Below are 576716 nucleotides of genomic sequence, written 5' to 3'. Positions count from 1 at the left end.
CTCTCTGTTGCTCCAGGTACAGATTAATACTTGGATGCTAAAGAAGCTAAACAAACCCTCTTTCTTCCTTTTACAATAATTAAGTTTGGTTTTCATGGAATTTCCAATGTTTGATTCTGTGTTTAGTTGCCTTAGACCATCAGCATCAAATTAGCCAAAGATACCAAGTATTTGTGGGAGGAGAATTGGTGATGAGGTAAACAAGGGCCTCCTGGTCAATGGGTCCTTCACTGTGTGGGTCCCTCTCTTTAAGGTTAGTGCCCCCTGATGCTAGTGATAAATTTTAAAAGTTTAATGCTCTTCATCTTTGCTTCCAATCTCTTCATCTGGTTCAAAGCAAAAATAATTGGCTTTTTCATTATTTCAGAGTGTGAATCTTGCTTGTTCCTTATGAACTATGTGAACTTGAGTAAGTTAAAGAATTTTACAAATTCAGTCTCTTCTCCCATAAGCTGGGGAAACTAATACCAGAGTTACTGAAAATATTAAATGAATTAAGTTAGTTCATTTATTTACTTAACAAATATTTCTGAAACTCCTTTTAAGTGCCAAGCATTGTGCTTGGTGAGGCAAAGACAAATAATCCAAAAATCCTTGATAACAGTTTAACAGGGGAGGGAAGCACAGGAATGCTTATTAGTGTAGAGAATGGAAGTGCTGGGATAGAGGGATGCATTGTGGAAGGACAGATGGTGAGCAACTCACCCCGCCGTGGGGGTTGGGAGCATGTCAGGGATTGCTCTCGACAGGGTAGTACCTGAGACTTGAGAGGCAGATCTTAAGAGAAAAGTAAGAGTTACCCAGTTAAACAGGAAGTAAAAGAATATTCCGTGTTATGGAGACAGCGTAAGCAAGGATTACAGATGAGAATCAACATTATATGGAAAAGGGAAGATGATTCAGTGTTGAATTGCTTCACAAAGACTCTGACCCTCCAGAAATGTTAGTCACCTCCCTCTTTTCAACCCCTAAATGTGGTCTTATTAAAAATTAAAAGGGGGGCTTCCCTGGTGGCGCAGTGGTTGAGAGTCCGCCTGCCAATGCAGGGGACACGGGTTCGTGCCCCGGTCCGGGAAGATCCCACATGCTGCGGAGCGGCTAGTCCCGTGAGCCATGGCCGCTGAGCCTGTGCATCTGGAGCCTGTGCTCCGCAACGGGAGAGGCCACAACAGTGAGAGGCCCGTGTACTGCAAAAAAAAAAAAAAAAAAAAAAAATTAAAAGGGTTCTCAAATCTTGGAGTCAAGACATAGAGATACCTGCCATATGAGTCAGGTATAGCCACTGCAGGATGTGTACACACTTGTACATCGGTGTGTGTTTGTGGTGTGTGTGTTGGTGAGCTTGTGCTTTGTCATCTATGGCTGATTTTATATAGGTTTCATTAGGAAGCCAATTTCTTCCTCTTAGCAGTTCAGTTTGACCTCCGCCACTAGTATATTAGATTAGAGTATAATTTAATATGCATGTATACATTATGTACACAAAATATACACTAATGTGGTCTGTTAGGTTGCCCTCTGCTGTACTGCTCTATGAACTCTCTGTATAGCTCTCTAAGAAAACAGCTGTCATGTCCTATGAAAATCCTTGTGCTCAGACTTGTACCACCAAGGGTACTTTTCTTAACAGTGAGCTAGATTTGCCTATTCCTGAATTCCCTAAAAAGGTATTCCTGCCAAGGGCTGCAATGGAATTGAGACTGACTCCCTCATTTGAGACACATTCAGAATTCTAGCTCAATATTAAAACTCTCCTGTTGAGGTTAACATAGGTTTTTCTAATTAGATTGTTCGCAAAAGGGGATGGATAAATCACCTATAATTTCTCAATCTTCTTTCTTAGAATCAGAGACGAGATGACATGGACAGCATATAAGTTGCTCTATTAGTGCTTCTGGCTTTGCTTATATTTTCCCTGGGGAGCATAGCATGACTTGGTCATTGCTGAGCTTAGTTTATTTCAGGATAGTGATAAACATTTTCTCCCATGAAGTGTAGCTGTAAAATGATGATAAAAATAATAGAGATAAATATGGCCTCTATCATGGTTAGTGTCTTGGGAAAGTGGATTCTGGTGCCAGCGCTGCCTTCAGATCGAAGCATGGTCTATTGGATACTCTCAATTAATTTCATCCTTTTAAGGATGAATTCCACTGTGTAAACCTCGCAACCATGTCATGTAAATAAATCATGAAATATCATGTTAATTTATACATGAGGTGACACTGTAAAGTAGTAAGAATCATTTTCTTGGATGCCTCGCAAAAATGGTTCTGAAGGTAGTTTTAAAAGAGTTTCAGAAAAACTTTTAGCATTAATTGACTCCCTTTTTAGTTTTATTCATTTGCTCATTTTTTTCATCAGATATCTGTCAAGGGCCTATTATTATTATTCTGGTTGTCTATTACATACTGGAAATAAAAACCATCAGTGAGACTTAGCCTATTCTTTGATGAGTACTCAGTCTACTTTGGGTGGTGGGCATGGGGTAAGCATGGAAGAAATACACAAAATACAGTGTGATAAATGCTATAGTATTAGATATATTCTTATGTCTTATATATATTATACATTAATCAATACTGACCAATTTCTGGATTGTTAGGGAAGGCCACACAGAGAGAATAAGGGTCTCTCCCAGAGCTGACGTCCCTGGAGAATAGGACAGTGTTGGGAAGATCTAAGCTCTGCCTTCTCTTAAAAGACAGTGTCATCGTGGTGTAGATGTGTTAATAGTGACAATTGTACTGGTTACTTGAATTTCAAGTGGTGAATCTATGGAGGGAAAGATTTCTGGATGAATTAGAAAAGAAAGTCATCTCCATTTCTTTTAGAAGTAGTAAACTCTGTGGTTTTTTTTCTAAGACAAGAGTGAACATGAAAATCTTTTCAGATTATTTAAGTAAGAGTTGCAATTGTCATTATTTCTACCCTTTATCCATTAATGCTTTAAATCAGCTCTCAGACACAAGGTTATGAAAATGACTGACAGTGGTCCTTTTTTTCTTGTAGCAAAGAATTTACCAGTTGAGACTAAAGGAAAGAAGCAGCAATAGAAATGACCAAAAAGCATATTTCACTGCATGTTTTAGGGAAATGCTATTTTATTACTTTGGGGTAAAACAGAGAAGCAACAACCCATTTGCCAAGTGAAGAGTTAAAAACAATTCTAAATTCTGTATTTGCTCTCATTAATCTTGTTTTCAACATTTCATTTCTTTCTACTCAACTTTCTGTGCAGGGATAAATGTCTCACCTAAGATAAATGTAACAAAATTCATAATTTATTCATTGATCATAACCTTTGGAGGTGAAATATTGCCTTCTAGCCAACACCAGAATTAGTTGCAGCTAGTACTAGGTCCTGGAGGCATTAAAAAAGACACACAAAGTCTAGGTCCTTCCTTAAAGAAAGGGAAATCTAGCTAGAGTTGCAATAATTGACTGATACTGCCAGATTCATGTTAAAAAGCTTGTGGGACCTGTGACTCTCTCATGTATAAACTCTTAGATATTGAAACCCTGAGAAACCTTTCAAGGTTGACTTATGTTAGTGGGACATATTCATTTATTAACTACTAGTGCAGACCTAACATTTGCCAGTTACTGAGTTTAGTGTCGAATATGTTTCCACAAAGACATGGTTCTTGCCCTCATGGAGTGGATGTACTAGTAGATTCAGGGGATGCTTGTATTAGGCATGGTTTATGCTTCTTGTTGATGAGGCAACATGCATTAAAATTCAGTTTTAGAAAAGGGTGATTTCTGGGGCAGGTGGTGCAGAAGAAAGTAAGTGTAATGACCCTGAACTTCTAAAGTTAGACCAAGTTCATCATGCTGATTGGTTTGAATCTAGAAATCTCCCAGGATGGGATAGCTAAGTTTACATGTCAGAAAAGTGTGTGACCACAGCTCTGAAGTTGCCTCCTGAGATGCTATTGAATTTCGGGGCCTGGAATCTGGCCTGAGAAGTGAGTGTTTATAATTACATGTTTTCACATATGTTTTCCTGACTGCTTTATGTTTTGGACATTATTTATACACATGCTGTATAGGAAAAAACATATGCTTGACAAGGAAAATAACTAAAAGATTTTAATATTAAAAAGGACAGACAGAGCTGGGGCCTGAAATCTAGTAAGGGAGGTAGATAGTGAAGGGTTAACCAGGCTGGTCTTCAATATTAAGGAAAAAAAAATCTCCTCAGATGTGTTTCTAGCTCTATAAGCTAGTCCTTCCTCAAACCCACCACACATAAAACCTAGCATTCTTTGCAAGTCTCAAACAATAGACACTCTAAGAAGATTACATCACAGTGCATGTTTTTGGTCAGGAGACGGCATATTTGTGAATAGGTTGGCCTGCAGCAGTTTTCTGCCAGTGTAGTCCTGTGATTGACAAGTACAAATAGTTCCTCTAGTGGCAGCATAATTAGGTATCACGGCTGCTGTGTGTGGTGCACGTGGCTGCCAGCCTGAATGAGGTATTCTAGAGTCGAGGGATTGGTGAGGCTGATTTTTCAAGGTGTTCCTTCTTTTGTTCCTGTTAAACCTCTTCCTTACAAAATGTGTCAGAAAGTCAAGCTTTATATTGAGAAAGATTGTGCTGAATCCCGCTCAGTAAGCAATGAGATAGTAATGTAATACTCTTGCGACATGCTTTGGACTCAGCCTGATGATTTTTCACTGAAAGATGCTTGGTAAATCTCAAGAGGCCGAAAGAAGTCCAGAATACTCTCAAAGTCAGCCTGTAACTAAACTCTTCTTGTAACAAATCTAGACGAAAGACCCTGAGTTGTTAAATTGTTTTTCTCTTGCCAAACACTCCTCAGAAGTTAAAGGTAGAAAAGTGGAAACAGGAGCATGGGCCATAATGCCCAGGAGAGCTGGAGGTTTAATAGCTGGCATTAGAGGGATGCCAGGGCAATGATAAAAAGAATTTTGTTGCAGTTCCCCACTGTTGTTTTAATTTTCTTTAGACGGCAGATCCAAAATTTGAATCCCTTCTTAACCACCTAAGTCACCTACCTTGCCTGCTCCAGAATCTCCTCTCATGGTCAAAGATTAATCTCAAGGTGAAAGGGGTAATCATGAGGTGGCTTTACCTTAGAGTTCGTCTTTATTTTCTGCATGTTTGGCCTCTGACATAATTACCTTTTCTAATTTAATCCACATATGGAATTACTTTTCCTAAACATGACTGAGGGGTCAGCATTTATGTTTCTTTTAATAAGATTACAAAACTCCTTAAAAGTTGAGAGAGTGTTTTCCTCATGTGATAAAAAATTCCTAAGAGATTCTTGATTTATTACTATTTTTTGAATGTAAAGACTTGAGCACAGTGTTTTAATTCTCATTAAATGCCTATGTGTAATTTTAACTATTCTTCATTTGCTAGTTTACATACATAGGAGACATTACATAGTGTGCTGGTCCCAGTTCCCCATTTTAAGTGTGGCGAACTTTATTTATAAATATTCTGGTAGTTGATTTTAGATTTTATTTTACCCCAAACATCCAAATATAAATTTTAGAATAGATGTAAAAATGCAATATGAAAGTATCTCCTCAAATTCATTTTATTAGAATAGGACATGATTCTCAAATATATGTATACAAATCTAAACTTGCAATAGCAGCTGATCTGGAGGTGTTTTTTTTTTTGTTTTGTTTTTTTTTTTGCAGTAGACTAGAATTCTTTGCTTTATAAAATAACTTTCCACAGATTGATTTAAGTAGCATTCCTACCCAGTTCGTTTAACAGAGGATTATGAATAAGAAAAATCCTAAGCACTTTGATGTACATTTAGCTTCTTCAGAACATTTCTACTGAGTGAAGGAAGGCATTTATATATTTGTCTTTCATTTAACAGATTTTTTTAGGTACTTTCTATGTGCTGAATGCTGGACTAAATGTAGGCATTAATAAGAGTCCTTAAAAGAGGGAGAGATAGAAGGTGGGAAACTGAGGAGAAGGTGCGAAACTGAGGTTGGAGTGGTGTGCTTTGGAGAAGGAGAAAGAGGTCATGAACCAAGGGCTGCGAGCAGCCTCTAGAAGTTAGAAAAGGCAAGGGAACAGATTCTCCCCTAGAACCTCCAGAAGGAATGTAGCCCTGCTGACACCTTGATTTTAGCCCAGGGAAACTGATTTTGTATTTCTGATCTCCAGAACTGTAAGATAATACATTGAATTGTTTTAAACCACCTAGTTTCTGGTAATTTGTTACAGCAGCAATAGGAAACTTATACCTGGAGTTCTGCCCTAGTTCTTGAAGTTAATAGAAAATCGATAAAGATTGAGTTTATCCTAAAACCAAGGATTAAAGGCCCTATCATTTGCAACCACAGATACATATCTTCATTCAGTCAGTTTCTCCTTGTGGACATGTGTCTAGTCTCTTATATGTGCTAGGGATGCAAAGATGGATAAGAGATGTTCCCTGCCCTCTCAAGGGCCAGGATAGTTTTAGATGCTTTTGTCTTGCATAATAGGTGGAGGTATCGGCACTTAATGATGAGTTCATTATAGGAACTGGGTATTTTTAAATTTGTGGATTTAGAAGGTTCTATATAAATTTATACCAGCTCAGTTTCTGAAGATAGTTTGTCTTTTTTCCCTGTGTGATTTCCAGCCCCCTTCAGAGGTTGGTCCACACTGAATTTAGAGCTGAGTGAGCAGACCGTGGTTCCTCACACAGCCTCTCCCTTCTGGATTCTCTGACGACCTCTCTGATCACTGCCCACAGCCCAGGAGGCTGAGGAGAGCTGATAATGCCACTTACTGACATTCAACACAATTTCATTAGACCCAATACCTTTTCAGTTGCTTACACTAGCTATGAAAGGTTTGGACAGACAAAATAGCCCACCAGCAGAGTACTTATTTGGGAGAAATTCAAAGCTGGGAATTGGAAGGGAAAAATGTTAGAGGAGGAAACCTATGAATACATTCAACACAACTGGCTTCAGATGTAATGTTTCAAAGGAATTGAGAATGGTTGTGACAAGGTCTCTTGATTCAATGTCTAATGTTAAAAAAGAAAAAAGGAATGTAAGTCTATATTTTCAGTATGAGAGAGGTTTAAAAAAGAGAGAAATAAAACAGAGTTTGAGGAGGTGGCTATGACAAGACTGTGACACATAATTCACCAGATCTTCAAAGAAAGTGACAGAGAGGGCAAACTACGATGATTAACAGCAAAACTGAGGGAAAGCAGGAGTTGAGAAGTGGACCAACCATGTGAGGAAGGAGGAAATTGACAGCACAAAGCTTAGTGGAATGGAGAGGTGTAGGAGGAAAGGGTAAGGTTGTGATGGATAGGACTGTAGAATGCTGAAAAATAGGGTGAGGTTTAAATATCCAGCAGACAAGGAAAGCCACTGAAAGATTTTGCAGTTTTTATCCATTACCTGGCATTGGCTTAATGTAGCTATAACTTTATCCCATGTGCTGGCTCTTCAGAGTCGTAAGGGAAGTTCTTCTGACATTCCTCCATCTCCAGATTTAAATGTGTAAGGACACATGAGTCATCTTCCGCATGGCCTATGGAGGAGGCATGCTTCATATTGCATTCTCACCAATATATACCTCCCCCTCAAACATAAACTATTATAGTTTCTTCAGAAAGTGGAAATAAAAGAGTAGCTCATCTCCTCCATGGGCAGAGCCTGGCTCAGTAAGATGGTTTGTAGAGCTCACAACAGTGTTAGTAAGACTTTGGAAGGGTTATCAGGGTTCAGTGGGAGCTTGGCGAGGAGTGGGTGGTGTGAAGGGGTTCAGCTCCCCATCTTCTGGTTGCACATCTACTCTTGACACTGTCTTCCATGGAGCAAGAGAAGGGTTTATCTGTACTGCAGTGGACTAGTGTGTTATAAAATATCTTATAAATAATAAGAGCTGTCTTTTCTTCCCCCAAGGTGAAGGCTAGATAACATAGCCCCAGAACAAGGCACATATAGAACCAGGTAGGTGAGAGGTGAAGGGAATCTTTTTTTCCTTAAATGCTTGGAGCTCTAATGAAAATGCCATAGAACAAGAAAGTAAGTTTTGTTTTCTTTCACGTCCTAAAGAATGTTGTCAAACTAAGACTAACTTGGACTCAGCCAGAGCACATCGTCCTGGGATCCCGGAACACCTCTCTGAACTTCTTTGCACTGAGTGCTTGAATTTGAATGCAAAGGTAGCTCAAGAAGACATTTGAAGACAGCATTTTGGAAGGCAGTTAGCTTGGGGCTGCCAAAAGTTTGGCCACATGCTGAGCTAGTTCAGAGATAGGAACCCAAATGAAGTCAACTTTTCCCCTTTTGGCATCATTTATAGTTGATAAGGAGTTAACTCAAGTTTGCTTGTTGCCTCCAGCTTGTGAGAGAATTCAGTTTCACAAAAGCAAATTTAGAGGAAACAGAGTTGCATTAAAAAAACAACAGTCCCTTTAGACTTGGGTCATCTTGAAGATTCGATTTCAAGAGTGTTTTAGTGTAAACACATTTCTAAGGTTTTCGAATGCCGGTTGATATAGTCCTTTGGGGAGAAACCAAATGTGCCCAAATAAAATAGGGGTAAATGCCACAGTGAAATTCTCATGAAAGATAAACTGTTGCAAAAAGATATATATATTTACTATCAGTTTTGGCCAGCAAAGATAGCTCAAGATAAAGGAGGACAAAGACTAAATCCTAATACTTTTGATTAAAACACACTCCAAATTATTTAAAATAATTTTTCCATCTTCACAAGGGAGTCAGCTGTGGTTTGTGGTCTCTGATGGCACTTAGGTACATCCCAGCAAGGGACTGGTGTAAATAGCCACCACCAATCCAAGGGTGAGCAGCATTCTCAGTGCAGTTCCAGATCCTTTCTGCTTGTTTCCTCTGTGCTGTCTTCAGAAAAAGTGAGGAATGGCCATCCCTCTCTATTCAGTAGGGACAGTCAGGTGTTCAGAGACTCTTGAGTTAAGATGGTCCATGTTTGTCCAATTTTAATTCAGCAGACACTTACTGAACTCCCTTCATTTAGCAAATGTTTACCATACTCTTCTTTGTACTGTGGCCATAGGAATTAATCATGGTCTCTTTCCCCAAGGATTTCACAGTCACTTGAAGGAGACACGTCAGTAACCCAGCAGTAACCATGCTGAAGTAACACAGGATGCTGGGGGAGGCCAGGGGAAGGCAGATAATTCATCTTGGTAGTGAGGCCCAGAGGAAGGTTTCCAGGAAAAGTATCCAGAGAAGACCATACTGAAGCTGACTCTGATACTCTGAAATGTAAATGAATTACATAGTATAAGCCTCAAACCTTACTTCCTAGTGAGAAACATTTGTCTGTCTTACTAAGTGATGGATTGTGACTCAGACATAATAATGGGTCTGAATATTATTTTACTGGTTTCCCATCCCAATCCTGCTTCTTCCTTTTAGTTCAGGGTGTTAGATACACACTAAAACAAGTTAGGAATCTCAAGTGTTGAGTGCCATTTTAGAGCTCATGACTATACTGGTTGAGAGTCTATTTGCTCAGAGGAAATAATTTGCAAGGAAATTATGGAAACAATACCATCTGCATTTGTATAATGGCTCTTAGAAAGTACATTAATGGGCATGATGTTATTTGGCTAATACTCAACTCATACTTTCAGTGACTAGTGTCAATATTTCCCAGGCAAAATTCAGAGCAGATGTAATTAAGATGAGGTCGTCCTAGAGTAGGATGGGTTCCTGATCCAATGTGACTGCTAGCCTTATAAAAAGGTGAAATTTGGACACAAACACTCATAGAGGGATGGTGATATGAACAGACATAGGGAGGAGATGGCCATCTACAAACCAAGGAGAGAGGTCTTGAGCACATCCTTCCCTCACAGCCATTGGAAGAAATCAACCTTACCACAATCCTGATTTTGGACTTTTAGCTTCCAGAACTGTGAGACAACACATTTCTGTTGGTTAAGCCACCCAGTCTGTGGTAGTCTGTTATGGCAGCTCTAGTCAACCAAGATGCCCACCAAACTCTGACATCATGGCTTCAAGTAGAGGGAATATGGGTCTATTGACCCATATTGCCTCAGCCTATCAGAGCTGCTCACTTTCCTCTGGGCTGCCAGGAGGGAACTTGAGTAATTTTCTCAGAGATGCCAAGCGTGGGTTGTAAATTAAGTATGGCCCAGCATGAGGACCTTTTGTATTTTAAAAATGGTATTGAAAGAGGGTAAGAACTCACAGATTAGCTTTCTTTTATTTTGTGGAATGTTGGACAGGGAAGAAAAAGAGAAAGAAATGGCCCTCAGGGCAATTTAATAATACTTATTTTAACCAGTGGTGAAAGAATTCACAAGTTATTGATGGAATATTTTTAAGGAGAGAAGGTATTTTTGTGGATTTCCTTTTCAAATGACAAAAACAAAACAAAAACAAAAACAACCACCTTAAACTCTTCACTTTATTTTCTTAAAGATTGGTAGCACTCTATAATCTTCGTTGCAACTTCCTGACTTATTTTTAAGTTTTCCTCTAAATTTCAACCCTTAGTGATCAGTGTTCTTTAATCCCATGCCTAACTGTTACTAGTTGTCCAAGAGGCACATAATTTACTTTCCCTGATTTGCAAAAGACGTGTATTTGTCTAAGGGACAGATTATAATATGATCACACTTTTAATTTTACAATGTGATATGCTGCTAGTATTAATAAAGTCTATGCATACAATAATTTGAATTTTGAACATGACTGAGTAGGAAACAAGTAGGAAAGAAATATGGTGTCTAGAAAGAGTATAGGACTTGGAATAAGAAAATCTATGTTTAAATTCAAGCTCTGACTTCCTACCTCTGAAACTGTGAACTGAACATATAACCTCAATGAACATTGTTCAAGACTATAAGATACTGATCTCCTGCATATGTTTATTCTGCAAATTAAAATTAGATAATGTACATCAAATCATCAGGCATGATGCCTACACATAGGTACACCCTAAAAAATAGTTATTTGGAATTTGTTGAATTGAAAGCTGTATTAGAATAATAAATGGATGTTATTTACATTCCAGTTCTGTTTTTTAAATAGCATGTTTTTTCTCAAATATGAAAGCTTCTTAAAATTAAGTACAAAGGACCTAACCTATAATCTATTTTTCAAGGCACCTAGTTTTAGGATGTCATTTAATATTTACTGAGGGTTTCCTGTGTACCAGAAAGTGTTTATTATCTCATCTGATCCTTATAAAAACCCGAGGAGGGAGACACTATCATTACTCTGATGAGAAAACCGAGGCTTAGAGAGTAAGTGCAAAGTCTCAGCTAAGAAGGGAGAGAGCTTGGCTAGGAAGAAGCATAGAGCTGGGACCAAGCCTTTAACCTCTGCCACTAGGCTGCCTCCCTATAGTAGATAAATTATCCCAAGCACTACCCTCTCATCATCCAGAGGTTGGCTTACAGAGAAAACATTTTTATATTGAGAAAGATAACTAGCAAAAGGGATTAGATTTATCATTACCACAGCATAAAAATGAAGACCAACACAGCAGAAGAACTACAATCCTGCAGGCTGTGGAAGGAAATCCACATTCACAGAAAGATAGACAAAATGAAAAGGCAGAGGACTATGTACCAGATGAAGGAACAAGATAAAACCCTAGAAAAACAACTAAATGAAGCAGAGATAGGCAACTTTCCAGAAAAAGAATTCAGAATAAAGATAGTGAAGATGATCCAGTACCTCGGAAAAAGAATGGAGGCAAAGATCGAGAAGATGCAAGAAATGTTTAACAAAGACCTAGAAGAATTAAAAAACAAACAAACAGAGATGAACAAAACAATAACTGAAATGAAAAATACACCAGAAGGACTCAGTAGCAGAATAAGTGAGGCAGGAGAACGAATAAGTGACCTGGATGACAAAATGGTGGAAATCACTGCTGTGGAACAGAATAAAGAAAAAAGAATGAAAAGAAATGAAGACAGCCTAAGAGACCTCTGGGACAACATTAAATGCACCAACATTTGCATTATAGGTGTCCCAGAAGGAGAAGAGAGAGTGAAAGGACCTGGGAAAATATTTGAAGAGATTATAGTCGAAAATTTCCCTAACACGGGAAAGGAAATAGCCACCCAAGTCCAGGAAGCACAGAGAGTCCCAGGCAGGATAAACCCAAGGAGAAACTCGCCAAGACACATAGCAATCAAATTGACAAAAATTAAAGACAAAGAAAAATTATTAAAAGCAACAAGGGAAAAATGACAAATAACATACAAGGGAACTCCCATAAGGTTAACAGCTGATTTCTCAGCAGAAACTCTGCAAGCCAGAAGGGAATGGCCTGATATGTTTAAAGTGATTAAAGGGAAGAACCTACAACCAAGAATACTCTACCCAGAAAGGATCTCATTCAGATTTGATGGAGAAATCAAAAGCTTTACAGACAAGCAAAAGTTAAGAGAATTCAGCACCACCAAACCAGCTCTACAACAAATGCTAAAGGAATTTCTCTAAGTGGGAAACACAAGAGAAGGACCTACAAAAACAAACCCAAAACAATTAAGAAAATGGTAATAATAGCATACATATCAATAATCACCTTAAATGTGAATGGATTAAATGCTCCAACCAAAAGACACAGACTGGATGAATGGATATAGAAACAAGACCCATCTACATGCTGTCTACAAGAGACCCACTTCTGACCTAGGGACACATACAGACTGAAAATGAGGGGATGGAAAAAGATATTCCATGCAAATGGAAATCAAAAGAAAGGTGGAGTAGCAATACTCAATCAGATACGATAGACTTTAAAATAAAGAATGGTACAAGAGACAGGGAAGGACACTACATAATGATGAAGAGATCAATCCAAGAAGAAGATATAACAATTTTAAATATATATGCACCCAACATAGGAGCAACTCAATACATAAGGCAAATGCTAACAGCTATAAAAGAGAAAATCAACAGTAACACAAAGAAAGTGGGAGACTTTAACACCTCACTTACATGAATGGACAGATCATCCAGACAGAAAATTAATAAGGAATCACAAGCTTTAAATGACACAATAGACCAGATAGATTTAATTGATATTTATAGGACATTCCATCCGAAAACAGAAGATTACACTTTCGTCTCAAGTGCTCATGGAACATTCTCCAGGATAGATCACATCTTGGGTCAGAAATCAAGCCTTAGTAAAGTTAAGAAAATTGAAATCATATCAAGCATCTTTTCTGACCACAACGTTATAAGATTAGAAATCAATTACAGGGAAAAAAACGTAAAAAACACAAACACAGAGAGACTAAACAATGCATTACTAAATAACCAAGAGATCATTGAAGAAATCAAAGAGGAAATTAAAAAATACCTAGAGATAAATGACAACAAAATCACGACAATCCAGAACTTATGGGATGCAGCAAAAGCAGTTCTAGGAGGGAAGTTTATAACAGAAGAATCCTACATCAAGAAACAAGAAAAATCACAAAAAATACAATCTAGGGCTTCCCTGGTGGCGCAGTGGTTGAGAGTCTGCCTGCCGATGCAGGGGACATGGGTTCGTGACCCGGTCCGGGAAGGTCCCACATGCCGCGGAGTGGCTGGGCCTGTGAGCCATGGCCGCTGAGCCTGCGCCTCCGGAGCCTGTGCTCCGCGGCGGGAGGGGCCACGGCAGTGGGAGGCCCGTGTACCACAAAACAAAACAAAACAAAAAAATACAATCTAACTTTACACCTAAAGGAACTAGAGAAAGAAGAACAAACAAAACCCAAAGTTAGTACAAGGAAAGGAATCATAAATATCAGAGCAGAAATAAATGAAATAGAAACAAAGAAAACAAGAGCAGAGATCAATAAAACTAAAAGCTTGTTCTTTGAGAAGATAAACAAAATTGATAAACCTTTAGCCAGACTCATCAAGGAAAAGAGGGAGAGGACTCAAAGCAATAAAATTAGAAATGAAAAAGGAGAAGTTACAACAGACACTGCAGAAATACAAAGCATCCTAAGAGACTACTACAAGCAACTCTATGCCAATAATATAGACAACCTGGAAGAAATGGACAAATTCTTGGAAAGGTCTAACCTTCCAAGGCTGAACCAGGAAGAAATAGAAAATATAAACAGACCAATCACAAGTAATGACATTGAAATTGTGATGAAAAATCTTCCAACAAACTAAAGTCCAGGACCAGGTGAATTCTATCAAACATTTAGAAAAGAGCTTAACACTGATCCTTCTGAAACTCTTCTAAAAAATTGCAGAGGAAGGAAAACTCCCAAACTCATTCTACGAGGCCACCATCACCCTGATACCAAAACTGGACAAAGATATTACAAAAAAAGAAAATTACAGACCAATATCACTGATGAATATAGATGTAAAAATTCTCAACAAAATACTAGCAAACAAACAAAAAAAAAATACTAGCAAACAGAAACTAACAACACATTAAAAGAATCATACACTATGATCAAGTGGGATTTATCCCAGCGATGCAATGATTCTTCAATATATGCAAATCAATCAATGTGGTACCCCATATTAACAAACTGAAGGATAAAAACCATATGATCATCTCAGTAGATGCAGAAAAAGCTTTTGACAAAATTCAACACCCATTTATGATAAAAGCTCTGCAGAAAGTGGGCAGAGAGGGAACCTACCTCAACATAATAAAGGCCATATATGACAAACCCACAGCAAATGGTGAAAAACTGAAAGCATTTCCTCTAAGATCAGGAATAAGACAAGGATGTCCACTCTCACCACTGTCCTTCAACGTAGCTCTGAAAGTCTTAGCCATGGCAATAAGAGAAAAAGAAGAAATAAAAGGAATACAAATTGGAAAAGAAGAAGTAAAACTGTCACTGTTGGCACATGACATGATACTATACATAGAGAATCCTAAAGATGCCACCAGAAAACTGCTAGAGCTAATCAATGAATTTGGAAAAGTTGCAGGATACAAAATTAACACACAGAAGACTCTTGCATTCCTATACACTAACAATGAAAGATCAGAAAGAGAAATTAAGGAAACAATCCCACTCACCATAGCAACAAAAAGAATAAAATACCTAGGAATAAGCCTACCTAAGGAGGTAAAAGACCTGTACTCAGAAAACTATGACAGTGATGAAAGCAATCAAAGATGACACAAACAGATGGAGAGATATACCATGTTCTTGGATTGGAAGAATCAATATTGTGAAAACGACTATACTACCAAAAGTAATCTACAGGTTCAATGAAATCCCTATCAAATTACCAATGGCATTTTTTACAGAACTAGAACAAAAAATCTTAAAATGTGTATGGAGAAACAAAAGACCCCAAATAGCCAAAGCAGTCTTGAGGGAAAAAAACAGAGCTGGAGGAATCAGACTACCTCACTTCAGACTATACTACAAAGCTACAGTAATCAAGACAATATAGTACTGGCACAAAAACAGAAATATAAATCAATGGAACAGGAGAGAAAGCACAGAGATAAACCCACGCACCTATGGTCAACTAATCTATGACAAAGGAGGCAAGGATATACAATGGAAAAAAGACAGCCTCTTCAATAAGTGGTGCTGGGAAAACTGGACAGCTACATGTAAAAGAATGAAATGAGAACACTCCCTAACACCACACACAAAAATAAACTGAAAATGGATTAAAGACCTAAATGTAAGACTGGACACTATAAAACTCTTAGAGGAAAACATAGGAAGAACACTCTTGGACATAAATCACAGCAAGATCTTTCTTGACCCACCTTCTAGAGTAATGGAAATAAAAACAAAAATAAACAAATGGGACCTAATGAAACTTCAAAGCTTTTGTACAACAAAGTAAACCATAGACAAGGTGAGAAGACAACCCTCAGAATGGGAGAAAATATTTGCAAACGAATCAACGGACAAAGGATTGATCTCCAAAATATACAAACAGCTCATGCAGCTCAATATTAAAAAAACAAACAACCCAATCAAAAAATGGGCAGAAGACCTAAATAGACATTTCTCCAATGAAGACATAGAGATGGCCTAGAGTCACATGAAAAGCCACTCAACATCACTAATTATTAGAGAAATGCAAATTAAAACTACAATGAGGTATCACCTTGCATTGGTTAGAATGGACATCATCAGAAAAATCTACAAACAACAAATGCTGGAGAAGGTGTGGAGAAAAGGGAACCATACTGCACTGTTGGTGGATATGTAAATTGATACAGACACTATGGAGGTTCCTTAAAAAACTAAAAATAGAATTACCATATGATCCAGCAATCCCATTACTGGGCATATACCCAGAGGAAACCATAATGCAAAAAGACACATGCACCCGTGTTCATTGCAGCACTATTTACAATAGCCAGGTCATGGAAGCAACCTAAATGCCGATCAACAGGCAAATGGATAAAGAAGTTGTGGTACATATATACAATGGAGTATTACTCAGCCATAAAAAGGAACGAAATTGGATCATTTGTAGAGATGTGGATGGACCTAGAGACTGTCATACAGAGTGCAGTAAGTCAGAAGGAGAAAAACAAATATTGTATATTAACACATATATGTGGACTCTAGAAAAATGGTACAGGTGAACTGGTTTTCAAGGCAGAAATAGAGACACAGATGTAGAGAACAAACATATGGACACCAAGGGGGGAAAGCGGGGTTGCGTGTTGGTGGTGGGATGAATTGGGAGATTGGGATTGACATGTATACACTAATGTGTATAAAATAGATAACTAATAAGAACATGCTCTATTAAAAATTTTTTTTTTAAAAAAAGGAATGAAGGCCTCTCATAGATCACTGCTGTCTTTAATCTCTTCTTGAAAGAAAAGTCTTGGGAAAGGATACATGAAAGTTCAGGATGCCCAGCATTGGGAGAGAAATGGTTTCCCACATCTGAGATGACTCACATCTTAACCTTTTTGCTCTAATTTCTCTCTTTGTACATATCCTGTGATTTACTCTCTGGATGATGGCTCTGCAGCCAATTCCCAGCCAAGGCACGCAGATGCTATCCATTTCAGAAGAGACACACACTCTGCTTGTAAGTGGTCACTTTCCCCCTAGCTTCCCATATTTCTCTTCCCCTGAGAATACATTGTTGACCATGAAGTAGGTTAGGAAGCAGAACTGTTTCACACAATAAAAGAGGTTGATTTTGTGGCGTTTTGCTACATTGGTTACAAGCGATTGATCCGGGGTATCAGAGACTCCTGTAACTTCCTCTTGGGACTGTGGTGGTGCATATGTGTTGCTGGTTTTGCAGTGTGGCCTACATAGGGTTGATCCTGCCCAATAATTAGGGGCTTACTGCTTTGATTTTGTCTCATCAATCCACTTCATTTTGCTTCAGACACATTTTTCTCCTGAAGATTATCTCCACAAACCTCAGTGCTGAGAAAAATGAATTCCAATAAAACCCAATAAATCTGACAGGAAAATGTGGAGCTAGGGATCCACACAGACCATGAGGACTGTCACATTAAAGGCTCCTGGGGATTTTTTTATGACTTTTTTTTCCTTCCTCTAATGCTTGGTCTCTTGCTTCCATAAATTGTATGGGCTGGCTTTTCATTAACTCAGAAAGCTGAAATAATTCTTTGTAAAGAATTCTTTAGTCACACATAATTCAGAAGTTCACCAAGATCAAAGCCAGTCAACTTTGTGGCAGGCACAACACCGTATATTTCATGTAAATGGTGTGGCTTCATGCCTTCTCAGCTGGAGTTGTTCCAATTTCACATCCTTTCAGCAGATAATGGGACCCTCTGATACTGTCCCCAGCACAAGGGGCTGCTCTGTGTCCAATCCCATCTCCCTCAGGAGCCAGTGCAGATGCTGTCTGCACGGGCCAGTGAAGTCATTCTGACAACCCCCCCCCTTCAACATTATGTGAAATTTCATGAGGCATGGGAGTCCCTAGGGGGTCTGGGGCAGAGGGGTGGGGGGGTGGGCAGTGGAGTAGAGAAATGCTTCGTTGTTCGAGTCTCCTCTGTTGCTCTTATTCTCCCTTTAGGGGGGTGGGATGTATTAAAGGGGCCCAAAGGTGAGATTAAAGTAAACCAAGAGCAGCAAGACCAGACAGTCTTCCTTCTTGGGGGTATTGCTCTCTTGTTCTTAGACTGTCTTATTGTCCTTACGTTTTTCATTTAAAGTATACAGGCACAGGAGGAAATGATGTGTGAGAGACATGGGAGAAAGAGCTTGATGGTTGGGCTGTAACAATAACAGCAATGGAATAAGAGAGAGCCTTTCCAGGGGCTGACCACTTCTATGCATCCCCACGTTGTGGGCAGAAGCTCAGAGCCATTCAGAGACTCACCACACACTCGGATGAAACAAGGATAGAGTAAATTCTTCATGATGCAGAAGAGGGAGAAGGATGTCTCAGCAGGTGAACTCCAGGCACCTATTTACCATGTGCCTGTTGGCTGCTATATTGTTGAAATGACAGCCATCCAAGTCCATTTCCAGATGAGTGCATGGAATCACGAGCATTCAGTCCCGTGCGTGGCTAGTAGTGGCTGTGATATCTGAGAGAGACTCCAGGGACTCAGAGGAGGCCCAGAGATGAGGGACAAAGATAGGAGATGAGAGAGAGGTAAGGGGTGTACCTGAGAAGGACATCCTGTGCCCTCAAGGAGAGGAAGACTCAAGGAAGAGAGGTGGAAAGTCAGCCAGTTGCAGGAGGTAAAATGACGCCTTCACCTGGCACATCACCGTGTGCTGAGTGGAACTGGCCATGCTGTTTCCATTTGGCAGTCTGGGTAATTTCTCAGGGACTTCATTAGTCTAGGTAACATGGCCTTTCCATTATACCACAAAATTCAAACCCTCAAAAAAGTCAGCCTCTGGTTCATCCCTTCCCTTGGCTAGCACAACTTGGGGCCAATTGCATTACACCCTTTTGCCTTAGTTTTTCACATCTCCATTACAGGATCAGAGTAACTAAGCCTTGGCTTATTTTGTCAGGATGTTAATGAATATAATAATACAGGTGGTCATTCAAACTTGTAGAAAATGCTGTGTTTGGCAACATAATGGAAATATCGACAGTGAAGTCAGAAGAACAAAAGCTGGCTTTCTATTACTCCCAACAATAGCTCATACATCACAGAAGTTGCAAGTCAGCCTCCCCTCCTTCCTCCATAAGGAGCAAAGTATATTTTCAAAAATGGAAGCATCTGGTTAAATATTAAATAGGAGAGTCATTCTTCTGAGGTCTCGCATTGCCAGCACTTAGGTAGCAGTTAAGTAAGATGGCCACTGGCTTTGACGGCTGTGCATTTATGATGCTGTATAAATAATAACTGACAGCAGTTCCACGACAATCTTTCCAACAGTCTTGCCTCCCTTTGCACTTTCCTTAGCGGCTTATGCTCATGCATAGTCACACACACACACACATACACACACACACTTTGCCCGGCTATCATAATAGCTATTGTCTTCTCCCCTCCCCCTTTCTTTCAACAGATGTGTCCATTTTTAGTTAATGCAAAGGAAATGGCAGCTTTCAAAGGTAGCCTTTTGTATGGGAAAGAGCTGCATTAACTGTAAAAAGCTTTTAGTTGCACAATTTTTATGTTCAGGCTCCCCTCCCCAGACATTGCTCCCCCAGCTCTGCATTTCTCTTCAGGCTTACTGGCTATTAGAAGGGATTGCTTAGGGGGCTGTGAAGGAGCAGCTCACAGCAGCAGCAATAGCAACAGCTGAGAAACTTTAGCTCTCAGTTCCTGGGCCAGCGAGTAGTGGCATTTAAAGCCTCTGACAAAGTAATATTTGTGTGTTCAAAAACATTTTACGGAAAAGATTTTTGTGCCAACCCGTGCTCAAGTTGCTAATGGTATTTGTCTAGGCCGTTGGCCAAATAAAAACAGATTCACACATATGAAATAGAAGGACCCTTGGAACAATAACTGACATTTTCAGATTGTCTCAAAATGTGATTAGCATGTGAGCTCAGGAGACTGTGAGATCCGCAGGGCCACTGTGGGGAGAAGCTTCAGCCATAAACTGACCTCAAGTGAATCCATACAGGAGAGAAACCTTGCATGTTTGTGGTGTGGGAAAATCTCAGGCAGGCAAGAGAGAATGCCAGCTCTGCCTGCCAACTCAGGTATAGGAGAGAGGGCCCAAGGGTGTAATTCATGTGGGAAAGATTCTATAAGGTGGTCACATGGAACCCATCTAGTACCTAAGGCTTCATACTTAAGCCAGCGAATGCATCCTACAGGCCTTACTCAACAGAGTATGTTACCAGAAAGACAAACCTCCCTCCCTTCCACCTTGCCCTGGTGCCCAAGTGTTAAGAATACACAAAATAATTTGAAGAATCTAAACTACTCTCTGGAAATTTACAAACTCAGAAAAACCAACCATCAACCCAAGCTGTAGAACTGTCAATTCCATCATGGCTCAAAACTTGTTACTCACTAGAAAGAAACTCTCTACAAGGATCACACCCCGGTTGGTATCCATACCTTGGACTTAAAGAAACGTCTTGTGACAGGCAGTTTTTCCACTCTACTCTCCTCTCCATTTCTGAGAAAAACTTTCTAACCTCCTATGTCTTTCTAAAGGCTGCTCCTGGCAAAGGTGAGCAGAGCATCTGTTCTCTTAATGAATGCATTTGACTATTATGTTAGGAAAATTTGCAATGTGTCCATACTCCTCTAGGTGGAACTGAGAATCACTGAAAAGATAGGATCATTCATAAACAGTTGAGCATCAACTGTGTACATTGCTAAGTTCTGGGGGATATGAAAGTTTTCAAGACAGATAATGTCTGCACCTTCCTCTGTTTAGCAGCCCACGTCAACAATGAAGATAAACTCCATCAGGACAACCTACCAACACCTGAATATGAGTTTTTGTTCTTGAGTATTTCCTGTGAGTTCTACCAACAGATGAAATCTTCCCCCAACTGGTCAAAGTTTCTTCTGTCCTCATGTCTAACCAGCCCACGGATCATAGTGGTTCCCAAACTTGGCTTTCATTGGAATCACCTGGGGAGGTTTAAAATACACTGACCCTTACCTTCCTGAGGTTTTGATGTAATTGGTCTGAGGTGCATCCCAAGCGATTCTATTGAGCAGCCAAAATTGAGCTCCACTGCTAGACTCACATCATCTCCCCATGGCTGTTTCCAAATAACAGGCCATAACCGATCCAGCTGCTGGGAGTGTCTTCTTCATTCTCACCTGCCCCATGCCCTCTCTTACGCCCAGTATATGGGTTTTCATATGTTTGCCAAATGAACTTGACCGAAACAAGGTCTTCAGATACCAAGGCTAATTCGGTTTCTCTAGAAGCCTGCAGTTTTCTGAAAAACATTGTGGGTTGTTGTAGTAGGTTTCTGTTGCTGCCACAATGAATTACCACCAATTTAGCCAGCTTAAAATTTATTTAATTCCAATCCAAATTTATTTCTATCAACCCTTTTATTATCTTGCATTTCTGTAGGTAGTAGTTCTGTGGAAGTCTGATACAGGTCTCACCAAGCTAAAATCAAGGTGTGGCAGGGCTGTGCTCCTTACTGGAAGCTCTAGGGGGAGAATCTGCTTCCAGGTTCATTGAGATTGTTGGCAGATACCACTTCCATTGGGTTGCAGGACTGAGGTCCTGGTTTCCTTTCTGGCTATTGGCCACGGTCATTTTCAGCTTCTAGAGGCCACCTGCATTCCTTGGCTCGTGCATGGCTCCCTTCTTCTGTCTTCAAAGCCAGTAATAGTGGTTTGAGTCCTTCTCATGCTTCAAATCTCTCTGAATTGTCCTTCCAGTTCCTCTGTCCTCTGCCTTCCTCTTCCTCCACATCTCTCTCTGACGCACTCTTCCACCTTCCTCTTCTGCTTTTCAGGGCCCCTGTAATTACATCAGGCTCACCTGGATAATCCAGGACACTCTCCCTATTTTAAAGTCAGCTGATTAGTAAACTTAATTTCTTCTGCAAAATCCTTTTGCAGGGGAACTTCCCCAGTGGTCCAGTGGTTAATAATCCACCTTCCAATGCAGGGGACATGGGTTCGATCCCTGGTCGGGGAACTAAGATCCCACATGCCACGGAGAAACTAAGCCTGTGCGCTCTGGTGTGCCACAACTAGAGAGAAGCTCGCGTGCCACGAGGAAAAGCTCCCACGTGCCGTGACTAAGACCCGATGCAGCCAAATAAATAAATAAATATTTTTAAAAAATCCTTTCACAGGAGTGCCTAGGTTAGTGTTGGATTAAATATCCAGGGGTGAGAATCTTGGAAGATGTCTTAGAATTCTGCCTAGCACAGTAGTGATTATTGGAGAGAACAGGAAACTCCTCTGTGGACAGGAAGTTGCTAGAGCTCAGGGCCAGGACCATGAACCTGTAGATGAATGTCTTAAATGGTTATTATTTTAGCAGTGACCATAGGTGTCTACAGATGACAGACTCTGAGGCTGTTAGGGCAGACTGGGGAGAAGAGACTCATGTTTATCCCAGGCTTTATAGTTTACAAAGACTTTTCTAGAACTGGCTTAGATGTTTGAATAGTGGGCTGTGTGGAGAGGGCAGGCAGGGTGTCTCAGAGGTGCCCTGGGGACCGCTGAGAGGTGGGGAGGATTTGACTACCAGAGGTTAAACAGGCAGGGCTTTGCCCTCCTGCTCTGCCCCCAAACTGGAGCAGCTCTGCTTTGATGTGCTTTGGGTATTGGATTAGAATATAGATGATTTCTTTCTTTTCTCTTTAAATTAATTTTTATTGGAGTATAGTTGCTTTACAATGTTGTGTTAGTTTCTGCTGTACAGCAAAGTGAATCAGCTATACGTATACATGTATCTCCTCTTTTTTGGATTTCCTTCCCATTTAGGTCACCACAGTGCACTGGGTAGAGTTCCCTGTGCTGTACAGTAGGTTCTCATTAGTTATCTATTTTATGCATAGTATATATGTCATTCCTACTCTCCCAATTCATCCCACCCCCCCTCCTCCCCCTTGATAGCCACACACTTGTTCTCTACATCCTTGTCTCTATTTCTGCTTTGCAAATAAGTTCATTTCAAATACAAATGATTTCTGAAGAAATACTTCTTCATGAAATGGTCTTCAGGGTGCCTTGTGAGGCAGATAGGACAGCTTTTAATTTCCTTGTCTCGCTGGTGAGGAAACAGGTTCCTTGAGGTTCCCTGACATTCCCAGAGTCTATTTAGCCCGTGATGCTTCACTCTGTGCAGAGCAAGGTGGCAGTTGCTGCCCTGGCGTGGCCTGCAGAGCTCCCTTATCAGCTTTGTGATGAAAATCAACTTTTTTTTTTTTTTTTTGCTTTGGTGCAATCTCATTTTAACCCTCAAATACTAGGGTCCAGCTTGATTTTTTTTTTTTTTAAGACATCAGACATGGCACTCAACATCTTGGACTTTTCCCACAAATCATGCTATGCAACCATGGAGGATATTCAAAATGATGTGCTAAGCGCTAAACTCAATTGCAAAAGAATTTCTCACGTAGATAGATAACTGACTCTGTGACTGTGTGTGTGTGTGTGTGTGTGTGTGTGTGTGTGTGTGTGTGTGTGTGTGTTGGGGAAGGCAGGGGATCATTGAAATAAGTCCAAGTCCCATATAGGAATCTACTTTGAAGACGATGAGACTTATTTGGATGCATATACTTTTCTCGTGTATTTTTTAGAAAAAAAAAAAGTCACCTAATTTTACCATATTTAGGTTTTGATAGATTTAATAAAGGTTTTTGAAATCACTGGAAAAGGGACAAAGAGGAAATGGAAAATACTCTGAGTCCATGGCATGTTATCAACCAAAATATTAAAGTTGTACGTTGCTAAGCTTTCAGACTTTTCTCTTGCTTTTGGAAAGGGATGGGTTTTCCTCCTGGCTACAGAATTTTTACAGTATTATTGAGGCTGTAAGTAAGAACGCTGCTGTCTATACGAAAAGCTTTACCAAGGCAATTGATTTGCGGGGGTATTTCCTACAGAGGAAACCACGCTCCTCCGTCTTTTCTTCCTTTGAAGTGGGCTTCGCGTGGTCTCAAAGTGGGGGATTTGAGAAGGGTAGCTGGGGGAGGGAGGGAAGTCAGGCCAGGGGAATGTATCTGAGAAGAGCAGCCTCGGCTGCCGTCCCCAATCCCAGTCCCTGCTGCGCGCACAGACACAAGCACATTCGCAGTCGGTTTAGCTGCAGTATTCACGGCACATTTGCCGGGGTTCAATTGATCGCTCCGGGCAAGAGATAGCGTCAGCGAGGATGCAGGGCGGCCTGGTGCTCGGGGACTTCCGCTCTCACTCATCATCAAACCCCATTTGGAAATGGTTTGAATTAATGACACATTCAGACAGACAGTAGGTAAATGGAAATGTTAGACAAGGCTTTTCACCTACTTTGCTTAACATTTCCCGTTACCTTGAGTGCTGGGAACTCCACAGTCTCGCTCATCCTGCGGGAGCTGCGGGAGCTGCGGGAGCTCTCGCCCCGCATGGCCAGAAGCATGACGTGCCTCTGCCCCTGTAGGGAGGCTTACAGGGAAGGAGGATGGCTGTCGGCCGATCGGAGAGCGTGCTGGGGGACATGGGTTCCTGTCCTCCAGTATCAGGGCTCCCGCTGACAGGGATGCCATTCATCACGTAGGTTTTTTTTAATGATCATGACCATTTTCTGGCAGTTGGCAGCGAAGTGTCTTGAGCAAGGTCACCTTTGACAAATTCACACAAAGTGGGCTTTGAGGCTGGTGGCAGGGCTGCCAAGTGACACCGTGGGGACAGAGCAAGGACTTTGGAGTCAGGGTCCAGCTCAAATCCTTGCTTTGCTATTTCCTGCCTGTGTGATGTCGAGCGCGCCACTTACACACCCTGAGCTTTAGTTTCATCATCCGTAATCAAGAATGTTATGCTAGACTCAAATGAGGTGAGCTGGGAAGATGGTGATCTTGCTCAGAACTGGAACTTTGCCCTGCTGTTCCACTCTCCGCTTCCTACCAGATAGCCTGGAACTATGGATCACGTGACCCTACAGGAACACGGAAGCACTAAAGCCTATTGACCCAACAGAACGTGCTCATTTGCAGGGCTTGAGTTTACAGTCTGCAAAGCCATCTGTTAGCAGGGCCCAGGAATTTGTTCCCAGGGAAGCAACCAGCTTCCTTCCCTGATGGAAAGTTCAAGTTATCCCATGGTACCCTCCTTATCACAGGTGAGAAGCAGGGGGAACCTGGTCTAGGCAGGCCAGGAGCTGGGTCAGGCAGTGAAAGACAAGTGGATGGAAGGTTCTTTTATTTTGGAACAAGGGTGACGGCCCTGTGATGGATGGGGTGTAGAGTGTCAAGGGGAGGTGAAGGCCTGAAGGGGAGTAGGTGAACCTCACTCTGTCTATTCCTAGGACTTGCTCTAGGAAACTGCTCCAGGTTTCTGTTTGGCCCCTCTCTTGACTTTCTTTTTTTAAAATAAATAATTAATTAATTATTGGCTGCACTGGGTCTTTGTTGCTGTGTGCAGGCTTTCTCTAGTTGCAACAAGGGGGGCTACTCTTCGTTGCGGTGCGCTGGGCTTCTCATTGCGGTGGCTTATTTTGTTGTGGAGCACGGGCTCTAGGCACGTGGGCTCAGTAGTTGTGGCTCACGGGTTCTAGAGCGCAGCCTCAGTAGTTGCGGCGCACAGGCTTAGTTGCTCTGCGGCATGTGGGATCTTCCTGGACCAGGGCTGGAACCCATGTCCCCTGCATTGGCAGGCAGATTCTTAACCACTGAGCCACCAGGGAAGTCCCTTGACTTTTTTATGTACATGGGGGAGCAGAGTAGAGCATGATCTGGAGTCAGACTGTCTGGATCCCAATGCAGGCCTCATGTACTTACTGGCTTTGTGACCTTGGGCAAGTTTCTTAACCACTCTGTGCTTCAGTTTCTACATTTGTTAAAATAGGGATAGTCATAAAATACCTACCTGACAAGGTGGTTGTGGCAATTACATGAAAAGGACTTAGTAAGTATTTAATACATGTTGACATCTTTGCTGTTTACAACTATGATATCATGTCACCTTCTTAGATTTCTAATTGATGTGATTTTAAAATACATTCAATGGATTTCACATGCAAATTGATGCAAATCAGTATCAACAGAATATTGATTTGGTTCCAGCACCCACTGTTGGGGTAGTGAACAAGCCATTCTGCTAGGCCTGGGTTCCCCAAGGCCTGTCAATTGAACCTTTGGCTGACTCTCCTGAGGCTAAGCTATAAAACTCCTTTTACGGACTGAAAGATTTTTATTCTGAAAATATTATTTTCACTTTCCTTTCCAAAAGGGGTTTACTCTTCTCTAAGGGAACAATCTGAATTCTCCTTCAGATTACATGTTTTTAGTGTAAATGTTCTATGGGGAAAAGTGTATGGTTAGATGAAAGACCTCAGTCTGGGTTCTGTGTGCATTAGCGGAGGTTTTCAAATGCAAATATTTGATAAAAATATGTGGTTTTGTTTATTTATGTGTATCCATATATTAGAAATGTTAACTTGAACTGAACCGTATAACGTGCTTAATCTGAGGCAGATGGAATGGTCAGTGAATTATTTTTGTAAACCACTTCTGTTGGCATTCAGAGCTTCCTTTCGTACTGATTCCATTCTGGCCAACCACTCGAGGTTTCACCAGCATAAGCTGGTGCCAGACTCCACTTCAATGACATATGCGTTTGTTCCCCCGAAATACAACACAATTGCAATTTTCTTCAGCCCATAGAACCACTTTTGTAACTAATTAGACCAGACAGGGCGCTGCACAGAAATCCCGGACACAGCATTGCATCCTGATGGATATTCGTACAGGCCAGCCCCTTCACAAAGTGAACAATTGCCCAAATAATTATTTCCTGCTGTGGACGCCTTTTTTTTTTTTTTTTTTAATGCTTTGTTTGTTAAATCCTATTTTCCTTCCTACTTTCCTGTTGACTGCAGCTAAATTGAATTTGGTCCAAACCCATCTCACACTGGGTCAGCAAAACGCTTCACTTTGTGGGGGAAAGGAGTTAACCCTTTGAATGCTGCCTTTCCTGTCAGCTCAGGACCCAACATCTGGTTCTCTCTTATTCCAATAGCAAGCAAGAGGGGAGGAAGGGCTGCACTGATTTGGGGGGAAATGAAGAATGAGATAGAAATGGAATATGTTGTATTAGGATCATGACCATTCGGGGTAAAGAAAGTTCATGTCACTTTTCATATTGCCCCTCAGAATATAGAATTATGAAAAGGCAGGGAAGAGAGTGTGTACAGCTTAGTAAGTCTAAGGAAGGAGGGCACTTTTGAACAAAGGCCTTCTCTAGAAACATGGCATACATGTGAAGCGAAGGGCAGGTTGCCAAAAGACATTTAGAAAAATTGGGATACTCACTTCTGCATAATAAGATTAATAGAAGGGTCTGAATTCGAAAAAGGGAAGGGTGACTTTAATTCATTCTCACATCTTAGAGCAATCTGTGGTGGGAATACCCATCTTATTAGTGGTTTCTCACTGTTTGAAGACTTAGGGGTGCTGTGCTGTGAGATCAGATAGCTGGGTGTGTTGAGAGGCGTGAGATCCCAAGGAAAGAGAACCAGCTGTGAGAAATACTCTGGCCAATGTCAGCAAGTGTGATTTTGTCAGGTATGTTGTAGCTTCTGTCCTCCATTGTGTGAAAACTGTTCCCATCCAGTGAGACTTTGTGGAACTTGCTGTAGGCAGAGATGGTGTCAGAGGCTGCATTTGGCTGTCAGTCCTGGAAATGTAGCTTACTGTTTCTGCAGGTGGAGTGTCTGGGTCAAAGCATTTTCCTGTTTGATGCAAGAGTCTCAAATTTCTCTCCTTAGATATTGTATAAAATTGTACTTCCACCTGCAATATATGAGACTACCTGCTTCCTCCAGCCCACACTACAAAGAGCATGTAATCAAACTTTTACATTTTGCCGATATATGTTTAAGCAATTATATTTTGGCTGTTTTAAAAAAAAAATTATTGGAGTATAGTTGATTTACAATGTTGTGTTAGTTTCAGGTGTACAGCAAAGTGAATCAGTTATGCATATACATATATCCCCTCTTTTTTTAGAGCCTTTTCCCATATAGGCCATTACAGAGTATTGAGTAGAGTTCCCTGTGCTGTACAGTAGGTTCTTATCAGTTATCTGTTTCACATATAGTAGTGTGTATTTGTCAATCCCAGTCTCCCAGTTTATCCCTCCCCTCCCCCCTTATCCCCTGGTAACCATAAGTTCGTTTTCCACATCTGTGACTCTACTTCTGTTTTGTAAATAAGTTCATTTGTACCTTTTTTTTAGATTCCACATATAAGTTGGCTGTGTTTTAATGTGAGTGAGGGAACATCTGGTCGTATGTTCAGGAGCCATACATAATGTTTATCTTGAACTGTATGATCATATCATTTGGTAACTTTTCATTGGCTTGTTGATCTTTTTCCTATGTACTTACAAAAGCTCTTTTAAAGTGTCTCATACATTTATGAGGATATTAACCTTTGCTTTATTATGTAAGTTGCAAATATTTTCCCAGTTTGTTTCACACTTTTGACTTTTCTTTCAGTACTTTTTGCTATGCAGAGGTTTCTAATTTTTTTATGTGGTAGAGTTTATCAATTATTTTTTATGGCTTCTGGACATTAAGTCATAGTTAGAAAAGTTTTCTTTTTCTACTCTGAAGTTAAATAGAAGACCCCCCCTATTTTTTGAAAAAATGTGAAATGGTAAAGGAAGATAAGAGAAATAGAGAAAATAAAAAGAATTTTTAAAAACTATTTTTGTTCAACTCTGTGCAAATAATTTTTACACTTGGATGAAATAGCCAATTTTTCAGGCAAATATAATTCTCCAAAACTGACCCCAAGAAAGGAAGAAAATCTAGACCAATCAGTTTCCACAGAAGAAACAGGGAAAGTTGTCAAAGAGTAATCCCCCACAAAAGCACAAGGCCCAGGGCAACTGTACCACAGCTTTAAATAAAAAATGATTCCATAGTATAGAAAAAAGGAGAACTGATTTTGTTCAACAAAATGCATTACATTGATACCAAAACACTAAAAAGATTGCAAAAAAGTTAAACAATAATCTTTCTCATGAATATTTATTCTAAAATCCTAAATTAAATATTATAAAACATGATTCAGCAGCACATTAAAACAATAATGTATCATAGCTAAGTAGGTATTATTCTAGGAATGCAAGGTTGGTTCAACATTAATAAATCTGCAGATCAATTCATCATATTAATCTAAGTAAAACTGTTATTTTTATGGATGCTAAAAAAAGTCATTTGACATAATCTCATGTCCATTCTTGATAAAACACTCCACAGGTTATAGCAATCAGATATTTCATTGCCATTATCTCAAGTCCAAAAGCCAGTACTATGTTTAATGCTAAAAGATTCCCACCAAAATCAGAAATATTATATAGATAGCACTACTATTTATCATTGTATTGGAGGCACAAAATGATAGAGTCAGATAAGAAGGAATATTACAGCTATATATAGTAGAAAGGAGGAAATGCAACTATAGCTGTTTGCAGAAGATATTGTAAATCTGTAGAACTCAAGAGCATCACCTGAAAGACTGCTGAAAATGAGAAAATTCAGTAATATATCAGGGCACAAAGTTAACATAGAGAAATAAATAGCTTTCATGTAAAACTATAATTAGTTAGAAAGTATAACAGAAAAATATTCCATGTTTAACAGTAACAGGAGATAAAATACTTAGAAATAAACTTCATAAGGATAACAAAAACTCTATGAAGAAAACTTCAAAATCACTTCTAAAAAGCATGTACCATACATGTGCACACACACATACACACACACACGCACTTGAACAAATGGGAGACTTATCAGTTTTTGGATAGGGAGATAATACCATAAAGATGTCAGTTTTCACTAATTACAAATTTAACATGATCACACCAAAAAATAACCTACGGGACTTTTTAAAAGTTTAGATAATTCTAAATCAAGAAAGAAGAGCAGAAAAATGCTGGAAAAAAGCAGAGCAAGGGAAGAGATTGTCCTATGAGATATTAAATTATATTATTATAACTACTCAGTAATAGCAACAATGTGGTACTGATCATGAATAAGCAGAAAGAGCAATGCAACAGACTAAGTAGTACAAAAATAAACCTCAGTATATGGAAATTTAATATGTGGGAAATCAGTGGAGGAAGCCTGTACTACTCCATAAATGGTATTGGAACAAATCATAAAATCGTAGCCAAGTGTAAAGAGATAAATATATATCTGTACCTCATGCTGATATCAGGATAAATTCCAAACGTATCAAAATTTAAATCTAAAAAGATTAGTCTATAACTGTTTTTTTTTTAAACTAATGGTAAGGGTATTAAGAACACTGTGCCATGTCAGTGAGTATACTTCTGCCATTTCATTTTTAATAGTGCTCCACTAAACAAACTATCATAATTTGTTTAACTAAACTTCTATTTATGGACATTCTAGGCTCTTTCCAACTTTTTACTTTCATAAGCAAAGCTGAAATGGCCATTTAACAGTGTAGTGGGGATTATTTACCAGAACAGCAAAGCAAATTTCTCAAAATTGAAGGTCAGTTATTGTGTTAGTTTCCTATTGCTGCTGTAACAAATTACCACAAATTTGGTGCCTCAAAACAACAGAAATTTATTCTTTCACAGTTCTGGAGGCCAGAGGTCCAAAATTGGTATCTCTGGACTGAAATCAAGGTATCAGAGGGAGGCTCTAGCTTTTTCCTTTCCTCTTCTACCGTCTTCTGGCATTCCTTAGCTTGTGGCCACATCATTCCAGTCTCTACCTCTGTAGCCATGTGGCCTTCTCTTCTATGGTCAGATCTTCCTCCATCCGCTTCTTATAAAGATACATGCAGTAGTATTTAGGGATCATCTAGATAATCCAGGATAATCTCCCAATCTGAAGATCCTTAATCACATCTGCAAATTCCCTTTTTTTCCCCATATAAGCTAACATTCACTGGTTCAGGGATTAAGACTTGCAGTTTTGGCGGTGGAGGGGGGGCAGTAGGCATTGTCCGGCTATCCATGTTCTTGGAAATTTGTAGATTGTTCCAACTCTGGAGACATTTTTAGCCGTGTTAATTTCTATGCAGATTCTAGGCGCTTGCCAAATTACCAGGCTCCTTCTTACTCCCTTCATCCTTCTCTCTCTTTCCAGCGTTATTGCCCCAAGACTCCTCAGTTCCTGCTTATCTAGGATGCTGGGCAGCTGAAGGCTCCCTTGGTCCTACTCCTAGGCCATCTTCTCATGCCCTGAGGGTGATTTTTCCAAGGGCTCATCCTAATATCTGGTTATCTCTTCCCTAAGGGGATTTCTTTTTGGCGTTAGCCAGACTTTTCCTCTCAGCTTTATTGTTATGTAGCTATTCATGTTATAATCACCACCTTGCTAAATGCTCTGTTCCAGTGGTCCTTCACATGTTTCTCTTGCAGTTTCTGGCTAAGCAACTGTATTATCTGCAATAGCAATAGCACCATCTTCCGCTTTCCCAACACTTACCTTTCAGGTCTTGGCAATTTTAACAAAAAGGAAAAATAAAACTTTTTGCGAATCATGTGTCCCTGAAAAATTCCCAAGTCCCTGACTTTGTTTTTTATGCCAGGAGGTCCTTATTTCCTTATTATTTGTTCTCTTTTATGGCCTCAGCAAAGGACCAACAACCAGGGAAACCCCGATCCTCTAGTCCTGAGCACTTTGCTGGAAATCCCGCTGATTATGTTGTGGGTGCTGGGATCTGCTGGTCAACTTCCTACCCACTCCATGTCCCATCTTGGTAGCCTTCAGATTTGTCAGCAGGGAAGTTTGTTTAGTAGGTTAATGACCCAGTGCCCAGCCCTGGGATGGCGTCTGAGAATAAGTAAGCAGGAAATTCCACGGCAAACCCATCCCCAGATGTGGTAAGAGTGTAGGACAGGCCCATGTCACCCTGCCTTTCTTTGCAAACCCTTCCAGCATCTGTGTAGAAACTTCATTTATTTATTCATTTCTGGATTCCATGTACTCCAATGTACAGAAGAAGGGACTTGCATCAAGCCAGCAGGGATTCACAGCCTGGGATTCCACTGGCAGAGATATGATATGTCCAAATTATGTAATCTGGTTCAGCTTCAGTTTCCCAGTCAGTGAACTGGGTCCTGTGAAATCATGTCAAAAGTTGCTGTGAGGACTCGGAGAGACAATGGATGTCATACACCATTCCTGACAGGCGGCCTCTCAGCATCTGCTCCCCTTTATATGCATGCTCAAACTTGAGCCTTGCTTTTTACTCTGTATCTTCCCCCATGAAGTTTAAGTTCTCCGCTTAGACTATGCTTATACTTAGTCAGCCACAATATGTGTTAATAAGTAAGATAATTGATATTTCTATTTATTAAGCCAGATACTATGCTAAGTGCCTTATGTGCATTTTCTCATTTAATCTACCTCTTTAAAAAAAATCATAGAAGCAATTGAAGCCTCATTTGTATTCCTTTCCAATCTCACCCCCCTCCCTTAAACACAAGTTTGAAGTTGACGAGGATCTTTTCTGGGCTTGTTCTGTGAGTTGCCTATTCTTTATTCCACATATTTTGCAAATATGTTGCCCATTTTTACAATACTCTTTTCGTTTTGTGGTGATTTTTACCCTGCAAAACTTTAAACTTTTTATATAGTCAACTGGTTACATCTACCAACATTTCAACTGAATCCTTTTAATCTTTTTAGTTATTGAGTTATGCTTAATTAAATTCTGCAATTATATCTGCTGTGTGAAAGACACCAAGGGTTACAAATACTAGTCAGTTATGGTTTCAGGGGGAACTTATAGTTTAGTTGTGAGACAAGATACTCAAAACTATAGGCACTAATACAAGCCGTCTATGGTGAGTGTCATTTACTTGGCACAAAAATTAGGTGATTTCACTTGGGCCGCTAGGAAGCTGAGCGCAAAGAGCACAAGTAAATGCTGAATCACAGTGACTAGATTAGCCTAGGTGACTCATGGAAGTGCAGAATATGAGGGCTGGAATAGTCCTAAAAGCCGTCTAATACAATCCTTCCCTTTAAAATAAAAATATATCTCTTTCAGCATTGACTGAATTCCCACCAAAATGTCCTGCCAGCAGACCCAGTAGCAGTGCCAGCCCCCATCAAGGGTTTTCCCAAAGTGACCTCCAAGTGCCCAAGGCCATTCTGTCTCCAGGCTCTTTCTGCTGTGGGCCCAGCTCTGAGAGCAGCTGCCACATGAGCCACCAAGCTCCATAGAGGCCACAGGCGCCGGCACCAGAGCCCGGACTACCAGCACCTCAGGTGCTCTAGCTGCCACCCCAGATCTGGGCTCTAGGAACCACAGAGGAGCAGTGCTGAAGCCATAGATCAAAGGGCGAAGGCTCTGTTCCAGTGCAGTGCTTCCCTTGCCCTCGCTCTCTTTTCTCTACTGCATGGGGCTGACAAATCTTGTGTTGATGGAGTGAGTTTTCCGTGCAGAATGCTCTCTTTGATTTGGAAACTCAGCATTCATTGTGGAGCCTGATTTCTCCCTTCTCATATGACATCCTTGTCACTGTCAGATTATTTACGCATCATACAATTATTTACCCACCTTCCAAAGCCCAGGGACCCCGGGATACTCTCTTTAAGGGTAATAGCAGAGCCTGATTTTTTTTTTAGTTTTTATTTATTTATTTTTTTTGGCCATGCCATGTGGCTTGTGGGATCTTAGTTCCTCAACCAGGGATTGAACCCGGGCCCTCGGCAGTGAAAGCGTGGAGTCCTAACCACTGGACCGCCAGGGAATTCCCAAGAGCCTGATTAAGTGGTGGGACAGCTTGGCAGTTCCAAGCACACTTTCTTCTTCTTTTTTTTTTCTCTTTTAACCTTTTTATTTTGAATTAATTATAGACTCAATAAACTGTAATAATAACACAGAATGGTCCCATGTACCCATCACCCAGGTTTCCCCAATGGTGCCTTCTTATATAACAATACATTATGAAGCAAGGAAATTGATTGGCTCAAAACCATCAGCTAGACTACAGATCTTATCATATTTCACCAGTTTTCACCTGCACTCATTTTCGGTATGTCTTTGTGTATAATTCTGTGATATCTTATCACATGTATAGATTTGTATAGCCATCACCACATGGAGTTCCAGAACTGTTTTGTCCCACAAAAGGAGCCACTTATATTCCCTTTTGTAACCACACCCTCCTTCTCTTTTCTATCTACAGGCAACCACTTCAACATGTTGTATCAATGGAATCACACAGTATGTATAACCTTTTGAGACTGGATTTTTTTCACTCTGCATAATGCCCTTGAGATCTAGCCAGGTTGTTTCATATATCAATAATCTGCTCCTTTTTATTGGTGAATAGTGTTCCATGGTATGGACACACCTGCTGAAGGACGTTGGATTGGTTCCAGGTTCTGGATAGTGTAAATCAAAGTGCTCAAGTGACGTAAACTAGTTGGATAAGCTAAACGCATAATAGTCTCATATGTATTTTACGAATGAGCTGTTTTACTCTTTGTTAATTGAAAAACACACGTTTCTAGGGGAGTTCTTTCCTACCTGCATTCTTGAGGGGTTTCTTAAAGGGGTGTCTAGGCAAATGACCATTCCTAGGCCATCATTCTTGTATCTACCAGTGATTTTCAGACTTTTGCTTGGGAAGACCAAGGTGGTCCTCTGCCATAAGAGGTTACCTTTCCAAAAATTCTGATTATCAAAACTGGTCGTTTGCTATTTGGATTCCCATCTTTTGGCCTTTGTACATTTTCACCTTCTTTCACTGCCTTCCAACCATTTATCTCTCTGACATTATGCTCTTTATTGATTTGTTCCCTTGTTTGTTGACGACCCCTTCCATGAGAGCTAGACCTTGCTTTGTTCTCTGCTATCTCCCAGTTTATATCTTGGGGGCCAAGTACAGAGAAGGTGTATAATAAATATTTTTGAATGAGTGTGTGAATGAATTGTGTCTGCAATACATAAAAGAGACTTTTAAAAAAATCTAAGACTGGATTTAAGAAAATGTAAGTAAAGCCCACCAAATATGTAAAGGTAAACCATTCCAGGGCTTGAATTTAGAAAGCCTGAGTCGGAATCTCATCTTTGCCCCTTTCTGGCTCTGAATCTGTCGACAAATGATATAACTTCTTTGCCAAAGTCTTGTCATTTGCAACATTATACATTGTTTTCACAGGATAATCGTGAAGTTCAAGTAAAACAATTTTGTGAATGCACTTTGTAAGACACTAAAGTGCCATATAAATCGAAGGGGTTCTCTGCATTGTTACAGTTATTATCTCCTCCTTCTCTCTCCTTTTCTCCTTCCACTCCCCCTTGTCCATCCTCATTCTCATCATCATCACCATCAGGACAGTCTGCATTCTTGTGTAGATGAAGACACCCAGGCAACTGCAAATATGAAATCATGACGTTCTTGTGACATTCCATCCAGTAGAGGGCAACAGTTCCCACAAGCTAAGTCCAATGTCTTTAAACATCAAGTTGAAGTACAATCATGGCAACTTATGATCATTAATACTTATTTATTGTTAAAAGAAACACACGTGTCTATCCTAGTAATCCTTCCATTCAGCAATTTTCAGATATTCCTGTTTGTTACATTCCTTTCTAACCCAAGCTTCTTCTGGAAATGTCTGGCTGCCTTGAAATTTATCTTTTTTTTAAAAATAGGATTTGCATTCTCTCCCTTCTTTCCTGGTTGGCTGGATAAAATGCAGAGCAGATTGTGGCTCAGGACAGATGACACAGCCATGCTGCTCTTTTGAATATTTATATCCTTGGCATTGCTCTTATAAGATAGGGTGATTGCTATAGGTTATCTGAGAATTCTCCCACTCCTCAGGTGGGAATTCTCCCACCTATACTCTCTGTTTGCTGGACTGCCACTATATGTATTTCATTCCAAGATTGGTGGAAAAAGTTCTCCGCCAAGAAACTGATCTCCTGAGTCTGTCTGATAGGGTCTAGGAACTCCTTCCTATGATGTTGGTTGGCAGTCAGGTCAGTGGTGCAGGGACAGGGAGGCTGGAAAGTTGCTGGGGGGCTTCACTGCAGATAATGAGTGCAGTGGGGCCTTTGATATTCTGCTTTAACCTGCTGCCAGGGGAGCTACACGAGAGCAAGCTGGTGCAACCACCTCCAGTTAAGCAGAGAGGCAGAGAGAGAGAGAGATACACAAGGCAGCCTTGTTCTTTCCAGTTAACCAGAGGGGATAGTCAAACATTAGCAGATGCTTACTTGTTCTCTCTGGAGAGGACCGTTTTTGTCCCATCATCAGGTGGAAGAGGTGGCTGGGCAATCCTGGGGTACCTCTTTTTTTTATGGACATCTATTAACTTTCGTATCATACCAGCCCCTTTTATTAAGGAAGGTACCAAGATATTTAAACAAGATGGTTTATACTTTTTGAGTATCATTCATTCATTCATTCATTCATTCACTGATCTAATGCCAGTGGAAGGCTTACTATATGCCAGAAATTAGAGATGCAAAATGAAATGAGATCAGGACCCTTCCCAGTCTCTGTGGGAGACCAGTGCAAACCATTAATGACCCACAGAGGAGTAAGTGTTGTAACTGAGCTAACGGTGCATGGCTGTGAGAGCACAGTGGAAATGGTGATTAGCTCTGCCTATGGGAGGCTTCTTGAAGAGGTGGAGCTGGAGCTGTGTCTATGGGATACGTTTCAGAATTTTTCATCTTGTTTTACTCCCTAAGCAAACCTTGGTCATGTCTACAGGAAGGCTGGATGAGAAAGATGCAGTCAATTTTTATTGTGATCACTCCCCCTCCAGGTCCCCCCAGCCCTGCCTGGTATAAGTTATGATTAGATTTGACAGTAGTGAGCTGACGACCACAGTGAGGTGGACTGGCACGTACTTCCTGAGAGTTAAGGATGGGAAGCCAGATCTTGAGCCTAGGGCGCCATTGGGAAAACGCCAGCTTCTTCCCTCTTTCCTGTGATTTGGCCACAAGGAGAGAAGTGAATGGAACTTGTGTGACTTCCTTTGATAGGGACCACAGTAACTTTTCCTCAAGACAGGGCGTGCCTCTCAGTATTCTGCTATGACTTTTTTGGGTCACTGAGAAAAAGTACTGAGTCAGGGAGAGGACGCTGCAGCCTTTAGATGGGAGAAGAGTCCCTGTCCCAGGCGAAAACTCCAACTTTCCCATGAAGCTTTATGCAACTGTACGTAATTTATTCTTCTTTCTTGGGAACCTTACCACTCTGTATATTAATTTGGTCGTTTTGCCAAGCGTTGCCCTCTTGAAGTTGGATCTCTGAGATACCTTTTTTTTTTTTTTTGCGGTACGCGGACCTCTCACTGTTGTGGCCTCTCCCGCTGTGGAGCACAGGCTCCGGACGCGCAGGCCCAGTGGCCATGGCTCACGGGCCCAGCCGCTCCGCGGCATGTGGGATCCTCCCGGACCAGGGTACGAACCCGCGTCCCCTGCATCGGCAGGCGGACTCCCAACCACTGCGCCACCAGGGAAGCCCTGAGATACCTTTATGATAAGTTTGAGGGCAGAATCCTGGCCTTCTAGCACCTCTGGAGCTCTGAGCCCTGGTCTTTGGAGTAGTGGGAGTTGAGCAGCTGCCCCCCGGCAGAGTGAGCGAAGAGCCCTGACATCCCAGCAGAGTGCTCAGAGCCACACACCCTCCAAGCTGTGGCCGAGACCGGGACAGAGCCCAGCCCTGGGGACAGCACAGCCCACACTCCCCGGGGAGGAGCATTTCAGACTCGCGCTGGCTTGGCTCTAGAGCTGGCTGTGGCCACATGGGACACTGAACCATTTGCTTGTTCTGTTGGCAGCCCGGAAGAGTTGGAGCCCTTCCCCTGTGGGTGAAGTCTAAATTTAGCCCCAAAGAAGCTGCCTTCCCTTTTTGCTGGAGAAAAGCTCTTTTCACTGGAATGGGCTTCAGCTTTGATTAAGTGGGAGGACCCACATCTGGGAATATATAAACTTTATTGTCCTTGGATAACAAAACGTTTTCCTCGCCTACTGGTTTTCCGCCTTTTTAGCCTGGACTGTGATTGTCTCTGCTTATGACTGTGTTGGCCAGGGCAAGCCATTTTGCTGTGGACTGGGCTCCCCTGGTCTGTGCCTAGGCTGGAGTTGACACCTGGGGACGTTGTCCTGTCCCCACTTAACCTCCTGAGGCCCAGCCCTGTGCACACAGAACAGAACAGAGAGCAGGGGGCTGGTCTCTCTCATGATCCCGGGGGAATGTGAGGGCCAGGTTTGACACTCTTGGATCTTTGGATCAGATCCCAGGATTTCAGGAGTCCTGAGACACCTCGGGGCTTCCCCGCAAGGCTCCAGGGTCCAAGGTTTCAGGGGCCATCCTGGCCTACGCTGAGTGAACACGAGACCCTCACTATAGAAAGACACCCGCCCTAAGGGGTCCTCTGGTCAAAGAAAGACTTTTAGGACTTTTCCGGATCCCCACCCTAGAACCCCTCTGCCATCTGAGTCTTGTGTCAGTAGTTTGGGGTGCTGACAAATGAACATTCCTTTAATAAGTTACACCCCTAGTTCCAGTCATGACATCCTTTTTGATAAGTGTTTCCTTTGGTGCCCGGTGATATAAACTCTGGCTAACTCTTCTGCGTAAGAACTTCTGAAATGTAGGGCAGAGAGCGCTGGACTTGGCTTCAGGAAAGCTGGGTTGCTGGGTGGTCTGGTTTTACTGCTTAATAGCTGCATGACATTGGTACCTTCTCCAAATGTCTGTTTCCTTGCCTAGAAAATGGCAATAATAAGACTGTACTCATAGTTCTGTTGTCAGCAACAAGTGGGAGGATTTTATATAGTTTTAAAAAGCTCTTTGTAAAAGTAGATTGCCTTCTTCATTAAGTGATGAGGGCTGGTAGCAAATGTTTGCTTGGATTTGATTGGTTCCCATACAACCCCCCTTTCTCCACCCCATGGAAATCTCTTTTCTCTCGTAAAGCCCCCTAAAGGACACTGGGAGCTTATTAGATCCAGGGAACTCCTGCTCTATTTAGGCCCTTCTGTGCCCACCACTGTTTGATCTCCTGAATCTCACTTTGTTTTCCTGCAGAATGATGGTAAGGAGGTCTGGGAGCAAGGCATCATACCTTTGATTGATTTGGCATCTGCTTTGCTGGATGCCCGTAAACAGATTATATCTAGTCTGTCTTTACCTCGGTTTCTTGATCGGCAGAACGGATACACAAGTACCATAAGCAGGCCTTGGGAAATGACTTAGTGAGAACTCAGGGAGGAAAATTGTAAAATTTCAGTACTCTGGTCATCATCCAACTCTGGCATATTTTCTGATCAGAACCTAGAGTTTGGTGATTGGAATTTTCCAGTCTATTCTGCACAGCATTCAACATTTAGTACTGGAACAAACCTTCCCATTTAACACTAACTGATAGAACAGAAAGAAATTAGACTAAGTCTAAAAGAAATCAGGCTCTGGGTAAAGAAGATTTGGAAAGATACCCTCTTGCTGTAATTTTATGGGATGCCCTGGACAGCGCCCAGAAGTTGTCAGTATGGAAAGAGCTCAGGGACATTTTACAGGCTGGTAAACATTGTTGGAGGGTTGAGAGAGTCTTTGGAATTTATCTGCGTGGCTGACATTACCTTCTCAGCCCAGGGAGCCAAACTGTCTCGATGTCTGGGTCTCCTTTCTGGAATTGCTTCCCAGTAGTTGATCCCTAGTGACCCTTCAGGCCACTCACCTGTCAGAAATTTTTGGTTTGCAGTGAGAAGTGGCCCTTTCTGGGTCCCTGCAGTTGGCAAGGAAGCTTTCCTTTCAATCTGAAATGGAAAGGAAATTAATGGCCCTCTCCCCTGCAGACCCATGTCTGGGCGACCCAAGCCTCACACTTTCGATCTTTGCCTCTTTGCCTCCACAAGTTGTAACAACTGTCACCCTCACCAGCTAGACACCATCCATAGGCACTTAGCATGATTTTCTGCCCCCAACTTGGAGGATTAAAATGTGGCTTCCAACAATAGACTGAGCAGAATCCCACACTCATGCTGAGTCCCTGGCTTTGTCGTGGTTGACAATGTCACATCATCTTTCCTAAGCTTTAGTTATTACAAAATGGTGTTCATTTTAATTTGGACATTGGGAGGATATGGCAATGGATCCAGGGATCCAAGGGGGCAAGGATGAAGGGAATAAATGAACATTTATTGAGCTCCTACTCTGCGCCAGGCACTGTGCTTAAATATTTTAATGCATATAATCACATTTAGCTCTCAAAGAACTCCCCATGCTAGGACATTATTATAAACCTCATGTTACAGGTCTGGAAACTAAGATTTGGAGAGTTAAAAATAAAATGAAGAGTTATATGGCTTTTTCTTGATTCTCTTGGAGGTTGGCTTGTCAATAGGGGTGATGTCATCCTATGTGGGAAGATCAGAGCAATGATCCCAACATCACAGAACCAGGACCCCGTGAGACCTCATTTAATAGATCCCATCTCCTCAAGAGGCCAACATGAAGCAACCCAACAGAAAAACCCACTAGGGTTTTCTAGGCAAACCATTCTCTCCTTCTCCAACAGGAGAGTTGGGGCAACCAAACCTGGCCATTCCTCACCGCTAGGATAGGGTGACCCTTCAGATCAGCTGCTCCCAAGAAGGCTCTACAGATCCCCAATGCTGGGTGCCAGCAGTTTTCCAAAATCTTTATGCTGCCCAGACCAGCCTCGGGAAATAGGCATTGCTGCCCAGCTGGCGAGATCATCTGGCTGCGGGAGCCTGAGCTTCAGCATGCCCTCCTGCCTGCCACTGCCTTTGCCGTGACCACAGCCACCTGAAGGCGTGGCAGAGGCTGGCTCCTGACCCTGGGTACCGCTGGCCGCGAAGCCCTGAGACGGAGCAGCCCGGAGGCAGTGAGCTTAGCCAGCGTGCCCCCTGCATTCCATGCCTGCCTTGTTGCCTGCAGCTCCATCCCCCGTGACTAAGGGTGTGGAAAAGAATCCCTGTCTCCAGAAGCCCCGAGACTGAGCTGAGACAGGAGGGGTCTGCAGATCCCCTTCAGTCAGAGACAGCAAAGATGTTTATCCCCCAGAGACAGGAGCCCCCTGGGTGTGAACAGGGCAGCGGTGGCGGCCGGCTGTCCTCAGGAAAGGTCTGCCACTTTCTGACCTGGTGCTGACCTTAACTCCAGTGGCCACCACTCCCCTGCCATTTGCCCCCGCAGTCAGAGAGCAGGACAGATGACTCCATGGCACTTCTGGGAGTGCTGAAGTGAAGTTTTGACAAATTCCAAGGAACATCAAAGTGCAAAACAACAGTCAACACATCATAGTCTGTCACCAGGTCCCCCACCCCTGATTATCACATTAAATCAGCAATGGGCACATTTCAGACCAAGCTCAACAGACGCCTACTGGACCTCAGAGCTTCTCCTTCCGGAATTAGACAGATATGGCAACGGTTTTATTTTAAAAATCTGTGCTCTCTATTCTACATTCAGCAGCTGAGGCCTTCATCTCACACACACACACACAGATATACACACACACACACACACACACACACACACACACTTACTGAGAAAGAGAAGCATATTGCTGAAGAACCCCAGATAATTGGGATTAAGTAGCCCAGGAGAATAGAATAAAGAGTTGGGTTCTAATCCTAGCTCTGCCACTTAATAGCCTGAGATCTTTAACCAATTAGTTAACACCTCTGGGCCTCAGTTTCCTCAGGGTGAAATAAGGACAGTAACACCTCTATTTCCCAAAGTCGTGAGCGTAGCTGCTAGAGCAGTTCAACAATCATTCTCGCCTGGGAATCATGGACACTGCTTGCTAGTCATGATGTTTCATATTTATTTTTTGATGTGTTTATTACGTGTAACTTTGGGGATGAAAGAAAGAACAGATGTTCTTTTCCACCAAAGATTGGCTGAGAAGCACTTGTTAGTGAAGGGGATGTAGGCCACTCAGGCCTTGAGTCTCAGGTTATGAAGGAAATACTTGCTGGGTTGGTATTTCCCTGGGTAAATTCTCACCAGGGGAGGGAGCGGAAGGTAACTTCAGAAAGAGCTTATGCTGATCGTTAGAACCGTTTTCCCCAAACTCTGGAGCATCCAAAGAAAGCAGTGTTATCTGCCAGAATGTCCCAGAAAGAACAACAGGCATGTGAATTCTGCGCCACGTGATCAGGCATAAGAAATGTCACATTTCTTTTATTACTTGAAATTAAATTTGATATGCTATTGTAGCCATCCTGCCAGGGTGGTAGGAAAATCAGGCTCAGACCTTCCTGGAACAGCCCCTTCCTCCCAGTTTCTGTGAATGTTCACCCAGAGCATTCAGGTGGAGCCCTCTGGTCCCCTGTCCACATGGTGACTGCTGATGTGTTCATTTGCCAGGTCCTCATCGTTCTTGGAGGCTGGTGGCCTTACCGTCTCTTGGCAAAGCTTTGCCATGGCTGTAATTTCTCCCTGAGGCCCTGCAGCTCCCCACCACACCGAGGGCTTTCAGGGAGGTAGAACCTCTGCACCTGGGAACACAGGTCTCTATCCCCTCTAGCCCCTGGAGGAGGCCAGAATTCTTTTTGGATTTCCTTCACTAATTAATAGGACTGTCTCCCTCTCCATCCTTTAGAGAAGATAGCCAGTAATGTCCCTGCAGAGAGCCTTTAGGAACACAATAATGGCCTCTGATTTAGGAGGTAGGGGAAAGATAGCTTCTCTAGGTTAACTAGAATTAACCAACTCTGTTACTGAGATAGGGAAGAAAGTAGGATTGGAGAATTGGGGGACTTAATGAGGAAAACGCAGGAGAGAGATTTAGAGAATCACAATTGAAACTGGATAAGATTATGGTTCTTCTAAAATACCTGTTGCATCCCTTCCTCCCATTTCTACTTGTGCCAAGTAACCAGAGTAGGGAGGAAGGTGTGGGAGAGCAGCAGCAGAAGAGAGCTGCTCTGTGGAGCTCCAGAACCAGCAGAAAGTACTGCTTGCTGATGACACGACATCAATCTCTTTGTAAATTTAAAAGATGCTTGCTGGGGGATGATCTGATTTGACTGTCACAGCCACTCTGCAAGGTACATGGGGCAGTCATTAGTCCCGCTTTCCAGATAAGGAAACTGAGGTTCAGATGATTTAAAAGACTTGTCCATATATATGGAATCTAAAAAAAAAAAAAAGGTCCTGAAGAACCTAGGGGCAGGACAGGAATAAAGACACAGACGTAGAGAATGGACTTGAGGACACGGAGAGGGGAAGGGTAAGCTGGGACAAAGTGAGAGAGTGGCATGGACATATATACGCTACCAAATGTAAAATCGATAGCTAGTGGGAAGCAGCCGCATAGCACAGGGAGATCAGCTCGGTGCTTTGTGACCACCTAGAGGGGTGGGATAGGGAGGGTGGGAGGGAGGGAGATGCAAGAGGGAGGAGAAATGGGGATATATGTATATGTATAGCTGATTCACTTTGTTGTACAGCAGAAACTAACACACCACTGTAAAGCAATTATACTCCAATAAAGATGTTAAAAAAAAAAAGACTTGTCCAAAGTTACAGAGCTGAGTGACTGAACAGGACAAGGCATCCAAGTCTCTTGATGTTTTCTTCAAGACTGCTCAGTTTCTTTAGCTCATGGTGTTTAAATTAGGCTTCAGCTGCTACATCCATCCATGACTTGGGATGTTGCCTTTTGCCAGTGGTCTGGCATTCTGGAAACTTGCCGATAGGTTTTGTCTAACTCTTGCTCGTGTGCTATTCTTTGCTACTTTCAGGAAGTCAGGCTAGGAGTAGAATACATTTCTTATGAGAGAGTACGCTCTGGACTTTGATTCATATCTGGTGGGTCCCGAAAGTCTATATTATGGCAAGTTTAAGAGCATGGTGCTAATTCTATGAGCATTCAATAGGACTGTCTTAGTGAGGGGAGAAATTTTGAAAAACCATTAATTCAAATCTCAAAGAAGAATTGCAGGAAATGTATTTCTGACTATTTAGAAGTGACTCACTATGGGACTATTTGAAAACTATATATTATTTTTATCAGTAAATAGAATTGCCTATAGTCAATGTTATCTCGTCACATCCAGGGATTCTAAGATCCGGTTACCCATTTCCCTCAAAACAACTGACAGCAAATCTGGGGAAGAGAGGGCCTACCAGTCTCTGTAAGGCTAAACCTCCCCTACACCCCACTGCAAACTGATAACGCCACACCCTCCCCTGCAAAATAACAGAGGGCAGATAAGATGGAAATTTTCATTCCAGTTCCCAATAGTTTCCACAGCCAGTGAGATATCTGGATCGGAAGAGGTTCCATAACCAGAAAATCTTGGCTGGAGTTTCACTGTTTGGAAGCAAAAAAGGCAATTAAGGAGGGCCTCAGATAGCTTTTCTTGAGGGGCTTCGTTGCAACAGGGGCTTTTGAATATTTAAATTGAAACAAAGATGGCTAAGAATTTGTACTCTTTAGTCATTTCCCAGTTTAACATCAGACTGTATAAAGTATATGTAAACATTTTTTTAAATTTTATTTATTTATTTTTGGCTGTGTTGGGTCTTCGTTGCTGCGCGCGGGCTTTCTCTAGTTGCGGTGAGCGGGGGCTACTCTTGGTTGCGGTGCTCGGACTTCTCATTGCGGTGGCTTCTCTTGTTGTGGAGCATGGGCTCTAGGCACGCGGGCTTCAGTAGTTGTGGCACGTGGGCTCAGTAGTTGCGGCTCACGGGCTCTAGAGCGCAGGCTCAGTAGTTGTGGCACACGGACTTAGTTGCTCCGTGGCATGTGGGAATCTCCCCGGACTGGGGCTCGAACTCCGTGGCCCCTGCATTGGCAGGCAGATTCTTATCCACTGTGCCACCAGGTAAGCCCCAGTATTTTTTATAGAAAGTACCTAATCTACTTTTCATTAGTTTCTTGAAGTATTTGACCTCAACAGTGTGAGGCAGGAAGTTTCGACTCTAGCTGTGTCAGCCAGGCTCTCTCAGACACAGGTATTCACTGTACAAGGCACTCCGGTCCCTAAGTAGTCAAGAATAGCTAAACTTTGCTGCTTCCAAGGTGACCATCCTGGAGCAGGCTTCCAGTTCGAAAGTGATGGACCAGTGCAGGCAGCTTTCTGGGCATGCTCCATCTGGGGAGAGGTGGTCCAGATCCTTCTCTCCCAAACAGTCCCTGGGTTTGACACTTGCTGAGAAAGCCTGGCTTGGTCCCTTGTGTGCCACAACTCTGGAATGCAGCTCTTCCTGTTAGGAAGACAATGGTCTTTATGGGAGGGCTAGCACTTGCCAGGAAGAAAGAGTTGAACAGCAAAGAGAAGGATGCAAGCATTGCTGGCAAGGGAAATGGTAGGCACATAACCCTAGTGGGTGGGCAGGGTGTCCCTGAGGGCTGGATGATGTCTGCCTGGAGCAGAGCAGGGGGGTGGGAAGGAGGGATGGAGAGGTCAGAAAGGTAGTCTGGGGGTTGGGGGCAGCCCAGAGTTTTCAACCCCAGCCTTAGGAATTTGGGACATAGGCTACTGGTCTTTATCACTCAAAGTGTGGTGCAAGGATCAGCAACACACTGTCGTCTGTGAGCTTGTTAGAAATGCAGAATCCCAGGGCCCACCTAGACCTACGATCATAATCTGCATTTGAACTTGAACCCCAAGAGATCTGTATCTTCATTCAAGTACTATTCTAGGCTAAGAGGAAGCAAGAAAGATTTTGCAGCTGGGAAGTAATGGGCTGGAAAAAGGTTTTGGGAATAAGCCTATGGAAATGGTTGAAGAACACCCACCAAGGAGCCCATGGCCATAAGCCAGGTGTGGCAGAGAGGAGAGAGAGTGAAGAGGAGAGTCAGAGATGGGTATTTTGATGAGAGCCAACAACCCCTGAGGCAGGCCTCTACCGCCTGGCCTCTCCCTCAGGTGGTGGGCAGCCCAGATATTGTACATTAGGCAGGAGGTGTGTGTTCCAGAAGTGGACATCTCTAGGATCTGTGCTTTTGAAGTCAGATTTCATCGCTGTGGCTGATTGTACACCCGACCCCGGGGAGCTGGGATAGCACGGGGGGGGGGGGGGGCAGCCGCTGCCCTGCGGCCACACAAACACGCGGCTGCTCCAGGTAGAGCCAGAGCTTCTGTGAAAGACATTTTGGAAGTTTCCTGCGGCTGCAACGAATTGTTGGGGTCTGCCCCACGGCACAGCTGTGACCACCTGCTTTCCTCAATCTTAGGGCAGCCAGCTCCTGAAACTGGAGATTCCCAGAACCCCTTGGCCTCCACTTCCCATGGGGTGAGGAGGACTACCCCTAACGCCCCCCTCTCTGTCCAAGCATGGTAGTCCAACTGGCTGGGCAGACTGGGTTTCCTGGGCCTCTTATCCCAGGGAGAAGGTGGTTATTCCTTCCACAGAGATGGTTTAGAATAAGTGAGGCAGTGATGTAGGTCTGGGACCCAATTAGGCCCGCATCTGTAGGCAGAAAGGGATGTGGGTGATGTGGAGAGAACTCAACTGGAAGATTCGAAGGCTCTCAATTTTGAAAGGAAAGGGCGTGAACTTACTTGTTGGTTAATTCCTTTTGTTCTTAGTCGTCAGTTAATTCCTTTATTCTAAGGATATACACTCAACCCAACATGAGCAAAAATCCACTCTGTAATCATATTTGTAGGCATCAACATGACTTTCTTCCCACATTTCTTAGGTCCATCCACTATGGAGATCCTTAACTCAGTTACATCTTTTCCTATACCTTGACGATACTCTGACTACCCAGATGCCTATACAGCATGAAATACTATTTTATCAATAGGCTCATTCATCTCAGTAACAGCAGCCTTTTAAAATTGCTGCTCTGTGACTTTGGCCAGTTAACAGACCTCTCTGAGTCTCAGCTTTTTCTCTAAAAGGAGATGATAATCATTTCTCGAAGGTAGTGAGACCCTGAGCATACTACCTGGCACGTGGATGGCCAACCAACGTTAATTTTCCTACCCTTCCCTTCTCTGGAGTTGCTACCTCTTTCCTGCTGTTTCTTGCAAATAAACTTCTGAATTAAATAATTCCCATCTGGTAATTTGGATCAACTAGAGAAAACACAAGTCTTGAATACATGACATTTTGACATTTTGAATTTGAAGGCTACAGTTTAGAATAAATGTGATCATTTACTGAAACCAAACCATATTCTAGAATGAAGTCCATAGGGTCTTGCTTCATGAACAGACCAGAGGGTCATTAGTGTGTTAGCTATTTGATAGCAAGTGGGTTCTCCTAGGACACAAATATAATTAAAAGCAGTTTGCTCTAGTGTCTGTGGTTTAAACGTTGCCCACAGCGTTCTTTTGTCTACTCTTGCCGAGTAAATCCATGCTTTATGAATTCAAAAGCTAACCTCTGATGAGTCCTACTTATTCTAAATATATTCTCAAATCGTGAGTTCCTGAAGGTATTTTCTGTTCTCTGCTCTCTGGAGACTGCGAGGTTATCAATGTGGAAAAACATCCCATAAAGTTTTTCTCTAATAGAGACCTTGGGAACACAGAAGCCTCCTTGAATGGCCAGACTTAACTTTTCCCAGGACCATAAAGATACATATTTTTGTTTCCTACCCCAAACACAGCATAACTCACTTCCCGTTTTTCCTGGGAGATTGTGGTAATATGGGGAGGACTGGGGGGTCTCCAGGATAAAGCAGCTTGTAAAACAACTGTGGGGGGGGATTCCAGATCTGACTTAATCAACATTTCTCAAGATCCGTAGACCAATAAAACTGTTTGCTTTCTTACCACAGTTCAGCCGGCTGATTTATTTCTCTCACCCTGCTGAAGCTGTCGCTGCCTAGAGCAGTTCATTTGTCAGGTCTAGAGAATTACAATTCACAGGACCCTCACTACTGCTATCTCAGTTTATAAATTTCACGAATTACAACTTATTGCCCTGCACCCTGCGGAGTCTCATATTAATAAATTGCGTCTCATCTGCAAAAGCACGTGTATATGGCTCCCTTGGACATAGGCTTATGGCCTTAGAGCCGCAGCACGTCTGCATGTGGCCAACACACAACCTGAGCTGTGCCGATTGAACTGAGCCCCAGTCAAGTTCCCGTTGCCTCTGTCTGATTCTCCCTTTCCTTGCAATCACAGTTTGCAGGCCCTGGTTTCCTGTTTTTATCTCTACAGGGATGCTATGTAAAGGAGACCAGACACCATCTGCGTATGTGCTGTAGAGGGGACAGTGGGGCTGTAAGAAGAATTTAATTCCTTCCAAAATGTAGGCTTCTACCATATAGATTTTATCAACCTGTGGGTACAAACAGAATCACATTAATAATGTAAACCTTTCCTTTGCCAACTTTTGCCCTTACCAACCAATAGACCCTCAACTCAAGCCTTCTGCAAGTCCTCGGTGAGTTTCTCAGATGCTCTCAAAAGCTAGTCCAGTTGTCCATCTGGTCAACTCCCACAAGCTGTCTTCCATTTTGTTCCTTTTTTCCTTGTTTTGGCCTCTTCTGCTGGACAGTTTTCCCATCCACACCTTATGATTTCTACCAAGTACCCCTGAGTCCACCTGGCACCTTTGTTTCTTACTGAACCCCTGCTGGTTACAACAGATTGCCATTGGGTATGCCGTGATTCTCACTACCTTTCAATCTGCTGTGCATACTTAAGTCATGGGCTGACCTGTGTTCCCCCCAAATTTGTATGTTGAAGTCCTAACCCCCAGTACCTCAGAATTTCAAGATAAGCTCTTTAAAGAGGTAATTAAGTTAAATGAGGTCATCAGGGTGGACTCTAATTCAATATAACTGGTGTCCTTAGAAGAAGAGATAATTTGGACACAGGAAAGTACAGAGGGAAGACCACATGAAGACACAGGGAGATGACAGCCACCTGCAAGCCAAGGAGAGAGGCCTCAGAAGAAACCAACCCTGCCAATATCTTGATCTTGAACTTCTAGCCTCCAGAACTGTGAGAAAATAAACTTCTGTTGTTTAAGCCACCCAGTCTGTGGTGCTTTGTTACGGCAGCCCTAACAAGCTAATATAATCCCCCACCAGGAAATGTCTGGAGCCTTCATGGTGACTTAGCCAGGTACCGGTGGATGTCAGAGACAAGAGCTTGTGACTCCTGTTGAGATTTTGCTTTATTGGATGAGGCCCAAAGCCTCCCAACCCAGCGGTCAGCCTACTGCTCCAGGCTCTTCTCCCCACCCTCCCCCAATGGCCTGTGCTCTAGTCGTATTGGAGTTATTTTTTCTAGAAACTACTGTGACTTTTAGTTAGAACAGGGACTGGGATCACCCAGGGGAACCTGGAATCACAGTGATCCTATTTGGTGGGAGTGGGAGCCATGGAGGAGACATAGCTGCTGCTGGGGGTGTCACTAGAGGCTGAGAAAGGAGGGAAGAAAGGCCCTGGCTGCTCCCTTCCTCCCACCCTTGGTCTCTGCCAAGTGCATCCTGTTGGCCGAGCCCAGCTGGAAACCACAGGGGTCTAGGAAACAGTCTGCAGGGGGCAGCCCCCTGCCATAGAGAGTGGAGCAGGAAAAAGGTGAGGAATGGACCTTGGGGCAACCAGGCTCAGGACTGGCATTCCTTTCACACCTTTGTATTCATTTCCTGTGGCTGCTGCAATGAATTACAGTCATCTCTCTGTATCTGCTACCCACAACCAACCCTGGATAGAAAATCTTCAGAAAAACAATAAATTCTGGAAAGTACCAAAAAGCAAAAGTTGAATTTGCTGTGCCTGGGTGACTATTCACATAGTACTTACATTGTATTTTTAACTATTTACATAGAATTTACAATGTATTCGGTATTATAAGTAACCTAGGGATGATTTAAAATACCTGGGAGGATGTGAGTAGGTTACATGGAATAGTAAAGCAGTTTATATAAGGGACTTGAGCGTTCGTAGATTTTGGTATCCATGGTGGGAGGGGGAGGTGTTCCCCAGAACCAGTTCCCATGGATACTGAGGGACTGTACCACAACTTGGTGGCCTAAAACAAGAGAAGTTTATTCTCTGACAGTTTGGGGGCCAGAAGTTCAAAATGAAGGTGTCAGCCGGCCTACACTCCCTTCAGAGGCTCTCAGAGAGAGTCCTTCCTTGCCTCTTCCAGGTTCTGGTGGCCCCAGGTGTTCCTTGGTTGTGGCTGCATAACTCCAGTCTCTGCTTCTGTCTTCACATGGCCTTCTCCTCTTCCCTCTGTGTGTCTCTCCTCTGTGTGACACTTGTCATGGGATTTAGGACCCACCCAGATTACCCAGGAGGATCTCATCTGGAGATCCTTAACTCAGTTACATCTTTTCCAAATCAGCCCACATTCACAGGTTCCGGGTGTATTGATACTTTGGGGGAGGCACTATTCCACACACTACAATCTCTTTTTGCTGAAGCTATTTCCCCAACCCTTCTCTATCTAGAAAAATCGTTCAAGTCCCCACTCCAGTATCACTTTCGTAGCCCACACCGGTATGAAACCTTGCCTGAACTGCACTATCAGACTCACTCACAGCCCTCCTGGGTCTATAGTTCTTTGTTCACATGCGCAGCGTTTATCACCTCGATAGTCTGGTCCATTAGACCGTGAGCTCCTCGAGGACAGAGCAGGGCCTGTGTCCTTTGCTGCAAAGGCCAACTTCACCTTTCAGCTTCTTTCTTCCATGAAGACCTTCCATCTGGGTCTTTTCAGTTCTCTTTTCCTATTTTTGGATCAAAACATTGTTCCTTACCCCTGTGTGGCTCTGCCCACCATCTGATGCACACCTTTGAGCACCTCATACATCTGGAACTTGCCCCTCAGTTTGCCTAAACCCCCCCTTCCCTGACTTACATCACACAGGCTTCCTAGCACAGTCCTTGCTCAAGAAGTGCTGCTGTTGAAAAAGTCATGTTAGAACCAAATAGGGCCAGAACTAGAGGTGGGAAAGAAACATTTCATCATCATAGGGTTTCTGGTAGAAGAATTTGATCTGGAATTTGGGATAAAGACTGGGTCTAGTCCCTAAAACTCATTTAAAACTAACAGGTAGGTGCAGGTGCTTTTTCATAGTGAGTGATTTTGCATTTTCTTCTAAGTGTTTTAAAAGCCTCTTAAAGTTCTGTAGAAAAAAACCTTGATTACCTGGAATAGCTGGGAAATGGGAAGCTTTGTTCTTTTAATTTGTCATAAGCCAAACACCGTTAAGTTGTAATTCTTGATACTATTTTGCCTAAACTACGTCTCTCTTTTGTGTTAGTAGGTGAAAGACAGCAAACGGGATGATCACTTTGTTCTCCTAGGATTGAGGACTAGAGATGTAGGTTTGGGAATCAAGCTGAGGAATCTGGAGCATAACCTTTATAAATCCCCATTTATCTACTTGTTTTCTGAGAATTTTATATTTTTCTCCAAAAGTAGAGGGCAGAAAATAATCAATTAAATGAAGGTTTCTTTTGTTGACTTCTGATTAGTTTTCACTTTCCTTCTGAAGTGCTAAGAATATTTTCTTAGCAGTAATCGAGAATATTATAAATGTTGCCATAGTGAGATGTTTTGGCCACATTTCCAGGTTTCCTCCTGCTTGAGTAGGTGTGGCTATGCATATGTGTGATATGTGTGTGTGTGTAACTGAGTGTGGGTGCAACTGAGTTAGCCTGAGGAGGATAAATCTCCAAGGGAGTGAATGAGAAAAGCAGTGGGTTAGACATCAGAAACCTCTGTACTTTATCCCTCTCTTGACTACTTACCAGAGCTAGGACCTTCATCAAATAACACTGCGATACTATATCTATTTTCTCATCTAAAACTGAGAATAATTCTCATCTCTACCTGCCTTATAGGATTGTTACGGGGATACAGTCAGATGTTTTGAAAACGCTTAATAAATAAAATACTGCCCAGACTTCCCATGGCATTTCCATGACACCAGGCTTTGTGAAGAAGCAGTGAGTGTTTTTGTAAAAGACCACTCTTGTTAATTGGCACTGTTGCTGTTGTATTTTCCAACACTGATTCTTCTTTTTATCACGTCTGAGTCTGTGCATGGGGGCTCATCACAGACCACATCAGGGCCACGTTTCCAGCCTCGATCATCCTCTTCTCTTGCCTTTTCTTTCTACAGCCGGTCATGCCTCACCAGCCTGCCCCATCCCGGTACACGGCCATTTGTTATGTTCCAGGGAGAAGCTAGACTCTGCTTTTTTACCCAACATAAAACCTTGATGCCTCCCTTGTGTCAAAAAAAAAAAAAAGATGAAGAAGAAGAAGATTAGACGCCAGAGAGACACTATATATAGTTTTTCTTTGACTGCTGGAAAAGATAAGTGGCTGAAAAGAGACGGGAATTGTTTGCCTATAAACTGAGTGCCAGCAGGTTTATCGCTGAACACTGTAGATTATGTTGAGTGGAGTAATCAGGAGGAAGAATGGGAGGCTACAATAACACTGTGATAGCGACTATTTGGAGTCCACAACCAGACCCTCCTTGACTTATGCACCCTGGGTGGAAAGTGCTTATGTTACAAAACAGCATGAGGTCCTGGCCCCAAGATCCTTATGTGTCTCGCGGGTAGTGAGGCGGCATTTGCCAGTTACATCGGTATACTCCTTGGCTGGGTCCGATGTCACTTGAGAGAACTGGACGGGATGGCGGGGATGGCAGGGGCTTCCTCCCACAGAGCGTGTCAATTCCAGAGCCGGAATCCAGAGGGCTGCTGAGAAGGGTAGTAAATGCCTGGTGCAGAATAATATTTGGGCAGGGTGTTCCTTGAACCATGGGAGGCTCAGAGTTGTCTAGGTCTCCCTCCGGCCCCTGCAACCCTGTAAGCTGCAGGTGATAAATAATTTCTTCAGTCCCAGTGGCGCCCATTGTCTCTATGGAGTGCCCAGGTTGGCCCCTAGATGAGGTCACCATGAGGGCTGGAAATCACATTATTGGAGCTGGGTTGGGGTGGAGGAGACCTCATGACAGCTTCCGTGGACCCCAAAGCCTTTCTGTTGGTTGGCGTTGTGCTTGTGGTGCTGTGGTCTGAAGAGTGAGGTTCTGCTTCCTAGTAGTCCTGTGTGATGGCGGGGAGGCAAGAAAATGGTCAGGGCGTGGTGATGGCTAGGGAGTGAGATGCAGCCACGTTCCTGTTCTGCTGGCGAGTGTAAATCAGGAGCCTTCTCCCTTATCTTGGCAGTGGGTTTACTTTCTTGATAAATCACACTCATGACCAAATGCATTTGGCCCAGATTCAGTGTCTCTTGATCCTGTAATTTACTCATAGTATTTCTCATGAAATACTATGTATTTGTGAGTCCAGTGGGCTCACGGAAGGGACAGACTCAGTCCCCAATAAAATGGATACCTTACATTCCCCATGCAAGCCAGCTGTATGATTAACCGCAGTACTGTAAGACAAGCCGAGTGGCCAGAAAGAGGACCCCACGGTAGGTGCCTCTTCCAAAAGTCTAATAGCTGAACGCAGTGTTTACAGACATCCCAGGTGCTCCCTATTGCCTTCAAAATTAAGCCTCAACCTCCCAGTGAGGCATCAAGGTCTCTCCTTTTTTCAGCTGCATCTCTTGCCACTCCCTGCCTGTGTACCCTTCTTTCTGGCAGCGCCAAAATACTTTAAATTTCCCAGGCAATTTATATTTCCCTGGCATTACTCACGCTAACTCCTTTTGGCTCAAATGCCTATCTTTCTGGTGAGCTTCTACTCATCCTTCAAAACCTAACTCTAGTGCCCTCATAACTCTGGGGACCATTCACCGTCCTTACTGTAACTCTGAAATAGACTGAAAGTTTCCTTCCTGTGCTCAGGGTACGTTGTTTATTCCTCTAGTGCAGGACTTATCATCTGGGCTTGATAGGTATTAGTTCAAGGTCTGACTTCCCCACTAAGTACTAGACTCCCCAAGGCTTGTTTTCATCTTTAGATACCCCCAAACCAGCACATGCCATATCCTCAGTTTCTTCTGAATTAAAACAATGTACCTGTAACATATGTGACAAAACCAAGAGCTGATTTCTTCTTATTCACTGAACAGTTATGAGGGGAAATGAGATCATTCGTAGGAAAGTATGATCATCTTCTATCAGCTTCCTTATGGCACATTATGAATACGAGCAAGGAATAAAAATAAGATGGACTGGAGATTTGTAAATTGCAAGCAGGGCAGAGAAGACTGAAGATCATTTTGTGGGAATAATTCTTTGCTTTTACTTTGATTATTCATTTTATTTTTCATTGACGTTTCTCAACTTTTATCTTCACCACCAAAAAGAAGTGACAGTGTAATTGCTTGACTGTGTGATTGCAGAGTGGAGTAGCATTGGACTGACAATCCAGATGTTCAGATCCAAACCCTAACTCTGCCGTAAATCATAGATCATCTTTGTTTCAGTTTTCCCACCTGTGAGGAGAATAACTCAGGCCAATCTTTCTCACTCATCCATTTTGCAGGTAAAATGGGATCGTCAACAGAAGTGTTAGGTACACTCCACCACGTGCCAGGTGTTCTGCTGGGATATTCACATAGTTACTTCTGAGGCTCACCCACTGATACACAAGGTAGGCTACATTATTACCGTCATTAGGCTCAGAGGGTTAGCCACAGTGCCGCCTAAGTCAGGCCCAGGTCTAAATCCAGAGTCCTGGCAGGTATACTCTGCCCATTGTCCACTACTTTATTTTGGATATAAGAAACACTCTGTTGTTCTTAGGCCTCACGGAAATAGTCCATGATCTCTGCTACTTTAGGATCTCAGGTACTTTAAAGTACCTGAAAGCCATATGGTTGCCAAATATTGTGCATCTAATCGTACAAACTGAATCTTCTTTTGGATGTTCTAGGAGGTCCGTGTCTAGTTTGTGCCCCTCACCACTGCTAGGGCAGTCTTTTTCAGATATAATCTGATCATGAGTATTTCCTCCTTAAAACCTTCAATGGCTCTCCATTGCCAATGAGAGAAAACCAAGATTCATAAGAAGAATTTCGAGACCAATTATGATCCAGCTTTTGCATATACCTCCTGCTTTGTTCATGCTTCTCTCCCCGGACCCTCTCCCCACCTCCATGCCACCGATAGATGGAAGCAAGTGGAAGTAGTCATGTTCCCTCCAACTCCCATCCCCACACTGTGTTCGGCCAATGAGCTGTACATGTATTCTCTCTACCTGAAAGGGGTACCCCATGTGCCTTCCTTCTCTGCCCGGTAAACGATTTATTTCTATACAACTTACTAAGGTATTACTTCCTCTGTAAAGAATTATCTGCCCTCCAAATTTGAAAGTTAATTATTCCCTCTTTGTGACAGGCACAGTTCGTTGCCTAATCCATATTTCCTCCATCTCTTCTTTCTTATTTTCCATATTAGTTACTCACTACCACATAACAAATTGCCCCTAAACTTATTTAAAACAACAATAATCACTTATGATGGCATTGTATTTTTTTTTCTGACATAAACATACCTTTAGTTTTTATTACTTGGTCAAGAGTCTTTTTTACTAGTATGTTTATATACGTCATCAATAAGCAGGTCTACAATTAAAATTTTGATTCATTACATAATCATATTTTCTAACCCTGTTTCATTCTGAAACAAGCATACTACATATTGGTATTGTGTGTCTGTTAAAAGACTCATTGCAATGTATTTTATTAAATTTTATTAAAGTTGAGGGTTTTTTTCTTCTTTTGAGGAAATAAAAACCATTCTTGGGGAGAAATTAAAAAGTGAAAATCACTAACTAGGAAACACTTCTTACTCCATCCTACATCCCTGTTAACACTCCATTCACTGGCCCTGATTGTGTGTAGTCATTACCGCGTGGTATTTTTATCTCCACCAGCCTTGGCCATAGACCTTTATTTTTACGCATTTGCCTTGATCGCATGCTATTTCTGAGGGTTAGGGATTCAGAAGTGGCTGAGTTGGGTGATCTGGCTGTGGGTCTCTCATGAGGATACAGTCAGGTTACAGCTGGGCTGCAGTTATCTGAAGGTTGGACTGAGGCTGGAGGATCTGCTTCTAAAATGTCTCACTTCTCATGGCTGACATATTAGTGCTGATTATTGGCAGGATGCTTCAGTTCCTCGACACATGGACCTCTTCACTGAGCTGATGAAGTGTCTCCGCAACAGACACAGTGGCTGGCTTGTCCCAGATCTTCCTTGCTTATTGACCTCAAATTTTGTTCAGTGCAGCAGTGTGCCCACCTTACAAACTTGAATTCCCAGGCTCACTCGAGCCTATGGTGGCCCTATGACACCATTCTAGCCAATAAGGTATAAGTGGGAAAGCTCTTATTTTCCTGGTTAAAAGGGAGAGTCTTACTTGGTACATTCTTTTACCCTTACCTGTTTTCCCTGCTTGAAACTCAGTTTGATGTCTGGATGTGCAAGCAGTCATTCTGCAAGCATGATGATGGAAGTCACATATGAGGAATGGCAGAGGGGAATGATAAAAGGAGTTTGGTCCCTGACAGCTTCATGGAGCTTCTATACCTGCCTAGACTGCCTAACTCTGCACTTCTTGCTATTGGAGAAAAATGACACCAGTTTCGTTACATCCCTGTTGTCCGTTTCTTGTTTCATGCACCTGGACACAATCCTAACCAATACGCTCCTTTGTCCTCTTCTGAACTCCTTAAACTTCTATTACGACACACATCACACTGAATTTTCATTACTTACTTACATGGGCATCTCCTCAACTCTTCAGTAAACTAACTGAGGGAAAACGTCAGGTTATACCTAGCCTTATATGGTACATTTTACTAAACTGCTGGGTTTATATTTAAAAGAAACCTTTAATGAATTTTTTGAGCTTTGACCTCAGAGAATAAGCTCAATCTTTCTATTGGTGATCAGCAAATCTGGTCTCATCCTGACTTTCTTTCCCGCCAGTGCCAAGATCTGGGTCAGAGAAGAGAGACATCAAAGGCAACTGGGGGTGGAGAGGGGAAGACATGTTTGATGTGAAAAAAGAGGGAGAGGTCTTTGCTAGGTTGACTACAAAGAAGCACTTTTGTGGAAATGGCTGCTGGCGCACCAGGTCATTATTTTTGCCATTCACCTTGCATGGGTCAGAGAACTTGAAGACAGATTCCTGTAGCCAGAGAGTCTAAGCTCATCGTGAACATGACTCCAACCTGTCACTGGGTGCCCTCCCCACTCCTTTTGATGCCTCTGCCTCAAAGGATAAGGAGGGAAGAGTCAAAGTTGATTCCAGGGTGACGAGGTGACTAGGAGGATGGCTTGTCATTAAGAGAAATGTGTGGTCAGGGGCTGGGGGGCACAGAGCACACAGCAGGCTTGCTTCTGACATCCAAGTGGAGGTGTGCAGCGGGCCAGCAGGGATTTAACTTGGAGAGTTGTCAGGATGGAAGTGGTCTCTGAAAATGTGAGAATGGAAATGACTCCCTAAGAAGGAAAATAGAGCAAGAAGAGAAACAGGTCAGGATTGGAACTTTGGGGAATGTCCCAACTTGGGTACAAAAAGAAGGAGAAAGAACAGGGGCTTTTTAGGGCAGTAAAACTATTCTGTCTGATTCTGTAATAGTGGATGCAAGTCATTAAACATTTTTCAAAACCAACAGAGCGTAGGAGACAAAGAGTGAACCCAATATAAACTATGGACTTTAGTTAATAATACTATATCAAAATCAGCTCATCAATGATGCCAAATATACCACACTAATGCAAAATGTTAATAATACAGTAAACTGGGAAGTGAGGGAAGGTATATGGGAATTGTCTGTACTTCCTGCTCAGTTTTTCTGTACACCTAGAACTGCTCAAAAAAATAAATAAATAAGGAAAGAAAAATGGGTAGGAGGAGAACAAAAAGAGTTTACTGTCTTGGATACCAAAGGTGAGGGAAAGAGAGAGGGGTGGGAAAAAGTGCTTTGGGTTAATGGGACTGACACTAAATCGGGAATCAGAATAGCTGGTATCAAGCCGTTTAATGTGTGACCTTGGAAAATTCACTGATTATCTCTATTGTGTCTGAGGTTCAGTGTCCTCATCTGTATAATGAGTATATAAGATATTAGAGTGTTTTCTCAACTCTTCGTGAACATATTACTGGTGGATTTGGAAATGCTGGAATGTGACCTTTGATGATATTGAGTCACCTAGTGAGAAAGGTATCTGCTTCCCAGTTCAATTTCAGTCCTAACCTGGTCAGGTAGAAAGTCTCAGTTTGGTGCTAGTAGGACTTTAACACATTTCTAATAAGTAATTGCTGATTTCATTTTTAGAAATTGTGGTAAAATATATATAACATAAAATTCACTATTTTAACCTTTTCCTTTTTTTTTTTGCTGTACGTGGGCCTCTCACTGTTGTGGCCTCTGATGTTACGGAGCACAGGCTCCGGACGCGCAGGCTCAGCGACCATGGCTCACGGGCCCAGTCGCTCCGTGGCATGTGGGATCCTCCCAGACCGGGCCACGAACCCGTGTCCCCTGCATCAGCAGGCGGACTCTCAACCACTGCGTCACCAGGGAAGCCCCATTTTAACCATTTTTAAGTGTAAAGTTCAAGTAGCATTAAGTACATTCACATTGTTGTGCAACCATGACCACCATCCATCTCCAGAACGTTTTCATCATCCTGTGCTGAAACTCTGCACCCATTAAATAATAACTACCCACTTGCCCCTCCCCCTAGCCCCTGGTAACTACTTTCTGTCTTTATGAATTTGTCTACTCTAGGTATCTCATGTAAGTGGAATCATACAATATTTCTCTTTTTGTGACGGGCTTATTTCACTATGCATAAAGTTGTAGCTACCACGTTGTATTGGAGTTTCATTCCTTATTAAGGCTAAATAATGTTCCGTTCATCTGCTGATGGACATTCGGGTTGTTACCACCTTTTGGTTATTGTGAATAATTTTGCTATGAATGTGATCTACAAATATCTCTTCAAGACCCTACTTTCAGTTCTTTTGTGTGTATACCCAGTAGTGAAATTCCTTGTTCAAATGGTAATTCTCTGTTTAATTTTTTGAGGAACCACCATACTATTGTCCACAGTGGATACACCCTATTCCCAATAGCAATGCACAAGAGTTTCAATTTCCCCACATCCACTCCAACACTTGTCCTTTTCTTTTCTTTTTGTTCCATTCCTTTCCTTTCCTTTTCTTCTCTATTCTTTTCTTTTTTATATCTTTCTTTCTTACTTTCTTTTTCTTTTCTTTGTTTGATAATAGCTATCCTAATGAATGTGATGGTTTCATTTTTAAACAAAGTGTGAATGGACTTTGGCCTCTGATCCTTGGTGGGCAGTAGATTCTAGATAGAATAATACTGTAGAGGGAATGCTGGAAACATGGCCACCTGAAGGAGGTCCCCACCCCTGTTCTTTGCTTCTTCTATGTGCTGTGGCAGAAACCTGTGGGCAATTGGCAGAGTGAGGCCCTGGGCCCTGCTGAGATTCTTATGGGAGAACTGCTATGGCACTTTCTCCCCATGGGCTGGCCGGTGGTTGGGGAGCAGTGTCTGGGCTTAGGTCCTGGGAAAGGCCTGGCACGTGGGGAGCAGAAGAGGTTGATAGACCCCTTGTGAATAAGCCAAGCCACTGTGAACCTGGAAAGTCCAAGAGGAAGCTCAGTAGGGCTGAGCCTTCCTAGTCTCTGGGTGGAGCAGTGGGGAAACCAGAGAGCTGATTTTCTCCAGAGGCTTGGATTCTACCCTCAACTATAGGCCCACAGGCCAGAGTCCCTTTCACTTTAAAATATAAAAACATTATTTTGTTTTCACTGAATTTCTTTGTACTGATTCCTCTTATTTATGACAAATGATGTAGATTCTCCACTTATGAGAATGATACACATTTTTTCTTTCAAAATGAACTTAAAATATGAGTCATTTTCAGAAATACAGTAAGTACATAAAAATGCAAGGGCAATTAGATACGGCAAAAATTGGGAAGGTAGTATGTTAATCTAGATTGCAGTTTGGGAATCTCTGAGGTATTACATGCTTTTCTCATAGGATCATGAAGTCCAAATGACAGAGTACGTGTGAAAGTATTTTATTGGCTGTAAAGTACCCTTTGGGTGTCATATATAATCATTTTCATGACAAATACTGCAGAGTTGATTCAGTAGAGTGGTGTAGGCAGAAGCCTGATGCTGGGGGGTTAAAGAGTAAGTGGGAGGTGGAGAAGAAGGACAGGTGCAGAGAGCAGGGTGGGAATCTCTTTGGGCAGCACGTGTGGTTGCAGTCCGTATGGTGGACTGTCTAGGACTTGGCAGTGGAGATGGGATTATGGGCAAGAGTGAGAAGGCTACAGCTCTGCTCTGAGGCGAGGCCCCACTGACCTGGTAGAGGTGGGGAGGAGAGGGCCGATGAAGAGTAGGAGGTGGACATGTGGGAGCAGATCCGCAGCTCCTTCTCGATGGGAGGGGAGACTGCTGGGAATGGAACCCCCAGAGCAGCGTTCTTCAGACTCTACGTGCAAAAGCGTTTCTTGGGCAGAGTTTTCAGAAAGCAGATTCCTGGGCTCTTCCCTCCGACTCTGATGAGGGGCCTGACAATTGCTGTTTTAAAAGTACCAGGGGATCATGCTGCTGGCAAACAATTAACCTCACCCAGAAGATACCGTGAGGAAACAAAAGGTGAACAGGAGAGACTGTTGGCAACTTGGGTAGAGTTAGAGATCATAAATGCATTACTGTGTGTATTTCATCTATTTGACAGTATCTATTGAGCTCCAGTATGTCTGGTGCTGCAGGAAACACAAGTAAAGAAGGTGTGCCTCCTGCATCTGTCTGCACAGCACCGGCAGCAGCTCCAGCTCGGTTTGCTGGGCTTATGCCTTGGTACTAGTACCGAGAGTTGGGAGGAATGTAATGCCTGGGCTTTTGCTTCTGGGAGAGGCAAGGGGCAGTTTCAGTCTGGACTTTTAGCTCTGCTGCCGTGACTAGGCTCGGGGTAGGTATAAAGTCTGGATGACAGGGCCAAGAGATCTGAGCTAGGAACAGAGAGACAAGGATTTGAGTACTTGGGAAGAAGCAGTCCAGGATCCTGGGTGCCAGATGACTTCTATCATGTCAGCTGGTGTTTATCACTCCATCAATGTGCCACAGATGTGAGGGTCTTAGTGAGCACCACTGACTTGCAGGCCTGTGGCCAGGCCCTATTCTGCTTCCTTTCTGGGGATGACGTTGGTTCCTTCTTGTTTGGAGCTCTCCTGGTGTTGGTGTTAGCAATCTTCCAAATGAGATTAAACCTAAAATGCATATTTAGTGGACTCTAAAGGTAATCTCACAAGCAATCCTATTTGCTGAGATCTGTGCTCTGCGAGCCTCCATGGGAATGGAATCTAAGGGTTTTCGGCAGAGGCAGATAATATAGTTTGGAGTTGGTGTTGAGGCTTGAAGACTGTAGCATTACAACATTCAGTTGGTTGTGATTCAGAGCAAGTTCAGACAGTATCCCCTTAGAAACTGATGTGAATCTGAGCTCTATTTGCCAAGAGGCTTGTAGGCAGTTTGCTGCTAATGTGCTCATATGGAATTTGGACAACAACCCATCTTGCCTCCTCTGGACTGTCATTAAGCATACACTCCAAATGTTTGCCTTGCTGGTTTCGTTTCCTCCATCCTATTGTCCTTCCTCACTCTTTTCCTTCATGCCACACATGGTATGCCCCTCACCGTCCTTCTCTTTAGTTGTACCGCAACAACTATTCAGCTGCAGTAGCTGTTGAGCAATCAGAGACTGTCTTTTCCTTCATCTTCCCAGAAAGAGGCCATCATTGTTCCAAGTAGCAGGAACTCAGGAGTGGAAGGGGCCTGTTATTTTGCCTGGGGGAGGTAGCACTGCCAAAACTCTGGAGTGATTGATGCGTCATGATGAGGCAGATGATGGAACAGTCAACCCTGGATTGGCTCCTCTTCTGGGGGTTGAGGAGTCCTCGGTTTGGGGAGGAACTCTAGACTATAGCAGAGTTCCAGGGGAATAGAATTTCTGCATCAAAATGTACTAAGAGGTACAAATCTCACATCTGAAAGGAACAAGTTCTTGTTTTGTTCTGATTTGATCTTCAGTCTTTGAGGCTGAGACAAATCTGTTCAACAGAGCCCCCTTGTGGAGAGTCACAATATACAGCTTTATATTAAAGGCTCTGAGAAGTTCCGCAGCAAGGAAGCCTGTTTCTTTCATACTGCTCTTCCTAATATCATTGTCATAGAACTCTGTTTATCATATTTTACTATGTACTTCCTGGAAACTAGTGTTCTACAAACTACTGCTGTAAGAATTTTATAACTTCAAAACCTCTCCTGCCTTAAAAAAAAATCTTGTAGAATTCCCTGGCGGTCCAGTGGTTAAGACTCATCAGTTTCACTGCTGTGGGCCCTGGTTCAATCCCTGGTTGGGGAACTAAGATCCCACAAGCCATGCGGTGTGACCAAAAAAATCAATATGTGTTCCCCTGGTGATTAATAATAATGTTTTGAAAAAGTTAGAAAGGCTTGTGTTTTTTCTTTCTTTCTTTAGAAATAACAAGAAAAAAATGGATGCATTAATTAGCATATACTAACTGCTAAAAAAACAACTCCTTAAATCTCAGTGATCTTAAACGATAAAGACTATTCCACAGTCTAAAGCAATTAGTGGGAGCTCAGCTCCATGCAGTCATTCAGGGATCCATACTCCTCCTGCTCTGTGGCTTTGCCATCTTCAGAATCGGACTTTGAGGTCCTCTGATGTGGTCCAGCTGTAGGAGAAGGAAGAGAGAAAGAAAGGAGAAGACACATGCTCTTAACTTCCTGGGTCTAGAAGTGACATAGCCAATTCTGCTCACATTCCATGGGTGAGATCAGTCCCGTACCCCCCCTAGATACACATGTGCTAGGAAAGGTGGCTTAGCCGTGTGCCTAGAAAAATGAAACATACATGGTGAACATCTAATTCATCTCTGTCTCTGTGAGAAAGAAAAAATACTGAGTTTAGCTATCTGAATCCTATTCTGATGCTAATCTTGGTGGAAGAGCAGAAGGAAGAGATCCAAGAGATGGAGAAGCTGGTGGATGCTACTGAGAAGAATTAGAGACAGGCAAGAGTCTGTGGAGCCTGCAGCAAAGAGAAAGGGATATCCGAGAGCTACCTATAGGATAAAGAGCCAAAGAATCCATGATATCCATGAATAGAGAATACCACCTTGAGACCCTGAGAAGGGATTGAATGCTGTTAAAGAAGCATGGGGAAAAAGAAGGAAGAAGGGCGTAGGCAAGCACAAATTCCAGGAAGGATGTCAGAGTAGTAGCTATCCATGCTACTTCTGTACTGGGGAATTGCTCTCATTTTATTTATAGCATATCTAAAGAAGAGACATCTCTTGGAAAGGAAATGAAAGTATTTCTTTTGAAGCAGGCATGAGCCTGGGAAGAGTTTTATTTTACTTTTCTTAGCTTTACTTTTGTAAGGTATTTTTTTTCTCCTCTAGCCCAGTGTCTCTCAACCTGTGTGCCACCAGTGGTGCCCTGAGATAATGGTCTTCTCATGCCTTGAGGAATGCGACAAGGTGGGGATAGAACCCTCAGTATCTCCTTGGCCTCTGAGCATCTCCATTCACTGTGGTGAATCATACCAACAACATCATTTTCAGTGTTCACCTTGATGTGGAAAATCATGGGAAGTAGCCCATTAGCTCAGTATCAGTGACTACTAAGGTACTGGTTGGCACCAAACAAGGGTGAGCCACAATCAACCCATAGGTAGTGATATCTTATTTATCTACACCCTGCATTGCATAAATGCCTGCCAAACAAGATGCAATCCAATGTGAAATAGTTGAACAAAATATGACAAAGGGAAAATCAGGGTTGGAAAGATAAGATGGAGCCAAGAGAGAAGTTGGTACACAAATACACATTGCTTGGAAGGAAACCGGCTCAGAACGTTCTAGCTGCCAATGCCAAAAAACAAAAACAAAAAACAACACAGTCAATTGCACGTTCCCCAGTATCAATAAGATAAAAATAAATTGGATATTCAAGAGGAAATATAGCTATTCCTAGTACTAAAATGTGTCCTAAAAAAAGACATTATTTTCATAATGACCCTTCACAACATTCTTTTTTTTTTTTTTTTTTTGCGGTACGCAGGCCTCTCACTGCTGTGGCCTCTCCCGTTGCAGAGCACAGGCTCCGGACGCGCAGGCCCAGCGGCCATGGCTCACGGGCCCAGCCGCTCCGCGGCATGTGGGATCTTCCCGGACCAGGGCACGAACCCCTGTCCCCTGCATCGGCAGGCGGACTCTCAACCACTGCGCCACCAGGGAAGCCCCTCACAACATTCTTAGTGTGAATACAAACACATGTGTGTGGGACTTTTCTTTATAGTGTCCTTCCATGTACGTTCAAGGCAATACTCCAAGTTTCAGGCTGGGAAAAGCAGTTTGGGTAGGAAGGGTTAGGGTTGGGCCAGGAATGCATCCATACAAGAAGATGTTCGACATCACTGGGAATCCAGAAAGTGCAAATGAAAACGCACAACCACTTTCCAGCTATCACATTGGCAAAGGTCATAAAGAATTCAAAAGAATAATAATGCCTCATACCTGTGAGAGTATGTAGAAACTGGCACTTTTTTTTTTTTTTTTTTTTTTTTTTTTTTTTTTTTTTTGCGGTATGCGGGCCTCTCACTGTTGTGGCCTCTCCCGTTGCGGGGCACAGGCTCCGGACGCGCAGGCTCCGGACGCGCAGGCCCAGCGGCCATGGCTCACGGGCCCAGCCGCTCCGCGGCATGTGGGATCTTCCCGGTCCGGGGCACGAACCCGCGTCCCCTGCATGGGCAGGCGGACTCTCAACCACTGCGCCACCAGGGAAGCCCTGGCACTTTTTATAGTACTAAATTGATGCCACCTTCTTGCACAGCAGTTAGGAAATATGAAAACACATCAGGGACTTCCCTGGTGGTCCAGTGGGTAAGACTCTGCACTTCCAATGCAGGAGGCCTGGGTTCGATCCCTGGTCGGGGAATTAGATCCCACATGCATGCCACAACTAAGAGTTCGCATGCCGCTACTAAGAAGCCTGCACGCCACAACAAAGGTCCTACATGCCGCAAATAAGACCCAGCGCAGCCAAAATAAATAAATAAATATTTAAAAAAAAAAAAAGAAAGAAAACACATCAAGACCTGTATAGCCTTGAGGAAGACTCTTTCTAGGAAATTCACTGAAGGAAGTAATCATGGGTGTGCCCAAAGATGTCGCTACAAAGATGTTCATTGCTGTATTGTTTCTAATGTCTAAAAATGACAAAATAGGAGATTAAATAAATTGGAGTTCCCTCATAAAATGGGATGGGCATTAAAAGTCATACTGAAGAAAACATTTTTCAAATAAATCATATTGGATGATTTTTCTTGACATGGAAACATGTTTGTAATTAAGTAGGTGAGATAAACATGTTACCTTATAGTATGTACAGTATAATCACATTTTCTTAAAAGAAAAGAAAACATGCATACATGTACATAAACACACACCCTAAAATATAAATAGTGGTTTTCTTCTTAGGGTGATATTTTGAGTGATACTTCTTTTTTTTTTCTTTTTGCGGTACACGGGCCTCTCACTGTGTGGCCTCTGCCGTTGCAGAGCACAGGCTCCGGACACGCAGGCTCAGTGGCCATGGCTCATGGGCCCAGCCGCTCCGCGGCATGTGGGATCTTCCCGGACCAGGGCACAAACCCATATCCCCTGCATCGGCATGCGGACTCTCAACCACTGCGCCACCAGGGAAGCCCGAGTGATACTTCTTTTGAGTATACATTTTTTCCCCCATTTCCTCTGTTTCTTTTTCCTTGTCTTTATTTTCTAAATTTCCTACACCAAGAAATAAAACTCCCTTTTAAAAATGGAGGTGGGAAATAATCATTTTTACACCATTCAGATTCTTGTATTTTTTAATTTTAATTTTTAAATTTTATTTATTTTTGGCTGTGTTGGGTCTTCGTTGCTACTCACAGGCTTTCTCTAGTTGTGGTGAGCAGGGGCTACTCTTCATTGTGGTGCGTGGGCTTCTCAGTGTGGTTGCTTCTCTTGTTGCGGAGCATAGGCTCTAGGTGCGCAGGCTTCAGTAGTTGTGGCCCGTGGGCTCAGTAGTTGTGGCCCATGGGCTTAGTTGCTCTGCGGCACGTGGGATCTTCCCGGACCAGGGCTCGAGTCCGTGTCCCCTGCATTGGCAGGTGGATTCATAACCACTGCGCCACCAGGGAAGTCCCTCAGATTCTTGTTTTGAATAATGGTAGAGAGCAGAGAGGCAAATTGTATATATTATGCTGTACCCTTTGGGTAAGAGACGTGGACATTCTCCCCCAAAGTGCCTCTCACATTATTATTTAATGCCACCACCTCTGTAGTAAATTGTGGTAGAATCTTCTACCTAGGTTAATATATCCGCTTACCAAACAAATGGCTAACAAGGCATTAGCCCATCCAACCTCCTCCTAGTCCCTTGACAATGTCATCTTTTTCTGCTGAATCCAGCTGCAGCTGCTTGCTCCCGTGGTCACATCTTAGTCATTGCCATCTCCAGGAACTTCCCCACAGAAATCAAATATCTTACTCTCTAGCTTAGCCTCTTGTCCTTTCCAGTTCTTCATTCAACATTCCCTGCTTTTCATCTCTTCTTAGAATTAATTGAGACCTCCAGTCCTTTGACCAGCCCACCCATACAAGTAATACCTTTATTTCCTTGTTGTTCAATCCAGATTTCATAAAACAACTCTCTTGCATATGAAACAAGTTCTTATGCAGTTCTTTCTTTCCAAAATGGAATTTGTGCAATTCCAACCTTGGATCAACCTAATATCCACCTTCTCCTGGCATCTGAAATTCACCAGAGGAAATTTACACAATTGGGTAACTTAATAACATCATGTATTTTGCAATAACTACACTAATTGGGATCTCAGTGGAGTTGTAGAACCTGCTTCATTTTTCTGGAGAGCACTCTCTCCGCTCCCCCATCATGGCAATTCCATTCCTTCTAAATTCTCTTTAAGCCTTTCTTCCATTGTAACTGGTCCTCAATTTCAGCCTCATAGTGTAGGCTCTGGGGCAGCTTCTCACCATGTGTCCTTCTCTATCAGTATTTGTTTTCCTGGACATTAAAAACACAAAACCAAAACAAGGTCAAAAAGAAAAAGAGGAAGGTAAAAGAGAGGAGGAGGAAGAAGAAAATGAGAAAGAAAGGGATGAAGAAACTCTTTTAAAATAAAAGGAAACTATAAAGTTACAAGGAGAATAAAACTAAAATATTTCCAGCAAGGTGAGGGGGAAAAAAATATAAAGGAAAAGGGATAGAGTATTAGTTTAAAATCAATTTAAATCTTCGTAAGATAACGTCCATGAGATAAAATAGGTAATATTTAAAGATAAAAGGCTTGAAGCTAATGAGATAAAAGGTTAAAAACATAAAAGAAGAAGATGTAAAATGCTAAGATAAAAGGCTCATGAGATGAAAAGCAAAAAATGTAAAAGTAGACGGGATTAGGAATTAAGTTCAAGAATTCGGGACTAAAAAGACTAGGCTGAAAATATGAAAACTCTAAGACTTCAGAAGTTCTTCAGAGTTGAGTGCTTAGGGGATAATAGGTTTCCTGGTGGCTCCCCCAGATTTTCTGGTGGCTACTGTGAGAGCTGGCACCTGGAACCTACCACTGCCCAGCAGCAATGACATCAGTGGGTGGTTTCTCCACCCCTAAGGATTCTGCACCTAATTCCAACGTGGTGGGGGGAGGGGGGGCAGTCCCAGATGTCTTCAACACCAGCTGTGTATCCTACAACAACTCGATTCTGACACTATCTACACCCAGAGATAGTGTCAGATTCCACAGATTTAGGGTTAAATCCAACACAACTGCTCCCCACCCTCCACCCTCCACCCCAATTCAGATGCCATTAGCAAGTCCAAGCAGCCTGTGCTTCTGACCAACAGGCTATAGATAGGGGCTTCCAATGACCAGCTCCTTGCGTTCAATTAATTGGCTACAGTGGCTCACAGAACTCAGAGAGACATTTCAGTCACTAGATTACCAGCATATTATAAAAGGATATGACTTAGGAACAGCCATATAGAAGAGATGCACAGGGCTAGGCATGTGGGAAGAGGTGTCAAGCTTCCATGCCCTCTCTTAGAGCACCACTATCCCTGCATCTCCACGTGTTCACCAGCCCTGAACTTGCCTGAACCCTCTCTGCTTAGGTTGTTTTGGAGGCTCCATTACATAGGCATGATTGATTAAATTGCTGGCCACTGGTGATTGTCCATTCAACCTCCAGTGCTTCTTCCCTCCCTGAAGGTAAGTGGGGGTGGGACTGAAAGTTCCAACCCTCGAATCACTTGGTTGGTTCTCCTGGCAACCAGACCCCATCCTTCTTTTTGTCCAAAAGTCACCCCATTAAAATTGCAAAAGACACCTTCAGTGCTCCCGTCACTTAGGAAATTCCAATGGTTTTAGGAGCTTTGTGCCAGAAATGAGGAGGAAGCCAAATATGTATATTTCTTATTATAAATCACAATATCACAGCCTCCATCATTGGCATTCAGTTTGGATTTAAGACCCTAAGGTATCCTTGCATGCTCTTCATAGCTCCCAGCTCTTAGGGCACAACTCAGGCTCCTCAGCTTAGCCTTCGAGACCCAGCAGGAGTACTGCATAGTCTATGTCTTCAGGCCTGGAAGTTGAACCACCTGATCAGGGCATGCTGTACCCTCATGCCTCTTTGCCTCTATGCTTTCCAATCCCTTTGCCTGGAATGCCATTCTTCCCTTCTGTTGCCTGGGTAGGTTTTACCTGTTTTATAAAACAGCTCGAGTTATTTCCCCTGAGAAGCTTTTTCTGAATCTCACCACAATGTGCCCTCCCATCCCCAGTTTGGTTTGGTCTTCAACCCCATTGTAGAATAATTGTGGATTTGCTTATCTGCCTTCCTCATGAGACCAAAAGTGGGGGACTGCTGACTATTTTGAAATAATAATGATAAGACACTACCCATCCATCTTCTCATCAGATTCTCCACAGCTCTGCAAGGTAGGCCCTGATAGCCACATTCTACAGATTAAGAAACAAAAACTTAGTCATTTATTTCTTTGACAAAACTTTATTGACTTCCTACTATGTGTCAGGCTTAGAGGGGTTAAATAACTTGCCCACTGTCACCCATTTAGAAAGTCGCAAACACCATTTATTGAACTCAGGCCTCTCAAATTCCAAGCCTATGCTCTCACTACTTTGTTTTTTTCTTCTCAACACAGAGCAGGTGCTCACTAAATGTTGAAAAAAACAAAAGAATGAATGGATGCAAGCTCTTAATGTAATATGCGAATGAGAGTAAAGGCCTTGGGAATCCATTTCTGCTTTCTCTTTTTTTTAATTTTATTTATTTATTTATGGCTGCGTTGGGTCTTTGTTGCTGCGTTGGGTCTTTGTTGCTGCGTGGACTTTTTCTAGTTGCGGCAAGCGGGGGCTACTCTTTGTTGCGGTGCGTGGGCTTCTCATGGCGGTGGCGTCTTTTGTTGCAGAGCACCGGCTCTAGGCGTGTGGACTTCAGTAGTTGTGGCTCATGGGCTTAGTTGCCCCGCGGCACGTGGGATCTTCCCGGACCAGGGCTCGAACCCGTGTCCCCTGCATTGGCAGGCGGATTCTTAACCACTGTGCCACCAGGGAAGCCCCATTTCTGCTTCCTTGATTCACCTCCTCTGACACTTGGCTGTGATATCACTACTTGGTGAGCATCTTCAAAATAAGGTGCTGCTGAATACGTGTGGAGCGTGTTAGAAAGATGCCAAAGGTGAACACACAAGTTGCAATAAAGCTTTCCTGAGAATCTTCCTTTGAGAAGGCAAACAGGACAGGGACTCTCGAGTTTTCAAGTCTGAGATTTCTAGGATTCATTTTTATGGTTTATTCATTTTTATGGTTTAAGCAAACACAATTAAATCCAAATTACCCATGGCCGAGCAGCTACTTGATGTCTTTCGGTGTGGGGAAAAGTTGGGCTTTTAAGGCTAGAATATATCTAAAGAAAAGGTATGCAATGGCTTTGTCCTTTTCCTTTTTGTAAATGTTCATTTAAAACATGCCAAATTCCTGAGGAGGTTGCCATTTTATTTATTTTTTTGATTCGTTAGTATCACAGAGCATGAAATCTTATTTAAAAATCACTGTTCTGGGGCTTCCCTGGTGGTGCAGTGGTTGAGAGTCCGCCTGCCGATGCAGGGGACGTGGGTTCGTGCCCCACTCCAGGAAGATTCCACATGCCGTGGAGTGGCTGGGCCCGTGAACCATGGCTGCTGAGCCTGCGCGTCTGGAGCCTGTGCTCCGCAACGGGAGAGGCCACAACAGTGGCCCGCGTACCGCAAAAAGAAAAAAAAAAAAATCACTGTTCTTTCTTAAGAAAGATGCCCAAGATTTGCATTCTCAGAGTCTAAGTCCAGAAACCATATACAGCTTTTGCCTCTTTGGGGCACCTCTGTGTTCCTTAAAATATGCTGGCGTTTTTCCTGCTAAAGATTCTTCAGAGACAGAGTGCAGGCAATTTGCTGTGACTCATAATGAGTTGATTTACATGGAGATTGTTTTAAATGCAGTGTATCCCTTGGTATGTAGTATACATGTTAGTGTGTCATCTCCATATGGTTGGTGCAGGCCATTTGAATAAAGTACCAGATGGAAATCATCGTTCAAATTATTCCTTTCCCATCACCTAAATGCAAACAGCAAAATGGGAAGCCATTTTCCATAGCTTCCATAATAATAATAATAGTAGTAGTAGTAATAATAACAATAATAGTGTTAAAGATCCTGACAGATACCTTCAGAGGGTATGGTATTATAATGACCGTAACTGCTATAATGGGACTCTTTTACAGATGGCAGCCGAGGCAGATCAAACCCTTCATTAGTCCTTCTAAAAACTGTCATATACTTTCTCTTCTTTATGGTTCAAAACACAAAAGGCCCTTTGTGCCTTTAGAAACTTAGCTGCAATTTCAGCTAAAAAGAGAGGCACATTAGCTGCTTTTATGCATGAGCCATATCATCAGCATAAAAATGAATTTGTAATATTTTGCCACATGTGATGTATTATTGCTGGGCTATGTAAACAATACTGGGCCTGAAATTGAGCCTTGGGGACTCCCTTTACAACTGACAAATTGAGAAACAAGGCCATCAACTCTCACACATTGCATCCGGTGAGTAAATAACTCAGCCGAGATCCATTTCCAGCCCAGTCTGAGATAATCTCTGTCCTGTAATAATAAATCATATTCAAGGGCGTCAGATGCCCCAGGCAGATCTATAAACCTGTAAACACTGCTATGCTACACAATTTTGATCTCTTTCAAAAGCTCAAGCCAAATCATTCATGGGTTTAATCTCAGCATTGGTCATAATTACATTCACAGCTCCTGTCTGCCCATCAAAAACAGCAGGGTTGCTCTTTGGAAATAGATCAAGGTAGCAGCCGTCTCTCTTTGTTGATTCTTTGGTTTTCCCTTCTCCTGGATTCAGCAAAAGCTAGTATCTGCACTGAGAAACAGGTCACGGAGACCCGGGGACAAGCTCTATTGCAGAGGAAGGAAGCAGAAAAAGATTGTATGGTAAAATGGAATTGCTGAGGCAAATGATTCTCTGCCACAGGACCTGAAACAGAAGTTTTGGCCAGAAATGGCCTGGAGGATGGCAAATCTGCTCAGTTCTGTCTCCAGATTGCTTTCCTTCACTTTGCTTTAGTAGCATATGTCCCTGGTGTCATAGGTTTAACTGTCTGTTTAGTGCCTACATTGTATACAACAGGACAGTTAACCCTCGACCGTATAGGGTCAAAGCTGATCCATGAAACAATGTTTAGGATTTCTCAGTCTGTATTTAGTTCTTTAACTTACCCTAAAATTCACAATGCGTGCCTCTTCTCATGAGCTTCACACTCATGAGCTCAAGAACCAACGCTGGGGAGACCAGCAGGGAATACTAAGGGATGATTTAGAGTTCTAGGTAAGATGCAGAATCCTTTTATGGTTCATACTGGCAGGAGAGGGAATTTGCATTTGTGAAACACATATAAAATTCCAGGTACTGTGCTGACAATTTGGAAATGTTCTCTCATTCACTCCTCACAGTAATCCTGTGGTGGATGATATAATCCTTGTTTAAGAGAGAGCAAAACCAAGACCCAGAGAGGCAAAGTAAGTTGCCCAAACACAGAGAGCTAGTTGAGGCACAGGGCTGGGATCTGAAATGCTCTTTCTCCTATGCCTTACTCCCTCCCAAGAGTGATAACTAAAATTTATGTGACCTCTTTGTTTTTTAAGGCTGGGTCGGCAAATAGGATTTATGCCTAATTCGGTCAATTAGTTGTAGTGCCTGGAATGCTGCGTTGAGAAAGATTCTTACTGGGAAAGAGTCTGTGATTGATTAATGATGTCTGGCATGTATGCTGCAGGGAGAGCAGCCACACACAGGCTGAGCATATATGCTGGCCTTCCCCTCGGGTTACTAGGAGGCATAGTTCATCTTTTGGTAAAATTGTGCCTGTGTGAACTTTGCTTTGAGTAGTAATGTATATCCTGTACATACATCCTGCATCAAGTATCCTGATGCTTATAAGTTGGTAGCAAGGTATTGTTCTTGTCCAGTTGGGAAGAAAGTTCCACAAAAAGAATGCCTCCCAATTGCTACCCTGGAAACTATCAAGTTGTGGTCAACCAGCGTTTCAGGGGCTCATATTCTTGGAAGTAGAACACACCTGAAGGCACCCAGGAAATACCTAGGGTATCACACCCTGAAAGCATCCTATTTAGAGAAGAATTATTTCCCATTTTATAGTTGAGTTGGAGAAAAAGTGGTAAGTGAACGCAACCTAAATAAATTATTACAACGAAAACTCCTCCAGACATTAGGTGGCGCTATAATCTATTACCCTTAATTTATAAAAGCTTTGTGGCTTGCTTTCTGGCTACTCTGTTTCCTTTTCACACTCACTTAGTTCTTTGCCCCACTTTGCCAACCATCCTCAAGACAAACCAACCACCCAGTGGTCCAATGAACAAACATCTCCACCAAGTACCCTTTTTTACGTTATTTTTTTCCTTGTAGACCCTATATTTCAAAGCTTTGGTCTAACAAACAGACTTCAATTAATACTAGGAATTCATTTTTGGATTTTCATTCATTAAAGACTGCCTATCAGAGCTTCTGCTCAGAATAAGACAACAAGTGTTTCCAGATGAGTTATGTTTCTCTAGCTAAAAATCAAAGAAATTCAGTGTTTTAGATAGTGTGCTTGTATAGTCTTATCAAGGGTACACATACAGATTCTACTGGGCTTTTTGAAGTGATGGAAATTGTTCACTAATTCTCATTACTGCCTTTGAAGACTTTTATCATCAGTTCCTGGGTGCTGGGTAGAAATTTTGTAAATACAGGATGGTGATGCTGGATCCCTAAAAACAATACCTGCTGATTCTCTTTGTTGGCCAAATTTGATCATAAATTCTAGCTCCTTGCTCAGGATAAAATTCTCTATTTCAGATGCTAAGTTGTATGTGAATAGCATCTTTAATTCTAGGGTCTTAGGACTCGCCTGGAAGACGAGGCCACATTTAGTTTAAATTAAATCACTAAAGTTCTTGTATGATTAGTTGCTAATATTAAAAGAGACTAGAACTCAGGACATTAGGGACCACTCACAATTTTAACAATTAGACCACACTTCCTTCCAGTACAATTTTTAAGTCCTTCAAATAAAAATAAACAGGTTTTCCGGCTGCAAGATTTCAGCTTTTGTTTCATTCCCAGTTAACCTGGAACCCAGCCGTCCAGATGTGTCAGAGAGAGGGAAAGATGGTAAGACCAAATGTTGCTCAAAACCTTGGAGACAAGTTTGTTCCAGCATGAACTGGAGTTTTACTAGATTAGGGATGAATACAAGCCGCTTCCCTCAATTCCTCTGCATTATTTCCTACTGCCTAGTAAGCACTATAACTCAAGGGCCAGTGTCACACATGCGTTAGAAATCAAAATTCACAAATTCAATTACAAAGCATGCTTATTATTTGGTTTCTTCCACTGACAGAGGGAAAGATCTTCCAACTGGACTAAGCTTAATAGAAGTGAGAGTTCTATGGCAAAAGCAATTCCCAGCCTGTCTTTGCTTTATAAGCTAATCAAGCTGATACTAACAGTCACCTAATCACATTTACCAACCCCACCCTCCATGCAACTCCATCCTTAACTAAACATCTTCCTAACAATGTGCCCCAAATGGTTTCAGATGGACTCACACCAGAGCAGATGGGAGAGGTGATTTAAATTCTTTTTCTGAAAAGAATGAAGCTGGGACTTAAGTGTAAACATCATCAAGAAAATTAGAGGAGACCTTTGAAATTATCACTTGCCATGATTTCATCAGGACAATGAGATCACCAACCTAATGAGAGTCTTTCACCAAGACTTTACTGAGAGGGTGCAGGAAGCCACTGAGGAGAGAGCCTGCAGTGGGATTTTTTCAGAGCCTGGTTCATCGTATTCTCAGTGTATACATTTTAAAGAATTCAGGAGGAGAGCAAAGTGCAACTATGTCTGAAGAACCACCCAGGAAGTCCAGAGGCTGTTGATGGCTCAGTCAATGCAGACCCAAAATAAATGTTCAGGTTTCAGAGGCATCAAATTTGTGATCAACTGGGATTCAGAAAATGAAGAGTGTGTGAATCAGTGAAAGTTGGTAATCTCAAAAAGGAAAGGAGGACCTCAACTCCCCAGAATGGTACCATATATGGCTGAGATGCAGACAGGTGTCTGCCAGCTGTCATTCAGGCATAATCCCAGCTGGGAGCCCCATCCTGGTGTAGAAATTAGGAACACTGAATTGCACCTCTGTGACTTTCCCTGGGGCTGTGTCTGGCCTGGATATAAAGATGTTTGGAGGAGACCATAAATCTAGCCCATGACCCTGGCTTCAGTCCAGTTCCTCTCACCTCCCTAAATCAGGTCTCAGAGCGACTTGAGCTTAAGGCAGGGGAAGATAATTCTTCTGACTGTGGAAAGTATTAGACAATGACAAACATTAGATGACAAAGACTGGTTGTAAAATCTCTCTAAGAATTAGGAAAAGAGTTATTTAGACCAGTTCTCTGTCTGCCGATTATGGTAGAGATATAATGAGCCCTATAATCCTCAGTTTCTTCATCTTTAAAATGGGGACTATGGTAGTAGCTACCTCAACTGGTGGTTGTGAGGATAAAATGACTTATGCAGGTAATGCACCAAGCCACATTGTTGTAAGTGATCCCTAAATGATAGATTATGGAGAGAGGTTTTTCCTTCCTATCCTAGAAGTGAGAGATTCCAACTGATTGTTATTGAGCTCAAGAAGACTCTCTTTCTCATGTTCTCTGTCACTCTGTCTACACACACACACCACACAGACACACACACACACACACATATACACACACACATGCCGACAGGTATTAAGGAAAGTGTTCTTTTAAAGCTGTGGTGCTTAATCTTTTAGGGCTTGGTGAAAGCTGCACTCCCTCTGCTTGGACAGCCACTAGGTTTAGAATGATCTTTAAAGGATTGAATGATGGAAAGTGAAATGCTGCACCAGTTTCAAATCGTTCTGAAATGTATCATTTTTGTGACCATGGTTAAGAGACAGTGTTCTCAGCTTTATCAGGCATGCTTGTCCTGAGCCTAGCCAATGTGATGACATTATAAAATTCATGGCTCCTGTGGTTCTGATACAATAATGTTATGATAACTTTCAAGCACTGTGCTAAGTGTTGCACACACATGAGCTCATATACTTTTTGGCTAAGACCCTAACAGGTGGCTACTCTTTGTCTCCTTGTTTTAAAGGTAAGGAAATTGAGGTTCAGAGAGGGTAAGTAACTTGGCCAAGCTTACAGAACCAATATGTGCAGACCTAGGATTTGAACTTGAGTCTGTGAGAATCCGACCCCAAGTTCTTCATCACTCCATTTTCTTCACTGCCTTTCATTCTGCCACGCTGATGGGAACGGCAAGCATGTGATGCTCCAATACTGAGCTGGGGCCGAGCTTCAGAATGGGGACTTGGGGAAATGGGCTGTCATATGACCGGTCAAATACTTGCCTGCTCTGTTCTTTTCTGGAAGAGGGGTGTCTTGTCATACCAAGCTCAGCAGGGTGAAGACCCGGCCCTTCTTTTTGACCTTAGCTTGCCTTCCTTTTATTTCATGACTTGGGCTGTTCTTACCTTGTAATTTAAGAGGGGTCGTCAAAAGTCCATCTCTGCCCCATAGTAGTCAAATCAAAAGCACAGGGAGATCAGATTTTCACAGTGAGCTGCAAATTTGTTGAGCATCTTGTATATGATAACTCTTCAATCTTACCTCCTCCCTGTGAAGTAGATATTCTAATTGCCATTCTGCAGGGGAGGAAACCAAAGCTCAGACAGGTTACTAAACTTATCTGAGGTCAGATAGCTAGGTGGTGGGCAAACTGGGGTATGGATCTTAGGTCTAACTGAATACGGTGCTCTTGCTTTTTACTTATGCTGCATCTCTAATACTCTAATGCCATTGTCCTCAACCAGTGGCAGTTTGGCCCTGCAGGGGACATTTGGCAATGCCTGGAGACATTTTTGTTTGTCACAACTGGGGACAGCTACAGGCAACTAGTGAGTAGAGACCGGGGATGCTGCTGAAGATTCTACAGTGCACAGGGCAGCCACCACAGCAAAGAGTTATCGAACTCAAATGTTAATAATCCCAAGGTTGAGAAGTCCTGCTCTGAAGGCACCAGGGGAAGCTGTGTGGTGTAGTGGAGAAAAGAACAAGCACAGAATGTATCACCTCATCCCCCAACTCTGCAGGGGAGGTCTAATTACCTTCATTTCATACACAGGGAAACTGAGGCTCAGAAAAGTTAAGCAACTTGCCCAAGATCACACAGTTAGCAATCACTGGAGTTGAAATTCAGATGAAAGCCTCCTGATCAAACCCAGAGGTTTTCCCCTTTATCATAACTGCACTTCCCTGGATTCTGGCTTTTCTCATTGAATTTAGACTTTTAGCCTACCTATATATATACATTGTTCAGCTGGGTCAGTGGTTCTCAAACTCTAACCTGCCCCAGTTTCACAAGAGGGTTGGTAAAAACACGGATAGCTGGGCCCCACCCCAGTATTTCTGATTCCCTGCGGCTGGGGCAGGACTTGAGCGTTTCTAACAATGATGCTGCTGGACGGGGGGCCACACTCTGAGAACCACCGTGTTAGGTCCTCAGTGTGTTTTCCTTTCTTCTCTTTGGGATCTTCTCCTGCCTCCCCCTTGTCTCTCCCTCCCCCAACTGTCTGGGGACACGGAAGTGCTGAATGTGCAGTCTGGCCCCCGTGGATAAGTTGAGGCTGACAGGCCCATGAAATATTTGTGGAACATGTGAAAGCCACAGCCTTATGAGTGCTCACTACAGAGCTCAGCCAGATTACATGTATTATTGGTGCAAGCGGTCCTTACAGTCTCCCGGGAGTGAATTAAAATCATTTGCTGGTGACATAGGCGGGTGAGCTAGTTCTGAGTCGGGTCTAATCCGGGTCAGAGAACACAGGCTGATCTGTCATCTGAAACACTGAAATCTCCCCCTGGCGTCTCCTGGGGGACCGCGGCTGCCCTCTGTGCACGAAGGCAAGAGGGTGGAGGTGCAGATGGAGGCCTCTGTCCCTGTCCCTGTGTCTGGCAGCTGTTCCCTTCACAGGGTGGCTGCTTCAGGCAGCAGTAGGTGGTCTGCTTAAGGGGCTGGGAAGTCAGGCTTCCCACAGCCCTGGGGGTTTCCTCCAATTTATTACCTCTCAATGCTTGGAACATCTGATGTGCCCGAGGTCCAGGAATTTGTGATGAATGTACAATCAAGACATATGCAGCGCTCAAACCAGCATTAAGTAGGCAAAGGAGGGGGAGATAGAAACTAGTATTTATTGAGCCTGATTATGTGCCAGGCATTGTGCTTGATGCTTTACAATCATCTCGTTTAATTCTCATAATAGTTTTGCAAGTTAGGTATTCTTACTAGCATGAGGAAACCAAGTGACTTACCCAAGCCCATGAACCTTGTAAGTGGGGTCATCAGGATTTGAACCCAGGGTAATGACTCCAACAGCTGTAATCTTTCCATTTAATGACAGAGAGAGAGAGAGAGAGAGACCTTGAAGGCCTGAGGTTCAAAGGAGGTGGGGACGCCATATGTCTAGTGATTTACTTGGTAGTTCTTAGGCCAGTTATGTGGTCCCCAATGCTTGGGTCTTAACTGTAGGAAGGGCACTTGAATTGGTAAGACTTTTTTAGCATCCACTCAACTGGAGCAAATTGTGATATCCATAGGATGGGAAGAACCAAACATTTAAACCACCTTTGTGGATAATTGGCCTTGAGCCTCCTAATCCCATAATATGCTTAGTGGTGTCTACAATAGGCTTGACTTGCAGCACTGGCCAGTTGAAATTAGACCCAATTCACAACATAAGTAATACCTTTCATTACTTAATGCCTTTTGCAGTCCTGTAAAGCATTTTCAGTCACATTATCTCATACAGTCCTCAGAACCACTCAGTGAAGGAGATATTTTCATCTTCAATTTATAGACAAAGACACCAAGCTTTGAAAAGGTCACAAGGTTTGTAAAGGGCAAACTCCCAACTCAAATTCAAACCTTTACGTCCTATCTGAGTGCTTGTTCACTATATTTCTATCTGCCTCTTTGTTTTGTATGTTTGACTTTGTTCTTTCAACTTCGTGATTAGGTTTTGTTTAAAAAAGCTGTTCCTTGATATAAAATAAACACATATTCTTATTGAAAATAGAAAAATCAGTGAAGGAACTCTATTGCCTTGATTATACAACCACTGTCAACATTTTGCTTTATTTTTTTCTATGCATATTTAGTCAGCACCTCTTCATTTTGATTGAGTTCAAATTGCATGTAGTTTTCTCTCCCCAGGTGGCCCTAGCACTGTTTCTAAAGCCTGAAAGTTGCTCTGAGGGAAGTGCTGAGTGGATGGAGGGATAGAAGTATGAACATGCATTCATAGGTGTGTGTAGGACAGAAAAGAATTGGAAGAAATTGTCCATATTCTTGAAATGGTTGCCATCTAAATATGACAAGCCTGAACTTTTATTCATGCAGCAAATTTTTGGAACAAAAACATAAGGAAGCACCCAAATCAGAAGTTAATAATGTGTTATTAGTGTCATGTGTAAGTGTTGAGAAGGGGATTGAGCAGCACAAATTGGGACTAGTCCAGGGAAGAGTCTCTGGGCAACACAGTCTTTAATTAAATCTTAAGAGAAATAATGTTTGTGGTTGGCAGAGAGGTGTACAGTTCTTTAGTCTTTCCCAACTTTGTCACTATTACCTGAAAATTGGAAGTTATTTATATTCTAACAATTTTCCTTTGGCATTTGGGTCCCTTGAGTGGGAGCACAGTACATCTAGTGGGCCAAGGAAACCTATTCTTTTAATCCATTTATTGAAAATATAAATGTGACCTGTGTTTCTGAAGAGTGCTATTTTCTAATCACTTAGGGAAATACAAAAGGAAATAAAAATGGCTGCTTTACTATTTAAGCTTTGGGAAAAAGAAATGGTGCAATCTATATAATTTACAGATTAGAAATCTGAATGTTAAGGAAGAGGTCAGCTTTTTTGCTTTTAGAAGAATGATTTATGGGTCTACTTAGCTTTTAAAGTCCTGCTGTGACATTTTGGGAACATGCTTTTTCATTGATAAGTAATACTGTAGTGTGATAGATGAGGAACAATAGCATAAGTTTGGCCAAATAGCTATTCTTAATGTTTGGTTAACAGATAAAGAAGTCAGGTGACATTTTCCATCAGTGGGTTGTGCAATGTTGCAAAACTAACAGCTCTGAGATTTAGCATAGAAAATGAGAAGTTCCCAGGGAAACTCTAGGCTGCTAGTTTGAAAAGGACATCCAACATCAGTTGCATTCCTTAAATACCTTCTCCTATGGTCTTCATGATTCAGTGGAATGTGAACAGACTTTGAAGTCAGATCTGTGTTCAAATCCCAGCTCTAACACTCCTTAGATGTGGGCCTTTGGAGATATTGCTTGACCTTTATAAGCCTGCTTCTTTACTGTCTAAATGGGGTTCATAATAGCTATGTCACAAGGTTGTTGAGAGGATGAAAATAGTTACATGTGTAGAGTGACTTACACAAAACCTGATGCCTAGTGGACACTCAATATATCCATTCATTCAACAAACATCTGGCACACTGCTATAGGCTGGGGAATACAAGAGTAATAAAGACAGTCTCTGCCTTCATAGAGCTAACATTTTAGTGGGGAAGACAGACCCAAAATAAAAGTAAACAGATAAATATATATAATCACTATAAATTTAGCCAAATGTTAAAAAAGATCCCAAATGCAGAGACTGAGGATATTTGTAGTAAGAGTGAAACTATGTCCCAGGTAGGAGAGGGAATGCTTTTTGAGCAGGTGACTCGGAGCAGAGAGCTAAAGCATGAGAAAGAGCCAGCCATGAAAAGAGTAAGGGGTCAGCATTCTAGACAGAAAAAGTAGCAAGAGCCCTGAGGCAGGGAATAGCCTGGAGTGTTCCAGGAACTGAACAAGACCAATGGGTTATGGCCTAGAGAGCAAAGAAGTGAACTGCTAGGGAGGAATGAGGCAGAAGTCGGCAAGGGTCATGCATGACCTTGGTAGAGAGTTTGGGTTTCATTCTAAGTACAATTTAATCATTAGTTTTATTCCCTTCCCATTGTAATGTCAACCATTATATAGCATCAAGAACCTGCCAGCTGTCATCCAATTTTGCATAATTCCAAGGAGTATGTGCTCCAGAGATTAGGGAATAAGTACCGGGGTGGTGAGAAAGTGTATCCTGTTGTGAAGTCAAGCCTCCGGAACCTGCAGTGAGAGGCTACTAGTCTAGCATTCGTTTCACTACCTTACAATGTGTCAGAGCTGCCATGGCCTTGGAGCTCCTCCCATCCTGCTCCTTCATTTTATAAATGGGAAAGGAGGCTGCAGAGGGCATGGGATTAAGATAACTGGGAGAGAGAGATTTAAGTGCTAATTTATTGACAGCTTTCTGTTTTCTAGAAAGGGTGCTGAGTACTTTCCTCTTTATCTTCTTTAACCTCCACAGGTCCCTGTATGGCAGTAATTTTAGTCAGTTTCTCCATATAAGAAAGATGGATAAACTGGTTAAGAAAGTGACCCACTGGTGCAACTATTTTGGAAAATAATTCGGTTTTATTCTGTTAAATTGAACTTTCACTTGCAACCCCAAATTTTCACTTCTTGTTATATTCCCAAAGGAAATTCCTACATGAGAGTGCCAGGAGACAGATATAAGAATGTTCAAAGAAGTATTGTTCTTAGCAGCAAAGAACTGCAAATAATCCCAATGCCCATCCCTAAGGAAATGGATGAATAACTTATGGTATAATGGAATATTACACAGCAGTGAAATGGAGTGACAACCACCCACAAAAATATGGACTTCATTCAATATAATGTTAAATGAAAACTAGTCCCAAATGACTTTTTAGAACACTATATACTCTTTTTATAAAGTTCAAAAACAAGTAAACTAAATATATTATTTAAGCTTACATAGGTATGTGATCAAACTTTCTAAAAGAAAGGAATGATAATCATAAAATTCTGGATACTGGTTACCTCTGTGTGAGGAGATAAGAGAGAGGATAATAGAGACAGAGACAAACATAGGTAAATATACTTCAAGTTCTCAAGTAGAGTAGTGGGTTCATGGGTTTCATGGCATTATAACAGAATGAATGATGGGGTAAATGACTGAATGAAATAAAAGTTCACCCTACTTAAACCAATGATGGTTGTTTGAACTAAGGTAACGAATAATCAACTCTAGAACTGAAGTTCATTAAAAGAAAAAAAAGGTGACTTTTATGGTCTTTCCGTTATGCTGAGATGCCTGAGGATTAAGAACAAATATTTGACAACTTACTAGTAGAGCTCTAAGCTACTCACTTTGTAGTTTCATTATACGTCTGTAGCCACCACTACCCGTATGCCCACAACAATTTGTTTTTTTTTTTTTTTATGCGTTACGCGGGCCTCTCACTGTTGTGGCCTCTCCCGTTGCGGAGGACAGGCTCCGGACGCGCAGGCTCAGCGGCCATGGCTCACGGGCCCAGCCGCTCCGCGGCATGTGGGATCTTCCCGGACCGGGGCACGAACCCGTGTCCCCTGCATCGGCAGGCGGACTCTCAACCACTGCGCCACCAGGGAAGCCCAACAATTTTGTTTTTTACTGTAGAGATTTGTGGTCTTCAAACTTCTTTGATCATGCACCTAATCAGTAAACAATTTTTGGGCATCCACTCCTAATATCTGTGAATTTACTGATAAACTGTGTACGTCTACTATTATTAATATGTCTATATATTTTTTCTTGTTTTAGAGTAAAATGAAATATAAGTGGAAGTTTGAATAATTAATTTCTCCCCACACGCCAGTGGATTATCCTGAGCATCCCAATCTGGGGAGCCCTGTAGATCACCAAACCATATTATAAAATACCTTACTTTTGTATTTCAAAGTCTCACCATAAATTTCCTTATTTGATGTTCCTTATTTGATGGTATCCCTAAGAGGCAGCATGGGCAGGCAGTGTTATTCCAGGGCACCAGTGGGGAAAGCGAAACCCAGAGAATTCTTGGTTCTCTCACAACATTACCAAGAAAATGGCAAAGTCTGGAGAAGGGGCAGGACGATCCAGCCTCACGCATAGGCTCTTCCCACTGTGTTTGGGAGCCTCTCGCCTCATACCAACAGTCTTATGTGACTCTTCAAGTCAGACCAGGTTAACTTCAAATTCCACCTTCAGTGCTTAGTTGGGTGCTTGAATGGCTCACCCAATCTCTCTGAATCTCAGTTTTCTCATCTATAAAATGGAGATAATTTTATCTGCCCCACATGGTAGTTGTAAGAAATAAAAATAAGGCCAAATAGATTAAGAGCTAAGAGAGAGGACAAGACAGTCAATAAATGTTAGTTTTCTTTTCCTTCTTAGTCCTGCTTCCTTCTCCCATTATATTGACATAGGTGATTTAGCAATTCTTGGAAACAGGGGAGGAAGCAGTAATTGTAAACAACATATAAAATACACTTTTATGTATTTAACTTTAAATGTAGAAATTCCCATTAACAGTATTAACCTTGTCTCTAAATCTGTCTCATGCTTAGATAGGATTTATAGCCCCTAGGTGGGCAGTGCCACCACAATGAAAGCAAAACAGGCCAAGGCTACTTAAAAGCAGTGTGGTCCACACAGACCTTGTGTCTCTTCCACTTATTTGGTATCAAATATGATGCCACATTGAAATATTTCATAAGTGTACCCACTTAAAGAGCTCTAGCTCTTTGAGTTGTGTGGAATATATTTTTCTTCCTTATCTCTCTCTGAAGGAGCAGCAAAATATATATATATATTTTTGTATCTAAACAAATCAGCATGGGAGGGACCTGTTAACCTGGGCACCAGAGAAATATACAATTCATATGTGGCCTTATCTGTGAATAAAAGTCCTATAAACATAAGATACAATAACACATCTTTACAGAGCTGACCTACTGAATGCCTGCATATGTTTCTAATTTGCGTGGAATTGTTCTCTCAGGAGATTTCCATTCTCCCTTAAAAAACACACATGTACAAACACAAAACTTGATTTAAATGAAACAGACACCTTAAGAATCTTAACAAGTAGAGTTGACCTTTGAACATAACTCTACAAGACTGTATTGTGCTCCCCAAGTGTTGCCAGGAGGCCTCGGACAGATCAATGTATGACAACCCCCCTCCTGAACTTCCTTAAGCACAGGTCCAGAGGGGGACAGATTCCACAAGGCCCGTGGGCAAGGGTGACTTGGCCAAATCAAGCGGCACTGTTTTTCCCCACTGTGCCCAGCTGTAGTCAAGGGCCTTTCTTTCTCCCTGGAAACTAGCATCACGTGCTTCCCTTCATTTGATAGTAGCGAGGCCTTTTAGTACAGAGGCCATGGGAGGTTGCCTTTCTGTGTTAACAGAACATATTTGTGCAGTAACATACATGCACATATGCAAGGACAAACTTAAACACACGTAGCTGTCCATGCGTGTATTTGACCTGTTGATCAAGAGTCCAGGTTCATGGCAGTGTCACAGAGTTTGGGAATCAAATAAAAGAGAAAAATATATTAAATCTATTCTGAGAGCAATTTACCATTTCGCTGAAGACATTTTGATATCTTAAAAAGGCTTGGGTCATCTTTTGACCTTCATTTCTCATGGTTTTGGCCAAGGGCAAAGTGCTGCTTATGGGGGGGGTGGGGCGCGGGCACTTATCCGGATCCACAGGGACAGAACAGATTAGCGGTTGCCAGGAGCTGCGGCAGGAGGGAATGTGGAGTGACTGCTTCAGGGGTTCAGGGTTTCTTTGGGGGGTAATAAAAAAGTTCTGGAATTAGAGGGTGGTGATGGTTATACAACACTGTGAATTTACTAAAAGCCCCTGAATTGTACACTTTAAAATGGTTAAGATGGTGGATTTTATGTTAAGTGAAATTTACCTCAATTGAAAAAAAAAGTAAAAGAGGGACCAGGAACTAAGAGTGTGAAGCCATGGAACAAATGTCAGGTCTCCCCAGTGCTAGGGAACAGAGGGCTGATTGTATCCTGGAGGGTGCTGAGAGGTGCTCCCAGGGCTGGGGACAGGGCCTGGGAAGAAGGTGGTTGGATTCCAGCATTGGACAGGGGCAGGTGAAGGATCTCGGGGTCAGGACTGTTGGGCCTCAGGGGTGTCCAGAACGTACCCATTCACCTTTCCCTGGCCACTGCTCCCTGCTCACCTGCCCCTGTTTGGCTGTTTTTTCTGACCCTGGATTATATTCTGGTGACTAAAAGCAGGGAGCGCTCCTTGAAGTGCATAGGTGTGATGTCCCAAAGCCCAGCCTCTGCTCTTCTTAGCCTGGGATGGAATCCAGCCTAGAGGGGTCCTAGTGCTGATGCCATGTGTATCGCATGAGCCTCCGTACAACAGCCCTGGGGTCGCCCTGGGGAGCCCGTGCCAGCAGGGAGGTGCAGGAGGCCAACCTTCCTAGTTTCCATGGCCAGAGCTTTACCCACACATGTTGACATAATGTGCATTTCTCCCTGACAGGTGAGCTTAGTGTCATTCCTGAGTTCAGTTCAAGAGGAAACCAGTTTATTTCTAAGGTAAGTCAAGTTGTGTTTTTCATTTGGGAAACAAGAATGTTGGGGCTGAGTAACTCATACAGATTTTTTTTTAAATCAGCTTTGTTACAAAACATTAATGTTAGGCCTGAATTTGGAAGTGTCATGTAAAAGGTTTTTCATTTTGCTCATACAGCAGGACTGAAATGGCGTCCTCTGGCATAAACTCTTTTGTCTTGAAAAATACCAGTGATGAATGCGATGAATTTCTGTATTGGAAAATCTGAATCACCCTGGGATCCACATGAGTTCCTTGATGAAAATGTGAAATTAATTTTGTACTAAATAAAACTTGAAAATGGTTTCAATTACAGGGGGAGAAAACGTGGAAAGAAGACAGTAACCCCACTGCATCATATTCTTGTTTCATTATTCTGAATTTTAAAAATGTCATCATTTCTAGATACTGTTCCATAAAGACTTTGAGATTGTGAATGTTGGAGGTTGTGGTGATACTTAATACAACTTGTCACCTTCTAAAGAGAGGCTAGGACTGCTTTGGCATAGGGGGAAATGGAGGGAACAAACAAATATTCATGGAGCATCCATCGTATGCCAAGATCTAGGCCAGGAAGAGCCACACTTCTCTCATGTAATACTCTCATTTAATACTCATGTAATGCTCTCATTTAATACTCATGTAATACTCTCATTCAGTACTCATGATTGTCTGAGATAAATACTGACATCTCTGTTTCAGATGGAAAATGAAAGCTCAAGGAGATCATACAAGAGATGACAAAATGATAGAGCTTGTAACTGGCAGAATGGGTGTTTCTCTCCCACTCTGAAGCCCACTTTTCCTTGCAACCCCATAATCTATTATTAAGGAAATCCACACAATGCCCTCACCCACCCCGTGGATAAGGCCTTCTCCAGACCGTCCCCCTCTTCAGCGTGGGCTGCTTCACCAACAGCCTCCACTTGGCCTGAGTTTCTAATCTTAGTCATCACCCTTGTCCCTACAGTGAGCCGAACCTTCCTGAGAGAGTCCCCATGACATGTCAGGAACTGTGGTCTGGATAGAAAAGCGAACAAAACACAGTTCTACTCTCTGAGAGCTTAGTTTGAAGTATTTGACCTCAGTGTCTTCACCTTAAAAATGGCAATAATGGTACTTGACCTTAAGGGCTATTGCATGAATTAAAGTAGTGTCAAGGTTCTAGAATCAAAACACATTAATTCTTTTCCCACTGCTACTTCCAGTTTGGGGCAAGAGGCAGATGAGAAATTTTTTAAGTAACACTGAAAGGCAAGATGGATTTGTAGGGAAGACAGCAGTTGGGGTTTTCTTCCACCAGATGCTACCAAAATCTTGGTGAATTCACATAAATGTATACACATGCGTGCGCACAGTCACACACACACACACACACACACACACACACACACACGCACACACCTTTTTAAGCTGAAATCTGAATGCAATATAGTTTCTAACCATCAGAGCAATTTAAAGACAGCTCTGTGGTGGAATTTCATGACAGCAGGATGAAAGCTGAGTAGAAATGGCTTCTTTGCCTCAGTCCGAATGTGATGCCCTTTGGGGTCATGGTCTCTACCACTCCGACGGAAAAGGGTCCAAAGCGGAGCAGGAAATGGGAGACATTTTCCTCATTCTAACATTTAACTCTGCTGTCGGTCCAAGGGCACCCTTTTAAAGAAGCCGTATTTTCCAGAATGAAATGGAAGGCTTCATGGTTAGAGCAGAACACAGATTCGTCATTGCAGGTATTGAAGCTCTCCTCTCACAGGTCTGAGAGGTGAGTCAAAGACACACAAACCAAAGAAAGAGCAAGCGAGCGCCGGTGTGGGTGAAGGTGAAGGAGCGTCAGCCTTCTGGGCTCAGAGGCTCCATCGTGACTCAACACAGAGCTTTACCAGCGGTCTTGAGCCTGCGAGTGCTAATCACTCACCAGCCCTGAGTTTTCTAAATTATTCAGGACACTCTCACCCATGTCCTCTCACCGTTGCCTTGGAAGGACAAAGGGAAAATGACATCCTAAACTGAATTTCTAGGATGTGTTGGGCACTATTCTAAGTGCTTCCATGTGACCTTATTTCACTTGGTAGGAGGAAATACACAGGTTTAATCTCGCCATTCTGCTGGCAAAGGAACTGAGTTCCTGTTGGATATGGGGCTTTTGTCTTTTTTATGTGTGTCTGCTTATGAATGTTTATAATATGCTTAGGAGAGTTAAACATAAAAGAGATCAGAGGAAATTGTCCATTTTGAGATCTAAGGCAGATATTGGAGAAAAGCAAAGCAAAACCTTAGAACATATAAAGGAAATATAATTTGGCATTGCAGGTGAGTGAATACCTACCTTTTATACCTAAGCACCACACCCCACAGAATGTGTTGCTTTATCCAGTCCCTAATTCTGAATCACTGCTTGTTGGTCATGTAATATGGTCACTTTCCAATATGGCAGGCTCATTGCTTTGCAACTTGGAAAATGGTGGGGAGCTGTAGTGATGATCCAAGCCTGTTTAGGTTTGGCAAATCAACAACCTTTCCAAGCCCGTTGAAAACAAACCCAAACAAAATGCAAGGGGCTTGAAAATGATCAATAGGATTTGGAGATTGAGGGAAGGTTTTAAACAGACTCTTTTCATTACAAGTCTATAATATCCTGGATCCCAGTTGTATTTAGCTTGCTTGTCTTAAAGACAATGATGGAACATCTTCCTGCCATTCTAGACTTACTTGCAAAGTGGTTTTCAAACTGTGTTCTTTGGAATCCCAGTGTTCTTTGGAGGATCTCCCATGGGATTCCCCTTGGGGAAAGGTTATGGTTAATATGGAGGAGCTCTCAGCTGTCTCCCCCTCACACACGTCTTCCATCCCCTCCCCTCCCCTCCCCTTCAATCAGAACAACTCTGCTTTTATGTATTGGCCTTCCCCATTTGGTTTAGTTTAGAAAAGTTACGTTGCAACTAACAACAATTTTAAAATCAAGTCTTTAGGAATAGTGGCTCTTGGAATCAAATACAAAAAGCCCTCTGCTGAGATTTACCTTAAGATTAATGACTTGGAGAGATTCACCTGAGGGAGTGTGGGCCAGAATTTAGGGAAGCATGTTTCACTTTTCAAAATCATGTCAGCTTTCAGGACTAAAAAAGAACAAAACCATTGTGAACGCAAAATATATCAGAAAAAGAACAAAGTGTGGCAACACCACCAGTGAGATCAGACTCCCTTTAGCCACAGACTTACTGATTGGAGTTTTCTGATGAGGCAGACAGACTCGTGGAAGGCTGCCAGGAAATTCTGGACATCAAATTGCTTTTGCTAAGCCAACCCAGGGGTGTAGTAAAGAGCTAAGGAGTCCCAGGAGAGGGGTGGGAAAGGATTGGTCTCTGTTTCTCTACCCCTGATGTGGGCCTTTTTCGATTAGGAAGTGGAGTGTGAAGGAAGTTATCGGGGGTGAAATCAACTCAGCAAGAAACCTTTTTAGACCAAAGACCAAGGAAAACTAATAAAACCAGTTGGGCTGCTTCATGCTTATCGTATGTTGTGCATGTAGGTCAGCTCACTTTACAGCAAAGACAGACACCCCCAAAACAAAACAGTTCTATGAAAGTACTTCCAAGCCTCTGAAGGATGGCCTGCTTCTTTCAAGGGGCATTTGCTACATGAAACTCTAGTATAAGCAAATTTCTGATACACGCTTTCTAAATTAATGATTGAAAGGAAATGTTGCCTATTGTGCGGATCGGGGACTATACTTGACTGGGAGAAGCAAAGCCCCCCATTCTTCTTAGGCAATAGGAAGTCTGGAGGCAGCTCAGGGATGCCAGGATCTAGGTCCTCAGTGATCTCTTGGCTTTCTTCGCTGCAGACCCATGGTTGCTCTCTTCTTCCCTGGCACCTTCTCCAAGTTCTAGGCAGGATGAAGCAGGCAGACAAAGGGTGAAAGGGTGGGATGCCACTGAGTCTGGGCTCTTCTTCTCCTTCTGCTCCCATGCCCACATTTTAAGGAGCTTTTCTGGAAACTGTATTCAACAACTTTAGCTTATATAATTTAACTAGAACTATGTCACACGCCATTCCATCTTCAAAGGAGGCTTGGAAATACAAGTCTTTTAGCTGGGCATGTTGTTGTCCCCAACAAAATTGGGGCTCATTTCTAAAGAAGGGAAGAAGGTATATCATTCTGACAACTAGCAGTGTCTACTAAACCGATCAGAAGATCCCCTCTTCCTAACTCCTCAGGGCACATCCATAGCACCTCAGGGCCTGCTCTACCCCACCTTTTCAAGTACAGTCATCCCTCAGTATTCATGTGGGATTGGTTCCACGATCCCGGTGGATACCAATAGCTGCAGATGCTCAAGTTCCCTATATAAAAATGCGTAGTATTTGCAAATACCACAAATGCGTAGTATTTGCATATAACAAATGTCCATTTGTTATATGTACTTTATTTTTTTTATTTTTTACATCTTTATTGGAGCATAATTGCTTTACAATAGTGTGTTAGTTTCTGCTTTGTAACAAAGTGAATCAGTTATACATATACATACGTTCCCATATCTCTTCCCTCTTGCATCTCCCACCCTCCCTATCCCACCCCTCTAGGTGGTCACAAAGCACCGAGCTGATCTCCCTGTGCTATGTGGCTGCTTCCCACTAGCTATCTACCTTACGTTTGGTAGTGTATATACTCCCATGTACTTTAACTCATCTCTAGATTACCTATAATACCTAATACAATGTAAGTGCTATGTAAATAGTTGCCAGCATGCAGCAAATTCAAGTTTTGCTTTTTGGAACTTTCTGGAATTTTTTTCCCCCGAATATTTTCTATCCACGATTGGTTGAAACTGCGAATGTGGAACTTGTGGATTCGACTGTATTTCGCTCTCACCGTAGTTCTTCTTTCTGTATTGGGTTCTGCTTTCCTTCACAGCCTCAGGTTCCTCATTAGAATATCGTAGCATACTTAGGTAGCAGACACATCTCTTCCCTGGATAATGATGATTGCAAGTGCATTTCAAGCTGAGTCACATTGCTGTGTGTGGAGAATGTTGAGTTCAAGCGTTTGCAGATGAAGCAGCTGGTAGCAAGCTTGGGAGAACTGATTGGTGACTGTGGGGCTTCCTTTCAGGTTTGCTGTCATGATGAGGTCTAAGGTTCGCCAATGCTGAGTTTACACAATTTGTTCAAGTGCAGCCATTGTTCCACTGACGCAGCTGAGAAATGACACATCCCTGGCCTAAACTGTGCTAGAATCCACTCTTATTTAATGTCTTGTGAGTTCTCTGGCTTAATCCCTACAGCAGATGTTTCAAGCTTAGTATATCTAGCCCCAAACTCTGACTACATTTCTGTCCCCTCCTCAGTAGAAGGTGACCTCAAATCCTACTTTTCTAAACAAAACAAAACAAAACAAAAAAACATGAGGTCGTTTGATGTGAGTTGTGTCCTTTGTTCCTCAGAGATCACTGTATTTTCATTCTTCCTCTGTACTTCATTTTGATTCTGAGGAATCTAGTCCTTTCTTGGTTCCAACACTGGACTCTTCCCTAAGGCTCTTACCCCCGTCCCTCTCACCCGCTCCAGTGCCTTGCTTTACCATCTAGCCCCCTCTTCTGTGCATTTTCAGTCCCTTCATCTCAACTAGCACCTTCTTATTTGTGTACAGACGATCACGGCTACTCTGGTCTAGATCAAGCTTCCTCTGTTCTGCCACTCCTGTAAGCTACTCCTTTTCTTTCCCTCCTTTTTGCAGCAGGTTGGCTGCATCCCTCCACTGGAGGTCGCACCTCCTGATCTCTCGTTGGGTGGCCCTCTCCACATACTGCTTGTGCTCACTCACTCTCCTTCACACTTAGGAGTGGTAGGTGCTCAGGAAAAAAGAAAAAAAAAAAGGAAATCTGAAGATTAAAAACTGTTTGCTCTAATTAGGAAATTATTGCGGACTTTTAAAAAAAGAATCTGTTTATTCTTCTATGTACTTTCTAATTTTTTACATTAAGCATAGTTTTAATCAGATAAGTAGCTTAAATTTGGACAAATGTCAATCTACTTAGAAAAGCAAGTAGACAAAAGTAAGAGAGAATAGAAGTCAAGAGAAATGGACTCAAACTTTATTCTTTCATTATTAACTAAATGTCACTAAATGGGTTTCCTCAACCATAAAATCCATAAAATGGCAACCATACTACTGCCTACCCTCCAGCCTTCCCAGGGCTTTTGTGAGGGGATCAAATAAACTAATATATGATAAAACAATGCCTAAATTATCTACAGTAGGGACCCGTTTGTTTCTGTCCTTTTTCTTCAAAAAAATATGTTAACTAAAGTCCATAGTTATTTAGATTTTCTTAGTTTTTACCGAATATCCTTCGTCTGTTCCAGCATACCCTCCAGGACACCACATTACATTTAATCATCGTGTCTCTTTAGCTCCTCTTGGTTATGACAGATTTTCAGACTTGCCTTGTGTTTGATGGCCTTGACAGTTTTGAGGAATATTGGTCAAATGCTTCATAAAATGTCCCAATATTGGAATTTATCTGATATTTTTCTCATACTAAGACTGGGGTTATGGGCTACTGGTCTTGGTGGAAGACCACAGAGGTAAAGTGCCATTCTCATCACACCATATCAAGGGTACAAACTATCAACATGATTTATGAAGGTTGATGTTGATCTTGATCACCTGGTTGGAGCATTTTTTTCTTTCTTATTTCCATTCCATTTTATATCTGGTTCTAGTGCACACAATCAGGACACAGTTCACACCACATCCAACTCACATGCAAGCACAACCGAACAAGGCCACTGGTCACATGCTTGGATGGTGCAGCCACTTCAAGTGCCAGAAAATGTCTAATGCTTGCTCTCAACTCACCTGCTTATCTCACCCCAGACCAGTAAAAGTTTGCAGACTGGCCTCAGTCCATGACCACACTTTTTCGTGCTCACACATACAACACAGGAGGTTTCAGTAAATGATTTTAAATCAAGCTGAGTATGATTCAGAAATAAAAAGTGAATTTGAGTTGGAATCTTGAAATCATCGCAGTGAGAATGGGAAGGGATCTTGGTGAGAATCCTCTCAATTCCCTTATCCTACAGATGTGGAATGTGAGTCTCAGGGGTTTGGCTCCACATGGGAATGTGGTGGCAAGCTGACGGGAAGTTTGGGTCTCTGGTCCCTAATCAGGGCTCTTCCCACCATCTGACTGGAATCATTTCAGGTCCCCCCCAAGAGGAAGAGCAGGGAAGAAAACAGAGGTGGAGCCGGGAAGGGGCTTAAATCGACAGCAAAGTTAAATTTCTCTCTGACTTCCGGACCTCCTGCTACCCTGTTAAAACTTCAATGAACTGCTGAGAAAACCAAAACGTTTAAGGAGAAGCAGAGGTACTTGCTTGGGTATAATTGGCATTCTGATCATTGGAGGCAATTCATGCTTTCAAGATAAATAAGGTAGTCTCCCCTTGGCACCATCCCATCTGTCCTGTCTCAGTGCAGGCCAGAGAGAAAGATTCAGGGCTGAGGATGGAAAACAAATTAGTACGTCGTGGAGGCCCCCCTCACCTGCCCTGTTCACTTCTACTTCCCTTGCAAAAAAAAAAAAAAAAAATGATGGAACGGAGATGTGGGTGAAGGGCTAGAGAAACAAGAAATCAGGGACGTTAGGAGAGGTTTACTCATTTGACTCCTTTTTCTGTGGAAATGTATTTAAGATTAAATTAGACATGACATTTAGTAGACTCCCAGTGGAAAAATATTTTCTTATACCTGAAGGGGCTCTGGGAAAATGGAACAGCCTGGCAACCAGGCTTGCCCAGCCAGGGTATGGTGGGAAGATTAGATTCTGCAGTATACAGTGTAAATACGCTGCACAGGATCTGCAGGGTAATGGGTGATGGGATTCTGGGGACATCTGCTTCTTAGCCATTCCTCAGTTGTTTTTTTTTAATTTTGAAGGTCTTAAGTTTAGAAGGGAAAGGTGGTATAAGAAATTGATGTTATCTGACTGGGCGTGGCCTCTGCTTCACAACTCTCCATCACCGCCTACGTGATGAAGCCCCACATCCTCACCGAAGCACACAGGGCACCCCACAACCTGGCCCCACCTGCCTCTGTGGCCTCACCTGCCTCTCCCGCCTCCACAGATCCTCCATGCCCTTTATACCTCCACCCTTCTGCACAAGCTCTTTCTTCATCCTGGAAAGCACACCCTTCCTCATCAGCTGTTGGAACACATTCATTCTTGAAGCTTCAGCTCAAGTGTTACCTCCTATGAGAAGCCTAAACCAACATCCCAGGCTCAATAAATGGTCCTAGCCCCACCCGCTACTGCCTATTGAATGTGTCCACAGTCTACACTTAAGACACTGTTTTCAGCATTCATGTATACACAAAGCATCTACAAAGTGCTAGCAGGCTCACTGTTAAGGACTTTGTATAATTTTCTTATTTCATCCCATCAGGATCTATCAAGTAGGAACCATGATTACCCTCCTTCTACAGATGAAAAGAAGAGCCTCTGAGAGACCATGTGACTTTCTCAGAGTAATACAGTCTGTAGAAGAGGGATTTAAACCCAGAACTTTCTACTCTTGAGCCAGCTCCCTTTCCTTGGCTAAACCGCCTGACTCACCACATTCAACTCTGTGTTGGTTATCCGCGGACCTAACTCCATCTCCAGCCCCCATACTCAGCTGCGACCTTCTTGGGAGCAGAATCGCCATCAGATTGCTCTCTGGCTTCCCCTGGGCCCTGGCTTACTGCAGGGGCTGGGACTTTTTGTTGGCTAATGTAAACTTACTGCTTGCTTGAGCTCTCTCCCCAAATCTTATTTCAGTAAAGCCTTTGACTCAAAAGGCTGTAGCTGATGCTACTTGTGTAAGAAATAGCCCAGCAGTCAGGAAAATCCACAGTTGAGTCTTAGTGGCTGGCATGTGATTTCCTTGATACTCAGGGCTTTTGTGGTTAAAACGGAAGGCTTTTGAGTGCCAGTGAAGCCTTTTTCTTAAAGACCAAAGTAACCAACATAAGAGCTGTCCGTCTCAGATCCTCCACAAGACTGGAGACTTTTCACGTCACTCTCTCACCCCTGTCCTGAGCAGCAGTCTGTTCTGAGTCTAAGTCACGACCAAGCAGCTGACAGCTTCTGCACCACTGGGGACTGGGGGTGTATTTGGAAGCCCTGGGCTGCCCTTTTCTGTTCTCTCTTGCCCAGGGACAAGTCCCAACTCCCAGACTTTTGAAGTAGCTCAAAGAATAGAAAGACACCTCTAAAAAAAGAAATTCAAACAAATTCACTCACACACACAAAAAGACTTTTCTGTGTATGTGTGTAAGTATGTGTTTGTCTCATCAGCTTTTATTGATTCTCTATATGGAGTTCCTTGGCCTGTTCTTGAGAGGAGACAGAAATACAGATCTTCGAGGCAAAGATTCATGGCATCCTCGGGGCCAGTAGAGCCTTCGCCACCAGGTTCTGAGTGTGCTTCCCTTACTTCAGAAAAGTATTCCTCATCTATTCCCATGCATCTCTCTTCCCTCATGATGTTACCAAGCTTCCCCCATCCAAAAACCCCAATGGGATTTTAAAGGCAATTGCATGACATTCATAATTAAATTTGGAGGACTGGCCTCTTGACAATGCTGATTCTTCCCACATAGGAACATCATGTCTCTGTCTGTTTATTCACGTCCCTTAATGAGATTTTAGGTTTCTCTCCACCCAGGAATCGTGCGTTTCTTTAACTGTTTTTCTCCAGGGTTTATACTGTTGTGGCCGTAGTTGGGATTTAACGTTAGATTTATGCGCACACTCTCCAGCTGTTCTGAAAAGGGAGGTCTTGAAATCAAGCAAGTGGGTTAGATTCCTGTTATAGCGATTCAGACTGTATCACCTCATGGGTGTGTGCCTGTGGGCTGCAGGGGCCTGGTACATTGCAGGAGTTCAGGTTCATGAGAGCGATGGGTAGGGAGAGGGGTCCTTAATCATCAAAGTGAAGGTAGGTCCGTATCAGTACTCCCCCAAATGCAGGAGCCTCAACCATCATTTGCTGTTGCTCACACATCTGCAGGATTGGCTGCAGTTCACCTCATCTCATTGGGGCTTGGCTGGGGCCGTTGCTTTGGGCTGTGACTGCTGGGGTTGCATTGAGTTCGCTCTGCTATCTCTTCACTTCTGCCCAAGATGGTACAAGCGGTCAGATGCAACTTAAGGTCTCAAATTCTGGACGTCGAACTGGTTCGCTGTCGCTTTTGGGCACATGCACTGGCCAAGGCAAGTTATATGGCTGAACTCAAAGTCAGGGGGCAGTGTGGTGGCTTAGCTAAGCTGGAGCTATGTTTCTGAGAATGCCCTTCCCTGCATGGTTCTAGAGGAGGGTTGACCACGAGAGAAATTTGCAGAAGACCTGGAAGGTGGCGTTGAAGCCACAGTGGTGTCTATGAGAGCTGCAGATCACTGTTGTGGACCCGCTGGCTCACCTTGTGAGTGTGGAGCAGCAGGCAGCCCACGCTCCTTTAGTTCCCTCCTCACCACCTTCAGCCTCTCTGAATCATGGGCCGGGTTTGTGGGCAGCTCCATGGAGGGAGAAATGCACCAGCTCTTCTGCAGTTCTGCATGAACACTGGTGTCTTGAAGGCAGTGACACACCCATGTGAACACTAGCTCATCCTTGTAGGCTCCGATTGGCCATTGGTCTTCCCTACTCTGCCCATAGCTTTCCTTCTCACGTGCTGGCCCTGCTGACCTCAGGCCTAGCACCTGTTGCAAGCACATCACCCTTATATGGACTGCTTCACCCAGTCCCAAGATCACGTAGAGTCTAATCCTAAAATAAATCCAGTATTTCCCTCATGATTCTGCTTCTCTGATTGAACCTTTCCTGATGCAGGTAAGGAAGTGCACTTTGCCCATAACCGTGGCCACGGCAAGAGAGGGTGAAGATTCGAGGCCATTCATTCTGTCACAGTCATGATATAGTCCTTGCAAAGATGAGTGTGCGTGCAAACCCTTTCTGAATATTTTTTGCAAGCGTTAAGGCAAATGGGGCTCCAGTTAACTTCCAGAACACAGCAACCTTAATAATCGGTATCTACCAGATTGCTTAACTACGGATTTAACTCTGCTGCACTATCCATTTTAAATGATCTAAGAGACATCCAGACAATGACCCTTCGAGAGCAGTTACCAATACTTCATTATAAAGGGATTTTTGAAAAGGAGTCTCTTTTCAATCAAAGCTGAAGGTCAAATCACACTGTAACAAATGCTCCTCCAACAAAAATGCATATTATAATTAAATTTCTAAGGTCTAAAACCTCATCCACTTACTTAGAGCAATATTTGATAGGGTAATATGGCAGAATAATTAAACAGTCCTGGTCTCTTTAGAGTATTTTTTTAAACAGCATTTGATCTTTAGTATAAATAATTTCTTTAATTTGTCTACCACCATCCTGGATTCCCTGTTTCTTACTAGTCCAAAACATGGGCTTAAGTAACACTTTAAATGTGAATTTCTTTAGAAGTCTTTTGTGCCTTTATTTTTTCTTAAAACAATTTTGTCTTGCCCGGCCTGGGACACTGGCTTTGGGGCTTTTGGGGAGATAAGACGCTTCAATGTTTTCCTGACAGCTGAACTAAAGAAAACCTCTTACACACACGTCATCTGATTTGCTTCATGCCATTTTGCTCGCTCCTTCTGACAGTTCTGATCTAATTTTTCTTTCAAAGAAGGGTATCAATTTCAAGGTTTAGAGTTCTTAGGATTTAGAATCTTTGATTAAAAAAGTGAAATTCAATCTTGAATCAAGGGTAGGGAAATGTGAGCAAGGTTAGCAGGCTTCCCTTCGATAGAAGACTCTTGTGACCAGTATTTATTATGGTAATGCTTTGTTATTATAAACCTCCTACGAATAATATTTTGGGGAACTTCCACACAACAAGGCATACATTATAGCACCCGGGTTAGGAGGCGGGGGGTGACCGCAACGAACTGAGAAGCACAATTATCTCATGGTTATGCATGCCTATGAAGTGTGTTATTACTTTTGTTTTTTACAACTTATAGAATATTTTCGTTGTAGGTGAAGCATCAGACACGTTTTTATTCAAAGGAAGAGAAACAAAACGAAGGTTGTGTCTGCACTGCGTTCTGAATGGTACCCTGGTGGCCCCAGTCCTCTAGTTGGGGGGCTAATTTATAACTAAGCGTCTCCCGGGCGCCAGAACATTCTGCTTTATTGTCTGTGTCATGGTCTTCTGATATCCATGGCACAAAAGGGGTCATTATTTGGAAATAGTGATTAGTCAGTTCAAACAGGAGCGTCTGCTGGTGTGCCTACAGGGGGTATTGCTTTAGGTTGAGTTAGTTAAAAATAAATTCAGTAAAGCTTGGTGTGTGCTGCTGTGGTGTTTCAGAAAGCAGGTAACCACGCAGCTGGCATTTATTTTGTTGCCAGAGATTTTAAGGCCATATAGACAGGGCTCTAGGGTAAAAAGAAGGCAACTCTGGGGAAAGAAAGTGAATTAACAACCGTTAAGTACTTTGCCAAGCGCTTTACTTAAGGTATCTCTTAATTCTCACAATAACCCACAAGGTTAATATTATTGTCTATCTTTGCAAAGGTAAGGAAACTCAGGTTCAGAGAATTCAAATGAGTTGCCCACGTTGCTAGAACATGGTGGAGCACATAGCCAACCCGGGGTCTGCTTGATTCTGTAGCTTAAACACGATTCCATTAAACTAGCCTTTCCTAAGGTGTATTTAGAATGAGGATACCACGGATAATGTGTGGAAAGAGACACGTCGAGGGATGGGCCATGAGCAAATGCGTTTTGGAAAGGTTAGATGAAAGACATTGATGGACTTCTTAAAACTGCAGGACTTCTCAGAGCTTTATCGTATACCACCGTGCAGGATGTGTGACTTACAAATGCCTTTTTGTTTTCCCAAAAAGGGATCATAATATTAAGAACCTCACAGTGCCATCTGCCCCTCAAGTGCTTTTTGAGGGAGCATTTGGTGGCGTTAATGTTCTGAGGAACACCCGTATCTCTGCTGCTGCTGGCCTGATGTTCTCCCACATCTGCCTGAAACTCCCTCAGCAGATGTGCTTGATTTGCATCCAGAAAGAGGATTTTTTTTTTTTTTTTTGGCCACCTAGGTATGGTTGTATGACCATACAACCATACACTGAGAAGAGAGCTAGCAGGCAAGCCTGAATCTGTATTCGTAGCAGGTGACTCTGTGAACCTGCTCCTTTGCCTGTCATTTTTCCATTTGCCTTGCTTTTCACCTTGAGTGTGTGTGCTCTATCTGGCCTCCAGGGTGTGGATAACAGGCCTCACTCTCAGCCTTCTGTACTCTGTGTGCTTCACTCTCATCTACCATCCCAAGCTGGCATAGGAGGCATGTACACACACGCATAATGATGCTATAATGTGATGTCGAGCGATGGCAGGGAGATGCCCAGAGTATAAGGGGAGCACAAAGGAACGAGGGACTGTATTGGAGAAGGGAAGGAGGGGCCAGGGAAGGAGTAGGATGGGATGCCTGGGTCTTAAAGATGGAGTAGGATTTAGTCATGTGTATACAAGGAAAAGGCAGTTCACGTGGAGGGAATGGTGCTAGCAAAGGTCTAGAGTGTGAGGCAGCATGGTCTGTGTAAGTGACAGAAGCAGTTCCAGCAGTAGCTGGAACATAAACTGGAGCACAGGTGATGGGCGGGTAACAGCTGAAGCTGCTGAGGTGGATCGTGGTCAGGCCATCCACGGAAGACCTTGTCTGCTGTTTAAGAAATGAGAGCCACCCTGGAGTCTATGGGGAGACATTGTGAGGTTTGAAAGGAGCAAGTGGTGGGATCAGATCTGGGTTTTAAGTTCCCTCTGTGGACAAGGCACAAAGCCAGCAATGAGGAGACTGGTCATGAAGTAGTGAGAAGGGGTATCCCCTGCCTTATATCAGTGTCAACAGTGATGGGGGCAAGAAAGAGATTTGCTCCATATTTAGGAGGGCAAATCATGATTGGGGGTTGATTGGAATTAAGGAACAGAGAAGAGAGAGAACAATACTTCAGCTAGAGCATGGACTGGGAATGAGAGGCATGCCCATTCATTTTGATCTTTTACATCAAAGGGTGTGAGATAATTCCAAATGCGGAAGCCCCATTGCTAATACTCTCATATTCTCCTGGTTCATTTGTTTCCTGCCGAGGCTTGGAGAAAATTGCTAGTGCAACCTGGGAGAAGGTCTTAACCTGGATTTGCATGCTAAATAGTCTACAGCTCAACTTGGAATGCAGAAAAGCCACAGGGTATGAGGTAGGCCTGGTCCCAGTTTCTATATGTGCCATGTCCTGGCTATGCTACCTGGGACTACCTCTGCGAATTTTAACGTCCTCATCTGCAGAATTGGAGACAGCCTCTGCTCTGGGGCGCAGGCGTGAAGGTGATCTACCTGCAGCGTTTCTCTCTCTATGTTGGCAGAGATCAACCCATTGATGCAACCCATCTGGCTAGTTATGCAGGCGGCCCCTGCCTTCCTCACCTGAAGCTCTGTGTTTGGTCAATGAGATTAGTCTCCTTCTCAAGTAGAGAGGGACTGTCCTTCTGACTTGGGAATGGGGGAGAGTGTGCTTCTCTACCAGTCCTTCCAATGGTCCCTCAAAATCCAAGAAGACATGTGGAGGGCGTTTGTGAGGGTTAGATGCCATCATAGATATAAAGCACTTTGTAAACCCTAAGGCTTTCTTCCATTTGGTTGTAATTATCCTGGAAATGGATTCTGTTCTGTTCCATCATAAAACTGATCTGGAGAGAATACCCTCGTTGTTTTTCCTTTTGGTTCCTTTGCCTTACACTGATGTCCACAGTCGTCGTGGCTGTGGTGGTTTGCTGTGTCACTTGATGATGGTGAATCCCAGCAGAACTCTTACTCATTCCATATCAAAGGAAGGAAGCACCTGGCCACTGAGGCAACCCCCAAGATGCCCCAGAGGCCCTAAGGATCAAGTCCTAGGGCCCATGAGTAACTTCAGTGACTCCCTAAACCATCTGGGCCCTCAGATGCCCTCTATTAGTTTTCTTTTACTGTGTAATAAAGTATCCCTCAAATCCAGCAGCTTAAAATAACACACACTTCTTACCTCACAGTTTCTGCAAGGCAGGTATAGCTTAGCTGGGTGTCGCTGCATCAAGATCTTTTACAAGTTTGCAGTCATGGTGTCAACTGGGACCGTGTTCTCATCCGAAGGCAGGTGAGGACCCACTCCCGAGCTCACGCATGTAATTATTGGCAGAATTCAGTTCCTCGAAGCCCATTGGACAGAGAGCCTCAGGTCTTGGCTTCCTGTCTGCTAAAGGCCTTTTTCAGTTCTTTGCCTTGTGGGCCTCTCTAGAGGGCAGCTCATGACATGGCATGAAGGGGATGCAGGACAGAAGCCACCTCCCTTTGTAATGACCAAGCCTCTTGCCTTGACCTAACTGTAGTCAGGCTCCTGTAAGCCCTTCAGGCCTCAAACTCGGTCTCTGTCCTTGGCCCACTTATTCCAGTTTTAGCAAGAGTCCTGCTGAGTCCCTTTAGTCAGAATCCCCTGCTCTTGGTATATGACCACTCTCGATATCTGACCAAATTCCTCATCCCCAACCCTCTGTATCTTATCACCCTGAGCTACCTTCAGCAAAAATTCTGTTGGGTCTGGTTAGCCAGATCTCCCTTAACCTCATGTTTCCTTAGTCATTTTTTATCCACTGACCCCCTCCCTGCTTCTTGGCCATACAGCCCCACTTGTCCTTCTCACATTCGAATCAAGCCCAGTTCTATAAATGAGGTCTCTCTTCCCTAATTGCAGTAGTTCCTGAATAAATTTTGCCTTCACTTCTCTAATTTCCATCCGGATATGATTTCTTTTTTGACAGTAACCTCATCTGGGAAATAGCATCCCATCACTTTTGCCATATTCTGTTTTTTAGAAGCTAGCCACTAGGTCCAGTCCACAATCATGGGGCTGGGATTGCACAAGCCTGTAATACCAGGAGGCAGGGATAGTGGAGGGCCCTCTTAGAGGCTTTGTAACACAGATCCTATCAATAGTGGCCACAGGACTCCTTCTGAGGGCCTGTCTCACAGTCTCCAAACCATTGCTCTGCCTCCGGTGGTTCCTTTCCACTGGGTCCCAGTTGGGTTGATGGTCTAGGCTTTGATTGTGGTGATATTCTCAGAGTTCTCCTGGGACCTTTGGCTTCCGCCACACAGTGCACCCTTGGCCCCAGGCTCCTGCCAGGCCACTGTCTGTGGACCAGAGCTCTCAGCTCCTTCTCCTCTGGGAGGGGGATCAAAGAGCCAAACTCAGTGAAGCAGCCCACAGAGTCATATTTGGGTTCTCTGAGCTTGGAAGACTATTGGTTCACAATCAATCTAGACTTTCTTGATAACTAAAGCCTCCTGGTTCCCAAAAGGAATCAGTAACAGGCTGTGGGAGATGTTATCTTTCACACGTGATGGTTCTATCATCTGGAATTTGCATCCACCATCTCCTAGAGGAGCTTGCAGACTAACCCACTGAGGCCTGTCATCTCGGTAAAATTCCTAAATGAATCTTTAATGCTTTGAGAACCCGGAGCGACCTGTTGTTTCCATAACATGTAAGCAATCCTCTCTCATGACGTTGGACATTTCCCTTTTGGGCCTGCTAAACTGTGGAAAAGAAATGTGAAAGAACTTTTAAGGTGCTTCCTAATCCTGGGGTGAGCACAATTGCACTTTTGTTTACCTTAATGTAATAGGATCATTATCTGGGTGCCCCATTTGGATGAAGCCTTGAAAGCATATTAACCTGTTGACTTTGTTAATAGTAATTTAGGAAAATCTCTCAGGCTCCAAACCCGACTTTTTAAAGCCAAGTGTAAAGTGGTCTTTCCTTGTTTTCTATGTTGACTTTCATTAAAGGTTTGCATAAACATAACTGAACTGAACGGTGACTCCGTTGCTCTTTGGTGCCAGCCAATTATGTGAACTGGCTTTTGCAGGCAGAGGGTGTTTTTGATCTTCAGAGTCTGTAGAAGGTGAAGGCTTCCGGTGTTGGTTGACCTTGACCTGAACAAGGGGAGGACTTACCTTTATACCTCATAGTCTAATAACAGAGACTGCAGTGCTAAATGCCTGGGAGCCGGTGGCTTCCACCCAAACTGTAACGGAGGGTCTCATGGGGAATGAGAACCATCGTAACTGCTCAAAGGAGGTTTGTGCCTCTCTTCTCCCTGACTCACTGCCTGCCTCCATTTACCCAATTAAAGCAGCTGAGGCCATGACCTGCCTGCTGCCTTCCTGGTTTCACTCAGCCGACCCACCCTCTTTGCCTTTGGAAGGCATGATGGATTGGTTTGAAACAAAACCATCTCATTCCCAAACTGAAAGGTTCCTTTTTACAACTGGGAAAAACTTGAAACCACTGGAGAAAATCATGTACCAATTATGTATAAACTCCTTTACCACAAGGTAGAAAGGAAGCCATAATTCGGGGGGCTTATATTTGATTGAATTCATCTGTTTCCCTTTTGTAAATAGAGAGGAGGGAGAATCCATAGTCGGGGACAGTTGACATAATGCAGCTTCTATTCCTGGGCAAAAGAAAGGGTGGCCCTGTCGTTTCACTCCCTCAGAGCCGGGCTTCCTAGGTGTAAAGAATCACAAGAAACTCCTACGCTAGAAGGGAGGTCAGCTTTGCTCCAGGCAGCACCAGGCTCTCCCAGAACCATAGACAAGGAAGAAAAGGGACCGTGTTTTGTCAATCACCCAGCCAAGAACAACAACCTTCAACTAGGGAAATACCCTCGGCCCCCATCCGGGATGAGATTTACACTGATGGGTCTGTATTTGCCAGCAGCTGACAAGTCAGACTTCACCCTTAACATCCCTAAGTGTGTTGGTACTAATTAGGCGAAAAATGAGATGCACTGTTAAAACTGGCTTTCCTTTCTTGCTTGGCAGCCTGACATTATGGGACACTGAAACCTTACATTGCCTTGCAGAAACATGCCCGAGGATAACTGCGTTGTGAGAGTAGGGAGCATCCGGTAAAGGAAGGAATAAAGATCTTTTCACCATCGCTGCCATCTGTCATTAATGAAAGACTGGCTTCTTAATGGGCCTAGTAGATTAATTGATATCTTTCTCCAAATGTGTGTGGCTGGTGACCCCTGATGCTTGGATGCACTGGTTTGGAAGTTGGACAAACTTCGGTGTAATTACAGATTTTCCACTTAACTGGTTGAGTGACTTTGGGCCCCTCCCTGAGCCTCAGTCTCCTGACCTGTCAAATGGGATATTTCTTTGGGCTCTTTTGATGAAACAATATTTGAGAATCATGTAACATCGTAAAAGTGAATCACTGGTTCTTTCCTTTCCACTCTGGGCCTCTCATTTCCTGAGAAGTCCGGCTCCTGTATCCTCTTTTTTTTAAAGTCCTCATGATGGGCCAAGATTCCTTGCCATATAGTGGAGAATGGCCACATTCAGAGGCTGCACATAAGCCTTTTCTAGATCTTTCTGTTTTCTCCCCAGGCCACTTTGGATCATCTGCCTCTATCTTGGCAGATATGATAACTGGCCCTCTGGATCACTTCCCACCTTAAATCATTTTCTCTTGTTAATTTTAAAAATATAAAATATTTTTCCCCAAATGAAAATGGGTTGCCCTAGGACTGTCTCTGCTGTTTTTATTAGGTCAGCTCTTGATCATCAGGGACTAGGTGTTTAATGCTTACTCTCCATGCGTTATACAGACCCTTGCTTCTCCCTTGCCTTCTCATCTCTAGTCTGTTCTTCATTCAATTCTGCAAATATTTCACGATAGCTAAGTGGCTTACATGGATGATCTAATTTAATCTTCACCTTATCTGAGATTATCCAACAAATAAGTGGTGGGGATGGGATTTGAACCCAGGCAGTCTGACCTCAGAACCTGAATGTCGTTAGGGACTGCGCCTTCACCCACAGGGTGTTCCTTCAGCCCATTAGGAGAGATTACACAAATGAGGGCCCACATCATGAAGTACAAATCAGATAAATCCCAAGACTCACCTGTGAACGGTGAGAGTGGAACAGGAAATGGGATGTGAGGTTCAGACACCACTGAGGAACTCACACCAACGTTTAGTCCTCCAGGCCAGTTCCCTCCTTATTCTCATACTCAGCTGAGGTCTGAAGTAAGTTCTACTCCCAGACAAAATCAACTCCCAATTTCTCTAAGATAAATTTTACTTTATTTTAAGTGGAAAAGAAAAAAAAAAAAGGAACACACCATAGCTTCCCAGGGCAAGTCACTCTTGACATCCTAAAATAAACTTGGTTACACTGCCTGCCTTTCGGCAGCCAAAATTGTATTCAGTAGTTACCAAGGTTTGTACTCGAGGGACTACTCCTTCTGCCCCTCTGGAGTCTTAGAATTGTGTTTTTGTTCATGATTTATACCGCGACCACACATCTGACATATTTTTCCTGTTATTTGTTTCAGGCACCGGAATCTCTCAGGCTGCCCCTAGGCCTGAGATATAATGGCTCTATTTTGCTTTTAGGATTCCCATAGTCTCCCACCCGCCCACCCTGTGCGCCCCACCCTTGGGCATTCAGACCTTCCTGGGTTTGCTTGGTGATTTGAATGCAATTTTTCTCATGAGGCAACAGCTTGGACTTTTCGGGCATCCCTTTTGCCTCCGCCCATTTTATGGGCAGAGGTAAGCCCTTGCTTGTGGGACAAACCTAGACTTTTTGGAGGATCAATCCTATCAACGTGTCCAGGGTAATTTGTCTTTGCGGGATGCGTAATGAAGGGGTCTCAGAGACCAAGCAGCAGAGTAATTTGTTCCGTCCCAGACAAGGATGGTCTTATCAGGGGTTGACTATCAGCGCTGCTGGGGCGACCACAGAGCTCTGACAGTATTTGCTTTTGAAAGGCTGGAAGTCTGCGAACCACAGCAGCACTCCGGCTCCCTTCAAGGCAACTGACCTAATCTTACCCTGATGTAAGCAATTTTAATTCATCGAGATTCTGCCTAATGATTCTGGCGATTTACATTGTTGTCATTCTTGAGTGTGATTATGTTTTCAAAGAAAGGGATCAGCCTGTGGAGACATTTTCCTCTAAAAGCTTCCTTTGAAGGACTCTGCTCACTGTGGAAGGGAGAGAAATGAAACAAAAGGGGGTCTTCTGTAAGACAGCCAGGGTCTCTCCTAAGAACTCTGGGAAGAATAGCATCTATTGTGCTCACATGGCTTTTAGATATCTGTCATCCCATATCACTTGGACTGAATCTTCAGAGCAATGCTTGGGTCTGTGAGAATTTTTAGGGTTTCTTGCGCTCAGGTTTGGCTTGAGCCAGTATCATTGTCAAAAACAGGGTCCCCTTGATTCCACAGGAGGGGGATTCCTACCACCCCAGAGATAGAGCAGGCACTCTGCAAAGCACTTAGGTCCAGGAAGGATACTATGAAAGGAAACTTGGTGAGCTTGGTGGTTATTTGAAGACTAGGAGGAAAATTAGAGCAAGGAATAAGGAGATAGGGACAATAACTGTTATCGGAGAGCAGTCTTCAGAACCCTGGCAGCTGCTGAGGAGAGAGAAGGTTAGCTTTGGCCAGGTGGTTAAAAACTATCATGAGTGGATGTTACAATGACTGTTTGTGTCCTGCCTTCAACGGTGGTCGTATGTCTCACATACACCAGGCACTGCTTGGAGCTTGGGTTAATAGGCTCCATCATCTTTCACCTGAATGTGGTAAGAGCCCCCCAAACTGGACTCCTTGCTTCCATCCGTCCGCCACCCTTAACAATCTGTCATCGACAGAACAGTCAGAGAGATCCCAGGAAAATGTATGTTCAGATCATGTTACCCACCAAAGGCTTTCCACATCTCTCAGAGTAAGTCTGTACAGTAGTCAACAAGGATGCACAAGATCTCTCCCCTAAGTCCCCATTCCCCACTCCAGCACCTCTAAATTCTCCTCTAGCCGCTGAGACCCCACTTACATGCCATCTTCTCCTGGAGAGGCCCTTGGGCCTCTGTGCACTCCTTTGCCCTTTGCTTGTGTCTCAGCGTTAGCATTTGCTATACTGACACCTAATTTTTCTTTTATCTTCTCCACCCCTGCATTGGTCTCTGAGGTTCTTGGAAGAAGAACTGGCTTTTACTTATCTCAGAATCATCCCAGGACTGAACGCTCAGGAGTTATTGTTCAATGAATGAACGAGCAAATGAATGTGTGAGTGACTAATGCCCCTTCTCCATGAGGTGTATATGACTCTGGTGCTACATGGAGGCCAGCAGACCGATTCCACAACTGGGCCCTGTTAATGGTTCATGCCACGCCTTCTGTGCTGTGATGCTCCATAGCTGCAGCCAGGAGAAAAAGCACTTCATTTTCCTGCCCCAAGAGACACCTGGGGTCTGATCACAGTTCCATTCCCGGCTTCTGGATAAATGAAGCATGGCCAGAAGATCCTTCCTTGCCCCCTCAGTTCTGGGCTGGTCCCAGGAGAGGGTGGGCAGGATGGGGAAACACCCGTGCAGCAGGGCCAGTGCCCAGCTCGCTCCCACTCGGAGACACCCTCCGCCCCCCGCCACCTCTCTTGTTGAACCTGGCTTGGTAGCCTGTCCCCCATGCTCTGCAGCTCCGTCAGTGTAAATATTGTTCTTTGAGGCACTCCACCATGGGGGGACAGGGAAGGAAAAGCCATCATGGGGGACACATATGTCTGCAGTGCCTTTTCCAGGAGACAAAAGTCTGGGCAGAGCCAGCTTTGCTGTCAGGCTGATGGACCCTGCTGCAGGGGAGAAAATCATCCTGCAGGAGGCTCCAAAGGGCCCCACCAGCCCACGCCTCACCCACGTGCACTGGTGGCACCTACCGTGGGCCAGGCCTTCCTCGGGGGCAGGCACACTGTGGGCTCCCAGCACCAGAAAGGTTTGGAAAAATTATAGGGGGGAGAGCTATTTGCTTGTGGCACACTGCCCAGGCAGTTAACCCAATCCCTCCAAGGAGAGAGCTCTTCCTGAAGAGCTTGTAATTAATCTGGAAAGCTCACAGCCTCAGGAGGTTATGTGGACAGATTACTCAGTAGGTTTCAAAAACTTGAGTTGTCATCCAGGTGGAAAGAGTAGCATCTTCCTTAGACAAGCTGGCAGTAAGTCTGCAAGGGCTGGCAGTGGGGCTGCTGTGGTGGAGGAAGTGCAAAGGCCTGGGGGAAGGATAGAGGTAGTGAGAATGTCAATTCTCACTAGTAGTTAACTTTCAGAGAGCAATTGTTATGTGACTGAGTTTGTGAGCTCAGCACTTGATTTGCATCTGCTGGTGTAATTCTCATAAGCAGTGGATACTGTTGTCACCCCCATCTGACAGATGAGGGGAAAGGAGTCCAGAGACATTAACTAACTTGTCCGTGGTCACACAGCGAGGCTGTGCTGAGCTAAAATCTAAACTAAGGCACAGGGTCTCTAGGTCAGCTTTTAATAAGTAGGTCTTAGTTCTTGTGCTACCATGGGTTGGAGTAGCCTTGGCGAGGCCAAGCATGTCTTCTCCCTGTGACTTAGTGCCGCATGTAGAGAGAGCTTCGAATTTGGAAAATAACATTTGGTCTTTAGCGGCATGACCCTATAGCAAGTCATTTAATCTTTGAGTAGTGTCCTCGTCTCATAAAGTAGACATAATAATACCTCTCTTACCCATTCTGGGTGGCTGAATGTAATGGTGTGTTGAAATACACGATAGACACAGAAGTGCTGTTGAACTGTCAGATTTTGTAGTGAAATTATCTACAGTTATGATAAGGTAAGAGCATTAGACCTGGGCTCTCCAATAGTCTTTCTGCAATAATGGAGATACTCTTCTTCTTTGCTGTTCAATATGGTAGCCACTGGCCTCATATGGCTATAAAAGCCCTTGAAATGTGACTAGTGAGATTGAGGAACTACATCTTAAATTTCATTTAATTAATTTAAATTTAAACAGCCAGTGTGGCTGGTTGCTGCTAAGATGGCAGCACAGGAATGGTTTCATCTGGGAAGGACTTTCAAGATCATTTAGTCCAACCCCTTTGTTTCACAGATGACAAGACTGAGGTTCTTAGTGGGGTGGGAACTTGCCCAAGGTCATTCAGTAAGTTAGCAGAGAGCAGGTCCAGAATCAGGTCTTCAAGCACCCTGATATTCTCCACTTTAAACATTCTGAACATCCCTGATTTAGACCAGGAGATTAGAAAAGAGGATTGATCATTATCAACCTAAAACCCATGTGAAATACCAGGAAGACTCTGGTTTTGGAGGGGGGGCGGGGCTGAAGCTAGAGCGAGAGCTAAGACGGGGTGCCCACACCCATATGTGTGAAGCAGCGTGTGACTGTCTCCACTGGGAGCCTAACTGGGTGTTGCCCTGACCAAGTAGGGATCTTCTTCCTTAGAGTCAACAGACAGGAAACACTTTTTCACTGAAACCCATCCTGACAGTGATGTAGACACCTCTGGCGAGGTCCCTCTCTCCGAGGAATGGCTTGCCGGTGATGGAGGGCTTGGGGCTCAGTGGACTGTAATGGTATATCTGTGGAAAGAAAGAAAAGGCCTGTGGTGAGACTGCAACCTTGGTGCCAAATCACAATCTATAATTGGGCCTGATTTTTTCCATATGTATCAACAAAAACAGCTTTGCTTTCATGGAGATGAAAGTGACTGCTTTCTTTGGTCATATTTCCCTTCTGTGTATAGTTCCCAGGTCTCCACTGGGTTCATCATTCTCTGTTTAGAACAAACCTAAAAGAGAACAAATCAGAAATTAGGGATATGGAAGGACTTAATGGAAAAAATATCTCTATTTTCCATGGCAGAGAGATATGCCGTTTTTCTGTTTTCTTCTTTTTCTTAACCAAAATAAAATTAAATTACTTTGTCAGAGTTTTGGCGAAATCATATTCTTGGGGTAGTGAAAGCAAATAAGTGCTTAAGACCAGATGAGATTCATGGATGCGTGTGAACAATCTTTTTTTTTTAATAGATATTTATTGAAGTATAATTGCTTCACAATACTGTGTTAGTTTCTGTTGTACAACAGAGTGAAATCAGCCATATGCATACACATGTCCCCATATCCCCTCCCTCTTGAGCCTCCCTCCCACCCTCCCTTCTTAAAGGACACTCATACTTCAGTTAGCACTCTTTTTGTATTAGTTTGCTCAGGCTGCCATAACAAAAAACCACAGACTGGAAGCCTTAAGCAACAAGAATGTACTTTCTTACAGTTCTGGAGGCTGGTAGTCCAAGATCAAGGTGTCAGCAACCTTGATTTCTCCTGAAGTCTCTCCCCTTGGCATGTAGACAGCTACCTTCTCACTGTGTCCTCACCGTGGCTTTTTCTCTGTGCATGACTCCCTGGTGTCTCTTCCTCTTCCTATTAAGGCCACCAGGCCTATTGGATTATGGCCCCACCCTTATGACCTCATTTAACCTTAATTACCTCTTCAAAGGCCTTATCTCCAAATACAGTCACACAGGAAACTAGGGCTGCAACATAGGGACTTTGAGGGGACACAGTTCAGTCCTTGACAACTTTATTGAGTACTTTCTATGTGCTGAGCACCAGGGATACAGAAAAAAAACAGTATAGCAACCTGGCCTCTGGGAAGCTGGGAGTCTGACAAACATAAAAGAATGCCACGTGATATGCAATTTATCTATACCAAGGTCACTGAAGGAGAGAATCCACTTTGTTTTGGGGAATGGAAGAGGAAAGATTCAGAGAAGCCTTCAAAGATAGGGAGCTGAATGAACTGAGTTTTGAAGGGAAGTCTGGCATAGGCAGATTGGCAGGAAAAAGAATAAAGAATATGGATGAAATAAACCGTCTCCCTCCCTGCCTTCTGAAAGGTTCTCGAATACTCTCCCCAATTTCAAAGGCCTAACTTCTATGATCAGAGATGATTTCTTTCATTAAGCCATTGTTTCCTAAAAATACAAAAACAAAGAACAACATTGACTTGGAATGCTCTTGGCTATAAACATTATAAAACCACAATACAAGCTGGCCTGAACAATAAGGGCAAGAGTATTTTCCATGAGCAGATCAGTACTGGGGTGGGTTCCGGGCACGGGTTTGATCACTAACTGAGTGATGGCATTGAGGACTCAGCCTTTTTCTGTCTCTCCATTTTGCCTATTTTACCACTGGCCTCAGCCAAAGGCTGGATGTTCTTCTCCTGGTTATAACGGCCATCAGTGGAAATCGGACCGACATGCTTACTTACACCCTGCAGGAGAGAAAGCAAAAACCTCTCTCTCCCCCAATCATTGGTGCACTGGAGTTGGCTTGTCCTGGCACCTGAGACTGATTGTCAAATTTTCAAGAATTTTGCAAGCTTGTTGTTAAACGTAGGTGTTATTAAAAATTAAATTATATAACTTAAAATAAACTACATTGGGGCTTCCCTGGTAGCGCAGTGGTTGAGAGTCCGCCTGCCGATGAAGGGGACACGGGTTCGTGCCCCAGTCCGGGAAGATCCCACATGCCGCGGAGCGGCTGGGCCTGTGAGCCATGGCCGCTGAGCCTGCGCTCCTCAACAGGAGAGGCCACAACAATGAGAGGCCTGCGTACCACAAAAATAAATAAACTACATTGAAAACAAAGATAATAAGTATTCAAAATTCATCACTCCCTATTATTTTACAAGTTTTACTATCATCCATGCCCCTGATATGATTTACCTCCATTGGATCTGTATGGTGGGGATACGCTATAAGGGGAGCTATGGCACTGCCCTCTCCAACTCCATACTGATGTCTTGAAATCAGCCATGATGGGAGTGTTTACAGCACAGAAATGGGCAAATGCGATAAATCAAGTCATGATTTATTGTTTTTTGACTGTCTAGACTTAAGAAAGTGATGGAGAAATGTAAATAATGCAGACTAAATTTTAAACAGTGTTATTCTAATACTGTTACATCGTGAATAGTGCAAAAACTTGAGGAGATATTTTTCCAGTTTTATCTGATTCAGCAAAGTCACTCACATCATTGACAGGTGAGTGAAGTTCTGATCATATGCCTTCATCGTTTTACTTTTTAACATAAGCAAAAGCAGTCAGCATTCATGCCAGTACTACACTCATCTGTCAACTGCAACCATCGGTTGGTTATAGATGCAAGAATGGCAAAAGCCAGTAAGAGTATTCTGTAAAAATCAATTTGTAGTGTGGAATTTACAATAAAGAACATTTCATGTTTTATTGTATTTGTATTTGGGGTTCTAAATATCCATTAGATCAGTAAAAATTTATAATAAATGCATTCCAATCTATACAGACAGATATGTATAGATATCTATATGTATGTAGACTGTATTTTTCCCTGGACAGCCCATTGTTAAGCATTTATTAGCACCAACCCCTCATTCCTTTAGTTTGATTGGGCCGATCTTGCTTACATGCTCACCCTTAAACCTGGAATGCCATACATTAATTGCTCTTTGTGGCTGGGAATGGGTAGTTTCCTGAACTAAAAAGAGGGTTTGTGAGGAAAAAGGAAACAGGGGATGAATTTTGGCTAGGCAAGCAGAACTACCAACTGTACAGTTCACCTACCCCCGAGGAAAAATGACACATTAATACAATGTCTTTTTATTTTAGTATGAATTAATATATGACACCTTTTCCAATAGAGCAGCTGGCTCAGACCACACTGGATAGAACTTTTGACAATTTGGGCTGGATAATTCTTTGTCGTGGGAGGGCTGTCCTGTACATTATAGGAAGTTTAGCAACATCCCTGACCTCTACCCACTAGAAGCCAGTAGCACCCCACCTCCAACTGTGACAACCAAAAACTTCTCCAGACATTGCCAGATGTCCCCTGGGGTCTGTTTTTCTCATCAACTGCTGGTTTCAACCCAGAACTTAGTGTTCCAAATCTGGAAGTTTTTAGTTTCTGTTCTCCTTCCTCGAAGGTACTGCTATTTGTAGTCAGATGTTAAACTGATGGCTCAAAGCAACACCAGAGAAGAGGCACATTCCTGAGGGCTGGAACGCTGGGCCCGGAAAAGTGAGTCTGGGGGCAAATCTTCTGGGCTCAGGAGAGATGCTTGTTCCAGCTGGGGAGGCCAAAGACTCCGGATACCAGCCTCTCCTCAACTTGGCAGATTCTACCATGGCTTTTTTCACCTCTGGAACTCAAAGCATATGAAGCTCTTGACCTGAGGATCTATATATGAAGATCTTAAAAAGGCTTTGTTTCCTTTTAGAAAACTTAAGAAGATTTTAGACTGAGTTAGGAGGGTTTCATTTAGCTCATGCTTGGGTTCCAGAAGTATCAACTTTTCAGACCATAGCAATGATGTAAGTTCCAAAGGAAGCAAACAAAGGCATCTGAGCAATATGTAAACTGTCCAAAGTCTGGGAAATGTCCTCATGCCAGAATCTATTGACATTTGTGTAAAATAAGCTGACCCAAAGCTCTCGTCTCCTCAAGAAAACCCTCCTTAGACCTGTTCTGCCTTCCAGCATCCAGCTGGTCTTCATCTTTCCTCAATAGCTAAGAATCTCAAAGGATTAGTCTTCATTTGCTGTCACAAATTGTTCTCCTTCTGTTCATTCCTTGGATTCTGTCCCCAAATACCAACAATACTGTTCTAATGTGTTTGGTCACCTCCCCTAAAACATCCTCATTCTGTCACCCTTAGGACAACTTTTGACTCTGTCAGCCACCCTCTCTCCCGTATGTTTTTGCCTCCTGTTAGTTCCATAATGCCTTGGTATTCCTCCTACCCTTCTGTTGAATTCTTTTTTTTTTTTTTTTTTTTTTTTTTTTTTTGAGGTACGCGGGCCTCACTGTTGTGGCCTCTCCCGTTGCGGAGCACAGGCTCCGGATGTGCAGGCTCAGCGGCCATGGCTCACGGGCCCAGCCGCTCCGCGGCATGTGGGATCTTCCTGGACCGGGGCACGAACCCATGTCCCCTATATCGGCAGGTGGACTCTCAACCACTGTGCCACCAGGGAAGCCCTCTGTTGAATTCTTTACTGGTTCTCTTTTCTCTGTCTGCTGCTTAAATAGAAATGTTCCCCGGGGATTTCAGCCTGTTCCTGTTCTTTTCTTTCCTTTCTCTTTGGGCCATCTTCTTATCACCTCTTGACTTTAGACATGTAGCTTCCCAGTTTACATCTTCAGCCACATATGGCCTCTCTCCTTGGCTCCAAAGATGCATACATTCATCTTCGCAGGGGTTGGGGGAGCCACCGGGACTTCAAACACAACACATCTAACTTGGAACTCCTTTTCTCTTTTCCTAGCCTACCTTCTTCTCATCCCCGTCTCGGTTAATGAACTTGCTTTCTTTCATGTCTCCCAGGGTAGAGACCCTAAAGACACCTTGAATTAAACTTCCCTTGTGAATCAGTCCCAGTGTGCCATGTATCTCTGAATCCTGTGAATTTCACCACCATCATTTCCCTGATGTGGATGCCACCCTTTCTGTTCTCACCACTCCAGTTTAGATCACAGGCTGGCAAACATTTTCTTGAAAGGACCAGATAGTAAATATTTTAGGCTTTCTGAGTCACACTAGCTTTGTTACAACTATTCAACTCTGCCCTTGTAGCATGAAAGCAGCCATTGACAATAGGTGAATGAATGAGAAGGTAGGCATGACTGTGTGCCAATAAAACTTTATTTACAAAAACAGACTTCTGATCTCATTTAGCCCGTGGGACATAGTTTGCCACCTTCTTGTTTAGAGGATTGTTACCTCCCACCTGGATTATCTCATCACTCCAGGATCGGATCTCCCTGCTCCAATATTATTTTCCTCTAACCAGTTATTTCTATCTTGCTGTCCAAAGTAAATATTTATTGACAGATGCATTTCTTAAAATACAGACCTGATTAGACACATCAGACTTTGAGACTCTAGGTAAGTTAGCTTTCTTCAAACATGCCACACACTCAAGCTCTGTAATTCTCCCTTCACTCTGTTTTCCAGCGTGGAATGCTCTTCCCTGCCCCCAAACCCTTTTAAGCACCAAAATCCATAAGACACAGCCTCCAAGGCATCTTTTCTATGAAGCCCTCCATACCTCCATTCCCAACTCAGAACTCTTTCGTCTCTAACACTCTCTTAAATATTACACCTGCCTCACAGCATCATCTCATAAAGAGTCTGCCTCATGGTGAAATTATATCTACCTATGTTGGTCTACCTCCCTCAGTCAAAAGCTCCCCAGAAGGCAGAAAGTGTCTTTCCTTTTTTATGCCCCAACATATTACTCCATTCAAATAGTAATCTCTACTTATGTACTCTGCAATTTCAGATACGAAATATACACATTTCCCAAGAATAGATGCAATAAAAGGTACAGTCCAGAGCTAAAGCAAGTTCACTCTGCTCACCACCACCAAATGGCATTTGGGATTGGTTATTCAGCCTCAACCACATCTTGTTCACCAGTCCATAGCATGCCTACTGAGTCTGTGATTAGTTTTTAGGTTTCTGGGGGTTCTTTTTGAAATTTATATATTTTATTTAATTTATTTTTGGCTTCATTGGGTCTTCATCACTGCGCGTGGGCTTTCTCTAGTTGCGGCGAGCGGGGGCTACTCTTTGTTGTGGTTCTATTTGGCTTCTCATTGCGGTGGCTTCTATTGTTGTGGAGCATGGGCTCTGGGTGCACGGGCTTCAGTAGTTGTGGTGCGTGGGCTCAGTAGTTGCGGCACACGGGCTCAGTTGCTCCACGGCATATGGGATCTTCCCAGACCAGGGCTCCAACCCGTGTCCCCTGCATTGGCAGGCAGACTCTTAACCACTGTTTTGTTTTTTTTTAAGCTTTCAAAAATGGATAGGATGTTGAAAATTCTAGGAAGATGAGGCTATGACAAAAATAAAAGAAAACTGCGTTTTAAAAATGGAAAATGGAGAGTGTTGTACGTGTGGATCAAATAATTTGTCCACTAACATGACTTTAAAGGACCAAGAATGAGCCAGACTGTGTGTAAAGAATATACTGTCAATGTGATGCAAAGCAATTAACCGTAAGCAATAAGAAGGGAAGGTATATAATGAAGAAATGGAAACATATTTTGAGAGTTTATCTAGAGTCACCACTATTTAATATGGTAATTACTAACTACATGTGGCTATTTATGTTTAAATAATTGAAATTAAATAAAATTTAAAATTCAGTTCCTCAGTTGCATTAGTCACATTTCAGTGCTCACTATCCATTTGTTGCAAGTAGCCACCATATTGTTCAGGAGAGGTACAGAACTTTTCCATTGACGTAAAAAGTTCCAGTGGGTAGTGTGCTGGTCTAGGATCAGCAAAGTCAAATGTCTCTTAACTGAAAGTTAAGTCAGAAAAAAGTGGTGCTTTGAGAAGGTAAAAGCCAAATGTGGTAAATATGCTGGTGATGAAATTTGGGTCAAAAGCTGTACTGTAGATGGTTCCACAGAGTTGAGGCCCACTGGAATCTGATCAACATTGCTCTGAAATGGGAGAGTCAGCCCTGAATAGATTACCTCACAGACTCAGTACTTCCATATACCTGCTGAGAGCAACATTCATTACCAATGCTATTTGCTTTTTTTCAAGGTAGATTTAAATGTATATTTTGGAAGGGATGTTCCACAGCAGTATTTCTCAAAATGTGGGTCAAAATCACTTAGTGGGTCATGAATCATTTAGGACACAAGCAGACATCTTTTAGAGAAATAAAACAGACTGGGAAAAATCAGGCTGCATCACACATTTAAGGGCAAATGTTGTTTTGTGGATCTTTTGTTTCAGTGATATTTGTGTGCATTTCTTAATGTGAGGCCCTAAGCACTTAAAAGCCACTGCTTTTCAGAACATAGATTAGCACAGAAGGGGAAAAATATGTTTAGTTTTTAAAACGCAAAAAGACAGACTCAACTACCTTTGTGTCGGGCTGCATGTGGAGGATGCACATGTGGAGAAGCTTGAACCTCTCTCAGTCACCTGGCCTTAGAAAAAAATCAAATTTAAAAACAGCCCTGCAGAATCTAACTCGTCTGTTCTTTACTCTCATTTTCTGGAAATGTGTGGCTTGTTACCGATTCCTGAGTGGTCCGCACCCCAGAAGAGATGTTTTTTCCTTGACATAGGATGTAGCTTGTCACCAGAAACCGCCTGAGCTTCCTGCCAGAAGTGAACTAACCCTGGGGGTCAAGGTTACCTACTTAGAACGTGGTGTGACCCTGCAGTGCATGTGACAGGCAAGACCATAAAGTCCTCAATGTGTCCCCAGCCACACAGCCCAACAGTCACCTTCCTACTTGGCAAAAACAAAAGCTCTATTAAATTTCGAAGGAAGAGAATAATGCTTGTCTTATTCACATATTAATATGATTTATTTAAAAACCCTGATCTCGTTGCCTCAGAACGACTTATAATGCTGTTTATCTCTTGGAACGTTGACAGTGAGAGTTCAGATTTCTCCCTCCAGCCTTCTAAATGATCTTTTTTGGAGCTGGTGGGAGCCCAGTGTACTCGCTACCTTATACATTACATAGTAACATGGAAACCTTGATTGCTGACTTTGGCCAATTTAATTAAAAATTAGAAGGAAAAAAACCCCAGTTTAATGAAAATTCCTATGGATGGCCACCCAAATTTGCAGAGACCCTGAAAACTTGATTAGTCACTTTGAAAAACAGCATTGATTACTTATAATTGTCATTAAAAGTTCAGTTTCAAAATTCTTTCCAGGTTAAACATCCAATCAGTTCTGACTGAAATATATACATCTCTTTGTTCTAAATTATCAACATTTCCACAGGCAAGAGCTTTGTGCTTCGATGGGGGTAGATATTAACTGAAATTTTTCTCCGGGCATTTGGATGGATGATATATTTCCAAATTCTTTTCCCCTGAGATTTCACTATACAGATATATGTGTGTATACACACACACACACACACACACACACACATATGTGTGTGTGTGTTTTAATGTGGTGGCTAACAAGGTTTACTTCAGAATGTTTCCATATATTTGCGCTTATCCCTTCAGTTTTCTCTATGAGGCGTTGTGAGTATTAACAGGGCTCAGTTGCTAGCTCTATGCATTAATCGTAAATTACATTGATCCCAAATTCATATCACCTAACAATTTCAGACTCTGGGACCCTATATTCCCAGGGACATCTCCACCTGAATCTCCACAGGCACCTCAAATTCAACGTGTCCAAATCTTCCTGCCTCGACTCTATCTTCCAGCTGTAATCCTGTCTTGGTGAATGGTGTAACATTTACCTCACATCTTAAACTGGCAGCCTTGAAGTGGTCTTGAAGGTTTCCCTTGTCCTTAGCCCCCATTAACTTAAAACGTTAATGTTTTTTAATGATAAAACATTAGGGTTTATCAGCTCTTCCTCAGAAATGCCTCAAATTTCAGACCCCACTGGCAGTGCCTGAGGCCAGGCTCACTGTCTCTCACTGGGATGACAGACACAGCTCCCTAACCGGCTTCCCTCTCCATTCCAGGTCCTTGTCCATGCTTCTTCCTCTGTGTTATCTTCCTAAAAACAAGCAAACATACTCCTGACACTCCACTGTCAGACTCCCCTCTATAGAACAATCCCCGTTATCTCCTGTTGCCTGCAGGGTGAAAGCAAACTCCCAAGATAGGCAAGTGTCCTTCACAGTTGGCCCCTCTTCTCTCTATGCCTCCCAGATCTGGTGCCTCAGCCACACTGAGTTTCCTTCCACTCCCTTCAAATGGAAGGTGTTTTCTCATTTCCTGCCTTTGCAATGCACTTTCTCCTAGAATGCTCATACTTTGCCCCCACAAAAACGCCTTTTTATCCTCCAAGACTAAACTCAAATGTCCCCTCCTATGGGCACCTTTTGTAATTACTCCAAGAAGTTTCTTAGCGATTGCTCCCTCTTTTTTTCCATTTCTCTATAATAGCACTTTTCATGTTGTATCACAATTACCTACCAATGTGTGTGCGGGATTCATTAGGGCTACCCTTCATGTGTTGCTGGATCTTCCCCAATCTAGTAGTAAGGTAGAATGGCCCTTTCTGGTTTCTTTGTGATTGGGTGGGATCAATGACTAGCTCCGGATAATGAATTGGGAGTGGAAGGGATGGGTGTCATTTCTAGATTGGAACATTTAATTGCCGGTGGAAGAATCTTCAGACATATCTTTTTTTCTTGTGTGGTGACTGGCAATGTTAGAGATGGTGACTGCTCCATCAACCCACACTCCTGACCCACAATGCACATGAAACATGAGCAAGAACTTTTGCTAATTTGGGGCAATGAGATGTTAGGGCTGTTTGTTACTGTAGCATCACCTAACTAATCCTTCCTGATACAACATGTGTCATCCCCATGGCGCAGTGAACTCCTCAAGAGGCTTCAGTCTATTATCTTGGCATCCCTGTTGTCTTGCAAGGGCACGGTAGGTGTTCAGTGAAATGTTTGTTGATTGAATGCATACATAAGTAAGACATTTAAATCCCAGGGATATCAACAGAAAAGTATTAATAAAAAAACAGTGTTTTTATGCCCCTTAAAAAATACTGGCCAGGGGCTTCCCTGGTGGCACAGTGGTTGAGAGCCCGCCTGCTGATGCAGGGTACACGGGTTCGTGCCCCCGTCTGGGAAGATCCCACATGCCGCGGAGCAGCTGGGCCCGTAGGCCATGGCTGCTGAGCCTGCGCATCCGGAGCCTGTGCTCCGCAATGGGAGAGGCCACAACAGTGATAGGCCTGTGTACCACAAAAAAAAAAAGTAATAATAATAATGGTCACTTGAGAAATGTACTTAAATCCAATTCAAAACTGTTCTCTTGGGCTTCCCTGGTGGCGCAGTGGTTAAGAATCTGCCTGCCAATGCAGGGGACACGGGTTTAATCCCTGGCCTGGGAAGATCCCACATGCCGTGGAGCAACTAAGCCCATGCGCTACAACTACTGAGCCTGTGCTCTAGAGCCCGTGAGCCACAACTGCTGAACCCGCATGCCACAACTACTGAAGCCCACGCGCCTAGAGCCCATGTTCCGCAACAAGAGAAGCCACTGCAATGAGAAGCCCGTGCACCGCAACGAAGAGTAGCCCCCACTGGCCACAACTAGAGAAAGCCCGCACACAGCAACAAAGACCCAACACAGCCAAAAATAAAAACAAATAAATAAATAAATTAATTTTTTTAAAAAACTGTTCTCTTTGATAACAGTTTTCATTAAGTGCAGTTTAGTATTCTGGCTCTGGATCTTGCATTGCAATGAGAGGAATGTTTGTTAAAGAAAAGGCACAGGAATATGTGTTTCATTTGTAAATCTCTGTGCGGTTGGATGATTTGTCCTAATGGACCATCAGAGCTTTTTAGAAAACAGCACTCAGCAATGTGCACATTGCCTTGATTAGGTGAGCTCCTAGATTGGCCCAGATGCGTGGAGACCCCATAACGGTCTTCAGATATCTGCCTAGTTATCCCCACAGAAGTTAAGGGACTAGCTGTTTGGAAGCAGTTACTGAGACGTACATTTTTTTTCCGTGATGGAAAGTGACGAGGAGCTACCCTTGAACCAGCTGTGTGTTTGCCTTTGTAAGTGAGCAAAACTCTGTGTCAAAGCCCCACACATAAGCTAATCACTTGCATTTGGAGCTGCTTCCTCTGTCTTCTGGGCAGAGGCTCAACATTAGGAAATTCTGACTAATGGTGAGGAGAAAGAACCCTGGGAGGCTTATCTAGCTGGGGAAGGCTTCAGGGGATCTTTACAGGAGCCAGAGAAAACTAAAATATGGCTCGATTAACCACGATAAGATAGGAACAAGCAAAGTGGACAGCGTTTGAAAGGGGACAAGCTCAGACACGAGGGACTTTGGGAAGGAGTCATGGTTATTATTTTATTGCATTGGCGCACGTCCAGCTTGTGCTTCTCCAAACCTGTAATCTGGGAAAATGTTCCCAACCCTTCGCAAGTCTGAAATTTCTCTCAATATGACCTCTCTCCATAGACTAAGAAGGGGCCAGAGAGAGGATAAATCCTGAATAAAAGAGGATTCTGCCCTGGAACCAGCCCTATCTGGCTGGAGGTCAGATCCCAGAGCTACCACCTACTAGCTGTGTGGTCTTCACCTCAGTGCACCTCAATTTCGTCATCTATAAAATGTTGTGCATATTACACCGGAGTGCTGTGAAATGAGATAATGCATGTAAAACTTGTACTGTTCTTATTAAGCACATACGAAACCCTCCAGTAAGTTTAGTGGTTATCCAGTTTGGAAATGTACATTGGGAAGTCCATTACTTACAAATGGTTTTCTGCTCCTGAGAATGATCAGAATGGAGAGGTTTAGGCGGTAGGGACAAGGGGCAGAGAGCTGGGGCAGGAGGTGAAAGAACATTTTTGTGACAGCTTGTGCTTTAGGTTCCCTACAAGGAAACTGTCTTATAAGATACACTTTTGGGTCCTGTTGTCTCTGCAGCAGGCGGCAACAGTTCAGAATTACAAGCCTCCTGCTGACGTTAATAGCCTGGGAATCGAACAAAGCCCACAGTCTTTGCTTCACAAAGCAGAGGCCCAGTAGTTGCTGTTTCTTCAAAGGCTGCGTTTGAGCTTTGTCAGCTGGCTGGGCTGAAGTTTATCCTGTGTCCACTTCCCTTATCAGCCGCCCATGGCAGGCACACGTTTCTCTGCTCAGTGAATGGCAGGACTTTAGGACTCCCTGTTGACAGAGCCAATCCATCTTTCTGCTGCTGCCATCTTGAAATAACTTTGGAGCAGCTTGTGGGGGAAAATGGAAGCAGCCACGACAACTGGGAAGTTTTCTTGGGGCATGAGGAGCACTTCTTTTTTTTTCCCCCCATGCCACGTGGCTTGCAGGATCTTAGTTCCTGGACCAGGGATTGAACCCATGCCCCCTGCAGTGGAAGCGCAGAGTGCTAACCACTGGACCACCCAGGAATTCCCATGGAGCACTTATTTCCTAATGGAAGAGCCTTTTTCCTAATGGAAACTCTGATGATGATATATTAGGGAAGAGAGCCAAAACATCTGGGCTCATTTATGGGGGGAGAGGGAGGCCCTCTTATAGGACATCCCAACGTACCCCACACATAAACTCTCTTAACACAGTGTCTTTAAAAGAGGTTTAATGAACACGAGAGCTCCTGACAAAGTCAAGACATCCTGAATTGCTCTCAGACTCTTGGAGCTACTATTGCCCAGATCACCCACCGTCACTGGGGCAGAGGCGGGGCTACTTCGCATCCTTAGGATGGGCCTCTGACACTGCCCCCACCTTAGAGCTGCTCCCATGGCTCCAGCATCCGCTAGGCATTCTGCAAGCATGCTACTATTGGGTCATTTCCATGTGATTGGTCCTAGGTTTTGAGAACAGTTTTCTTTTGGCAACAGAAAGCAAGGAGGTAGAGACACGCCTTGTCACATTTAGTTCTCCTTTCCTTAGAGACGGATTATCCTCTATATGAAAGAGCCCAGGTTCATAAGAAGCCAAGTCTTCCTAAAGGCTGATTAGAGTGCAAACCAGCATTCCTGCTTTTCTCTCCTTCACCACAAAGTCAGAAGTCAGGTTAAGGGACTCCTGTAGAAAACAGTCTGTCTAGTTTGGCCAGAGGGAAGGTTGTGAGGTGGAAGTTTAACCTGGTCAAAGTGGGTATGTAGGAGGTTCCACACTGATTCCAAAGTGCAATCTGGGCATGCTCATCTCATTATACAACACGGGGGTCGGGGTGGGGGGTGGAGGGCGGGCATCATTCATACTACCGACTGTGTGCCTGGCGCCCTCTGGAGTCCTGCAGTGTATAACCTGCTCAGCAGGAGGCAGCAACCTGAACTTGAGCCTCAGTTCCACATGATTCACGTTGTGAGTCATTCTCAGCCTCACGTTGTGTTCAGTGTACTTCTGCAGCAATACCCTAGCGGGTGCTTGCAAGTCACTCATATCTAATAATAAAGTACAAACATTTGCAAACATGTCCTTCTTTATTATGAGTTAAAGAAAGCCAAGATCATCATTGCTAGGTCACTTACTGAGAGTTAGATACGCTGACTTTGTTTTTCTTATTTCAATATTAGATATGAGAGAGAGAGAGAGAGACGGAGGGGAGGGAGGGAGACAGGAGGTGGTGGAGGTCCAGCTCCAGAATTTGAATAGGTATAACTGAGCATTGTGATCATTTATCTTAGTGTGTCAGTGATATGAAAGTCATTAGTCATGTGTGTTATGATGGAAACACAGTCATCAGACAAGAACAGAAAAGAACACGAGCTCCTAGGGCAAGGCCTAAATCTTAGCCATCATTCTTCTTAAAGTTGAGCACGCTGCCTGGCACGATTAAATGGTGCATCAACACTGATTTTTACCACTAATACTCCTGGCACCACCCTGCTTTGGGGGGTGCCTAGTGAGACTTTAGCTCTCACACTTCAAAGGAGGGAAGATGACAGATTGTGAGGTGCCCAACCCATTCTTTTATCCCTCGCTTGTATTGCATTTTCCTTAGTACATGGTGACCAGCATTTTTAAAAGAATATTTTCAAAGAGGAGTGATAACCTTGTTAAATCTGGCAAAATAGTTTTATTCCCTGCTTTTTCTCACAGCATTGTCATCAACTTTCATTTTTTGCTTAATTATAAATGTATCTCTCAGGAACATGGGATATATTTGGAGAGCAGCAAGTGGTGAGCTTGGTACAGATCTATTTTTTGAAATGGAAAATCAAGGCAGTTAATTCAGAGTTATGTCCAAGGTGGAGCTTATAAAGGCAGTTTTCTCCTCTAAGCTGTTTTGTGAAACCAGCCTCATCTTGGCTTAAAAAATCACACTAAAGCCTCTGGTAGTGCTAGAGTTCACAGGGTCCTCAGAGATCACCTAAGACAGCTTTCCCTTCACAGCAAATGTCCTCGGAGGGCAAGTGAATTTGATCCTTGAGGAAAACTCATTTTGCAAAAGTTCCTTGCCTTGGGCAATGTGGGGCAGGAGGAATGTGCCGGGACCCGGGGGTTGGACAGCTTGGCCTTCGAGTCTTGGCTCTTCTGCTTGTGTTTGACCTCAGGCAAGTTCCTGAGCTCCGTGCTCCATGTGTACGAAGTAGGGGTACAGTGTCTCCCTGCCTGGGGGTTGTGAGGAGAATTAGAGGACAGAGCCTCTTTCTCCGCACAAGCCACCCGGGAGAGTCAGGTTATCATTAAAATTCGCTCTCTACTAAGTATCTCCGTAGCTATTCCTTGCCCTTGATTAAGTCATTAACTCTAAATTCTCTGCAAAACCTGCCTTTCCTACACAGTCAATAATTGGCAAACCTCTTTTCCCACCACGGCTGCCTATGGACTTGTAGAAAACTTTCTGGGCTCGTTTAGGGACTGAGTGCATAGCCCTCTATAGGGTGCCTCAGTGGTTCTTCAGAACATGCCCTAGGGGATTTTAAGGTGATTCCTTAATGAGGGGATGACTCCCTTCTCCTGTGTGGCATCCAGGTTCCGTATGACCTCCTATACTGCTACTTGGGACTGTTGGAATCTTGCAGAGTGCTGTGGCATATTCTTACTCTTTTTCATACTCCTCTAAAAAGGCAGACACTCATAGATTCACATTTTAGTGTCATTCCATACCTTACCCAAGGCCACTCATCAAGTTTGCAGCAGAGCCAGAAACGTAGGACACAAAACACTAGACCACGTTGCCTCCCTTCCTACCACATAAACTAAGAAAAGCTCCTGGAGCAGATAGCTGATGATAAATGACTCTCATGCCATTTGAAGTCATAGCAAGCAAACCAGATGCTCGTGTGTGGTAGGCTGTCTTTCCCTAGCCTCTCTGGGGCTTTCTCTGTATTCTTTCTCCTACTATAACTGGAGTCTAGATTTGAGACTGGGATTTCAATCTTAAGGTTTATGGTACAGCCTTGATTTGGTCAATAAGTATATAGAAAGCTAAGATTTAGTACAGCTTTCAAATTCTACCCCTCCCCACCTCTCATGTTCTCTCTTGTATCGTAGCTCCTGGGAGGTGTGAGTGTCTGCTGTGTTGGAGCTGTGAGACCAGGAGTGATGTCTTATTCTTCTTTGCAGTGTTGTATCCCTGACTTAGTTCTGAAACCTGAGGAAAACTGGTACCTTCCCCTCCAGGGGGACTGCATCCCCCTGGAACTCTGATTTCCTCCCTCAAATTGCTTCTTCTGCAGTCTTTCCTGTCTCATGAAATGGCATCACTACCCAACTGCAGAAGCAAACATCTATGATCCATATCCTTCTTCTCTTTTCTGTCCACACCTCGCCATGTCCAATCCATCAGCAAATCCTCTTAAGCCCTTTCAGAGTTGCATTGGCTAATGTGGTTATACAGATTGATATATTGAAATCCTTCCAGACTAACTGGTAAATTGTCTCTTCTAAGAGTCCCCCACTGAGGGCCTCCTTCCCACCATCCCAGCACCCCAGTCCCTTCCACGCAACCCCACCTTTTATCCTCCCGCGTAGTCAAACAACCAAATGGTTAATGCCTAGCCCAGGAAGAATCTGACTTTTCTGAGTTTCACCTTCTTTATCCACTGTAGATGAGCACGGTAATGCCATTTTTAGCTTTATTGTGAGGATCAAATGAGAGAATGTAGTTAAGGTTGTGAATGCATAAGGCCTGTTATGCCCCATGTGGGCACTCCATAAATGAGCTCGCTTTCCCTTCTGCTTTGACTGGTGTGGTATAGCGTGGGAAGGACTTTAGAGAAAGCTAGATGTAAGTACAAATTCAGGCCTCACCTCTTTTCCTGCGTGACCTGGGAAATTAACCAACATCTCTGAACTTCTGTCTTCTTGTCTGTGACATAGGAATAAGGAATGTCTAGCACTGTTCCTGGCCATAGAGGGTATCCACTTTCACTAGATATCAACTTTCCTTGGTTAATTGAGTTCGTATAAGTGGTTGGCTTTGAAATGAAAAAATGTATTGCATACTAAAAAAAGTGTGAAAACAACAGTGAGATACCACTACGCACCTATTAGAATGACCAAAATCCAAAGCACTGACAATACCAAATGCTGGTGAGGATGTGGAGCAACAGGAACTCTCATTCATTGCTGGTGGGAATGCAAAACAGTACAGGCACTTTGGAAGACAGTTTGACATTTTTTACACAACTAAACATACTCTTAACCGTACAATCCAGCACTTGCATGCCTTGGCATTTACCCAAATGAACTGAAAATGTATGTCCACGCAAACACCTGCATATGGATGTTTATAACAGCTTTATTCATAATCACCGGAACTTGCAAGCAACCAAGATGTCTTTTAGTAGGTGCATGTATAAATAAATAGTGGTGCATTCACATAATAGAATATTATTCAGTGCTAAAAAGAAATGAGCTAAGGAGCCATGAAAAGAAATGGAGGAACCTTAAACACATATTATTAAGTGAAAAAAGCCAATCAGAAAAGGCTACATATTTGCTACATATTGTATGATTTCAACTATATGGCATTCTGGAAAAGGCAAAACTATGTAGACCGTAAAAAGATCGGTGGTTGCCATGGGCTAGTGGAGAGGAAGGAATGAATAGTTGGAGCACAGAGAATTTTTAGAGCAGTGAAATTATTCTGCCTGATACTGTAATGGTGAATGTGTGTCATTATACATTTGTCAAAACCCATAGAAGGTACACCAAGAGTGAACCCTAATGTAAGCTGTGGACTCTGGGTCATTATAATGTGTGAATATACATTCATCAACTGAACAAACGTACCACACTGGTGGGGATGTTGATAATAGAGCAGCTGTGCCTGTGTGGAGGTAAGGAGTATATGGGAACTCTCTGTATTTCTGCTCAGTTTTGCTGTGAACCTAAAACTGCTCTAAAAAATAAAGTCTAGGGCTTCCCTGGTGGCGCAGTGGTTGAGAGTCCGCCTGCCAATGCAGGGGACACGGGTTCGTGCCCCGGTCTGGGAGGATCCCACATGCCGTGGAGCGGCTGGGCCCGTGAGCCATGGCCGCTGAGCCTGCGCGTCCGGAGCCTGTGCTCCGCAACGGGAGAGGCCACAACAGTGAGAGGCCCGCATACCGCAAAAAAATAAAAAATAAAAAATAAAGTCTATTTTTCCAAAAGTCTAAAATTTAGACTTTTTTCTAATTTGAATTGACCTCTCTCCTAAGAATTGCCTTAGAGATTAGATTTCTGGTAGGAAATAGGTGGATGTCATGTGTCCCTTGGTAATAATTCCCTCCTCCCGTGACTTTAGTACCATAGCTCATTTCCTTTTGGTAAACTTTGAATGAATTGGCCTTGCAGGTAGTTTGCTGCCAGTGGTTAAGGCAGACATTACGGTGAATGAAAAGAAGTATCAGTCTGATACAGTTTGGACCACTGCAAAAATTCCCGGAATAGAATACTCTTAACTATCAGAGCATTTTCTACCTGGAGACTGGCACCTAGGTGGGGTCTGTTGACATGTTGGTGGCGATTGCTTCCTCGATTTTGTCCCATGTTTTCTGAATTCTCTTTTGAGTCAAGATGATAACCATTAGAAAGAGCTTTTTCTGAACCTTTGAGAATGAAGTCATTCCACCTCAAATCCTTTGTGGAATGAGGCAGGCTCTAAATAGATCCCTGTGTGAACAAGTGAGTAAGTAATACATGTTTCTGTTGGTAGCTCTTCTTGCTCATTTTATGAGGTTAATCTCATTGCTAGATAGAAAAGTTGAGCTGCCACAAGTTCCCTCAAGCCTGGGGGAGCTGTATGGGTGGTGTACCAGGAATTTTCATGTGAACGTATAAGGCTTGCTTATCTGTTCCTTACATCTAACACTTTCTACACCCAAGCGCTTTTCCTGATCACCGGGATGGTTGGGAAAGGGCAGGATTAGGTAGGAGAGGAGTGCCTTTGTCCCCTCCCATCCCCTATAACCAAGCCACTCAGTTCCAGGAACATTCCCTACCAAGTGATGGAACCATGAGCGATCAGGAAGGAAGGATGGTATCGACACCACCATGGTTCTTAGGAGTACTCCAAGTGTTCTGGTGGAGGATGTTTCATGGGTTTGTTGAGTAAATCCAGGAAAAGCATTCTTATACCTCCATCATTAATCAGTGGATATCCTTATGCTCTCAGAGCCTCTCCCCTAAGGTTTGGGTTCTCAGTCAGAGAAGTATCAGTGAGTCAGGTGTAAGGTCCATTTTTCTATCTTTGCATTCACTGAGTACCCCAATAAATGTGGGAACTTTATGAGTCCAAATACCTCCCTAACACTTGGAGCTTTAGAATCATTACAAGTACTCTCTCCCCCAAATGCCTGATGCCAATTGGCTTGGTGTCTCTGGGCTGTAAGGGGTCTAGGTTTTCCAGAGGGATGTATCCAGGCTTCATTTCGAATTCACTAAGAAAATAGGACCTATATGAAAATGAAAGCAGCCCTTTTTTTCCACAGGAAATCAGGTCTTCTGAAATCTGAGTGTCTTTATTTGTGTTGGTGTTGAGTTTTGGGTGAAGGTTCAGCTAGATTCTTGTTTTCCATAAAATGTTCCTGTCCATAGATATACTGGCTAATGAAGCTGAGTCATGTGACCCAAGTTGGCAGATGTTTTGCTTAAGTCACTAAGAGTTTGACATGAATAAAGATCGAACAAGGATTTAGGATTAACTTCCTTGGTCCCGTAAGGTGAACCAAGTTTTTGGGACCCTTCTTTAAGGGATTTGCCTCCAAACTGCCATCCGTCATCTGGGTATTTGACAAAACAGAATTTGGATTTTTTTTTTGTAGGTCTCCCTTTTGTCCACTTCTAAACCCACATAAAAGCAGTTTGGGACTGGTCGGAGCCCCACAGAAAGGAACAGGAGACTGAGATTTTTGGATAAAAGTTTTTCCTTTTTACAGAGATAATTTGCAATAATACTGACTTTCAGCATAGAGTCCATAGCCTTTATCGCGATCAGAAAACATTTTGGATGGCGTGGTGGGGTGTGGGTGAGCTCATTGCCTGCAGTGACTCCCGCACAGGGACCCTGAATAGACATTCATTGGCAGAAAGGCAGTGGTTACTGAAAATGGCTTGGGGAAGGGTGGAGGGGAGGGGCAGTTGAGTGGGCCTTGGGTTCCTTCCTCCTCAGGGGAGCTATTTTTTTTTTTTTTTTTTAGGGGAGCTATTTTTTGCTTTACATGCAAAGAATTGCTTTGTACAGCCAAGTTGGTTTCAATCTTGTTTACATAAAAGAAATCGAACATTTATTTTGTGCCGGGTTATTTTTTTCTTCCTTTGCCAGTCAGAGGATCCTAGGCAAATCAATAAACAAAGACCCTGGTCTGTTTCCATTTTGTGGATGGGGATTTGGACTGGGTAACCCTTCAATGACTGGATTAGCTACCTCTGTGGAGACTGAGACTTTCTGCCTCAGTTAGATGGGTTGTCAGATACATATTGGTCATGCTGGGAGCCTGGAACTCCAGAAGACAGTGAGAGGACCCCTGGATCCTTGGGTCTGCAGCAGACGGCAAAAGTAGGAGAGAAGAAAACTGCTTCTTTGGCTTCTGCAGAAACTAGTTGAAGCCCTGAAGTGTGTGATTTGGTTACTCTAATCTTCGCCCAGTCAACAGCCAGCATTGTTATGGGGCATTAAATCGACACAAATGTTTTTAAAAACTACAGCTCTGAAATTTTTTTTTTTTTTTATAAATTTATTTATTTAATTTTGGCTGTGTTGGGTCTTCGCTTCTGTGCGAGGGCTTTCTCCAGTTGCGGAGAGCAGGGGCCGCTCTTCATCGCAGTGCGTGGGCCTCTCACTGTCACGGCCTCTCCCATTGCAGAGCACAGGCTCCAGACGCGCAGGCTCAGTAGTTGTGGCTCACGGGCTTAGTTGCTCCGCGGCATGTGGGATCTTCCCAGACCAGGGCTCGAACCCGTGTCCCCTGCATTGGCAGGCGGATTCTCAACCACTGCGCCACCAGGGAAGCCAACAGCTCTGAAATTTGACTCTGCAAATATGGAAGTCCATAGAGGGGCTTCATGCTAGGGGGCAAAACATATTTTCTTTCTTTTTTTTTCTAAATTTACCTGCCATGAACTTGGACTGACCCTTTGTTCTCTTGTTTTTGGACAACATGAAAAATAAGGGGGAGAATGTCTTCATTATAAAAGCATTCCCTTAACCAATGTTCAACTGGCTGGCTTTTTCCCTTTTCAAGTTCACAACAGTGACTTTTATAGTGGTTCATCATCTATAAATCTCAGGTAGTTAATTTCTTCTTTAATTACTGTTAGCATCAGTTGGAGCAGCATGATTGAGATAGGGGAGAATAAGAGGTTTGGGGTTAGACCTAGACTTGAAATCTTATTTCATCTCATACTAGTAAGTTGGCCTTAGATAAGTTATATAACCTCCCTAAGCCCCAGTTTTCCCCTCTATAATACAGGAATGATGAGACATAAATCATTATTTTAGACATAATATCTGTAAAGAGGTTGGCATAGTACAATGTACCACAGGCTCCCCCAAAATGGTACTCATTATGGGTTTCATTCTTCAGACTTGGAAGTTGTGGTGACAGGGTCCCTTAGTGCAAGGGGGCCTGTGTCACTGATTGGTTGCAGAGGCTCTTCACTCTTCCAAGGGACACTAGAACTGTCTCTAGTGGTATGATCAATAACATGTCAACATGTCAGTCATACACAAGATAAGGATTTGTGTGTGTATAAATATATCTAATATGCCCTACAAAATGAAAGTAAAATAAATTAAATTGAATTAGGCAGTCCTTGTTCTTTGCCAAATAACACTGTTATCCAACTTGGACACAGCTCATTCCTTTGAGTATACCTGTTTGAGCAAGTGTAAAATAGTAGAAAAAAATATTGAATTAGTCAAGAGAACTATAAGTTCATCCACTTACTAACTGTATATGTTTATTAATTATCTAACCACTTAACCAGCTGGAAAAGGATGTGGAGTACTAACGAAAATTAACAGCTAATATTTATTTAATGAGGACCTATAAGAGACCAGAGAGTGTTCTAAACTTTTCACATATATCAAACTCATTTGACAATTACCTCAATACAATCTCATGGGACAGGTTATTGTTCACCCTATTTCACAGATGGGACCACTGAAGCTCAGAGAGATTAAGTATTGTGCCCAAGCTCACACAGATGGAAAGTGATGGAGCTAAAATGTGAACACAGAGAGTCTGACTCCAGAGTCCATTATTTTAGCCGCTATATTTATTCTCCGTCTAGTAGTGATGGAAAGGTCTGTGGGTAACAGACCTGAATGTGAGTCCCAGCAGTACCATTTCCATTTATGTGATCTGTGTGAGATTTCAACCCAGAAATCTCTCTGGGTTTAGCTTAGATAATGGGCTCATGGCAACTTGAGTATAAAAAAGTGACATGATAAAAACTATGTGAAAGGACCAAGTTAAAGTCATATCTCATGAAAAGATTAGAATCTGAAAGTCATTGCCTAGGGTGAAAATCACATGGATTCAAGACTACCCTTGAAAATTTCTTAAATTTCTCACCATGTTCTGTGTATATAACTGTGTGCATACAGCCTGTTACAATGATGTTAAACCACAAGGCAATGGATTCCCTACAAACTCCAGTGAGCACTTCACATATCTAGCCTTTTCCTCCCTGTGAGAACATGACTTTACTTTTTCTCTTGCTGACTGTATATGATTGAAGCCACATCCTTAAACACAAGTGCCATGGCCCAACTGGACTGGGCAAATTTTAGCTGAATTAGAGCTACTCCTTGCTGGTGGGAGCCTTCTGGCGTTTCCCAACATCAGAATTGTTACAAGGATCAAATAAGAAGATATTTTAAAATGTTTTAAGGGTCTCTAAACATACCACTGCATTATCTTGGGGGTGTGCACTTGTGTTCACCTTGAATCATCATTAAAGATCTGTGATGCTCAGCAATGTTTGCTCAAAATCACAACCATTCTGCCCATTTATTGGTTGGTAGGTTGGTTTGGTTCTTTTTTTTTTTTTTTTTTGTCTGCATTGGGTCTTCGTTGCTGTGTGTGGGCTTTCTCTAGTTGCGGTGAGCGGGGGCTACGCTTCTGTGCGTTGTGCGGGCTTCTCGTTGCGGTGGCTTCTCTTGTTGTGGAGCTCGGGCTCTAGGTGCATGGGCTTCAGTAGTTGTGGCACTTGGGCTCAGTAGTTGTGAATCGTGGGCTCTAAAGCGTAGGCTCAGTAGCTGTGGTGCATGGGCTTAGCTGCTCCGCGGCATGTGGGATCTTCCTGGACCACGGCTCGAACCTGTGTCCCCTGCATTGGCAGGCGGATTCTTAACCACTGTGCCACCAGGGATGTCCCAGTTGGTTTGTTCTTAACTGCTCACTTTTCTGACTATAGTTTTCTTTCTGTCCTGTAAATGCAGTATTCAACAAAGTTTAGGGACGCTTCTTGAATCTTTGCTCTTTCACAACGTGATTTTCAGCTCTCACGTCCTGTCGCACCTACCACTTAATCAGTGCTATGCCACATGTTTATCAGGCTACCCTGTGCACCAGGCTCTGTTTTCTGCAATCCTCATATTCTGGAAGCTCCAGATCTACAACCTCCTTCAGAACATTTCCACCTGAAAGTCGTGCCATCACTTCATCTCAGCCTGTTTAAACTGGAACTGAGCATCTCCCTTGCCTTTTGGAAGCTACTTCCTAACTTCCTGGATCCTTTTGCTGGCAGCAGCTTCTTCCTGTCCGATGAGGCTGGTACCTAAGCAGTATCATAAGAGGCTCTTCTCTCTTGTTTCTCACTCCTGAAGAGGTACCAGGTCCTGATTCTGTAATCTTTCTATTCCTTTCACCTTCAAACTATTGCAGGAGCCCCCAGTCAGCCTCTGGCATCCTGTCTCTCTCCAGTTTCATTGGAGCATATGTGTTTGTGAGATTAATTTTCCTTCAAAGTGCTTTGTACTGCTTCCAAGAGAAATCTAAGTGCACTCTGACCAAAACCAGTGCTTCTATCTTTCTGCTTCTACAGAAAGCTTCTACATGAATACTTTTCTTCAAGCACAGAGCTGTGTTTCTCTGTTTCTCCATTAGTCATCCTTTCTTTCCTGAATACCCTGTATTCAGGAGAAGACGGCAGTTCTTCCCAAAATTAATCTACACATTTAATAGAGCTGCAATTGAAATGCAAATGGATTTGTTTGTATAACTTCTAAAGTTTATCTGAAAGAAGAGAGACATATGAATAGCAAAAATAAAGTTAAAAGAAGAAATTGGAGGGGAACATTACACTGACAGATAATAAATTGTAACATAAAGTTGCATTCAAATAAACATGTAGAGCCTGTAACAAATAGATAGAGCAATGGAATAGAATAGACAGCCCCAAATGCAAGGATACATCTATTTTGAGTATGTGAAAGAAAAAAAAAAAACTCCAACACTTAAAAATAATGTGAAATGATGGGTTATCCAATAAATGATGCTAGAATAATTTGTATTTAAAAATGAAGTTAATCCTTTCCCTCTCACCATAGACTAAAACAAATGTCAGGAAGATAAAAAAAAAATCAAAAAGATAAAACATACCATACAAGCACCAGAAGAAATCTTAGTTAACTATTCATATAATCTGGGTATGTGGGAGGTCTTTTCAGGCATAATCCCAAGTCAGAAACCATAAAAAATTGAAATATGTAACTATGTAAATGTGAGATTATGCATAAAAGTTATCACAAACAAAATGAAAAGCAAATGGTAAAACTGAGAAAAATATTTTTAACATATAAGGCAAATGAGATTAATATCTTCAATATGTAAGGAATCGTTACAAGTCTATAAGAAAAAAATAGACATGAATAGAAACAAAGGGGCAAAGGCTATAAAGAGGTAATTCACAGTGAAGAAATAGAAATGCTCAATACATGTGAAAACATATTTAATCTTGCTTGTAATCAAAGAAATGAATATTTAAATGTTACCTCTGAGGACTAGGACATTTCCTTTTTTACTTTATAAACTTTTGTATGCCTTAACATTTTTTTTAAAAAAAAGCATTCAAATAAAATTTAAAAATAAAATATACTGCTGTGCAATTCTTGTAAACCTGTAAAGCACTTACCATCTTCTTAATCTTTGAGAATGATCTTCTAGGAGTATATTGATTGGAAAGTTATCCATCAATAAATACACTGAGACAAAAATAGCCAGTAGATTAGAATGTGTGATAAGGTCCTATTTTGGTGAAAATGTATGTAGAAATATAAAAATATGTAGAAGAAAATCTAGATGCATATAAAATAAAATGTTATATGGGTTGTTTCTAGGTATTAGAAATATGGATAATCTTTTTATTTTCTTATATTTGCTTATCTGTTTTCTAATTTTTCAACCATGAGCTTGTGTTGCTCTTTTTTTTTTTTAACATCTTTATTGGAGTATAATTGCTTTACAATGGTGTGTTAGTTTCTGCTTTATAACAAAGTGAATCAGTTATACATATACATATATCCGCATATCTCTTCCCTCTTGCGTCTCCCTCCCTCCCACCCTCCCTATCCCACCCCTCTAGGTGGTCACAAAGCATCGAGCTGATCTCCCTGTGCTATGCGGCTGCTTCCCACTAGCTATCTATTTTACGTTTGGTAGTGTATATATGTCCATATATACACTACCACTCTCTCACTTTGTCTTGTGTTCTTCTTAAAAAAACTTTTAAGTACAACGGACACACATAAAAGTATATGATTTGTAAGTATCAGCTTGATGTATTGTCAGTAAGTGAGCACACTTGTATTAGTTTTCTAATTTTAGCATCCTTTGCCATCTGGATGGGCCAAGAACCTCTCAAATCATCAAGTGCTGGTTCCTTTTTGCTCAGCAGTTCCTTCCTCAATTTATCTTTCCTCTCACATTTTATATAAGCACCAAGAAGAGACCAGGCTGTATCTTCCAGACTTGGCTTGAAAAATCCTTCAGCTAAATGTCCAAGTTCATGGCTTACAAGTTCTGCCTTCCGCCCAACAGTAGAACTCAATTCAGCCAAGATTTTTCACATTTTATAACATGGATTGCTTTTTCTCCAGTTTTAAAAAACGTGTTTCTTGGGCTTCCCTGGTGGCGCAGTGGTTGGGGGTCTGCCTGCCAGTGCAGGGGACATGGGTTCGAGCCCTGCTCTGGGAAGATCCCACATGCCACGGAGCGGCTGGGCCCGAGCGCCACAACTACTGAGCCTACACTCTAGATCCCGCGAGCCACAACTGCTGAACCTGCATGCCACAACTACTGAAGCCCACACGCCTAGAGCCCGTGGTCCGCAACAGGAGAAGCCACTGCAATGAGAAGCCCACGCAACGCACCGAAGGGTAGCCCCTGCTCGCCGCAACTAGAGAAAGCCTTGCGGGGACACACCTCTAGCTCCTCAGCCCTCCACTGCATCCCCTTTGCCCAGTACCTGACTTCACAGCAGGTGCTCATTAATACATAAAGAGTTTCAAGATGAAAAAGAAATTGTGTGACAGTGAAGACCAGTTTATACACTATAATTGTTCTAAAGGGGGTGTGGACTGCCTTGGGTGGGTTTCATTTCTCTGTTAGTGAACAGAGACTCATACATCTAGATGGAGTCACACATCAGACAAAGCTTGGCTCAGATGGCCTCTAAGAGTCAGCTCCAAGAATTTGTGCTTTGAATACTCCACATATTCAAGTCACTCCTGGAATAGAACTTATCAGGAGGTGCTCTGCCACTCTGTTCACTGGCACTATCCCTTTCCTCTTTGAACCTCCAGTCCACGGAGCATCTCAGAAGTGCTTGATGCCTCCAGCTGGAGATTTGGGAGCCTTGACCCTGTTGGTCTCTCTGTTTCTGGTGACGGGACTTTGTGATCCAAAGACTGGGGTAAATTTGTAATCAGTTCTGTTTATTCAGCACATTCGAGCACTTGAATTTGGAGAGAGCAGTGGGTGGGGAAGCTCACAGAACATCGAATTCAGGCAGGGTGGGATGCTGAGTGGAGACGGGGAGAAAGCTAGCAAGGGGCAGGAGGGACCGAACAAGACAATGTGTCCTTAGCTAACGAAGTTGGAGTGGGATCTGCGACTTCTCAAAGGCTGGCTCTCAGGGATCCCAAGGATGAACACTCACAGGGCTGCGCAGAGCACTTCTGCTTTACTGTGTTGGCTCCAGCCAGCTCAGCATGTGCAAAAAGCAAGAAGTTTGGCCTGTGTAGCAGTGTGTCTCTTTAAGAGCTTATTATTTTTGCAAAGTTCTAATGTTCCTTGCCTACGGTTTGCCCTGGTGAGTGCTTGTTAATTCAGTTTCATTGTTGCCTAGGGAAAAAGAACCCCAGTGACCCACTATAATAACCGCTTTAATGTGGGGCTTCTGCTTTGGGCCTGTGTAGTATCCTTTAACAAATGAGCAGAAGTGGCCAAAATTATATTAGGCAACACTGCCAGAGGTTTATGATAAAATCTCCAGTCACTGCCAGGGACAGTGCGATCCCTGTCAGTTTGAGGAGTGACTTTTCTATAGTAACAGCTCAGACCTTTTTTTCTGGGTGGGGAAGGTTCTCACTACATGCCAGACACTGTGCTGGTGGTGGGAGTGGGGATGGGGGAGATGCTTTTACACATGTGATTTCAGTTAGTCCTTATAATATCACTGTAATGTGGATATTATTAATCCTACTTTACCAATGATAAAATGGAGATGCAAATTGTTTAGATGACAAACCCAGGGTCACACTGGTGATAAATCTTGGGACTGAGATTCCACTCCAAACCCATTACCTGTTCTGCACCAGGCTGCCCCTAAGATGACTTGAGAACATAGAGCTAGATGGCCTAAAGCTGGTTATTTGTCATCCATTTTTGGTCAATAGGAATCAAGGCTTTTCCCACCTCACCTGAGATCATGCAAAGAAAGTGAATTAGGGATAGGAACAAAGAAATTTTCAGCTGGGCACTCTCTGTCTTCCTGGGTAGCCTATAGAGGGTGTTGACAAATGTTGGAATAAATTAGAAAATTTTGAACCAGTCGTTGCTATGTTTGTTCAGCTGCCTCATATCTTAAATTCCCATTCCAATGGTGAACCAAAGTTTTCCTTTGTCTGACAGATTCCAACATGAACTTTAAATCCCCCCAATAATATCCACTTTGCTGGGTTGTTGTAAGGAGAAACGAGAAACTGCAAATTATAATAAAATGTGCAAATGATCACATTTTCATTTATCACCTCATCGTATTACATAAAAAATTAAGATCTGGAAAATGCAGGAAGTTAAAATGTGAATATTCAGACTAAAGAGTCCTATACAGTTTTTAGTACTGAGCAAAAAATTTGGCTGTGAATTTCCTGCGGGTCAAAGTAAAAAGAAAAACAAGATCAGGTATATGATACTAATGCTCATAAAGAAAAAACTATGGAAAATACAGTTTCTCAAGCGGCACAGAGGTTTCCCTGGCACTTAGATTGAGATTGGAAATAAATTTCTCTAAAAGGTTGAGGATGACACTGGATCACCATTATCCTCATCACTCCCCTCCACCCATTACATTCAATAGAATTCTTTCGTTTTAATTTTATTTATTTTTGGCTGTGTTGGGTCTTCGTTCCTGTGCGAGGGCTTTCTCTAGTTGTGGTGAGCGGGGGCCACTCTTCATCACGGTGCGCGGGCCTCTCACTATCGCAGCCTCTCTTGTTCCGGAGCACAGGCTCCAGATGCGCAGGCTCAGTAGTTGTGGCTCACGGGCCTAGTTGCTCCGTGGCATGTGGGATCTTCCCAGACCAGGGCTCGAACCCATGTCCCCTGCATTGGCAGGCAGATTCTCAACCACTGCACCACCAGGGAAGCCCCTCATAGAATTCTTAAGGTATCTTCAATATTACAATGGAGACAAAATAACAAAGCACAGTCCACTGAAAGGAATTCTGCAAAGGGGCTAAAAGAAGGTGGTTCATGGGTACATATTTCTGGAGCCCCAACACATCCAGAATTAAAATCTAAAATTGAAAAAAAAAAAAGGATAAAATGCATATCTTTTCATGTATCTCCTATAACTGACATTTTTATCAATGGAGTTTCATTTAAAAATTGGGTAGAAGACAGTTTGAGGTTGTATGAGTACAATAGTGGCCTCAGAATGTTTTCATTGGGCAGGGGGTTAAGAGGGACAGTCTGGTTGGAAGTGGAGGTGCTAGGTAGAGTGACCAACTTTTCTAGCTTGCCCAGAATTTTCTCAGTTTCGGGGACTAAAAATCCCACATCCCTGGATGCTTCTCAGTCCTCAGCAAACGGAACAGTGGATCACCCTCGTGCCAGGCTGGGAGTTTCAAAGCCACAGTGACATAGCGAGCACACTGTTTCTACTTAGATTGCATGTTTATTTAGGTGGCTCTGGGGGATACTGATGGATTTCTCCCCAAAGCCAAAGCACGTGTTCTGCGTTGCCAAATGGGAATACTTTAGCAGTCCAGTGATTGGATGGTGGAATCAGACCTATCTGTGAAAACTGAGGAACCCAGATTCACTCTGGGGACTAAACATCCATCCCACCTTGCCTTAGGGTGACTATAAAATCACTAGGTGAAAACGCACATGGGGAAGTTTTCTTTTCTGAAATTCTTTACAAATTACAGAGAAGAGCCGAACAGAGTGAAAAGGTTTGGAGCTGCAGTGACCCGAGTTAGTGTCCTGGCTTTGCCACTGATCAGCTATGAGATTTTGAGCCGTTCACGCAATCCTCTGAGATGTAGTTTTCTCATCTGTAAAGTGACTTATCTGCAAAGATGTTATGAAACTTAACTGAGATACTTGAAAGCCCCTGGCAGAGTGCCTAGTTCAGTAAATATCTCTTTCCTCCCCCTTTCCCCTTCTCGGTCTAAGATGAGTGGAGTTCGGCCTGCAGGTGGGAGATTTGAACCAAAACCATAATTGTTCTTTAGATAAACCCCAGCAGTTAGAATATCCTCATTGCACCACAGTGATGAATGGAGAACTGGACCTCTCAGGGGCCATTCCCAAGTTTTGTCTGTCTGCTTGCAAAAGATGTGATTGGAAAGTGCTTTATGCATACTCAGTACTAATTCAGCCCCATCTAAACATGTTTGGACTCTAGACTCTCTTTTTCAGCCAGTAAAATGTGTATATTTCCTTCCTTCTTTTCCTTTCCTTCCTCCCTCCCTCCCTCCCTCCACATCTCCCTCCTCCCCACCTCCCTTATTCTTTTGCGCTTTCTGCTTTTGTCTTTTGCCTTTTGGCCAGATCCACATTTTTCTCCACACTAGACCAGTTTGCTTTTTCATGCTGATCACCCCTCTGGCCTCTTATGTAGTTCAGATTACTAGCTATGGGCTCTCAGGTAAGTTATTTCCCTTCAATAGACTCAATCGCCTGATCTATAAAACAAAAGGAGGAAACCAGATAGTTTATAAGGCCCCCTACAGCTCTACATTCTGTGATATGAGGAATATTTTATTTATTCAGCAGACATTTATTGAGCACATACTAAGTACGAAGTGCAATGTAGTCACTGGGGCTACAGCGATAAAACAAGCAAAGCCTCCATTTTCATGGAACTTACATACCAGTGAGAGAGACAGATAATAAATAAAACACAAATGAATATATAACATATCAGGGGTAGTAAGTGCTGGGAACGAAAACTAAGTGGGGTGAAATGTAAGGAGTGACAGTGATGGTGGGATGTGTGTGGGGCCTCATGGTGCTACTTGAGATGCAGTGGTCAGGAAAGGTCTCTCCAGTAAGCTGACATGTGAGCAGAGACCTCAATGAAGTGAAGAACCAGCCAGGCAGTTCATCTGCAGAAGAGTGTTCTGAGCAGAGAAAACAGTTAGTGCAAAGGTCCTGAGGTTGGAGCATGCACTCATTTTGAAGGAATATCAAAGTAGGTCAGTGTGGCTCTGGATTGTGTGGAGCCAGAAAAGACTAGTAAGAGATGAAGCATGGAATTACATAAGATAATAAGAATAACTTACCCTCGGTTCAGCATCTGTGCCCAGCACGGGTTTTCATGGGAACCCTAGCAGAGGAGCATAAACCATCTGGGACTCATCTAATTTCTGGGTGCTGGCCTCTCACAATCTCTCTTCACATGACATTGTGTCTTAACCTCATCAGGGGCTTAAGGAAGACAGTCTTCAGAGACCATCAGGCAAGCTAGAGAAGCAGAGGCACTGAAGTCTGAATGTCTGGCTTGTTATTCCTGGTACTCACAGGGACAAAGGCTTGCCCCGGGCCCTTCCTTTTACCACCTTCCTGCCTGGAAGTGTTCTCAGAGGTTTTAAACACATGCACTGTGTTTAGTAAGAAACTTATGTGATATTTTCCATCACATTGAAAATGGAACAGTGTGATGGAAAGCAAACTTTGGGGAAATGTAAGCTTCAGTTTTGTTAATGTGTTGATGAAATTTCCCCAATCTATCTGTCCCTTTCCTAAGCTGGATTTGCCCTGAGCCCATTCCTCCCAGCACCTGTTTTTCTGTTATGTAAGGGGAAAAACGGTCTAGAAAATCTGACTGGGCACTTTCTGTGATAGGCTGAGAACACCCGAAGTTCAACCTTTGTGTATTCAATTATCTGTGGAGGCCCAAAGAACTGTGGCTATGGCCTCCTGCGTCCTGCTAAAGCTACACCATGTCCTGGAGGAGGATGTGGAAAGTCAGGTCCCTGCTTGTCAGAGCCAGCTGTGAAGCTATTGGTAGAATATTTCTTTCCATGGGATTGTCCTCTGCCTTCTTATACTCCAAGGATCTGGTAGAGTCTGAGACCACCCGCTGTGGCCTCACTGAATTGGAAACTGTCCCTAAACATTTCATGTTCTGGAATATTTTGTGTTCAGGAAGAGGACGCTAATAACATATTCTTGAGTGGCCATATAGTTCTAGAAACAATGCCAGGTACTATTTTTTTTTTTTTTTTTTTGCTGTACGCAGGCTTCTCATGTTGTGGCCTCTCCCGCTGCAGAGCACAGGCTCCAGACGCGCAGGCTCAGCGGCCATGGCTCACGGACCCAGCCGCTCCGCGGCATGTGGGATCTTCCCGGACCGGGGCACGAACCCGTGTCCCCAGCATCGGCAGGCGGACTCCCAACCACTGCGCCACCAGGTACTTTTTACATAAATCATCTACTTCAGCCTCAGCGCTGGCCTGTGGTGCTGGGCGTGATGATCCCACTTTCCAGGTTAGGCAAGGGAGGCTCAGGTGAAACAGCTAAAGTCATAAAGCTGGTAAGTGAGAGGAGTTTTTCCTTTCATTGCCTCCCTGTTATTCTTCTAGATATTATCTGCCTTCGCTTTAATGAAGACTGGCTACTTGACCTAATCCGTTCTCTCTTCGAATGCCAGCTGGATTGGAATTGAGGTCTTTGGGAAGGCGTGGTGCAGCAGAACTGGTGTTTTAGACAATGGTCTTTAAATAAGATGAGCTAAATTTGGTGACATACCTAAGCTGAGCATCCCCCAGCCAATGCAGAAAATGAGTGGTGCAATTCTGCAGTTAGTTCAGGGCCACCCCACAGTGCTTCCTCACTTTGCAAGCCATCTCCGGGAGCTGCAGGACCCATATGAGGGGCATTCAATTATTTTTCTTCCTTTAGTGTCTCTACATCCCTGAGCGGTTGATCTTCCTACTGCTTTTCATGCAGAGCCGCAGGAGGGCCTATGCAAGGGATGTGATTGCTCTACTCAAAAAGCCATACAGGTGGTCTTTGATTTGGTGTTTCCAAGCACCCAGGTATTTTAAAAGCCAACACTTTCTTCTGTGGGATTTCAGCTGTACTGGCACTTTTTTGGTGAAGTGTGAGTTAAATGAGTCTCGCTGTTTTGGAGATCAGGTCGCCGAATTGTTCTTTCTTGCCTCTTCTGCCTGTTACTTTGTGTTGGAACAGAAATTCCACCGCATCTGCCTGCTGAGAGCTTAGCCGGTGTCATCACCGTCCTCCTGGATCCATCAGCACCTACTGACAAACAAGGAAACTGGATCCATGTTGGACACGAACTTTACTCAGTTATGTAGTTTGTCTCTCTGTAATCCCTCTGTTATTGACAAATAGAACTCAGGGACATGGGCGGCAGTGACAGCTCCTGCAGACAGCGTGTATTAGCGTCGGCATTAGCGTCCTTGGCCCTGACAGCCTGGGCACTAGAGAGAGGATTAAGCGATTAGTACTGCGTATGTTACAACCATCTTTTTATTCCTGGTGACTTTTCGGTTTTGCTCACTTCATAAAGATGTAAAAGTGGGCTCTGAGTAAAAACAGATGCATTTTTACATTTTTGGGGTCTGATGGGTAGCACATGTCTCAGGCATCCAGGCAATGTTGAGACATTATCAAGTTTCTCCATGCACTGAGCAAATTCTCTTGCCTTTGTGACAAATATTGGCTTAAAGGGAACTTGGAGGTATACTACATATATTTAGAAAATAAAGATCTCTTTGAATCTCTGACTTACTGTATTTGATGGGTTGGTGTATATATGTTAGATAATCATTTAAATGACTTTGTTCCCTGGAACTTTAGTAAAAGGTAGGTTAATCTCAGGCAATTTTGCCCCTGAGATGGGACTAATGTAAGAGTTAAACATAGGATTTTTTTGCATTTATTTATTTATTTATTTTGCGGTACGCGGGCCTCTCACTGTTGTGGCGTCTCCCTTTGCGGAGCACAGGCTCCGGACGCGCATGCTCCGGACGCGCAGGCTCAGGGGCCATGGCTTACGGGCACAGCTGCTCCGCGGCATGTGGGATCTTCCCAGACCGGGGCACAAACCCATATCCCCTGCGTCGGCAGGCGGACTGTCAACCACTGCGCCACCAGGGAAGCCCTGCATTTATTTTTGATTTGGCCAAATTCTCTGGAATATTCATCCACAAGAAGGAATGTCAATCATATCTCTCAACATCATTTTTACGACTGATAGCCTGTTATACATTTCCAGGGTAGAAAAGTCTATTGCAGTCATTGTAAATTAGGATCTTTGGTCTTTATCACAGTGTGTGATTTTTAGATTGTAAAATGTTGACCTCCTATAGTCTATATTTTCATTTCTCTTAATTTATTCATTCATACAAGAAGTTTTTTTTATTGAGCATCTCCCATGTGGAAATGACAGAAATCTAGAACAATCTAAAATATATTATTTGGGGACTTCCCTGGTGGCACAGTGGTTAAGAATCACCTGCCAATGCAGGGGACACGGGTTCGAACCCTGGTCTGGGAAGATCCCACATGCTGCAGAGCAACTAAGCCCGCGTGCCACAACTACTGAAGCCCAGGCACCGCAACAAAGAGAAGCCACCGCATTGAGAAGCCCACAAACCACAACGAAGAGTAGCCTCCGCTTGCTGCAACTAGAGAAAGCCTGAGCTCAGCAAGGAAGACCCAACGCAGCCAAAAATAAATTAATCAATTTTTTAAAAAATAATAAAATAAAATATATTATTTGCTCCCCAAAAGTCCATTGAGCTGTCACAAGACAGTTTATAACTAAGTGCCAAAGGAGCTCTGGCAACAATGAGTGGAGTGGATTCACTGCAGGGATGAGACGGTGAGGATGGAGAAGGCAGACAAGACTTTGAAGAGGAGGGGATAAGATGGCCCTTGGAGAAGGAAAGGTGTGCAGGAGAGAAGAGCGTGGTTCTTGTTGGGGTAAGGAGGTATTTAGTAATTCATATTTGGGGTTCAAGGTAAGACTGGAAAGGGAGATCAGAGCAAATTTGTCACATTTTGGGAGTTTGGATTTTAGCCCCTAGAAACAGGGAGCCTCTGATATGAATGGGCGCTAGTTTAGAAAAACATTGGATAGGTGTTCACAGGACAGACTGGCAGGTAGGATGAGATAGGTGACATGGAAACCAGACAGGAGACCAGACTGCAGGAATCCAGGGGTGCAGCCAGGAAGCCGTGATCTCCAGTTGCCACAGAAGGGGAGAAAAGAGGGAATTTGCAGAGGAGGAAGTAGCTATGCTGAATTGTTAGGGGCTGGAGTAACAGCCAATGTTTCTGGACGCTTCCCACATGCCCACCAAATTGCTAAGCACTTTGCGTGTATTTAATCCTTACAGAAATTCTGTGAAGTAGGAACTCTCATTAGTCCCATTTTTGGATGAGGAAACCAAGGCTTAGAGGGGTCAAGTAACTTGATCAATGTCATATTGTAGAGAGTGGAAGAACTGAGATTTGAACCTACCTTCCAAACTCCCATCCACTGTGTGTGCCTTACTGCCTGACTGTGGAGGGGATTGGCAGAGTGAAGGGAGAAGGGGAAGAAACTTTTAAAAAATAGTGGAAATGTAACATTTCAAAAGAATTTATTAATATTATCATTATTATTAGCCTGGAAAAAATAGCTGGCTTGAAATAGAAATGAATAAGTCACATTTTCATATAGAAAAAAAGATGCTCTATAAAGTGAAAGAGAAGTTCACCCAAAATGTCCTGTCTTAAAATAGACACAAAATTCAGAAATGCAATGCATGATGTTTATCTTAATCCTCTTTATTTACATGTTCTCATACACAGAGCACTGTATAATATGAGTCTGCCCATGTGTACATACGTGTAAATGTCACCCAGGGACTTGAACAAATTTAACCTTGATTCAAGCTTGAAGGGAAAAATGGCTGTAGTTTCGACTTTTAAAAAATTATCTGTTTATTTCCCTTTCTCTGACGATAACTCCTGGTTGTAATGCTGAAATCTTATAAATACGGCACAGTTAACTCACAAAATGAGCTTAGTGTTCTCGGGGCAGTGCAAGTTGAACAACACATAATTTGGCACAATTTGGTGGGCCTGAGTTTAAGACAAATACAAGACTGAGAGAGCATAGAGGCTTTATTATTTCTAAGGGAGTTCATGTAGTGTACACGGGTGGAACCGATCAGAAGCCCTCACGCGGCCCTCTGCCACATCCAAGGCGTTCAGTTCCCGTGCTTTCATAAGCGTCGTATTCACAGCACAACGTTTCTCCTTCCCAAATAGGAATGTTGTTGTTTCAAATGACCATCTGTGCTTTTGGCAGAATAGTGAATGCCATCTCCATGTGCTCTCTCACCCCCATCCCAGGCCCTGTTGGTGTCACAGCGAGGTTGGAAGGGCAGTGTGAACACGCAAGGCAGAGTGTGTAGAATCACATAGATGTGGTTTTCTGTAGTATTAGGAAAGAGGAAGTGCTCCATAGGGTAAATGGGGGCTTTACTAGTCAATCGGAGTACTTGACATCACATTTACAAATGGAAGAGAAGGATATTAAAGTAGACTTGCTTGAATTCTTGAGAAAAAGGAAGAGAAAGGAAACTAAAATTTGTCAGGTATCTATGTTGCGTAACTCAGGTAGCCATACACCCAGTCCCGGATTTTACCTATGGGTTTAGCGTAATTAACCATGAAACTCCTTCTCACTTTCAGAAGTTTCCTGATTTAGACAATAAATTACATGGTTGCCCTATGTATAATCTGAACAAGGGCTCTTTCTAGGGAAAAATCTCATTCTTTCCACTGTTCATGTCTGGAAACTGAGTCTCTGAGAGGTTAACTGGTTCAACACACGCAACTCAACACAACAAGGATTTGACAACAGAGATTATTTCTGCTTCATCGTGGTACCTCCCAAAGAGTGTTTTATCTATGCCCAAACAATGGTACTCATCCAACAATGGGGCAATTTAATTTATTTTCAAAGCTATTTGAAAGGGCAGCATGTTCTTTCCATTATTTTCCAGTGATGGGGAGTTGGATTTGTCCCATGCTCTCTCAATTTGTCCTCTTGTGACCAGGTGTAAAATTTGGGGGAATAAATGAGGAACTGATGATCACAGTTGAAGTTGTAATAGGGGCTCATGGACTACAAGAAAGTTAACAGATCTGTACAGAAATTAGACCCTGATTTTTCCTACCATGAAGTCAGTGGCTGAACCAACCATGGGCCAGAATCAAGGAAGCAAGTATTCATAGCATCACGTTTCTACACTATTTTGTGTCGATAAATAATAAAGTGCTTTTAGCCAGTGGCTGTTTGATAAATCTTAGCCAATCACAGCTAAGAGATGCTTTCAGGCCTTTGGGGTAAACTCCCACTTCAGGAAATAGTGAGGAAAATAAAGAGTTCTAGAAAGGGGATCTGGAAACCTCGATTCCTCCTCCACCTCTCAGTTAACTAGCCTTGTGATCTTGCACAAGTCAGATGAACTTTCTGGGATTCTGTTTGTTTTTTAGATAGAAAAGAAAATGAGGACAGTAGTTGATAAGGAGTCCCTGCCTCCTTCAGGCAGGTCCCGCTTACTGCTAGTTTTTGTAAATATAGCTTTCCTAGAACACAGCCAAACCAATTGTTTACATATGCTGGTTTTTCAGCTACAACAGCAGAGCTTAGTCGCAACAAAGACTGTATAACCTGCTAAGCATAAAATACTTACTGTCTGACCCTTTACAGAAAAAGCTTGTCTATCGCAGGATTAAATGATCTCTGAGGACAGTTTCACTTTTTGTTTCTAACCCCAAGAAAGACTAGAAGGAGAGTGAGAAAGGGAAGAAGATGAAGTCAGAGTTATAAATCCGAGTCCAAAAACCAGAAAGCAACTTACCAACAATCCACAAGCCAATTGTCCTAACAGTGATAGATTGCATCGCCCCCTGCTGTCCAGGAGGACCTTTTGCTGTAACGTAGGCTAGAGAAGTACAAGAAAGTAACAAATCTGTGCAGGAATCAGACCCTCAGACTCATTTTCAACACAGAGGTCTCTGCTGGTCAGTAGGGAAGTTTCTGTTTGCTCCTGATGCCTTTGAACTCATAAAGCACATGCTTTATGTAGGGAAACTAGGGGAATTTGGGTCATCAAGCTAGAGTGTAGAGCTCCTTTGGAGAGAAGTAAAACCAAGAGAGGACAGGGAAAGCTTGCTTGAAAAGAACTTAATCATGGTGAATGAAGCCAAAGCTAATAAACAATGCTGGATGGGCTCTCATGGCCTCAGACAGTAGGTGAGGATGGTTATTGTGACTGCATTAAATCACACTAATCCCAATGCCACAAGCCACTTTGAATGATGAAGTGAAATGGCCTGCAATGGCAACCAGGAGGCTGTCCATTCTGCCCCTGTTGGGCAGGGCTGCTGTCAGCCCTCTCAGGCGAATTCTGCATCCTGTCTTAGGGGCCCAACTCTGCCTTCAGAGGAGACTTGCAGACTGGCAGATTTCAGTTTGGTTTGGAGTTTTGTTGTGTGTTTCTTGGCAGGAAGGGACCATCCTCCATCCATGGAGAGCCCTGGATTAATAGCTAAAGTAACACCTACTGGCGAGACCAGCCCAGGCTAGGGCAGCCTCTCTGCTATTGACTCAGGACTCCTCTTGACTCACAGCCTCACTCGGTTTTGTGGGCTGTTTGAGGTTCCTGCTCTAAAGTCCGCCTGTTTCATGATGTGAAAAACATGCTACAGAGTACATGTTCCTTCCTTCCCAGAGTGGAGCACATGCTGCTTCGTGGGCAAACCTTGAGGGAATCAAGAGGAAGTTGTTTTGCGCTATAGTGAATCCCAAGCCAAAAATAAATTAGCTTTAACATACAAATTCTTAACTTGGTTGCTTTCTTTCTTAAGTTTCCTTCAACTTCTGCTCATAATCTTGGGGAATAGTTGAGATAAAGTCCTAAGAACACAAATCCAAATGCAGGCTTGGGTTTTTCCTTTTGGCTCCAGTGAATTGAGGTGAAAATTGTCACCATCTTGGTGTATTTTCTTCTCCTCCATGATAAATCCTTTTGGAAACAAGGTGGGATATGAAAATATATGGCTATATGTTTGTTTACTTACATTTTTTTTGCCCTTTCTATGATCCCAAATTGTGCCAAAATGTGCTATTTTTTTCTACTTGGTAGAAGGGCGGAGATTTTTATTTCCCTAATCTCTCTCTCGGGAATATAAGAAAATCAAACTATCTCCTGTAAAGTTTTAAAATGAGTTAATTTAACTTGGAGCATGGAGATTACCCTCTGCTACATATAAAACATTTACTTATATCATGGGTAGACATTGAGTAATGTGAATTTTCTTCATTTTTGAAGGATATAATACACAAACCAAAGGAATGGTGAAGCATCTGTTGAATTGCTTTAGTCCCCCTCATTATAACGATGCTAAAAAAAAAATAGAAGAAATAGGAATGAAAAATGAACTGAATTTCAGGAAAACTGTACAAGAAGTCTCTAAGCAAAAGGGCATGCAAAAACGAACTGCTGGGCACATTACTTTGTGTGTGTGTGTGTGTGTGTATATATGCATGTGTGTGTCTGTGCGTGTGTGTGTGTGCACGCACATGAGCTCTCATGCAGTGGGGGAAAAGTGGGGGAAATCTGACTGTGGAAACCAGTTCCTGGAGTGCAGGCATAAGGAGAGAGGATTCTGGGATTCAGGGTATCGGAGCAGGAGTGGATTCCATGTCTGCCAGTGCATGGGATAGCCTGTGTAAGACCAAAAACCATCACCTCTATGCAGGAAATCTGACTTGGTCCTTATCTTTCCTCCTTATGGGAGAGACCAAAATTTGGAGCATATAAGAAAAATAAAATGCACTTGCACGATGCATCTCTGAGAAGAGAAAGGCGATGAGATTCAGCCCGAAGGCCAACCCCTCCCCACTACCTCTTACCTCTTGGCCAAGAACAGTTGGTACAGAATATGACCTGGATCTCCAAATGAAGCCTTGCCTGATAGTCACTTGATTGCCCCAGTTGGCGGTAGGGGTGGTGGTGGGCCATTCTTATTTCTGCAACAACTTAATTCAACTGAAATTTTCCCTTTGTGGGTCACCTTAAAGCCAGGATCTCGAAGATGTCAAAACCACCTGCTAAAGTTAATTATTTTCCAAGTGACACAGACCTCAAAGAAAGAGATCGGTGTTCATCTCACCTTCTCACCCACCACGAGTGTCAGGTGTGTATGGACTATGGGAATTCCCTTGGAGTCACTGTCCTGGGAGGAGAATCTAGCTGGAGTGGTGACCTTGTCGTTGGAATTCATTTCAAAATTGACCCTCCAGGAGAAGTATCTCTATGTCCCACCTCCCAGGGACAGTGCACACTTCTAAAACTCGCAAAGACATCAATTTATAACAGTGTTTGACAAATGGTGGCATTGCACCAAAATGTGTAGCTGTGGATTTTACTTTTGTTGGTTGTATTTGTAATGCTGAGCTTCCCAGGCACATGGCAAAGTCTTACATCTTACGTGAGCCAAGAAACTTCATCAAGCTGATATTGACTGAAGGAACTGAGAATTGAGGACCTTGTTTACACAAGTAGATGGTCAATACTTATTTATTCAATAGAATATCTTTGCTTTTGAGTAAAAGTTGAAGAGTTTATGGGGAGGTATTGCTTTAAGAGAAACAAAGTGACTTGCAGATGTGTCCACTCTCTTTAGCTGGCTCTTTAATTTCGAGCAGTACATTATCAGGTTGACATATTTTAAAAAGATGGAACCCACTGTTAGTGAGAGATTGGGAAATGGACATACTCCTACATTACCAATAAGAATATAAATTGTTATGGGTTTTTAAATTTATTTATTTTATTTATTTATTTTTGGCTGTGTTGGGTCTTCATTGCTGCATGCGGTCTTTCTCTAGTTGTGGTGAGCGGGGGCTACTCTTCATTGCGGTGCATGGGCTTCTCATTGTGGTGGCTTCTCTCGTTGTGGAGCACGGGCTCTAGAGTGCAGGCTCAGTAGTTGTGGCGCACAGACTTAGTTGCTCCGTGGCATGTGGGATCTTCCTGGACCAGGGCTCGAACCCGTGTCCCCTGCATTGGCAGGCGGATTCTCAACCACTGCGCCACCAGGGAAGCCCTGTTACGGGGTTTTAGGTAAAATTATTAGTACACTGTAATTCAGTAATGCTTCTTTTAATAATTTATCCTAAGGACATAATCAGTAGCATACATAAATATATATATACAAGGATTTTCATCACATCATTTTAAGAATGAAAACTTTGGGAACAAAATTCCCAATATAAGAAAATGGTTAAATAAATTATGACATACATATTCTGCAGACATAAAAATCACTTTTGAAAACTTTTTAGAGACATAGAAAGGAATATTTTTTAGTACAATGTTAAGTAAAAAAGGCAGGGAATGAAATCAATTAAATAATTTTGGTAAATAATATATGTATAGGAAAAATATTAGAAGTATATAATCACTGTTACATTTTGGTTTATATCTGGCTGGTGAGATTATGGAAAATCTTTTTTTCTCTGCTTTTCTATATTCACCATCTTTTCAACAGCAAACGTGCATTACTTTTATAATTTAAAAAATTATAATTCTGATATTTTTTGAAGAACTGAGCAGTTTATTAAGGGGTATGACAAAAGTAACATTATTTAATTTAACCATGCCCATTTTTCCATAAAAGATTTGAGGCTAATTATGAGACATACATAGGATAAAATGATTAAACACAATTAAAAAATCAGGATTGAAGAAAACATAAAATTGAATACAACGTCAAGACTGAAAGATAAAAATAGAACCCAGGTCTACATGCCATAAAATCCTACTTAATTGCATTAGCAAGCCATAGATTGGATGATGCTTCCTAGGGGCTGAAGTAAAGAGGGAAAACTCCTTGGTGGTGCAGAGGCAGTTTTGGAGCCCCCAACTTGAAGGACATTAATGTGGGACTTTACCTGGTAGACATCAAAGGGTGAAGTGAACATATTTCTTGGCAATATTTCCGCTGCAGAAGCTGCCATAGGACTGTTTTTGTAGCATCACTCAATGGAGGAACCAAAAAATGTGATTTAGTGAGCAATTACATGGGGCCTGTCCTAGTTAGATTTTTCCTAAAACAGAACCCAACAAGGACTTGGATACAGGTAGTTTATTTGGAAGGTTATCCCAGGAAGCAGGAGTATGAGACAGGGAAAGCCCATAAAGAGATTTTGTTTGTTTTGTTTTGTTTTGTTTTGGTATTAGCTTTATTGAGATAAAATTGGAACGTATACAGGAAAGTTTATTTTTCTTATATTCTTAAGTGAATACCATACTATTCACCCACTTAAAGCATACAGTGAAATGGTTTTTAGCACATTAAAGAGCATCTTATTGATCTGGTTACTGGGAGACACAGGGGTTCCATCATGCTGGAATGTACTTCCTTTAGGAAATTTTTCTACTTGAAATACAATTAGCTCTGTTTGTGACTTTTATCACTGTTAATACGTATATTTAAGCTCTTCCTATATTGAATTATAATTTTCTGTTTATTTATCTGTCTCTCTACTATTTGATGGTGGACACTTCAGGGTCAAGAATACAGATTCATCTCTGTAACTTTGGCACCTCACCCAGTCCTGACACATAGGTTCTTTGGAAATATATATTGAATTGATGAATAATTAATTGCTTTGCAAGACAATGTAAGCCAATCAACAGTTCACTTCTGATGATGTTTATTGATGTCTGACACATGGCAGCCACTGGGCCAGGTGTCAGGAATTCAAACATGAACAAATCACTGTTACTTCTCCTAGAGTTGCCAGTGTCTAGAGGAGATTGGCACATGAAAAAGAATGACAACATAGAGCAGGAAGCAATATCAGAGAGGTGTTAAGTCGAACAGTATGAAATGACCATCTTTGTAGGGCAGAAACAGTTGAATATGGGCAATGTCATATGACTCAACCTATTAAAGATTATGCTGCCCCTGGGAATTCCCTGGCTGTCCAGTGATTAGGACTCTATGCTTCCACTACCGGGGGCACGGGTTCAATACCTGGTCGGGGAACTACTCGATAGCTGCCAAATTAAAAAGAAAAAAAAAACAAAGATTATGCTGCCAGAACATAAGGGAGAATAATTAGTGAATCTGACATCATCTTGATCTGCAAGGGCTTTAATGACAAAGACAGTTGAATCCTTAGCAGACAGTAGAGGGTCCTCTGAGCAAATAAACCCAAGAAGAGAGTACGTTGTAGACAAGCAGCATGGTTAGTATACTAACGGAGGTAGGGAGTAAATGAGGATAAGGTTTTTGACTGCTAACTTCAGAGGAACAACATCTTCTTTTTCAATATCTCACTTCCCTAAGCTAGTTGCTATCAAAATAAATTGTGAAAAAAAAATTATCCTGTGAAATTCCAGCTCAAGTAACTTGTAGTGCTACATAATGAACAAAGTACATGTGCCAGGTATATTAATTATCTCTTGTTGTGGAAAGAATTACCCATAATGATACTGTCTCACTATTTCTGTGAGTCAGGAATCCAGCCATCGCTTAGCTGGGTCCTCCAGCTCAGGATCTCTCGCAAAGTTGCAGTCAAGCTGGCGGCTGTGGCTCCAGTGCTCCCAAGATTTGACTGGAGCACGATCCACTTCCAGGCTCACTCATGTGGCTATTGAACTGAGGGCCTCAGTTTCTTGATGGCTTTTGGACAAAGGCCACTCCTAATCTTGGCCATGTGGGTGTCTCCCAAGGGCCATGCACATCATGGCCGCTGAATTCCATCAGAGCGACAGGTGAGAAAGCAAAAGAGAGCAAGCAGGATGGAGTCATGTCTTTCATGACTCAGTCTTGGAAGTAACTCCCAGTACCTCAGAATGTGACCGTCTTTGGAGATAGGATCCTTATAGAGGTAATGAACTGAAACTGAGGTTATTAGAATGGGCTCTAATCCAGTATAACTAGTTTTTTTATAAAAAGGGGAAATTTAGACACAGGGATACACACAGAGGGAAGACGATGTGAAGAGGAAGGGAGAACACCATGTGAACATAAAAATGGTCATCAACCAGCCACGGGGAGAGGCCTGGGGCAGATTCTTCCCTCATAGCCCTTAGAAGGAACCAAACTTGCCAACACCTTGATTTTGGACTTTCAGCCTCCAGAACTCTGAGATAATAAATTCCTGTTGTTTAAGCCAACCAGTTTGAGGTTCTTTGTTACAGAAGCCTTAGCAAACTAATATAAGTGGTGAACAAAATGAATAGTTTTCCTGCAGTCAGAGCTTACAGTCCAAGGACAGAGATAGATGTTAACCAAATGACCAGATAACAAATGTATGATTGAAAACTGAAAGATGTGCACCCTATGAACACATATAAGAAAATAACCCAACCTAGCCCTGCACTGAAGGGCGGATCTAAAGGACAAGCAGATATTAAGGAGGTAAAGAGTTGCATTCATCTAGCACAGATTCCTAGATGAATCTGGATAAAAATTGTCTCAGGAAAATTCCAGCAGGGAAGAGTTTAAACATTAGATCCATTGGGCTGCTAAGCATTTCAAAGGAAAGATAGAAATCCCATTTCTTGAGCCATTTCGGATGGCACAGCAGAAAGCACTCCAAAGTCTATTCTAGGGAGTCTTAACACTGGCCAGTTGATTTCATCTTTGTCTCTTTCATTTCTCTCTCTTGCGATTTTCTAGTTGCTTCTCAAGTTATGGCCTGACAGTCAAAGGGGCTATAATGCCTCCTTTATATAGTCATGACATTTTGTTCTTTATAAAAGGAATCATGCAGGGCTAATAAATTAGGATAACCCCCAAATAAAATAAGGTGACATTTACAACAAAATCATTTAGCAATGTTCACATTCTGAAGGAGGAATAACTGTGTTAAGAAGTTGAGTCTTGAGATGAATTGGCATTTGGCAACCTAAGAGGCTCTTTTCAAATGTAAGATTACTTGGCAGCCCAAAGGTTTTAAAACAGAAGCCATTCCATTAGACGTTTATAGAAACCATTTGGATTATCTAGTTGAAAGTCACAGAGTTGATAGTTGATTCAGCTGGCATATGAGTCATCTTATATCATCTTATATCCAGCCTTTTTTAACTCAGCACCCCAAATCTTGGATGCTCAAATTTCAGCTGAATTGACCTGAAAATCTGGGAAATGTGTCAGATGGTTTCAGCAAGACAAAAGACTCGCTTTTGTTTTCTTACACACCACCTCCCAATGGGTAAAGTTTAGAGGCACTGATTGTCTCTTTGCCATGTGGGTCTGTGTCACTGAGATCTGATTTGTTGGTGACATGATTGTCCAGACATAGGCGTCAGTCTAGATTGCTGCCAGGGTCGTGCTGGAGAAGGGCAGCCAACCAGGAACAAATACAACACTCCCTCATTCTGAAACCTGGAGATCTCAGCTTGAGCCGTTGAGGCAGGGAATAAAGCCCCAATTCCAAGTCTTTTACTTTTCTACACCCAGTGCTTCTCCGCTCTGCCATATTTGCCCGAATTTACTGCTTCTTCTTTGTCCACTGTCATAGCAGCCATCCTTTCCTCTCTATAACTGTCCATTTGTGGGCCATTATTGACCTTGAAGGCCTGGAACCTTGTCTATATTTGCACTTGTTTTTACACATTCTCACTCAGATTGTCTGAGTGATTCTCTCATGCCTGCTGCTGTAAGTCTGCCATCCTATGTCCAGGAAAAGGCATATCGACACTGGGAAACATTTCTGTTGTGATGGGCCAATGAGGTGCCCAGTCACTGATTCCAGGCAGCCCCATTCTGTGTCCCCAATATCTGATGATTAAGGATCATGAAAGAGTGGCCAGTCCGGCAAGGGAAGCTCAGGCTCTTTCTGGGATCTGGGCAATACAGGTGTGAGTATAGCTCAGTGGATGGCCAAGGAAGGCCATGGACTCTCTTACACTGTTGGTGTGCTTAGAGATGATGTTGTCCCACTGCTGGTGTCTAAATGAGGTCTGAGCCCTATCTCTGTATCTTGGAGAGTGACAAAGAACAGCGTGAAATCTGAGATGAAAAGCTTGCTTGGGGCAGAATGACAGCACATGCTAATGGTCCGTGTACATTTGCTGTAAAATTCTACTTGAATGGATGTGTCTGTTCTTGCTCTTTCTCTCTCCCTTACACACACACACACACACACACACAGCACAATGCACATAGTCAGGGTTAAGTGGAGATGAGGGAGACGTTGGGGTAATTGCTCTGGTTGGGGAAGCTTTTACCTACTGTCTGAGGCAGGTGCAGCCCAGCTCTGCCCAAAGTCTGGGGATAGCATGTCTCAGTTATGCTCCCTTGGTTCCTACCATTGCCCAAACCTTGTCCTTCAGCATCCCTTTGACCTAAAGCGTTCTCCTGATTTTCTTCCAAAAATCTCTTATTTCTGCTTAAGTTAGTAAGAGTTGGACTGATGACATTACTGTTTAGGTATTACATTGTTGATAAGGAAAAATCAGGTGGAGTGGTTGATCTTTTTTTCTTTGAGAACTCTCTTAAAACAACAGTTCATAAACCCTCCTGGATTGCATCAACTCAGTGATTTGGCTGAAGAAGGTGAAGAGATTGATCTAGTTTCAGGATGTGCATCAGTGGGAATGTTGGTTAAAAAGACCTCTGGAATCCAGAGCCTCCTATATTTTCTCTCTTTTCTGAAATTCTCCACCTCTAAAGAGATAAAGGTTTTAGGCAATTAGTGTGAAACTTTGCCTTGGCCTTACAGACCTTTTAATTATTTCATTTTCATTTTACTGACTAAGCTCTAAATACAGCTTATTTAAGTAAAGACTTAAGAATTAGTATAAAGTGCCAAGGTATTGAAGTTTACAATATGACCACTACTTGTGTGATACAAGCCAGTCCACAGGTGGAGGTTATTATAAACATGCAGTTATGTCACATGAATCAGTCCACTGCAGAAGAGAAGGCAGGAGGAAGTCTCAGCAAAGGGGGAAACATGGGTCAGCATTTGTACTTTTAACAGTACTTGGCTCCCTCTTATTCCAAGCCCTGTCACTCTTGGATTATGTTGTTTCTGAGAATAAAATATAGTAATGTATAATGGTGATGGGATGTCTCAATCACAATTCTTTTGAAGTCTCTTTGGCTGAACTAGGTCCAGGATCCGCAAGAAAAAATAGTAATAATCAAGGAGAATGAATGAATAATCATGCAGCATATATAAATTCAACAGGAAAGTATTGAGGCCCTTCTCTGGGCCAGACACCGTGCTAAGCCAGAGGATACAGAGATAAAAGATGACTAGTTCCTGTCCTCAAAGAGCTTAGACTCTCCAGGAATGTGGAAATGTGGATGAAGTAAACTTATTCTACATAAATCATTTCAGACCAGAGGCTTGCAGGGCTGGAGATGAGTTTACATGGAAGCAGGAATAGCTGTCCCACTCTAGACCTGACAGCCATCCAACTCTGACCACAATTATCTGTCCATCTCCCATTGTTTCTGTGGGGTTAGCCAACAAAATTTGGGGGCAAAATAGAGAAGACGACAGAAAGAAGATAAAGTGAGAAGATAACTGCAGAGTGGAATAGAGCCAACTCCGCTGTGGGAAAAAAGGAAGAACGGAGTAAAAGGCCAAAGATTTCAAAGTCTATTCCATGGATTGGTGCCATCTTGGTGATATTTTATAACCTATGGCAAAATGAGAAGAGAAAGCTCAGTGTAGTACTTTACCATATGCCAGTTTAAGGTTGCTAAGGGTCTTTTGTAGGAAAGACTGTCATTTATTTTAGGAAAATCTTCTCCCTGATTTAAAATGCCTTCTCTTTTATGACAGCATGTACTCAACTGATAACTCTCTGATAATCCCCCAGAATATATTATCCTGGTCTGCAAAATCTGGAAGTCGGGAACCACGGAGAAATCAGAGCACAGTTCCCACCACCTGAGGCACTTCTGCTCTTCAAAAGACTGAGGCATTTCTCAGGAATTAAACAACCCCAGGTTCTTTGTGCAGAAAATGGAGAGGGAATGGTAGATAGGATTCTGGAACCAAAGCTTCCCTCACAGTCTGTAGGTATGATTACATTCAGCCCCTCAGAAGTTTGAATTTCAGGAGACTGCCTTGAGGGCAAGGAGTCAGACCAGTGTTTACATGGCTGAATGAAAGAGGGAGAAATGAATGGGTGAGTCAAGATGCATCATTCTGGAGTTCGAGTGAATTCCTGTCCTCCTCAGCAGCATCGCTTACCAGCCAGCAACAGGAAAGACAAGGAAATCACTCCAAAGCAGGGGGTGGGGGTGAAGAGAAAAGTTGCCTTAACTTTCTAAAAAGAAGTTAATATCCTTTTTTTTTTTTTTGAGAGGGGTACACGGGCCTCTCACTGCTGTGGCCTCTCCCGTTGCGGAGCACAGGCTCCGGACGCGCAGGCTCAGCGGCACAGGCTCAGCGAGCCCAGCCGCTCCGCGGCATGTGGGATCCTCCCGGACCGGGGCACGACCCTGCGTCCCCTGCATCGGCAGGCGGACTTTCAACCACTGCGCCACCAGGGAAGCCCGTTAATATCCTTTTTATCTCTTCTTCATCTAAAATAAGGAAGACTCCTTATAATACAAGCCTCCAAGACAATGAGCTTTCACCTCAAGAATTCCTCTCGGAGTCTATAGAAATCAACTATGCTTTTCCTTGGGCATTGACAAAGGCCTTGAAGAAAATGCTGGTCTACTCGAGGGAATAGATCACTGTGCTTCTCTCATTACAATGGAAAGGACTCATCTTGCCCTCTTTTTTTCTATGTGCTCAATCAGCTGTAGGCTAAAAGCATCATATTGCTTTTCTCAACAGGAGTAAATTATCATTTTATAAGTATTATTAATCAGTGCTATGAACTGAATTGTGTCTCTCCCACACACTAAATTCAAATGTTGAAGCCCTAACTTCCAATGTCACTGTATTTGGAAATAAGTAATTTTGGTTAAATGAGGTCATGAAGGTGGGGCCCTGATCCGACAGGATTAGTATCATTATGAGGAGAGACATCAGAAAGTTCAGTCTTTCTCTCTTTCCCTGTCAGGTGAGGACACAGAAAGAAGGTGGCATCTACAAGCCAGGAGGAGGGCTCTCACCAGAAACTAAATCAGCTAGCACCTTCATCTTGGAGCCCCAGCCTCCAGAAGTGAGAGAAATTAATTTCTGTTGTTTAAGGCACACCAGTCTGTGGCATTTTGTGATGGCAGCCTGAGTAGACTAATATAATCAGTAATTATCCTATGAACTGACTTTGATTTCTTAAGAATAAAATGTTTACCCAGAGGAAGTGATAGAAGTCTCTTTGGGTACCACATTGTCACTTAGAAAGAGAAGGGTACTAACATAATTCGTGTTTTTACCTATTTGTTAGACAGGAGCTAATCATTGCAAATACACTAGATAGGAAGCTATGGGTTAGAAAGGTTGTGGAACTTGCTAGGTCACAGGGCTAGTAAGTTGAGGGCCACAGTGGGATATGCCAGGTTTGCTGGGCTCAGAAGCCAGGCTGTACCTGTTTGCTCTTCCTTCTGCATCATCCCAGCCTGCATCGGACTGAGTTCTCACCTTCCCTGTCTAACATCTCACTTTTGCTGTAGTGATTAAAACCACTTCATAAACTGGGCACGGTTCTTTTGAACATTCACCAAGATCCATTGTTTATATGATCTCAATTTTGCAAGGATAAAGAAAGAACAAAAGAAAATATGTACAGTGTATGTTGCATTTAAAAAGCCTGGGGAAAAAAGCCTGGAAGCATGACATCAAATGCTAATAGTGTTTTATTCTGGATAGTAGGATAATGAGTGATTTTATTTTGCTTTTATATTTTTTGGACACTTTTATTTTACACTCTCAACTTTCGTAGTCAGAAAAATAATTTTTAATAACAAAGAGCAGGGTCCACCGTCCTCTTCCTGTGGCATTTGTGTGCTCTGCCCCAGCATGGGGTATCCACAGCTCCTTGTCTGAAAGCCTGGCACCAAAGTTAGGGCTGGGCAGGGCCACAGAGAGAAGCAAATGTCAGGAGCTGACCCTGAGCAATCCCGTTACAGATCGGTGGGGGCAGGGAGGAGATGCTGACACTGGTTCAGTTCCAAACCTAACTGGGAAAACGTGAAATGGTTACCATCTGGAGCTGCCTGGTGACGGGAGGTGAGGCGGGGAGGCGGTCTGTGACCAGGGCTCCCGCACCAGCGTTGCCTCTCTGTGCCCCTGCCCTTCCTTCGAAGTGTGACATGGGAGGGAGAAAGAACTACACTTCTCCCTGGCCTTCAGGTGACCCAGCCACTCCGACAGGACGGCCGCTGTCAAAGTGACATTTCCAAATAATGAAGTGATCCGTAGATGCTGCACCATGTCTTTGCAGATCTGTCTTTACCAAATAGAAATGAGAAGCAAAGTTCCTGCTTGTGTTCTAGAGAGTGTGTGGCCTAGATGGGTGGTATTCTCCGTGGTTATCTTGGCAATAATTCATTCTTATTCCCTCTTATATCTTCTGAAGTGCCATTTTTGGCAAAAGAGCCCAGGAGAAATAGTGGGTGTTGAGGAAAAGGAAACAGTAGGGTTCCCACCCCCAACTCTCTCCCTCAGTTTCATAATGAAAAGTTGTGAACTGTAGAGAGCTAGGATTTCCTGAGAGAAAATGATGGTGAATGAAAGCTTCTTATAAATGCTAGAATATTCTGGAGGGGGTCCTGCTGATTAGAAAGTAAAAGGGCTATAGTGTTTTCTCCAGGGAAACTTTGGAGGCTGACAGTGACCTGAAACAGCAGAACTTCTAGGATTGGCAGCCTTACCAAAGCAAGGCTCCCTTTGCCTTTTTGTAATGCTGTCTACCTTTGGTTTTAGTTTCTGTAACTCTTAGAAGGTAGAGATCCTATTCTGTTTATACATTTGCTCCTTCAGCAACTATTATTGAGCATCCATTATGTGAACAGGTCTGTGCTACTCATGGAGGGGATATATGTATATGTGTACGTGTGTGTATATGTACATATATGAATATATTATACATACATTCATTATATATATTATTTCTGTATATGGTAGTGGGCTGAGTGGTGGTCACCCAAAAGATAAGTCCATGTCCTAACATCTGTTAGCTGTGTACTTTTGAGTAATTTATATCTCCAATGGAGATAACAGTTGTGCCTTAAAGGATTAGATGAGAACTTATGTGAAGCACTTACATCGTCTGTTGCAAAGCAAGTCCTCAGTACATGTCAGCTCCTCTTATTGTCCTTCTAGTCTCAGTTTAAATGACCCTTCCTAGGGGAAGCCTTGCCTGACCTGAGATTAAGTCTCTCTCATATGTTCTCATGTATTCCCTGTTCTTCACCTATCATAATTCTCACTAATGTTTATTTCAAATATGTGTTTAATGCCTGTTCTCCTTGATCAACAGTAATGTTCTATTGTTCCGTGAGACCAGGCATCTTTTTGTCTGCCTGTGCACTAATGCACACTTGTACATATAATATATACATATATGCATATATTATAAGTGTGCATTAATTTCCCAGGCACTCTGACTCAGGAGCTTTGACTTTTCACCATTATACCCTATTGCTCTTTAGTATGTGGAAGGACTAGTAATGGGACTGAGCCTGGCTTTTTAGGCAGAGGCAGCAGGCAAGGGGCTTAGCACACTGTGATATGTACAATAACTTCTTCTTACACGAATGATTCCACCCAAGTTCACATCTTAGTCTGAAAAAGGCGAACTTAGAGCAAAAGGATTGCTCTCTTTCATAAATGGTCTTAGCCTGGGCTTCTGCAGAAGGAGATGCTAAGATAAAGACTCCAGTGGAGGTGATCCCAGGAAACACAGGTAGGAGAGTGGGGAGGTGAGACAGGGATGAGAAGGCAGCCAAGATAAGTGTCCATTACCAAGTAAGTTCCCACTGTGGGTAGCCGAAGATTTGTCCTGCTGTGGATCGCTGGGAGCCAGCACGGGGCACACCCTGGGGTGGAAAGTACTCCCCCTGAGACGTAAGGGAGCTGGGCTATTTACACACCAACTCCCATTAGTATTCTGTTGAGGCCTCTTCATGGGCGACAGACATGAATTCCCTTGTACTTTTGGCCAAGCAAGCAGCAGCAAAGACCTTCCAACGGAGAAACATATGTGCATTTCCCTGGGAGGGAGTAAGTTGGGCCATGGGGAGAATACTGAGAACATCTGTCTCAGGTGATCGGAAGGTTCGTTTCCTAAGGTTCCTGGTTCTGAGGCTGCTTATGGAGAAAGCAGTGGGGCATTATTTCCCAGGAACGCCAAACCCCTAAGCTAGACATATTGTCCTCCCAGCTTAAATCCAAATTCAGTCAAAAACCCTATAGCAATGAGAGACTAAATCAGTTCCCTTCTTTTCTTTCTCTTCTTCCACATGATCAAATCGCGTTTATTATGATTTGAACAGTGCCTCTATTTCAGTTAGAATATTATAAAGAAATAGGAAACCATGCTGGGGGTATAGTTAGGAAAACATAGATAAAAGGAGAGGAAACCTATATGTGGAAGTCACCTCAGACACAGTTGGCACTGGAAAATTAGAAAGCAATCTTTCCTTCTTTTTTTGTTGGGGGAGGAGGGTGTAGGCTGCTAGGGGTGGGTGCAGTTTGAAACCCAGCATTTCCCTGCATATCTCAAGTCCAGTGGGAGAAGAACCTTTGGGCCCCGTGTACCTTTTGAAAACATTTACCTTGGCCTTCATAAAATTGAACATGATAAATTGTGTGGAAAATTATTACCAAATCCTCCTGAGGGAGGACATGCACGTGGCAGGACTGGGGAGGGAGGGAAGTGGATCTCTCTGCTCTCCCACACTGGGGGCAGCGCCCTCTGGCTCCAGGAAATAGAGCTCTACTAAAATGAGTTGTTTGGGGCAGGACGGAGGGTGGGGGGTGGGGGGTGGAAATATTTTCTTTACCAAGCCAAGAACCCTCAATATCTATAGAAAGGGGGTCATTTCCGAGGCCTCAGAGGAATTTCTGGAAGAAGAGGCTTAACAACATCTCTGTAATCCCCCCTAAGGATAAGATTAAATAAACTCCACATTTTTGGAAGTAGCAACAGGAGTGAGCGGCCTCAGAGGTTGGTCCTCGAATCAGGGAAAGGAATCCCTAGGAGGTGCTGAAGGCCGAAGTGCTCGTAACTTCGAAGTGCTGCCTAGTGATGGTGGCAGCTCTGAGACTGACTGTCATTTCAGGGGAGTGGGGATGGCAAACGGGGCATAGGTGCAGGTTGTGGGGACCGTGGAGGATTAGAGGACCCCTCTGGAAGAATCAGGGAGCAGAGAAACTGGAGCTATGCTCACCTGGTGGCAGAAGATGACCAAGACTGTCGAGTTTATGTAAATAAGTGTTGGAAAATTGGTATAAAGTGTACTCATAGAAAATTTGAGGTACAGTAAGGCCAACAGGTCAGGAGATGATTACCATTAAAAGATGGTGTGTTACTCACAGTTCCCAGGAGGAGGGGTGTGCACATCAAGGGGGCCCACGTAGAGAGGCACCGGGTTCAGTTAGAAGGCAGAGGGAGAGAGAGAAAACTGTGGACCAGAACCTTTATTATGCTTTGTGCAGGGAGGTACAGGCGGGGTAGGGTAAGCAGGCTTAAGATTGGCTAGTTTTAATGGTTTCGGTGGACTCAGGGCCACAGGAGCTGTCCCTGGCTGTCTGGACCCTAGCCCTGGGCTGATTAGGGCGGGTGGACAGTGGCCTGGAGTGTGAAAGCCTGATAAAGGAGGTGGCTGGGTTATGGGCTCTAGAGTGGTTGGTGTGTATTTGAAAAGTGTGTTCCCAGGCGAGTCATTCATCTCTGGGAATTAACAAACCCTGGGCCGGGCAGTCTCTCCACAGTCAGCAAGGCCCCAGATCTCAGAGCATCCGAATAGAGAGAATAAAAGACACAGTTAATACCACAAGCCAGCTGGGAGGCGGTGAGCACCACTTTTTCTTTTTCTTTTTAAACATTTCATAAAACGTTAAAACACTTTATATTTTAAGTCATGGCCCCTAGATAGCCACACAGACCAGCCCTAGTGTATCTGCTCGTGAAGGGAAGCGGTTATATTTGTCCGAGTCCTCACTTGGAAAGGACTTTGAAATCTTTCTCTGTAGAAGGCCTCGTATGCATAAGTACAAAACCTTATTCATTGATAATAAGCTTCAATGGAAACTTTTAATCATGTTTTTAAAGGCTGCTGTTTCAAAGCGATCTAGCAGAACCAAAGCCTTCATTATTTGAGAGATGTTTTTATGCAGAGTCTGTTGATACCACACTTTGAAAGCGAATTAATGATGAGCTTGGGTAAGCTGGGTATTCAAAAAGATGCTAGGGACAGTCCGCCTTTGGAAATGGCTTACACTGCACTATAAAGGAGGTTCCTGTCTCATCCCCACGTGAACTCTTTCTTTCTCTCTCTCTTGGGTTGCCCTGTCGAGAAGAAACCAGTTAGAAAATTACACATAACACTGTATTTCACTATATGGCATTATTGTTACTTCCATTTGCATATTAATTTTCTAGAATCAGATGGCAATGCAACTGCATACATGACACCAGGGACGGTATGAAAGAGTGGGTGATTTTCTACAGCACATGGATTCCTGGGTTTGACCAAAAATAAAAGGCAATAAATACACAATATTTTTTAAAAGAGAGAGATTTAAACTTCAATAGACTTTGGTTCTTGGGCTTGTGAGAACAGTTTGGTCTCTGAATCACTGAGTGAGCTCTCAGGGAGACCTGAGCTCTTGGAAGAAGGAGCACATGCGTTTCAAAGCCAGTGTTGGCTCTGGGAGCTCAGGGTGTCCTGGTGCAGTGCAGCATACAGAAAACGTAGCCAACCGTTCACTCATGTCCAAAAGTCTGATGCTCGCACTGGAAAAGTTCTCTCGGGTCATCCAGCACAAAGCAAACCCTCTTCAACTCTGGGCCTTGGACTCTGTGCTAATCCTACCCAATTTCAGCCTGTCGGAGGGCTGCTGATATGGAGACTCAGCTCTCAGTGGACTGTGCTTCATGGGGACAGTTGGAGTTTACTCTTCCGTGATGGCTATTTGCTACCACCCCTGGCCTTGCCATGGGCTTCCACTCCTGTCAGCAGTATTTCTATAAAGGCAAAGTCAGCTCTAGCATGATGTGGTAAGAGGTACAGCTCAGGCCATTTGCAGAAGAAAACATTCTCATCCTCACATGTCCAAAGGCAGACCTTGAAAGGCTGCTCTACTCTGCTCAGGCCTTCTCAGCCAGCCTGAGTGACCCAAGTGCCCGCAGGCCCAGAAATACAGGCCAGAATCCCCTCCAGGTGTTCATGGTATCATTCTTTCTGGGAACAAACCCCAACCCCCCCAAAACAGGCAGGTTGATAAAATTTTAATTTTGCCATATGAGAAAAAAAAATCTATCTACTCTCCCTATCATTTCACGATAAAAGTAACACCAAAAATATGAATATTGTCTGGAGAAAATGTTGGCACAGATTGCTAGGCTATGTAGAAATAATTGACTCATATTTACTGAGTGTTTTTCCAGGTATATCAGGCACCCTTTTAAGCCCTTATGTGTGTTATCTCTTTTTTTTTTTTTTTTCTTTTTAAAGATCTTTGATGGTTCCACATGGTCTTTTGCAGTGGTGACAATTTACCATTTTTGTCACATTGGGTCCATTGACAGGGCCTTGCCCAGGGCACTGTGTCGTTAGGGATCCTGAGATTAACCAAGGCTGAGTTGGAAGAGTGCCTGATTGATTAACAATGCCTGCCAGGGGAATGTCTGTGCAGCAGGGAGGAGGGATAGGATGGGCGGGTATTTGCCACCCCATAGTTCTCCAAAAAAAGTTTCAAAGTCCTCAGTGGGCACTTAAGGCACTTGACAGTTCTTGATGACTTTCTAGACTTGTCTCCTGCCCCTTTTCTTTAAATTCAGAGCTAGTTCTTCTGCAGCTATAATAGGCACATGAATCTCCAGGGTTCTTGTTAAAATGCAGATTCTTATTCAGTAGGTCTGAGATTCCCCATTTTTGTCAAGCTCCCAGATGTTGCTGGTGTGTGGACCACACTTTGACTAGCCAGGCCGCTTACCATTCGTTCTCAGAAACTTCAGTGTGCTTTTACTTGTCAGTTAATAATGATTGCCATTTATTTTTTACTAGGTGCCAGGCCCTGTGCTAAGCATTTTGCATAAATCATCTTATTTAATTCTAACACAAAACCTCTTAGATAGATAATTGTATTATCATCCCGTTTTATAAATGAATAAAACCAGACTCAGAAGTTAAGTAGCTTGCTCACGTTTATAGGGCAGCATGGGGCTTGAACCCAGGCCTGATGGACCACAGAGCATATATCCTAACTCCTTGTTACTCAGCCTGGGGGTTAGCAGTATCAGCATCTTTCTGGGAGCTTGTTAGAAAAGCAGTCCCAGGTCCCTGCCCTAGACCCCACTGAATCAGAATCTGTATTTTATCAAGATCCCAGGTAATTTTTATGCACATTAAAGTGTAAGAAGTGATACTGTAAACAATCATGACTTCTCAGATTTTCTAATGCTCTTTCTTTCGTAATAGAAAGTCTTGAATCACAATTTTTACCATATCTTTTCAATCAAGGATTTTTTTTTTAATACTCTGCAGTTTTGATCCCACAAATTTGACCCAAAGGACATTTTTACTAGGTTGCTGAGGAAATTTTTGGCTTGGCTGAAATAATCAACACAGAATAAAACTGACAATGGCTAAAGATGCAAGTGGTAAAACTTATTATAAATGAAAACCTGCCTAACGGGTCATATAATGTCAGTCATAATGGATGCTGCAGGAATTGGCTCAGGACAAAAATTAGACTTGGTCGAAATAATCAACATGAAATAAAACTGTCAACAGCTAAAATTACACATGGCAAGATACAGATTTTTTTAAAAAACTGATAGAAGAATCAAGTCTTCTTAAAAATTAAACCTGCAAAATCGGACCTAGAAACATGAACTTGGTAGAAATAGTGGCCTCAAAAAGAAAGCTCACAAGGCAGAAATTATTCCTCTCAATATCTGGACAACAAGAAATCCTGATTAATGATTGAATATTAAATTCCATGATTACAGGAAACAGTATCTAATCTTACTTACTGTATATTCCCAGCATCTAGAACAGAGCCCAGCATATAACAGTATCTCAGTTAAAAACGTGTTGCACAAAATCTTAAAATTTAGTTGGAATACAATCTGATTAAAAAAATTCAGTAGAACAAAAATGAAAATGGAAAAGATTTTAAAAGGTTTAAACGTGTGGTATATAGAATTTGACCAAAGAAGTAAAATGATTTAATGGCATTTGACCGAAAGAATGCTTTTTTTTCTTTAGCATCTTTATTGGAGTATAATTGCTTTACAATGGTGTGTTAGTTTCTGCTTTATAACAAAGTGAATCAGCTATACATATACATATATCCCCATATCTCCTCCCTCTTGCGTCTCCCTCCCACCTTCCCTATCCCACCCCTCTAGGTGGTCACAAAGCACCGATCTGATCTCCCTGTGCTATGCGGCTGCTTCCCACTAGCTATCTATTTTACGTTTGGTAGTGTATATATGTCCATGCCACTCTCTCACTTTGTCACAGCTTACCCTTCCCCCTCCCCATATCCTCAAGTCCATTCTCTAGTAGGTCTGTGTCTTTATTCCCGTCTTACCCCTAGGTTCTTCATGACCTTTTCTTTTTTTTTTTTTCTTAGATTCCATATATATCTGTTAGCATACTGTATTTCTTTTTCTCTTTCTGACTTACTTCACCCTGTATGACAGACTCTAGGTCCATCCACCTCACTACAAATAACTCAATTTCGTTTCTTTTTATGGCTGAGTAATATTCCATTGTATATATGTGCCACATTTCTTTATCCATTCATCCAATGATGGACACTTAGGTTGCTTCCATGTCCTGGCTATTGTAAATAGAGCTGCAATGAACATTTTGGTACATGACTCTTTTTGAATTATGGTTTTCTCAGGGTATATGCCCCATAGTGGGATTGCTGGGTCATATGGTAGTTCTATTTTTAGTTTTTTAAGGAACCTCCATACCGTTCTCCATAGTGGCTGTATCAATTTACATTCCCACCAACAGTGCAAGAGTGTTCCCTTTTCTCCACACCCTCTCCAGCATTTATTGTCTCTAGATTTTTTGATGATGGCCATTCTGACCAGTGTGAGGTGATACCTCCTTTTAGTTTTGATTTGCATTTCTCTCATGATTAATGATGTTGAGCATTCTTTCATGTGTTTGTCGGCAATCTGTATATCTTCCCAAAGAATGCTTTTCATCCAAGAAAGATTTCATGAGAAGATGATTCATCAGTGTTGGCAAAATTTGGATAAGAAATCCACAAACATGAGCTAAAATAAGCTAGAAGGTTGAGATCATACTATCCACCTGGTCAAATGGTGGAGTCAGAAATACAGAGCGAAGCAGCTGCATGAGAACAATCTGTATTCTTTCCTTCTGGCAGCGAATCTTAATTATCCTTCAATGCTTAACTGAAATTTAACATCTTGCATAAGGTCTTTTCTTATCCAAAGTAGGACGTATTGTCCCCACTGTTTTCACCCCTACCATTTTGACCCAAGAATGTGCTGACTATCCATAGAGCCTATTGAAATTCATCAAAGTTGAAAAGACTTGAGAACAGTGAGAGTATTTTCATAATACAGCAAACTTCCAATATCTGAGAAGAATTGCTTACAGTTTTCTCACAGTTTAGTTAAGAAATAAATACAAACTATCAGACTGTTATTCAGTTCATAATATGTTACTAAAGATAATATATGAAATACAAAGTGTTAAATGATTAACTGTCTGAAAAGTCACCTCTTGTTCATAATATTGAAAACTACAAAAATTCACCAAAAATAAAGAACGGGGTATAAATACTCAATTAAAATAGAACTGTTCATAGTGAACTACACATGGAAGTTGAACTATTAATGGAAGAATAAAAACGTCTTTCAAATTTGAAATCTGAATAATTGAACCCAGGAAATGGAACTAGATGAAAATAATCAAGAATAAAATTTACAGAGTGATTCAGTACTTATACTTTTAAGTAAGTTCCATAAAGATATAAACAAAATATGAAAGAGTTATATCCTAAAATGTTCATTCAGAAGTTATTTATAATAGAAAAAATTAGCAAATACTGCTAAAAATGGAGTATTTGGGAATATTAAGTAAACGATGTCACCTTCTCTTGAAGGTTAATGGCTGTTTCCCAGATCAGCAGCTCTGTGTTTATGTCTGATCATTTTTATTTGTGTGGTGATGAAAATGATATTTTCCCCATGCTCCTTAACAGTTTCGCAAGCTGGCATTTTTGTGGGTGGTTGTGTGATGTCTCTGAGTGACAGAGCCCTGGAAATGCAAAGGCTACTGCTACTGCTGGTTCATCTCCAGGATATCAAACACCAAAGCTGCATCAAGGGCTTGAATTGAGACAGTACCGAAGGATCAAAATGTAATCTTGGGGCCTGCCGAGCATGCTGGGACCTAGAGGTTGGAGGACGGAGGAATGGCAGATATAAAACACACTCCACAACCTCAAGTAAAAACTCAACATCCTGTCTTTTTTGATTCATTTTTTCATTCATTCAACAAATATTTCTTGAATTCCTACTGTGCACCAGGCATTATTCTAGACAATGTTCTAGCTTTAGAACACTAAATCCAGAGGTGGGATGGTGAACAAAAGAGACAAAAATTCCTGTCTTTGTGGAGCCTACATTCTGGTAGAGAAAGACAGTTATGAAATACAGATACAGTCTACCAAATAAATAAGTAGAGTATACAGTATGTGAGAAATTGAGAAGTGATAGGGAAAAAAAAAAAAACAGAGCAGGTCTACAGAGAGTGCTGAGGAATGGGGCCGACAGAGAAGGATCTGATGAGGAGATGACATCTGAATAGACGAGGGAGGTAGATGAGTTAGCCGTGCAGGTACCTGGGAGAATATGCACCAGGCATAGAGAGGGGCTTCCTTCTGATATTTTCTAGCTTTGGACTTCACCTCTAGTCAGTCTGTGATGGTAATAGCTTAAACCTTGAAAACAGTCTGTAGATTAATAAATTCTTAGAATTTTGGAGGAGGGACCTACCTTTTTTAAAATAGTTTCTGTTTTTTTTTTTTTTTTTTTAGCAGTTTGAGTTTTTATTTTATTTATTTATTTGGTTTTTTTGGCCGTGCCACATGGCATGTGGGATCTTAGTTCCCTGACCAGGGATCGAACCCTGGCTCTCAGCAGTGAGAGCAGGGAGGCCTAACCACTGGACCGCCAGGGAATTCCGGAGGAGGGAACTATCTTAACTTTAGTCAGAAATTATTTGAAATCTGCAGCTTTCCCACAGGAAAAGGAGCTAGCAGGTTTTGAGGCCCCCCAGACGCTCTCTCTGCCATCAGAGTTGATATTAGTCTTTCCAAAATGTGTTTTTCAGGAACTCAACCTGAGTGATAGCTGCTCAGGAGAAAAGAGTCTCGTTCTTAAAGAAATTTGGGAAATATAGTGTGCTCTTTTCCCAATTCTGAAGAGTACCTTTGAAAAGCCCTGCAATAAAGAAACCTGCTGATTTTGGTTTAACCCCAAACTTTCCTAACTTATTCTCATGTCATTAGCTGTTAATATCTTACAGAACAGATGCTCAGCCAAGCACCGCAGCCCATGTAGTAGTGTTCAGGCGGCTTGCATCCTGTCTGGTAATTGTCCTTTCCGTCCTCCATAATGTTGGTGTTGTGGAATTGTCAGGCAGGTCTAGGTGGTAAAATTCTCCTGCATGACCACTGGGTCCTGGACACAGAGGGCAAATACATAACATCTTTTAGGATGAAATTGACTCGTTGGCTAACTGTTACTTTGAAAGGAGTCATTGCTGGCTGGAAATGTGGTCTTACAAAAGAGGTCAGCCCGGGTCTTCTCAAACACAGACAGATGAACATTGGGGGAAGGTAAGGCCTTCTCTCCAGTGTAGACCAACCCAGAGACATAATTTTACTGCACACCTAAACGTTTGGGGCCAAGAGGCAAGGCCATGGAGATTCTAGGGAATAGATTAATTCTACACAGAAATCTCACAAATTATTATCTTTTACTGTCCACTCAGCTGACCTCAGATCTGACTGTCTTACTATCACCACACCATCTCCTATCCTATCTGTAGCTACTGAACAAGATCTGGGCCCCGGTTATTTTTTTCTCCTTTAACTTTTTTGCCATCCTTTAATTTTCTTTCCTCTTTATTTTCTTCTCTTATTTTGGCTGGCCTCTTTTATTGCTATCCTTATTTTTCCTTTTTACTTTCAGTTCTCCCTCTTTTCCCCTCACTCACAGTTTCACTCTACACCCATCTATACCATGTATGACCTACCCACTCTGCTGCTGGCATCATGGGGTCTGTCTTCTCTCCCTGCCTCCATCTGGTCCTTTTGTTTCAGGTCTTTGGCCCAGGACATCAGACTTTTACTTCTTCGATGCATCTTTTTTCACAGCTACCTAAGTCACACCCACGTTTGTAAAGCAATTCTCTTTGACTTTGTTTCCATTTTTAGTAATACATAAGTTACATATTTACATTATAACAAAATCTCCTGTCTGGGAATGTGAGATAGACTTCCATAGTCACCACATCCATCAGTCCTAGGGATTTATTCAATCACTCATTCATTCACTGAGCAATGTTTATGCATGAGGCACTGAGGGTAAGGAGATAGAAGACACAGTGCTGCTGTGAAGGAGCTGATGGGCCCGCTGAGAGATACAGGGAAGAAAACAATCTTGATAGATTTCAGCAGGTGCTCTACTAGGGATCAAGAAAGCATGTGGTTGAAGGACCGTCTGTAACTCAGCCCAGGAAGGTCAGGGAAAGCTTCCCAGTCTCAAGGGTAACCAGTTCTTATCATCATAACAAGAGGTGGAGAAGCAGTGTAAGTTTGAGCTCTCAATTGTAAACTGAATTTTGGAAAACTTTTATCTTCCACTCTCAGTTTGAGAGCTTCACAATACATAAAGACTTCCCTGATGAGATCAGTGGTATTATTAATACATGGAATTAAAAAAAATACTGTATACTCCCTGGTTTCAAACTATACTACAAAGCTTCAGTAATCAAAACAGGTTGATACTGGCACAAAAACAGACAACTAGATCAATGGAACAGAATAGCAAGCCCAGAAATAAACCCACTTTTATGGTCAGTTGATCTGACAAAGGAGGCAAGAATGTACAATAAAGAAAAGACAGTCTCTTCAATAAATGATGTTGGGAAAAACTTGACAGCTACATGCAAAAGAAAGAAACTGGAACACTTTCTCACACCATATACAAAAATAAAGTCAAAATGGATTAAAGACCTAAATGTAAGACCTGAAACCATAAAACTCCTAGAAGAAAACATAGGCAGTAAGCTCTGTGACATAGGTCTTAGCAATTTCTTTTTTTTTTTTTTTTTTTTTTTTGGATACTCTCCTCAGGTAAGGGCATTAAAAGCAAAAGTAAACAAATGGGGCTTTTGCAAACTAAAAAGCTTTTGCACAGCAAAGGAAACCATCAACAAAATGAAAAGGCCACCTACTGAATGGGAGAAGATATTTGCAAATGACATAGCTGATAAGGGGTGATGTCCAAATTATATAAAAAACTCATACAACTCAATATCAAAATACCAAATATCCTGATTAAAAAATAGGCAAAGGACCTGAATAAACATTTTTCCAAATAAGACATACAGATGGCCAACAGACTCATGAAAAGTTGCTCAACAGCATTAATCATCAAGGAAATGCATATGAGAGCCACAGTGAGATACCACCTCACACCTGTCAGAATGGCCTTTATCAAAAAGACAAGAAACAACAAGTGTTGGTGAGGATGTGGAAAAAAAGGATCCCGAATGCACTATTGGTAGGAATGTTAAGTTGGTGCAGCCACTGGGGAAAACAGTATGGAGGTGCCTCAAAAAGCTAAAGATAGAACTACCATATGATCCAGCAATTTCACTTCTGAGTATTTACCTGAAGAAAATGAAAACACTAATTCCAAAAGACATATGTGCTCCTACGTTCATTGCAGCACGACTTACAATAGCCAAGATATGGAAGTAATCTAAGTGCCCATCAATAGATGAATGGATAAAGAAGATATGGTATATACATACAATAGAATGTAGCTCAGCCATAAAAAAGAATGAAATCTTGCCATTGCAACAACATGGATGGACCTAGAGGGTATTATGCAAAGTAAAATAAGTCAAACAGAAAAAGACAATACTGTATAATTTCACTTATATGTGGAATCTAAAAAACAAAACAAACGAAGAAACAAAACAGAAACAGACTCAGATACAGAGAACAAATGGTGGTTGCCAGAGAGGAGGGGAGCAGGGGGATAAATGAAATAGGTGAAGGGAATTAAGAGGTACAAACTTCCAGGTATAAAATAAATAAGTTATGGGAATGTTATGTACAGTACAGGGAATATAGTCAATAATATGGTAATACTCTGTATGATGACAGATGATATCTAAACTTATCATGGTGATCCTTTTGTAATGTATAAAAATTTTGAATCACTATGTTGTACACCTGAAACTAATATAATATGTCAATTATAATTCAATTTAAAAATAAATTATGTAAATTCAAAAAATTAAATTAAAAATATTGTATAATGAAAAGTGTTAACATTTGGACAATCTGTATGTCAGTGTAATATTTTCCAATGGATTAAGTTACAGAATCATGCAGGATAAAAGATACTCTTAGAATGCAAGATAGGCAATGGATTTAATGTAACAGAGTATGACATGTTCAATTACACGATATCAAATTCTGCATTGCAACTAGCCTTTTAGAAAGTAATAGTTGTCAAGATTTCATGTACTATCAAATAAAAATACCTAAAATTATCTGGCAATATTATAAAATATTTCTTGCTTTTCCAACTACATAATTGCACAAGGCCGGATTATTTTTAGATATTTCAACCGAAACAATATATTGCAATGTACTGAATACAGAAGAAGAGAGAACCAGCTGTCTTTAGTAGCCAGACATTAAAGAGATACGCAGATATGTAAAACAACCCTACTATTCTCTCATTTTTTGGTTTTAGAAAAATATAGCTATTTTTAATAAAATATTTATGTTAGCATGTAATTTTTATTTAAAAATTAAGTAATTAATATTTAAATTAAATTTAAATATTTAATATTTAAATTTTTTCTTAGTTTCATTTTCTAATAGTATAAATATTCCTATATAAACTAAAGCTCTTTGGTGTCCTCAATAAATTTTAAGAATGTAAGGCAGTCCTGGGGCCAAATAATTTGGGAATCACTGGAGTAGATAATCCTTTTTTAAGCTCCCAAGAAGTCAAGCTACTGGTTTGAGACCTGTGGATTACAGTGCACTGAAGGCAGCTCAGAAGACCCTCAGTACTCTAGGTCTATCTCTAAACTTGGAGAACAGCGATTTTGATTTTTGCCAATAAAAGTCTTTTTAGTACGTCTCATTTATTACTTTCATGGACTTATATGAGGACTCTGCTTCTGCTGTCAAGTAGAGAATTTTTGAATTGTCATGTCACTGTCCAATCCCAATTGAATATAGTTTTCTCTCTTTGGCAAAGTCTCATGCATCCCTGTGACACTGTTCTTATCTTAAAGCTGTACAAATATGTATCGAGTGTCTCCTATGTGCAAAGCAGTTTTCTAGGGAGTAGGGAAACAGTATAATGAAGGAGATGTTATCCTGTTCTTGCGGAGCTGATAGTTCAGTCAGAAAATATAACGTGCAGTATATTGTGTCTTTGTCTCCTCTCCCTCCTCCCGTTTCATCCCTTGGTATCTGCAGGGGATTAGTTCCAGGAAACCCCGTGGATACCAAAATCCACTAATGCTCATATCCCTTATATAAAATGGTTTAGTATTTCCTTATAACTTAGCACATCCTCCTGAAGACTTTAAATCATCACTAGATTACATGTAATACCTAATACAGTGTAAATGCTATGTAAGTAGCTGCCAGGGTGTGGCAAATTCCAGTTTTGCTTTTTGGAACTTTCTGGAATTCTTTTTTCCTGGATATTTTCCACTTGTCATTGGTTGAATCCGTGGATGTGGCACCCGCAGATATGGAGGACTGACTGTATTTAGTTGAACACTTACTCTGTCTCAGGTTCTGTGCATTTTACAGGTGGTATTTCCATTTCATTATCACAATCCTTTGAGGTTAGTACTAGTATCTCCACTTTACATAGAAGGAAACATGCTCAGAGAAGTTAAGAAACTTGCCCATAGTCACTGTAGTGCATATGCTCGGTACTCCCACCAAGATTCTTTCTGGTCATCTTCACCGGTGCTCTGCATCCATCCCTAAGTTTGGTGTGTCTGGCTGCTGATTGCTTGTAGCTACAAAATTCTTCAGAGGATTGCCTATGGGCTACCATAGCTGCCCCACCTCCCCAAGTGCCCAGGAGTTTGCTCCTGAACCTCCATCCATGAGCTGATGACTAACTGACACTCAGGTACAGAAGCCCAGCTTCTTTTACCTCTGGATAAACTGTGGGGTGAAATTCATACTTCAGAGATTTCCAGGGATCAGGCTGAGGCTGGTCTTCAACTGAAACCAGACCCTTGCTTAACTTCTTCCCTAGTTGGCTTTTCAAACTTTTACCATTTTTTTCCTGGGAGTTCTTTGTTGATAAATCACCTGAACTTGAATCTTTGGCTCAGAGTCTGCTTCTGGGAGAAGCTGACTGAAGCCAGTTATCCACCTAAGTGGCAGAAATCAGGATTTGAACCCAAGGCTGACTGACTCAAGCACACGTAGTTTTAACCAGCATGTGTTCCCAGTTTATTGGTGTGGGCTTGTTGGCAAGTTGGTCTACCCAGATGTTAATTCTATATAACCACATTTCTTATTCTGTCACACACAGAAAAAGGGTGTTTCTTTTTACCCTGCGGATATGTGTTCTTTACTCTCTTGATAAAAATCCTGCACAGAGAAGAAAGTCACAGTCAGCAAGGAGCATGTATGCTCAAAGCAGCCTTAACATCAAAGACATTTCTGTGAAAAGGGCCCTTCTCCATTACTACAGAATTGTTTATATTTTTTAGTTAACGAGGGATAAGGTGCTCCACTGGGGAATTTTGGCTTGGGAGTTCCAGTATTTAAATATGTATGCTAGGACTCCCCTGGTGGCGCAGTGGTTAAGAATTGCCTGCCACTGCAGGGGGCACGGGTTCGATCCCTGGTCTGGGAAGGTCCCACATGCCGCGGAGCAATTAAGCCCGTGCGCCACAGCTACTGAGCCTGCGCTCTAGAGCCTGCAAAACACAGCTATTGAGCCCGTGAGCCACAACTGTTGAGCCTGAGTGCCACAACTACTGAAACCCGTGTGCCTAGAGCCTGTGCCCCACAGCAAGAGAAGCACCACAATGAGAAGCCGGTACACCACAAGGAAGAGTAGCCCCTGCTCACCACAACTAGAGAAAGCCTGCGCACAGCAACGAAGACCCAACACAGTGGAAAAAAAAAAAAAAATGTATGCTAAGTGGGAGTCTAAAAAGGCCTTAGATTAATCCCGTTGTTGTTACATCTGGGGCTGGGGTGGGGGTGAGCATGGCTGGTTTAAGTGCTGACTTGGGAAGGAGCCACTCTGTTGAAGTTTGGAGCCCTGGGCTCAGGTCACAGCTGCAGGCTTGGAATATTTCACCGCGCTACGCTCAGTTGAAAAGCTGACAGTCCATCCTTTGACATGGCTTCGTATCTACACTCATCCCTCGATTTTACCTTTTCTTCTCTCTTCCTCAACAAATAGCATCTTATATCTTACTTGAAACTTTGCATGCAGACTTTAAGACACAGCCTGTTTTTCAATTTCAGGAAGAATAAGCCCCAATGAGAGCCTTGTTGGGGGCCGGGTTAGGTGCAGGGAACCCCTTGGTGATCCATGCTCCTTTTAGGTCAAACTGAATGCAGTACTTTTCCTCCTTCTCTCTGCTAGCATAACAGGTGTACTGAGTTTCAAAGCAAGTGTACTTGTAAAAATGCAACAAATTTGGTACCTCTGCTCTGGGAAGTTTTCTATAGCAGATATTGGCACAAAAGCAGGGAGGGGTTCACCAGGAACGACTAAGATCACTAATGAAGGTAGAGTAAGAGGCCACACTCTGACAACTCCCCTTTTTGTTTCCTTCTTCACTCTATATCCACCCTTCTCCAGTCTGAAGATACAGGTTCTTGAAACTTCCCTGGGGTGGGGATGACCAATGACCAATCTGATCCTGGGAGAAACTAGACTTTGCCACGTCCTTCAGCAGAGAGCCCCAGTAAGATTTCTAAAATTTACCCTCCAATTTATGGAACTGAGAAATTTTTACATCATTTCTTTATTGATCGATCGGAATATATGAAGTCTTTCAGAAGAGAAGTTTCCTTTCATTGTGGCATCACTATGATCTGTAATAGATGGTGTTCAGTCTTGACTTTGTCTCCTCTCCCTCCTCCCATTTCATTTCCATCTACTTGAGGGAAAAGTCTCTTGAGCAAAATGTATGTTATGATCTTAACACCTTCTTAGGGCCCAGGACACCTCTCTCCTGGGCATGGTAGATGCATGTTTACATAATGAAACCTAAAGAAATAGAGAATGGGGAAGACTTCTGGCTTAAAATGCGGTTTAGGGCTCATCACCCATAAGATACTAACTGCCTCCATCTCAGCTCAGAGAACACACACACAGGTGAAGTCTGGGCAACACTGAGAGCTGGGAAAACTTGGTTTGCCTTCCACAGTCCTTCCACTTCCCAGTAAGTGTCCTGCTCACATCCCTCTCCTCACGTCCCTTCTTCCTGCTGCCTGCAAACCCATGGATTCTGCTGTTCGGCAGAGCTGGATTTGCAACTCAGTGTCATGAACTTAGTTCAACATGTTAATTTCCTTCTGCATTTGTCTTATCTTTAATTAGGGGAGGAAAGGTTCTGCCCTTTTAAAGGCATTGTGGGGAGCCTAGAGGGGTATTGAGGATTCAGAAAGGAAACTTCTCCAGGCACCAAGAGAAACACCATCTAACAATGCCTCAGCTAACAAAACTGAGTTTAGGACATCTGCTTTTGGCCTGTTCCCATTAACCACCATGTCCCTGGACACTGGTTTTCCTCTGAATATGGTGAAATATGCCAAAAGCAAGTAAATTCTCCTGGGGGATTTAAAGGATTTATCTGAATCACATGGAAAGTGACCAGATCTTCTGAATGATTTATGTGGTGGAGGCATGGTTCTCTTTTGGATGCACTTCTTGCTGTATCACAGGAAAAAGAAAGTAAAGTATTCAATATATACTCACCAAGTGGTTCCAAGGGCCTTGCCTTGAAAAAAAGACATAGTTTGTTCTAAAAGTTAGCTTAGAAATGTATAAAAAGAAGTCCCACTTTTATATTGAGTTATCACACTGCCATTTTTTTCCATCGGTACTATAAAGTCACTTTTCTTGTTAGTGCATCCTTTAATTGCTCACGAATTAAAAAAAGGTGTGTAAGTGTGGTCTTAATCTAAGTGTTAACACATTGGATGGAAATGTGAAGTCCCACAGATTTATATCAAACACTTAAAACACATGAGTAACATTTTAGAAGCTGAAAACCACATGGGGGATGGTGGGTCCCAGACACATCCCCTTGTTCCCTCAAAAATCTACAGCATCTCTTAAAAGTTGAAGCTCAGTTCCGCTTAAAAAGGGATCATTTCTATTCCCAACCCTATTTTAAAATGGAACAGCAGAAATGAATTCAGCTGGGTTCTGTTCACATCTCAGTGACCCTAGGAAAGTCTGCAGGAAGTATGCTTCTCAATCAAACATTTAGTTACCATGTACTTCAAAGACCCCAGATAGTGTGTGGTATTTTCAACAACTACAGCAAGAGATATTGCTAGAGAATCAGGAAAAAATATACAACTTGTCTTTTTCTTTCAAAGGTGTCTTCAACTGGAGAGGCAAGAATTATCAAAGAATCTTACATTATAATAAAAAAAGAATGATCTGTTTTTGAAAAGCATTGGGGGGTTCCAAATGGGATTCAAGTAATCGTGGTGTGCTCTGCAGCCAGTGTGTGCCTCAAATTTCAGATGCTTTCGGGAACGTCGTGGGGTTGCTCCAGATGTGTCTGCTCTCTATGCTCTAACAAGTTTCTGTTCAGCAGTGTCCTTCACACCATCTGAAAACCAGCAGCTGTCCTAGGACGGAATTTGGGTGCTTATTTAAAATAAGTGATGAATCTTCTTGGTCTAGAAATGCAGTTCGTAAAATACAGTTGACCTTTGGAACAAGGTAGGATTTAGGAGCAGAGCATTGACACTCTGCCTAGTCAAAAATTCGAGTATAATTTATAGCCAGCACTCAGTATATGTGTGTGGTTCCTCTATCCATATATGTGGTTCCACATCCATGGATTCAACCAACTGCAGGTCGGGTAGTGCTGTAGCATTTGCTATTGGAAAAAATCCTTGTGTAAGTGGACCCGTGCAGCTTGGACCTGTGCAACTCAATCCCGTGATGTTCAAGGGTCAACTGTATTAGGTTTAGAGATCATTTTGAAAAACGAATTCAAGACAAGAAAAAGGGAACATATGTATCATATACATATCACATTCCATCTCAGGGTTCCAAAAACTCCAGGTCTAGAACATCATTATGGGAGAATTTTCATTTAGAAAATGTCAGTGACAGATGGGAGGAAAGAAATAGGATTCTGACCTTGGGAACAGATATAATTCCTTTTACTACTGACCTATTAATCCAACCCATCAGAATAACCTTTGCCCTTGCTTTTACGTGGTTTATAAACAGGAACCACAGGAAATGGCACTGCTAGGAACTTTTCAGAACTGGAAACAGGACCAAGTTGGCTCCAAAAACAAACAAATTAGTATACACTAAAGTCAAGTTTTAAATACTATTCAAGCCAGAGAGACAAAGGAGGAAATGCTGATTGCTTGGGAGAGAAATGGTGGGAGAGAGGGTGGGGAGAGAAATGGGAAGGGAAGACCAGATGTTCAATTTTTAACATCAATGTTTCTGAAGCCAAGTATATATTGCTGACCCAGGCGTGATAAAACGTGCAGGGATTTCGAGCAATCCAGAGTCAGCTGACCTGTTTAAGGAGAAAAACAACAATTTAAAAATAACAAAGTTAGGCTGTAAATATAATTTTCTTATCTGGGATTCTGGTTATTTATACCTCAGAATCAATAGCTGCATAAGGATCTTACTGTTTCTCACTGGAACAAGCTTCAAGGCCAGGGAATTCCTTGACTTCATGAGGTTATCAGAAGAAAATGTCTTTTTATGTGGTAGACTGACATGGATTTTATTCAGTAGCCACTCTGACATTTATGAAGATGCTCTCAATTATATCAAAAACAAATAGAAATTTTCACCTTATTGCTGGATATGTGGTAGTAATGGTCTCCTTCCAAAGGTGATGGAAATGAATTCTTTTGCTTTTCATTTGAGCCATTTTACAAGTTCGTTGTTGCTGTTAGAATAAAATGATTTTACCGGTAACAATGAGTGAGCTGTCCTTTGCCTTCATAATCTGACATTCTGTAGGTTTGGCTCCCTAGTGATACCATTTAAAAGATTTCACTCTGTCCACTTTCAATTTCACCTTGCAATTGCCAAACTGAAGTAAAATGGCTTTTATAAGGACATGAATCCAATTGAAACTTCGCAAGATTGGAATCATTTAATTTTTGCAGGTTGTATTCTAGCCAAGAGCCTTCTGTTTTTTGTGTACCTCAAGAATGATTTTCTCTCCGAGGGGTATTTGAATAAAGCAATGGATAAAAGTACGTCCTGTGTTTCCAAGAAACCTAATCTAGTCCTGGGGTGGGAGTCTATGATCTTCTCTTCCATTATCCTTTACAATACAGGCTGGTAGGCAGTTTGTTTGAAAGCTTATCTACACGAAGAAAATTTCATTGCATTAACCATGTCTCACGACAGAAGTTGTCGATTTTATGTCAGGTTTAAAAAAATCACATCCCGAATAAGTATATTTTCTATTTGATCAAAATATACAGTTTATGTTCTTCAATTACAAAGAGAGTAGATTATTCTCAGCAGAAGTAATCCTGCAGTTCTTTTTTTCTTCCCTTGACTCAAGGTAGACAAAAATATTTTTGCTATTTTCTTAGAAAGAATGACCTCAATATCAACTGTCTTTTTCCAGATACAACTTTGGTAACCTCAATAAATACATGGTATCTTTGTGTTGCATTTTGTTGTTGGTCTAAACCTTTTATAATCCAAAAACATCCCAACTTTCTAAAGTTTAGGCCTATTTATTCCTGCACCTTAACCTGCCCTGCCTTTCCTCCAGACAAACATAAGTCCTATCTGATAAGTTAACAAAAAGATCGGTGATCACATTGACAAATTTCAACATGGACTTCAAGGTGATAAATACTTGTGTTAATTTCATCCTCTACCCTAAACTGGGCAAGTTACTGATTGAAGCTACCTAACTAGCGGTGTTCGGTAAACATTTGAAAAACCCTAACCAAGCGTCTGCAGGAAGTTAACACAAGGTGTGGTGGGCAGCCTCCCAGTGTTCTCTCCCTTGTGCAAACCCCTTTGAATGTGGGTGGGACCAAGTGACTGGCTTTAGCAAAAAAGATGAGCTGTCACTTCTGAGATTAGCTTATAAAAATGGTGACTTCCATTTTTGCTGGCGTTCTATATCTTGTCTTTTAGACTTGGTGGCTTTGATGAAGCTACTGCCATGTTGGAGAGGTGTATGTGACAAGTAATTGAGGGAGGTCTCTAGACAGTGAGAAACTGAGACCCTCAGTCCAAGACAGCAAAAAGAATGGAATCCTGCCCACACCACCTGAGTGAGGTGGGACACTGATCTTTCCCAAGTTGAGCTGTGAGATGACTATGGACCCAGCTGACACCTTGATTGCAGCTTGTGAAAGGGCATGAAGCAGAGCACCCCACTTAGCTGTGTCTGGATTCCTGGCCCACCAAAGCCAGGAGCTAATCAATGTTGTTTGAAGCCATTAAGTTTTGGGGTAATTTGTTATGCAACAATAGATGACTAATACACAAGAGTTGCAAGGATCATGTTTTATTCTATACTAGCTGATCTAACTATATACTTACAACAGGTGCATTACATGGTCTATAAGTTATACCTCAATAAAGTTATTTAAAATGTATACTAGAGCATTCATTAGATAGTATAAATAATATTAAACATATACGTATATTCATGAAAGTATATGGTGGTGTACAAAGTATATGAGTTGGCTAGAAATAATGTACAGTAGAGTATTTCTGCCTTTACATGTAAGAGGCATAAGAATATGGTAGGCCCAGAGCCCAGCGCTCTTCTAAATGGTACCCCAGGCCTAGGAGTCTCATTCAGCCCTGGATTGGGCCATCACATGGAGGAATTACTGTGGCTTGATTTGTCTCAGGTTAGCTAAGATCTACGGCTGGAACACTGTGGCCTTTGTCTCAAGTAAAACCTTCAAGCAAGCTACTTGTCAAGAGTCTGAAGGGTGGAGTTGGTATTTCCCTGAGCTTACAGGAGCAGATTACAAGACATTTTTATTCCTTTATGTTAAGAGTTGCTTGTTTATGAGGAAAAATTTGGTCAGAGACTTGCTTTCATTGTAACACACTGTGTGCTACTGAGGATGTGAGAAATCTGTAGCTCTCACCTTTTTCTAATGGAGGCTAAAGAAATCAACCACAAAGAGCAGAACAGTTGTGAATGATCAACTTGACTTGGGCCATTCTGCAAAAGTGCTGTTGTGCCAAAGAGGCTAATGCATCAGATGGCTTTCTTTGTTATGGCAAATAATTGGTTAAACTGGTCCCATCAGGTAATTAACCATCAGTTAAGCAGCCTTAGAGAAACAATAGTACCAGTCATTCTCTCTGGAAAACCTTCCATGGTATCCTACTTTCCAAGAACTAAGTCCAACTCCTTTGTCTGGACTATAAGCTCTGACAACTTTTGTTTTCTACCCTCTATCAAACACCAAATGGGACAACTTCTGAAAAGTGGGCAGTTCTTGTACTTTCCTGCTTCCCTGTCTTTGCTCATTTAATTCCATCCATATGGATGATCTTCCCACCCATTAGCTTTGGATAAATGGTGTTCATTTTATCTCAGGCCCTTGGGTACCAAGATAAGTGTGCCCATAAGAAGCTTCTTGTGTAGTGTGTGAGTTGTCATATCAATAAGCAATTTCAATAAGCAACACGATTTGGTGAGAGATATGATAGGTTTCTTTGGGTAGATTATATACAAACACCAATTCTTTGTGGCTCCTCCTATTAAAAAGCGGATTCTTTTTCCCCACCTCTTGAGCCCAGGCTGACCTTGTGCCTTGCTTTGACCTGTGGATTGCAATGGAAGTGACATCATGTCATTTCTGAGCCTTGGCCTCTAGAGACCTTGCAAGCATCTGCATTCTCTCTTGGAGCCCCGCTGCCATGGAAAGAAGCCCAGTGGAGTTTGCTGGGAAATGTGGAGGAGAGCTGATGGCAGCACTGTTTTAATCATGTTTTTTGTTTTCTGCATCTCATACATTTTGACATCTTGGGAGGCTTTGAGACCTGAGGAGTGACCTCCCCTCCCAAGGCTGGCTAATTCTTGGATGTGGTGGTCAGCTTGCCTGGAGCTTGCAGACTGCTCCATCCAGTGCCCAGGCCCCACCCACCTCCTTATCTACCTCATTCCCCTGCCCTAAATCTACCCAGACCAGCTACCAGGCAGCTAGGGACAGCCCCCATGCCCCAAAGTCTGCAGAAATTATTCAAATTAGCCAATCTTAAACTGTTTACCCCGCCCCACTTTGTCTTTCCCATGAACACGCTAAGAAAGTCCCTGGCCCCAGCTTTTCCCTGGCTCCTGCCTCCTGTCCAAAACCTGGTACTTTCCCATGTAGCCCTGCACGATGTGGTGTGTCTCCTTCTCTTGGGAAATGTAAGTAACTAAAATCTTCTCTCAATGACATTATCCTCTTTTTGCCATCATTCTAAATTAAAATCTTGGGGGTACAAATTTGACGTCCACATTGTCTCCAGCTCAAGAGAGGTGTCCTGAGCAGTGTAAACCAGAGACCATAGCCCTTCCTTGGCACCTACATTGTTTAAGAGAGGGCACAAGATTGACTTCACCTAGTCATACAAGCAGGAATGATTTGCATCCCGTGCTGGGGAAAAAGCATTATTTTCTTATTTCTTTCTGTCTTCTGCTGGGACCAGGAATTGTATGAACACTCACTGCAATAGGCAGCCATCTTGTAACCAAGAGGCAAAACAGCTGTGGGACAGAGCCTCTGCTGAGAATCAGAGGAGCAGAGGGCCAAAGCTGTAAGTTTAGAGCCTGACCCATAGTAAGTGTTCAGTGTGTGTGATCTGAGCAGTAGCCTGGGTTCTGTTGAGTTGGAGAGGAACCCTCATTGGAATCTGCACCAAAAGGACTCTGGAGCATTGGCCAGTGAGGATTGGAAGGGCTACTCTATTTCCTGTATATTGTGTAAGGAAAGTGTAGTTTTATCATGTGACCAGACTTAAATGATTGTTCCCCTTAAAACCAAAACTCAAGTACAATTGGGACATTGGCTTCTGTACTCATTGCCTATAGTCATAATTCATTTCTATCGAAAATACTGTCTTTTCTGCCAAACTGTTGAAATTAAAATCTTCAAGAGTCTGGCAAAGAAGTATTTTCCCAACAGAGATAGGATTTCTACTGTGAATTTTGCCCACGATACTATAAAATAACAACAGTCAAAATCTTGCTTCTGGGCTTCCCTGGTGGTGCAGTGGTTAAGAATCTGCCTGCCAGTGCAAGGGACACAGTTTCGAGCCCTGGCCAGGGAAGATTCCACATACCACAGAGCAACTAAATCCGTGCACCACAACTTCTGAGCCTGAGCTCTAGAGCCCGCAAGCCACAGCTGCTGAGCCCACATGCCACAACTACTGAAGCCTGCGCTCCTAGAGCCTGTGCTCCGCAACAAGAGAAGCCACGACAATGAGAAGCCCACGCACCACAACGAAGAGTAGCCCCTGCTCACCGCAACTAGAGAAAGCCCGCTTGCAGCAACAAAGACCCAACACAGCCAAAAATAAAATTTAAATTAAAAAAATTTTTAAAAAAATCTTGCTTCTGATAATAGAGTATCCTTTAAGTATCTTCTAGCACCACCACAAGGTGACACTTCCAATTCAAGCCCTCTTTGGGGGATGTGATAACAGAGTTGGAAATGTTTGCTGCTGGCTAACACTTAGCATATTAGATTTAAGCTTCCAGGCATTCCTCTGAATAGAGTTTTGCCAAAATGCAGGCATGCATGCACACGCACACATACATACACACACTTTTTTGTTTTTTGAGAAAACAAACCCCCAAAAACCACATGAAGGAGGAAGAAGCACACTCTGACAAAGCATGAAGTCTTGCTTTCTTCTAGCCTCTTAAAAGCAACATTCTCGTTGTAAGATATGGGATGAGAACAGGGAGTTCAGAGTGATGCCCATTTTTTTTTAAAAATAAATTTGTTTATTTATTTATTTATGGCTGTGTTGGGTCTTCGTTTCTGTGCGAGGGCTTTCTCTGGTTGCGGCTAGTGGGGGCCACTCTTCATTGCGGTGCGCGGGCCTCTCACTATCGCGGCCTCTCTTGTTGCGGAGCACAGGCTCCAGATGCACAGGCTCAGTAGTTGTGGCTCACGGGCTTAGTTGCTCTGCGGCATGTGGGGTCTCCCCGGACCAGGGCTTGAACCCGTGTCCCCTGCATTGGCAGGCGGATTCTTAACCACTGCACCACTAGGGAAGCCCCGATGCCCAGTTTTTTGGCTGGAGTTTTGAAATATGGAGACTAATATTTAAAGTTTGGAAAAATGGCAAAAATGGCTTTGAGTCACAGGACTGATTCTTGCATGATTTTGGTGATGATCAGTTTCATGTGACAAGATGTTTTTCAGCCCTTCTATTTGGGCAGCTTTTGGTGCTCCCCAGCGGGATCCAGGAAAATCTCCAGAGTCAAATGCCAGCTTGGGTTCTGTACTAGAATCTAGTCCCTCTGAGATCACTCAGTGCCTGAGAAGAAGTCCAAGTCCCAGTTAGGGTTAAATTAAGATCCAGTCTGTTGGTACAATTCATTAAAAGACAATTTGCCTATAATAGCTACTTAATGTGTCTGCATTATATTTTCACCATAGACAAAATCAATAGAGACAATCAATAAAAAGAATTATCACAATTTTCTGACGACTCCACGGTGGCAGCATCTGGGAAGCCACGGCAGAAGGGTGGTGGGCCGCTTTGTTGGACTGTACTTGGGGAGGGATTGTCTCCCAGCCACTGGCAGGAAGTCTAGACTGGTTATCTCCTAGTGCCAGCCTTGTGGCTCCCAAGAGAGCTGCCCAAAGTCTCCTCCCTACTTTATCCAGTAGACCATTACCTTGATCTCCTCCTACTTTCCATCCTGGCTCCCAGCCCTTCCCTGGGTGGAGACGGGATGGGGTGAGGCCCTGAATCTGGACTGTTTTGATTTTCATTCTTGTTAACTCCAACCAGGAAACTTTTAAGAACAAGGCTAGCCAGTTGCTAATTCAAGCGGAGGGAGGTTGCTCTGTGCAGTTATAGCAGAACAGACGTATTCTTTCATTCCTGAGTTCTCCCTACTGTTTGCTTGTCTTCACCTATTTTATCCAAAAACAAAAGAATTGAGCTATCCTACAGTGTAACATAAATGGAATAGGAAGTTAAGGTCCTGGACCAGGACATACAGGATGATTTAGTGGCTATAACTGAGTTGCACAAAAGGCATGAAGAAAAGAAAAATATCACCAAAACCCCAAAAGGACTTGCTACAGGTTCTTGACTAAGAGAAAAAACACACCTGTTCTCAGCCATGCCTGCCTTCTTCATCCCTGCTCACTGAGCCAAGTTTATTCAGGTAGTAAAGAAGTCCAGGTGTCGGGGGAAGTCACTCTTTTCTAAAGCCCCGCAGGAAGCCTGTCGTGGATTTCAGTTCCCATTTGCTTGGGCACCCTTACCTAGCCGCTTTGCAGAGAAGGTGGCAGTGTTCAGACCAATGACATGTAAGGGGATTCTCCCAAGATAACAGGACAGAAACTCCTCTAGGGATAACCTATTGCAGCTACTCTTTCCTTCTTCTTGTGACCTTAGTGTGAAAGCTTGGTGAACTGTGTTTTTGCCACCATCTTGTCACCTTGGAGCTTGGAGGAAAGGCCAGCAGAAGTGCAAAGTTGCAGAACCAGACCCCCTGGGACTCCGTCTCCAGATTTCTGGTTATGTGAGAGAATCAAATACTTTCATTATTTAAGACAATGTTGGGGGGACTTCCCTGGTGGCGCAGTGGTTAAGACTCTGCCTGCCAATGCAGGGGACGCAGGTTCGATCCCTGGTCCGGGAAGATCCCACATGCCGCGGAGCAACTAAGCCCGTGCACCACAACTACTGATCCTGCGCTCTAGAGCCTGAAAGCCACAACTACTGAAGCCTGTGTGCTTAGAGCCCGTGCTCCGCAACAAGAGAAGCCACCGCAGTGAGAAGCCCGCGCACTGCAACGAAGAGTAGCCCCCCGCTCGCTGCAACTAGAGAAAGCCCACGTGCAGCAACGAAGACCCAACACAGCCAAAAGAAAAAAAATATTGGGAATTCTGTTCACTGCAGCCGACCATATGCTACCGATACAGATAGGTCCTGTTATTATCTATCGTATAGGTGGGGACAGTTGAGGCTGCCCAGGCTGACACATTAGTGAGTAGCAATGCTTGGGCTGGAAACCTCCTCTTTCTGAGTCCAGAGGCAGAACGCTTACTCGCCCTCATAGTAATTCTCTAACTTCACCTGGGGTCCTTATCAAAAATGCAGATTGTTCTGCTTCACTCCAAAAGATTCCCTTCAGTAGCCCTGGGGTGGGGTCGCAGGAATCTCCACTCTAAGCAAGCAGCACGGGTGGTCCTGATGCAAGGGCTTCCTGAACCCCAGCTTAAGACACACTGCCCATTTCATGAAACCCCTCGATCAAGTTCATTTCTTTCCAAAGCCCATTCTTCCTCCCACCACTTCGGGCTGACCTCACTATAGCACCCATACCTCCCCTCCCACCCTTCACCCTCAGCACAAGAGTAAGTTCAGACACAGTTCTACCTTCACATAAAAACGTCAGGTCCCAATTCCTCGGGATCTGAGGCTGAAAAGTGAGAACAATTACAAAGGAGAAGGGAGACAGTCTCCTCTCTTCTACAGCAGTATTCTCTCATTTGTCAACTGGACATCCTAGTGGTCACAGATTGAAACAACCAGCTCCAAGCCTTACTTAGTCCACCAGCCAGCCGGCTCATTACTTGGATGTCAACTCCCTGAACAATAGAGAAGTGAAATCATCACAAGTCTTCTGGGGGAACATGTAGGAAAGGGGTGGGGAGAGTGATGCACACATTCAGTTTGTCTCAAAAGAAACCCACATGGTTCAGTGTTATTCAGCATTAGTCCCTGGCTTTGTCTGAGAAACCCAGTCCAAACTCAATATTGTAGGAAGCTGTGAAACCGAACTTTTGAATTTTTCTCAAAATTTTTATTTTTAATAATAAAAATAATTACCAAGCCCATGTGTCCCATAAAAATAAATGAACGTTTTCATTCTTGAACCAATAAAGCAGATGACAGTTGGGACCCACATAATACTCTCTTTGTAGCTCATCCAGGTCGTGCAAGGGCTTGGAGAAGCAACCGTTTATGTTTTGCAGATGGGGGAAACTGAGGCAGCACCAGGTCCAAGTCCGCAAGTGCGGCCATCAGAAAGTTGCCTGCCAACTGCTCTATTTTGGAAGAGCAGCTCTCCGGAGGGTTGGAGAAAAGCTCAGATTCTGTAGCATGGCAAGTCCCAGCCTAGCCAGCAAGTTCAGCTACATTTCTGGCTGAGTCCTTGCACCCAGCGACCCGCCGCAGAGGGCCCTGTTACATCATGCCTTTTGTGCATGCTGTGACTTCTCGCTGAAATACTCTCCTATTCCTTCCCTCACAGCAAACGTCCACTCACCCATCGCTCACTCATCACCAGAAGCTGCTGGTCCTCCTGTGTGGCTGCACTGCCAGGCTCTACCGCAGCGCTTGGATACCCGATGACATTTATGTGTTCTCATGTATCTGGCCCTCCCACCACCTCCCACCAAAACATACATGGAGCATCTCGAAGACTGAATCCTGTTTAATTCATCTTTATGTTTCCAGGATGGGTCACATAGCCAGGCACAGAATAGATGCTCATTAAATGCTTGTTGAAGGCCTAAGTCGATGAACCAGTGCAGACACAGGGTAATGGGAGAAAAAAGATGACACCTTCAACCCCATGGTACTCTAAAAAATGTTAGAGGAAGAAATGAGAAGGAGGCAGCTCATTCAGCTTTCTGGCTAGCCTTTTCCCAGGGGCTGTGTCTCCTCTCTTGGTCTAAGGAATGTAAACACTCAGATTCCTTTCACTGGTAAATGACTTCTCCTTCCGTTTAAAAAAAAAAAAAAAAAAGGAAAGACAGCTGACAGTTACTTGGGGGAACGGTTTCTGCTGGGTTGCCAGGGAACATGATTGTGACTGTGATGGGTATTTGGGCAAAGACACTACAGGGAGAACTGGGATCACTTAAGGCCTACCCCACTTTGGGGGAGAAGTTTTTAAGCTCTTCTTCGCTGTCACGCTACGCTCAGTTTAGTCCTGAATGAGAAAACCGTGGGCTTTAGCAATATTGCCCCTCTAGCTCCTTCAGTACAAAGGCTGGAAATCGAGTAACAGACATACAGTGAGAGGGATTTTCCCGCCAGCCCACCGGTGTCAGCCTCCCCACCAGGGGGCTGGAGTCAGGCGTGGCTAATGTATTTGCCCAGGCCTCCAGGCAAGGCGGCCCACTGTGATCTGGGGCTGCCCCCAGCCTACCCTGGGCTGTCCTGTGGGCTTTCTTCTCAAGGCTCTGGTAGATTATGCTATCTCTAGGCAACATCTTCTCACAAAAGATTCAGGTATTTGAATTTTCATGGTGGGAGACTGGGAAATTGGCAATGGGTATTGATGGGAAAGGCTCATGAGATGGAGATGGAAAGTTCTGAATCTTTAAGCAGAATGAACTTTTTTCCCTTCATGGAGGCACAGTGGTACCAAAGAAGAAAAGAGGGGGATATGTCTGTGTGTGTTTGGTGGGCGGATGCTAAATGGGACAGGGAGGGAATTAACCTTCCTAAGAGCCTGGCCTGGTGGTGCCGTTTTATATGTATTACTTTATTTAACACACCCAAGTACCCTTGAGACCTCTATTATCTATCTATCTCTTATCCACTGTACACACATGGCAAAACTGAGGCTAATGGGGATAAAGGGACTGCCCAAGGGCACACAGGTAGTAGATCTGGGGTCAGGATGGGAATATGGTCTCCCTGGTCCCAGCCATGAACCAAGTATAGGAGTAGGAAATTTATTAAAAAAATAAAAATGACTTATCACTGAACAGTTTAAAATCAGGTCAGCTTGCATTTATTGAGTGGCTTTTCTCTGCCAGGCATCATTCTTTTTAATCTTTATAAACTTCCATTTTGTAGATGAGGAAACTGAGACTGAGAGAGGTCATGCCACTTGTCCAAAGTCAGATGACTAAGGACTTGTGGAGTCAGAACTCAAACTCGCGTCATCTGGAATCTTAAGTATTGAATTGTTAACTCACTAAATTAAGTATAAATTTATTTATTTATTATAAATTTATTTATTTTATTTTTGGCCAGGTTGGGTCTTCATTGCTGTGTATGGGCTTTCTCTAGTTGCAGCGAGTGGGGGCTACTCTTCATTGTGGTGCGCGGGCTTCTCATTGCAGTGGTTTCTCTTGTTGTGGAGCATGGGCTCTAGGTGCACAGGCTTCAGTAGTTGCAGCACGCGGGCTCAGTAGTTGTGGATCGCAGGCTCTAGAGAGCAGGCTCAGTAGTTGTGGTGGACAGGCTTAGTTGCTCCGCGGTATGTGGGATCTTCCCGGACCAGGGCTCGAACCCGTGTCCCCTGCATTGGCAGGCGGATTCTTAACCACTGTGCCACCAGGGAAGCCCCAATTATAAATTTAATAAAGATGGCAGGGAGGAACCCACTTCTGCATCAAGGAGCAGGAGAAAATAAGAATGAGCTTGTAGACTCTGAAAAGGAGCAGAGAACAGACAAAAGCACTTCCTGTTGGAGGTTGACACCCTCTGCAGATCACAGCACCCTCCCACTCTCCTCCCAGATCCTGGGATAAGTGCAGGCTCCCCAAACATGGGGATATTTTAAGCTTCATTGTGGTCGTTTTAAACAAGCATGCAAATTCTTTGATACTCATCCCATGAGGGTATCTACATACCCTCCCTTTGAGCCTAGGTGGGCTTGTGATTTGCTAATAACTAATAAAATGCAGCAAAAGTGACGGCAAGATTTTTTTTTTTTATTTTTTTAATTGTGGTACGCGCGCCTCTCACTGTTCTGGCCTCTCCCGTTGCGGAGCACAGGCTCCGGACGCGCAGGCTCAGCGGCCATGGCTCACGGGTCCAGCCGCTCCGCGGCACGTGGGATCTTCCCGGACCGGGGCACAAACCCGTGTCCCCTACATAGGCAGGCGGACTCTCAACCACTGCGCCACCAGGGAAGCCCGTGACTGCAAGATTTTTGAGGCTGGGTCAGAAAAGGCGACACAGCTGCCAACTTTTTGTTGGGAAGCTCACCTTTGGAACCCCGAGCATGTGAGAAATCTGGTTCCCACAACGCTGCCATGCTATGAGGCCCAGGCCATGTGTTCTTGCCAACTTCACCGGGTGGAGTCCCAACTAACAGCCATCATCAACCACTAGATGTGCGAGTGGAGACTTTTCCAGATGATTCCAGTCCACAGCTTTCAAGTTACCACCCCATCTTTTTACCTTCCCAGTCCAGGCCCCAGATATCATGGAGCAAAGACAAGCTATGACTATGCTCCATCAGAATTCCCTACACATGGAATCCAAGAGCATAATAAAGTCGTTGTTTTATGCCACAAACTTGTGGGGTGAATTGTTGTGCAGCAGTAGTCGCCAGAACATCATCTTACTTCATTTATTTTTAGGGGAAGTCCACGTTCCTTTCCTTGTCCCCTAAGCCAAGCTCTTACTTTTCAGTGAACTCTGGATACAAGTGGCAGCCGTCCTCTGAAGACAGCGCAGGCTGGGCTGATCTCATCTTTTGATAAGGGCATTTAGAATGGCAAAGATGAGCCAGCTGCTTTGCTACTGCCTCTCCTGGCCAGGCTCCCAGGTCCTACTCCCAGCCCCTTTCCATCCTTCACTTGTAGCTGACAGCTCCTCCCTCCCTCCCCTGTGCAAACCCATTTGGATGGCGGATACCTTTCAGTCCATTGAGCCCCCAGGGCAAAAGCTTCCCATCAACTCTAAGCCATTTCTGTAGTTACTCCATTCACCACACCCCAGGAGCAGCTATGGGCTCTTTGTGAAAGTGGCTGGTATGAAGCCGCCTTAGCGGGTATCTATCTAGCTCAGGTTCTACCCCACTGGCACAGTTCCATGGTTGTTAAAATTTTTCAAAGAACTAGATGAGCTCATTTCTCTTAAATTAGTGCCTGGTAGGAGAGCTCTCATTTTCCCAGAACAAAGTTCATTATGGTACCCCACTGCTAACTCACTAGCTACTAGCTAACTCATTAGCTACCCTTTCAGCCAGGAAACAGAGAATAAAGTTCAGAGTCCAAATAAGAATTTTCTTGCTCTCTTTTATTTATTTTTATCTGAGTTGACTCTGGAATATAGCATGCATCCAGCATGGCGTGCTGGTAAAGCTTTAGATGTAAATAGATCAATGTCTCCTCTACTTACTGGTTAGTGACCTTATCAAATCATCTAAATCCTCTGAGTCCCAGTTTCCCTATCGGCAGGATGGAGGTAATAATTCTCACCCGGGGTTGCTGTGAAGCTGGATTGAGAAAATGTTGGTAGCCAAGTTGGCTAGAATCAGTCTAGTTGAAAAATAAGTTCTAAGATCTTGTTATTATTTTTCTTGTGGTTATTGTTATTGTTTGTGGTTTCTCTTCAGCAAATCCTTCCAGCTCTGTCTTCCAGATAAAGCCAAACTCTAGCCACGTCTCATTACCTCCACTGCTAATCACCTGGTCCAAGCTATGATCACCTCTATTTGCATGATTGCAACACACTCCTATCTGGTCTCCAGGTTTCATCCCTGATGCCTTTCGGCCCCTCCACACAGCAGCCAGAACAGTCCTATTCAACCTTGTCATGTCAATCCCAGGCTCCAAACCCTTCAATCACTTCCCTTCTTACTCAGAGTATAGTTTTTTTTACAGCGATCTACGAGTCTGTGCAAGAATGGACTCCTATTACCTCTATGCCTCTCACTCTCTCTCCCTTCTTGCTAGTCCTCAAACAGCACACACCTGCCCTAGAGCCTCTGAGCTTTCTGTTTCTTGGCCAGAGAACGCATGACTTGTGCCTTTATCTCCTTCAAAGCTTGACTCAAATGTCCTCTTCTCATTGAGTTCTTCCCTGACCATCCTATTTAAAACTTTCCCAGTGCCTCTTTTCTGATTTGTTTTTCTGTAGTTGGTCACCTTCTAACATAGAGTTGACTTATTTATTTATATTTATTGTCTATTTCTAACTAGGATCTAAACCAGCTGAAAGCAGAGATTGCTATCTCTTTGGCTGATTGATGTCTCCTGTGCCCAGAACAATGCCTGGCACATGGTAGACCCTTGAATATGAGGTTGAATTGACCATGGACCACAGAAACAACTTACTTGGCTGCTGGCTAATATTTTAGATGAACAAAGATGACTGTGTGCATTTACTGCAACATCAATAGTTTTGTTTAAAAACATTGTCATGGTGCTGCCCTTTTTTAGTTTGAGAATATGCTCATGATAAAAGCCTTAAGTAAAAATCTAGTTGAAGTCAAAGAATGCCGGAATAATAAATCCCAGGTCTTCTGATTGCTGATTCAAAAAACCCCCAAGAATCAAGTGTGGACTCTCATTTTTCAGGACCAGCTATGTAATTTTCAGGGCCTGGTGCAAAATGAAAATGCGGAGTGGCCCCTTATTCGAAATTATTAAGAATTTCAAGACGGAAATAGCAGAGCATTAAACCAAGAGCTCTGTGTCACTGCACAGGGTGCCTCTGCATGGGGCTGGCCCTACTCATTTCTTACAACTGTATATATTTTTTGCATCCAAGGAAAACAAACCTTAGGAGGTTTGTTTACTTAGTGAACTTTATCCACCCAATATCTCTTTAAATTATCACGAAGCTGGAATAGTTAAGGGTATCCATGCTGCCTGAGGTCCACTGATATTCAGCCTTCAAAATAATCCACTTTTGTTTTGTATTGGATTATATGAGAGCCTCAGTTTTAGAGCAGGAAGATTAAAAGATACTTCAAATACTCTTCCTACCCTTGAATAGGTTATGATCTTGTTCTGAAGACAGTGCTAAATGGTGAGGCTAGAAGCATCCCAGAGCAAGGTAAACAGGGATTGCTACTTCTGAAAGAGATAAGGTCATTTCTAGTCCATCATCATTGTTATCCATGGTCTGACTAGCAGCAGCAACCTCTGGTTTAATGGTTTGCAAATGTGGTCCAGCCTGAGAGGCAACCCTAAGAGAAAGTGAGAATGGGACTGAGACACAATCCAGGGTGGAGGCAGGGCCCCAGGTCTCCAGATGCCATCAGGTAATTTTAGCTAATGATGGTGATCAGTGCTAGAATCCACCAAGGCACTGCTGGCCAATCAGCTCCTTTCCTTGGGCTTTATTTTCTCCATCATTCAAAGGAAGACTGTACTGTTCAGAGGTTTTTTTTAATATTAACCAGACTTTAAATATTCTCTTGCATTTTGATTTTTTTTTTTGGAGTCAGGCATTTTGATTTCTTTTTTTTTTGTGAGTCAGGCATTATAAAAAATGCAAGCTAACTGGACCGCTTTATTCACATAAAAAAAGAAACCTTCTGCATATTTTCATTACAGGTCTATCTTGACATCTTAAATTTTTTTTTTTTTTTTTGCAGTACGCGGGCCTCTCACTGTTGTGGCCTCTCCCGTTGCGGAGCACAGGCTCCGGACACGCAGGCTCAGCAGCCATGGCTCACAGGCCCAGCTGCTCCGCAGCGTGTGGGATCCTCCCAGACCGGGGCACAAACCCATGTCCCCTGCATCAGCAGGCGGACTCTCAACCACTGCGCCACCAGGGAAGCCCAACATCTTAAATTTTAATAATGATTTAAGGCTGTCTCTAGATTTTTAGGACGTTCTAAAGATGAGATGATTTGGCCACAAAGGTTTAAAAAATATTAAATGAAATGAGCAGAAACATTAGTTCAACATTTCAAGGACAATTTATCACTAAACAAATGAATTTGAACCTATGGAGATCTTTCTTATAAGACTTCAAAGGCTTTCCTTAAAGATAGCTAAAATAAATATCATACACTATTTAAAAATTTCTGCGTACACTTAAATCGTAAAGTGAATTGTTTTTTGTGGGTCAGAAGTAAACCATTTGTACAGGAGGACACGTGACCACTCATATTTACAAGGGTAAACTTTTCTTCACTTCCATTTTTGTATTTGATAGGGCTGTTAGCATTTCAAAGTAGTTTGGCTTGTGTTGTGATTGTTTAAATGTTCCCATTAAACTGTGGGTATCAGTTTCACAGGAAGTGAAATGTCACAGGGTACTGGACTCTGGTATAGACTAAAGAATTCAGCCAAACACATTTGGAGTCATAGGTTTCTCCCCTTTTACGTAAATATTCTGGGAATTTAACTTTCTCTCTGGTTCTACACCAGTTCTTGGCACAGTAGGACTGACTTTCACTTGGACCATTCTGATTCAGATATTACCTAGAGAAGGAGGCAGCCTGCTCCAGAAATGGGAGACTGGGGCATGGATCACCTCCCTTCTGTGCAGACTTAACGAAACTGCTGTATATCCAGGAATGGCTAGCAGAGTGCAAGGAATTCCTTCCCCCGAAGAAAAATCCACACGGAAAGTTGCAAGGAAGCCGAGTTGTGCTATCTTCATGGCAGTTAGCCTGGTTCCTCTATCTCAGCCAGGCGAGATATCCCTGCAAGGCAGTCAGCCAGGACCGGCAGTGTCCCTGTATTCCTGACTCCTGCTGAGATTCTCCTTTTCTGAGCCCCACTCCTCCCCTTCTGATCTTCACATTCTTTCCTTAGATATGTTAATGCCCTCTCCAAGGAGCTACCTGGGGCTGCTTCTCAGCTTCTTTGAGGGGATTTTATATCTCTACTCAGATTATTTATGGCGCCCATAGAGTCCATAGAGTTGGCTCAGAGAGTAGCCTGCATTCCCTGTTTACAAATTCAGGTGAGGGTTGCAGGCAGAGGGTACCACTTCTGTGTCCCAGATGTCTGACAGGGGATTTATTTATTTATTTATTTTTATTTTTGCGGTGCGTGGGCCTCTCACTGTTGTGGCCTCTCCCGTTGCGGAGCACAGGTTGCGGACGCGCAGGCTCAGCGGCCATGGCTCACGCGCCCAGCCGCTCCGCGGCATGTGGGATCTTCCCGGACCGGGGCACGAACCCCTGTCCCCTGCATCGGCAGGCGGAGTCTCAACCACTGCGCCACCAGGGAAGCCCCTGACAGGGGCTTTAAAGCATTCATACTTGGATTGTGCTAAATTCAAGGCTGGACCCCTAAATAGCCAATGTTTCTAACTGATGAAAATAGATAAAATTGATAAAATAATTGATAATTATAAAGATTATTCAGTTGAATCATAGGAAACTGCCAATATTCAACCATTTTTGCTTATCAATATAGCAATTTCCTATGGTTTGATCTAATACTGCAAAATGGTTTCAGACATCAATGAAGAGATAATTGAAAGGTTTTTATTTTGTCTTTTCACTCTATTCCATACCCCCTAACTTCTTTTCCTGTACCTTGTATACCTGTGCTAAGACCACACACACACGCACACACACACTCACACTCAGAACATGACTTATTCTTTCTTTCCTGGGACGTTAGAGAGGTAAGAAAACCAGATGACAATGAGGTAACACATTTATATGAATGAAAGGCAGTTCTAGTCACAATACTCTTGTCCTTTGTTCAGGAATATCCACCCCCTCCTCATCCCCCTCCTCCAAGTCTGCCTGAAATCACTCAATTTAGCCTGAAAGCAATGAAGGCTTGAGGGCAGGCAGCTTGTGTATGGAACAAGCCCCAGTGTTGAGTCACAAACTCTGGATTCTGCATTTGGTTTGATTACTTTCTGGTATGTGATCTTGGACAAGTTACCTAACCATGGTGTGTTTCAGTTTTCTCATCTGTAGCATAGGGACAATCTTATCTACTTGATAGAGTTGAAGGGGGCCAAATAAGATAATATCTGTAATGTACCTAAAACTGGGAGCCAAACTCCTTAAGACCAGTAAGATTGAATTTCTTGTCCCCTGGAGCTTCCAGCCTCCATGCCCCCCCATCTACCACACATGGCTCAGAAACCAAAGAGCTGCTTTCCTTGAAGTGACATGTGGCCTGGGACATTGGGTGTCTCAGTAGTGACCAGGCGGCTGGGTGAGTCATGGCTGGTGGGGTCTCTGTTGCTTTGGGAAAGATAACTTGCAGCTGGGGAGGCACAGAAGTGGCTTTGTGGCGTCAGTGACATTTGGGCTGGTCCCTAAGGATGGTTAGGATTTAGACACACCCTCTAGGCCAGCTCCGTCTCATTAAACTTTCTGCAGTGATGGAAATGTGCTCTAATCTGTGCTGTCTAAAACGGGCGGCTACTAAGCACTTGGACTGTGGCTGTGGTGACTGAGGGGAGAATTTTAAATTTAATTTTAATTAACGTAAACAGGAACATATGGCTAGTGGCTACGGTACTAGACAGCCCAGGACTAGGCAGAGGAAACAGCAAAAGTGAGAGAAGCAGAAAATCATGGGGGCAGGTGTAGGGTGCAGCTCGCGTTTCAGCTCGGCTGAAGCCCAGGGTGTGAGAAGGACGCTAGTAGTACAGGCAGCCAGAGAGGGAAGTGCAGCAAATACATGGTCAGTGGAAAGAATTTAAATGTTCTTTCCTAAGCCATGGGAGCTAGTGAAGGTTGGTGAGCAAAAGAATGACAGCATGTTGCTCAATTCAGAGCGATGAATCTAGTAGGAGGTAGGGGAGTGGAGTCTCTGACTGGACCAGATAGAAACTGGAAATGGAAACATTTGGGAGCGTTACTGTGAAAACCCAGATGAAGCTCTTACTGAGTGCAGGGGCACTGTGCAAACAGCTCTGCCTGGAATATCTCGTGTAACTCTGAGGCAGGTGTTACCAAGAGATCCATCTTACGGACAAGGAAATGGGGTTTACCATCGATTAACCTGAAATCCTCAAGTACAGAAAGAAAATTCAAATCCAGGTCTGTTGGATTCCAAAGACCACAGAAGAAAATACTCAACTCCACTCCACCTCTGGTGTAGATCTCCCTGGGGAAAGCAGTGTCATGAGAAGTGACACAAAGCCAACCCTAAAGGTGAGGACTTGACATTAAACGAGCTGGGTGTGGCTTTTCTCAAGACCTGAGATAGGAAACTCTTCTTTTCTTTCAACATGCTTTTCTTTTTTTTTTTTTTTTTTTTTTTTTTTTTATTGCGGTACGTGGGCTTCTCACTGCCGTGGCCTCTCCCGTCGCGGAGCACAGGCTCCGGACGCGCAGGGTCAGCGGCCATGGCTCACGGGCCCAGCCGCTCCGCGGCATGTGGGATCCTCCTGGACCGGGGCACGAACCCGTGTCCCCCGCATCGGCAGGCGGACTCCCAACCACTGCGCCACCAGGGAAGCCCTCAACATGCTTTTCTTAATGGGACTCCCTGCTTTGTTGCCAGACCTGACCTCTCTCATTTTTCTACTGCCTTGGTGAATGCCTAAATTAGGCCATTCCTGAGCCCATTAGCTTGCCTATTTGTGGACCAGAAGAGTTATTATCTATATTTGGGGAACTCTCCAGTAGCAGAGACTTATTTCCTTCCTGAGATCTCTTCAATTTGCAGGCAATTATCTGATGGCTTTGAAAATTTCTTTTACAATCTTCCCGTAAGAGGCAGCTCAACATGGTGTTATAAACAGCAACTCACCAGGCTGCCTGGGTCTGAACTCTCTCTGGTTTACAGTCTGACTTTGAGCATGTTATGGACAAGACAACCTGCTTCATGGCCTGGTTTTAAAGATGAGGAAAGGTACTTAACGTGCTTAGAATTGTGCAAAGCATGTCCTATACGTGGTTTACAAGCATTATGACTTGCCAAAAACTGGGCGGGGATGGGGCAGGAGTGGCCAGGAGGAGGAAGAAGCAATTCTCAAAAGACCACTGGAAAACATCTGGATGTGAATCAAAAGGAATTGGTCAGAAAGATACTGGAAGGCCAGTTCAGACTCCTAAAAGAGAAGCCTTACAAATGTAAACGCATGCGGAGAAGTTTGGCTGGAAGGGAAGGGAAAAGGAAATTTTGACAGGTACTGGAAAGAACAGTTTCTACATGAGTGGGAGCAAACTCTTTGCACTTTCGGGCAGATGACAGGGCCTTACCCTCTGTTGGGGTCGCGGCGGGCACTTCAATTGCAGCGTCCAGAGCTGCTCTCGCCGGTAGCCTCAGTGCTGCCACCTACAGGGCCTTTGAGGCAAAGCGCGCAGCCCTCACGGCTCCTGGGCGGCGGGGACGCTGGGTCGGCGCTGGATGGGTAACCTCTTCGCTAGCCATCATTAGCTTCCCTCTCTTACAGGTTTTAATGCTTATAGCCCTAGACACAAAAGTCTGGGAGACATTTATAAACATTATTTCCAAAAGGGGAGAGGGAATGAAAAAATAAAATCAGAAAAAGCTCCACACATAGAAATGTAGAAATGTCACATTGATGTAGAGCCAAGCGTCAGGCACTGAGTTGGGGGCTTGGCACATGAAATTGTATTTAATCCACATAACAGATAGCATCAGTAGCTTTATGCCCGTTTCAAGGTAGATTGAATAACCCAATACACAATTGTTTCAAACCCGTGCCACTCCCATTCCAAAATCCATATATGTCATAACACACTACCTGACAAATGATTGTCCCACCTTTCCCAAGTATAAAAGTGCACACAACTGAGTTGACGTCACAAAGAGCTTCTGTTTGCACGTGGCAAATGATGCTTACCCTGAGCTCTGAATATCTGAACTTCTCAAATGAAGATGCTATAGCAGAAATTTTTCACTTATATAAGGGAGTAGGGACTTCATTACCACAGCCCAAATCTTGGTCCATTGGTAAATTATTTCTATTAATCCAAGCCAATCTGACTGCATTAATGTTGTAGACTAAACTACAAAACAAAGTGTCGGTCTTGCTTTTACCAGCTCAAACTCTGTATTAATTAATCAACATTTGGGCACATTTATGCTACATTTATACTACAAAGGTCATGTTTAAATTGGCCTTCCTGTGGTACTAACAGTGCCTCTCAAACCTCGGTGTACATAGCATTCACCTGGGGACCTTGCTGAAATGCATATTCTGATTCAGTGAATCTGGGGTGGGCTCTGAGATTCTGCATCTCTAACCAGCTCCCAGGTGATGAGGTAGCTACTGGCAAGCGCACTTTTGAGTTTCAAGGGGTTTGAAGATCTTTAAATTCTTCTGAATCACCAAAATAAAATTTTACTTGTTTGTGTATTACTTATATTTTATTGTCTCCTAATACGTTGAGAGTCAGTAAACTATAATCTATGTCCCATCTAAAATACCTTATCAACTAGAACAATGAATTTACCCGAATATTCTATTCCTTTACCCCAGCTGGATTATGAAGTGTTTGTCTTTAGAGACTCTGACCTAAAGGAATTTCACCTTCAATCAAAGGGTAATTTACGCACCATGAGAATTATTTTCCAAACTTTAAGAGAGAGTAATGATGATACCAACATAAGAAAAACTTGTCAAAATTAAACTTTCTGCTTTCTTTGGTTTTTCAGTCTGACTCTTTTGCCATCTAGGGAATTGACTGCATGGAAGTATAGAGCAGTAGACCCACTGACCCACTTAAAAACCAGGAAGCACCTTCTACTATCCCTCAGATTTGGGGGTCCATTTATGCTTAGGCATATGAGTCTGCAGATGTTGAAGGGCAAAAAGTAATATATTCACATGTGATACAGAGCAAACACCTATGATGATGCTCAAAGGACAAGCTATTTATAGCAGTAAAGAATAAACTGACCCATAAATAGACAGTCATTTACTTGTTTGTTTTGTCTAGGGTCCATTGAATGGCATCTGTTATTATAACAAAAGCTAATGCCCAGTAATTATTTCCATCATACACCTCACTGGGGATGAAAACTGCAATGGAACTAGATCTTCTGTTTGGAATTGATACTTTTTTCCCAACATCAATTAAAATATACAAGAAAAAGATATTTAAAAAATAATAAAAAATAGCCTATTAACTCAAAAAATTATGCAAGAAGGGTGCTGAGTTCTCCCCCATGCCTTCCTATTTACACAGATAAAATACATATACGTAAATGGTTAAATGTAAATGACGGCCTTATATATCTTAGAGAATAGAATGTCTCAAATTAGAATAGTGGAAATTATGGCAACTTTAATAGGAAGAAAATGAAAGAAAGTATGGTAACTTCAATGGGAACAAAGTATCTGTTATGCACATTGTAGTTTTTCAAAAACTGTGCATTTACTGCCTTAAGATTGATTGCTGGGTTTGCATAGCAAAGACTGACATGGATTGTGAAGATAAGGGTGGGCTCCAGAGTGGGAAGCTGGCTGCTGCTATCTACTTACCGTGATCTCAGGGCTTCAGCAAGGCTAGTATCTCTTTCTTCCTTTGCAGTTCCTACTCTTAAGCCCCCAATTTTCTACTTTTCGTCTTAGTTCTTTAGGTTGAGGCATTGCTTATTAGCAGATGCTGTTGTACCCAGATATTGGTATATTAACTATGTAGAATTATTATTACCAGAAGTATCTGTGTTGGCCAACTTCTGTTCAGGGCAACCGTGTGGCAGGCTTCACGCAGAGAGGAAAAGGTACTGTCCTCGCAGCTTAAGTTTTAAAAATCCGGGAGAAGAACTGGGGTCATATCTTCAAACCTGGATCAATGAATGTGGTCAGAGGGATAGAGATTACAACTGGCTCCCTTTTGGCCTTATGATCTGCCTGTTTGCTGGAAGTGTGTGTGTGGGGGGGTGGTTATAATTATTTCAAACTTTAGTAAAACCATATATTTTGAGGAATATTTCCCAAAGAAGGGGCTTGCTCTTCTGGAAAAAAATTCATGTCCATCACAACTTGGAACAAGTTACTTTATTTGAACTTCAGTTGAAGAGTTTGTATGTTTCTTTGAGGCAGTAGAATTAGATGCCTTCTGAGGGCCCTTTCATATCTAAAATCTCTAGTTTTCAGTTACGTTCCTATGGAGCACTTTATGAAATGATTTCATATCCAACTCTGACAAGCAGGTAGAGGTGATTCTACTTCACCCTCCTATTAGATGGGGGAAACCGAGCCTCACAAAGTTAATTAATTTGCCTCAATCATTAGAATGTCAAGTGGCAGAACTAGGACTACATATTAAGTGATTGGATTAGTTTCAAAGGATTCCCTTTGAATGCTACCCACATTAGTGAAATTAGTTTTGTTCATTCTATAATGACCACTAACTAATCTCATTGGTAGCAAACTACTATAAATTAAGCTAGAGTTGATGGGATAGTTTTGATGAATTAAATCTTGGGCACTTGAATTTTTAATTTAGCTGCCTTCTGAGAGATGCTGAGGTCATTCATTAATATGATTACTGTCTTTCTGATGGGAAGTACTGGAAAGTACGGCTTGGGGAAAGAAAAGCTACTGAGAATACAAGTTGAAAGAAACTGCTTATAGGAAGGGATTGAGGGAGAGACTGGGGGCGAAACTGATTATTATCTTCCAGCTCACAGACACTTGATATTATGCGTGAAGCAGATAGCGGTCAAATAAGTCGCCATTGTTAGTTTTAAGAATTCCCTAAATAAATATTTACTCCACACAATCAATGAAGTCTAGAAAGTCAATGGAATGTGTTTTATTTTTAACAAGGCTTAAATTAATTGTATATCTCCTGCATCTACAAACATCTATTAAGATCACTCTGAGAACTAGCTTAGAGCTCCTAATGACTGGCTTTCTTTTTAAGCAAGGATTTCAGGCTAGCATATAACGTTTTTAAGACCAAAGGGGAAAATAATCTTTGATTAAGAATGTATAACATTATGATTCAAAAGCCTTAATGCACATACATTTGGTCTGCCAACTAATGAATTTATCCTTGAGGAAATAAAGATGCAGAGTAAAAGGATGTTCACTGAAGCATCTCTTAGAGTAGTAAAAACAGGAACAACTTAGATGGGAGATTATTATTATTATTTTACAATTCAATACTTTCTGATTTATTCATGGAGTTATGCAACCATTACCACAAGCAATTTTAGAACATTTTCATCACCCCTAAAAGAAACCCTGTACCCCTTAGCAGTCATTTTTCATTTCCTCCCAAGACCCTAAACCCTGGTAACATTTTGTTTCTATAGATTTGCCTACATTGGACAATTCCTATAAATGGAATCATATAAACTAGCTTCTTCCACTAGCGTAATGTTTTTAAGGTTCTAGATGGGAGATTATTGAGGAAGATTATGGTACCTTCATACAGTGGAATATTCTATAATCATTAAAAATGATGCTGCCAAAGAATAATTAGTGACAAAAACATTCACAATAGCTTAACCAATAAGAGCATAAGTTCCAGAGTCAGGCAACCTGGATTCTGATTCTAGTTCAACCAACTCCCCATTGTGTGACCTTGAACAATTTACTTAATCTTTTGTGCATAATTTTGCTCAGATATAAAATAGGGCTAATAACAATTGTATCGGCCTCAGAAGCTTGTTGGGTGAAATGAATGAGGTAATCCATATAAACAGCTTAGCACAGAGCCAGGCTCTATAATAAGGTTATCAAAGAGTGCCACATTTTCTTTCTTTGCTGATCTGTATTTCTTACTTTTAGGGCCAACAATTATGTTAATTTGGTAATGATGAAGAAAATATAAAAGTTATTTTTTAAAAATTATTTTAAAAATTTAAATTGTGGTAATATACATATTACATAAAATTTACCATCTTAACCATTTTTAAGTTTACAGTTCAGTAGTGCAAAATACATTCACATTGTTGTATAACCAATTTCCAGAACATTTTTCATCTTGCAAAACTAAAACTCTATACCCATTAAACAATAGCTCTCCATCCCCCCTTCCCCCAGCCCTTGGTAACCACCATTCTACTTCCTGTCTCTATAAATTTGACTACTCTAGGGACCTCAAATAAGTGGAACTGTATAGTATTTGTCTTTTTGTAATTGGCTTATTTCACTTAGCATAATGTCCTCAAGCTTTATCTATATTGTAGCCTGTGTCAGCATTTCCTTCCTTCTTAAGGCTGAATAATATTCCATTGTATGTATATACCACATTTTGCTTATCCATTTATCTGTTGATGAACAATTGAGATGCTTCTGTCTTTTGGCTATTGTGATTAATACAGCTGTGAACATGGATGTACAAATATTTAAATATTGTTTTTTCAAAGAAAGAATAGTATAAGTTCCTCTAAATTTCCTAAAACTGATAAGGCACATGTAAACAGGGACTACACAGGCGATTGAAATCCTAGATTTGTTTATTCTCTCAGAAAGTGTTTAATAAATTAATTGATTAATATATTTAGCTTTTTATCGGGCACTTTGTCTTTGAGGCTAATTATTTCAGAAGATTTTATATTTAGTTGAAAATAACAAGGGAAAGAAAACACCAACAAGGGCTGAAACAAGACAGGTGCTGAAAGTCAGAGGTAGTCAGCCCAGGGCTTATACTGCATTTCATGGTAACAGAGTCTAAACTTCTCTCTTCTTGCTCTGCCATGTCCCTAAAGTTTTTTTCCTGAGATCTTTACATGGGACAAGGGGGTTGTTGGAGCTCCAGCAGCATTATTTCTGCTTCTCTTCCAGCATTATTTCTGTTTCTTCCTTCCAGAAGGGAGGAAGGGAAGAAGGAAGTGTATGTCCCTTCTTTAAAGATACTTTCCATTTCTACTCTATTGGCTGGAAGTTAGTCATGGGATCACTCATGGCTGAGAAAAGTGGTGTTTATTGCCAATAAGCCATACACACTGCACAAATTAGGGACTCAATACTAAGAAAGAATGGATGCTGGGGGACAGCCAGGATTCTCTGCCAGAGTCTCCATACATGCTAACTAGCATCTTGGAATATACATCCTTAGGTAGGTAATGTTGAACTGTTTCTCTCTGAGTCTATAGATAGTCTCTAATAATAGTTCTGAGGCAATGGTGATTTTCTCAGCTCTGTTGATACTGACTCCAAACTTGATTTAAAGTCTTGTAGGAGAGCTCATAAAACGTAGAACAACAGGCATAAGGCATTGGCTTTATATTCTGGTGTCTTGGGCTTGTGCTGAGATTCCCTCAACTATCCCCTACTTCAGATAGACAGATAGGGTTACAGCTTTGGTGCCAATGAAGCTGGTGATAAGACAAAGTTGTTTTGGGGAGTTACTTCCCAGATGGAATGTAGAGATGAGGACCCTTTCTCAAAGATCATACTCTATTACTGAACAAACATTGGTGCCTACCTAGTGGAGTCAAATTTGTGTCTGATTTTTATAACTTCCAATATCAAAATGATTTCTTTATTAAGCATTTTAGATGTTGATGAAAATTTTAAAAATCTTTGAAAAATAGTTGCTTTTGTTTTAATTGTAGAACTGGAGAATCTATGACACTCCAATGTGGTTGTTTTGGCTCATGGACATTTAAATGAACAAGTACTTTGTAAAACAGGCAAAACTCACTTCATGACGAACCACCATCCTTGAGGCAGGGATCGGGGTGAGGCCAAAGGTGAGTGAAGGTCAGGGAAGGAGTGAAGGGGAGTTTATTTATTACAATAGTAATTCAACATTTAAAAAAAACAGTGATTTTGTTATTTCAGTGCAACTGTGTCTAAAAATGCCTTGATCCCATCATCTTTATCAAAATGCCCTGCTTTAAAAATGAATAAACTCTTCAGTGAGTACAGTCATATGAAAAGACCCTTAAGGCTACAAACAGTAGAGAAAATGATTGAGAGAAAGATCACTTAATGAAAATAATTCAATTTTAATAAAGATCATTTAAATAAAATAGACCAATATCACTAAAATGATGCTTTTGTCATTGTCTCCAGTCTCTTCACCTTCACAAAAAAAGTAATTTCAGAGCCTCTGACTTTTTGGAATGACATTATTTAGAGCCCTCTGGCAGAATCTAGAGGACTTCTTATCAGCCTCAATGGTACCCTCTCCTGTCTGAAGGACCAGAAACTGAGCAAACCAGTAGCAAAACCCAGAAGAGAGTGCAGTTCTTTAATGTTTTAGTCTAGTGAGCTAAGAGGAAAGTCACTGTTCAACTGGTGAGCGAAGTTGTGGTCTGTTTTTCTTGCTCTTACAACTTGTGTCATTGGTGCTAGTTCAGTTCAACAGATATTTCAGTACCAATTGCACTAACTCTATAACTTTAATTTGTATCATATCTAAAAACACCCAGTGGTCCTTTCCTATATTCTTATGACTCAATAAGGCAGAACAGTTGTAGTGGAAAGCATTATGATCAGAGAGTCAGAGGAACTCTGTTTAAATGGGCTATGCCATTAACTAGCTGTGTGACCCTAGGCAAGTCATTTTCCTGTCAGTCTTCAGAATTCTCATTCTCAAAGGGAAAGGGCAGGGAGTTGGTTTGTATGATCTCTAAGATCTCCAGTGTTTTAAAAAAAAAAGTCAAAGCACCATTTCTACTTTCATCCCAAGAAGAATCATATAGCCATTGCTAAAAAGGTTGAGAAACTGATTCATGATGTATTACTCATTCCATCACCCAAACCCTTTTGAACAGATGGAGGTGGAAATGGTGCTCTCCAGTATCATGATTAATAATGAATAAATGCACGGATTGCTGAATGCACCTGCAGAAATACTTTCCAATCTAAAGAAATGTAGTCTGGTTGTTTCTAAGAGGTAGGCACTTACTCCATGGTAAATATCCTGTTGCTTATCTGAGGTGGATCCTTCAAGTGCTGCCTCTACTTTCCTCATTATCAAGCCTTCCCACAGCTCTGCTCAGCTGACAGATAGAGCCAATTAAATGACTGCTCCCCATTCTCTTTGTAAATAGTGTGTCTCCCTGCTGTTACTCTGCTGCTCCTGGATTGTCCTTTCTACTAAAGCCTCCCCTGCTTTTCAAATCTCAGCTCCATTGCCACCTCCTCCATGAAGCTAAGTCTCTTCTTTCTTTAAACTTCCATGACAGGGCATGTTATCTCCTCCTCTTACATTCATTTCCTACCTTGTACTGCATTCATTTATAAACATGCTTTATCTCCCTTACTAGACTGTAAGCTCCTAGGTGGCACCATCCCTTATCCTCATCAAGTCTGAAATGCTTTGTGTCTTTCATAAAGCAAAACCCTCACACATTTATGGAATACCTTCGGCCCTCCCTAGTGGTTGGTATCACAATTCCTTTCCCCTGCTGCCTTTTTGAAGGGTCTATTTATTTCTATTTTTAGGAAGCTGGGCTGCTGTAATTTCTCTTGAAGTAACTTTGAATCTACATTACTAAGTGGTATATTTAGTTGGATTTTTCAGCGCAAATTCAGCATCATAGTTTTGCCAAGGGATGAAGAGAATTCTCCTACCACAGGCCTCGTTCTCTTTTGGTCTGATTAGGTTATATATTTTATTTTGAAGAGCATGAGATAGCTGTAGTTAAATAATGATCTTTGGGACCCATTACCTCCATTACATTGAAAAATGTCATAAACAGAGCCAAACACATATTTGTTCTCCTTCTGATTTCAGTCAAGAGCATTTGGGGATTTGGATGGTACCGCCCTTTACTTTAAACAAGTGAAGGCAGAGCTGTATGCTTTTCAGTGCTTGCCTGCTTCTTTTGTTTCTTTTTTGACCCCAGAGTATCTCAAGTTTGTGTAGACAGAGGCCAACTGGCAGCTGATAGACTGTCACTTGAAGGGGTGGTGGCAGCAGCAGTGGAGGGCTGATAAGCCCTTTGGGGAGAAAGATGCTCTTCCAGAAGTAGGGCCCATTTGCCAAGAAAGCAGCAGGGGAAATCACTGGTGGCAGCTGATTAAAACAAACAGGAAGAAGGGACAGGTTTGCCAAAGGCTTCTGTGCATCTTTCCCATTGGTAAACTTCCAGGCAGACGAAAATGTTTTCCAGGTGGTTTTTGGATTTATACCTATAGGGCAAGTTCCAGTGCATCCCAAAGCACCAGGTCCCTAGTTTGAGAAATGCCACACACACACACAGATTCCATCATAAAGACTTTTGTCATGCAAACCCTTGAGGACGTATGGCTGATGTCAGGGAAGGCACATCTGAGTAACTAATGTGTACTCTTCAAATATCCTGCAATTCTCTAATGTGAGTTTATCCAGGTCTACTGCTGAAGTCTAGGGCAATGAAAGGTCTCCCAGCCTACCCATGATTCCGTTTTCCTTAATTAAGTCACGATTATCATCTTTATCTAAAAGCCCCATGCAGAGAGAATCTTTTTTAGGTAGTGGTTTCAACTGACTGTACTTCTCTGTAGTCATAAACGTTTTTATTTTATTGTTTTGATAAAAAATGGATTGGGAGGTAAGGCTAGGTTTAGAGATTTCTTTTTTTGCATGTTCTTTATCGTTAGTAAATACATTAAACACTCTGATTTTCAAGGAGCTGCCTGGCTGTGGTGGTTATTTGCGGGGGGGGGGGAAGGCAACCACACACCATCTTTCTTCTCTTTTAATTTAAGTTTTACGCTAAAAATCTGTTTTGAGAGGGAAATGGAGCGTGCTAAGCTAATGACAGCTTTCCCCTCTCTTACTTTTTCCTTGTCAGAGCAATGCGCTCCTATTGGCTCCTTGGCGTGCCGGAATGTGGGCATTGCAGCTTTAAGTGAAGGCTCCAACTACTCGATAAAATAAAAACAAATAAACAGCCCCCGCCCCCCCCCCCCCAAAGAGCGGAGGGCTTAGGAGGAAACTGTACTAAATGTGTCCGCAAACTGACTAATATATTTGCAAAGGTATAGTTTCTGCGACTACCGACAACCCACTTTGTGTCGGGAAATTGTTAGGTGCGTCCCGCTGAGAAACGTGCTTGGCTAGTCCGCGACTGCTGTTTAGATCCACCCAGGCCGACCCGCCAGGAGGATGGGCGTGAGGGGGCCCCGTTTTCATTCTTGGTAAGAGGAAGCCGGCGACCCAAGGCGATCTCCGAGGACAGCTGATCATCAGGTCCCAACACTTGCCAAGCGTCCCCTAACTCCCATTTGGTTACAAAAATTCTTCCCTCCTCCACTGCATCCCCCACTTTGAGCAAAGGGTGCCACGGCCTGAGCAGGAGGCCGCGATCCGGCCGGGGGGATCCGCGGGCCGTACGTAGGGTCGGACTCCTGGACACCCAGGGCTGCGGCTGCCGAGGCCGCGGGGTGGCTATTCCTGCTACAGATTAGCCGCCGCGCGGGTCCCTCCCTCTTTCTCGGGTCAGTGAATGATTAGTCAAACACCTCCCCGCCCCAGTCCGCCCGAGGTTGGATGGGAGGAGTCAAGGAGCGACTGTTCATCTTTTTTTAAGGGCGAAAAACGTTCGCCTCTGTGCGTTTATTAATCGACCTTGCGTGTAGTTTCAGCTTCTGTCTTCCCTAGTGTCATGACTGGCAGACACATAAGCACAGAACACTCTTCTGGAAGGCCCCTCGCCCCTCTGTCCGCTCAGCGCCGGAGTCCGCTGTCTCGCCCCCAGCGGACCGAAGCAAAGCAGGGAGTGAAAAGTCGCGCGGCCCCCCGCCCCCACCCCGGCGCCCCGTGTCGCTCCATCCCAAAGCTGGGGCATCTGGGAACAAGCAGGGGTGGTGAGGCGCCCTGCGTCCCATATTCTGCTCCCTCCCAGGGCTGGAGCACCCGGGTGTGAGTGGGGGTGGCGCGGCATTCCCGGCTAGGGGAGGGTTCCCCCGGGAAAGGGAGGAGGCGCTGCACGCGCCGGGCGGTGGAGACACGCCTGCCCCGCTCCGATCCGTGCCCCGGGGCAAGTGGCCTCCCTCGAGGGTTTGGGGAGCGGGCTGGACGCCCGGTGAAGACAAGCGCCCGGCGCGGGGCTTCTGCAATCCCCCCTGCGCCCGGGCGCCCCCAGCGGGTTCCCAGAGGCGCCAGGGCCGCCCGAGTCTTCGGCGCCGGAGCGAGCGTGCGCGCGGGCCGGGCTGAGAGCCTGAGGGGCCGTCAGGAGGTGGGAGGGCAGGAGTGGAGGACGCCGCGGTAGCGGCGCGCCCCCGGGCAGTCGCTGCAGCCCGGGCGGCGGCGGCGGCTGTGCAGCGGTGCGCAGCGGGAAGCGCAGCCACTCCTCTCTGCCTATCTCCGGCTGCTCCGATACCCCCTCCTCCCGGCCCCCTCTCTAGTATGGAGGAGCCGACGACTAAACCGCTGCAAGCAACTCCTTAAAAAAAGAAAAAAGCCGCATTGGAGGAGCCTGGCCGCAGGACCCCTCCTCCCTGGGCGCCCCTCACCCCTCGCCTCTCTCTCCCGCCTCCCCCTTCAGCCCCCCCACCCCCACCCCCCCGCCCCAGGCTCCCGGGCGCCCGCCTCCCTCCTTAACGGACTGTCTCCCGACTCGCCGGCTGAGAGCCCTTTTTGACTGCGAGCGTCGGTAGTGGAGCATAGGCGGCGGCGCGGGACCGGCAGTCGCCCGGGATTCCCTCCAGGTGACGATGCTCTGGTTCTCCGGCGTCAGGGCTCTGGCTGAGCGTCCCTGCCGGCGCTCGCCCGGGATTACCTGCTGCGTCTTGCTGCTGCTCAATTGCTCGGGGGTCCCCATGTCTCTGGCTTCCTCCTTCTTGACAGGTAGGGGAGGGGGCGGGAGGGACCGACCCTCCCGGACGCTGGCTTGGTACCTGGGAGAGGAAGCGCTGGCTGGCCTCGGGGACGGGAGGGCGGGGAGCGAGCACCTAGGAGCCTGCCCCTCGCTGGCGGTGGGCAAGAAGCGAAGCCCGCGGGGTTAAGGGGTGGGAAGGCAGTGAGTAGGTTAAGGGGTGGAGGGCAAGGAGGCTGTTGACATCAGTAGTATAGTGATAACGGACATTCTTCTATTTGAATTTGAGAAGTTCCTTTATTTATTTTTAGTTTTCTTCAATCTTTATTTTGATCTTTTCTCCCGTATACAATTAAAGAAAAAAAAAATTAACCGTTTTCCACCCATCGGCCTTTCTCACTCTATAGGGTTCCAATATAGCTTCTGTACAGGGAGTGCTTTTTAAAGCACCTTGAATTTAAAGAAACTATCGTATTTTAAAAGGGTAATAATAGCAGGATATAATAATTATATGCTTTCAGGCAGGTGAAGACCTCAGCTGCTATTCTGAAGGACATACTTTAGTGACACCTGGGGCAGAAAAAATATTGAGGCAATTTCTAAAAGAGGAAAGAAGATTGTGTTTCAAAAAGTGATTTCAGCTCAAGACAATATGAGGCGGATTCATATAAAGCCCTGTTCATTGACACTGTCCTGAATTCTGTTCAAATTTTAAATCTGCCTTAATGTCCAATTTGAATTTTTTTTGCCTGTGGGAGTGTGTGTTTACTTGAAATGCCTTCATGAAGGAGGGGTATTATTAAGGATCCAGTGAAATACTTGGAATTGTGCTTAAACCGTCGAAAGCAGAAAATCTATCTATATAGCACGGCCTTTAAAAAAACAAAACAAACCTGTTCTAATAAAACTATTTAAAATAGATTTTCTTCGGGGGAACTTCTTTTGGCTGAGTTTGAGAATTTAAAACTCATTAGGAATTTCTGAAATTTGGATATAGTTGTTTCAAAAAGCATTAATGTAAAAATTCTATTTTTGTAACAATGGCACTAAGCTAAATTTCAATAACTTATTTTCCCCTTCAGGTTCTGTTGCAAAATGTGAAAATGAAGGTGAAGTTCTCCAGATTCCATTTATCACGGACAACCCTTGTATAATGTGTGTCTGCATGGTGAGTATGGAGATCAGGTAATGTGAAGTCAATTGCTCCCTCTGATAAGCTGAATCCATTAAATGTAATATGACCAAATCTTAAAAACTGATTTTGGTCGTTACAAAACTTCAGATAGCTGGTGAATTGAATTCAGTTGAATTTCTGAGTATTATGGACTTTTGCAGTTTCCATTTCATCAGTCTGGGAATTTCTTATCTTTGACATCAGTTTACAGAAGTAAACTTAAGGTGGACTTGGTATGGCATCGTCTCAGTGATAATTGCCATTTGCCCTTCTGTTCCCAGGAATGGCTATTGCCACCAAATCATAGGTGCCACCAAATTTTCTGCCTTGATTCTGTTGTCTGAGCTCAGTGTGAAAATGATAACATTTAGGTATAAAGGTCTGGGATAAGGTATATGACAAGGGGAAAAAGATGAGAGTCACAAAGCACAAACATGAGGACAAGATGTAATCTTGGATTTCTTTGCCTCTTATATACTAAGCTCTCAAAAACAGTCAGAAAGAACTCTATCCTTAGAGGATGACACTTGGCTTTCAGCTGCTTAGTTAACACTGGCAGTGGCTAGTAGATTAAAAAAAAATTTGTTTCAATTTATTTTAACTTAGTAGTTAATGATAAGGTCTAATAAGTAACCACACGGGGGAGATTAAGTTATACGAATAAGAATTTGTGAGCTGAAATAGAGACTTACAAAGAACAACATTTTTGCTTAAAAGTGTTTTACATGCCAATCAGTTTTGGCAAACCTTGATTAAAAACTACACATCACAAAACCCTGTTGGAAATACATTAAGGCAGTCAAATGCAAAGCCCCCAACTGATAGATGACTGCTTGTTATCAGATCAACATGCTGTATGTAACCAGAGAAGAGATTCTTCTCTGTTTAGGTGAAAGCCAAGCCATCTGGGTTTAAACTACCCAAACGTTTTCATGATAAGAGATGAGGTCAATGTTGTGAAATGATAAATGGGTGAAGGTGAATGTCTGTATCAAATGATTATCAGGTTCTGAAGACTAAGGAAATCAACAGAAATAGAGGTAAAAATGCATTCCGTTTGCAGAGATAAGCGTTACAATATTGTTACATTTGTAAAGTTTAAATATACAGTTTGGGTTTTGCAGACTGTTCCCAAATAATATAAAAATTCTCCATACAGCATTTCCCCTTTTCCATACTCCTGCCCTGGGGGAAGTAGTGCCTTTCCCCGAAAGTACAGCCTTACTGCTAATAAAACAGATATTAGAATCTTGCTGTTTTGAAGGTAAAGAGTGAATCTGAAAAGATGCGTCAGTTGGAGTTCTGGAGTGATATTTATTCCAGAAATGCGTTGATTAAGTTCAGACGGGTGGTAGGTTCATTTATATCTTCGAGTAACATTTGGAGGTATCTGCCTTCGTAAGAGCTGTCAGAAATCCTTTCTAAACATATAAAGTGTGGACTCTGGCACTCCAACTCACTTGCTATTCAGAGGATGCCTCAGAGCTCTCACTAGCCGAAAGCCTCAGTGATATGTTGCCGTGACCTTTGCAGGGGTTTAGGATTATGGGGCCCAAGCTGTCATAGTTATTACTGCTTCCCAAACATTTGTAATACTTGATAAAGTTGAGTAAGAATAGATGGACGGCCGCTTCTTTGTGTCTGCTCTTGTAAGTTTCTGAGGGACCCATTGCAGTATATGAATTTCAAAGCACCTAGACTGCCATGAGGTGGTTGACATTTTTTTTTTTTTAGGTTGGAAGGTAGACTTATTTAGCAGATAGATAATGTCAGCAATAGCAACTAACATTTATGAAACACTATTTGCCCACACTTATTGAAGCCTGCATTATTTCATTTAATCTTCACAAAAATCCTTTGAGGATTTTTACCCGTCTGTTTTACAGATGAGGAAACTGAGGCTAGAGGTTTTTAGTAGCTTGTGAAGGTCACATTTTTGTAAATAGTGGAGCTGGAACTCACTCTCACCTGCCTCTAGAGCACATGCATATAATCAAGTGAAACAGGCTGTTTTCTAAGTTAAAGATGTGAAAAAGCAAAGAAAAAAATAGAAAGTTTGTTGAGTTATTTGACTTTTTGGCATTGCTTGAGTTATTTTGCTTTTTTCTTTTGAGTCTTTTAGGAGTTCGGTTAGCTAACATTTGTTAATCACATTATATGAAAGGAAAATCTCGTTATGATTTCAGCTGACCTGCAGGGAGCTTTAGTTGTGAGCTAGTTTTATGTATGTACGTTAAGAGGGTATGCAATAGTCAAAACTGTGCTTTGGATAAAGAAAATAGTCATATTTAGTTTGTGTTGGTCCAGCCTTTTGGCAGAAAGTTACCTGAAGTTGAGTATAAGCTCATATCTTGTTTCATAACATGTACTGAAAAAAAAAAAAAGCTAACCTCAACGTATGCTTAAAAAAGACGTAAAATGTTACAGTTGGGAGGAAATAGGTGGCACAAAGTCCTGCATATAATTACAGTGTAAAAGCTTGAAAAACCCCACAAAATCAACTTGGCCTGATTTAAACTTTTAAGCTCCGAAATGTTTCAAAGGTGGAATGAGCTTATTTCTGTGGGAATTTTGAGGATGACTGCGGATGCAGTGGCCACGGCAAGCAGAACTGAATAATTTTATTCTCACTTATCCTTGTCTGCCTGGACCTGAGCATTTTGCCAGCATCAGTCGTGGTCCAAGAATAACCTGTTTGTTAGCTGCTGATGGGTATCATTCTAAAGTGTGTGGGTTCAACTATTCAAGAGGGAAGGTGAGAAGTTAGGCCATTGTCCTGAAATCTAGGGAAGTGGGTAGACAGTTTGGATTAAAGATGCAGGTGTTTCATTGTTCAATTAGAAAGCAAAGCACAGCTTTTCCCCATCTTACAAAATGGTCTTTTATGGGGCTGAGTTAGGAAGGCCCAGACTTATTGCTGTTTTGTATGACGATTTCCCCCTTCTTGCTAGAATTATTTTTCCCGTAATGCCTAGGACAACACGTTGGTGCCTTCCATGAAGTACAGCTGATAGGAGCCAGCTTCTCTCAGCTAATGAATCTACAGTGGTCCTCTGGATCTTTCGGGCATTCCCATATACATCCAGTGAACCTGGGGAAGTGGTACCCCTGCTTCTCACCCCTTATCCACCTAACCGTAGCATAGAAGGAAATGGCACAAGCCAGTGAGTTCGGCCCAGTACTGGAAACCTGAGAAAACTTTGGAGGCTGGGACTCAGAAAACCAGGAGTTAGTCAGTCAGGGCTTAGTTTGGCATACATTTTGTTCAACAAAAAACATTATTCTGAGGTTTAAATTTCCTCTTTTAAATCCAGGGGTGCAATTTAGAAATGGACCCTCTGCTCATAAAAAGCAACGTGAAATTTGGTGTTACAAGAAGCAGGGCTCCACCTAGCTTGGAGCCAACCAAGTGGTGCAAACAGAGGGGGCTTTGTCTGCTGTCTTCCACTTTTTAATCACAAAAATCTTCCGTCACTAAACAAGCAGCTACCAGCATCTTTGATTCTCTCGGGTACCTTATCTCTATAAGAGCCTCATGTTTTTTATTGTCCAAATTAACTGGCTAGAGACTAGTTATCTATTATCTGAACAAGTGTCAGGCACGTGTTTGAGAATGAGGGAGATAGCGGTGCATCAGGATTCAATTCGTGTGTGTGTGTGTGTGTGTGTGTGTGTGTATGTGTGTGTGAGGGAGAGAGAGAGAAAGAGGTGTAGAGAGGGAGAGCTAGGAGGGTGAAGGAGAGAGGGAGGGAGAGGAGATAAAAAGTAGTCCTTATGTGTTCAGAGAGATACACTTAGTACATGCACATAAGCATAGGTTGCCACAATTTTTTGGAAATTGTTTTATATCATTTTTAGACTTTGGATTTTGGATGCTCACTAAGGAAATGATCAGGAGTTATTTATTTATCTATCTATTTATTTATACTCTGTTTAGACAGTTGCGACCAGTTGCCTTTCCATAGAATAAGGTACTCAATAGAACAGTTTGGGGGGAAAGGTAACTAATTTACAGCAGTGTGCTGGCAAATTCACCAGTACTAGCTCATAGACAATTATTATTACCCATGCTTTCCTGAGGCTCAGAGAGGCGGAGCAAATGTCCTGAGGTTACATGGTTACTAAGAGACAGATCTGGGATGTGAAAACAGTGTTTTCTACGCTAAATCAACTTGCTTCCGCTGGTCGTTTACTACTTACAAACGTGTACAGATACTTCCAAGGGCTCAGAGAGTTATTTCAGCCTCTGTAGAGCTGACGTAGGCTCACTTTGGGGAGCAGTTAGAGTGATCTTGGTCTCGTAACATGAACCAGGTCTGGACTTGGACGGCCCTTTCAGAGGAAGACACAGTTCAGGCAGCTGTTGGCTGGTTTCATATCATTTTGGCAAAGAGCCTTGGCCCTGGCATCAGACAGGCCTGGGTTCGGATCTTGCCTCTGACACTTACTGCTGGTGAACTCGGGAAAGTTACTTCACCTTTCTAAGTCTCCGTTTCCTCATCTGGAGAGTGGGACGTCTATCACTACCGAGCTCATAGACTTGCTGTGAGAATCAAATGAGATACAGCATTTAAGGCTTGGCCCAGAGTTTGGCATATAGTCAGAATGATGCATCATTGCTGTTGATGATGTTGATGATGATGTTAAATTCTTGTTTCCTCACATGGAATTAGATGCAAAGGTTCATCAGAAAAGGGAGAAAATGGAAGCTGTTGGAGAAAAGACATAGGGATAATGATGCCAAGGCCACCCATAGTTATGAATGAACAGGGCTAAGTCAGTGACATTTGGTGGGGTTTTCTGTCCCTCTAGACTTGGACTGGGTCGATCTGAGTTGTTTCCTTATTGGTCCAGTGGTCTGTGAGCCCTGGTATAACTTTTCCCCTTGCTCTCCATTAAACACTAAAAAAACTTTCCATGGGAGAGGGGCCTCATTTTTCTGCAGAGTATTTACGTCTCTATGCCTGTGGGGTCACCTTCACTTGTACTTTTATTGGCAGAAGGGTAGGGTTGGGACTCAGAAGTGCTGTAATTCTGGAAAAACCGCCTAGTGGTCTGGCATCGTGGGGATTTTCCTGGCCCACCTTGTGGAAGTCTCTCACCCCGTTCCAGACCTGAGTGGGTTTTTGCTGCCTACTTACTTGTGGGCTCCCCTTCCCCATCCCTGTCCCATTCTAAACACGCTTTCTTTTCATTTCAAGGCACTGGCCTTTATAGTGCGCATCAGCTAAAAACTGTGTTTTAAGTGTGGGAAACCGTGCCGAGGAAAGAGAGCCCTTCCGCAGATGGGGATTCAGATATAGTGAGGGCAGGAGAACAGGACATAATAGGAAAAGTCAGGCAAGGCAAAACGATGGAAAATAAAGCCAATTAATACAAATTCGTTGAATAAACAAAGGATACCAGTTTCTCACACCCTCTTCTGTGGCACTTCTGTCCAACTGATGGTCTATTGAATTCTTTGTGCTATAAAAAATACTAATAACATCACCTTTCATGGCCCCAGGAGGTCAAGTGTGCTTGTTGAACTTAGTTAAGATCAGCAAATGCGCTGGGTGTATATTTTAAGACCTCTTGATTCCCAGTTCTAATTCTATAAAACATCACTCGAAGCACTAGGAGTAACAGGTTATAAATTCAATAATATTATTATTTCTTCCTTCTCTTCACACTTCCTTCTCCCCTTCCATTTTTTGCCTTTTCTGTGTTTGAAGCATTCTGCTGGTTGGGCACCTTGGGGAGGCAAAGACCAGTAACACAGATTCTTGCCCACGGCGGAAAAGAGGAGAAAGACACATGCATAAATAAGTTTCATAGGAGTGCCAGAAAAACACTATGCTAGACTCAAACTCAAGTACTGAGGGAACTGTAGATGAATTCTGATTGGATCATCTGAGACTTTGATGGGCGGAGCAAAGGTAGTCTTGGCAAGGCGTGATTGGTGGAAAGGCACAGAAGAGTGTGTGCTTGGGAATTGTGGAGATGGCGGAGACCAGTATGTCCAGTGTACCCAAAGCTCTGGTGGAAGCTGGAGTTAGAAGGCTTGGTGGGAGGCATAGAGGACTTTGAGTGCAATAATAAGGAGCTCAGTTCCACTCGTGGAATTGGGGGAGCGATTTAATATTTTGGCTCAGCCGCATGACACAATAAGATGTGTTTTATGTAAATGCCTCTAGAAGCTTTTGTGGGAGCTGTTTAGAGTGTGGAGGGGCCAGAGTTTGGACAACAGGCACTAGGGATATGTTGTGGTCAGGTGAGGGCAAGCGGCCCGGAACAGGGATGGACAGTGAGAAAGAAGGTGTTGGGATAAACCAATATTGCTTATTCTTTTGAATTACTTTCACTGCCTTCTAGTTTTAGAATATTTGGATTAAAAGACTCCAAACAATGCCCAGAAAAACACAGTAATTAAAATGCAGTAGTCACTGCGGTAGGATGATGTGCTAGTGTGTCTCTGTAGCAGTCACTTTGCTAATCACTTGGTGTCTCTGGAGCAGCTCTGGGTGCTGTTACTTGAATAGAATTGTTTACTTCCAGGCCTCACTCTCAAAATTCCATTTTGGTTGCTAGCTCTCTCCTCTTACTCATAGTAATACCTTGCTCTCCACTGTTGCATGACCCCTTCGGCAAAATATTCAGTCTGGTAGATGTATTCTCAGTGGTAGTGTTCTCCATGGTAGTATGTATTCTCAGTGGTAGCACACAATTTATCAATTTATACAACAATCGAAATTGGACAACCCACCTTAAAAAAAGTGTACCCATGTGCTGGGACCCCTAGACTTGCAGAGGAGTTTTGGAGCCCAAGTTGATAGCACTTGGCAATAAAATAGATGGCAGAGGTGAGAGATGGGGTGGATTGAAGGGAATTTTGGAAGTTCTAGCCAATGTTATAGACAATGTAGGAAGAGAAGAGGTCACAGATGTGGGTGGGGATAATGAGTTGAGAATTGATGACTGGGCTTCATAGACCTTCCAAGTAGGAAAACCCGGTAGCTCTTCATAATGTAGATCTTGATCTCACTAGAGAAATCAGGACTAGAAGACAGAAGTTTGTTAACTGTTTGCATTGAAATAAATTTCAGAACTTTGGGAATAAATTATTTGTCCTGGGAAGGGGTCTACGTTGAGATTTCAAGAAATGAGCCTATAATAGTAACTAGAAGTGACTCAGGTATACACATATATACATTCTTCTTTTTATGTTCTTTTCCGTTATGGTTTATCACAGGATATTGAATATAGTTCCCTGTGCTATACATTAGGATTATCCATTTTAAATGTAATAGCTTGCATCTACCAACCCCAAACTCACATAAAGGAAATAGAAACTAGAAGAAGGGCTATATTTAAAAGAAGGTTAGTAAGGGAGAAGCCAATGACAGAGATTGAGAAATAGTTACAGAAGAAGGAGAACCAACAAAGCGTAGGCCAAGGCAGAAGATGCCTGAAGAGGAGAAAGACCAGCGGTATTAGATACTACAGTTAGAGTGAACCTTCTAGGAGAACATCATAGAAGGAACTTTGTCAACATCTTCTCGAACGATTTTAAACAATCAATAACAGTCCATGGTGCCCAGGTCCCTAGTACCTGCTGCATATTTTCCCATGGAATAGAATTGATCATAGATAGAATTCAGTGGAAACTCGTTTGAGAGAAATCCCAAACTAAGATTGCTGTAGGGATTTTGAAAATTTAGTGCAAAAATCACAAATTTTCCGAACTGAGATTTAAAAAGGTCTTATGAGATTTTCAAAGGTCCCCAAACAAAACTAATTTCATGAATAAAAGTAATAGGCTTCTGCAAGTGTCTTTGGAATGTTTCTATAGTTAAGTACAAAATGGACAAGGCCACATTGAGGCATTTTTTATTATGAATCCGAGCAACATTATCAAAGAATCTGACTAATATAAAATCTTACCATAGTAAACTTTCAGGTTTGCTCTATGAAACTGTTAATGGTGCTTTAAAAAATATTATGATATAATTTAATCCCTTAGTTAGATCTTCAGGAAAAATATTTTCTTTTTTCACTAAATTTTTGATGTCTGTTTTGTCATTGAAGTACAGCTGTGGAGTGGTGGCCTTGGTGTCTGAAATTATGGGTTCAAGACTCCCCAGGGCCGCCTTGTAGCTGTGCATCACTCAGCAGCCACCTTGGTCTCTCTGAGCCTTAGTCGTGGGTACTGGGCAAGTCACAATGGTATGTGTGCCCTTCAGCTTCATTTCTAAAGAGGAATCATAATGCAGAACCCATCTGTTTGCTGTAGCCATTAACTGAGGTGATGTGTATGGATTACATGTGCTGGTGTTTGTGAAAGACCTTTGTAAACAGTGTAAGTGGAATTATTATTATTAAGGGCCAGAACTGGGATGGAAGGAAGTAAGCTGTATGCTATAAACCAGTGTTTAACATATACTTTAATGAGTATATTTTTTAGGAATGATACTGTAGTGGTTCCCATGTCTCCTTTCACAGTTGTATGGCTCTGGGTGAGTTGCCTGATATTTCTGTATCTCGACATCTATGTTTTCATCATAGGGCTTTTGTCAGAACTGTGGGTCAAAACATGTAAAATTCTTAAAACAGGGTCTGGTAGACGGGAAGCACTTCAGAAATGATAGCTACTGCCACTACCTAAACGCTATGCAATTACTGCCTATCCTATACTTCTAAGAAGTGATTACATAGACTACTGCAAGACTTCTAAGAAATGATTTAATGGACTACCGCTTTTATTTCAATTTATTGTCAATTCCTATGACGTGTTTATTCTGAACTTCTGTCAGGGCAGACAATGGAAGTTCAGTAGAAGCGACTGCTATCTTTTCCATAAAAGACAGAAAACCCGGGAAGTATTTGGGGCTTAGCAAGATGGGCTGCTCCTCTATTTTTCATCTGTTTGACTGGTGTCCATCTCCAGACAGCTAATCACAACGTTGCTTTCACAGTGAGGCCTTGCTGTCCTTTGGGGTATTTGCCATTGAACAAGGAAGTGGCAGGTAGGAGGCAGAAATGTAAAACTAATTACTGGTAGACTCACCCAGACAGACACGTCAGAGTCCTTCCCATTTAATTTAATGTATTTATTTAGTTTTACTTTAAACATTTTTAAAAAATTTTTTATTTTTTAATTTAATTTTACTTTTGGCCATGAGGCACGCCTGGCGGGACCTTAGTTCCCTGACCAGGGATGGAACTCACGCCTTTGGCAGCGAAAGCTTGGAGTCCTAACCACTGGACCTCCAGGGAATTCCCCTCCCCCTTTTAGAACGTTCAGGGTCCTGCCATCTGCCCAGCCACAGTCACTCTGGATACCCGTGGTGTGTTGGGTGGTCCCAGATTAACTGAGGTGACTGGATTTGGACGTGTGGACCCTACGCATTCACAGAGCTTTGTGTGTTTGTTTTCTAGGAATCTGCTTCTTCTCTTTGATAGCATGTTCTGTGTTGTATGTAGTTAACCTGGGCAGTTTTATCTTATGAGATGAGGTCTTCAAGTGTTAAGAACCTTGTCCCCTCATCTCTGGAAGCCCCATAGCTTCAGTGAGAGGTCCACAACCTTGGGACTTGAGTGGGAGTCAGGCTGGAGTTTCCTGTTTATAATTTGGGTTGTTAACACTTGGGATCGCTCCCCCCCAGATTGGAACTCCAAGTTCCAAAACAGGATTCTCCCAGAGAGTTTGTCACAGAAGGTCAACCCCCTCTATAAAAGACATCCTAAATAATCATTACAAAAAACTTTTTTTTCCTTTGAAAGGAATGTACTCACATTTGAAAACTAGAATCACATAGACATGAAGACCTGCTTTTATTTGCACCAAAAGGAACATTGCCTCTTATAGAAATATCCTGCTGTCGAAAGCAGCCTTGTAGGCGACAATGCAGGAGGTGCCCGAGAGGGGAGGATTGGGGATTATCTCAGTTCTGCTTTCAAAAATCACAGTGAAAAAATGCCTCGGATCCCTGTGGCTGCCATTCCCCATCATTTCCTCCCCCTTTCAGTGAGGCTAACTCCGAAACCTTGACATAAGCCTCAGTGTTTATATTAGGTTTTGGATGTTAGCTCCTTTGGCTTCTGCGAGCTGACTCTCTTGAAAATTATGTTTTTCCTTTAAGGACAAAGGCCTTATTGTATGTACACGTCGTGCAGTGTAATGAGTTTTTTTGTTGCTTTTTCTTTCAAATGTTAGGTAATGGGTGGGACTAACCCAGATCTTCCACAGGAGAAACCCAAAGGTCTATAACCTGAATGGCAATTTGAAGGTTTCACACAGGTAGCTCAACAAGAGAAAATGAGAGGGCGGGACAAGTGGCATCTTCCCTGACCAGAGCATGTCTCCCGAATGCCCTGCTTTGATGGAATAACCATAAAACGGCTCTGGGAGAGGATCTGCAACATGAGTCATGATACCCCAGGGACACTTCAAAGAGAATCACAGTGACGGAGATAACAATCCTCACATTTTCACTCATAAAAGCACGCATTTCCAAAATAACTCTTGTATTCTTGGTCAACTAAATAGATTTTGACCAGATGGTTTTTTCGTGGCTGCAAAGGCTGTCAGGCGTAGGCTGAGCATCTTACTTGGAGATGCTGTGCAGTGGACTGTCTGCTTATGCTGCTGGCCTCTGCAGCTGTGGGTGACCTCAGAAGACTATTTCCAGGAGAGATAGAGGTGGCCTTCTGAGAGGAGGCAGGAAAACTAGAAGGCCCAAAGCTGGTCTTACATTTATTTGGGCCTCGTTGAGAGGCATTTTTAGCATCTTTATCTTAATTTTTTTCCCTCTCTCTCTGTAAAAAACAATTTTTGAGCCTATTCTCTTAGGTTCCTCTTGGGGGCACATCTGCAGACTGCAGCATTAGCAATAAAGTTCCTTTAACCACTCGCTGCTTTCCTTTTAGCGAGCAAAGTAATGACATGGGCATTCTTTTCCGTATTTATTCTTAGAACTTCTTATTAAAAAATTACAGGGGGATTCCTTTTCCATTTTATTTTCTAATTGAACAGAACCGTTTGAGCCAAGATAGGACGATTGCTCCCTCTGGGTTCAGAGGGCAGGGCTGCATCTGGCCAGTGGCCTGTGGAACTTGCCACTTCTGTCTCCAGGAGAGCCTTGCTGGGCTGTTTGACTGCCTCGTACTGACTCTGTACCCCTCAGAAATTCACGAATTCTAGAAACTCTCACAGCCTGCTGGGTCTCTGCTGCTTCGTGGATTTATAGAGCGAAAGCAGTAGCATCATGACATTCACATACCAGTGTTTCTAGGTCTCAAGGGGATGCTATTTTCCTAGATGAGAAGACTAATCAGATATTATTCCACTTGAGAGCTGCTATGCCACGTACCTGGGTTTATGTTCCTTGAGGGAAACCGGCCTGTAAGAATTGAGATGCAGTGATTTCCTGTTTTTAAGCACATGTGAAACAGTGGTTCCAGGACCCATCGGGACCCACCAGAGGTCAACTTGCAGTCTCATGAGCACGATAGGTGAGCACCCAGATGGGAATTCGTTTCCCCTGAGAGGTGACTCAGCCTGAATCTGGGGAGTAGCTGGATGGCAGGGAAGGGGACGTAAGTCTGCTTTTTCAGTGAGCGTCATCAGTTAGTTCCGGGGTGGCTTCTGTGGGAAGAACTGGCGTTTCTTTTTTTCCTCTGGGATGTGCATGTACCAGACAACAGTGGCTTCCTTTCCCTTGTGATTGCCTGTGTGCATGTAGGGAACTAGTTGGGATTTATTAAAAAATGTGATTTTTTTTTTTTTTTTCTGTTTCGTGTAAGCCATACACCAGGCAAGGGCAAAGAGACATTTGCTTAAAGTATTTTACACACCAGTTGGCCAAGTTACAGAAATGTAGAGCTCCCAGATTTTGGCATTAGATTGAAGTATATGAAATTTTGGATATTTGGCGTTGAACTATTAAAACAGCAATTTCTTGTGGTACAACCTAAGATGTACTTTGAGCACCTGGAGAATTTTTCACTGGACATAGTTCTCCTGGCAGGTTGTTGCAATGTATCTTAATGAGGGGGCCTTTAAATTCAGGGTGAATTGATACTGGGTTCACAAACTAAAAATAAAATGTGGTGATATAGGAAAACGTAACACCTCTTAATCGCTGAGCCCCCAGCTCTGAATTAGTGGGCTCCTCTACACATCCTCAGGACCCTCTGATGGTGGCGTGGGGAGGGGGAAGGGAGGGAAGCGGTATTCACCTTGGTCAGTGAAGGGGGCACGTGGTGGGTGCCCTGCAGGAAACGTGGGAACCGAGTTGCAGGACCGACTGAAGTAGGAAAATGATTGATGGCTATTAAACTCAGCACACATGTATTGAGCATTTATGTTAATAGTGGCCCGAGGCACTGTGAGATTGGAAAAAGCTCTTTTTTACATGAACAAAAAGAGATTAAATTATGTTCCAGATAGTTTTGAAGTTATCGCTTTCGAGTTCTTTGAAAATTGATGAACTCATGCAGGCCATAGATATTAACTCTTGGTTGGAGTATCTGATTAATCAGAACAAATTATTATTCCTTGACTGTGCTGGATGGTGTATGTGTATATATACACGTATATACGTGCATTGTATATGTAGGTATTTAATATGAAGTTTGGATCATGGATTTAGCTTGCAACTGACTTTTTCTCATTAGAGAGTCTCAAATGAAAGTGTGAAAATGTGATTGAACCAGAGGTTGTGTACATGTTGGGGGAGACCCTTATAGTAGAGCTTTGAGCACTGGTGACAAGGGACACACAGTTGAGTTCCCATCACTGCCAGCCTCTCCGTCCTCCTCCCTTCTCACCCACCCACTTCAGTCTGATGATGTGTCTTCTCTCACACAGTTGCAGGTCATTAACAAGTCAGTGGTAAGAATTCTTGCACCAGCAGAGGTGACTCTCTCTTTTTTTTTTTTTTTTTTTTTTTGCGGTACGCGGGCCTCTCACTGTTGTGGCCTCTCCCGTTGCGGAGCACAGGCTCCGGACACGCAGGCTCAGCAGCCATGGCTCACGGGCCCAGCCTCTCCGCGGCATGAGGGATCTTCCCAGACCGGGTCACGAACCCGTGTCCCCTTCATCGGCAGGCGGACTCTCAGCCACTGCTCCGCCAGGGAAGCCTGACTCTCTCTTTTTTTTAATGTGCACAGGAACCCCCCAGGGAGCTTGTTAAAAATGCAGATTCTGAGGTTCTACTCCAGAGATTCTGATTCAGTAGATCTGGCAGAAACCTGAGAATCTCCATATTTAATAAACTCTTCCAGCGACTCCATGCAGGAGCCAGTATTTGAAAAACTCTTCCCAACTGAGGTTAGTGGAAAGAGAAGGATATATGAATATAACCATAAATATAGGTAAATTCCCCAATGAAGCAACTTGTTCACTAGTGGTCAGGTACATTTGAAATTCTGTTATTGGTACCAAACTTATCCATAGGTCAACTCTCATTTATGTAACACTATTTTTGTGGACCTTTCACGCAGTTATCTTGTACATTAGCTACCTTTATTGAAGTGCTACTTTTTCTCTTTGTGTCCTCTCCTCTATCAAGCCTCCCCTAGTCACTTGATCAGAATTAGTCACTTGTTTCTTAGAAGCCTCGTGTTGATTTCTCATATTATAACCCTTACTCCTGCCTACCCTGAAGTTTCATTAATTATTTACATGACTGTCTCCCTACTAGACTTTAGGCTTCTTCGGGGTAGAAATAGTGTCTGATTCTTCTCACCATCACTCAAAGCATCTCGAAGAGCACCTCGCATGTGGTAAGTCTCAATAACTATTTTACGAATCAACACCATGTTCTTAAATTGGGGGTAGCCTGACCTTTATCTTCCTCAAAGCCACTCTGTGAGGGAGAGAAAGCCGTCTCAAGAAACCTGTTTCACAGTCGATATAATTAAGGCTCGGAAAAGCAAAGTAAGACAAAGCTCACACTGCTAATCAGTGAGAGTTGGGACTACAATTCAAGTACGGGAATGCTGACCCATCCTGGGTAGACTCCACTGAGTTATCGCTCAGAGAATGTTTTCTGACTACAAGTGTTGAGAAAGCACCCCAAGGGGGTGAGTGAGAGAGACCTAGCAAATAACTTCCCTGGGGATTATGTTTTTAACAGTCCTTGTGGTCCAGTGAAGTAGAGTCCTGACTGGCGCCTTTGGGTGGGACAGGCTGACCCTCTAGGTTGGGACTAGCCTTTCCATGAGATGGATTCCCACAGGGATACACTCCGTTTCCTGTGGTCTTTCTGTGATGGACAGCAGCTGCAGGGTGAAGCTGATATGACGTATGTTTGTTGCTTCTCCAGCATGAGCCAACTAGATGTAGCAATTTGACAGAACAGCCAGGGTTTTATGACAGACTTGCTGGGATCCAGTAGCATCTGGAGGAGCCAGAGGCAAGCAATGAAGAGCTGAGGGCCAGGTGAAGCTGGATTTAGAGATACGCCCCATCCCAACCCCTTTCGTTCCCAAACCTCTATAACAGTAGCTGTTTCCTTCTGCTGGTAACTTCCGCCCAGCAGGCCCCTTCCTCATCCAGAATGGATTCATTCTGGGAGGAAATGTTAGTTCTTTCTGTTCTCTTGATGCCCCCCCCCCCCCCAGTTTCTGCCCACACTTTCCTTTCCCCGATCAGGAGAGTATAAAGTCAAGCTGACAAGGTTCTGATTCATGGTGCCTTCACGTAATTCTGGTCACGTTGCTAAACGATTTTCCATACTTTTAATGAGAATCCTTTTTAAAAAAAGTTCCTTTTGTTTTTAAATTAGCCTGGCATTCCATTGTTCCAGGGTTCCACCTTTATCATTTCCATCTTTATTATTTTTTACCATGTTATTTTCTTTCTCTGTTATTATCTTGGCGTTTCCATGATGTCACCACTCCCCAAGTTTTGTGTCTTGTTTTTCTCAGTTTCAGTTTTTCATTCTTGGTCCCAGCCTGATAATGAAATGCACAAACAATTACAGTGGGGTGGTGGTTCTTCCTACACACCCCATGTGGGCCAGACATTTGAGGGATGGACAGTCCAGTGGGGAACTCTGTGGAGGCCAGAGGAGGACCATTTGTGATAATGACCAAGCGGTGGAGAAAAGGATTGCTGGGAATAGCTAAAGCACTAGCTAGAGCAGTGCCAAGCACCCAGGTAGGGGTTTAGTAAATATTTTTCACTAATGATGGCGTGCTGATAGCATTTAGCCTGGTGGAGAGAATGCCCGGGGGGAACTTTAACGGCCTTCAAGTACGTATTTATGGGAATAAATACGATGTTGAAAGGACAGACAGGAGTACAAACCCCAAATTTGCAACATAGCCTCAGTTCCAGCTTCTCCGCTCGCAGCTCACTGCCTCTCGTGCACTTTCAGAGTGAGCCCCAAGGTGGTTGTGGGGTCTTGGCTTCCCTGCTTCTTGGCCAGTGCCTGCCTGTGACCGCAGGCCTCTTCCCTAGATCTCTAAATCCTAGTTACCCTGCTGTAAATGAGATCACACTCCTAGCTTGGAGCCACGTTTGTTAGGATCAGAAATTGAAAGCAGGGTCGTACCATGGACTCTGTTCATTCCAGGGTTTTGGCTTTAGATCTTAGTACAACTGAGAAGAAAACTTAAAATGAGGGATTTGCCTCTTCCTTTTCTTTTTTTACTCCTAGGTGTTTAATGTTCTCTCACTCCCACACCCACCTTTAACACTCATCTACCATTTGGTCACTGGTCTCTGGTAGGTCCAAGCTCCCTTAGGACGCGGGTCCTAGAACTTTTCCTTGGCATTCTTAGATATTCTAGGCAGTCAGCATTTTCCTAAACTTGAGTCTGTTCCCTTGGAGATGTAGCTTGGCAGGCATGGTGGTTATTAGCACTGGGGGTAAAGAGTGGCCAGCAGTAGCCAAGACAGCATCTCTTGTGAGCCTTAAATGGTGGACAGCGATAGCTGTCCCGAAGCATCTCGGTCTGTAGGTATCTGACACAGTGGCAGGTGCTGAGAGAAGGTGACCTCTGGTGGTCACTGGGTTAATGTAATAATCTCAGCCAGCGATCGTGTACAGTTGTGGGCATTTGTGCCTGTGGGTGGGTGTGGGTGTGTATAAGGACTTACACATATAGAGATCTCTCAGCACTTGAATGTTGGGTTTATAAGAATTTTGTTTATTTGGCTACTCTTTTTTAGACCTTTTTATGCTGGGTCTTCCTTATCTTTTTGAACTTTAAATATTGGAGGACCCCAGGATTCATTCGATCAAGACGTTTCTCTATTTACACTCCTTCCCTAGGTGATTTTTATACAGATTCATGGCTTAAAAAATACATATATGCTGAAAGTTCCCACATTTATGTTCCCAGTTCCCTTACCCTTCAAGTGCAGACTCGTAAATTCAAATGTCTACTTGGCACCTCCAAGCATCTCAAACTTAAAATGGCCCAAACTGAGATCTCATTTTCCACCCCTCCTCCAAATCTCTTTTCCCCCAGCCAGCAATGTCAGCTGCACTGCTCCATTCTCTTAGGCCATCAACCATGATGTCCTGGACTCCTCTTTCTCTTACATCCTATATTCTATCTACTAGCAAATCTTGATGGCAAAACCTTGAAAATATATCTGATAATATCTAACTATCTCCATGATCACTTTTGCCTCTGGACAATGTCTTATCAAGCAGTGGCCACAGAAAACTATACATCCCATTTTTTCGCTTATTTACAAAACATCCCGCAGTGGCTTCTCAGCTGACTTGGCATACAGTCTGAAGTCTAACTACAAGGCCCTGCCGGATCTGGCTTCTGATGCTGTCTCTGGCCCCACCCCCCAAAGCATCTTCCCCTCCTGGTCTGCTACTCCGGCATGATCCCCGGCACCTTCTCAACAAGGGCGTCTGCTCTTTCCTGTCCCCGGAACACACTTGTTCAATATATTTACACATTCTCATTTCTTCACTCTGGCCTCTGAGGAAATGTTTCCTTATTAGAGGGCCTTTGTTCTGACCACTGTTCCCCAATAGTACACACCCTATCATTCAGTTCCTTTGTCCTGCTTCCTTTTCTCCAAAGCCCTCATCAGTGGCCACTGTGTCACGTGTGTCTTTGTTTCTTGAAGGCCTCCCGACTAGAATGTCAGCTCTGTGAGGATGTAGACTCTCCCGTTCATGCTGTATCCCAGGGCCTGGGACAGTGCTGGGTCCTTCCAGTGCGTACCTGTATCAGTTGGATGACTGAGTATATGCCGTGTTTAATTTAATTTAATTTTAAGATTCAGTTTAATTGAATCAATTAGTTTTTAAGTAATGAATTCAATTAATTAATGGCGTGTAATGTTTTGATTCTATAATTTGAAAATCTAATTCTCTTCCTCGAAAATAAATTATGAATTTGCCTTTCTACTCTAAACGCTGCTTTTTCTGTAATGAAGACTTGCCATTTTCATGGCTCACGTTACTTTGCATATTAAGTCGGATGGTGGGGAAATTGTACAGATACACTGACAAAGATGAAAAGCTATCTCCAATGAACCAAATAAAATTGTAGTAAAGTATATAATACGCAATAATAATTATAAAATAAAATGTGTCCTATGGAAAACTGGTTTTAAAAGTAGATATTACTGCTCACACTTGGTAGCATAATGAAGATTGGTTTTGTAATGTAAATTAAAATTCAGTATGCTGGTATTTTACACTTTACCTAAAACATATTATGGAAGAAAGAGTAGCAAAGTGTGTTAAATATTACAATTTCGTAGAGCAAGCAAAAAGTGGCACAAAGTATTTCCCACAATATGCATAAGACAGGCTGCTCTACTGTAGGCAATGCCCAGTCATGTCACTGCACCTACCTTGGAGGGCACTAGGATGGCATCACTGAAGGAGATCCCTTCTGAGGGCTGTCAAATCCCAAGGGTCTGACATAGGTAGGTCTAATTCTGTCTCAGTGAGAGAACTGTATGCCAAAACTTTTCTGAGGCTCATTCAGTGGCCCACCTAGTGTCTGAAGAACAGGAGGATTTGAATGATCTCTGGGAGTTTATGGCTGTGGAATTTGGTTGAAACAGACCTTCGCCTCCTCTGAACTCATGACTAGGACTGCATCCACTCACGTTGCAGCATGTGAGGTGCTTTTGCCGTGTTTATGCTCTGGCCCCTCTCCCTCTTGGACTGGAAGCTCTTCTAGGGCAGAGGGTGGATCTGATTCATATGTTCTGTTCTCAGCACAAACCTGGCACAGTGCCTGGCCCATGGCAGGGGCTCAACAATATTTGTTAAACAGATCCATGGATTTTTATTCAGATAGATTTGAATTTTGTGGTGCAAAGGTTTAACCTACAGAAAAATCCAAGTTCGTAGCCAAGATGTCACATTTTTAAAGACCATTTGTGTTCTGTTGATATTTTTGTCTTATTTTAGATGTTAAAGCTTCAGAGAAACTGTCCTATGATGAAACCCTTTAAAAAAAGCAATGACGAAGGGTAATAATCATGGCCAAGCATTGCTTTTTTAAAATGGGGCACATGTTGTGAATCCCTTTAGCAACAAGTTTATGTTAATGGTGTTTTATGGGTGACCGGTCATTTTCATTCCTTTATAACACCTTAATCAGAAAAGGATGACATGCAAAATTGGCATTTGTTGATTAATGAGTTTGAATGTGGAAGCTAGTGGATTAAAATTACATTCTAAACCTATGAAATAAATCTGTGGCTTCTCCAGTTCTTTCTGACATCTGCATGTGGCCCTTGGGGAAGACTTGGTGAAGAGAACATGCTGTTAATGGCCCTGGTGAATGAGTCAGACCAACCCTAGCTCCTCACAGGCTTGCCTTCCTATGGGGGATGCTGTCTGAGGCTGGCTTTTTCAGTTCTGTGAACTTCCATCTGGCCAGAGGACGCCTGCCCCCTTGCTCCCCTGCCTGACATTCGTCAGGCTAAGCGGCCACGCTCTGCCGTCAGTACCAGTGTGAATACAGCCCAGGAGCAGGGATGTTTCCATCACCTGATGCATCAGACAGCCCTTACCGTTATCAGTAGGCAGGACAGCAGGAACCAGCCCTAAAGTCTGCCATCCCAGGGGTCCCTTTGAAAGCCTCTGTGATTGCTGGTGGTCGGGGTCAATTGTACAGATGTCTTTAAAAGTGTCTCACTAGTGACCAGAAAGTTACTTTGTCAAGATGACAGATGGGCTGCGAGCCGTTCCTTTGCCCTGCCTATTCCCTGTGATGTCAGCTCCATTCACTTGTCAAGATCAGGTATTTTTGTAGCTCCCACCAGTGTGCAGGCTTTCATGGGCAACCCGTGAAAAATTTTTCTGTTCTCTTCTGTGCAAAATCTGCTCAGTATCTTGCTGTTGACCCACAGGAATGAGGGGGTCTTTGAGGACCTGGTGAGTCCCACCCACTGTGGGTGGAAGGCGCAGGGAGGAGACACCTACTGGCGAGAGGGCGACAGCCCTCCAAGGCTGGTCTTAGGAAGTGCTTTGTCACCACCAATCACCCTGGCAGGACACAAATGGGATGTAAGACATTCGGTTTCTGTGTTTTGGATGTGTTCGCTCTTCATTGCCAGAGAATCATCTGTGTGTACAATTAAAAGGGTCCATTGAGTTCACAGCTTCTTTGGATAGCTGGGGAGCCCTGCTTGTTATATTGTGATGAGTCAGAAAAGGGGCTGCCGAAATAACATCTCCAGGTAGCCTTCCTTAACCACCATATCACGACCTTTCCTATGGAAGTGACTCCAATGTTATTGTTATTTTTAACTCCTTAACCCTCATTCCTTGCTTCCTCTGATGCCCCTGCCAACCTGGCCAGCAGCCTCTGTGCTGTCCCGGAGACTGGGAAGCCTGGCTAATGCCCTCTGATGTCGATCCCGCTGGTGGTTGGGGTCAGACCCCCATCCTCTTCTTGCTAGTTCTAAAGAACGCACCAGAAAGGCATAAAAATATTCACAGATTTTCACCCCACCTCCCTTTTTTGTTTTCTTCTGGGGCAGAGGAAAAAGCTGATTCATTACTTGTCATGTGCTGAAGGGTGCCCGTAGTGTAAAATAATCAACGGTCTTGGGAGAGGTAGCTGGGCCACTTGCACACGAGGCTGTATTACTTTTCAGCCTGTGCTCCCCTTCACCCTGGGTTCATATCTTCTTCCCGTGCGGGAGTCTGTGGATGTTTTCTCTGCAGCCCTGGCTCCATTCCCCATCCCAGCTGTGTGAGTCCCTTTTGACTGGGAGGAGAAAAGGGTAGACTCGGGAATGTGGATCACATGCAGGAAGGCTGCTGACATTCACTCCTCAGTTCACATACCTGGCTCCCGTCCCCTGGCAGAAGGGGACACAGTCTACCCTCTGATTTTCCAGCCGGCTTCTGGGAGCCTGAGTGATGTCACAGAGCTGCATCTGCGACGGGATCCCCTGCACTCAGTCACTGGCTGCTCTGTGTTCAGTCCATTGCAGTTACATTAATGTAGTGGTGCCAGCAGATCCCTTGCTTATACGATGTACGGTGTAATAAAAACCAGGCAGTGCTACTTTCTTTGGGCTACTATTTTTATTTGGTGGTTATTTCTTTTGTGTTCTGCCTTCGCTAATGTTTTGGTTCTATTTCAAAATATGATTAAACAGAATGAGGAGCTGTTTGACACTCTGCCCTGTTTTAAATCAGAGCTGTACTTGAGTAGCCGGGACAGTCTAATGGCCTGTGTTCCTTTGTTCTGAGAGTTCCTTGAAAAGGCCAAAGAAAAAAAGCCAGACCTAAATCTTTAAATGGCTTAGGACCCCCAAACAATCCCTCCAACAAACTAAAGTCTGTTAAAAAATAATTGAAATGTTAGGTAAGTTAAATATAAAAAAGGGCCTCCTTATTAATCCCCCGTTGCTTCTGCTGGCACGTGTCATATTTTCAAGGTACAGTATCAGGAGAACACTGTCATTTAGTGACATATTAGGGCCATATATCATGAGAACATCGCCTTGGTAGAGGATACGGGTACTAAAAGACACGATTCTGGCCAGACAGAGCAACAGGGGGTCTTACTTCTTTTCTCTAACCCCTTGCACTCCCCCCCTGCCTTTTTCTTTAATCTCCCTCTGTGTTGCAGAGAAGTGAATTTCTTCATGGGATATGACTTGTTGCAAAATAATTGGGGGGCCCCAGTGGGCTTCATAAAGTCTTTTAAATGGCTGGGCTTCAAGGGCAGCTTTGTTCAGAGTTTGCACCATTAGCTGGGCCAGGGGAGGCCACGTTTGCCAGGGTCCAGGTCTCTGGGGTAAAGACTCGCCGAGCCTAGACTGGGGGAAGAAAGAATAACACTCCCAGATGGAGTGTGATGAATTGTGCGATGTTTTGCAAGATGCTTTCACATAAAGACTCCAAAAGTGTGGCTGTGGGATGCTGCCAGCCTCCTGGGAGAGTACCCCTCGCCCCCGCCCCGGCTCAATTCAAGGGAGAAACCTGAGGACTTGGAGGCTTTTGGTCCAGGCTCTGGTCTGTCTAGCAAATGACAGGGCACTCAGAGACTGAGACTTGTTTTGAGTTTTTAAGTCAGAGACATCATCTGTCTTTCCTCAAAGGCACTATTTTTACTCTTGTGTTCAAAATGAAATCACAAACTAAGGTTTATAATGGTCTGAAAATGAAGAGTGCTTAACAGAGGCAAACATTTAAATTTCTTGGCTGCAAGGAAGAGATGGCTCATCTTAGCCTCTATACCAAGCAGTATGCCATAGTGATGAAATCACCGATTGTGATATCAGCGATTCCTGGGTTTGAATCTCTGCCGTGGTGAAGCTGGGTAAGCCATTTAATCTCTGAGTCTCAGTTCTACCCATAAAATAGGGGTAAATCAGTGCGTTCCTCAGGTTTGTTGTGAAGGTTAAAAAGGACATAATACACAAAACGTGTTCAGCACAGTCTGGCAAATAATAGATTTTCCATAAATGTCAGGTGCTATTATTCTGAATTGTTCAGCAACCTGCCTGGAAAACTATTATTGCCACTTCATTGTTTGGTTAGAGATGGATCAGCCCTGTGACTTTGGTTATTGCAGGGATTTGCAAAAGTGGTGGCGATTGGGGAAGTGGTTCAGAAAGATCTGGAAATGTTACTTTACATTAAAAGCAAGGGCCATCGACCAAAGATATTTTAAAATAAACAGAAACATAAGAGACTTCATTGCCGCAGACCTGTATTACAGGAAATGCTAAAGAAATTTCTTTAAGCTGTAGGGAAATAATGAGAGGGAAGCTTGTATTTTACAGGAAGTAATGTAAAACATCAGAAATGGTAGATACCTGTATAAATAAAAAAGGCTATGTTTCCTCTCAATTTCATTAAAATACATGACTCTTTACAGCAAATAATAAAGTAAAAGCAAGGGCCATTGACACCTCCCACCTCTACTGACCTCAGATGCCTCCCACCTCTACTGACCTCAGATGCCTCCCACCTCTTGTACTGACCTCACTTAGTTGGGGAAGAGAAGAGATCTCACCTGGGAAATATGGGTTATTTTCCTATCAAACGCACTTTCTTCGCTGTAGAAATGGTTTTGTTAGTGTTTTTTAAACTTTCGTTGAGCTGAGAGACATGGCCCAGATTGTACTGTCAGTAACAAAGAAGAAGCAAGTCAAAGCTTAATTAAAATAATAAATCATCAATCACATTTACTACTGCCATTGGCAACCACTGAGCTATCTCAGTCTCTCCCCACCCCCTCCCAGCCCCCCGCCCCATGATTATTTTCTAAGAGATTAAGAACAGATTTTGTCCAGAGGAGACCAGCTGGAGCACGTACAAACTTGTGTTGTCTCCTTTCTGAGGCTCATGCTCCCTTGCAAAGGATTTCCCCGGACCACAAGTTCCAGAGAGGGAATCACTTTACTTTTTGGATTCTCAAAACCGGTGACATCAATGAAGCCTGCCCCCTCTGGATCTTTTCTTTCAGTTTTTGTCTACATCTCTGCATTCTAGAACTGTAACGTTTTGCAGTTAGAGCTGTTTATTGGAGTTTTGGCCCATCCCTTCTGTGGCATCTTTCACAGGTTACCTTCTAACAGGGCAGGGAACATGGCGGGAGACCTCACATGTCCGCCCCAGGTGGCCTGTCTTTCCAGAAAATTTCCAGACTCGCTCAACTACATACTAATCTAGTCCTGAACTCTCAACGGTTATGTAGGAGCTAACCTAATTTTAATATGATGCACCCATAAATTTTAATGCTGTGTTTTAGCAACTAACCTCCCTGGCTATCCTCTTAATCCAGGTCTGGGGACCAGGTTCTCTTCCCAAGTTCATTGCTAGCTAGCTCTGAGGGACCTGAGACACTTAACTTCATTGTGTGCCATTCCTCCGACTGCAAATCTTAGGAAACCTGTGAGGATTAATGAAATAATGTCTGCAGAGCTCTTTAGAAGAAAAGTGCTATGTAAACATGAAGTATTATTCTTCTGTTTATGAGACATTTTATAATATTGCCTAGGAGAAATTGTGACTGGTGTTCGAAAGTACCATAAAGTTCCTTTTTCGGCTCTTTTGGGCCTGGAATTGGGTTACAATGGAGCACTTCAAGGAAAAGTTGACCTCTTTGACTACATGTGTGGGGAGACCGGGAATTCCAAGGAGAATACATGCGCTGATGTTGGATCACCTTCCTCCTTGGGAAACTTGACGCAAAACATCTGTATTCCTCTGTGAGCAATTTTGAGACTCTCAAATAGTGAAACACTACCGTGTGGGCACTTCAAACAAATTCTGTAATAAAGAGAATTTGACTAAGGGTCTTAGTGTCCTATTTGCGCTCACTGACCACGGTAGCTTTTGAGTCAAGGTGGAATTTTTTTCTGTAGTTCTCACTTGGTGCCAGAAGTTACACAGCAGTGTTTGTGTGATCTGCTAACGTCTGATGTCTTGTCCCCTCTAAGCTCGTGTACATTTCTAGACCATAGACAGGAAGCTTGCTGCGTGGTTTCTTTCCTGTTCACACAGCACTGGGTGCAATGGCACATGGGCCAAGCCTTTGGTTCAGCTGCTTTAGAACTTCCACTCCTTTACTTCTCCGAGTCACTGTGCTGGGCATCCATCCCCTGACAGTAGCTGATGACAGAGGGAACGCCTTATTCAAAATTACTATGAGTCCAGCCCCATGGATATTTGCATTTTGATAGGGGAATCCGCCTATAGGGCCCCTCCCTAAAAAAGACTACAGTGAGGAAATGACACAGGGGTGTGTGCATATATGCAGCAAGGCAGGGTAGTCTGGAGGGTTTTTAATTTAGGAAAGAGAGTCACTTCTACCTCTTTATCCTCTCTAATGATATCACCTGGCCCATGTGCTTTATTGACATATTTTGTTGTTCATTTGGGGCAGAAAAAAATATTACAACTTCACGGCCTTCTTGATTTTCTGAAAAAGGATTTGGCACTTAGAATTTGCAAGTTCGCCAAATGACCGCTATTTGCCTCCAAGGCAGGCTTTGCTTTCATAAAAGCCAAGGATGGAAGGAAAATAACACCATCTTCTAGAGGAAGAGACTCATGTGGTCTGCCACCTTCCTAATATGGCTAATCACATGGAGGATCAGCAGGCAAGGCACCAGGTATTTTCATTTTCCTTATTTCGAGAGATTTGTGTTGCTGTTTCATAGTCTAGAAATACCGCATCTGCCAGCCGAAGTTTCTCCCTGATCACTCTCATCATATCAGCTGCTGTGTTGTCCTCTCCAGATTTTTTATTTTATTATTATGCTTAAATATAAATGAAAGGTCAGGTAATACTTTCCATAGTCCATAATAGGATTGCGCCTGGAAGAATCTTAGAAAAAAAAAATATCTTCAAGACACTGGCTTGAAATAAAACAAAAACATCTCAAAAACCTTTTTTTTTTTTCTCGTTGAGAAAAGCAAACCGGAAAATCTCAGAATGGCGATTTGCTATCTTCTCTAACCAGCTGCCCCCCTCCTCCCCGCGCTCCGCGCCGCCAAATCAGCGAGAGATCATTTCCCTCCATGCCAGACACTGAAAAATGCTCAGGAGGCACTGGCGGGTCTCTTGGCACATTTCCTAAGCCCAGGGGACTCTGTGCTGCCATCTAGTGGCAGACCTTAGATACAGCAAGCTGGCTGCTGGAATCCTGTTTGAACTTGGCTGCGCCGGAGCTGTGGTTTGGCTCCCGTCCCTATAGAGCTTTGTTGCCAGCTATGTAAGTTTTTTTCTTTATTACTCCCTATGCCCCTCTTTTCTTTTTGTTTGTTGGCACTTCATTTCATGTGCCCCCAGAGGCTGTGTTTTGAATTTTGATATATTTGGTCTTTCTGAAAGGAGGCAATAGTGCAAACAGATGCCTTTGACAACAGGTAAATCACAGGCTGGCTGACCCTAGAAAGTGGTAAACATGGAGAGACGGAGACTGAGAATGAAAAATGTGATGGCGTTTATTACTCGTAGGCACTGGCTAGGTTGGTTTTTAAGAATGTTCTGACATTTTCCTCCAGAGCATTTTTACCACCATTTCTGTGGCTTAGATTTGGGGAGACTCAAACTCAGGTTGGAATCTTGGGGAAAATTTGCTTGGGGATGTGAGTCTGGCTGTCAGAGGTGTGATAGGCATAGATACCTATCAATATACAAAATAGTGCATCTTTCCTTGTTACCAGAAAACAGCTGGTGTTTGTAGACCTTCCCGTGGTTGGTGATGACACAGCTCTTTGGAGCTATTCAGCTCTTGTTAGAGAGCTCATTTCACCACCTGGAACCACCTGGAAGGTATTAATCTCTCCTGGGGCCTTAGGACTATGACATTCTTTAGTTCTTGTGTGTATCCTGCATGCTGGGAAGTAGCAAAGTGCAGCATTTAAGCACGTGCCTTTGGAGTCGGACCTCTATTTGTATTCCAGATCTTCCTCTTGTGTGACCTGGGCAAGTTTACTAATGTTGGTTCCTCATCTGTAAAATGGGGATGATGTGGAATTTTTTTGTGAAATAATGCATATACTATTCTTAGCACAGAGCCTGATACATAGAAAGTGTTCAGTAAGTGTGAGTCAGTGTCAGAAAACGTTTTGTGAATGAAAACGTGAACCAAATGAGCCAAGACCTTGAGTAAGAGCAGAGGACACTTGGTGCACGTGGGGATGAGGTGGCCAGTGGAGAGGGAGTCCTGAAGACACGGCTTTGCGTGTGCCCCTTCTCACCAGAGCTGCTGGCTTGAAGACTAGTGTTTTTGTCTCTTGACAAAATCAGGGAAAGCAAAGCGAGTGATCTTAATTAACCTGTGCTTGAATTTACTCGGTAGCTGCTAGGCTCAATTAAGAAGATGGAGGAATCAGCCTCTCAACAGCGATTCTCTGCAGTTTTTCTTTCTTTCTTTGAGGGCCGGGGACTCTGAGCTTGTGCTCTATATCCATGCACCCAGGCAGCTGGGAAATGATCAGGTCTGGCAGCTCTGTACCAGCGTGACCCTTGGTAGATATAAAAAAACTCCAAGTGTTATCAGAAGGGGGAAAAAAACCTCACTAAACCTACAGCTAAGGTTTAGGTTTATTTCTCTCTGTGCGAGTGTGTGTGTGTGTGTGTGTGTGTGTGTGTACACAAAAAATTCCAGAAGTGAATCTACCAAGTCATCTGGTTGAAATAAATTTTCTGCTGAACTATAATTACGAGCTATTTATTATGGATCTTGGGATCTTGCTATGGATTTTGATTGGCTGCTAGGTTTCTAATTTAGCAAAGAATTCCTATATGTAAGAGACTGTGTGTCTTCCTATACATTAGACCACAAACTTTGACTTTACACCCACTCTGACTACTGTTAGAGTTTTTACTTCCTTGTGTCTGAGGAGTCTTCCTTTCAGAGAGGAGATGCACTTGGGGGTTGGGGGGTAGCTTTTCCTTAAGGCTGCAGCCAGCTTTGCTGAATGCATAAAGCCGAGGTAACAGATGCTCTGAGGTAATGCCCTGGGTGGGGCAGCTGGTATCAAACTATGGCTTTGAGTAACTGCACTTTGCAAAGCTAAGTCACTGCTCATAATGCCAAGCAGCATAGACACCTGATCGTTGTTCTAGATTACTTTGGTGGTGGCAAAAGGGCACTATTAATTTTTAAGGATGTACCTCTTTAATTTGAATTGTGACCATAACTATGTATTATGTTTGTATTTAAGAAGAAAATATGAACATAACTCAAAGGGCCATGACTTACAGTGAGTCATGATGCCACCATTATTATGAAGAAGAGAGGGTGAGGGAAGGAGAGTCGCAGGGCTTGGAGCCAGGATACCTGGGTTCATGTTGCAGGCAGCCGTTCACTCCGGGACTGTGGACAGCTCCCGAGCCCACCTCAGCCCCGCTGGTACTAAGAACGCTCCCCGCACAGTGGTGGTTCTCAGCCTGGGCTGCACACTGGAATTACCTGGGGAGCCTGGTCCTGAGATAAATCAGATCTGAGCTTCAGGGAATGGGAGACAGTGCCAGGCTTTGTTAAGAACTGCACACGGGTTCTGATTAGCAGGCAAGGGTGAGGATCACTGCTAGCCCTATGAGAACCTTTATCACGTAACACACACCAAAAAGGGGGAAAGAAAAGGAGACTGGATTACTCAGGTCAGCCACACCTTACAATCAGACACCAATAACCAATAAACGAAGAAACAGAAGGTCTGCACACCAGCCCTGCAGGAGTGGGTACAGTGCTGAGAACTGATGCTCGCTCTTTGAGTGGCCAGGCAGGTGTTGGGACGGCCCCATCAGTGTGTTTACCACATTGGCCTCGGTAATGATGGCCATTTTCTATGTGGGGGCATTTGAGCAGCACCGATCGGGGTGGGCTCATTATTCCCATGCTTCAGTGGCCTTGAAAAGCCATCAGCGCAGTGAGACAACAAGACTGTGTAGAAATAGAGCTGTTGGAATGGTGAGGCTCACCTGTGCCCAGGCTCCATATACCTTACTCTGGGGGAGGAGTGATTGGTGAGTTGGAGGGAGTGAGGTTCTGGGACTCTCGGAGGTTCTGCTCATTCAAAAAGGGAGGAGATGACAATTTGGACTCATTTTAGAATCATTTTAGCCCCTGGGAACATCTTGAGGGGCTCTGCAACTCCTAGGGAATTAGAGGGCAGCACAGAAGGTGACATGTTTTATCTGAGAACTGCTTTAGAGCTAGAATTTGGTGTATGGGCTCAGCTTGGACCCCAGGTCCCCAACACACACACACATACACACACACACACACACACACACTTAAACACTCTCACACCCCTCACCTCCTCACACCCCTCCTTGGTGCTTGAATAGAAGTGGGGAGATCTTCCTTATTCTTGACATTGAAGCATACTGGTTACACTTGTGAATCTTCCCAAGGTCACTGTCAGGGCTGAGTCAGGATTTCTCCTGCACATATTCCAGGAGGGTTCTGAATTCATCTCGAGGTCAGAGGGCTGGTCAGTTGCTCCTCTCTGATCTGTCCCTAAATCAGGCAATGAATGTGGCCATCCCAGCCTTAACTCAGGGTAGGGCGTGGGCATTGTACACATTTGTGAGCTCAATATTGAAATCCACCTCTGCCACTGCAAAGCTGTATGATCTTGAAAAAGTCATAGACCTTCTCTGAACAGCAGTTTTCCTGCTTATAAACAAGAGATAGTGATAATACTTATCTCACAGCATTTTAATAGGAATGAAAGCCACAGCACTTAGCATTTACTAGAACCTTGTTACAGCTCCAATCTCGTTGAAGTGTTGTGACATAGTATTTTTGGTTCATGTGCATCCTGTTCTCCAAACAGGTATATGCATCGTATTTGGATCTTCTTGAAGTCATTTTAATAGCTAACTTTTCAGGATAAAACCAAAGATGCAAATGCTCACCACACTGTCATTAGCATAAGTGCTAATATAATGCAGCTGTCCCACAGCTATAAAACACTGACTCCTGTGTCTCTGCTTGGCATAGGGAATATTATCTTTTCTCTTACTGAGCCGATTCAATACTCAACTTTGTCATTATTTGAGTTGGAACTTTAGATTGCTGCATTTTAATGCACTCTACTATTAAGGATTGTTGGACGGCTGTGTGCAAATATTTTTGTTCTCACGATGCAGTCCTAGCCCAGGTAGCCCAATGGGCAAAATATGATTTACACAAATATTATCATTTCTATAGTGTGTACTAAAAAGAAACCTTAGAGCAGGGCGGGAGAAAGCCTCTCTCTCTCTCGGAGTTCGGTTATCTAGGTTAAATTGGCTGGTAAAGAAGGGACTTTTCATCCCCTTTCATCTGCCCCTAATCTCAATCTATTCCTGGAAGGATATTTTTGTTCCAGAAAGAGCAAAATCTCATTTGCTATCACAGAGTTTTCTCGCCAAGATGAAGGCAAGATTGGAAGAGGGAAGCTAGGAAAACCTCAGCCGTGTGGTAGGATTCTGGGGATTCTGTTTTGAAGTTGATTTCAAATGTTTCTTGTCCTTTTTGCCTAGAACAAGGAAGTGACCTGTAAGAGAGAGAAGTGCCCAGTGCTGTCGAGAGACTGTGCCCTGGCCATCAAGCAGAGGGGAGCCTGTTGTGAGCGGTGCAAAGGTAATTTATGTCTTGGCTGCCTTTTCTGGCTGTTCCTGCAGGCATTTTAATTTCTCTTTCTCTCACCTTTCTCTTCACTCAGCTCTTGGCTTGGGTGCAAGTGGGTGTTGGGAGGGAAGCTGCTGTGTGTGTGAGTGTTGGGGGGTTGGTAGTAAGGGGGGTCCTCCTAGTGGGGGATGAAAGTATGGCGAGCATCTACATCGTTGGTTTATTTTCTGAGGCAAATTGTTAAAATGCCACAGAAGAGATGTAAACGTGATGCCTCTGCAGGTTGGTACCCACGCACGCAAGCCTGTTCTGTCACGAAGTTTCAACACTCAGTTTTTCGAGGCTCTACGCTCGCCCTGCCCACCTCTGCCAGAGGAGTCTTTTAGACCAATTTTTATCATTTTGGTCCCTATTAAAGTTGTTTCTTTCCTTCCAAATGAAATCTAAGTCCTTCCCTTTGTCTTTGAAGCATCTCTAAAACGCATCTCTAATCTCTTACTCCACCCCCATCTCCTGTGGCCCTCCTCTTTCAAACACACTGTTCTAGGTTGCCTCTGCCTTAGCTCAGGTCTCTCCCCCAACCTGCCCAGATGCTGCCTGTGCTCAAGGTCGCCCAGCCCTCATCTGTCACTTTCCTGGTTAAGTTTCCATGGCATCCAGACGTTCACACAGATACTTCAGTGATGTGCGTTTTCATTGTCTTGTTTGCATTCAGTAGACCCTCAGCTCCTCAGGACAGGAGCCAGGTCACGCTCTGATGTCACCTAGTGTATGTCAGTGTATGCAGTGTGGTCCCCCAGAGGTCAAAATGAGCACAGTGGTTCAGGATGTGGGCTCCGGAGTCACACTGCCAAGTCCAAATCCAACAGTCCTGGGTTGCAAAGAGATTTCTCACCCTGAAGATGCATCCTGCGTCGCAGAGTGTTCCCCAAAAGTTCATGTCCATTAGGAACCTCAGAATGTGACCTTAATTGGAAATGCGATCTTTGGAGATGTAATTAGTTAAGATAAGGTCATACCGGATTAGGGTGGCTGCAAATCCAGTATGACTGGTGTCTTTATATGAAGAGCAGACAGAGACACACAGAGAAGGTGGCTGTATAACAAGAGGGGCAGGTATAGATGCCTGGGCTCTGTTGCTGAGATTCAGATTCACTTGCCCTGGGGCGGGGGGCTAAGGCATCTGTCTTTTGAAGAAGCTCCCAGGAGATTTAATGTGCAGCCTGGGTGGGAACCTCTGAAAGAGATCTTGACCAGGTGATTTCTACCCCCACAGAAGAATATCCTTTTTTGGAGCTGCAAAGGGGAGGCTCCCTTCTGTAGAGCTCTCAAAAGGAGTTCCATAGAAACCAAGTAAACTAAAGCGCCATTTCTAGTGATAACCCACAAGTCTCTACGCTCAAGGAGGACTTTGAACTTTTCAACGCACACTATTATATGAAATCCACACATCAAGGATTAATGCCAAGTTGTTTGTGAGTAACTATAGTTATTGTAGTTACTATTTATAGACTTAAACTATAATGTTTAAGTCTATAAATAAATAAGAGGCAGAGGTTGGAGTTGTGTTGCCTCAAGCCAAGGAATGCCTCGGGTTACGAGGAGCTGGCAAAAGGCCAGGAGGGTTCTTCCCTAGAAGCTTCAGATGGAGCATGGCCCTGCCAACACCTTGATTTTGGACTTCTACTTTACAGAACTGTGAGAGAATAATACATTTCTGTTGTCTTAAGCCTCCAAGCTGGTGGTAATTTGTCACAGCAGCCTGAGAAACTAATACCCCAACGTTTTCACTTGAGTAGGTAGAGACATGGAACCTCTTTCTACCCGAGTTCCCTCTCCTGTTAAATGAGGATAATAATTGTGTCGGAGGGAGCTAATGGCGAGACACAGTCAATGTGTTTAGCAAAGTGCCTGGCAGTTAATATAATATAGTAGGTGCTCTGTAAATACCTGATGGACTTGACTATAAAAATGCGTCTTCCAAAAAAAAAAAATGCGTCTTCCAAAGCCTTTTGGAGCAGGAGAAATTAACCATTTACTTCTCACCTCTTTCCTACGGAGTTGGGAGGCAGATGTTTTACTCACATGACTTCTGAGAGCTATTGATGCAAGACCTGAAATAGTAACTTCTTAGGAGTCTCCCAAGCTGATGGTCAGATAAAAGTAATTACAGTTAAGAATACATTACTGGGACTTCCCTGGTGGTCCAGTGGTAAAGAATCCGGCTTCCAATGCAGCAGTCGTGGGTTCGATCCCTGGTGGGGGAACTAAGATCCCACGTGCCTCGGGGCAGCTAAACCTTCGCGCCACGACTACTGAGCTTGTCCGCTTCAACGAGAGAACCCATGTGCCGCAAACGACAGTGCCCAGGTGCCCTGGAGTCTGCGGGCCACAACTAGAGAGAGAAAACAACAACAACAACAACAACAAAACCTGCACGCCACAACTAGAAAGAAGCCCGCGCGCTGCAACGGAAGATCCCGCACGCCTCACCAAAGATCCCACGTGCCGCAACTCAGACCTGATGCAGCCAAAATAAATAAATAAATAAAATTAAATTAAAAAAGAAAAGAATACATTACTGAGCCAATGTGTGTCTAAGTTATTGTTGATTCACCTTAAAGAACCTCTTCTATTTAATTCTTTATTTTTTTTACGGCTGATTTGCCATCTTCATCTTGCAAGGCTGCCTCGCCAGTGAGAGATGAGTTGGATGCTACAGGGCGGAAGCAGAATGTGTGAAGGAACAATGCCCGAGGCATTAGGTTTATTTCCAGTTAACCGTAGTACAGGAGGGCACTTTGGGTTGCTGTAGTGTGTAACCCACTTTCCTTCTTGTCCTGCTGTTTCCTTTATCATCATTCTTTCCTTTGATCATCCTAATCTTCCAAGGGAAAATGATACTTGTGACAAATACATTTCATGAGTATTCTTTTTGAGCTTAAGATGATAAAGTCTCTTCAAGGTAAACTGGACCCGAGAATAGACCAGTGAATTCAGCGCCCTGAGTGCTCTTTCTGACAGTAAAGTCCAGGCCTTTTGGGGGAGATCAAAATCCCCAGCCTGCCCTGAGGTGGACCTTCCTGAGACAGACTCCTGAAAAGTGCTGACTTGTCAGGCTGTAGAGGGGGCTCTTAAGATGCCCCCTTCATTTTCTCTATTTCTACTCCATAATACAGTTTTTGTCTCCTGTGTTTTAAGGGACACAGTTGTATTTGCACTGGTTTATTTATGTTTTTCTGATTAGAATAGTTACATATGCTCATAGAAGAAGCTTTTAAAAATAGGCTAAGGGCTTCCCTGGTGGCGCAGTAGTTGAGAGTCTGCCTGCCGATGCAGGGAACATGGGTTCGTGCCCCGGTCCGGGAGGATCCCACATGCCGCGGAGCGGCTGGGCCCGTGAGCCATGGCCGCTGAGCCTGCGCATCCAGAGCCTGTGCTCCGCAATGGGAGAGGTCACAACAGTGAGAGGCCCGCGTACCGCAAAAGAAAAAAAGGCTAAACTGTGGAAAAGCAGAAAATAAATTACTCATAATCCCACCACCCAGTTAACTATTTAATTAACTATTAAATAGTTAATATTCGATATATATTTTCTGCATTTTTTTCCCCATGTCGAAGTGTTTACCTAGTTGATATCTTACTATTGAATTGTGTTATTGTTTTTTTTTTGCTTTTTTTTTTTCTTCTCCCACTTAACATCAGGGCATAACATCTTCTCAACTTGTTTGGAAATACTGTCCTTAATGGGCACATAAGATTCTGCGTGGGAACGTACCAACATTCATTGGGTCATTTCTCCATTCCTGGGCATTTAGGTTATACCCTGGATTTTAGCACTGGGCAAGGGTAAGTACAAGAAGCTGAGACCAAAGAACGTGTGCAGTAAAGGAATAACGACCAAAAAGGGAGGATTACCTCCCTTTTTGGGAGCATTACCTGGGTAGAGAGGAGATCTTGGTGTGAACCCAGAAACCACTCTGGATTTGGCCTCCCAAGGAATCTGGGTAAACCTCTCCTCCCCATCTCGTGTCCTCTGATCACACAGTGGAACAAGGACAGCAACAAATCCTCAGTGTGGTGCAGATACTCTGAGACAACCGCGGCAGCTGTGCTTCTCCTAAGTCCTCTTCCAACGGGCGTGCTCTGTGCTAACACTGGAGGTTTTAACTTTTACTTAGAATGATTCAGTGAGGAGTCATAGTAAAGAGGAGTTTGTTGATAATACTTTATTTTAGAGCAGAATGATGTCCAGGCAAGATTATCTCAGGGTCAATTTTGTTTGTTTTTTTTGCGGTCGACGCATACATTTGACTGTGCTAAATCTGTAACATGAAGCCCATTTTACAGATGAGGAACTGCCTTAACGATTTGCACTAAGTCACAAAAAGTTTGCAATGGCTAGCCAGGACTCGCACCCTGTTCCTACAGACCTGGGGCCCTGTGCCTGGCAGGGGAAGGGCCTGGAACACCCGCGGGCGCTCCCGATCCACAGCCACCGCTGCTCTTGCTCTCGGGGACCCTGTGCCGCGCTGGCAGCGACCAGCGCCAACCGGTAGGAGGAGGAGGGAGGCGGGATGCGGGATGCGGGACATCCGCTGGGGCCACACCGACTTCCGCCGGCGACTCCGGGGCTCCTCCCACCAGGGCTTCCGGCCTCCGGAACCAAGCCCCATTCTCTGCTTCCGGGGCGGGTCCGGGAAGCGGATTCAGGGCGTTGAAGGGACCTCAAAGCCCCTCCGGCCAGTTAACGCAGGGTGACAGGAGAGCTGATGGACTTAATTCTCCTGTATTTTGAAAGTCATTTGCATTAAGAGGTACCCCCTTATGCTGTTTTTAAAGCTGATCACCAGACAGATCCGGCATCTTGTAAAGGTGAGCAAAGTACGTACCTAACCTGGCAGAATGGGTGAAGGGTGTGGGTCTAACAGGCTTCCCAGCAAAGACACGCCTTCTAGAAAACCTTTCTACCATCAGCAGGCACACGGGAAGGGGACATCTAGTATTGCTAACCGGATGGAACAATAGTCCAAACCAGTTGCTTTGAGTTTCCCTGGAGTATTGTTTGTGTTTGTTTGTTCTTCCTCTTACCTGAGGGAATTGTGAGTGTAAGCAGTGTTTCTCAAAATGCAGTGGACCAAAGACTTACCTATGATAATGCAGCTTCCTGGGCCTTGCCCAGTAATAGTAGTATCTGAGATACTGATCATCTTCATCAAAACTGCAGGGGCTCGAACATATATATAGTCCTTATGCAGGGCCAGGCACTGGATCTTCACAGCCTGCTGAGGTAGGTACTATCAAAGCCCCGTTTTACACATGAAGTGGTGGCACTGAGAGCCCCAGAGCGACAGAGCTAGTAAATGACAGCGATGGGGGACAGACTGGTCTCACCATTAGGCTTGCAGGCCTGCTGTATCACAAGCTCTGCCCCCGGTTCCCTGAGTCTACATTTTCAGGTCACCACCGGGACTCTCATGGGGGCTGAGGCTTGAGAACCACTGCTACCAGTTAAAGAAAGGAAAGGAAGAGGGAAGGTGGGCCTTTTTCATGAAGGAATGAGAAGCACATCTGTGAGAGGCTCTTGGTCGATATCTGCCCTGGTCAGTGCATCTTTGGGGTGAAATCTCTTTGCCCCTCGTAGCTGTGATCATTTGCTCTCCTGCTATTTTGAATTTTTTTTTTTATCATTAGAATGATGGTATAAAAAAGAAAGAAAAGTAGATAATGACCAAGAAAATGTAACTCAAATGTTGAAGTGCTGGTGAATGGTTATCAAAACTCTTCCTAGTTATTCAGTTGTGTAAATAAATGGCGGGGAGGGTGGTGGGACTTGAGCCCCAAGAACTGGCAAAGGACTTCCCATCATTTGCTGAAACTTTTTTTTTCTCTTCCAACTTCTTTCTCTTCCTCTTTCCCTTCCTTAGCATAATTATTTTCAATTTTAACTTTATTTTAACTATTGATGTAGTAGCTATCTCACTACTGCATCAATATATTACCATACTAAAAATTTAAACAAGGGAGTAAAGTCTTTTCTGAGCTACAAAACTCCACTCTTTTCAGAAATAACAACTGTTATCAATTTATTGTGTCTTTCCCAGACCTTTTCCAGTTTATTACGTATACACACATTTATATATAATTTTGTGTGTGTGGTTTTATTTTTACATAAATGAAATTAAATAGTAATTATTCTTTCACAGTTTGCTTTTTAAAAATATCTCTACAGTAATATGATTTAGGAATTTTCCCATGCCAGTTCATGCTTTTTAGTTGTGTGGATCCCATAGCACAGACGTACAATAATTTATTTAACGTCTCCCTGTTGATAGACATTTAGACTTTCAGTTTTATGCCAAGCTACAGGGAACCAACTTGCCATTCTTGCTGTGCCCCAGTGTGTCTGATGCTCAAAGACAAACCTGGAAATCAAAGTGCTGTGGGGAGAGGCATGCACAAGTTAAATTGTAATTGCCTCCAAAAGAGGCAAGGCTAGTCTCCTTTCCTATTCCTTTGAGAGTTTTCAAGCCTTTCTTCCTAAAAGATTATGATAGACTAGAGGAGAAGTTGGTATTATACTTAGCAACATTTAGGCAAATCAGCTGCTTTTGCCTTAAAAACTTGCGCACATAGCCACGTTGCCCATACACTGCCCATAGAGCCAACTGTTTATTTGAGACTGCCACGTGCACACTCCTATCCCAGTTCTTTCCTGTTCTGGGTTTCTCCCATGTTACAAGGGATATTTTCCTCCCCCTTTCTGTGGTTTTGTGAGAAATGGTATCAAGTTCCTTTTAAAGAACCTAACTGAGGGTCAGCAATTCTTTTCTGTTTTTCAGTGAAAGCACTGACAGTTGTCAACAAATTAAGACTTGAATGGTGGTATTTTTGCAAAATTTCACCCAATGAACTGAATTGCAGTAACAGAATCAGTTAACTAAGTTTAGAATATAGGCTAGATGAAGAAAAGGGGACTGTTTTACATGCCTCTTATTTCTAAGAATGATTTTTCAATGAGAAAACATCATCATCCTCATTTTTATCATTTCAGTTATCAAGCATACTTCACATTTGAGGCATTTGAAGACTCTCTGAAGTCACTACTTTTTGTTTTGTTACTTCCAATAGGGAGAAAGTACAGAGAGAAGAAGGCCTCTCATCAGCTCATTCTTTCTTGGACAGTCTCTTAAGAAATTTGGGCCATTTAAAATCCCCATATTAATTTATGCTTATGTTTATATTCTATGTGTACTGATGTATATTTGGGAACACTTGTAATTGGTGTTCATAGTTTATTTGTAATTATGTGGAGTCTCGTTTCATTCCTTGAAATAATTACAGAAGTTTATATTACATCCGTAAAGACTATGCTCATTCTCTCTGGGTCTTTAAGGATCATTCCTATTGTTTGTTTTGAGGCCAGGCTCAGTGATGATATTGTTCCTACAGGAAAACAAGGTCTTCTCCATGTTGGTCACCTTCTGGTGTGATGAAAAGTGGAACCTGCTTGTATTTACCAAGAGCTTTAACCCTTTGAGAAAGCCGTGGCATTTGCTTTTCCACTTAGTGCTGTTGAAGCCCTGTGGGTGGTGAGGTGTGAATTGTCTGGTTGATTTTAAAACCTTTAGCCTCACCTGTTACCTTCATAGTAGTAGTCCCAAAGGGATGTGTTTCCCCACAGTGCTGGATACTGGGTTAGTTGGTTTACGCTCACCACTTAGTCCTCACAACAGCAGGGTCACTTCTGTCTTTCTCATTTTATATATGAGGAAACCGAAGGCTCAGAGAACTTAAATCACTCACTTGCCAAGGTGTTAGTGACACAGAGATCAACCAGAGGGGATCTGAGCCCTCAAGGAGCTTGCTCTACTGGAGGGACAAAAAAATACCCTCCAACGGGGTAAGTTCTCCAGGGAAGGTGTGCCAGAGTGCAGAGGGCAAGGGGAGTGTGCTGGGGAAGGCTTTCCAGAAGAGGCATCTCATTTTTGTGATCAAGAAGGAGTTCATCACATCCAAAGAGAGCTGTTTGCGGGAAGCTCCTAGGTGAAGGTCGTGAGCCACACAGAGGCATGGAGTAGTTCTTAGGCATTGCCCGCCACTCGTGATCACCTAGGGCGCTTGTTAACATATCATTTCCTGGGCTTTTAAGTTTTTGTTTGTTGATTGTTTACAGGAGGGTGGGGGGGGGGGTCAAACAAAAACATGAAGAATCCTATCATGACTTCTGCTTATTTTCCTCTGAAGAAGATGTTGGTATTTAAAAGGAAGCAGTAGAGTAAATCTGCTGAGACAGAAATATGAAAACTCATATTTCCAAAAGGATTTTTAGGAAGGTTGTGTGTGTGTGTGTGTGTCTGTGTGTGTGTATAGACATTTGTGTTCTTGTTTGCTTCAATCGGATGGCTCATATGTTCCATTCATTCATTCATTCAACATGTATTTACTGATCCCACGCCAGGTATTTATTGGATACCTGGCACTGCTTATCACATTGTTCTTACCTTTTATGAAGCCAGATTATTCTTTCAAACAAAAAAGTAAGTAAATTATAACTTATTCTTCTCAAGCAAGTGTTTCAGTGTACTTTTCAGATTATTTTATGCTAATAATTGTCATACATTTTAATCCAAATAGCCTAATAACTGGGCAAAAGATTAATCTAATTTGAAAAATCTCAATATTATTTGATGAAAACAAATGAGATCATTGAGAGGCAAACAGATGGTTTTGGCAGCTTTTCTGTATTTACTCGGACTGAGAATCACCCTTTAATTTGGGTGATTTAATTTAATCACCCTTTAATTTAATTTGATTTCATGAACAATAATGTACTTGTTATCTGAATATATGTTTGTTATTAGTGGATAATAAACAAATAAGGTGTGTTTCAAACATTTATGGGTCAAATTCCATCCTCTTTCTTCATACAGAGTATAAAATATTAATTGTCCACAATACTTTGATGAAAGATATAAGAAAATAGTCTTTCATTTGTCAGGTGGGATTTATTTTCCACAGTCTTTTCTTGTCTTTGATTTCTCTGTGCCTTGTCTCATTTTTCTATGGGTTGTGATCCCATGGGTTGTTTTTTAATAGTTTAATTTTTATACTTGATTTAAAAAGTTCCTATGATGTCTCAGAAAATGAAAAGAAAGAGGCAAACTATAAATATTTGAACACTGATTTCCAAAACTGGACAATCATCCTAGGTTCTGGTAAATAATTAGGGAGCAAAACATGCATGGAGAATTTTAAGGGGATTGGGCTCATTTATAGAGACCAAGTGCTGACCAAAGTAAAACAGAGCTATGAATAATGGTAAAAGATTGAGTATTATTAATTATAGCTTGCCTTTCAAGCAGTACAAGGTCACAAATAAGGAGCTGCTTCTCCTGTTGCTTCGAGAATGACTTGGAAGATGACAATGCCTTCCAGAATATTGCTATGTGGCTGTTTTGGAGGGAGCCAGCCGATTACCATATATATGAATGAGCATTTAAAAAAACTTAAAAAAAATTATTACACTCCCTATGTTGACAGAATAAATTGTCCTGTTGTTTACACGGTTTAAGATGGAATAACCGTGAGTTTTTCCATGCATGTATCAATCTGGTTGTTTGCTTTTAACCAGATTTCTTTTGGCATTTATAACCGTGCATTGTCTGCTGCCCAAACAAAAGAGCAGCTCTCTCCCCAGCCTCGGTTTTCCTTCCTTTTAGACATCACCAAAATCTGTGGTAGTTATTATGTATGATTGACCCGGATGCAGTTTGTCCCAGGTTTCACATTCCAAATAAGGAATGACCTGCCTTAAGGTTAATACTCTACCAGTCATTTTAACTGTACTGTGAGCTAGATTTAGAGAATATTTTGGAATAGACAAACCCCAGTCTTTAGGTTTTCATAGATAATGTTATAGTCACCCCTGAGGTGGTGGTTATTATCGTTCTGATTTAACAGATGGGGAAACAGAGATGCTTAGAGAAGGGAAGTGATGTTTTTCAAGATCCCACAGTTGTTCAGAGGTAGCAGGGCTCAGACTCCAAATGCTCCATTCTTCTGCCTGGTAATACATACATTGCCTTTGAGATAAGAAGGAGGGAGGAAAGACCTGGAGAATTAGGAGGGCTCCAGAGATGAAGGAGTGAGAGAGACACTGGCATCAGTTTTGTCTGCATCAGTTTCATCTGTGTCACACTCCTTCTCCCTCCATGGACTTTTTATTTTCTTTTTTTTTTAACATCTTTATTGGAGTATAATTGCTTTACAATGGTGTGTTAGTTTCTGCTTCATAACAGAGTGAATCAGTTATACATATACATATGTTCCCATATCTCTTCCCTCTTGTGTCTCCCTCCCTCCCACCCTCCCTATCCCACCCCTCTAGGTGGTCACAAAGCACCGAGCTGATCTCCCTGTGCTATGCGGCTGCTTCCCACTAGCTATCTATTTTACGTTTGGTAGTGTATATATGTCCATGCCTCTCTCTCGCTTTGTCACAGCTTACCTTTCCCCCTCCCCATATCCTCAAGTCCATTCTCTAGTAGGTCTGTGTCTTTATTCCTGTCTTACCCCTAGGTTCTTCATGACATTTTTTTTTTCTTAAAATTCCATATATATGTGTTAGCATACGGTATTTGTCTTTCTCTTTCTGACTTATTTCACTCTGTATGACAGACTCTAGGTCTATCCACCTCATTGCAAATAGCTCAATTTCGTTTCTTTTTATGGCTGAGTAATAGCCATAAAAGTCCATGGACTTTTATACTGTGGGTGGACCAGCAATTTCAGAGGACGTATGTGGGCAAAGAAGCTTTGTGGAGGTACTGGAAACAACATGTGGCTTAGGAGGAGGTGGCTTTTCTTACTAATTGACTTTTTTGGGGAACCCCTAAACTTACTTTCTTTTCTTCTTCAGTATCCATGACTGTACTGCAGTGCCCCAGGGAGACAATTCATATGAGCTTTACTCTTTTGTGAGTATGTATGTGTATGCCTGGTTTCATAAAATATTTTTGATAGATAATGCATTCATACAATTAAAAATACACAAAAGGGACTTCCCTGGTCGCACAGTGGTTAACAATCCACTGGCCAATGCAGGGGACATGGGTGTGAGCCCTGGTCCAGGAAGGTCCCACATGCCATGGAGTAACCAAGCCCATGCGCCACAACTACTGAGCCTGTGCTCTAGAGCCCATGAGCCACAACTACTGAGCCCACGCGCCTACAGCCCGTGCTCCACAACAAGAGAAGCCACCGCAGTGAGAAGCCTGCGCACTGCAACGAAGAGTAACTCCCGCTCGCCGCAACTAGAGAAAGCCCGCACACAGCAACGAAGACCCAATGTGGCCAAAAATAAATAAATAAATAAATAAATAAATAAATTTATTTTAAAAATACACAAAAACATCTATAGTAAAAGTAAGGCTTCTTCCTATTCTCGACCCTAGCAACCTTGTACCCTTTCCTGGAGATAACCATTTACTGGATTTGTGGGAATCCTTCCAGAGTCAGTCTCTGCAGAAAGCAGTCTCCAGCAGCTTTACTCCTAGCTGCTTTAATGCTGAGACTCTGACCTATCACTTAAAACATCTTAGGAAATTACATTGCTCTGAAAAACATTCCCATCACTGAGCTACTCAATTCCAGTGCCACTGTTATTTTTACCATGACTTTGAGCTTAGGAGAATTCTTGACGTGTTTCTTGAAGTTGTTAGATTATGAGATGCCTGCGTGTATATTGTAAGCTGTAACTATTTTAACCTTTAACAGTATAACTAGTTTTACCTATTCAGCCCTCCAAAATTGAGTGGAGGTCGTTAATATGTTTTTAAAGGCAAGAAAAAAAACCCAATAACTTGAGGGATTTGTTTTCCTCCCTCCTTTTCTCTAACTGAAAAAAGATGTATAAAATGTTATATTTCATACATTGGCTTCCTATAATATAAACCAGGCTATTTTGGCATTTAAATAAAAAAAAGACCTTATTTGTTTGAAAAGATCTTGTTAACATTAAAATCATACTTTACAAAACCTGTTTTTGTTGTTAAAACTAGTAAGAAAACTTAAAACAGAGATCTGCTTTCTCTGTCAAATTTGCTTCAATCCTTCTGTTAACAGCCTCAGTGTTTTAGACTCCATGGGATTTTGGAAGACAGTTTAAATGAAGAGTTTGTGATTGCCTTTAAGTTAGAAGATTAGTTTTCCGAGGCTAGCTGCTGACTTGGGGTGCGTCAGTTTTTACTTTTCTGAAGTGGGCAAGTTGAGAATGTTCCTCATTGTGACAGAGGAGAACCGTGGTCCTGGTCTCTTGTCATATCATATGCAAAGTGTTGCAATCAGGTGTGGACCTGGCATCCATATAAAAAATATGGGAATCCTCTTCAATGGCTACCAGCCTGACAGAGCTTCCTTCAGTTACCAATGTCCAGTCTATTTCTTTTCTTTTTCTTTTTTTTTTTTTTTGCGGTACGCGGTCCTCTCGTTGTGGCCTCTCCCGTTGCGGAGCACAGGCTCCAGACGTGCAGGATCAGCGGCCATGGCTCACGGGCGCAGCCGCTCCGCGGCATGTGGGATCTTCCCGGACCGGGGCACGAACCTGTGTCCCGTGCATCGGCAGGTAGACTCTCAACCACTGCGCCACCAGGGAAGCCCCTGTTTATTTTCTATTGATGTATAACAAGTTTGTCATCAAACTTAGTGGCCTAAAATAACAGTCATTTATTATTACATAGTTTCCATGTGTTAGGATTCTGGGCATGGCTTAGCTGGGTCTCACAAGGCTGCAGTCAAGGTCAGCCAGGGCTGCGGTTTCATCTGAGGCTCAAGGTCATCTTCTAAGCTCGTGTTATTAGAATCCGATTCCTTGTAGCTGTAGAATGGCTTACTTCTTCAAGGCTAACAGGAGAGTGTCTCTCTGACCTATGGACTCTTTTTAAGGGCTCACTTACTAGGTCATGCCCACTCAGGAAAATTTCCCTCTTTAATGACTCAAAGTGAAATTGATTAGGGATCTTAATTACACCTGTCAAATCGCTTCATCTTTGTATAACCTAATCATGGTAGTGACATCCATCACATCCACAAGTCTTGCCCACACACAAGGGCTGGGGATTACACAAGGTGGAGGTATCAGGGAGTGGAAGTCTTGAGGATCACCTCAGAATCTATCAACCATACTCAGAGCAGCTCTGGTATGCATGGCAGGTAGAAGCATCTATCAGGAATGGCACTTAGAGCTAGAATATACCTTATGGATCCTGCACACTACAAGTGTAGCAAGTGCTCACCCTTGGCGGTTTCCTTTCCTCCCTGTAATGTCTGGCTCTTGCTTACCTCTCTAGCCTCCTCTTGTTCTGGACTCCTGCGGTTAGGAGACTTTATTTTGTTTCTCTCCATATTCTGTGCCTGCTTCTGGTCATGGAGCTTTGCACGTACCGCTCGCTCTGTCTGGCTGCTTTTCCACCCTATGTCATCTGGTTGACTTTTACCCTTTCTTCAGCTCTCTCTTTAGGCATCACTTCCTGGCCTCCATGGCCACTTGCCATGGAATTAAGTATCTTTCCTTCTTAACACTAGGCACAACTGTGATTTCGTGTTTTCATTTTCTGTAACTCCCACTAAACTAGAGGCTTTGTGAGGGCAGGGACCATAGTGTTCTCAGCCATAGTCACTGTGCCTGGGACACGGTAGTTGAATACATGTTGGAAAAAGGTGAGGAAGAGAGGAAAATTGGAAGCAAATTCCAGTCTTCCTGGTTTAGTACATGTCTCTTGAAATCAACTGCGTATTTAATATATTACTGTTGAGCCATATACATCTTAAATCCTTTTTGGAATTCAGCAGAACTTAAAAAGAGTTGAGTGAGAATTATAGGGAGAGAATAAAAATGGATACGTAGGGCTGAAAAATGGCTGGTTGTCTATAAACCATTCCCAACCTCCTGTCACTTTCCTGTTTCTTCACTGAATTCCATAGAGGTTTAAAAAAATCCTTAAAGTCACCATAGCCTAAGTGTATTTTCATGTGGTAGTGGCTGTAGGATGTTTCAGTACTTTTAGACTTAGTGATAACCTTAATGCAATTTTTAGTAGATCTTTCACTGTATTGTGCAGCATTACCAAATAATATGCAATTATGGCTTCAGATTTCCTAGTTACCGTCATTTTGATATGATTATGTGCTTCCTTTTATAATATCATATAAAACACACTTTTAATTGGGCTTCAAGTTTTCTACAGCTGCTCTGAGAACTACTCTGTTACTGCCTCTGACTTGCCCACCACGGAGAGCAAACCGCTCTACACTTTAAAATGATGTCCCCCTGCTCCTCTCTGACATTTCAGTACAGGAATGAAATCACAGTGGTGCTTATCATCTCGAAATGTCTTAAAATCAAAATATTCTTATCTCGGGACTTCCCTGGCGGCTCAGTGGTTAAGAATCTGCCTGCCAAGGCAGGGGACATGGGTTCGATCCCTTTTCTGGGAAGATCCCACATGCCATGGAGCAACTAAGCCCGTGCGCCACAACTACTGAAGCCCGCGCACCTAGAGCCCGTGCTCCGCAACAAGAAAAGCCACCGCAATGAGAAGCCCATGCACCGCAACGAAGAGTAGCCCCCTCTCGCCTCAACTAGAGAAAGCCCGCGCGCAGCAATGAAGACCCAACGCAGCCAAAAATAAATAATTTATTAAAAAAACAACAACATTCTTATCTCCCCTGAGGCTTCTATTAAGCATTGTTTCCTGGAGGCTATCAAACTGTGAAAATAAAGCTAGGTATTCCAAGTGGAAAGTTGGAATGATTCATCAAAAACTACAGGAAAGAAGTGATTTCAAACAAAAGCCCCCAGTGTCTGTTTAGGGTCTCTTTGATTTGCTGTTTGAGTTTGGCAACTGCGAAGTTGAAAGTATGTCTGTATTTGTGACACATATCTATTTATGAAGATGCATGAATGTTCACGCATGCTATTGATTGTTTTTAAAATGACCATCATGCTACAATTATAACCATTCTTATCAGGCTTTGATCAGAGAATACTCTCCTTCATTCTGCTTAGAAGTTGGCACAATTTGTGTTTAGGAACAAATGTTTTAGGTTCTCTCTTTTTAAAAATTAATTTAATTTATTTGGTTGAGCGGGGTCTTAGTTGCGGCAGGTGGGCTCCTTTAGTTGTGGCTTGTGGGCTCCTTAGTTGTGGCATGTGAACTCTTAGTTGTGGCATGCATGTGGGATCTAGTTCCCTGGTCAGGGATAGAACCTGGGCCCCCTGCATTGGGAGCGTGGAGTCTTAACCACTGTGCCACCAAGGAGGTCCCTTAGGTTCTCTTTTTGACAGGTATCTCACCTTGAGAACTAATGTGTATTTGCCATAGAAATCTATCTGCTAGAGAGGCTGACATTTACTAGAACTGATGTGATAATGAACATGAACAAAGTACATTGGTATTTTTGTGAACTTGATTGCCTCCTTCGCTCAGATGGGCTTATTTACACTAGCGCCATCTAATTATGTTTCCAGTAGCTTGGTGGTTAAATGGCTCAAGATGTTTATCGCAGACATGCTTGGACATCGACCAGCCGATGTTTAACACATGAAGCAACCCTCTGACTACCTGAGAATGTCTGGGCATTCTCTGAGCCATACCTAGGACCAGCAGAGGGATCAGATTTAAAAATACACTTGGAATTTTTGATATTTGGGGTTCTGGAGACTGTGGGATGGCCACCTTGATGAGGCTTTGAATGCAAGGTAACAACTTCAAAGTTCTAGAGGCAAGACCACACTGAAGTGCTAAATGCAGAAGCCAGGGTAATATTTTCAGACATCTAGACAGGGAGCTTCTGTGCCTCGGGGCCTGTGGATTGGATAGTCGTAAAGACTCTCAGTCATTTGAAGAATGAAGTGAAAGGGGTCTGGACTTGGAATTAGATCTGGAATCAGTTCCCTACTCTGCCACTTCTTGACTTTCCCTAAGTTTTTTCTTTCCAGGCCTTGGTTTCTTCTTCTGTAAAATGCAGGGGCCCTGAACCTGAATGTGCCTTAGAATTGCCAGGGCTGCTTGTGAAATATTCAGATGCTTGAGTCCCACTCCAGACCAAGGGAAACATAATTTCCAATGGCATCTGTGTCCTTTTTTTTATTGTGGTAAAATACACAAAACATAAAATTTACCATTTTAAATTGTAGTTTGGTGGCATTAAATGCGTTCACATTGCTGTGCAGTCATCACCACTATCTATTTCTAGAACTTTTTCATCACCCCAAACTGAAACTGTATACCCATTAAGCAATAATTCCTCATTCTCCTTCCCTGCAGCACCTGGTAACCTCTATTCTAGTTTCTCTCTCTATGAATTTGCCTATTCTACGTAGCTTGTATAAGTGGAATCATATAATATTTGTCCTTTTGTGTCTGGTTTATTTCACTTAATGTAATGTCTCCAGGGTTCATTCATGTTGTAGCATGTATCATAATTTCATTCCTTTTTATGACTGAATAATATTCCATTGTATATATACACCATATATTGTTTATCCATTCATCCATCAGTGGACATTTGGGTTGTTTCCACTGGGCGTCTATAGTCTTAATTAACCCCCAGGTGTTTCTGATGGGCAACAATTTTGGAAGCCACTGAAATGAATGTTCCCCTGGTTAAATTATGAGCTTGTGTATACCAGGTTTAGGAGGAGGAGAGTGAGATATAATGTCATCACTGAAAAGATGTGACTTGGTATTCTTAAGTATTTTATCTAGGTATACAGAATAAACAGCATGATCTCTGATGCCAATAAAATACCCTAAACTCTAGCCAAATGTTCATGGCTAGAGTTTTTTTGTTAGGAACAAAAAAAAGTTTCACGGACCCAATAACTTCTAATGTTAAAATAAATAGTTGTGTATACAGTGGTGTTCTGCAGTGCTTATATTTCTAACTCTGTGCTTGGTGACATCATGATGGTAGCTTGAAATTGACCATGGTGGTAGTGTTTATACATTGGAAATTGGAATACGCTAAAAGATCGGGGCTTTTCTCTTCTGTAGAGCTGGTTGTCAAACATTAGCAGCACATCACTGACTATATGCCATGTGTTTGGTATTTTTCTTCTTTTTAACAAATATCACTGACAAAAAAAATGCAATTTTTAAGATAAGCCTTTGTTGACGAGCTAAAATCCAGAAATCCACGGTTCCTCTCAGATTCAGGAAGTGCAGGATTGCTAGTATGGAGCTCCCATTACCTGCCTCTATGTCAGATTCATACTGGTTGAGTTGGAGGCTCATCTGTTGGTGGAGATTTCTCCTCATCCCTCTCCACGTATGATCACACTCATCAGTGACTGCATTTCTTGTTGGATATTTGGCTGTATCTTCTATACCCATTAAGCTTCTGTCCACAGGTTAATGTTGTTTTCCATTTTTTCCCATTTTAGAGAGGGTGAATTTTTCTCTTTAATGCCCTTATCGACCCACAATTCGATGTAATAAAGACCTCCCTCTGATTTCATGGCCTGAAGATCAGGGCAGGCCACTCACAACCTCCCAGAAGATTCTGCATATATGCTGGGCTGTTTCATCAGGCACCCTTTCTGCTGGCCACACAGTTCTAAAATCATCCCGAAGCAAAGGAGGCTTAGCTCAAACTTTTTAGAAAAGAGCTCAGGTAAAGGAGGTGGCAGATAAGAGGAAAAAGATGGGCTGTAGAAATCTACATTTTAACAAGCCCCCTTAGGGATGCCCTTCGTCCTTGGACTGCTCTTTGACAAATGCTTCCCCAAAATGTACTAGGCAAACATCGGCAGGCTTCATCCTGCAGTGGGAGAGGCTCCTGGATGATGGGTGCATCAAGCCTGATTTTCCCATGTAAATACTTCTCAAATGGTGTAAAAAGGGGTATGCCCAGCAGGGGTTTGGTTTGGTAGACATAGAGAAGCTTATTTTAAAATTTATATAAAAAGGCAAAAGACCTAGAATAACTAAAACGATTTCTGTAAAACAAGAGTAAAGTGGGAAGGATCAGTCTACCCAATTTCAAGACTTATAGTGTAGCTACAGTAATAAAGACAGTGTGGTGTTGGTGGAAGAATAGACACAAAGATCAATGGAAAAGAATTAACCCAGAAATAGACTCCTACAAGTATGCCCAACTGATTTTTGACAAAGGTGCCAAGGCAATTCAATGGAAGAAGGCTAACCTTTCCAACGTATGGTGCTGGAAGAATTAGACAAAAAATAGGTGAAAAAGAAACATGGTATAAACTTCATAGATTATACAAAAATTAACTGAAAATTGATCATGGACTTAAATGTGAAATGTAAAACTATAAAATGTGTATAGAAAGCATGTAGGAGAAAATCTTTGAGATTTAGGGTTGGGCAAAAAGTTTTTACATTTGACACCAAAAGCACTTCCCATAAAAAGGAAAAATTGATAAATTGGACTTCATCAAAATAAAAAAAAATTGCCTCGTGGAAGACCTTGTGAAGAGAAAAAAAGATCTAATTAGAAAAAGATCTAATTAGAAAATTGGAGATATTTCATCAAATAGTATATGCAGGTGGCAATAAAGCTTATGAAAATATATTCAACATCATTAGCCATCAGGAAAATGCAAATAAAAACCACAGTGTGATATCATTACTCACTTATCAAAATGGCAAATATATATATATATATTATATATATAGCATGATAACACCAAATACTGGTGAAGATGTGGAAAATCTCATATATTGCTGGTGAAAATAAATGGTTCAGCCACTCTGGAAATCATTATGGTAGTTTCTTCTAGAACTAAATATATACTTACCATATAACTCAGCAATTACACTTTTGGCTATTTATCCCAGTAAAATGAAAGCCGGTGTTCACTCAAAATCCTGTACACAAATGTTCACAGCAGCTTTAATTGTAATAGGCAAAAAACTGGAAGCTACCCAGATGTCCTTCAGTGGGTGAGTGTTTAAACAAACTCGGGTACATCCATACCATGGAATTCTACTCAGCAATCAAAAGGAAGAGACTATTTATCCTTGCAACTACTTGGATGGATCTCAAAAGAACTATTCTGAAAGAAAAGAGCCAATCTCAAAAGGCTACATACTGTATGATTCCATTTATATAAAATTCATGAATAACAAAATTACACAGATGGAGAGCTAGTTAGTGGTTGTCAGGGCTTAGAGATGGAGGCTGTAAGTGGAGTGAGTGTAGTTATAAATGAATAGCTTGAGAGGGCCTTGTGGTGATAGTACACTTCTGTATATTGATTGGTTACACAAATTTAAACACGTGATTCAACTGAATAGAACTACACACACACACACACACACACACAAATGAGTGCATGTAAAATCAGTAAAATCTGAATGAGCTCAGTGGACCACACCAATGTCAACCAATGTGTTTCCTGATTCTGATATGTACTATGGTCATGCAAGATGTTAACACTGGGGGAGGCTGGGTGAAGGGTATGTGGAACCTCCCTGTATAGTTTTTGTACCTTCCTGTGAATCTATAATTATTTTAAAATATAAAAGAGAAAAAGGGAGGTGGTAAGATCTGACAATTTTTTTACAGTGAGCCCTAACATCCTATCTAATCAACCATAAAGGTTGCCTCTGTGTGGTGTGCTTCCCAAAGTGTAAAAATGATGCAGGGCACTACATTAGTCACGCAAATGGCATTTTGTATGTGTGTTGTATATATTTTCATTTCTTCTTTATGCTCGTCAAAGAGATTTTCACTGATGTCTTTGAAATTACATTCAGGAAACTGAGGATTCCATTTGTGACTTCTTATCTGTGGCTGCCATAATTTATCCTATGAGATTGTTGGTTGTTTTGCTGTCTTCAAATAAATTTTATTTTCTTAAGCTGCTCCTGTGCATCCCATACTGTGAAACATGTTCCTGTTTTGAAAAATGCGTGAATCTGACCTGAGATGTTTGAATTTGATCTTTTGATCCCTCGTTATTTGTTGCTTCGTGATGTCAAAAGGCCTGAGGCATAGCATGGTTCATAGCCGAAGGTAAAGGCATTTAGAACAGAGTAAATGTAAATCCACAGAATCGGTCTTGCCTCTTCAGCTGCAAAAGCTGCATTTTACTTTATAATACTGGTTTTAAGACATCACTGGAACATGATGTTAAAGTATCATGTAAGTTAGCAAGTGAAAGGCAGCACACTATCCTCCCCAGGGACATCATTTCTACTCTTGAAGCCACTACTTTTTGAGCTTCTCCCATGCGCCTGGCAGGACCCAGTGAATGAATGGAATGTGGATTTTAGAGTAAGATAAAAAGAGTGGGTGTGTGACCTGGACAGAGTAGTTTAGTTTTCTGAATCTTAGATCCTCATTTTAAAAACTAGGGGTAAAGTGTTTTCCGCCCTAGAGTGCTTTTTATAAAAATAAAATTAGGGCTTCCCTGGTGGCGCAGTGGTTGAGAGTCTGCCTGCCGATGCAGGGGCCGCGGGTTCGTGCCCCGGTCCAGGAAGATCCCATATGCCGCAGAGCAGCTGGGCCCGTGAGCCATGGCCGCTGAGCCTGCGCGTCAGGAGCCTGTGCTCTGCAACGGGAGAGGCCACAACAGTGAGAGGCCCAAGAACCGCAAAAAAAAAAAATTAAAAAAAAAAATAAAAAATAAAATTAAATTACATGTGAAAATTCCAAGTACAATGCCTCACCTAAAACAATTATGCAGTGATTTAAATTTTCTCCTTTTCTTCTGCTGGAGGGTTATTTACATAATATTTCTGAAAATATTTTTGGAATTCATCTTTTTTTAAAAAATAAATTTATTTTATTTTTGGCTGCGTTGGGTCTTTTTTTAACATCTTTATTGGAGTATAACTGCTTTACAATGGTGTGTTAGTTTCTGCTTTATAACAAAGTGAATCAGCTATACATATACATATATGTATATGCTTTGGGTCTTAGTTGCTACGCACAGGCTTTGTCTAGTTGCAGCGAGGGGGGCTACTCTTCGTTGCAGTGCACAGGCTTCTCATTGTGGTGGCTTCTCTTGTTGTGGAGCACGGGCGCTGGGCTCGTGGGCTCAGTAGTTGTGAAGCAGGGGCTTAGGTGCTCCGCGGCATGTGGGATCTTCCCGGACCAGGGCTCAAACCCGTGTCCCTTGCATTGGGAGGTGGATTCTTAACTACTGCCCCACCAGGGAAGTCCCTGGAATTCATCTTTGGAAATGACTTCTAGTGACGTTTTCCTGCCCACATTGGAAAACCAAGCTTATGACTTCACAGGATAGTCTCTCCAGGTTTTTCTTCTTTTTCTGTTTTTGCTCAGTATGAGCTCAACATAGTTCTTTCTTCTTCATCTGGTGAGAAGCAATGGGTGTTGGCTATTTGACAATGGAGTGCTGGGGGTAGTATGGCTGCTGCAATACTGATTCAGCCTAGAGGTAGAAGCACTCCTAAATTAAGAAGTATTTATGGTAAGACCAGATCAAATGCAGGGATGATGGGTGATGTGGCTCACATTAAAAAGTTGTTGCAAGCATTTTGTCCTTAATGCATTGCATATTTCCTTTATTGAATTGATTATATTAAAAGTTTGAAAGCATATTTTATCGAATAGAAGCCTAATTCATTTCTGGCTTATCGAATCTGTTCTATTACCTTAACATCTATGCCAGATATTTTATGTATTACAATACTGTAAAGTCATGAGACTGGTCCTGTGAGCCACAGTTTCATCTACTTTATAGTCCTCAATAAACACATAAATTAGAAACCCAAGTAAGTCACATGGAGCTTGTGTTTTCCTTTATACTGGTGAACTGAGTTGAATTTACAAGTCATCTGTACTTACCTGATGTTTCTGTGTATGTAGGATTTTATTCACAAAAGCATCAAAAATTAGGTTAAATAGCTTTCTATCACTTCTTTTTCTATTGTTGATTATTTCATTTCAATTATATGGTTAATTCATAATTGGAAAACAAAACAAAAAAGCTATGGAAAAGACTGTTGTGTCCAGGGGACACACGCCACTCCTTAAGAACTCCGTTCGTAGGTCTGAGTCTTTCTCTTGGGATTGAGGAAATGGTTTGAATACAAAACTCCCATTAGCTAAAAATAAGCAAAATTGCCAGCAGGATTCATGGTAGGTACAGCCTTGAAGAGTAATAAAAGCCTGTTTTATTTATTTATTTTTTATTTTATTATTATTTTTTATTGGAGTATAATTACTTTACAATGGTATGTTAGTTTCAGCTTCACAACAAAATGAATCAGTTATATATATACATATGTTCCCATATCTGTTACCGCTTCCGTCTCCCTCCCTCCCACCCTCCCTATGCCACCCCTCCAGGCGAGCTGATCTCCCTGTGCTATACGGCTGCTTCCCACTAGCTATCTACCTTTCGTTTGGTAGTGTATATATGTCCATGCCTCTCTCTCGCTTTGTCACAGTTTACCCTTCCCCCTCCCCATATCCTCAAGTCCATTCTCTAGTAAGTCTGTGTCTTTATTCCTGTTTCACCCCTAGGTTCATCATGACATTTTTTTTTCTTAAATTCCATATATATGTGTTAGCATACGGTATTTGTCTCTCTCTTTCTGACTTACTTCACTCTGTATGACAGACTCTAGGTCTATCCACCTCATTGCAAATAGCTCAATTTCGTTTCTTTTTATGGCTGAGTAATATTCCATTGTATGTATGTGCCACATCTTCTTTATCCATTCATCCGATGATGGACACTTAGGTTGTTTCCATCTCCGGGCTATTGTAAATAGAGCTGCAATGAACATTTTGGTACATGACTCTTTTTGAATTATGGTTTTCTCAGGGTATATGCCCAGTAGTGGGATTGCTGGGTCATATGGTAGTTCTATTTGTAGTTTTTTAAGGAACCTCGATACTGTTCTCCACAGTGGCTGTATCAATTTACATTCCCACCAACAGTGCAAAAGGGTTCCCTTTTCTCCACACCCTCTCCAGCATTTATTGTTTCTAGATTTTTTGATGATGGCCATTCTGACTGGTGTGAGATGATATCTCTTTGTAGTTTTGATTTGCATTTCTCTAATGATTAGTGATGTTGAGCATTCTTTCATGTGTTTGTTGGCAGTCTGTATATCTTCTTTGGAGAAATGTCTGTTTAGGTCTACTGCCCATTTTTGGATTGGGTTGTTTGTTTTTTTGTTATTAAGCTGCCTGGGCTGTTTATAAATTTTGGAGATTAATCCTTTGTCAGTTGCTTCATTTGCAAATATTTTCTCCCATTCTGAGGGTTGTCTTTTGGTCTTGTTTATGGTTTCCTTTGCTGTGCAAAAGCTTTGAAGTTTCATTAGGTCCCATTTGTTTATTTTTGTTTTTATTTCCATTTCTCTAGGAGGTGGGTCAAAAAGGACCTTGCTGTGATTTATGTCACAGAGTGTCCTGCCTATGTTTTCCTCTAAGAGTATGATAGTTTCTGGCCTTACATTTAGGTCTTTAATCCATTTTGAGCTTATTTTTGTGTATGGTGTTAGGGAGTGATCTAATCTCATACTTTTACATGTAGCTGTCCAGTTTTCCCAACACCACTTATTGAAGAGGCTGTCCTTTCTCCACTGTACATTCCTGCCACCTTTATCAAAGATAAGGTGACCGTATGTGCGTGGGTTTATCTCTGGCCTTTCTATCCTGTTCCATTGATCTATATTTCTGTTTTTGTGCCAGTACCATACTGTCTTGATTACTGTAGCTTTGTAGTGTAGTCTGAAGTCAGGAAGCCTGATTCCTCCAGCTCCGTTTTTCATTCTCAAGATTGCTTTGGCTATTCGGGGTCTTTTGTGTTTCCATACAAATTGGGAAATTTTTTGTCCTAGTTCTGTGAAAAATGCCAGTGGTAGTTTCATAGGGATTGCATTGAATCTGTAGATTGCTTTGGGTAGTAGAGTCATTTTCACAATGTTGATTCTTCCCATCCAAGAACATGGTATATCTCTCCATCTATTTGTATCATCTTTAATTTCTTTCATCAGTGTCTTATAATTTTCTGCATACAGGTCTTTTGTCGCCTTAGGTAGGTTTATTACTAGATAGTTTATTCTTTTTGTTGCAGTGGTAAATGGGAGTGTTTTCTTGATTTCACTTTCAGATTTTTCATCCGTAGTGTATAGGAATGCCAGAGATTTCTGTGCATTAATTTTGTATCCTGCTACTTTACCAGATTCATTGATTAGCTCTAGTAGTTTTCTGGTAGCATCTTTAGGATTCTGTATGTATAGTATCACGTCACCTGCAAATAGTGACAGCTTTACTTCTTCTTTTCCGATTTGGATTCCTTTTATTTCCTTTTCTTCTCTGATTGCTGTGGCTAAAACTTCCAAAACTATGTTGAATAAGAGTGGTGAGAGTGGGCAACCTTGTCTTGTTCCTGATCTTAGTGGAAATGGTTTCAGTTTTTCACCATTGAGGACGATGTTGGCTGTGGGTTTGTCATATACGGCCTTTATTATATTGAGGAAAGTTCCCTCTATGCCTACTTTCTGCAGGGTTTTTATCATAAATGGGTGTTGAATTTTGTCAAAAGCTTTCTCTGCATCTATTGAGATGATCATATGGTTTTTCTCCTTCAGTTTGTTAATATGGTGTATCATGTTGATTGATTTGCGTATATTGAAGAATCCTTGCATTCGTGGAATAAACCCCACTTGATCATGGTGTATGATCCGTTTAATGTGCTGTTGGAATCTGTTTGCTAGTATTTTGTTGAGGATTTTTGCATCTATGTTCATCAGTGATATTGGCCTGTAGTTTTCTTTCTTTGTGACATCCTTGTCTGGTTTTGGTATCAGGGTGATGGTGGCCTCGTAGAATGAGTTGGGGAGTGTTCCTCCCTCTGCTATATTTTGGAAGAGTTTGAGAAGGATAGGTGATAGCTCTTCCCTAAATGTTTGATAGAATTCGCCTGTGAAGCCATCTGGTCCTGGGCTTTTGTTTGTTGGAAGATTTTTAATCACAGTTTCAATTTCAGTGCTTGTGATTGGGCTGTTCATATTTTCTATTTCTTCCTGATTCAGTCTTGGCAGGTTGTGCCTTTCTAAGAATTGGTCCATTTCTTCCAGGTTTTCCATTTTATTGGCATAGAGTTGCTTGTAGTACTCTCTCATGATCTTTTGTATTTCTGCAGCATCAGTTGTTACTTCTCCTTTTTCATTTCTAATTCTATTGATTTTTTTCTTGATTTTTTTCTATCCCTTTTTTTCTTGATGCGTCTGGCTAATGGTTTTATCAATTTTGTTTATCCTTTCAAAGAACCAGCTTTTAGTTTTATTGATCTTTGCTATCGTTTCCTTCATTTCTTTTTCATTTCTCTCTGATCTGATTTTTATGATTTCTTTCCTTCTGGTAGCTTTGGGGTTTTTTTTTTGTTCTTCTTTCTCTAATTGCTTTAGGTGCAAAGTTAGGTTGTTTATTCGAGATGTTTCCTGTTTCTTAAGGTAGGATTGTATTGCTATAAACTTCCCTCTTAGAACTCCTTTTGCTGCATCCCATAGATTTTGTGTTGTCGTGTCTCCATTGTCATTTATTTCTAGGTATTTTTTGATTTCCTCTTTGATTTCTTCAGTGATCACTTCGTTATTAAGTAGTGTATTGTTTAGCCTCCATGTGTTTGTATTTTTTACAGATCTTTTCCTGTAATTGATACCTAGTCTCATAGCATTGTGGTCGGAAAAGATACTTGATACAATTTCAATTTTCTTAAATTTACCAAGGCTTGATTTGTGACACTAGATATGATCTATCCTGGAGAATGTTCCATGAGTACTTGAGAAAAATGTGTATTCTGTTGTTTTTGGATGGAATGTCCTATAAATATCAATTAAGTTCATCTTGTTTAATGTATCATTTAAAGTTTGTGTTTCCTTATTTATTTTCATTTTGGATGATCTGTCCATTGGTGAAAGTGGGGTGTTAAAGTCCCCTACTATGAATGTGTTACTGTCGATTTCCCCTTTTATGGCTGTTAGTATTTGCCTTATGTATTGAGGTGCTCCTACATTGGGTGCATAAATATTTACAATTGTTATATCTTCTTCTTGGATCGATCCCTTGATCATTATGTAGTGTCCTTCTTTGTCTCTTCTAATAGTCTTTATTTTAAAGTCTGTTTTGTCTGATATGAGAATTGCTACTCCAGCTTTCTTTTGGTTTCCATTTGCATGAAATACCTTTTTCCATCCCCTTACTTTCAGTCTGTATGTGTCTCTAGGTCTGAAGTGGGTCTCTTGTATACAGCAAATATATGCATCTTGTTTTTGTATCCATTCAGCCAATCTATGTCTTTTGGTGGGAGCATTTAGTCCATTTACATTTAAGGTAATTATCAATATGTATGTTCCCATTCCCATTTTCTTAATTGTTTTGGGTTCGTTATTGTAGGTCTTTTCCTTCTCTTGTGTTTCTTGCCTAGAGAAGTTCCTTTAGCAGTTGTTGTAGAGCTGGTTCGGTGGTGCTGAACTCTCTCAGCTTTTGCTTGTCTGTAAAGGTTTTAATTTCTCCATCAAATCTGAATGAGATCCTTGCTGGGTAGAGTAATCTTGGTTGCAGGTTTTTCTCCTTCATCACTTTCAATATGTCCTGCCACTCCCTTCTGGCTTGCAGAGTTTCTGCTGAGAGATCAGCTGTTAACCTTATGGGGATTCCCTTTTTTGTTTTTTGTTTTTTTTCCCTTGCTGCTTTTTTTTTTTTTTTTTTTTTTTTTTTTTGCAGTACGCGGGCCTCTCACTGTTGTGGCCTCTCCCGTTGCGGAGCACAGGCTCCAGACGCACAGGCCCAGTGGCCATTGCTCACAGGCCCAGCCGCTCCGCGGCATGTGGGATCTTCCCGGACCGGGGCACGAACCCGTGCCCCCTGCATCGGCAGGTGGACTCTCAACCACTGCGCCACCAGGGAAGCCCCTCCCTTGCTGCTTTTAACATGTTTTCTTTGTATTTAATTTTTGACAGTTGGATTAATATGTGTCTTGCCATATTTCTCCTTGGGTTTATCCTGTATGGGACTCTCTGTGCTTCCTGCACTTGATTAACTATTTCCTTTCCCATATTAGGGAAGTTTTCAACTATAATCTCTTCAAGTATTTTCTCAGTCCCTTTCTTTTTTTCTTCTTCTTCTGGAACCCCTATAATTTGAATGTTGGTGCGTTTAATGTTGTCCCAGAGGTCTCTGAGACTGTCCTCAGTTCTTTTCATTCTTTTTTCTTTATTCTGCTCTGCATTAGTTATTTCCACTATTTTATCTTCCAGGTCACTTCTCCTTTCTTCTGTCTCAGTTATTCTGCTATTGATCCCATCTAGAGTATTTTTCATTTCATTTATTGTGTTGTTCATCATTGTTTGTTTCGTCTTTAGTTCTTCTAGGTCCTTGTTAAATGTTTCTTGCATTTTCTCTATTTTATTTCCAAGATTTTGGATCATCTTTACTATCATTATTCTGAATTCTTTTTTAGGTAGACTGCCTATTTCCTCTTCATTCGTTAGGTCTGGTGGGTTTTTATCTTGCTCCTTCATGTGCTGTGTGTTTTTCTGTCTTTTCATTTTGCTTATCTTACTGTGTTTGGGGTCTCCTTTTTGCAGGCTGAAGTTTCGTAGTTCCTGTTGTTTTTGGTGTCTGTCCCCAGTGGCTAAGGTTGGTTCAGTGGGTTGTGTAGGCTTCCTGGTGGAGGGTACTAGTGCCTGTGTTCTGGTGGATGAGGCTGGATCTTGTCTTTCTGGTAGGCAGGTCCACGTCTGGTGGTGTGTTTTGGGGTGTCTGTAGACTTATTATGATTTTGGGCAGCCTCTCTGCTAATGGGTGGGGTTGTGTTCCTGTCTTGCTAGTTGTTTGGCATAGGATGTCCAGCACTGTAGCTTGCTGGTCGTTGAGTGAAGCTGGGTGCTGGCATTGAGACGGAGATCTCTGGGAGATTTTCGCCGTTTGATATTATGTGCAGCTGGGAGGCCTCTTGTAGACCAGTGTCCTGAAGTTGGCTCTCCCACCTCAGAGGCACAGCACTAACTCCTGGCTGCAGCACCAAGAGCCTTTCATCCACACGGCTCAGAAGAAAAGGGAGAAAAAGTAGAAAGAAAGAATTAGTAGAAGTAGAAAGAAAGAAGGGAGGGAGGGAGGGAGTAAGGAAGGAAGGAGGGAAGGAAGGAAAAAAAGAAAGAAGACAAAGTAAAATAAATTAAGATAAAATATAATGAAGTTATTAAAATAAAAAAAAAGTATTAAGAGGAAAAACCCCCCCAAAAAACGGATGGATAGAACCTGGAACAAATGGTGGAAGCAAAGCTATACAGACAAAATCTCACATAGAAGTATACACATACACACAAAAAAAGGAAAAGGGGAAAGAATAATAAATCTTGCTCTCAAAGTCCACCTCCTTAATTTGGGATGATTCGTTGTCTATTCCTGTATTCCACAGATGTAGGGTACATCAAGTTGATTGTGGAGCTTTAATCCGCTGCATCTGAGGCTGCTGGGAGAGATTTCCCTTTCTCTTCTTTGTTCTCACAGCTCCCGGGACTCAGCTTTGGATTTGGCTCCGCCTCTGCGTGTAGGTCGCGGGAGGGCGTCTGTTCTTCGTTCAGACAGGACGGGGTTAAAGGAGCCGCTGATTCGGAGGCTCTGGCTCGCTCAGGGGGTAGGGAGAGTTACGTAGGGCAGGGCGAGCCTGCGCGGCAGAGTCCGGCGTGACGTTGCACCAGCCTGAGGCGCGCCGTGTGCGTTCTCCCGGGGAAGTTGTCCCTGGATCCTGGGACCCTGGCAGCGGCGGGCTGCACAGCCTCCCCGGAAGGGGGGTGTGGATAGTGACCTGTGTTCGCACACAGGCTTCTTGGTGGCGGCAGCAGCGGCCTTAGCGTCTCATGTCTGTCTCTGGGGTCCGCACCTTTAGCCGCGGCTCGCGCCCGTCTCTGGAGCTCCTTTAAGCAGCGTTCTTAATCCCCTCTCCTCGCGCACCAGGAAATAAAGAGGGAAGAAAAAGTCTCTTGCCTCTTCGGCAGGTCCAGACTTTTCCCCGGACTCCCTCCCGGCTAGCCGCGGTGCACTAACGCCCTGCAGGCTGTGTTCACGCCGCCAACACCAGTCCTCTCCCGGCGCTCCGACTGAAGCCCGAGCCTCAGCTCCCAGCCCCGCTCACCCCGGCGGGTGAGCAGACAAGCCTCTCGGCTGGTGAGTGCCGGTCGGCCCTGATCCTCTGTGTGGGAATCTCTCCGCTTTGCCCTCCGCACCCCTGTTGCTGTGCTCTCCTCCGCGGCTTCGAAGCTCCCCCCCTCCGCCACCCGCAGTCTCCGCCCGCGAAGGGGCTTCCTAGTGTGTGGACACTTTTCCTCCTTCACAGCTCCCTCCCGCTGGTGCAGGACCCGTCCCTATCCTTTTGTCTCTGTTTATTCTTTTTTCTTTTGCCCTACCCAGGTACGTGGGGGGTTTCTTGCCTTTTGGGAAGTCTGAGGTCTTCTGCCAGCGTTCAGTAGGTGTTCTGTAGGAGTTCCACGTGTAGATGTATTTCTGATGTATCTGTGGGGAGGAAGGTGATCTCCGCGTCTCACTCTTTCGCCATCTTTCTGGAAGTCCCCAAAAGCCTGTTTTAAATGAACTCCTAAGGACACAACTTAAGCCCTAGAATGGTTAGTCAGGTTTTATGTTTATCCCTTTTGATTATACTTCCATATATTCCTGGAGAACAGTGTCCGAAAAACTGGTTCATTAAAAAATTGTATTGGTCTGGGGTAATCTGGGGCTTATTGACCAAGTCTAGGGGGGTGGGGCTGCCCGATCAGGTGGCCCAGAAACAGCAAAGATTGGCAGACCTGTCTTCTCTACTTCCCTGTACCATGTGGCATGAACCGATTTCAAAGACCATACGGTTGGTTTCATTTAAATAAATATGGCAGTTTGCATGCTACTCCCCCCCACCCCCCATAAAACAAGACAAAAATAAACCAGTAACTTGGAGCATCAAAGTTGATTTTGGAAAGAAAAGGCACCCTCCTGAAAATTAACTTAAAATGAGGTGTGCACAGTATGGGAAGAGGGGACTGAGCAGGTGTTGATATGTTTCTCATTTCTGAGGGTCAGTAGGTGCTGGTGTGCTCAAGGACTTTCCTTCATTGTGTTCAGCCCTAGCTGACCTGGTCCATGGGGGACTGCGGATGGGGGTCGGTATTAGAAGAGACAGACTTTGGCATCTGAGTTGCTCCAGGAAAACTTTGCTGTTTCTGGAGGTGGAATAGTGAATTGAACTAGTCTGCCTGCCAAAAGAGGAGACAGGACATCCAAGGAATGTCATTCTTTCTCCATTTCTTTTTCCCTGTGTTTTGCAGGAAGAGCTGCAAATATTGGTGCTTACTATTTATTATTAATGAAATGAAACATTGATTAAGTACTTGCTACACACAAAGTATTGTAAATGACCTAGAACAGGTGTTTCAAAGGACAAGTCTTCTTGGAGTAGGAGCACAAGAGCACACCCTCAGTGGGGAAGTTTCCAAGAAGGTTTCCTAGATGCTGTGACCTTGAGTTGAATCTTGAAAGAGGAGTTAGCCAGGCAAAGAAGGAGAGCCTGGGTGACCTTTGTGTCCTTGTGGGGATGATGGAGTTGGAGGGAATGGAGGAGATCTGGGATTTTCAGGACGGGACCAGCATTTGCGAAATCATAGGATGAGATTATCCGGCCATATTTGGGAGAATTCTAAGTGCAGCATGTCTGCAGTGTGGGGAGTTTGGGAGCAGCAGCAAAGAGAATAAATAAGTGAGTCAAGGCCAGACCTGAGAGTTGTATACGTTAAGAAGTTTGAATTTTATAGTAAAGTTCAGTGGTTTTCCATCCTGGCTGCACATTAGATTCCTCTTCCACTTCCTACCACCAGAGACTCTGATCCTACTGGTCTAGAGAAGAGAACTTGGGGATAGGTACCAGTATACACTTCAGCCGGGTTGAGAACCATCAGTCATTGATAGAGTTCAAGTATGTGAATGAGATACTAAGACCTGGATTTGAAAGAGCGCACACTGGTAGCAGTGCAGGAGGATGCCTGAAAAAGGACCCTGTCCCAGCCAGAAGCAGTGAGCCTGTTGTAATAGTCCAGGTGAGGAACAGCCAGCAGCTTAGTTGAGGCAGGAGTGGAGGGAATGGAAAGATAATTGGAAGAGAACATCTGGAAAGTGGGGGGAGGAGGGAGCAGGGTTGGGGGGGAGTGATGGAAAAAGGAAAATGTGGTCTTGCCACAGAGAAGTCTTATAAGATAATAGGATAAGGGTTGAGTGTCCCCTTGGATTGGGCACGTGTAGGCAGCTGCAGCCCAAGAGAGTGACGTTTCAGTGAGATGATAGAGGCAGAAGCCTGAGAGCCTTGGTTGAAGAACTTGAACCTATTTAAAGAAGTATTCAAGTTCATTAGGATCAGGGAAAGGTGGGTAACCCCTGGGACCTAGATGGAGTTGCAGGAATGAAGGGAAAACACTGGAAAGGTAGGTTGGGGCCATGTTGTGAGGCCCTTGGGTGCCAGGGGTTAAGTTATTGGTAACGATGATAAGATGCAGTTTTCTGCTCTTAGGCTAAATGTTAACTTGAAAAAAGAGAGGATTAAGACTAGAAGGGTGAGACTGGGTGGAGCTAAGGCTTATTAGATGGCCAATGCTATCTTTTTTATGGTCCTGATGATTTTTAACAGCTATTTAAACAACAGAATGATGAAAATGTGTAGTATTCTGTCTCCCTTGGCATACTGTGGCTGCTGAAAAAGGTCACAGTTAATAGGAAAAGTGAGTTTTATTGCTTAATTGTGGATTCAATTTGTTTGTGTGCTTCCTGTTTCCATTGCCGAGTTGACCAGTTGACTAGTTAACTAGGCCAGGCGTCTCTGCAAGAGTGTTTAAAAAAGTGCTCTGAAATTCTTCCCCACCCTGAAAATATTTAATATAAAAAGTTGAAATAAATGTACAAGTGACGTGTAGCTAGTTTAGGCTTGTTTTTGTATTATTTTAGTTTTGTATAGAAGAATCATTTGTGGCTACATATGATGGTTTAGCTCAAGGTTTCCCAGCCTTGGCACAGTTGACATTGTGAGCTGATTGATTCTTTGTTGCGCATTGTGGAGTGTTTAGCAGCACCCCTGGCCTCTGTGAACTAGAGGCATGTAAGCGTCTTTATCCCCGACCTGTGACATCTGAAAATATCTCCCAACATTACAAAAAGTCCTCTGGGTGGGGAATTGGAGGGGGAAGGCAAAATCACTCTAGATTGAGAGCTACTGGTTTAAATATATTACAGGGATTTAACCAGAAAATAACCACTTCTTCCTGCTACAGTATGGATGGTTTTCATGATGCTCGTGGAATCTAAAAAGCTTTTTATCACCCGAAGAAAACTAATGAATGTTTATAAATTCCCTTGTCGAAAGTTTATTTAAAAATATTTAAAGATAAAGGAAAAGTGACTTTACTGGTTGCCTAACCATTTCCCTGCCTGCCCAGCCTACCCACTTTTTCATTTAGTTCCTGGATCTGCTATCATTTAATTTTATAAGGACAGAGTTGATTCCCCCCGCCCCCGCCCCGCCCCGGGCCATGAAGTCCTCAATGCAAAGGATATTATGAATTAGAAAGTGTCCAAATAATTCTGCCAATTTAGACCTGTATGTGAAAATGAGGATTTCATACAGGACCAGGTTCTAGTGTTAGTTTCACACCAAATGCCTTCTCACTTTGAGTAAGCCACTTTAATCTTTTTTGTGCAAATTTTCTTACATGTAAATGAAAGAGAGAAAGTAGATTATCTGCAAGTTTGCTTCTAGTTCTAAATATCTAAGATTGAAATCTTTTGATTGTTTCTTTGGGTTGCTCCTCCACCCCATGACACATCCCTCAATGCAGTGCAACCCAAAATGTGCTCTGCAGGTCACCAATGGTCCAGAAACGACGGTGCCGGTCTACAATCCATCTGTGGAATGTTAAGCTGACACCCAAGACAATCAAAGCCTCCCATATTCAATATCCCACTATTTTCTGGTTGTACCAAAAAATAAACAACCAGCAAATGATTTTACCTCTTATAAAAAAGCATTTACACTTAAAAAATGGGATGAGGTGGGATTTCTTCCTTTTTAAAAATGTTTCTAGAGCTACTAAAAAACTTGCATTTACAAAATAGTTGATAAAAATATTCCTCTGGGTTGTACAAGAAGGGAAACAGGGACCACTGATAGGACCAGGTGTGTGATATTAATCAGACTTGGCTGCTTTCTCTCCTGCTTCATCAGAAGCTGGGCTCTCCTTATTTTTAGTTTCTCCATTTTCTGCAGGTAAGTCTTCTTTAGTCTCTTGGTTAGCCACTTCAGCCTGTTTTCCCTTTGCGCCCCTTTTCCCTTTTTTTTTTTTTTTTTTTTTTTTTTGGGAGTATGCGGGCCTCTCACTGTTGTGGCCTCTCCCGTTGCGGAGCACAGGCTCCGGACGCGCAGGCTCAGAGGCCGTGGCTCACGGGCCCAGCCGCTCCGCGGCATGTGGGATCTTCCCGGACCAGGGCACAAACCGGTGTCCCCTGCATCGGCAGGCGGACTCTCAACCACTGCGCCACCAGGGAAGCCCCCCTTTTCCCTTTTGTTTGCACTTTTTTGTCGGAAGATTTATACTTTCCTGTCGCCTTTTTTGGCTTCCTTTCCACTTTTGCAGGAGCCGGTTTAGCTGACAACCTCGCTGATCTCCTCTTGGGCTCCTCCTTCGCCGCCCCCCTTGGCAGAGCTGACCTTCCTCTTGGGCATCGTGGCGGCGGGGCGGGCGCGTGCCGGGTGCATGCTGGGTGCCTGCGGGCCGCAGCGCGCTGAAAGCCTTCGCGAAGCTGGGCTGCCTGGCCGCTGCCGCTCCTTCCAACGCCCGAGCTGCTCACTATTATATTTTATGAAAGTATGGCCCACATTGGATTGGAAAAACAAAAGCAAAACAAACCTTTCACTAGAGATGGTTTGAGAAACACTGCCTCAAATGTATGATGGAAAATTTGCTTTGCCTCTTTTTCTACCCTGGCCAATAATAGTTATTTAATGTATTCCTCCTCTGGAGTTTCAATGAAAAGAGGGACAAGATACTGCCTGTCTGTCCTATTAACAGCATAAAATTGGTGGTAAATAGATTTTATTATAAAGAAATTTGCCTTACAGAGAATAAGAAGTAAGTCTGGAGTAAATCTGAGGTTCCCTTTGATTGTGTGTATATGTGAGTCTTCACACAGCTCATGTTAGTGTCTTGCATTAAGATGTTTATCTTAGAACATGAACCCAAAGAGCAGTGAAAATGTCCTTTCTAAAATTATCTTATCCCCAAGAATCCCTTACATATGAAATCTACTAGGATGCTTTGTCTATTGGAGTCTCCAAAACCAATCAGTGCTGTTGAGGGTAGGTAAGGTATGGATTATACTTTTGAAAGAGGTTAACGCCTATATTTTTGAGTCTACTCATTCATTCAGACTCATCCGGCATTTGGGAAAATCTGTTGTATGGACTCAGGTGTGGTAGACTGACATGTCGACAAGGGCCGTTAAGCAATGAAGCTCATCATAATTTGACCTGGGTCTTTATATGTTAAACTGTGGTGGAGGAGCCAGGCTTCCAGTTGAGTTATTTGAAGCAGAAAACATTGCTGGGTTCCCTGCATTGTGGACCACTGGTGCCAATACCTTTTACCCCATTTGGGGTGGAATAATCCAGAGAGGTCTGCCCTAGTCCTAGAAGCCCTTTGCACATGGCCTGGCATTGTCTGGGAACAGTCTCTTGGCCTGCAGTTCCTGCCTGGTCTATATGGGCTTGTAGTGTACTTCCTCCTTCAAAGTAAAAAAGGCAAGCTCTTTGCCTGCCCTATTAGCAGCATAAAAATCACTCTTTCTTTCAGTTCTTTTTTTAATCCAGAGGCTGAAAATATATAACATATTTGGAAACTCCACTGGCAGACTTGGCAGGCATTTCATATTTACTTGGACTTAACATGAATTGGATTTGGTCCTCTGATTTCCCCACCTCCATCTCTCGGAACAAGTTATTTATTAACCGAGTAAGTCTGTGGTAGTGGATCAGACATGCGCATGGCACGTCTTTTGTAAGTGCGTTTGTTCCGTAAGATTTATGCTAGCCCAAATTATTTTATACTTGTTTTCATTGTTGAAAATTTACTGTGTTCATTCTGGGTTTGGCATAAGTATTTGTAGTGTGCTAGGCGTTCCTGTGGTTGAACATTTTATCGCTGTAACACTTCATGCAAAGGAAATTAAAAAATATAGAGTGAAAGCATTTCCCTAATATGGTTCCAATCAGCTGTGTACTTTAGTAATTTGATTTGTAGGAACTAGAGAGAAGAGTGTTACTGAGCTCTTTTCAGTCATTCATAATTCTCTGGGAATTCAAATCATGGTTCCAAGTTTATGAAAACATCTATTGAAATCTTAAGTCCTTTGTTTTTCTGTTTGTATTGAGGTTGTTTTTTTGTTTTGTTTTGTTTTGTTTTTTTATTACCACTGCAGTATCTAAAAGAATTCAGAGAAGGAGGTGAGTCTCCTCTTTGTATCTTGGACAAGAAAAACTGATGTGAATTGAGGTTGATTGGCTTGGCAGAAGTCAATCACTGGTACAGAGGGGCAGGCCCTTTTATTTCTGCATTATCCCATGTGTGTGTTCCTGCTGCTGTACTCTTTGGGCTAAGCAGTTGGGCTATAATTGGTAAATCCCATTTGCCTTGTGTGCTCCTAATAATCTATTGTGCAATTACTAGTGGCATAGCCAGGTGCATCTTCCCGGAAAATGTAACTCACAAGGTGGAGGATGTTATTTGGGCAAACTAATTCAAGATCTAGGTTGTGATCCTTGCATCATTATTTCTTTGGCTCTTTCTGCAGAGACTTAAACTTGTTTCCTTTTCTGAGAATCTCTGGCCTTTGACTTCTGTTTTTTGCCAATGAATAAGCATGACTTCTGTTTTGGCTAGTGAATTAACATGTGATAATCCATATATTGTTAGTTTCAGATTTCCTTAATCTAGTTCATACCTAAAAGTAAAATCAAAGTGAAATATGAAATCATAGCTCTTAGAGCTTGGAGGCAAGGCTTGGAAGGTTTCATCTGTTGAAGACAGTAGTAGCTTGTCAGGAGTCTTAGATGGGTATAGAATTTTGCAATCATTTCCTATATTTTAATTTTTTGCTTTTATTTCTTACCATGTTTTACACTTCCCTCTTGACCTTCAGCAATCTTAAGTTCATGTAGTCTTGTGTAAAGTCCCCTTTCACAGTGGTGTTTTGAGCCCTGGTCCTCCTCATACTTGACTAGGCATAAATAAAGTCACGAGGTTATGCATTTTGGCCAAGAGAGTTCATCAATCAGTGGTTTTCCATTTGAAAATATAGTCTGTGAGGTTAATCTTTTCAGTAGTCAAAGAATTAATGTAAGCGAAAGCTAGGTGGATATTCAGCAGTCTTAGTTGTGTTTGGAGGAAAATAGCCAAGGAGCATTTTGGTTCCTATGATCGCTAGTTCTGGCTTAAAAGACATAACTTCTTTTGCTTCAAAGATAAAGGAAACCCACATTCATTCTTGGCCTTTCTTCCTGCTTCTGTGTTTCATCTAGGTTGTACCTATGAAGGAAGTACCTATAACAGCTCCTTCAAATGGCAGAGTCCTGCTGAAGCCTGTGTCCTGCGCCAGTGCCAGGTAAAGTTCATCTATTTTACTCTCCAGTGACAAGAAATCCATAAAGTCCTCTTCAGAAAACCTTTTCAGATATCACAGAACAAAACTCCAAAGAAAAAAGCAAAACAAAAATGAGAAACAAATGAAAAACCAACTGTATCCTTGTCCAAATTTATTGTGACAGTCACCATAACAAGACAGTTACAGGATAGATATTGCATGGGACTTGCTTCCAGAAATGCACAGCAGAATTGTTCACCATTGTTAAACTGTGCCTGGAAAAACTCTGAGAAGATGCATATGTCCTTGGGGAAAATTCATGTCTTCCTGTGAGTCAGCTTTGCAAAACACGAATTCTTATTAGCAGAAAGAGGTATTGTTAGAGGATATATGTTTCCCTTTTTTTGATTTAGAAACATTTTGAGCAGGAGCCAGTCTGCAGACTGTGTTAAATCAAAGCAATTAGTACATCGTAACCTCAATGATTTCAACGCAACGAATTTAAGAACCACCAGTTTGGATCCTAGGGAGCCCACTGTGCCTGGTGCTTGCTGAACTCTGAAGAGAGAACTGTTTCCCTGTGGCTCTAATCGTTACAGGTCTTAAACAGGCAAGATAAACCAAAGGGGAAATGAAGAATTGAAATTGTCTAATTCCTTTTCTTTAAAGAAATACTCTGTTAAAAAAATGATCATCTAATTTTGACATAATTTAAAAATTTTTCTCTGTAGAGAAGATACTGTTAAATCATTTTCCCCCAGTCTCATTTCACTGTTCAAGGGTATACTTTTGCATTTAAAGGAGAACCAAGGTTAGTATAATAATGCATATTTCTCTCTGATCTTATCGCAAGTATATTGACATTTAGTTTATTGAAATATAAATTTTATGTAATCATGTTCTTTGCATAAGCCCACAGTGGGCATGTTCACTCGTAAGATCTTCAGTTACTTGTTCAGTTAAATGTTCAGTTTATTTATGTAGTAATCTAAATTATTTATGAAAATAAGCAGTAGTTAGAACAGATATGAATAATAGATTGACTCAATAAATATTTGTTGAATTTTTACCCTGAGTTATACATGCAATCAGCTTTATGGAACAAAATAATGACAGCAATGACTTTTAATAACATGAAAAGCCCACATTCATTCTGAAATTTGCATCACCCCATCCCCACCCTGCTTCTTGACTGACGTGATTTCCAGTCTTTGAGAGGGACACTCCGAAAGCCATGGTTACACTATCTTTCAAACAAGATGATTGCATGCCTTTTGGAGTGTAGTGTAACATTTTTATACAGTAGTCAGAGTTCTTGACAGTCTTCCAGTTGCATGGACCAGTGGTGAATTTTGCTGCCTTTGTTTAAATTAAATGGAAACTATTATCTGGGAGGGAATATTCTGTTGACTGAATAACACATCAAGCCTTCATCAATTGTGAATATCGGCTTTGGTCACTAGCCATTCACCAGCGGCCAGAGAGAATGATGCAGGAATATCGAATTATTACTGGAAGAGATCTTAAAGACCAACATCCCTGGGAGTGAGGAAATGCTGAACTATAGACTGGAGTGCAGAAAGGGGATGTTAGCTACCAGGAATGAACTTTGCCTTTTAATTTTTTTCCTTTTATAATACTTTGCCTATGCCCTGTTAGCTAGTTTCAAAATATTAGTTCACTCAATAACCATAAAAGCAAACTTCTGTTAAGGTAGTTACAGAAAGCTGCTCCTCTGCTCAGCTGGTACCTTCCCACTCTTGCTTACTTTCTTCCTTCTTTAGGGAAGGAGACTTCATCTCTGAATGCAGGAAATGACCATTTACTGGTACCCGTCAGGGAAGTCTTCCTTTAAGATCCTCCTCTGCACAGTGACACAATTGCAACCTCTCTCTCCAAGATCTTCTCTTCTCAGGGTGTAGAATCAGTAACAGAAGAGGGAGTATAGTGTAGTGAGTAAAATATGGGCATTGCCATTCACATAACTTGTTACTTAACCTCTCTAGACCACATTTTCATCCCTCATAAAATGAGATAGGACTACCTCATAGGGTGGTCGTAAGAATAAGCAACACTGTCATTTAAAACACTTCTGGCTGAGCCTGCAAGTACTGGGTACAACTAGATACCAGACAGATAACAGCTAGTCTAATGATCTGGTTTATTTCCATTTGAGTTGAAATCTAGCTTATTTCTTAATTCTTCGTACTGAAGGAGTTCTGATGGTGGAAAATTTACCTTTATCTTCCGCTTTTAGTGTCTTACTGGAAGAGGAAAATTTGAAGATCAGAGACAGGAAATTCATGCTGGGAAGTAACCTGAATCCTCCATCTGGATTGCAGATACTAAAGGGAAATTGATCCTGGGCTTTTTGCGTTGCTTCAGTTACATAACTAAAGCCCAGTTCCTTTTTTGATGTTGTATGTTGCTGGTATATTGGTATTTTTTTCCCTTCACAAATGTGATATAGACCACAATAAATTCCCCTGGTAGTGGAAGCCTCAGGTCTGACAGATATGAAGGCAGTTAGGATATAACCTTCCTTGTTGGATTGAGATGATATGGTAGCAGAAACGATGAAGAAAATTATCTAGTTGTCAAATTGTTACATAGTTCTTTAGCTTTCGTTACCACTCCCCTGAAAACAAAATCAAACAAACAAACAAATCCATTTTATAAAATGGGTAGAGAATATAGAGAAAAATCCCTCAAAGACCAACTCTGAAAATTAATTAAAAAAATGTTTTAATCGACATTAAAATACTAGAGTCCCAAGATCAGTTTGCAAATGAGTCCCTTGATTTCATTATTAAGACCAAAAGTGTTTATTTTGACAGAACATAATATGAACGTTAAAATAGTTTTATCTAATCTCTTCATCTGATGACTGACAGCCACACTGTCTGCGAGGCCCAGAGAAATTTCTAAGATTGCAGAGCTGGTGTCTAGTTATTCCTGGAAGGGTGGTGAGGATTTAGGTCTCCAGATGCCAGTCTGGAATATTATGTTTGTACTCTGTGCCTTATAATTAATGGCTTAAAGTGCAATAACAATTACAGAAAACATAGTGTTGAAAACTTAAAACAATTGTGAATGAACAGCTAGACTCTGTTAGCTACTGACTGACAGCATGGAGGTTTTAAATACTAGATTTAAAAGAAAGAAAGGAAGGACGGAAGGAAAGAAGGAAGGAAGAAGGAAGACAGACAGAAAGGAAGGAAGGAAAGAAAGGAAGAAAAAGAAAGAAAGAAGGAAAGAGAGAGACAGGGAGGGAGGGAGGAAGAAAGAAAGGAAATTAGAGTCAAAGAGAAAGAACTAGGACAGGGAATAGAACAGGTACAGGATTTGCACTTTGAGATGGGGTGATCTGGGGCCATCAGACCTCATTTGTGCCATATATCTCTGCACCTGACACCCATCCCACCTTTGCACCTTTTGTGTTTGAATTCTTCTCCTACTAAGTTGATTACTTTCCAAAAGTAAGTCCTCAGTGGGAATTCTGGGCTGACTTTCCTTGCGGTGTTCTGTTTTTCAGGAAGGCGTTGTCACAGAGTCTGAGGTGCGATGTGTCGTTCATTGTAAAAACCCTTCCAAGCATCTGGGAAGGTGCTGCCCCACTTGTCCAGGTAACATTCTCAGGAAGGGGAAGGCGGCGAGGCCCCCTGGTACAGTACAACACTGTTGAAATCCCTCTGGGTTCTCACAGGAATGCATGATTTTCCCCACTCCTGACTGGAATTTTTCTCACTTTACGTCTGTGTACCTAATGGGTTAGGAGAGCAAACTCCTTTTCTTAGAAGTGTCCGGTTGGACTCTGGCGTGTCCGGGATGACTGCAACGTGCTGTAGGTCTTGGCAAGGATGCTTCAGGCTCCGGAGGCCTGCTTTCCACTCCACAGGGCCACAGGTAACGCTTATTTTGGAAGGAAAGGCTGTGGCTTTCGCTTACTTCCAGAAATGTCTTTTTACTGCTTTATATTGCAATACCTTGGCCAGAGCTCGCCTTGGTGATGAGGCGACCAGATGTTTTCTGAACACCGAGAGCTGTGTCCCTAAGATGATTTAGCTTAGGGCTTTGCTGGTCTCAGTTTTCGGCGTGGTGCAGTGAGTGGGACCCACTGTCTCTTTAGAGGGTCCCACGGCCTAGCTGACAGCAAAGGGATCTTTCCTTTCCAGTGGGTGGGGTGTTTCCTCTTACTTTTCTGCACAGGATTACAAAGGCCGCCTGCATCTTCTCTTGCCCTTAGGTACCAGCCTGGGGATTTTGAGGTGAGAGATTTTTTTCTGATCCCTTAAGCCTCTGGCCCATGCTCTTCGACAGATGTTCTGCATTTTGGGTTTTACTCTGAGTGCTTTTCCTCACTGGAGACCATACTCACAACTACTTCTCTTTGCTTTTGAAGTTGATCTCCAAAGGGCCTTCTGTACTGCGAACCTTCCCAGGAATTGGTGAAGGCATAACCATGGGATGCTTTGCGAAGATAAGCTCTTGGTCCCTTCCCCTCCACGCACTCTGCCATGTGCGCAGACCGGGGCCCTTCCAGAGTCCAGCCTTCCCTCATCTTTTTTTTTTTTTTATGCGTTACGCGGGCCTCTCACTGTTGTGGCCTCTCCCGTTGCGGAGGACAGGCTCCGGACGCGCAGGCTCAGCGGCCATGGCTCACGGGCCCAGCCGCTCCGCGGCATGTGGGATCTTCCCGGACCGGGGCACGAACCCGTGTCCCCTGCATCGGCAGGCGGACTCTCAACCACTGCGCCACCAGGGAAGCCCTTTCCCTCATCTTTGAATGACAATAAGGACAGTCTCTCTCCACTACTTCTAACCTTTCTGAGTTCCCTGGACAGTCTTTATTGAGCCAAACTTCCTTTTCCCACTGGGATTTCTGTGAAGCTTGTATTATTGGATAAGCTTATGTGAAGGCCAGAAACCAGTTGAAAGTAAAATAATTCTTTCCATAATTCACTTATTTTGTACCTATCACACAGAGTTTGCTTGAGTACTTTTCCCCTCTGAATGCACTGAATGCTTTAATCATGTAACCATCCTCTAAAATGTCTAAGGGATCTTTATTATGTTAGCTCACTAATACTCTAGTCTGCACATGAAAATCACCTGGGAAGTTTTAAAAAATAAATCTTGATACCCAGGCTGCCTCCCAGACCAATTCCATCAGAATCTCTGAGGGCAACACTCAGGCCTCCCGGAAAATTTCTGTACACAGCCAAGCTTGAGATTGATAACAGAGCAAATTTTATATTCCATAGAGATTTAAAAGGTATCGAAGCTTTTAAGTGTTAATTCAGTTCTGTTGAGTAGACTGTTGCTTTATTGATATAGAATCAACTTGGCATATATAACATTCCTTCTCACTTAGGAGATAGTCATATTTTTAGTCTGCCTTTGAAAGCGTGCATATACAAACAGCAGAGTGAATTTATTTCAGCAGTTGAAGTTATCATATTTGAGCAGTTGCTTCTCTCACTTTGTTTTTGAGTTGCGTTCCGAGGAAGGAAAGGCTGAGCTCCGTGATTGCATATATTATAATGCTAAGTCCCCACCACCATCCCAGTAAGGGATGAAGTACTGTCTGTAGTTCATCCAGGAAGAAATTTGACTCAGTGAGTATAAGTACCTGCCTAATGCTCAGGAGTAAGTAAGGGCTAAAGGTGGGCTTGGGGTCTGGCCCCTTTTCTTTCTTGGGCCCCATACTGCACTACCTCCCCCTATCCCCACCCTGTGATAATTTTTCAGCTTGGGTCCAGATGCCCTAGGAGGCAGATCTTTAAAAGTTAGCTTGCCAGTGCTATCCACCAGCCCCCTGACACCTGGGCAGGCGCTGTGCCCTTGGTTATGGGGTCAAGAACCAACTTTACTCTCTCTCCTTAATTTCAAAGGCCAACTTTTGGGATGCAAATCAGAAGACTCAGAAGAGGCCACATCCAGAATGCATTATCCTGTGTCTTGGGAAGGAGCCCTCAGCCAAGTCTAGATAGGGACAGTTAAGCGAAGCCTTGGGCTATTATCCTTGTAATTCAGAAGGACTGGCATCTGTCATTGATCATGGAATGGTATTCCACATAATGACAAACACATACAGCTTGTGGTCAGTTTCTTCCTGAAACAGATTTCAGGGCAATTTTGGTTGTATGCTTCTTCCTTTTCATCTGACTCTTTGCTCAAGGAGGTTGGGTCATGATGGGAACAGTTTGCGTGCAGTTTTCATTTAAAATTTCCTTATTTAAATTGTCAAATGTAGATTGTGCAGTTAACCTGTCTGGCAATCCGTATGACAGAACCAGTGGTGCAAACATATATGAAAGCATTGGAAACCCTTTGTTGGAAGTGTCCTTTGAAAAGAGATGACTGGGCACCTGCCATTATTAATGGTGCTGAGATAGAGCCACTGGGAGGGTCCCAAGCTTAGCAAGTCTCCCTGCATCAAAGGGAATAGCAGGAGGTGGCTGATGACTGACTGGCTCTGGGTGTGGGCATCAGAAAGACCTTAAAGCCACAGTTCACTCAGCCATTCAGCTTCAGTAGCATTTGTCCCCGTGTCTTTCAGTTGAACAAAGGGCTCCATATCTAGCTTTAAAATGAATAGGTCCAGTGGCCAGGTCCGGTGGTTATGGGCAATGCTCATATGTTCAGATGTTCCCTTTGTCAGGAACCAGCTGCTTTGAGAGTTTGGTGGGTTCTGTTGATGACTTCATTGGACAGGCCTTGAACACCTACTCTCAGGGACATGAGTCAGTCTTTCACAAGAGCCCCTTTTGCTGAGTTTCACCCATTGGAAGTGCTGCTTTCAGCACTGTCTGCTATGTGGAAAGTGACCTCAGCTATTCTGGCAAAGTACCTCATGAGGACAGTCCTGAGGGAAGTGGATTTGCCATTAGCTGACAGTCCTCCTGTGGCCCATGTGACACAGGGTTGCTGGCCAGCCTGTGCTTCCAGTCACCTGTGAGATCACTTGAGAATACAGCAGGGACCTGGTCGTCTTTCTGAATAGGAGGCACCTCCTGGGCTTTTGGTCCTATATTTAGCCAAGCTTAGTGGGGGCATCTTAGGCCCTTTAACAGCACGTAGGGTGGGGCTGAGAACCTGTGTGGCACCTCCAGCCTTGCCTCTGTGCTTTCTTGTCTTGGTGCCTGCCCCTCTGTATGGTACGGCCAGTGGGTCAGAGCTGAGTTCACATCCCAGCTCTGCCACCTGCCCAGCTGAGTGAGTTGCTTTCTCTCTCTAGGCCATGTTTTCCTCATCTGTGGGGACAGTGATAAGAGTCTGTGCTTCGTAGGCTCACTGAAGATGGAGTGAGATCAGGGGTGTGAAGGGTCTGGTAGAGGCTGGGGGCACTTCTGCCGCTCCAAGTGGCAGCTCTTCATGTCATTTGCTCCTAGCTCATCCATGACTTCTGTTGCTTGACCTTCTCTTTGCCCCTTCTGACCCCTCTGGGATTTGGTTCCCTGGCTGTGGTTAGGGTAGTCCTGGTGAGCTCCTCAGGCTCTGCAGGGCTCAGAACCCTGCACTGATGCTGCTTAGGCTGACCTGGCTTCCAACGTCTTACTTGCTTTCTAGTATCTTCGGGTTTCTGGACCCATGTCAATCTTTGGTATTCCATATATATGTGTGTGTGTATATATATATATATATATATATATATATATATATAATTTTATATCTATATTATATCTATCTATCTACCTATCATTTTACCATGAAGCATTCTTGTTCTCTGGTTGAAGAGGACACTGTGCTAGGCGGGGGTGAAGGTGGGGATGGATGTGCAGTGGATAGAAGGATAGTGTCAAGCTGAATCAAGGTGCTGCCCTAAATCGAAATTCTTCTTTGCTTTCTAGGCTGTGTGTTTGAGGGGGTGCAGTACCGAGAAGGGGAGGAATTTCAGCCAGAAGGAGACAAATGTATCAAGTGTTCCTGTGTTGTAAGTACTGCCCTGGATGTTCCAAGGGCGTCCCTTCTGGTTAATTGTGGCTGGGACTCACCAAGAGCAGTCCTAGGTCTCCTTATGGTCTCTCCTCCTCTCCCTCCTGATGTGGAACTAAGGGAAGAGCTCATCACTCTAAGGCGGGGTTCTCAGCCTTGGCGGTGTTAACTTTTTGGGCTGGGTAGTTCTTTGTGGTGGCAGCTGTCCTGCGCATTGTAGGATGTTTAGCACCATCCCTGGCCTCTGCCATTGGAGTTTAGGAGCGCTCCTCCCCTCAGTTGGGACAAGCAACAACGTCTGCCGACATTGTCATGTGTGTCTTGGAAGACTGATTGACAACCACTGGTCTAAAGAGTGAGGGAGAGAGGCTGATTCCCTCCACCTATATTCTTTTTTGGGAAGACACGGATTCTCTGTTCTTTGGGCCCGAGAAGCTTCTTGCTTAGGCAGCTGTTGAGTTCCTTAGTGCAGTCAAATGGGAAGCAGATGGAGATAAATGCAGCTTGCTTCGGAGAGAAGCTGATCTGAGGATTGGTCAATTATGTTGAGGGGAACGGACGGGAGGAAATGCCTCTAAACCATGGATTCAGGGCGGAGAAGGGATTAGTGAGACAAAACCATAGACTTGCCTTTCTAGGCATTGTTGATTTGTAATTCATATGCTAAGGATATCTTCAGAGTGCTTAGGAATGCAAAAAGGAATTTGGGGTAATAATTTTATAATTTTAAAGAGATCTTTTTTATTAATGTCTTTTAAATTTGAAGTAAACTCATTGGTGGTGATGGTGGTGATGGTGATGATAGGGAATCTAGTCTTAAACCGCTGCTCCAAGTTATTTACAGTAGGGAGTTAGTACAACCATATATTTTTTAAGCTTTTAATCTTTTGTAATAAAGAACATACAGTACTCATCTCAGAATATTAAAAAAATACATAGGGAACTTCAGCATCCTAATTTCACCAAAGCAGAATCATATGTGGATCATCATAAATCATAGTATTTGTCATTTCTCTACATGTCTTTTCCAAAATATTTCCCCCATCCTATAGCACATATGCATACACAACCTAGGGGGTCCACATTAAAGTAAACATGACCAAGGGTGATGGTTTTTGCAAGGGGAAGGAAGAAAGCAAGGAGAGGAGGGAAAGAGAGAGGGAAAGAGAGAGAGAATATTTATATCTATATCTGTATCTATCTATAGTCACATACTCAAATGCACTCAAGGTATTCAGATTCCGTGTGTTTTTAAACACACTGCGTGCTGATCGAAATACACTGGAGGGCCAAGTTCAGGCCCCTGCAAGTCCTGCTTTCATTTTCAACTGAAGAAAGAAAAATCCAAAGGTGTGGTTGCTTGCCCAAGCTTCCCTGCTTCGTGAGTTCCTCCAGACCTATATTCTACATTATTTTCTATATCCCTATATTCTAATCTCCTACATTCCTATATTCCTAATCCTCTATTCTTTCTAGTTCTCCACGTTGCCACCCTCAGCATGTAAGGGGCAGCTAATGGTGTTGACTGTGTCCCTGACGTCAGTCTGTGAGTTACTAGCACAGGGAGAAGGGACCGTGGAGCTCTTGCTTGGGACAGGACATTTGTGAGTTGGCTTGGGTATCGGGAGGGTCATAAGAGCAGTTTTTCTTTTTGTGAATACAAAAATTTGAGGCCTAAGCTTTCCTTTTTGCAGCTTGTTATTAATATAAATTGGTTTTCAATATGCTTTTATTTTGCGATCTTTTGATGTAGTACACTCATAAAAGAGATAATGTTTTAGCAGCAAATGGCCCTGTCCTGAGAGTGGCAACGGGGCAGATGTTTGTTTAGGAGGCAATATTGCAAACATGCGGTCTGGCTCTGGCCCTGTGAGGCTTGGAGTGCGTGAGAGTGTGAGGAGGTGGGTGGGTAGCAACAGTGGGCTACAACATATATGTGTATGTATATGTGTATATATATGTGCATACAAACACGGACACCAGTATTTTTATATCTCTGAATATGAATGTGTATAGGTACATACATGTACCCGTTCAGGTATACGCACGTCTGTAGAACACTGGATCACTAGCTTTTCCCTGAACCCATTACTTTCTTATGCCTCCTCTTCTTTGCTCATGCCACTGCCCCTGTCTGGAATCCCTTTCTTTTCCTCCTTCACCTGGTCAGTGCTTGGCCTTTCAAAGTCATTTATCACCACCCATAGTAACTCCCTGACCACCCCATCCCTCCAGGCAGAAGCAGCAACTGTTCTCTCATTTGTATTCCTGAGGCTCATGGCTCTCACTGGCTGGCTTACGTGCCATCTTTCCCTCACATGCACACGCAGCACACACACACACACACTTCCAGGTAAGCACTTGCCCCATTGTAGCACGGCTACTGGATTATTTTCCTGTTCTGTGTTAGACTGTGTACTCCATCAGGGAGGGAGGCACGTCTTCTTACACTCACCTGCTCACCTCTGTGCTCAGCACTGTGGGCGCTCAGTGATGCTAGCTAGCACTCTTCTCTTGCTTTCGTATCTCGGTCTTGTGATGGAGTACCCTAAAGCCAGTAATCTTTTTCCTTCCAAACTGTGACAATTCTGCCCTTTAAAGCTGGCCAGCTCCTTCTTGCCCTTCTTGCCTGGGAGAATAGTTATTGTTAGATAGATAGTCCATTCTCATTAGATTACTGTTTGCCTTGGAGCATACTCCATGGAGTCATGATGTGTAAAGCATCTCTAGTGTATATTACCCATCTCTGATGGATGAACTGCCAACTCTTCAAGGTAACCCCCTCTCAAGTAGATATTATATACACCATGAAAATTGTATTGTACCTCTAGCCCCCTTTGTTACACTCTCTAGATTTGTGAAAATCTGTCTACCCATGTTTTTGGGATGCGGTGACACAGGCAGACCACCAGAAAGACACTTCATCTGATTGAGATGGATTCCTTGGATGATGGAACAAATGTCTTACACATGATTTTACATCCTTGCTTTAGGTCAGGATAGTATATACAGCATTCCAGGCAGTTCAGAACATGCTAATGTTTGGAGATTATCTGGAGAGGACTTCACAACCACTCGCTCTTACCCGTTACAGAAGCAGAGCTTCTCTGAGTCTTAGGTGAGAGTAACATCATGATTCACATAGAAAATGCGGTGCTTCACTATCACTTGTCAAACTGTATCATCCCCATTTACCTATTATAAATAATGACAGAGTCAAGAGAATGAATTCTCCGTAGAGCTGGTACTAATCAGGGTGGCGAACACTTGAGTTTGTTTAGCTGTTCCTTAGAGTTGTCTGAGTCATAGCAGAGTGCATTCCTCATGTCATGTGTTCAGTGTGAATGAGTCCTGTGTTCACTTTAAAAACAAAAGAAGATGCTTTTTTCCTATGGCAGAAGCAAAGAATAGTTTATAAAGTATATCAAGCAATTGGTTAAAAGCACTCGGCTGCTTCTACCTCGTTTAAGCTTGAGCTTTTATGACCTGCCTAACTGAACAGCAAACAGTTCTCTGTGCCTTTGTTCATCAAATTTTCAGGGAACAGGCTGGTGGCAGTTGGCACAGACATTTCTGGAAAAGCCAACGTCTTCAGGCTTGTAAGGCTAAAGACCAAAGTGCCAACGAGAGGTGTTTGTGTTCTCTATTACCAAACTATTTTAAGAACCCTGTGGGCTCCACATCCTTGGAAATCGCTTACTGAAGGCAGGGAAGCCCACAGAGGCATAGGACACTCTAAAAAGAGTGCCAAGTCCTCAGTCTGCAAAACCAGCCAAATTAACCGGCCAAGATCACTTTTGCTGACAAAGGCTTATTCAGTTCTGAGGATTTTTACTAATAAACATGGCTTGTTAATGGGCTGTCTGTGATGAAGAAGCTGTACTTTATTGGCTCTTAGAACCCCTGAAGTCCATAAACACCTTTGCTCTCACTTACACTTTAGATACTGCAAAGTGCTGTCTCCCAGGGAAAATGAAACTCCTAGCAAGGTCACTTGGAGAGAACAAAGGAAATGCAGATGTTCATGGTTCCCATTCCTCTTAGACCAGATTCCTTAAGATGCTCTGCACAGCCTGGTGTGGTCCCGACCTCTGCCAAACTCTCTGGCCTCATCACTGACCCTCCCTCGTTCTCTCTGCTCTGGCCTCTGGGCAGATCTTCCGGATCCTTGCTACACAAAGCGTGCACCCAACCAGCAGTGTTGGCCTCACCGGAGAGCTTGTCGGAAATGCAGAAGCTTGGGCCCTACCCCAGACCCAGAATTGAAATCTACAGTTTAGGGAGATTTCTAGAAGATTCCTTTAACAAATAAAGTTTGAGGAGCCCTGGTCTAATATCTCATGGCCTTTACCTAGGCCGCTTTTCCTTTCTTCTCTCCTTTTTGCTCCATCGTCTGGTGCCGCATACCTAGGTAATGCCCGCTCATCCTGCACTTGGAAGCTCAAACATTCCTTCTTTCCAGAAGCTTGTTCTGGCCCCCAAGACCAGATCAGGTCCTGTTGCTAAACCCTTTAGAGCAACCCATACTTTACTTCCTAAACATTTAAAATGATTTGTAATTACGTATTTGTGTGTGTGATGATTTTATTTAACTCTGTGAGGGTAAAATGGTAACTTTTGTATCTTCAGTGCTTGGTGCCTAATGGATCTTCATAATAATTGCTGAATTCAGGAACGAATGAATGCTGACCTTGATTTCCCTTTCTTTCCCCACTGCCTCTCTCTCCCCTCTGCTACGATATCTCCCCCCTGCACATTTCGTCTTTTCCATTTCTGAAGGGATGATGGGTTTATGTTCAGCCGCTGTAGTACTTATTATAAATTGCTTTGAACGGAATGCGGATGACTTCGCTGAGGATGTCTTGTTTAAAAAGTGTTGTCTAAGCTTCAAAGATTCACACTCCTCATGGCAGCAGGAGGATGCAGTGGCCGGAAGCACCTGCCAGTGACCGGGGCCACTCGCTGTGGCCGAGCTTTGAAAAGAGACTGTAATTCTCTACTCTCAGAGTTGACTTTGCCCTGAAATATGGGGAGATGTGTCCTACCTCTCCCTGCTCCAGTCTGTCCAGCTTCCCTATAATAGGACACAGTGGGACAGCTCGTCATTTCTGTGGTCACATAATGCCGGGGCAATCCAAGTTACATGTTACCAGCCACACCGCTGCTCCTCTGACATGGGAACTTGGGACCCTCCATGCCTGAATCCTCTCACACGGCCTCTGCCTTACTTTTGGTAATTTGTGCAATTTGGCGCATTTTAGTGATAGACTGTCATTATATCTTCCCTGTCCATGGGGAGAAATTTGGCCACATCCGGGCAATAAATTGGAGAACTGAGCAATTATCGAGTGAATTAGATCAATGTGGGCAGTTTTTCTAAGCAGTGTGGGCCAAAAACCTTCAGAGTAGTTTCCAAAACTGGTCTGAAATATTGATGTAATTGCTGCAGTGTTCCATTTTGCACTGTGGTTGTACCATCACTCTGAGGACAAAAAGGTCTTGGTTTTGAACAGTCAATTGAAAAAAAAAAAAAAGGGCTTTTACTTAAGGGCTGGATAGCACTTGGCCACTAGGAGGGGTCTCCAACTTGCTTAGAGAAGTGGCTGGTGCTCTGACTGTGTTTGGTTAGACCATGAGGTCCGGAATCTTGGGGTTTTATGTTAGGATGAATCTGAGCAATTGTGATTTCTCTGTCAGCCTTCTATTGGAAGGTCTACTGTAATGCCATTCCCTTCAGGGTGACTCCATAAATGTACAGCTATTTGTTATAGGGGTATCAAATTCTTGCTTCTTGAAAATAGCACCGAAAGAAGGCAAAGCTGACTTTATTGCTTACTGTGGTCATCGATGATTACCTTGGTGGAGCCTTAAAATAATATCTTGGAAGGAAGAGGACAAAGGTAGGATATTTGTGAGGTTCTTTGTGGGGGTCTGGATTAAGGTGAGTTTTTAATGTAAGGACTTGATTTGGATTGGGCAATTTTCATGATATACTAGTTTACAATTGGTGGAAACTAATGAGGTGGGAGCTTCAAGGCTTGTCCTAAAGCCTTCATGAGTCTGGTTGAGTTATCTGTGTTACTAGTTGAGTACTTTCAGTAAGTTTCTGAAATCAACAGGAGGCTTAACTTCTGATGTTAAAAATATTGGGAATAACTGTTGTGTATTTTAAATCCCGTTTCAGCCCTGTCTCATGTATTTTCAGGCCAAACCCTGAATTTTAATCCCCATATAAGTCTTTATTTTTTGTGGCTTCTAAGGTTCCTTATGCTTATTTCTTTATATAGTTTATAGCTGAAGCATCCTGTAAAGTTATTTTTCTACATAGGGAGCCACCATCTGAAAAATGAGCCTAATAGGGAAAAAGTTGGAAAGGAAATTTCATGTATGACATTTGAGCATATATAGGAAAACACACAGTTTGAAAAGAGATCAACAAATGATTTATTTATAGAGGAATTAACTGATAATAGTAGCTGCTTTTACTGAGTGTATACTCTGTGCCAGATACATATAGTGCTTTAATGTTAATTTTCAAGATTGTCCTGTAACCTAGGTGGCATTAGCCCCATTTTTTTTTTTTTTTTTGACGAAGAAACTGAGATTTGAGAATTTTAATAGCTTGCCTGAGGTCAAAAAGTTAATAAGAATTGAAATCCTGAACTGCCTGAGTATAAAGTCACATGTCATTCCTATCCCATCTACCCTCTCCCTGCCACCAACTAGTGTCATTTTGAGATACTATGTATGGTTGTTTGTAGACATTTGAAAGTGGGACATGCCATTTGAATCTATGGAATGAAGAGCAACCAGATATTTCGAGGGAGTAATAATGGTGATGTGAGCATCTACAAAGAACTCCAATTTTGGTGCAAGGGATATTAATACAATGCAAATGTGAATTACATTTCCTTTCTCTGAAGTTCACAAGTCTCAGCAAGTTTAAACCCATACCAGATTCCAGCCTTGGGCCTTCAGCCTAAGTATATGTCACAGTGATGGGAGAGTGAAAGATGAACACGTATCTGTTACCCTCACACCAGTTGGAGAATGGAGACACTGTGATCTATAGTGTGCATCTCTTTGCCAAGAAATTATGACTGTACAAAGAGAGTGTGATAGTTGCTGGGATAGAGCCATGCTCAGTGCTTCCGCTTCCAAAGGTGGATAGAAATAAATGTTAATCTGGTGGGGCCTGTCTATTCCTTGTAATAGTCACTGATGGAGTTTAAGCATCAATTTCTTTGGAGATTATATAGAGGAATTGGGTTCAGCTAGACATGAGTTTCAGTAGTTCTGTGAATGTAAATTCATCCTCCTAGTAGAATAGAGGGGCAACTGTGTAATTGCTTTTGAGCAGTTGCTTTCTCCTGTCCATCTAAGAAGCAGATACGTTTAGAAATTTGAGTGAAGTTTGGAATGGATATTGAGAGTTGGTAGAAAAACAAGCTCCATGGATTAAATCTCATCTCATCGTATCTTTGCAAAGATCATTCCTTGGAATTTTTTCCTCTTGCTTTTACTCTCTTCAAGGTCTGTCACATGATGAACCCCTTTCATCTCCTAAAAGTCCCAGGAAAAATACTGATTTTACTAAAGACTGAAGAACTTTCCAACCATTCATTCTTCCATCTTTTCACCCATCACTTGTCTTCAGAGCCAGCCAGTTATTTTTTAATTTAACAGTGATTAAGTGTCTGCTGTGTGTTAGATAGTGTATTAGGTATTGAGTGCTCAAAGATTAAGGGAATTTCACTTTTCCTTTCCAGACAATTACAATCTATTGACTTGGGTGTATTTATTAAAAATAAGCCCAAATCAAACCATCCTGTAACATTTTTTGTGTGTGTGCCCAGTATGTGATAATGTGCCAACTATATGCTGTATGATATAAAAAGTCCAAGTGTATTGAAAAATAGAAAGAATTGTACAGCTCAAAGGAAACCACTGTTAATATGATTTGATATATTTCCTTCCAACCTTTCTTTTTTTCATGTTTACATATAGTAATATAACTAGGTAGGATCACTTTCTGTATGCAGTTTTGCATTCTGGTTATTTTCATTTAACATATTGTGAACATATCTCTGTTTCATTAAAAAGTCATTGAGGGCTTCCCTGGTGGCACAGTGGTTGAGAGTCCGCCTGCCGATACAGGGGACACGGGTTCGTGCCCCTGTCCGGGAAGATCCCACATGCCGCGGAGCGGTTGGGCTCGTGAGCCATGGCTGCTGAGCCTGCGCGTCCGGAGCCTGTGCTCCGCAACGGGAGAGGCCACAACAGTGAGAGGCCCGCATACCACACACACACACACACACACACACACACACACACGCACACAAAAGTCATTGAAAAATAACTTTTATTAGCTGCATAATATTTCATCAGTATACTATGATTTATTTAATGGTTTTTGTGGAATTAAAAATGAACCTTGTTTTCAGTTTGCACTATTATGAATAGTATAACAAACATCTTCGAAAATTAATCTTTTCTTGTTTATCTGATTATTTCCTTGGACTAAACTCATAGATGTATAATTGGTGGGTCAAGGATACAAACATTTTAAGGTGTATGTGTGTGTGTTGCTAAAATACCTCATATAAGTCATGTCCTAATGTCCTCTCCAGCAGTACCTAGGTGTATATCTTCCTGCACCAAAACTGTTTTTCCATTTGAGAATCTTGTTTTCATTAACGCTTTCTTCTGAAATTGAGCGTCTTTCATGTTTATTAGCCAACTGTGTTTCTTCTGTAAATTGTGCGTTTTTCTCATTTTTCTGTTCAGTGGTTAAAGTTCTATCGCAGTCTGCATATGAAGGATAATAACCTTCTGCTGTTTACGTTAAGGTGTGTTTTTAAAAAAATGCTGAAAAAAGTGCCGTGTGTGCAGTTTGATCTTAGTGTGTATGTGGCACGTTGGATAATGACAGAGTTTGCTGAAATCCCATGTCTTCTTCCAATCTTTTCTCCTCAAATCTCGATCCAGACATATTAACTAAGAAAAATGTGAGTCAACACTGTCAGCTCCGCAGTTTAATTGGTCCAAGACTTTTCTTTGCTTACGCTCCTCTCTTCCTATCTCTGACTCCTTCATTGTGAGACGGTGACTTGGACCTGCCTCCACACTAAAGGGAAATTACTCTGAGTTTCTACAGTGGCTCTTCCCTGCCTGTGGCCCTGTAGCCTCCCACCTCTCTGTCTTCTCAGGCATCCCTTTCTCTCTTGGCTCAGAGTGTGAGGGCCCCTCCTGCTTTCCAGTCCTGATCTTCCACTGGGGCTCTTGCGCCCATCCCTTCCTACCTGTCCTACTTCTGCGTTCTGGATGTTCAGTTTCTTGTGGCCAGGCATCATGTCCTCACATCTTTGAGGACAGTGTCTTGCACGTAGGAAACATTAAGTATTTGACCCAATGACTAGTCTTACACTCTCTGATTTGAGTATCCATGTTCTGGAAAATGAGTTCTATGATCTAGAACTTTGTACCTTCCTACCTGGGTCTTCATTTCTATTTTGAAGACAGTACATTCAGTATTCACTTACTTTCTTTCAATGATCATGGTGACGTGAAGGATTTATGATAAAGCTAAAGAGGAAGAGACTCCAACCTAAAGCATTTTTAAAGGAACCGGTGACGAGACTTCACAGTAGCTGTGTGAAGAGGCTGGGGCATGGGGGTGGTGTGAGCTCTGACTCCTCAAGGCCTCACGGGATGACAGCAAGTCTAAGAATGCGTCTTCCTGCGGCGTAGGAAGAAGAGAAAGGAAACATTAGTGAATGTTAAAGAATAGCCTATTTTTTTTTGAATTTTATTTATTTATTTTTTATACAACACATTCTTATTAGTTATCTATTTTATACATATTAGTGTATGTATGTCAATCCCAACCTCCCAATTCATCCCACCACCACCACCAACCCGCCGCTTTCCCCCCATGGTGTCCATATGTTTGTTCTGTACAAGAAATATTCCATTTTGTCTGTAAAATAGAATAAAATGTGAGTGTTACAGTATCTTAGAATGTTTCCTGAACTTTTTCGTCTTTTTGTCCATTATTACCTAGAGAAATTAATTAAAAAAAAACTGGTATCTATGGGTCTGCTACTGTCTTTGTCCCTTTCCTTGTTTCTGCTTCATAGCTCCCCCCCACCCCCTTTACTCTTCCATCCCTTGTCCTTTCCCTCATGCTTCCATTTTCCCTGTCATTTCCCGTCCTCCTTAAGCTGCCCCTCTTCCATTCCCATCAGTATCTCGATACAGCAGCCTGTTTTAGTAAAGTAGCATAATTCATTTTCATTGCTAGCTTGGTCTCTCCTCAAATAACCGTCACAGAGTTCTGTACTGCTAGATATTCACAAAATATCCTTTGAATGAATTGATCGCACATTTTGGCACCTTTTAGATGTCATTCGAACGTTCAGTTTGGAGGGTGGCAGTGCTTTTGTAGTCCTGTGAATGGCTTCAATTACCACCATTCCCTTTGAGTGGAATTTTAAATGGTACCACTTGTTTAGTGTAAGCAGCAACGTATTTACATCACAGGCAGCACGGTCCTCCCAAAGATAGGAGGATGCCGGACCACAAACACACAGGGGAAGAATGGGAATGCACACATTCGACCTTGTCTTCTAAAGCCCATGTCTGAGCCTACACTGAGTCACAGCAGTGAATCATCCTTTCTAAACCCACCTAAGTTCTCTAGCTGTGGTTCAGAAGAGCCAGCTGGAAATATATATCGAGCAGACTTTGCTCTTTGGAAAGGGGACAGGCTTCCAGGATCAAGGTGAACCTTCTGTGTAAGGAGCACCATGAAATGTACAAACAACCTGGACTTATATCCAGTGTCAAACGCATCTATCACATAATTCTATGTGCTTCTTTTTGCTCTAGTGCCTTTCTTCTGTTCTCCGTGATACACATAACAGAATCAGATAATGTGATCATGATTAACAGTATTATGTTCCAGATGTTCTGTGCGAGGACTTTGGAAACCTCTGAATATTGCTGGAGTTAAACAAAAGAAAAAAACCCCCTATACTCACAGTGAATGAAAAGAAAGGCCATAGTTTGTCCATGACATTCTTTTAGTGGGAGGGAAAGGTACCAGTTTCATTTTTGGTCAGAGTAAATTTATAATGTAGTCAAACATCAATAAAATCAGTTACTCATTATGAAGGAGTATCCTGGGCTTATACTTTAAGCACTAAAATTCAATAATAGAAATTACATTTTAATTTCAAAATGAGTATGAAAAATTACCCTCACCACATCATTAATACTGATCCATATCTTAATTTTTTTCATGCCTTAATTTGACAAAATGAGTTTTTCATACACTTACACATTTTTGTTGTGGAGCTGTGTTGATGCTAGGGTGCTTTTTCCTCACTGATCTGGGTTGAGGAATGTGATTGGTAGGTGACAGGAGTGACTGGTCTTGACGGTGGTGGGAAATATGTTTCTTTTCAGTTTCAAGTTCAAGAGAAGGAAAGGGAGGGAACTCCTGAGAATTTTTGGTTTTGTTATTAGGCTTTCAGTATCCATAATATTCATAAACAATGGACACAGCTGTCTTTAATAACTCAGCCCGCTAAGTGCCAGAAAAACATCAGGCTGCAAGAGGGTTTTTTCCAACACAAAAACGTTCGTATATTGAAGCAAGATTTCGTTTATAATCAAACTGGATGTTGACCCTAAACTTCTATCTTTAAGTAAAATCGTTTGACCAAGCACTAGGAAAAGTGCAATGAAGTTTTTGGTATTTTTTTAAAGTTTTGCTTTGGCTACTACACTATATTGTTCTGAGTGGTTTTAGGCATGCAGATGGGTTCTGTATCCCCTAGGGGGCATTGTTGTGGGCCAAAGGCCACCGGTCTTGGTGTGAGGAGACCTGGGGTGCTGCCCTGTTTCTGTCACTGGCTTGTTATGTGACCTGGAATCTCCCCAGTAACCTGAGACTCAGTTTCCCCATAAGTAAAACAAGGACTTCTTAGAGCCTTCCCAGTTCTATAATTTCATAATTACCCAACTCAGAAAAGGCCTTTATTTTCCCAGGAAGCAAGTTATAGGACAGACTTGAAATACCAGTTAATAGAAATTATTTTTTTCTAATATACTAATAGATTATCATCACCACATTTTAAAATTTACTTCTTTAAAAAATTAATTTTTAATTAATACACAGTAAAATTCACCCTTTGGCATACCTATCTATGAGTTTTGACAAATGCACAATGATGAACATTTTTAAATAGTTAATATTATTATAAATTACATAAAAAATGCAAAAAGTCTTTACCTATTATTCTAGCTATGCCACAACTTATTAAAAAACTATGAAGAGAAGCTATTTTTGACTCTTTGACCATAAAGCTTCTCTGCAATATTAAGACATGTCTGGTGCCTCCAAAATGTCTATAGAACGAGGAGCAAGAGACTCTCATCCATTTTGGATCACATGAAGTTCTTTGCTCCTGAAATGGACTTGCGGGTTTTGATTATAGAACAATGATTAGAAGCAGAGGAATCTTTTCTTTTTCACCCCAAGGCAAGGGTAAGGCGGTAAACTCAGCTGGCAGTGAGAGTCAGGAAGAGAACTCCAGCTGCAGGGTTCCTCACTTACGTTGATGAATGGGCCGGGCTTAGTGTGTCTGCAATTATTATACAATCTTAGATTCATAGCTCAGAGATGGAAAGTCATTCCAGTAGCTTGACGTGCCTCCATATTAGTATAAACCCAGGCAGTGGGAGATTGATGGTTTTCTGGAAGAGTTTTGAGGTTCTCTAAGAAGAGAGCATGTCCCCTGGCCTTTTCAGCAGCATTTGTTCCTCGAGGCCTGTGCAGATGTGAGGGTGTTGCTTCCTTCTCCATGTTAACCCTTATTGCTTCCCCATTCCAAGCGTTGTCCAAATGTTGGTACAGAAGAGGCCTGAGTTTGCCATGGGGGGCGGGTAGCCATGACCAGAGCATTAATAGAGTCAGGGGCCAACTGTGGGTTCTGTATATCTTACTTGGGATCTGGCCAGTGGGCCCTGGTGGAAGGGCATGGTCTTTGCAGTCAGTGGGGCAGGAATTTAATTCAGCTCTGCTCCTCCATCAGTGAATACACTAGACCTCACTTTCTTCATTCATAAAATGGGGAATTACTTCTTGGCAAAATATACTCAGGAGCCTTATGTCTTCTTCCTCCATCTCTAGTATGCTTGCTCTAGAAAACAGGACCTACAAAGCTATTCCATGCATGAAGAGTTTAATGCAAAACAAAAAGGATACAGGTTCCTTGCTTCTTGTTGTAGAAATGAAATAGAAGATTTCAGAGAAACCTCGGAGCTTTGGAGCCAAAACATCCCACCCCCATTTTTTTCTTTTTTAAGTTAAAGAAGTCCCAGGCTTTGAGGACTTCAAGAGATGATTCGTACAAAGTGGCCTGCCTAGTAAGCAGCACTTAGTAGATGCCTTCCCTTTCCTTCAGGGCGGAGTAATTTTTAGTTATAGTCCTTTCAGTGGTAACCTGTTTGAATTTAGGACAGTCATTTGTATGTCAAACCTAAACATTTTTTTAAAAGTCTTTATTGAATTTGTTACAATATTGCTTCTGTTTTATATATATATATATTGTGTGTGTAAAAACTTTATAAAGTACACTTTTATTTTCCTCTTATATCTTTTTTTCTTTTACATCTTTACTGGAGTATAATTGCTTTACAATGGTGTGTTAGTTTCTGCTTTATAACAAAGTGAATCAGTTATACATATATATATGTTCCCATATCTCTTCCCTCTTGCATCTCCCTCCCTCCCACCCTCCCTATCCCACCCCTCCAGGCTAGCTGATATCCCTGTGATATGCGGCTGCTTCCCACTAGCTATCTACATTACGTTTGGTAGTGTATATATGTCCATGCCTCTCTCTCTCGCTTTGTCACAGCTTACCCTCCTTCCCCCTCCCCATATCCTCAAGTCCGTTCTCTAGTAGGTCTGTGTCTTTATTCCTGTCTTACCCCTAGGTTCTTAATGACATTTTTTTTTCTTAAATTCCATATATATGTGTTAGCATACTGTATTTGTCTTTCTCTTTCTGACTTACTTCACTCTGTATGACAGACTCTGTTTTATATTTTGGTTTTTTGGCCCTGAGGCATGTGGGATCTTAGCTCCCCGACCAGGGATTGAACCTACACCCCCTGCATTGGAAGGCGAAGTCTTAACCACTGGACTGCCAGGGAAGTCCCAAACTTAAACATTTTAAATTAGTTTCCTGGATTGGTTTTCTGAGGAGAAACCTACCAGGTAGCTCCTTCGTGTCTGATTATTGCCCTTCACACAGTCGGCTACATGAGGAAGCTGCCTCTTTGCCTTCAAATTCCAGGGCCTTTCTTTTTGTCCATTGGGAGACAGTATTTTGCAGTCTGAGTCATTCTTTCTCTTCACTTAAGGAGCTGCCACCCTTTATCTGTTGCTTCTTTATAATGGGAAGGTCTAAGCACTGTTCTAGTAACACTCTAACCCTGCTCTGTCCAAGGGAAGTATAACGTGAGCCACATATGCAATTTAATAAACAAATAAAAACTGCAAAAATTTTAATTTTCTAGTAGCCACATTAAAAGAAGTGAGAAAGAAACAGGTAAAGAGAATTTTAATACTATACTTTATTTAACCCATTGTATCCAAAATATTATCATTTAAATACATAAGCATTATAAAAATATTAATGGGCCATTTTACATTCTTTTTTCATACGAAGGCTTCAACGTCCGGTGTGTATTTCATACTTACAGTACCCCTTGTTTCAGGTTAACCACATTTCAGTTACTCAGTAGTCCATGTGGCTAGTGGCTACCACGTCGGACATCGTAGGTCTAATCAGTGCTGCCAGGTCAGGAGGGAGCATGTCCCACATTCACATTCACGGGACCTTTCCTCCTGCCTACTACTACCACATGCCACATTCACATTCGATGTGTGGTCTGCCCGGTGGATATTGTGCCAAGAAAGAAGGCTGAAAGTGAAGTCGTTAATTACCAGTCAGAGTAATCCTTTCTAAGGGTTTGCCTCCCTCTCCTCTGAATCCTCCAATGGCATCCCTTCTTTTTGGAGTGAAAGCCAGAGCTCCCTCCCAACCTTATCTTCCAAGACTCTCCCGCACATAAATCTTTCCAGGCACACTGGGCTCCTGGCAGTTCCTTGAACATGCCAGGCACACACCCACTTCAGCTTTTTTGTATTTGTAGAAAGCTCTGCCTGGACTGTTCTTCCGCAGATGCCTATGCCTGGCTCCTTTTCCTCCTTCGAGGCTTTGCTCAAATGTCAAACATTCTTTAGTGAGGTCTTTCATAACCCATCAATACTATCTAAAATGGTGACTCTATTTTGCTACCAACTCCCTCTGCCACCTGACACTCCTTCTCAAACTAGCCTTGTTTATTTTTTCCATAGCTTTTGTATCGCCATCTGATATGCTTGCTTTTTCCCCTCTGTCTTTCTCTTTTCTCGCTATCTTCCCCCTGCCCTGGTAGAATATAAGCATCATTAGGGCAGGGACATTGTTTTGTTCATGGCTGTATCCCCAATACCTAAAACAGAGTTTAGCACATAGTAGGCACTCAAGAATTATTTGCTGAATGGATGAATGAATGAACAATACCAAACATTTGATCATTCTAAGAATTCAGAATTCTAATCGGTATTTACCGACAGTTGATTAACATTTGTGAAAGTTCTGACTACTGCCCTGCCCAAGATTTATGGAGTTATCTTGCTTAATTTGGAAAACACAATCAAATTGTTTATGCATTTGGAAGACCCACTGATAAATGAGCCCTTGTGTTGCTGTCCAGGTCAGCTCGACCCCACTGGGAGTCTGGCCAGTGCCCTCAAACACAAGCACTGATCACTTTTCAATGGTGACTTGTGGGAATGTCAGAACAGATTCAGATCCATTAGTTCTTGAATGCTTTTCCTTCTTTGGAAGTAGCTATTTAGGAATTCTCAAAATTTGGGAACTCTGAACTTGAATATTTAATGGGGACAGGTTGGATTACCTCCTCTGCCTTTACAAATCCACAAAGCCTCCCAACAGACCTCTCCCGTTCAGTTTTAGCAGAGTCCTTGAGAACATCATGAACATGTGCACAGGGTCAAGGCTGAATGGTAAGAGGGGTTGCTGTTGTTGGCAGGATGCACGTGGGGAGCAGTGCTTACCATGGGCTTGTGCAGCCAGACAGTGCGATATGATCCTCCGGCTGCCGAGAGCCTGGCAGACGTCAGAGTCTGATGCAGCAGCTGCCCAGCTCTTCAGAGGAGAGGCCAGTCTAATTTAGAAGCCAAACAACTTTCTTTTGTCTTACTTGTTTTCTCTCCAAGAAGGTGAAGTTTTGAAGGCCTCAGCAGGAGGGAAGTCTCTGGTGTCTGAGGGGCTCTCTCAGGAATTTGAGACTCATAATGTGGAGGTTAGCAAGGAACTCTCACCATCTCTTTCCTCTCTGCCGTCCTGCTCTCAGTCCCCGAACATAAAATTGGCAATGACTGTAAATATATTTCACACTGTCATTCTTTCTAACAATAGAGCGGCCTCTTACCATTCTTTTACGTGTTCCCAGAGAGAAAATAAAATTGTTGTCAGCAGCTTAAGAGTCAAAACTCAAGGTGGAAGTTTCTAGGAGATGAGTCTCTCTTTTTTTTAAAATTTATTTATTTATTTTTGGCTGCGATGGGTCTCCGTTGCTGCATGCAAGCTTTCTCTAGTTGTGGCGAGTGGGGTCTACTCTTTGTCGCGGTGCGTGGGCTTCTCATTCTGGTAGCTTCTCCTGTTGCGGAGCACGGGCTCTAGGCGCGCGGGCTTCAGTAGTTGTGGCACGTGGGCTTCAGTAGTTGTGGCACACGGGCTCAGTAGTTGTGGCTCGCAGGCTCCAGAGCGCAGGCTCAGTAGTTGTGGCGCATGGACTTAGTTGATCTGTGGCATGTGGGATCTTCCCAGACCAGGGCTCGAACCCATGTCTCCTGCATTGACAGGTGGATTCTTAACCACTGTGCCACCAGTGGAGCCCGATGAGTCTCTTTTTGACTTCGAGTTCACCTGGGTTCACAGTGGGTTTTGTGGACTCAGAACATGCCGTCTGGTGAGTGAGAACTTAGAATTTTAAGTCAGGAAGGTCTTGTGGTTAGTTTGAAGTTTGGTAAGATAGTTTTGGATTAAAACCAACAACCTAAAACTTTAACAAGATATGTCTTCTCCCCATAAAAAAGAATCAACTATACGAAGGTTTGTTCTTGAGCCTTATTTTTATTATGTAATAATTTTTATACTTCCAAATTTTTATTAATGTGAAAAAGATTTTTCTGTACTTACTGGTTTATACTATTCCAGTATTTGCAAAAGATATAGTTTGACAAGAACTTCCAAGTTCCTTCAGAGAGTATATTTTGCCTGAAATCAGTTTCCCCTTTCTCTGAAAGAGCCTTTCCTTCTGGAACCTTCATTCCAGACTTTATAGTCAAGATGAGAAGATGATATTCAGTCTGTTGACTGCTTAGTTCCTGACCTGCCCACAATCCTCATTGAACGAAACCAAATGTGTTTTAAAGGCTGATGTTAAGCTATACGTAAACCTGGGGCTTCGGGGTGATGAAAAGACATGATTGGTGGTGGGGAAGGAGGCCACAGAGAAACCATTTTATTCTCAGTTGTTGTTTTTTTTCACTTTTCCTCTATTTACTTCTTCCAAATATCCCTTTGGTTTCTCCTGCTTCCTCAGAACTTCAAAGGTAACCATGGTTGGAAATGAATTGGAGACCTCCACAAACCCTCTAGTGGAGCGGGTCATATCCAGAACTTCATGATCAAGATCTGTGAGAGTTTTGTATATGTCTGTCACTAATTGGTTAATAACTGTGTTCATTTTTCTGATCTACTAAATGACCCATTTGTAATGCTTTTCTGTAACAAACCCATATATCTCATAATACTCACATGTTGAGCACCCAGGTGGAGAAGTGTCAGTGGAAAAGAGGTTTAGGGACAGTTTGATCAAGTTATATTTGAAAGGAAACTGTGTGGTTCAAATACCCCTAGTCTCTTGTGCCCTTGCAACTCTGGCACATTTCAATGCAGGAGGGGAAAACATCCATCCATTTATTCACTCATTTGTGTATTAAAAATTTTTATTGCATACCCTCTAGAACTGAGAGCCTGGCTGGGAGTATAACAGTGAACTACAAAGATAAAATTGCCCACCCTCATGAGGATTACATTACAGTGGGGAGGTAGGCAACAACCAGGAGAAATAAATGAAAATATGTATGTTAGCAGGTGAAAAGTGCTAAGGAAAAAGCGCAAATCAGAGAAGGGGAGAAAAATATTTTGGATAGGGTGGATAGTGATTTTAAATAATGGGATGAAGAAAGGGCTCACCATTGCCACACTAGAGCATTGGACCTCAAACCCTACTATGCTTGCAACTAATGAATACTCATATCCGTTTAATGAAAGGAAGAACTGACAGCTAAGAAATCCCCAGAGATTTGTATAGACCAAATAATGAATTTTAGTGCATGTAAATATATGAATTTCACATTGCTTATCTGTTTTTGAACTGAGAACTGACCCTTTGAGTTATGGCCATTTTAAGGCCTGGTGTTCTGTGATTTTTTTTGAGAAATTACTGATGCAGATGAATTTTGGATGAACAGGCTTTTGATAGCTTTCCTCCCCATGTTTGCACAAAAATAGAGAAATAGCACCACCATTCTAAAAACAAACCTGCCATCTTAAGTAATAGTTGAAACATCACCTATGTAGTACTCTACTCAAAAATGTTTAACCTGAACCTTATCGTGAGGAACTATCAGACAAATTCATATTTAGTTCTGGTCTAGATTCATAAAAAATGTCAGTGTTCTGAAGGAAAAAAGAAATTTCGGCAGCTGTTCTAGATTAAAGTAGATGAGAGAGACATGAAAACTAAATGCAATACATGATCATGGACTGGATCCTGGATTGAAAACAAAATACTGTAAAAGACATTATTAGGAAAACTTAGGAGATTTGAAGGTAGACTGTATATTAGATGATACTGTTGCATTAATATTAAATTCCCTGAGTGTGATAGTTAACTTGTGGTTATAATGGAAAAAGGAAAGTGTTCTTAGGCCTGGGAGGTACCTACTTAATTAAATTAGAGTGTCTACATATGAGTCTTACGTGGTTAAAAAAAAAAAGTTAAATAGTTCTCTCTCTTGCTAAAAGATTGCAAAATGCTAAAAACTGGTACTTCTAGGTGAAGGGCATGTAGGTGTTCATTGTACTATTTTTGCAACTTTCCTGAAGGTTTGAAAATTTTCAAAACTTGAATGTTGGGGGAAGAATAGAAAGTGGTTGCAAAGGCATTCTTGTCATCCAGTCAGCCAACCCATTTCACCATTAGTATGATGTCAGCTGTTAATATTTTGTAGATACCTTCATCAAGCTGAGGAAACTCTCTTCTGTTTCTAGTTCATTGAGTGTTTTAACATGAAGAGGTGTTGGATTTTGTCAAATGTATCTTCTGCATCTGTTGTGATGATCATGTGGTTTTGGTTCTTTGTTGTTTTAATATGATGTGTTATATTGATGGATTTTCATATGTTCAACCAACCAACCTTGCATTTCTGGGATAAATCTCACTTGGTGTATAATCTTTTTTATATGTTGCTAGATTCAATTTTCTATGTTTTGTTGAAGATTTTTGAGTCTATATTTGTAAGACATATGGGTCTATAGTTTTCTTTCCTTGTGATGTCTTTGGTTTTTTATCAGGATCATACTAGCTTCATAGAATGAGTTGGAAAATATTCCCTCCTATTTTTTGAAAGAACTTTGTGGAAAGTTTGTGTCAGTTCTTCTTTAAACATTGGGTAGAATTCAACAGTGAAGCCGTCTGGGCCTGGTCTTTTCTTGGTGGGAAGAGTTTTGATTACTAATTCAATCTCTTTACTTGTTTTTTTTTTTTTTTTTTTTTAAACATCTTTATTGGGGTATAATTGCTTTACAATGGTGTTTTATTTTCTGCTTTACAACAAAGTGAATCAGCTATACATATACATATGTTCCCATATGTCTTCACTCTTGCGTCTCCCTCCCTCCCACTCTCCCCATCCCACCCTTCCAGGCTGTCACAAAGCACCGAGCTAATATCCCTGTGCCTTGCGGCTGCTTCCCCCCAGCTATCTACCTTACTACGTTTGTTAGTGTGTATATGTCCATGACTCTCTCTCGCCCTGTCAAAACTCACCCTTCCCCCTCCCCATATCCTTAAGTCCGTTCTCCAGTAGGTCTGCGTCTTTATTCCTATCTTACCCCTAGGTTCTTCATGACATTTTTTTCCCTTAAATTCCATATATATGTGTTAGCATACGGTATTTGTCTTTTTCTTTCTGACTTACTTCACTCTGTATGACAGATTCTAGGTCTATCCATCTCATTACAAATAGCTCAATTTCATTTCTTTTTAAGGCTGAGTAATATTCCATTGTGTATATGTGCCACATCTTCTTTATCCATTCATCCGATGATGGGCGCTTAGGTTGTTTCCATGTCCTGGCTATTGTAAATAGAGCTGCAATGAACATTTTGGTACATGACTCTCTTTGAATTTTGGTTTTCTCAGGGTATATTCCAAGTAGTGGGATTGCTGGGTCATATGGTAATTCTATTTGTAGTTTTTTAAGGAACCTCCATACTGTTCTCCACAGTGGCTGAACCAATTCACATTCCCACCAGCAGTGCAAGAGTGTCCCCTTTTCTCCACACCCTCTCCAGCATTTATTGTTTCTAGATTTTTAGATGATGGCCATTCTGACTGGTGTGAGATGATATCTCATTGTAGTTTTGATTTGCATTTCTCTAATGATTAATGATGTTGAGCATTCTTTCATGTGTTTGTTGGCATTCTGTATATCTTCTTTGGAGAAATGTCTATTTAGGTCTTCTGCCCATTTTTGGATGGGGTTGTTTGTTTTTTTGTTATTGAGCTGCATGAGCTGCTTGTAAATTTTGGAGATTAATCCTTTGTCAGTTGCTTCATTTGCAAATGTTTTCTCCCATTCTGAGGGTTGTCTTTTGGTCTTGGTTATGGTTTCCTTTGCTGTGCAAAAGCTTTGAAGTTTCATTAGGTCCCATTTGTTTATTTTTGTTTTTATTTCCATTACTCTAGGAGGTGGGTCAGAAAGGATCTTGCTGTGATTTATGTCATAGAGTGTTCTTCCTATGTTTTCTTCTAAGAGTTTGATAGTTTCTGGCCTTACATTTAGGTCTTTAATCCATTTTGAGCTTATTTTTGTGTATGGTGTTAGGGAGTGATCTAATCTCATACTTTTACATGTACCTGTCCAGTTTTCCCAGCACCATTTATTGAAGAGGCTGTCCTTTCTCCACTGTACATTCCTGCCTCCTTTATCAAAGATAAGGTGTCCATATGTGCGTGGGTTTATCTCTGGGCTTTCTATCCTGTTCCACTGATCTATCTTTCTGTTTTTGTGCCAGTACCATACTGTCTTGATTACTGTTGCTTTGTAATATAGTCTGAAGTCAGGGAGCCTGATTCCTCCAGCTCCTTTTTTCGTTCTAAAGATTGCTTTGGCTATTCAGGGTCTTTTGTGTTTCCATACAAATTGCGAAATTTTTTGTTCTAGTTCTGTGAAAAATGCCAGTGGTAGTTTGATAGGGATTGCATTGAATCTGTAGATTGCTTTGGGTAGTAGAGTCATTTTCACAATGTTGATTCTTCCCATCCAAGAACATGGTATATCTCTCCATCTATTTGTATCATCTTTAATTTCTTTCATCAGTGTCTTATAATTTTCTGCATACAGGTCTTTCGTATCCTTAGGTAGGTTTATTCCTAGATATTTTATTCTTTTTGTTGCAATGGTAAATGGGAGTGTTTTCTTGATTTCACTTTCAGATTTTTCATCATTAGTATATAGGAATGCCAGAGATTTCTGTGCATTAATTTTGTATCCTGCTACTTTACCAAATTCATTGATTAGCTCTAGTAGTTTTCTGGTAGCATCTTTAGGATTCTCTATGTATAGTATCATGTCATCTGCAAACAGTGACAGCTTTACTTCTTCTTTTCCGATTTGGATTCCTTTTATTTCCTTTTCTTCTCTGATTGCTGTGGCTAAAACTTCCAAAACTATGTTGAATAAGAGTGGTGAGAGTGGGCAACCTTGTCTTGTTCCTGATCTTAGTGGAAATGCTTTCAGTTTTTCACCATTGAGGATGATGTTTGCTGTGGGCTTGTCATATATGGCTTTTATTATGTTTAGGAAAGTTCCCTCTATGCCTACTTTCTGGAGGGTTTTTATCATAAATGGGTGTTGAATTTTGTCGAAAGCTTTCTCTGCATCTATTGAGATGATCATATGGTTTTTCTCCTTCAATTTGTTAATATGGTTTATCACATTGATAGATTTGCGTATATTGAAGAATCCTTGCATTCCTGGAATAAACCCCACTTGATCATGGTGTATGATCCTTTTAATGTGCTGTTGGATTCTGTTTGCTAGTATTTTGTTGAGGATTTTTGCATCTATGTTCATCAGTGATATTGGCCTGTAGTTTTCTTTCTTTGTGACATCCTTGTCTGGTTTTGGTATCAAGGTGATGGTGGCTTCGTAGAAGGAATTTGGGAGTGTTCCTCCCTCTGCTATATTTTGGAAGAGTTTGAGAAGGATAGGTGTTAGCTCTTCTCTAAACGTTTGATAGAATTCACCTGTGAAGCCATCTGGTCCTGGGCTTTTGTTTGTTGGAAGGTTTTTAATCACAGTTTCAATTTCAGTGCTTGTGATTGGTCTGTTCATATTTTCTATTTCTTCCTGATTCAGTCTTGGCAGGTTGTGCATTTCTAAGAATTTGTCTATTTCTTCCAGATTGTCCATTTTATTGGCATAGAGTTGCTTGTAGTAATCTCTCATGATTTTTTTTATTTCTGCAGTGTCAGTTGTTACTTCTCCTTTTTCATTTCTAATTCTATTGATTTGAGTCTTCTCCCTTTTTTTCTTGATGAGTCTGGCTAGTGGTTTATCTATTTTGTTTATCTTCTCAAAGAACCAGCTTTTAGTTTTATTGATCTTTGCTATTGTTTCCTTCATTTCTTTTTCATTTATTTCTGATCTGATTTTTATGATTTCTTTCCTTCTGCTAGCTTTGGGGTTTTTTTGTTCTTCTTTCTCTAATTGCTTGAGGTGCAAGGTTAGGTTGTTTATTCGAGATGTTTCCTGCTTCTTAAGGTGGGCTTGTATTGCTATAAACTTCCCCCTTAGAACTGCTTTTGCTGCATCCCATAGGTTTTGGGTCGTTGTGTCTCCATTGTCATTTGTTTCTAGGTATTTTTTTATTTCCTCTTTGATTTCTTCAGTGATCACTTCATTATTAAGTAGTGTATTGTTTAGCCTCCATGTGTTTGTATTTTTTACAGATCTTTTCCTGTAATTGATATCTAGTCTCATGGCGTTGTGGTCGGAAAAGATACTTGATACAATTTCAGTTTTCTTAAATTTACCAAGGCTTGATTTGTGACCCAAGATATGATCTATCCTGGAGAATGTTCCATGAGCACTTGAGAAAAATGTGTATTCTGTTGTTTTTGGATGGAGTGTCCTATAAATATCAATTAAGTCCATCTTGTTTAATGTATCATTTAAAGCTTGTGTTTCCTTATTTATTTTCATTTTGGATGATCTGTCCATTGGTGAAAGTGGGGTGTTAAAGTCCCCTACTATGAATGTGTTACTGTTGATCTCCCCTTTTATGGTTGTTAGTATTTGCCTTATGTATTGAGGTGCTCCTATGTTGGGTGCATAAATATTTACAATTGTTATATCTTCTTCTTGGATCGATCCCTTGATCATTATGTAGTGTCCTTCTTTGTCCCTTTTAATAGTCCTTATTTTAAAGTCTATTTTGTCTGATATGAGAATTGCTACTCCAGCTTTCTTTTGGTTTCCATTTGCATGGAATATCTTTTTCCATCCCCTTACTTTCAGTCTGTATGTGTCTCTAGGTCTGAAGTGGGTCTCTTGTAGACAGCATATATAAGGGTCTTGTTTTTGTATCCATTCAGCCAATCTGTGTCTTTTGGTGGGAGCATTTAGTCCATTTACATTTAAGGTAATTATTGATATGTATGTTCCTATTTCCATTTTATATATTGTTTTGGGTTCGCTACTATAGGTCATTTCCTACTCTTGTGTTTCGTGTCTAGAGAAGTTCCTTTAGCATTTGTTGTAAAGCTGGTTTGGTGGTGCTGAACTCTCTCAGCTTTTGCTTGTCTGTAAAGGTTTTAATTTCTCCATCAAATGTGAATGAGATCCTTGCTGGGTAGAGTAGTCTTGGTTTCAGGCTATTCTCCTTCATCACTTTCAGTATGTCCTGCCACTCCCTTCTGGCTTGTAGGGTTTCTGCTGAGAGATCAGCTGTTAACCTTATGGGGATTCCCTTGTGTGTTATTTGTTGTTTTTCCCTTGCTGCTTTTAATATGCTTTCTTTGTATTTAATTTTTGACAGTTTGATTAATATGTGTCTTGGCGTGTTTCTCCTTGTATTTATCCTGTATGGGACCCTCTGTGCTTCCTGGACTTGATTAACTATTTCCTTTCCCATATTAGGGAAGTTTTCAACTATAATCTCTTCAAATATTTTCTCAGTCCCTTTCTTTCTTTTTTTTTTTTTTTTTTTTTTTTTAATTTTATTTTTTTTTAAGAGACAGGGTCTCGCTATGTTGCCCAGGCTGGAGTGCAGTGGCTATTCACAGGCGCGATCCCACTACTGATCAGCACGGGAGTTTTGACCTGCTCCGTTTCCGACCTGGGCCGGTTCACCCCTCCTTAGGCAACCTGGTGGTCCCCCGCTCCCGGGAGGTCACCATATTGATGCCGAACTTAGTGCGGACACCCGATCGGCATAGCGCACTACAGCCCAGAACTCCTGGGCTCAAGCGATCCTCCTGCCTCAGCCTCCCGAGTAGCTGGGACTACAGGCGCGCGCCACCACGCCCGGCCCTTTCTTTCTTTCTTCTTCTTCTGGAACCCCTATAATTCAAATGTTGGTGCGTTTCATGTTGTCCCAGAGGTCTCTGAGACTGTCCTCAGTTCTTTTCATTCTTTTTTCTTTATTCTGCTCTGCAGTAGTTATTTCCACTACTTTATCTTCCAGGTCACTTATCCGTTCTTCTGCCTCAGTTATTCTGCTATTGATCCTATCTAGAGTGATTTTAATTTCATTTATTGCATTGTTCATCGTTGCTTGTTTCATCTTTAGTTCTTGTAGGTCCTTGTTAACTGTTTCTTGCATTTTGTCCATTCTACTTCCAAGATTTCGGATCATCCTTACTATCATTATTCTGAATTCTTTTTCAGGTAGATTGCCTATTTCCTCTTCATTTGTTAGGTCTGGTGGGTTTTTATCTTGCTCCTTCATCTGCTGTGTGTTTTTCTGTCTTCTCATTTTGCTTATCTTACTGTGTTTGGGGTCTCCTTTTTGCAGGCTGCAGGTTCGTAGTTCCCGTTGTTTTTGATGTCTGTCTCCAGTGGCTAAGGTTGTTTCAGTGGGTTGTGTAGGCTTCCTGGTGGAGGGGACTAGTGCCTGTGTTGTGCTGGATGAGGCTGGATCTTGTCTCTCTAGTGGGCAGGTTCACGTCTGGTGGTGTGTTTTGGGGTGTCTGTGGCCTTATTATGATTTTAGGCAGCCTCTCTGCTAATGGGTGGGGTTGTGTTCCTGTTTTGCTAGTTGTTTGGCATAGGTTGTCCAGCACTGTGGCTTGCTGGTCGTTGAGTGAAGCTGGGTGCTGGTGTTAAGATGGAGGTCTCTGGGATATTTCCACCGTTTAATATTATGTGGAGCTGGGAGGTCTCTTGTTGACCAGTGTCCTGAAGTTGGCTCTCCTACCTCAGAGGCAGAGCCCTGACTCCTGGCTGGAGCACCAAGAGCCTTTCATCCACACAGCTCAGAATAAAAGGGAGAAAAAGTAGGGAGAATTAGTAGAAGTATGAGTAAAGAAAGAGGGAAAGGAGGAAAGGAAGGAAGGAAGAAAGAAGCAAAGAAGGAAAGAAAGGAGGGAGGGAGGGAGGGAGGGAGGAAGGAAGGAAGGAGGGAAAGAAGGAAAAAAAGACAGAAAGAAAGATGATACAGTAAAATAAAATAAAGTATAATATAGTTATTGAATTAAAAAATATTTAGAAAAAAAAAAAAAGGGACGGATAGAACCTTAGGACAAATGTTGGAAGCAAAGCTATACAGAGAAAATCTTACACAGAAGCATACACATACACCTTCACAAAAAGAGGTAAAGGGGGAAAAATCATAAATCCTGCTCCCTGAGACCACCTCCTCAATTTGGGGTGATTCGTTGTCTAAAGGAGGGAGGGAAGGAAGGAAAGAAAGAAAGAACGAAGGTAAAGTATAATAAAGTTATTACAATTAAACTTAATTATTAAGAAAAAGAATTTTTAAAAAAAAGTCATGGACGGATATAGCCCTAGGACAAATGGTGGAAGCTAGAGTATACAGACTAGATGTCACACAGAAGCATACACGTACACATTCACAAAAAGAGGAAAAGGGAAAAAAATCATAGATCTCGCTCCTAAATTCCACCTCTTCAATTTGGGATCATTCCTTGTCTATTCAGGTATTCCACAGATGCAGGGTATATCAAGTTGATTGTGGAGCTTTAATCCGCTGCTTCTGTGGCTGCTGGGAGAGATTTCCCTTTCTCTTCTTTGTTCTCACAGCTCACAGGAGCTCAGCTTTGGATTTGGCCCTGCCTCTTGCGTGTAGGTCGCTGGAGGGCGTCTGTTTTTTCGCTCAGACAGGACGGGGTTAAAGGAGCCGCTGATTCGGGGCCTCCGGCTCACTCAGGCCGGGGGTTGGGGGATGGGGGAAGGAGGGGCACTGCGTGCGGGGCCGGCCTGCGGCGGCAGAGGCAGCGTGACGTTGCGGCAGAGGCCGGCGTGACGTTGCACCAGCCTGAGGCCCGCCGTGCGCTGTCCCGGGGAAGTTGTCCCTGGATCCCGGGAACCTGGCAGTGGCGGGCTGCACAGGCTCCGCGGAAGAGGGGTGTGGAGAGTGACCTGTGCTCGCACACAGGCCCCTTGGTGGCGGCAGCAGCAGCCTTAGCGTCTCCCGCCCGTCTCTGGGGTCCGCGGTTGTAGCCGCGGCTCGCGCCCGTCTCTGGGGTTTGCGCTTTCAGCCGCGGCTCGCGCCCGTCTCGGGGGCTCGCGCCCTCAGCCGCGGCTCGCGCCCGTCTCTGGGGTTCGCGCTTTTAGCCGCGGCTCGCGCCCGTCTCTGGAGTTCCTTTAAGCAGCGCTCTTAAACCCCTCTCCTCGCGCACCAGGAGACAAAGAGGGAAGAAAAAGTCTCTTGCCTCTTCGGCCGGTGCAGGCTTTTCCCCGAACTCCCTCCCGGCTAGTCGTGGTGCACTAACCCCTTCAGGCTATGTTCAAGCCGCCAACCCCAGTCCTCTCCCTGAGCTCCGTCCAAAACCAAAACCCGAGCCTCAGCTCGCAGCCCCGCCCGCCCCGGTGGGTGAGCAGCAAGCCTCTCGGGTTGGTGAGTGCTGGTCGGCACCGATCGTCTGTGCAGGAATCTCCCCGCTTTGCCCTCCGCACCCGTCGCTGTGCACTACTCCGCGGTCCCGAAACTCCCCCCTCTGCCTCCCGCAGTCTCCGCCCGCGGAGGGGCTTCCTAGTGTGTGGAAACTTTTCCTCCTTCACAGCTCCCTCCCACTGGTGCAGGTGCCGTCCTTATTCTTTTGTCTCTGTTTTTTCTTTTGCCCTACCCAGTTACGTGGGGAGTTTCTTGCCTTTTGGGAGGTCTGAGGTCTTCTGCCAGCCTTCAGTAGGAGTTCTGTAGGAGTTGTTCCACGTGTGGATGTATTTCTGGTGTATCCGTGGGGAGGAAGGCGATCTCCGCGTCTTACTCTTCCGCCATCTTCAAGGTCCCCCCTCTTTACTTGTTATAAGTCTATTCATATTTTTTTTTTTATTTTTTCTTTAGTCAGTTTTAGTAGTTTGTGTATGTCTAAGAGTTTGACCATTTCATGTAGATCATCTAGGTTGTTTGCAAATAATTGTTCATAGTAGTCCCTTGTAATTTTTTTTTTCCTTTCTGTAAGGTCAGTATGATGTCCTCACTTTTATTCTTGATTTTTGTAATTTGAGTCTTCTCTCTATTTTTCCTGTTTAATCTAGCAAATAGTGTGTCAATTTTGTTGAACTTTTTAAAGAAGCTACTTTTGGTTTTATTGAATTCTTTTATCTTCTTTTTATTTATTTCCATTCTCAACTTTATTTTCTTTCTTCTGATTGCTTTGGGATTAATTGCTCTTCTTTTCCTAATTTCTTAAGGTGGAAGTTTAGATTATTGATTTGAGACCTTTCGTCTTTTTTAATATAGGTGTTTACAGGTATAAAATTTTCTTTCAGCTCTGCTTTAGAGAAACTCCCATAAGTTTTGGTATGTTGTATTTCTATTTTCATTTACCTTGAAGCATTTTCTAATTTTTCTTGTTGTTTCTTCTTTGACTGACTGGTTTTAGGAGTGTGTTGTTTAATTTCCATCTATCTTTAAATTTCCAGAATTTTCTTCTGTATGGTTTCCACTTTTATTCCATTGTGATTAGAGAACATATTTTTATGATTTCAATCTTTTAAAATCTCTTGAGACTTGTTTTGTGACATGACATGTGATCTATCCTGAAGAACTTAAAATGTGCATTTGAGAAAGAGTGTGTATCCTGCTCTTTTGGGGTGGAGTGTTCTATATACATCTGTTAGGTATAGTTGACTTATAGTGTGGTTCAAGTCTTCTTTTTTCTTGTTGATATTCTGCTTAGTTGTTCTATCTATTATTGAAAGTAGGGTAATGAAGTCTCCAACTATTGTTGCTGAATTATCTGTTTCTTCAATTCTTTTAGTTTTTGCTTCATGTATTTTGGACCCCTTGTTAAGTGCATTTATTTTATAATCATTATGTCTTGACCCTCTTACCATTATAAAATGTCCTTCTTTATCTCTAGTAACAATTTTTATTTTAAAGTCATTTTTGTCTGATATTAGTATAGTCCCTGCTGCTCTTTTTTTTTTTTTTTTTTTTTGCGGTACGCGGGCCTCTCACTGTTGTGGCCTCTCCCGTTGCGGAGCACAGGCTCCGGACGCGCAGGCTCAGCGGCCATGGCCCACGGGCCCAGCCACTCCGCAGCATGTGGGATCTTCCTGGACCGGGGCACGAACCCCTGTCCCCTGCATCGGCAGGCGGACTCTCAACCACTGCGCCACCAGGGAAGCCCCCAGCTGCTCTCTTTTACTTACTGTTTGCATAGTATGACTTTTTCTGTCTTTTTCCTTTTCACTTATTTGTGTCTTTGAATCTAAAATTTGTCTCTTGTAGACAGTACATAGTTGGATCATGCTTTTCTTTCTAATCTAGTCTATCAGTCTCTGAGTTTTGATTGGAATGTTTAGTCCATTTACATTTAATGCAATTTCTAATAAGATAGCATATATGTCTGCTATTTTTTTCTTTGTTTTCTGTATGTCTTATATCTTTTTTGTTCCTTGGTTCTGCCATTAACTACCTTCTTTTTTGTTAAATAGATATATTCTAGCATACCATTTAAATTCTCATTTTGTTTTATTTACTATATATATGTTTAGTCATTTTCTTAGTGGTTGTTGTCCTGGAGATATTAATTAACATATTAACTTATAAACTATCTAGTTCAGAATAATACCAACTTAATTTTAATAGTATATAAAAACTTTCTTCCATAAAGCTGTTTCTCTCTTCCTTTCTACTATCATTGTAATATAAATTATATTTTTATAGGTTATAAGCCTATCAACACAGGTTTACTGTATTATTTTATACAGTTTCTTTAAATAATATAGGAATAAAAGGAATGAGAGACAAATATACACTTACACTGTTTTTTATATTTACCTATTAGTTAATTTTAATGTTGACCTTCATTTCTTCATGTGGATTTCATTAGTGTCTTCATTTCAGCCTGAAGTACTCCCTTTAGTATTTCTTATAGAGCAGGTCTGCTAGCAGTGTATTCCCTGAATTTTTATTTATTTGAGAATGTCTTGATTTCTCCTTTGTTTTGAAGAGTTGTTTTGCTGCATGACGAATTTTTGGTTAACAGTGTTTGCCTTTCACCAGTTGGAATATGTTTCTGGCCTCAGTGGTTCTGATGGGAAATCAGCTGTTTATTTTATTGATGATCCCCTGTATGTGATGAGTCACTTTTCTTTTGCTGCAGTCAAGAGTCTCCCTTTGTCTTTGTCTTTCCATAGTCTGACTGTGATATGTCTGGTTGTGGATTTCTTCAAGCTTGTCCTACTTGGAGTTTGTTGAACTTTTTGAATGTGTAGATTAATGTTTCTCATCAAATTTGAGAAGTTGTTGGCCATTATTTTTTCTCATATTTTCTTCTGCCCCATTCTCTGTTTTCTTTTTTTTTTTTGGACTCCCATTATTTGTATGGTGTCCCATATATCTTTGAGACTTTGTTTATTTTTCTTTATTCCTTTTTCTTTTTGTTCTGCAGACTGGTTGTCAATTGATCTGTCTTAAAGTACGCTGATTCTTTTTTCTGCCAGGTCAGGTCTGCTGTTGAGCCTTTGTAATGAATTTTAAAATTCTGATTATATTTTGCTTTCCAATTCCACTATTTCTAATTGGTTCTTTTTTTTTTTTTTACAATTTTTCTTTACTGATGCTCTCTCTTTAAAGGGACAGCATTTTTATACTTTTCTGTTTCTTTAGACATGTTTTCTTTTAGTTCTTTGAACATATTTATAATAGCTGAATTAAAGTGTGTCTAGTAAGTACAACCTCTGGGCTTTGGCAAGGAAAATTTCTGTTACTTGCTTTATGTGCATATGTGTGTATAGGTCATACTTTCCTGTTTCTTTGAACATCTCACACTGTTGTTGTTGAAAACTGGACAGTTAAAATAATGTAGTATAACAACTCTGGAAATCAGATTCCCCCTTCCCTAGGGTTTGTTTTTGCTGTTCGTTTTTATTGTTGCTTTTTGTTTATTTGGTGACTGTTGGACTAAATCTGTAAAGTCTGTATTCTTTGTCATGTATGGCCACTGAATCTCTGCTTACTTTAGTAACCAGCTAATGACTGAGTAGAGATTTTCTTTAATGTCTTGTATCAGTATGTCTTCCAACCTCTGCCAAGGGGCTGTGTGTGTGTGTTGGGGAATGCTTTCAACACTCTAGAAAGAAGTTTACAACACCACCTTATCCTCCACTTCCTGATGGAGCAGAGGCTCATGGTCAGCCAGACTGAGAGATGTGGACCTTCTCAGGTATTTCCTGGGGATGTATACCTGGTCTTGCACATATGTGTGGCCTTTGGATTCCCAGGATACTATAGGATCTTCTCAAAGCTCCATATAGATATCCATTCCTCAGGTTTTCCTTTTAAGATTTTTGGTCAGTATCTTGTTAACCCCAACTGGTAATGCTGCTTCAGGCAGTTACTATGTTAAACAATCACTACTGATAATTTTTAAACAAATGCCTTGGGGATAGAATAGAATGAGCTCTTAGGTGGAGATAAATAAAGACAGATTCTGAGAATGAAGCTTTTTACTTTTTTATTAAGCTGCCAGGCAGATGAAATAGTGACAGATACTCTGGGATGAGATGATTGGGGAACTCCAAACTCATTCTTCTTGCTTTAGTGGCTGCTAGGCAACCGTAGTTGTGAAGCTATTGGTTTTCAAGGCTACTGTAGAGCTGGTTAGAGAGGAACAAGATCAGTGTAAGTTAAAATTAAAGCTTGCTGTTCTTATTGTAATTCGAGTATTGTTCCTTAATAAATACTCCTTAGATTGTTGTAAACCTTTAATCTACAGAGCTCTGAAAATGTTGATTTTGATAATTTTTGTTGGTGTTCTTATTGCTTTATGGAGGAGTGGATTTTCATAAGTCCTCATTCCACCATTCTAGAATCTGTAAACTCTCCAGAATCATTTTATGTTACTTTTGCATTTTATTTTATCAATTCATTTTATTTAAGTACTAGGACAGTCCTTGAAGTTAAATCTTTTGTTGTGTCCTCACGTTTTTACCTAAGATAATAAATTTTTAGAAATATGATTGTTAGATCAAAATATATTAATATTCTTACATTTTTTGTTATGCTTTGCCAGTTTGTGTTTCACAAAGACTCTCTCAATGCACACTTTGGCCATTAGTATATGTAAAGGTGTATTATTTTCCTGCATGCTTAGCAACTCTAGATATTGTAATATATGCATTATTTTCCTATCATGAAGTTAGAAAATACAAAGTTCTAATTGACCTTTTTAAAAAATTTAAATAAACTATAGAAACAAACAACTAGGATAGTGGCCAAAAATAAATCTAAATAAATAATTTTTTCCTGAAATAATCATCGTATTCTTTTCTGTTCAAAAATACGTGCACAATACTGTTTTCACTTTAAGTGCCTTAGAAAAATATAGATAAAATATGACATTTTTAAATATTGAGAGAAATCTTGGTTTATGTCTTCTTAATTAAGGATTAAGTTTTACAGTGTGTGAGTGAATCCCTAAGATCATCATGTATTTTTGGCTCAGTGTCACTGGAAATGAGGTACCTTATTAAACTCTGTCATTTGCCAAGGAAAAGAGGAGGAATAATGATAAAACCGTAAAGCTGTGCATATGCAAACAGCGAGTGAAATTTAACGAGTACTCCAGATACTGACATTGCTAGTCTGTGATATTCTCTTTGGGTGAAGCTACTGCTGCTGGGAGCAGGAGGTGCTTTTTAGGAAGGGTCACTGACATTTCATGCTTAACTAGCAATAGGGTAGATTTGACAGATGGACATCACTTAGTCACCAGGAGTTCCCAGGAAATGTGTGATGATGTTGGTGTATTATTTGGAAACAGTGATGTTTTTTGGACACCTGTACTTTGTAATTTCTCTCTTCTTCTTTTGCAATTGGAGAGAAGTTCATGAATTTGGTAATCATAGGTTGACCTTTAGTGCAAATTAGCACATTAACAAAGAAACCAATCTATGTTTTATGTGATCGTTCCTTTGCATTAGAAATGGAGAACAGGCCAGAAAGAGGGATATTTGAGAAGCATATCAGCCTCGTCCACCTGTTTCAGAGTGGGCCAAGGCACTTCTCTGCCAAGGCACCTTCTCTATACAATGTTCTGAGAATATATTTTTATGGTTAGGTCAGAATTCAATGAATGGCAATTAAATCTTGCCCTCCCATATCTAATTCACTATATTCCTTAACACAAATAAAATAAGATAAAATCATAGACCCTTAGCCTTGGAAAGGGCATTGAGATAATCTAGTGATCCTGGGCAAGTTGCTTAATCATAGATGATTTTTCTTATCCACGAAATGAGGGGACTGTAGTACTCAGTAATTCTCAACCCTTTTTATGCTCTGCTTTTAAGAAGGTTAGAAACTTTATGGACATTTTATTAAAATTAAATTTTTAATTTTATTTCTTTTGCATAGGTTTCATATGCACATGTACATTCCTAAGATACAAGGTGGTAAATGGTGGAAACGAAATCTCCCACCCACCCCTGTCACTCAATCTCTTAGTTTTCTCTGGAGGTAACCACCGTTACCGGGTTTTTATGTATTCCTCACAAATAAACTATGAATTTACAGCCATAAACATATTCATTTCCATTTACATACTCATATTATCCTTACAAGTGGTAGTATTTTATATATTCTGTTCTATGTTACTTTTTTCACTTAATTATATATCTTGTATATTGTTCCAAATCAATGTATTTAAGAGTTGCCTCATTATTATAAATGGCGGCATATTATGGCATTTATAGATATAGGATAATTTACTCATGGGTATAGGGTAGTTTATTTATGAATGTAAGTATATTTCCAATATTTTGCTTTTCTAAGCAATGATATAAGTAATATATATTTGTAACTATTTCATTTCAACATGTGAAAATATTTCTTTAGGATAAATTCCTAGAACCAGAGTTGGTGGTACTGCCAAACTGCTCTCCATGAGAGCTGTAGTGATTTTCACCTCCACTAACAGTGTGTGGGTGTGCCTGTTGGTTCATACGTGGCCAAAAGAGTATTTTTATTGCTTTATTTTGCCAATATGGTTGGTGAAAAATATTATTTCATTGTAGTTTTAATATGATTTTCTCTTATTACGAGTGCAGTTTGGTATGTTTTTATGTACTGAAATTCGTCACAAGAAACCACTGAGCAGAAGCGAGAAGAACTACAATCCTGCAGCCTGTGGAACAAAAACCACATTCACAGAAAGACAGACAAGATGAAAAGGCAGAGGGCTATGTAACAGATGAAGGAACAAGATAACAACCCAGAAAAGCAACTAAAAGAAGTAGAGATAGGCAACCTTCCAGAAAAAGAATTCAGAATAATGATAGTGAAGATGATCCAGGACCTCAGAAAAAGAATGGAGGCAAAGATCAAGAAGATGCAAGAAATGATTAACAAAGACCTAGAAGAATTAAAGAACGAACAAACAGAGATGAACAATACAATAACTGAAATGAAAACTACACTGGAAGGAATCAATAGCAGAATAACTGAGGGAGAAGAACGGATAAGTGACCTGGAAGACAAAATGGTGGAATACACTGCTGTGGAACAGAATAAAGAAAAAAGCCTGAAAATAAATGAAGACAGCCTAAGAGATCTCTGGGACAACATTAAATAAAACAACATTTGCATTAAAGGGGTCCCAGAAGGAGAAGAGAGAGAGAAAGGACCTGAGAAAATATTTGAAGAGATTATAGTCGAAAACTTCCCTAGCTTGGGAAAGGAAATAGCCACCCAAGTCCAAGAAGCGCAGTGAGTCCCATACAGGATAAACCCAGGGAAAAACACGCCGAGACACATAGTAATCAAATTGGCAAAAATTAAAGACAAAGAAAAGTTATTGAAAGCAGCAAGGGAAAAACGACAAATAACATACAAGGGAACACACATTAGGTTAACAGCTGATTTCTCAGCAGAAACGCTACAAGCCACAAGGGAGTGGCATGATATACTTAAAGTGATGAAAGGGAGGAACCTACAACCAAGATTACTCTACCCGGCAAGGATCTCATTCAGATTCGATGGAGAAATCAAAAGCTTTACAGACAAGCAAAAGCTAAGAGAATTCAGCACTATCAAACCAGCTTTACAACAAGTGCTAAAGGAACTTCTCTAAGGGGGAAACACAAGAGAAGAAAAGGACCTACAAAAACAAACCCAAAACAATTAAGAAAATGGTCAGAGGAACACACATATCAATAATTACCTTAAATGTGAATGGATTAAATGCTCCAACCAAAAGACACAGACTGGCTGAATGGATACAAAAACAAGACCCATATATATGCAGTCTACAAGAGACCCACTTCAGACCTAGGGACACATACAGACTGAAAGTGAGGGGATGGAAAAAGATATTCCATGCAAATGGAAATCAAAAGAAAGCTGGAGTAGCAATACTCATATCAGATAAAATAGACATTAAAATAAAGAATGTTACAAGAGACAAGGAAGGACACTACATAATGATCAAGGGATCAACCCACGAAGAAGATATAACAATTATAAATATATATGCACGCACCGTAGGAGCACCTCAATACATAAGGCAACTGCTAACAGCTGTAAAAGAGGAAACCGACAGTAACACAATAATAGTGGGGGACTTTAACACTTCACACCAATGGACAGATCATCCAAAATGAAAATAAATATGGAAACAGAAGCTTTAAATGACACAATAGACCAGACAGATTTAATTGATATTTATAGGACATTCCATCCAAAAACATCAGATTACACTTTCACCTCAAGTGCGCATGGGACATTCTCCAGGATAAATGACATCTTAGGTCACAAATCAAGCCTCAGTAAATTTAAGAAAATTGAAATCATATCAGGCATCTTTTCTGACCACAACACTGAGATTAGAAATCAATTACAGGGAAACAAACGTAAAAAACACAAACACATGGAGGCTAAACAATACGTTACTAAATGACCAAGAGATCACTGAAGAAATCAAAGAGGAAATCAAAAAATACCTAGAGAAAAATGACAATGAAAACACGACGATCCGAAACCTATGGGATGCAGCAAAAGCAGTTCTAAGAGGGAAGTTTATGGCTATACAAGCCTACCTCAAGAAACTAGAAAAATCTCAAATAAACAATCTAACCTTACACCTAAAGGAACTAGAGAAAGAAGAACAAACAAAACCCAAAGTTAGCAGAAGGAAAGAAGTCATAAAGATCAGATCAGAAATAAATGAAATAGAAACAAAGAAAACAGTAGCAAAGATCAATATAACTAAAAGCTGGTTCTTTGAGAAGAAAAACAAAATTGATAAACCATTAGCCAAACTCATCAAGAAAAAGAGGGAGAGGACTCAAATCAATAAATTAGAAATTAAAAAGGAGAAATTAGAACAGACACCGCAGAAATACAAAGCATCCTAAGAGACTACTGCAAGCAACTTTATCCCAATAAAATGGACAACCTGGAAGAAATGGACAAATTCTTAGAAAGGTATAACCTTCCAAGACTGAACCAGGAAGAAATAGAAAATGTGAACAGAACAATCAAAAGTAATGAAATTGAAACTGTGGTTAAAATTCTTCCAACAAACAAAAGTCCAGGACCAGATGGCTTCACAGGTGAATTCTATCAAACATTTAGAGAAGAGCTAACACCCACCCTTCTCAAACTTTTCCAAAAAATTTCAGAGGAAGGAACACTCCCAAACTCATTCTATGAGGCCACCATTACCCTGATACCAAAACCAGACAAAGATACTACAAGAAAGGAAAATTACAGACCAATATCACTGATGAATATAGATGCAAAAATCCTCAACAAAATACTAGCAAACAGAATCCAACAGCACATTAAAAGGATCATACACCATGATCAAGTGGGATTTATCCCAGGGATGCAATGGTTCTTCAATATACGCAAATCAATCAATGTGATACACCATATTAAAAAACTGAAGAATAAAAACCATATGATCATCTCAATAGATGCAGAAAAAGCTTTTGACAAAATTCCACACCGATTTATGATAAAATCTCTCCAGCAAGTGGGCATAGAGGGAACCTACCTCAACATAATAAAGGCCATATACGACAAACCCACAGCAAACATCATTCTCAGTGGTGAAAAACTGAAAGCATTTCCTCTAAGATCAGGAACAAGACAAAGATGTCCACTCTCACCACTCTTATTCAACATAATTTTGGAAGTCCTAGCCTCGGCGATCAGAGAAGAAAGAGAAATAAAAGGAATACAAATTGGAAAAGAAGAAATAAAACTGTCACTGTTTGCAGATGACATGATACTATACATAGAGAATCCTAAAAATGCCACCAGAAAACTATTAGAGCTAATCAATGAATTTGGTAAAGTTGCAGGATACAAAATTAATGCACAGAAATCTCTTGCATTCCTATACACTAATGAAAAATCTGAAAGAGAAATAATGGAAACACTCCCATTTACCATTGCAACAAAAATAATAAAATACCTAGGAATAAACCTACCTAGGGAGACAAAAGTCCTGTATGCAGAAAACTATAAGACACTGATGAAAGAAGTTAAAGATGATACCAACACATGGAGAGATGTACCATGTTCTTGGATGGGAAGAATCAATATATTGAAAATGACTATACTATCCAAAGCAATCTACAGATTGAATGCAATCCCTATCAAATTACCAGTGGCATTTTTTACAGAACTAGAACAAAAAATCTTAAAATTTGTATGGAGACACAAAAGACCCCGAATAGCCAAAGCAGTCTTCAGGGAAAAAAGCAGAGCTGGAGGAATCAGACTCCCTGACTTCAGACTGTACTACAAACCTACAGTAATCAAGACAATATGGTACTGGCACAAAAGCAGAAACATGGATCAATGGAGCAAGATAAAAAGCTCAGAGATAAACCCACATACCTATGGTCAACTAATCTACGACAGAGGAAGCAAGGATATACAATAGAGAAAAGACACTCTCTTCAGTAAGTCGTGCTGGGAAAACTGGACAGCTACATGTAAAAGAATGAAATGAGAACACTCCCAACACCATACACAAAAATAAACTCAAAATGGGTTAGAGACCTAACTGTAAGACCGAACACTATAAAACTCTTAGAGGAAAACATAGGAAGAACACTCTTTGACATAAATCACAGCAAGATCTTTTTTGATCCACCTCCTAGAGTAATGGAAATAAAAACAAAAATAAACAAATGGGACCTAATGAAACTTCAAAGCTTTTGCACAGCAAAGGAAACCATAAACAAGACGAAAAAACAACCCTCAGAATGGGAGAAAATATTTGCAAACGAATCAACGGACAAAGGATTAATCTCTTTAATACTGAGCTCATGCAGCTCAGTATTAAAGAAACAAACAACCCAACCCAAAAATGGGCAGACTACCTAAATAGACATTTCTCCTAAGAAGACATACAGATGGCTAAGAGGCACATGAAAATCTGCTCAACGTCACTAATTATTAGAGAAATGCAAATCAAAATGACAATGAGGTATCACCTCACACCAGTTAGAATGGGCATCATCAGAAAATCTACAAACAACAGATGCTGGAGAGGGTGTGGAGAAAAGGGACCCCTCTTGTACTGTTGGTGGGAATGTAAATTGATACAGCCACTATGAAGAACATTATGGAGGTTCCTTAAAAAACTAAAAATAGAATTATCAGATGATCCAGCAATCCCACTACTGAGCATATACCCTGAGAAAACCATAATTCAAAAAGACACATGCACCCCAGTGTCCATTGCAGCACTACTTACAATAGCCAGGTCATGGAAACAACCTAAATGCCCATCGACAGACAAATGGATAAAGAAGATGTGGTACATATATACAATGGAACTCAGCCATAAAAAGGAACAAAGCTGGGTCATTTGTTGAGACGTGAATGGATCTAGAGACTGTCATACAGAGTGAAGTAAGTCAGAAGGAGAAAAACAAATACCGTATATTAATGCACGTATGTGGAACCTAGAAAAACGGTACAGATGAACTGGTTTGCAGGGCAGAAGTTGAGACACAGATGTAGAGAAGAAAGGTATGGAGAGCAAGGGGGGAAAGCTGCAGGGAGGTGGGGTTGGTGGTGTGCTGAATTGGGCGATTGGGATTGACATGTACACACTGATGTGTATTAAATGGATGACTAATAAGAACCTGCTGTATAAAAAAATAAATAAAATTAGAAAATTAAAAAAAAAAGAAACCATTTATTGTAAGACATCCAGATTTCAGAAAAGTTAAAACATAACAAACTTAGAATCAATGAAATATGATATTTGACCCATATGTATTTTCATTTTTGTGAGATGTCTTTTGTTTATTTCTCTACTGGTTGTTTGTCTTTTATATTTATTTTCAAGGGCTTTTATAAATTAAAGAAACTGACCATATGTCTGTGATATGTATTACTTTCCCCAATTTTTCACTGTCAATTCTGTATTTTTTTTTTCATGCAGAATTTTAAAGTTTTTATGTAGTAATATTTAGCCAGTTTTTCTTTATCAGCTTCTGGATTTTGTGTCACTATAAGAAGGCCTTTCCTATACTGAGATTAAAAATTTATATACTTTCCCAGGTTTTCAAAAGTATTCTGGTTGTTCTACCTTAATATTATATCACTCATCTTTTTATAATTTTGTAGAATTTTCTTATTATTGTGTCAGTTTTATAAACAGTCTGTTTAGTTGTAAATTTTGATATGTTTGTTGGAGTTATGCTTGGCCTTCTTATATAAATTAACCTATCTGACAATAATAATTTTTACTTCCTCTGTAAAGTATGTATATGCTTTAGTTTTTCTCTTGTACAATTGCTGACTCACACCTCAAAAACAATGTTAAATGATACTGGTGATAGTACACGTCTTTGTCTTGCTCCTAACTGGAATGACAGTGTCCTACTGTTTCTCTCACTTATTGGGCTGTTTTTGGGGTTGATATAGCATCCTATTAAGGAAATATCTATCCAAATCTATTTTATTAGGAGTTAAATTAATTTATTAAAGCAGAATTCTTAAATATGCTTATTATCAAATGCTCTGAGATTAGGCTCTGTTCTTTCTGAACTCTCAAGGACTAGAAAAGGAGATGAAATAGCTCTTCTAAAACTACCCAAACTGTGCTTCATGAGGGTGCTCTATTTGTGGAAGGGAGGATTTACTTTTGCGGAAGACTCTCCATTTGTTCTAAGAACGGCTATCCTGGTCATTTCATGCAAGTGTTTTGACCTTATTGGCCAAGTCTAAATGCAAGGAACAGACTTGGCTGTACAGTAACATCATTACTATCATTATAATAGCAATTAGTGCTTAATATAATGAAGTATAAGAAATAAATATAATCATGTAAGAGAGTGTCCTGTGGCTGGAAAAGTGTGCATCCTACACAGTGTTTATAAATGGGAGAGATAGGTTGTTTTCTTTGGTTGCCCCTTCAGGAGAGAGGAGGATTGAGAGAGGAGGATTCATAGGATTGAGAGAGATGTGTTGGAGAAAGCTAATTTTAAAGTACGGATAAAATTTGCAAGTCTCCTCTTTCAGCTTGTTCAGCTAGTTTCAGGTTTTGTTTCTAGAACATTAGAAATTCCTGAAACATTTTTCTTCAAGAGCATCACTTTGTATCTCTAGGCTTGTTCTGTGATTGTGTGTCGACTTGGTTGCTTGTACACGAGAGCAGGAAAATGATTATCAAGCATTTGTGTTGAAATAAGTCAAGCTCAGGAGGAAAGTCATTTTCCAGGTAATTCTAAGATACCATGTTTCTGCCTACTCTCTTCCAGGGTCAGCAGGTTAAAAAATGACTTCCAGATGCAAATATTTGTATACATCTACCCTCCCTCACACATCTTAATAGACCACACTCTTCTTCAAGCATGCCATGTCTTCTTATCTCCATGACTCAGGACATGTGGTATCTTACATTTACAATATTTTCCTTCAATTTCTCTTCTATTCCCCTTTGAAATTTAGCTCAGATATCATCTCCTGTGAAGCCTTCCCTGGTAACGCCAATTACTTTCTTCTTCCCCTAAATGCATTTTGCACGTAGTTCACTATTAACATCTATCACGTTGTTGTGTAGTTTTGTTTCTCTGTTTCCTAAGTATTAGGAATATTCATATATGCCATGGTATTAGTGGTTCTACCTTCCATGTTTTCAATGAGAAAATTCAACAGAAATTTTTTGGTCAACTCGAATAAATTTATTTTGGGTGGTGTGGATGGGATAGTCAAAAATCTACTTTAATGTTTAACATTAATTTAGTTTTAGACACATTTAAAATCACTTATTATATAAAATGTCATTTAAGGAGCATAGCTGTTCTATTCTCACATTTCATAAAACAATTTTATTCAAACTAATTCCATGCAGCTTCTAATTAATTACAGCTTCAACACAGACCTCTGACATCACTAGGGCCAATTCATCAATCACAGAGGAAACCATCTTCATTTCCATTTAAGTTGTTTGAGATCAGGTACTTGTTAAATCCATGCATGATGTTGTCCACTGATATAACATTAGGGATATTGTTTTTTTTCATTCCTCCCTAGGGTTATGTTCATGAATTTCACAATGTAACCACATGCTGTACTACATTTTAATGTGATCTTTTAAAGTTTTGTTTATGACAATATTCTATGCTTATTAAATGTCAACTTTTGCTTCAAGAATAATTACCATATCCTTGTTAAATTTCTTTCTTTTTTACTGATTCCACTAGGTGACCTGTCTCAACTAATATTGATCAGCATACATTCAGACTAATGGGACTTATTAAATAGTAATTTGGTGTTCAGAATAAAGTAAATTAGAAAATGCCTTCTTATTATGAGAGATTTGTGAGTACTTGAATTTAAGAAAATCTCTTTTTCTGAAGTATAATTTTTGGTAAAAAACCCCTCCTCAACTTATATTGGGTACCTATGGTGTTTTCTTTGAGAATATGATTCTGTCTTATGTTTCTTTTTATTCAGGTACTGATTCTAGTAAGGTTATCTGGTAGAAATTAAAGAGATTAATTTAACCACTGTTAACATGACTGTCTTAGATCATGGGAGGAAGTAAAATGAGAGCAATTTCTTTTTCTGAGAACTGCTTTGGAGTTGGCTAAATCTAGCTTTGATTTCATGCACAGTATTGATTTTTTGTGTGATTTTTAGGTAAGCTACTTAACCTCAATGAACCTCAGTTTTCTCCTCTATAAAAAAGTTGAAAATATATACCTTACAAGATTGTTATGACATTTAGAAATTATAGTATACGTACACACACGCATACATACGTGCATGCGTGCCTGTCTGTGTATGTAAAAGGCCCTCATTATTATTCTCTTCCTCCAGAACTTCTTTTTCTTTTACTAACATCCAAAGCACCTTTCCCCAGATTCCCTACCTAATGGGGTCCAAGATTGCCTGGTGTTTTTATGCTGCCTTTGGAGACGCACTCTGGCCATGTCTTTCCTACAGTCCCACTGTGCTTTTTCTTCTTCCACCCTCCAGATTCTGGCTTCTCAAGAGTGTAGTCCATGGGCTACCGCAGCAGCAACAGCACCGCTACCATCAGGAATCTTGTTGCCTTGCTTCTCAGACTTTAACGTGCATATGAATCATCTGAGGATTTTGTTAAAATGTAGATTCTGATTCAGTAGGTCTGGGGTGAAGTCCAAGATTCAGCATTTCTAATAAGCTCCCAGGTGATATTCATGCTATTGGTCCATGGATTACACTTCAAGCAGCAAGGACAGGGAATGATGCTGTGCCTTTAAGAATTTATTAGAAACTTGTTTGGCTGCCTCTGAAGGTATCCTTGGAAGGAAATAAAAAGCATACTTTGCATATGCAAAGTTTCACAATATGACTGAGCTCACTCATCCCCATACCACTCTCTGTGGAAGATGAGTAAAAGTTTCCATTAAAAGAAAAACTTTAAACCAGAATATAAATAAGGGCTTTACTGCTTTCAGTTGGTCAGGCAAGAAAAGCAAGTTTATACTATACCTTGAAATTCCTTTGGAAAGGAGAGCAAGTGCATTCCAGAGATCCGGGCCCTTCTTAGAAAAGACTATTACTTTACTGGGAACTTTACATTGCTGGAGATATGAAAAAGGAAAGCCAAATTCAAATTGCAGCCCAGAACTCAGTGCTTGAGGTTTAAAGCCAGTAATATTTTCCCTGTAAAATCTCTTTGGAAAGACTTTCAGAACTGAGTCAGCTAGAGTGAACCCATTTTCCGAAATTTTGTTTCTGGAAGCATTTAATTGAAAGGAAAAACCCCAAGAATGCATCCAGAGTTGAATGTCATGCAGCAATTGGGAGGGCCTTGAAATAGTAACAATGGGAATAAATGAAGCCAAATGAAATCTGCAAATTATTAGGGTGAAATTGGTAAGGGGCATAGACATTTAATAAGAGGGAAGTAAGAGAAATCAGTTTTCCAGTACAACTCTGTACAAAGGAGGACAGTGAAGAAATTCCTGTAAGCTAAAAAGATGGCAAAGGCCAAAAGTTCAAACAAGACTGAATGCCTCTCATTTTAGTTTGATTTCCTATGAGGGATTTTAGCTTCAAAATCTCATTTAAATGGTAGTCCTCAACGCAGCCTCTTACAACTTCTTACAAAAAGAACCCCTCCAAACCTCACAGAATATAGTCTCAAATCCTCTGAAAATTGAGATAGACAGGAACCTAATGCTGGTATCCAGGAGGAACTGGAATTAATCATAAGGCAAATAGGTCCTAATTAAGGAAATTGATGATTTTCAGTTTACTACGTATTTAATTAAAAAAATATATCTGCCAGAAGAAGAGCAGAAGATGTTCTGTAACTCCAGTTCCCCATTCTACTACCTGATACAACACAGATACAGAAAACCAGATACCATTTCTTTCTACATCCCTTCTTCAGGGTGCTCCCATGTGAGATGGGAAGGTACACACCATCTCAAAACCTGGAGAAAAATAAAATCAAAGAAATTGTTGATATTACACTTAGAAACAAAATATACCAGCAGCAAATTATACCAATAAACTTTTCACATAACAACAGTCACAGCCAAATAAAATAATCAAAGAAGTATGAACAAGAAGCTTAGAAAAGACTTATAGATGGAACATGAAAGATATCAGTCACAACAATAAATCTAATTGGATTAAACTCTCCTTTAAAAATGTCAAATGGAATCAATATTAAAAATTTGGCAACCTATTATTTCTAAACTTTATTTTAAAAATTTACTAGCTGACATTTTTTGAAAGGGCAACATATTTTGTTGCCATGTTTTGGTTGTCAGATTTCTGGAATCCCCAGATGTCTCAGTCTGGAAACCCTGGCTCAACAACAGGCAGGCATTGCTGAAAAGGACATTGCATGTAGAACACTGCGTTGAGCCCTCTCTTCTGGGCTCCAGCTGCCCTAGTTCATCTCTGCTTGTTGTTCCTCTGGTACCAGAATAGAAACTCATGATCATCCTCCACCAGCTCCGCTTCTCTACCATTCCCTGTCTCAGCAAGTAGCACAACTCTTTGTCCACGTTAAAGCCAGACACCCGGGAATTCTGCTGTACACCTTCTTCTTTTTTCCCCCCCACCCTGATTTTACTGAGAAATAATTGCCATATATCACTGTGTAATTTCAAGGCATACAGCATGGTAGTTTGATTAACATATATTGTGAAATGATTACCACAGTAGGTTCAGCTAGCATCCATCATATCATATAGATACAATAAAAAGAACAAGAAGAAAAAAGATGGAAAAAAATCTTCTTCTTGTGATGAGAACTCCTATGATTTACTCTCTTAACAGCTTTCCTATATGTCCTGTAGCCGTGTTAGCTATAGTCACCATGCTGTACATGACATCCCTAGTACTTATTTATCTTAAAACTGGACATTTGTGCCTTTTGCCCACTTTCCTCTCATACTCCCTCCCTATACCCCGTTCTTCTCCCACCTCCCAGCATCCACCGAGGCCTGTAGAGTTTGCATCATAAATATTTCTTGAATGTATTTCTCTCCACCTTCATGGCTTCCATTGCAGTTTAAGCTCTTATCATCTCGCAGTTGATCTTCAGTGGTACCTACTAGACTGCGTAACTAGTCTCCTCATCTTTACTATTTATATTTTATTGGTTTTAAGTTTTAATAGGCAAATCTCTTATTTTACATTCTTTTTCAAAAACTCTTGAAATATAATTTATATGCCATAAAATTTTCTTGTTTCAGTGTACAATCCAATGATTTTTTAAAGCAGATTTAGAGTTGTGCAACTGTTACCATAATCCTAAATTCTTTTTACAAAATTTGTATTATGCAAAATTAACAAATACAAAAGGAGAGAGAGTAGTATAAGGAGCCCCTATGTACCATGTTTAACCATGGACACAGAGCCCATCTTGTTTCATCCATACCTCCACCTACTTTCTTCATATGCACCGGAGTATTTCAAAGCACATTCCAGACTTAAGATCATTTCTTCTGTAAATACTTCAGTGTGTGTTTTAAAAAATAAGGACATTTAAAAAACATAAATACATTATCACATCTTTAAAAAGCTACCAGTAATTCCTTATTAAATGTTCCATCAGTATTTAAACTTCTCTCTCTCTCTTTTGTATGATTGTTGTATGGATTCAAACAACATTCATTTATTACATTTGGTTTATATGTCTCCTAAGTTTCACTTAATTCAAAGTTTCCCTTTCCGTCTTTTTTTTTTTGTCATTGTAACTTATTTGTTGAGGAAATCACATTGTTTGTGTACTAGAATTTCTCAGGCTCTAGGTTTTCTGATGGCATCCTCACAGTGTCATTTAACATGTTCTTCTGTCTTTTGGAAACCAGTTGTTATATCTAGAGGATTGACCAGACATAGGTTTGACTTTCTAGAAAGAATACATCACACTTGGTATCATGAACTTCCATCAGGAGGCATCTAATGTCGGGTTGTACTTTTTTTCGTGAGATTCAGGTTGATCTGTAGATTCAGGTGTTGTTAGCCTGATCTATTCATTTTAAAGTTTCTCATCCACCTTCCATCTAAGAATTATAGCAGCCATTGATAATCATTGCCTACAGCCCAAATGCAGCCACCGTTAACATTTTTTTTACACAGTGAACTTTTTGAAATGAAAGTCTGATCATATATTTCTTCTGCTTAAATCTTCTAGCAGCTTCCCATAGCTCCCCCTCCTTTCCCTCACTGCACTTGCCACTGAATCTCAGTGTAGTCTGGTGGGTTTACTTCCCTGCTCTGTGATTACTTTACAAGCCCCACGAAGGTACGGACTGTTGTCTGCTGTCCCTCATCAATGAAGGCCTAGCTCGGCGTCTGACAAATACTAGTGCTCATTTAACACTTGTTGAATGGATGAAATGGATGAATAAGCTCATGAATTAAAGCAAAGGAGGATTACAGCATCTACCAAAAAAAGGCATATTGTGCCGTTTTCTTTTTTCCTGAATGTGGGGAAATATGGGAAAGGCAAGTAGAGATTGAAGAAACCAGAGAGAGCAAAGCCAAGTGGAGAGGGTTTTGGCAGAGTCCTGGTGTTTTTGGCAGTGATGACAGTGCGTGCAGAGAGGTGAGGCAGCACTCACGGTTTACAGAGAAGAGGCGGCAGATGCGAGGCTCCCTGGAATGCATAGGGCAGCATGAATGTTCAGGGGGCAGAGCAAGGAGGGAGATTCTTTTTTTTTTTTTTTTACAACTTTATTGGAGTATAATTGCTTTACAATGGTGTGTTAGTTTCTGCTTTATAACAAAGTGAATCAGTTATACATATACATATGTTCCCGTATCTCTTCCCTCCACCCAAGGAGGGAGATTCTTGAAACAAGACGTGCTGTGCTCTGTGAATGTGTGAAGCTGCCCTGCGTCCCATTTCAATGGCCCTTGAGGGCATCATTGTAACGCAATGAATTCAGGTCCCTCAAAGCAGCCCATTCATCTGCCGTTGGTCTGTGGTGTCTCCTCACCTCACTGTGCAGCACTGTGCCAGGCCAGTCCTGTGGACCATGGAATTTCCTCACACCTGGGGAGACTCAGGCCCTGCAGACACCTACCATAAGAATTCTGGCTTGGGCAACTTAAGGTCTTATAGGGAAATGCTATTGGGGAATGAAGGTTGTGAATAAGCCTCCAAAAGCCTTTATAATTGTTTATATGTTCACTGAATAAAAGAGTCAGGTCAGTGCAATAGAGAGAATATTTGTACATTTTACACATATTAGCAAAAATAGGTGTCAAATGATTCATTTTCATTTATCATTAACTTTGACTTACTGGCATGTTTTCAGTATTTCTCGGTGTTTTAAAGGATGCTTGCAAATTTGTTGTGCTTTCTTACCAGTAGTATGCCTATTAAGAAGGAGTGTTTCTATCCCCTGTGATGCCCTCTCCCCTCTGGGGGAAAGCAGAATATTGAATACCCTTGTGATTTCACGATAAGGAGCCTCTCATTTCATGTTTTGTATGTCATGACTGGGTGTGTACTCTGAAGATTCATCTAAATGTTCACTGAAATTCTTCAGGTTATAGGGCAAATACAGAAAGAAAGACGAGTTAGCACATAGGCTAAGAAAATGGGCTGTGGGGTCAGAATACCTTGGTTTGAATTCAGATTTCACCACCAATTAGCTGTGTGACCTTGGACAAGTTACTTATGTGCTCTGTGCCTTCTTTTCCTCATCTATAAAGTAGGAAATAATAGTAATGCATCACAGTGTTGGACAAAGATTGAATGGTTTGTTAAAAGTGCTTAGTAGAGTGCCTAGTACATAGTAAGAGGTATGCAAGTGATACCTGTTAAGATTGATATTGTTATCAGTGAAGTAAATCCATGCCTGTGAGAATCTTACCTACAGGAAAACTGAGATGAGCAAGGGCTGCTCACTGTACCTAATAGCCTGTCCATGTTTGTGGATACAAGCCCCTTAACAGTTGCTGCTGTGATGGTGCTGCCCACTTCCCTTCAGTGAGGTGCAAAAAGCAGAAACACAGAGAAGTTCAGTTAATCGTAAAAGGGCAAATGCACATTTCTTTTACATTTGAGCCTATGAAAACTTTGATCCATTCGAGTAGTATCAGTTTTCCTCTATTGTCCGCTAATTCTGACCAGAAAGGGCTTCTGTTGAAGATGGAGAGCTTTAAACCTATGGGGCTGAACACTGGGGCATATTTTCTGGATCTGGAGCTCCTAGTCCCTGCCCCAAACAATGCAGCTCAAGCAGAGATCTGAGGGAGAGCCCCATCTCGGTCACAGTAGCTCTGGAAAATAATGCATGTTTTTATGAGAAGTTACAGTAGCGTTTTGGGAGTAATAGCTTTGGTGTTTAATTCAGATATGACATTAACAAGCTGTCCCCTTCCCCCCCCCAAAAAAAATGCTATAAAGTTTTAAAGCTTTTAAAGAAAATTCAATCAGGACCATTATCCCTTGATCATATTTATTGCACTGATGAAAACTTTTGTTTTGGGTGGCATTTAGCATTCATCTCACTTTTTTTTTTTCGTCTTCTCTCCAAGAATATAATGGGATGTTTGCCAGTTACCTTACTAAAATAAAGAAAAAGCACAGCTCAAATATCCTTTGATCCCCAGTGACTATATAAAATAGACCTGAGAGGCTTTTCTGCTGTGATTGGTTCTTTAATAGTCATTGCATGTGCCCATAATCACTTTACTTTCTTGAATGTTCAAAACTACCTGTTTAATGCAATGCCTGGAAAAATCTTTAAAGCAAATCCTTAAGCTCATTGGTCTGAACTTTCCAAAGTTCAACTTTCCCTTCTCTTTCAAAATTAGGGCAGTGTTTGCCCTTGTCTCATCTCTGGCACTTTTTTAGCTCTCTGTGATTTCAGATTACTGACTACATATTAAGGCCATCTCTGCAATTTCTTTTAGTTCTTGGGATGGAATTAATCTGGACCTGAACTGAGACTTAAATCTACTTAAAGTGATTGGGTTACCTTTTTATCGCCTCACTTATAGTGGAAGTTAAATTCTTCATAATGTATTGTCCTCTGAGGTTCCCAATTTTCCAGTTTTATCTGAATAACTTCCCCATCATACAAAATATCTTTGTTCACCTTGCAACTCTCCTGACAAAGGCATTCTTCCAGCTCTTAGGGAAAACCTTTTTTTTAGCGGGGGGTGCGGTGGAGGGAGCAATAGGCAGTTTATCACATAATATATATTTATGGCAAATTCAGAATTTTCAGGTCAAAGTTGGTGTTCGTCAGTGTTATTGTTTTATTACAAGCAACAGAACTCAATTTTAAGTCAGAAATCAACTTGATATTAAACCCAGAAGGGATTTGGGAGACTTTACTGAGATGGGATGAAGCAGAAGTTTCAAAATTGTCAGCATCCCTGTGGAACACCAGGCACTCTGTATTTTCTGTTTACTGTGCTGGTTGAGTAATGTGAGTTAGTCAGTGGTCTCTATTAAAGGCTAATCATTTGAACTTGGGGAAATTCTGGTTCCGTAGGTATGAGGTGGCACTTAGAAAGTTTTTGCATGCTGCCTTGTGATACTGATGATGAGCCAGATTTGGGAACCACTGAGTGAAACTGTGACTTTCAAACTTTAATCCCCTGAAGTGCTTGTTAAAACACAAATTGCTGGGCCTCACCCCCAGAGGCTCAGATTCAGTAGGTCTGGGGCCAGGCCTGAGAATATGCATTTCAACAGATTCCCAGGTGATGCTGAGGCTGCTCATATGGGCTTGGAGAACCACTGAGCAACAGTGCCAGCCAACTTTTGATTGGTATAGAAGCCTGTGTGTCTAACTGTTTTCTTATTATTTCTGAAATTGTAACCTCACTGCCACCTGTGTGGCTCTGTCCTGGGCGACCTAGGCTCCTCTGTTGAGCACCTGTACCAAAGATCCTTAAACTTGTCAATGAAAGCCAGCAGTTGAGTTTTATCACTGAGTGTTGTGCAGGGGTGCATTTACTTCAGTTTGGCTTAAAATTTGCTACTTATCTTGTCAGTGCTGGTATCCAAATCCACTGTCTGCGGCCTGGGCTGCATTTATCGAGTTTGAAGTCAACAATGACCATTTCCAATTTACCATTCCATCTTCTCTGCTAGGAGAAAAGAGAGAACATCTGGGTTCAAAATCTCTAACTGTGGGCTGTAGAAAAATAGGGTGACTTCAAAGAAGAGACCTGGGAATTTGAGGGAACATTTCGTGTTTTAGCAAACAAATGGAAATCTCCTTCTGCTACTCCCTACCCTCACTACCCTAAAAAACATAAAGGGAAATCCACCTTTAGCACATACTGAGAAACTTCAGATGGTTCTAGCCTTTTAAAGTCAGCGTGAACAAGCAGAGATCTAGTGTTGAAGCTGAGCCCAGTTTTATAATCTTCAGATCCTCTTTCAGAAAATGCGCCTATGAACCTTACCATCACCTTGGAAAGGCTCTGGAAAAATTCTGACACCTCACAAAAGTTTCAAGGTGAAACCGGACACCAAGACAAGTTCCATTTTTCGCTTGCAGTCCTAAGTGTGGCTCGCACTTGCTTCATGCTTCAAGTTTCTGATCCTTTTGATGAAGTTCTGCCATGACTTTATCACAAATGCTTCCTGAGATGTTTCGGGCTGGAGAGAAACCACGTTGCAGTGGAATGTTTCCTTGGAAGTTGTCTCACTTTTCCCCTGTAAATCTGGAAGATGAAAGACAAATTCCCAGGAGGTAAAATCGCAAAACAAAACTGAAAAGAAAAAGAAAAAAAAAAAAAGCCCCTGTGGTTTTATGCCTCGTGTTCCTTGCCTGACCTTGGAATTGAAATGTGCTGCTTGCCTTGACTCAGAAAGGGGTCTGACGGGTGAAAATAGGAGTTGGCAACAGGAAAGACCCCAGTGCCTAATCTATTTGTCAAATCCTATTCTGTGCTCAGGATGGGAAAAGAAAACTACAGGTTTCCGGAGGACTGAAGAGCAGTAGCCCCACAGATGGATGATCTGCTCAAAAACTGATTTAGTTACTTTCTGGAAGATGCTGATCTTCAGGGAATGGGTGTCTTGTTTTGGAGATGAGTCGCCTGCACGATTGCATCACTGTCTAGAATATAGCTTTGGAGAAACTGAAAAAGAACATCACTCTCCTCCCTTAACCTCCAAACAGCTTATATACAGTGGAGACTTGGGTTTTGATTCCTACGTAAATCAAATGGTATAGACAGCTGTGATTAGGAGGAAACTGCACGTGAGCAGACCAGGAGCCATTCTTTGGTCAGGGGACCAAGATCAAGGACTCTGCTATCCAAGGTTGACTCTTGTCTCAGCATCCCCCGCTCAGATTTTACTTCTGGGAGCCAAGACACATTAAAAACATTTCTCCTCCTCCTCTGATCTGCATCATTTGTACTCTCAACCTCAATAAAGTCCTTGGAGAATGAGCTCACGCAGCCTTCATGGAAAGCTGCCTGATGTTGCTGAGTTTAGCCTCCTCCTTGGCGTGATGTCACAGGGACAAAAGCAACTCTCCCATATTTGAGGGGGTTTAGGCAGCAAGAACCACTCATCTGTTCATTGGTTCATTTCACAAATACTCATGGAGCTCCATTGTGTGCTGGGTCTTGTGCTTCACACTGGGGGTACCATCATGGTTGATAGGACAGATGTTGTTCCTGCTTCATGGAGCTGTGGTGAAGAATAAAATTAAATAAACTAGCAACTATAGAACAGTCTAATAAGGACCATAAAATGGTATGAAGTACTTAGAAGCTCTACACATGAGTAATTGGTGCTCAGAGCCTAGTAGAAGGTGCCAGTGAGACTACACAGAAGAGGAGCTGACCTTACTGGGGGCAAGGGGGAGGAGCCGTCCTTTAAGGTTTTCCAGATGTCATGGCCAGGCTGGCTGAAATCTGGCAAATGAACATGGAGGTCCCACAGGAAAGAAGAATTTGGAAGGGAAGCCGAAAGAACAGCGTGTGCAAAGGCACAGGGACCAGAGAAAAGACAAAACATCCTGGAAATAGTTTAGGATGAGTGGAGGGGGCAGTGGAAGCAAGAGGTAGAGAGAAGTAGATGGAGATTTCTTTACTGACTTTTATCCTGAGAACAGAGAGGAGTGGCCACTGAAAGATTTAAACAGTTAAAAAACCTGATCAGATTTCCCTCTGGAGTGGAGACTGTGGATTTGGGAGTGGGACAATGGCAAGTGTGTTCAGTTTCTTTTTTCCGCTGGACATCCAGGTATAGAAGTCACTTGGCAGGTAGCTTTAAGGGAGGGAGCAGGGTCTTGCCTGGAGTTACAGATTTCAGGGGAGTTCAATTTGTCTCATGCTTGAGGCCATGGGAGCAGATGACAGTCACCTTGGGAAGCATGTACGGGTTGGCAGTGCTCAAATTTTAGTCTTTAAATTTAGTGCTCAAAATTTAGAATCACATGGGGTGCTTGTTAAAATGAAGATACCTGAGCCCCACCCCGGAGATTCTGATTCTGATTCTGAAGATCGGGGCATTCCATGGGAATCTGCATTTTACCCAAACTCCCTGTGTTATTCTGATGCATGTGATCTGTGGGTCTTACTTAAAGAAAATAAACCATGGGGGTAAAATGAGAAGTTCTCAGAGAGAGCTTGAGGGGCAGGATGACTGGACTGAATTACCCAGAATTTTACTCCCTTAGGGACGTGTCTGCTGAGTCCCAGCAGACAAGAGTGGCAGTCAGTAATGGGCAAAATGAGAAGAGAGCAGTTGTCTTTCAGTGGGATTTTACCGCGTGTAAATGCATTTTCCCAAGCAGGAAATCATCCCTCTTCCCTGAAGAGCACATTTCTTTAAAAAAATTATATATAGATATACACATACATATACATACACACATGAGTATTATAAATACTCATGTTTGATGTAGAGGGAGATGCTTCACAAACCTTGATGCAGTAGGAAGAAATGCTCTTTATTTGGACAAAGCTGATGGAAACATGGGAGGAGGACTGAAAACTTTTTTTGAAAGTTTTGGAAAAATATTTTAGGATGACCAGCTCTTTAACATGAGTTCCAAACACTGATGTTTATTATCGCTGAAGTCTTTGACAATACTGAATGATCAATTGTAATGAAGTTTTCTTTTATCTAATTGAGACTAATTATCTTGTGTGACTTTTTAATAGCATGTTTTTAAAAAAAATTCTAGACATTTCCTAAGTCAAAAAATTTTAATCTGACTTAATGAATTCAAATCTAATCAGAATGAATAATCTTTATACAGTCATGACCCTAAGGAGAAGTAGTATTTATTGGGCCTTACACATGCCAGAGACTTCAAATGAAGGGTTTGGTGAGCTCTTTTGCTTAGTTTTCACAACAATCATTTTACAACATCACAACAATGGCAATGGTAGTTATTGCCATTTTCAGATGAGGCATTTATACCTATGCTTAAATAGCAATTAAATGACTGAGCTAGAACTGGAACCAAAGGTTAGTTCCAAAGCAACCCTTCAAAGAATTTGTTGGAGAACCGTGACTCTTGCATTCATTTTCTAATGCTTTACCCAAGGCAACAGACTAGCATTCTTTTCGCACTAACTTGTATCGAGGCAGTAGAAACATAAAAGATGTGTTATCAGGTCTCTTGTTAACACTTCGTTATTCTGGACATGAGTATCCTAAGAAAATGCCAAGTAGTCTAAGCTATGTTCATCCTTTGTATTTGAAGCATTCATTCATTTGTTCATTCATCCATTGAATATTTATTAAGTGCCGGACACTATGCAGACGTTTAAGTGTACCAGTGAACATAAAGATGAGCCCCTGCCATCAGGGAACTTAATTTTCTTGTGGAATATTGCTGCTCTTGAAATGTGATGGCAGTGATGGGATGCTAGTGAGCAAGAGGGAGTGCAATGAGTTCAAAAAATTTAATGATTGTACTGCTCCATGGTGCTTTATCAATCATGGCTTCTAGAGTCATCTTGACATTAATGAAAGCTGTCCAACTTCAATTAAATGAGCCTTTTAGGGATGCTTTCCAAATTACAGGACTCAGGAAGCTGCTTTAATTTTGAAAACGTAAGAGACTTGCAGCTGAAACATTTCCCATTCAGTAGGACTCATTATTCTTGTCTCATTTTGCTGGGCATGCTCTGTGAGCAGTTACTTCTAGGCATTGCCCATGCTTTGCCTTTCCTTGTGCTGTGCTAGGTTTGGACGAATTCACAATGAAGGGAGGTACTCAGGCAAGCTCCTTCTCCATTTCCACGGTCTCTTAGAGGAGATGAACTCTTGATTCCTTGGAGACTTCAAACATTAGAGACTTCAAAACATTTGACAAAGAATCTGAACTCCTTCATGAAAGTTTTCTCAATCAGGAAACTCCAGCTCAGTATTTAAATCAAATCTTTTTTAAAGCTCTACAGGACATTATAATGGACTTTTCGTTTTAGCCAAGTTTCTGAGTTCTATTGCTCAGCCTGGAAGAAGAAATATCCTGCAAGGGTAATTTAGATTTGGCTTCCCTTAACCATGTTAGGATTGGGTGGACCAGTTCCTTTAACATGTGTGGGGGAAAAAAGGCAAGAGAAGAGGTGGAGAAGGATCTATCGCATTGGCAAAATGCTCAAACATCCCTTTCCTTTTCCCAGCAATGGTCCAGAGTTTGTTTCAGATACCGTAGTTGTCTCATGCTGTCTGTGGTGATAATGTGACTAATCACCCTTCTGGGCTTCCTCTTGGAAGTCAGAAGTGAAAGGTAATATATCTCTTGTCACAGAAGTTGATATGTGATCTGAGGGGCTTTGAGCCAACTTGGAACACTCTTTGAAACTAGTAGCAAAATGAATTAAGACTGTTTGAGAGGGCCACAGAGGAAAGGTATAACCTGATGAAACTTGGGCTGTACTTTACACAAGAAATGTCTTCTCGAGAAAGTTGCTTTAGTTTGGAAGTGTCCGATTAATCCCCTTAATATGTAGATTTTCCCAGGTGACACAGAAGAAATAATGGCTTAGTGATAGATAAATGTTTTATCCTGTTTGTACCAATATCCACAGCTGTCACAGTTTGTTGCCTATGGCTAGTCGTCATACATCTTTGGGAACTAAGACTCTTTAGCTAAAACATTTTCTGATTGTAATTTTGATAGGCACTGATGAAGTATGGTAGACCAAAGGTGAAGAAAAATAAGCTCACTCAGTGTAGGAAACAAATCTGATGTCATTGGGTTGTGCACCTTTCTGGGTGGTTTTTGTTGTTGTTGTTTTTTGTTTTCTTTGCTAGTGGGGGGCACTGCTGCTACAGTGACTGGGAGGGATGTTAGTATTAGTCTTGAGTCTGCCCCCCTTCTTAGCTGTCTGTTTTTCTCCCATGTTTCTCCTGTTCTCTGGCTCTCTCCATATTTCTTTGTCTTGAGCACATTCCTCCCAAGTTCCAACATTCCTTGCCAAACTTCTAAATAATCTCAAGTCTCCTGAGGCCCTAAACATATGGACTCCAACCCATATTACAGAAATTTGACATAAAGATTAGGTAAAGAAAAATTACAGAACTTTCTAGAGAATCTTGAATTATGCCATATGGTATGACATTTTAGTAGGAATTATGTGACCATCGTACTGAAAATTTGAAGCGGTCCAAGTTATTATGTGTAGAATCCACTTTTAATCACTCATAGGAATTGAGTGGTGTTTTTGCCCGTTTAAAGAGAAGGTTCTGTGAAATTTCTTTATTCATTTAATGAAGTAGGCATTCAAGCTAAGGGTCAAAATAATATGTTGGTTTATTTTGTCTTCTGCCAAAGTGAACCAAAATTGAAAAAAGTCATCCTTGATTCCTATTTTTTTTTTTCAAGAAGTACCATTTTAGCACCGTAGATTAATAGTGATAAGTAGGATGGAAACACTAATCTGAATAAAGTCTGAATAATAGAATAAATTAGTTTCTTTTTATGTATTTTCATTTTTAATTAAATTAATCTGTGAGTATGGAAAAAAAATCAAATAGTGCTAAAAGTTTAATAACAAAACCAAATACTACCCCTACTCCCACCCTGTATCCTTTCCCCCTTAAGTGACCAATCCCAATGCTTTCAGCCATTTCTTCTGGCATCTTACTCCATATTACTCAATAATATGCATGTACGGCTCATTCTTGATTCATCAGTTTAAAATGTTACCTATAGACTTCCTATAGTGGTTGATTAGGATTATTTGAGCTCTTCTGCATGTTCCTCTCTCTACTGACCTATTATCCCAATATGTGACCTACTCATTCTACTAATAATACAAATCCTGAATATGAAAGCATTCATTAAAATCCCAGGCTCTGCACTCAGGTGCAAGGTGGCCTCATTTGTATGCACTATGCATTTTTAGCAAATGACTGGGTAATTCTGATGCAGGTGCCCACAGAAGATATTTGGAGAAACTATGGCCTAGGGTTCGACTCTTGATTCTTCTCTAGGTGTCAGGTAATGTGGGATTTCCAGAATTGTGGAAGATTCAAAAGCATGGTCATTTGTAGGTAATGACTCAGGACTTCCACTTCAATGAAGAGATGAAATGAATCTGTAGACTGCATGCAAATTGTTTGTGTATAGTTTTACAGTTGTGCCTTATAAATAAGGTTGAAAATGGTTTGCTCCCCCTAAATATAACAAACGTGTACTCCCCAAAATGGTTTGTCTAGGAAAGCATAAACTTTAACTTGACCTGTTAATCTAGTGATTTATAATGTTTAAGATGATGTTCTGAATTGCTTTCTAAATGTGCTTGCATTTGTTTAGGGGGCACAGCAGCTCCCAGATGTGACAGCAGGGTGAGGAGGCAGAGTGTAGGCTCAAAAAGTCAAGGTGCAGCCAGGCAGAGGGGCAGGTACAGGAGAGTAAGACCTCCACAGCCCAGCTTCAGGCAAATGGTTAGTGCCCGGGGTCTGAGATGAGTCGGGAGAGAACACTACGCACGCAAGTCCAGGGAGACAGGTGTCAGATCCTCTTTAGCAAGTCCTGCTTACAAGGAGGCCTCTACCCCTTAGCTTGGGTTTCAGGGGCAGAGAGAGAAGTGGTTCTAGGTCACAGATGCTAGGTGGAATAAGTGTTCAGTGATTTAAAAAGAGACTGAGGCAGAAATCCAGCCTGAAAACATCAGTCAATTTGGGTGAGAGCAGATGGGATGGACTAGTACCCATTTCAGGTCCCAGGTATGTTTTTCCATGAACCAGATTTGGGGTATAACAGGAGAGCCTGGAGTGTGTTCAGGTGCTGCTAGTGCCTTAAAAGAAAAGCTTTGGAGATAGAGCTGCCAGGATATTTCTGACTACTTATTAGGCTTTTATGTTTGGAAGCTGAAATAGGGTTTATCTGTTAGCTTGTCCAGCTCCAAGGAGTTTGAGAAGGCAGGGGATGCCCATGACAAGGAGGTGTCAGGATAAAGGTTCAAGAACACGTGGAGTGTCAGAAACAATTCCAGGTCCCCTCCTTTGGGTTGAGCATTACAACGCGACCTCCTGGTCTAGGCTAGTAAGAAAGGTGATCCTGTACCAAGTACCTCCAAGGAGATGGGAAGGTAAAGGGCTTAAGACTGGTTGACCCCCTACTTTCTTTTGCTCTGATTGGTCTGGCAAGTGGGATGGGGCCATGGCTCTGGGTAGATAGGTAGATTTGGAGCAGCGGTGGGGGAACAGGACCAAGCAGAGTCAAAGGTTGACTTTATTAGATAATCAGACATTTCATCTACCCTCATCGTTATGAATCATAGGCTCTCCATTGGATTGTTTCTTCTTTGAGTGTCAACTTAACACAAGGATTGCTTGGATTTTGAAATGAGGGGTGTACGGAAACTTACCATTCAGTTTTCCTTAGGTAAACATTCTAAGCAAGTAGCTTAAGGTGCCATGCTGTTGAATTCAGCAGTAGGTTCTGGTTTACTCAAGACAATGACCATTGTGAGGACACCCTGCCTAAAGCATATTGGAGAAAAGTCAGCTGGCGTTTCACGGCTCTCAGATTGATTACCAAGAATTCAGAATCACTAAAATGAAAATGGCCACTGTGTTTATTTATAAAAGTACTTTGTTGGTCTTCTAAGTTGAAGTTGATGACAGATGTGTTTTTAGAGAAAAAGTACAAACTCTAGAAACATAAGCATCTGCTCTTTCTCAGGCTTGCCTCCTAGGTTTATACTTCATTTTTTAACCCACACAAAGGGCTTTCTTTTTTCTACCGAATACCTGAAAATATGGGTGTAAATGACTAATATGGATTCTTGACAGTTTTACTGGAACAGAACTGGTGTTTTCAGGCTTTGATTGCTCAAATCTGGCTGGCTCTGTGGGTGGTGTTGATTATCCCTTTTTTTTTTTTTTGCCCCATAGTCCATATGGCATTACAGTCCACTAAAGTGAACTTGCCGATTTAAGTGATGATGTACAGTGTTGCCCTGGGACCATAGAGTTCAGTTCTGTGACCCAAATGTGCTGCTGTACTTTGGTTTGTTTATCATGGTTATAAGAATTACTTCATGGAGGTAGACCTCAAGAATGTAAAAGTCAAAGCATTTGAGTCAGCGGTTCTCAAAGTGTAGTCCATGGACCCCTGGGAGGACTCCCAGAGACTGTTTCAGAGGGTTTATGAGTTCAAACCTATTTTTATCATAATACTAAGATATTATTTGCCTTTTTGGGGGGCTGTGTTCACATTTGCACTGATGGTGAGTAAAAGTGCTAGAGCCTTAGCACTGATCAAGGCAATGGCCCCAAAGTGGTCATTGTATTGGTCACCACCGTGTACTCTCAATTTTTAAAAAAGCCAGTTTTAGTTAAAAATGTTCATGATGAAACTAAATATTATTTGTTTTTATTAAATCTCACCCTTGAATACACATCATTTTAACATGGGAAGTTAAAAAATTCTGCTGAATATTGAAATATAGTGTAGATCTAAAGAAAAAACCACTTAGGTGTTTATTTGAATTGTGAGCAGAACCAACCACTTTTTTTCTTTTTGAGTTTTTGCTGACTTTATTGAAGTTTTTTTTTTTTTTACATCTTTATTGGAGTATAATTGCTTTACAATGGTGTGTTAGTTTCTGCTTTATAACAAAGTGAATCAGCTATATGTACACATATATCCCCATATCTCCTTCCTCTTGCGTCTCCCTCCCACCCTCTCTATCCCACCCCTCTAGGCAGTCACAGAGCACCGAGCTGATCTCCCTGTGCTATGTGGCTGCTTCCCACTAGCTATCTGTTTTACATTTGGTAGTGTTTATATGTCCATGCCACTCTCTCACTTTGTCCCAGCTTACCCTTTCCCCTCCTCATGTCCTCAAGTCCATTCTCTACATCTGTGTCTTTATTCCTGTCCTGCCCCTAGGTTCTTCAGAACCTTTTTTTTTTTTTAAGATTCCAAATATATGTGTTAGCATACGGTATTTGTTTTTCTCTTTCTGACTTACTTCACTCTGTATGACAGACTCTAGGTCCATCCACCTCACTGCAAATAACTCAATTTTGTTTCTCTTTATGGCTGAGTGATATTCCATTGTATATATGTGCCACATCTTCTATATCCATTCATCTGTCGATGGACACTTAGGTTGCTTCCATGACCTGGCTATTGTAAATAGAGCTGCAATGAACATTGTGGTACATGACTCTTTTTGAATTATGGTTTTCTCGGGGTATATGCCCCGTAGTGGGATCGCTGGGTCGTATGGTAGTCCAACGACTTTTTTTAAATGGAACTCCATTTTTACTTGGGCATTTGGCAGACATCTTCTCGAAAAAAAAATTTGTGAGCATGTCACTTTAAAGACGTAAATGACAGTCTAAGTCACCAGTGATAAAAGTTTAGTTTTCATGTGAAAATTTGACTTTGGGAAAAACTTATTGCCCCTGTGAGCTTGACAGATTTTTTTTATACTTAAAGACTTTTTCTGAATAGGTAAAAGATGATAATAAATGTTATTTCTTTTTGCTATTTGATAATGAAATATACTAACATTTGGAAGATCTGCTTAAATCAATACTTCCCAAAGGACCAATGCACAGAGTTAAAAAATCATGCATGAGAAAAATTTCCACTGAAAGGACAAGATATGTTTTTTAATTCCATATTACAACCAACCTTTAAGATTTTTGAATTTTGGTATAATATCAAAGAATAGTATCCACAATTATATGAAATGGCTCTTAAAATCGACCTCTATCTTCCAACTACGTGTCTGTGTAAAGCTGCATTTTCTTTATAAACTGCACCCGAAACAGCATATTGCAATAAATTGAAAGAAGCAAATAGAAAAACCCAATATCCTCCATTAAGCCAGAAATTAAAGAGATTTGCAAAAAGGTAGAACAGTGTCACTTTTCTCATTATTTTTTTGTTTTTGTTTTGGAATGTATAGTTATTTTTCATAAAAGTGTGTTATTTATGTTAATGTGGTGAATTTTTGTTATTTAAAAATGAACAGGTTTTAAAATTTCTCAGTTTTAATTGCTAATACAGTAAATATTGATAGATAGATAGATATAACCCATGTAAACAAAAATTCTTTGGTAGGTTCATTAACCTTTTAGAGTGTAAAAGGATCCTGAGGTTAAAAAGTCTGAAAACCATTGGTTTAAGCTATGTTTTCCACATATGGTCCAGATTAGGAATCCATATCTAGTTTAAATATAAAGCAAATCATTTTTAATTTTTCCCCCCCAGTTTTCTTAGCATTGCCATTGTCCTTTGGTTTCTGGGTGTCTGTCCAGAAGGGCCCATAAGGAATCTTTGCTGGCCCCAATCTAGAGGCTTTCAGATTGGCACACTATCACCTGGGAGAAGGCACCAGCCACGGGTTCCTCCTACCTGAAGGGCAAGAGAGGAGCTGGTGTGCAGTCACAGACAAATTGTCTTTCACATCTGGCTAACTCCTTTATGAGGATAGATGCACAGCCAGCCGGGGCTATGGTCGCTGGCCTGAATGATTCTGTGTGTGAACCTATCTTATCTAGAGACAGAATTGGAATTTGGAGGGGGTGTTTATGAGTTCATCATAAAGAATATCATCAATACAATGGACTATTAAATGGGCAATAAAATGTTAATTATGAAAAATCATGAAAACTTCTTGCTGGGATTCTAAGTGAGGAAGGTGGCTTACCCAGTGGTATTGCAGTTTATCAACAAAAGCTGTAATTATTTATTTATTTTTTTAAAAGACATTGTGGTAGACACTGGGAATATAGTGGTGAACAAAAGAGACAGTCCTTCTGTGCGTCCGGAGCCTGTGCTCCGCAATGGGAGAGGCCACAACAGTGAGAGGCCCGTGTACCGCAAAAAAAAAAAAAAAGAGACAGTCCTTGACTGTAGATGTAAAATTTGTGTGCTCTTTGAGACAAATTTGAAGGTCACGAGTAACAGTGAAAATAGATTAATGAGGAAGCTGCTTCAAACCTTTCATACTTTCTAAAAATAACGTCTTGTTGATATTATTATTTTAATTTCAATATTACAGCAATGAGGGGCAAGAGATGGGTGTGAAATTCATGCTCTTTTGACCCCTGCCTCTTTGAAACAGTGGAGGAGAGGCCCTGGGAAGGGTACTGATCCTTCTGGCTGCTCCCAGCCTGGTGTCCTTGCATGATCCTCAAAGCTCCTGCCTTGTTTTACTCTGTTTAAGCAGCTCCTTGGCCTAACCCAGTTCAGGGCTGTCACAGCCTCCCTTGTGGTCCCATGAGGTCCCACTGAAAGGGAGCTACAGAGTAAACATGCTTTTCCTTGGATCCTTGTTTCTGCCATTACCACCTACAGAGGAATCTATCAGGGTTCTCTTTGTTTACAACGTGTCACTTTTTTAAGGCCACCCAGAGGCAGGGATTGGGGGGCAAGTTTGCTGGGCAAAAAAAAAAAAAAAGACAAGAAAGACATGGCAGAAATATTCCTCAGCATATCCTACAAATACCCCTTTTAAAGTCATGGAAACCACATAGCCCACAGAGCATGCCTGGGGAATTTGTAGCCAGCTATGTTTTCAGAGGATGTGGGAGATGGAGTTTTCCTACTATGGTATTTATAAATATTTTAGAAATGCCAGACATTGGTAGGGTGACCTGGTTTACAGAACTGGAAAAGAGCCATGTTGAAGCCTAGAATTCTTGTTTTTCTGTTGTAACATGTATAAATGTTCTGAAAAAAATCAAGATAATCCTGAAAAAAATCAACAAAACCAACCAACCAACAGGCACTGTCAGAGTGGTTTTTGGAATCTATAAAAATTAAATCTTAAATTGAATTTGAAGAGCATATTATTTAATATAGTAATTATGGAGGGGAAGGCTTTGGGGAGTAGAATTGGTTGTTCAATTAAGGAATACTGATTGCTCTGTATAAGGACTTGTTTAACCTAAAATTGTCATCAAGAAATTTGCGACAAGGAAGAAGGATTCCATAGCTGTAAATTCTTAGGATAGACATACAGTAGTAAGTTGAAGTTGACTAGCATTTTCCAAATTGTTTTCCTCCTTATATTGTACCAGAATATGTCCAGGTGCCATGACAAAAGGGTTCTGTGGTCAAATAAGCTTGAGAAACCGTCTCCTATATTCTCCCTGTTGACTATTCATATGAATTACAGGATAAGAAAAGACCTGCAATAAAAAATCCTATTTAACTTTGTTTAACACAACCTTACTCATTTCTTGGCAGGAGTCTCGTGTCATGGAACCCCTAGTTAACCTCTTATGAAACAGGATTCCACAAAGTACTAGTTTAGGAAATGGTATAGGAGATAATTGAATATCAATTACCTTGATACTTTTGATGGAGAGATTTGGCCAATCCAGAAAATCCTTCCAGTGGTCTGAAAGAAGGCTGAGGTAAATGTTGGCGTGTGTTGGTAAGAAATTGCCATTGTCTTTCACATCTGGCTAACTCCTTCATTGGAAAGATGGACAGCCAGCTGGGGGGTATGACAATTTGCCTGCAGGATTCAGTGTGCTAGAAATCACAGCCAATTCTTTTATCCTTCCCTCTAGACCTCAGGTGGATTGTGGTTATGGTGCCCATCAATGCTGTTTTTTACAGAGAAAGCATTTTTAAAATGGTTGTACAGTGACCTACTATATCTGTGGGGTTGCCTCACGTATTTGTAGGGAACACCAGCCTATGTGTGATCATGGAGCAAGGGAGCATGCCAGCATGTGTTACCTTCTAGAGGGAGATGAAATGATTATCCCTACCAACCCCCAAACACACCCCTCCTTAGGAAAACAAACATTTGCAAGTTTATTTTATAAAATCCACACAGAACTTATATAAATACATTGTGACAGCGGCTGTCATACTGCATATATCAAGAAAGTGCTTTGAAATTTTATGCAAATACATGGGCGATGCATACACTACTGTGCACCCCAAAGACTACTCCATGTGTTCCTGGTGCCAAGGAAAACACAAACGTTCTCCAACTAATTCAGAGGAAAAGTCACCGCAGCCCTGTACCTTTCACAGCCCTGTTCCCTGGGCCGGTGAAACATACTTTAAATGGCTAATCCTAAAGAGAGCAGGGTGGGGTTGAGGGTGCCGAAGGTTCATTTTTATCAGTAACTTTTATAGATTAAGTTCTGCGTTAACTTAATCTATAAAATTAACTTCAAGTACATTTCACAAGAGCTTTGTAAGGAAAATGGCATTGTTTAGTAAATGCCATTCACTAAATAACCAAGACTCAGATTAAATATACTGCCCAAGGTCACTCGTTTGTTAATATGGAGCTGGCTGGGATTTAAAATTAATTTGACCCTATGTATTCGTAAGAACTAAGCATTTAATGAGCACTTATTTGTGTACCAGACACTGAGCTAAAACCTTTACCTCCATCATCTTATTCTTTATATGAATTTGTGAGAGTGGGTATTGTTTTTTTCTAATTTACAGATGAAGAAATTGAAACTTAGAGAAGTAAAGTAAATTGAGTGCAAAGTAGTAAGGGATCAACCAGGGTGGGAGGGGACCCTTAACCCCAGGATTTGTTCCTTTGAACCATGTGGGTTTCCAGTTTTCCTTCTAAATTTAGACTCTGGAAACTTCCCCTGTTTGTACTGAGCTTAGGCAGAGGGAGGCAGTGAAGGTTCATGCCTTCATGAACTAGGATTTTATAAACATTTAAAGTCATTATTTTCCCCCAGATTTTTGATTCATCACCCATTATCAGGAATTTGGTATCATTTCCACATGCATGGATATTGTTAGTTCTACAACTCTAATAATAGATCAGATTTGGAGTTCTGAGAGACTGTTTCAGTGCAAGAGACCTCACATCTAAGTATTCGATGAAGGAAATGGCCTCTTCATTAGGGTTTGCAGTCTTTTGCCCAAAACATTGGGAACATGTGTATCTGAGGCTCTCCTCCTTCATTCCTGTTACCCTTTGGAGTCAGGAATGTTTGTGAAGAGAATCATTTAAAATATGTGCTATGCACAGTTTTGGTGCAATACTGCTCCTTTCATTTGCAAGTGTTAAGAACTTCTCTGTTTTTGAAAGTGAAACTTATTAGACCCTTTGAGGACTATGGATTTTGTGGTTGCCCATAGCATATTTTATTAAATGAGGGCAACCATTTTCCAGGCAGAATTGATCCCAGAGAATGGGCCACTTGTGACTTCAAACTTAGTCTCCTTGGGAGGGTTTGCAAAAGAGGGAGTGAGACTTGAGCCTAAAGGCTACCTCAGGCTAAACCAGTTAGAAGGTCAGTGGATCAAAGTCTTTGTCCTAAACCACTGGAAACATCTTCCCAGCCCCAAAACACAAAATGGTCCTTGCACATGAGTGTATTTTTTTGCACAAGATGTATTTTAAGTAAAATGTATAACATAAATGTAAGTGTATTTTCCACCTTCGCAATTTTTGGAGAGGAGGTGGAAACATTTTGTCTTGGTGTCTCACTCACAGAGTCCCTGAACAGACCTTATCTGATAGTTACTTAGAACACATAAAATTTTATATCTTATCTAAAAATTAAGGGAAATCTTTCACTGCAAGGGTATTATCTATAATCTATACACTTGAGAATATGCCAGACACTCTTTAGATTAAAAATGTATTCAACCAATCTGAACTAGGAATGTTCTGATCATGAGTTGGTCATATAGTTTGAGCTACTTGTTTATATCAGTTCTCTGACCTTGGCATCCAAACTTTAGTAGTTGATAAAGCTCTTTATACATAGCATAGATCAATTTAAAAAGTGACCCTCTAGATTTCCTGGTCAAAAAGGGGCTGGATGTTCCACCTTCAGTATGTAAACTTTAACTTAATCTGCTTGTTTTCAAGACACTGCCATCATCCTCTAGTTGACCTGGTATAATAAAACGGTGGGTATTTTTATTTTTATTTTTAAATTTTTATTTTTGGCTGCGTGGGTCTTCGTTGCTGCTTGTGGGCCCCCTCTAGTTGCGGCGAGCAGGGACCATTCCTCATTGTGGTGCGCGGGCTTCCCACTGTGGTGCCCTTTCTCGTTGTGGAGCACTGGCTCTAGGCACGTGGGCTTCAGTAGTTGTGGCACACAGGCCCAGTCGTTGTGGCTCGCAGGCTCCAGAGCTCAGGCTCAGCATTTGTGGTGCATGGGCCTAGTTGCTCTGCGGCATGTGGGATCTTCCCGGACCATGGCTCGAACCCGTGTCCCCGGCACTGGCAGGCGGACTCTTAACCACTGCACCACCAAGGAAGTCCCTAAAATGGTCGGTATTTCTGAAACACTGTCTCCCTGAGTCTTGGACATTTACCCCTCAAATATTCCTCTTCAGTACTGTCTTTAAAGAGAGCCCCTGTGTGTGTTCTGAGTTGCTTGTCTCTGGTCCACTCACCGCTAAAGTCCTGACAGGTATTTTAAGTGGATCGGCCTTCCCCTGATTTCCAATCAAAGGTGGCCTTCCACTCTTCTGCCATTAGCTTCATAGGAACCATGGAAACTGTCCTTGGTTTTCATTGAAGCATTTAGGGTAGTTCCAGCAAGCCCCTGAACTTCTGTCCTAGCTATTGCCTGAACTGCTGTCTTTCTGTATCATTTTCTGAAATAAGGTACTAATCGTGTTGCTCAGGTAGAACTTTTTTTTCATTCTTTTTACTAGGGTTAAGGATTTGACCTGTCCCATCTATTGTTCTTTTTCCTCCTGAGATTAAAACCTCGGGGGTTGCTAGGCATATTGTCATATTGTTATAGAGCTGCTGTCCACTCAGACCTCGTACATGACCTGGTAAACTGTTCACCCAGCTGCTGCCTCTCTGCGGTACCTATTCTCTTCCGGCTTCTCTAAAGCATTTTCTGGCCAGGACTACAAGACAATGCTTCTGAACGTCACCTAAGATTATTCCAGGAGAAGCTCAATTTAACGTAACTCATTGTTTCTACAAGAGGCCAAATACTTCCTCTTTCTGCCTGGACAATGTATGAGTCCATTTGCCAGAGAATGTACCTATGCTTTGTCTATAGGTGCTATTTTATACTAGATATTGCCCACACTGATCATCTTTCTAGGAAGATGGCCAGCCTTCCTAGAAAGTAATAGAGGAAATATCTCTTTTCTGTGCTGGACAAGCTTCCATCTTCTCCCATGTCCGTCTGCCATTGTTCCCTCTGTTTGGCATTGCCACCATTTTTCCATGCACTTTGATTCTCAGCCTGGCATAGATACTGCTTACCAACCCTTTTGAATTACACAATATCACTAATATCCTGGAGGCCTCCAACGACAAGCAGTGTGGAGGGGAAGCGGGAAAGAAAGACCAATTCCATTTTCCTTTTTGTGTGTTTTACTCAATTATAGGAATCCCAAATCCGTGGGCCTGTACTTGAATATTTCACAGTTCTTTTAGGCTTTACTTTCAGCATCTTTCTTCCCCAGGACCAACATGGACATCCATGGCAGTGGACTTGGGATGACATGAGTGACAGATGCCAAGCTATGTTTACAGTAATACCTTCCTTCTGTAACTAGGCTCAGTAACTAGGGGCTTCTGTTGTGCTGCATCTCTTCCTCCCTTAAGATGGGGTTTGCTCTCACAAGAAGACAAACAGGTGAACCTCTCTCTTTCACTGGACTTGCCCAAACATGTCAGAACACGAGCTGGGAGCCCTCCACCACAGCTGTTTCCAACAGCTTGTATGCTTCTTTTCCTTTGATCATATTGGGCCTAGATTACTGTTATCCCAAAATCTTGCCAAGATTGAGTTACAGCCTGATTGTCTCAAAACACAAACTTAGAATTGGTTGACAAGACCAGTACCCGAGGGGCATCACTAGTTTGAATGAATAGTTCCAGGAACCTCTAGTCTCCCTGGACAGTGTCCCCTGATGGAGGCCAGAGTGTTTATTGGACTCCATGATTGTTGTACTCATGGCATTTTAGATTTTGTTAGAATTTTCGGGAATTGCCACTCGATACAAAGTAGAGAACTGCACATAGTAATGTATATTGAATGGAGATTCTGAAAATTTTCATTTAAAGACCACAGTGTCTAACGTTACAGAAACTCAAATGTGTGTCGCATGGATGAACAAAAGCCAAAATGGTGTGCCTCATCAATTGCTATTCAGAAATTAAAACAAAGTTTAAATGTAATCTTATTTTTCTGTAGTGTGTTCAGTCATACTATATTTATGAAATATCTCAAAGACTTCTAAGTCTCATTTTGTCAGTACAATAAGGGGATCCTGATTTATCTTAATTAAGATTAGTTTACTTCAAGGCAACAGATATTTGGGGGCCTTAGGAAACATTACTGGAGCACAAACGTCTTTGAGTTATTCCAGTTTTAACTGTCACCCCAACAAGTAGGTGTTTAACTGAAAACCAAACACTTCTGACGTTACTGTGGTCTCTCTGTGGAGCTGGGAAGACAGAAGTACTTGAGAAAGACAGAAGTACTTGAGAAAGACAGAAGAAAGATGAACATAGCTTCTGCCCTCAGTGAACTCTCAACCCAGTTTGGGCAAATGATGCCGAAATCCAAACGAAAGATTGTGGAAACAAAATAAAACAATATACGAAGTATGTGGTATCCATAAAGTATTTCTGGTGGCCAAAACTTAAAGGTCAACAGAAAGGTTTTAGAGGAGCAGTCCATCAGCAATGCTTGGGTTTCTGTCTGTGGGTCAGTATTTCTAGAGACGCTTGCGTCCATCAAAGGCTTTCGTATGGCTTCCTCCTTAGTGCATATCCAGCTTTGCTGCGGTGTAGACAGCCTGGGGAACATGAAAAATGCCCTTTCTCCTGCACAATGGTGTTATTTCCTTCCTTTCAGGAATGGCTCATAACTCACAGGAGGTGTGAGTTCTGAATGATTGTGCTTTTCATCTCCCTGGAATTGGGCCAGACTGTAGATAAAGCGTTTGATGTGTCAGCAGTAGGCTTGTAACAGCTTTGACTACCTACATGATGATGAAAGGTTGAACTTTGATAAAAATGGCAAGAAAAGGAAGAGGGCTCATTTTCTTTCTTTCTTTTGCTGTTTTTTTTTTTCTTTGGAAGGCAGTTGAGAAATGCCCTACCGGGGTGGTCTGGGAGGTCTCTGGGAATCTGAAACATCAGGAGGGTGTTCTCCTGTGGATTTGTTTATTTATTGATTGTTTCAGAGAGGGAACCCCCGTGCTTGCCAGTAAGGCAGGGCCAGATTCTCAGAGCCCTTATCAGCAAGTCCTACCTCTTTGCTCACTAAGCCCTGGAAAGAGGCATCACATCCTCCAGGGCAGATCACTTCTGCTCCAACTGTCCCTCAGCCTTCAAGTAGCTACCTGCAGACACCAAACGAACCAGGGCTGGCAACTCGGCTCTAATTCCCAGGGCTTTCCTTCCTTACCCCTCGTGTTTCAGGGCATTTGCTCAGAGATCTCGATCCTCTAGGGTGGTCTTACCTTCCTGCTTCTATAATCGACAAAGAAAGGAGTAAAATATTTGTGGAAACCCCCAACCAGTTGGAATTTGCCTCTAGCAGTATCCCAGTCTTATCAGTGATTTGTGTGTCTGCCTGCGTGGAAAGCTGCGTTTGGGGAAGAGGAAGAAGTTTGAAATTTTCTTTTTCAATGCAGAAACATTAAAAACAAACAAACAAACAAAAAACACAAAGCCCTGCCATGCAGCTAAGTGACAAGAAAGAGCTAAGAACAAGGACCCAAAGAGGAAGACATGAATTTCACCTTTAAATATGAGGCTTAAGCAAACACAAAACAGAAACCCCCTTTGAAAACGGTGTTAGTGAAGAAATAATAAACACATTTACATCACCTATTTATTTATGACTCTAATATTTATTTCACAAAATTATGACCTTTGACTCTGCCTCCATGGGCCCTTGAAGTCCACTGCTGTCTCCACACTGGGCTGGGCCTGCTCACCTGGGCAGCTGCTGAAAATAAGCCTTGAGGTGGCAGCAGGGGAGGCCTGGCTGTGGTACCACACAACCCACCACCCCCGCCCAGCTGAGGCCATGCAGGAGTTTCTCTGTAATTCCCTGCAAGTATCTCTGAATAGGATGAACACAGTCAAACTCTCTGAGAGTCATCTGTCTGGCCATCAGAGGACACTCAAGTTCCTGCAGGGCTCACTGGCATGGACCAGAGGGTGACACGTCATACAATTTGGTGGGAACTTCAATTTAAGGGCCCTGAAGAGACCTGTTGGCAAACAGGGTGGGTGTCCTCCTTCCTTAACACCAAAAAGTTTCTCCTGAAGACGTCCAGCAGCGCTTACGATCGCGGCCTGTGACAATAAGGAGAGAGGAATAAGGTGAGAAAATCAAATTGTCTGGATTGAATGTCACCTTCTGAAAGGTAGAATGAAATACCTAGAGATGAGCATAGGAAGAAGAACACACAGGAAGTGACGAACTTGTTCAGTTCAGCAATCATATGACCGGGGTTTAAATTGAGATTCCTGGCTATCTTTTCCTTTCTGAAAAACATGGGAAAAAACTGGCTTGTTCAGTGAGGGAAAGGCTGATAGAACAGGTTATTATAGTGTGTTGTAGTGACATTAGACCTGGAATATTACATCTGGGACTGTACAGTGAAATTAAATGTCATTTCTTTAATAATAATTTTGTTAGGCAGAATAATGGCTCCCTGACTGCCAAGATGTCTACATCCTAATCCCCCAAACCTGTGACCGTCACATTATATGGCAAAAGGGATTTTGCAGATATGATTAAGTTAAGGATTTTGAGATGGGGAGATTATTCTGGATTATCTGGATGGGCCGTTTTTACAGGCGTCCTTATAAAAGGGAAGCAGGAGGGTCAGAGTCAGAGGAGGTGTGGTAACGGAAGCAAGGGCCAGGGTCAGAGAGAGATTTGAAGACGCTACACTGACGGCTTTGGCGACGGAGAAAGGAGGCCATGAGCCAAGGGAGGCAGGCAGCGCCTAGAAGCCAGAAGAGACGAGGAAATAGACTCTTCCCTAGAGTCTGTAGACGGAATGCAGCCCTGCCGACGCTTTGATTTTAGCCCAGGGAAATTGATTTCAGACTTCTGACCTCCAGAATTGTGAGATTATAAATGTGTGCTGTTTTAAGTCACTAAGTCTGTGTGGTAATTTGTTACAGCAGCAGTAGGAAACCAAAACAACAATACAATTGGACTGAGAAACATTAATTGATGGGAAAAATAAAAGGAATTTGGCTCGGGCTGACTCTTAAAGCAGGTCTTGATTTTCTGACTGTGAAGGGAAAAAAAAGGTTTTTGTTTTTATCAGCCCAGTGGGCACTTCTCAGGGGTCATTGTTTGCACAAGATTTTCATGGGACAAAATAAATATCTTGGCCAAGCTTTGCTGACACATCCTTGACTCTTTGTGTAGAATCGAAGTTGAGTTTTGTTTTATGACTTGGAAACAAAAACCCATGCATAGCATAATGTTCAGCTTCTAGGGGTCGAACGTCTCCAGGATCCACACAGATGGTGATGATAAAGGCTGAGTTGGACTCAGCACAGATGCCTTGGAGAAGCACAATTCAACCCCATCCATCGCAGTCACCCATTCCTTCCCTCCTGCCCTCTGCCTCCACAAGCCTGAATAAAAGTGGCCTTCAGCTACCAGAAAGGTGAAATGGGGCCTGATTCTTCTCTCAGAGAGAACTCCTCCACCTGAAAAATGTTCTCCATCATTCAGAACACATGTCTCGATCACATTACAAGCTATGATGTGCACTAGCTGCTGGAGAAACTCACAAGAGAAATAAGCCTTAATCCCTGCTCGCTGGAAGCTCCTGTTAGTGAGGCATTTGCAACATGCAGTGCCTTGGACAGCAGCATCCAACTCAGCTGGGAAAGTTATTAAAAATGCAGATTCCTGGACTGTGGCTTGCGAAAATATTGGTCTAGTGCAGTGGTTCTCAACTGGAATTGATTTTGTCCCCCAGGGACATTTGGCAGTGTCTGGAGACGTTCCTGTTTATAACAACCAGGGGATGAAGGGAGATACTGGCATCTAGTGAATAGAGGCCAGGGATGTTGCTAAACATCCTACGATGCACACAATGGCCTCCTGAAACAAAGACTTATCTGACTCAAAACATCAATAATGCCAAAGTTGAAAAGCCATAGTCTAGTGGGTAAGTCTCACAACCTCCCACACAAATTATTATGCCATGTGGTGTATACATATATGCCTATGTAGTGTCTGTGTATCTATATATACCTTTCTCTTTCTCTCTCTCTCCCGTCGTAGTGGGCTTATCACCCACTATAATTTGCAGGTGACATCTCTGCCTTTGTCCACTCTACTTCTGCTCCCTCAGCCTCACAGCTCTCCTGCTGCCTCTCTTCTGCTTGGATTTCCTATTCTGCACTGGCCAAGAACCAAGTCCTTTACCCCTGGAGTAATTGTCATGCTCCGCAACTTTACCAAAATTGCCAGGTTGAAGAGAGGCATGGATAAGGACATCCATTTCTTTGGGGAAAGATTTTTGACCTAACCTGTAATTCAGAGTTGGTGCTCTGCTCACAAGTCAGCTCTATACCACTGGCTATTATGATGTAAGAGTTATGGGTCACACATGAACTCTTTGCACCCAAGATGTATTTCTCCCCTACACTAACCCCTCCAGTTTTTCTCTCCCACTTTCCCCATGTTTATCTAGAATCAATGGAGAAGTCCATTTTCTTCAAGCAATTGCACATTGGGAAAAAAAACTGCTCCAGAATGTGGTTGAATGTAGCTGATTGGTTGTAACCGGTTAGCAATGCACTGCTGTGCTTCCCCCCGCCTCCCATTAGGGGCCCACACTCTGTTTCCCGGTCAAGGGATGAGTGCCATGTCACATGCTACAGAAAGGTTTCCAGCCCCCAATTCTCAGCAGCCCTCAGGGGGGAGAAGCATCCTGCATGCACATGGCTGTGGTTTTATCATCTTGCACTCATCACTATACTCAGGAAGATAGATTTTTTTTATTATTATTATGTAACAGAACTCTTGCTCTAGGGTAAACTTTGACACAGAGCAATTGTGTTCTTGACTAAATCAGCTAAAACAAAAATAAGAAAATAGACCTGGAACAAGTTTCATGTTTTTCTTTTAAAAACAGCTACTTTTGGAGAAGCACTCACATACGTAATTAGAACAAAGGACCACTTCTAAAGAACAAACTTGCCTTCTCAAGGAATGGCAAATAGTGAAAATTGTAACTCACCAGTATGGTGGAAGTTCCTAGCTTGCCTTTTCTTGTTGACCAGATGGGAATAGGCATTAGTCCCTATGCATTTTAACCATTTAGAAATTTTCAAACATTTGACAAAAATACATGGAATACTAGGAATCCTACCAGCTTTACAAATTGAAGTTGAGTGTTGCTTTTTGAAGTATCAGCACCAACATTTAATTGGTACCCAAAATATTCAAAACCCAAGGAGATACAAAGGTAAGGGGATGCAGACAGCCCTGAATTCTGCCTTCTGATCAGCACCCTGTAGTTAAAGTGCTCTGAAAAATTCATCTGGATTCTGCAGCTCATTCTGTGTGGCGGCTCTTCCTTTCATTCAATGAATTTTTACTGAGATGCTTCCTTGAGCCCATTACTCTCCTTTTTTTTTTTTTTTTTTTTTTTTTTTTTTTTTGCGGTACACGGGCCTCTCACTGTTGTGGCCTCTTGCATTGCGGAGCACAGGCTCCAGACGCGCAGGCTCAGCGGCCATAGCTCACGGGCCTAGCCGCTCCGTGGCATGTGGGATCTTCCCAGACCGGGGCACAAACCCGTGTCCCCTGCATCGGCAGGCGGACTCTCAACCACTGCGCCACCAGGGAAGCCCCCATTACTCTCTTGAAGGATATTAGGCTCAAAGGACTGGTTCCTCCCCATACCATCATCTAGCTTAGAGGCAAAACCAGTGTTGTCTCTCAGGGTTAAACGTTTATGTATGTGTCAAAAATACAGGAATACAGATGAGAAAAGAAGAGGTATGGGAAGATGGAGGAGGTTACTGGGAAATGAAGGCGTCTAGAAGACTTCACAGATGAGAAGAGGTGTGAAATAGACCTTGAGTGAAGCCCGATTTCCATAGGGGTTAATGATGGGGGGAGAGAGGGAAAGAGGCATGTAGAAAGAAGATAGAAGGCATAAGATGTTCTTGGGGACAGGAAAGAAACAAGATACACAGGAACCCTCTCTCTGTGTTGGTGTTGGGAGGAAAGGAGATGAGAGAGAAGATTATGGGGTATCTTGACAAAGTAGCCTAACTGCAGTAACAAAGAACTAATGCATCTGCGTGTTTTAACAAAATAAAATTTATTTCTTGCTCATTTAACAGTTCCTTGCATGTGTTTAGTGGGTAGATTTCCACATGGTGACTCAGAGAAGCAGGCTCTTTCACTTTGTTGCAAGGTTCTTGCTGTTCTCACCATTCAGCTGGCTCTCCTTCCTGTAGGGAGAGAAAGTGAGAGCATGGTGCTTTGAATGGGAGAGATTTTTATGAGTCAGGCCTGGAAGTGTTCTACATTATTTCCATCTACCTCCCATTGACCACCCCTAGCTGCAAGGGAGTCTGAGGAATGTAGATGGGCTCTGTGTCAGGAGAAAAAGGATTCTACACACACATACTCACTTCTACATTGACTTTTAGCTTAAGTGGGCTGAACTTCCTCCTGAATGCAGTGGTAAGTTATCCCCCACCTTAGCTTGGGGGCACGCTCCATAAAGAATGATTTTTGTATGTTATATTCACTGCTGTATCCCCAACATATGGTAGACCTTGAATAAGTCTTTGATCAAAGAATGAAACAGTGGTTGGATGCTGGAAAGGAGTCTTGGAGATATTGAACCTCCCAGGATGGTTTAGTGCAAGAGAGTTGAGACAGGGAAGCCAATTAGAAAGCGATGGCGATAATCTGATAGAGCCTGAGTTAGTGCGGTTACAATAGGAATTAGTACATTTTTAGAACCAAACATATTTATTTCTGCTATTTTAACTTTCTTAGTTTACAGCAGAGCCCCAGCTTATAGTTTAACCAGAGTCCCTGCTGAGTTGAAATCACAGAAGCAGGTTGTGAGCTGAAAGGGCCTGGGACTTTCTTTGGAGGTATTAATTGGAATGCAGCCTTGGGACTTGGGCTATGCTACAATACTGCAACCCAAACAAAATAAAACCTGACCAAACCAGCAAACCCAGATTGGAGTTCAAGTTACTTTAACAGACTCTTGGGAAACACAAACTGCAGTTGTATTATGTATGCAAAATTCGCTCTTTGACCTTATTGTAAGGAAAATTACTGGAGTACACACAGTCTTTGGCCAGCTTTCCAGTGTGTTGGACAAGTTAACGGCTATGCAGTTATGCAGTATTTTTCTTAAATTTTCATTTTAAAATATGCTTGAAAAATAGATGCTTATCCAACAAGAACAGAGAATATCCATGAAAAGAATACGTTCTCTGTGCATCTAAGAGAAGCTGACACCCAGGCAACCTCGTGTGGCCCAAGGCTTCATGATTTTAGGAAGTTGCTGGCAGATGAACTTCTTTGAAATTAAAAGCTAAAGAGAGCATTCTGTCCTCCCTCTAGATTTGACTTTTGTGGTTTATGTATAAGCTGGGGCAGACCTCACAGTATGACCTAGACTCAGGTTATGCGCCTCTGAAGTCTGGTGAAAGGCCAGACTTCAGGATTATGCAGAGTTGAGTGAGGAACCTCACTGAGAACAGCCAGGGATTCCTAGGAGAGTTTTAGCGATTCTTGCTGATCTGGAAATAATGTAAAAACAACAGAAGAGCTTTTTGTGGTATTTTCGTGTGTTTTCTATTGGTTTGGGGAAGAAGCCAACATTAAAGTGGCTTAAAAATAATAAATATTTAAAAAGACATAACGTGCCCTACCCTTTTCATCCATTCCTACCAAAAAATAAACTATCATAATGAAAATGGCAAGAACAGGAAGGGAAAGCAGAAACAACAGGCGACAGTAGTATGCTAGGATGGGAAGGATCCAGACGGCTAATGTCTGGTGTCAATACAGAAAGTGCTGGGGAAGGTGTGAGGAAACGCCACGAGGGAATCTTTCCCTTGTGAGGCCCGGGACTCTTTGAAGCGTGAGCTCCTCATTTCCTGAGGTCTCTCGAGATAGAAATTCCAGGCTTGAGACAATGGGTACTTTTTAGGGTCTACTAGTTTGGTTTCTAGCTCAAATCCTAGAGAAGCCAATTCATTGAAATTCCATTTGCCTAGTGATCTATCTACCAAACTTACTGATTTTTCTAAAGAAAAAAACCTTAATTATTCCCAAATTTGATAGCAATTCATAGTGCACAGGATAGTTTTCACACGAGCCTTGCAGAGTTATTGGATGTAAATTGACTGGAAAGCACTTTTTTTTTTTTTTTTTCTGCTCCAGCTTTCTGAAGATTCAGTTACAAGTTGCTGAGGCTGGAAAAACAGGGGTCCCTGCTGAGGGATAGGGAAGGGGGAGTTGGTATGCTCATCTTCACATCCTGGAGAGGCGAGAGATGCTGACGGGCAGAGAAGGAGGGATGCTGAGGAAGAGAAGAAAGGAGTGGGTGTCAGAGGTGATAGATGCTGGAGGACAGAGAGGGTCAAGGATGAGGGGCAGGGAAAGATTTGAAGGCTCTAGAACATCTTCCAAGGCTGCTAAAGCTCTGCCAGTCCTTCTAATATCGATAATCATAAACCTTCTACTTACTTAATCGACACAGGTTTGGTTAGCTGGGCGACTTCAGTGGAATGGTTCTTCCGAACATTGGCTTTCAGTGTATCCATTTTCAGCAGATTGGCTAACTTCCCCAAATCCGAGCCTTGCTGAGCCACTCTGGCAACACCTTTAAGGTGTGGCCAAAAGGGAAGCCTTCATGGAGGAAGCTGTCAGCAGGACAGAAGAGGACACATCTCAGCAAAACCCCAATAGTTGCTTTGCTGCATTGGGCTTGGAAAGAGAGCCCACCTTGTTTGGGTTTGCCCGAGACTTCCCTGGTTTTAGTATCAAAAGCCTCAAATCTCAGGCAAACTGAGATGGTTGGCTGGTCTTAAGAGGGGAAAAGGTAAAGAAAGGTGGTGGTGACTGGGGAGAGGTGATACTGTAGCCGTCTCTTTAGGGGTGGTCGGTCTCCTCACGGGTATCATTCATGGGGCTTACAGGGAAGATCAAAGGATGCCTGAGGACAATTGCACAGATCTGAGCAGTCACCCCAGCGACCCAGCACCAGGAAAGGCCTAGGTTTGTTCCAGATATCTTGGTTAGACAATATATATATGCAAGTACTTTTCTAAATGTGCTTTTTTCTCTTTCTCTTTTCTTCAGGGAGGCAGGACACAGTGCGTGAGAGAAGTCTGTCCCATTCTCTCCTGTCCTCAGCACCTTAGCCACATTCCACCAGGACAGTGCTGCCCCAAATGTTTGGGTGAGTGACTGTTTGCAGGTCAAAGAACAATGTAATTTATTCTTGGAGTTTCTGCTGAGAGTCGTCATCCACTTTGTTATCTTGAGGTTCTCAAATTGTGCTATTTCGTGGCTTCTTAGAGACAATGCCTTCTTCTGATTACCCGAGTGTAAGGTGTGTACAGAGTTTGTCTCTCTTCTGGGCCTCCACAGAGCTTTCTTTTCTCTTGTCTTCCCATGTATCTGTAAACCCGGTACACTGGACAACCTGGGATAATAGCCCCTTGTGGGGAGAACAGTATTGAAGAAACCATCTTTAATTGGACATGTGATGATTAGTAGGAATATATTTTTGTGGGGAGAACAGTATTGGGAAACAATCTTTAACTGGGCATCTGACACTCAGTAGGAATATATTTTAAAGGCGTGTGAAGTAAACGTACATGGAGGAATATAGAGTAATTGGGTTGGCCAAAAAGTTCGTTTGGTTTTTTCCATATGATGGCTCTAGTAGTGCTTAGTTGTCTTTAACTTCATTCAAAAAATTTTGTTAGATTGTATTGTGACAGCTGTCATATCAGCGTGCTTTAAAATAAAAAAACCTTATCAAAATTGGTGAATTTTTGTATAGCCATTTTAATATTGAAGATGGAAGAAAAAAGCAACATTTTTGGCATATTATGCTTTATTATTTCAAAAAAGGTGAAAACACAACTGAAACGCAAAAAAAGATTTGTGCAGTGTATGGAGAAAGTGCTGTAACATGAACGTGTCAAAAGTGGTTTGCGAAGTTTTGTGCTGGAGATGTCTTGCTGGACGATGGGTAGACCAGTTGAAGTTGATAGCGATCAAACTGAGAAATTGAGAACAATCAATGTTATACCATGCGGGAGATAGACGACATACTCAAAATATCCAAATCAAGTGCTGAAAATCATTTGCACCAGCTTGGTTATGTTCATCGCTTTGACGTTTGTGTTCCACATAAGGTAGGCGAAAAAAACCTTCTTGACTGTGTTTCCGCATGTGATTCTCTACTTAAATGTAACGAAAATGCTCCATTTTTAAAACAAATTGTGACGGGCAATGAAAAGTGGATACTGTACAATAATGTGGGATGGAAGAGATCGTGGGGCAAGCGACATGAACCACCACCAACCACACCAAAGGCTGGTTTTCATCCAAAGAAGGTGATGAAGGTTATGTATATGGTGAGATTGGAAGGGAGTGCTCTATTATGAGTTCCTTCCGGAAAACCCAACGATTAATTCCAACAAGTACTACTCCCAGTTAGACCAACTGAAAGCAGCACTCGGTGAAAAGCGTCTGGAATTAGTCAACAGAAAACGCATAACCTTCCATCAGGATAATGCAAGGCCGCATGTTTCTTTGATGACCAGGCAAAAACTGTTACAGCTTGGCTGGGAAGTTCTGATTCATCCACTGTATTCACCAGACATTGCATCTTCAGATTTCCATTTATTTCAGTCTTTACAAAATTCCCTTAATGGAAAAAATTTCAGTTCCCTGGAAGACACCTGGAACAGTTCTTTGCTCAAAAAGATAAAAAGTTTTGGGAAGATGGAATTATGAAGTTGCCTGAAAAATGGCAGAAGGTAGTGGAACAAAATGGTGAATATGTTGTTGAATAAAGTTCTTGGTGGAAGGGCTTCCCTGGTGGCACGGTGGTTGAGAGTCCGCCTGCCGATGCAGGGGACAGGGGTTCGTGCCCCGGTCCGGGAGGATCCCACATGCCACGGAGTGGCTGGGCCCATGAGCCGTGGCCACTGAGCCTGCGCGTCTGGAGCCTGTGGTCCGCAACGGGAGAGGCCACAACAGTGAGAGGCCCGCGTACCGCAAAAAAAGATAAATAAATTAAAAAAAAATAAAGTTCTTGGTGAAAATGAAAAACGTGTCTTTTATTTTTACTTAAAACGCGAAGGAACTTTTTGGCCAACTCAATACTTTTAGAGGCAAAAACAAGCAGGAGGGTAACATGCCAAAAATGAGAGGTTTGGAAGGGAATAATGAATAATAGTCAATAAAAAAGGAGGATTAGCTATTTCTTTTTGAGCGATTGCTATGTGCTAGGCACCATGTGAAAACACTGTATATACTTCTCATTTAGTTTTCTCAAGAGGCTGTGACATACAGGTGCTAAGTATAGAATTCTGATGTGTGATGTAGGTGCCATTCTTAGTTTTATTGTACTGAGAAGCAAGTAGATTCCTAGAAGGTAGCACAGCTAGTGAGCTGTGAAGTTGACACCTGAACGTGAGTCTCTGTGATTCTTGAGCCCACAGTTACTTTAACCTGCTGCTACTCATCTTCCCTGGTGATATGGAGAGCAGCACGAATGTTACCAACTGAGAGGAGACAACCCATGATGGAGAGGCTCTAGAGCATGAGACTCTTTGGCTTTTGTTTAAACTTTATGTCAGCTTCTTCCATGTGATCCTTAGGTCCTTGAGTTAGTTGAGGTCAGACTCTTTAAGAGTCAAATAAAAGTAGCTTGATCCATCACGTGAATACAATAGAATATCCAGCATCCCCACCAGAATCTCCAGGGATCCTTGGGGGATGGCTTATATTTTCTTTGGTCACCACTGGCTTTGTGTTTCAGCTTCTGCTGTTTTCTCTCTCTTTGTACCCTTTCTCTTTCCTCTATTCTCTCCTCCCCCTCCCCCTTCCCTCCTCCTCTTCCTCTTCCTTCTTCTTCTTCAACATCATTTTGTCCTTTCAGGGACAGCCCCCCTCTAGTCTTTTCACATTCTATCGTTCTATTGAGTCGGGGCTTGCATAGCAGATTTCACTGAAGGTTTACCGTCAGTGGAGATGATTACTTTTCAGGGAAGCACAGTGAATAACATAAAATGAACTATTAAGCTCCCTTTGTTCTTAAAAGGTCTTAGATATTTTGCCTTCAGGAGAATTTCACTGTTTCCCTCTTTTGTTTGGGCTCCAGTCTCCTTTCCTTACTGTCCATACTTTTTCCTTGAATATCTGTCTTTTCTTTTATAGCTTGCCTTCCCCAGTTCCAAAACATCTGCTGATTTATTTTCCTCCTTCCCAGCTTATCATGGCCATACCTTGAAGCCTTATCTTTCTACAACCAAATTGGCAAATAAAATACAAAGGTATTCTAAGAACAAAGCAGAATTGTTTAGACATGGCTGGCTAAAGGCATTTCCACTGATTTGTGTGCTTCTTGGGTTGCCAGCGTGTTCTTGTGCCCCTGGGATAGAATTAGCCAGTTCACTGTTGTTGAAATTCTCATGCTGTGGGTCATGGTGGAAGCAGTGTCCTGTCTAAGTGGGAAAGTCATCACAGAGGAGGTGTCGTTTGGGGCCTGGCCTTGAAGATAAGTAGGCTTGATTGATGCTTTGAAGCTGGTATCGTGGATATTCTGAGTCAAGTCAGAGGTTTCTCACATGAACAATGGCTGTTGTATTGAATGCAGATTTTTCTGTCTGTTCGTGGTCATAAGACAGACTACAAAAGGAACGTCAAGTCTTAGGAAACTTGAAAGTCATAATTCTTCCAAATGAGACCTTTTACAGTTGGGCTAAGCCCCTGCAGAACAATGTGGAAATGGCTTAAATTAGGCTGTGCATGGAGTCTCTGAACCATTCTTTTGAATGTTTTATCTTATTTTGAGCCATGATGACTTTGGGATTAAAGTAAGATTGTATGTTTTTTGAAAGTAAAAGGAAACATACCCACACAACAGAAGACAGAAAGGAAAAAAAAGGAAACACAGGGATGCTTACTAGATGCATCTTAGGCTAATTAGACTTTTGGCTTGTTGGACACTGATTTGCTGTTCGATTCTCCCTTGACCAAGATGCATTCACACAACATACCTCTGCTTTTGTATGACAACATTCTTTTCCTGTCTTTTCTCATTTTCAGCGATAGCCTCATCAGAGGTTTGTGTACACAGAGTACCCAGTGCACCTCTTATTTATTTATTTGTTTTTGGCTGCGCTGAGCCGCATGTGGGATCTTAGTTCCCTGACCAGGGACTGAACCCGTGCGTGCTCCCTGCAGTGGAAATGTGGAGTCTTAACCACTGGACCGCTGGGGAAGTCCCCCAGTGCACCTCTTAGGGTGACACAGCCCAGGATCATATTTGAATTATACCACCTCTAATAATGATAACACTTACCATCTGCCACCTATTGGGTGTGTTTAATGAGTACCAGGCTCCGTGCTAAGAGCTTTACACCAATATTTTTAGGTAAAATTTACATTTTCTAGAGGGATAATTCAAGCCATTGGTCACATTTGTTCAGGGGGATAAACTCATTGAAGGGTCTTTTTGTTCAGCAGTCTACTGATGTATCAATCCACCAGTCCAACCATCTATAAAAGATAGGAAAAAGGCAAACCAGGTTACCACAATTTGAAAAAAATACTCAATTGAAGCAGAGCTATTTTTAATTCTTAAAAGACAGCAGTATCTCTCTGATTTGAACAATTCTAATTCTGAGAATAGCATTTAGCATGTGCTTATAGGTATTTCAGCGTTTCATTGGGCCTCCTAATAAATAGAGATTGCTTTTAACCTTTTTACAGGAAGAGTGTGGGTATAAATCTGATGAGTGATGATTAATCTTTGACTTCTCAACTTAGTCCTTAATTGAAGTAATATTTCAGGGATGTTTTATGTGATCCAAGGAATAGAGACTCAAATACTGAAAGAAAGGAGGATGTTGGATTGTACCCTTTATTCGGGGTTGCTTTTTTGGTCCTTTGGGTCCCCAATCAAATCCTCACATCAGGGAAAACCAAGGTAATTCTACAAGCGGTGTGATGCCTGTGGAAGGTTGGACCCTGGGGGAGTTGGAGTCTGCCTCTCTGTGCTCTTTGAGTTAGCGTCACCCTTCATGCCAATGGACTTATCATTTCTTCAACTGAGATGCTATCTCATTAGTTCTTTTTCCCCATCCTAGTCCTTCCTGGGATATCTTGACTTCTCCTGCCTCTTCCCTGCCAATACCCACTTTCTGGATAATTTTATTTATTCTTTCAGATACAGCTCAGGTATCACATCCTCCAAGAAGTCTTCTTTCCCTCCCTGTCCCCACAGTTCCCAGATTGGCTTCTTTCCAGAGCTGACCATCTTGCTGTATTGAAATCATCTTTTGTGGGTGTATTTCCCCAGTAGACTGAGCTCTGTCAGGATAGGATGTCTTAGTCATCCTGCTTCACTATGATGAACTCGTAATAAAGATTTGTTGAACTAAAAGGATTCAGTGTGGAATCAGAGTCTCTTTAGCAAAAACTCTCTAAAGTCATGACTCCTGGGGATCCCCTGGGAACATCTGACCCAAGGCTCTGTTTTTGTGCAGCAAAATAGCTGGTCTTGTGAGAATGTTTAACACTCCTGTGATGTAATTGCTGATGATAAAGTGGGACATACCTGGCTTCTGTCTTGCTAACGCTATGCCATTGCTTCCCTCTAGGTCAGAGGAAAGTATTTGACCTCCCGTTTGGAAGCTGCCTCTTTCGCAGTGATGTTTATGACAATGGATCCTCTTTTCTCTATGATAACTGCACTGCATGTACCTGCAGGGTAAGGTGGTTCTGAGGGGCTGTGGTCCAACACTGATAGCATTTTTGGTTTTTAGTATTAACATAGCCAAACATGATAATGTGTTATTTATGGGAAGGAGGCATTATTGATGTCACTTTATGACTAAAATCTTACTTCAAGGTCACAAGAATGTTCAAACATAGGACCCAAATTACAACTCACTGTCATCTTCCCAGGACCAGTAAGTTAGCTCCTGGTGGTGAGAATTAAACTCTTAGCGGCTGTCCTTCCTGAAGGACTTTCTAAAAAAATCAGACAAATGCACGTGGCAATGTTCTCTGGCTCTAGTTATTCAAGATGAATTTTCTCTGATGCACCTGGCAATAAAAATGGCTTTAATCACATTCAAGAGAAAAAGGCATGGATTCACAGTTTATCATAAAAATAAACCTGGTAGCTTGGGAAGAGAGTATTTATGTGTTGTTCATTGTACCATTTCTTACTTGAGTCATTACACACTTTTCTCAAAAGGCAACCACAAGTCTAGTGACTGGTAAAGAAAGAATTCCACAGCTTCAGAAATTTAAAGGGATACATATCACACGTTTCTAGACTATGTTTATGTGGTGATTTATTTCTGAAACCGAGAAAATCATTTATATGGAGGACTTCAGGATCATTCATTAGTGAGTTAACCCAAACATCTATGTGACACGAGTTTAGGATAATACATTTTGGTGGTGATAGTTGCTGTTTTGTTTTTAATAGCCAGAGGGCTATAGAGGGAAAGAGGAGCTTTTCTCAATGTCAACTATGAGTCAGTAGCTGGGATTAGAGTTCAGAAGTTCCTGGTTACTTGAGGCATGCTTTGTTAAGTAGCATGCACTTCTTCAGGGAGGTGGCCCAGTAGGGTCTGAACTGTCTGTTCCCTGGCACTGAACAGTGAGTAATTCTGAAGCTCGGGACTACCTTCCTGAGGCTCCGTCCTCTCCTCTGTGGTTTGTATTATCCTGTGCTAAACATATAGTCACTCCTTCCGCCTTGGCCTCCATCCTCAGGACTTCTCTTTCTCTCCAGGAATTTCACAGGTTATAGCTTCCTCTTGGGGATACTGAGCCTTTGATGAAACACATCACATTTCCAATTCTCTTGATTACAGGAAAGCCAGGCATCCCAGGAATGGAAATTAGTTATGCTTGCAATATTTTGGGTCTCATTCTATTTTTTGTCTTTTTTTTTTGCAGACAAATTTTTTTAAAATAAATTCATTATTTGTTTAGTTTTGGGTCTTCCTTGCTGTGCGTGGGCTTTCTCTAGTTGCAGCAAGCAGAGGCTACTCTTTGTTGCGGTGCACGGGCTTCTCATTGCGGCGGCTTCTCTTCTTGCGGAGCACGGGCTCTAGGTACGTGGGCTTCAGTAGTTGTGGCACACAGGCTCTAGAGTACAGGCTCAGTAGTTGTGGCGCACGGACTTAGTTGCTCCACAGCATGTGGGATCTTCCCAGCCCAGGGCTCGAAGCCATGTCCCCTGTATTGGCAGGTGGATTCTTAGCCACTGCACCACACACCAGGGAAGTCCCTTGGGTCTCATTCTTTAAGAGATTCTTTGAGAGATGATTAGGCAATATGTCCCAGTACTCAAAAGAAGTATAACCATTCCTTTAAGATGTTTTTATCAGAGTATGAGTTCACGGTCATTTCTGGGAAATTGGATGCTTGAAGAATCAAGCTGCAATCATTTGGGATGATCAGTATTGTTTTTTTATCTATTTAGAGCTTCCCTCTCCGGCATCCCCATCCAATGCCATGACAGGTACAGGAAATAGTTCTCTGAACACAGTATGGTTTCAGGTCTCCATGCCTTCAAACTTAAGGATTCTTCTGCCTGCCGTGTCCTCATCTTCTTTAAATTTGATTAGCAAACTCCTCTTCATCCACAGCAGCCCATCTCAGGTGTCACCTCCTTTAGTGAGGCTTTCCTGACCCACCTAGATTGGTAATTGTTCCATCTTCTCTACTACCCCTACACCTATACTAGTTCTGTTTACCACATTATACTGCAGTCTTTGTTTAGATGGTTATCTCTCCTCTTCGTGAGTTCCTTGAAGACAGAGCACATCATCCATCTCTGTATTCTCATTGCTTAACCCAGTGCCAGGCAATGATCTAATGGGTACTGTGTGTGTGTTTGTGTGTGTGTGTGTGTGGGGGGGGGGTGGGTGTGTATTTAATGAAAGTTGGGAAATCTACCATGAAGTATGCATTATTCGAGAGCTAGTGAGTGCCCTTGTTTTTCAAACTTGAAATCAAGACATACAGTTTGACAAAGGATTTTTTTTCCAATTTATGAGTTGACTTATAATAATTTCTATGCGCCAGATACTGTGCCAAGTACTTTACATATTTCATTTAAACTGCACAATAAACCTGAGAAGTAGGTATTATCATCTCCATTTTGAAGATGAGGAATCTGAGGCTCAGGGAGATGGATTTGCACAAGATAACACACAATAAATGAACTGGCATTCTACCCTGGTCTTGTTCAACTCTACATCCTATTCACTATATGATGTGGTTAGAACCTTAAAAATAAAGAATAATAAATGCCTTTTTTTTGAAGGATCATCTCATTGTCATATTAATTTTAAGTGGATGAGTTAGTGGGAGTATAGTAGATGGTACCAGAAGTGCCTCTTGAAGTCATAGAATTAACGTAGAAGCTATAGAAGTTACATCTGTTGACTTACACAACCTATCTGTATGCCGTGCTCAGAAGTGAGTCATCTCTCCAAGCTTACTAATAGGGTCTATGTTTCGGAGAGGGGTTTAGTCTCTCATTTCCCTGCTGTTGGCTCACACTAACTCAACACTTTGAGGTCATTGCCCATCTACCCTGGGACACTTCTTTCTTCCATCTTGTCTTCTGATAAGTTACATAAATGTTTTGCTCTTACAGTCATTCCACCTGACAGTCTACTCCAGAAATTGCAGCTTGTTGGCTGGGGAACTGAAGAAATCTACTTTTTTTAGTTGCTCTGAACATTTCTTCCATGCTTTGTTGAGTGAATAAGTAGGCACAATTTACTTGGCTATTTTGTTCATAAATGCTACTTCTTTAGAAATCAAGCCATGCCCCTTTACTTTACAGATATAAACTTTGTCACCCTCAGAGTTTAAGTGGCCTCATTTAAGGTCACACAGTTTATGGAAGAGCCGTAGAACCCAGGCCCAGCTTTGGAACTGCTTATTTGGTTCCTTTGTGAACGTAGAACACAGTAAGGAATTTCATCTTGACATGGAACCTGAGCTCTAAATTTTTACTCTTTGATCAAAGGTACGCTAAACCTTTACACTAAACTTCTAGCCATGGAGGAGAAAGCCATAAAGCCATGGAGGAGAACAGAGGGAGCACAGTTAATGAAGGCTGCAAAAGAGGAAAAGGGTAGGAAGAAAGAAGGAAGCTTGTTGGCCCACAGTGACCCAGGGCTTCTTGCCACACATTGGCTCTAGCAGAATCATCAGTCTCTTGAGCATTAAATGATAAACCCTTGGAAGGTGGGGAGCACATGTCACATAGCTGCTTCTTCTTCTGGTCCAGATACTAAGTCAGCAAATAACATTTTGAAGTGAATGAAAGATTTATGGCAACAAATTAACATATGGTATCTTCAAGATATGTTTTAAAGCAGTTAGTTGTGGGTTGTTAAAGGAAGGCGAGGTAGGATGTTTGATGGAGGTGGAAATCGTTTTTAATGTCCAGTTTGCCTTTGGGCCCCCAGGACTCTACTGTAGTGTGTAAGAAGAAGTGCTCCCACCCTGGTGGATGCAGCAAAGGCGAGGAGGCCTGTTGTGAGGAGTGCCTTCTACGAGTGCCCCCAGAAGACATCAAAGTGTGCAAGTTTGGAAACAAGATTTTCCGGGTATGTCACGAGCCAAGCTCATGGGAACTGTTGTACAATACTGAGTGGTAAAAAGCTCCTGACAAAATGCAGATTGCAGTATTCCATCTTTTGTATATATACATGTGTGTATGTGTATAAATGTACTTATTTATATTACAATATTATATATACATATGTATTTAGAATCAAGGACACACAGGGACAGAGAAGCAACTGTTTGAAAACGTGTTTTTCTTTGGCTTTACTTTTGCTTTATAAAATACTTTAAACCTGTAAAACATGATTCCCCTTTCCAAATGTGGTGGCCAGCGGCTGGGGCTGAGCTGAGGATGTCCCTGGATGGTACAGCTGCGGGTGCCCAAACGCCCAGGGGCATCTCCGGCAGTCGGAGATGCTCAGTGCTCCTTGCCAAGACCCTGATTCTTTTAGAACTTTTCCACTTAAATTACTTTTTCGAAGAGAGATTTTCTCATTTGGAAGATGTTCGGGTGAGGATGTTCACAGGGTATGTGGCCAGCAGAGCAGGTGAGTAAAGGTGAGAGAGCTCTGCCCCAGCCGAGCTAGAAGGGCTGTCTGCTGCCCATCTCAGGTATGTTTTACATCGTTTTCTAACAGCCTGGCTGGGAAGTTGTGCAGCCACCATTTAAACGTCTGGATGAAGATTGTTGGCTTTGTCCAAAGAGCTTCCCATCTAGACTGTTTTCCCCAGGGGTGGAGGGAGTCTCTCTGTATCTGAAGGCATCATCTCGGGATATCATGAGAATTGAGACCCTCAGAATCAAGTCAGAGACAGAGGCACCTCAGGCCTGCTGCACCTAGCTAGATTTCCTATTACAAGGGTGGAGGGAGAGTCTTGATTCTTACGGCATCTGTAAGAAGCCCTGATGTGTCATGCCTAAGGGAAGGCCGTCCTGTGTGTGTTGTGGTTACACCAGGCTTCCAGAGCCACTCACGTGTCCACTTTACACAAAGCCTTCCTCTGTCTCCAGAGCCTCCAGATGCAGTAGGCTCACTCTGATGACAGTTCTGTGTGCAAAGTGCTTTCCAGGCTCCTCGCCCTGGAAAGGTCCCTTCATATAAGTAGACGAGGCCTGAAGTAATTTACAGAGTCCTAGAAATGTGCACTCAGAGAATTTGCAGTAGTCAGATGCTCTTGGAGACAGACTCAGTCAGAGAAATAAAAGGCACTGAAGAGTAGGTAGTCCTTAAAATACCTTCAAAAAATGAGAAGGAAGAGAAAGGGAAATAGTCAACATCAAAGATCTGGGCTAGTTTTTCTGTTTCTACTAAAATTTGCTGCTTAGATCCATAAGCCCAGAAAGGAGTCCTTGCTTTGCCTGTAATCTCCTTTCTCACAAACAAGGATGCACATTCCTGCATGTTCTCCAGAGGTGCAGGGTTTTTGTGACTGGGCATTCGGCAATTGCCAATTATAAATCCAGTGAGTCAAAGAAATTCCTCAAACAGCCCTTTCTGGACTAGAAAATGTGTCCCAAAGTGCTACCCAGCTTTTTGGGAGGAGAGTATCAGACAGGCAGGGACATGGGACAAATGGCTCTTGGAATTTTCTGTCTGGGCTCCACATTTTCAGATGGCTTACGGGTCAGGTGTCCTCCTGGCAATGGGAGTCATATGAATTAGCCTCTGTTCTTTGCATGTTCGTGCCCTGTGTGGGCCAGAACCATGTCACATCTGGGAATAAACTAACCACCTGCGGACATCTCAATTAACTGCTGGCATCTGGGACAGCTCAAACATTTCAGTCCTATGAGATGGAAAAATTAGACCCTTGTGGTTGCATCATGTATGAAAACTCTTGTTTGTCTCCCAGGGTGAAGCTAAGTAAACAATGTAGGAGGTGCAAGATGCAATATGACTTGGTTAGATGTACGAGAATTCTTTTTATATCCTGGAGGGGAAATGCACACATACACATACACACCCCCTCCAATCTAATCTTTCTATCAAATCAGTTAGATGTAGATGAACACCTCAGAGTAATTTAGTCTAATGATGGCATCCATCACTCAGGGTAAGAAATGCTTTCCTTGACAGACAAATCCCAGCCTGCTGGATTAACTCCCATCAGCCTCCAGCTGATAGAGAATCCTGTGCTCTCTCCTGTAGGATGGAGAGATGTGGTCCTCTGTCAACTGCACCATCTGTGCTTGTGTGAAAGGCAAGACAGAGTGTCGCAAGAAGCAGTGCGTTCCCATCAGCAGTTGCCCTCAGGTATGTGTGCAGGTTGACTTTCTCTCTACCTGAGCATCTTGAGAACCATCCTGTGTGTGGCATGGTCACCTACCACCTTCTGAACACAAAATCCAGATCCTCCAAAATTGCCAAGTTCGCAAACAGCCACATGTCCCTTGCAAAACTTGCTCCTTTGCTTTTATGGTTCCCACTCAGATTGTAGCCTAGCGGGACAATAGCTCTTACCTTGCTCCATTTCTTACGGACCTCTCCCAGTTCTTTGTTTCAATGTCTCCAACTCCTGTTTGATCTGCTCCCTGTTTCTTCTGCTGGGTTTTCTGTCGAACATCATAACCGTCCTTTGCATTTTCCTCCTTTCTCTCTCTCTTCTCAAATCAGAATTTTCTTCCCATTAACCATTCAAAGGAATATGTGGTTGTTTATTAGTAAATTTCCCAAGGGGTTTCACCTGCCCAGCAGCACCCTCCAGCCCCTTTACTGAAGTTTTCCCTCTCTAACCCTGGCCTCTGTTGTAGCCCCAAATGGAAATAGCGTCCTTATGGAAATATCTCTTTTCAGAGACCCACAGTTCCAGCACACTGAATAAAGCAACCATTATCTTCCAAAGCATGAGCTTCATTGAATTCACCTCAGCAACTTGAAACCTTTCAAGGTTTTATGCATTTTGGGAAAATGTCAAGCCCATTCAATACCGTCCAGTGAATGAAAAAATACATCCATATATTCAGGACATGTCTTCCCTTCTCTGTTAGAGACAGCTTTTAATTTTATTCACATCTGTTATTATTATAAACAAAAAGTTGCTGTTTTTACTTGAGGGCCAAATGAGGCACAAAAAAACAACAGCTGTTGCTATTGCACAACTGAATAAAAGGGGCAGAAAAAAAAGAAAAAAAAACCCTAATTAGTCTTGCTTTAAAAAGCCTCAGACATAAAACTGAAAACCTCCTATAAAAGAAAAAAAGAAAAAAAAAAAAAAAACCAGGAGATACAATGAGAAGACTTGAGCATGGTCTGCTTATAAATATTCATTGGGAAAAATGGGATCACATCATCTCTGCCCGTCCTCGGGGAACCCTTGCTGCTAATGAACTCTGGCAGCACATGTTAGTAATAATGGGCTTCCTTATTCTACAGACAAAAACAGAGGGCTGTGCTGCAGGCGTGATGGTTCTCATTGTCCGCTTGCCATGGGGAGGTCAACGCTCTTTCAGTCACCAGCATCTCATTAGTGTCTCTTCTTTGTGGACCGTATTTGGGCCAGGAGCATCCGTCCCTCCAGGCGGGCCTGTTCCCGCCTCACCCCTCCTCGGCTTGTCAGAGCCCATCAGGCAGTGCCCGGCTCCTGCCCCAGGGCTTACCTTTCTGTTTCTAGGCATTTTTCCAACCATTCCTCTGGTTCATACTTTCCCTCCTCAGGGGCCAGCACAAGCACTTTGGAAGATAACTTAGTTCTACCATGGAAATCCTGTTAAACACTTACTTCCCCTCCCCTGCATTGCCTGGGGAAATTAAAAAAAAAAAATTTCTGGAGAAGCAGACTGTATTCCTGCTCTGTCCTTCCTGGCTACTACACATCTTTTTCCAGAAGTATGCGTGCCTTGTTGAAAAAGAATTTTGTGGTTGGATTCCCTCCCTGACAGTCCCCCAGGGGCAAAGGAGTGCCTTTTTTGAGAGGGACTGAGGGTTCCACTGGGGACAGGGTCGTTATGACACTGTCATCTCATCAGTGTTAATATGTACTGAAACTTTCTCTGTAGTCACAAGACCAGTCTTGTTTGTTGCTGAGACCACCCCTCTGAGGTGGGTGTTGTTACTAGACCCTTCTTACTGATGAGGTCACAGCGGGTCCAGAGTTCTCCAGCAAGTTACATGTAAGTCAGGAGCGCAGACTTCATAGCTTGCACTTGATTTATTCCCTGCCTAATTTAGTGATCTGACCAGCCCCATTCTCACTTCCTGAAGAAGGGAGCTGGCTGTTTCTGTCGAGGTGCAGATGTAGGGAATCATAGTCACCCTTTGTTGAGGATTTGGTTTATACAGCTCTGCTCCGTTCCGTTAGCGTACCTGATGCCACCCTCTGGTACTATCATTCCATCAGCCTGAGCCAAGCTCCTCTGGCTTTGTCCTCAACTGTTTTCAGTCACGAGAAGCCAAAGGAGACCTCTGTGCCAAATAGAAACAGATAAGAGAGCTCTTGGCCATAAAATTGTCATGGTGCCCCAGCCATGGGAGGGCTGCCAGTTTTAAGTCTCATTCAAACTTGTCATAGCCTTTAATGTACTACCTTTTAAGGCTTAGCTGATGCAAAAATGAATCAGACATGGTTCTAATTCTTCAATAATCAGCTAGTGTCTTGGTTTTTTTTTGGTTAGTATGATTTTTTTTAAGTACCTAAATCTATTCCTGATGCAATTGACAGGTAGTAAACCAGTGTGTGGCCTTGACACAAGTCTTGGGCCACCTCTCTGTGGTCTGTTTCCTTAGTTTCCTATAAAGATGGGAAACGGGCATCTATATTTAGAGGGTTGTTGTGAAGCATAAATGAGATAAAGTAAGAAGAACGTATGACATTCTTTCTACTGTATAGCAGATACCAAATAAATGTTAAGTTCTCTTAAAGATTAAGATGAGACCTCTCTCATCTTAAAAGTCTGGAGTGGAAAGGGCTTCCCTGGTGGCGCAGTGGTTGAGAGTCCGCCTGCCGATGCAGGGGACACGGGTTCGTGCCCCGGTCCGGGAAGATCCCACATGCCGCGGAGCGGCTGGGCCCGTGAGCCATGGCCGCTGAGCCTGCGCATCCGGAGCCTGTGCACCGCAACGGGAGAGGCCACAACAGTGAGAAGCCTGTGTACCGCAAAAAAAAAAAAAAAATCTGGAGTGGAAAGAACGTGGCCTATAAAGTCACACAAAATCAGGTTTGATTTTGGGTTCTACTACCCTTGTATTGCGTGACATCAATTTCTTCATCTATAAAAAGGAAAATGCTCAGCTCATAAAATTCTTGTGCATCTTAATAACACAGATTATGATAACATAATATTAATTAAACCCTAATATGTTCTTAATATTAACTTATAAAATCCTTACAATTAACCTGATGTTAGATAACCTAGGGGAAATATCTAGTAGGATGTTTGTTCCATAGCATGTGCTTCCTAAATGTTAATCTTCTTCCACATTTCTTTTTCCCTGTGATTCCACTGAGTCAGAGATAAGAAAGATCCATTCTCTGATAAGGGTCCTGAGAATATGCTTCTTCCTTTAAATGTCAAGCATCAACAAAAAATTGAAATAAATGCAGTAGAGGAGATTACACTGTATTTCCAGAAAGGTAATGGAAAATTACTCAGGATTTCAAAACCCTCAGCCTCATTGGCTTTGACTACATAATAGTGACTTAACAGGGATAGCATACTGCTTTCTGAAAGAAGAAATCACACTGAATTTGATCCGTAGCACAGATATTGTTCGTGTGCATAGGCCCAAGCTTGGATTACTGTTTATTTTTGGGCCCTTCCAATAAGCAAAGACAGAATGAAGGCCTTGCATGGATTGATAGCTTGACAGCCAATTCCCATTTCTTTGTGTGTGTACTTGGTCTCTAGAGGGCTAGATTTGGGTATCAGTGAAAAGGTGGAATCCAGACTGTCTCCATCTTCACTCCATGTGAGAAAAATCACACCAATGAGGCCTTTAGATATTGTATTTCTCAGAGGATAAAAACAGGAAAGCTTTCTGAATGACTCTGCCTGGCCATAGAACCTGATACTTGAAACTTCATTTTTACCACCATCATCACCATCTGGGCATTGAGTTCAAATACAGCTGGGACTGATTTCATTGGTTTGTCTGGTATTAGATTTAAAAAAGAGTTTTGTCCTCAGCAGACCCTGTTTCTTAACACTGAAATCTTATTTGTTTTTCTCTTGATTAGGGTAAAATTCTCAACAGGAAAGGATGCTGTCCTATTTGCACTGAAAGTAAGTTTGTTAAAAATATGCTATTAATATTTATTTTGCATTTTATAGTGCAACAAGGAAAACGGTGGTGTAAGTTTTCAGCCTATTTTAGTTCTGTAGGTCTAGGTTGGGATCATCTCACCTTTCTACAGACAATTTAAGTCAATGGTAATCCTCGAACGGAAGCACAACTGAGACAAATGTAGATGTTTCCGTTGGAATTTGCTGCTCTGAGAAATTTAGAAGGCAAACGGTCTGATGAGGTTTTAGGAAGGACCAGATAACTTCATGTGCCTTTTAACTGCTAATAGCATTTGCAGTCATAGCGGCTAAGATAATGATATCCAGTAAAACCAAACATTATATATAATCTAGGAGAGATTTTCCTTCTATCATTATGAAGCCAAACAGCTGCCCTTCTTCCTCCCTCACCCCCACCGTTTTGCCCTTTCTCTTGGGCAAATCCCCTGTTGCTGTTGGTAGAGAGAAAACAAGAGTTCATTGGGTTGGCAATGGTTTGGCTATCCTGTTATTTTTTACTGAGCTGTTGAAGGTTCTCTCTAACATGGCTTATTCTGAAAGCCATCTGGGACTGTACAGAGAGCATAGCAACAGATTTAATGTCATCCCCACATGTAGGCATGCCCACATCTATTAGTAAACCACTGTTTTAGTCCCCTCACATTCATATGCTTTCGAGATAGCTTTCTGAAGTGTTTCGTTAAAGGAGGAGTATTCATAATGTCACTGTCAAATTAGTATGATAAGCAGGATTAACCAAGCCATGGAGTCTGTTAGAAGGTATTTTTGAGCCATTTAGGCTTAGAGAAGTGGGCTTTGATGACAGTTGAAAAGCAGCTTTCACATGGGAACAAGCGTTCCCATTTAGACAATGGATGCATAGGTTCATTGTATATATTACCATATATACATATATTACTATATATATACATATACATATCTATATCTCACTATTTTTGAGACTGAGAGATATTAGACAATTATACACTATACACTGGATGAAAGTGCGGGCTGAAAATTACATTATAGATTTAATAAAAGAATTTTTCTTTAAAGGTAAGGAAGTACATAAAATAACTCAAAGGAGGCCAACCAAGTATGACTTAGTAGAGCCTCGGAATTATGCAGAAAGAAGAATTAGCTATGATTAACACACCAGTTGATCTTAAAACATGTGTATAAACTATTACATTTAATCATCTTCCCAGAGACTCTCTGAGGAAATTTTGTTTAGGGATGGTTTGCAGGCCGCTTCCAGCTTCATTCCTTTTTGGATGAGCAGAGTCGAGTCTAAATTGATGAAGTTTTCCTCTGTATCCATGTCGATGAAGATGTTTGCATTTCCCTAGAAAGTACCTCCTAGTTGAAGCAGAGACAGACTTTAATGAACTCCTCAGATCTTCTAGCTGACCCTTTCGACTTGCATGAACACAGATAGGTTACATCTGCCCATCTCACTGCTGTCAGGCAGGAACACTGCTTATCAGCGTAATAAAAACATATGGCCAGTCTTGTACAGAAACAGCCTAAATCTTGAATTACCTGACTTTATGTTGCAAGAATCAAGAAGGATGATTATTGAGATCGTTGAGAGGAAAGCTACATTTCATTATTAGTTTATCCACTATGGGCTAGACTTTCCAAATGTAGAATACTGGTGGCTTATTAGAAAACAAAAAGGAAAGAAAAGAAGAATAGAAGGATGGGCATGACGAAACTAAACCAAGTTTGTAACTGGTCATATTAAATATTTATTGTACATGTGTTATACATTGTATTGTAAATATAAATGTTGTACATGTGAATGAGTCTGTGACTTCTGTCACTGAGAGAGGCAAGTTGGCAAGGGAGAAGCCACCCAGCTGGAGGGGCACCAGGGAGATCACTGACTCTGTGCACCTGCGTCCAGCAGGTCAGTGTGGGAAGAGCCCAGGCGTGTGGTTCTTGGTCCAGATCAAGATGATATCATCAGATGGTGATGTCTCAGTTTCCTTTGGTGTTCTTTCCATCTGTTTACTCTCTCTTGCTCTCCAGCAGTTCTTCCATCAATGCTGTAAAACACATTCTATTTGTAGAGGTTTATCTATTCAGATCGAGTTATGAGATGGGATGACTTCCAGTTTTTTTAAGCAGTGCCCAGATTTTCATAGCACGTTCAGGTAGACTTATTCCAATGTCCTTTAGCTGCGGCCAAAAGACCTCCTATTTTGAAATTCCTTTGTCATTATACCCAGGATCCAGAACAAACCTTAGAGCTCGTTTTTTCCTCCTACGTCAATTATGAAAGTTCTTCTGGTATATGGGTTCCTAGAGCAGACAAACGAAGGTTGAAGTCCAAACTAAGGCTAGTGTGTTCTAAAACCAGAAAAATGACCCATTTCTGTCTCATTCAAACAAGATCACACGTGCACATATATACCCCATTAGTTACTGCAGAGTTTTCAACCTCAGGATTGCTGATAGTTTGGCCAGATAACTCTTTGTGGTGGAGGCTGTCCTGTGCATTGTGTGATGTTTAGCAGCATCTCTGGCCTCTACCCACTAGATGCCAGTAGCATCCCAGCAATATCTCCCGACATTTCCAAATGTCCCCTGGGGAGCAACATCACCCTTGGTTGAGAAGCATTGGTACTGCAAACAGGGGTAACAGTGTAGGTGAATCCAGAAATAAACACCTGTGGTACTAGTAACAGTAACTTGACTCTTAAGACAGTGATTAGATGAAGCAGGAGGGTAAAGTGAGGCTGACCTTTGCTGATGTAAAAAGTGACAGGGTGGGGGAACTTCCCTGGTGGTCCAGTGGTTAAAACTCCTTGCTTTCACTGCAGGGGTCACGTGTTCGATCCCTGGTTGGGGAACTAAGATCCCACATGCTGCACGGTGTGGAAAAAAAAAAAAAAAAAAAAAAGACAGAGCAGAAGCCTCTGGATTTAATTGAATGTATTTCTATATTTTCATTGCCTAGCCCTAGAAAAAAATTGTAAAGGCATATTATATCTCGATCGATTCACGTCAACTAAACCGTCTTTGCTTTAGTTGCTGGGAAGCTAGAAATAAATTTGTACCCCATCTCTAACAGCATGTGGTTCTTGAGTAATAAACTTTCTCCTGACTTTGTCTTATATGTCTACTACCTTTATGTGTTTTGGATTATTTAGCATGTATGTGTGTAAACTACTTCCAATCCTCTTTTGGAAGGAGACAGGAATAAATACTTAGATATATATACGTACATACACAGATGAAATGGACTGATTACATAGCTTCAGATCTAAAACTTACTTTGGTTATCTGCAGTGAGATGAGTGTTGCATTGTTTCCAACAGTGACATTGCCTTGTCTGTTTCTAAAATCCCACAGAATTCCTGCTTTATTGACTGGCTTAATCTGTCTTGGTAGTGTTTGGGGCTCTCTCAGACCTCTGAAAGGAATAGTGAAGGGAAAACTCGAAGTAAACGTGTAGAACATTTTTAGTCTTCTCCTTGCAAGTCAGTGATAACAGTAATTTATAATTTTGTAGGTAATAAGCAGTAATTGAGGCACAACATGGTTATATTCCTTACAGTACAGTAGTCTTTGGGTTGGTCTGAAAGGCCAATGATGATTCTATCAAAAAAAAAAGTCCTTTTAAAATCAGACCTGAAGGAAGTATGAAAAGGATTACTGTCTTTTAATAACATGGGGCATTCTCTCTTTCCAACTGAAAAGAATTAAATTTTGTTTAGATGATTTCTTTAAAGTAAAATATTTGAAGTGAGCTAAACAAACATTATAAAGCTTCGCTGCAAATGCTGTTTCCTGCCAAAGTATGAGCTATAGCCTAAAGCGAGTCCTGCTTTCCCTGAGCTGAGTGTGATGGGATCATGAGTTGGGGGCCAAGAAGGCCACTGTCTGTTGTATGTATAGCACTTGGTTTGTGTGAAATGTTATCTTACTGTGTGTTGGCAAACAGTAGGTGGAATCTTGACCTAGCCACCCAACAGAGACCTGAATCAGATAAATTCTTTGCTGGCTGAATGTCTGTTTTCAGACATGGAAATGGTACTTAGTGGCAAAGTTTTCCCTGATAAAAGAGGGAGGTGTGTGCGTGTGTTGGTGTGTGTGTGTGTGTGTGTGTGTGTGTGGAGAGAGAGAGAGGGAGGGAAAGAGAGACTGACTTTGAGAAAGAATTTAGTCTCTTAACCATCTACAAGACCAGAGGCAACCAAAGGCAGTCCAGACATTGATGCCCCATCTCCGGTCTTATAGATTCATTAAGCTGTGCCTGTAGCTACATCAATCCTCATCATCAGAATCCCAACCCCAAAACAAAGTTCACGATTACGTAATACAGAGGAGGGTAGGGTATTCTGAGCACAGATGTGCATTTAATTGAAATAACCTCAACTACATGTCCCACAAGTAACAGGAAATATCAGATTTCAGCAACTCAGGGTACAAGGAGGCTCACAGTTGCCAGGTGACTTTTTAAAACCCCCAAGTGTTAGATTTCCAGCTGTGCACAGCACTGGGGTGCCTGCTGTCTGAAAGGGGCCCTGCCTGCTGTGTGCACCCACCACGGGCACGGTGGAATTGCCCTGCCTGGTCTTAGCCCACCTTTTTTAAGTCCCTGAGCATCCCTACAGCGATCTCCAATTAAAGAGTGGTTGTAAGAAGGGGAATGCAACAACTTAATGAAACAGTGACCTTCGGGTCCATTTTATGAGAAATCTCCACTGACAGAGGTTCCGCAAATTAGTAATTCTGTGTTTGAGCCTCCAAGACTGTAAGCAACTCCAGGTCCCTTAACACCAAGAGTCTGTCTTTAACTCAGGAAAGCAAGGAAATTTGAAACCGGAGCTCAAGATGCTTGTAGAATAAGAATTTGTGGTGTTGACTTTAGCCCTGCCGAGGAGGAGGAGGAGGAGGAGGAGCAGGAGGTGTTAAGTTAAGTGGCCACTGAAGTTAGCCTCCAGCATCTGGAGGTAGGTTTGTCACAGCTCCCAAGGCCCAACCAGCAGACAGGGTGGCAAATAAAACCCAACTGTACCACACGCGGCGGCTGGGAAACCCCACGCAGGCAGAAGCAGCATTGGAAGGGTGTGAGGAAATCGGTTTGTTTTCCATTTTATATGCTGTTCTTTTCTACGGGATACTGTTACCTTCAATGTTCTGGCTGTAAATTGATGCAAAGTTGGAGGAGCCTGAGGTTATTAGGGGTTATTATCCACCATGTATTGTCAGTTTCTACAGAGTGTTAGTAACTTTGTCAGTTCTGACTGTTTAGTTAACAGTCATCATCATGGAACAATAATGGCAGTCATTGTAATAGCAGCAGCAGCTAATATTTATTTATATTAATAAACAGCCCGAACACTGTCCTGGGCTATCTTTGATCTTATTTGATCCTCACATCCATTTCATGGTCAAGAAATGTTATTAGCTCCATTTTACAGCTGAGGGAACTGAGGCTCAGAGGTTAAGAACGATGCCCAAGGTAGGTAGTGGAGCCCAAATTCCTCCAATGAAGTCTGGCCCCAGGGCCTGGGCTGGAGTTTCTACCATTGACTTCTTAGTCATTTTGTTCGGTTTGACAACCAGGTGCAGTTAGGAAGGGAAGAGAAGGTCCGAAAGGCTTTACAACTGGTGGGGATTAGAGATTGGAGAAGGATTTTAGGAAGAGTTTCCAATTTGATAGTGTTTCCCTCCACACCACTCAGGGAGAAAGGCAGACTCAAGTGCCCACGTTTTCATCTACCTGGCGACACCTCCACCTTTCTGCTCAGGTCCAGAACAGTTCGTGACTCAAACTGGCGTGGTTTTTCCATGTCCGCTCATTTTTCCAGGTATTTTTTTTTCCTTCTGGCAACTCAAGGTGGAGGTATTTCCAGCAGTAAGTGAAGATCTCCCCAAAATTTCTTACTTACAGTGATAAAATACATATAGTTTTAAGTTTGAAATCACTGTGTATAAATTCCATTGGGAGTAAGAAAGAGCAGAATTGCTCTGCCAGTCAAGCTCATCATCATTTTAGCATCATGGAATTGTATAAATGAATGGACCTTAACTATGAGGTCAACCTTTCTACTTCTTAGGTGAGGAAACTGGGGCTCACAGTAGTATTAACTTGAAGGGCTATGATGAAAACCTGCATTTTTTTACCTCCTTCTCCAGTCTTCATTCTGTAGTATCATATGGCCTCCCTGGTTTTTTGCTTGGGAAAGTATTCTTAATACAGATATACCATTATTAAATCATTCAGTTAAAAGTTACTCTCTTGCCTAATTTTGAAAGAATATATCTTTATACATAAAGATATGTATAAATTCATTATTAGACATCTGGCACATTTAGCCAAGGCTGCCATCTTGAATCTCAAGGAAGATGCAAATACCCAGTTTTTAAAGAAACTTGTGACCAGAACCTCTTAGAAGTGGTGCACCTAAACTACCCCTAAGTGACAAAACAAAGAATACAAATCCCAAACTCTGAGACGTATACTTTGTGGGAAAAACTGTATAATAAATTACACATGACTATGCAAAGCTGAGGCAGATTTATACCTCTCTGGAGGTCACATCTCCTCTGAATCAAATAAGAACAACAAAAAATTGCTACTCTGCTGCCACTACAATTGCTCCTATTACCAGCCACGATTTATTGAATGTAAATCTCTGTCAGGCATTGTGATAAATGCTCTCCGTGCATTCTGTCACTTAATCCTCACAATGATCCATGCAGTGGAAGCTATTTTACAAATGAGAGATCTGAGGGTCTGAGAAATTAAATAAGGTGAGGTCAGCCAATAGCCTGGTCCGTGTAACTCCAAAGCCCAAACTTTAAGCACTATTATATGTTCTTTGTTGACTACATTTTTACTCATTTTGGAGGTTTACCACGAAATATATATGAAGTTTGCCAATTTCTTTCTTCTGTACATGATTAAGGGCTTCTATTTGAGAGCAGTTGTATTTGCTCACCTTTTAAAACCTTATCTATGTTTCTGAGGTCACTTCACCTCTTCAGCTTTTTGGATTACAATACTTGAATTCTAACCTTCCTTGGGAGTTTGGAGATATGACTCATTAGCTGCGCTCAGTGGTTCCCTTTGATGTGAAATTCATATTTATGAGTAGTATCATCCTTTTCCTTATCGCAGTCCCCTTCTTGGTTAATGCTCTCCACCCCCAACCATTGCTCCTTTCCTCTGCTCTGCCCTTTCATATCTCTCCTTAGTACACACATCTGTTCTGCTTTTACTTTACACCTTTTCATCCTGTGAGCTCACAGCCCTGCCTGCATCTGCAGTTACTCTCTCATTTTGGTTTCACATTTGTCCAAACTTCCAGGTCCTTAACATAGGACTTCTTGACAAGATATGAATATGGTAGGTCTCAGCTTCTAAATTTTTTGGAGAGTACATTCTTCTTTCACAAAGGAATGTATTTGAATTTGATTAACAGTTGCTACCTTTGATTCTATAAATTATCTGGGTTGGGAGTTGGATGGAGAGATCAATGGCTGTTTCCAGCCCCTATCTGTTGACTGAATTTTGGCACCCCCTTTATCCCAGCTGCACATGTTTTGAGTCTTAATGTTATTTCTCATACTTTGGGCATTTCTCTCCCTTGTTGATAATCAGTCATCAGGTCTGGTTGATTGTCTCTTTGCGTGTTTTTTTTCTAATAAATAATTTCTTTCCCATTCCCACGGCAGCCAGAACCTCATCCTATTGCCTGCAACTAACTCTGTCTTTTCTCCGTTGGCCCCTTCTGCATACCGCCGTCGGAATCCAAACTTGGCTTTCATGAAACCAATACCGGCTTCCTTCACTGGTCTCTCTCAGAATTTCCCAAAGTTTGTTTTATAAAACTCTAGTGCTGAGGGATAGTAATGAATAAGATTTTCAAAACAAGGTTCTATTATTAAATACATTAGGGAAATGCTGGGTCAAGTAAACTGAAATTTGTTTCCTCACTGCAGAATTCGCAGAGCCCTTTCTATGCCAGTGTGCAGGGTAGACTTGCAGGAGGATGATGGAGCGTAGAGTCCCTCCCAAGCTAATTTGGGCTGCAGAGGATTTTTTATTTCTACTTATTTTGACAGAGTAACAGGCAGGATTGATGTTTCATAGGAAACATGTTAAGAAATGCTGGTTATCTGGAATACATTTAAACTTCTCAGGCTGGCAATAAATCTCAGGCCAATTTATTTAGACGGCTTGGGTGTCTTACATCTCCTGAAGCAACTACCCACTCTGGGCAGATCAGTCTCCTGCTATTCTTGTGCAAGCTGCCTTCTCTCCCATGTCCACGACTTTGTTAACATTCTTCTTTTGGTCTAGCGGCTTACTCCATTCTACCCCCAAATCTACATTTGTATGTCTTTTATAGATGAACTAAACTCACATTGTCTTTTCAACACATTTACATTTTATAAGTATGTTACAGTCTTATCCAGCCCTATTTCAGCAGGCAGTGGGTATCTACTTGCTAGATTTGCATAGCATTTATAGTAATACAACTAATAATGACTACTCTCTAAGCATCTATTATACTTTGGGCACTTTTGCAATGCTATCTTTGACTTTATAACCACCCTGCAGAGTAGTTGTTCTTCAACTCATGTTACAGGTGAACAGACTGAGGTTATACAGGTAGTGTGCGTGTGTTTTTGTAGTCATTGGGTAGCAAGACTGGGATTCAAACCCAGGGCTCTCTTCTAAGCAACTTACTTAATGTTCACAAAGCTCTAAGGTGGCTTTAAAGCTGGAAGATAGGTTAATTTAGAGATGTGAAACCCATCTTTTCACTTAGGTAAGAAGTCCTCTTTACTGACAGATAGCAATTTCTAGTTTAAAGAGGGCAGACATTTTAAGGTCAGAGCTTGGATGATAGAGTGGCAAAAATGCATCTTCTATAACAAGTTTGTATTAACACTCAATGAGTTTCCAGCATTCTGGAAGGTGCCCTGGAGGACATGGATAAAAAGCTGATACAGACCCTGAGTTTAGGAACTTGTAATGTGGTTGGGGAGATGAAATGTAAACACATTAAATGAGAGAACCATGTCATATAGTTTTTAGTTAACTTCTAGATAGGTATCGTTAAACTGAAGTTCATGAACTCTTAGGAGGTCATTGATCAGTCTTAGGAAAGGGTGTCTGTGAGCCTCTAGATTTGAGTGGATATACTCATGTGCACTTGGAAGGAAGAGTGTCTATACATTTCTTCAGATTCCCCCAAAGCTCTCTAATCCCAGTTTCTTAACAACAATGACTACGTAGGATGCTGTGGTATAGGGTGTAAATGGAAACATCAAGTCATGGTGTGGGAGGCACTGGCTTCAAAGCCACAGAGATTGGGTTGGACTCTATCTTTACTGCTATTGGCTGGGTGACCACGGGCAACAAGGAAACCTCTCCAGACTCATTGCTAAGAAATTAGGGTAATAGTATATACCATGTGTAGAGAAATAGTGAGGATTAAAGGAGATAGTGAAAATATGGAAAACATCTGGCATGGTACCTGGTGTAACCTAGTCACTCCAGACCAAGTTGCCTTGACTTTTGCTAGATTTATTAGTTTCCTATTGCTGCTGTAACAAATTATTACAAACTTAGTGTCTTAAAAACAATACACATTTATTATCTTAAGTTCTGGAGGTCAGAAGTCTGAAATGGATCTGAATGGGTCAAAATCAAAGTATTGGCAGGGCTGCATTCCTTCTCGAGGCTCTAGGGGAGAATACGTCTTCATGCCTTGTCCAGCTTCTAGAGGCTGCTTCTAGAGGTTAAGAGAAAAACATTGGAATTTTGTTTTCAGAAGCAGCCCGACTCTATTAATTCTCATAGCTGTCTTATTAAAATAGGTAAAATCAAAGAGATATGTTTTAATCCAGTATTTTTATTTTTTAAAACAAATGTCCTTATTCCAAGAGTACACATAGTGATTATAAATAATAAAATGTAAATGTAAATAATAATGTATATACACATAAACAAGAAAGAGGAAAATAAATGTCACACGTAATTTCATTACCTAAGAGAAAAAAGTCTTAATATTCTACTCTTTTTTTTTTCCAGTTCCTAGACATTGTATACATATTACTGAAAACAAAACAAAAATGACGTCTGATAATTTGACTTAAAAGACTATGAAAGCACATACCACTGCTTGTAAACTGGCTTTTTCTCTCCATCGTCTGACTTAAACATATTCAGGCAAAGATAGTTATGGAAGGGTCTGTTTATTTAGCTCTAACTGCCACTCCAGGCTTTCCAGAAGAGTGTGACCAGACATCAGAACATCTTGGACTGTGACTCATTTCACTGGGTCTGCTGAGCAAAAATTATATGAGGATACAGTGTTCATTTTTGTCCCCTAAGTGTTTCTATAGTTTTTTTTCCTTTTCAGCGAGGCAGATTTTTTAACCCTGAGATTCTCACTTTCCGTCATTCTCTGTGCATGTGTTCGCTGCTCCTGCATGGACACCTCGAGGATCTGGCATGGGGACCTTGAGGTGCCAGGAAAAAGGGCCAAGGTTTCAAAATTATATTAGTTTGTGATAAAAATGTCCCAAATGAAACACATAATTCTCAGGCATCTTCCTCATCATGAAATTTTGTTGGCTTCTTCTATATTGCCCTTATACAGAAAAATCATCCTGATCTCCAGACCCTTCTCTTCCACAAGTTATGGCCTCTTGAAAAATATCTTTCCTGACAGCCCTGCTCACACATGATTTCCCTTGCCTGGTCTCCCTGGATGTCCCTCACAGCTTCCTGCCCAGCTATGAGTAAGCTCAGATTTCCCTAGGGCCCCAGGGCCATTCTATAGGCAGTATATTTTCTGTTGCTTCTTTGAGGATTTGGTTTGTCACATAATTGACCTTATCTACATGTACCCACATCTTGACTCTTAAAAACAAAACACAGGGACAACAAAAATGAAAACAGAAACATAAGGCAGAAGAAAAAAATTATCGCTCATGGTTCTACCACCAAGAAACAATCTCAGTTTACAATTTTGGGGTATGTGTGTGTTTGGATATTTATTTTAACACAGTCAAGATTATCCTATAGATAGAATTTTGTTTCCTATTTTTCACTTAATATGGTATAAGCATTTCTTCAATCATGAACATTATTTACAGACTTTTTCAATGACTAGATAATAGTTCATTTTATGGATTTACTACCAAGTGCTTAGCTATTTGTTTAATGTTAGGAGACAATCTAAATATCCATTTTCTTACAATGTGTCCATGATCAGTAGGCATGAAGAATAGTGCTAGGGTATGTAGTGAATTCTTGGTAAACGTTAGCTGATACTGTTTTTGTTAGTTGTCATTTTGATGCAGTTGGGGTCAGAACACCTGGAGAAGCTGTATGTTGTTCCCTACAGACTCCGGGCAGAAGGTGTAGGCATGCCCTGTGCCTGCTCACAACTGAGAGAGGATTTCTCAGGAATATAATTGCAGCTCCTTCACTTGTGCCTTGGCCTTTGCCAGCTGAGGTCCATCTATTTCAAGCTCAAGAGCTCAAAAGCATTGATTGGTTCTGAGTTTTCTTGACAAGTATGTGGCATTAAAAACTCTGAAAAAGCCCTTTTCTTGAATTTGGTGCATCTGGCGGTCAGGTTAACATTTAGTTCTTTGGGGGCACATGGTAGCATTAACTTTGAACTATTATAATTCTCCTGATGCCACTTGAGGTGTCCCAAAGAACGGCCTTGCTCCCTGTCAACCAAAAAGCACCATCTTCATCCCAGGGAAGGATTCCATTTGTCAGACTGTGAGAGCAATGTGTGATAGGACAATTTTGAAGTAATCACATGGAGAAAGGACTGGAAAATGCAGTATGGGGTGGTTAGATAGGTGGGAACGCTAGTTGGGGGGATATAGGATTAAGAAGGTGAGGGTGGGGTACAGTGTGGAGCAACAAACTGAGTCAAACTGGAGTCACAAGGAAAGAACACCATAAAAAAGGATAAGAAAGGAATCGAAATGGCGGGTGAATTAAACTGTTGCTGGTGAACTTTCAAAGCTTTCTCTCCCACCCTTTTCTTCCACCCTCCTCCCCCAAGTAGTGCCTTTTTTATATTCCTTGAAGTATTTGCTCATTGAAACTCTCCTACACACCAGAAACAGTCTGTTCTGTGAGTCTCTATTAAATGTTGACAAGGAAAGCTAACTTAGAACAATAATTAATTTACGAAATTCCCAATACGTATGATTTATATGGAGTCATGTGAAGTTGACATATGAAATGACATAACGTATCGTAAAACAACATTACTCTCCAAACATTTTAGAAATTAAAAGCAAATGTTTGCCTTGGATCCAGTTGGTCCCGTCAGATCAGTTGGCACATCCTTCCTCTGTATTGATGCTTACTTCTTCTGTTACGTATTCAGAGCAATTATTTGTATAGGATAGTTTCATATTCTTGACCTGTTCTGGAAATCGATCTTTTTATTTTAGTTCTTTCATCATGTGGGCTAATTTCTCTAAATGAATTTCTCATTTCCTGGTTGTTTATGCCTTCTTAAAAACAGATAAAATATCTTTATATAGAAAACAAATCAATGCCAAATTTTGTTGTAAAAAAAGAAATGATATTTAGTTTTCTGTATAAACCTTTGAAATGCCCTAAAGTGTAAAACTTTACTTGGGTCTCATAAGTATTTGAATTAGTGGTATTTTGAAGTGATGAATTCACTGGAATTTCTTAAACTTACCGAATGATGGGTTTTACAATTGATTCTTTATCCAACTTCAGATGTTGATACACAGATCAAAATATAGGAGACTTGTATTTCTAGAAAATACACAGAGACTATCAATTTTATCCGTGTTTGGTTCTTAACAATATTAAACATGTATCTGTTTGGCAGTTCTATTTATCTGTACTTAGAAATACATGAGTGTTGAATATAATACTTTTCTAAGACCGTGAATAACACTGAGAATACCATGTTTCCAAATTTTTTGAATCAGTTAAATGGAAACCATACTAATGCTTTGGTGTATTGTCATTTATGTTGCTGCCTTTTATTTATATTTTTGTTCTTGTTTATATGGGTTATGAAATTAGGCCAGTTCTGTTTATAAAATTATCCTAGTTTCATTTCTCTGTCTTTGACATTAAGACCATAGAAGCATATCAAGTCTCTAAAATAGAGATGCTTTAAGAATTCAGAAGTGTTGTAAATAACTTTTAAGTATAAAAGCACCAGAAGTATTACATGTCCTGTGAGGTTTGGTACAAACTTTTAGAACAACCAAACTTTTTATTTATTTTCTTTTAAGTTGATTTTCCTTAGTGCACCTCTGCTAAGGCCTTCCCTTTACCTGGCAGGTGCCCCTATCAGGTTTATTGCAGGGACCCCTGATTTCTCTTGGAATCCTTCACTCGGTTTATGACCTGCTTTTGTCTCTCACTCATCCGCAGAGCCTGGCGTTTGCACAGTATTCGGAGATCCCCACTACAACACTTTTGACGGACGGACATTTAACTTTCAGGGGACGTGTCAGTACGTTTTGACAAAAGACTGCTCCTCCCCTGCCTCGCCCTTTCAGGTGCTGGTGAAGAACGATGCGCGCAGGACCCGCTCCTTCTCCTGGACCAAGTCGGTGGACCTGGTGCTGGGCGCCGGCACCGTCAGCCTCCAGCAGCACCTGACCGTGCGCTGGAACGGCTCGCGCGTCGCGCTGCCCTGCCACGCGCCGCAGTTTCACATCGACCTGGACGGCTACCTCTTGAAAGTGACGACCAAAGCAGGTGGGCTTCTAGAAGCACGGGCCTTCTCTGTACCTCTGGCTCTTCCCTCTGTCTCACCAACTTGTGCTCAGGAGCTGCAGCTGCTCCTCCTCCACGGAGGAAAACCAGAGGCAGAGCGGTATTCCAGCCGCAGGTGTGGCCGCACGCCCTAGGTGCCACAAAACAGCTGGAGAAATTTGCATACCGAGGAGCCTTGCAGTCCGATGCCAGTTACACCAGTCTTGCAATCTGTCGACATCCAGTGCCTTTCCATCCACATTCCAGACATAGCGGTGGTTCTCTCCGAATAACCCCTTTCTCATGTTTTGTTGCTACTTCAGGCCATTGATGTCTAGCTTGGAATTGTGTCTTTCCCAGCTCAGCCAGTAATGTGCAGTCTCACATCCGTGAGAAAGAGTGTTTCCTTGTTAGCATCTGTCCAAGAAGGAGGGACTCCTCAAAAGCAAACTGCAAAAGTGTGGGTGTGAAGATGGGAGTGCAGATGGTGGACTGTGGGACCAGCAGTCCTGTCCATTCTTGACCCGGGGCAGGATGCTCATTGAGTTGAGGGGTAGAACCACTGGCTTCTGCTGGAGGACACTTAGGATGCTTGCTCTGAAAGCACTTCCCCCAGCCGTGGGCACAGGCAGCTGGCCGCTGAGGCCTTTTCTCAGCATCACATGTTGCCTGAGGCCCCCTGGACTCTGTGTTTCCCCTCCACGGGCAGATACATCCCCCCTAGGCCAAACTGTTCATAGTTGCTAGTAGGTTACTCTAGGCGTTCAGTGAGGCTCAAATTTTTATCTGTGTGGTGCTGCCTTAGAGAGACATCTTAGAAGCAGAAATCAGTCGTTCATTCTCAGCCCCAAAGAATGAATTCAGTTCGTTTACACAGTTTATATTATATCATGTATGGTTCCTTCCATGCTGCCTTTGGTTAATGCATATTGTTTGTCAGTTGGATTTTGAACTGCATGTCCTCCTGGCATATGCTATTTCTTTAAGCACGATACTTGAGGAAATCAGCATATTTCTTACTTTTTGCACTGATGAGAATTTAACAATGTCAAAACATCAATTGGGTTCCAGTTTCTTTAGCTAATATGGGTTGAAAGGGAAACATTTGACAGAGCAGGCGCTTGTGAGGGACTGCAGAGACTGTTCTCCACGGCACCTTCAGAACCCTGTTAATTGTTTCTGTTCAAGCCAAAATATATTTGGTAAATTGATTTGAGCCGATGGAATGCCAGCTTAGCTAAACAAAGGCAGGAAGCCAAGGAGAAGCCCAGGGAGCTTTTATTTAAGAAATGTTAAATATTAATGTATTGGGACATTCTATAAAGAAGGGAAGATTCCCATTGTTCACTTTGACAGTGGTAGATGTGAAGAGCTCTGTTCATTCAACTTTAGAGGGATTAATCCACCCCAGACAATTCAGACACCTGTTGTTGCATTCAAATGACATGCCGCTCCACACATGTAGGCCTCAGCTCATCCCTTTGAAGGAAGCAACAGTTAGTGGCTTCATGAAGAATGTACACAAAATGACCCATTATTACACAGTTATAATTAGAAGCACCTTGCTTATCTGTTTGCAAGCCAGGTGAACACAGTGGATTCTACTGATACGGAAATTATTAGTCATCTACAACCCAATACTCAAAGGGATTCTGCATATTCAGATATTACTGACAGTTGAGGAGTTTCAATGCTGTTCCTGTCACAGCTGACAATACCTTACGGAATAAGTGTACTCTTTGTAAGGATTTCACGTGGCAAATATGACCACAAGGATGAGGCTGCTAAGAAAATAATAATATATCATAAATACCATAATTAGGATAGTGAATTTAACTCTTCTAGGCCTTGAACTCAGTTTTACAATTTCTTTTCTTTTTCTGTCTCTCTTGCCATGATGCAAGTAATTTATGTGCCCTTAATATCCAGCTGAACAACTTCCTGTATTACACGGAGCGCACAAGCTTTCTGCTTGCTAGGGAGGAACTGTGTTTCTCTGGGCACTAAACTTGCTTCGCGATTATCCATTGAATGGAACAATTCCATTTCCAGACAATGGTCTCTTCCACTCTGGTCTACCAATCTCAGTTTGTACTACCCCTTAGGGATATTTTCTTTTTATTACCTATTGATTGCCTATCTAAAATATCACAGTATATCCTTTGAGTGTTTGTTCTTCCTCCATAATTTGTTTTCATAAGCTCATGTGATCAAAGGGTACCTTCTTCAAAATAGCAGCTTAAATCAAGCCTGCAGCTGGAAGATGGGAGATGGGGAAGAATGGCTCTGTGGCCCTGTGGTTTATAGACTTAGCGCTTCATGATGGAATTGTCTGCCAGAGGAGCACAGGTGGCCATGTAGCTTGGGTGGAATTAGGCTATAGCTACATTCCTAATAACAACTGGGGTAGTACAGAAGACACAGAGCAAGGCTCAGTAGCTTGAGAAAGCTCTGCTCACCCCTGTCACACACACCCCCACCCCAACTCTTGGCACTTAGCGAATCACTTAAAATATTTCCTTTCTGCCGCCTGTTCACTTCATCAACTCCACCTGAAAGAGTTACATCAGATACACCTGAAAGCATTAACATGTGGGAGTGCGACTTTTTATTTCACTTTTGGTAGAGCTCTACACTTGATGAACCTAGAGTATATATATATATATATATATATATATATATATATATATATATATATATATATATCTTTTTCTTTTTTCCCTTTGGTGTAAACTCTAAACAGAAAAATTATCCATTTTTAAGCATCACTATGGTATGTCTACAGATTTTGCCTCTCCTCTCTCTCTTAAAAGTGGACTGCAGCAAAAGCAACAATAACAACCAAAAAAACAAAGCAAAGAAAACCACAAAATAAAAGAACAACAATCCCCCTACCAAAAAAAAAAAAAAATTAGTAGTCTGGAGCCAGGTCACACACTTGAAAGGTGAAAAACAGGTTGGTAAAATATTCACTGGTGAGAAGGGAAAATTGGAAAGCTCTTCATACAGTGGAAGGAATGCAGCTGCTGCTCACATCCCACATGAGACATGTGCTTCAGCATTGGCCTTCTGACTGCCAGTTATTTATACCAATTTCCCATGCAGAGAACTGGGAAACTCATCCCAGCTGCAGAAAGGACTAACCCCAAACCCTCAAACACTTCCATGGCATTTTCATCTCATAAGATGCCTATTTAAAATATCTTTAGGAAGAGCAGTTTTTTTTTTCAATTACAACTTATTCATTTTTTTTTTTTTTGCCTGTCACTACTGTAATTTACTTTGCATGGATTCTACTCATGTAGAGAGTAAAAGTAACTGTGCAAACACATATGATACAGCAATAGACAAAGGCATCTGTAGTCGAATAAGTCATCCCTACACAATATGAAGCCTAGCGTTGTTCTGTGAAAATCCTCTTAGTATAATGATAAAAAGAAAAGAGGAGGAAAAGAGAGTGAATTACAAATTATTCTCTTATTTTGGGGGCCGTGTTTCATGAAAGAGATGTCAAGAGTCTCGAGAAGAGTTTATTAAAAACACAGTGGGTCTGCATCTTCCCAAGCATGCATGGACCAGTAGTCCATTGCAAAGAAAGAATGATTGGCTTGTTCACTGTGAGTTGAATTCCCATGAACTCAGTTGCCCAAAGTCTCACGTTTATTATATCATTGCCAGTAATTTTGTTGGAGCTCCTTTGGATGTAAATTCTCAACCAGTGTGGCACTTGGAAAATAGCATTTGCCTGCTGTCTAGGAAAGAGATTTGTAGTTTGGAAAATTTTGCAAGGTGGAAAATCTTTAGAATTATGCTCTAAAAGTTTGAGTGTTGTATGGAATTGATCTTTCCCTTCATTTCTCTGGCTGGGCAGCTGCCTAGTTACAGGCTTAATGAGGTCAAGTTTCTTCTATACCTTAGAAATGTATTACAAATCATATTATAGTTTGCTTGTCTTTTTTCAAAATGTTATTTCAGTGTCTTAACTAGCATGAAATTCACAAATTTCTTTGGCTTTGCAGACTCATAGTATCAATTTACAGGGTAATTCATTCATTTAGTGAGTGTATACTATGTGTCAGATAATGTGTTGGAAGATGGGGTATGAAGAAATAGACATCATTTTATACAGTAGTTGTGGTTGTCAGAATTGACCCCATCTTTGAGATCCACACAGGAGATTAGTCCAGTGTGGGGACAGACTAGCAGTGTGTCCTTGCTCTGATCACCATGTCCCATCACTGTCTTCTCTTCACCCAATTATTCCCGAAAGCCCAAGAGACACTTTCTGATTACCTTCTTTCCTGCTTTTTACCCAATTCTATTTAATTGCTTTTTGGAACCGAGCTTCTTCTCCTGATCAAGAAATCTTCTCTACCATTTGCTTTGGACTGAGAATACTTCCATTCCTTTCATTTAGCATACAGTGATTTCCATATGAGTCTTTCTGTTTATTTCTTGAGAAATCCAGTTTTAGACCACTGGTTTATTCTACCAATAACTTTCCCTAAAGCGGATCTGTAACTCTTGCTTGTGGCAGTTGTGTGTCCTACTCACAGGAATGCTGTTTGGCCAGGCTTCTCTCCCTTTGGACCACGTCCAAGAGAATATTGGCTTAAGGAATATTAGTGTTAGCATTTTACTTCTGAGTGCTTCTTGCTGATCTTATATCACTCTGACATTGCCTTATGCCAATTTTATATTCAAACAAGATCCATTCCATCCCTCCGTACCCCTTTCTCCTTTTTCATCATCACCATATCTCCCCAGCTTCTGAGTATCTTCTGAACACTTACTTGCTCATCAGGCTAGTATTGATCCTTCAGGAACAAAGGTAAAGTCTTCTAAAAAGAGTCATGTTGATCTTTCCGGAGGCTCAGAACAGGCTAAATCAAAGGTTAGGTTTTGTCAGAAATCCAAGAGGATAAGACTGAAAACACACAGCGGGGACACTTTCTATTTTTCTGTTAAAACACAGCTTTCTTTGTGGGCCGTCCCTCTTAGGAGACAGTGACACTGAGTAAGGAAGAGTCCTAGGGCAGAAATGCACCTCAACCTACTGTAGAGGTTCTCTTGGTGCTCATCCACCAAACTGGTACCTAGTTCTCCATTCACTGTGGGGCTCAGGCCCTGCCAGGACATTACCAGGAGAACAGTAAGAGAAGCCTCCAACGCACACCTGAGACATAAAGAAAATGATAAAACCAGAGTTATCATTTGCTCTGGGTTGAGCCTCAAAAGACTTTTCACGAAACCCTCCCCTTTGTCTTATGGACAGTGTCTTCACATACAATATCAGGATGGATATGAGAACATTCCTTCTTGACCTTCTGGTCAGACTGATCTGTGATGTGTGACAGTGAAACCTGGCTGTCTGACATGTGACAGAAATCCCACTATTCAGTGGGGCCATTGGCTGGAGTAAATCCTAGAAGCTTTGGGCCAGCAGGTCTGGAAAAATATGAATGTTCTCAGAAATATTCTCCAATTGTTTAGATGGTCAGTTCAGCAAATCAAGAGGAGATTACATTCTTTACCTTGTGGAGTGAAGATTGTTTCCTTGGTGAACAAGACAGTACTGTCCTGCTGATTCTGTCCAGCACATGAGTAACTTTGGCCTGTGGGCTGGTAGCCTCCAATGCCTAGTCAAATTTTGAAGCTTATGATCAGCCTAGGCATGGAGGCCCCAACCTAGGGCTCATAACATCTCAACCCTAGGAAGCATGGATTGAACAGCTGGGCATGTCTCACAGATGACTGTAAAGTAACGAGGGGGCAAACATTTTCATTTGTAGGAGTGTTGTCCTTTGAAGAGGATGTATTCAGAAGCTTTATATTTATTACTTTAATACTTCCACTATAGCAAATAATTTGGAAATTTTCACTTGACACCTAGCATAATCATATGGGGGGATTATTGGATGAAGAAAAATGATACTAAAAAAACTATCATCTTTGTTGTCTTTCCATTTCTGCATTGTCATAGTCGTTGGATAAATGAAAACATGATTTGGACCAAGACAATTACTCTAGAAAAGGGCAAAAATATAAACCCTAGAGTAACATGGTCAATGAATAGTCATCTACAAGTCAAATTAGGGTACATAAGATATCATTATAAGGGCAAACTTTATACATTTAAAAAGTTCTAAGCCCCAATAATTGATTCATGTTATATCATACAGTGTTTGATGTGGTGAAATTAAAAGGTAATCAAGAATTTGGTGAGATCCTTAGTGTTCCTTGTTAGAGGATAGTCACATGTACTATGTAAGAGTCTATACAGTTGGGAACTATTGGTGGACTCAAGAGTGGTTGATCCTCTTTTCCTCTAGGTTTGGAAATATCATGGGATGGAGACAGTTTTGTAGAAGTCATGGCTGCACCCCATCTCAAGGGCAAACTCTGTGGTCTTTGTGGCAACTACAATGGACATAAGCGTGATGACTTAATTGGTGGAGATGGAAACTTCAAGTTTGATGTGGATGACTTTGCCGAGTCCTGGAGGGTGGAGTCCAATGAGTTCTGCAACAGACCCCAGAGAAAACCAGTGCCTGAACTGTGTCAAGGGACAGTGAAGGTAAAGCTTCGAGCCCATCGGGAATGCCAGAAACTCAAATCCTGGGAGTTTCAGACCTGCCACTCAACTGTGGACTATGCTACTTTCTACCGGTAAGTACAGTGCCTTGGGGAATAGGCTTGGGTTACAGACCAAGGGTAGACTTGACCATGGAACAGAGGGTATCAAATCCCTTGGTGTACAAAACAAGGGCCCCCAAAGTGCAGTGTAAACACCCCTGCTTCTTTCTTCTCTTGAGACTGATCTCATCTTGACTCAGTCCCACATTATGTCCCAAATTAGGAAATTGAAGGGCATATTTCAGAACTATCTCCTATAAGTGATTCTGTTTTTGTGTCTGCAGTTTCACTGGAAAGCTAGTGACACTCTAGGATTTTTCCAGGTGTTAGCTTGACTCCTAAGATTGAGGAGTGCTTCCCAAAATCTGGCCTCAAATGCAGTGGTATAGGGCAGAGGTAGGAATCTCAGATCACTCTGGCTGCCTTTGGGTATTTGAGTGAGCTTGGTTATTCTAGATCTGAGGAAGAGTTCATCAGGTCTTTCTCATGGTCTCGCCCAGAACACATCTGCACATGGAAAATAAGGTGGTGAAGTGAGGATTCCTTGGATTTTAGCCAACTATGAGACTTTGTGTCCAGAATCAGAGGAGAGTAGAAACAGGGCTTGAGGATGGAGGAAGGAAAGTCTCTCATTAAGACCATGGATTCCATTTGTATTAAGCAAACCACTTTAATCATTGTCTTAAATGAACAATACATATTCATTGAAGTTACCTGTTTTGTGAATATAAAGGCAACACCTACTTTTACATAAAATTAACCATTATAATGTGCTAAAGATTTTTAAAAATGCCCTGTTTCACAACCCTGAGCTAAACATTGCTTTCAATTTGGCAAACATGTCTATACATTTCTGTATGCAAACTTGTATGTCTAGTGCAATATTTATATTATGTATCGACGATATATGGAAAAAAAAAAAAAAAGACCGTGGGTTCCATAACCTTTTCTAATTCTGATTAACCTCCTTCCATACAAAGCAACTGGTTACAAAGGAGAACTGGCTTTGACTTCTGTGCTACAAGCTTGCATTTGTGAGTTGTTGAGTTTGGCCTGGTTGTACTTCCATTTACTACACAATTCCATGAGGTTCAAGAGCTAAGACTGTATATAACTTTAACCACCGTGGATGTGGGAGGAAACATGAGATGAACACAGTCCAAAAAGGCCTTGTTTAAGTGATTTGCCTGTGCCTCTTAAAATGAGAAAGCTCCTGTGGTCTGAAGCCACAGAGAAGTTATTTTTACCCTTTAACTGCCACCAGTTTATTTCTCCTAGTTCTCGTTAAATGTGATCTTTTTTTATTTATTTGATCTTTGGATATAAAAGATAAAGTTCTATAAAGTCAGCTCAAAGTAGGGTGGAAAAAGGACTGTCCCTGTCATCACAAATCCCTGAACATGGCTGCATCTGCCAAACCATTTGGCTCCAACTCATGTGTTTAGTTCCTTCAAGCCATTTCCCAGTTGTAATTTGAATTCTCTGGGTTCCCTTCTTTCTCCTCCCAGCACCACCCCCTAGATTGACCTCACCCTTTTCTATTGAAATCAGAAGATCTTAATGCACTCTGGAGTGAACTAAGCACTTGGACAGACAAACCAGGCTTCATTTGGAATCTAAATACCCATCACTTGAAAGTCTGATAGGAAGCAATAGAGCACAGCAATTAAGAAGCTTGTGGTCTCCCAGAGCTAAAAATCCAGTCCAGCTTTACAACCTTGAACAGTTATTTAAGCTCGCTAAACCTTAGTTTGCTTATCTGGGAAGTGGGGATAATAAAGAGCCTATCTTGAAGAACTGTCGTTCAGATTCAATGAGACTGTGAACATAGATGCATGTGCTCAACCCAGTGCCCCCGAGCAATGTGCTCTATAACTGTTGGCTGCTATTGTAGCTTCTACCATTAATTAAATGATTAACAAGGGTGAGGCTTCTTTTGGAAGCTCCCCTACCCCACTTGTGGATTTGAATTGGACCCCTCTGTCTGAAATAGAGTGGAAAGGCTGTACTTCTCCCAGGACCCTAGCAGCCTACACCTTTGGTTTTCATCCCATTTCAAAGGAACGTGTTGAAAGCAAAAATTGGAGAGCAGGCCTGCAGAGATTCTTCCCTTTTTGCAAACTTCGATTTCTTTGCTCTTTGGTGATTTATTTTGTATTATGATCCCTGGACTGCTAGCAGGAATATGATGAGCACCTTGGCAGAAGTCGTGAGAAACGACTTTGACATGGACAGAGAGAATCGAAATTGTTAGGTGGCTAGACAGATGCTAACCTTCTGCTCTTGAAAGTTGCTACAGCGGCATGGTTGGGGGGCGGCGGGGGAGTCACTGTGTAAGGGACTGGATGCCTGAGTTTGGGGAGCTTATGAGAATGCTCTTGGGATCCTTGTGCACTGAGGTTTGGAGGATGGAGCATGGTGGGAGGTGAGCTTGTGTTCTGCTGTGTGTGGTGTAGGGACAGAGCACCCTTCCAGGCCAGCCACTCCCTGGAAGAGGCAGGGGAGCTCAGGAGGGCAGAGCTGGACAATCCTGACTGTCACGCACTTTGCTGATAATCTCATTCCCCAACCGAGAGGTTCACCTTCATGCACTTTCAAGTGAGGGTGGCCAATATTGGGTAGATCCTGGATTTCTTTCTTTCCTCCAAGCACGGATGTGGCAGGAGAGAGAAAAGAAACAAGGTCAACGTGGAAAGGGAGTTCTGTTCTCAGGGGATCTCCAGCAAGGAACAAACCTTAGGGAGCCTTTAGGAAGCAACGGACAGAGAATGCATCGGGCGATGCCAAGCCGGACGTAACCTCAACCCTGCCACTTTCTAGCTGTGTGGCCCTGGTAGCTTGCTGGGTTTCAGATTCTTTGCCTTTAGAATAGGTATGACAGCGACTGCCTGGTGGGATTGCTACTCCACGGACTGAGGTCAACGGGTGGTGCCACGTTGGTCCGTGATAGACAGGCCGTCCTGGCACAGTGTGCTGTTGTCCTATGTCCCTTCCTCTCTATGGAGAATCTGGCCCGCCCCACCCCTGGCCACTTACATTTCTGATTGTCGAGATCTTCTCCTGTGCTCATTGTGGAGAACAGATTAGATAGAGTCTCACTGATGAATCTACGGAACGATTTATAAGTGAACCGTTTCTCTTTCGTGGCCTTGAATGAAATACAGTAAGTGAAGATTGCATTGCAAGCCTTTTAAAAAATTGTTCTTTTTGTCTTATAAGAATAATATATGTTCATTGTATGACAATTAAGTAACATTAAAAAGAATAAAGAAGAAAATAGCCATCACATCACATTCCACACATGTAAATTTTTGCCTGTATATTTTATTGTCATTGGCGGACAATATGAAGCTTAAAACATAGTCATGACCTGTGTTTTAAGGGCTGTGATCTTTTTTATGACTCAATATAGGACTAAAGGGATTTGCCTTGATATCATGGAAGGTCATATATATAAATTGTATATGAATTTGATTCCTTTCATTTTCCCCTTATCCTTCAAAGAAGTATCTGTACTTACCTTTAGGACAAAGAATAAAGTTGCGTAATATACAAATGCCACCTTCCAAGTACCATTGTGTTTGTAACTTAGAGAAGGGAGAGGATAAAGGAGGTATTTCTCTCAGGAAATGTTACCTCTTTTGGGTTTCCTTAATCATATGACAAGTTCCAGAGGGAAAATTCTATTATAAATATGAGATAGCTCTTCTTATAAGATCAAAATAATAATTCTAATTTCTCTGAATTAGAGTTTACTTTTGAGATGTCTAGGACTTAGAACTCTTATTTTATTTTGGTCTTTTACCCAGTTCAAAAATTTTAATAGTAAACTGTCCATTGTCTAAAAACTTGAAAAACTTCGTAAATGAATAAGAAATGACTCCATATTAGCCAAGACTTTCTTTTTCTCTTTTGGGAAACTTTTTAAGATTTGCTCATTTTTTCTTCGCACATCAGTTCCACCCATCATGGCCTCATTTGCTATAAAAATTAAAGGCTTTGTGATCAGCATATTGGCTTCATTAACTCATTGAATATGTTTGGATGCAAAATAATTTAATCATGAATCACATAAAAATTTTAACTGGCTACATTGATAATGTGTCTTAAGTCCTAGAGTTGCTAATTGACTTGTCCTCAAATTAGATAATCCCCTTTGCAAATCTGCATTGGCCGCCGCTGGTGTGTCACAGAGACATTTCTTGTAGCAAGGGAAGTAGTTAGTATACTGTGGAAACATGAATGTGAAATCATTTCAATTATACTTGGATTCACACATAGGCCTCCCTGAGGAGGAGATGTTGTCTTTGGGTCTCTTTTCTCATTTCTTTGTTTTCACCTCCCTCCCCCAGCCTCACGCTGCCTTCTCCATCTGTGTCTTGGCTGCCAACTGGGAAATCTAGGAGGAATAAGCAGCCCCCCATCCTGTAGCCTCCCTGGTGGTCCTCAGCAGCCAGTATCGAATCCACTCCCCACCTTGAATTCGGGCAGGCTGACGAGACCAGTCTTGGCAGCCCCCGGGGGCGCAAGGAAGCCAGGAGATGGGTTGAGCTATGTGGGTCACGCTGGGGAGAGAGAAGACCACCTATACATTGGGCTGGTGTATGAAGCACTAGCAAACTCAGACCTGAATCTTGGATGAAGTAGTTGCAAGTGAGTGTAACTTGCTAGCAAAGCGGACCTCTCCAGTCGAGGCAGGCCCACATTTCAGAGAAGCCAGGAAGATTAATGTGAACTGCAGCAAAGCCCAGGCCTTTACAGACCACCGTTGTCTCAGGACTGTTTTCCTCTCCCCACTCCCCTTCATGCAGTATAATTCCCCGGAGCAAAAACTCTGTTCACTTGTTCGGTTTGGGTAAGTGTCTGGGGATTCCCAGTCTAGGAAATGTTCTTTTCTTTCCATGCAGTGTTGTTTTACAGCTATAAGGAATTGAAGGAAGGCCAGGGGATTCACAGATGTGTCCTTCCCGCTGAGGTCCTGGGAGGTAGGTGGTGGGAGGTTGTGCAGGAGAACGCTGGAACTCCAACAGCACAACGGTGTCGGAGATGCTGGCGCCTGGGGACTGCCAGTGGCTTCCTTCCAAAGGAAGATCACAGCCTTTGTGGATGACCCACTTTGGGTTTTCCTATAAAGGAAACTCATCATTTATTATAAGGCAAGAGGAGAGATGCAGGCAAGGATACAGACTTTATGTGTGTGTGTGTCTGTAGGAGAAAATCATATAAAGCTAACTGCTGTTCTATAATTAAAATCAAGCCAATCTTCCCTCGCTTCAAAGGAGAACGTGCTTGGAACATTTCTGTTTACAGCTTTTAATGATTTGCCTCAAATTGCCATTAGAACTAGGGTCCTAAATCAAATGAGATATTCATTTTAAAGTGTGATGTTCTAAACCTGCCTTTTTATTTTTCCTTTGGCAAACTTAGCTTTTAGGATGAGCAGCCACTCTGAATATGTAATAAAGGTGACACCAGGTGGCAGTAGACACCTCAGTTGTACCACCGATCAGACTTCAGCCCTTACAAGTCCAACCTTAAAGTTCAAAATGTTTTCCCTACTCAGTAGCTCTCACACTCTCACACTCTCTCTCTCTCTCTCTCTCTCTCTCTCTCTCTCTCTGTCTTTTAACTTATGCCCTAGGCTACTCCTTCACTGTATCTAAATATACAATGCACATTCCTGCCTCTGGGTCCATGTCTGTCCTCTGCCTGAGATGCCTTCATTTTCTACATTGATTTAAGCTGAAAGCACAGCTCAAGTTTCATCCCAGACCTCTGTAAATGTTTTTTCTTTGGTTTCTTAGAGATGCTGATTGTGTTTATCCTTATTTAGTGCATATACTATATTGCACTGCTGTCATCTCTCGCCCGCATTGGATTTTAGGTTCACTCGGGAATGGAAAATGTTCTTTTCTACCCTTTTGTATTTCACCCAGCATCACCCCTGGAAGGTCTGCTTTGGAGAAAGTTTTCTTAGCTCCCTTCTTAGCCTTTCTGTCATCTTCATCCTCTCTGATCACCTTGTGACTTCTACCCCCAATGCCAAGTCCATCTTAGATCTTTATCCCCACACTCATTATACACTTAAAGTCAGAATGTGCACACATTTCTGTCCTTTCAGGGAATAGACTAGTCAGAGCAAGCGGAGCCTCTGGTCCATCTTTGATGCTGCAGGAGCTATTGGCTCTTCTTATGCATGAGTCTACTATTGTGACTGCCAGGGGCAGGCCTCTGAATCTCAGAATCCACCTCTGCCTGTTAACAATTCTCTTGTAAGCCACTTGGACCGCCTGGATCCTCTTCTATCCCTTCTATCTATAGATGGCTAGTGTTTGGCCTTGCCATATTTTTTGTGTGGTATTTTGATCTATAGATATTTCTGCATTGACCTCTTCCACCATCCTGTCCCATGGAGTCATGGACTGGCACTGACTCTTCCTGGTCACAATGTGTGACACTGTTCATGGGGTATTTCCCCTCAAGGAAGTTCACCTGAGCTTTTGGTGTCCAGAGTTTTTATTGGGACTCAATCACCTGCTGCCTGCTGCCTGCATGGCTGACCTTCTGTAGCCCCTCCCAGAGGTCATGCTAATGCCTTTAGTCTCCAGCTCCTCTGGAGGTTGGAACTGTTATCAGATGGCCCAAAGCCCCCATCATAAAGCACACTGTTAGAGTGTCTCCTGGCCAAAGCACCCAGGCAAAAAAGGACAATCCTGTCAAGCGGTGCATTCCAGAGGCCTAGAGATCACTCCCCAGGAGCTAAAGGCCAAGGCCAGACTCTCTTTGGGCCAGGTTAATTCTTTACTACACAGCCTGCCTGGCTCAAGGTTAAATGTAATTTCAATTTGATTTTAATTTTAGCTTTGAGTTTATTTTCAGCATAAACTTCCCGGAAACCTGCAGTGTTTCTCCTCAGAAAATTATATTTTGGATTGTAATTAGATGGGGCTCTTGAACACAGATTTGAATGAGTGTCACTGTAGCAGGTAAAACACTAATTATTTTGTAGCATCTCTCTTGGCTGCTTAGGGGACTTAGATTACTCCTTAGTAAGCAGGAGACTGTCTGGTGTAGCTTTATTGTATTTTCGTTATCGATGGGTATAAAGCCCTTTCTATCCATGAGAGTGACAGGGGTGGTGGCTGACATGAGGAATGTTTTCCTCATGTCATTGTTGAGCTAACTGGGACACTGAGAGGTGAGGGGACTCATTCCAAGCCCCCCCGTGGGGCCTGAGCAGCCAGCCTGACAGGACACTTGGTCTCGGGTCTTTGTCAGGGAACTTGGCAAGAGCTGCTAGGGCTGCTCTCAGAGTCCATCACTCAGGTTTTTAAATATCCTGCTTTTGCCACGAGCTTTTGGAGGAGGATTTCATCAATTACTTAATTCACTCCTTTTACAACTTTTGAGTGTGCACCTGCTGTGTGCCAGGTACTGCTGTAGGTGTGGCGATTTGGGACTGAACAGGAGAGACAAAAGTTCTTCCTTCAGACAGCTCACTGTCTAGTGTGGACAGACAGCGATAAATGAGAAACCAGGTCATTGCCAATTGTGAGAAGAGGAATGGGGGAAATAGTGTGATATGATAAGGTGGGCTGGGGGTGGCCAACTTGGAACAAGGTAGACGGGAAGAGCCTTCTGGAGGTGTGCTCCTTTGAGTGGAGCCCACCGTGTGTGGGAAGGACGGGGGTGGGGAGGTCTGTCATGGGCGGGGGAAGGGCAGGCCTCTATGCTGGGAAGGGTGTGGCCTGTTTGCAGACCAGAGAGGAGGCTGCCAGTACTGGTGCCTTTAGAAAGTGCTGGGTATGCTACCAATCACTGCATGAGCTTGGAAGCAAATTCTTTCCCTGTCAAGGTTCAGATGAGATCGTGGCCCCAATCAGTACCTGGAGTGCAATCTTGTGAGACCCTCAGCAGAGTCCATGCCTGGACTCCTGATCCAAAGAAACAGAGCTAATAACTGCGTTGTGTTTATTGTTTACATTTATTGTTAAGCCTTTCCTGTTTTCCTCATTCAGTAAGTTTCATTTTATTTCATTCTGCATGTAGTTTTGCAAGCTGGTGTATATCCTTTCTGGAACAAGTTGAGGAATAAGCGACAGTGGCCACGGGTAAAGGATCTAACACCTCCGAACTTCTATTTTTTGTGTGAAATAGAGATGATATCATCACCAACAGATTGGTCATGAGGCTGAATGAAGTTTCCCTTGTAACGCCCAGGTGGTAACACCAAGGAATCTACTTCCCTTGGCCACATCACCAGTGTGGTCTAGTGGCATTCCTCCTTGAGCCCCGTGGTTTCAGGTTGTTCTATAGAAAATTAAGGTATGCAGTTGGATGCCAGAATGCCTCAGAACCGAGAAAACCTGGGGATGGGTGTCCTCAGAGATGGCCGTGTGTGGGCTGGCTTCCGTCAGGCCACAGACAGATTGGTTGAATCTTTGATGTGCTGTGAGTACAGCCCTGTGACTCAGTGAGGCAACAGGGACAGGAGCAGCGCCTTGTGAAATCAGCCGGCATCCTGGCAGCATCATGGGTTTCTCAGAGGTGGCTTGCTGGCCCCTGTGCTGTGCTGGGAGCTCAGGGTTGTACTGTGCTGGACGGCCATCCAGGACTTTTTGACTATTTCTCAATCAAGCTGGCAAAAATTAAAACTGATGGAGAGTGTGCAAATATGAAATAGGAGGGAGGCTTTTGTGATCCTGGATCCTCCTACACATGGAAATCTTATAGTCAATCTCAATTTTCTTCTGACCTGGCAAGGAAAAGGAACAGTAGGCTTGAGCACAAAGGCTTTCACAGGGGCCGGTGTTTCTACTACAGACCAAATATTCAGAAGTGTGTACGTGTTTAAAAAAAAAAAAAAGACTGGGGCTTCCCTGGTGGCGCAGTGGTTAGTAGTCTGCCTGCCGATGCAGGGGACACGGGTTTGTGCCCCGGTCCGGAGGATCCCACATGCTGCAGAGCAGCTGGGCCCGTGAGCCATGGCCACTGAGCCTGCGCATCCGGAGCCTGTGCTCCGCAGCGGGAGAGACCACAGCAGTGAGAGGCCCGTGTACCTCAAAAAAAAAAAGACTGGGTGTAGGGGCAGTTTTTTTGTTAAGGAAGAAGATGCTGAATTACTATTTTTTTATATCCATGGGTCTCTTTTCTAGGCTAATAGTCAATTATTCATGTCTAGGAATCAATGAAATCAATCAATAATAAATTAAAACAGGTATATATTACCTATTGTAAAAACACACACACACAGATTATTTTGTAGTCAGGATTCATTGATTAAATAATTCACCAGGCGCTGTTCAAGGTGCTGGATGTATGGCAGTGGTTAAGATAAACGAGTCCTCTGGCTCACAGAGCTTGCAGTGTAGGCTAGTGGGTGAGAAAGACAAGTAAACAGGAATGTAGATAGGGAGGGATGCAGTTTTGATAGAGGATGTACAGGATGCTATGGAAACCTGCCGGGGGAGTGGCTTCCTGGAGACAGTGACTTCCTAAGCTGAAACCAGAAGCATATGTAGGGTTTAGCTGCATAAAAAGGAGAAGGGGTTTGGGGAAGAGAACAAAGGGAAAGATCCCACCCACGGAAGACTGCATGTTCAAAGCCGTGGAAGCCAGCAAGAGCCTGGCACAGGCAGCTAACAGATAGATGTTGCATGGGGCAGTGTCATAAACTAGGGAGGTGTGGAAGATAGGTCAGGAGGCAAAGGCCACAGCCAGATCATTAGCATTTATGCCCCAGCATCCATCAGACACGAAGGGGGTGCACTGTAGTTTCTTTCAGCCATTACCTGGGAGCAGGTCATACTGGGCATTGGTTCAGTAAAGATGAAGACTTTTCATTTATTCCTCATTCGTTTATTTCTTAGTTTCTATACACCTACCACGCATTCTATGCCTTAGGTCGTGGTTCTCAAACTTTAGCAGGAATCAGAATCATTTAGAGAGCTGATTCAGTGGGTCTAGGGCAGGGGCTGAAAATGTGCACTTTTAACAAGTTCCCAAGGGATGCTGGGACTCGGGGACCACACCTGGAGAACCTCAGCACGAAGTGGAGGAATTAGAAGAACTGCTTCCAGCTGTTTGTGGGTCCCCAAGGGGATGCAGTTCTCTGAGACTTGGTCTACTCCAAGACCATTTTATGGCTGGTGGGGCTTATCTTTCTTTGTCCTGTACAGTCAACCTCCAAACATTAGAGATGAGAACACAGAGTGGGTCCGTGGGTAAGGGATTAGGAGCTAAGCACATGCCCACCTAAAGTGGTCATTGGAGCTCAGTGGCATTTTCTTGGTGTGTTGTTTAAAGTACAGGCACCAAATGGAATACTGCTCAACCATAAAAAAGAATGAAATTTTGCCATTTGCAGCAACATGGATGGACTCGAAGGGTATTATGCTAAGTGAAATAAGCCAGACAGAGAAAGACAAATACTGTATGATATCACTTATATGTAGAATCTAAAAAAATACAACAAACTGGTGAATATAACAAAAAAGAAACAGACTTACAGATATAGAGAACAAACTAGTGGTTACCAGTGGGGAGAGGGAAGGGGGGAGGGGCAATATAGGAGATTAAGAGATGCAAACTAGTAGGACTAAAATAAGCTACAAGGATATATTGTACAACACAGGGAATACAGCCAGTGCTTTATAATAACCCTAAGTGGAGTATAACCTTTAAAAACTGTGAACCACTACACAGTGCACCTGTAACTTAAATAAGGTTGTGCATCAACTATACTTCAGTTTTAAAAATGGAAAAAAAAGAAAGTAGGCACCAAAGTAAACCTTTTTTTTTTTTTTTTTTTTTTTTTTGAGGTACGCGGGCCTCTCACTGTTGTGGCCTCTCCCATTGCGAAGCACAGGCTCCGGACGCGCAGGCTCAGCGGCCATGGCTCACGGGCCCAGCCGCTCCGCGGCATGTGGGATCTTCCCGGACCGGGGCACGAACCCGTGTCCCCTGCACCGGCAGGCGGACTCTCAACCACTGCGCCACCAGGGAAGCCCCAAAGTAAACCTTTTAATGTCTTGTTTTATAAGCAAAGAAGCCCTGGTCTTACTGCTTCCTATTTGTAAGGCCAGGCCCAGCAGAAGTGTTGAACTTGTTTGACTGGGCCATTTGTGAGCCAGAATTAGAATCCAGAGTTGGAGTTCTCCTGGCCACTGAAATACTTTTCACAGTGAGCTGGGAACCGCCGCGGTCACTTTGAGATGAATGACCCGAGGCCCAGCAAGTGCCCACCCTGAAGAGAAAGCTGGACACCGTGCAGTTCTGTTGATGAACCGGCCTGAAGCCGGTGTTCTGTGCAGAGGCAGAGCTGCCCAAATCTTCCCCTCCCCCAGCAGGCAGAACAGACAGGCCCGGAGCTGGGGGCCAGACTGGTGAGCCCAGAATGGCCAACAGGATGTATCTGTAAAAGTCTGCTTCCTTTCTAACGGCTTCAGGCTTTTAAAGAACCTGGTCAGCGGGCACAGAGAATAGAGAAATAAATGCTTTACAAGGAAATCTGGTGACGATACTGGAATTAATAATTCTTTTAACATGAAAGAGCTGTTCTCTGTGATCTTTACTGTCTTACCTAGTGCTGGGAGTTTAAACAGATGAGAGGATGAGCTAGCTGGTTTCTTCGTTGTATCCCAAGCAAATGGCCCATGTGTGAGCATGAAGGTAGGATGCATTTGAGTTCCTCAAAGAATATGGGCCAGAAGACCTTTCAGAACCCCTGAAAGCTTTTCCATATGAAAAGGAAACCAGGAAATTGGAATCTTCATTTTGTCTCTGTGATCAAAGCCAGGGAGGAAAGATATTAAGCAGATACTGACCTGTAGTTTTGTGGCCACTGTTAGGATTTATTGACTGAATAGCAAATAAGGACTGCAGGAAAGCTGAGGTTGGTATTTACTTGAGGGGAAGGAAAGATTTGGATTCAGAGGTTGACTGAAAACAGAGGCCTGCATTACTAAGGAAATAAGTACATGGGCTTCAGTAATAGGAGGTAACGACAACCATGTTAACAGCATCGATCGACTCTCATTATGTGCCTGAAACTCAGGGAAGCCTAACAGTATTTTACAGTGTTAGTAATAATGGGCAATGCCATGCGAAGAGGAGGAGTGACAGCTTACATGTTTGCATGCTGTGTGCCAAGTGACCACCAAGGGCTTTCCCTGCATATAGTGTTGCATTTGTGTGCATGAGGAACACGAGCGTAAAGGAGGTAAGAATATCACCCAAGGTCACCAGGCAAGAAGGAGGCAGAGGGCTTCCCTGGTGGCGCAGTGGTTGAGAGTCCACCTGCCGATACAGGGGACACGGGTTCGTGCCCCGGTCTGGGAAGATCCCACATGCCACGGAGCGGCTGGGCCCCGTGAGCCATGGCCGCTGAGCCTGCGCGTCCGGAGGCTGTGCTCCACAACGGGGGAGGCCACAGCAGTGAGAGGCCTGTGTACCACAAAAAAAAAAAAAAAAAAAAAAAAAAGAAGGAGGCAGAGCCAGGATTTGAGACCAAATCCGTTTGACCCAGAGACTGAATTTTTGACGATTACCACCGTGATCTGGTATTAGCTCCTCCTCCTAACCCATTCCTAACCCCAAATTGTCTTCATTTTCTTTTTAATTTAATTATTATTATTATTTTATTTTATTTTCTGGCTGCGTTAGGTCTTCGTTGCTGCGTGCATGCTTTCTCTAGTTGTGGTGAGCGGGGGCTACTCTTCGTTGCAGTGCACGGGCTTCTCATTGCGGTGGCTTCTCTTGTTGTGGAGCATGGGCTCTAGGCACACGGACTTCAGTAGTTGCAGCACGCAGCCTCAGTAGTTGTGGCATTCAGGCCCTAGGGCATGTGGGCTTCAGTGGTTGTGGCTCACAGGCTCAGTAGTTGTGGTGCACGGGCTCTAGAGTGCAGGCTCAATAGTTGTGGCACACGGGCTTAGTTGCTCTGTGGCATGTGGGATCTTCCCGGACCAGGGCTCAAACCCACATCCCATGCATTGGCAGGTGGATTGTTAACCACTGAGCCACTAGGGGAGTCCTTGTCTCCATTTTCTGAACTGAGCTAACAGTTTTTGCGAATGTTTCATATACTCCATTTTTTTTTTTCATTTTGAAGGATTTTTTTTTCTTTTAAAAGATTTTTTTTTCTCTTGAGCAAAATCATCTGTTCAGGTTCTGGAAGTATTATGCTGGCTGAATTTTAAATAGAGTGATTTCATCCTACTGGTCTTTTAAAGAAAAATGTTTGAATTTCAAAATAGTGACCATTTTCTACTCAAAATATTTTCTGGTCCACAGTAATAATTCTAGAGACAAGAATGCCTGACTCTTCTGTGAAAGGCTGATTTCATTATGGAACTGAGATCCTAGATTCTAATGCTCTGTGCCTATAAAGTATTTCCTTGTTTTTCATCTTCTTTTCCTTCTTTTTGCTTTTAATGACTGTTTAGAAACAGTTTCTAAAGAAAGAAACATTCTTATTTCACATCTTGCTTGAGATGTTTTGATTGATGTGATACTAGTAACTCAGTGATTCTTGATTTTGGGGAGGTCACAATCCTTTTTGAGGTTCTGATGAAAGCTAAGGGTCTCTTTTCCAGAAAAATGCATGCACGCTTGCACATACAACAGGGAATTCACCTAGGGATCAGTGGACCCTCAGTTAAGAAATCCTACCTCCTTCCTCCCTCCCTCTGTACCTTCAACTCTTCAATAAATAGTTTTTGAGCCTTGTTAAATGTCAGGCACTCTTCTGTGTGTTAGGATTACAGTGGTGAATGAAATAGACATGGCTCCTGTCTTCGTGGAGTTCATGGTCTAGTGAATAAGGAAGACAGTAAACGAGTATCCTTACAACTAAACATGCTGTGATGTCTGTACTTGAAGGAAAACTTCAGTGTATAAGATCATTTCATTGGCGGGTCAGATCCCGTAGGTTTGCGTATAGGGGAAGGGGGAGGCAGATGGATTGGAGAAGGACATCCCCTGAGGAAATGATCTTTGAGCTGAGATCAAAAGGATGGAGAGCAGTGAACCACGCTGAGAGACAGGAGGAGAGGGCCCCAGCCAGGGAGCGTTGTGCTGCATTCATGAACCTCTGAAATGCTGATGCAGCCAGCCCCCTGAGCTCCCTGCGTGCCTGTCCCAAGGAGCTCCGTGTCCTTCCTGTGTTATACTCTCAACGTAGTGAAGTCCATTACACAGAATCTCACCTGTCAGTGATTCATTCATGCCATGGGTCAAATCATATTTCCCCTGAAGATCCATCTCTCTCATGGAGCTTTAAAGTGGGTTTTTCTTTATCCTCAAGGGATACCATACCACTGAGTCTCATATCTGAGGTAGTGGCTTATTTGGCTTGCCCTGATATGCTCGGAGTCAGGACCGTGTTCTTTTTCAGAATACATCTAGGATGATGAAGACACACCTGCTACACACATGGGTGCACACGCACAGGCACACATGCCCAGCTGTGTCCAAACACCCCAGCACACATTGTATGACATACGCGTGTCACTACACCAGCATGAATTCAGACTCTTGCTATTCAAAGCACCATCCTTGGACCAGCAGCATTAGGAGCTTGTTAGAAATGCAAGACCTCAGGCCCCACCCTAGCCCTTCTGAAATCAGAACATGCAGGTCTGACAAGGTGCCCATGGGATTTGTGTACACACTGAAGTTTGAGCACTGCTGGTTTGATCGCCTTTTCCACTCTGGCCCGGTCCGTGCTGTTGAATAGTCTTGTCCAGATGCTTCCGTTTAGAGCTTGTAGCACATTGACGAGGATGTGTATATATATACACATATACATATGCATATAATTTCTTTTTTCAAAGAAAGGAGTTCGGGTAGCTGTGCTGTGGGACAGTTGTAATTTGACTCCAGTGTTTAACAGATGTAAGTACTCACAGGGGGCTGAGGGCACACCATCACACTTCTGCAAAAGGCATTTTCACCTTTTCATGGGCTGGTCACCTGATAGTCACTGGCGTTGTTCTTCATTCTTTGCATCAGATGGAAAGTCTCTTAATGGAAGTTTTTGAAGTGACTGATGAGGCAGAGATAGAGCAAGGCAGTTGTCCACTAATCAGTGAAATAGCTCATATTTATGAGTTGTAAGGTCGTTTGTATTTGCTTCCTTCTTGGCCTTTAAAGGGCCTTGACAGGTGTTGGGCCATAAGACGCTGTTGAGGGGCAGCCCCAGGCACCAGGTCAGCTCAGGCATTTGGCCTATTTAGCGACATCGTTCACTCCCTGAGGACCCATTCCTCCCTGTTCTCTGATTCCCAGACTCTGTCCTGCGTTTCCTGATAATGGTGATTGATTCCCTGCCTTACTGGACCATCTAATCACCTATTTTGTTCCGTATTCTGTCCTTTTCCTTGATTTGAGCATCGTACTGGGTAAGAGGCCCTTCCCACACGAGTCTCAGGCATAGGGCACCCCTTGGGGGTAAGAGAATCCCCACTCTGGGAGAGTACCAGAACCCATGTACCAATGTGGTGATGTAACTTCTCTTTGCACTTTGATGGATTCTCTGTTTCCTAAGTTTAGCTGTAACATGTGCTTTTGCTCACCTTGCATTCGTTAGATTTTTTTTTCAGTTGCATATAAAGAAAACCCCAATTAAACTAGTTTAAATAGTAACATGTTTAATTTGTAAAAATGAGTGTTGTTTGACTCATGTAGCTGAAAAGCTGGGGGCAGCTTTCACTTCATTCGTGGCTTGATCCAAGGCTTAAATGAGGCCCCCAGGGTTTGTGCTCTCTCTCCTGACACAGTTCTTCTGTGTTGAAACACAGGCCTCTCCTCTCCAAATTCTTCAGACAAATCATGCAGGCAGAGGTGAGTCTTTTGTTTCCAAAACCCAAGCAAGTCTCATGTACCTCCTGGATTCTGATTGGCCCTGTAACCGGGAAAATAAAATGAGTTGGCTCCTTTACATAAGTGGTTCTCAAACTTCTGCAGTCATGGCTCACCTGGAGGACCTGTCAAAACACAGATCACTGGCCCCATACCCAAGGTTTCTGATTCAGCAGGTCTGAGGTAGGATCTGAGAATTTCTAGTAAGTTCCCAGGTGGTACTGATGCTGCTGGTCTGAGGACCAACTTTTAGAACCACTGTTTTAGACCAATCAAGGCCACATCACAGAGACAGAGTGGGAAAGAGGTGATGTCCCAACATAATTTTAGGTACTCTTTTACCTGAAGAGGGGAGAATGGATATTTTCATTTCTTCCATCTCTAGAGTACTTGTTGTGCTCCTATGTAATTACAGCTCCCACCAGTATGTGGGAAGAACATCTCTATCAGGTACTTTCTTAGGCTCAGGGGATGCAGCTGTGATCAAGACAAAGTTTTTACTGTCCTGACCTGGAGGGGTGGTGAGGATGATAAGAATAAGTAAATACACATACTATATATGATGCGATTTCATGTGCTGCAAAGAAAGACAGCAGGGGAGGAGATAGAGAACGATGCTGGGCTCTGGGGTCTGTTCACATAACATAGTCAGGGAAGAAGGCCCTTTGGATAAGGTATGATTTGAGCTGAGACCTGAAGGAAGAGAGGGAGTGAGGTCTGCTCAAACTAGAAAAAAATGCAAAGAACATGGGCAGCTTGAGAAATAATGAAAGGTCACTGTATCTGGGGCAGAAGGAACGAGAGGAAGAGGGAGGGAGAGTAGATGGAGAAACACAGGGCTTTGCAGGCTGAGGGAAGGGCCTTGGGTTTTACTGGGAGGAAGAAGAGAAACCTCCCTGAGACATGAGCAGCACATCTGGGAACAGGGCTTTGAAATGTGCTAGAATAAGCATGGATATAAGAGGATGAACTGTGCCCTTAAATTTGATTAAATTCCAACTACTGAAAATCCAGCGTGGGGCTCTAAGTGGACCTGGCATTTTTGCTCCCTACCCTAAATGTTTCCCATAACCATGTGTTTTGAAACTCGGTATCCTACAGAGGAGGGGATACATTACCCTTCTGTCTTCTGGTCAGTGTCTCTTGATCCTCAGTCTGAGTTTTTTTCTAGTTAAGTCTAACGTAAAATTGTTTTCTTCCAAATTTAAAGTCTGAGCGATTCCCCTCATATCCTATAAACTTGAAGTTCAGGTATTTCTCTTATTCCTCCTTGAGGCAGAGGGGAAAAGGGATTGCTATTGAATTTTACTTGAGAAAGCATTTTGGAAGCACATTAATTTTTGAAATAACTTCCCCTCCAAGAAAAGGAAGAAATGAAAAAGGAGGTCTGATTAAAATACAGGTGTAGCAGCAGGGTAACATGTTCACAGGCCTGCAGGGCTGCTGGGAAGGGGAGGCCTCTTGGGACCTTCAAGAGAGTGAATCAGTTGGTCCAGGGGCCTCTAACCTCAGCCTGATGGCTGTAGTGCTGGGGCCAGCAGTGATACCTAGCACATCCCTCCAGTGCCCAGAAGTGCTTAGTGACTGTCATTTATTCAATCAAGTTCACACTCCTGACTGGGTCTGTCAAGACTCTATCTGGCAATACTTTATGTTTTTTTGAGATTTGCTCATTTTTACCTACCTTTTACTCCAGCCAGTTCAGCAACCCCTGAGTGCACTTGGTACTTTCCCCCAAATGTGCCTTGTTTATGTTTGGTGTCATTTGCTGGGACTGTCCCTTCCTGCTTCTCTCTGTTCCAGCTCAGTTTAAGGACTGTTTTGTTCTGACAGGCTTTCTCCAGTGAAAATGGATTGTTCTCCCCCATCTTTCTCTTTGTCTCTTGTGCTTTGGTTGTTCCCTTTTATGCACTAATTCCATTTGGCCTTGGATATATTACCATTACTCCTCTTTCTATACAGATAGCTTCCCTCAAGAGATAGTAGAAGCTCTTGAAGGAAGAGGCCATTTATCATTCATGTTTATGTCCCTTCCCCACACATCCCAGCATATGCCAGAGGGAATCAGAGAAATGCTCAAGAAATGCATAGCGAGTTGCACTGAACCAAATCCTAGCTCCGGCTGAGTGATGGTGATTGTGGGACGTTTCAGTCCTGGAATTTGTCAAGCAGTTTCCTATGTTTTCTGTTTTGTTTTTTGTTTTTGCTATTTTTATATAATCTCTCTCTCTCTCTCTCTCTCTCTTTTTTTCCTGTGGGCACCTGGATTATACTTTCCTGAGCTCAGGATCACTTTATCTTTTTTTCTAGAAATTTCTAGAACCACCTATGAGGAAGAGAAATGCAATTCAATCTCAGCAAACAGTCTGCCTCTTGAGTGAAATATGAGTGTGTAGTGGTGGTTGCGAAGGCCAGCAATGAGCTCAGACACTCTGCTCGCAGGCATGGCCTCTTGGCCTCCTTTGGCAAACTTGTCTTCCCTCTGTTGGCCCGCTGCCTGGGTGGGAGAAGAGACGTGAGATGTCACCGTCATGGATCTCCCAACCTGACAAATCCGTGTAAGCCATGTTCAGAAACACATTTCAGCTTAGAAGGGAGGAATGGAGAGGGCTGACTTCCACATGTTTTCAGGTCTGTGGGGTTCCCAGAGATGTCCCTGACCGAATACGTGTAGCTTTATTTGCTTTCTTTTGTTTAACAATCTGTATTCTGGATTTATCCTAGTTAGGAATTGCCTCCTACTTAGGAATGTGTACTTTGGGTGAGAGGTCCATGGTCTTCTCAGAGGAGGAGGGAGGCTAGTGATGCAGCATGCCTCCATGTCTACATGTTCTTGGCTGTTTACGAGCATGTTAGGTAGAGTCATGTGGCTCCTAACTGCTTGCCCTTTGTGACTGTCATTTCACAGACAAATTACAATTTGGGCATGTTGTGCACAATTGTGCTCTCAGGGCCATCATGTTGTGTGAATTCTGAACACATTCCCGTCCATCTGCAGAGGCTGGCAACAGACTGTGAGCATGCCGCTGGAATAAAACATGCCTTCTTGTCCTGATCTGGACTTTCTGAAGAGAGGGCCGAGAAGACAGGTTCAATTTGGGTTTTGTTCTTCCCTGTAGATGACATTGGAAGAAAACTAAAAGCACCTGAGGACCTGTCAAAGCCAATCATATTTATGCTTAGAAACCAAGTTCACCATAGAGGGCCAGTCAGTGATGTCTGGACTCACCAGTGATGAAAACAGTTGGATCTTTGACTCATGAGTCAAGTTATTTTTCCAGTGGAAGATGAAATCATTTTTGATATGTGGATTCCTCAGTGAGGATAAAGTTAGTCCCTTTTTGACTTATAGCCTATGAGCCAATTTGATGTACAAAGTGCATATTTACTTCACAGTCCTATATAAGAAAGGTGGCCGTGTCCTTTCCAAAGGGTCCATATGCCTTGAAATGAGTGGATGGACTGTTCTCCACGTGAACTGGTGACACTATTTCATTCAAGCTGACGTTGCCCCTGAGCCGAAGGAGTATTGAGACAATTCTCATTGCTGTCCTTTGACGGACTAGGGAGTGGAGCGATCAGATAGCAGACCCTTTTTCCCAAGGTGGTCAGTCTATGAGAGGTAAATAAGCATTGGATTGCTGTTCAGACCTTCAGCGTCCCAGCTCCCAAGATCTATCTTCCAGATGGTATTGTTGATTGTTATCAATATAATGCCCATGTAGACCTGACCACAGGTGCCGCAAGACTACGTGTGCACAGCTTATGCCAAGTAGGGGCTCATTTCAAGCCTGGGTCTAAATAAACAGAATGTGATCCTCTGTGCAGCTGTACTGGGGGCACACTCTACACACTTCCAGGGAAAACAACTACCCTTGAAAGGGGACCCTGCATTTCCTATGGGCCTCTGTTGCTTCATATTTTTATTAGGAAAGAACTTTAGCTTTTTCTGCTAAACGTTGCAGGCATAATTAGGTATAATTGACTCTATCCTGCCTTTCACACCCTCTTCAACCAGTTACCAACTCTAGTGAGTTATCCTGTCTAAGAAATTCTCTCCATATCACTTCTGTCCATTTACTGGTGCTATGATTGGGTAACTGCCCCAAGCTTTCCTGCTTTGTCAAATGGGATGAATAAGAGCTGCACTCAGGGTGGCTGTTAGAACCCAGGGAGACATGAATGTCCAGCATCTAGGCACAGTGCTTGCATGTGGACAGGGCTTGGCCAGCATTGCTTTCCTTCTCTCTCTGCCTTTCTCATTCACAGACGTAGTCTGAGTCTCTCATCCCCACAAGCCTACACAATGGCCATAGACTCCTTAACCTGTCCCCTTTGCTAGAGTCTGTTTTCTCCTCTAAATCGCTGTCCGCATTCAGGTGCTGCTTTGAGGTTTTTGGTCCTCTCATCAAAAACCTTCAGTGGTCTCCTTACTTGAAGGACAAAGTCCAAACTCTTTAGCTTGGGATCCAAGGTTTGCCCCAAACTCTACCCTGCACATCTTTTCAGATAAACACTTCATTTTCCAAACCCTCTGGTCCAGCCAGATAGACAGGCTCTGAATGGGTCATGCTCTGTTGTACCTCTGGCCCTTTGCTTAGGCCCTTTGCCTGTAATCTTCTTCCCCATCCTTCCAGATACTACCCATCTTCCCATATCCAGCTAAAGTATCATGGCTTTTGTACATCTTTCCTGTCCACCAAAGACACATGATTTTTTCTTTCTTTCTGAACTCCTGCATGAATTGACCACTCCATTGATTTGCCTGTTAACAAACCTACCTAGTTTCTTGTTGTGGTCATTAATCGGCATTTAGATCCTCTGTTGCTGTTTATCCTTTCTTCAGCTTCTTCTGCACCTCATCTAGAGGGTGTAAGTGTCACAAAATTGAGGACTATATCACATTTATATTTCACATCTCCTAGCATGATGTTCCTTATATTGGAGGCTCCCAGTAGTTGATTTGATGCAGGAGAGATTAATCATGATTAGAACGAATGTCTTCTTCATAGAATTCTTTGCTTTTAGCATATGTAAGCTGTTGATGTGGCAACTCAATGTGCAGCATCTTAATCTCGATTGGGACATGCCAATTTGAATCCCCTTATTAACTGTGCAGCATTCTCAAACTAGATTGTCACTATATCCTCTGGACATTAGAATGCTAATTCTCTCAGACTTTATCATTTCTGCCAAACCTCTGAGCATGGCTCTAGCTGACATCCTCCAGAGACTAAACTGGAACAGAGGCAACTGACGAAGCAAGCTATTTGGCGTGTTATGTAATTTGGACTTAGATTTAGTTTTTTTCGGAAGTAGAATAGAAATGTGACACCGACTCAGGCCCAGGTGTTTTTCTCCTCTCTTCTGTGTTCTGGTCTTTCAAAAATAAATCTAGGGCAGCTCTCTATATTTTAGGATTGTTTTTCCAATGCATCTCCTTTTCATTTTATATCATATCAGGCTCCTTTTCCGGTAGAAGCTCTGTGACATACGAGGTTCAATGCTCTACATATGAGGCTGTATACTTTGGGTTCTTTGGTGTGTTAAGTTTTGATGTAATGGCTAAAAGTGAAGGCTTATTTTCTAACCATTTGGGCTCTCAAACTCCTCATCTATTAAGTGCATATACTACTCATATCTACCTCATAAGATTTTTGTAACCATTATATGAGATAATATATTTAGAGTTCTTTGTACCAAGTCTGTGATATCGTAAATGCTCAACAAATGTTTGTAATTTAAGAAAATGCTATATATTTATTTACCAATGTAGTGATAGGGAATAACACAAAACAAACAGAAGTGCTTTTCAGATTACGATCCCGGACCTGCAAGATTTCATAGAGGTTTAAAAATAACAATGAAAGGCTTGTGCTTATTCCATACATCTGTTTATTAACAGTGATTTTGACAGGTAAGTGAAGAATGTCCGTTTTTCCATATACTGATCCCTGGGTTATTGGACCTACATGGAGGTTGTACATTTTTGGCTTTTCCAGTGTTATGACATGATTATGGCTTATTAGAAATGGTTTTGCATCGTAACCTTGGATTGACCAAGGAGGTATGTGGGACCAGGGCAGGACACTGTCCTGAACTGTTCCCTGAATATAAAGTCAGCGTATTCCTGCAGTTATCAGCATGCCAGCTGAGGTCACACCAGAGCTCTGAGTTTCCATGTGAATTTTCTTTCACTGTGTTCTTTTGGTCACCGACCCTTAGAATGCTAAAGAGCATCATTTATGTCAAGTGACGTATAGAAACATACGGAGTGTGTGTTGGCTACTGATTCCCACGCTTAAGGACAGATACTCCATGTTCTCAAGTTTCCCTTTAGGGTTTCTCTGTAGCCTTTAGTGGGGATCTTGAGTATGAGAGTGGAGAAAAGGAGAGAGCTTTTCTGACTACATTGTTTCTGTCTGTATTTTTTTTTTTTAAAGTATCTACACAGGACAAATGAAGTTTAGAACCATTTCCACCTGATGCCCCATTCCTGGGTTGGAACAAGAAAAAGACACTGACAATCTTCTTGGATTTTTGAATGTTCCTAAACATTAGACTCTCCCTTGAGTATTAAATAGTTCTAATTCTCACCCCAATGTGGGTTACCAGATGGCCTTAGTCTTAGATTAAGCCTAAAATATTTTTTGCAAGACAGTGGGCAGTCATGGGAGAGATTGATGTATGATTTTCAAATAGATTGGTATGTCAGTCAGGGTTCTCCAAAGGAACAGAAGCAATAAGATATATAAAGAGATTTATTATAAGCAATTGGCTCACATGATTATGAAAGCTGACAAGTCCCAAATTCTGCAAGGTCAGTTGGCAAGTCGGAGACTCAGGAGAGCTAATGGTATAGTTCCAGTCTGAAGGCCAGCAGGCTCACAAGACCCGGGAAGGGCCGATGTTTCAGTTCAAGTCCAAAGGCAGGACAAAACGATGTCTGCAGCTGGAAGGCAGTCAGGAAGAATTCTTCCTTTCTCAAGGGAGGGTCAGCCTTTTTGTTCTATTCAGCTCTTCAGCTGATTGGATGGGCCCACCCACATTAGGGAGGGCTTTATTCAGTCTATCAATTATGTTAATATCATCCAAAAACACCCTCACAGAAACACCCAACATAATGTTTGACCAAGTATCTGGGTGCCCCATGGCCCAGTCAAATTGACATGTAAAATTAACCATCATGATTGGAGTGTGGTCTTCTGCTTTGATTCAGTTCTCCAGGTCATCCAGCAGCTGTCCTATTAATTTGTTATTCTTTCTCAGTTTTCTTGATTGATGTAATGCATAAGATAGTAAAGAGACTTCAGCTCAGTAAGCAGTTGCTGAGTCCCCACTATATGTGGGTGCTAGTTAGGCTTTGGTGGGGGACAAAGATGGACTAGTTATGATTTCTGCCTCAAGATTAAAACTTCCTCCATACCAGATGCCTGCTGCCAACCTAGTTTTAGAAATTCATTTTCTTTCATCTAATTAATCCTGAGTGTGTCAGCACTTAAAAGGATTCTTTGAAAATTTGAATTTCTCGAGTGAGTTTAACCAGTTCCAATGGGTTGGTTCCTCTCGACTTGCTCTGAGCTTCTTTTTCATCCTTGCAAAATGAAGGAACTGCTTTTTGTCCTTCTGGGTTTTAGTGTTATGTAGAGTCTTGCTGACAGTCACTGTACAGTGAGAGGGAAAATGCCATGCAAGGAAAACCCTCCACTGCCCCAGAAGCCTTTCAGGTAAAATCATGCTTCTGATGAGGTTTTAAAGCTGTGACCTGATTTTGAACCATGTATCAGGGTTTCCACTGGCTGTCATGTGCAGTGGACTTTGCTGACTGTGTGTCTGTCCATTGACTCTGCTCTGTAGTTTGCATTTTTATCATCTTTGGTCTTCTCATGGGCAAAGGACACCTTATGAGCACCAAGGTCTTATTACCTCAAATTGCCAACCCCAGGCCAGTTTGTTCCAGCAATTTCCATGCAGTTCACTCCTTCCTCTCCCTTCTTCCCCTACCCCCTCAGTATCTGTATTTGCTGGGGGTGAGGGTGTGGAGCATCAGGGAGAGAAGGAAAGTAGATGCACAAGTTAGCATTTGCTTCCTGTTCCTTGTGATTAGTGTAGCATTGAGGGTTAGTGCCAGATTACAAAGCCTCTGGAGGGTTCAGGAAAGGATGTAGTTATGAGAACAACAGCTGGCCTGCTGGTCTGGAAATCACAGAAGTAGTATGTTTGTTACTTTCCTCATCACTGTTGTATGTGCTTTCAGACTTTATATACTGTGTGTTCCTGTGATATTTGGAAGAATCTGGCCAAATAGATCTAGGGTGGAAAGGTTTAGTTGGATGAGCTGCATCTGGGAAGGAAGTTTCCTCTGGGAGCTAAGTGTTGACCTCAAACTCTAAAGCTATTCTTCCTAATCCAGATCAGATTGCTTTTAATTAAAGAATTTATAATTTGAAGTGAGAAACGCACCCAGATTGAATAATCAGAGTGTGAAGATATGGGAGTAGAACGATTAATATTAATCTTAGGGTAGTGAGATGACCATAAAACTCCAGGTTAAGATATAGGAGAGACTTACATGGGCTCGGGAACCTCTATGTGAAAGATAAAGATTACTTTTGCTCTTAAAATGTTTCCAAGGGAAAAAGTCCTTCTGGTTCACTGGTTTTCTTTTAAGGCTAATGGCTGAACCTGAGGCAGGGAGAGTAAAGGCTGGGATTTCCATAAGAAAAATTGATGTTTAAATTAGTTTTCAGTGACATGGTCCTGTTAACTCCTTGGAAAAATTGTTGAGAAGAGACAGCTTTTTAATTATTTTTTTCTTAAGTTTTTATGGATCTCCTGCTGTTTCATAGAATTTCAAATGGGAAATCAGAGACTCAATAGCATAATCTTTTGGTTCTAGATTATTAGCAGAGGTTCTGTCCTGGTGAGCTGTGCTAAGGTTTTACTTATCCATGGCCCTGCATCAACCCTTTTTGTTCAGATTTAATTTGTCCCCCAGTTACCTTTTCATGAATATGGTTTGTCTGCACAGTCAATCAGATGGAATTTGCTGTTGATCCAGTTGGGTTGGGCAGACTTTAATGACTGGCCGAAGTCTGAATGTTTCAGTCATTTGGAGGTAGTTGAGTGGTCTGCTGAAAATAAACCTCATTTGGGATTAATAAGGTGGAGTAAATCTGGACCCAAGACTTTGGTTTGGATCTCAGCTGGCATTGGATGATGATAAATAATGCCTCGGTAATCTGTGTGAATCTCACAGGCTAAGACCCCTTTCATCTCTCTGAAGAGAAAACAACTTAAGGCAAAATTATGGTCTGTGGGGATTGCTGTCAATTCTGAAATGAACCTAAGAGGAACAATCTTGTATTATCTAATTGGTTGCTGAAGAATGGATATGACTATTTTTTAATAGAATTTATAGAAACGTTTGTATAAATTTATAGAAACTTGTGTATAAATTTTACCTTTAAACTCTTGGGGAAGTTTTTTTTTTTTAACATCTTTATTGGAGTATAATTGCAATGGTGTATTAGTTTCTGCTTTATAACAAAGTGAATCAGCTATACATATACATATGTCCTCATATCTCCTCCCTCTTTCATCTCTCTCCCACCCTCCCTATCCCACCCCTCTAGGTGGTCACAAAGCACCCAGCTGATCTCCCTGTGCTATGCAGCTGCTTCCCACTAGCTACCTAGTTTACATTTGGTAGTGTATATATAAGTCCATGCCACTCTCTCATTTCATCCCAGCTTACCCTTCCCCCTCCCCGTGGGGAAGTTTTTAAGATTTATAAAATTCTTCCTTTTTAGCAAGTTAAAATTCAAACAAAGTATGCTTCAAAAATGTATTACAGGGGCTTCCCTGGTGGTGCAGTGGTTGGGAGTCCGCCTGCCGATGCGGGGGACGCGGGTTCGTGCCCCGGTCCGGGGGGATCCCGCGTGCCGCGGAGCGGCTGGGCCCGTGAGCCATGGCCGCTGGGCCTGCGCGTCCGGAGCCTGTGCTCCGCAACGGGAGAGGCCACAATAGTGAGAGGCCCACGTACCAAAAAAAAAAAAAAAAAAAAAAAAAAAAAAAAAAATGTATTACATATAGATCATGAGTGCCGCAGGAGAATTAGGAAAGACAGACAACAAAAAAAGTAAAAATAACTCCACCAGGATAACTGGTTTTTATTATTTTCAGGCATACATGTATATGTATAAACATATACACTTATTTTACAACAGCCAGATCCTATTGTATATACCATTGTAACCTGGTTTTTTTCCACCAAACAATATAGTATTCACATTCTTATATACTACTAAATATTCTTTTATGCTGTTATTTTAAATGCCTGTAAGGTGTTTTATTTATTTTTCTTTTCATCTCTTAAATACCATATAGAGTTTATTATGTGTCAGGCAAAGTTTTAATAGCTTTACAAATATTAATTCACTTCATATAAATATAGATGTAACAAAGTTCATTTTGCCATTCTGCCTATGGATCATTTAAGGTGTTTTTATAACAATTTTAAGTCTCATTGCAATGAACATACCTTGCAGCTAAAATAAATAGTTGTGCTTATCATCATTTCCTTAGGATAAATTTTCAGAAGTATAATTTCTAGGTTAAATGGCATGCAAATTTTAAGGCATTTGCTATATAGTATATATTTATTTTTTTCTAAACTGCCACCAGAAAAGCTGAGCCAGTTTTACATTTTATTTTTTTTTTATTTTTTTAAACATCTTTATTGGGGTATAATTGCTTTACAATGGTGTGTTAGTTTCTGCTTTACAACAAAGTGAATCAGCTATACATATACATATGTTCCCATATGTCTTCACTCTTGCGTCTCCCTCCCTCCCACTCTCCCCATCCCACCCTTCCAGGCTGTCACAAAGCACCGAGCTAATATCCCTGTGCCTTGCGGCTGCTTCCCCCCAGCTATCTACCTTACTACGTTTGTTAGTGTGTATATGTCCATGACTCTCTCTCGCCCTGTCAAAACTCACCCTTCCCCCTCCCCATATCCTTAAGTCCGTTCTCCAGTAGGTCTGCGTCTTTATTCCTATCTTACCCCTAGGTTCTTCATGACATTTTTTTCCCTTAAATTCCATATATATGTGTTAGCATACGGTATTTGTCTTTTTCTTTCTGACTTACTTCACTCTGTATGACAGATTCTAGGTCTATCCATCTCATTACAAATAGCTCAATTTCATTTCTTTTTAAGGCTGAGTAATATTCCATTGTGTATATGTGCCACATCTTCTTTATCCATTCATCCGATGATGGGCGCTTAGGTTGTTTCCATGTCCTGGCTATTGTAAATAGAGCTGCAATGAACATTTTGGTACATGACTCTCTTTGAATTTTGGTTTTCTCAGGGTATATGCCAAGTAGTGGGATTGCTGGGTCATATGGTAATTCTATTTGTAGTTTTTTAAGGAACCTCCATACTGTTCTCCACAGTGGCTGAACCAATTCACATTCCCACCAGCAGTGCAAGAGTGTCCCCTTTTCTCCACACCCTCTCCAGCATTTATTGTTTCTTGATTTTTTGATGATGGCCATTCTGACTGGTGTGAGATGATATCTCATTGTAGTTTTGATTTGCATTTCTCTAATGATTAATGATGTTGAGCATTCTTTCATGTGTTTGTTGGCATTCTGTATATCTTCTTTGGAGAAATGTCTATTTAGGTCTTCTGCCCATTTTTGGATGGGGTTGTTTGTATTTTTGTTATTGAGCTGCATGAGCTGCTTGTAAATTTTGGAGATTAATCCTTTGTCAGTTGCTTCATTTGCAAATGTTTTCTCCCATTCTGAGGGTTGTCTTTTGGTCTTGGTTATGGTTTCCTTTGCTGTGCAAAAGCTTTGAAGTTTCATTAGGTCCCATTTGTTTATTTTTGTTTTTATTTCCATTACTCTAGGAGGTGGGTCAGAAAGGATCTTGCTGTGATTTATGTCATAGAGTGTTCTTCCTATGTTTTCTTCTAAGAGTTTGATAGTTTCTGGCCTTACATTTAGGTCTTTAATCCATTTTGAGCTTATTTTTGTGTATGGTGTTAGGGAGTGATCTAATCTCATACTTTTACATGTACCTGTCCAGTTTTCCCAGCACCATTTATTGAAGAGGCTGTCCTTTCTCCACTGTACATTCCTGCCTCCTTTATCAAAGATAAGGTGTCCATATGTGCGTGGGTTTATCTCTGGGCTTTCTATCCTGTTCCACTGATCTATCTTTCTGTTTTTGTGCCAGTACCATACTGTCTTGATTACTGTTGCTTTGTAATATAGTCTGAAGTCAGGGAGCCTTATTCCTCCAGCTCCTTTTTTCGTTCTAAAGATTGCTTTGGCTCTTCGGGGTCTTTTGTGTTTCCATACAAATTGCGAAATTTTTTGTTCTAGTTCTGTGAAAAATGCCAGTGGTAGTTTGATAGGGATTGCATTGAATCTGTAGATTGCTTTGGGTAGTGGAGTCATTTTCACAATGTTGATTCTTCCCATCCAAGAACATGGTATATCTCTCCATCTATTTGTATCATCTTTAATTTCTTTCATCAGTGTCTTATAATTTTCTGCATACAGGTCTTTCGTATCCTTAGGTAGGTTTATTCCTAGATATTTTATTCTTTTTGTTGCAATGGTAAATGGGAGTGTTTTCTTGATTTCACTTTCAGATTTTTCATCATTAGTATATAGGAATGCCAGAGATTTCTGTGCATTAATTTTGTATCCTGCTACTTTACCAAATTCATTGATTAGCTCTAGTAGTTTTCTGGTAGCATCTTTAGGATTCTCTATGTATAGTATCATGTCATCTGCAAACAGTGACAGCTTTACTTCTTCTTTTCCGATTTGGATTCCTTTTATTTCCTTTTCTTCTCTGATTGCTGTGGCTAAAACTTCCAAAACTATGTTGAATAAGAGTGGTGAGAGTGGGCAACCTTGTCTTGTTCCTGATTTTAGTGGAAATGCTTTCAGTTTTTCACCATTGAGGATGATGTTTGCTGTGGGCTTGTCATATATGGCTTTTATTATGTTTAGGAAAGTTCCCTCTATGCCTACTTTCTGGAGGGTTTTTATCATAAATGGGTGTTGAATTTTGTCGAAAGCTTTCTCTGCATCTATTGAGATGATCAGTTTTACATTTTAACTAGCAATATGTGAGCAAGCGTGCTTGCTAACACAGAGTATTTTCATTAAAAACAAACAATAGGGCTTCCCTGGTGGCGCAGTGGTTGAGAATCTGCCTGCCGATGCAGGGGACACGGGTTCGTGCCCCAGTCTGGGAAGATCCCACATACCGTATAGCAGCTGGGCGCATGAGCCTGCACGTCTGGAGCCTGTGCTCCACAGCGGGAGAGGCCACAACAGTGAGAGGCCCGCATACTGCAAAAAAAAAAAAAAAAAAAAAAAAAAATCCAAAAAACCACAATAAAAATCTAGAAAATTCAAAAGCAAAGGAAAAAAACTCTTTCCAAGATGATAGGTAAAAATTGATATCTCATTTTTAATGGCATTAATCTTTTTCTTATTGATTTTTAGAAGTTCTTTTGGTATTGAAGATATTAACCTTTGTAATACCCTGCAGTTTTCCCCCTTAGTCATTTGTTTTGTTATTCTGATTATTGTTGTTTGGATCGTAGGCAAGTGTTACTTTTTTAGTAGTCAAATATATCTGTTTTCTTCTTTGTGGTTTATGAGTTTTCCTTTTGCATTTATGCTTATGTGGGTTTTACCTGCCCCTAGATTGAATAAAAATACACATAAATTTTATTCAAAGACTTTTATGGTTTCATTTATTTTATTTTAAATCTTTAATCCACCTGGAATTTATTTTGGTCAGCATATTTTTTTTGAAACTATCTAGAATGCTTTCAGAACATGGGAACAAATGTTATCCATGCAGTTTTGGAGTAAGTTGTATAATGAAATAGCAAACCATGGGCTTAATTATAGTAATAATTTTAAAAATTAACATTTATTAACTTCTTACCATGTGCCAGGTAATATGCTGAGGGCTTTGCATATACAATATTATTTCAGGGGCTTCCAACAGGAAGTTCAGTTCTAAGTGTCCTATATTTACCATGGTGGCATCATGGTAACCAGTCACTTCCCATAATGGCCCAGGACACTGTTTGGTAAGAGGCATCATTACCCAACCACAATCCGGTTTCACCTGTACGTTCCCTCTTCTGTATGTCTCCCCTGCTGCCAGGATGTAGTCTGGGCAGTGTCACTCTCTTTCGTTTTTCTGCTAGATTCTTCTTCTAATGGTTTCTAAGTGCAGCTGTACCTGTGAATGAGTGTCATTGTGTGTTCTCTCTTACTGACAGCATTTATTGACATAACTGGCATTTTTATTGCCTTTCTGTTTTTAATCTAGGGGAGAAGATTCCTGCATAATAAGCGTGGGCTTCCATTTTTAGGCAGCAGTCTTCATGTGGCCGTGTATTTCATCCCCTTCCTCCTATAAACACCACAAGCAGCAACATCTGCATGTGTTTTTCCAGGATCTCTGGGAGTTCACCTCCATCCCCCAGGGATTTACCTCTCAGACTGTGATGCTGCACATTCAGCCAGCCAAGGGCCTACACTACTTGACTTTTTTTTTTTTTCCTAGAAAACAAAATTATTTATTATGCCCAAATGTCAATTTTCTGGCATCACTGAATATGCTTTTTTCACCTTTTCATTATTGCTCATTAATAATCATACAACACTGACGTCATTATATCCAAGTTTGCAGCTTAATATACCAAGTAAGTTGTACAAAGAACAATGAAGTTATATACCGAAATAACAATGATCTTATCTTTATCTACATCATCATGTATTTGGGTCTCAGAAATGTTATAATCATGATCATTTTATTACTCTTATTCTTTCTTTTTTTTTGTATGTGAACAGCTTTTTTTTTTTTTTACATCTTTATTGAAGTATAATTGCTTTACATTGTTGTGTTAGTTGCTGCTGTATGACGAAGTGAATCAGCTATACGTATACGTATATCCCCATATCCCGTCTCTCTTGCATCTGCCTCCCACCATCCCTATCCCACTCCTCTAGGTGGTCACAAAGCACCGAGCTAACCTCCCTGTACTATGCGGCTGCTTCCCACTAGCTAGCTATTTTACATTTGTTAGTGTATATATGTCCATGCCACTCTCTCACTTCGTCCCAGCTTACCTTTCCCCCAACCTGTGTCCTCAAGTCCACCCTCTATGTCTGCATCTTTATTCCCATCCTGGTTGGAATCCCATCCCCTAGGTTCTTCAGAACCTTTTCTTTTTTTTTTTTTTTAGGATTCCATATATATGTGTTAGCATACGGTATTTGTTTTTCTCTTTCTGACATACTTCACTCTGTATGACAAACTCTAGGTTCATCCACCTCACTACAAATAACTCAATTTCATTTCTATTTATGGCTGAGTAATATTCCATTGTATATATGTGCCACATTTCTTTATCCATTCATCTGTTGCTGGACATTTAGGTTGCTTCTATGTCCTGGCTGTTGTAAATAGTGCTGCAATGAACATTGTGGTACATGACTCTTTTTGAATTATGGTTTTCTCGGGGCATATGCCCCGTAGTAGGATTGCTGGGTCATATGGTAGTTCTATTTTTACTTTTTTAAGGAACCTCCATAATGTTCTCCATAATGACTGTATCAATTTACATTCACACCAACAGTGAAAGAGGGTCCCCTTTTCTCCACACCCTCTCCAGCATTTACTGCTTGTACATTTTTTGATGATGGCCATTCTGAGCAGTGTGAGGTGATACCTTATTGTAGTTTTGATTTGCATTTCTCTAATGATTAGTGATGTTGAGCATCCTTTCATGTGTTTGTTGGCAATCTGTATATCTTCTTTGGAGAAATGTCTATTAAGGTCTTCTGCCCATTTTTGGTTTGGGTTCTTTATTTTTTTGATATTGAGCTGCATGAGCTGCTTGTATATTTTGGAGATTAATCCTTTGTCAGTTGCTTCGTTTGCAAATATTCTCTCCCATTCTGAGGGTTGTCTTTTCATTTTGTTTATGGTTTCCTTTGCTGTGCAAAAGCTTTTAAGTTTCATTAGGTCCCATATGTTTATTTTTGTTTTTATTTCCATTTCTCTAGGAGGTGGGTCAAAAAGGATCTTGCTGTGATTTATGTCATAGAGTGTTCTGCCTATGTTTTCCTCTAAGAGTTTGACAGTTTGTGGCTTTATATAGAGGTCTTTAATCCATTTTGAGTTTATTTTTGTGTATGGTGTTAGGGAGTGTTCTAATTTCATTCTTTTACATGTAGCTGTCCAGTTTTCCCAGCACCACTTATTGAAGAGGCTGTCTTTTCTCCATTGTATATTCTTGCCTCCTTTATCAAAGATAAGGTGACCAGATGTGCGTGGGTTTATCTCTGAGCTTTCTATCCTGTTCCACTGATCTATATTTCTGTTTTTGTGCCAGTACCATACTGTCTTGATTACTGTACCTTTGTAGTATAATTTGATGTCAGGGAGTCTGATTCCTCGAGCTCCGTTTTTCTTTCTCAAGATTTCTTTGGCTTTTCGGGGTCTTTTGTGTTTCCATACAAATTGTGAAATTCTTTGTTCTAGTTCTGTGAAAAATGCCATTGGTAGTTTGATAGGGATTGCATTGAATCTGTAGATTGCTTTGGGTAGTACAGTCGTTTTCACAATGTTGATTCTTCCAATCCAAGAACATGGTATATCTCTCCATCCGTTTGTATCATCTTTAATTTCTTTCATCATTGTCTTACAGTTTTGTGCATACAGGTCTTTTGTCTCATTAGGTAGGTTTATTCATAGGTATTTTATTTTTTTTGTTGCAATTGTTGCAATGGTAAATGGGAGTGCTTCCTTAATTTCTCTTTCAGATTTTTCATCAGTACTGTATAGGAATGCAAGAGATTTCTGTGCATTAATTTTGTATCCTGCTACTTTACCATATTCATTGATCAGCTCTGGTAGTTTTCTGGTAGCATCTTTAGGATTCTTTGTGTATAGTATCATGTCATCTGCAAACAGTGACAGTTTTACTTCTTCTTTTCCGATTTGGATTCCTTTTATTTCTTTTTTCATCTCTGATTGCTGTGGCTAAAACTTCCAATACTGTGTAGAATCATAGTGGTGAGAGTGCACAACCTTGTCTTGTTCCTGGTCTTAGTGGAAATGGTTTCAGTTTTTCCCCATTGAGAATGAAGTTGGCTGTGGGTTTGCCATATATGGTCTTTATTATGTTGAGGTAAGTTCCCTCTATGCCTACTTTCTGGACAGTTTTTATCATAAATGGGTGTTGAATTTTGTCAAAAGCTTTTTATGCATCTATTTAGATTTTCATATGGTTTTTATCCTTCAATTTGTGAAGGTTTATCACACTGATTGATTTGCATATATTTAAGAGTGCTTGCATTCGTGGGATAAACCCCACTTGATCCTTTTAATGGTGTATGATCCTTTTAACGTGATGCTGGATTCTGTTTGCTAGTATTTTGCTGAGGATTTTTGTACCTATGTTCATCAGTGATATTGGCCTGTTGTTTTCTTTTTTGTGTGGCTTCTTTGTCTGGTTTTGGTATCAGGGTGATGGTGGCCTTGTAGAATGAGTTTGGGAATGTTCCTCCCTCTGTTATATTTTGGAAGAGTTTGAGAAGGATAAGGGTTAGCTCTTCTCTAAATGTTTGATAGAATTCACCTGTGAATCTATCTGGTCCTGCGCTTTTGCTTGTTGGAAGATTTCTAATCACAGTTTGAATCAGTACTTGTTATTGGTCTGTTTATATTTTCTATTTCTTCCTGGTTCAGTCTCGGAAGATTGTGCTTTTCTAAGAATTTGTCCGTTGCTTCCAGGTTGTCCATTTTATTGGCATATAGTTGTTTGTAGTAATCTCTCATGATCCTTTGTATTTCTGCAGTATCAGTTGTTACTTCTCCTTTTTCATTTCTAATCTATTGATTTGAGTCTTCTCCCTTTTTTTCTTGATGAGTCTGGCTAATGGTTTATCAATTTTGTTTATCTTCTCAGAGAACCAGCTTTTAGTTTTATTGATCTTTACTATCGTTTCCTCCATTTCTTTATCATTTATTTCTGATCTGATCTTTTTGATTTCTTTCCTTCTGCTAACTTTGGGAGTTTTTTGTTCTTCTTTCTCTAATTGCTTTAGGTGTAAGCTTAGGTTGTTTATTTGAGATGTTTCTTGTTTCTTGAGGTAGGACTGTATTGCTATAAACTTCCCTCTTAGAACTGCTTTTGCTGCATCCCATAGGTTTGGGGCCGTTGTGTTTTCATTGTCATTTGTTTCTAGGTATTTTTTGATTTCTTCAGTGATCTCTTGGTTATTTAGTAGCGTATTATTTAGCCTCCATGTGTTTGTATTTTTTACAGCTCTTTTCCTGTAATTGATATCTAGTCTCATAGCATTGTATTTGGAAAAGATATTTGATATGATTTCAATTTTCTTAAATTTACTAAGGCTTGATTTGTGATCCATATATGATCTATCCTGGAAAATATTCCATGAGCACTTGAGAAGAAAGTGCATTCTGTTGGTTTTGGATGGAATGTCCCATAAATATCAATTAAGCCCATCTTGTCTAATGTTTCATTTCAAGTTTGTGTTTCCTTATTTATTTTCATTTTGGATGATCCGTCCATTGGTGAAAGTGGGGTGTTAAAGTCCCCTACTATGATTGTGTTACTGTCGATTTCCCCTTTTATGGCTGTTAGCATTTGCCTTATGTATTGAGGTGCTCCTATGTTGGGTGCATAAATACTTACAATTGTTATATCTTCTTCTTGGATTGATCCCTTGATCATTATGTAGTATCCTTCTTTGTCTCTTGTAATATTCTTTATTTTAAAGTCTATTTTGTTTGATACAAGTATTGCTACTCCAGCTTTCTTTTGATTTCCATTTGCATGGAATATCTTTTTCCATCCCCTCACTTTCAGTCTGTATGTAGGCCTAGGTCTGAAGTGGGTCTTTTGTAGACAGCGTATATACAGATCTTGTTTTGGTATCCATTCATCCGGTCTATGTCTTTTGGTTGGAGCATTTAATCCATTCACGTTTAAGGTAATTATCGATATGTATGTTCCTATTACCATTTTCTTAATTGTTTTCAGTTTGTTATTGTAGGTCTTTTCCTTCTCTTGTGTTTCCTTCCTTGAGAAGTTCCTTTAGCCTTTGTTGTGGAGCTGGTTTGGTGGTGCTGAATTCTGTTAGCTTTTGCTTGTCTATAAAGGTTTTAATATCTCCATCGAATCTGAATGAGGTCCCTGCCAGGTAGAGTAATCCTGGTTGTAGGTTTTTCCCTTTCATCACTTTAAATATATCCTGTCACTCCCTTCTGGCTTGCAGTTTCTCCTGAAAAATCAGCTGTTAACCTTATGGGGATTCCCTTATATGTTATTTGTTGCTTTTCCCTTGCTGCTTTTAATATTTTTTCTTTGTATTTAATTTTTAGTAGTTTGATTAACATGTGTCTTGGTGTGTTTCTCCTTGGATTTGTCCTGTATGGGACTCTCTGTGCTTCCTGCACTTGATTGACTATTTCCTTTCCCATATTAGGGAATTTTTCAACTATAATCTCTTTGAATATTTTCTCAGTCCCTTTTTTTTTCTCTTGTTCTTCTGCGACCCCTGTAATTGGAATGTTCGTGCATTTAATGTTGTCCCAGAGGTCTCTGAGACTGTCCTCAATTATTTTTATTCTTTATTCTTTATGCTGCTCTGTGATAGTTATTTCCACTATTTTACCCTCCAGGTCACTTATCTGTTCTTCTGCCTCAGTTATTCTGCTATTGATTCCTTCTAGAGAATTTTTAATTTCATTTATTGTGTTGTTTATCATTGCTTTTTGCTCTTTAGTTCTTCTAGATCCTTGTTAAACATTTCTTTTATTTTCTCCATTCTGTTTCCAAGATTTTGGATCATCTTTACTCTCATTACTCTGATTTCTTTTTCAGGTAGACTGCCTATTTCCTCTTCATTTGTTTGGTCTGGTGGGTTTTTACCTTGCTCCTTCATCTGTTGTGTGTTTCTCTGTCTTCTCATTTTGCTTAACTTACTGTGTTTGGGGTCTCCTTTTCACAGGCTGCACGTTCATAGTTCCTCTTGTTTTTGGTGTCTGCCCTCAGTGGTAATGTTGGTTCAGTGGGTTTTGTAGACTTCCTGGTGGAGGGGAGTAGTGCCTGTGTTCTAGTGGATGAGGGTGGTTCTTGTCTTTCTGGTGGGCAGGTCCACATCTGGTGGTGTGTTTTGGGGTGTCTGTGACCTTATTATGAATTTAGGCAGCCTCTCTGCTAATGGGTGGGGTTGTGTTCCTGTCTTGCTAGTTGTTTGGCATGGAGCTTGCTGGTCATTGAGTGGAGCTGGGTCTTAGCGTTGAGATAGAGAGCTCTTGCTAGTTTATATTATGTGGGGCTGGAAGGTCTCTGGTGGTCTAACGTCCTGAACGCAGCTCTCCCACCTCAGAGGCTCAGGCCTGACACCCAGCCGGAGCACCAAGACTCTGTCAGCCACATGGCTCAGAAGAAAAGGGAGAAAAAAAAGAAATAAATAAAATAAAATAAAGATATTAAAATAAATTTTTTTAAAAGTAGTATTAGAATAAAAAATTTAAAAAGTAATTTAAAAAAAAGAAGAGAGCAACCAAACCAATAAACAAATCCACCAATGATAACAAGCGCTAAAAACTAAACTAAGATAAACATATAAATCAGAAACTAGTCAGTCACATACGGCAAACCCCAAGTCTACAGTTGCTCCCAAAGTCCACCACCTCAATTATGGGATGATTCGTTGTCTACTCAGGTGTTCCACAGATGCAGGGTACACCAAGTTGATTGTGGAGATTTAATCTGCTGCTCCTGAGGCTGCACAGAGAAATTTCCCTTTCTCGTCTTTGCTTGCACAGCTCCTGGGGTTCAGCTTTGGATTTGGCCCTGCCTCTGCATGTAGGTTGATCTCTGGTGTCTGTTCTTCACCCAGACAGGAGTGGGTTAAAGGAGTGGCTGATTAGGGGTCTCTGGCTCACTCAGGCCAGGGGGAGGGAGGGGTACGGAATGTGGGGTGAGCCTGCGGCCACAGAGGCCAGTGTGATGTTGCAGCAGCCTGAGGCGCGCCGTGTGTTCTCCCGGGGAAGTTGTCCCTGCATCACGGGACCCTGGCAGTGATGGGCTGCACAGCCTCCCGGGAGGGGAGGTGTAGATAGTGACCTGTGCTTGCACACAGTGTTCTTGGTGGCTGCAGTAGCAGCCTTAGCATTTCCTGCTTGTCTCTGGTGTCTGTGCTGATAGCTGCAGCTCGTGCCTGTTTCTGGAGCTCGTTTAGGCGGTGCTCTGAATCCCCTCTCCTTGAGCACTCCGAAACAATGGTCTGTTGACTCTTAGGCAGCTCCAGACTTCTTCCCACACTCCCTCCCGGCTAGCTGTGGTGCACTAGCCCCCTTCAGGCTGCGTTCATGCAGCCAGCCCCAGTCCTCTCCCTGGGATCTGACCTCCGAAGCCCGAGCCTCAGCTCCCAGCCCCCACCACCAGCCCTAGCGGGTGAGCAGACAAGCCTCTCAGGCTGGTGAGTGCTGGTCGGCATCGATCCTCTGCGTGGGAATCTCTCCGCTTTGCCCTCCACACCCTTGTTGCTGCGCCCTCCTCCGTGGCTCTGAAGCTTCCCCCCACACACACCCCCGGTCTCCACCAGTGAGGGGACTCCCTAGTATGTGGAAAGCTTTCCTCCTACACAGCTCCCTCCCACTGGTGCAGGTCCCATCCCTATTCTTTTGTCTTTGTTTTTTTCTTTTTTCTTTTGCCTTACCGAGGTACGTGGGGAGTTTCTTGCCTTTTGGGAGGTCTGAGGTCTTCTGCCAGCATTCAGTAGGTGTTCTGTAGGAGTTGTTCCACATGTAGATGTACTTTTGATGTATTTGTGGGGAGGAAGGTGATCTCTGCCGTCTTGAAGGTCCACCCTCACTACTTGACTTTTTAATCCTGACTGTATCCAGTAGTTGCTATTTATGGATTCTTCTCATTCCTTTGTACTTTTGCTTTTCAAACCAGATTTGACATGTGAATTGTTCATTTATGAAGTCTTGCTCATATTAGCCCTGAGGTTCTTTTTCATTTTGTTTTTCCTTATTGACCATTGAGACCCCAACTCATGAATTCATTCAAAAGCATTTCCCAAGTGCCTAGTAGTTCCCAAGAACTGTGCTAGGCATGGGGGATACATATGCAGATAAAAGAGGCAGGATCTCTGTTCTCACTGAGTTTACAGTCTAGCTAGGAGAAAGACATTAAGTAATCACATCAGTAAATGTAATTGCAAACTGTGATAAGAGTAAAGTGTGATCAAGGAAAATGAGAGGAGTTGTGAGATGCTTTAATGTAAACCTGATGTGGTCTTGGGCTGTAGGTAAGATGTCCTGAGGAACTGAGCCTTAAACTGCCATCTGATAAGGAGTGGGCATCAATCAGGTGATAACCATCCTCGTGAGGCTGAAGTGGTATCTCTCACTGTGGTTTTGGTTTGCATTTACTTGATGACTGTTGATGTCCAGCATCTTTTCATGTGATGGCATTAGTTCTTAAGTTAAAAAGAAAACATGAAAAACTCATATCCTGTTGTACTGATGAGAGAGTGGGATGAAAATAAGGTAGCCTATAAACTCCATGAGGACAGGGACCTTCTTATCTTACTCATGTCTGCAATCCCATTACCTAGTAGTAGGCAGTAGTGGTATACAGCAAAATATTGGATGGATGGATGGATGGCAAAATGGATGGAGAGAATAGATGGATGGTTGGATGCCTTCTTCTTTCTAATGAAGATAAAGTAACAATTTCTAAGGTGGAATATAATTTTTCCATCAGCCTTTTCTTTTGCCTTATTCAGTTTATCGATTCATTCCTATATTTACAGAGAAGGAAAACTTGTCAGGTAGTAGATCTCTGTAGCTCATTTTCTTTGTCTTTCTGAATTATTCACTTTTCAGAATTACAGAACTGTGGAAGTTAGAAGAGATTTTGAAACTTTAGAGATAAAGTTTTTTTAGTTAAATGTTTTATTTTTTTAACCTTTCTAAACAACTCTTATCATGATTCTTAACAAAATCAAACATCCATAAACACAACAATGACAACTACAACAAAAAGATCATTCCAGTCCAGCAATCATGCATTAATAAACTTCCAAAAGCCAATTGGGATTCTCAAGTCTTTGTTTTTCCTATTAATGGATACTATTATTGGTACATAGACAATAACATTTATTAAATGCTTTAGGGACAGACTGTTAAGATAAATGTAAATCCATACCCTCCCAAGGAGAATCTCACCTGCCCTTAAGTTTTTGGAAATTATTTATGATACAATAAAATGTTAGAGCATTAGGGCAAATTGCCTGATTCATCATTGGGAGGCTGCTGCAGAAATTTAGGTATTTCTGAATTAAAAAGTCTACTCTTTCCCCTTGTGAGAGCCATTTTTATCAGACCACCAGAGTCAAAAGTACTAAGCTTATCAGGATGTCTCTAAGGTACCTTGAGTCGGAAGCACTGGACTCAGCTCCTCAGAAGGATATGTCAGGAGGCCATATCTTATCCCAGGCCGTTCCGGGTCAAAAAGTCATAAGTAATAGTAAGCCATTTGTTGACAATCACTCTTGATGTTTAGTTTCTATAACTATAAATAACTAAACAGTAAAATAATTATCCTCTTAACCCCAGGACCTTTATGATAACCTGAAGAAAGATATTCTAAAGTGCTGTTATTATTGCCCTGTTTACTATTATCCTTTACTTTTCATTTTTGTCAGCTGTTATTTAATACCTTGGAAGCTGTGGGTCTCTGAAAAGTCTTTGCACAACACAAGCCAAACTTGCTTCAAAAATCATTTTTCACCCCCAAACAGAAGGTTGAGATAGAAGACGTTCTGCCAATTTGGCATCAGAAAGGTTGCTGTAAGGCCTGTTAAAAGGACACTCTGCTAATGTAATAAATGCAGGCCATCCTAAGGGGATGAAAACACATTTTCCAGAACTTTTATTCCTTGTGTTAAAGATTTAAGCATAAACCTCTGAAAATCCCTGAGAACTGAATTTCTACCTTCAATGCATTTCTTTGTTATGGTTTTTCCACTTTCTTTTTTCTTAAGAAAGGCTTGAATTCATTTACTCCATTTTATTAAAACAAAACAAAATAAAACTTCGAATCACAAAAGGTAATTTAAAAGAAGTTATCCCACTATCTCTGCACAATGCTATTCATATTTGCATCTTCTTCTTCTTTATAGGGCCTTCCCTGCTTAAAGGGGAGGAACATTTCCAGAGTGGATTCCCTGTGGGTGGGAGGGTGGCCAGTTGTTCTGGGATTTATTGTCAGGAGGGGAGAACCTTACCTTGGGTAAGTGGAAGACAACAATACCCGGTACATATTTGGTGTTCAGTGAAAATTTGCTGGATGGATGGATAGATGAGTGAATAACATGAACAAGGTGAGTGTGATGGTTAATTTTGTGTGTCAGTTTGGCTGGGCAATGGCACCCAGATATTTGGTTAAACATTCTAGATGTTTCTCTGAAGGTATATTTTAGATCAGGTTAACATTTTACTCAAAGTAGGCTTTGAGTAAAGCAGACTACTCTTTGTAATGTGGGTGGGTCTCATCTAATCCCTGATTGGAAAAAGGCTGACCTCCCTCAAAGAAGAGGAAATTCTGCCAGCAGACTGCCTTCATGAACTACAGCATCATTTCTTCCCTGTGTCTCCAGCCTGCTGGCCTACCCTGAAGAGTCTGAACTCGCTACCCTCTGCAATTTGTGTGCTAGTTCTTTTGAATAAATATCAAAATCTCTCAATCTCTCCTTTTATACACACATGCATAATATATATGCATATATTCCTATTAGTTCTGTTTCTGTGGAGAACCCTGACTAACACAGTGAATTCAGGAGAACTTTTCTGGTTGAGTACATATATCACTGGCTAGGACTGATGAGAGTTAAAAACTAAGGGTTTGTGACACAGCTGAGTCAAATGTTCAGAATGCATGTGCCAGAGTACACATAGCACCCACAGCAGAGAAGGGCAATGCTGCTCCAAGTTGAGAACCAGATGGCCTGAACCTCTTTCAACCAAACACCAGCATCTCTCTACATGCTAGAAATAGCAGTACACATGATATACATAGAATTTTGCTTTCTGCTTTTCCTCCTAATACATCATTCAGCATTTTCTCATTATGCTATGTAGGTTTCAGAAATATTTGTAATGGTTGTAAACTATTTCACTGTGTTCTCTATGGTGGGACATATGTTTCTGGCATTATTATAGATAATGCTTCATGGAGCATCCTCATGTACATATGCTTTCTGATCTCCTAATTATTTCTATAAGGTAAACAACCAGTAACAGGGTTGATGGACAGGACAGTAACAAGATTTTGTTGTCCTAAAGGTGACAGAATGTAGGAAGTAGGGAAATAAAGAAGAAAAACTATTATAAATAAAAATCAGAAAAAGATGGAAGACAGGGCTTTCCTGGTGGCACAGTGGTTGGGAGTCCGCCCGCTGATGCAGGGGACACGAGTTCGTGCCCTGGTCCGGGAGGATCCCACATGCCGTGGAGCGGCTGGGCCCGTGGGCCATGGCCACTGGGTCTGCGCGTCCGGAGCCTGTGCTCTGCGGCGGGAGAGGTCACAGCAGTGAGAGGCCTGCGTACCGCAAAAAAAAAAAAAAAAAAAAAAAAAAAATTATAGACTCTCAAATTGGATTTCTAAAAAAGTAGTTATATATGATTAAATGTGGTTTGCAAAAGGAACACCTAAGAGAATGGTACGGAAAGATTGAAAGTAAAGAGATGGAGAAAATATATCCTAATACTGACCAATGGAAGCTGTTATAGCAATAATATCAGATAAAATAAAATGAAAGGTGAAAAAAGTAAAAACGAGATATTAGAAACAATATGCTAAGAAGATATTACCGTCATGCATACATCCAATCCTAATCATGTCACTTTCTCATATACATCAAATATTGTCCAACTTATAAGCAGAATTTGGCAACTCCTTAATCACAAGGAAAGATTTTAACACACTACTCTCAGAAATGGGTATGTCAAGCAGAAAAATTGGTTTAAGAATATGGAAAATTTGAACAATTAGAATTAAGTGTTATTCAACAGACATATATAGAACTCTGCGTTCAAAGAATATACATTTATTAAGGAATTCATCAAATGTTGTCAAAAATTGACCATTTATTAGACTCCAGGAAGTCTCCAAATGTGCCAAATATTGATATAACATACAATACAATTAAATTATTTAAATTTTCAAAAAGCAAATATACATATATGTGGATAGACGCTTATTGGGAGTATTTTCTTTTTCTTTTTTTAATTTTTGAATTGTATTTTATACAGTAGGTTCTTATTAGTCATCAATTTTATACACATCAGTGTATACATGTCAATCCCAATTGCCTAATTCATCACACCACCACCACCACCCCACCAGCACTTTCCCCCCTTGGTGTCCATACGTTTGTTCTCTACATCTGTGTCTCAACCTCTGCCCTGCAAACCGGTTCATCTGTACCATTTTTTTAGGATCCAAATACATGCGTTAATATACGATATTTGTTTTTCTCTTTCTGACTTACTTCACTCTGTATGACAGTCCACGTCCATCCACGTCTCAACAAATGACCCAATTTCGTTCCTTTTTATGGCTGAGTAATATTCCATTGTATATATATACCACATCTTGTTTATCCATTCATCTGTCAATGGGCATTTAGGTTGCTTCCATGACCTGGCTATTGTAAATAGTGCTGCAATGGACACTGGGGTGCATGTGTCTTTTTGAATTATGGTTTTCTCAGGGTATATGCCCAGTAGTGGGATTGCTGGGTCATATGGTAATTCTATTTTTAGTTTTTTAAGGAACCCCCATACTGTTCTCCATAGTGGCTGTATCAATTTACATTCCCACCAACAGTGCAAGAGGGGTCCCGTTTCTCCACACCCTCTCCAGCATTTGTTGTTTGTAGATTTTCTGATGATGCCCATTCTAACTGGTGTGAGGTGGTACCTCATTGTCGTTTTGATTTGCATTTCTCTGATAATTAGTGATGTTGATCATCCTTTCATGTGCTTCTTGGCCATCTGTATGTCTTCTTTGGAGAAATGTCTATTTAGGTCTTCTGCCCATTTTTGGATTGGGTTGTTTGTTTCTTTAATATTGAGCTTCATGAGCTGTTTATATATTTTGGAGATTAATCCTTTGTCCACTGATTCATTTGCAAATATTTTCTCCCATTCTGGGGGTTGTCTTTTCATCTTGTTTATGGTTTCCTTTGCTGTGCAAAAGCTTTGAAGTTTCATTAGGTCTCATTTGTTTATTTTTGTTTTTATTTCCATTACTCTAGGAGGTGGATCAAAAAAGATCTTGCTGTGATTTATGTCAAAGTGTGTTCTTCCTATGTTTTCCTCTAAGAGTTTTATAGTGTCTGATCTTACATTTAGGTCTTGAATCCATTTTGAGTTTATTTTTGTGTATGGTGTTAGGGAGTGTTCTAATTTCATTCTTTTACTTGTAGCTGTCCAGTTTTCCCATCACCACTTATTGAAGAGACTGTCTTTTCTCCATTGTATATCCTTGCCTCCTTTGTCATAGATTAGTTGATGATTGGTGCATGGGTTTATCTCTGGACTTTCTGTCTTGTTCCATTGATCTATGTTTCTGTTTTTGTGCCAGTACCATATTGTCTTGATGACTGTAGCTTTATAGTATAGTCTGAAGTCAGGGAGTCTGATTCCTCCAGTTCCATTTTTATCCCTCAAGACTGCTTTGGCTATTCGGGGTCTTTTGTGTCTCCATTACAAATTTTAAGATTTTTTGTTCTAGTTCCATAAAAAATACCATTGATAATTTGATAGGGATTGCATTGAATCTGTAGATTGCTTTGGATAGTATCGTCATTTTCACAGTACTGAGTCTTCCAATTCAAGAACATGGTATATCTCTCCATCTGTTGGTATCATCTTTAATTTCTTTCATCAGTGTCTTATAGTTTTCTGCATACAGATCTATTGTCTCCCTAGGTAGGTTTATTCCTAGGTTATTTATTCTTTTTGTTGCAATGGTAAATGGGAGTGTTTCCTTAATTTCTCTTTCAGATTTTTCATTATTAGTGTATAAGAATGCAAGAGATTTCTGTGCATTAATTTTGTATCCTGCAACTTTACCAAATTCATTGATTAGCTCTAGTAGTTTTCTGGTGGCATTTTTAGGACTCTCTATGTATAGTATCATGTCATCTGCAAACAGTGACAGTTTTATTTCTTCTTTTCCAATTTGTATTCCTTTTATTTCTTTTTCTTCTCTGATTGCTGTGGCTAGGACTTCCAAAACTATATTGAATAATAGTTGTGAGAGTGGACATCATGTCTTGTGCCTGATATTAGAGGAAATGCTTTCAGTTTTTCAGCATTGATAATGATGTTTGCTGTGGGTTTGTCAGATACGGCCTTTAATATGTTGAGGTAGGTTCCCTCTGCCCACTTTCTGGAGAGTTTTTATCATAAATCGATGTTGAATTTTGTCAATAGCCTTTTCTGCATCTGTTGAGATGATCATATGGTTTTTATTCTTCAGTTTTTTAATATGGTGTATCACATTGATTGATTTGCTTATACTCAAGAATCCTTGCATCCTTGGGAGAAATCCCACTTGATCATGGTGTATGATCCTTTTAATGTGTTGTTAGATTCTGTTTGCTAGTATTTTATTGAGGATTTTTACATCGATATTCATCAGTGATATTGGTCTGTAATTTTCTTTTTTTGTAGTATCTTTGTCTTGTTTTGGTATCAGGGTGATGGTGGCCTCATAGAATGAGTTTGGGAGTCTTCCTTCCTCTGCAATTTTTTGAAGGATTTTGAGAAGGATGGGTGTTAGCTCTCCTCTAAATGTTTGATAGAATTCACCTGTGGAGCCATCTGGTCCTGGACTTTTGTTTGTTGGAAGATTTTAATCACAGTTTCAATTTCATTACTTGTGATTGTTCTGTTCATATTTTCTATTTCTTCCTGGTTCAGTCTTGGAAGGTTATACCTTTCAAAGAATTTCTCCATTTCTTCCAGGTTTTCCTTTTTATTGGCATAGATTTCCTTGTAGTAGTCTCTTAGGATGCTTTGTATTTCTGCAGTGTGTGTTCTAACTTCTCCTTTTTCATTTCTAATTTTATTGATTTGAGTCCTCTCTCTCTTTTCTTGATAAGTCTGGCTAATGGTTTATCAATTTTGTTTTTCTTCTCAAAGAACCAGCTTTTAGTTTTATTGATCTTTGCTATTGTTTTCTTTGTTTCTATTTCATTTATTTCTGATCTGATCTTTATGATTTCTTTCCTTCTGCTAACTTTGGGTTTTGTTTGTTCTTCTTTTTCTAGTTCCTTTAGGTGCAAGGTTAGATTGTTTATTTGAGATTTTTCTTGTTTCTTGAGGTAGGCTTTTATAGCTATAAACTTCCCTCTTAGAAGTGCTTTTGCTGCATCCCATAGGTTTTGGATTGTCGTGTTTTTATTGTCATTTGTCTCTAGTTATTTTTTGATTTCCTCTTTGATTTCTTCAGTGATCTCTTGGTTATTTAGTAATGTATTGTTTAGCCTCCATGTGTTTGTGTTCTTTTATATTTTTTCCCTATAATTCATTTCTCATCTCATAGCGTTGTTGTCAGAAAAGATGCTTGATATAATTTCAGTTTTCTTAAATTTACTGAGGCTTGATTTGTGGTCCAGGATGTGATCTATCCTGGAGAATGTTCCGTGCGCACTTGAGAAGAAAGTGTAATCTGCCGTTTTTGGATGGAATGTCCTGTAAATATCAATTAAATCTATCTGGTCTGTTGTGTCATTTAAAGCTTCTGTTTCCTTATTTATTTTCATTTTGGATGATCTGTCCATTGGTGTAAGTGAGGTGTTAAAGTCCCCCGCTGTTATTGTGTTACTGTCGATTTTCTCTTTTATAGCTGTTAGCAGATGCCTTATGTATTGAGATGCTCCTATGTTGGGTGCATATATATTTACAATTGTTATATTTTCTTCTTGGATTGATCCCTTGATCATTATGTAGTGTCCTTCCTTGTCTCTTGTAACATTCTTTATTTTAAAGTCTATTTTATCTGATATGAGTATTGCTGCTCCAGCTTTCTTTTGATTTCCATTTGCATGGAATATCTTTTTCCATCCCCTCACTTTCAGTCTGTATGTGTCCCTAGGTCTGAAGTGGGTCTCTTGTAGACTGCATATATATGGGTCTTGTTTTTGTATCCATTCAGCCAGTCTGTGTCTTTTGGTTGGAGCATTTAATCCATTCACATTTAAGGTAATTATTGATATGTGTGTTCCTCTGACCATTTTCTTAATTGTTTTGGGTTTGTTTTTGTAGGTCCTTTTCTTCTCTTGTGTTTCCCCCTTAGAGAAGTTCCTTTAGCACTTGTTGTAAAGCTGGTTTGATAGTGCTGAATTCTCTTAGCTTTCGCTTGTCTGTATAGCTTTTGATTTCTCCATCGAATCTGAATGAGATACTTGCCAGGTAGAGTAATCTTGGGTGTAGGTTCTTCCCTTTCATCACTTTAAGTATATCATGCCACTCCCTTCTGGCTTGTAGCGTTTCTGCTGAGAAATCAGCTGTTAACCTTATGGGAGTTCCCTTGTATGTTATTTTTCCCTTGCTGCTTTCAATAATTTTTCTTTGTCTTTAATTTTTGCCAATTTGATTACTATGTGTCTCGGCGTGTTTTTCCTTGGATTTATCCTGTATGGGACTCACTGCACTTCCTGGATTTGGGTTACTATTTCCTTTCCCATGTTAGGGAAGTTTTCGACTATAATCTCTCCAAATATTTTCTCTGGTCCTTTCTCTCTCTCTTCTCCTTCTGGGACCCCTATACTGCTAATGTTGTTGCATTTAATGTTGTCCCAGTGGTCTCTTAGGCTGTCTTCATTTCTTTTTATTCTGTTCCGCAGCTGTGAATTCCACCATTCTGTCTTCCAGGTCACTTATCTGTTCTTCTGCCTCAGTTATTCTGCTATTGATTCCTTCTAGTTTAGTTTTCATTTCAGTTATTGTATTGTTCATCTCTGTTTGTTTGTTCTTTAATTCTTGTAGGTCTTTGTTAATCATTTCTTGCATCTTCTTGATGTTTGCCTCCATTCTTTTTCCGATGTCCTGGATCATCTTCACTATCATTATTCTGAATTCTTTTTCTGGAAGGTTGCCTATCTCTACTTCTTTTAGTTGTTTTTCTGGGTTGTTATCTTGTTCCTTCATCTGTTACATAGCCCTCTGCCTTTTCATCTTGTCTGTCTTTCTGTGAATGTGGTTTTTGTTCCACAGGCTGCAGGATTGTAGTTCTTCTTGCTTCTGCTGTCTGCCCTCTGGTCAGGAGTATTTTCAACAGTAGCCCCAAATTGGAAATACCTTATGATTAGGTTAAAATTGAATGAACTAAATGTACTAGTATCAGTATGCATACATTTTGAAAACATAATGTTGTGTGGAAAAATCAAGTTCAAGAAGGATATACACAGTGTGATATCATTGGCGTAAAATTTAAAATATAAAAGAATACCACACATTTTTCATGGATACAGTTATATGTAGTAAGTAAAAATATGAAATTATTATAAAGAAAGAATACTCATTTGCCTTTGGGACTTGGAATTAGGGCTGGAGAGGATCGAGGAGAATTTCTACTATGTTTCTTCTCTAATGTTTTCTACTCTAATGTTTTCATTCTTTTAAAAACCTAAAATAAATATAGCAAAATGTTAACATTTGCTAATTCTGAATGCTGGTTACATAGCTACTTGCTGTATTACTCTCTGTTCTTTTCTGTTTGAGATATTTCATTATGAACAGAAGTTTGAGTTACTTGCCCAGGGATACAGCTAGTACTTGGTATTTTAGTTTCAATATTTTGGTTTCTTTACTTTTTATTGTACAAAAGTTCTTAATGTTTATAATTTCAAACTGAATTCCTTCCATATTTCCTAAGTTTATTTATACTTAAAAAGTGACTTGGTTTTTAGTCTTCCACTCCTAATGTTTATTCTTTGTTTGCATTCTATGCACCTTTCTCCTTGACCCCTGAGAGTTTTGGTCATGAATATTAAACAAGAATGAATTATAGAGTCAGTTTTCATTAGGAGAACCTTTAGTGTAAGAATGAAATACAAATTTCCCTTTATTGCTGACACAACTCTGAGTTAAGCTTGATTGCTATTCAATGAGCATCACCCAGGACTTCAGAAGAAAAACAGTTTTCTTCCCTTTTACTTGTCAATCAAATAACAGTCACATTTATTGAGCATCTATCAATAATGGCATACCCAAAGCAGTGTGTCAATTGTAGGGCATTGTGAAGGACCAAAGAAATATAGAGCAAGAACTGTTCCTGCACTTGAAAAAGATGACCTTTACTTTGTTCGTCTATAAAAAGCCTTCCTGTAGCTAGGAAATAGCGGAACTAGAAGGAGCTAAGGAAGCACTGATTATTAGCATTTTGAAAGAAAAAGAAAACCTTTCTCCACCAAGGGCAAACCCTAGAAACTTCATCCCTGACTTCCCAGACCGAGTTTAGACCTCTTTCTCAGTGCTCCCTAGCTCAGGATTGGGACTCAGAGGAGGTTCATTCTACGACATTCCTTGTCGTAGGATGAACTCTTACCATGGCTCTGTTAAGTGTTAAGTGCTTGATTACTCGGCTGTTCCCTGTCCTACATGTAGCTCCATGAGGGCTGGGACTCCACCTGCCTTTCTCAGTGTCTTGGCCTCACACATAGTAGATGCTCAATGCATGTTTGTTGAGGGAGGGACTAAGTAAATGAAGCACATAGTAAACTCTTTGAGGCACATGACAAAGTCTTTGAGGAATGCAGCTGTATTTTCCATACAATGAAATCACCATGAATATAGGAACAAAATTAAACTTACCAGCGGCCTTGATAATAGGAGTATTTTAGAGATACACACATTAGAGGATTTCCACCATTGTGAAAGATTTGTTTTTAATACTCTCAGACATCTTTAGTGGGGATGGGGATGGAAAAATGGATCAGGACCCAATATTTTGATTTTTTTACAAAAGGGAAATTAAAAGTATGCTCTGCAAAAACTTGTGACTGAGCTCTCAAACCATTGGATTTATCACTTTATTCTGAAACTATTAAGGAGTGAGGACTCAAGATTTATCCTCAGATTATAAACATAATCTCTGGCTATGGCATAGAGGATGGGTGATATATTGTACCATCCCATTCTGAAACTACAACCTCTCCCTTTTCTCTTCCATTTAACTCCTACTCATCCTTTGGTCTCAGCCCAAGTTATCAGTTTTTTAGAGAATCCAACCCCAATTTGCAGACCAGATTTACTCCTTCAGCTCATTTCTCTCAGCCGTATGTCACTAATCACAGCCTTCATCTCAACTGTGGTGATGAGTTGCTTGATTGTGGACGCAGTTTGGGAGTGTCATTAGGACATAAGGGTGGGATCATATTTGTCTGCGTCACTGCTTTATTCTTAGCGTTAGGAGTATAGTAGTTAATAAATACCATATAAGTGTTTGGGGAACGATGGATAGATGCATAAATGGTCAATAGGTGAACATGACAGAATGTAAGTGACAGAGTCATTATTATGGTGACAACTTTGAATCTAATTTGAATTCTCATTTGTCAATAAGCAAATTATGAATTTGTATATTGAAACTATTATTAGAAGCATATTACTTGTGATACCTCCCAAAGCTGATTTCACTATACCAGTGAATGGGTCACTAGGACCAATAACCAGTCTCTGAATGTCTTTAAATACTCACTCCTATAAGTAAAAGATTGTTTGAACACATATCCTTTATACATACATATTTATATTACACATATATATTTATATATAATATATATATTACACACATATGTGTAATACACACACACTACACATATATTACAGTATACACATACATTATATCATATATAATTACATATGTATTTCAATATTAGCACATCATGTACCTTATAAAATATGAAAATGTAAATTAAAATAAGGTAGCATAATAGTAAACATAAACAGAAGTTCTGTTTTTCCCTCCTTCTACTCTGGTGGACTGTCTTCAGGCCCAGCCTTGTCTGAAAGCAGTGCTTTGAAGGTAGGGGCAGGGCTCTAGACTGCTGCTTCTCAAACCTGGCTGTGCGCAGGAATTGCCGGGAGAGCTCCAGGTAAATTACACTCCAGGTGAAATGCTGATACCTGGGCCCCAGGCTCCACCTTCGAGATTCTGATTGAGTAGGTCTGGGATGGAGCCCGATTTTTCCATTTCTGCCTAGCTCCTGGGTGATGCTGAAGCTGCTGTACATTCAGTAGCTCTGTTCTAGATCGGTACTTCTCAAACTGGAATGCACATTCAAATCCCCAGAAATCTTGTTAAAATATAGAATACGGTTCAATAGCTTGGGGTAGGGCTGAGATTCTGCATTTCTAAAAAAAACTCTTGTGAGGCCTCAGGTGAGGTCAAGGCTGCTAGTTCAAGTAAAAGGACCATGGGACAGAGTTCAGCTGGACCTTCAGCCCCTTAGTGAATTTGCCTGCACATAGTGCCAGGCCTGCAGGGCAAAGCTGTGAGAAATAGAGGCCGTTTTGGTTGGAGAGAAAGCCTTGCTGACGAGAAACCTCCTGCAGCCCTGTCATTTGCCCTTGACTCCTTCATTCTTCGCTTAAAGAATTCCGGTTTTGCAGTGACCTTTAGTTGAAGGAAAATTGTAAGTAAAGGGCTTTGAGGGAGAAGATTACAGTTCCTTCTTTGAAGTGTTTCTAATAATAACCAAGATTGTTCATTTTTCTGAGTTATGATATATGTACACAGGGATGGTTTTCATCCAAGGTCTTAAATAACATTTGCCTCAGCAGTTAACTGATTCTTGTGCAAAGGTTAATGGGCAAACAGAACCTTCTTAGAGTTCATAGAAACTCTTCCAATCAGTTTTTATACTTATATTGCATTCTTTAACATCAGAATTCTTTCTTTACAGAATATTGCATAGATGGATGCAATTATAAGAGCTCAATGCAGACCAGCATTTCTAAAATTAAGTAAAATTATTTTAGTGCAAATTTAGGGGGAGCAGACTTATACTTTGACCCCATAATTTTATTTATACAACAGAGGTAGAAGAAAATCATCAGACTATAATGTGCTTTCAGTGCTTTTAAGGTTAGAAAAGCTATTTAGCTTGGAGAAGATTCTAAACATCTTAGTTGCTCTATTCTAAAGAAAGTGAGTTTATTGATTATGGTGATTCCTGTGGAGAATTACGGGCTAACGCGATCTGTGAACACTAATAATAGGGCCTCCTTAGCTGTGTTTCATTGGAGTCAGTGTCTAGACCATGAATCAAGATCTGCTAGTGATGAGGATCAGCGTCTGGGGTTCTCCATCCGAGCTGCACCAGGGAGTCACCTGGGGGTTTGTTGATACTCTGGCCACACCTGGGCCAATTAAGTCAGAATCTCTGCCGGTTGTGGCCCCCAGCGTCAGAGTTGTTTAAAGCTTCCTGGTGATTCTAAGGTGTAATCAGGGTTGAGATCCAGTGGTGGAGAGGCCTGGGTTCTCTTTGACTTCAAAATTTCACTTTGTAGTCTCCTGAATTATGGGTCTGCTGCTTCTGCATTTGAGCCACATTCACAGATTAGTTTTAAGTCTACCTTTCCCTGCAGTTCTACATTCTTCTCCATTAATTCAACACTTTCAGAATCTCCTCTGGCTATTCTTTAATTTGAAAGCATACTTTCTTCATAATTTCCAGCTAATTAATGTCTACATTCGATTTTTTTGTTTGTACTTAAAGAAATATGTGTAGGCTTCTCGTGGGTTGAAACTATATCTTTTAATCTATCCTCTCTCCTAGGAGGTTGCGAAACTAACGTGTCTTCTCACTTAATTATCCATGGCTCCCAGTGCCTAATTTAGTGCCTAGCACATAGAAGGTACTCAGCAAATATTTGTTGAATGTATAAGTTGTTGATTTTTCTCTCTCCTTTAACTCTCACGTGCAAACATTCAATCATTTTCTGAATCGTGTTGATGTAAGCTCTTAAACATATCTAAAATCCACTTCCTTGGTTGCATTAGTAACCATCATTGCCTTGGTGCAGACCGTCATCATCTCTTTGTGCTTCCACTTTCTCTCCCTCCTCCCCCAAGTGCATCCATCGCCCACTATTGACACAAATTCTGCCTGTACGCCCAGTTTCCACTATGCAGCCAAAGAGATTTTTTTTAAGTATTTTCTTTAAATTTATTGTTTTGATTCTTATCATGTTATTAATACTTACAGAATACAGAACTTTTAAATATAAAAATAAAGTCAGCTATATTATGTGAGGAAATCACTCTTCATTTACACAAGTATGCACATTTTGTTGTTTGCTTCATATAGATTCTGCATTTTTAGTCTTCTGTGACATTGACTTGTTAGTATTGTGAATTGAATTTTTATGTACAGTGTATTTCCCAAGCAGTTATTACTGGCATTTAGTAAAGCTGTTTTTACAACTTATGTTTTTGAAGTTCCCTAGTTATAGACAATCATATCATTTGCAAGTAAGTATAATTTTGCCCTTTTCTTTCTAAAATTTATGCCTATTGTTTGACTTCTTGTGTAATTTTAGAGGATATAACTTTAAGAATACTGCTACTTAATAATTCTGGCTCCTTAAGTTGAGATAGATGCTGTTCATTGTATTAAATAAGCATTCTTTTATTTCAGTTTTACCATGTTTAAAATCAGGAATTTAATTTATTACATATTTTATTGCATCTGTCAACATGAATATATAGTTATTCTTGTGTCATCTATTAATGTGATGATAAATATCTTGATATCAAACGAACCTTGCATTCCTAAAACAAACCCTGCTTGGTTTGATATGTTATTCTTTTAATGTACTGTTGGGTTCTATATAATTATATTTCATACAGTATTTTTTGCCCTTATAGTTGTAGATAGATAGCTTGTAGTTCTCTTGTCTATGTTGTCTTTGTTATGATTTGGTGAAACTACAGCCCTCCCACACATATATGCAACCACTCATGTCATATAAAGTTATTTGTAATTCCCCAAATATGTAGTGTCATTTCAGGGCTTAATGGCTTTATATTCGCTGTTCTCCCTGCTAGCCTTCCTTTCCTTGTTTGTAAAACTAAAAAGATTGGTGATTATTGGCCCCCCATTCATTGAAGTTTTCTCAAATATATTACCCATATTCCCAACTCGATTGATCATTTTCTCCTCTGATATCTCCATGTCCTTTCTTCATATCTCTATTTTAATGTTGATCGTATAGTATCAAAATTTTGACTCCTTATCGTTAAATCATCAGTTCTCAGCACAATGTGTAGTAGGTGCTTAGTAAATGCTAGGTGGATGAATGAGTGACTGAAGGAAACTCATACCTACATGTACCTTCCCTTACTGCAGGGCATCCTGGAAGTACTGGGGGCTGCTCTCAGTATGCCACAGAGAAATCAGCACACACAACCTTTTTTTTTTTTTAATTCATTAATTAATTAATTTTATTTTTGTCTCCATTGGGTCTTTGTTGCTGCACGCGGGCTTTCTCTAGTTGCCACGAGTGGGGGCTACTCTTCGTTGCGGTGTGCAGGCTTCTCATTGCAGTGGCTTCTCTTGTTGCGGAGCATGGGCTCTAGGCATGCGGGCTTCAGTCGTGTGGCACGCGGGCTCTAGAGCACAGGCTCAGCAGTTGTGGTGCACTGGCTTAGTTGCTCCACGGCATGTGGGATCTTCCTGGACCAAGTCTCAAACCCGTGTCCCCTACATTGGCAGGCAGATTCTTAACCACTGCGCCACCAGGGAAGTCCCAGCACACACAATCTTGGTGTTGCTTTAAAATGGCCTGTCTCTGGTTCTATGCAGGATCCCAAATCATGCATTTAAATTATTCAACCTGTTGCATTACTTTAACGTGGCATTCATGGTGACAGGGCATTACTTTAGAATAATGGAGGACTGGATGGAGGAGACAGGACTGGTTGGTCATTCTTTTGTTTTTCTTTCATAAAAATGTGTCTGTCTATCTAATGGGAGTAGGAGCATTCTTCATCCCAAAAATGTTTATTGAGCACCTTCTATATGCTAGGTGCTGGGGATTTAGCAGGAAATTAGATAGACAAGGTCCCTCATGGAGCTTACATTCTAGTTGGGGAGAGCAACCAAAAATAAACTAGTAATCAACTAAATAGTATAATTTCTGATTTGAGAGAGGGTGGTAGAGTGGGAGCGGGGGTTATTTTAGATACTGGTGGTTAGAGAAGGAATGTCTGAGAAGGTAATATTGGCCTGAAAATTGAGAAGGCACGAGCCACTCCACTCCAGTGAGGCTGAAAGATCATTCCAGCCAGAGGCAGCAACGAGCTTGGCTAAACTAACACACACAAGCACAACAGATGCACTCTTAAGAAGTCGAAACAATTTGAACAATTTTACCTGCCATGATCTTCCTGTTTAAGGAAAAGAAGGAAGTCCAGCCCGGGTGGAAGGTAGTGAGCTAAGGGTGGTAAATAGAGATGAGAATGTAAAGCAGGAAGGGCTTAGATCATCAAGGGCATGTGGACGATGATTAGGGCTTAGGTAGATTGTATTTTTGATGTGATGAGACATCTTTGGAAACTTTTGATTAGAGGAGTGCTGTGATTTGTTTTATACTATTAAAAGAAAATTTGGCTGCTGTGTGGGGAATGAAGAGTTTATGTCCCTTTAAGTATCATTATAAGAAGTAGTTGCACAAAAATACCTAACTGGCTGCTGTGTGGGGAATGAAGAGTTTATGTCCCTTTAAGTATCATTATAAGAAGTAGTTGCACAAAAATACCTAACTGGCTGCTGTATCCCGAAGAAGGCACATGATATCTGTGCTATCACTGGAAAGATATGGGTGAGAAATGATAACTTTTCACTGTTGAGTCATGGTAAAATCCTTTTTGACCATTCTTTTTTGTCCTCTTTCCTCCTATATTCTTCCCCAGTGTGTGATTTTTCAACCATTACCTTTATATGGGCTATTCACTTTTTTCACCTTTTAAATTTCTTCTTCCACACAATAGCCTCATAGCATCATTGACTGCCCCAAGAGTAATCTGTCATGTTGCTAGATTTTTATACAGCTGGAAAGAGGAGCATATAGTTTTTTTTTTTTAAGCCAAATTGCATACTGTGATTGAGCAGCATTATTAGGAGTCATTATGAAACATTAGGCAGCCCAGCCCCGAGGTTCTTGCAAAGGTGGCAATGAAACAAACAACATTTAAATTGATTTAGCAAAACACTTGGTTACCATTTCATGGTAGGCAAAACACTGGTAAATGTTAAAGGAGGAATCTTCCTAGGGCATTATGAAAAATAAAGCTAGCATAAACTCATTGGTTGCTGTTAGCCCTCTTTTATGGTGTTTACATGAATGTTGGTAACAGAGAATGAGAGAACTTATTTGTGGCTTTTGGCTGACGTTGGAACACATCAGTAAGGATGCTCAAGTCTATCTGTAGCCATGATGTTAACTTCGTCTTGTAAAGAATCACATTTTGTTTACTAGACAATAAGGAACACTCTTGGCTCAACTCCTGGCTTCCCTCTCAAACATCTATTAAACATTTTTACTGGGTGCAGTGGTGTGCTGGAGCTGGCCTGTAGTGGCTGTCTAGAGCCAAATGTTAGAATCTCTTCCCAACTCCATGTTCGGTCATCAGTGATGTCATGTTGGTAGGCTGAAAGCAGCTGCAGTGGGAGAATTTACACTACAGAAATTGGCATAGGCTGCACATTTCTCTCTCCCCCACCCCCCAGGAGCCAGCTACTACACATTTACCATCACAGCACTGCCTGGATGTTCCTCCAGAAACTCAGCGTGTTTGGAGTAAACCTGTTGTCTCTCCTTCTTTCCACTGTCTCCTCCTCCTGCATTCCTCCTATTTGTTGATAGACTTTAAACCCAGGCTGAAATCTCCAGAGGCACTTTTTGATCCGTTCTTTTCCCTTTTGCCCCAACATGAGATCCTTTTACAAACTCTGCAGATTGTATTCCTCCTATCTCATATGCTTTATATCACCTCTCACTTTCTTCTGGTGCTCCCCCAGATCAGTCCCTGGTTGTGTCTTTTCTTCTCTCATGATCCCTAGTTGAGTCATCTGCAATAGCTACTTAATAGCCCTTTTAATCCCCCATCTCCACCTCCTCAGCCCATCTAACACACCGTTATCAGCTCATTTTCCAGAGGTGTACTTTGTATTCTATAACTTTTCTGCTCAAATTTATCAATGACTCCTCTGGTTTCCAAATGAGGCTCATACTTCATAGCTTGGCATACAAGGCAGAGTCCATTATATGAGCACAGCCTACCTTTCCAGCTGATTTCTTGTCATTTCTGTGCCTCTTCCTGATGCTCAGGAATCCCCACATGGCACATGTGGCATTTCAAACAAAAGTACTATTTCTAAAATATGAGTTTTCTGAAAAGCCCTTTCTTCCACTTTGCCTGGGTCAAACTTACTCTTTCTTTTAAGATGTAACTCAAGGGATGCCTCTTCCTTGAAACCTTTTATAATTTCTTCTCATTCCCTGTCCTCCAAGACAAAATAATCTCTCTCGCGCAGCTGAACTCCCTTCCTGATACCGTACTGCTTTTTATAGCACTCATCGTTTTCCTCCTTTCATTACAATTTATTTTAGCACATTATGTAGTTTGGAGTAGAAACCCTATCTTTTTCATCTTTGCCCCTAACTTGGAGGTGAGCACAATGCCCTCTCTGTTCAGTAGAGATTTGTTGAAAGAATAAACAAAATGGAAAGAAGGTTTATACTTAAGCTGGACATTCTCGAGCTGGTAGGCGTAAAATGAAATAAAAGCACAGCAAGTGGAAAATGGTACAATAGGAATATTTCTGGAAGTCCCTCCAAAGTTAGTTTTTAAGTGGAACATTTTTATTTTTCGTAATGTATTTAGAGAAGATATATGGGCTCTGGAATAGAAAAGAATAATTCCATAGTTAAACAGGAGGTAGAATCTGAGCAAGTGGGTGGAAGTTACAGAACATATTTTCACTTAATATATAAGAAAACTTCCCGAGAAACAGAAGCCTTAATTGTCTATCACAGGAATGAGATTCCTAAAAAGCTACTGAGCTCTTGTCATAGACAGGATGCAGATGTATGACCATCTGTCAGTGATGTTATAAAAGGAATTTCTGCAGGGAGTAGATGTTTGCTAAGTCTTTTAAGACTCTTGATTCTATGAATCTGTGACTGTTTATGAGTCATGCAGCCTATTGGTAGGAGTTTTGAGCACTCACTGTCTTAACCAAGATGAGTTTCCATAGTGTGTGCTATTAAGATTTTTACTATATAGTTGGGAGCATTAAAGTATTTAGGAAGAAAGCATCTAGAAAAGCCCCCTGTCACCCCCCAAAAAACGGTTCTAAATTTCAGGTCCTCCAATTTGGGGAAAATGTTCCATCACTAACTTTAGATCATAAAATTTAAAATTAAGGTCTAGAAAACCTGCTATATTATCTCTTTCTCCTTAGGAGCTAAAGGCAGATATCACCAGCACTAAATTTCTGCCTGATTAAAAATTTGGCTTAGTTTTATTTGTTTGTTTGCCATGGGTCCCCAAGGGCCTGAGAGAGAGCAGAACTGTCACTCTCCAGAGACAGTACTCTTACCCCTTGTCAGGACTCCTTCTTCACCTGGAAACACCACTTGCTAATTTCATTCAATTCTACCACCTTCTTTGCTAGATATTTGCATTGCATCATTAGTCTTCATCCATCTGCTGACCTAGAAGGTAAACTTGGTTTTTACCCCCTCCCCTACTGTGCCTTGTATAAACATAGGGACTTTTATGGGTTTTTTCCCCAGGACTTTTCTTCAGGAATTTACTAGCACCTGTAAGTGAAGAAATCTCTTGCATTCTTGACCCCGTTCTCACCTATTTTCTTCATGACGTTACTCCCCCAGTTACCTAACCCCCTCCATCACTTTCACTTCAACATCTTCTCTTGGATGTCTTTTTCCATGGTGTAAAACAAGTTCAAGTTTCCTTGATCCTAACACACACACACACACACACACACACACACACACACACACACACACATATGCTATAACTGGCTTCCCTTCAAACTATTGCCCCATTTCTCTTCTTCCCTTCACTGCCAGCCTACTGAAAGAATGGTCTTCAGTCAGTGCCTCACATATTTTCCACCTTCAGTACATGTCAGGATGATTTCTGTCCTCACCACTCCCATGAAACTATTCCTGCTAAGGCCGTCACTCATCTCCCAGGTGCCTAATCCAGTGGCCAGTTCCAGATCTTCTTCCCCTGGGCTGTGGGTAACACTGAAATCCGCGGGATGCCCACTCCTCCTTGAAACTCTCTCAGGCCATTTAGCCATCTGCTTTTCATTGTCAACTTAGCAGTCATTTTATCTGGACTTGACTATAAAACATTGATAAATGACTCATTTGGAAAAATAGGTTTTGAGCATCTACTCTCAACCAGGCACTGCACCAAGGCTGGCAAAAGATGGTGAGCAAAACCTGCCCACTCTGGAGAGTAGTGGGGTGGATGGAGGGAGGCATCAATCCCACAAGGACATGGTTGCAGGCTGTGACAAGGGCCATTCAGGAACACCGTGAGAATGTTTAGTAGCATCCTTATCTAGTTTGGGGATCTCAGAAGCCTGCCCTGAGAAAGCTTTTTGCCTGCATAAAAGGAGGAGGAGTAGGTTTTAACCAGGAGAAGTGGGGAGAACATTCCAGGGGAAGGAATAGCATGCACTGTGTTAGGCAGTGAGATGTAAGGGAGAGAGCACAGACCCAGCATTGCTACCTACTAAATAGTCTGATGTTAAACAAACAAAAAACTACTTGACCTCTTTGGGTCTTAGTTCTCTCTTCTGTTAAAAATTTTGCAGTCATAATTATATGTGCTTATATTTGCAGTGCACGTGGCACGTAGCAGGTACTCAGGAAATGTTGCCTCACCGCAACCTCTTCCACTCTCGGGGCTGTGAGCATTGCGGGGCCTTTAAAGCGATTTCTCCTTAGTTTCTTCTAGGAAATAGGCCTCGCATTCCATCTCTCTGGGGCTTATACAAGGGTGCTGTCATTCCAGCAGAGGGTGGGGAGCTGGTGAGGAAGCGGTGGGCCCAGGGTGTTTATGATTTGGGTTTGGGGAATGTCTGATCCCTAAACCTCTTTTCTGTGATTTGAGAGTAGCTGCGTGCCATCTCGCATTGATGGGGTGAGCTGGGCCTCTCAGGAAGGACACTTCTCCTTTTAGGTCTGGTGGACTGTTTCCCGTGTGCAGCCAAGCTGCACAGGCTGTGGAGTGCAAAAAGCCCTTCCTTGCACGGTGATTGGATGTGAATGCTAGTTGATGGTGGAGGCTTGTCGGCGGATGCTTGATGAAAGGCACCCAGCATCTGAAAAAAGTTCACCGCCGCGCAGCATCCTCCAGGGGCGGCCGCCACTGCCGCCCTTTTATTAGCGCACGTAGCAGAGGGTTTGTGGGGCTTGGCAGCCGTCCACCGCCTAATGTGAAAAAGGCCCTGGAAACATCGGCCCCTTTGAAGCAGCTGGGCTGGTGGCGGCTGCTGCGTGTGGCTGGGGTGTGGCCTCCAGATGCTGGGTGCCTTCGCTTTCGTGGATTCTCCTCACCGCCCTTGTAAGAAGCTCTCGCGATAGCTGCCCTCTCGGCGGGCAGGCGCGGTCCAGACAGGCTGACCCGTCCCGGAGCTGCAGGGGCTAGAAGTCCCCAAGAGCAGAGGCGAGGGGATGCCACCCTAGAGCGAGAGAGAAGAGAAAACAGCATGCCATTTCCAACACCCTCCTCAACTCTGAGCATCAGGTGGGCTAGGACGCCAACCCCGGGGTTTCCGCCTTGGCCGCCTCTCACCTTCATTTCCGGGTGTGGATGAATTTCTCCTCTTTAGGGACGGCGGTGGTGGGAGTGGGAGTCTGTATTCTCCCTTACTTTTCATGAGAATCCTATGAGAGATTATACCAGGGAAACTGGCATATAAAGGGGAAGGACTGTACCCCAAGTGACACAGCTGGGGCTTTCACCCGGGGGCTGGTGACTCCACGGTGCGCTTTGCCTCCTCCTGCTAGGCAGGACTCCCTAATAGCTGCCCTGTGTGGGCACACTTTCCTCTACCCGGGCCCAGAGATGAGCAGGAGGTCCCAGCAGCACAATTCAAGGAGGCTCCCTCTCCAGAGCCGTCCTGCACTTACAGGAGCCCCAGGCTGAGCCTCCTTAATCGTGCTGCTTGTTGCCCGCCGCCTTGCCCAGTCTTGCCCTCCTCACCACACCGTGAATGTCTCAAATGTAGAGCAGGGTTGCTTTGTACACAGCAGGCACTCAACGAGTGTTGGTCAAGTTGAATGGAACAGTTTCAAAGATGATATGTATCTGTCCGTGTCGGGGGAGAAGTATGATGAGACGGGTCACCCCAAAGAAGAGATATTGAGATCTTCTGAGTAAAGAGTCCCCTCTTGTTCCTGGAGGGTCTTTCCACGTATGAATATCACCTAGTTTTAGCCCACGTTTAGACATAGTCATGAATACTGGTACTGTAGGGACCTGCTTTTTTAATAACGAAGAGGTAGGAACAAGGATGAATATTGGCATCACGCTGGCATCTTCGGCCTCAGATTGTGTTACCGCCTCAGATGCGGGAGAGTTTCTCTCCTGCTCACGTGAAAGGTCTGGTACTCTTTTGTACTTGAGATTTTTTTGTAAAAACAAAAGTATGTGAAGCTAGATGCAGTGCATAAGGAAAATGAGATGTTACAAAAAATGGAAAAGCTTCTGGTCTGTTACCGTTGATGATCCACCTCGCTTGCCCTCCTGGCAGGGTGCACCTCCAATACCCCACCCCCTCCCCACGCAGCGCAGGTACCCCACGTGGGCGTTCATGATTATGCAGGGATTTAGTCCACCAACCAGCCTTACGATTGTTTTACAGTGAGCATGACAGTGATGGATTGAACGTGTTTAAGAGAAAAGTTATTGATTTTCTGACAAGCAGCCATTTTTATGTTCTCTTTTATCAGCCAGCCTCCCCCGGAAAAGTGAAGGGTAAGAAGCAAATGCTGGAGTAAGAATTACAGTTACTTGATTCTCTAACTCTTGGCCACTAGAGGGGGGTAGTGACCAGGCTTCCTCTCTCCTCTGATGAGTGTGAGACATCTTTGCCCAAACTGAAATAATGAGTGACAACTCAGCAAATGTCTGTTCATCAGCTTTTCCCTTCGTGGAGCCAGTGTTTCATACTCAAGCAAAGGTAGCTCATCTTTCCTAAGAGGAGTATTTCCAACCATGTTAGTGTGTATAGAGTCTTTGGCTTTGGCCCCTTTAAAGTTGTAGTGCCTGGGTGTGGGGCAAATAGAATGGTGCACACACCTTCCCCGACCCTAAGACACAAGAAAACTTAACTATGGGCATAGGAATCGTAGTTTCCACATATGATCTGATATATGGCCTTATCAAGGGAGAAAATATTTTATGTTCCAGAACATGCATGATGGTCATTTGGTCTCTGTTCAAAGCAAGTGTGAGGGACTCCTGTTAAAATTGGCATCTATGGAAAATCATAAACATTGCTACTCTTTCAAGGAGATCTCTGTGTCCACAGATACCTCTTATTCCACCAAAACAATCGCTGGCTTTAGAAGGGTGTCCGAGGCTGATGCCCATTTCTGGAACTCCTATGCAACGCTCTGGTTTCTGCCATGTAGGTCATGGCATTTGCCTCCTAGGGAGTGTTATGAGGATTAAAGCAATCAGTATTTTTCAGTGTCTGGAGAATGTATAATTGGTGCAAATGTAGCGTCCCTAGGTTTTAGGTTGGAAGTACGTATAAGTAGGCCGTGTGTACACGACAGAAACAGAGTCCAAGCAATCAAAGGGGTTCCTTGTGAATAACTATCAAAATGGTTTGGTAGGTTATTTCCCTGTTATTTTGGTAGTTGGATTTTTATTCTTGTCAAGGCAGGAAGAGAGCAGTTACAGAGGGAAGGACACTGAAGGCAAGAAGATGAAAACACATGGGGCTGAGTGGGGAGCTCAGGAAGATAGTGGAAGAGTCAGCATGGGCACCAGCACACTCACGCAGTCTGTGTGGCACCGGTGTCACACCGAGGAGTTAAGGATGGAGATGATGACGATTGGAATGCCTAAAAGAAAGAAATGCCTTAACAGTAGACCTGCCAGGCTATTCTGTGAGGAACGAGGTCTTCGGGAGCAGCTCTGTGACTGCCTGTCAGGGACTTTTTGTTTTGCTTTTTAACACTGGAGTTTGGGTCACATGATCGTCATATCTCAGATCTGTGACTTAGGCTTTTACTCTGAAAACCCTGTGCCCTTATAGTGTTAAGGAGAACCGAGGCAGCCGCTGCCGAGTTATGCTTGGAATTGTTTTCTTAGGTATAATGTGACATGGGTATGCCTTCCGACCGTGGCTATTACCTCTAGAGTAACTGGAAACTCTGGGCTTTTCCTGGGACCCCTCTCTTTGCCTGGAATTTCTTTTTCTTCATTCTCTAACCAAACATGATTCCACAGATCCTTCAAGACCCAGTTCCTGCGTCTCTCCTACTCTGTGAAACCTCTGGACACCCTGCCCGCCCCTGTGAAATTAGTTGCTCTAGCTGCCCATTGCTCTAGCTGCCTGCCCGTTATAGCAGGCATTACATCATTAAGAGTTTGGTTTTTCGTATCTGTACGATTTCCCCTTCTCAGTACGGTGCCTCTCTCTTCATCTCCGTGCCTCTCTCTGGAACAAACAGGGCTCAATGAATTCTTCACACTAAGGAGTGGGCTCAGGGTCTAATATGTGTGTGTGTGTGTGTGTGTGTGTGTGTGTGTGTGTGTTTTGGTGGTGGTGAAAGCTGGACTGCAGATAAATTCAAGATCCACAACCAGAGAAACAGCTGGCCTCCCAGAGTCTCCTGCCCTGTCTCCTAGGATAGAGTTCATGAAATGCACAAGCCCATCCAGAAACGCCTGACCTTGCTGTACTGGCCTGGCAACCCCAGGCCACTTGGAACCAATATTTAAGCCAATATTTGCTTTCAGTTATTCTCGCCCGTAGTTAAGCCATGGTAATGCCAAACTGTGGCTAGCCCAGGAAGGGTCTGCAGGGGGCAGCAGGGATTCCCTACTGGCTGGCTCTGCAAGTTTGCCCCACACTCTCAGTGACAACTAAATAAAGCAATCTCATAGTTCACAGTATTGAATCTTTGGGCCCTGTTTTTTAGGTCAGAGTGTGTTTTTTGTGTGTGAAAGTGTAAGGGTGCCCATATACTATAGTATTGAGGAGACCTGAGGTAGCCACTACTGAGTTATGTGTGGAGTTGTTTTCTTAGATATAATGTGACATGGGTACTGACTGTGCCTACTACCTCTGGTTACTTCCATGTAACTCAGGTTAGGGAGGTCAAGGCAGAATTCAAGGGTTAAAGTATACGTGAAATTTTAAGTAGGCTCTTGGTAGCTAAACACGCTCTGTCCATCTAACAAGGACTCTGTCTCACGTAGCCTTTCCCATCGATTCCCAGGCACTAACAAGCCTGAGATGCCTTCACTTGCTTCTGTGAACTTTCCAGATATACGGAGCAAGGAAAGCCATATGACCCCAGGGTGGTTTTCTAGTCATCTTCCGGTCTTGTTCTGGTGTTGATCCTAGGAAAGCCGCCCTCCAGATTAAACAACATAGCCCAGCCAAAGACCCTTCCTGGTGGCAGAGGGGAAAGCCAGAGCTCTGACTCTGGCTCCCAGATGGGGCTGGCTGCTGTCACTCCTGGCTTGCCCTTCTGTTTCCCCAGAAGCAGAGCGTGGAGAGTTCCCAATGGTTCAGATATCTGTCTTCAAAACTGTGTTTGGGTAGCAAAGTCATGAGCACTTGCTTCTCTCTGGCAGGGGTGGCCCTCATGCCAGAAAAAACAAAGGGAAAATCACTTGGTATGCTGTTGCTAAGAAGCGGAGAGTTGTTTGATGTTTTGATTTTAGCAGCATTGGAGGCTTGCCTTTTTAGTAACAAGAAGAGCTATAGGTTGCTCCTACAATTTTGGATATGTGCTTTTCCGAAAATGTGTCATGAATGCAGAAGTCTCTCATCAAATCCTTTTTTCCACCACTCATTAAATTAAAAAGAAATCCTCTGGGATACAGGAGAGGGGTGCAAAAAGTTCAAAATGAAAACGATGGCGGAAACGTTCTTGTAGAAGCAGCTTCATTCCTAGGTGGCCGTGGCCAGCAGCCCACATGCCGTGGCCATGTTAGGCCAGTGGCCAGCAAGTAGGGGCAAGGATGGATTCATATCCTTCAGATATCGGTGTCCAACTGTCTGACCCTGTGCAAGCTGTGTGAAGGGTATCAGGCAGGCCATTCTCATCCACTTTTGATGATTCACTGAACGTTTAATGAGCTGTGTGTGCAAGGCACAGTGCTTGGCTGGATGAGCGAGATACAGTCCTCCTCCTGAAACAGGGAAAGAGGTAATTAGGATTCAAAGGGTCTGCGCAAGAATAAAGGTGTGGAGGGGATAAGACCCAATAGGAAGGGGATAACTTTTCTTGGGCCAGTCAGGGAGCACCACGGAGGAATCTGAACTGTCTTAAAGGATAGGCATCTGACTTTTCCAGTGGAAAAGACAAGGAGGCACATTCAAGGCAGGAACAGCAAGGCAGAAGGAAACCTGAGGGTTAATAAGACACTCATATGTGACTGGATAAAAGAATGAGTGGAGAAGAAAGAGGGATGATCTAGATCGCTAGGGACCTTGACTTTTTTGTTGTTGTTTTTGTTTTTGCGGTACGCGGGCCTCTCACTGTTGTGGCCTCTCCCGTTGCGGAGCACAGGCTCCGGACGCGCAGGCTCAGCGGCTATGACTTACGGGCCCAGCTGCTCCGCGGCATGTGGGATCTTCCCGGACCGGGGCACGAACCCGTGACCCCTGCATCGGCAGGCGGACTCTCAACCACTGCGCCAGCAGGGAAGCCCGACCTTGACTTTTTGAGGCCAAGAAATTTGAACTTTTTCTGTAGGTGCCCGGTAAGACATCAGGAGTGAACTTCATCTTAATCTCACTACACCCATAAATCCCTCTGCAGAGGACAGGGATGGTTTCCCAACATAGATGGAGCTGCATACTTGGTACCACCGTCCAGTACCAGTAGGACTTTCTGCAGTGATGGAACTGGTATAAGTGTCCAATATGGTGGCCACTAGCCGCATGTGGCCACTGAACACTTGAAATGTGGCTAGTGTGACTGAGGAGCTGAGTTTTAAATTTTATTTAATCGTAGTTAACTTAAATTTCCATTTAAAGAGCTCCATGTGGCTAGTGGCTACTCTCTTAGAGCTTTGCAGGAGGCAGTGGTTGTAACTTGAGGGAGGGAAAAAGATGAGGAGGGCTCCCCTGCAGATAAGTTGTGATAAGTTGTATTTCAGGGAGGGAAGGGACCACAGATGGCTTCTGATACTCGTACTCTGCTGGGTGCTATGAGGAAAAGCCTTCAAAGGGTCTTAGTGACACACGGCACACGTACATAAAATGGTTAGAGAAGGGAGGCAGGTGGTGTAACAAAGTGCTGGCAAGCACGGCATCAGCTCCCTGGGACCCTGCAGTAGCTCCTGGCGTCCTCTTTCCATATCTCTGCACCATGCAGCTATGCAAACCCCACGGAGCAAGAGTCCTGCCTGCACCTCTCTGCTGTCAGGAAAGATGCCAAGTGCAGGGAGGATACATCAGAAAAGCATTTCTAGGTACATGAATTAAAAGCTCCTGTGACAGAAAGTATGCCTTAAAGGGACCGCACAGGCCAGTGCCCTTTACCTGCAGAGCATTCCTTGTGAATCTTAATTGCAGTGCAACCTGTGTTTTCACTCTGGAGCAATGGGTGGCGGTGTTTTCGGACCAAGAACTCAGCACCAAACAGGACACTGCTGACAGAATAATGCCATGAAAGCAGAGAAGCCAAAGCCATAAATCTCAGTAACTCCTGAAAGTGATAACATTCTGCTACTGATTCTGTAAAATGAATATAAATGTAGATATCGGTGAATACTGACTAAGGAAAGGACCATAATCTTCCATTAACATATAAAAATTCAACTCCACTGTGTCATAAATTAGATTTTCCTCACGCTGAATTATTGTGATAAACAGGAATTGAATGACAGTAGCTTTGCCCCTCCCTGACATTTGAAAGGCATACGAGGATGCTTTTATTTTCTCTTAATAAATTCCTTTGTAACCAGCAGAAGCATGCATAATTATTCTGTTATCCATTCCATCCGCCTGGATGTCAAGTTCAAAGCATCAGTAGATCAATGACGTGGAAATCTGAGGACAACATAAAGTGAATCAAATCACAGCCTATGTCAGGAGGCCCCCGATCCACAGATTGGAAAGATTTTAGCTGGAGAAGTATTTAATAACTAAGATCTACAAACGGAAACTCTGATTTTCTCCCATTCTTTATTTTCTCACTCTAGTTCCTAAATTTGGATTTAAATATTAATATGTCCTATGTCGTTCTTTTTGTTGTTTAAAAAATACACTGATTTTTTATCTTTTTAGAAAGGTGATATGTGTTCATTGTAGAAAATACGGAGGAAAATAAAAAGAGCCACCACTCTGAGTGGACTGTTAGGAATATTTGGGCATATCTATTTTCAGTGATTTTTGTTTTCTGTGTGTGACCACACAAGACTGAAACAGTGTTGCTCTTTTTCAGTTAATCCTTCCTGAACATTTCCTCGCATTTTAAAATACATTTCCTAAACAGCATTGTAATAGCCATAGAGTATTTCATCATAGTGGTCACCTAAATGTATCTAACCAGGCCCCTACTGTAGGCAATCTAGGTTATTTCTTTTTCTTTCTTTTTTTTTTTTTCATTTTAACAACATTGTGATGAAACCCCTGTATATAAAGTGTCCACATGCGTTACTATTTCCTTAGATGTGGAATTTCCCTATCAAAGGATAAGAACGTTTCTTAGGGCTACTTATAAGTATTGCCAAATTGCTCTCTAGAAAGATCTTCTAGTGGTGTTATGAATATGAGTGTTGAGATTAGAAAGACCTAAGTTCAGTCCTGGTTTTGCGGTTCCGGGTCTGTCATCAGCCATGTGACCCTGGGCAACTTGTTAACATGTCCAAGCTTCAGTTTCCCTTTCTGTTAAGTGGGCTAGTAATACGACCTGCCTCATATCCATTTCTGTGTGGAGTAAATGTGGTAATTCATGTAAAAGCTGAGTAGAGCAAAATGCTCAACATAAGAGCTAACAGTTTTACACTTTTCTAGCAGAGTATGCACTGTCTATTTCTCCATTCTCTCACAAACCCTGGGCACAATTTTGCATAAAAATCAACTTGACAAGTGAAAAAAAGACATAGTTTTAACTTCTTTGACAAAACACATCTTTCAAGCCTTTAGAAATACGTGACTTTAGAAATATTTCAAGTCAAGGGCTGATTTTGACAAACGTCTTTCCCTCAAATGTTGTTTCTCATGAGTGGCAATAGAATAAGTAATAGAAGAAGCCCAAATCTTCCTTAGTTTTAAAGGGTAGCTATATAACTGATTGTGTCTGAGGGGCCAGAGCAGTCTGTCGGTGGGGTAGAGTACGTGTACGTAGCAATTATTAAGTATGTGCTTAGAACATTTTCTCTCAGCAGTCTCAGTGAATTGGATTTAGCTGTCCATAATTTATTTTAAATTGTATAAATAGCTTCATAAGACAATTGGAATAAATAAAGAGAAAAGAAGGAAAACATTGGCCAGCAATCCCTTCACACAAACAAGTTAAATTCTGTTTGTTGACTGTCCACACAATTTTACAGAATTGCATTAGACGTTCTTTCAAAGCAGAGGACGCACTTCCTCCTATTGAGATCTTTTCCATACAAGTACCATCATTTTACCAGGCCCACGAGGTGCCATCCCAATTTTGTCACGTCAGTGGGAGCTGAGTACAAGGGCAAGAGACCCATATCCCTGGGCCAGGAAAGAGGGTGCTTGCCAGATGTGAAGCAGAAGCGGGCTTGGAGGGTAGGACCAGGGCAGCTGAAAATGTTGCTGTGAAGTCTGAGCATGAATGTGACCAGTGTGGGTTAGTCTGAAATAAAAGTCGAAACAACAAAGGAAACGATGTTGAGGAGGGTTCATACTCAGACATTCAGAGGCTGTTTTAAGGACAGCCTTTATTTGGCTCTTCTTGGAAGCCCGGAGGCTCCACATGAATTTAAAGACACAACATGTGTGTCTAATATTGGAAAGGCTTTGCTGGTGAACACAATTTCACAGGTTTTCTGTATTACAAGTGGAGAAGGTATTAAGAAATACAGCCTTGATTATTACAGAGAGAAGAGAGAGTAGTTTTCCTGTGCTGATTATTGTGTCTTAAGTACCAGGCATAAAATGATCTCTCATTCGATGAAATGGAAGCCCTCTTGAGGCTTCAGATCCATCTCTCTTTTATTCCAGTTTAGTTCCCAATTTCCAAGGCTGTGCCCTTGAGTGTTGAAATGTAATAACTTTGAGGGTACACGGTGAGTCTACTGATTCTTTAATATGGTTTCTGCCATTTAATTCTTGTTCAGAGCAGGCAGTGCACCAGCTCCACCCAGAGCTAGCAGGTTACTCTCTATAATCAGGTATGTACACATGTCTCACACCCAGAGGAAATGCTCACATAGTAACATTGGATGACCATGTCCTGATCACTTTTCAAGATCACTGGTGCTATTTGTAATCTTGAATATTATTTTTTTCTGCTTCCAGCCTTGAATTAGATTCTGTAAGCAAGAGGTTTTGCTGAACAGGGTATGAAAAAAATAAGCGTAGTCTAATTTTATCAATCTTGAGCATCTTGCATAAAATGTTAAGTCAAAATCGTTAGACAGTAAACTTGCTGGAAGATGAAGACGAGGATGCTGGTATGCGATGACAAAAAGAGCACTAGTCTCGGGAGGCGTAATTTAATTCACTCTTTTGCCACTTATTAATGTGACTTTGGGCCTATCTGTTCATTTGTAAAATGAAGTTTTCATTTATAAAACAGGGACTACGCTACATCCTATTTAGCACTCAGTGACAGACTGCATGTGAAAGTCCTTTGTAAACTGTAATATCATATTCCAGTGTGAGGTTGTTACTATGCCCCCAAGGTCAGCATATTTGAAAATTTATTAGTCTGTATTTAAAACACATTTCAGTTCTCTTTACGTCCTGGCCCATCATTTCCACATTTAAACTTAAGCAACAAAGACCTTGGCTCAGTCGCCTTTATCTTTCAGTCTAATTAGGGGCCTGATAGTTTTGCTTTGTTTGGAATTTGTCACCCCATGTTCTAAAGGACGAGGTTCAGTGTGTTCCTCAAAAGACTAAGATTCTAAGATATTGCAAAATTGAATCCTAATTGTTTGTCCTCAGAAAGCCGTGAGATTTTATGCTTTCATCAAGTTGGTCACTATTTGGGTTATATTGTAATAGAACCTGTTATTCATATATCAGAGCTATTCAGAAAATGGCAGCACCTTGAATAGGGACTATATTCTAAGAGCTGCCTTCCCAACGTGGTAACCGACAGGCATATGTGATTGTTTGCAACTAAATTAATTAAAATTAAGCCAGATAAAAAATTCGGTTTTTCATTCACACTGGATACATTCCAAGTGCTCAATAGCTAGATATGATTAGTGGCTACCACTTTGGACAGTGGAGACTATAGAATATTTCCATCATTACGGAAAGTTCTGTTGGCCGGTCCTGCTCTAAAAGAAAGGGAACCTGATGTCACATTATTCAGAGGTATCCAGTAAGGTTTCATGCAGAATTTTTATATCATTTTTAGGTTTCCAACCTAAAATAGCAACCTTTAATGTCCAATCAAGGGTTGACATCCACCCACCCACCCCTTTTCTCCAAGCTGCATTTAGGACATTTGATAATTTGATATTTTTGAATGTTCATTTCTTTTTATTGGGTCCCTTAGGTCCTGCGTGACAGATATGTGTGAATGTCCATCCCATAAGAACTGTTACTGCGAGTCATTCCTGGCGTATACCCGCGCCTGCCAGAGAGAGGGCATCAGCGTGCACTGGGAGCCTCTGCAGAACTGTGCAGGTGAGAAGTTCCCGGCCGATCCAAACATCAGAAACTCACTCCAGTGCCCAGGATAGCAATAGAAAAGACTTGATGATGGGAATGGTCACACGCTCCCTTGGCTAGAGGGAAATCTTATCAGTGGCCCAGCTGGATTTCAACTTGATAAAACACAGGGGCTTCCCACTGGGCAGGGTAGAAAGCACTTAAGAGAAATGCTTTGTGACAAGCACATTTGAACAATTTAAGGATTTCCACTGCTGCAAAATCCTCCTAACCTCAAGCTACCAGCTGGATGTGCTTAGCACGTGGACAGTCACAGCTGTGGTTTCTGTTATGTGTGGAGCAAAGGAGATTTGGGACAATTATAGTCATTTAAGGTCTTCAGGATAAGTGTGATTTTTTTTTTTTGAAAGAGAGAAATGGTTATACAAACACTAGTAGAACATTCTTTTCCTTCTGAGAGACAGATTGCTGTAATAGTCATTTAGCTCTTTGATCTCAGGCAAGTGAATTAGCTTATTTGATATCTGTAAAATGGACTCCTTTGTTCATCCCAGAAATGTTTCTTACAAAGTGGCTAAGTACTAGGCATTGAACAAAGCACTGTGGGCACTTTGGTGACTGTAAGAGATGAGGTGAGGTCCCTGTCATCGAGGTGCTGGCAGCCCAGTGGGAGAGAGAGCCAGACAAAAATAGTAAGTCGAGCACGGTAGAGACTTGCTAAGTGTGGTAAGGGTGATGAGGGGGCAAATAGGGCAGAGCAAGAGAAAACAAATGGGGAGGGAGTCGGTGGCTACTTAGATGCAGAAGAGGGAGCACGTCTCTGTGGGGATGATGTTCCAGCCGAGCATTGAAGGATCCAAGGGACTCAGGGCAAGAGATCCATGCAGAGGAAACATATTTGAATAAGAGCCGCTCTCAAACTGGAAGGGAGTCAGTGCGGAGGGCCGGGGAAACAGGGGCACAAGATGAGAGTGGAGTTGAAGCCAGAGCCGGCTTGCAGGACTCTGCAAGTCTTGGGAAGGAGTCTAGCTTTTATTCCAAGAAGAATGGAAGCCACTGATGGGCTTTAAGCAACCCTCCTTCTGCTTTTGAAAGATCGCCCTGTGTAGAGGCTGCTGTGTAGAGAATACATTGAATAGGGCAAGATTGAAGGCAAGAGGCCATTGCAGTCTTTGGGGTGACAAAATGATGGTGGCTTGGATTCAGATGGAGGCAGTGTGTGGAGGAAGAAGAGAGATTTTAGAAATATTTTGGAAATGTACAATAATCTGTACTCTGCAGAGTTATAAGCATTAGTGATATGTACGTGAAACATCTTAGAAGAGTGCTCAACTCATAGAAGATACTCAGTAGTAACTGCTGCTCTTATTTAGACCTGAAGATGAGATGACTAAATGTTTGTCTTTTACTGCAAGGGTTGGCAAATGTTTTTCTGCAAAGGACCAGATTTGCCTGGTAGGGAGAGACTGGGGTTTGCAACATTCTACAGGAATCCTAGAAACCTTAGCTGTGCTGTTAGAAAAGAAGGCAGTTCGTGGCGCTGCTAACTCTAGAGGGTCTACTCTGGTGGAGGGCCGGAGCTGTCATCCGGTTGGAAGAGGGCTCAAGAATTGCCTTTGTCTATATTTTCAGTGCATGGACGTCGTGTTCACTTAGACAGTGGGTCTCAATCTGGCTGGACATTGGAGCCACTCTGGGAGCTTAAAAGATAAACCAGAAAACTATGCCTGGGCCCCTTGCCGAGATATCCTGCTTTAATTGATTGGCCTTGTGTATCATTTGAAACCTCTCAGGAGATTCTGACCTGCAACCAGAGCTGAAACTGCGGAGTTAATTTGTATGCTTATTTGGGTGGCTCTGGGGGAGTAGGACGACGAGCGTTTTGGGGGTTACTAAAGCTTCCTCAAGCCACCCCTTGACACAGTCACTAATCCATGTCCTTATAAAGCTCTCAGACCCTTTTATCTACTTGTGAACTTCCCTTTTGGTTTTGCTCTCTCCTCTGCAAGCCCAAGTCCAATCTTTGTCTGAGTTCACTTTCCACGGCAAGAGTGCCTCTCTATCAATGCTGTCTTCCCAGAGGAGGATTGAGTTGATAAAAATGACCCATATTAAGGTATGGCTGAGGCTCCTGAAAGGTGAGACTAACTGGCTTACCTCCCACCTAGCGCCTCAGTGTGGGGTAGTATAGGAAGGGCAGGATTGTGAGAGACTGGGTCCTTGCACCACACCTTGAATATGCCCGTCTCCTTTTCTCTGCTTTGAAATGAATAAAATGTATGGACTCAAGCCCCAGCCATTCATCCTGGTGTAATGTGGGGCTCAGCAGAACTTTATTAATTTTATTAGGTATGGTGCTGTGATGAGGATCATATCAGATACGGAACATGTGAACCCTCTCTTCCTGATGCCAGGCTGTATTGAACACCGGTTCAGTGCACCCAATGCATTTGAGGACTACACTTTCCCCACCCCAGGATCCTGAGTTTAGGGACTGAATCTCAGCAGCTAAAATGACTTTTCTAATGGAAAAGGAATACAGCTTCTGAAAGGTTCCATTCACCACTTAAAATTAGCAGAACCATCTGAGTGAAGTATACCTCTGTCAGTGTTTGATTGCAGGGGAACCTTTTATACACACACACACACTCACACTCATATTGAACTTCCACAAATTGATAGTTGGTATTTACGGAGATATGCAGCATCTCTCAGTAGATTCATTTCTGAGTCGTCTGGAATAGTGAAGACTATAAGAATACTCTTTACTAATTTTTAGTTCCCACATCTTTTGACTTATGACAGCACTTAAGGCCACTTAATACTGAGAAGAGAAATTTTCCAGGGTAAAAGGCTTGGAAGTTGAACAAATAAGAAGCCAGCCAGGCAAGAAACTCTGAATGAACAAGTGACATCTCCCAGGCTAAGGTGGATTTTAGCACTAGCATGACGTATGAAGCGTATGCCCACTAGCTGTGGCAAGGAGGACTAATGAAACTCTAGTTTAGTGCAGGAATGACTAAATACAATACAATGTGCAGAGGGCTATTGTGAAGGTCTCTAAAAGTTTCATTAACGACCATTTATATTAATGTGTACTATTTTCTAAGCACCTCCTTTGCCCCAAGGACTATACTAGAACTTTGTGTTACATTTTATCTTATTTAATCCCCACTCTCATCTATATGTTAACATTCTGTTACGCACATTTTACTGTAAAGCACATTAAGGCTTAGAATATTTCAGTAATTTGCTAAAAATCACAGAGGTGGAAACTAAGAAAGCTAGGAATCAAACCTAGGTCAATTTGCATTATAGCCACTGTTCTTAATTATTGTGAGAACACAAATAAGCAAGTGCACCGTAGAAAAAAATATATATCTATGAATATATATTTATTTATGTAAGCATCCACTAATTTACGGAAATATTTGTTCTGTAGATCTTTCCAATTTCTATTCACTTGTTCCTTATCATTGATACTTGTTACTTGGTACCTTCTGACTCTGTAACTTTGCTATGACCTTGCTCCTGCATCTTACTTTGCTGTCCTTAGTAGATTTTCTACCAACCTCCCTGTAGGTGCCACTACTAATTGTCACCGCACTTTGAGGAATACATTTTCTAAGTGGGCAAGGGGCTGGGATATTCAGAGTGGTGTGTGTGTTCCGGCAGCACATGAGATAGTCTGCTGGGTTCTGTGAGCAGTTTCCTCCTTGTTTTATTCTACAAACTCCAGGTGATTCCAGCCCCTGCCCTGCAGCAACTCTGCTCTGCTTATACACACTCACCTTTCCCTTGGCTGACTGGGAAAGGATCCTGTAAAGGATTAGGAGGTAAGGTCAGCACTGTGACCTTCAGCACAGTAAGGGCACATGGGGACAGTGAGTTCCAGAGGGCATAGATCTACACTTATTGAGCAAATTATTGAAGTCAACACGTGGCGCCTTTATGGGGTCCCACAGAAAGTAACGTATAATGATCCTTGCACGCATTACAGAGTAGCTGCTTATGTGCCCCCTTGAGAATAAGTACCTGCTAACCCTAACCACTTTGATAGTTTCCTGGTTTTTAAAAAATGTATTTGATCAAATGAAGCCTTTTCAAATGCCCCTATGCAAATCATTTATGTTGTAAAAAGGTATTGTTTGCCTTTTATAAGTTTGAAAAAAAATGGATTAACAGAGGGTAATAAAACAAGGTCCAAGTCAGGATTAACTTTCTAGGATCTTCTAAAAGTTGTGCCAGTTTGAAGGCAAATTTAATCATGTCATCCCCCCATTTAAAACCCTTGCAAGATTCCTCTTCCTCAAGGCTTACAGCCCCTGCCTACTTCTCTGCCTCTGTCTCCTCCCACTCAAATCCCATGCTCCCTTCCTCCAACAAAGCAAGGATCCTCCCATTTCTGATTGGGTCATGGCTGCTTGTTGTTGCTGACACCCCCTTACCCCCTACTCCCCACCCCCACCTTGGCTCTCAGTGCTGTCTCTGCCTGGGAAACTCTTCCTGCCATTGTCTGACTGACAGTGTCTACTCACCTTTTAAGATCTAAGTGGGATCTATTCTCTGAAGTCTTCCTGGATCCCTACCCAACCCTCCACACTGAGTTGATGTCTGTCTTATTCCTCCACTGTTCTTTGTTTTCACTGTCTAACGTGTACATCTTGCACTTAATTAACAATCTGTTTATGTGTCCTCTTCACCTATTTGGCTGTAAGTCCAGGCTCCTGAGACTGAAGGTCAGAGATGATATCTGATTCACGTTGGATTCCCTGGCCTAAGAGAATGCCTGCCACATAGTGGATACTCAGTAGATGTTTGTTGATTTAATTTGAATTGAATGGAGATGATGGAAAAGATCCTTTTTGTTTTTTCTAGTAGTTCTTCATTTTCAACCTTCTAATTTCTACCTGTAGATGGTGAGGGAAATCTCAGTGTTCAGTAGTCAAAGGTAAGGTGTCACAGAGGAGCAGTAGAAAATTAAGTGGTGGAATTAGAAGAAAGAATTGAGAGGTCAGAGAGAGGAAAAGACATGGGAGAATGCATGTCTATAGGAGAGGAGGGAGAAGGAAGAACATGGGTGGGAGAGAGGAATTCTGCCGAGTTTTCATACTGGAAGGGATCTTTGCAAGATCTAAAAGGGAGCAAAGTATCTGGAGGGTAAAGTGAGTTGAAAGAGGCATTCCGGAAGCAGCAGAGTGGAAAATGAACTTAAGGCCAGCCAAATGTAATCCAGCTTGGAAACCGGGATGATGGAATGAACATCATTAAGATGAAATCATCATCCAACAGGCGCAGACATTTATTAAGCTGTTCCTCTGTGCCTGGCCCTATGCCAGAACTTTGCATCATAGAAGACAAGGACTCTGCCCTCAGGAGTCCCAGACTCAGTGGTTCATTTTGTTCAACCAGGGGTGCTTGTTGTAGTGACCCCTGGAACCTTTAAAATCTACAGCTACCCAAGGCTCCACTGTAGACACAGAGCAAAAATCTTTAGGGAAGGGACTGAGGAATATGTATCTTTTAAAAGACCCTCAGGAGGCTCTTGTGAGCATCTCTGATTAAAACTACAGCTGCACAGTAATTGGGGGATTAAAACAGGTAAACATAACTATAATGTGAAAAGTGCTGTTGGATGAAGAGGGAAGGGTATCCTGGGGGAGATCCAAGTAGCAACTCGGAGGAGGTGACGTTTGAGTTAAGACTTGGAAAATGATTGGTTTGGGAAGAGAATCCAAACAGTTGATAATCAATTTCAGAGCTTTTTGACTGGAAATTAGAGCTAATACTGTAGTAACTGATGAAGAGAGAAAGAGGGACGGGAAGAGAGAGGAAGAGAAGGAAGGGGAAGAGAAGAGAATGTCAGGGGAATAGTCTTGGAGGCAATTTGAACATTTAGTGCCAGGGAGCAGGTAAATAAGCCCAAGAGAGAAGGTGTTTGCAAGAAGTTAGCAGAAGAATCTAGAAATTTCAGTGTCATAAGATAAAATGGACAAAAAGACTAAATGTTTTGTGGTGAGATCATGTGAGAATGGGGACTGCCTCTATGTCCGTGGATATGGTCATTGTGGAAAACGTCGGCGGGAACTGCTTCAGTAAAATGGTGGGTGAGGAAGGTAGGTCACCAATGGTAATTCATGGCACAGGAACTGGATAAAATGACTGTGAACTTTTCTATGAAGTCTGGAGGTAAGAAGTCTGATAGGTGAGGGAATACTTTGCTAAAGATTAGTGTTGACCTGAAAATGTTTCCAATATTTAGAGGATGGAGCCAACAGAGACAGAGGAGATAAATGTGCATGGAAAAGGACAAATAACAGAGCAAGTTCCTGGAAGAGATGGGTCAGAAAGCAGAAATGGCAAATGAAGGCTGGGTGCTGATGAGGAGAGGCAGTAGGGAGGTGGGTTAAGGTGCTCCTGCAGATGTCCTAAGTCATCAGTAAGAGAGGATGAGTGCGCTGAGACTGGGAAGAGCTCCAGTAGAGTTTTAGGTGGAGGAAGGTGGGAAACAGCAGGAGCTTTTCAATGTGCACCTACTTCCACTTTGGAAATACTCGTTGCCCTCTTCTTTGCTGAAAAGGTGTGAGTCTCTACAGTGACCGAAGCATGAATGTGAGGGTTGTTTACAGGACCAGTTCTCAAACGTGGCTGCCCATTAAAATTAACTGTGCTGGGGAGTATTTTTAAAATTATTTTTAAAATACTGATAACCTGGTTCTACCTTCAGAGGTTCTAATTTAATTGGTCTGGGGTGGGAGTCCAGGCGTTGGGAAGTTCTCTGTCGACCCTGATTTCCAGCTTTGAACACCACTGATCCATAAAAATAGAACAACACATGGATACAATTATTTGCTGTGAATATGATATTCAGCTAGGGTGTTTCCAAATTATTAGGCATGTCCAATGTATAGCATATTCTATTAATCACCGAGAAGAGAAAAAGAGAACCTGGAAGGGATCCGTGAAAAGTCAAAAGATTATCAGAAATGCATAAGTTAAGAGATTTAAAGAAGAAGAATTAAGTTGATCCACTCACTCACTCATCCATCTATCAATGCATCAATCACACAGCAGCTCTCTGAGTCCCTTCTACATGTTAAACACCACACTACTGCTGAAAATAAACAAAACGGCCCTTCCCTCAAGTAGCCTAGATTTAGTTGGAGAAAGAGAGGACAAGGAAATGGATGATTATAATTTCATGTTGCAAATGCAGGGATAGAGGTGGGCACCAGGTGCTCTGAGTATACAGTCAAGGGACATCCTATCCAGACAAGAGAGGAAGGAGAAAAGGTTGGGAACTGAGTCTAAAAGAGGGAAAGATAGGGTGAATGGTGGTGACATTCACCGAGCTTGACAGTGGCTCCAGGAGGTTCCTAGTGGCCTAAGGAATAGAATGAAATTATGAGAAGCCAAAACAGCATACTAGAGCTACATGGTGGAGGTAACGTTAGGGAAAGTAGCCTTAAAGAATAGTAGTAAATTTTTACTTATCCACTGTGTCAGTTAGGATCCAGGCGGAAAACAAGTGGCACATGCAGTTTACTTAACTGAAGTAACTTTCATAGACGGACTACTTTAAAATGGATAAGTAGCATGTTGGGAAATAAGGAAAAGCCCAGTGCCCTGGAAACGAACTGTTTTTACTCACAATAAGCTGACACCACATGTGCGGGTTGGTTTTTTTTTTTCCTCACACCAACCAGTTCTCCAACACTCTGGACACCAACTGGGTGTCCTAAAATTCCATTCAATTTTGAGAATAACTGCCCAGAGTTAGCATCGGCCTCCACAGGTTTAAGGGCTCAGTCCCACAAGACGCCTCACTTCAGATGCCAGCTGCAAGTATTGAGTCCCTAGGTTACCCTCACTTCTGCTCCACTTGGCTACAAAGTCGGGGGAGAGAGGTGTTCTCACAACCCCCTCCCCTCTCAGGCTTAATAATTTACGAGAATTGCTCACAGAGCTCTGGAAAACACTTATTTGCTCTTACTGGTTTATTATAAAGGATACAAATGAACAGCCAGATGAAGAGGTACAGAGAGTAAGGTCTAGAAGGGTCCCAGTGCATATGAGCTTCTGTCCCAGTGGAGTGAGGACACCATAATCCCAGCACCTAAATGTGTCTGCCAGTTTCAAAGTTTTCTGAACCTGTCGTTAGTCATTTAGGGCTCTGTATGGAAATTTCCTTATGTAGGCATGATTGATTAAATCACTGGCTGAAAGTGATTAATTCAATATCCAATCCCTCTTCCCATCCCTGGGAAATGGGGCCGAAAGTTCCAACCCTCTAATCATGCCTAGGTCTTTTTGGTAACCAACCCCCATCCTGAAGCTATCTAGGGACCCTAGGCACCAGTCCTTACCAGCATACAAAAGACACTCGTCACTCTGGAGATTTCCAAGTGTTCTAGGAGCTGTGTGTCAGCAACTGCAGACACAGGCAAGTGCGGCTGGAGGCTGGATTGTTATTGCTGTTCTTCAAGAGGATTCTTCCAATCAGCGGTCCCCAGCCTTTTGGGCGCCAGGGACTGGTTTCATGGAATACAGTATTTCCATGGACCGGGGCAGGGAGGGGGTGTGGTTTGGGGATGATTCAAGCACATTACATTTATTGTGCTCTTTATTTCTATTATTATTACACTGTAATATATAATGAAATAAGGATACAACTCACCATAATGCAGAATCAGCGGGAGCCCCGAGCCTGTTTTCACTGGCCACTCTCTGATAGGGTTTTGATATGAGTCTGCAAGCAATTGATTTATTATGGCCTCCCTGTAGTCAAACCTCTCTGCTCATGCTAATCTGTGTTTGCAGCCGCTCCCCAGCGCTAGCATCACTGCCTCAGCTCCACCCCAGGTCATCAGACATTAGATTCTCATAGGGAGCTCACAACCTAGATCCCTCACCTGCACAGTTCACAGTAGGGTTCGCGCTCCTTTGAGAATCTAATTTCACCACTGATCTGACAGGAGGCGGAGCTCAGGCAGTAATTCGAGTGCTGGGGAGTGGCTGTAAATACAGATGAAGCTTCGCTCACTTGCCCGCCGCTCACCTCCTGCTGTGCGGCCTGGTTCCCTGTTCTAAATCCCTAGTGTATCAACATTCCTACTCCTGAGAATGAGGGGTTGCACCTTTGATTGATTGTCATTGGAACTAACTCAGATGGAAAAGTCCACGTGTCATAGAACTTCCAGAATGTTGGCAGTATTTTTTTCTGACAACTGTATTCATGAATTTCAGGAAGTCTCAGAATATTGTCAAAATCATTTCAGCTCCAAGTTAACAAAGATAGTAACTTGCTATGATTTGGCTACATCATCATATTTACGTTCCCTGACCAGCCAGCCAGCCACTTCCCTCTCCCCAGTCACACATCTTAATTTTTCTCCATTGGTCCCTACCCGACTCGTGCTCAGTTTGTCTCAAATTGATTAATTCAGCGCATGATCACTAGATTAAAATGTCACTCATTTCCAATACCCTTAGCAGGTTTTTCCCTGTATGTGTAATTCTGTGTATTTGAATATCGAGGTGGTTGCAGAAATTATTTTTATTCATCACAGCTCAATAGCTGGAAGAACTACTTGGAGTTAACTTTTCATACTATTCTCAATACCTAAATAACCTATAGATTTCCTTGAGGCTTGACTAATGTATAGTCTGTCCTATCTGGGAATAAAGCTTTTTCATTTCATTTCATTTTGAAGTTCGCTGGCCCAGCAGGTGGATCTTTGATGTTGTCTTTCTAGGTGCAGGTGGTTCCTAGAGTGTTTGGGCAGTGTTGGGTGTTTGTTATTCTTTTGTTAGGATGCAGAGTTGCACCTGTGCTGTGGGGAGACCAGTGCCATCAGTGACGTGAGCCTTCGGGAATGGCGTGGGGCTGAGGGTGAATCAACCTGGCTCTAATGGCTTCCCCACATCTCACCTACGTCACCTCCTCTTTTTCAGCCACCCAGTGTAAGCACGGTGCCGTGTACGATACCTGTGGCCCGGGATGTGCCAAGACCTGTGACAACTGGAATGAGATCGGTCCCTGCAATAAGCCGTGTGTTGCTGGTTGTCACTGTCCAGCAAACTTGGTCCTTCACAAAGGAAGGTGCATCAAGCCAGTCCTTTGTCCTCAGCGGTGACCTTTGTTCCGCTCCTTCAGACTTTGAACCTGGTGTTCTTGACACTGAAGTGGAAGAGCCAATGAAAGACTGCGATACTTGTGTGCTGATTCTGCAGCTACACACACGGAGTACATATGTGTACATATATAGATATATTCAGAAACACTTCATCATTTATATAAACTATAGGTGGATTATTATATGTATATTTTTTGCTATAAGACATGTATTGTTTCTAGGATCCTAATCTGTAAGCCATTGAATACATTGTATAAATAAACCAGGTGTTTTTAATTTAATAAGGCAGCATGCAGACATATTGGATGGTTTTACCATCACATACGTTTGTCATTTTTAAGAAGTTTTCTAAGAAATCTAAACTGCCTGCCTGAATTAATTTTTGATTTGAATAGGATTTGCAGTTGAATGGGAAGTGTGTTTTTTTGGAGAATGGCAAATTTATCTAGGGGCATTTCATGCTTCCAAAGAAAGGAAAGTATGCCTGAGAAATATGGCTAGTGATTGGCGACAGGCTCTAATGGTGCATGTAAAGCAAGGGGTAGAGGCTGTTAGACTTTATTGGGTCATGGTCCGATATTATTTCCAGAACTGACTGGCTGGTTGCCAAGAAATATGTATTTGTCACTAGAGCATAACCGAAGAATCAAATGATTTCTTGCCATCTTTGCATATTCCTTGAGTCTCCTAATTTTGTATGTGTGTATGATGGATATGTCCACCTCTGTGTCCCACACTGAGATGTTGGTGTGTCTGGATGACTCGTTAGTTTTATTGAGGATGAGCAGGTATTTGAAGAACCTGTTGTACAACGTATGACAAAATACCCATTTCTCTGAATCTCACAGCAATTTAGGATGAGCAAATCCAATGAGTTAAAGTAAGCTATCTCCATTTTGTGACTATTCCATGTATGAAATGAAAGCCTTTATTTCTAGAGGATTCCTAGACCAACACTGTTCGGCAACAGTGAATTTGTCCTAATTATTAGAAAGGCAGGCTCTACTGATCGGTTGATTTGACATCAGTACAAAGAACGGTCTGCATGCTTTGCTCTTACTACTAGTCACCATGTGATTTTCCTGACTTGTTTTCAGCTGAATAAGTGAACATGTCAACAGAACAAAACCCACTGGTGTCTAAAAATAAAATGTTCTGCATTGTAGTAAATAAAGGGCTTAAGATTTAAAACAACGCATTTTCTATTTCAAGATGTGTTGTGTTATACTTTACAAATAAGCTATGGCAAATTCAGGTTCATCCATTTTTAACAGCTTTCTTTAGATATATTTTATATACCCTACAATAACTCATTTTTATAAAGAGTGTTATTAGTAGATAATAGCAAACCTCCAAAGTTTTGACCGGCGTAGTGCCATTGCTTGTTAAGACATTTGTGTTCCTGTTACATATATTCATGACAGCTAAAGGATTAGCTTGGAGTTTTTACTGGGGCATCTCCAGCTGTTTGAGAAAATCGAATAAGTCACACAGTGTAATAGTGATTGTCTGGGACACCAGGGAATGTGGTTGTCACTGTTGTGCTTGGGCCATAACCAAACTCAGTATCTGGGACCCAAGGCAGCCAGTGCTTCAGTGCTGCACTTGGAAAGGGGGCTTGGATGTAGGAGACTTGGGCTCCAGGTGTGGTTTGTGACCTTGTCCACAACTGTTTAAGCATTTGGGGCCATAATCTGTTTCTCTGAAACACAAAGAGGCTTTGTAATATATGGGCAGGGTTGAGGATCAGGAGACCTAAACACCCCGCCACCAGTGAGATTACCTGCACAGTAACCTGAGACGCAGTGTGCAAACCCTTTTACACCTACTTTTTGCTCTTTGAAACCTTCTGGAAATTTATTCCCAAATACTTTCAGTCTGCGGTTGGTAGAACCTGTGCAGAAACGCAGGGCCAACTGTAGATCGTGCTCAGTAAAAGCAAGTTCTTTTTCCTCTCCCTGTGAAAATAAGAATGTTTTGAAAGTCCTAAACTAAAAGTTTTGCACTAGGAGGAAAAATGAATTGTTGACATTTACAATCGCAATTTTTGTTAAAAGGGTGGCACATTGAGAATTACCAGTTCTTCAGGTGAAAAGCCACCCCTTTAAACCCGCCGTTTCCTGAGTATCTGACTGTAATAGGGAAGAACAAATCTGACCCCTTATTGGATCCATTTCTTTTCCTTTAACCTTTGTGTTCTATTGCTTTTGCTGCAAGTTAAGAATGTTGCCTCTAGCCTGAAATACACAGGATACCTCATTCTCAAGGCTCTGACCTTTCAAGGTATAACACTTTTCCATTCATACAGGGATAAAATGTTGCAGAACAGAGAATAACATTTGTCTTGTTGAAGGTTTATAGGAACATTGTAAACCTATGTGACAGCTGCAATAACAAAGGATTCTGACACCAAGAAGTTTACACCAACCAACCATAGCCCCTCCCCTTTTAGTATAAAAGAAGCCTGAATTCTAACTAGGGTAAGATGGTTCTTTAGGACCCTAGTCCACCATCTTCTTGGTCTGCAGGCTTTCTGAATAAAGTCGGTATTCCTTTGCCCCAGCAACTCGTCTCTTGATTTATTGGCCTGTCATGTGGTGAGCAGTACAAGCTTGGACTCGGTGACATGACCATTAGCCTGTAAAAGGGCACCTCCCCTCAAATTGAGAAAGACCAGTGGTTGACTCTTTCCCCAGCTTTTGTTGAACATGAAAAACCCATTTTGACTGGAAAACTCTTTCTTACTATGAAATATTTCAGACACACAAGGAGGTATAGAGAATAATGTAAACGCCCATGAATACATTACCCTAATTAAGAAAAGTAACTGGTAGGTCATTGATACATTTTTCTTGCATAAATCAAATCACATCAATCTCATGGTTGCAACAGCTGCATGTGGAGTTTTTCCTTGCTGGGTTTCTGTTCACTCTTGCTACTGTTTGTCACTCAAATTCATCTGGATCTGACAAGTATCAAGGATGTGAGTCTGAATGCTCTTGGTGTGGGAGAAAGAGATGCCTTAGGGGACAGGCACCAAGATATTTTAATTAGCCATCTTCTGTAAACCACCCTCAGGAGCAAGCAAAAAAAATGTCTCTTATTCTAAAGCCTGAAGTATCAATACAAGCCTTTTAAGAACTCAGGATTTTAATTTTGAAAAATGGCAAGGTTCAAGTGGCCCAGGATGAATTATTAGGGGAAAGGAACTAATGCTGGTGATTATGTTGACCTTGAATTAAGAACCCAGACATTTAGTCCTTGAAGGGGAGCGTTTGGGCTTTAGAGCTATGTTGTTACACAGGATTAATTAAATCAATCAAATGATGAACACGTGCATGAGATCCATCTTTACTGTGTTTCCTTTCAAATTAATTTTGAGCAAGCCAGCTTTGAAAACATTAATGTGGGAAATCTGCATGTAGGGATGCGCCTGAATTAAAGGATAATTCAGAGTGCGACTGGCTACGGAAAGGGGGAAGGGTGTTCCAGGTAGACGGGGAGCAAAGCACTGAGGCAGCCAGCGGCTCTGTACTGTGGCTGCACCACAAGCAGCGTGGCCTGAGGGGAAGGGTAAGCACCTGTGTGGAGCGTCCCATGGTCATGCTAAGGAGCCTGGGTTTAATCTTTAGGGCAGTGCTTCCCAAAGTTTTATGTCATAGTGCATTCAGGAAATAACATTTGAGTAGTGAGGTAAATAGGGCTGCTTGCAGCTGGAGATCACATCTGGGGACATCTTAGGTCCAGTCCAACTGCTCCAATAGTGGAAGGGATGCCAAAATCCCTGTGGGCTGTGGCTCCAGATGGGAAGGTCTGCTCCAGGGCAGATCCTAAGCAATGGAGTGATGTGATCAGAGCTTTGTCTCAGTGAGTGGAGTGGAGGTGGGCTTTTCAGCCCAAAGAGCAGGTGGGAGGCCCCTGAGAAAGTCCAGGTAAGAGAAGATGAGCTCCCAAACTAGGAGGTAGGAGGAAACAAGGGGAGAACTTTGTGACAGGTTGGGTGGCAGATAGGCGAGTGATGGGTGGTGGCGGTGCCGGTCCATCACATAAAGAACACAGGCAGGAGAGCAGATTTACAGAAATTTCTGTTGTAAAGCGAAACCTAAGCTGTGTTCTGTTCAGCTCAACAAACATCCTGAGCGTTGGGATTAAGACACAGTCCAGGATAAATGACTGGTAGTAGACCAGAGGAGTACACAGCTGGCCGTGGGAGCCTCAGGAAGCCCAGTTTGGGGTTTTCTGTTTGGGGGAGGTGTCTGGGAAACTTGCCAGAGAAAGTGACTCCTGCAACGAGCCTTACTAGGCTGAACAAGCACTACCTATGCAAATAGGGGTGTGTGTGTGTGGGGGGGGGGGGGGGCAGGGATAGTGTAGTCTGGGAGTTTAAGGCAAGAGTGACTGCGTGGATGAAGAGAAAGACAGGCAGCCTGGGGGTGCAGAGAACAACAGGGTTTGGGTCCTGCTAGGATGTACCGGATTCACAGAACTTTTTTGAGCTGTGGCGTTGCAACTCACACACCCTGAGAGGTCTTATCAAACGTCCCTTGATTTCCAGTGGAGGGAGCACAAAAGCAGGGTTTGAGGATGTTCTGTCATTTTGTTATAAGCTCTCTTTGCTCCCTGTACCTGGTGTGTTCAAGTTTCCTTGATGTGTCTTCTGAAAATCTAGAGAAGGAAGGAAGACTGAAGAAGCTTCTAACGAGACTGCCCTGTTTATACAGTGAGGAGGCATCTTTCAGACCCTCTAGGCATTGGTTGCTTTAACAGAACTTGTCCAAGTTCTGGTTATTCACTTAACCACTGCTTTTGTTGACTTGGCTGTGGCCTGACAGCAGGGGTTGGGGATGCTCAGGGTCCAAACAGCTGGACCTGCTACTGTCAGCAGCTGTGGTCATACCTACAGGTAACAGTTCTGGAAACACAGCTCACCTAGAGTTCTGGTTGGAACAATTCTGTCACGTTTTAGCCACTTTATATCGTAACCAAGTTTATGCCTTGAAAACGGACATAAAATGCTTCTCTGCTTCTTGCAAACTGGAACTTGGCTTACTGAGTAATTCCTCTGAGGGGTTCTTTCAGCAGTGAAATTTTGGGCTTTAGAAAATGTTTGTGGTGATGAAAAAGTTTCACTTTGGCTCCGAGAGTATAAATAATATTTGTTCTACTGTTATTGCCACTGTGTTCCTACATGTAATTTAAGGAATCAGATCCCGAACAGCTCCTTCCGACTTGGGTGCTTAAACAAGCATGGAGGGGAGTGGAAGGCAGCCGGAAGCCTGGCTGGAACCCTCCCCACACTCTGCGGGCTGCCCTGGGAGCCTGGGATGTGATGTGTTCCTGCTGGATCCCTTGCACACCTCCGTGAAGAAGGTGATTCAAAGGACACTTGCCACTCAGTATGAATCCCCATTGCCCTCTTGACAGTCAGACCAGGAGGACTCTGTCTTAGAAAACTGGCTTGCTCACTTCACTTGTTCTCAGAGCGAACTGGCTGTGATAGGAAATTGACGTGGGAGGAAAGAGGATTGAAAGATAGGTTTCTCCGCAGCATCCACCACTCTTATCCACCCCTAAAACCTCAGGGAGGAGAGGGGACAGACCACCTGATTGCACTGAAGAGCATTCTCCACTGTGCTTTATGTGATGACATTTGGGGCATATCTGTTTTCATGGTCAGAGCAGCTCAGCCTGAGCAACTGCATTTCCATCATGGATCCACACAGCTATCTTCACCTGTGAGTTTTCTGAGATGCACTGGGAGACTCCTTCCAATGGTCAGTTAATATGCCAGGCTGTTCCACCCTAGCAGGTGAATTTAGACCCTAAACCAGTTTGGGTTTGCCTGTTGAGATCTACTGTAATTCATGGCATGATTATCTTACCCGTTCTTTGCTTTGCCATTGGCTTGGGCCACAGAGTGGCTGGGATGCTTTGGTTAAAGGAGATCAAGATGGCGGCCAGAGGAATTTGCCAGAGGATGCCGAGCAGAGCTGGGCGGTGTTTTCCAGGTCTGAACTGTTCCTGAGAGGCAGAGTGGGTCCATCGGCTTCACCCTTTTGTGTGGGAATGGAGAGGGTAGCAAGTGAGGGAAGGCTTTTTCTGTATTAATTCTCTCTGAATTTGCTATTTATTTCCTTTGATTTTACTTTGGGGGGAAAATGTCAAGGAGCAATATGATATACACATTCTATTTTTTAAATCTTTAAAAACGAGTAAAATAATTTCTTTTCAAATTTGGGGAATTTTATCTTTCATTGGATTCAAGTTCTACCGACTCTAAGTTATTGAATGTTAAAACTTTCATATTTAGTTGATTTCATATATTTTGAATGCAATTTTCCAAAGCAAAACTTGTTTTCCTTGAAATTGATTCCATGATTTATTGTTCATATGGCTCTTTCATTTGGGCTGTTTTGTGACAGCAAAATAATGTATATGTATATTATTTTTCTCACTTAATATTTATTTTCTTGGTGTCAGTAGTGCATATAATTTTGTTTGTTTCTGCTCCTCCAAGCGTAAGTACGTGATCCTTTTTACTGTGAAAGAAGAGGCCTAGTAGGAGACAGGGAGAGGCTATGAGGCAAGCAGCAAAGATACAGCAGGTACAACCACGTGTATCTTTTTGCAGCCCAACCTAAGAGGGGCTGCATCAGCCAGCAGTTGTGCAGATGTGGCTTTATCTATGTTGCCTTCAAACAAATGGAAGGAAATAAAATCCAGTTCTGAGATTCTCATCCTGTGAACTGCATGGCCTGATCCACATTGTCTCCAGGAATGTGCCTTTTATGACACATGGGAACAGGGTCTCCAAGTCTAAAAGCATCTACTGAGCTCCATCAAAGCTGGGATCTGTCTTCCAGATGTCTAGGCTGTTGGGAGTAGGTACAAACGTCCAGATGGACCAGCCTTCTTACAGCATGAGCTGACTGGATGTTGGGGACTGTGTCAGCCTGATCTGACTTGGTGCTTGGACCCTGGGTGTGAGCAGGTGCTCCAGGAAGGCCACCCCAGGTCTTTGGCATGGGTGTGTACATACCTGGGGAGGGGTTCCTGCCAGATGTCCAGTGCGTCTGTAGGACTGGCCTCACTCTTTCTGTTCATGCTCCTTTTCTTGTAGAAAGAAGAAAGGCTTCCCTCATAGACCATAGGATCTTTACAGAATGCAGGGCCAACCACAATTCTTCTATTAGAGGAGCAGATCATAGTGGAGCTTCCTGAGGTTCTTCACCAGGAACTACAACAAATTACGTCAGCTATTAATTTGCGCCACCGCCATCTGTATGTGCTCCCTTCCTTCACATTTCAGTTTTTTTCCCTTTCTTTTACTTCCTCTCCCTAAATGGAGTTGTCACATGCTTCTCTCCACCATCTCCCCAACCCCCACTCCAAACTGGCCTACCCTCCTGGCACCATCTTATGTTCCAGTTCTTTCCTGGCACTTTAAAAAAAAAACGTAGCTGCCCTGGTTCCTACCCCCTCGAGAATCAACCTGTCAAAAATATACCTGAGCCACTCTGAGGTCTATGCAGTATCAGTTTTAGGTACCATACCTTCATTTTCTTACCTTGAGCCTTCTGGCATTTAACATCTTTAACCAATAGTCTAGTTCTAATGTGAGCACTTAAGGCACCGTATCAGATGAGAAGGGAAGATATTTAGAGGGCAGCTGGGCGTTCCATTGCCCCAGCAGTGCAGATGCGATGTAGACAGTACCTAGTGGACCAGCAGAGAGGACTGGCTCTTTACCACATGCCCTTCGACACTTTTTTTAGTTGTAGAACATTCCTTCCATTTTTCAGTCAAATGTCTAGAATTTCTAATTCAAAAATTCGTTGAAAAAAGAAAATGTTATTCAATTTTCTCTTCTCTTGTGTCCCGGCTCATATCCCCCTTCTCATGAAGAGCGGCCTCAGCTATTTCCCTAGGGCAATATGAATGAATTTTGTAAGGCTTTTCCTTCTAAAAGCCCTGGATGAAATTCCAGACATATGGCATCAAAGTGCAACTCAGTAAAATCAACTTTGTTGAATATCTTAAAGATAATATAGTTCAATCAGTTTTCTGATCCAAGGATAAAATATAAAATTTATTTACCATCCCTAGGCAAGGTGGCTTATCTCTCCAGCCAACTCCAGGTAAATTTTAGTGTTTGTGTTCTGTGTTGGCACTTAACGTACTTCCCTGACTCTGCAGGAAAGAGCACCATGAGCTACTATCAAGGTATTCACAAGAGGAGAACAGGTTTTTTTTGTTTTTTGTTTTTTTTCTTTCCTGTGGTACACGGGCCTCCCACCGCTGCGGCCCCTCCCGCCCCGGAGCACAGGCTCTGGACGCGCAGGCCCAGCGGCCACGGCAGGCGGACTCCCAACCACTGCGCCACCAGGGAAGCCCAGAACAGTTTTATCTGCCCTCCTGGACCACCTGATGCATGGACTACTCAGCTACCCAAGATCACACTTTTATCATCAATAAGGACATTCTAAAAAACATAACACAAACATGCACACACCCACACAAATGACAACAGAAATTCCCTATGCCTTTAGGAGTCTTTCAGATAAAATTTTATGTTCCATTTGACCTTTTGTTTGAGATACAGAAATTCCCGCGCATAAAAATGTGGTGAACCAGCTCAAGCTGCTTGTCAAACTGCAGAGTGGAAACCTCAGCTTACTATAAATTGGTCTAATTAAGCCTCATTAAAATTGATACCCCAGGGTGAATTTTCATCTCTTGCACAAAGGATGAAATTGCAGATTTCCACATACAATGCAGGCAAATCTGATGCTTTTATGGGTGAATTTTCCAAATGGGGATAGCAAATGTGGCAGGGACAGCATCCCTGAAGCACATGGGGATGTATAACTGCTCAGTAATTGCAGTTTTCATTTGGGCAAATTAAATGCAAATGAAAACAAAAGCCCTGTCCTGTCTCTGAAGTGTGTCAGTATTAGTCCAAGCTCATGCTGGCGGTGGGGGCCAGGAGATGTCAGAGGTTCTCCTGTGGACATATCTGCTCATCTTCTACACCTCCCCCAGCTGCCTCTCGTCTCACTTCTTTTCTCCTTCCTTGAAACCTCAGTGGGGATCTTTGCGGAGGGAAAGACTCCCATCAGACAAACGTCCCTCTGCAGAGGGGGCCATGCTGACTTTCTACAACCAGCTTTCATTTAGTAATTTCTGTCAACTCTACTTTTAAAATATATTCTGAAGCTGACCGTTTCTCACCATCCCCACAGCTACTACTCTGGTCCAAGTTATCAATATCTCTTACCTAGACTATTGTAATAGTTTGCTGATGGAGCTCCCACTCTCACCCTTGCTTCCCTTCCCTCTCCCCCAGCACACAGCATACACAACAGGCAGCAACCAAGGTAAACCTTGAAAAACTCTTATCAGAGCATGTCCTGCCCCCTTTTAAAACTCATCTTAGCCAGAATAAAGTCCTAAGTCCTTTCTAACACCTGCAAAAGCCTGTATGTTTTGGCCTTTTTCTCCTTTTTTGAACTTGTCTGGCACTTCCCTTCCCATCTCTTACTGCTCCAGAGGTCTCTACAGGCCTCTTTGCTGTTTCCAAATTGCCAGAAATGTTCCCACTTCAAGGCTTTTACATTTGCTTGTTCTTCATTTTTCTCCATGTCTAAAATCTTACAGATTTATTCCTCTATGTTTATCTTCCTCTTCCTCAATTAAGTGTTAGTTGATGAAAGCAGGAACTTTGCTTTGTTTATCAACATAACTCTGGTGCCTAGAACAGCCCTTGGCACACTGTAGACACAACTGCACTCAACAAGCGTCTTCCAGAGGGACGGGTGGCAAACTAATCTAATCATATGCTTCCTTTTATGCCTATACAGGAAAGGGGGCTGTGCAAGGGTAGTAGGTTCCAGGGCCTGGTGCATATCCTGAAGGATGCTGCACTCTTGGTCTGTTGTGTTCTTCATTTCTCATGTTGTGTCATGCGGGAGCCAGGATAACAGCATAGCCAGGAAGAAGATGCTAGTCACAGTCATCTCGAATCTGAGTATCTTTACTAAGATCCCCAACATCACCGAGGGGAATCTCAGCACATGTGCCTCTTCCTCCTGCTCTCCAAGAATCTGACAAATGGAGCCATGATGTCAGTGAGAGCCTTCTGGAGAGTTTCAATCACAAGGCTCCTCTTAACACAAATATGCAATTTCTTCTTTGGGACCTGCTTCTCCATGCCTGTCATCAATGTTAGCCTAAGAGAGGGCAGAGGTAAAACTGTCCTCAGAGCACTGATTTCAGATTTCAGATTCTTGCATGAAGCCAAACCCTCAGGAAAGGAAAGAAGAAAGGCAAGTAGGTGCCTCAGTGTTGGGTTGGGGAAGTAACTGGTGAGAAATGTAAGAACCTGGCTAAGTAGGCAGATGCTATATGAACTGAGGTAGTGGCCTACCACGGGGGTGGGCATATATGGCCCATGGCCCAAGTCTGGCCCACTGCCATTTTTTGTAAATAATGTTTCATTGGAACACAGCCATGCTCACTCCTTATGAGTTGTCTAAGACCACTTTTATGCCACAAGGACAGAATTGGGTACTGTGACAGATCCACAAAGACTAAAATGCTTACTGTCTGAAACTTTATAGAAAACATTTGCCAAGCCCTGATCTAGTGGGAAGAGCCATGTACTGGGAACCTGATTAATCAGGATTCTGATCCCTGTGCTATATAACTCAGTATTGATGTGAGCAACTGGTCTACCCTCAGTGAGCTTCAGCTTTTTTACCTTTTATATGGTACATAATTTGGGTTAATCTACATAAGTATATGTTCATTTAAAAGTTCTTAGCCTGAAGGAGGTACTCAATACAGATTGGTTAAACATAAGAGAAAAATAAAATGTCACGAGAGTATACTCTTTGCTCTGTCCATTGTATACGGTTACAGTGACAATCCAATGAAATAAAGACTGGAAAATCCTGAAATCTGAGATTCCTCTCTCTGTGATCACTGAAGCTAAAGCCCAGACCTAGATCTGTGTTGTGTGCCCACAGCTGCACCACGAGCCCTGGGAAGAGGCAATGGCTCCACAGGCCACCTTCCCTGACTTGGGATGTTGAGGTAGAGCCTAGAGCTGCCTCTTAGAATGTTCCCATGTTTATAAAAGGGACTTTCAAATGATTCCAACTCATACATGCAACAGGGAGGAACACAAAATTGGGGTTGCGTAGAGATGGGAGGGATCGTCTGAAGCCCATTTGCTCTTCCTGTGAGACTGTCCTCAGGGTGTGGACTCTTATGATGTTTTTGTTGTCATTGTTCAGCTGTCCATCCTTTTTCTGTATCTAAAATTTGGGGAAAATCTTTGTTTTTTGTTTTGCTTTGTGTCTCCTACTCAAAGCACCCCTACCTATTCCTGGTGGTATCAGTGGGGTACCTGGATTCAGCACCAAGAGCATGGAATTTGCACTTAGAGAAAGCTAGCTTTATATTCCTGGTTCCTCATTAACATGTAGTGACCTTGAAAAAGTTGCTTAATCTTTCCAAACCCCTGTTTCATCAACTGTAAAATGAAGACAATCCATCCTCATGAGAATTTTAATGAGATTGTATACCTCCCCCCACTATCCCCTCCCCTGCCCTTTATAAAAATAGATCACTTACAAATTAGATGTTTTAAAGTCTGAGGCAGCCTATTGTCATTTCTAAGACATAAATCTTGGCAGGATGAGTGTCTGAATTTTTTAAAACTTTGCTAATATATATGTAGAAGATATGGGGGAGTTTATCACTCACTTCTTTCAGAACAAGTTCCCACAGGTCTGAGGATGTTTAAAACAGAAATGTATTTAAATGCAGACATAGATCATAGAAGGACAAAATCCTCAGAGGGAGTCAGATGAAACACAATTCAATTAGGGAGCAGATAGCCAGCAATCCCTACATGCCCTGGGCTTTCTCTTCACTGAAATTTCTCTGAAAGGCCTGTGCCAGGAGAATTGCAGAGAAGCCAAAAGTCCCTATCAATGTAAACTGAAAATTCTAGATACAGGAATGAATCGCTTTTTGTTTGGCAAAGAACATCTTTACTTCAATGACTGTGAACCTAGGATTGTGATCTGGAAACCTCTGATAGGATATTAGCATTATTCGGACCATGCTGTGTGCATCACCCATTTGATGGCGCTCTCACTCCTTACAGATAAGCAAATTGAGGGTTAGAGAGATGGACTGATCTGCCCCAATATATGCAGCCAGTAAATGGCAGAGCCGGGAATTGAAAAGCCCATTTGATGCACATGATTTCCCCAGCCACCTTGAAGCCCTGACAGTATGGGAAGGAAGGATATTCTACTGAGTTCAAGCATCCTGCTTATTACCTGAGGGAGGAGGCAGGTAAAGAGGATTAAGCCAGCGGCAGTCATCGCCATGGCACATGAAGACAGTTGAGGAATCCATTTCCTTACAATGGGGTTTGAAAAACAAGTAGGAAGTCCTGGACCAATGGGACATGGGGACATGGATGTTGGTGAAGGAGGGGAGAAGTGAGCCTAAAGGGAGGACATCAGAGACACAGTCTGCCTTCCTCATTGCATCTTCTAGTTAGAGAAGAAAGAGGCTATGCTTTACAATGAAGCAGCTCTTCTCTCCAAGCTCTGGTGGACCATTTTCCAGCTGTGGGACCCAGGGCATGGGGTCTGCAGGGGTATATCGCTTCAGGGCAGGGGTTCAGGGAGCCAGTAAGAGGTCAGCCAGGGAGATGTGCAGTGCAGAGTCTTTATTACAGTGGGATTGGGTGTTGGTTCTCTACCAAATCCATCAATGTGCTCCATGAGAGAGGGCTAGAATTTAGATACTGGTCATGCTAGAGAGCCTTCTATAGCTGAGAATATACTACAAACAGCACCAATTATGTAAAAATGGACTTTTGTCACTTTTGCTGCTATTTTCCTGCAACTTCCCTATCTCCACCCTAGCTGACACTGAGTCACCAGAATCAGAGACAAATCTAGGGAAAGTAGCTGTTGGCCTCGGGAGTCAGGGCTTCAGCATGTGAATTAAGGGGGAGAATGATTCAGTCCATAACAGCTGGCTTCCTCTGACACTGCACTGGCATAGGAAGTGGGACGCCACCTTGTTACTGCCAGGTGGTGAAAGTCCATGTTCTCTGCTCAGCCTCCACTGACATTCTGCGGTGAGGGTAGAGGCACTTTATTACTACTGCTGCCAGGAGTAGAAATTGAAGCTTCCCACTAGACTTTTACTACTCCCTACCTGGCCTCCACTGACACTGGGGAGAAGCCCCTGATTGCCACCATGTGGGTAGGAAGGTCCTAGTTCCCTACTCAGTTTTCTCTGATACCACCCCAGCAGGGAAGTTGGGCATCTATGTACAGCCTGGTGAGTGTAAACATCTATGCTTCCCAAGTGGCCTTTGCTTGAAAGCAGTATCCCATCAATTTTAGAAGCAAATCGCTAAGGTCTGGCCCACATCCATGGAAAACGGTATTACAAAAGGGTCAGAGATCATTAAGGATCTGAAAGTGCTTACCACAGGGAGTAGAGCATTGGTTAATAGTGCTTAACTAAAGGAATTACCCTCTCAAGTCAGAGCCAGTGAAAGAATGCAGGAATCTCCAGGTACGGGAACTACCTAAAATGGAATTACTAAGCTGGCATCAGAGAGGCTATTCTTTCTGTCACAGGCTGCATGATCTCTTAGGACATTTCTGCATCTCTGGTCTATTATGCTATTCTCAGCCACTAAGAAACTAGTCCAGATATGATACTGCATTACTTTATCTGGATTTCCATGTGTTTTCTAGGATATGAAGTGTCAGAATTAGATAGACCATTTAGTAGCTCCACGATTTACTAGTTATATAATCTTGGACAAATGACTTGACATTTCTGGATCTCCCTTTTTCATCTGTAAAATGGGTATATAGGGAACATGATATGATCCTTGAGGTTGGCTGCAGAAAGAGACGATAAATTCCTCACAGCAAATCCTCTTTTCCTTATCAGTGCTGGATTCTTATCATATTTAGCAAATATTTCAACTTACAGAAATGGCTGGGGCAGGGCAGAGAGCTGTGGATGTACAAGGAGGAAGGAGGCTCTAATAGAGTGAGCTAGAGCTTTGCCTAAGAATTTGATCTTAACTCTTTAAAGCTTTTAAGAAAATTATAATTCCAAAGCTTTAGTTTCTTTGGGCCCAAATTTCCATAGTCTCTATTGGTTGTGAAAAAAGTCCATTCAAAAATAAGCCAGAATTTCTTCAGATAAGTAGCTAGGTTTCTCATATTATTATTTGGATAAAATACAGATGGAAGTTCCTGATATGCTAAATAATTTGGAAAAACTCAGGTGACATGGATACACCAGGAAGAAAAACAAAGTGATATTAAAAATAAATGACTGGAATTTTGTTTCTATGTAAGATGGAATTTTAGAGGGCAGACCAATTTTTCTTCTAAGAACAAAACAAATCAGGTTAAAATATAAGAATAATTGGTTTAAAGGCAATCGGGATCTGCTGAAACAATGAGGATTTAAAGGGTTAAGACAGAGAAGTGAGCTGAAAAATCGGTTGCTGCTTTTTTTTCTGTGGCCATTTGACTGATTCTGGCAAGGAAAAGATGCTGAGCATCTAAACTGGCTCAAGTAGAGAATCAGGAAAATGGGTGACAGAAAGAAAAGAAAAGAATGAGAAATGAAGAAAAGAACATAAGAGTCATAGGGACAGAGCCAAAGTTTCTAGTATTCATGTGACTGGTATACTTGGAGAGTAAAGAGACAATGAGGTAGTAACAATATTTGAAGAGTTAATGATTGAGATTTTCTAAAACGTAAAAGATGTTAACTTATAGATCTAAGAAGCATTGTAAACTCTGAGCAGGATTTTTCAAAGAGCAAACATACCTAGGCACTTCAGTATCAAATTTCTAAAAACCAAAGACCAAAAAAACAAACAAACAAACAAAAAAAACATCACTTTCAGAGAAACGACTGTTAAGACCAACAACTAGAGAGGCCAATGGGTTTTAGTATTGATACTTTCCTATTTTGCTAAAAGAAAATCAATGCCAACCTAGAAGTTGATGCACAGTGAAAGTCTACTTATAAATGAAGCCAAATGTATTTCTGAAAATATGTTTTCAGAAAAACAAATTCTGAGATATTTTATTGCCAGGAAACATGCACAAAAGGGGATTCTTCAGATAGAGGACAATGATCCTAGAAAGAAGCATGAAAATGCAGAAAAGAATGGAAAAGCAATAGGAAGGGTAAATATATGGGTAAATAAATATTGACTGTATAAAATAATAATCACAATATCCTATTTTGCATACACAGTGAATTAAAATGCATTACAACAATACACAAAAGATGGGAGGAGACGTGAATGTAAATAAAGTGTTTCAGGGAAACTTAAAAAGTAAAAATTTCTATTAGAGAATTAAGTATGCATGTTGTAATTTCTAGGATAACCACCAGAAGAATCATAAAAACATTGTATAACTAAGATATAATAGAGAGGAAAATTGGATAATAACAAAGGAAAAAGATGACTGCTCTTCTGCACTTTCAGGTGGACATTTTTGTCTCTTAGAAGGTTGGGTTTTTTTATTTTTGTTTTTTAATTCAGGAAAAGTTCTTAAAGGACCTTCTGAGTGTGAAACAACAGAGCCTTGGATTGGTTTAGATGGGAGAGAAATGAGAAAACAAAGATATAATGTATTCCACATAAAAAGTCATACGGAAACTTATGAGTTTTGCCCTGGAAGTTTAGGTGATCAAATGAGTCCTAAAAAGAGGGATTATAAAAATATGGTGAGAGGCCAGTGGCCCAGGTGGGATGTGAATGGGGAGAAACATTTTGTGGCTGAGTTTGTGTTCTCTTCAAACCTTCATAAAATTGTGGAATGCACAAGTGTAGGTGAACCAAAGAGGAAAGGCTGCACTCTCCACTTGGGATTAATCTAGCAGAGTGAGAACAGCAGCTGCAGGAGGTGAGACAGTGAAGAGATGCTGAGAGTTTAGCCAGAGCTCCAAATCACAGCAAGCAAGCCCTGAGTGAACAATAGCGCTCTGGGAAATTCTCTAAAATCCTTATGATTTGACCATGTATATATTGTGGGATGAAGGGGTCACTGAACTTCCCCTTGGTAGTGGGGTCTTAAGCCTTTTTATTTGAAAATTAAAGTCCCCAAGAGAACAGAAGAATTTCCAGGCAGCTGGCTCTGCACAGAATGTGTTTCTGCCTGTTGTAGCCCTCAATAACTTCTACTATTATCTTTACAGCCTCTGCAGAAAATAGTGTTTTTGATTCAAGTCCTCTTCCATCTCCTCTCCCCCCCTCCAGTCTCCACTGAACTGAATGGATGATGTTAAGTTAGGGACATTTGTCTAGAATTGAAGGTGGAGGCTTAATTATTACAGACAAAAACCACTAATGAGGAAACAACATTATCTTTCACACATGAAGCTGTTTTGATGGAAACTAATTTATGGCGAGTATTCTATCCTCCAGGCTTCGTTATAAAGGGCCTCTGTCCTCGCGACTTTTCCCCTTTCTCCTTCCCCTAACATTTCTCTATTTTCATTAGCTCAATCTCACAGGAAATCAGAGAGCAAATAGTGTTCTCCACACATTTTATAGGAAAGGAAGCAACGAGGCAGCCAGGATCGGCTCCAGGCAAAATCACCACATTACAATGCTTTCTTTGGGTGCCTCTCACTTTTCTTTTTGGCTGCCTTCTCCTCTTATCGTTCTTTTCTCTCTCTTTCTCCCATCCTCTCCTTGCCATCTACTGCCTGACTGGTTGAAGCCTCTCTTCTGCCCTCACTTAATCAATCCTCTTCCATGCTCTTTATTTACTTGTAAATAAGAATCTGACCTGGACCAGGGTGCTGGCAATCTGGATTGAGCACAAGGGTTTTCCTGCCTACAACTGAGGAAAGGATGAGTAGCCTTCAGTAAGTGGGGGTCTGGGAGGTAATAAGGTTCGGAAATCAAAGCTACATGGCAGAAAAACATACAGTGGGACTTCCAGGTGCTATCACAGGAGAAGATGGGAAACACCAATCAGAGACCGAGACACAGAAAATTATAGTTCAATAGCCCTCCCCATCCCTGTTTTCATAATGCTTTTCTTTCCCAGCTGTTTTCCTATAGAATCAGCAATAAAACCCATGTGCTGGCCTTTACAGCCCTGGGTGGGCTTGGCTGAGGCCACTCTGTTCTGTGCCAGTGCCCGGCTCCAGAGAGGACCTCTAGGAGTAAACTGGGTGGTGGCAGCTCCAGAGTAAGGAGGAGAAGGAGGTAAGGAATTCCTGGTCTCTGCGGACTGTGACACAGGAGAGGAGAGAACTTAGTGTAGGGCTAGGCGGTGCATCTCCCCTTCTAGCCCGAATCCGCCCGAAAAGTGCCAGGTCTTTTCATTTTTGTATTCTCATTTCTTTCACAGACCTTGACATATACCATAGGGGTTCAAAACTGTGAGTGGAGTGAAAGAATAAAGGAATAGGTAAATGAAGGATACACCTTTCCCCTAAAGTGATTTATGTCAATATTGTACTCAGTATGTGTTGATCTCCAATAGTTTGGCCCGTGGGGTTTGTACATGGTAGCTCCCTATTCCTTTTCATGCTCACCTCTCTGTTGGCAACTGTCAGAACCAAAGCAACCACTGCGTCCTGTGTGTCTGTTCCCAGAATCAGGGGGACAGACTGAGGACAGGAATCCAGGAGGACCAGTAACAGAGGCCAACAGTCTGAGTAATCTGAAGGCTGGGTGATGGAGAGTGAGCTGGAGAGGGCGGGTGGTCCCATTCAAGGCCAGTTGGACATGGCAAGTATCTGGGGCAATGCCACCGATTCTGTCACTCTTAGGATGCCCGACCTTGGGCCAGTCACTTATTCCTTGTTAGATGAAGCCATCCAGCCATAGCAGCAGTGGCAAGGCAAAGCTCACGTGGGAGACAAGATGGGGAAGTCATATGTGCTTCCTGTCATGTGGCAACTCCCTTCCACTGGTAGAGGTTAGCTGGAGGACTGGCCATGGGAAATGAGGAGATGGGGGTCTCTGGCTGTGAATCTGCTGATTCGGTTAAGGCATCTGAATGTCTTTTACCTGATTCAGACTACCAGATCCACAGTGGCATTCGTGAATATTTCAAACATCAGAGGATTCTATTCTGAGTGAAATGACACATTGTGAGCAGTGAATAAATCAATTTCACTTTCCCTTAGTGGTGAGTGGGGAGGCAAGGAGGTCTAACAATTATGAGTGTTCCATTTGGAGCTAAGATCATTTTCATGTATGGGAGTACAGAACTCCAGAGATGGATCCAACAGGGGTAGTGCTCAGAGCTCCCCCAGGCCAGGCTGGAGCCAGCACGACCCCTGGGCCTCAGGTAGGGTGCATAATGCTTGGCTAGAGTCTGATAGCTTACCCAGGCCAACGATCTTGAAACAGCTCTCTCCCTGCTGAGCCAGTCTTGCTAACAATAGTCACTCACATGCCTTGTCATCATTACTCCCAGACTGCTAAGGAAAGTGTCAGCTCTACCTTTCTTTAGTTCTTTTTTCTTTTTTCCATGGCCCGACGAATAGGCTTCCAGAGGAGACTAGAAAAGCATGGTTCTTGTTGCCGGATGATCGCATAGCAGCTCTGTTTTTCCAAACTGATGGCATGGCTTGCCAAGAATGAATTACATATTTTCACAGAATTATTTGCTTTGCTCCTAATCGGCTCTGTAAATTATTTTCCTTCCTCCCTCTTGTTTAACACACTGGCTCCCTTGGTCAGGCACCTCAGGCTAGGGTTTTGGGGAAAGGAAGAAATAGAAGGCCATGAGAGGCCCTTCTAGCAAGCTAGTGGGGAGAATGGAAAAGTCTGGGCTGAGGGCAACTTTGGCCTCGGAGCGATAGGTAGGACAGAAAACACATGCATGCTCCTCCAGGGCTATGGTGACGGAGTTGCTGGGAAGCAAGGATCTCTGGGTCATTGGCTCAGGGTCACAACAAAATCACCAATGGGATGCCAATGCTGCGACTTGTTCCTGCCGGAAGATCCTGGTAGGCCAGCCCCACTTCCCTGGCTCAGAGGAGAAACTTCCTAGGGTGTCTCACTCACTGTGAGCTTCCTTCTGGTGGCCCTCCAGCCTTGCCATGGTGACCATCTGCAAATACCCTGACAGAGCTGAGTACAAGGCATTCCTGCTGCTGTGAATGCTTCTCTCCTCTCTGTTCTGGGAGAGCCAGTGGGTTCTCTTTTCCATTCCAACAGGCTCCATACAGAAAGAATGGGAAGAACCTCTTTTTCTCCAGGAGTGTCATACTGTCTTGAAATCATAAAGCAGCTCTACCTGTGTCCCCTCACGTCTACACGCTTCTTTAGTTATTCTTTCCATTATAGTTTTCTCTTCTGAGGACTCATGCAGCCCAGTGGGAACCAGGCTGGAAGCCAGTCTGAGTGACATGGCTTTTGGCCATACCCATCTTCCCTCTTCTCTGTCCTGGGGATCAGCCCCTCACTGAGATTTGCACATGGCGTTCTCCACCAACTTGGCATTGTTTTCCACTAGGACATTGCTCAGCTTGTTCTCCTGCCATGTAGGGAGTCTTTTGGAAGGGCTATTATTTTTTTAAAGCATCCAGGATGTGTCTTTCTCCCAAACTTCCTCTTTCTCTCACATGAACAGGTCATCGCTGGGCTACTCCTACCAGTCCAGACATCTATGAATAGTAGAAGACTCATGAATTGGTTAAAGTAACATCCTATGACACTTACGCCATGGCACTACTCTACTACTAATGGTGGACATGGCTAATGGAGCATGTCTCTCCTGGTAAGCCTCAGAATCCTTCTGAACACCATGCATCTGACTGCTATTACCAGTCCATTGGAGTTGGTTCTTATGATGACATCTTTTCATCTTCCTTACCTTAAGCTCCGAATTGTATCTCCCCTCCGTCTAACCAACACACCTATGCATGCTCAAAATTAACAGGTACTTAATGTCTGCTTGCACATGACATTGACCTTGATAGGATGTACTCTCTGCCAGGGAGCTTGCAGTTTGTCTCAGATACATTAAAAAGGTGCAAGTATACTTTATTGGGGGTGAGGGAAATGCTGGAGCACTACTTTATTAAGGCTGGAATTTGTCTCTTTTCAGAATTGATGAATACGTCTCCTGTTACTATTCATTTGTCTCTGGGAGGTTGTATTCTAGAAGTTATTGGTCCAGATAAGTTGTAACTATCCTGGGGGGCAGAGAGGACAACCTCAGCTGTATCTCCTACAGTAAACTGTCATAACCTGGCCAACCCACAGCCATAAGAGCAGCTCTAATAACCGCAGGTCCTGCCATGTGGACGCTTTTCCCCAACACACAGAAGACAAGGGAGGTGATGATTTGCAGCTCCGTTATTTAAGAGTTACCTTGTATTTTGGATACATTAATAGGTGCTAAAGTGTGGGGAATTAGGTAAACAAAATAGAAATTTAATATGTGAAATAGCTAAAAGATGTTTTCTTCTTAATGCATCAAACAAATAACTACAGAAGCAAGCAAAAATAACATAAAATCTTCAGTTCTAGTTTTTCTCGAAATCCAAGTCTCAATTACGTAGCTAACAGCTTAGGAATCAGTTCCTTCTGACTTTTCCACCACAATTCCATTACTGCACGGGTTCTCTGGACTGATGTTCGGGACTTTTAAGATTTGACTGCATTTCTTCCCATGCCTTTTCATGCTCCTAGCACTTCTGTTTCCAGTCTGGTGGCTTCGCTTGGGCCCTGCAGGCGAGACCCATGTTGCACTCAGGGGCTGTAAGAATCCCGGGCCTCAGATCTGCTGATTCTCCTCTGACACCGGACCTCCCCCGACGTTTGCCTGGTGCCTCTGACCCAGCCCACAGCTTTGTCCCGGACCTTGTAACAGAATCCCCACCTGACCTCTCTGCCCATTGCTCCAGTTGTTCCAGGGTTGGGAGCTGGGGCTCTGTGCTGAGTGTTTCCAGCTCAGCCTAGGGTTCCTTCTCAGGCCCAAGTCAGTCTCCAACTCTCTCCAGGTTTCAGCATGACTCCCTCTTTCAAATATCAGTTGCTCCCTATTCCCTGCAGTTGGGGATAGGATGAAAATGTTGCTTCTCCAGCTTTTCCTTTGCATTCCTGTCCCTGAAAACAAATGCACGCACTCTCCCTTAGATTCTTACTCTTGAGAGGTGGACCCATTTATTCAACATGGTAGCACCTTATAATTTATTATTTTAAGTGGGGGCAATTTTGAGAATGAAAGGGATGTTATTAATAACTATGCCAGAATAACAGGAATAAACAAGGACTATTATGGGCAACAGTTACATTCTTATCCTGACCTTGCCTTTAGCAGCCCATATAGAGCAAATGTCCCGTGGCCAGTGGCTGTATCTGGGGTCATTTCTCTTGGAAGTGGTAGATGGATGTGACAGTCACCATATGGCTTTAAACTCAGGAAGATCTTGGTGCAACTCTTGGATGGACTCTTTCTAAATTCATGGACCTGGAAAAGTAGTTTCTTTGGTGACTCTCAGTTTCCCTATCTGTACAATGGTTATAATGGTAACTGTCTCAAAGATGGCTTTAAAGGTTAAATAAGATAACATATAAAGCATTTGACATGGAATACTTCAATGAGTTCTAGTTTTCATTCGTCTTTCTCCTAATGAAACCCATGAAGCATGCCAACTCTGTTTCTACTTCCTTTCCTTTCGAGGGAAGATGGTCTGTGATCTGCTACTCAGTATTCTATCTTAAAATGGATTCCCAACTTTGCATTCCTAACGTCTTTTAATGTACCAAATAAAAGGGCTGAAATTTGATACATTAAGCGATTTTAATGTATGAGACAGAGAGATTTAGCTTATGATCCAAATGTGCATGAACGTAAGATGCATTCAGAGGAAGATATTGCTAGATGATAGAAACGCAAAGATGAGTCCTGTGCTGGGGCCTAATTAAATGACTGAGAAGATGGCTAATGGTCTTAGATTGAAACTTTTAGCTCCAGACCACTGGTTTTAATTCCACATTGAAAGCTATTATGCCCACTGCTGGATGCTAGGAGGAGAGACGGACTACAACCAAATGTAACTGCTGTGGAGAGCGTGGTCTCAGACAGAAGTCCTGTGCCCTTGAATCAGTCTCTCACATTCTCTCAACTTCAGTTGCCCTACCTGTGAAATGGACACAGCAATATGAACTGAACAGGATTGTGGTGAGGATAAAATGTGAGGCCTGGCAGTGTTTGACTGTCAAATACAAACTGAAATGGGTTAATGAGTTAGTTTATTTTTCTCTCTTTAGGAATTTGAATTTAATCTGAAAAACCATATACCCTTGCAATTCTTCTTTTAACTTCAACTAGATTTTTCTGCAGAGGTTAGTGAAAATCTCTTGTTTTTAGAGCTTTGGGGCCTAGATCTGTAACACCAACTGATTTCAAGTGAGAAGTTAAGAAGCACCTGATTAGAAATCCCCAAGATCCTCACCTGGCCAATTTAAACCATTGCCCCCACCCCAAATACTAGCTTTGTGGGACTTTAATAGTTTTTCCCTCAAAAATAAGATGCATGTTCAAATGTCTTTGGGCAATGCTGGGTAAATAAAATGAAACAGATTTCTTTACTGCACAGCTTTTAAAATATTTAGCTGATCCAATATGCATCTCCAAGATGGGGCCATGTACCATATACTGTCTCCAAAATGTGCTTAACCATGGTCCCCATATTTTTTGTGGGATATTTTTAGACACCAATGGTCCTTGGCATGCTTTGGCAAGCACTCTTCTAATAACTTTTATGGATTTGGAAAAAATGTTTGCATTATAAAATTAAGCAAGAAACCAAGCTACTAAATTTCATGTACTGTAAAATCACAATTATGTTAAAATGTATATAAGAGCCTGGCAGGAAATATATCGAAATATTAACATATTAATTAAAAGCAGTAATCTCAGGGGGAAGAATTTGGTTATTTTTTTATATCTATTTTACTTACCCTATATTTTCCAATTTTTCTACAATGAACATGTATTATCTTTATAATCCAAAAATTTTACTTTTCTTTTTTTTCTTTTGGTTAAACAATATCAGAAGGGATTGTTTCTTTTCCAACTACAATGTTGGATCCACCTGAGTGAAATATGCCTTTCATTGCATCCTGAGAGGACAGAAGAACCATAAAAAGCCTTAAGAAGCCCTTAAGGAATTTTGAGGACTATAAAAGTAAAGATTATAAACCAAAGAAAAATACACAAAGTTGTAAGAGCAGTAAAGAGAAAAGTGAGGGCAAGGGATATTGAGTATCTAAAGAGAAAATATAAGAAGCATAACCTTTCCCGGAAAAGAAAAGAAAATTCACCGTCAAAAACAATGGCAAGTTTCTGTGAGAACCCAACAAGGTAAGGAAGAAACTCACCAATAGCCCAGAGACGGCTGAGAGGAGCGTCCTAGACCACAACCCATCTTCCTGCCTCAAGCCAGACCACCTCTGAGTCATCATGGGACTGTTTACATAAGGATAATACCTGGGATCTGTTGACATGTGAGCGCCTCAAACCTGTGTCAGAATCCTGAACAGGTTTGTCTCCTCAAGGTCCCTTTGTAAATTTTGTCTGAATTTTCTGATTATGTGCATGGCGCTGAACGGTAACAGCAGTAATAATGACCATTCTATCAAGTGTGTTAGGTGCCCTGTGTGCGATCATGGTATTAAATTCTCCTAACAAGTCTGTGAGGCAGGTCCTGTTATAAGCCCCACTTTCCAATGGAGGAAATGGAGCCTTACGAGAGTTTGCGAGGCTAGTAAGGAGAGAAGTCTAGTCAGGCTGGCCCTGGAGCTTACATATTATACACTACACTACACTGCTCTTTGGGACTTCATATATTTTAATTAAGGTAGGCTGAGTGAATAAATGGATGTATGAATAAATGTCCGAGTAAATGGATTCATAAGGGGGAATATGAAGGCAAAATGCCCAGTCTGAACCTGAAAGGAGGGTTTATATCTTGTTTGATTCCTGAAGAAAGAGAACAGCAGCTGCCCCTTGGCCCCTGACCATGTGCTCTTGGAAGTGAAAGCAGAATAAATGGAAGACATCCTGGTTCAAACCCCAACTCTGTCACAAGGCCATCCTGTTCATTCACAGTACCCAGTTTGCAGCATAGTAGACAGTACAAATCAGGAGTTGAAAATATTTGATGAATAAAGGAATGAAAGAATATGATGAGGTATATGAAAGCATCTATTGGTTTCTGGCACAAAGAGCTCAACAAATACATTTGAGCTAGGATGGAAAAAGAGAAAAAAGACAGGAAGGGAGAGGAGGCAGGAGTAACAGGAGTGCTCTTGAGACATGGTCCTTCCTTGGAGCTGAAGGGAACAGAATTAGGCAAAATTTACTGGGTTCTTGCTTCCCCAAGTTCTCTATCCTTGCCCAAGCCCTGGTACAGAGAAGGACAGATGTCAATCTTTTCCTTGGATATTCAGAAAGGTCCATAGTAAGGAGAATAAGTGCTGTGTGACCCATTTATTTCTTCCCTTACTCCCTCTCTTCCTTTCCTTCCATTTTCTTTTCAGTTTGGAAATGTCCTGTTTTATAACCCCATTCAAAAACTATGTACAATTGGCAAGAGCAGAGTCACATTTGGACCTCTGGGTGATGGCATTTGACAAATATGATTTCCTGCTTTCAAGAAAATTAACTTTAGAAAGATGTCTTTCTTTTTTTGTATTGGGGGTGAGGATCTTTGGAGTGCCCTCAAAAGACTTCTTGCATAGGCACTGGCTCTTAAAAAGATTAAAACAAAAAATTTAAGCTAATGAGAGGACACATTTGGAGCCTATTTCACATGGTTTTTGTATTGAATGAGGATTTATAAGCTTGGCAGAGCATCTTGAGAGTTTGGTTGACCCCCAGATATTTGAAATATGATTTGAATTGCTTGCCCAAACTGTTTTGTCCTAGTCCTGAGTCAATAATTGATAAATGATCTCCCTCCCTTCCTTCCTCCCTCCCTCCTTTCCTTCCTTCCCACCTTCCCTCTTTCTTTTTTGGGGGGGTGGGGTGGGAGGGGAAGTAAAGTTGAGATGTCTAGAGCTCTTTAGGTTGGCTCTGATTTTCTCTTTTGCAGATGTCATTCATTTTTACTTGTAGGCAATTTGAAGTAGCCTATGTAGCATTTTTACTAGGATTTGATGCTTTATATCTCTGTCAACTTAACTATCTGAGCCTCAGTCTCCATTTTTATAAAATGAATATCAAGTGCGTATGGTATGGGATTGCCATATTGTTGTATTAGGTGAATAGCTCGTGCCAAGCTCACAGAGTAGTGAGCCAGATTAATGAAAAGACAGTGAAGGGAGTCACGCTGTTCATACCTCGAAACATAATTGTGTCCTTCAGTTCTACATCACAGAGTTGTTTTATGGGCGATCTCTAATCACAAAGATCTCTTGCAGCAGCAGCAGAATGTGCTAAGAAACATCTGGATTTGAATCCTGCTTCCACTACATATAACTGGCAAGTTACTTACCTCTCTGACTCAGTTTACTCACATGTACAATGTAGATAGCAGTGCCCAAAGGCATTATGGGAGGATTCAGTTGGTAACTCAGAGTGTATCAGATGCTTCCCTCTGTGGACAGGCCATTGTAGGTGCTCAATAAATGCTCTCCGCCTCCTCCTCCACTTCCTCTTTCTTTTTCTCACAAATGGAAATAATTGTAGGATTCTTACTTATAGAGTTGTTATAGGATTAAAAGTAAAACATTTAGATTAGTGCATCACACAGAGTAAATGCTGCTTTGGTTAATCTTATTTTATATTCACACGGCACTTCTGTGATGGAGACAAGGCAAGGCAAGTCTGTATAAAAATCTTTTCCTATTTGGATATAGACCAGAAATGCAAATAAATAGCTCATGTACCTTAGTTGCTTTTTTCTTTCAGGCCATTTGGTTTTTTGGTTGTCTTCCCGAGACATTTCAAGGTTGGTCAACTTAACTTGGAAATACTTAAATAAACTATGATGGAAAACATTTTCCATTCTGCCCTGGCCAGATTCCCTACTCTAGGGCTGATCCCAGATGCTACTTATATCCTTGGTCCGTTTACCGAAATGCATTGTCTGAAACTCAAATATGAGGGGCTACAAATGAAGAAAAGATGCCCAGTGTCCACAGGGCACGGTCTAAATGACATCCATGCTCAATGAAGAAGACTGAGCCTTCGTGTGCATGTCTTCCCTATGTGTTTCACAGCTGAATATTCATAGCTGGCTCCTCAGCATGGCCCCATGGACTCATGCCTACTTTGGCATGGGTAGAGTGGGAGTGAGGGAATGATTTGGAGCCCCTGGTTTCATGACTTGCAGGCTGTGTGATTTCAGACAAATGAGTCAGGCTCAGTTGCCTTTCCTGAAAATGTTCTAAAAAATGCCTACCTTAAGGGTCTCCCTGAAGACTAAATGGAACAAATATAAGAAAGCACACAGCAAATTGTAAAGAGTTCTGTAAACATGGGGCCTTTTGCTCTGTGGACTATTTAGGTCTGTTCCTTTCTTCTGCTTTTCCTCCTTTTCTGGCTTCCTCCCCACTTGTATGCTTTTACAACTGCCCAGAAGTTTCTGTGAGCAGCCCCCTTCTTCCTGCCTGTGTGGCCCTGTCTCCCTTTGAGTTTCATTGGCAAAGAGACTGGGCCAAGGCAGCAGCTGAGATTGGAGATGGGTGGGGGGCTGGGATACCTGCTTCCTGCTGCCTTTTTCGGAAGCAGATAAATGAACAGTGGGAAGTGTTTGCAGTGACTTGGGCAGAGCTGAAGCAGAGCAGAGTAAGGTACCTGGGGTGGTGGGATCCTAAGAAATGTAGGCTTCCCCTGTGGGCCTGAAGTGGGCAAGCAGCTGGGAGGAAAATTTCTAGACCAGTGCTGGTAAAGTCTATGATTTCCTCTTATATATAATATACAATGTAAGTCATCCTGTGATTTTGTTCTCTTTTCCCTGCATGAATCATTCTTGTTCAACGTGGTCCTGGGGACCTTTCAGCAATGACTAAAAGAGTCCTTGTGGCATTATTCAATATGGTGGAACAACAGGTCATTTTGAAGATCTGTGTAATTTACGTGAGTGTGGCAGAGAGTGTATTATATGTACAGGTGGTGTCTCCAGCACCGTAATCTACAGGCCTTTACCCTGTGTACCATGCCAAGCTGGAATCCATACACCCAGCGCATCCCCTCCGTCTCTTGGACCACCTCCACCACTGCAGTCCAAGCCACAACTCTCCCTCATTTGTACCAGGCCAATAACTTCCCAGCAGCTCCCCTTACTTCCATTTCCTCCTCCTGTAGTCCCCCTAGAATCAATTCTCCACAAAGCAGTCCCCAAGGAATGATCTTTAAAAAATGTAAATCAGATCATATCACTCCCCTGCTGAGACCCTCGAATGGCTTGAAGTAAAAATCCAAACTCGTTATCCTACCTGACAAATGTTTAAATCTGAGCCGTCAAATTTGGAAGCCATGGGCCACATGTAGCTACTGAGCACTTGAAATGCAGCTGATCCAATCCACAATGAGATGTGCTGTAAGTATAAAATATAGACCACATTTTGAAGACTCTGTAGGAAAAAACAGACTCTGTGTGAATGGAAATTATCTCCATAATCCTTACATTGATTTCATATTGAAATGATAATGTTTAGATGTTAAGTAAAATCTATTATTAAAATTAGTTTCACCCATTTTTCAATATATATTTGGCTACTACAGAATCTTCAATAATGCACGGTGACTTGCAGTATATTTCAATTGGACAGTGCTGATCTACATGGTGTGACCGTTGCCTGACTCTCTCCTGTTTTCTCTCATCCTCCTGCTTGTCCCTGAGCTCAGCCACACTGCTCTTCTTTCTCTTCAGTCACCAGGCAATGCTCTGTCCTATTCTTGGACATCTACTCTCACTGTTTACTCTGCGTGGAATGCTTCCCCTTGTCCTGAAAGGGATGGCTCTTTCTCTTCGTTCAGATTTGAGCTAAATGTCAGCTGCTCTGTCTCCTCTAAACATCCTATCAGAATGGCTATCCTATCACATTTTATTCCCAGAGCATTCTAGTTATTCTCTGCATAGCGTTTGGCCTGGACTGATAACTTCTTTCCTCCTTTTCCTTTCTTTCATCTATTCTTCCTTCCTTACCTCCCCAACATAATGTCTACAGAAGCAGGTACTGTCTTGTTCATTATTGTATGCTGGTGACAAAAACAGATCCCGGCACACAGCACTAAAACCAAATTTGTTGAATGAATGAATACACTTTTGACTCATAGGAGCCATGAAGACAAAATGGCCAGAGAAGCACTTATGGCACATGTCTTACGTGTCAGAAATTGACAAAACAACTATATTGTCAATTTAACAGAATAACTCTATGCTACCTCATTTGGTTGGCAAACTATGGCCCGTGGACCAAATCTGGTCTGCTATGTGTTGCTGTAAATAAATATTGATTGGAACATAGCCACACTTATTTGTTTACATATTGTCTCTTGCTGCTTTTGCACTCCGTGGCAGAGTTGAGCAGTTGCTAGAGAGACTGTATGGCTCGTAAAGCCTAAAATATTTACTGTCTGACTTTTTACATAAAAAGTTTGCTGGGGTAGTCAAAGGATGACTTGGAAGGGCTATCGTCCTGTCAATAAGTCCATTATTCTTCTATGCAACCACAAAATCAGAGTAAAAGAGTGTGGTGCCCATGAAGCTTCAATACAACATCCTCAGTCTCCCCCTGCAACTATATTAGGAACCCTGAGCACCCTTATAAAGACAAGATAGAGCTGCTTGGTGAAACCACCGCAACTCTGTGAGGGAGACAGTACCACGCATATTTGACAGATGAGTTAACAGAGATCCAAACCAGGTAAGACACAGAGCTGGGATTGAAATCCAGACCTGTCGCATTAGCTACAGTAGTTTCAGAATTCCAAACAGGATGCCCTCCCCTCCTGCTGCATACACACTTAAAAAAATTCTCCTTTACTGTACAGCACAGGGAACTCTACTCGATGCTCTGCAGTGACCTAAGTGGGAAGGAAATCCAAAAAAGAGGGGATATATGTATACGTATAGCTGATTCACTTTGCTGTACAGAAGAAACTAACACAACAGTGTAAAGCAACTATACTCCAATAAAAATTTAAAAATAAAAGAAATATCTCCCTGACTGCTCTGTCTTCTTTAGTGCCTTAATTTTTGCCTCAGCCTTGGTAATTAATGTCAAGTCCTGGAAGGTTTACTATAGAATGCACCTGGCTCCCATCCAAGCTATAAAAGAGTCTGAAGAGCCTGCATCCAATCAGGAAATAGTAATGATCTTTGGCTCAGTTATAATATGAAGCAAAAGAAGACGATGCTTAAATGTTGGCACCAAACTCCCCTGGCACATGCTTCACTCTGCATATTGTTAAATTTTTATATATATACAAAAGTTCTCCGTGGGTGATCAAGGTTGCCTTCAACTCAACCCATTGTATTAATGTCTGTTTTTCATCTTTCTAGCCTTATCTTCCTCTTATTAGCAAAATTAAATTAAAATGCCTTGAACTGACAGACAGCCAAGATAAGCCTAATGTTGCTTATGAGCATTCCATAATGCTCAAAGGAATTATTCATAATAGTAGAAAAACAAATTTCCATAATTAGTTCAGGCTCCCTAGACTCTGCCTCCTTCTCCATGGTATGAGTGTGACCCTCTTCCTTGGACCATCATTACCTGTTGCTTCATCCTGAACCAAATCCAGCCTCTAATGTTGTTGACCAAGTGGTTCGAGTGCTGTATACAGACCTCCTCTGGCTCCATGGCTTCTTGGTTGGGCATCTCAGCAAATGATCCCACCCAGCTTTCTGCATCTGCCACCTATCCTGGGAATGGTTCTGAGAAGCTAACCTTGATTACCCAGATGATGCCCATCTGCCTGGCCGTCTTGAGTCACAAATTATAGCCTAGGCCCTCGTGATGACCAAAACAAGGGAGAAGAGAAGGGAGAAGTCATAGAAAGCAGATTCTTGCTGATGTGACTCAGCACATTAGTTTCTGACACGAGAAGTACACAAAAATATTTGTTGGTTGGATGAATGGTTTTCGGGGTGACTGGGTGGATGGGTGTAAAGATGAGTGAAACAAAGTGAAGAGTAATGAAAAGTTAGTTTGGTTCACCTGGACTTTGTTAGGCTCCAGGTGGGATGAGCAAGTGGATATTTTAATGGTTGTTCTAGCATGCTAGATTAATAATCTTCTTCAATCAATTCAAAAAAGCATGCAATATCATCTGCTTGGTCTTCCATGACAGAACTTGTTAACCAGTGTTGCTTATTTCGTGACACTCAAACTACGAGCTGTCAAAACCAATCTGCCTATTTAATCGATTTTGGCTTGTTTCCAAAAACTGAAATTTAGCCTTTTAACTCTTAGCTGTTATCCCTCTTCCAGTTAACCTGAATTTTCACAGGTCATGGTAGATCACAAATGGTGTAATTCCACTGCACTGCCATTCACAGACTCTGAGTAACTAAGAGCTGTGCGTATGAAGGCACTGGGCTTGGGATGCAATCTGACTTGTGGGTGCTGACATAAAACAAAATCAAATTACATTCACGGGGTAGAGCAAGCTGGGTGGAAACGTGCCAGATATAGCCTTCCCTTGTTTAAGGCTTCCTTACTTGATAAATGTAGCACATAAAAAACATATATATATGTAAACTGCTTGGGCTGCCTGAATCCACTTGTTTCAATTAGCACATCCTTTTTTTGTTTGTTTGTTTTTTTGCGGTACGCGGGCCTCTCACTGCTGTGGCCTCTCTCATTGCGGAGCACAGGCTCCGGACATGCAGGCTCAGCGGCCATGGCTCACGGGCCCAGCCACTCCACAGCATGTGGGATCCTCCCGGACCGGGGCACGAACCCGCACCTCCTGCATCAGCAGGTGGACTCTCAACCACTGCGCCATCAGGGAAGCCCAGCACATCCTTTTTATTTAGGTCTCTGTTAGTTCTACTGGCTGTGCCTCAGTTTGCAGCAAGGTTGCCTGCACCATGAGAGAAAGTTCACCACAGGCTGCCATTGCAATACGGGAGAGAGAGAGGGAGGGGCGGGGGGGGAGAGAGAGAGAGAGAGAGAGAGAGAGAGAGAGAGAGAGAGAGTGAGTGTGTGTGTGTGTGTGTGTGTGTGTGTGTGTGTGTGTGTGTGTGTAAGTGGTGCCTGGAAGCATTGGCACCCTGACTACATTGCAGCCATATCTGGTGTCATGCATATTCTGCTAAGTTATCCCTACTACAAAATTGGCTTCTGGTACCTTGTATTACATCACCAGAGGGTCCTTGTGCATCAGGAAACCCTGGGGTGAAGATACCAAGAAAGCCCTTTCCAGTCCCAGAACTACTTTTAGGAGGCAGTATGGTTTCATTCCTCCTTTGATTGGGGGTTGGAGGGGACTGTGGGTAGACAAGAGCCGAGGAAGCAACTTCTCCCTCTGAACCCGTAATCTAAAAAGTGCCCTTTCGACAATTTGAGGGAATGCACTGACATGACTGTTATTAGGGCAGCAACGAAAGGACCTAGAGAAGGCAGTGTGGAAACAAGGCTGTGAGGCCCCCAAAGAAAGCAGGCAAAAGACGGCACCGTTCTCTCTGCTCCTTCTGAGGGCAGGGGCCCTGCTGCAGGCTGAATCCCCCTGCACGTTAGAACCTGACGATGCCTCCACCTCAGCCCCAACCTTCCAGATGACAGGCAGAACCAGGTCTGTGCGGGGCACAGCTGGTTTTCAGCTTATGGTTGTGAATTGACTGCAGCAGTCTTGGCCCCAGAAGTGTCACCCTGAAGTTCATCACCATTATTTGGTGGTAACCATAAGCCTGCCATGTGCTGGTGAGTCAGGCTGCACTTCAAGTGCTGGGCTCAGCCCTCGGCGCCAGTCTAAGGAGGCACTGCAGTGATCTAGGGAGGTGAACAGATGAGAGAAGGCTCAGGGCTGGGTGTGTGGCCTGGAAAGAAACCTCAGAGGCAGTACATGTTCTGTTGGTGCCAGGGAGCAGAAATGTGACCCACGAGTGGATGTTTAGGGACATGGCGTCTCCACCGGTGTATGTGGTCTAGTTGAGAACTGTTTCTTATTTGAGAGCATTACCTTGGAGGTAGAAATCTCACTGTTGTTTCAAGCAGAGGCCAACCTAGGGATGGTAAGAGAGGTGAACTAAGGTCTTGCAGAGGTTCCAGGTTTTGTAGGTCCCAAAGTTTATACAATCTGGGGACGCCTTTGAGAAAATACAAACATGGAATTCGATATGAATGTAAATATTTATTTAGAATGTGAAAAGAAATCACAACAGATTACTGGAGCCTTGGAGATTCACGTTTCTTCCCTCTGAGAACTTTTCAGGCAATTTTCCAGGGATGTTTATCCAGAAATCCTTTTTCTTTTGTAACCTGTCTTCCCATCTCCATATAGAACATGTTAAAATTCTCACCAAACCCCTCAGTCCTCTAATGAGCCCCTGCAAGGAGAAGTCCCAAAGCTTAAACATCATGACTTCATGGTAGATCCTCTTCGGCTGATAGCCCATCTGGGTTGAGAATTGTGAGTATGATCAGATGCGAGGTGGACCAGACCATCCTGCAGGGAGTGGAACAGGCAAGTAACAGAAGGTGTAGGGGTCGGAAAGAAAGAGTTCACTCTGTCTGAGTCTCTGGCACCATGCTTGTCACACTCTACCCATTTATCTCCTCACTTAGTGTCACTTTATTGTGGAGGAAAGTAAAGCTCAGAGATGTGAAGATTCAAAGCTGCTTATGTCTGGTTCTGTGTTCTTTTTCTCACTCGGAGCTGCTAGAGCCTTCCTACTGGGGAAGTTTTCATGCTGGTAGAAGAATGATCTCTTCTTGAGGACAGACTGGGCTCAGAGGACAACCCAGGTATCCCCAGCATGGGAGTGAAACCCAACACACACACCAGCGCCAGGGCCCTCCACGTGCATATGTATTCCTGGCTCAAGGAAGATGCTTTTAAACCAGAGGAAAGAATTCTTTTTTTGTGGCCAAAGGCACATGGTGTTGAGGCTTCACTGATGAGAAAATTACCACTGACATCCAAGGGGAAATCAACTTTATTCAAAACAACAGTCTGGAGTCTTGTATTTTTTTTCTCAGAGCTGCTTCTAATTCTTCCTTAAATCAAGGGAAAATTTCACTGATTGTCTGGGCCTCATTTTCTCCACATATAACACAATCGTCCTCAATCCTCCTTCAGGTTCATTATGAAAACGAATATGAAAGCAGTTTAGCCTTTAACAGACCCATTTGGAAACAGGTCACAAACAGCTATAAAAAGGCATTGATATTAGTTTTGTTGTCATTAAGAAAAACAACCACAAATAATAATAACACTGATTTAGTTGTAAAAGAATCCAATCTCCCTTTGATGGAAGGTAAAAAAACTGTACCATTTTTCTTTTTATTATGAGTATTATGTAATTAATTTATGCTTATAGAAAACTCAGACAAATCATAAGAAAAAATCACTCATAATCTCACTTCCCAGATATAATAAACTGCTAACATTTTGGTGTAAATTCTTCCTTTGCTTCCTTCTTCCATGTGTATATGCATGTATGTGTGTGTGTGTGTGTGTGTGTAAAATGTTCTAGTTTTTACTGTTTTTCTAAATAGTATCATACTATCCTCTTTTGTAACCTGGTTGTTGGCATAGTAATATATTGTGACCATCTTTTCATGTCAATAAAATCTATTCAATAACACCTTTAAGTAACTAAATTATATACCACTGTTTCAGTGTACCATAACATGTAGAAATAGTTTTTACTGTTGAAACTGAACAGAAATCAATCATCCTACACAATGATGCAATGAACATCTTTTGCTTGCTGATCTGATTGTTTTCTTGGGAAGCGTTCCTAGAAGTAGAATTATGGGGCCAAAGAGTATGTGCCTTTTATGGTTCGTGATACACAGGCCAACCCTCTCTCCAGAAGGCTGTCCATGTGCTACACCCACCTCTGTGCCAGAAAAAGCCAGTTTCCCCATGCCTCTGCCAATAACAGGCATTTTCATTCTCTTTAAATTTGCCAACTTGAGGTGTGAAAAAATGGTATCTTGTATTCATTTGCATTTCTTACTTAGCGGTGAGTGGAAACATTTTTTTTCATGTGTTTCTTAGCCATTTGAATTTTGTCTACTATAAATTGCCTATTGATTTCCTTTGTTTATTATTTTTCTAGAATATTTTTCTTTTATCTAATCTTTCCTAAGAAAGTATACTTAGCAATATTTTCTATACCTTATTTTAGGATGTAGGGATTCAGCTTCTCTTAAAATGTGATTTCCCCAATGCAGTCTCTCCTCACCGAAGAAAGGCAGGCAATAATTTTAAAAAGCAAAATGTACTGGCACTAAAATTTCCACAAAGCATATTTGATTTTTTTAACTAGCACTTCACCTCTCAACTTTTTAATATGTAATCTCTCTCTCTCTTTCTCTGTGTTGATGAACTTGTACTTTTGGTTTGGGTTCAAAAATAAATAGGCGATCTAACTTTTATGCTCAGTTTGAGCTCCAGAACCTTCTATAATAATGTGTTTGTCTGTGTATGGGTGTGGATAGGGGATTGGGTATAAGCCGGTGGTGTCCACAAGATGTCTTTGTATCAATACCCAGAGGGCTTCTGCAACCTAACTACTGACGATAACAGCACAGGCAATTTGCTGAAAATGACAGAACCTATATTTTGGTACTAGAATAAGAACTATATATATAATTCACTATATGGACAATTTAAGCAAAATTATAATAACAAATTATAGATGACACATCATCGCTTCTGATATTAATTTTTAAGCCTCCACCAAGAATTACAAAGACCTCGGCTCTGCCTGGTTCTTGGGCGCTCTTCTGTCTTTTCAGATCTCTTTGGTTCCTGCCTCTCCTCTTGCCCCGAGTTGATTTCTTTCTCGTATCAGGGCCCTGTTTCCCAGTCACTGCACGCTCCCATCTCCACAGTTGCCCATGTTACTCTTCATTCATTCCCGAATTGGAGCAGTTAAGGATACTAGGTTCCTCTGATGCTCTTTGCAGAACAGTTGCCCTGGTTGTCGGCAGCCATCACTTCCTGGCCCTGAAGCTTCTGCCTCTCCTCGGACGCTCTCTGCCAGCCTGTGCTTCAGCAGCACTGCTTCACTTCCCACCCCTGCTGTGTCAGGGGGAAGGATGTGATAAACTTTAGAGGAAGAATATCTTCCAGACTGGTACCTGGGTGAAAATTATTTCCCGTTCTCATTATTTAAAGACGTGAACACTGTGTCACTTCAGGTAGACACCCATAAACAGTCCGTCCGGCTGCTTAACCGCAGAACTCCCAAATTACAAACGCTGTTCATACGTTCGGGGGTCCTGCAAATCTTGTTTACTTAAAACAAAACAAACAAAACTCTTTAAAGTCTCTAATGAGCTATATGTAGCTAATAATTTGGAAATATTTATCAGTTGTCCACCTCCATGAGACCTGCTGTTTCCCCTTGGTAATCTAGGAGTTCATACATCTGCAGCTGGGGCAAGAGATATACTGACTTCACCAAAATATGGACACAGCACATTTTTCGTTATTCCCCCAAGTCATTACTAATATAAGGCAGGTTGTGTCTTCTACTGAAAATATTTAGGGATGTCAGAGAAATTGCAGCATAGAACAGGAAGAAACTCTAAGTTGTGCTGTCAGGAATCACTATTCCTCATACTTGATCTGCTATCCTCTAACCCAGAGAAAGCTTCGCCCATGTGTCTCTGCTAATGGGACCTAGCTTCCCACCACTTTGTTGACTCCCCAGTCTCCTGTCATGAGAGCTTTCTCCTATCTCTTCTCTCAGTTGCCAGGCCTTCATCTCCTATTAAATACTGAGCTTCTTATTTCACAATTAAGCAGAGCCATTTATCTTTTTGCTTTTTTAAAAATTTATTTATTTATTTATTTTCGGCTGTGTTGGGTCTTCACTGCTGCACGCGGGCCTCATTGCAGTGGCTTCTCTTGTTGCAGAGCACAGGCTCTAGGCACATGGAGCACAGCATGTGGGATCTTCCCGGACCAGGGCTCGAACCAGTGTTCCCTACATTGGCAGGTGGATTCTTAACCACTGCGCCACCAGGGCAGTCCCCATTTATCTTTGTTTTGCCTTAACCTTCTTCTCTCAGATTATGCCAAAGCTTTGTCTTTCCTATCCAATAGGGCCATTCATAAGAGAGCTATTTTCCATTGAGATTAAGCTCTCTGAACACAGAATTGATGACTGTCAGTCAGTAAATATATGAAACACACCCTCTCCTGTACGGACCATCAAGCAGCACAGCCCTTAGAGACTGGTCTACCCAAACTTCCATCTTGGCTATCTATGTCCACACATACTCCTCTTACATTCTTTCCCCTTCGCCTTCCTCTCTCCTTCTGTTGCATTTAGACAGCCAACTTTGCAACCCTTCCCACTTTGCTGGGGTTTTAATCAAAAGATCCAGACACCGGACCTCTCTGCTTACTCTTGACTAGAAGGTCCTGGGCCAAGGTGTTTAATGCCACTCTCCTCGACACGTGTTATCAGCCAACGTACACTTCCTCTATTTCCATTTCCTCTTTGCTTCTGGGTTTTCTCTAACTGCTGGAGGCAGTCCAAGGGGTACAGTAACCAGGTCTTCTCTAGGTTTGTTTTTCTCTTTCTTTGACCTGCACCATTTAGTAAGCGCTTGCTTTGGCACACCACACGGTTGAAGGAGCCTCACAGAAGTACTCCACCTTGTTCTTGAGAAAATCCAGCGTGATGTTTGCTGATCAGAAGGAAGCCTTAGCCATTGCTGCCAAGTGCTCTTACCCTGTTCTCCTCAGATAAACCATACATCATCCGGCCTGGCCCAGTGCTGTTCAGCCTAATGCTGTAATTGCACTGTGATTCCCTGCACTGGACCTCCTGCCTGCCTTAGATGCAATCATTTCTCGTGACTATAATTCATTGCCATCATTGAGGGCTTGGAGGTGATTCATTTCCACTGTCTCCTGTGGCTTCTAAATAAAACATTTTAAGCAAAGAATAGACAAAGGGAAGGCTGAACACAGTGATGAATTCCTACATCGCTCCCAGCTGACATGTTCCCCTTCCCAGACCAGGATCAGTGCATTAGGAGTAAAGAGATCACTCATTTCGTGGCATTTTTGTAATAAGTTGCAGTGTTCACTATTGTGTGATTGAAGTCCTTTTTGTTTATTTATTTTTTAGAAAGATGCTACTAGAAAGAAAAAAGTTCTCCCTCAATTCGCTTAAGATTATGCTTTCTGACAGAAAATTCTTGCTGAGTGACCTGATGCCAAGCATCTAGCTGGGAGGATGCTGCCTCAGTCTGAGACGCCTGGACCGTGGTGCCACATTAATGCATTTTTGCTTCTCTACACTTGAACCCAGAGCTTGCCCCAGAGGGTGATATACCTACCGAAGGCGGGTCTCTGTCTAATGTAGGTTTTCCTTTGTTGCTTATGCCCGGATACGCTGAAAAAGCTGCTTTTTATTCTCCGGGAGAAGGAAACACTCACCTCACAAAAGGATTCTGAGCATAGGGCTGGAGGTGGGGAGAGTGTGATAGCCTGAAGGGGACCTGGCATAAGGATGAGGGCAGAGGAGAGGGGATAATAGGCAAATGCAATGGGAGCCTGCCTTCCTCTGGATTATAATTATGTCAGCCGTTCCATTTCTTCATTTCAGCCAGCTCAAGTTAGCTGTTATATGCAGCTTAAAGCATCTCTCAGACACAGCTTTGATGCAGTGAATAAGCTGGATTGGCCTAGTTTTGCTGGTGGTCTCAAACTTCTTCAGATGCAGGCATGATATTCAAACTATTTCATGGCTGGTACAGTCCAGGCATTGACCAGTTGGAGGGGGTGATAACTGAAATATTTTTACTATTCACTTAGTAGAGCCCACCCAGATCAACCTTCTTTCTGATCACTCCTGTAGCAATGATGGCACCTCTTCTACAATATGCCATTGGGGTAGAGCCTAATTTCTTCTTTCGCCAGTAAGTCATTTTTGCTTTACTGAAAACTTATGGGCTGGCTGACTTCCTACTGAGTAGGAAGTAGCACACTTCCTACTGAGAATTTCCTTATACTTTAACTTCAGTACTCTTTTTTGCTTCCAATTTTTCTATACATGAAGGAATAGCTAGTACTTATATCTTAATAAATCATAAAATACTTCCTTCAACTCTCTTCCTCCCTTTCCTTCTTAAATATTCAAACTTCATAAAATGTTGATGAAAAGTAAAAATTAATAAAACAAATTATTTTAAAAGACTCAAAATTAAATCAGTGTTTAAAAAGTTTGTACCAGAACAATGTATGTGAATCTAAGGTATTAACTTTTTTCAGGATTATTTTAGTGTTGAATTGATTTTGTTCTAATTCTTTGAAAATTGTTAATGCCTGTGTAATATGTCTGTATGGTGATAGCTATTTATTAATTAGGATATTTGATTCACCAGAAAATAACTGCATATATCTCAAATCACATAGTATGGGATTTTAATGCACTCTATAAAAAGATAGAGAGTGGTTAAATTAATTTATGAAAATCAGAATGCAGAGCCTTTAACATAATGATCATGGGTACCATGGTGTGTGAAATGAGACATACACGTTTTAATATAATTTTTGCATTTATAGCTATTGATAACAGCTAGAGCGTGATAGCCTGAAATTGCAATCTGTTTGCTGACTCTTGTTTCTCTTGTCCATAAAAGGCAGGCCGTTTCACTTGAGTGTTAAGAGATGAGCAATGAAGACAGTGATGATTAACAACTACACCTCTCTTCTGGAAGGAAATGATACTATGCCATATCTTACAGTTTTCAAAAGAAAAATACCATAGAGGAATTCTACTTTAACTCAGATCTGGATGTAATCCTGATGACACCAATAGATATGTAGACATGTCATTGGGCAGAGCTGAGTGAATCATGGTGGTGACATTTTCACTACCAAGTGCTCTGCCTTAACTCTAAGTAATCAGTCAAATATTCTAGTCCCATTGACAAAGTCTTATGAGAGTGGGAGCTAGGAAGATATTTTTTGAGTTTTGATATAAAGTTTAAAAAATCAATAATAAACTTGTTTTTAAAAAATCTATATAAAATCACAGCCCCCAGCTTTCCAGACTGATCTAGATTAATAGTACTTCACATCAAGATCACGTTTCCTTGAGATTGGCGGCCTGTACCTGATGATCACACACTGTCACTTAATAGATGACTTTAGAGCTAAGTTTCCTAGTGAAATTACAGCTGGTATCCAGCCCCTTGGAATGATTAATCTGAAACTATAACTTAATCCAGAATTTCATGTCTTGTTCTTTGTTCCTAAGCTTACAAAGAACATGACTGGCAGAGACTGGAGTTCATGGTGGGGTTTTCTAGGACCACTTCTTTCCAGAGACGTCAGGCAATTGAGAACATAGCTTTTAACTCCTGTCATTTCCTGTGCCATTTGAATTGTAGAATCTGGAGCAAGAAGGTGACACCTTTAATATGAGGGAATCAGGGAACTTGTCTTTTTATTTCTTTAATCATTAATTCTTTTTTATCTTTTCAATCTTCTTCTAGGATTTTTACAGGGCAGGTACTGGCTCTCTTCGATCTATTCTTTGTATATTTTAAATATATCATTTCCCCTCAAATTCTGCAGGAGCCAGCCAGCCTTTCAATTAACTGGACTGTTAGATTCTCCTATTCAGTATATTTTTCTTGTCTCCATTACAAACGTTTTAAGCAGTTGTATGTATTACTTGATTGCAATCTTGCCTGGTCTTAGATCAGCCCTTTTACAGTGATGCAGATTCCATCAAAAGTTGATGATTTTCTAACGCTTTTTTTGGTCTCATATGTGGGCTGAGAACAGCAGGGGCAGGTGTAGTGAGCCAATGTTACTAAATCCATCCCTGCCCAGTGACTTTGGCAGGATGCAACTTGGGAGATAAAAGGGCTGTGAATGAGCTGGAAGATCTCACTCAGTAAACTCCATAACACGTTATGGTGGCCACCAAACAATTCCAGCATAACAAAGAAAAAACTGCATTCTCCCTCTCAGTTTTCAAGAATTGATGATTCTCCACTACCCCATAAGGACTGAGGTGACCAAGGAAAATCTACAGGCACCATTAACAGAGACGGAAACCCACAGAGAACATAGTGGAAGCCACTAGCCATGTAAACACAAGAGGTGAGTGGCAACATATTTCTGGATACACATAAGACCCCTCTTAGGGACTCCCAGAAATTCACTGGGGGTGGGAATGATTTTTTAGGAGATTGAATTAATGTAGGTGCTAAGCAGAGACTTGGAGCTATTTGGATTCAGGTTTAAGTATTATTGTGACATTAAGTTTTTTTTATAATTATTTATAATATTAATAAGTTATAAATCATTATTTAAGTTTTGGTGAACCCACTACCCATATAAAAAACTAACATAAATAATACCATGGAATATATCTGTGGGCTTCCCCTGACCCTGTCCCCCTCTCTGTTCCTGAGGTAACAACTATCTTGAATTTATCATTTTCCTTGCTTTTTGAAAATTGTTTTTATGTATTGCTTGTATTCCTGAGTAATGCAAGTTTTAGTTGTCCTTCTACAAATCTGGAGATTTATAAAAATAGGATCAAATGTTCTTTAGTGTTCTGTGACTTACTTTTTTTACTCAACATTATAATTCAAAGACTTATCCATATTGTTATATATGTAATTTATTCATTTTCACTGTTATTTAATATTCCATGGTATGAATATGCCACAATTTACTTATCCATTCTGTTATTCAGGAAATTTGAATTGCTATGGTTTTTGTTTTTAAAAACAATTCTTCGTGATCATTCGTTTGCATGTGTCTTGATATAAATGTCAGCATTTCTCTAGAGTGTAAATGCTGGGATGTAGGGCATATACATGCACAGCTTTATAAGATAATGCCAAACTACAAAATTGGTAGTACCAATTTATTCTCCACTGAGAATGATTCAGAGTTTCTTTTGCTCCAAATCCTACCAGGTTTCTGCTCCGCAACGGGAGAGGCCACAACAGTGAGAGGCCCGCGTACGGCAAAAAAAAAAAAAAAAAAAAAAAATCATTTCCTATCCTGGGATCATAAAGATATTAATCTCTCTATATATTTTAAATGTTTGACTCTAGCTGCTCATATATTTATCTTTAATTAATTAGAAATTGATTTTTATGTATAGAGTAAGAAAGGCATTCAATTTCATATTGTTTTCCGTATGTCAGTTAGATGGAGGTGTTAATAGAAGAGATGATGAGAAAGGGTCTGAGAGTAGAACCAACAGGATTTGCTGGTGAGTTGGATGTCAAGTGTCAGAAAAAGAGAAGAATCAACCATGGCTCCAAAGTTTATGAACGCAGTGCACTGCAAATGCAGTGTTAATGACTAAAAGGGAAGAGTAGGAATTTTTTTTTCAGGCAGAGACCAGCCTTTTGGTTTTGATCATGTTAAGTTTGACATGACTGGTATGTATCCAGATGAAATTGTTGAGGAGACATTTGGGTCTCTGAGTCTAGGGTTCAGAAGAGAAGTGGGGCTGGAGGAGTTATAAGCATAAGCCCTGAAACTCTTCAGCCTTCCTGCTGTCACTGTCCCCTGGCTCCCAGGTGCCCCATCCTGCACATGAATAGTTCAAGTGTCAGCCAAGGATTGCAGGGAAACTAATATGCAGATTTGGTGCTCCCTTCTTTTGGGGATTTCCCCCTTAAATTTTTAGCACTCTGGTTGCCCTAAACTCTGACCTCTGACTCCTAGCTTCCATGAACCTGTTGCTTTCTTCTCGAGCTCTGTTCTCTATGCTCATTGTATGCAAACTGGGGCTTGGAAAAAGAGCCATTTAAATATGGATCTCACCCAGAGGAGTTCTCTTCTTTCAAGGGTCACAATCTCTCCAGGTCTAACAGAATTTTGTTATTCTCCAGTGCCTTCAAGTACTTGTGTTTTTTAAAACATTTCCCCAAAGTTAGTCATTGTTATGAGTAGAAGGGTTGCTCTGATATAAGCAAGTCCACCATTACTGAAATCTAAAAATTTCTGCCTATCTTCTTGTTGAGAAGAAGTCCACATTTTCCCATATGCTAAGACCTTAACTTTCTTCTAAGTGGTCCGTCTTTCCTAGGAAATCTGGCTGATGAGGAAATGTTGTCTGGGGTTTTACACTCAACCTGGGCCCTGGGGAGGAGAGGAGAAGAGAGACCTCTGAAGACTGGACAGCTAATCTCTGAAAAAGGAAAAGCGTTAAGCGCAACTCCGGTGCAGTAGAACGCTTTCCCCCCAGGCCCCCTCCCCCCGTATCTTTCCTCCTGTAGTGGATGTTTCCCATTAGGCAGGGTGAAATCAGGGAAATCAGTGAGAGCTACAGTAGATTTCCTGGTGAGCCATCTATGAGCAAACACACTCTACAATGAGACTGTTTTCTTCAAAACACAGATTAGTCTCACATGAATAACACATTTTCTTCCTAATAAAAGGATTTCCTGTCCTCCGATAAGGAACTTTTGCCTCCTTCTTAACGATGCTCTTATTACACAGGTTCCCCCTTAACTGAGATGGGCTGCCTGCTCCATCTGAGGAGAGTGATGCCAGCTTCAGACAGAGCTCTTCTGGCAGCAAACTTTTCACCTTTAGTGGGCGCCTGAAGTTCATCTCACCCCACAGTGTTGCTTAAGTCTACGGTGAGGGAAACGCTGTGAAGCTGGCAGAACGGGGCCTCAGCACCCCTCACCTCCCTTTCCTGTGCCCCCTTCTCCCATGCCACATCCTCTCTCCAGTGTCCCTATGTCACACACCCTCCCCACGTATATGTTCTTGTGGTTCTTCCGGTCAGAAAACAGACAATTAAAATTTAGAATAAAGTTAGCTCATTAGGGCTGTCTCATGTTTCAAAGCACAAGAAGAGAAGTTCTGAGGAGCAGTCTCTAAATGATAAAATGACAAAATTTCAGACACTGCAACCCTGAGGAACTTTCTGGAGACTCCCCAATCCCACTGCGAAGTGCGCTGCCCCATCTGTCAATTTGCAAGTCCAGACCCACTGACAGAAGGGCTTTCCTAGCATGTGAGCTACTTTGGACCTTGCCAGAAGCCACAGGAATCTCCTACTCCCTATCTCTATTTCCAGCCCACAGATCCGGAACCTCACATTCAACGCCAATTAATACGTAAAGACCACTGATTACATGTAACATGTTTTTGCTAATCTTTTCTCATCTTTTCCCACCTTTTTTCACTTTCTGGAGAGAAAGTGGCTGAAGATCTTAGAGATTAGTTGATTCAGGCAAAGCCACATAGCTAGTAAGGACTTAAACTGAGAGCTGATCCTAAATGCAGCACTGCAGCAGCACTGCGACTTTCCCCATATCGTATAGTTATAGACATTTAAATTTCTCCGTTAACCTTGAAGGACCTGCTAATAAAAGAGTTCTGAGCTATGTTTTCTTTTGACCAATTTTTCAAAGGAAAATCTCTAAAGCTTCTACCTCCAGCAGTTATGAAACCGTACTTGTAAGCAAGTAAGGCTCTGAAACTTGCCTGTTAATCCCTGTCTTCAGAAGGGGTCCCAGGGTCCTAATGCTTTTACATCTTTTCTTTCCGTATGATCTTTGAGTCATAGACAGCTCTTCCCATGCCACATAATTTAGTTGAGTTCCCAAACATAGTTCCATTGACTGAATGCATAAGAATTCCCTGTGGTATTGTTCTAAAAATACAGACTACCAGGCCCCATCAAATGTTCTGGCCCAGCAGGCCTCAGGTAGGGCCTCTCAGTGGTTTTGATGCACAGCCATGTGTGGGAGCTCTTGCACTGGTTGAAGAGTCAAGTCACAATGTTGGAGACTAGAGGTTTGGTCCTGGTATTACCACCCCACTCCCTGAGAATCAGTGTGTTCACTTGTGAGCTGGGAATGAGAAATCCTTGACTTTATACACCCTCTGCGGCAATGTATGAGAGCAGATTGTGTCATGGGTGTTAATACACATGGTGAAAATGCTTTACAAATTAAAGTTTATTTCTATTCTTCTCCACAGGCATGGCCAAGAGAGCATCTAAAGTGTGTATCCATTCAATATTTAATATCCATCAAGTTTCTATCCAAGAGGGTAAAAATGCTGTGACCTTTCCTCATCAGGGGCAGAGGATAATCTTCTTGAGATCTCCTAGATGATTTGTCCTTCAATACCTAGTCTCTTGGCCCTCTTCCAAGTCTAAAACTTCACAACCCATCTTTTCAGCTTTAATCCCACTTTTTATACCCACTTTTACAAAAAGGTTCCTTTGGCCTTTGGGGAGATGTCATTCAGGCTCCTTTGTCTGCAGGACTTTCTCAGTAAGCCTCCATGACCATCATTTGCCTTTCCACCATTTGATACTTAGGCTACTCTAGTTCTCCTCAAACTTGAATGTGAATTACAAGAGCCTGGGGAGCTTGTCATAAATGCAGCTTCCCAGGTCCTGCCTCAAATGATTTTGGTCCAGAGGGGCTGAAGTGATGCCAGAAAGTTGCATTTAACTAGCACTCCAGGAAACTGTGTGCAGATGATCCTAGGTGCACACTCTCGGAAATACTATGCTATACCTTCTGTGTAGCATCAAGTCGGAATGTACTTGTTTTGATTCAAGACATGGGATTTGAGGCATTTAGAAGGGATGGGTCTGAGGATGGCCTTTATACTGTGAAGGAAAGTTTAGCTGAGCACTTTAAGCCTCACTACTCAACTCGTGGTCTGCAGACTAACGGCCTCTTCTTACCTAGAAGTTCATCACAAATGCAGAATCTCGGGCCCCACCCCTGACCTTATGATTCAGGATTTACATTTTAACAAGACTTCCAGGTGATGCATGTGCTCATCGAGGTGTCAGAAGCACAGCTGTAATGACCAGAACATGGGTTTGGACTGAAGCTGACGTGGGTTTACTTTTTGTACCCTAACTTATCAGTTGTGTAAACAGGGTTAGTAGCTTCACCTCGTTAAGTGTCTCTCTCCTAGTGAGTGAAATGATACTGTAAATATCATTTGATTTAATGCTCCTTCTTATCTTGATAAGAATATTGTCTAGGAGAATTCCTGACAGAAAATCGTGCTTCATAAATGTCAGTTTCTTAGCACTCCTTCTACCATAATTAATAGTGTCCAAAATTTATATGGGGAATAAGGAAACTGCTTAAGAAACCAAATTTTTGTTTAAACACTACAGGCAGACAATTAAGATATCTAGAACTATACAAGCAAGTCCTTGAGAGACCTGAAGCACTGTCTGAGAAGAACAGACCAGGGACACTTTCTCTGTGACTGAAAGAAAAGAAAGATGAGGGTATGCAAGAAAAGACATGACGGATTATAACTGAGCAGGACCTTATGGAGCCTTCCTGGGACAGACGCCTCCCCCATATCCTCTGCTGTAGCGCCTCTCTGAAGTACCCAGGTAACAGTATCTGATGTACATTTCCTGAGTTGTTTTACAGATGCTAAAACCACCACCAAATGGAAGAAATTAACTACTTGATGATCACGAGCACATAACCTGCAGACATACTGGTGCCTAAGAATTGATAATGTTAACCCCTGTGACACTGCCCTGTTACCTCACCATCAACCAATCAGAGAAATATGCAGGAACTGATCACATATCCTGCAACATCCCCGCACACACACACACCAGGCCTTTAAAAATGCTTTTGCTGAAACCCTTTGGTGAGCAGGAGCCACCTGTTCTCCTTGCACTGACGCCTTACAATAAATGCTGCACTTTCCTTCACCACAACCTAGCGTCAGTGTCACTTTACTGCATGCGAATGAGCAGACCCAAGTTTGGTTCAGTAACAGAATGGGTAACAAAAACAACTGAGTTCTCCCCATTGATTCCACAAGGGTTAGGCAGTGTGAAGTTGAAGGCTGAGAGAGGAGACCAGGCAGCCAATGATGACAGCTTGCCAATGACTTTCCCAAAGGTGGCTGAGAGACAGCAGTTATGCTGGGAGTGAATCGTAGAGGGTTTTCCACCTGATGCCAAGTCCCACCGTGGGCAGAGTCAGGATGCCATCTGTAGATGTGGCAAGCTTTGGAGAAGCTCTGGTCAAGGCATTCAGGGGCATTCCAGGAGAGCCAGGGAACTGGAAGGGTGCCACCATGGCCAGCATGCCCTCCCTGTATTACTTTTGTGCCTGGAGTGGCAGTTACTCTATGATTAATGGTGCAGCCTCTAGCTTACCACCTGCATACTTTGGGCAGGTTACTTAACCTCTTGTGCCTCTTCTTATTTTCAATATATAGCTAATGATAGAACCTATGTCATAGAATTCATATGGGGTTTAAATCCAATAATGCATATAAAAGGTCTAGCTCTGAATAGGTTATGCACATTTTTGGTGTTTTTATGATTAGAGTTTCTGTATAACATCCACAATACAAACCGTGAATGAAGATGTAAATGTGGAAGTCGGCTAGGAAATCTTGTGTCTCTAAATAACTCCAAGGCACTTAGTGTTTGACCTATGTTAAAAAGTGATTTCTGTTAATTAAACTTAATATAATTTTATGATAATGGTGCTTGTCTTATAATTTAGACATTTCCAGGAGTGCCCCGAAAGGGGAATTTATATCCAGTAATAGTCAATAAAGCTAATTAACCACTTCATGAAAAATTGCACTGATAAAGCTGCTTCAGTTCTGTTATCTCTGTGACTTATTCAAAGAGCATAGCAAAGAGAGAGCTTCCACCACACTTCCCACTGTTTTCATTGTGTCTCTCCACTGCTCAGAAGACAGCAGCCCTCAGTGAGGTATTCCAGGCCCTGCTCCCAGCTCCCCGTCAGGAGACTCTACTGGCCTGCTGCTCCTACTGTCCAGATCTAGGCCAGGCATTCTGTGTTCTCGATTGAAAAGGACACCTTATTCTTTTAATTAGATCCCTCTAGGAAACGTCTAAGGAGCCAAATTTTCAGTTGCTGTCAAACACTGACAAGTCTGCCTGATAGATTGTGGAGAATAATTCTATAAGCCATTCAAAAATGAATTCAACTAAACAGTGGCCATTTCTGTTAGATGGCTTGGAATTTAAGTTCACATTGTATGATCTAAAAGACATTTGTTAAATTTTGGGGGTGAGGGTTAATATTGATACTTCATATTGTACCTTTTATAGGATGGATTTTTTACTCTTTGGAGGGCAGTACATGAAATATCCAAATGGCACTGATGTCACTGTGGCTGTCACCATTGTCATCATCATCTTCATCATCCCAACAGTGGCTATGTATTGAGCAACAGGCATTCTGCCAGGAATTTTTGCCTACGAAATAGAAAGTTTAAAGTTAAGCATTGCACTTCCTGGTAAACCCTTCAGGGTAAATATTTGCAAAAATGTACTATGGGTAGAAGTAAATAATTTAACCTTCCATTAGAAAAATGAATATACATCTATTGAATCTTGGAGGATGTCTGCCAAACCAAATGATTTCGGTTTAAGGCTGTGATCATAAGCCATTCTTTTTGACAATAATCAGATTGTAATGCAAATTATGAATGGAATTCACTTGTATTCCATCATAATAAATAAATCAGAGAACAGAAAAGAATGTATACATTCTTGAGAACAGAAAAAAATACATAACTTATTCTCAATTGCAACTTAAAAGTAAGGTCCAATCATTAAGATACAAGTTAAAAAGAACCTGGGGCAGAAGACAGTGCTGTTTCTTACTGCCCAAAATTGTTATTAATCTGTCATATAACTGTTTCCACCAGTCCTAACCATCATCTTGTTAAAGAGCAAGTTCAATAAAGACATCCATAAGCTGCTCAATACGGCTTCACCCATGACATACAGAGTCGGAGGCTGGGGAAAGGTCAATTCAGATTGATAGGTTATTACATTGTTTTCTAGACAGATTTCTTCTCAAGGTGATAAGGAAGTGTAACAGTGGTCAAGCATATCAGAATCATACTTAAAGATTTCTTGTTCCTTAAATTAAGTATTAGCTTAAGACCCACCAGCCTGCCCTTTGTTCATGAAGCAACTGACATAAGGGGCTGGAGAGAGATGGGGGCTTCAAATAAACTGCTTGGCTTATGGTTTTGAGGGCATCAAGGAAATGTTATTTAAAAGGCGGGGGCGGAAATTACACAAGGCCTGCATAATTAGATCCAACAAGTTAGTGAAGAGAAGGGCTCAACAGAATGTCAACATTCTAGTGACAGAAAATCTTTACTAGTCATGTGTTAAAATTTGAACATCTAAATCACTAGTGTCATCTAGGAACCAAACAAGGTAAGGAACCTACAAGTTCCTAAACTTTCCTTGGATTATGAAGTTGAGAAGAACAGGTGTCCTAGATATCAGATGAGATCTGGGCTTCTAAGATTTTGTTCACCAATTCCCCTAGTTACCCTCTATTCTCAGTTTTCAGTGAGCCTCCCGTAAGTATTTATGACATGTGAATGCTTTGCAGGAGATGATAGTTTTACAGTAAAATTTAAATTTAATATTATTCTGAGTGGACTTTATTGAATTATTTTCTAAATTCTGTTTCATACATCACATCACCAAGCTGGCTCTGCTTTATCTGGCTTACCGACAATGTTTTACAAAGCAGTAACTGGAGGAGTGATAATAAAACATCACCAATGGACTTTGTTCCTCACTCTATTTCAATATTTAATCTTCAGTACAAACCCTGGCCCAATTATAAGTACACATAAACCCTGGGACAATTATACCAAGATCACACTGAGGGGAAGATTATCACCTTCGGCCAATTCAACATACCAATCCTGAGAAGAATTAACACTAGTTAAGCCAAATTTCCCCAATCTACCAGAAGTGTTACCATTCAGCAGAATCAAATTATGGACAATTGTCATTTCATTCCTCAGGGACCCTTCCACAGAGGACCCTGAATTTGCTCCCAAGGACATCTTCAGTACTGTGAGATGACATCAAAGATTGTTTTACCCATGGCAAAGTTACATCATAATACTGAAACAAAGCATGCTTAGCTTCTTTGAGAACTGAGCCAGCACCAGAAGGCAAACACTCCTGTGGCCCTAGCTGAGGGGCTTAATTTACATTTCCCTTATGCTCACATTCCTTTAAACTTACGTTGCTTTAATCTTTAATATGAGGGTTGGCCGGTCTACCCGAATTCCAAAAATGTTTTCCCTTACAGTCCAGAATAAAAAAAAGGTGCCTATATCATAATATTTAAGGAAACGACATCTTTGGAGTTTAAGTGTTAAATTAAGATGTAATGTTAAACTCCATTTTCAAAAAGGACATTGTGGGCTTCCCTGGTGGCGCAGTGGTTGGGAGTCCGCCTGCCGGTGCGGGGGGCGCGGGTTCGTGCCCCGGTCTGGGAGGATCCCGCGTGCCGCGGAGCGGCTGGGCCCGTGAGCCGTGGCCGCTGGGCCTGCGCGTCCGGAGCCTGTCCTCCGCGACGGGAGAGGCCGCAGCGGTGAGAGGCCCGCGTAACGCATAAAAAAAAAAAAAAAAAAAAAAAAAAAAAAAAAAGGACATTGTGACTTTTCTTTGGGATTCCAACCAGACAAGTTTGAAGAGAGGTATCATAGTCCTGGGAAATAACATACTCTAGGGAATCAACTGGACGTAAAAGAAGATAATCACTGTGCATGTTGAGTCACTGAGTTTGAAATAAAATCACAGCTGCTTAACGAACTATTTGACTTGCATCTCTCTAATCCAGTCCATCAAACTCAGGTATTTTCTATGTCTTGAAGCCCACAGGTCTCATCTCTGCCCACAGTTACAGGGATTTTCTTGGGGTGCTGCTTCTGACTGTGCTTTTAGCCTCCAGGATCATTTTGTTTCTCTGACTTCTATCTTATTCGATTAAACCTGGATTCTTCTTTTCCTCCTCACCCTTTAAGTTTACTGGGCCATGTAGAAGATGTGTGCCTAACTGCTTCATTTTGCTTTGATCTGAGATGCAGCCTCTCTCAGCTTTATACACATGTGGTCAGATTCATCAGAACTCCCCACAAGCGCTTGAGCCCAGCAGGACGCCAGTGCCCCCAGGTTGGGGGTCCAGGAACTGACTCGAGAGAGCATCACTTTACATGTCTAGCTGTATGTGCAGTGCTGGGGCTGCTCTGCCAGAAGGAAACATTTCCCCTTGGCTGAACTTGGCAAGGGGAACCTTGACAAGATCTCTTGGGAGAAACCTGCCAGTTGTTGGAGGGTTCAGCATTATACTGGAACCCTGATTATAGAGTGGAGGGTATTTTCAGGCAGAGAGAACCATACTTGAGAACACAACCACATGGAAATACCATTGCTTGATCAGACACCTACAAGCACATTAACATAGTTGGTGTGGTGGGTTTAAACGATGAGAGTGGGAAGGAACCAAGGAAGAAAAGACTAGAAAAATAGTAGCAGATGATGAGTGATCTCCTAAGATGCGCAGGGGGATTTGACTTGATCTAGTACATGTTGGGAATACTCTATATAAGGGTAACAGGGTCAGAATCAAATATATTTCCTGATAAAATTTGTGAAGTGTATAATGAATCTTCCAGAGGTTTCAGGGATAAAGATGACTTTACAGAAACATAAATGTCACAGATTCAAAGCAACTATGAAGCTAGTACTCTCCACTCCATCTCCCTCCAACAAAGACAAAAGCATCTGTACTTAATTTTCACAAAACGATTGCTCTACAAATAGTTGTTTGAATTTCACGAGGGTGTCTTGATGGCCACACTGGCTTCTCTTGGGAGAAGCAGGAAGGTCAAAAAGGACTGTGACAAGTTGGAAGTGCCACCAGCGAGGAATCAACCATGGCCAGAGTTTCCCAGAAAGTCAGCTCTCATTGCTTGGAGTAATGGCAAAGCTAGGTGATCTGAATAGTCTGCATGCAAGGAATTCCACAGACCAGGAAAGAACTGTAAAGATACCGATATAGAAAACATCAGAGGCACATGCCTTGGTTTTGGAGTGACAATATTATGGCTGAGGAGATGTTATAAGGCAGAGGCACAGAGATACCTTTTTTTCCCCCTGTTGGAGGAAGGCCTCACTAACAGCCATGAAGAAAGGAACAAGTCATCTTAACACTCTAGCTGGAGATGGGAGGGGAGATGTGGAGGTGGGCAGTAGAAGTGTGGAGCTCCAGGAATTCTGGTGGAGAGGGCTCAAGTGAGACTATAGTTGGTAATCCATGTGCTTTCTAGTCTCAGATAACTAAAAACTGGGAAACATGAACACTTTATTAGAATTCACATGAGAAAGCAACAGGAGTGAACAAGTGTCCCTCTCCAACCCTTGACGTGTACATGAGACAAAAACTCTTTTTCTTCCAAGGTCCAGTTCTCAGCTCAAACTGAGACCACCTGTTTATGGGCAATTCATAGAGCAGCTAGCTAATACTTTGGCTTTGAACCACCTATAAAGCCTTAGGTAAAGTAAACTTTGGACATCCCTGGAGATGGTGCCCTCAATCCAACAATGTTCTAACATTGGCCCTGCCCTAGACTTCCATATTAGGTAACCTAATAAGAAAAAATAAATATGTGGTTGGGAGGAGGGAGGAGGTCTCTCTTGACATGGAAGCTACTGTCCTCATCCTCACCTTAATTCTAGTTCCAGATTCCTATATTGAAATTAACTTAGCACCTCTATCTGTAAGTCTATAAACATTTCATACTCAGTATGCCTTATCCTTACCACACTGACTCTTCACTTTCTCTCTTCATCAGCATATTTTCCTTCCATTCTACCAACCTCCAAACTTGGAAACATCTTTCATTCCTCCCTTAAAACTCTGCAAACCCATAAAGCAATATATCCTTAAATTATTCTGACAATTATTCTTAAAATAGATAAATATCTTGTTCTTCCTTGCCACTGTACAACCATAATCAGAGCACACATCAGTTCACTTCTTCTACCCCATACCATATGCCCCTGACACCTCCACATGTCCTTCTGCTGTTCAGAAATTTAGTGTGCTTTCCCATTGCCTGAGCAGTCAAGTTCAGTCTCATGTCCCCATCAGGGCTGGATGGCTCTACCTCTTAAATAGTGATATTCCCACCTCTTCTCAGTAAGTAACCTCAATTCTGAGCTCAAAGTCTATGTAGATCCCACGCATTTCCACATTAACACCACTGTTTAGCTAATTCCTGGAACTGGCAACTCCTTTTCTTCCTCTTCCTACTGTCAGCTTTGCTATTTTCTACTGTCATATAAAGCCTAATTTAATTCTCTCCATGTTGGTAAAGAGATCCTTAGTAGCTTTTCCTGCCACCAACCTTGAAGAGCTGTGAGCTACACATTGGTTGGCTCAGGGTGGGTATTCAACACACATTTAAATTATATTCCGTCATATTAATCTCAGTCTCCTCTTCATGTGCAAAAGTATTGTCCTTTAAACTACAGTATGAGGTCTTTGAACTTAATAAATACTTGCCAAATTGAATTGACTGACTTATGTTGGAAATAATTTTAAGTATGTGCTTGGGCATAGTCTATCAAATGTGGCCATTTAAACATAAAGGGAATTTAAGGGAAAATTTTTCTTCTACACTTTATCATAGAGGAGGAGAACTGATGTGATTACCCTACTCTTTTTCCCTTTAGGGAAATATTCTCTTAGGAGTCAAGATAAGCCCTGGCATTTCTAGCTTTCAATAGCGTTATGAGCACACGTATTCTGATACGTGGCATCATGTGGGAAGATAGTTAAAGGAACAGTCCCTATTTTTTGGATTTCTACATTCTAGTTAAGAAAAGAGTAGTGGAACAATGCCAGACTTTGTGCCCAAATGGATGTTTTTGGCATTGTGCTAGAGGAATACATAGAGGGATTATCAGTGGTTACAAAAACAATAAGAGAAGGCTTTGTAGGGAAGACAGGTAATAGAGATGAACCTTGAGTAAAGGGGTAAGATTTAAATGGGAAGGTTAACTCTCTATGAGAGTTGATGCGAATCAATAACTATCTGTGCCTTAGTACTCCCTTCCATAAAATGAGGAACGTGGGTAAGGTTATTTTCAGGGCTACTTCCAGGGACCCAAGGTAGGGAAGGTGGGTCATGGTGGAGGAGGGACAGTAATCATAGTAAAATAAGAGGCTGAGCAAGTCTGAGCAGTGAAGCTGGTGAGGATTAGGAAAGATCTTTGAGTAACATTTGATCTTGAGGAGGTGGATAGCAGGGATCAGGGGTTCAAGATATTCTAGGCAAACAGTTAAAAGTAGGTGGGGCTATGTTCATTGCAGCACTGTTTACAATAGCCAGGACATGGAAGCAACCTAAACTTCCATCAACAGAGGAATGGATAAAGAAGATGTGGTACAGATATACAATGGAATACTACTCAGCCATAAAAAGAAACAAAATTGTGCCATTTGCAGAGATGTGGATGGACCTAGACCATGTCATACAGAGTGAAGTAAGTCAGAAAGAGAAAAACAAATATTATATGATACCACTTATATGTGGAATCTAGAAAAGTGATACAGATGAACTTATTTGCAAAGCAGAAATAGAGACCTAGACATAGAGAACAAACGTATGGATACCAAGGGGGGAAAGGGAAGGGTGGGATGAACTGTGAGATTGGGATTGGCATATATACACTACTGTGTATAAAACAGATAACTAATGAGAACCTACTGTATGGCACAGGGAACTCTACTCAAAGCTCTGCGGTGACCTAAGTGGGAAGGAAATCCAAAAAAGAGAGGATATATGTATACGTATAGCTGATTCACTTTGCTGTACAGCAGAAACTAACACAACATTGTAAAGCAACTAGACTCCAATAAAAATGGACAAAAACCCAACCAAACAAACAAAAATAGTAGGGGGTGCTTGCTCAGGTATAGCTCCTGATGCCCAAACCCTGAGGGTTTTGGAATTTATGTATCAGACTCAGCTTGAATAATCGTTTTGAGTTTTAGATAAATGTGTATGTTACGGAGAATGAAGAAAATTCACCTGGATAGGTTGTAAAACTCACTTTGAAGAAAAGAGTAAAATAAGGTCGCACTAGCTACATTTCAAACACGCAGTAGCTATATGTGGCCAGTGGCTACCATATTGGATAGTGCAAATGTAGAGCATGGCCTTCATCACAGAAAATTCTATTGGACAGCTCTGCTTTAAATCTCCTACTTAGTTCATTCTAAGCCCCAGAGGGAGATCAGAGAAGAGGAGACACTCACCCTCCCCAAGCTATCTTTGGTTTTATGACACTTCAAACATTCCCAGTACATCTCAAAGAATGTCACCAAATTATTTTTAAGTTAATTTATTCCAATTCAGGTCAATTAAAACAAAAAAGGTGTCACACTCCAGTTTTTTTTCTGTGAAGAGCAAAACTTGTATTGTTCATATCTTCTCAGAAGAGCTGTTTGAGCAGGTTTGAAAATAGAATCTGTACAGAGAGTGCAGGTTTGTTTGTTTCACCAATTACATCACCAGCACCTTTTGGAGACAGCGATGTGTACTTGGCCCCTTGGTGCTGCTAAGGTGTTGTTTCATTGGCCAGACTCCTTTGTCATCCCTCCCTTTGGGTCTTCTGCCTTTTTCACTGAGACTTTCTGGTGCCTTCCAAAGAGTGGGATCCAAGGTTAACTGATGAATAAACACTGCATCCTTATGAAGGAGACAGGTTTGTCAGGATGGCATCTTGAATGGAAACTTGCCACCTGGCCTTGGCTCATTCTAAAATGGAGTAATCTTTTTTAGGACTAAAATCCCTCTCCATGTCATTTAACAACTTGGAGAAAGGAGTGTCAAAACATAATTAAGCAAATTCACAATTTTTCAGATCCCAATAACGTAGAGAGGGCCTTAGAGAGATTTGCTTTTTGCTGGGACAAACACCGGACCCGCCAGGCTGACTAACAGAGAGCTGTGAGAGGAGGCACGAGAGTAAAAAGTGAGGGAGATGAAGAAAACAATAAATGCCAAGTGTGTCTCACAAGCTCCCAGCCCCTCTGGCAGCTGCCATCTCCCTCTTCAATCCAACCCTCAGGCAGACCTACTGTTATTTCACAACGCGGCGGGAGGGGGGCGGGGCAAAACAGTCACACACCAATGAACACATCTTCAGTCACAGAAAGCACTACTTTCTCCAGGGGTCCATTTGGCTCATTAGAGAACAGAAGCAAGAATGAGTCACGTGGCTTGGTTTTCCTCTTCCATGCCTCACATCAGCATAGACTCAGCTTTAAAGCGCTTCCTTCAACAATGTATTTATATAGCAATAATATTTTGTTCAATGGACTAAATGAGGCGCCAAAGATACTAAGATAAATAAGATGTTGCCTTTGCCCTTGAAGAGTTCAGTGACTATTAGAGGAATGTAAAATATCTGGCACGAATGTCGCCACTTTCACTTCCCTTATCATAGTAGACATTGTTAATTTATTACTCATTCATACAAATATTGAGTGTCTACTGTGTACTCAGATTGAGCCAGGCACTAGAGATACTAAGACGTAAAAGTCAGGTAAGGTCTCCGCCTTTGTGAAGTCTGCATTTAACATTCTCCTATTGAACTCAAATATGGCCTCAGAATCCTTCTCAACACAGTACTCTAGTACCACGAATACCTTAGACTGGTAGAGAAGAGAGACCCATCATCTGAACCATGGTCTGGCAGGAGAGAGAGATTCATACATCAAATAATGTGATACCGAGTAAAAAACACTACAGCCGAAGTACACATTAAGTTGTATTGGAACATGGAAAGTGAGTGACTCACCTGTGTCCAGGGAAATCAAGGAAACTCCTAGAGGAAATATAGGCTTTAAGGGACTTCGTTGAAAGAAGGACAGGAGTCCGTAAAGCAGATCAGAAGCGGTCAGTGGAAGGCGAGCACTGCAGGCAGAAGGAAGAACAAGAGCAGAGCCCAAGGCATGATAGGGCACAGGTGATATGCAGGGAACACAAGATGAGTGTCCTTTGTGTGGCCAGTGGTGAGGTGCTGCAGTGGCCAGAGGTCAGGAGAGGGAAGACTGTAGAGGCAGGATTAGGCTCCACTGTGAAAGCTCATCTACTCCACGTTGTAGTGTTTGGACTTCATGCTGATGAAGACACTGGGAAAAGCGATGTGCTCAAACCTAAAAGAGAAGCAGTAGAATTTGATGTTTTTGAGAGCATGGACACCAAGCCAAAAGCCTAGGTCTGATTCCATCTCTGCCACCCACTAGCTGTGTGGCCCTGGGCATGCCAGTTAGTGCCTCTGAGCCTCGGTTTCCTCATCTATAAAGTAGAGATGATAATCATAGCATTCACTGCTTTGTGATGATTAAATGAACTAATATATGTAAAGTGCTTAGAACGTTGGCACATGGAAGCCCTCTGTGTGGGTTATTTCTATGTTTATCATTCTGTTTTTGCAAATTTGGAAGCTGAGGTACAGAAAGACAAAATAATTTACTCAGGACCACAACGCTCCTTTGTGGTGGAGGTTGGATACCTACGCATCACAGCAAACTGCTTTGAACATGAGTGTTATCAAACATTCATCTCTCCCAGTGGATCCTAGAAGATACAGTTTTGTTTGCTTAGATGATGAAGAGGAATTTAATTCTTTTCAAAACTTTTTCATTTCTATTTCCCCCTTTTATCTTAAGATGCTCCAGCTGCTTTCCATATTGTGTTCTTCACTCTGTTGTTCTTTTATTTTAACATGTACCATTTCACTTTCCCCAAACACAGTGCAATTTATCATAATGTAAAACAAATAAATAAATAAATAAACCTGAGCAGAAACACAAAGCACATTTTTTTCCAGGAAATTTCCCTGTTCTCAAGCACAGACAGAGAAAATCCAGAGGCACCTTCAACAAACATATACATCAATAAGTGCATTAATCATATCACTGTAAGAAACTGGTTCAGCTCTGCTGGAATTTCTTGCTTAAGGTTGAAAGAGAAGGCACGTCTTTGAAGATTGGCCAGATCTGTCCAATTGCTGCACTAGTCCAAGCCATTTAAAGTTTTGCAAAGCTTCCCACATTTGCAAAATAAGCACAATGGCTATTAAACTGTTCTCAAGGAGGCATTTTCCTAGCTTTCTATATATAATAACCAAAATCCTTTGCTCTCCAGATGAATACTATAATATCTGTGGTGAGAAGAAGAGATTCTTACCATCATTTCGTGTTAAAATCAGGCTGTCTGCCTATTCCCAAAGTGCTGTGAGTGATTAGGAATCAGGGTCTGTGATCAGGAGCAAGAAAAGGAGTCAAAGTGGATGGGAGAAAAGGAAGTGAGATTTTTAGTTGTAAAGCTTTGGACAAGAAAAACTTTGTAGGTTTAGCACATATAGGTATTAGAACTCAAGTTTTCGCCTTTTGTGGAAGAAAAGAGATGAAGCTTATTTAAGGGGAATTGATGTAATGGGGCATATGTTTGGTATATTCTATTATTTTCTAGAGGAAGGATTTTACAGGTAGAGTGGAATTTGTAAAACTCTCTGGGTCGGAGAAGGGAGGGATTCTATGTTTAGGTGAGGGGTCTTCAACAGTATGGCTATGCCCCGTGTTACTTAGGTTATCCAAAGTGCCATGAGTCATTAAGGTTGCAATTAGTCCAGTTGGGAGTTGGTTGAAGAAGCACAAACACCAGCCCACTGTCAAGGATCGCAGAGTCTGTGGTTCTCAAACCTGAGGCACATTAGAATTTCTCAAGGAGATATTTTTTTTCTTTTTAAAAATTAAAAAAATAGAAACATAATATATTCCTATAAAGTACAAAAAACATAAGTGTATATCCCATGAATATTTAAAAAGTGACCTCACCCACACATCAACTAGAGCAAAATATAGACCACCACCAGCACCCTCCTACAAGTCTCCCCTGAGCCCTTTACTAGTATCTGCTGGACCCACAAAGGTAATCGACATCAGACTTGCCTCACCATAGAGTTGTTTTGCTGCTTCTGAACTTTATTTCAATGGGATTATACAGTATATAATCTTTTGTGCTGGATTCTTCCACCAGCATGATATCTATAAGACTCATTCACATTGTTTTACATATATAAAACAGCTTGCTGTTTTTCACAGGTGTATAATATCGCTATGATAACAGGTGCATACAAATTCATATCTTGTATCTTCTTGTTGAATGATTATATCTTATATCTTGATGAATTTAAAATTTTCTCATAAATGTCTCCTTCATTCCTAGTAATATTTCTTGCCTTAAATTTTTCATTGACTGATCTTAGTAACGCAATGCCACCTTTTTATTAGAGTTTGCATGATATGTCTTTTTCTATCCTTTTCCTTTCAACATTTCTGTGTACTTATATATATATAATATATATACATATATATATAAAATCTTACAGGAATATGATATATATTCTACTAATACATATGTATATGAATATATATAGACTATAGGAATATATAATGTATATTTTAGTTGTTTTATTTGGATAATATAGTCTAGCTACATTTAATGTATTTCCTAATACATTTCCTAATATGGATTTAAATATACCATTTTACAATTACTTTCCTTTTTATCCTACCTTTTTCTTCCTCCTTTTTACTCCTTGTCTTCTTTTGTATCAGTCTAATACTTTTAAATTCCATTTCTATTTTTATCAGCTTTTTATTTACATATTCTTTTATTCTTCTCTCAGTGGCTACCTATAATGGATCCTTAATGGAGTCTACCTTAAGTTAGTAACCGTACAACTTTTCAGAAAATGCAAGGGCTTCATAACACTTTTTTCTATTTATATCCTTTTCCACTTTTGTGCTATTGTTGTCGTTTTCCTTTAATTCGATATTTATTTGAATAAGATATTACTATTATTATTAAAAAGAGGATATTCATTTAATTTACTCACATTCCTCCATTTTTAATGCTATCGGTTCCTTCTTACATTTGTTTGCTTCCATTTGGGATTATTTCTCTCCTGCCTGATAAATTTTCTTTAGTGTATATTTTTTTGTAGACTCTTTTTTGGAACAAATTCCCTCTGTTTTTGTTTGTCAAAAAATCCTTGTTTTACCTAATCTCTGAAAGATATTTTTGGTAGGTAGAGAATTCTAAGTTGGCATTCTAAGTTGGCATTTTCTTTCTACACTGTAAACATGCCATTCTATTGTCTGGTGGCTTCCATTGTTTCTATTAAAAATTCAGGTGTCAGTCTTATTGCTGCTCTTAGAAGGTCATGCGTCTTTTTTCTCTGGCAGCTTTTAAGATTTTCTTTTTGTTATTATGAGGTGCTGAGGTGTGATTTTCTTTGTATTTATCTTGTTTTGGGTTTAAGAGATTCTTGAATCTGTGGCTTTATATTTTTTATAAATTTCAGATAATCTTTGGCCAGTGTTTTTTTTTCACATATTTCTTCTGCTCCATTATCTCTTCACCACTTCTTAGAACCGAATCACATAATTTAGACATTTTTGCTATATTCCACTTGAGCCTTACCCTTTTTTATTTTCCACCCTTATTATCTGTATGTACTTCAATCTAGATATTTTCTAATGACCGCCTTCCAGCTGCTTAATCCTCTCTGGTTTGCCTAATCTGCTGCTATACTCATCTATTTAATTCTTAATTTTAGTATTGCATTATTTTGCCTCTAGGATTTCCATTTGATTCTTTTCTATGTATTTTAGATCACTGGAGGAATGATCCAACTTTTCATCTTTTTCTTGAACACATTAATTGTATGTATTTTAAAATCCATGTCTGATAACTTCAGTATTGTGATTACCTATGATCTGTTTCCACTATGCATTGTTGTGTTTTTTTCCTTTTTCTCTTGCCTCTTAGTCATTTGGTCCAGTTTCCTGGCATGTGTATTAATTTGAACACCAGACATTACCCATGAAAAATAGTCTGAAGAAAATGGGGCTCTAGAAGATTTTATCTTCTTCCAGGGTGAATTTAATAGTCTTCCGGCAGGCAGACAGGATATAGGCAGATCACCTTAATGCAAGCAGCAATTGCTGTATATAATTTTAGGCTTTTTGAGGCACACATATTTTTTGTTTGTCTTTACCTCTAGGGAATAGCTCTTTTTTGGGGGGGATTTCAACTAAAATCCTCAGACATTTATAATGGCCTCACCTCCCTGTCTGGCCCAACTCCTGTACCATGAGACTGACCGAATTTCTGTTTAGCTTTTTAGCATCTCAGCAGATGCTTTTTGCTTGTTTTCTTGGCTTCTAGTACTGCCTTTTCCTCTCACTCCATGCATCACTTAAGAACTGACAAATGCCTTAGAGGAAATGGTGTACGTTTGGGGTTGTTTCACTTACTACTTCCAAATCTCATTCCTTCTTTTGGCAAAAGACTAACCTAGGAAGGTGGATGGATGAATTGTGTCTCCCCCAATTCATATGCTGAAGCTCTAACTACTATTACCTCATAATGTGACCTTATTTGGAGATAGGGCCTTTAAAGAGACAATTAAGGTTAAGTAAGGTCATAAGAGTGGGGCTCTAATCTCACAGGATTAATGTCCTTATAAGAAGAGGAAGAGATGCCAGAGATTGCATGTACACAGAAGAAAAGCCACGTGAGAACAGAAAGAAGGTGATTATTTGCAAGACAAGGAGAGATACCTACCTCATTTTTGGACTTCCAACCTTCAGAACTGTGGCGAAATATATTTCTGTTTTTTTAAGCCATCTAGTCTGTCCTATTTTCTATGAAAGCTCTAGCAAACTAATATAGAAAGAATGCTTGGAAACATATTTTCCACCTTTAGAAGAGTGTTCGTGGTGCTGTGCTGGCAAGAGATAATAAACAGTTTCTTAGAATCCTCCAAAGTTGACAAATGAGGGGGTGTGTGAATGTATGTTTGTGTCTAAAAGAGGTATTGTGATGATGAACTTATGCATTTGACAAAAATTTTGTCATTGAGTATTAATGCTCAAATCATACCACCTTGGTCACTGGGAGCCTCTTCAAATTGATTTTTAACTTCTTTTGGTCTGATCCAAGTGGTCTCTAAAATCTTCCTTACTTTTTGGAATAACAAGACATTTCAGGATTATGTTGTACATTTCCTGCTTTAGATCCAATTTAAATAGATCAATTTTTTCTCTAAGGAGCTCTGATTTCTTTTAGTGGGAAATGGTAATGGAGAGAACACAGGCCAGGCAGTAGGGCTGCTCATTGCTATTGTTTTGGTAATTGTTCCTATGACTTTTCAGTGGACATGGCTAGAAAATAACATAAATCATGAGTTTATACCACTGATTCTGATTTACATCTAAGACTACAGGGACTTTACACACTTCACTGACTTTAAAATGTATCTCCTTTCTGCAACATTGAAAATTCTAGTCCTTAGTGTAGTTGTTTCTGTTGAAGCCATTGGTCCCCTGCCCAGAGCCTATTTATTTGGCTGGTGTATACATCCCTCCGTGGGGTTAGTATTAGCAACTAATAGTGCACAGCTATGCTCTTCTCTAGAAAAGTGTCTTGATGAATGGGAGCCATGCCCCTTGGGGGGCCACTATATTCTTCTCTGAGAGGCAGCCTGTAATTAATAGCTGACTAATACTGTGTTTCAAAAGGCTTCCCCCTTGATTCAAAGGCTAATGTGGTGTTATTGAGGGCATAAATATTATATCTCTCATATCTTCATAGTAAACTGTAGTCTTTAATGTTAAAATTACTCTTGTTTCTTCTAAGAATCTTGTTATTTCTTCTGCTTCTATTTACTTTCTATCTTTTAATTGGTTAATGCCTCCCTAAAAGCTATCCCTCAGTTTGCTCATTTTGTCACTTAATTTAGATCTCTATTTGAGGTCAGTTTCTCAGGGAAGCTTGAGGCTGTACCGGCACCAACACCTCTAATCTCCTCTCCTGCTTTATATCTTTCTTCAAAGCATTTGTCTTTACCTGAATTTATACTAAATATTTATTTGTTTACCTTTTTCTTATCTCTCTCCTTCCTGGAATGTAAGCTCCCTGAAGGCAGGGATTTCTTTTTCTTCTCACTTCATTTCTAGCGCCTAGAACCAATCATTTATGACGCAAAGTAAACACTCATAAATTTATTTGTCGAATGCATTAAAGGTACTTGCCTAAAGCAGAAGATATGACTGCCCTTTCACAAAAGACTTCCTGGGGGTAGACCAGCTATATGAGAAGGCAGAGTGAGGGCACCTAGAATCTAAGTCAGAATGAATTATATCATTTGAATATTTGGCAGGTGAAGAGCATCTGAGGCATCTATTTATGTACATGATGAGAATATTTCTGCCTCTGAAACTGAGCATGTCTTTGGGTCTTTGTATCCCCTCCTCTAAACAGGACTTGACTGGGCAGGTGGCAGTGCCAACAACCCTCCATTTCTAACTAACCATATTCCTGCATAACTAACCAACCACATTTCTGATGGACACCTTTGTTAGACCTAAATGTCTCCAAATCTTTGGGCTTCTGCAGTCACCCCTGCATTTAATACCCCAATAGAGTAGCTTGGACTATCCTGAAGCAAAATGTGGTAGCACTTTGAGACACTCAAGTGTATGATTGCGTTTAGTGATATATTCAGTCATACGTCACTGTGAATTCTTGTCATCGTTCCATGCATGCTATTAAAGATTGTTACCAACACTCTGTACCTTGCTTAACTACGAATGAGACATCTCTTTTTCTTTATCTTCTCCACGCATATGCATAATATAGTCTTTGTTCACTTTAGACTTTTCTAAAGATTGGGGGATGATGGGGTTAATATTAGGGGTTATAATTACAACAAAGTTTTCATTGAGAATCAGCTATTACAGTTCTGATTATTCATTGGCAATTTCCTAGCACGGGCAATTTATTTCTCATTGGCCATGGCCCTCCTTAGGCCCCAGCTACCGTCACATTGCACAGTTATGTTCATCCTAGACAATTTCACTTATTCCTTTGTCCCTTATTCTACATTCCAATGTCCTATCTTGATCCACCAGTGGACAGCTCCAAAACTCTTGTTATTCTTTCTTTGCAGAGCAATTTCTTTCTTTCTTAATTCTTCTCCAATATAGACTAGCCTAGAGAAAAAGGAGTGTCTATTTTTCTCAAAATGATCAGTCAAGCTTTTTTCTTTCTTTGAAAAAGGAAAGAGCAAATCTCTACCTATGAAGAATCATTCTGAATTTCTAAGTCTACTGCTCAGAAATGTTCTAACAACATCGGTCTATTTGGGTTTACTACTTATTGGGTCAATTATAGTCACTAATGTGTTCTGAGGAAAGTAAATAGTTCATAGTATGTTTTAGGTGCTAGACATAGTTTCAGGTGCTATGTTTAGACAATTGACATTGTCTCTTATTTTCCAAATCTCCCCAGATTGTTATTTCCCTTCTGTTGCAGGTTGAACTGTGTTGAACTGTGTCCCTCCAGAAGATATGTTGAAGTCCTAACCATAAGTATCTGTGGATGTGATCTTATTTGGAAATATGGTCTTTGCAGATGTAATTAGTTAAGGTCATATTGGATTAGGGAGGGCTGTAAATAAAATATGACTGGTGTCATTATTATAAGAAGTAGAGAAGACATAAAGACACAGACAGACATATAGAGAGAGGGCCACACGACGATAGAGGAAGAGATTAGGGTTATGCAAGTCAAGGAAAGTCAAGGATTGCCAACAACCACCAGAAACTAGGAAAAAGACAAGGAGAGATCCTCTTGTAGAGCTTTCAAAGAGAGCATGGTCCCACTAACACCTTCCCTTTGGACTTCTAGCATCCATGACTGTAAGAGAATAAATTTCTCTCTTTTTTTTTTTTTTTTTTTTTTGTGGTATGCGGGCCTTTCACCGTTGTGGCCTCTACCGCTGCGGAGCACAGGCTCCAGACGCGCAGGCTCAGCGGCCATGGCTCACGGGCCCAGCTGCTCCGCGGCATGTGGGATCCTCCCGGACCGGGGCACGAACCTGCGTCCCCTGAATCAGCAGGCGGACTCTCAACCACTGCGCCACCAGGGAAGCCTTACATCTATTCTTGATTAGATTTGCTTCTTCTATTAAAAATTTAAAGAAAAATGTTCATTTTTACTTCTTTTGAATTCACTGATTTATGCTTGTATTTTTATTATTTTCTTCTTCTTACTGTTCTAGTTTTCTGATTGTACTCTTATAATTTTCCTATGATTGAGTAATTAATTCTGCCATGACACATGAACTCCAGTGGTTGAACTTGACAAAGATTTATTGGGCACACGTGAAAAGTTCAGTGAGGCTTGACCAGCCTCCTCTATCCTGTAGTTACACCATCTGAAACACTAGCCACCATGGTGCTGGAGTAGCGGGAGATGCAGGAGACATACAGTCTTTTAACTGCCTCAGTCCTGGCGAGATACTTCATCCACTCATGTTTCATTGGTCAGAAATAGTTACAAAGCCTCAATATGATCACAAGGTAGGGTATGGAAAGTAAGGGAGCACTTGGAAAACTTATTCAGTACTGTGTGTTTCCGCTACAGTCTTCTTGGTTATTTCTTTTTCTTTAAATGTCATTAAACAGTATAAAACTATTGATTTTTCTGTGCATACAGCTTAGGTACATCTCATACATTTTAGGCTATACCCAGCCAGTAGCTCTTCAAATATGCATTTTGTCCCCACTTACACATATATGAGATCACTACAATTGTTCCACAGCTCTCAGATGTTCTTTTCTGTTTGTTTGTTTTTTTTTCCTTTCACATAAGTTTGGTCATTTGATCTGTCTTTAGGTTCACTGAACTTTCTGAGTGTCAAGTGAAAACCTAGGGTTTTGAACAAGGTCTCTCCCATTCAACTGAGTCAGAACTCCAATGTCTCCCCACCCCGTGTAACCTCAGAAATCCCCATTAGCCCTTGACCACCAGCAGCTGCTCTCTGCCATGCCTCCAGAGTCTTGCTTGGTGGCTGCACAGTTAGGATTCTATCCAGGTTAGGACCCTATGCCTGCTGGGGTTACCTCTTAGCAGCTTCCTTCTCTCAGGTGTCCTGACTCACAAATCCAGATGGTTTAGTGATCCAACCACACTGTTCCCTTCCCCCAGCCAAACCTGGCTCTGCACTGAGTCTCCACTTCCATTTGGGAAATACCACAGAGAGGAACCCAGGATGGATGTGATGGTGCTAAACTCCCTACCTCCCTGCTCGAACAATCACATACTCTGTGGGCTGCTGTCCAATGGCACATACTTTACCCAGTTGCATAGTTGTTTACTGCAATACCAGCAACTCTGTCATAGTCAGAATTGAAATCTGCATCACATACATTTTAAATGTGGTATTCTTTTATTTGTTGAAGTATAGTTGATTTACAATATTGTGTTAGTTTCAGGTGTACAGTAAAGTGATTCAGTTATACATATATGTATAGATCTATATTATTTTTTTCTGATTCTTTTCCATTACAGTTTATTACAAGATATTGAATATAGTTCCCTGTGCTATGCAGTAAATCCTTGTTGTTTATCTATTTTATATATGGTAGTGTGCATTGTTAATCCCATACTCCCAATTTATCCCTTGCCCCCTCTCCTTTGGTAACCATAAGTTTAAAAATAGTATAAATGAACTTGCTTACAAAACAGAAACAGACTCACAGACATAAATGTGCTATTCTTATTTTCATAGTCTTCTAAAGACTATAATTCTACTTTTCATTTCTTATTGGATGAAATGGTCCCTTAGGCCTCTTTTTTTCACTTTTATATGTTATAGTTTTAGTATTTTGCCATCAAATAATACAGCTGATACATTTATAACCTTTCACAATGGATTGAGGCCCATTTTTGGTTTAATAGAAAATCAGTTTTAAGAGAATTATTTTATATTTCATGAAATGTTTGTGTAACTCCTAAAATTCAATATTAATTTATTGACTCATGTTATTCAAAATTTATATGTTCTTACTTGATTTTGGTCTACTTTATCATTCAAACACAAATAATATTTTGTTAAAGTTTCTCACCATTATTGCATTATTGTGTTCTTATAAATTTATTTTCTTTTTTATCTCACAGTTTTTGCTTTATATATCTTTTTGCATATATTTTATTAGTCCAGTATAAATTGCTTTATTAAAATAGGTACTTAGCAAATGTTGCTGTCATGTTTTAAAATGAGGAAACTGAACTATAAGGAAATAATTCCAGTTTGCATGATAACATCTTCATCAAGTGGCATTAACCATTCATGCTACTGTAATATTATCCTGAATTAATAAGGAAACCACATAACCAAATTTTACTAAAGAAGATAGGTCAATATAATTCATTTCAATACAATTTATTAGGTACCTACTATGTGCCTGATTTTTCTTTCCTGAGTGAATGATACTTCAGATCATAGGAAATATTTGACTAGCTATGTCAAGTAAAGCTTACCAAAAATGCTTCATTACCATAACCAGTTTTTTTCTTTATAAAGGTAGAAACTGTATTTTTCTAGCTTTTCATATAACTACAGTAAGTCACATTCATGAAAGCTGACTCATTAGCAATTTCACACTCTTAAAACAGAAAAGCTTTTCCACCTGCCCACTGTTCACCAACAATAAGTTTCCAGGCATGGGCAAGACTGTAAGGTACCAACCCAATAGCCATACTCCTAATTTTCCTTGCTAATAGAATGTCAGTACTATTTGGGGTGCCAAGTAGATCCAGGTGAAAATTGTTTCCTGGTTTCCCTTGCATTGCTGTATATATTTAGATGTTTTGTTATTGGTTGAATAAAAGTTCATGCCTTGCATTCCTAATTTTATATTTCACCCTTAATTATTCCTTTTATTAATATAAAATGACCTTTCTTCCTCACTCAATTTTAATCATTTTTGCTTTGATTTCCAGATTGGTTGAACTAATTTTGCCATTTTGCCTTTTTTGTTGTTTATTTTTGCCAGATAAATCATTGCCCTTCCTTTTCTTTTTAAACTTCAAGGTATTTTATTTTAGAACTATTATTTTAGGCAGTGTATAGTTCAATTTTATTATTTAAAACAATCTGAGTGCCTTTGTCTTTGATAGATGTATTCAGCCATTTTAGTTCCTGTCATAACCGGTATGTTTGATCTGACATTGTCCTATAACCTGCTCTGAGCTGTCCTTTCATGCCCATATGGTGCTGCGTAGCCTATTCTTGTTATTGATGTTTACTTTTATTATTTTAAATAACTAGTGGGGTTTATTTGCTTTTATTTTTCTGCAATAATTTGGAAGAATACATCTACTTTAAAGTTCTACTAGTAGTTATCTTTAAATTACACACACACACACACACACACACACACACACACACACAAAACACCTTTTATAGTAGACAACAATGTAAGTGGTGCGATGCTATTCAGTTTACAGCGCTTTTTTTTTTAGGTATGTTTTCATCTTATAGTTACCTAGTGTGCAGAAGTTCCCAGCTGGGCCAATTTTGACCCCTGGAAGATAGCTGCCGGTATCTGGAGACATTTATGGTTGTCAAAAGCTGGGGAGAGTGGATGCTAATGACATCTAGTGAACGGAGGTTAGGGATGCTGCTAAACATCCTACAATGCACAGGATGGTCCCCCACAACAAAGAATTATCCAGCATCTAATGTCAACAGTGCAGAGGCTGAGAAACCCTGATCTAGTTAAACCTTTTTATCTTGCATATGAGGAGTTTAAGACTCACAGATATGAAGTGTCTTCAGATTCAGTTAGCTACTTAGTACTGGAATGAAGGCAATAACCTGACTAAGCCTTTTCCACTGCAGCACCCTACCTCCTTAGCAGATGTTCATTTAAAACAAGCCACTCCCTGTATATGTCAGAAAACTTTGCACAGGGCACTCTTTTTCACTGAAGGATGGCAGCAATAGCTTCTTTGCTAGTAAATGTGAGACCACATCTGCTTATTCAACTTTCTGGCTGAATAAGACCAGCTAAAATGTGGGTAGTACTACGAAGCTTCAGTAAATTAGAACCATGTGGGCACCAAGCACTTTTGTTTTTCTGCATGATACTAAATGTGAAATACACAGAATTTGAGAGAAGAAAGCTGGCTTAGAGGTCATCTCATTCCACCTCTCATTCATCATGGTGATCTAGACTGTTTCTGCTTGGACGATTTCAGGGAGGGGAAGCTTAAGATACTCAGATGTAATGGTGATTACTGGAAATGCAAGGTATAATAGAAATTGCAACTGTGATTATGGTGACCATAAGGTAACAACTGAATTTATGTTCCTAAATCAATCAGGGAAGAGTTTGTCAAACAGAACGATGTGAGTAATGTTGAGAAAGTGATCCTGAGAGAGTAAGGAGGAAGGTATGAGGCTGGCAAGTGCTTTGGCATGACAGGTGATACAATCAACTTTCCAGGTCCTAAATAGGGTCTCTGTTTCGAAAGACAAAGGAGTCAACCCATTATGAGGACCTAAGTTTCTGGATCAGAATGATTATTCCTTCAGGGAAAACTGTAGGGAGAATTTCAAGATTTAAGTCATGATGGCTGACTTCACTGCTTTAATCAATGGCTGCAAGAGGGAGAAGAAAAATTCAAAAGGTTTCTTAGAAAAAGTCAAGCTGATAAGATCTCTGGGAAATTTCTGTCTCCTGTGTGGCAAAGGAAGAGGAGGAGAAAATATTCTTTACTTGGATCAACATTTTGGATGTGGACAGAGATAAGGAAATCACCAAAATTAACATCAAAATCTGCATTTTGGTTTTAAAAATTGTACTATTAATTTCTAAAGGTGGACTTTTCTTCTGTAATTCAATTTTTTCTTTTACTCCCACCTCCAACCTGACCTCCTTCCTTCAGTCTTCCCCAACTCAATTAATGGTACTACCATCTACCCAGATGCTTAAGCCAGAGACCTAGAGGTGATTCTTGATTCCTTGCTCCTCCACATCCTCTCATAACCAGTCTAATACCATATTATATGGATTCTATATCCTAAAGTCATCTCAATTGTAGACACTGGAAACATCTTCACTGCTCTGATCCAGGTACAGGCCACCATAGTCTCCTATTTGGAAAACTGCCATCATTTTTCTGGTTACCCACCTCTTGAGTCCTTTTAATCTATTCTCTACAGGAAGAGGTTACTGTTTGTTTGAAAAAAAATGATATCACAGCCCTCTTCCAGGATATGGCCAGATGTCCCATGAGGAAATAGTTTCAGTAATAATAATAACAATAATAATGCCCTTAATTTATGTACCATTATCAATTGGTCCTGAAACAATACTATGATGTAGTTTTTATTGATCCTCAATCTATGAATGAGGATACTGATGTTCAACAATGCTAAGTAAGTTGTCCAAGATCACAAAATTAGGGAGTGCCTCAACCTGCAAAGACTGAATCAGGAAGAAAGAGAAAATATGAACTGACCAATCACAAGCACTGAAATTGAAACAGTGATTAAAAATCTTCCAACAAACAAAAGCCCAGGACCAGATGGCTTCATAGGTGAATTCTACCAAACATTTATAGAAGAGCTAACACCTATCTTTCTCAGACTCTTCCAAAATATAGCAGAGGGAGGAACACTCCGAAACTCATTCTATGAGGCCACCATCACCCCGATACCAAAACCAGACAAGGGTGTCACAAAGAAAGAACACCACAGACCAATATCACTGATGAACATAGATGCAAAAATCCTCAACAAAATACTAGCAAATAGAATCCAACAGCACATTAAAAGTATCATACACCATGATCAAGTGGGGTTTATCCCAGGAATGCGAGGATTCTTCAATATAAGCAAATCAATCAACGTGATAAAGCATATTAACAAATTGAAGGAGAAAAACCATATGATCATCTCAATAGATGCAGAGAAAGCTTTCGACAAAATTCAGCACCCATTTATGATTAAAAAAACCCTGCAGAAAGTAGGCATAGAGGGAACTTTCCTCAACATAATAAAGGCCATATATGACAAACCCACAGCCAACATCGTCCTCAATGGTGAAAAACTGAAAGCATTTCCACTAAGATCAGGAACAAGACAAGGTTGCCCACTCTCACCACTCTTATTCAACATAGTTTTGGAAGTTTTAGCCACAGCAATCAGAGAAGAAAAGGAAATAAAAGGAATCCAAATCGGAAAAGAAGAAGTAAAGCTGTCACTGTTTGCAGATGACATGATACTATACATAGAGAATCCTAAAGATGCTACCAGAAAACTACTAGAGCTAATCAATGAATTTGGTAAAGTAGCAGGATACAAAATTAATCACAGAAATCTCTGGCATTCTTATACACTAATGATGAAAAATCTGAAAGTGAAATCAAGAAAACACTCCCATTTACCATTGCAACAAAAAGAATAAAATATCTAGGAATAAACCTACCTAAGGAGACAAAAGACCTGTATGCAGAAAATTATAAGACACTGATGAAAGAAATTAAAGATGATACAAACAGATGGAGCGATATACCATTTTCTTGGATTGGAAGAATCAACATTGTGAAAATGACTCTACTACCCAAAGCAATCTACAGATTCAATGCAATCCCTATCAAACTACCACTGGCATTTTTCACAGAACTAGAATAAAAAATTTCACAATTTGTATGGAAACACAAAAGACGCCGAATAGCCAAAGCAATCTTGAGAACGAAAAACGGAGCTCGAGGAATCAGACTCCCTGACATCAAATTATACTACAAAGCTACAGTAATCATGACAGTATGGTACTGGCACAAAAACAGAAACATAGATCAATGGAACAGGATAGAAAGCACAGAGATAAACCCACGCACATATGGTCACCTTATCTTTGATAAAGGAGGCAGGAATGTACAGTGGAGAAAGGACAGCCTCTTCAATAAATGGTGCTGGGAAAACTGGACAGCTACATGTAAAAGAATGAGATTAGATCACTCCCTGACACCATACACAAAAATAAGCTCAAAATGGATTAAAGACCTAAATGTAAGGCCAGAAACTATCAAACTCTTAGAGGAAAACATAGGCAGAACACTCTATGACATAAATCACAGCAAGATCCTTTCTGACCCACCTCCTAGAGAAATGGAAATAATAACAAAAATAAACTAATGGGACCTAATGAAACTTCAAAGCTTTTGCACAGCAAAGGAAACCATAAACAAGACCAAAAGACAACCCTCAGAATGGGAGAAAATATTTGCAAATGAAGCAACTGACAAAGGATTAACCTCCAAAATTTACAAGCAGCTCATGCAGCTCAATAACAAAAAAACAAACAAACCAATCCAAAAATGGGCAGAAGACCTAAATAGATATTTCTCCAAAGAAGATATACAGACTGCCAACAAACACACGAAAAAATGCTCAACATCATTAATCATTAGAGAAATGCAAATCAAAACTACAATGAGATATCTCACACCAGTTAGAATGGTCATCATCAAAAAATCTAGAAACAATAAATGCTGGAGAGGGTGTGGAGAAAAGGGAACACTCTTGCACTGCTGGTGGGAATGTGAATTGGTTCAGCCACTATGGAGAACAGTATGGAGGTTCCTTAAAAAACTACAAATACAACTACCATATGACCCAGCAATCCCACTACTGGGCATATACCCTGAGAAAACCATAATTCAAAAAGAGTCATGTACCACAATGTTCATTGCAGCTCTATTTACACTAGCCAGGACATGGCAGCAACCTAAGTGTCCATCATGAGTGGATAAAGAAGATGTAGCACACATATACAATGGAATATTACTCAGCCATAAAAAGAAACGAAATTGAGCTATTTGTAATGAGGTGAATGGACCTAGAGTCTGTCATACAGAGTGAAGTAAGTCAGAAAGAGAAAAACAAATACCATATGCTAACACATATATATGGAATTTAAGAAAAAAAAAATGTCATGAAGAACCTAGCGGTAAGACAGGAATAAAGACACAAACCTAGTAGAGAATGGACTTGAGGATATGGGGAGGGGGAAGGGTAAGCTGTGACAAAGTGAGAGAGTGGCATGGACATATATACACTACCAAACGTAAAATAGATAGCTAGTGGGAAGCAGCCGCATAGCACAGGGAGATCAGCTCGGTGCTTTGTGACCGCCTGGAGGGGTGGGATAGGGAGGGTGGGAGGGAGGGAGACGCAAGAGGAAAGAGATATGGGAACATATGTATATGTATAACTGATTCACTTTGTTATAAAGCAGAAACTAACACACCATTGTAAAGCAATTATACTCCAATAAAGATGTAAAAAAAAAAAAAAAAAAAATTAGGGACTGCCTGAACTGTGATTCAGCTCTGTTTGATTTCAAGATTATACTGGTTCTTCTTGCTCTTTGTGTTTGAGAACTGTCCTGTCCTCTTCCTTGCAAGGACATGTTTTTAAATGTTTTTAATAGCTGACTCTTCCCACAGGCAGAAGGGAGAATTCTATTTCTTATAGTTTAATACTTTGAATGTAAACTGGATGTTGTGGTTAAATTTTCAGTAGTCCTGCATTATTATTTAAGAAAATAACAGAAGGAACAAGAGAAATAATCATGGCGTTTCTGAGGCGAATCTTCAATGATTATTTTCTCACAATGAAACATAATCCTAATTTTTCTTAAACAAATGGGGTTTAACAAAGAATATCAGCTGAGTAATGAAAATGTGAATTTTAAAATACTTTAGCTTGTTTTTCACATACATTTGGGATTTTACTATCAAGAATATTCAGTTCTGAGTGGTATTTTGCATTTCACCTTCAATTAAATTCAATACAATGTATTCAATAGGTAGATGGGGAGGGCAGGCTGTAGAGAAAAGGAAGCTGATGTTCAATGATAGACCAGATTTGGGCCAAAGACCCGTGTTTACCACCTACTAAATGTATGAGAGTATAGATCTAAACTACTCTCTCTAAATCTCAGTTAAACTCATCTGAAGAATGGAGGCTAATTTCTACTTCAAAAGGGTTATTGTAATGATTAACTGAGACAAAGTATGCTAAAAGGGCTTACCATTGTGCCCAAGCCATAGAAGGTTTCAAAAGAATTGATTTTATCTGAACTGTAAGAGATGTACAAGAAATGTGGGGTTTTGCATTGGAGGATGTCGTAGTAAATGGGTGATATAGAAAAGAGTTCATGGAGTAGGTTACATTTAAGTTGGCATTTAAAGAATAGATAGAATTTCCACACGTGGAGATTAGTGATAACAAAATTCCAGGAGGTCAAATGGATTAAACAAGGCAGAAAATTACCGCCCTGATTCAGGAATCACTAGTGGTGAGGACTGGCTTGGGATAAAAGGTTAACAGGGGGAGAGATGAGGAATTAATATGATGATTAGATTGATATGTTCCATTTCAATCAAATCTAAAAACACCATCCACCGTAGGATACACTATTATTTGGAGAACAAAAACCCCAGCCAACTAAAGAGTGATACAAAATGTTTATTTTGTTCAAAGAGCTCTTTTAGAATTAGTTATACATCATTCTCATGCATACGTAGGGAAGAAAAAGAAATAGAAAAACTATTTGGTTCAAGAACGCCCAAAGCATCCTCACTTTCAGCACCCTGAGCCACGTGTGCATTCAGAACAGTATCGTCCTCTGTGGCACCAAGAGCTCTGAGGACATGGTGTTTCCTAAACAGGTCCTCTGAAGTTGTCTCTGGGGTTTCCTCCAAGCTGTTGGCATCCGTTCTGCAAATTCTGATGTGTGTTCTTGGGCAGTGGCAACCATATCCCTCCCTCCCCGCGGCTGCCAGTGATTTTAAGGCACAAACTGATTTCAGAGATGTTAAAATGTGAGGCGAGAGGCAGGTAATGTGCTTTTTAGAAAATCTTTGCAAGTTGGTGCTGTGAAAAGTCTTGGAAATACGTTACGCTTAGACTTTAATCTGTAGCCAATTGAGAAGCACAAAATGCTTTTGAATCAGATGGGTGTTTGGGGTGATTTGTTCTGGCAGCAGGATACAGAAGGACGGGAGAATGGGGAGCTCTGAGGTCTGTGGGCTGCTGACAGAGGAAGATGGTCTCAACTAGGGGAACAGCTGAGACAATGGGAAGAAGACAAAAGACTTTCCTTGGGAAGGCCACTCTCAAGCAAGTTCATAATATTTCCCTGTGTTATTTATACATAAAATCTAATCTTTAAGTTAAATTTTGTTTTTCAGCAATTATATGTCTGGGTCCTAAAAAAAATGAGAAGATTTACAAAAGAAATGTGGGAAACTTCAGTTATCCAGACTGACAACAAATTGTTTCCACCATTTAAGTTTTTAGTACGTTGCTAGGCCCTAAGCTGGGTACGGAATAGGCAAAGATGGGTATGACTCAATCCCTGCCCTTGAGGAACCCACATTCTTGCAGGGAATCCAGAGAAAACAAGAGTGAGAATACCATGTGATGCATCCTGTGTGGAGTGACTCGGGGAGGAAGAGTGGGCACAGAGGAGAGAGAGGGCATCTAATGCCTCAGGAGCCTGTGGGGACATAAAGGGAGCCTCAGAACTGCTTTTGATCAAGATACATAAAAGCAGAAGCAGAGGCAGGACAGGGTGGGCTTTCTGCCCAGAATTCATATATTTTTCAGTGGGTAGCTTTATTCCTTCAGGATAGGGTGTGCATACTGGTTCCGAGGTCTATCAGGTCCCATGGAGACAAGCGTGAACAGCATATCATTTGTATAACCTGTCTCCTTGGAAGGACTCAGGAAGTGTCAGGAACCCCAAGTCGCCCTGACAGTGGTTCTTCCCTTTTCCTAAGTGTGAACCAAGCTGGGGACAGAGCACCTCCCCTCACCAGCACACCCACTGCTCTGGGAATGTGCATTCCCTACGGAGGAAGAACATTCAGGCTGTTCTTTTTTCAAGCTGATGTGTCTCTGCCTTTTAAGAAAAAAATTGGCCTCTTGCGATTTTTACTCTGACTTAGCGAGGAAGTAGATAGAATTTTCCTCTAGATCAATATGGGTGACTTGTACCCAGAACAATTTCCAGGGAGGGAATGCGGTGATGAATGTGGCTCTGCTGTCTTGATTCATTATGCCAGTTATTGGTATTTTCTCTGCAGGATTTGTCTGCCTGAAGGAAATCCCAGGTTAGACATAAAGATGCTGCTTGAGGCTAATGTCCTGTCAATTACTTAGAATAGCTCTGCAAATATATATATATAATGCCAAAATAGAGAGTATGAACATTGAGGATAAAATCTGCTGAAATTCAGCACCCTGCTGATGCCTGGATATTGGTGAAGGAAATAAATCTCTTTGGTGGAGTTATTATCCATATGTTTATGATGTTTTACATTTAATCTTCTACATTTAATGCTGAAGAGATTTCCTAGCTAGGATGTGTCCAACTGTGGTAATAAACAAATGGTAAAATGCAAAATAGCTCGATGCAAATGATGGGAGAAGTCTATTTCTTACTCACACAGAGTTCAAAATGAGTATTTATAATTGACAAGCAGCAATCAGCAACCCAGGCTTACTCCTGCTGTTTCAAAATTCACCAGGCTCACTTATAAAACCCAACAAGCAGACAAAGGCATCAAGGATGATGCATGGGTGGTTTCTGGGGGACAGGCTTGAAGGGAGTCCATATCACTTCTGCTCACATTTTATAGGCTAAAACTCAGTCACCTGTATACACTTGACAGCAAGAGAGTTTGGGAGATTTAGATTAGGTGTATGTTTAAGAAGAAGAAGAAATAGGTTATAGGTTAGTGAACAGTTAACCTAGTCTCTCTTACAGTCTACATTCTGTTCACCAAACACAGTATCTGTCCTGCTTTTCTTCCCACACAGAAAATACACTCAACTTCCTCATCAAGGGAGGAAACTAAAGTTCCACAGTCACCACATCCAGTTTTCATCTCTGTGTGATGTACAGTCCTTTCCATTACTTCCCAGTGAAAGTTAAACTATGAATAAATCACTTGAGCTTAACAAACGCCATAGACAACAGTGGAACATAAAAAGGACAGCAGCAAAACTCTCCTTTAGGAAAAGAAGACACTGTCTTCTGCTGGTCCACAGTCAGGATGGAACCCTGCTGGGCAGGCACTGTGAAGGCCACCTAATTTGGAGGTTTCTTGATTAAGCCCTGATTCTGCCTGTAGGAGGAACACCATGGTACCTGTTTCCACCCTCAGGGAGGTTCTTTTTTACATTTTTCCTCTTTCACTTTTGAACTGGGCATTGGAGGATATGCCTTCTTTGGGGGACGTAGAACTTTTCACAGCCCATTTTCTGCTATGTTAATTTGGTTTTGCATGGACTATTCTAAAGCTTAAACTCTCAAAGATGTTTTCATGCCCAGAGCCATGGTTTCTTTGACAATACAAGTCCCTCAAAAACTGTAGGCTTCTATGTCCATTCCACTCTCTCACTTTGACCCAGTTTACCCTTCCCCCTCACTGTGTCCTCAAGTCCATTCTCTAGTAGGTTTGCGTCTTTATTCCTGTCCTGCCCCTAGATTCTTCATGACCATGTTGTTTTTTCTTTTTTAAAATTCCATATATATGTGTTAGCATACGGTATTTGCTTTTCTCTTTCTGACTTACTTCACTCTGTATGACAAACTCTAGGTCCATCCACCTCACTACAAATAACTCAATTTCATTTCTCTTTATGGCTGAGTAATATTCCATTGTATATATGTGCCACATCTTCTTTATCCATTCATCTGTCAATGGACACTTAGGTTGCTTCCATGTCCTGGCTATTGTAAATAGAGCTGTAATGAACATTGTGGTACATGACTCTTTTTGAATTATGGTTTTCTCAGGGTATATGCCCAGTAGTAGGATTGCTGGGTCCTATGGTAGTTTTATTTGTAGTTTTTTAAGGAACCTCCATACTGTTCTCCATACTGGCTGTATCAATTTACATTCCCACCAACAGTGCAGGAGGGCTCCCTTTTCTCCACACCCTCTCCAGCATTTATTGTTCGTAGAGTTTTTGATGATGGCCATTCTGACTGGTGTGAGGTGATACCTCATTGTAGTTTTGATTTGCATATCTCTAATTATTAGTGATGTTAAGCATCCTTTCAAGTGTTTGTTGGCAATCTGTATATCTTCTTTGGAGAAATATCTATTTAGATCTTCTGCCCATTTTTGGATTGCATTGTTTGTTTTGTTTGATATTGAGCTGCATAAGCTGCTTGCATATTTTGGAGGTTAATCCTTTGTCAGTTGCTTCATTTGCAAATATTTTCTCCCATTCTGAGGGTTGTCTTTTCATCTTATTTATGGTTTCCTTTGCTGTGCAAAAGTTTTAAGTTTCATTAGGTCCCATTTGTTTATTTTTGTTTTTATTTCCATTTCTCTAGGAGGTGGGTCAAAAAGGATCTTGCTGTGATTTATGTCATAGAGTGTTCTGCCTATGTTTTCCTCTAAGAGTTTTATAGTGTCAGGCCTTACATTTAGGTCTTTAATACATTTTGAGTTTATTTTTGTGTATGGTGTTAGGAAGTGTTCTAATTTCATTCTTTTACATGTAGCTGTCCAGCTTTCCCAGCACCACTTATTGAAGAGTTTGTCTTTTCTCCGTTGTATATTCTTGCCTCCTTTATCAAAGATAAAGTGACCATATGTGCATGGGTTTATCTCTGGGCTTTCTATCCTGTTCCATTGATCTATATTTCTGTTTTTGTGGCAGTACCATACTCTCTTGATTACTGTAGCTTTATAGTATAGTCTGAAGTCAGGGAGCCTGATTCCTCGAGCTCCGTTTTTCTTTCTCAAGATTGCTTTGGCTATTCGGCTATTCGGGGTCTTCTGTGTTTCCATACAAATTGTGAAATTTTTTATTCTAGTTCTGTGAAAAATGCCAGTGGTAGTTTGATAGGGATTGCATTGAATCTGTAGATTGCTTTGGGTAGTATAGTCATTTTCACAATGTTGATTCTTCCAATCCAAGAATATGGTATATCTCTCCATCTGTTTGTATCATCTTTAATTTCTTTCATCAGTGTCTTATAGTTTTCTGCATACAGGTCTTTTGTCTCCTTAGGTAGGTTTATTCCTAGGTATTTTATTCTTTTTGTTGCAATGGTAAATGGGATTGTTTCCTTAATTTCTCTTTCAGATTTTTCATCATTAGTGTATAGGAATGCAAGAGATTTCTATGCATTAACTTTGCATCCTGCTACTTTACCAAATTCATTGATTAGCTCTAGTAGTTTTCTGGTAGCATCTTTAGGATTCTCTATGTATAGTATCATGTCATCTGCAAACAGTGACAACTTTACTTCCTCTTTTCTGATTTGGATTCCTTTTATTTCTTTTTCTTCTCTGATTGCTGTGGCTAAAACTTCCAAAACTATGTTGAATAATAGTTGTGAGAGTGGGCATCCTTGTCTTGTTCCTGATTTTAGAGGAAATGGTTTCAATTTTTCACCATTGAGAATGATGTTGGCTGTAGGTTTGTCATACATGGCCTTTATTATGTTGAGGTAAGTTCCCTCTATGCCCACTTTCTAGAGAGTTTTTATCATAAATTGGTGTTGAATTTTGTCAACAGCTTTTTCTGCATCTATTGAGATTATCACATGGTTTTTATCCTTCAGTTTGTTAACATGGTGTATCACACTGATTGATTTGCATATACTGAAGAATCCTTGCATTCCTGGGATAAACCCCACTTGATCATGGTGTATGATCCTTTTAATGTGCTGCTGGAATCTGTTTGCTAGTATTTTGTTGAGGATTTTTGCATCTATGTTCATCAGTGATATTGGTCTGTAGTTTTCTCTTTTTGTGACATATTTGTCTGGTTTTGGTATCAGGGTGATGGTGGCCTCATAGAATGAGTTTGGGAGTGTTCCTCCCTCTGCTATATTTTGAGAAGGATAGGTGTTAGCTCTTCTCTAAATGTTTGATAGAATTCGCCTGAGAAGCCATCTGGTTCTGGGCTTTTGTTTGTTGGAAGATTTTTAATCACAGTTTCAATATCAGCGCTTGTGATTGATCTGTTTATATTTTCTATTTTTTTCTGGTTCAGTCTTGGAAAGCTGTGCTTTTCTAAAGAATTTGTCCATTTCTTCCAGGTTTTCCATTTTATCGGCATATAATTGCTTGTATTGGGCTCTCATGATTCTTCGTATTTCTGCAGTGTTAGTTGTTACTTCTCCTTTTTCACTTCTATTTCTGTTGATTTGAGTCTTCTCCCTTTTTTGCTTAATGAGTCTGGCTAGTGGTTTATCAATTTTGTATATCTTCTCAGAGAACAAGCTTTTAGTTTTACTGATCTTTGCTATTGTTTCCTTCATTTCTTTTTATTTCTGATCTGATCTTTATGATTCTTTCCTTCTGCTAACTTTACCAACCCACCATTTAGATTTAGAACACAAGTCCTTCATATGTAAATTTTCTCTTTTTGAGTTTAATTTTGTAATGATCTCCCGGAGCATGATGAGTTATTTCTTTCTTTATGAACTGGGGACAGTGAAAAGTGGGTATAGATCGGAGTATGAGGAGAATTGATTTCCTCTCCTTAAGTAACTTACTCAGGCAAGAGGAATCCTGTCAATAAAGCAGAGGGGCCAGTTCTGCAGGCAAAGGAGGGTTACATTTTATGTATAAAGTGAGATTCTTATAGAGAGCATATCATTTGACCTGCCATTTTATTTCTCTGTTTTTTCTTTTTCCTGACTTCCTGTGAGATGCTACAACCTTTTCTTAAAATTCTATTTTGATTTTTCTTTACTACATTTTAGTACAGCTCTTTGTATAATATTTTAAGTGATTTTTCTAGGTATTATGCTATACATACATAATTTATCAATAGTCTACTAATGTTGACATTTTACTAGTTCATGTAAACTGCAGAAGCCTTATCTCACTTTAAGTTCCTTTACCCTTTCCCATTTTTAATATAATGCCTTACATATTTCCCCTGCATACATCAATAATCACATCAAACAGTGCTACAATTTTTTGCTTCAAACATGGCACCCAATTTAGAAAATTCAAGAGAAAGAAAGTGTATGGTACTTAACCATATTTACTCTTTCCATTGTTCTTTATTCTTTCCTGATGTACCTATGTTCCTTGTTTTGCTATTTCCTTTCTGTTTCAAGAACTTCCTTTAGACTTTTTTTTAAGGTAAGTCTGCAGGTGACAAATTCTCTTAGTTTTCCTTCATCTGAGGATGTCGTGATTTGTCTTTCATGCCTGAAGAATATTTTTTCTGGATATAAAATTTGGGGTTGATAGCTTTTTCCTTTCAGTACTTACAAATTATAATGTGATTTCTTCCTGGTTATTTCTGATAGAATTCTGTTGTCATTTGATTTTCCCCCTGTAGGTGAGGTGTAACTTCTTTCTCACTGCTTTCAATATTTTTGCCTTTAGTCTTTAAAAGTTTGATTATAATGAGTCTTGGTGTACATTTCTTTGAATTCATCTTCATTGGGTTTCAATAATTTTCTTGAATCTAGATTTATGTAGATTGCCATATTTGGGAAATTTTTACTTATTTATTTGAATATATTTGTCAGTCCCATTCTCTTTCTCCTCTTCTTCAGAGACTCTGATTAACACAGATATTAGATATTTTGTTATATCCAAAGACTCTATTTTATTTCAGTCTACTTTTTCTCTGTAATTCAATCTGGGTAATTTCTATTCTTCTATCTTCTGATTCACTGATTCTTTCTTCTGTCCTTTTTATTCTACTATTGAGCTCATCCACTGAGTTTTTCATTTTGGTTTTGTAACATTCAGTTCTAAACTTTCCATTTGATTCTTCTTTATAGGTTCCATTTGTCTTCTGAGATTTTCTTCTTTTTCATTTATTTCAAGTGTGTTTGTAATTATTCATTAAAGCAAGTTTATAATATCTGCTTGAAAATCCTTGTACTAACATCTGTGTGGACTTGGTGTTATCATCTGTTGATTGCCTTTACTCATTCAAATTGTGATTTTTCTTAGTGTGACAAGCGGTATTTGATTGTATCTTGGGATTCCTGGGTATTATGTTATGAAACTCTGGATCTTATTTAAATTATTAAATTTTCTGTTTCAGCATGCCTCCTCTGACACCAGACTAGTGAAGGATGGGGGTTTCCCTTTTGTTACTGCCTTATCTGATCTACATTTGACTATGATTTAAATAATAAATTTTTATTGTGTTAGACCACTAAGATTTCAAGATTGCAAGAGCAGCTAGTATTAGTTAGCCTAATACTTTAGGAAAACATATATTTGTTTATCTGATCTATACAGATCACTGACTCATTTACCCATTTTGTTTTATTAATGGGCACAATATAATGTGTGAGTAGGAGATGTGGGGATGGGGGTGGGGGAACTTGGAGTGAGGAGATAGCAGCTTCTTTCTGTGCTTCTTCAGGGGTATTTAGTAAATTAACATTTTCATACTGGGCCATAAATCTCAATGCGATTATTTCCCCAGACACTCCCCCTACTCCCCCAGGAGAAAGCAATCTCCAATTGTACCCTGGTGAGTATTTTGCCTTCTGGGATACACTGGGCCAGTGCAACAGCCCTTGTGATCTGAAGAGAATATGCTACACCATACATTGAGAAATGTTCTCTCTTCACTGTAGGATCCAGTCTGCTGTTTGTAATAAACTCTGAAATCTGTGTGTGGCAGGTGCTGCTTTCCTAGGGAGCCTGTCGTGAAGCGCATTCAGGCTGCCGTGGCACAGTAGAGCGGGTGAAGACTTAAATGACATAATCTGCTTCTCTCTTCCACCGAGATCCTGGTTTCAGGAGAAGGGACCAGCATCTTCTCCCCAAACTAGATTTTCCTCTTATCCCTGGTTAAAGAGAAAGAGTAAGGTGACTGCCCACTCCCTCTACTGAGGCTGGGGTCCAACTATGAGCAGAGGGCCCTGTGCTTCAGATCAGGTGAAATTAAGTAGGTGAAAACATTCTGTAACCGGTTACTCTTAAATATGCATGTTGTGAGGTGACATCATGCCAGAGTTCTTGAAGTCAGACCTGCTTGTTTTCAAATTCTGTCCTTACTCCCTCCTAGCCAGTTAATGTTGGGAATGTCTCTTGACTTCTCTGTTTCCTCAGTTCTAAAATGGGACCTATAAGACCTATTCCTCAGGGTGAGATTAAAAGAAATAACATGTGAAGCACTTGGCTCTGTGTCTGGCACATAGTTGATATTCAGTTAGTTTTCTTCCTTTTCCTTTCTTACCCACATAATGTCCTCTGGGTAGAACATAGAGACAACTCTTTCTTGTGCCCCTGCCTGCCCCAGCATGTACATTTCTGGATGTACAGCTAGAGACTTTTTCAATTATGATTAGACAAACTCTGCAGTAAATAACTTTGGCTACCTTCTTAACTAAACCCCTTGAATGATGTCCCAATCCTCCTTTACCACAGACTCCATTGAAATAAGACAGAAAGAACGCAGTAGAATGAACAAGGCACTAGACTTGGCATCAGAAGCCTGGGTGCAAATCTACTTTCCAGTTGGTGCAGTGTTGGTTAAATTAGAAATCTCTCCAAAACTCAGTTTACTTGTATGGAAAATGTCAGCGATAGTTTCCACAGGAAACACTGTGAAATGTAAAACCTATCATAAATATAAAATATTTCAGTAAGCTTCCAGGATACCTTTTTTTTTTTTTTTTCTGTTTGCCCTGTTTTTCTATGCTTCCAGGTGGCTTGGGCTACATGTATCTTCCCCAGACCCACTGAGCAGCTGTGCTTTGCACACAAGGGTAGTGCATTGGCTGGAACAGCCATCCATGCCCCTGGATACACATCATCTTTCTTTGCTCACATTAAGAGTGCTTTGGTTTCAATGTATGTTTCTTTAAAACATTCTCATCAAAGCAGAGCACAGTGAGAGCAAACTACCTTTCCATAAGATTTTATTTTTTGTACACTTGTTTCCATTCATCCACAGATCCCCGATGTGGTTTTAAAATCTTTGTTAAGGTTTAGTTAAGTCTCACCCCAATTCAGCGCTGGCCATTTTACAAGTAGAAAAGTCTAAAAGTTAACATAGCCAGCAGACATGAAATACAACGTATGGATAAGTTGTCTGAGATATTGTTACCGGGGGAGTCATCAGTTTGAATTTTCTGACTTTACTTAAAAAGCCTAACCACCTTGATGTTTGTTTAAACTTGAATTCAATTCCATTAAGGGGTAATGTTCCCATTGTCTCACTTATATGTTAACGGAATTTTGTACGTTTGAGAATATATTTTCTTACAGTCGGAGGCTTTCGGATCTCTGCTTTATTTCACAGCTGTCTACACCTGAGGCCATGTTTTTAGACATCTACTTTTAATTTTCCTGCCTCTTTGGAACCAATTCAAGTTCTCCTCCAAGGCTATATGGGGACTCACTTGGGGAGCACAGTATCTATTTCCAAGGAAGAATACTGACTTTTGAAAAGAGCGTAAAATAACATTATGGAAATCTCATGTTCCAACTCTGTTCTGACTCATTAATTTTCTCTAGGTGATACCTCAATGATCTGAATCATCTACCTGCCTTCAAATGGGCTTTGATTTCTTGAGTTGTTTGGTTCCTCGTATGTTTCCTCTGCTGTCCAGAGAGTTTCCCTCAGTCCCTGGACTTTGACACAATGCAAGCTGATGTTCAACCCCTGCTGCTGCTTTTTTTTTTTTTTTTTCCCCTCACTTGGGTCTCCTGAGCTAAATGGATCTTGCACAATTTACTTCATGCCTTATTTCAGCTGTTACCACTTTGCTCCAAAAATGTTTTCCTCATATTTGATTACTTTGTCACTCAGGCTTACCATATGTTGACATATTATTCACTTCTGTGTCTCATTAACTTAACATTCTGATGTGCTGCACAAAATAGCAAATATATTTGATGTCTTGAAGCTGCAGTCCTGTGTGGGAAAAAATGTTTATTTGTAAATTTGTCATTCTAATTGAACACTTTGCAAATCTATTCTACCATCATTTCATTTCTTTTGATTCTGTTTAAGAAGCAAAGAACAGTATATTTCTGGGCACTAGTAAAATTATTTTATACAACGATAGAAATTCCAGAAAGAAAAAAGTCCATTTATCTCTGTTTCCTTCCTTGACTTCCTTGTTTTCAAAGGCTTTCTTAGGATGCTGATAGTATTGCATATGCCACGAAATTTGTCAGGATTTATTTTTACATTTCTTTAACCAAAGAGGCTTTCATCTCTCCCGTCTAAGAAAAATTCCTTAGTCCATTAAGCTTTTACTAAGGAAAACTATGTTTCATACTACCCTTAATTTTAATTTTCCTAATTTCATCCTGTTGCTCCTGGTTAGAAACTAGAGGAATTTTAACCTTGTTCTTTTTTTTTTTTTTTTTTTTTTCGGTACGCAGGCCTCTCACTGTTGTGGCCTCTCCTATTGTGGAGCACAGGATGCAGACGCACAGGCTCAGCGGCCATGGCTCACAGGCCCAGCTGCTCCACGGCACGTGGGATCCTCCCGGACCGGAGCACGAACCCGTGTCCCCTGCATCGGCAGGCAGACTCTCAACCACTGCGCCACCAGGGAATCCCTAACCTTGTTCTTTGTTCATAGAATTTTAGAACTGAAAGGAATGGAGAATGCCTCGTTCATCTTCTCAATTTTTCTGATACCAAAGTTCACAGTGGCTGAGTGTCACAAAACTGGTCTTAGCAGAACTGAAATCAAAGTTCAGGTTATCAGATTCCCAGACCAGGTCTTTCAGCCTCTATGATGTTCAAGGACACTGAGTATTTTCACTTGTTATTGTCCAGGTTCTGTGAATCTTCTTCTTAGAATGTATCACTTGGACGTGCTTCAGGCTTCTCAATTTGATAATTTAATTTCACTGATTTAAATTTAATTTGGTTTAATTTCCCTTTTCAGGGTTAGGACATTTGGATAGCTAAAGACTGAGAAGGGCATTCATTGATTCTGTTACTTCTTGAGGCCAGGAATGACATCATATTCATTTCGGTAGTTCTAAGCTGAGTGCCATTCTTCATATATAGAAAGTTCTTCATAAATACTTGTTGAAGAAATGAATGAATGAAAAAAAAAACCCTTATCTTACAACTCTGTGTGAATGATGAAGCATGTAAAAACAAGAAAAAGATTTACCACCATCAGTGAAAATGTAATCTTGAAGCTGAAAGCACAGGTGGAAAGTAACAAGGTTAGAACTACATTTAACTGCCAGAAAGAAAGGGCTATAAAAGTTCAGAAATGAAAAACTAATATAGCTAGAATCTATAAAATTATAAGGAGGTGGATAAAGTAAACATCAATATATGTTGTGGAAAATGGGGATATAGCTCCAGTTTGAAGGGTATATCTTCTTGAAAAATAAAGAAAGGAGAAATAGAGGGGAAAATTCCTTTCAACAGAGAAAATAGAGAAAAACACCTCTAACCTAGGGAAGAGAGAGCGACAGAGAAAGAGAGAGAGAGGAAGAAAGCAGAAATTGTGTGACAAATTCATGAATAATAGATCCATAGTTTTTAATTCATAGTTTAAAAATATAAATCATTTTATTATGTAGGTTTTCAGAGCATCTCATGAATGCACTCCAGGGCCTTTGTCTCACTGCTAAGAACTTCTACTAAGTAGGACACATAACTTTCTCAATTAACTCATTTATTATAAGTTAAATTCTCATTAATTCTTTGAAGTGGGTTGGGGAGGGGAAAATGTATTTCTTGGCTATTGATTCAAAACATAATGTTAGTACTTAATTTGATAAGTAGTTTAGATATTTTAGTCACAGATGAAGCATCTCCTTATAGGAGACAGAATATTGAATGGCTTCAATACGGAAGTTTTCCACCTTCAGAGTCTGGGGCTATGGGTGATTTCCGAGGATGGTAACAACACCCCTTCTCTACTGGCTTGACTTCCTTGATTATCTCCATCTGAAAAATGAAAATTCTATCCCAAGTCCTGCTTCCCCAGTGGAACAGAGGAAAGTCACTGGACTGAAAGAAAGAAAGCCTGGGCTTTGACTCTGGCTATATACCTGAGCAATGAAATTAAACTTCCTAAGGCCTCAGTTTCCTCACCTGCTAAATTAGAGCTATATTCTGAGGTCACCTTCTCTCAGGATTTATGTATAAGTTAAGGCTCTTTGGTTGCAATCATTAAAGGAATTCACTGAAGGATAAAATTGGAATCTTCAAAGAAGTCATATAACCAGACTTCAGAAAGAAGACCTAAAAAGAGTCAAGGTTCACAGGAGGAGGATGTAATAGCCCATCCCCTCAGGATGCTTCCATAAGGATGCATGCAGCTACCATGTCACACCACTGAAGGTTCAAGTTCCCAGAACCAAACATTTGATTGTCCAACACTCATTCCTGGGTAAGGGGTGGGTCTCTAACCCTGGCTAAGCCCAACCAATGCTCTCTTGAAATGACTGAAATAATACAAAGGTAATGGATATGCTCCCAGGGAAGCTGAGGCTGTAACTTTTAAAGACCAGGTCCAAGATGTTGTCTCCCAGTGACTCTAACATATTTTTTCTTCCCCAGGATACACACATTTTTGCTAGAAATAGCAAACAGATTTTGCTTTAGAGAATGTTCTTCCCCCATCAAATACAGGTTTTGGAGATGTTTCAGTAATCTATTACTGCAAAAAAGCCACCCTCAAACTTAGTGGCAGGCTGAGACATAGAGAATGGACTTGAGGACACTGGGAGGGGAAGAGTAAGCTGGGACGAAGTGAGAGAGTGGCATGGAGTTACATATACTACCAAATGTAAAACAGATAGCTAGTGGGAAGCAGCCACATAGCACAGGGAGATCAGCTCGGTACTCTGTGACCACCTAGAGGGGTGGGATTGGGAGGGTGGGAGGGAGACGCAAGAGGGAGGAGATATGGGGATATATGTATATGTATAGCTGATTCACGTTGTTATACAGCAGAAAGTAACACAACATTGTAAAGCAATTATACTCCAATAAAGATGTTAAAAAAAAAAGTCAGCATTGATTCATTGCCTGTTCTAAGAATTATGGAATAGTTATAATTATAAACTGAATTTTCTTAAATATTAGATAAAATAAACTTATGTTCATGAAAAAAAAAAACTTAGTAGCAGGTTGAAAACAAAAACCATGACATGGGCCATGGTATGTTGGGTCAGGATTTTGGGCAGGGGAGAGTGGAGATGGCTTATGTCTACTCTACATGATGGCAGTCAAGGAGGCTCAGCTGAAGCTGGGGCATCTACAATGGCCTTACTCACATGACTGGAAGTTGGTGCTGGCTGTCAGCTGGGGAGCCCAAATCTACATCTATGCTTAGATTCTTCCCTTGACTAGTGGGCTTCCTCACTCCCTTACACAAATCCCCACCTCAGGCCCTGATGCCAGGGAACTAAGTCTAAATCTCTGGGCCTTAATGTCTTCACCTGCACATGAGAGGGATAGGGTTACACTGTGTGTCAAGGCCCTGCAGGCTGGGCTTGGGCAGCAGATCTCCTGCTCCCCTCTGTCTTCCTCCCTGAGTGAAAGGGGAGCTTTCCCTAAATCCTGAAATTCATAATGTCAACAGGCAGTAGAGAGTTCATAGTCTTTCAAGTCACAGAGATCTAAATTTACTTCTGGCTGTGGGGCCTTGGATCTGCTCCTTAATTTTTCTGAGCTCCATTTCTTCATCAGAAAAATGGGGATATCCATATCTATCTCAGAGGAGTGTTATGAGAATTAATGACAATAAAACATGGAGAACTAGTAGAGGGCCTGGTACCTAAAAGGTGCTTAATAAATATTCTTTTTCTTTTTTTTTCCTTTTTCTCAAAGGCTCCATCTTTCTGGGATATTGAATTCCCCTTGGGACGGAACAGATTAAAAAATCCCAGTACAATGCATTTTCCCATGACATAGTTTGATGAGTAACACTGCTTAAATGGTGTCCTTGGAGAGTACAGTGATTTGGTGTAAAGTGTCAACAGTTGAGATTTGATCCTGACTCCTAACCCAGGGCTATGGTAGGGTTCTGAGACCCACAATTCTCTAGTATGTAAAGGAATAAAAACTATGTAATTTGAGCTGTTTGTTGACAAGGTCACAGAATTCAAAAACGAAACATAGATAAGACTTTTTTCGTATTCATTAAAGAAACACATGTCTATCAACCCCATACCTGCCTCAATTTAGGCTGTGCAGGATTAAAAGCAAAAGCTATTCAGATTTCAAGTTAGAACCCTATTGAATAATGTACCTATTTGCTCCTGAGTCAATGAAACTTGAGACTAACCTTCAGAAATGAAAATCACAAATTTGTTCATTTATTGTACTACCAGCCTCTCAGCTTTTCTATCCACTAACTGATAAGAGCTCTATAAATTCTTACGTTTTTAATGTTTTGCCAATTAAAAGTGAGCATGACCCCTTTCTTCCTACAGGTAGCAAGCCTCAGCTACATTTACGTGAGGGTTCAGACTGCATGGCTCCATGGTTGAATTCATCCAAACCTAGTACCATTGCAAAGAATGGCCTTTGAGAGTCATTTTCTATAACATGTCTTCTGGAGACACTGATTTCTCACTCACATGGCTTGCCTGACAATTTGAGTTCCCTTCCTTCACTAGAGAGCCACGAACCCTGATTGTTCAATTAATTTTACATTAAGACTGCATGGGATTCGCAAGAGAGTTCCAGGATCATTTGGTAAGCACCATGCTTCACACACCAGGAAGCAACTAGAACCAACTTTCAAAGCATTTACTTTTATTTACAGACTAGCTCAGCAAGTTAGATAGCATGCAGCAATGGAGATTTCATACAGACAAGAAATAGCCTATTTTATTCTTATAAGTTAAGAATAAAACACAGAGAATTTACCAACTGGGGCAAGTTTTTGTATATAATTTACATTCTTATATCCATAGTTTAAGGAACCTTCATTCTCCTTAACTCTCTGCTCTACTTTAACGACAATGCATGGAAAAATAAGTTTAAAAGACACTATATATATTTAGCCTCACTAATATTCAAAGAATATATTAATTAAAATAACTTCAGTATTTCTGTCCATTAACTTGGGAAATTTAAATTATAAGGGGAGAGTTTGTGGAAATGGGCACCATCATACACTTCTGACACGGGTATAAATTAGGAAAACCTTTGTGGATGGCAGTTTGACATTCTATATCAAAATCCTTAAAAAAGAAAATATTTGACCACTTCATATAGTTTATTTCAAATAATACCCCTGAAAAAATCATCAGAGACATGCTCAACAACCTCTTGGCAAAGGTATTTTAAAAAGTATCATCTTTAACAAATAAAAATGCAAAGAAATGACCAAAACCAAGAAATTAGTTCAATAAATGGTGACACATCCATTCAATGAAGTACTGTCAAAAGTAATTTTTCCAGAGAGTAGATGAGAAAAGTAATTATTACAAGAAAAAAAAAATGACATGAAGGCACACTATGGAAGCCATTTCATTTAAAGTAATCAGAAGCATTTATATATAGATATTTCTATGTGGGTAGGTATACATGTATACATATGTATATATTTATACATGTATGTGTGTGAGTGTAACACATGATCTCCTCCCATCTTCACTAAACTGCTCTTGTTTCTACTCTGTGTCACTCCAGGTAATTCTCCACAAGGTAGTGAGAGTGACCTTCTTAACCAGATCATCTCACTGCCTTGATTTAAATCTCTAACACCTTCTTTTTACATTTTGAATAAAGCTAAACTCCTTACAAACACCTTCAAGGCCATGTGTGGTATGACTCCTTTCCGTCTTACTGGCCTCATCTCTTTAACTCACTAATTCTAACTTGGGGGTGGGGCTGTGGACCAAGCCTCCATATTCCAGAGTTGACCTTTACTTTTTAACGTATAAACGTTACATGTTGTTTTGGATCCTGGGGTGCGAGGGACTAGGAAACAGATTACTGAGGAGGGGAGTGGAAGAAGCCTCAGAATCTACCCTGCTGGGGAGGGACTAGACCCCACTGGAGAAAGGCCAGAGCACAACATACTTTTCTTGTTTAATATCCTGGCAGAAAAAGTAAAGGAAACACAGCAGAGAGGTCACTAGCTACAAATAGTTGAAGAAAGAACTTTACTGGCTTCTCAAAGTTCTGAGTATAATTGCAAAAGGAAGAAAGAAATCCATCATTGGAAGCACCAATTTACCAAGCACTTATGAGGTGTCAGCTTTAAGTACTAAACATATATCACCTTCTATAATTCTTTAAAATATCACATGGATAATCACTAACCCCATTTTAAAGATGAGGTAACCGTGGTTCAGAAAAGTTAAGTAACTTTGTCATAGTCACTTAGCTAAATCTTAGCAAGCTGGGATTTGAACCCCACGGTCTTAACCATTTGGTTACACTGACTCCCGGTGGAGATGGGAGTGGCAGAAGTTTGGCAATACTTCCTGGGAACAGGGAGGGAGGGAGGTAACTTGATCCAAGATAGGCAGTGACCAGTCTGGAGCGGGACACCCATCCTTGCTGCACTGCTGGTGTGTGTGTGTGTGTGTGTGTGTACAGAGTAAAAGAGCCCTCGTAGCAGCTCTGTTCTGACGCTTTATCAAGGAACACAACCACTTCTTGAGGACATAGCCCAGGAGACTCGAGGACTGTGGCTAGTGAGAAGAAAGTTTGGGTCTCACCTGGACCCAGTCCAGTGACAATAGCAATGGCTGTCGCCATTGGCCATGTCAATAGGAAGAGGAACTCTGGTCATGAAAACAGGGGAAATTGGAGTCTCACTAATACAGGGGAGGTGCTAGCTCATGCTCGAGCCAGGAGCCAGGTGGTGTGGAAAACTGAGGCAGGGAAAGGGCCACAGTTCCAGGAAGCTACTGGGGAGAAGGGATTTGGTAGGAGAACTCTGGTTCTTCCTGCTAAGTTGGTGAGTTGAGCTCAAATAACTAGTTTTGTGTTGTTCTTACCCTTTAAACTGTGCTTCTCAATCTTTGATTTTGGGGCCTTTTGTACAGGGTCTATGTAAATATCTGTATTGAAAGGGTGAAAAGCCCTCACCTCCCTGGGGTTTACTTTGGAACAGAAGAGAATAAAGATTCCCATGTGACCTCCTGCTCTTGCACACCACTTTGCACTTATATTGTGGTTATGAGAAGGAAAGCTGTCCTACTTTGAGTTAAGCCCATCCTAAAAATTTAATTATAGGTTTGGGAAGTTGTTAAAGGAAAGCTAAAGTGGAGAACCAGGAGACTACTCATCCAGTTCAGGAAAACATATTAAGAATTCTTTGACTATGAAATGGGAGCAATGGGAAAGGATGAAACACTGGAGACTAAGTTGCTCTACCTAACAGATTAATAGGAATTTTGAGTGTTTCCCCAGGTCAGCAGACATGACAGGGATTTATGACCCTGGGGCATGGAGATAAAAGAAGCAGAAGAAAGATCTCAATAGAGAGAGTAAAAGTGGGCCCCCGTATAGTGAATAGGGATAGCAGGGGCATAGGGAGGAAGATGTTACCAGTAAGGGTCTCTTTCTAATCGTGAAAGTTGGTGAACTTAAACATCGTTGTCTGGTATTGTATTTAAGCTGTTTCTTATCCTGTGCTTTTGTAGCAAGTATGAATTGCAGAAGCTATAAAGTCAAACGTGCAAAAAAAATCCTTTATCTTTTTCTAAAGTGAAAATTTTTATTATATTTTTCTTGAGCCTGCATCTCACCAAGAGCCAGAAATGTAGTCTAATTCAATCTGGTAATCAAGAGAGAAAACCAGACTTTTTTTCTCTCTTTCTAGGTTTGCATCTAAGTTTTAGGAGACTTATGGAGCCTCAGATCATCAGGAGAGAAGGGACATTGCATCGTAGGCATTGCATGTGGTAGCAAGCATGAGAAAACCCAGTTCACTTGTGACTAATGATAATCAGAGATGTAATTTTTCTCATATGGTAAAAAGAGTGGAATCAAGGAGTCCAGGGCTGATATGATGGCTCTATGATGCCATCAAGGGCCAAAGTATTTTCTGTCTTTTTGATGAGTCATCATTTGCATGTGAATTTTGCCCCCATGCATGTCTCCTTGTAGACACAAGGTACCTGCTGCATCTTCAACATCTTGTTTCCATTCCAGGAAGAAAGAAAAGAAATAGCAAAGGTCAAAAGGCACATATTAGCTGACTCAGCACCTTTTGGGAAATTTTCCCAACTTCTGCTTACATCTCAGTGACCTGAAATGTGTCACATAGTCATTGCTAGCTTGAACAAAGTTGGAAAATGTAATCGTTTTCTTTAACATTTCCAAACACAATGGCTGTCTGGTGGTAAAGAAGAAGAGATCATGGCTATTAGGCAGATAACCAGCCATGTCTCTCATGGGCATCACACTACCATATCAGCAACCTCTGATACACTGTTTCTACTCAAGTCCTCAGGGAACGGTTTTTATTTCCACCGACGTTTACTTTCTTTCTCCATTGAGACACAGTGATCCGAGATTATGATAGGTTTTGTTCAGAAGTCTGGGTAGATGGAAGGGTGATGTTGCTGATTTGGGCATCTAAGGCAAGAGAGGACTCAAATGCCCCATTTCAGAAGCTGCTCATTTGAGTAAGAAAATCTCAGTAGTGTTTAAGCCAATCTCTTCGATTGTTACTCTTGGGACCCCGGCATTGCAGTAACATTTGCAATTTACTACAGGCTAGAATAGATCTAAATCCCATTGAAGATAGATTGTTCCCTTACTTGCTACTTACAGATAACTTTTAGTGTTTAATTAACCTCAGAACCTCAAACAACACTCTGTAAATTCTCTGTCTTTGAGCAGCACAACCTTGATGATATCCCATTGTTCTGGGATGTGAGTTTCTTTGGTCAAAAAGACAAACACATGACCCAGTTTTCTCCAGCTATTGAAAAGCAGGTCTCCAGATAATTTAAAGATAAAATGAGGCAAGTTGTTTCTGCCCTCTGTCAAGATCAGAACCTGATTTGAAAAGGAATAAATCGCTATTCTTCGTATCCTAATGATTATCGATCTACACATTACCCCAAACTTTCCTTAAGCTAAAGTCTGCTGTGTCAAAGGAATGCTCTGGGATCAATACATTTGTACTGTGCTTCATGCGTTTCTCTTGGGCTAGTGATTCCTTGGGCTCCTTTAGTAATCACTAAAGGCATTTAGTGATCATTCTCAGGCAGTCTGGCATCCTCTTCTAATAGCATTGGATTAGCGGCAACTTCAGGGAATCCTCCCCAAAAGACTGGTGTCTGTAGGTCCTGGTTTACGACACAGGGGAAGACTGTCCAGGGAATGGATTCAAAAGAATTGTTGTTCTTAGAACTTGTAAAGGAACACGATTCTTCTGGGAGGGTTTGGAGAGCTGTGAAGACTTGAGAGACTAGAGCAACCACCATTTACCTCTTTGCAGTCACAGACATCTCAGAGAACCTCAGGAAACACAAATCCTCTAGCCAGACACACAAATGCTCTAGGGCTCCTTTACTGAGCACTCTTTCAGGGAAGTTAGAGAACAATTTAAGGTCAGGTTAAAAGGCCTTGGCTCCTACACACTTGTTGCACTGGCAGAAAATGTGACCATGTCTCACCTATCGTGGCATGATTTGAGGTGCAGTAAGGAAGAAAAGCTGAGAAACAGCAGAACACAACACTGGGGGGACTGGGGTCCGACCTGACTTCTGCCCTCAAGGCTTTCATCTTCAAAGCTAGGGATTTCACCTCCTCCTTCAGTTCCTGCCCAATCTCAGATGTATGGACCAAGCCTGGCACTCGGTCTGCTTTGTTCTTTCACTTGAGGTTTAGATCTAGGATCAAAGTCTAGGAACCAAGCTTTGCCCTGCTCTTATGAGCACGTCCACGCCATATACTCTATTTTTCAGGCCTGACTCTCACATTTTGCCCTTTTGAAGTTTTAGAGTCCTGTCCCCAAGATGTGATTGGGTCTTGGATTTTTTCCTACGGTTCACCTCTAGCCTTTCTGTGCTGTTAACCCTGATCACAGGCTGATTACAGTTCCTATTGCTTCCAGATGACTCCAGAAGAAAAGTGTCAGCAATGAGCAATGGACTTTTCCTAGGTCCCCTGGAGTTTTTCAGGTTCAAGTTTATCAGTGAAATAGATGCTCTTCCAACCCCTTTGAACCTTCTATCCTTCCCTTCATGAAACATTATTTTGTCTAATTCTATTAGATGCAAGCTCATAGCTCCTGTCTTCAAGAAGTTTATACTCTAATAGGACAAAAAAGAGACACATAATGTGATATGTACTGTGAGACTAAGATAGTTGGTGAGGAGACTGTAATATGCAGAATTCTCAGAAGAAGAAAAAAAAAGAACCTGGCTGTGAGCCAGAGGGTCCAGGAAGCCAGGGATTTGAGCAGAGTCCTGATGGATGGTGATGTTTCCCACAAGACAGCCATTCTCAATCTTTTCTTTTATAGACCTTTAAGAACCTGATGAAATGGAGGAAAAAAGGCTAAAAATGTCTTTGAGAGCTGTGGTAAAACCAGCTCAGAATTAAAAGTTAGGGTCCTGAATTGCAGTCACAAAGAGTGACCTGAGCAAGTCCTTTTCCAAAATGCATCATGATTATTTTATCTACAAAATATCATTGAAGGAGATATGACTGGATAATAATTCAGGTCTCTACTTGCTTTAAAATTATATAATTCTATGACTCAGTTCATCACCCTGGATAGAGCCATACTTAGGTTCTTTCAAAGAAATAACCCCTTTCTATCAAAAGACAAAAATAACCCTTCTACCTCATCCAAAAGATTGTAAAATTACTGGAACATATATGATGCACACAGTGTGAATTTAACAAACCTAACATTTTGCACGTTTGAAGTTTAGCATAATAATGAAGGCCAACCTTTACTGAGCAATTAATATAGGTCAAGCAAGTTGCTTGGTACATGCATGCATTACATCATTTAATTCTTGCATTAATTCAATGGATTAAGTGCTCTTGTTATTATTCTTATTTTACAGAAGAGGAAACTAAGGCTTGGAGAGATTAAATTACTTTCCTAAGGAATCTCAGTTGGATTTGAATTTTGGCATTCTGACTCCACAACCAAGGTACCCCATCTCTGTGGTGGCTTATTTTTCCAGTGGAATGAGATTTTTCATCAGTAGTTCATAATCTTTCTTAAGCCACAGATACTTTGAAAATCCAATGAATTTCCAGTCTGTAAACTTCCATCCAGAAATATAAATACTTACACACACACACAAGTACATATGCACATGTACACATAGGCACATACAGATATATTTTCTATATATATTAGGACCCTGAAAACTCTTCTGAGGTCTATTCCATAGACTTCAAGTTTTCTTACTGAAAGTCAAGAATAGCTGGAGGATACTGAGAAAGGTCAAGATTAGTCAAGAGCACAGATAACTTGCCACTTCTATTTTCTCTGAAGAGTATAGGGCCATGGATGCTGGTTCAAAGAAGGGTAGAGCTGGCAGAAGATGCTGACCCAAGGACCCCCATGAGGAACTGTCAGTCTGGTGAGGTTGCTGACATGCCACTGTTCAAAGGGCAAGGACACTGGGACTCATTTTGTCCATAAAAACGGAATCTCCAATCACTCTTTTTTACCATGAACTTTCTTAGCTTGTTCCCAAATACGATGTCTCCTCAAAAGTGACTTAGGCCTTTCAAAACCAGTCCTAGAAAATGGTATTGTCTCTGCTTATTCTTCCTTACGGGGAGACATGGAGTCATATTCAAGTGATTAATAACCAACACTCTAAAGGTAAAAATTCACAAATGATACGTAAAATCTACAACTCAGTTTTACTTGTCCACTAAAAAGAACCCCTTAGAAATCAAGACTGAAATACGTGTCATAATAACACGTTTTCTTTTCTTCCGGTTCTTCTCTGAATGTTTGTTTCACGCCAACGAGGCACAATCTTTGCAAGTGCGACGTGATGCCATTTGTCCACTAGGGGGAGACTTGCCCACACTTATAACCTACAATTCCTCCAGCGCCCTTTCCCTTGCTTTAGATAAGAACTGGAACTTGATTACAGCAGCAGCTCATTTACACCGTTTCCTTCGCTAAGCAAGGTATTTTAGTTCGATTAACAAAATTTTCTAGTTAATGTTCAACTCTCATTTCAGGAAGTGATGAGGAAGGGGAGAAATGACTATCATGCAAAAGAAGTAGTGACTTCCCTCCTTTTCCATGACCTCCGAGATGAGTGGTTCTCACTGGACCCTGGAAGGCGCCGGCAGCCCGTGCCTCACGCGAGAGAAAGTACAGCTGCAGCGTCGCCAGCTCCAGCGTGGGCAGGGCAGCGGACCCAAAATACGCAGTCTGCAGCCAGCCCTGCCCGTGCCTTTTTTAGATTGTTTCCGGCCAGGCTGACTCACGCAGCTAAGACAGCAAAATGTACCTGAGGCTGTTGCTGACGGTATTCAAACATCCTTATTATCTTCTCTATTTTTTTCTCCTATACTCTGCCCGGCTCCCTTCCCTTTCCATTACCTCTGACAACTTATGCCTCAGGCCTCTCAGCAGCCCTTGGCAATGGCTAGTCCTGTGATTGGCTCTCAGCAGTAAAGGAGCAAGTGACTCCGACCTTGTCTGAAGGTCACTCCCCAAGTTCATGAATTTTCTGAGCAACGTGCATCCAATTTACGTCTGGAATGTATCTGTTCTATTAAGGTTTGAAATACACATTTATGCACACACACATCATTGAGTTTTATTTTTCTGACTTCAGAAATCATTTGAATTAGAAGAATTTTCTTTGTTAACCCAGAAGATGGATGGCATGAAAGTCATATCATGTGCCCACCATTCTTACTCCTTTAATTTGAATTTGTAGGAGACATATACACTAGAGAATAGCCAGGGAGCAGAGCTATATATCTCTGTTTTCTTTTATTACCCTTAAAAATGTAGTATTTGATTCCGAAGCAAGAAGATTACCGTTACATGTTACTGAGGACACATTCCTGATTTTATATCTACCTAATATCTACTTTTTAAAAAAGTTTTAAACCGAAACAAATTGTAGGTATTTTGCCTTCTAAGGGGAGAAGTATAGTACATATCAGTGGGGAAATAAACCCAGTCTGCCGCTGCCCTCCTATGGCAGAGAGGTGGGGAGGGGAGGTTCAGAGCAGCAGTCTGCATGAGGGGGAACACTAATAAGGGGTAGATACACAAAGGTGAGCCCTGAGCTCAATCTGGGTGTGGGGCTGGGGAGGAGAAGACTGTTATGGTTGATGGATGAATTTTGGTAGGTGTGCTCTGAAGGGAGGTGGTGCAGAGGGGACTGGAAGAGGAGAGAATGGAGAGTGAAGAGTGGCGTGTCAGAAAGGCGTAAGGAGATACTGACACTTAGGTGTAAACTTTTTCCATCTCTCCCAACCATCAGTAAAGTCAGTACGACCCAAAGGAATCCTATTGATAATTGTTTTTGAAACCAAGAAAAGTGCTTAGGTCTCATTTTCATGTGTGTCCATTCTTGCAACAAATATCTATTGAACATCTGCTAGGAAGCAGGGTTTATTCTAGATGTTGTGACACAGAGGTAAGGCAGCCAGAGACCAACCCCTCCTCCCTTAATCCTTGCCTTTGAGTGGGGGAAGAGAGACAATAACCAAGTGAACAAAAGTTAGTAAGATCAGTTCTGAGAGCACTAAGTCCTATAAAGACTAGAACAATGGTACCAGTTACAGAGGAAGGTGTCAGTGTATATGTCAACATCCAATCAGGAAAACGGAAACCACTCCAGGATATTCAAACAAAGAAACTGTAATACAAGGCATTCATTATAAAGTTATTGGAAGGACTGGAGGGACAAAGGGAAGATTCTGACAGTGGGAGGCAAGCAGGTGATTGGAAGGTAGAGGGAAGGGAGAAGGCATGTCTTCTCCAGAATTTGGTGGAGACGTTAGCAGTGGCGGCAGCTTCATAGACAGCGGTGCTTGGTCCCTGCTCAGTCATCAAAGTTTCAAATAACAGCTGAGGACTTTTACTTTTGCTTCTGCATCCCAATGAGTGATAGCAGCTTCTTGTTAATCTCTAAGTTCATCCACCCAGAAGCATGGGACTTGCTTGAATTTCCATACAGAGAACAGTTAAGCTCTCCCCTGCCCAGGTTCCTTTCCACTTTCCACACAGCCAGATGACAATTTGAGACTTTTTTTTTTTCAGATTTTAAAACTTTTAATTTGCATATTTAAAAGATTGTGCATTCCAATGATTAAAATCATTTGAACAACCAAAAAATGGCACTCTGATTAAACTGCATTTTACAGCCCGCAGGACACCATGGACCAGCTTGCTCTTTACTCTAGATTTCACTGTCGTCCCAGCCTCCTCCTTCACCAACATGCAAGTTCTTTTCCTTCCCTGCCAGCCAGACAGGCGGGCAGATGGGAGAGGCAGGCACCGCCTTCGCTGTCAGTAGTTCTCCATTCTTTGATGTGAAAAGGGGCAGCGCAGTCATTTAAACTTGATCAACCTCCTTGCATCTTACAAAGTTAAACAGCTAAAAGAAGTAAAATAAGAAGGCAGTGCTTGTGGAATGTACAGTGCATATTGGCGGCGCACGCCTCATTATGACTAGCCTGCTTGCTTCTCCCGTTCAATCGTTTCTTTTGAAGGCAGTGGATTTTTCTCTTGCGTTTCTGTTTTCTTCAGTTTCGACTTACGGAATTTCTCAATCTCAGCTCAAATTGACAATCTGAGACAACACACCCCATAGAAGAAGAAAAGATTTTTGTTTCTCAAGAAATAAGACCAGAGAGACTCTAAAATAAGGAACACTAGGCAACTTGGAGGGCTGAAAACAAGAGGGTTTGGTGCCAGTCTACAAATGGAACGGGGATCCTGTCTGCCTTCCGTAGCCTGTTTCCAGATAAAAAATTATCCCACTGCCCTGCCTCAGACATAGGGTTACAGTCATGTTCT

The 576716-nt window shown here is 41.8% G+C and overlaps 1 protein-coding gene across 3 annotated transcripts; it reads left to right on the top strand.

The window, feature by feature from the left end:
- Positions 1–208982: 208982 nt before the first annotated feature.
- Positions 208983–478957, top strand: BMPER (BMP binding endothelial regulator). Of its 3 annotated transcripts, none has more exons than XM_032644100.1 (15): positions 208983–209072; positions 210262–210347; positions 239796–239895; positions 276503–276585; positions 280100–280190; positions 284418–284500; positions 361387–361486; positions 366933–367042; positions 370782–370922; positions 373032–373136; positions 377056–377101; positions 390534–390863; positions 397193–397529; positions 467512–467642; positions 477582–478957. In XM_032644100.1, the coding sequence occupies exons 2-15, from the start codon at positions 210333–210335 to the stop codon at positions 477761–477763; spliced, it is 1854 nt and encodes a 617-aa protein (XP_032499991.1). In that variant the 5' UTR covers positions 208983–209072; positions 210262–210332; the 3' UTR covers positions 477764–478957. The 3 variants fall into 3 exon arrangements, with proteins under 3 accessions (XP_032499991.1, XP_032499990.1, XP_032499992.1); XM_032644099.1 differs by having other exon boundaries at positions 209008–209211; XM_032644101.1 differs by lacking the exon at positions 390534–390863 and having other exon boundaries at positions 209022–209211.
- Positions 478958–576716: the final 97759 nt, after the last annotated feature.

This window comes from Phocoena sinus, chromosome 9 (genome assembly GCF_008692025.1).
Source record: "Phocoena sinus isolate mPhoSin1 chromosome 9, mPhoSin1.pri, whole genome shotgun sequence".
NCBI lineage: Eukaryota > Metazoa > Chordata > Mammalia > Artiodactyla > Phocoenidae > Phocoena > Phocoena sinus.
Note: the sequence above shows the minus strand (reverse complement) of the source record. Positions and strands in the feature narration are given on the sequence as shown.

Bases quoted from the DNA above. Each gene is read 5' to 3' on its own strand.
- BMPER (XM_032644099.1), top strand. From the start codon at position 209,079: ATGCTCTGGTTCTCCGGCGTCAGGGCTCTGGCTGAGCGTCCCTGCCGG. The intron at 209,212-210,261 runs GTAGGGGAGGGG...TTTCCCCTTCAG, and splicing joins GGCTTCCTCCTTCTTGACAG to GTTCTGTTGCAAAATGTGAA. The intron at 377,102-390,533 runs GTAAGTTTGTTA...ACTCATCCGCAG, and splicing joins CTGTCCTATTTGCACTGAAA to AGCCTGGCGTTTGCACAGTA.